Raw genomic sequence first — 508,522 nt, forward strand, 5'->3', positions numbered from 1 at the left:
GGCAATAATACGCTCAAAAGCAGCAGCAAAAGCATTATAATCAAAAGGTTCAGCATCACGAAAAGCAGGGTCAGCGTGAGGGAAAGCAGGGTTAGCGTAAGGGTCAGCGTGAGGGAAAGCAGGGTCAGGGTCAGCGTGAGGGAAAGCAGGGTTAGCGTAAGGGTCAGCGTGAGGGAAAGCAGGGTCAGGGTCAGCGTGAGGGAAAGCAGGATCAGCGTAAGGGTCAGCGTGAGGGAAAGCAGGGTCAGCGTAAGGGTCAGCGTGAGGGAAAGCAGGGTCAGCAAAAGCATAAGGAGCAGCGACAGGAACAGCGTAGGGAACAGGGTAGTAAACAGGGTAGTAAACAGGATGAAGAACATAGCCTTGTTGTTGTCCCTCCATCACAAAGTGTGGTGGTGGGAACTGCAGCTCACCCTCAGCCTCCTGAAGCCCGTCCACATGATCCACACCAACGCCAACCTCTTCCTCCTCGTCTTCGTAATCAGGAAGGACCGGGTCGTCGGGCATAAGGGCGGCATCAGGGCGGACTGAGGTAGGAAGAAAAACATTTATTTAAAAAAAGTCACATCCACAAGCCACCAACTAACACAAAGCCACCGCTAGTCTGCTTCAAAAGGCAACTATTTCAGTATTTATCAGGAGCAAATTATGAAAATGCTATTTCCATGTGAGACCATAGCCACGGTCCAAACTTATTCTGTAGGGAAAGGCCAGTGTGCACATTATCACCAGCCGAGCACTTTTAAAAAACGCTCTTACATTTGGAACTGGATTCAGAAAACGTCATTCACATACACTAATACAATCAGACAACATTTGCGCAAACTATTTTCCACTCCTTCATAGTGTATATGCAACCTTGTACTGTAAGAGATGTGTTGGTAAAAGCTGTTGTCCTCCATTGTACCATGCTGTACACACTGCAAAATACTACACACAAATACTCCATCATGCTCTTATAGCATCTGTTTCTTCACTTAAAGAACATATTGAATGGGGTGCTGTGCAATAAACACATGTTAAATTGTGATAAATGGATCCAAATCATATCCATTTGTTATCGTTTGTTTAAAGAGCACAGTAGCAGTAATGAAGGGCTAAAGAGCTAAAGTGATGTGGAGTTGTATTCAGTCAGATTTAGTTATTTGGCATACAGTACTTCTGTCTACTTGGTGAGGGAAGAATGGATCAGTTTAACCCTTGTTTGCACAACACAATTCTACATAACAACCCTGTTCACATTGTATAGCCATAATAAAAGTCAGACTACTATATTATAAGTCAGAACAAACCGTGTTGCATCAGTTTGGACCTTGTGGTGATTCTGACTCTATTCAGTGAGAGATGACACTGCCTCCAATACTATCTAAAGTTTCTAATAAACTGTGAAAAACACTGAGATGAAGCCAAAAGGTTTGATGCCAGAGACCCGCGTGCACAATTACGCACGCAATTACACACGCCAAAACGTGGGTCCCTGCCGTTAATTCAGGCGCTAGTAACAACATCGTTTCTGCAAAATATCCACAGTGAAATATGTGCATCTTGGCACCTCAAACTAATTTATTTTATTTAGTCCGCTACATGACAAACCACTTTACAGATAAAACTACATGAACCACAAATCACAATGTTATGATGACACTAACATGACTGACAGATGACTGAACGCTTTGGTTTTTAGGTCCATTAACTGTCAGACATTTACGTTCACTAACGTTAACGCTACATCTCTTTCATTCAGGCTCGTAACAATATTGATCCGTTGGTGCATTTTAATGAATATCTTGAAGCTAGCTCTCAAATGCTCCTTATGTTAGTGCTATCTTGCCATGGTGCTAGGAAGGTTCTATTTCTCAAAATGGTGGAGGCGCCATTTTGTTTCCGAGATTTCCAACACAAAAATCGACGATTTGATCCCCTCAAACAAAAATAACGGTGTTTTCATGTCCCTACACATGTGTTAACACATTCCACACCTATTTCGAAGAAGAAAGTCCAGTCTTAACATATAATTATTGTTATTACACCAGAAACTGTGAGTGGCCTCAAAATCTGAGTTTTTGTAATTAGCTAGCTTACAATTCTGAACATTCTTTAGCTTAATATTCAACAATTTAACTTAATTAAACGCACATTTTGTACTGAAATGACCTTTTATGGATTCAAGGAACATTAATAAACACATTTGGCATGAAATAAAAAAAAAAAATAATAATCTTTACCTGTAGGTCTGACGATGCACACTGGTCTGCACACGGGGGGTCCACTGGAAGCCATTGTATCCAACAGGTATTGTTTGCTGTAGGTATTCAACTCAGTTCTCCAACAGTTTGTTTTCGAGGTGATCAGATTTCTGAGAGCTCAATCTTTTAGGTGCTGCAGGTAAACTTGTTAGGTTCAAGTGCAACTCAGAAAGGCCGTTTTTCGATGACGTCACTATTATGCGGCCACGCCCCCTCCACTAACGCAGGCATGCGTGTGTGAGAGAGATTTTATTTTATAGTAAATTGTGTAAATGTAAATAGTTTGGACTGTGTGTGTGTGTGTTTACAATAGGTGTTTCCATAGATCCATGATGTGTGTGATGATCTGTGATGATACACTTCACATCATCTTGACCCAGAGCATACATACAAGGTTCAACCAAGAATGAAACATGTCAGCAGTTTCATTTGTGTTGTTGTTGATTTAGATATAAAATAATGAATAGAAAGGCAGTAGACACGAGTAGACATGAACTAAACTAAACTTGAATCACGGCATGCTTCCATCGACTTCATGCAAAGATTGCACAATTCATGAATCCCAAATGTATCGCATTTAATTGAGTACCATGTGGGGCTTTTTATTTGTCACTGGGATGATACCGAGCAGCCCACAGTCTGTGATTTCATTGCTTTGTGAAGTAATAAAATCACAGTTTTATTTTTGAATTGTTATTAATATTCAACTTTATATGCACATAGTGAGAAGATCACTCTGTGGTGCATTTTGCGACATATTTCTAAAAACAAGGGACACTAATCATGCATGTATGCCATCTGGACAGCCTCCACATCATGGCAGTATTGTAACTTCATTCACTTTTTATTCACTGATATATTTTTGCCAACAGATGGCACCACAGTCTCACTTGCAGTACTACAAGTAAGACGCCCTCTTTTCTTCTTCCAAACACAATCATCCCATCTCCCCAATTAAGCAAGACAAAACTGTGCGGGGTGAAACTGTAACATTAACTCAGACTGCAGACTGTGTTGAAAGTAAGACAGTATTGTTCTCAGCCGTGACCTCATTTTACACGTTTAGTCTGTTGCTCATTATCAGTCGGTGGGATAAGTCTGGGAGCAGGAAGGGTGGGAGAGTCTTCCTCTCGCTTTACTGTCAAACGTCTGTGTGTGATCATAACAATCCAACTGAGAGCTGGACTGAGATTTCTATCCAGTAGATATCATGCAAATTGAACACCCCGATGAACACCCCGATCTTAAACAGCGTCTCCCCCCCTGAACCAAATGTATTTACAAAACTCTCAGTTTAACTGATGTGGTGTTATATTATGAGTTATGAAAATACTATAAGGTCACTAATGACTGTTGCTAATTGCAACAGCTTAGTACCACAGTCACATTTATATCATATTAATACAATCAGTGATAGCTGAATACTTGAAATGCTACACATAAAGTGAGCCTATATGTGACAATGATAAATGCTAAAACAGTGAACATATCCATTTAAAGGTTACATTTAAACATTCGCCGCCCATAAACTACTGGTCATACCAGACCAAGTAAGCCTGTTGCAGAAAACCCCTGAATGTATTGAATTAATGGTGTCTTTTATTGGTAAAGAAACCAGCAATACATTCCAATGCAGAGGAACTGGTTTTAATGTATAGCTAGTATTTCTAAGGTTTCTCTGGAAACGGCCACAGTGAGATGATTGATATGCATTTATCCAACATTCCAGATGTTGTACATAATTACCTGTTTCTGAAGTAACCTGTGGAAAATAAACTAATGCTCTTCAGCAAAAACCCTCCTGTCTTCATTTCATCCTCTGGGTTTCTCTTTTTTCAAACCAGTGCAGTTAATGAAGAACACAGTTCAGTACAAAATGGACGGCCCAAGGTACAGGGCAACAGTATGTGTATCAAGGCTGCATTGTTTCCAGTATAAGAGATGTATACACGTGTATATTATCCACTATAATGACTTTAATGCCCACTTGCTGTTAAATCATGCTGCTGTATGTACAAATGTCCCTAAACCTGAAGGATTACATGTGTTCTGATGTGTGAAGTAGATAAGGTTGTGCAGACACAAGTACTGCAAGATCTTAAAGAAATCCTGTCTGGGTCCACCTTCAGGCCACAATTCACTTTTTTTGTTGGTTTATTTTTTTGCAGAGTGGTATCCAAGAATAGCAATGTTTTTTTTCCCTCAATTTTTCACCCTTCAATGTTTTTTGTTTAATGATCATCACATCTTTACTGCCAGCATGGCCTGTTAGTTGTATGTGTGGAGAAAGCATTGTTTTTTCTGTCTAACAAACCCAACTTAATGCTTAATTACAAATGAAATACTTGGTATTATTCCTGAAGTGTTTACAATCCGTCTTATGTGTTCATCTTCTTACCTCCCTGACCGTTGATGGTTTCTCAGAGCTGTTGGATATGTGGCAATGCTTTGATCTGTATATGGACTGATTTAAAATCCTGTGTTCTACAACGTAATCCTCATGACTCGGTGTAGCTGCTTGTTGACAGATGCAAAGCTGTTTTAAGCCACTATACATGTTATATTCACTATTTAAGAAGCTTCACATGAACTCAACATGACTGAAGTTGAACCAAAGAAAATCTCACAATACAAAAGTGTCACTTTAGATGACTTGAGTGTTTTATTGAATGCAACACCAAACCAGTGAAGTTGAGAAATGAGTCGGAGCAGTTCACACAATCCTGCAGAAGAATGACCAGGAAACATCTGTAAATAAAGAAACGTCCTCATTAATTATCTCAGTGTTTCTGTGTTTACACAATAACACACATTACTTTATATATATATATATATATATATATATATATATATATATATTTAACAAGGACTAACAAGGACCACGTCAATAACAGTACGAGTTTCGAGAGGTTTATTGCATAGTGGAATGATTGTTAGATTTCAGAAGCGGAAGGGGTCGAGGGATGAATAGATATAGGGTAGGGGTAGAGGGATGAAGGGATGAAGGGATGAATGGTCGGGGTCAAGGTAGAGGGATGTAGGGTAGGGATGAAGAAATTAAGGGATGTAAGGAAGAAGAAACGAGGAGGGTTTGTAGAAAGGAGGTTAGGCGATCGATGGGGACCGTTGATGTCCGGCGGCTGGCGGGAACGGGGGGAATGGAGACTGTAGGGTGGGGGCCGTCTCTTCGGAAGCTCCGGCGGTGCAGAGTCCCCTGTTGTTCCTGTAATCCTGCAAAAGAGAGAGAGAGAGAGAGAAATAGGAGGACAAAAACGGGGTTGGGGGGGAGGGATGTGAAGACAGAGTCGAAGAGGAAGTGAACGGGTTCGTTGTGCTTAAATACTGTGTGCAGAGGAAACGAGCTGTGTTCTGGGCGTGGCCCTGTTCCTGAACTAAGTTTATAAAACTACACATAAGTATATATGCTGATACTCGTCTTTTAGTCCAGCGTGAAAGGTAGCGGCTCAGGAGGTGGAGTGAGAGAGAGAGAAATAAAAATAACGGTAAGATAAATAATATTGTATTGATTGAATCAAAGATACTAAATGATTCATATAGTAAGTAAGACGGACAAATAATCTTTGAATGATTTTGAAAATGAATGAAATTAATTATGAACAAATAGACGTAGCATACAGTTTGTAGGTATGTTACATAATATTACTTTGTTTTTATATTGTAGACTATTCTAGGTCACTTTCTCAACAAAACAGAAGCTCCTACTTACTTTTTCCGGCCAAAGGGAAAACAATGTCAGCCCGTCCCATCGTAGAGTCAATCCGAGTCGCTCTCTTCGGACCACCTCGGCCTCTTCGCAGCAGCCTCCTCCTCGTCGTCGCTCTCTTCCCTGCGTCGTTTTGTGGATGAGTCCTCAAGGCCGACGACATCGATCTCAGGGTCCTCCTCCTCTTCAAGTAGCCCACACCTGTACCTGTCAATAATACACTCAAAAGCAGCATTAAAAGCGTCACCATCATATGGGTCAGCGTTAGGTTCAGCGTGAATCAAAGATAGTAAATGATTAATATATTTTATAATATATTTTGACGCTCATACCAACCTTTTTTGTCCACGGTGAACAGCAGCAGCTCAGGTGGTATTGTATTGTATCGATCCAGCGTGCAGATATGAGGCCCTCAGGGTTAAAGTGGGTTAATCCAACGGCCCCAGTGCAAGGCGCTACATGGGGTGTCATCAGCCCTGCCAGATGCAAAGGCTACCATGAGAACCACTGGTCCTGCTTCGATGTGGACTCAGTGGTTGCTCCGATGACATTTCCGGGAGGATTGATCCATTCAGCGTGCATATATGAGTAGATACCATAGAAAAGCCCCAGTGAAAGACACTACATGGGGTGTCACTAGCTCAGCCAGACGCAAAGTCCGGCCCTGAAGAATAAAGAAAGGTTGAGCTGTGAAAAAATGAAGAGATACTACAGAAAAGCCCCAGTGCAAGACGCTACATGGGGTGTCATCAGCCCTGCCACACACAAAGGCTACCATGAGAACCACTGGTCCTGCTTTGATGTGGACTCAGTGGTTGCTCCGATGACGTTTCTGGGAGGATTGTCAGTTGTCTGGCTGTGATGGCATCACATGGTTCACATGTGGGAAGACCTTACCGGGCATCGTGGTCCATGAAGCTGTCAGAGGAGAACATCTGAAACACATGAGGCAGCTGAACCAGCACCTGGCAGATGGAACCCATTTTCGGCATGTTCTTAGTGGCAATCTGGGACAGAAACCACACAGGGAATATACTTTTAAAAAAACTACACAATCAAAAAGCAATGAAGAAAACTTTCCTTAGATATCCAGCTGCCTACAGTAAACAACTTAGTGTGGGTGCTGCTCCAACCGCTGAGTGTTAACTCAATCCATGAGATCATTTCTACCTCTTAGTCATGTGTTAACTAAATTACAGTTCGTGCTGAACGCTCAGTCCCAGGAGCAGGTTTAATGTTACTGTAATGAGTACCTGTCCAAGGTAGTTGGCGCAGTGCTTGGTGAGGATGTTGGTGATCTGTGGGTCCTGGATGGAGCTGAACACCAGCGTCTGCCGGTAGTGTCTGGCCCAGTTGTTCAGGTTTCACATCCTCACCCTAGAGAAGTCCACTCCATGGGAGTCCAGCGGCTGCAGGTTTATGTGCTTCATCGCATGCTGTAGAGGGGTGGACGATGTCAATTGTTATAAAACATTGACTTATACAGACACCTTAACCATATCATTTTAACCAAACGGATTCCAAAAATAGTCAGACTTAAATCTGAAATGCTCAATGCTCTCCAGCAGTGCTTCTATTTCCTAAATTATAACATATTGTGATTCATCAAATTCTACAATTATTGTTAAACAGCAGATGGCGCCACATTCTTCCCAACAGTAAGAACACAACACCGCTGAAGAGATGCCATCCTGCAGTAATGTGTGCTGTTGAACAGATGTGTGTTCTTACCAAGACGTGTTCCCAGTTCTGCATGAGTAAGACGTCTGCCTGGTCCACCACCAGCAGATCGATGGAGGAGAGGAAGTCAAAGTCTCGCTTACTTTCTCCTTCTGCTCCCAGCACCGTACGGAGGCCCAGCGGTGACGCGATGATGATGTCCGATGAATAAAAGGGGGAGTACAGGCGTATGCTGCTGCTCACAATGGAGACGCCTGGGGAGGAGAGAAGACAGCGACAAGGCCTCAGACGGGAAGACTTGGTGGTTTGTCTAAAGATTGTCTGACTTCTGTTTGTTAAACCGTACCTATCTTGAAGTGATCGTCCACGTTGCCCGAGAAGATGGCGCTGTAATCGTCTGGCCTCTGCTGATTGGGCGGCTTGTCATCTGCCTCTTCGCCGAACTCTTCCTTGAACCTCTTCTTGTTGTTGACCACTATCTTCTTGCCTCTGGTCTCCAGCAGGCTGATGAGCGTCTGGACGACCCGCAGAGCTCCGCCTCGGAACGGAACGAGGATCAGGACCTGACATATTTATAACAATCATTACAGCAGAGAGAATTAATATTGCGCTTTTGAACACTTGTGGCTAAGTGGACACATTACGAAAAGTGATGATAGCAGATCACATGAATGTACTGGATGACCTAAATAACCCTGATTGAGCAATACTGCCGCTTCTGTTGAAGGTGGAGCATCAAGTAATGCAATTAGGGATCACTCTCAGATCACTCATGCATACGACATAACTGCTGGACTAGAATATGTTCAGGGTGAAATATATTGGATTCTACTCACACACATGCAGAGAGACTTGTGAGCAGCAAGTAAAGCATATAGTTTCCCAATGGTTGAACTATTTTGTGACAAATGCATTTTAACACCAAAACAAAGTTTCAATGATTTCGTAAGTTGTACAATGTGTGACTACAAAATCAGCAATGCATCTGAGGCATGATGGGACAATTGTGCACTTTTATTTCCTACTGCAGTACTCTTGATATTTGAGACTAAAACAGGCACAATTTGCAAGTGAAAGAGAGTTAAAAAGTACTTTACTTTGGGCCGGGTCAGTCCTTGGTCTCTGGGTTCGTCCTGCGGCTCAGCTCCAGGTTTAGCTTGGGTTTTCGGTTCCCTTAGCAGTGCGTTGTGAGCCAGGACCTGGCCTTCAGTACGTGGTTGAACACGTGGAGGCAGTATGCACCGCAGACCTGAGGGCCCTGGGTCACAGGACAGGTTTCTGGGTGGTAGAGGTCCTTGTAGGAGCCCATAAGCGCTAGCAGCTCAAGCTGCAGCAGGCTGATCTCCCCAGCCAGCCCCATAGGGTTGCAGGTCTGGTTCAGATCCTTCCAGCTGGTCTTCAAAACTTTGTGGAAAACTGGCAGGTTTGTGCCTTTCTGTGGGCCGATGCCTCCAAACTTCTCCAGGGGAAAGGTACAGAGTAGAGTGCCCAATTTTGGCCACTAAATGTGAGGAAAGGCAAAGATAGTTACGCACATCAAATGTAGTTAGAATTCATTCGAATGTAAAAGTTGGTCAATTTTGCAAAACTGTTAATTTAATACCGTGATCTGAGCCTTGGCTTTGCTGCCAGATGTTATCTTCTGCCAGTGGCGGGCCGTGCATTTTATACCTGGGCCTTCACTGCTGTCTTACCACCTAATAACCTCATGATGGCGCCACAGCTACGGTTATTTGTTTCTAGGGTGTAACATCACGTATTCGTTTTAAACCGTTCGGTACAAGGCTTACAAACCGAACACTAATACTGGTGCATTTGGAAAATGCAGAAGCTTAAATTGTGGTAAATATAACGTTTTCGGTGGACACCGGTCTGTCTGTCTGTTTAGTTTCCGGGTCAGCGTCTGACCCCGGAAGCAAAACAACACGCACAACCTCGCGCTACATTCTCCCCGCAGCGTTTAGCTGTTCCCTACTGATTCAAACAGGGCTAAGCAATCGCCACACAATCCCTATTTCTCCAGACCATAATTCTTGTTTGTAAAAGAAAACAGCCCAAACTGATTGAATTATCCGGACCCTAAACCCACGCAGGACGGTATGCTTCGTAATTAACGGACAATGCATATGGTCAAAATCGATGTAATTAACACAATGACAAGAGCTAACTCACAAGAACCGTCACATATATTCACAACAAAGCATGACAAAACAATCCAGCAACGCTCACACTAAAGAGCAAGGGCCATTCAAATATGTTTACATCAGGGAACAAAATAGCTGTTAAATGTTTATACCTACATCTGTTCTACTTTTTTGCTGCCCTTTTTTATTCTTATATATTTTTCCTTGTTTATTGTAAAATAGTGTATTGTATGTACATTGAGAGCGGAGTGGAAACCGGAGACAAATTCCATGTATGCGTACACATACATGGCCAATAAAGCTGATTCTATTTAAAAGAGTTCAATAACTCGGCTGTGCAGTACATCCGTGCGTTTCAATTCCAGCAAGAGGTCCTTTTCAGTATTTCCCTATTCTTCTTAACTTTTTCAATGTGGAGCTACGTTTCCCTGCGAACTTGTTCATTGATCTGGAGATCCACTCGAGTCCCTCCAAACGTTTTCAAGAGCACCGTAGCTTGTACGTGTCCCGCCGTACTTTGGTGACGCGTAGCGGTCTTGCTCAGGCAGCTTTATAATGTGGCCCGCCACTGCTTTATAATGATGTGACACAGTTGATGTCAGCTGTGGAACTATGGAACATAATTCCTAAAATATTGGAGATTATATGTTAATATTTCTAAGTGAGCAGGATCGTGGTGAGGTTACACAATGTAGTTGTATAAATAGGCTGCATATAGTGAACGTGTTTCATTTTATTACATTTATTAAAGTAGCTGAAATAAAGCCACTGAATGCTGCTGTCAAGAACATCATAGGTGTCTAATATTTAAAATCCACTGTATTTTAACCTTTAAATCACCCAAAACCTTTTACTGGAAGTCTATATTGGTTACCTCGATGACACTTACTGTACACAGTAGATTTGGGTGGGGACAAAATAACAAACAGCTTGCACAAAGCCTTACGCCTCACAAAGATGGCATTCACTGCAGGGCAGAATGCTGTAATAAGTAACATTATAGTGTTTTTACTCGGGTTTTGCTGAAAAAATATGTGTCTTATTCAAGTGGTGTTAACTGGTGCCATGCAATACACTGTTTATATGACTGATGGTGTCATTCCATACTCTGAACCAGGGTAGGATATTTTTAATCAGTTGTTGATGCATCATTGGCAACTGTATACGACTTAAATTGCATTTATGCAATCACCAATCCAAATTCTTTGTATGTGCAAACGTACTAGGCAATAAACTGATTCTGATTCTGCAGCTTCAAAAGTTTTCACTGAATTGTTAAGGATCGCTTTTTACACGATTGCTTTAATTTCATGCAACTATTAAACTGAAAATATAGTCTGCCACACAAAAGGATCAAATACTGAGGTTGTCTGTAAAAAGGTCAAGCAGTGTTCTTATTACTCTATGTTGATATACAGGATGCTCAGAACAAAGACACAGGCAACACACTAGCCTTTCTTATTCCTGTGACCACTGAGAGGCTAAATGTCTAATATAATATGAATAGAGACTTGTACACCTCCCCTTTTTCTTTACCTTATCTTACCTGCTGTACTTTATTTGGCTGTTTGGCTGTGGGTCTTAATCTTACACTTGGGGTGGTCTATCTTTGTGTTTTATGTTACTCCTTTTTCTTTTAATTTACATCTCATAAACATTGTCGTTTTTAAATTCCTAATAATTCACTGTTGATTGTTGCTGTTCATTGAATTTTTTTTATTCCTTCAGGATAATAATCTAAAACAGTTTCACTGATTGAAGGCTTATAATAATAGATTTGTGACTTCTTACCGAAATTGGTATTCTTGTTATGATGTCAAATCCTCTAAAACTGCATTTAGAGAATATACAATAATATAAATTTAAAAAACTCTGCATAAAACCATGGCTTTTTTTTTTTTACAGTTGGCAACACACTTTATACTGAGTTCACTTTTTCAAAACTTCTCAGGCACTTCTCTTTAGATTAGATTAGATTGAATTTATTGCACACCTCTCCTCTTTGGCTTCTCCAAAGTACATTAAAGGTGCATACAATACACATTATCTACATGGATCTCAATGCAGCAGCTAATCTCACATCAAGGCAATAGAGAACCATACATATTCAGACATGTATAGGACACAAATACAAAAATACAATAGTCAAGACAGTCTGCATTTGTTCCGATCCACAACACATCTTCTGTCTTCTCTTGCAATTCACATAGGAAAGACTCTGCATGCCTGATCTTCTGCAGATATGTCCTGACATCCAGCATGCATTGTGTCCAAGACAGGCATCTGATCATGTGGCTGGTGGTCATAAACTTTCCACCTCCATGAGAAAAATAATTCCTCTATGAGGTTGAGCCGCATGGAGATGGTGAAACGCCACATTGCAATTGCAAAACATTCTGGACTCTGCCTCATTTGCCTCTTTTCCTCACAAGTCTTTTCACTCAGTAATGTATGTGCCAATTAGGAGAACAGAAAGTCGTATGTAAATATGTGCAAATGCAGTGGTGTGCAGCTCCTCCAGCAGAGCAGGGTGACGGATATTTAGCCATCGACAGAAGCACTGGCAGCAGTAGACGGGACATTACCGTCACATAGGGGTTTCCCGTGTATCAGCTGAGCACGGGACCCGACCATTACCCTGCGACATAGGGGACACCAGAGGGACAATGGGCCCAGTTAAATCTAATCGCACACAAATACGTCGGCAAATACTATGTATTTAAAATATGTATTACTATGAATCAAGAGTTCGTTACAGTTCAACTGTGCCGTTTTAGAATATTTTAATTTTGTCCGAACACCCCCGCAAACCACGGAACGTGGATAGTTCCCAAGATGGCTGCGGTTTCTGTCAGTGTGGAGTGAAACTTTCCTATTTTAGTGAAGATTATGTAATTTTCCAACACATTTTGTCGACTGAAGTCGTATGATTATTAAGGTTAGCATTGCCGGAACACAGAGGTGTTTGATAGTGGTCGTCAGGACCGGGTGGCGGCATTCTGGGCTCCGTTTTTCATCGCCAAATCGCTGGGCTTTCCTTGAAGTTGACGGTGGCTAGATGCCTGACATTGCGATCATACAGACTGTTGTTGCCATCATATCGTTCAACGCGGAACTGTCCGGTGAGATTGGACTTGGCCGAGTAGCTAGTTAGCTCAGCGGTCAAAGTGCGTCGAAGACGACTCGGCAGCTTTTCGTTCAGCTGGATTCCGTCGGGGCTGGTCGGAGATCCCGAGGACGTGTCACGTCACCTGTCACTTGAGATAAATAGTTGGTGTTGGATGTCACCACCAGTCAGTGTCGGGCTCAACTTGGTTTGCTAGCGTCGTGTAAGTACCAGTTTATTTTTACCCGGTGTGTTGCTTCGCTGTTACCAGTGCTCGTTTGAACAGCTTGTTCTGTTTTGTGGCCTGCAGTCACTTAACTCGAGAGGATGACTGTAGTATGACTCTTTAACGCTAACTATAACACTATCGTTAAGTCAACTGTGTACAAAATAGTGCACTCCAAATGTTACCATCGCTACTATTAACAAAAAATGCCCACATTTGTCACCTACCACTGGTTGCTATTTTATTAAGGGAGTGGCTGCATGTAACATGGTTTGTTTTGCCTAGATTTGTTAACAATAAGTCCATGGCTATTAATTATCTACTCAACTGTGGTAGCATTAAGATTCAGAGGCTGGGCCTCTCTGATTGTCCACTTTATGTTTCCAAACATTGTTTTTAACTCTTATTTCCTGGTTCCTTTATGACAGACAGCCATCCTGGCAAATCAAATGGAGAAGCTCCAGGACCTGAGCCAATCAGAGCTCCAGGAGCTCCTGGACAACCCAGAGAGGGTGGAGTCTATGGCTCTGGAGTCTGACGAGGTACAAATTATGATTCACTTTCCATTTGGCCTTCATTCTTTCAATGCAGCATGTTTCAGCTTTTCGAGAGGCTGAACTCTAAAATGACAAGTGTTTTGTGAGACATTAGGAATTAGATTTTAAAGTCATTAATCCTTGCAGGGTGTTTGGTTAGTTGACCTTCTCAGTGTGGGTGTGTGACACAAACCACCCTAATGCTAATGAATGATATGCCTTGTTTCTAGTTTAGTGGACAGTCTGGGTGGGGTTAGTGAGTCATTCTTTCCTTCTTTGGTAGCCACAGAAGAGAACTAAAGCAATGTTGCTGGCCAAATTTGACAAAAACCTATAGTACTAGGAAGCTCCCATTAATGTGAATGTTTAGCCCTGGTAGTCCTTCCCACAACTCTGTATATGCCCATCACACTGCTCACTTAAACTCTGCCTTTCAGGTTTCGTGTTTTTTGTCAATTCGCTATTGGTAATATAACACTTATACCCTATTACATTAAAACAAGCACCCCAGGTTCCAGTCGCATAGCCAGTGTGGTTATGCGACTGGACAGACACAGGCTAACCTTCTGTGTACATTGAACATAGGCTACAAGTGTGTGTCATTGGCTCAGATTTAGGTGGTTATGTATTTTGCTGCTGAAACAAAGTCGGCTAAACTTCACTTTCTCTGGATTTGCATAAAAGCATGTGTGGAAAAAGGTGCTGCCAACACAGAGCAGTAAGTTACTGAACACACTAAACACACACCAGCTGTAATCTGAAAGCAAGCCTGTGATTGGAAAATATATATTTATTCATACTTGAAATTCACTTCACAAGGTTTATGGAACCTGTACATTTATTCCATACAGTTTAATGTGGTTGCTGTTATTAAATGATATTGTTCAATAATAATCTCTTAATTTTTAGTTTTGATTGTTGCAATTTGAGATGTTATAGCTGCTCCTTGTTGCAGTTCCCCCCCCCCCCCCCCCCCCAGTCTCCCCTACTGTAACACTGAAACCTGACAAAATGACCTACGGTAGGCCAGTAAAATGCAGCCAGTTGCCCGATAACGTAAAATGACAGCAAACAGCTGTTGCGAAGCCGAGAAGAAAACCTGAAGCCCTGGGCGCCTTTACCCAGAGTGCCTCGACAAAACAAACACAAAATGCATCACTTTGCGCTGCTTCTTCCAGTCCAGAAAGAGCGCCGTAGTGGGACGGCTGTGGCACAGAGGTAGAGAGGGTTATCCTCCACTCTGAGGATCGGTGGTTTGCTCCCCGGCTCCTCCAGTCAGCACGTCCGTGGGAAAGATTCTTCGCCCCAAATTGCTCCAGAAGGCCGTGCCATCGGTGTGTGTGTGAATGTTGACATGTAGCGTAAAGCGCTTTGAGTGGTCGGAAAAGACTAGGAAGGCGCTAAGTGAATGCAAGTCCATTTACCATTGACCAGTGTGTTGTTTAGGAACAGATGAGCAGAACCAAAATTATTTTCTTTATACGACTACCCAGTTCTTGAGGTGGGTGCAGACTGTCAACATGGTTCCATCTTTTCTAACATTCATTTCTAATGTGAAACCAATCTCCACCGGTTATCATGATTAAGCCCGATGGATTATATACAGTGTGCTTTGGCACATGCAGTTTTACTGCCTTTGTGCTACAAAGCCACACTGAACTACAATAACACTGAATCAGCATATTTTCTCTTATAGAAAATACAGCATATATTCATATTATACATTCACTTTTTTGAGCTGTTTGCTTACAGTCCAACAAACTGTATGCCTAACAAACTGCCTTGTGTTTCTTTGCCACAGCTATTTTTCATGTATGCGGTGGTACCACTTTGAATTATGTTTTTAGTTTTTTTTCAATAAGTCTGTTTCACACCACCGGAGTTGCAGCTGAAACAATGCGGTCAAATTGTCGTATGAGATAACAAAAAGATGCCGTGGGTATGTTGAACTCGCTTTGAAGTACAGGCCTCTGGTGTCAGCTTTGTAGTTTGTAATACTCTGTGATACTGACCCAGCTCTACACCTCACAGAATATTTGTACTACAAAAAATGTAATAATAATCCCTGTACATTTAGTGGCATCCACAAAATGGCTAAAATGTAAAGCTGCCATAGTCTGATGCTTGGTTTTCTTCCCCTAGATCCAGAACATTCAGCTGGAGAGAGAGATGGCATTGGCATCAAATCGCAGCCTGGCGGAGCAAAACCTGGACATGAAGCCTCGTCTAGAGTCAGAGAAGGAGGTACTGGTGGAGAGATATTCTCAGCTGGAGGCCATCAGAGAAACCTACAGACAACACTGCTCCCTGAGAGGTAGGAGGGAGGGACAATGAAGTGAATCTTGTGGCAGGGAGGAACAAAGGCTGGATGAATAAATGGAGTGAGGGATGGAGGGTTGTGTGACTTTTATCCGGTGACTGGAGACACTTTAGAGTCCAGCTGTTATTACAGTCTAAACTATGCTTCACTCTGTTTAATGACGTATTCTCATCATGCGAGCCTATAGCGCCAACTTCTGACCAAATACGCTGTTGAGTTTATTCACTCGAAATCAGTTGATGGAAATGCACCTAATTTTCTTTTTTTGCGACATTTCTAAAGTTTGCTTAAAATTCACTTGACAATTGAATGGAAACACAGCTAGTCTCTCTCTCTCTCTCTCTCTCTCTCTCTCTCTCTCTCTCTCTCTCTCTCTCTCTCTCTCTCTCTGTCTCTGTCTCTGTCTCTCTCTCTGTCTCTCTCTCTCTGTCTCTCTCCTTCTGACTCTTTCTCTCCTTCTGTCTCTCTCTCGCTCTGTGTGTCTCTTCTGTTGCCAAAGCATCAAAATACAATGGGTCCAAATATTTAGACGGAACACTATAACAGCAATCTGAACATTAACACAACATCATTATTGATATATCTTAATAGTGTGTGTGTGTGTGTGTGTGTGTGTGTGTGTGTGTGTGTATATATATATATATATATATATACACACACACACACACAGTATATGCTGTGCTTGTATTTGTCTCTCTCTTTCTCACTCTGTACGGTATGTCTGTCTCCCTCATTAACGCTCTCCTTGTCTTCAGATGGGATGGTGGGTCAGGTGTCCCCAGAGGCTTTGTTCTCCAGACTACAGACAGAGGGCAGCAAAACGGAGGCAGAGTCAGAGGTCAGAACTGTTAAACACACACACACACACACACACACACACACACACACACACACACGCACACACACACTGTGGAATGATGTTTCCCAGAGAATTTTATTTTATTTGTGACGGTAGCTCTTTAAGCAGTAAAACAATGGCTAACAAGTTTTCAAAAAACATTCACCTAAACACTAAATTCTTGTACAAACAGCCTGATGATGAAATCACACACACAGATACAAAGTGGACCATCTCTTGAGTTTAGTACTAGTTTGATCTGCTCAAACCCCGGTTGTGTGTCTCTGTCTGCAGGCTCTAGCCGATGAGTTTCTGGAGGGCTCTCTGCCATTGGACCCCTTCCTTGATCGCTTCCTCTCCCTGCGATCCCTCGCTCACAAAAGACGGGTGCGGATAGAGAAACTCCAGGAGATCCTACGACAGAGGAGCGAGGGCAATCCCAACACCATGACACCATCAGCAGGCATCAGCCAAGACCCCGCTGCCACCCCCTCACCATGGAATCAACAGACAACAACGGCAACGGCGACAAATCCGCAGCAGCCAAACTCCACAGCTCAGTCCTCCAGCTACCAAAACCCCTCGCAGCCAGCCACCTCGTCTGCAGGGGGCCCCTCCGGTCTCCCCTATAGCCCGTACCCCGTCTCCCCACCCAACCACCCTGCAGCGGCAGCAGGCTCCGGCCCGGCCAACACCCCGTCACAGTTCCCTCCGTACCCAGGTCCCGGCTCACCTTTCACCCCAGCAGGGAGCTACTCCGGCCCCAGGCCCGCTTTCGGGCCTCCGGCTTCATCCGCCTGCCCTTACCCGACCCCGCCCTCCTTCCCTGCCCCACACCCGGGCTCAGCATTCGGCCAGTACACCCCGAGCCACCCCCAGAGTGGCCCCGCGCCCTACCCGGCCTCCTACAGCTACGGCGGCTACAGCTACCCAGCCGGGCCCGCGTATTCCAATTCTCAGTCGCCAAAAGGGAGACCCATCTACAGACCAGGATATGGAGTTCCACAGCCGTACTCATGAAAGCACTACTGCTCCTCCGTCTCAATTCTTCCTCTCAAATCTTCTCTTCATTGCTCTCTCACCTCCCTTCCTTAACTCCAGTCTCCCCCATCCTATATCCCTCTCCTCCTCTCGCCTTTTTCTGCCCTCCCTCTTTCTTTCTACCATACTGAGGTCTCTCGCTTTACTTATCTTTGTTGCACTATTTCTCTCTTTCTCTAAATATCGGTCTGATGATCTCTCCCTCTTTCTCTCTTTCCTTTTCCCTGTCTCTGTCACCCTACGACCCACCAACTCCCCAACACTAGTCTCAGGTTGTTGTGTTTAAGTGTTAAAGCACTTGTATCTGGCCCTTCATACCCTCACTCTCCTCCCCCTCTCCATCGCACCTACCCTCCTCCTCTTCCATTTCTTGTGTGTGTGTGTGTGTGTGTTGCTATTTGGCAATCAGAAAGTCTTTGTTAACACACAAGTGCACTCCCCCTTATGACAAATGCATGTCTTTGTAACACTCCATCAGTGTCCAGTAGCTGTCTGATTGACTTTGTTATTCATGAGCACAATGTGCGTAGAGAAAGCGACTCATGATGGAACCGGGTGGTGTCATGACCCCTGGGCTCATAAAATGCAATTGAATTGGCAAAGTTGATGGCTGTCACAAAATATGGCTCTTATATTAAGTGAGTTTAAGATGTTAAGATGCAGGGTTTGAGAGAAGCAAATCCTCAGCAGTAGCTGCTGGATCTATCAGCTCTTCCAGGCCCTTCCCGTCTACAAACACATGTTTCATTATGCACATACCTGTAGACAGTGGGCAGAAAAAAACCTCCAGTCACTCCTTCATTTTTGTCAACCAAAGAATCTTGTGTCGATCACACTGCTTTTTCTTCCCATTTTAATTTAACGTTAACATAGAAAGTGGAAGCTGCAGCTGTGTGTCAGCCGCTGTGCTGGTGATGTGGTGACTACTCGCTGTGCTAGTTGGTGAACTACTGCAGCTGGCTAGCTAACCGCTAACATTAGCTAGCCAGCTGGCAACAATAGTACCAAGCGTCTTCTGGTTCATTCCCCCTTTTCCATTTGTTCCCAGAATTGTTGTTACTTTTTTTGTTCTTTGTCCGTTTGGGGGCAGTGTAAATCTAGTTCCACAGTAGCTGATCCCCCGTTAGATGGGTCCTTAACAAACCTTTCCTTCCAGTCTACCGTGAATTCAAATTCAAATGCTTTCCCCAAAGCGAGTCCATTTCTAGACCCAAATGAAGATGGCACTGTGCATGAAGGCACCGGTCGTCTTCAGTTGTTAGCCGTCCTTGTTAGCCTTAGTCTTAAATTTGTAGTTTCATGTATGTATCTCATTCCACAAAAAAAAGAAAGTAGTACTACCAGATGTTTGTAAAATGTTTACTACAACATACATTAGCTAGCTAGCTGACTTACATGAGCTAATGCTAGAGACAGACTGCCCACCTCTCCAACAAGTATAATTAGAAACCAACTACACCTCACAACTGGTGCTTTTCAGAGTCCTCGGGCTCCTTTCACCTTTTAAATGCTTGGCTTGGTTTGTCAAATCTCCACCGGTAAAGCATGGTGCTTTTATTCTAAGAGCAGGCACAATGAAACCTGGATGGGTCTATGTGGGATTAGGGGGGTTAGGAGGGGTCTGGGAGCACTGTGGTCCTGTAGTGACACCCTCACTGAAACAGTCGTTCACAGTTTGAGCCAAACACACTTTCACGTCTTTGTTCCCACTCGGTCTGTAACGTCCCCACCCACACTGCTGTCCTCATCCCGTCCTCCTGTCCCGACCTCCTCTCCTTCGCTCCCCTCCTCTTTTCATCTGCTCGTTGAATATGAACTGATGCTTGACAATGATAACCAGAAGAAAATAGTTTTATTTCTATAAGTTCACGCTATCCGTGAGAATACATGTGACGTGTATAGTTTAATGGAGTGAAAATATAAAGTTGGAGATCAGTTCTGTGTCAATTTAATCAATACAAATAATATCATTGAAATTGCAATGTAGGTAATTGATGAAAGCTCATTTATGGATCTTTTAGAGGTACATGCCGCCTCTCTAAATTTGTATTACACTGTGGAATAAACATGAAACTATAATATCTCATGAAATTGTTACCTTGCAATGTCACATTTCATCAAACTCATTTTTCAGAACACTTTGAGTATCATCACTATCTTTAAAGCAACTATACCGTTAAACAGTTCTCTTGCTGATATTGTAGCACCATCTTAAAATCATCAGTGAAGAATTGGGGGGGGGGGGGGGGAATTCAGAGTTGCTGTAACCAACATGCCAATAATATCACATACATGTGTTCTATTCAAGTTCAAATTCAACCGAGCTCTACCTTGAAGTGATTTTAATCTAGATTGGTCCCAGCCTCTAAAATGTTGTTCTGCTTCTAACACGAAGCACGGGAGTCATTGAAGGGAGCTCAAATGGCGTACTGAGTTGGTCATCATTGAATCTGTCATGAAACGACTGGTCTGTGTAAAGGCAGCGAGATGAAGAAAGTTAGGAGGTAGCAGTTTGTGTTTGTGTGGTTAAAGGCAGAGCAGAGGGCCGTAAACACAGCTACAGAGCAGCATCACACGTTTATTTCATGACACTGCATGCTGCCCAGACGACCAGGAAATCATTTGCTTCTTTTTGTGTCAGAAGGGACTTTGACCTGTTGGATTATTTATTGTAGCTGTAGTTGGTGTCCGAGCCACATTGAGAATCTTTCACTGCTCTGTCACAGCTGGAGTTTCATCAGGATTAGTGCAGAAACGTGTCGCTGCAGTTTGGACAAGCAGCCTTTCAGTGTTCTTATGACCGCCTCTGCTCTGTTAATGTGGCCTCCACAGGCCGCCTGGACATCTGGAAGAGACCACCTTGGTAGTCATTAAAAGGACAATTGCTGTCCGCCATCAACCCCAAATCCAGGAAACCACAGCTGTGGACGGAGGCGTGTCCACTTTAGTTTGCTCTTCTTCTGTTTGAAACCTGTCTGACTGGTTGTCTGAGTGCTCATCTGCACTCGGTTATAAAGTTTATCTACCATGTCTGCAGATCTCTGCAGCATTCCTGTCAGTTATCATATCTGTTAGAAATGATGGGGAACCCAAGGAAAACAAGTCTAGGTGGTTTTTATATTTCAGTGGCAACATCTCTGGTCCAAGTCCTCATAGATATTCCATTCAAAATGTTTGGCCCCACTTTCTGAGCACAATGTTTGCCTCATATTTAGTGCTAAATGTGTGCATTGAGTATGTGCTGTATAATATAGAATAATACAAATGTATTTCTAGCATTTAACAATTCCAGCTCAATGATGTTTTGACATTATGTATATGTCAGAAGCCTCATGAGAACTGTAGTTGTATTTGTAGAGGGCAGTGGGCGTTTTACCACTGCACTTCCCAAATATCAAATCACATTCAAAACAGTCTGGGTTGTACGGTCACATCTTTCTTTTGTTGGCAATGACAACATGGACAAACCTCGTCCAACCATGTGACCAACTTTCTAAACCTGATGTTATTGGCCGACTCAGAAGTGTCCAGAAGAACGCTGGCCATAATTCCAGAGCCCCAGAATCATGATCTCCTTCTCTCACATGGTTTGATGATTCGGTTTAGTTGCTCCTGCTACGTCTGACTAATTTGTGTCCGAAATTTGAAAGCTCATCATTTGTTTGGTGACAGATAAATAATACAATTATATTAGTATGATATGTCGAGGTTTGCTCATATACTGGTAACAAAGAGAGAAACAGTCCGGATGCACTCGATCACAGGCCTGGACTGGTTTAGCATAGTAAAGCCTGTGATACATGTGTCAGTGTTGGGATGTCATTCTGTTAGGCTAAAGTACCCTCGGCTAGTCTGGGGAAAACACATTAAAAATACATCAGATCAACGACAGTAGTTTGCTCGTTTATATTACTAGCAGCAGCCTATGCTTTATAAAGCCTAATAAGCTGTAACTAAGGGCTTTAATCATGGTTAATAAATACTGTACTAATGTCTTCTAGACTAGTTTATCGTTAAAGCGTCATAACTGGATTGTAGCAGTTCTTCATAAATCCATCACTAAGTTTGTGTGTAAGGTTTCTTCTCCAGTAACTGCCAGCCACTTAAAAAACAAATGATTTACTAAATCAGGTTGCACATTAAAACTTGTCTTGGCTAGTTAAGACCTTAGTGTAAATTGGTTGTTAGGCAACACCTGTAGTAGTACTGTCCAATCAGGAGCTGCCGATTATGTAAACGGGGAGTCGCTGTAGCATCACAAGCTAGGTCTTAACTTCTAAAACGATATCCCAAACTTAACTGCCAGTCCTTTGTTGACATGGATACATGCATATAGAAATGTGGTCCGCTCTAAAGTTAGCAGTATTCATGCAGAATGAGTCGGAAATATTTGATCATGCTAAACTAGTTGATGTCATTTAGTATAACATCTTGTAATATGGGGTATGTTACATTCCATTTGTGAAATGTGATTGAAACTCTCCAAAGTTCACATCATTATTGAGCAGCATTTCGATCCGGTGTCGGGTCAGACGTGTCGTCCAAATCCCATTCACCCTTTATACGGTCATCTAAACCGCTCGTATGTTAGCAAGCTAACGTTACTTTTGTCAGTTAACTAAGCAGCAGTCAGTGGCAACATCTGTAATATTTCATCTTTACATAAGAACTAGTTTGTGTGGCTAACCTGTCTTAATTTAGCGATGTGTAAATCTCCACTTGGTAAACCAACCCAGTCTCACGGCAGTTTGTAAAATTGTCATGAATTCTAAACTATTGATTCGTATACATGGACATGAATTTAACTTTTTTTTTTTGTGTTGCTCAGCACGACTTCGGTTTAGGAAAAACATCATGGTTGGGCTTAAAATAAGTACGTTAAACTTAAGTTAAGGTTAAATTTAGGAATAGACGCCACAAAAGGGTCACAACAACACTTTGGGACACAAACACCGGTCTCGAACAAGTCGCTGGTCGTGTCCATTTCCCCTATTTCTGATGTCTTCTTAGCTTCAGGATCAATGCTCTTTGATCTCTGACATTCTGGACCAAAAAAAACATGAAGAAGAATCCCATGCACAAGAATGAATGGATTAGCAACATTCATAATAGGTCAATTTGTGGACCCAAATATGTTCTTATTAATATCTTATAACTGATGACATTAGTAAATGATTAACACGAATAAGACATTCGTTAGAATGTGTAAGTCCTTTATGGAGGGGGCCTTATTAGACCATGTCCACCTACAATCCACAAACATGTGATATCTATCAGCAGGTCAGAAAGATAACCAGACTGGTTGACGGTATTATGCCACCTGAACTCACTGCTGCTGCCACACGATGGCACAAGCTAACAGACTCACACCGTCTGGGGTTTGACACATTTCCTGTGACCTGTTGTCAGTCAGTCGTCATTGTACATTTGTGTGTTTTACTTCTATATCACCTGTGTTTCGGTCAGTTCATCTTTTACTCACTTCACACAACACCAGTGTTTTGGCTGTTTTTAGTTGGCTTTGAGTCAACACAACTAGGGGACTTCACTTCAGATGAAGATACCCTGATACCCTTGAGCATGGCAAGCTTTTCATATCCAACTTTATGACGGGAATGATTCTAGTGGGTTTGTACTGAGGACAACGAATGTTTTAGAAGAAGCACAAAGGCGATGTTTTATTATTATCCAGAGGGATATAATGTTCAGATGGATGTATCTGTTCTGTATCTGATGGATATGAATTATATGATGTTAATGATGACTGCAGATTATTAAAAAGCCTTTTTTGTTTTCTTTCTCTTGTTTTGGGGTTGTGACTAATTAAACAGAAGTTGATCTAAATCAAAACAGTCTGAATCGTCATTTACACATTGAAGTGCTGTCCATTTAATAGCTTGGAGGACTAAATAGACATTGAGGAGATTTTGCATTTATTGGGGTTAATACAAATCAATTTACAGGAGCTGTATTTAACTTTCTCAACATGAATATAGTGTCTATGTAAAGATGTTCAGGACTCTCTCCCTCTCTGTGTGTTGCTATCGGAGCCTCTCCTTGCTGGTTCACATAGCCGGGCTGGCCATACTCATGCTTTTAGTCATTGTGTAAAATACCTGGTGGGGGTCCCGTCTACCCCGACCAAGGAGAGGCATTCAAAATGCTCCCAATCTCAGATCTTGCAGCTTTTAATAAATGATTTGTATGGATAGAATATTATAAAATATCCATCACGGTGCTAACCCGTGCCTTGTATGAGACAGTTATATAAGTTTCAGCAGTTGTATCTTTTATTCAATGCTATGCCGGCACGATAGATCTGTAGACCTGGTTGTCGTCAGGCCTCATATATCATCTGGTTTTGCTCATATATCAGTATAATCGTGCAACATATTCTTCGGGGTTAGTGATAGTTCATGTATCAGTCGCACATTCATAGAGCTAGGAGGGGACACGTAATCTCAAAATAATATCATCAACTTCAGTAGTGCCACCATCGCTGTGTCCCAAGGGAAGAAACTGTCCTTTGTGCATACGCTGTTGGGTCAGCTTGACCATAGAGACTCTGGTACATGGAGTCGTTAAAACTTAGAGGGTTGACTGGCACAAAGCTGGGGACGGATGGAAGCTTAAGATAACTTAATTTAAAGTACGCCCATGCACAAAGAATTGATAAGGTAAAATATGGTAAAAGTAAATTGATAAGGTAAAGATGTAGACGTTATGTCTGCATGACAAGCGCATAAAGATGTGTTAATGTAAAGATAAAGACAGTGATGTCACCATAACGGGATTCCAAAGGTTTGTTAATGTAAATAGAAAGACAGTGATGTCACCATAACAAGATTCTAAAGAATTGATTAAACATAAATATATGGATGTTATGACTTCATAACGAAGTTTCAAGAGAAGAGCAGAGGAAGTTAGGCCCAAACGCCAGGGGTACATCCGAATAAGGCTTCATTAGCAGAGAAATGATATATCTCATGTGACCAGATGTCTCAAAAGCCCCCAATGTACCGGGGCTGAGAGTGGATCGTTGATCCTAAATGTATGACACAATGAACGAGATGACTGTCTAGAATATTGGGAGTGGGTGGGTGAAAAGAGGGGGGCCGATCATAAAAAGTGGGAACAAGGGTATAAAGTAAGGAACATTTCTTTGTTTGTCAGTTGATTCCGGACAACTCGGTTGACTTGTACTCTGTGTGATGCAAATAAACCTGCGTGAACTGAAGAAACTCCAATCGCTCTCTTGTGTTCTGTGGTTGTTCGTTACCGAGTTCCGCTTCGTTAGAATCCTGTGGTATCTCACCACGAGGCGGATAGCAACCAGTTATTTTAAAGCCAGCCTTCAAGTATTAAGTTCAATATAAAGTTAAAGTCCAAGAAGTTGATCATAGACATAGAAAAACCACAACAAAACATAATCCAAGCACTCCAAAATATTAAATCACATGTTTTCTGTAATAATCTTTCCTTTGTTTATGCTTCTGTTTGTTTGAAAAACCTGTGGGTAAGTCTTACATACCTAAAACCTTTTGTTTCTGTGCTATCTTATTGTGATATTTAGTGTTTTCATTATTTTCAATTTGTTTCACCTGTCAAGTCATTACCTGGGTCATGTGATTGCCTCCCATTTGTGGCCGAAACATGTTGTGGCTCACTTTTATTGTTTTGGACGGTGTGTTTGGCTCACCGCTGACAGAACTGCCAGTACACACACGGCTGTACCTCTCAGCAACTCACCCGCTGCTACGCCAGCAGACAGCTTGGTGAGTTTAATTTTTTTTTTTTTTTTTGGGGGGGGGGGTTAGCCAATTGTGAGTTGTATTCATTCAATCACACCTCTGCCCTCATCAGTGTCCCTCATCGTGGCTAGCGGCTTCCGTGCTTTACATTCATTCCACCTCAAGCAGCTCAACTCTCAGGGTGAAGTCATGAATCAGCGTGTTTCATCTGAACTCTCCTCTCACTCGGATAAAAGCAGTCAGGGTATTTAATTAGTTTCAAAGCGCCGTACAAACTCTAACATTGTTTCTCTTTCTGTATCCCCTGTTGGCCTGTGAAACTTTTACAGTAAATTCTATAATAGGCTCTTTTCACAGCAACCATTTTGACATGTCATTGCAGGGTAACGTTAGTGTGTGTTATCACAGGAGCAACATTAACACCAGATCAAACTCATTTTATTGTTGAACGTTAGTCCATTGTGGTCCATTGTCTTAGCTTCATTACTTCACCTGATCAGCTCATCACACAGGCACGTTTGTTGATTTAAACTGTATGGTATTGTTGTATTAGCTTTTTGCAAAGACTTGCACTGATGTGTTAACATGTGTGAGGCACATGCAAACCCACAGTTGCACACCCAAAGCTTCTTTTAAGTCTGTTTATCCTGGATGTCAGAACTTTCCAGAAGTTCAGAACATTGTGTTTCAAAATGTTTTATTGTGTTTGTTTTAGTCACTCGTCATCAGAGATTGAGGATACCAGCCAGACGCTGCAGTCAAGTCCTCTTTTAAGGTGTTCTCTCTCTTTATTGTTTTCATTCATGTGAGTTCATGCAGTTCAAATTAACTATACATGTGTATAAGACTTGTTAACAAGCTAGACTGTGATGCAGTTCTATTACACTGTTCTTGATGCTATTTTAATTCAGAGTTACACTGTTGATGCTAATGAGTTCAGTTAAGCTGTTCATTAACGATTTTATTAGTTTATTAGTTTTCTTCTAAACATGCAGTACATTGTGAGTTTTGTGATGTAATACAAATGTCCCTTTATTGTTTGTCTTGAGAACATGTATTAAACTGCAACAATTATATTGAATGTCTATTGTGATTCTTTTATTTGTTGGGAATTAAATGCAAAAGTAGTGGGTTGTTTTATCCTTTGTAAATAAACGGTAACATTCTGGCATATACCGTAAAATCACAGAAAAACCCAGTTATCCTAATCACATACCATAAGTAATCCAGTATACGGTAAGATACCGTAAAAGTACATCACGGTAGCTGCACCATTAAAAAACAGTAAATTACTGGCGTCCCTGCTCCCAGTAAATTACCGTTCATTTATGGTGAAATTGTTTAGAGTGAGGACAGTACTTGAGTAGCCAAAAATAAGTAAGTTACATTCCATCACTATTAGAACAAGATCACAAAGTTCTTTATAATTCTAGTCTCGGTAGCACTTTATAATAACTACACACTACGAAGCATTAGTTAAGTATGAGTAAAGCTGGTCTATTATGTGTTTCATTATTGTGTTTTCATACTTTATAAATGATGGATTCTCCATTTGTAAATGAAGTATTATATATTTTACAAACCAATATTAAGGAGTTATAGATGATTAATAAGATAATTTATAAAGTGTTAGTAAATAATTAATAACTTATTTAGATGTACATTATTCATGCATTTATATATATATCATGATTTAGATATGCACTAATGGTTAGGGACTATGTTAATATATGCTTTATAAACGCGTATTAATACTGCAATTCATGATTAATTCATGATTTATTAAGGTAGTTACTAGTCCTTAGTAAAGTATTTTGTGTCACCTCATCTAAAGTGAGGACTATTTATGCCTTACAAAGCATTTATAAATGACATTGAAAGGCCAGCAGTGCCTCAAAACCCATAGTTTTTGAACAGAAAAGGCAAATAGACGCAACACAAAGTGATAAAGTACATATCAACATGTATAAGTGATCAGAGTAAGTGCTGTTATATGTTGGTCCTACACTCACAACAGTCAATTTTCCATATTCTCACAGTAGCAAATACGATTTAAAATGGGTCTGGATTCGTCTGAGAGAAGCTTTTAGTGATGTTACGGGGTGTCGTTTGGCATTGGGAGTTCAAAGCAATCATGTCATCGTTTAAGGTTGCTGTGTAAATCTTATAATCTAACTTGGGATTCAAAAGAGCATTTGTGCATTGTCACATTTGTTAAATATATTATATATATATATATATATATATAATGACCAAATAGTTTTTTGATCACTTTGTTGCTTTTGTTTTTCATTTTATGTAACGGACTTCAGATTTATGTTATCTTAATTGAGATATTATTTACAGTACGAAAAAAAAACAATGTTAAAACTTTTGCTGTATCCTAATGTATTTTACTAATCAATGCAGACAAAAGCTCTGAAAGTGCTTCTTCGACAATGTATCATATTTCATAAGATGGTGTTTTACTTCAATTTAATAACAAAACCTGAATGAGACCAACAACTTCTTCTGTCCCACATACACACAAGAGAAATCCACTTTTTACAGCATTAACTTAAAGACATTGCAATACCTTTAGTAAAGTGTACAACACAACAACAACAATATAAAAAATAAAATAATGAAAAAGATCATAAAAAAGATGTGAAATTTGAATAAAGGTATTAACCACATAAACAAATAAGAAGTGATCCAAATATAAAACTGAATGAATGAAAAATGAATGCCAATAAAAGAAAAAACTGTTGAATTCAAAACAGATAAAAGTACAAAATATATGTAGGTGCCAATGCACATATTAAAACAAGAACAATTTGGTGTAGGCCATCTTGTAAAAGTAAGTTTAAAGGCAAAAAACAATAAATTATATAAATATATATATATATATATAGTGCTGAATGTGTGAGAATGTTGTTATTGATCTAATAATTTTCCGTCAGCAGCTGTTTCCTCATCATTTCTGGATAATATCAGTTGAATTGGATGTAACCTACATTCAGTATGCAAACAGAACTAATATCAGGTGAAATGTGGTTAGAACAGAGCCTTGGGAGGAGCTACACAAACTGTGAAGGGTAGAAAGTTTGATCTTCTTAGATAACTACAACGTATGAACTAAAAAGGAACTTTTTTTGTTCATGTGTGCCCCTGATTGGATGCACCTGTGTCTCATCACCTACACCTCCCCAGTCTATTTAAACCCTGTGTTCGCCTGTCTCTGTGCCAGTTCGTCTTCGTTCTCTGTGTCCAGCGATTTCCTCGTCTTCATGTTCCTGGGTTTTGTGATCTCTGCTTGTTTTTTACTGACCTCGTTTTTGTCCTGTGTACCGAACCTGTTTTGACAAGTAAAGACTGTTTTTCGGCATCCTCTCCTGCTCTTGTGCATTTGAGTCCTGTACCCTGGTTCCACGCGTCGTAACAGAGCGAGGAATCGAGGAGGCACAAAATGGGGACATGAGAGAGTCTTTTAAGTCTCCATTCATCCAGAGGGTTTTATTGTTCAGCTGAGTTTTTAGAGGAGCAACCTTGTCCAGAGTGGACAGGCATATTGTATCAAAAGCATTTGTGAGGTCATTTGCATCTGAATAATATACTTTTAAAGAGAGGAATGAATGATCCTCAAATACACTTTCATTTTGTAATTTGTCTCCACAGTCTGAACCACAGTGTTAAACAAGATGCACATATGATCCGACACTGAAAGGTCTCTGATGGAGAGATGTGTGACCACAGTTTTGAGTTGGGACCTTAAAGAGTTGAACAGATCGTAAGATTCTGTGTTATTTTAAAATGCTCTAGAGGTGCGATTTTAATTTCTTTATTGTCACACACCAATCACCAAGCCAAATTCCGTGTTACATACTTGGCAATAAACCGTTTCTGATTCTGATTCAATGACCCCACCCATCCTCTCAACCATTTCAGTTGCTGCCATCAGACTGAAAGTCACTATGGACAGCAAGAATAAATACAAGAAATTAGGGATGATAAGTTTGAAATATATTATACATATATATATTTGCATATTGCAAACTTAACAGAAATTCTTTATTCCATCAGCTGTAACCATTCTCAGAGCATGTTGTATGCTGTGTGTGAGTGTGTGTGTGTGTATTCAATAGAATGAAAAGTTCTATTGTACTCTAGATTTCGAAGCTTGTAGAATAATAGTTATGTGCATGGTGCAATGCTTCTGCTACTGTAGGATAACAAGTTTCCAAAATGTGCTACTCATTGTGAAGAACTTTGAGTGAAGGAATGAAGGAGTCATTTCTATTCTGATTTGAGAACACATCACCTCCTGGTTCTGTTACAAGTGAAATATCTTCTTCTCCTGACTCATCAGCGCTCTACTTCATTACCCCCGTCACTCTCGTTTTCTGTCATCCTCCGCCTCTGGTTTACGGAGTCGTAAAGACACCAAAAGTCCCGCAGACTTTTACCTCCCCCTCTTCTCTGCTCGGCACAGTATTTTCTCATGGGGAGGAGGCTGTTCACAGCCAGCACATAACACCCATGTAGTAACCCTGGGAAATGAAGGGTGTGCAGCGGTGACTGATAAATATTTGGTTGAGTATTTATAGTTGATATCCTTTTACATACAATATCTAACAGCTCTAACAGAGTGTCCATTTACTATTTAGTCTGCTTAACATTTTAAAGTTAAATGCATCAATCTGGTGCACTTTGTGAGCAACGGTAAGAGACTAGGGTAACACTTTATAATAACACACTATGAAGCATTAGTTAAGTATGAATAAACACTTAATTCATCATTTATAAAGCATTGTTCCTACATTAATAATTCATTAGTATGCAGTTCATAACAGTTATAAATGTTTTATTCTTGATTAATAAAACAAACAAGCATTTGTGTGAAAACATGTGAGTCAAATTTTCTTTCTTCGACCAATTTCAGTGAGTAAACATCTGAAAACAAACCCATTGAGTGCATTTTAGTCTGAGAGTTTAAACGTCTGAACTAAGTCACGTGTTTCTGTCCCATCAGAGTTGACGTCTGTCACTTGCTCAGTAAAATGTTTTATTTCTGTGTCTGCTTATTGATTCTGTCTCTAATCGTCTCTGATGTGTTTGCGTGTTGTGTTTTCACTCCTCACCTGTCCATCAGATGTCCTCAGCGTGTCCTCAGCGTGTCCTCCCCTCATCCCTCATTCCCTCATCAGCCCTGCTGACCTGCTGCTGCCTCCTCAGGTAGATCGTCTTTTCTTGCCTCACACAAAGTAGATGTTTTGGAGATACAGGTTTTTTTTTTTCACAGGACAGTGACATTCTGTAGACAATAGCTTCTGACTCGTGCAGCGTTGCATTTCAGTTAACTGTGTGTTATTTTATCGTGAATAAGTGGTCTGCATGCTGCTGGTGGTGGGTTAAAGTCCAATGGTAGACGGTCCACTTTCAACAATATTACCCTCTTCATTAAGGACGAAGACTGAGCGTTACAACTGAAAACGTGACTCAGAGACTCCAAGATACTTCTCCGGAACATCCGCTCACATTGGACAAAGCCTGGCCGCTAATGCTGCACCAATCAACCAACCGTGGAGGGTTTAAGTATAGTTCCCTTTAAATTTAATATAGAACCAAAAGTATAATCCAATTATTATTATTATATTTATTGCAAGTAAATATAATTTTTGGGACTACTTTACTCTGTTAACATGGGAGTAAAAGACAATTCAGGAATTTGGTATGGCATAGTAAAATTAGCATAATAATATTTATTATTTAGTTTTATTATTTAATTTGCTAACACTGTTTTTGAGTCCATCATGCATGTTGCAATTCATCCCTCAGCCTTCCCTGACGAAGCATCGATGTTCTTGTGTACTCTGTCACTTAGCAGAGGCTCGTGACTCACAAACATGTTTAAAGTTACGGTAACAATTTATAATAACTACACACTATGAAGCATTAGTTAAGCATGAGTAAACACTTAATTCATCCTTTATAAAGCATTGTTCCTACATGAACACTCATTAGTATACAATTTATAACAGTTATAAATGTTTTATTCTTGATTAATAAGCGTGTCTATTATGTGTTTCATGATTGTGTTTTCATACTTTATAAATGATGGATTCCCCATTTGTAAATTAAGTATTATATATATTACAAATCAATTATTAAGGAGTTGTAGATGATTAATAAGATAATTTATAAAGTGTAAGTAAATGATTAAGAACGTATTTAGATGTACATTATTTATCCATTTATATATATATATATATATATATATATAATGATTTAGATATGCACTAATGGTTAGGGACTATGTTAATATATGCTTTATAAACGCGTATTAATACTGCAACTCGTTAGTTAAGTGTGTTGCGTGAGCTCATCTAAAGTGAGGACTATTTATGCCTTACAAAGCATTTATAAATGAGATTGAAAGCCCATCAGTGCCTCAAAACCCATAATTTTTCAACAGAAAAGGCAAATAGACACAACACAAAGTGATCAAGAACATATCAATATTTATTGCAAGATTCAAACAATATACTGTTAAATACAAACCTCTCAGGCATTCATTCATGTAAGAAACAAACAAACAAACATTCTCCTTCAGGAGAACATGGCTGTATATAAAACATTTGTAAATATATACGACTGGAGCTAACCAGGAGCTTTGCATAGTTTACGTTTACTTATTTAATTATTAATTTCATACCATGCATATCGATCTCATTCACTCCTCATATGAACAGATAAATGATCATCTAACAATGTCGTTATCGTACAGTTAGCCATCTGTCACCTGGATTGCTCTATTTACAACGGAGGTGACGCGTTAGCGTGCGAAACCTGAGCGAAACGTTTGTCCCACGTTGATGACGTATGAAGCGGTCTTTTCCTTTGTCCATCTCACATTGATGACGTATTGAAAGCGGGATTTCGTTCGATTTCACTTATTTCGCTTATTGAAAACAATGAGCAAATTTGGCCGGCTGCCATCGGGTTATGCAACTGAAGAAAAGTGCAAACAGTGGAGCTCGATATGCTTGGTTAAAATGAGCAAGTAAATAAGTAAATATAAACTAATATGCAAAGCTCCTGGTTAGCTCCAGTTGTACATTTACAAATGTTTTGTATCCAGCCATGTTCTCCTGAAGGAGAATGTCTTTGTTTGTTTGTTTCTTACATGAATTAATGCCTGAGAGGTTTGTATTTAACAGTATATTGTTTGCATCTTGCAATAAATATTGATATGTTCTTGATCACTTTGTGTTGTCTGTTTGCCTTTTCTGTTGAAAAATGATGGGTTTTGAGGCACTGCTGGCCTTTCAATGTCATTTATAAATGCTTTGTAAGGCATAAATAGTCCTCACTTTAGATGAGGTCACGCAAAACATTACATTACATTACATTACAGTCATTTAGCAGACGCTTTTATCCAAAGCGACTTACAATAAGTGTATTCAACATCGGTTTTCGAGAGAACAACTAGTCACCAGAAGTAATAAGTGCATGTCCCTACCTCAAACAAGCATCTAAGAGCATAAACCAGAGCCAACGTACAGTGCAGAAACAAAGGAATGCAATAAGTGCCACAAGCTAATATAAAAACAATAAGTGCAATAAGCTAGTATGAATACAGTAGATGACTTAAGTAGACTTACAGTAGAAACACTTAACTAACGTGTAGTAACTACCTTAATAAATCATGAATTAATCATGAATTACAGTATTAATACGTGTATATAAAGCATATATTAACATAGTCCCTAACCATAAATCATTATATATATATATATAAATGCATGAATAATGTACATCTAAATACGTTCTTGATCATTTACTAACACTTTATAAATTATCTTATTAATCATCTACAACACCTTAATAATTGGTTTGTAAAATATATAATACTTCATTTACAAATGGGGAATCCATCATTTATAAAGTATGAAAACACAATCATGAAACACATAATAGACGGGCTTATTAATGAAGAAAAAAACATGTATAACTGTTGTTATGAATAGCATACTAATGAGTGTTAATGTAGGAACAATGCTTTATAAATGATGAATTAAGTGTTTACTCATACTTAACTAACGCCTCATAGTGTGTAGTTATTATGAAGTGTTACCAAAGTGAATTTAGTTGAGAGTCACATAACTCTTCCCTTCACCTCTTCCTCCTACCTCTTCCTCCTTCCTCGCTTCTTATCATCTCTGCCTCTCTTCTGCAAGCTTCCTTTGAAGAGAGGAAATCTGCACTTTTGCACAAGCAGCAGCAGCGGCAGGCCGGGGATGAAGTGATTCACTCTATGGAGAGAGAGAGAGAGAGAGAGAGCGAGATTGAGGAGTTTTACACCTCTGCACCGTTTCCTTTCTCATCTGTTTTTCTGTTGTTGGCGTCTTGATCTCATTCTTGTCGTCTGTTCTCCTCCTGTCTGTCTGTCTGTCCTCTTCCTCTACTTGTTCATTGTTACTGTGATGGATCTCAGGACTGTTGTGACCTTCTCAACTCTTTTACTCATCGTTGCTGGTAAGTGCACATTTCTTTTGGGACATATAGAATATTGAAAAATAGAAGAATTGAGCAAATTAACTGGTTTGGTATGATGTTAGCTTTAACCCTCTGAGATGGAGTATTACTAGACCTGACCTGAACTGAAATTGAACCTTCCATTTTGTGACGAAGATCTTTCCCAGATAGTCAAAATGTCGCAACATAACAGTAGCTTTAATGTGTGTCTCCTAGTTGCCAACTTATGCAAAATTCCTAATAAATAGCCATTTGTGTGTGCTGATGCTAGCCTAATGCTAGCCTAACACCACGCCAACGCAAGCCTAGTGCTAGTCTGAGAGCTGCTGTTGGTTGACTTTCATGTTGATTATGTCGTAAAATGTGTTCCCATCTGTGGCTCCCAGTTCTACTGACTAATGTCCTGTTTGGTTGTAAAGTTACCTGAAGAAATATAATGACATCTAAATAGAGTATGAGTTTGATTCATAGACCCTGGTGCTCAGTTACAGAAATATTGTAGATTTAACAACGATTTATAAAGGTGAAGTGTGCTGTTCTCTGTAACTATTCACAACAAATGTTTGATAAATCAACTCAATGTGAAGTCAAGCTGAAAAAAAAAGTAAGCTTTTTGCTTTTTTTCTATTGTACAGACGCGAGGATCATGTTGTCCTGACTTTCCATCTCTTTAGTGTTGAATTTATTTACCATTCAGACTGTCAGAGGCCTCTCAGCCTGGTTCAACAGGGAAACCTCAATGTGTAGCTTGTCTTCCACCTTAAACTTGTGCATTCCACCTCAGTAAGTGGACCTTTCCTAATGCAGACATTTGGGCTTGTCAATCACCAGGTGGGACTGAGTTACTCATGGGTGCATTCCATGTAGGTGCTCTTGTACCAATGCCGTGGCGTTGTACAGGGTGGCTACCATTTACGTTTTTTTTACACCTGTGCTTTTCAGGTCAAACTGTCTGCTGTGAAAAAAGGTCTTTCAACTCAGTAAAACGTTATTTGGAGCGTGAATTACTAATTTGTGTGCATGCTTTGATGCACTGCATCAAATGTGTGCCAGTGCATCTTTCAGCTTTGTAACATAAAAGCTGTGACCCTATTGTCTACCAGACAATCATGGAGACATGGATAAAATGAAAATGCTGTCCGCATTACTATGAACCTCTGTGCTGCATTATGACCTGTTATCATAATCAAAGTAGCCCAATTCATCATCTCACCGTTTCCTAAAACAACATGTTCCAACCAACGCAGTTCTGTTTTTACGAACACCGTGCTTCCTACTGTGTTTCTGTTCAAACGGCCGGTATGGGCCCCTTGGTGCAGTAGTCGTGGAACCAGCTGTCATCAGTGGGATGCTGAAGGCATTACTGACTCACTGTGACAGCATTACGAAAGAACTAACTAATGATAATAGTGTAATACACCAAGAGGACTTAGATAAAGTAAGTCTCATTATTTACTAGTACTACTTTAATATTAACTGGAATGAACCGATGTTGTTTGTTTGATGATTCAATTATTTAATCTGCCTATAAAGTGTTAGAATTGAGTATTGAGCCTTGATTTTTCGCCGTAAATTGAAACCCAAAAACTGGCTGGTGAGACAACTGGAGTTCCTATGGAACATTATTGTTGCAAAATGTTTGCAAATATGTGTTTAGAGTTGTGTAACTGTATCTGTGTATGTGTAATCAGATTTGTAAATGTGTAAAACTCTCCGAATCTGTTAGCAAAACAACAAAATTAACAAAACTGTAAATGCGTACGTTAATATCATTGGCTGAAAAGTCGAAGTATTTTGCTGGAAATACAGACAAGTCACCAGTTACAATCAAGCAGGTCCTACGGCTCTGTCCGCACTGTGCCTCACTAGATAAGCAGCTTCCATTCCACCAGTCAGTCAGTATCTATGTACGCATTTACAGATTTTACAAATCTCAATGCACTTGCTAACCTGAATATTTTTTTTACACATTTACAAATCTGCTACGCACACACACTGAAAACACATTTGTAGATTCTTTTACACATTCACAAATTTGATTACGCATTCACGGACTGAGATACAGTTACACAACTCTCCACACACATTTGCAAATAGTTTTGCTACAATAATGGCCTCATAATATCCAGATTACTGTGTCAGGCCAAAAATGTACTTTTAAACAACTCTGTTTGTTGTAAATGCACAACTACAGTAAGACACCGCTGACGAAATCAAACTTGTGGCCTGCGGACCGGGACTTAAACCACCACACCCAAATAGTCAAATATCTACTTTAGAAAATCCACCACCACACACATATATTTGATATCTAATACGTTTTTGGGATAAATTTGTTTTTGATTAATTCTCATTGACAGTTCCAGATTCATCAAGATTGTCACTTCACTAAAAAAATCCTCTAAAGTAGAAACAAAAAACTCAACCCTTTGGAGCATATATATATAAGTACTATATATATATATATATATATATATATATATATATATATATATATATATATATATATATATATATATATATATATATATATATATATAGTACTTATGAAGTGTCACATACAGTATGTTCATATACGGACCTGGAATATCAACCTGTCAGAATAAATCAGAATAAAGCTGATTCTGATTCAATAGAATTAATGCTGGTGGGATCCGGATGGAAAATAATAATTACTTTAACCAGTTAGCCTACTTTTCAGATTCAGATATTACATAAAACAACGTGATCAGTTTCTAAAATTATATGATATTATGATTTCATGAAATGCATAAATACCTCAGTATAAACAGTACAGCAAAATCTGACACATTTGAATTGTTTCATAATATATATTGTTATATTGCCCAAACAATTGCATCTATATAATAATATAATCATCATTTATTTATAATATAATGTACTGTGTTATAATATACAGGGGTCATTCTGCTGCATTATGAGACTTTTACTTTTGATACTCGTAATACTAATGTACATTTGTAATTTCAAGTTCATATTTTGAATGCATATTTCATAAGAGAAGATTTTGACTTTTGGTAGATTTTTTTATAATAAAGTAAGGTAGCTCAGTATATCGGCCACCGCTGGTAACACATGTAAAGGTTATAGACGTTGTGTTGTAGGATATGAACTTCTACACTGAACTTCACTAAAACATTTCAAATGTCGGCCTCTTTCGTGGCTTATATTAATTACGCCAATCAGGTTTCAAACATGTTTTACTTGATTAAAGTGCAGATAGTATTTCATAGTGGCTCAAATTCTTTGAAGGTAATTTTGCATGTCAGGTTTTTCACTTGATACGACAAAATCTCGCTAGATTACAGAATGCATTTCTGGATTGCGTTGAGCATTTCATATTGTGTAAACCTATTAAACCCTGCGAAACTGCAGAAGCACATTAAGTGCACTGAGTTACAAAGCAAGTAAAGAAAACGCATCAAAAAAAATGAAGTTTGTTCAATGTTGAAATTAATACAGCTTTAACTACTGCTGACCACTCCTCGAGTATAATAAGAAAGACAAAGAACCAACTCTCAAAACTCAAACTTTGAACTACTTTCAGTGAATTCTAAACTTTAAAAATAAGTTTGTTCCCAATTGAAAGAAAACAACTGCAAGACATTTTCAGATTAACCTGGAGTGTTATCTAGCCATGCAGATAGTTTCGGTTCTGTTTGCAGAAGCTTTGAAATCCACGCCACTGAAACTTGTGCCGCCACCCCAACACAGCGGAGCTGAATAGAAACAGGTTCGTGGGGTTCAGAGCATTACAAGTGACATTTAAGAAAAAAAATAATGTTTCTGACTGTTTTTATATAGAACCAGTTTTGGTAGAAAATAGTTCCTAGTAAAAACCAAATATCTACATCGCTACAAACCACGATGGGTAAATTTGAAAATGTGTGAACTGGCTCAATTTGATATATTATGAATTTTATATTGTTTTGTATTGTTTAATTTACAATGCTGATTAAGTGAAAAATGAAAATGTTTTCTACGTCAGCATGTGTATGCATTCAGTAAACATTCAGTATAGCGTAGAAGTGCTAACGCTAGTTAATGACTCTGCTAATGTTAGCTCCACTAACGTTTTAGAAACGTATATCTCCTTCAACCTCTCCGGCAAGTATCATATAACGCAACGTTTCACCACAACAAGCTCCAAATCCACTAAACCAGCCTGATCATGAAGGACATCTGAAAACAATGAATGAGTCTATGGAGACCATTGTTGTCATTGGATAGTTGAACCCTGATCAGAGCTGGCTGATGAAAAAGTTATGATTGGCTGGTCTGTGTACGAGCGGCGGGACTTAGCAGGGTCAATTCTTGGAACAGTTCCAATCTCATTGCGTCATCATTAGGACATATCATTTGTCATTCTAAAATGTTCTTTCATTGTACACAACAGTCAGCTATATAATAATAATAATAATAATATAATAATAATGATAATAATAATAATAATAACAATGCTAAGCTTTATTACACATCACATTTCAGAACAAAGTTACGATGTGGCTGCCATGTTTATTCCATGGCTGGAATATACATTTCAGGACTGCATTGAAATAAAATCAACGATGATGTTGACGATTTCAACAATACAAGTTCAAATAGAAATAACATACACATACGTAATATAATAAAATAATGGGCATAACATTAAAAAGATGAGACATGTTTGGAATAAAATGATGTGCTTACATTAAAGCTAGAATGCGGGACTTTCACATATAAATGAACGTCCGTTACATTCAAGCCCTCGCCAAAAGAGTTTCACACGATGTTGTTTACGCCTACTGCTGCCGCCGGGGAAAGCTGTCTGTATTTCCCAGAATACCGCAGTAGTGGTGTCTGGTGTCTGTGGCGACATTCCCGCACTGAGAATACCAAAAGAATGACAATTGTTCCCAGAATCAAGTCTTTTTTCAACTCCACAGTAACGTCATTACATGAGCAGTACTCAAAGTGCCTTCAACCAACCTTGCTCACTCACGGAGTTCTTCAGAGCATCGCTGCTTATTCCAGTGCTCTGATTGGTTGCACGGTATTACCCAATACCTTGACAGGCAGAAAGCGGGGAGAGACAATAGCGGCAGAGAGACAAGGAGTAGAGCAGAAGCTATATGGTTCCAAGTGTCTGGAGTGATTGCTTGAGGTAACTAAAAGAAACTTGGCATACAGAGGAAAAAGTCCAAAAATAGAAAGTGATCGACGGTGATAGAGCGATACTGGGGGCGGGGGAGATGTAGCAAGCTCACCTGTAGAAATATGGCATATGCACGTTTGTGTAATTCAAATTCAGATTCAAATAATGCTATTTTAAATTACGAACTCTATCTATTCTGCACTCAAGCTTTAACAAGTACATTTTATTTTAAAGATGACTTATGTGAGGTAATTCTGCAATCAGTAAGTGTCTCTCTCTGAAGCCACACAGCAGGGGTGCTTCGTGATGTAAGAGACTGGATGTCTGCAGCTGAAGTCTATCGGCCGTGAGCATCCGTACTGTTGTACACCTGGTTAATCTGCTTTAACACGTGAGCTGTAGCTCAGCCCTCAAAATGTACAAAACTCTGCAGCAAGGTCTCAGTTACTAAGACATCTGCCCTCATCACCCAACTTCTATAAGAGGCCCTTTTAAAACCGCATTGATTGCACAGCAGACTTTGGATTTTAACTCGATCGCTACTTTAGATATGTTGGCTGTTTCAGACTCCATGTTCAAATGAGGGGAGTGATTAAGATATCACTGTCTCTCAATCAGAGTTGGCATCTTGTCCTACCAATAGCTGGTATGTTGTTTCATAAAACAGCTCTCCGTGGCATCAGCTAGTACGTGCACAAATACATGCATGCTGACACAAACACACAGACATTTTATAGGTCAGGCATTCACAGAACTATTTCTTCTGCTCAAGAACATGAAATTAGATATAAACTGCAGTAATACTGTAAGTAAGCTGAAGTAAGCTTGTCGTTGTTGTTTTTTTAAAGATGCCTCCTGGTGTGCAGTGCTGTGTGAGTCTACAGGACTTATAGTAAAGCTGACTATCACAGGGTAGTATAAGCCTTCTGTCAGCGCCAAGCCTGTTGGTTACTGCTGAAGATGGAAATCTTTAAAAACACCTCACAAATATATAGTTTCATTTTTACAAAAGGCTACGTAATTCCCTAAAACAGCTGGTCACTGTAGCTCTTAGCAAATGTTACTTAAACATGAGGAAATAATGTATTTGCTGGGGACTATTTTCAGCGATGGATTAATCCACATTTGATGCGAGGGAGTATTTGTGGCAGCAGGACGGTGTATATGGGATTGAGTCTAAATAATCTACAGTGTGTTCATGGTGATGAGGTGACATGTCACACAACATGTGCAACAGTGTGGCTCATTGATGTGTTTTTAATCCTTTTGGATAACAGTTGAGCTTTATGGCACAAATGAGATATATCTGGGTTTAATACACACACACACACACACACACACACACGCTGCTACAATGCTTCAGGCTTCACACTCCAGGCAGAGACCACAAACTTAAAACTATTTAATTATTTGAAGAGTATTGTAGGCTATTTCCTCACCTTTGGTACATAACTATCCTATCTCATATTATAAAATACACGCTAGGCAGGCAGCAACTGGAGGATTTATAACAGGTCAGCACAGCAGCCGGTTGTATATCCAAAAATGAAAAGAAAATGGAAAATAATTTGTGAGAATAATTGCACATAATTAGAAATATAAAAGTAACAATGATGCACATAGTTTCTTTACTTATTTGAAGGTATCCTACTTTTAAGCAAACTGCACAAATTAAAAGACATAATCAGTAAACATAATATAATAATACTTCCCTTACGTTTATGGCCCATATATGGACCCCGTCATACGGACCACTATGCTAAAGGGACAATTTGGGGTTCAGTATGGCCCACTTGTGCTGGTGTCAACAAATGAACCCAGCAGGTTTGAACATCCAGTGGAGTAGGATCGAGAATTTCATTAATTTTATTTTTACGTAATAGTGGGCCAGAACAGAATGATACTCCTCTTAGTGTGAAAGGATCTTTTGAAACAGTGTGTTGAACTGTGTTCCCCATACTAACAGTTCCTTGTCTTCCAGGACAAGACCAAACAATTGCTCAATCTCCCAGTCAGACCCCCAGCACCAGCAGGGACTATTCTAGCCGCAATACCACTCCAACAACCACTGCTCGCCCCATCTCCAACCCCATCAGCTCAGCACCTGCCCTGGGTCTTCTCACAATCACATGGAGTAAATGGAGTAAATGTGAAGGAGATGTTACCCTGATCCTCTCCAACTCCTCCTTGACTGTTTGTCAAGGCAGTGAAACAAACATCCAGAGTCTTCTGAGAAATGTGTGTAAAAACCAGGAAGGTTGTAAAGACCCACCGCACTGGAACAAAGGCAGTCCCACGGCGAATGGCTATGACATCACAGAGAGTGGAGCAGTGAAGAAGACCGAGTGTCAGCCACTGAGGGTCAAATGCACAGGTTGGTCTACTGTCTGTGTGCTGGTGCTTGTCTTTGGATGTGTGTGTAAGTGAACTAATGTCCTCATGTGGGCTGACCATTTATACTACGCAGCCTTTAGGAGGCTAACACGATGCAATGCATAACGACAGGAGATGAGGTATCTAAACATACACTCCCTCATTTTGTCATAGGTAAAACTATTGTAAATGGTAAAGGGTAAATGGACTGTACTTGTATAGCGCTTCTCTAATCTTCCGACCACTCAAAGCGCTTTAACATAACATGTCATTCACCCATTCACACCCATTCATACACTGATGACAGGGGCTATTATGCAAGGTGCCACCTGCCCATCAGGACTATCTAACATTCATACCCACTCACACACCGATAGCACAGCCTACGAGAGCAATTTGGGGTTAAGTGTCTTGCCCAAGGACACATCGACATGGACTAAAATACTTGAGGAACCGGACATCCGGGATGAGGACCACTGTGATGGACATGAGTCTGCTGGCTCAGCTCCCTCCATAGTGGGTGCTCTACCTGGCTCTACTTCCTCCCAGTTGGGAACACTGAACGCCGATGATGATAATAAGGAATATGGAGCTTAGCAGCAACGGCTTTTTCCTTGTCTGTATTATTTGCCCGCAGCTGAGGCACCTTTTCAGGACCTGTCGGGCATCATGAAAATGATGGTAGATCTGAGAGACATCGTAATTTGAGTAGAGCAACCTGCAACTGCTCAGCGTCTTTTAGCCAGAGATATCTACCAGCAGGGGCCGCCGGCCAAATGTCATTGGCCGTGGTCTTGCTTCCCATAGCTCCGGCTCTTCTTAAAGGTGGCTTTTTCCTATCCAGTAAAACTAAAAGTGCTGGTATCTTACTATGGGTCCTTCACCAGAGTCCACAATGACACAGGGTTTCCCACAGTCCCACCACTGGAAAAAAGCATCCATCCTCTTCCTGAAGGCCACTATCTTTGGCAGGCGTAGCCCCACACACCACCATCTCCTCAGGACCAGGTTTATGTCACCTCACTGAAAATAACATCTCCCTGTTTTCCTCCACTATCTCCGCTATGGCTACTCAGCCCGGGGCTAGCCACGGACATCAGGAAGGCTATGACAGCTGTCTTGACCCTCACAATGGATTCTGTAGTGGTGGCGTCTAGAATTATGACATTGCAAAAAAACAATGATGCAGCAAAACATATGGCTCCACATTTCACAGATTCCCCCCAGATCAGACAGGAGTTGTTGGGTGGTCCAATAAACCGCAATGGGCTGTTCGGACAACTCCTCCAGAATGCCATGGCTCATCTGCAAGACGCAGCCGAGGAAGCAGAGAGGGTGAGGAAATACAACTTCTGGAGCAAAGCTGCACCTCAGCAGCTGCATCATCTTTGCGCGAAGAAGAGGCTCCCTCCAGCAACTGCTACCGCTGCACCTCAACGTGCCCTGGCTCCAGGGTCTCCTCCTCTCCTGCTGAGATATTCTACTCTGGCGACTGAGGCCCAGTAAGCTCTGCGCCATCGCAGTAAAAGTCAGCGGCCGGCCCCCACCTGGTCCAACCCTGCCGCCCCATGTCGTCAGTGCCAGTGACAGGATATGGGTGTCTCATTCCAGCTGAGAAACAGAAACACAACAGCCCTTTTTAGGGCCATGAATGTGCTATAGAAATAAACTTGTTATTGCTATTGCTGAATATAATTTTATATATTTTTGCCCATGCACGGCATCTTCCGACCACCCCGCTAGACCAGGAGGAGAGGGAAGCGAGGCGCGATAAGGGCTAAGCTACCCCAGTTTAGACCTAAAGGCTGCTCCTGGCTAGTATCCAGTCGCGGGAAGGTGCATTTAATAAAATGTGACAGGAAACAGGAAATCAGAGAGTTTTGCGCCCACATTTACAGAGACCTGCCTCCAACGCAACGCCCCCAGATCAACCTGCTCTTGACGGGCCGACTGTGTTCCAAACAGACAGAACGTGAGACTCAGTAGGATGAGAGAGCGACTGTCACAGTGATAGGGCTGCCAATTCTCAGGCTTTGACTGAGGGACTTGTGTAATTGACTCGTTTCACATGCTCTCCTGTCAAACCTCCATTTTCTCACACAGTGAAAACAAATTTTAAACTTAAACAGTATACCTATAAGTGGATAGGTACAGGCACACAACAGCTTACGTGCACGCTCATAATAATATTTAGAATAAACGGCCCTCAAAAATGTTACCTCAATATAATAGGCAGGATGAACAGTATGAACCCGTAAGAAGCTCAGTTGTTGTTTGAAACTGAAAAGAAAACGCATTTTATAAGATACAGACAGGTACAGGCTTATTATCGCTTACTGAGTGGTGTTTTATTCAACATGTTATTAATGATGCCTCATGTCTCAGATGGATGTATTTTTGCACAAAGAATGGTCCTGAGGGAGTTATAAACAGAGCGAAAATACTTTCAGTAAGCTATTTTTTTGTTTAGTGAATCCCATTTCTATACATTGTTTTGTTCAGAAGGAGGACTTTCTATTCAATTCAATTTTACAAGTAAGCAGAAATATCTGAAAGCAGGACATATAGTTTGGTATAGTTTCACAAAATGTAAAAGGCCCCCTATTGGAATAGTGGTGAAAACACAGAGCTTTATTTTCTTTCTTTTAATTCTAGTTTTGCTGCAGAGCACCAAATCTAAACCTGCACAACACTTAGCAGGCATACCTGTACGCACACCTAAATGAGCTTGTATGGTAGATGTGTAAATGCATTTATGTAGCGCCTTTCTAGTTTTCCAACAACTCAAGGCGCTATGGAGGGGAGCTCGGGGTTGAACTGCCGATCTCTTGATTAGAGGATGACCCGCTCTACCTCTAACCATAGCCTCCTAGTTCTATCCATTGTCAGTCTATGTTGATTGTTGCCGTGCATTCAGAGGTTTGGTCAGAAATCAGACGACTTCAGTAGGCGCTAGTGAGGCGTTGATGTTAGTAGCAGAATCCTTTGACACCGTGGACGGATTGAGGGGCCTGCCCTTGCACCAGTCTGCGAACATGCACCAAAGTGTCCCATGTTTATGTGTGTTTGTGTTTTTGTGTGTGTGTCCAGTTGAGGAGGTCCTCCAAGATGTAGAGGGGCAGCTGCAGGCCTACAAAGTGGTGACAGCTTTACTCTGCTGCGCGCTGCTGGTCCTGTTACTGATCCGCTTCACCAGACCCACCGTCAAAGCCCTGCAGAAGAGAAGTGAGTACACACACGTACACACACACACACACACACACACACACACACACACACACACACACACACACACACAGATGCATATGCATAGGCTATATGTTTGTATGTAATCAGTACTTACTGACCTGAAAACTCTGACTCTTAAGACTCGTCAGATTAAAGATTATGTCCAAGAAGGGAATGTTGATTTAAATCCAAAGGATTCTGTCAGACTGATACAATAGAACAGATCGTATGGGTGTGGTGCTGGGGTGGGTCTTCAGATTCTCATTCAAATGTTGCTAAATACTGATGCATAGTGCATGGAAGGACGCCCCGCCCACCTCAAAACAAAGTGCACAGAAAATAAAATAAAAACAGGAATCTCTCATGTAAAATCCCAATTTATTGTAACTTTGACAGACTTTAACTGTTCATGTTGAAACCCAGCACTGATAGTAAGACGCTGATTAACGACATATATTTTCAGGGCCTTGAAGGGCGTCTTCACAACAAGTCTCTGCAGTACAAAACAAGAGCCCCCTGGAGTCCATTGTTAATAATGACTACAACTTTCAGACTGAGAGAAAAAATGTACAGCTAATAGTTCTTTACCACGGCAGTAGTTACATACATGTTCAGTGGTTTGGTTGCTGTGTTTTCAGTATCAGAAAGGAGGCAGAATCGCTGGGTCGGACCAACACAGAGTCACAGTGGTGAGTCACACACACACACACACACACACACACACACACACACACACACACACACACACACACACACACACTTAAGGGCTACTGAGGTAAAGTATGATTTGTTCATGTAGCAACATACCAACATGAACTCACACACACAGTCTTAAAGGGATAGTTGTTTTTAAGTAGAACAGATCACTGCTGGGTGACTTCAGAGGCGTGGTCTCGATCCCCATCCCTGACCTTTGATGTAGCCTGCACAGCCAGTAGGGAAGACGATGAATTCCTTGGCTTCTCCCCCGCTTCCCTGATATGTCTTTACCTGACTAGCTCCCTTGAAACACCTTTGGCTTGGGCTGTGTCCATAGCTTGAGAGATAGACAACCGCTGTAACCATTAAAAAAATAAATCCTCTGTCCATCAATGATGAGAGTGGCTGGAGGAATTGGGCTGTGTTGGACCCTTCGAGTCCTTCTGCTGTGTGGACTTTGTATCTTCTGCTCCTCTCCTCCATGTCTGCTTGCTTTAGCCAGTGTGGCCTCGTGGATGGCTAGCATTTTCAGTGTTGTTCTCAACATCAGACCATGTGTTACCCATCTTTTCCTGTGTCCTTTCCCATCTGTTGAATTTGGTCAAAGTGTGATTCAAGGTAGCAGCGTTCTCCAGCCTCCGTGTCACATTGTCCCCTCGTTTTCAATCTATCACTAATAGACAAAGATTTTTTACTCAATTCAGCCATTGCTTCTTAAATAAGATACTCAATTCAGCAAAATTATTTAAAAGATAGTTGTCTCAATGGAGTAAATGAACAAAAGTAAAAAGACTTGGTTGAGCTGATTCAATCCATGTTGCCATCTTGTCCAGCCAATCACGTGACTCATCCATTTTCAAATGTTCTTGCGATCAACATTGTATTGTGTGTGTGTTTATTTATTATTCCTCTGTGCCATAGAGACAACACATCAATAAGCCACACTGTTGCACTGGGTGATATGTTCCTTCATTACTATGAACACACACACCGTTTATTTTTACTCATCCAACATACACCGTCCTGCTGCCACAAATACTCACTAGAGCACCAAATGTGGATAAATCTGCTGATGAAAATAGTCCACAATACACAACGCACTATTTCCTCATGTTTGTTTTGTAAAAACTAGTGACCAGCTCTTATGAAATGACGTGGAGTCTTTTTTTTTGTGAAACTATACATATGTTGAAGATTAACATCTTCAGTCGGAACCAATTGGGATTGAGGCTGAGATCCACAGACAGGAAGTATTAAGAGAATTAGTAACAGATTGTTGGTTTGGTTTCTGCACAAGAGATTTGATGTCAATAAGAACAATATAGAACACCAAATGTATACTTTTAAAGTTAGTCTCTCATCTGTTTATGTCTCTGTTTAGTGTCTTATCATCGAGGAAAAACTGGAGTTAAAATCAATGACGAGGAGAAGAGACTGTCCTACCCTGGTAACACTCACACACACACACACACACACACACACACACACACACACACACACACACACACACACACACACACACACACACACACACACATATTTAGAATGTGAAACCAACAAAGTGAGCTCACTCTCCTCCAGTAGTAATTCTATTGGTTTAAATCTGATTGCTTTTCCTGTGTGTTGTCAAACCAGCTCTGGAGCGACTGGCAGTCATTGACAGCAGAGAGCCGTCATCCAACAGGAACAGTGATTATAACTTCTGACAGGTATCCTCTTCGTGCATCATCATCATCATCATCATCATCATCATCATCATCATCATCATCATCATTCATATGTGGGCTAAAAATACGTTTTTACATTTGACTATTTCTGGATTTGTTTGTAATTGGAATTACTGAGTATTCAAGAACATGTAAAGTTGATCATTCACCTCTTGATATACCTGCATTGGCTGCCCCACGTACTAAAACTTCAGTTCTAACAAGTTTGTACAACCATCCATGTATAGTATCGTATCTAAACTCAATTTAGCAGCCTTTTTTAATGAATGACACCGGAACAAGTTCTATCATCCCTACCGAAGTTATATTCAGATGTGATAATTTAATGGAATCGTTTTGGGGTTATTAGAAGGTGTATTTTTTACTTTTAGCTAGGCTAGTTGTTTCCTCATTCTTCCAGTCTTTGTGCTGACCTAATCTACACACAACCTGGACCGAGTTTCCAATTATATTAAATAAACGCTCTGAGTATATTGATTCAAGAAAACCTGATTCACTGACATTGTAACATAAGTTTTGTTTGTGATTTTTGATTATTATTGTGAACTTTTTCTTTTCAGTAAAATGATCTAAGTTGTGTTTCACGTGATTTGTTGTCTTAGAAGTAGGTGAATGGAAAATGTTGTAGACTTTGGGCTGAAACACAGAGAGGAGGAGGAGGAGGAGGAGGAGGAGGAGGAGAGAGTGAGAGACGAAGGTGGTTACTAAGTGCAGAAATGTGGTTTCCTCTGCCGTTGATACAACTTCCTGTTTCTGTTATTTCTGTCGTTCCAAATCTCTTTTCTTCCTTCACTCTTTCTCTTTCTTGTTGTCTCCTCGTGTTTCTTTTAATGCCACCTCATTCTTTTCATTTGTTTCCTGTCTTCTCTTTTGTCTTCATCCTTTTTGTGTCCTGTGTGATGAAGTCAGGGTTGAGGTTGTTTGTTCATTCATAATCATCCTCAAACATCTCAGCTATCACTGAGTGGATTTCAACAAAACTTGAAAATGGTCAATTCTTTAATGTAGAAGAAGTGAGATTCTAACTCATTCTAACTCACATAGTCTGGCTGGTTTGGCCACATTGTTCATTTTGTCTGCCCCTCAGCTGTCAGACAGTACTGGTGGTCACTGCCTACATGTCTGTTTAGAGTCAGTTGAAATGAGGATTGCAATTTGTGACATTAACTTTACATTAACTTAATACTGTTTTAGATCTCAGTAAGTGACACTATAATAACCCATGGCTCTCATCAACCTTGTTTTGTTTTCAGAACAAAAGCTCTGATAAAGCCGCTGTACACTACCTGCTCAGCAGCAGACACGTTAAGAGACTAGCTGGTGAACACCCAGTATGGCGCATTTATCAGCTGAAGAGACAGATACTTTCCTCAGTACCAAACCAGGGTCCACATCTATCAAGTGTCTCAGAGTAAATCACTCCAAGTTGACTAAAAAGTCTGATGACTTGAAAGTTTAGTGTTTTCTGACAATATTGCCTAAAGGAAGCATATACAAGCAATAGACACCATGGGAGGAAGCCAATACATCTTACATAACGCTACACTATAATTAAGTTTTACATAATGTGTCATGTGTCAATTGAAAATAATAACAGTCTTTGAATGGTTTAATATTTTGTGGCGATCAGTGCCTTTAAGGACACCTACTCACAAGTCAACACACCAATGAGAGATAAAAGATGTCAAGTGTCATTTGGGGTACAATGCGCAGTTAAATCGGGTCTGCACTTGACGAAATGGTCACTAGCTGGTGCACGATTATGGTGACTAAGTCTAACATACTAGTTGTGTGCACACCAAGAGCAAAATAAATCTACTCCCTGGCTTTGACAACAATTAAAGGTATAGCTAAAGGCGAGTTTTTAAAACACACAATCAACAGCACACAAACAATATATATTCAGCACAACCTTCATTTTTAAGGATAATAAACTGGTATGGCTAATTTGCTAAATGTTGTGCATCTCTGTTGGAAAGAACTTCCATCTGCTGGTGAGGAAGATCAACTGCAAAAAATAAAAGACTGCTTATAGCATATACAGAGCACACAAATAACAGACACAGCTTGCACAGCTAAAGAGACTTCATTAGAGTGTAACAATAATGTATTACTCATGCATGATGAAATGAATAGTGAAGAGTCTTTGGCAATTGGACTCTGTGAGGAAGCCTGACCGGAGTGGCTTGGAAAGTGATGGAACGCAGACACGAGAAACTTTGTCCAGAAAACAAAAGGTGTTTAAAGTGTAACGTGTAACCAAACATATATACAAACAATATAAACAAAACAAAAAAACAACAACCACACAGTTAACTCAGCTTAACTGAATAAAACTCAACTCATCATAAAGGTATCTAACATAACATCACATGCACACAGCTACACACTGATGTTCATCCCCCAGTGCCAAAGGCATCTGCCTAAATAGAGCCTTCCATCAGCAGGATCTAGTTTGTACCATGGCAACACCAATTACTTCAATTACTTTCTCAAACAGGTAAGAAATAAAAGCTATACGTTACTGCAAACCTTCAGGTAGCAAACACTTTTAGATAGTTTACCATATGCTATACAATTGCAACCATGCTACCCTAAAGACACACCTTTACATAATCTACTCCCCCCCATACTTGGTATAACCCCATGACATCACTGCTGACGTCATTCAGTGTATCCTCCTGTAGACTCTGGAACATATGGTTGGTATGTAACAAAGAGAGATAATGATCAAGTAATAAAATGCAGAACTGAATCTAGAAACAATAACTAAACTTAACAATACCTGTTCATGTTCTACTTTAACCACCAATGTTGATATTATATGAACTATAATTAAATAAAATACAAAACACAAGCATCCCGGGATAGTAAGGGTCTTAAGTTACAGATCATCATGGAACTATGGCTAAACAAACAATTAACAAGCATGGTTAGATTTGTCAAAATATGACAGTGAAATATGGGGACAAATTATGTGTTTTGTGAATCCACTGCAATGCACGATGGTCAGACTCTAGAACAAACTCTTTGCCAATCAGGTAGTATTTCAAGTTGTCTAATGCCCATTAATAGCTAAAGATTCCCTTTCCACTGTTCAGTACCTCATTTCCCTTGGGAAGAGTTTTCAGCTGATGTACTGCACAGGCAACTGGTTTCAATCCTGTCCTTGCAATAACACTGCTCCGAGACCTACTCCAGAAGCATCTGTCTGGACAGTAAAGGGTAGAGTGAAATCTGGACACTGCAAAACAGTTTTTCAAGTCCTTGAAAGAATTCTCACATTCTTGAGTCCATTTAACCTTTATTGGGCTGGATCCTAGCCTCCTCTTGGTGTTAGGTAGTGATGAAGCTGCAATCGCCTCTACCTTTCGTACATGAGGACGGATGCCTCCACCTCCAATCACATAGCCAAGGTACTGGACCTCTGGCTTGCCAATGTGACACTTCTTGGCATTGATGACCAGCACTGTGGATGCGTTGAAAGACATTAGCAAGATGTTGCACATGCTCCTCCCAGGTCCGGCTGAAGATAACGATGTCATCAATGCTGCTGCTGCTGCTCCTCCGTAGTCCTCCGCTCCTCTCAAAACTTCATCAACCAATCTCTGAAATGTTGCTGGTGCTCCGTGCAAACGGAACCCTGAATGTTGTTAAGTCCTTCAAAGATTCAGTTAAGGGCACTTGCCAGTACCCTTTACACAGGTCAAGGGTCGTGAGGAAGTTGGCATTTCCCAAGCGCTCAATCAGTTTATCAACCCTTGGCATTGGATAGGGATCAAAGGCATTTAACTTTGAAAAGTGAACACAGAATCTCAGTTTAGGGTCATCCTTCTTTGGAACCAACACCACAGGGCTACACCACTCACGGCTCACAGACGGCTCGATGATTCCTGTAGCCACCATCTCCTCCACTTATTGCTTCAGTCCTGGAACAAGTCTGCCTGGAATGCTGCAAGTGGTGTCCCCGATTGGCAGCTGTTCTGCTGAATGCAGATGGATTCGATGTTCAATGAGGTTTGTAGAACCTGGCTTTAGACTGAAGAGCTCTTTTTGCATGTGGGCCTGTAGTTCCCGGCGTTTTTCTGTCGTAAGATGACTGGAAACGCTGGAGTCTCAGTTGAAGAGGGAAAATATTGCTCCTGAAGTTCTTCCTCGTCAACAACTCTGCGTGCCCACAATGTTGAAGAATGCTCTGGTTGGTCTACCAATTCTTACAGAATGTTTTCATTAAAGACTTGATACCTAGAGTGGTTCCTAGAGTCTTAAAAAGTAGACTGGGAGCCAGAGCCTTCAGTTATCAAGCTCCTCTTTTGCGGAACAAGCTTCTGTTTCAGTCCCGGGGGCAGACACGCTCACCACATTTAAGAGGAGGCTTAAGACTTTCCTTTTCAATAGTGCTTATAGTTAGGGCTGGCTCAGGTTTGCCTTGGACCAGCCCCTAGATAAGCAATGTGGTTATATCTGGACCCTGGTCCTTCCTCCCGCCATGGCCCTGCTGACTCCCACTGCTAATATAATTTTTATTATTACTCACATTACTATTTTATATTACCTATACCATTAATGCACATTACTGACTTTGCTTCTTCACCAGAGTCTCTGCTTTCTCACCTCGCAGGTTTCCGTGGATCCTGGTTATACCTGGACCATGGTCTTGCCTCCTGCCGTGGTTCTGTCATATGCATTGAATGTGTTGTAACTCTGTAAATGCTGTTCATTCTGTACACATGACATTGCACTTGTGTTCATCCTGGGAGAGGGATCCCTCCTCTGTTGCTCTCCCACAGGTCTCTCCTTCTTTTCTACCCGTTAAAGGTTCTTTTGGGGGGAGTTTTTCCTGTTCCGATGTGAGGGTTCCGGGACAGAGGATGTCATATGTGTACAGATTGTAAAGCCCTCTGAGGCTAATTTGTAATTTGTGATTTTGGGCTGTACAAAAATAAATTGAATTGAATTGATACTTTGTCCGATGGTCTGGTAAAAAGAGTTCATAAGTGACTGGGCTGGCCTTTTTTGTAATCTTATATGGCCCCTGCGACTTGGCAAGGAGACCACAGTCAGACGTTGGTAGTAATAAGAGAACTTCCTGGCCCTACTGGAAAACTCTCCTCCTAGAAGCCTTGTCATAACTCTTCATCTGTCGCTGCAGTGCTTGAGCCAGATTACCATTGGCGAGCTCCTGAAATTGGTCCAGTTTGTCTCTCATCTTTAGAACATATGAGAGCTCATTGCACTGCTGTCGTGGCATGGGACCCTCCCAGGCCTCCTTCAAGACATCCATTGGACCCCTCACTGAATGTCCATATAGCAGCTGGAAAGGTGATAAACCCTGTAGATGCTTGTGGGAACTCTCTGTATGCAAACAGCAAGAATTGAAGCCATTGGTCCCAGTCTGACCCTGAGTCATTCACAAACTTCCTCAACATAGACTTGAGGGTCTTGTTAAAGCGCTCAACGATCTGTTTGTGGATGGTATAGGGACTGGTCTTTACACCCTAAATTCCCGGCATGCTGTAAATCTCTTTCAACAGACTTGAGGTGAAGTTGGTGCCTTGGTCTGTGATGATCTCCTTTGGGATTCCGACTCTGGAAAACAGCTGAATGAGGCAGTTGACAATCTGGCAAGCCTTGATCTTCTTCAAGGAAAATACTTTAGGATATCTTGTGGCATAATCACAGACTACCAGTATCAACTTGTGGCCTTCACTACTCCTTTCTAGTGGGCCTACATTTACTGTGTCAGCGTACTGCTGGCGCCAATAGAAACGGGTAACCATTCTACCAAATGTTTTTTTCCTGTCCTACCCAAGGGATAGAGTGGCTCAGGTTAAGGATTGTGGGCCTCAATCTCTGGGGAATGACTAACTGGTCACCAATCTGGCTACGGCAATACAACATGTCTCCCTTGACCACAAATGCTTCCAAACAGAGGTCATTATAAACATCAGTGTGTAGCTGTGTGCATGTGATGTTATGTTAATCTAAGTTACCTTTATGATGAGTTGAGTTATATTCAGTTAAGCTAAGTTAACTGTTTGTTTGGTTTTTGTTTGTATATATGTTTGGCATTTGTAGCAGGGCCACTTTAAACACCTTTTGTTTTCTGGACAAAGTTTCTCGTGTCTGCCTCCTACCACTTTCCAAGCCACTCCAGTCAGGAGTGTACCCAAAAGAGTATGGTAAAAATGCAACTTTAGTTTGATGATGTGACACTTCTGACTGAAGTGTCCCACAGCTGAATCTAATGATCTCCCCTACAAGTTTATCTAGTTCAAATCCATCCATCCATCCATTTATTTAACGTTAAACTGTGGTTCACCTGCCTGGTACAGCCAAACTCCCTCTGCCTGATTCATCAATCTCTCCCAAAACAAGCATATTTCTACTGTGTGTGTGTGTGTGTGTGTGTGTGTGTGTGTGTGTGTGTGTGTGTGTGTGTGTGTGTGTGTGTGTGTGTGTGTGTATGTGTGTGTGTCCATCTGTGTATGAGTGGGAGTATTTTACCTCGTCCTCTTCTGGTTAGGTCACGGTATGAGATGATAATCTGGCCTCATTGCAAATGCCCCATCCAGAAACAATGACAGATGACAGCAGATTACAGCAACAGATTATCCAGCAGGGGATGAATGTAGGAGGACAGAAATGATGGGAGAGGGGGAGAAGAGAAGAGGGAGAAAGATAGAAGAGTGTGTGACATATACACACAGATAAGTCAAGTTATTGTGGAAAGATTAAAGGAAACACAAAAAGAAAAGAGAGCTGTTTGGGCATGATACAGATCAATTGGAGGACATTTCAAAACAATGATATGTTACATTTCTGCAGTCTCTACCACTACCCAAAAAGTATTCAATAGTGGTCCCACATAGTGCTAATGCTGAAACATGTATGTGTAAATGCCATACCATCAAAAGGTGAGCAGTACTGGTCAAATTTGAATTTAAAGGTGATCTCCAGGCAGTGCTGAACAGCAAGATAGAAAAGAAAAAGATAGAAAGTAAAAACATCAACAATGAAATGCATGAGAAGCCATGAGCCACCCAGCCCAGTGAATCCAAACATCCAAACAATTCAACACCAAGGTCAGAAATCACCAGTCCCGTACCAGCCTGCTCTCACTCAAAAGTAGTCAAATACAACAGCTTGCTCAGTGGCCTTAAGCTTCAAACTATGGTGTGTGTATCTATGTGGACGTAGTTATGGCAGGACTGACAAACACACTTTCACTCAAGGGTCGGTGATTGTGTCCCATTTGAAACCAAAAGTCAATTTTGATTATTTAAAGTTTAAAGTAACATTACGTAACTACATAACAAACAAACTCATTTTAACTCAAAGCATGATCTTTTCCTAAACTTAACCAAGTTGTTTTAATGCCTAAACCTATTAAAAGAAAAGTAAATGTAAATAATTTAATTCCCGACCCCCCCAAACCTGCTGCTGTCTGTGTGTGTGTGAGTGTGTGTGTGTGCGCGTGTGCGTGTGTGAATGTAGAGAGACTGAGGGAGTGGGCAGGGCTGGCTAACGTACGCTTTATTCAAGCTCCATTTGCAGCCGCTAGTAGTGGGCAGCTGCTTTTGCTCAGCTGTTGAAATCACTTCCTACTAGCAACCATACTGCCTCTAGATTTGTGAACCGCTGGTTTATTGACTAATGTACCTAAGCAATTTGGTACTGATGCATTTAAACAGTTTTGCTGGACAACTAACATTACCGGTACATGTGAGCAAGCTTATTAGCGTAGAGTATTGATATAATAACAAACCAAAATATAGTTAACTGCTGCATCATTTACCTCATTGGTATTTACCTGTTTAAGTACTGACAGTCAATGGTCATCATGTGCAGGCTATTTAAATTGTGTTTTTTACAAGGAATTTAACCCTCTTGAGTTACACAGAAATATAAATAACAGCTGGGGACAAGGACAAGAAAGCTGGTAAAATAAAGGTAAGGAATAGACAGGACTGTTATGTACAAAAGAAGTGGAAAAATAGGTGTATATGACTGACAGTGACCAACAATGTAATACAAATGAAAGGTCTATATACAAGTCAAGAGTTCTGTAAATTGTAAACATTACAAATAGTGCAAGGAAATAAATACTGAAAGAATATTCATAGACTGGGTGAGTATGTACAGTATGTACGTGTTAAGATCTCTCTATACTGTTTATACAGCGTGTATGATCTATATTTACAGTGACAGATGTGCATGTTAAAAAAATTGTGGATTAAAAACTGAAATTATAATCTCTAGTGGCAGTAGTGGATATTTTGGTGTTAGAGGGTTATTGACAGTGTATGAGAGTGACACCCTGCAGGAAGATCAGGTTCAGAGCAGTTCCGTTTTATTGGTCATTTTCCTTTTTATTAGTCGTATGTAGCTTAGCACAGGGTCAATGGTACAATAGAATTTGTTGAACAAGAAAACAGGCCAGCTCAGCAATGAAGCAGCTAGTCATAAAGCTGATACAGCGGGTAAAATAAGTATTGAACGCGTCACCATTTTTCTCAGTAAATATATTTCTAAAGGTGCTATTGACATGAACTTCTCACCAGATGTTGGTAACAACCCAAGTAATCCATACATACAAAGAAATCCAAACAAATTAGTTCAGAAATTAAGTTATGTGTAAAAAAAATGGAATGACACAGGGAAAAAGTATTGAACACGCTTACTGAAATTGATTTAATACTTCGTACAAAAGCCTTTGCTGGTAATGACAGCTTCAAGACGCCTCCTGTATTGAAAAACTAGTCGCATGCATTGCTCAGGTGTGGTTTTGACCCATTCTTCCAAACAAACAGACTTCAAATCTTGAAGGTTCCGTGGACCTCTTCTATGAACTCTGATCTTTAGTTCTTTCCATAGATTTTCTATTGGATTCAAGTCAGGTGATCATCTGGGCCATTCTAGCAGCTTTATTTTATTATTGTTTTACACACAACTTAATTTCTGAACTAATTTGTTTGGATTTCTTTGTATGTATGGATTACTTGGGTTGTTACCAACATCTGGTGAAAAGTTCATGTCAATAGCACCTTTAGAAATATATTTACTGAGAAAAATGGTGACACGTTCAATACTTATTTTACCCGCTGTATATAGGAAAACATAAAGAAAGATGATAAGGTGACTATTCATAATGCTTTGATTGTTACAATAATCATAACACATTTAAAATACATTTCAATTTAAAAAGCACCTTTCATGATCTCAAGGACACTGTACAGTAAAAACTAAAGTAAAGTAAAAAAAGGAACTATAAACTTTGCTGTCTCGCAAAGGCTCTAACAGGTTACGTTTGTTAGATGGAAGATCGAGGCATCTCCTAAAACTAAAGATTCTGCGTATTCCATAGATATGTCTTACAGTTCCATGGTAAATACTAATTGTACTAACTTCTGTCCATCCTGGGAGAGGGATCCCTCCTCTGTTGCTCTCCCGAAGGTTTCTTCCTCTTTTCTGCCCATTAAAGGTTTTTAGGATGTCGCAAAGCACTGAATGGTTTAGGGCCAAAATACACCAAAATATCATATGAAAATAGTGGACGAATGGAAACAGTGTTATGTTGTTATTGTGTCACTTGGCACTTTTAACTTTCATGTAGATGCCATAAACATGAAATAAAATGCATTAAGTGAAGTTGACTGTCACTATGGCTGGGTCCTTCCCATTTAGGTCCCATTCCTCCAGTGCGGTTTTCAGTAACTTGTGCATTGTCCATGTCTGTAAAACACGTAAAACTAGTCCCCAGTCATCAGAGATGGGATGAGACATAATCATAACATACGACTGGGAGGGTCTAGACGTCCACACATTGCACGTCAAGGCTACTCTCTCTGCAGGCGTGAGCGGTGTTTCCTCAACTCTTTGTCAATCCTTCAAACACGGGTTTTCAACCATACTTTCCAGCCTCATATCTTTGCAACTGACATGCACAACCGACTCTTTTATCTCCTTAGCAGCTGAGGTAGATCTGAGCTTGTTATGGTACTATCTGCCTCCAGTCCACAGGTTTCAGCGGAGGTTGCAGTGCCACTATTTTCACTTGCGTGGTGTCTTGTCAAGTGACTCCGCAATATTTTCCGCCATGCCGGCTTCTACTTTTTTGTGAGATGCCATGTACTGATACTGGCCGGATCATGTTACAGGCCGGGAGGTCACTGGCCTTAGCTTAGTCCGCACTATAGCGACATTTACAGAAGGAGGTTGTGTGACACACACAGGGATTTGAGTATTTGTATTTCATATTTTTCTCTTTCCTCTGTTAAGCTCCTCTCTTTATCGGATCCATTGTCCTCTAAGCCCCTTCTGCTGCTCCATTACCACTCTCACCGTGCAGACACACACACACACACACACACACATATATGTTTATATGTATATGTGTATGTATATTATATGTATAAATGTGTATGTATGTATGTATATGTATATGTATATGTATAATGACAATTCCAGCTGGAATATTTATTTACGACATTTCAGCCTGCTTGACCTTCAAATATTTTAAATTAAATATTTCGAAAATGTTCCTTGACCACTTCTTTATGAGGTCTTGACACGTTATAACAATGTCATGTAACTTTGGATCTTGCTCCAGACAACAGAAAAAAACACCAACAGAGGTCATTGCATTTGAACAAACTTCCGGTAATGTCCTTTTTGTCTTACCATAACATATGTGTAATCATTCTTCATATCACTGCATTGTGTTTTTCAAAAAATGATGCTTCCAGACAATGAAGCTGCATTGTTAATTACGTTTCGAGGGAAACATATTTTCTTCCTGATTAGGTTTGTTTTTGAGGTATCACAAATAAATGTATTTTCAAACTTGGTGGAAGTCTATGTTAAGTTGAGGATAGATGCATGAGTGAGTCAAACAAATTTGACTTTCACCCAGGAGGCAGGGCTCATGTCCTGCATGAAACGAATAGTCAAAGTTGACTTATTTTAACGTCACGTTTAATGACCTATGTAACTTTAGTTCTGCAATAAACAAACTTATTTTAAGAATCATGATCATCAACCGAAATCATGATCTTTTACGAAATATAACCAAGTAGTTTTATTGTATTTTTGTTTTAATTCCCATTAACCATGTGTTTAAAACAGCTCCCATAATTCGAGATAATGCGTTTCCCTCAAAACTTAATTGAGGGCAGTTGTTTGGCAAGATAATGTTTTGGAGACAGTGTTGCACTGTCATTACTTACATTTCGGCCATAATTACGCTGGAACATTATCTCTTAATTAAAACTATAGAAATAGGCTCACCATTCCTACAACGCTGCCATCACATACATACCATGTGACAAACAGTGACATAAAGCACTAATGTGGAGCCGTCACGCTCGTCACAGTCCTGCTGACAGTGATGGGATTTGTAGTGTTTGTCGAGTGTTTACATCGGACTGCTCTGGCAGGCACTCGGCTTTAACCACTAAGCTTAGAATTTTACATTATAATGTAAATGCACAGCCATTATACAATGTCTGAGTGTTAAAGAGACCGTTTGTCTGTAATTACAGCACACACAACATACACATTTACTGATTCTGTGGGATTATAGTCGTCGTGTGATGGTGAAAGCCACATTCTTCAGACAGTGTAATAGACGCGCGCACACACACACACTTACACACACACACACACACACACACACACACACAGTGAAGTGTTAGGAAAAGCATTTCATTTCAATAGAGCGACCTTGTCTTTGGCAAAAATAATTTGAAGATGAGAGGGTGGAGGGACAACAGAGAGGGATCAGACAGGACGGGTGAGGAAGCAAGAGAGCAAGCCAAACCTAAAAGAAAAAAAAACGAGATACGTGAAGAAGGGGAGGGTGAAAGGACATAACTGAGAGGGAGAGGATTACTTACAGTTTTAAACAAATAAATCTGTATTGTGTGAATCTGGCACAGGGAGGGAGGGCGGGCAGAGAGAGAGAGAGAGAGAGAGAGAGAGAGAGAGAGAGGGGTTTATAGCATCAGCAGACCAGCAAAGATCAGCGGGAGAGACGAAAATGACATATAACTGTTTAGTTGAAGTAATTTTTTGAATAGATAAGTAATATTTGTGGTGAATATTTTTTTAAATTCCTGTTAGTAGCAATGATGCGACTCTGAGCAAGGACAAAGGGAGCCACCTGCTGCACAAATGCCTCGAGGAAAAGATGTAATCTGGAGCTAAGATAGACAGATACAAGTGGGTAAAAAGAGTGTGTGTTTGTGTGTGTGTGTGTGTGTGTGTGTGTGTGTGTGTGTGTGTGTGTGTGTGTGTGTGTGTGCGTGTAAGGCAGAGAGACTTCAATTGTGTGTGTTATGTAGAACAGTATAGAACAGTATTGTATCATCTGACCTGTTAACAGTGATTGTTGTCTACTGGGAACATAACACACACATGTGATATATTTAGCTGTATGTTCTGCTGTTTGGTCTTTGATCTTGTGCAGATCATTCAGTGTCTGAATTTAAGTTCCATCCAGCTGATGTGTATTAGAGTCTGCATGTGTGTGTATGGATGTTCACAGGAGATGCAGACTTGTAAAATATTGTTTGTCAATAAGTGGCCATGTCTCTATGATGTTACACGTGGAGGCGCTGATTGGTTTCGTGAAAAATTCTCTTCCCCTGCAGGTGTTATGTAACAGAGCTAAAATGAGCCTTTCCATGAGTCCAAAGCAAATTTTCACAATTTAACAAAATTAATTGTTTTGGTTATTATCTCTGACATAGAGAACAAAATACTCACCTGGGATGTGCTCTATGTAGGGACAATCAGTCAATAAACCAAATAGAGCTCTTGTTTTTCAAAAAGAAATGGTCTCTCATAATGATGAGACGTTGTTGTTTGAACCCATTTTAAATATATGGGTTCAAACAACACATATATAGACTTTATTTTATAACAAAAATAGACTTTTCTTAGTTAGTTAGTGCCCAAGCACAAAAGCCAAATGGTCCTTGGAAGTCAGTCATGTTGGATTTTGTGCATTCATTTTCATTTCATGAACTAATGTTTAAGGGCTTTAGGATGCACTTAAATTCGTGAACATTTTCACCCATGTTAAAATTCCCAAAATTTGGCAAACACATCAAAACCTTAGAATATTACGAGAATATACAGTGATTGGTGTCATGTTTGTTTAGCAGGCTCCATAGTGCCCCCTAATGTGTGGGAGGCCTAAGTTGGGACATAGTTGCTCAGATAGAGTGCCACAGGAAAATGTCCTAAAACTCGGAAATGAGTTAGCTTTTTGCACTTCAAGTTCCCTTGTATCAAAGTTAATGGGTTTTTCAATGTTTTTTTGGTTAGATGCCTGAAATGAGATCTGTTGTTAACCGCAGCTTAAAATGTTTCAACGTTTAGTTAAACGATATGAAATACGTCAGTAGATACCCCTCTTTCTTTTAAGCTTTTACGTGTCTTAAAAAGACGGTTGCTAACAAGTGGCTTGCCTTCAAAGCCTTGTTGTGTATACTCAAACTAATGCGACCGTGGTGTAGCTAACTTTGTTAGTGCGACTGTGGCTAAGTGGAGAGCAGGGTCGTCCTTCAATCAGAGGATCGGTGGTTTGATCCCCAGCTCCGCTAGTTGCATGATGATGTGTCCTTGAGCAAGACACTTAACCCCAAAATTGCTCTCGTAGCTGTGCCTACGGTGTGTGAATGAGTTAGTCTGATAGGCAGGTGTCACTTAGCACCTGCCATCAGTGTGTGAATGATGAAAGCGCTTTGAGTGGTGGGAATACAAAACTATACAGTTCCACTATGGTAAATGGAACTGTATTGTATGGTGCTCTTCTAGTCTTCCGACTTCTTCAAAGTGCTGTAACACTACATGTCATTCACCTATTCACAGCCATTCAAACACTGAGGGCTACCATGCAAGGTGGTCCCTGCCCATCAGGACTAAACATTCACACCCCTCCATACACTGCAGGCACAGCAACTTGGGGTTAAGTGTCTTACACATCAACATGGACAGGAGCCATTTTATTGCCTAACATTAGCTATTTACTTTCGGCGGTTGTGTTTAGGTTTAAACAATTATTTAAGTGGTGTTAATTTCTGAAGATTATCTTGCTGAGCTAAATATGTAAATAAACGTACTTTTGCCACAATGCTTATTCCATCCATCCATTTACTCTCCGCTTATCTGGGGCCGGGTTGCGGAGGCACCAGGCTTAGGAAGTTATTCCTCATGTCCCTCTACCTAGCAACGCTTTCCAAATCTGCCTGGAAAACCCCAAGGATTTCCCTACATACAAGACATATAATCCCTCCAGCATGTTCTGGGTCTAACCATGGGCCTCTTATCAGTCGAACATGCCCAGAAAACCTCTAAAAGGAGGCATCCAGGAGGTATCCTGATCAGATGCCCGAACCCCCTCAGCTGGCTCCTTTCAACTACCGTAAGGAAGCTTACCCAAAGCGCATTACCATAGGTGAGGGTCGGAACATAGATGGACTGGTAAATCAAGAGCTTTGTCTTCCGGCTTAGCTACCCCTTTACCACAACGATCCAGTACAACACCCGCGTCAATGCTGACACATAGTTACAATTCTGGGGGTCTCCAAACCGCACTCTCTTCTCCCCCCGGCTCCGCCTTGAAATTCTGTCCATGACAATAACAAACCGATTCTGTGAAAAAGGACAACCCTGGTGGAGTTGACTTTGTGTCAGGTATAAGGACACAGCTCTTTGCCATGGCGGGAAACCCTACCCTGAGCTATTATCCCCAACAATACAGCTCCCAGGTACAGTGAGGCACAGAAAACCCTCCACCAGGTTAGGGTAAAAAAAATCCCATTGGCTTTTAAACAAGGAACCAGTGCGATGCTTACTTCCGAGGTTGGCGTTCATTTTACAAACACATCTTTGAGGACTTTAGGAAGCACACAAAGTCATGAAACGTTGCACCCTTGTACAAATGAGTAATCAATTCGAATTTGGTGTCGTAATTTGGCTTGCGCTTGGCATGGCTCCATTGTGCACCCTAATCACTTTTAGCATGCAAAGGCATTTTTAACGTCCTCTGTTTACTCGAAAACTCAGGAACCTTTGGGAATATACAGTGATTGAGTTTGTGTTTGTTTAGTGGGCTCCATAGCGCCCCCTAATGTGTGGAAGGTATTAGTTGGGACATGGTTTTAATGTTAGGTCGGATCTGACCGTTGCATAGTCACATGGATGCATTTAATTAAAGTGTCCATCACAAAAAAGGATACTTGACTTTCCATTGCCATTGTTTTCGTGTGCGCGACATAAAAAAATGGACTATAAGTGTCCCTATACAAGAAACCAATACATTACTGGGCTATTCCAGAACACCCATGCTATATCCAACCATAACTGTTAGCTAGCTAAACATAGCTAACCATAGTGTTCATCATCCATCATTGTATGTTTAACATGTTGACTCATCTTGAGCAAGTTAGCATGATTAATTAGAAGCTACAATTTAACATTAATGTAGCATTTACGTGCTGGTTCTGGAGCTTTTGACCATATCAAATGTTTTTTATCAGCATCTGAAATTTGCTCAACTGTTTGTCTCAACAGTAGAAGTTATAATGTTCATTATTCTGAGGACTTTAAGGACTTCCCTTCCATATTGGCTTAAAAGTTGAGCTTCACAGCTGACCTGCAGATGAAGACCTGTGTTTCGGTTGAAAGCTACAGAAGAAGCTAGTGAACGGATACGTTCTAAAGTACAACTAGGGTTAGGGAAATACACTTGAATAATTAAAATGTCAAACATTTACTGCATGTGTATTAAATGGTTCTATTGGATGATAATATTTAATGCAGAATAGTTTAATATTTTTGCATCAAGTCTGTAGAGATGGCAGATTTCAGCTGGGCTGGTGTGTGCTGGGGCAGAAGAGGAGTTAGCATTCTGCTGCTCTTTTGGATTTTAGGTGAGTCTTTTCTATGGTAATTTGATTTTTTTGTTTGTCTGTGGTACTCATAGAGAGAGTGTATCTGTTTATGGAAATATTTATTGTTCATTCCAGCTTTAGTGCCGTTCGCTCCTTGATGTTTTTGTCCCGCTCTTTTCAGCCATGTATTCTGTCACATAACTTTTCTATTTCCACCTTTTTCTTAAAGGATGCAGTCCAGATTTTACATTCTTTCTCTCTGTCACTCCCTCCAGCAACATTCTAACTAACCCAAACCTATTTCCATTCTCTACTTGTCCACCAATTGCCCTTGAACTTATTCCCCTGTCTCAATCACCTCACTCCCACATCGAGCCAGTGTTGTTTTGTTTTGTTGTTGTTTTAAGACATCTGCTTTATATAATGATTACTGATGATTACTAATGAATACTTATCCTTTCCTTTTTATTCCCTCAGTCCCTCCATCCTTCATGCAGCCTCCTCTCCCTCTCTCCCTGCCGGTCCACATGTCGGTTGTCCCTCCAGCCTGGCAGTTCCTCCCTCTGTCTCAGGTGGAGCTGGGCCCTCTTTTCTCCAACTCCACCCCCTTCTCCTTCTCTCAAAGCCTGTTCATGTTGCGCCCACCTGGCAAGGCCCCAAGACCAGGTGTCCAGGCTTCATTTGGCCCTTACTCAGTTACACAGGTATTTGAAAAATGACCACACAGAGATTTGTGGGGAAGTTGACTGATGATGTGAATGTTTACTAATTCTACTGAAACTGCTCAAGCTAACTAGTAACATACCTCTTTCTTTTTCCACAGCTGATATCAGAGCCTCTCCTCCCTCTCTCTACCCTTCTGTCCGCCTCTCTCCTCTCAGAGCATGTGGAGAGAGAGAGGGATAAGGGCAGGCAGAAGAGGTTCAGGGTGAGGACGCTGTTCCACAAGCGGGGTGATAACAGCACCCGAGGGACCTGCATCACCCTGCATGCCTTCAAGGAGACTAAGGAGCACAAAGCCTCCTGTATCACACAGGTGAGGACCAGATCATATCTCTACCTAGTGGTTTCGCTCTTTTCTTCTTATTTATTCATTACACCACTTCCCTTTCTTCACTCTTATCCATCTATCCGTCCTGTTTTCCAGCCTCCTCTAGGGCTTTGCGTAGTAACTCTGACACTGCCTAATGATTGGTTTGAGGATCAACACACCAACCAATCACATCAGGATTTGGAAAAGTGGCACAGTAACCCCCACCACCGTCGCCGGATGCAGAAGCGAGAATGGCAACGGAAAGGACATCATCACGGCAACCTTGTCAACCACCAGCATACTTCTCCTTCACCGAGGTGATGTTTTAACCACATTATGCAAATTTTAAAGTTCATACTTTTGGGTTTCTACTTGGAGATGTTTATATTGGCTAGCCTATCTTAATAGTTTCTGAAACGTTTGGTGCAATGATTTCATTATAGCCTCTGTCAAAGAAGAGCAGGGACAAATCAGTTTGATTCTCTGATGTTCTAAAGTTTTTTTCCAATGAATGAAGGGTAACCAAATGTTAGAAGATTTTATGTTAGAGCCACAAATGTAGTATTTGATTTTTTCTAATTTCACAAAGGAGAAGGTATCTTTTATCCAGTGGGTATGAGAGAGGGACAAGGACTCTTCCAGAGCATCAGAATAGCACGCCTCACTAGCAATGTGAGAACAACAACAACATCTCTCCCTATCTGAACACGCTCTTTCCAAATGGATCTGGGGGCGGTTCAAAAAGGTCGAAGGGGCGACGGAATAAGACCTCCGACAGTCAGCTAGATTTTTGTACATTCATGCTGTTGTTGAACATGCCCCTTCACCTCCCCCATCACTGCTCAATCTTCGCATATTTATCAGTCATCATTTCATCAGCCTGCTAGTCTCAACAGAATCATCAACAGCCACCGCCTAAGTCTAAACTCCATGGGGGATTTATCTTGCTGCTGCTAAGGGCAGAAGCCCCTCGACTACAATTGTTCCTGTTGAGTCTAAACTCCGAAGACTCTGTCAAGACTTTATTATCACATATCTCATAAAATAAACAATATTGTTACTTCGCTTTGCTTTGACTCTCCTGATTGAAATGCAGTTCGAATCACTTATAGGGTGAGTAATCAGAACCGAAGAACAATGAACAGTTAAGTTAGTTAACTTGCTTACGGAACTGGGTTTGATTACAAAAGTCGTAAAGAAAGCACGGGCAGGACATATTGTCTTGGAAGGTGGAAGTGAATGAACCCGGTTAAAGAGTAATCGCCCCTCAGGGATGAGGGTATGAAAAGGTTGTTGCATGAAGCCCATTCTGTTTAGGCAGGAGGAAGAGGTCCATTTATAGCAGGACAATTGTGCATGGACAGGTCTCTGAAGCAGTTTCCATGGATCCTTGTTTTCCCTTTATGTTTTGTAGATGATGGTGATCAGTTGCCTGTGTGACAAATAAATGTATGCTTTCATTCAGATACCCTCAAGGTGTTGATGAGGACATCCAGGGGCATGTACCATGGGCCCTCAGATACCAACGGGTTCCCATCAGAAACCAAATACAGCTTTACTACTCCTCCTCTGACACTGTGGCTGACTTAAATCTGACACCACCAGGGTATGTGAATGAATAGGAACATGTAGAGAGACTTTTTTTTTTTTGCTGCCCTTGAATTAATGTCTTTCTGCCATTCTCCAAAATCTATCGATATTTTCTACCAATTGACCGTCAATCCAGATGTGTGGAGGACAGAGCAGCTCAGTCCCAGAGGCAGCTCTTCCATATCAAAGCAGTGACACTGAAGGAGGAAGAGAGAGAGCAGAGCAGGACCAAAGAAGAAGAAACATGTTTGAATGGGCAGGAAGAGGAGGAGCTTAGCATGGACCCCCATGTCATGATTCGCTATCACAGGGGCCCGGTCCTGATAGGACAGCCAATCAGAGTGTCTTTGAATGTGAGAGCTAACTTCAGCAGTGAGCTTGTTGTGATAAGGTAAACACTAAATGATATCACTACAACACTACGTTCACATTCTTAAAATGCTGTTTTGTATTACAGTCTGTATCACTAGCTACCAACCACTCTGATAGTTTTACATTCAAAATCTGTGTGTCTTCAGGCTGAAGGTGAAGAAGGGCTTGGTGTCCATGGTGGCTCAGAAAACTCTGACCTCTGATCTGTGGGCAGTGACCCTGGAGAGAAGCCAAGGCTCCAAACACGACGTGGTGTCTATCCTGTGCCACAAACACAGCACACACAAGCACACACACAAGTAGGTCAAGAGTTCAATCACAGTAGCCAGCAAACACACTAAATGTCCCCTTATATAGTAACGTGCACACAACCTGATGAAGCTAACTTGTTTAACAAAGAAAGTTGATAACCACCATCAGGATACCCATTATCACTGATTGGGCATTTAGGTTTTGTTGAGCCAGCTAACGCAAAGAAAGCTTGGCTCTGTTGAACCTGCTTCTTAGTACACCCCTTTGTCCATTGCATAAATGTTTCTGGATCCCAAGGTTAATTGAGTGGAGTCGAGGCTAGCTGCAAGCAGGCTGGAGTGAAGACTGGTTGCTAGCAGGCCAGAGGCTAGCTAAAGAGGAAGCAGGGTGGGAGCTAGCAGACTGTGAATCAGGGTTGTTGTCCGATGTGCCAATCTGAGAGCTGCCTCTTTGTACTCACAATCAAAAATTGTACTTTCACCATGTCAGGAAAGTTTGGACCATGACGGATCTATAGATACTAGAAGCTCAGTCTCTGATCTCTGTTGCCCTGCAGTCCCACTTTACTACAGCAGGTGGTGTGTCTGTCAGTCCATGGCCTGAGGCAGAGCTTCGGTGTTGCCATGACAGTGTCTGCTAACTGGTGGGTGGAGTACTCTGGGCATATAAAACCCCTATCGCCACATGGAGCAGCAGTGAGCATCTTCTCATTTGCTGATCGACACATCTTTAGCATCGCTCCCATCACAGAGGTACTTCATCTATTCAGTCATTCATTTAATCCCAATCCAGGGATCATCATTTTTCAAATTTTTCAAATTTTTTAAAGATTCATACAATCTGATCTGTTTATACATATTTTTTCTAATCCTCTATCCTCAGAGTAACACAATCATCAACACAGCCATACTGACCAACCAGCCAGTGTCACTTCCTGTCATTGTGCTGGCCATAAACCATAATGGGAAGGTGTCAGATGTCACCTCTGCAGTCACGTGCCACTCTACCAACGAGAACACTGTCAAGGTGCAACACACTCAAATACAAATAAATCTGTCAAAAGATCAGTCTGATATTGTACAAAGTACAGGTTTGCTCGTTAATTGTGTTACCCAGATTCAGAAGAATAAGAATAATACCTCATAATTGCAGGTCACTCACTGACATTTTGTTTTTCTTGCAAAGATCATAGTGTATTATACTTATCATAGTTGTAATGCATTATGATAATTTTAGAATATATTATAATTACTGTTATAATGCATTATAATGTGATTAGAAGTTACTCTAAGGGGTCATTTCTGGGGCGATTATAGCTCAGTGGGTAGAACCTTTAACAACAAGGTTGGCGGTTTGATCTCCTACTGTCTGTATGTAGAAATGTCCTTGAACAAGAACCTCAAGTTGCTCCCTGGCGCTTTACCGCAGCCCACTGCTGCTCAATGCTGAGAATGGTTTCAGTGCAGAGGTCAAATTTCATATACAGTATGTACCTGTATGTATATAACAATTGATATAACGTTTAAGTCACTGGATGCTTTAAGTGAAGGGAAAATTATAAAAGAAATGGAGAACTCCAATTTGACACAACTTTTGATGAACAGTTAAATGATTGATATTTACATTTAACTATTGTAATGTTTCCCCAAAAACTCTAAAGAAGGTTGACTCAAAGTATAGAAAATACCTGAAAAATAATTATGTTTTATCGGTAGCTGTATACAACGGGTCATAACAGACAATTATGGTAAATGGTAAATGGACTTGCTTTTATATAGCGCCAAGTCCTCTGACCACTCAGAGCGCTGTATACTTCATGCCAACCCTTACCCCATTCATGGAAAGATTCTGTTGGAAGTTTGTCCCAGCGGGTATAGCTAGATTACTAAGTAACTACAGCGCAATGGGCTGATTTTATTTGGAAATTATAAAGTGTGTTTTAATGTATTCACTGCCATGTTGAATCTCCCTGATGCTGTTAAGGTTATACCAAGGTTGGTAGAACTCATACCATGTTCAATGATGTGGTTATTTGTGCTAAACTGATATTTGTTCTCCTGACATCTGGGTATTTGAAAGTTTTTTTTAAGTAGTCTTTTTCATTTTTTTATTTAACCTAAAAGTTAAATATTCAGTAAGCTGAGATATTATTGCCTCATGAAGTTGTTATCGCTAACGTTTCAGCAAACAGCTTATTTTCACATCCAGCAGACACAGAGCAATATTATTATTCATTTGGAGTCATGTTTGGGTCCATCTAATGGATGTAAGTCCAAAATCCACTCCAAAATATTTGGCTTTTTAGCTGCTAAATGACCACTAAAAAAAGCTGCCTGCTGCTGCTGTCTGTGAAACCAACACAATAACCTGAGAGAGGCTTTAAAAAAACGCTGTAGAGGCGAGGGGAACTACAGAGTTGGTGATAGTTCTCTGTGGGTTCGTTACTACAAGCAACATCTTTCACATTACACATTTAACTAATTGATGATATAATTATATTGATTACTGGACTTTAAATAAGTGATATCGTTACATTTTAACATTCAATTACAACACAACAAAAGGTATACTGAATGTACTACATGTACTGACTGTACTATTGTCCTTTAATTGTCCTTTAATTTAATAGTCTTCTCCAATTGTCTTCTGTATGTGTCCTTCATAACCACAGGTGTCCAGTGATTGCTCAACCCTCTTTGTGGATGGCAGCGAATCAGGTTTGGGTAACACCTGTGCAGTGGTGGAGTTTCTACTGGGTGCGCTTCGTGGCTCTGTGTGTGTGGAGGTGTGGGCTCCTTCAGTGCCCCTGCGAGTGTCCTTGGCAGACCCTGTTCTCAACGCCATCGATGGCTGGAACCACTTCACAAAGACAGGGTAGGAGACAGCCCCATTGTGTCTTTACTGTGGTTTATTTAGCCTCTTATGCAACAGAGCAATCACTCGTTTTTGTAACTCTTCTCCAAAGAGGGTTTAAAAGAAAGGCCATCACAAATAGATATAAAGGAACAGCCATGACATTGAGCCTTCTACACTACAGTGTTAACTGTGTATGAATGTGTGATGTCTCACCTTAATCTCTTTGTGGTCCTGTGGTGAGTGTGCTGAATCAATTCTCCTGTTATCACCGTTGTGATTTCTTAGAGACCAAGACCAAGACTGCCAATACAGTTTAGTTGGTGGATATGGAAATAGACAAGATAATCAAGAAATGTGGCCTGACCACATTTCAAACTAGAACTAAAACACATTCACATTTGAAAGGCATATTCTTTTTTGATAATTATAACTAATTATTAACAAAGTTTAAATGTAATGACCATTTTGGGTCAAAATATTTAGGAGAAGAGAAGCTATTTGTCTGAGGAGGGATCCAAATGATCCTGAAGTTTGGCATTAAATTGATCCAGATCTCTGGTTTAAATTTTGAAATACCCAAATGTAGAATTTTGTCCAGATTAAAGGTAGGATTGGATCACCAAATCTTAAATTAAAATCTTCAGGATCAGGATTCCTTGGATCTGCTTTGAAATACCCAGTTTTCAGATCAGATCCGAGTTTAATCCAATCCAACAAATATAATCTTGTGGTATCATTTTGAAATACTGACCGCTGTCGATCAATTGCATAGTGTGAAAGCATTTACAGGAAAGTGTATCTTATCATCCATGTTTATCTGTGCGGGAAAGTCCACCCTTTTGTGCATGTGCAACAAAGTCAAGACCCACTCGTAGGAAAACTGCTCCATAGTGCTACTAGAGGTCAGAAACGTCACAGGAAACCTGAGTCTGAGATCCAAGCTTAATATGTTTGACTTGTGATGGATTTTCTGATGGATTGTGACACAAGCATGATCCTATGCATCTGTGTATTATCTCACAGACACACTCCGATAACATAAGGCATTTAGCTCTTCATGTGTGTCCTGTCTCTTCAGGTGTGTACCAGTTTATCAACGCTCCTCCATTCAGGTTCTGACTCAGTTTACAGCTCAGGATTCTTATAGCAGAACCACACACCTCCTGGGCTCATCTGATTGGTTCGTGGATGTTACAGAGCTGGTCCGTAACTGGCTGAGAGTCGAGGACCCTCGAGTGGCTTCCCTTGACGCCCAGAACAACCTGATTGGTTTACAACCAGGAAAGACATCACTCCATGTAGGTGATAGTTGTATATCAATTCCCTTTGAACATCTTCACCTACTGAGCATCATCATTATCATCTTTATCCACTGTCTCTTTCTCTCAGGTCGTCTCTGAGCAGTGGGATGGCATGCTGGGCAGATGTGACATCACTGTGACCTCTGACCCCGTTACTCCTGGGGACCTGTCTGTGCAGGTTGTCAGCGGTCTTGGCATGTCAGTCACAGCTAACCCAACCCACCCTTCCATTGTAACAGCAACAGTAACTGCCTACAACATCCTGTACAACCATCACCAGGTGACTGAAAGGCGATTTATGATAATTGATTTGGGCGTCTGTGGCTCAGAGGTAGAGAGGGTCATCTGTCAATCAGACCTTGGTAGCCCCTGTCATCAGTGTGTGAATGGGTGTGAATGGATGAATGACATGTAGTGTATTGAGTGGTTGGAAGACTAAAAAAGGCGCTATACCATCCATTTACCTTGGGAAGGCACTTTGAATTCTCAATCAAAGCAAGTGTTCAGATAATAGCATTTATAGTCAGTTGAAGACTATTAATATGAAACATCTGTGCAGGAAGTGTTGCGTTTTCAGTAGCTGAGCACTGAACAAAAAATGGTAAGGTAGAACGACATGTGTGGTTAATAGTTTGTTTTTTATTTATCAAGACAACAGTTAATTGTGGAGGAAGTGTTGAGTTTGTATAAATTAAAACAAAAAAAACAGATCAGAAACCATGGAGGCTTCTACAAAAATCTGACCAAAAATGCTTGTAAAAACAGGGGACATTATTAATAAAGGCCTGGTCCTCTGTGAAGTAAATTAAGGCCACTATTAAAGAATTTGCAGTTTATTGTTGAAAACAGCTAACTTATTTAAAGTAACAATGTGAAACAGTTAAGAAGACTTGTCAGACCTAATTGTAGTTCCATTCATATCCTGTTGTGTCTCTCCAGGAGGCTTCCATCAGTGTGTGGGTCCAGTTCAGTGACGACACCGCCTCCCTCCTCTCCTCCTTTAGCGACCTTCCCTTTTTCCTACGTCTCTCGTCATTGGCTGAGACGGTGGTTGTTGTGGTGCCCGGTTCCAGCCCACGCATCTTAGCCCAGGGGGATGGAGGCGGGCCTTTACTGCCTGCAGAACTTCTGGTTTCAACCTGCGCTGACCAGCCATTCACCTCCAACTCTATCAGTGAAGGACACAGGGATTGGATGAACAATGGAGGAGGAGGCGGGACAAGGAGGCTGGCAAGAGGATCTGGTTGGATAAGAGTCAACCTAGACCTGGGCTTCCTGCAGCCAGCAGGGGACAAGGATGATGAGGGGGAGAAGTTTGAGTTTGACATTTCAGGCACGCTGGGTGAATCAGACAGCGATATCTATGCATCGAACTTTGACGAAGATGAAAGTGAGAACGTAAACAGTGACTACTATGACAAAATCAGTGGGAAGAGACCTGAGAGACACTGGAACCAGGTGGGGTACGGAGAGATGGTCAGTCGGAACAATCTGGAAAGAGCTGTGCTGATGCCCAGCCAGGAGGAGGGCGCTGTGTACGTCTCCCCTAGCCAGGAGAAAGACGGAAAGCGGGAGGAGGAAGATGAAGGACAGGGAGCTAGAGAGCTGGAGATGGGTGTGGGTGCTGTTCTGGCTCTGCTCTGTCTCTCTGCTGTCCTCTTCCTGGTAAACTGTCTGCCCTGTGCCCTGCGAGACAGAAGGAGGACAATGATGGAGGAGGAGAGGGAAGGAGAACTAGAGGGAGGTACAAAGGAAGACGAGGAAGAGGAGAGAAAGAAGAGAGAAGGTGAAGACAAGATAAAGCAGCAGCATGAGACGAACAATAAAGAGGATGTTAAAGAGGTAGAGATCATTTGCTGATATATGCACAGGCCGAGCTGAATTTAAGCTCAAATCTGTACTCAAAAGTAACATGAAGTGAATTATTGTAACAGCATGCTATCTTCCTGTTGTATTACACTAAGAGACAAATGGAAACTGTCTCCTCCAAAATTACTTCCCATACAACTAAACTGCACACTCAATTACATTTCGAAGGAATTGTATTTTCCTCCGAACCGAACAGTTTGAAAATGCTACAAAAATACTTTCTTAGCTTTATAGGCAACAAAACTATTTTGTTAGGTTTGGTAAAAACGGTTTGGCTGAAAATAACTAGGATATTGAAACAGGACAAAAATGCCACAAAACAACTACATTTACACAAGACACAACCAGCAATCCCCCGGTTTAAGCCCTGTGCTTTCTGACCTATCACCCCCCTGACCTCCTGAGAATCACTTATTTGTGAAACATCAAAAGCAAATAGAATCCACGACAAAATATGTTTCCCTCCTAAAGTAATTCACAATGCAGTTTTGTTGAATGGTAACATCATTTTTAGCAGACAGGGCTTCACCATGACATCACTTTTTCACATCTTCAGAGCCAAGCAACAGAAAATGTGCAGTCTGGATTCTGGGCCCTAGCTAAAACTAAACTACTGGCCCATTTAGCATCCTGAACACAATGTTTTTGCAAAATCAGTTTGTCCTTTTCTGTCATTCTTTTTTTTTGACTTTGTGTCTTTGAGCTGCTATGGAGGTTAGGTGTTTGTCCCAAATATAAACACTTTTATTCATTCTCTTTTTCCTGAGTTTGGACATTTTACAAACTGTAAAATGTGCCCCATCAACAATGATACTACTGTAGAAAAAACCAAACCAGCTACTCATATAAACTGAGAGCTCCCTGCAATAATCCTGCTGACACAATACAATACATTATATCCAAAACGATTCTGTAAAAAATAATAATATAATAAATAATTAAAACTACTAAAATGTATCAAGCCATTGGAGGGTTAGTCCAGAAAGAGGCCCAGCATTTAATAAACAAGGGGTTGTTGTAAGACTCTTTTTTGTTCTGTTCCTCGGGCAGCACCTTGGTCAGAGGTGAACCACTTGAAGGCGTTGCTTCTCCATAGAACATACACTGACAACATTGTGTAAACTCGTTTTTTTCTGGATGATTAGTGATTGCTATGTATCATGGAATAGTAATACTTTCTATGAAGCAGTTGTAGATTGCTAACATGTTAGGACTCACCCCAAATAAGTTCAGCTACCCCAGGAAGGGCTGACACTGCTGGTGCTTTCAACGGTTTCATCTCGTTATTGTCAAACTGATCCAATTTACTTGTACCTCTGTACCCTATTTTTCTGTTCCCTAATGAAAATAAAAAATACTACTATACCAAGACTTACTATACCAAGAGTTTTTTTTTTCGACACACTATACAACATTTTTATGACTTTCAAAGTACTGTACTGTGACTTTTTGACATGCTATACTTTGACTTTTTTATTACCCGTTTAGCGCACTATGCTATTGCTTTTTATGACTTTTTAACATACTATACTATAACATTCTTGACATGATGTACTATGATTTTTTTTAATTACTTTTTTGACATAATATACTATGTCGTTTTATGACTATTTGAACATACTTTAAAGACTTTTTAAAACTCCTTTGACAAACTATACTAGGGATTTGTATGACTTTTTTACATGGTATACGATAACTAACATAAAATACTATGATCTTTTCTTTATTTTACATACTATACTGTGCCTTTTTTGAAAGACTATACTATGACTTTATTACTTTTTTTTGAAGTGCTATACTATAACTTTTTGTTTACTTTTTTCGACACGCTATAAAATAAATGTTTTGATTAATTTCGACATCCTATACTTTTTTACATACTATATTTCAATCAGGAGAGACTTCATTAGAATTTAACAATGATTTATTATACATGCATATAAAATGAATAGTGCAAAGTCTTTGGCGATTGGACGCTCGAAGTAATACAACCGAGGGTAGTGATGCTGAGGTCAGATAAGGCAGAAACCCCCTGGAGTCCAGACACTGGTGGTGGAGAGTTTTTGTTCACAAATCAATAATAGTCTTAACAAGATTCAAAGTCGTCTTTGTCCGTTTAGAAAGAAAACACAACAGCTACGTATTCAGTAGACTGTGTGAATGCTTCAAAATATGTAACACACAGGCTCCTTTATTTATACAGCAACAAGTTATTTCTCAAAAGTGCAGCACCCACTTGTCTGCTGCATCCAGCTGACTTTTCACAGCTTCGATACATTTAAGGTAACATGAGGCGTTTCAACCACCAGTTCTGATTACTGCTTAGTCTGCACTTTCTTTACTCCATGTAAGGAACAAGTTGTTCTTGCCACTTTGCAAGTAGATTTGTTACTTTTCCAGTAGCCATTTTCCTTAATAGATGACACGGACGTTTTCGAGTTCACATCGAGGACACAAAGTTCAAATGCATATTTTTACCATTAGACAGACTATATCATTGCTTTTTAAGACATGTATTTGACATTATATACTTTGGCTTTTTTTATGAAGTACTATAAAAAAACTTTTTAAGACACGTTTGACATACAGTACTTTGGCTTTTTCAGGACTTTTTCAAGCTTACTATATTATGACTTTTCATTACTTTTCTGACAAACTATATTATGACTTTCTTATAACTTTTTTTAACAAACTATTCTATGGCTTTTTATGACTTTTTTGACATGCTTTACTATCATTCTTTCATAAATATTTTCAACACGCTATACTACGACATTTTTGAGAAACTTTTCCATTACTTTTTACGTCCTTATCCAACATACTGTACTGTGCACTGACTTATTAAAAATAATATACCATGGCTTTTTCATGACTTTTTGAAATACTAATGGGACGGGCGCCAGCCGGCCAAAAGCAGACTGGCAGCTAGCACGCTGGATGCCTGCAGGTTAAGGAGCAGGCTAAAGAACAGCATTTTCGTGGCAAGGATGGTGGTAGCTAGGAGGCTGGAGTCGATAGTCTACCGCGGTCCTGGCTGGAGGCTGGCAGACTGGGAAGCAGAGTGGAGGATAGCGTGGTTCCCAGGAGCTCTTTGTTCCTAGATAGACTTTTCTAGCCAAAGCCTGGAAGAAACCTCACAGAGAGATCTAGTTGGAGATGTCTTCTTTTCCACCGCATTATAGTTGTTGTTGCTGCAGTGCAGAAGGCTGTTAATATTATCTAGTATTACCTTCTGAAATTCAGCAGCTGTGTCCATGTTTGTAAATTCAGGACTGGACCCAAATGCAGAACAGGCAGAAGACGGTGTTCAATGATTTAATGTTCAAAGAAACGCACACACATATACCACATATTCCCTGCTCCCTTCCATTCTAAGTAGTTAATGAACGATGCTATTATCCTTATTTCCTTCACCATTTTAGTAGCACAACCAGGGGTGCACACCTGATATTTCTATGTTCATTTACACACATTCACAGATGCATGATTCACTTCTATGTGTTGAAAAGTGTCATGTTTGCCCCTCGTCTCCCGTCGATGAGTTTGCTTGGCAAAACAGGGGCGTAACATTGTTCTTTATTAGACAGCGTGTTGTTGCGTGATTTTGTGAACTGCATAAGTTTCTTGTTTGTAATATTAATTAATACATTTTGGTCAAAGGAAAAATGTTTATGAAATAAAGATAATCATGTTTTTGTATCTCCTTCAGTAAATATTAAGCCTTTAGTGAAAGGAGCTGTCAGACCAGGGCCAAGGCAACCCCTTTTTAACTAATACATCAAAGCAAAACCCTCAAATATAACCAAGAAACCTCCCACAAAAACAAATCCACCCCCGATACAATTCTTAAACATTGATAAAGCATTTGATCAAATGTGGCACAACGGATTACTCTACAAGACAATAAACTCCAAATACCATTACCCTTCTACAACATCATTTCAAGCATCACCTGAAATCATCCTCAAGGTTAACCAAACATACATCAGATCAACACCATCCAAACCAAAGCAATACAAATGGCATACAGACTCCCACAGTACATCAGCACCCATTACATCCACAGTATGTCCGGAATCAAAACCATGTAAGAACTTCATCCTCACAGAGACACACAGAAAGCTCGCCAACAAAGAACAATGGGCCACTGGAACAAAACAAACTACCGTAACCATCAGAATCCAAATCCCACCACCAACAGTCCCCCACGAGTCCATTCAACCTCCTTTCATTTAGATTCCACACACCTCATACATCATCTTTCTAATCATCGCTCTCTTTTAGTCATCCATCATTTCTTGATTTTTCAATCTCCCATCTCAAACATACACATATTAGCTAAGGGACCTGCTTTCATCCCTCTCTGATCTAGTCGTCCTCCATGATGCAAGTTATTGTTCTGACCAAAGAGCTTCATGTTTTACACTCATCAGCTCCCTCTGAAGTTGTGCTCATCAGTAAAATCACCACTTTGGTTGCAACGCAAACCAGCAGACTCTCCATTTGAAACGTTTCATTTCATGACCGACACAAATAACTTGGATTCCACTTCTACCAGAGAGTCACAGGAAGCATTGAAGCACCTTTCCTTAGCCTTTAGGGTGCCACTTAGAAACTTCCAGGTCATTCATAACCTTCATGAGTAAAAAAGACGAATCCACCTCAGAACTAAAATGCATCTTGAGGATCGAGGAGGCTTGCAGGAGGAGCTCTTTGTGTAACATTGTGCATCTTGGCTGAAGTCTTTTCAGCATTGGTAACAAATTAAAGAGGCGCGACACACTTCTGGAATAATCTCAACCATGGCAGGACTCTACAAATGTAACAGTTCCTTTTTAGTTCATAAGTTGTGGTTATCTAAGGTGATCAAACTGTCTGACCTTCACAGTTTGTGTAGCTCCTCGTAAGGCTCTGTTCTAACCACATTTCACCTGATAGTTGTTGTTATACTCAATGTGGGCTACATCAACTGACATTATCCTGACATGATGTTTACAAGTGCAAAAAGCTAACATCCTCTTGAATTCAGCACTAATTCAATTCATGTTTTGATGTTTTAGTGTAGATTATAAAATAGATTTCTCACATATTTTGAAATATTGCGCAACATAGGGTTTAATAGAGTTGAAAACCTCCACTAAAACTATAAAAGCAATAAAAACAGTTCATTTAATATTAATCCTCCTTAACACATTTTGCTTTACTCACCACTTTTATTAGTTTTGCACATTTCTTCATAAAGCCAACGTAGTAGCATCATTTATAACCTGAATTAAAAGTAACTTTCTTTTTAAAGAGGTGTCTGTGTGAAATGTTCCACGTATGACAACTTTGTATTTGAAAGCCTCTGAGCTCTATTTCTGAACAGTTTTGAAAACATTCATCATACATCTTTGTGTCACTTTTCTCAGATTATCTTAACCATCAAGTTCTATGCACTGCACAAGAAAGCACGTGTAGGCTAGTTTAGAACAAAGGCACTATAAAACAATGTTTTAACTTTTTTTTTAAACAATAAATCATCACAAAGTAGTAAGAAAAAAAGAAAAAAAACATCACAAAAATAGTTTGGAATTGCTAACAGATTTTTGCTTTGAAATACATTCTGGGTATATAACGTCTTTTTGGAAAATATCCCTTAAACAGAGAAGATAAAGCACTTGACGTTGCTACAATATGCACTGAAATACAAGGACCTTCCCTTGTGAGCAAGTTTGAGAAACGTGAGTCTGTTTTCTGTCCGTCTCCTCAATCTGCTGAGACACTGAAAGATAAGAAAACAAATAGAGCACATGAATGCCTCTGGATTAGTCTGAGAGTGAGTAACACCTCACGCAGTCAGAACTAGGCATTTAGGACTGGATGGAAAGAAATGAAGTATATAAACTACAATTACAGCTTCATGGTTCTTGTTACCATGTTGTACTTTACATCTGTCCAAAATGTCCTCACTTCATCATTTTATACATTTGTGTGAAATTGTGATATGAATATTTTAGGTATAGCCAAAAACTTGTTTTGCGAGGTCAGTTATAGAGGTTGTTCCTAGCTTTATTCAAGAGCATGTTATTTAGCTCCTGCTTGCGCTTGGATTTGCTCTGCTTCTGCTCAAACTGTATACTCGCACTCAGATACTGTTGCTTACAATAGAATGCCAGGTGTGTGTGTGTGTGTATGTGTATGTGTATGTGTATATATATATATATATACACATAAATATATATAAAAGCCTATTTTACTGCTTCATAAGGACTGTGTTAAGGAGAAAGGATACAGAAGTGAGACAGTTAGCTGTGAACTACTATTGTCATTAACGATAACAGTACTCACTCTATTGTATGCAGGCAGTATTTCTGGTTATTTGTTAGTTCCAGAAGCACTCTGACTCCTGAGTCTTCCAGATTGTTGCCCATCAGATGCAGCTCTTCCAGATGTTGGGGGTTTGACTTCAGGGCAGCGGTCAGGAACTGAATGCTCCTCGAGCTCAAGCCACAGGTCCTCAGTCTGGAGAGAAACAGAAGTACAGCTCACTTTACCCGTATACCTGGAAATAACCTATCATAGTCAATGTATCATGTGGTTATTATACAATGAACCATTGTTCAGTTAGCATGACAATATGGATCAAAAGATTGACTGTAAAGTTATAGAGCCTTTCAAACACAGACTGTTCCATATGGCTGGGTATCTGTTGGAAAAATACAGAATGATATATGCATAATACTTGTACTTTTTCATGATGCTTCGTAACTGAAAAACAGAGAGTGCAGCTGTTTCATTATAGCCGTGACCTTGCAGTCCACAGGATGTCTTTGAAGACAGATAACATTGACGTTTGTTTCAGAGGAAGCTAAAGGAGGACTGGTTCAACCTGGTACCAACCCTCACCATACTTTGTTATGAAGCTTGTTTATCACTGTGTATAAAGAACAGAGACAGATCTCTGAGCAGCCACGAGACGCATAACTGTATCCTGCTCCTTCTTGCAAGAAAGATCTCAGCATAGAAATAATACATCTGGTGAGAACACAAACAAGATATGTTGCAATTTCACAAAATGTCTTTTAGAGGTATAAAGACTGAAATATTTGGACCCATTGTGGGATTTCTTTGAAAAGTACTGAATAAACAAAAACTTACGACAATTTCTCCAGTTTACTCTGAGGGCTCCTGAGTCCCACACAGAGTTTCTTCACTCCCTTATCTTGAAGATCATTGCCCGACAGGTCCAGCTCACCGATAACGCTCTCCTTTGAAGCAAGTCCTGATGCAAGCTCTGCACAGCAGTCATCAGTCAGGCTGCAGTGACTCAGGCTGAAATGGAACATAAATCAGGTTACAGCATACTGCTCTTTTAACATAACATTTGTGTAATGAAGAATAACGTTTTAAAAAGGATTTAATTGGGGACTTCCATCTAACTGGCTAGGTGATGGCAGCATAGAGCAACAGGTTCCGGACAGTAAGAATTAATAGTTGTCCAATATAACTCAATTGTCTCGGAGACGCGCTAAAGCAAGTGGAGACACAGCTGGGGGACGAATACGCCTGACAAAAGGGAATAAAGTAAGTGAGGCGGCGAAGACAACGGTGAGATGTTAAAAGCTGGTCGCGTTGGCAACAAAAAGGACAACATGCAGCCAGACAGCAACTCGGAGCCGAACCGCGATGCTAACTTGGGCTTAATCTTGGAAGAGCTACGAGAATTCAGAGAGAACTCTGGTCAACAATTGAGAGGGGATATTAATTCAGGAGTAAATCAATACTGCTGAGGATGGAATCCAGTGATTGGAGGATGGTTTGTCGGAGCCGGTAAAGCTTCATATGCAAATGGAGCCAAACTGACTTGCATTGGACTAAAGGACAAAAATAAAAAGAAATGGAGCCAAGATGTTTTGAATATTTCAAATTCCCAAGTACTAAACCAGATTATTAACTCTAATATTGAGTTAAAAATATATATATATTTTGCCTCAGGTTGCAATTGAAAAACAAAGTTTGTTTTTTTACAGGGACAGTGTGTTTATATCTAGTGGTTTGTGGCAGGTTGCAACAAACTAATCCAGTTTCCCTTCGAGGAGATGAATTTGGTATGGAGTCAGTGCCTCGAGATCATTGAGCAAATCAGACGCTCCTCAGTGCGAGGCTGTTGGCGTGTTAAAGTTCCACTTAATCCCATCGGGAATCGAGGATTCGCACAATATTCACAGCAGCAAGGCTTTGCTTTAAATCTCTGTTTGCTCCAATGAAGGTTCCGTTAGTGTCAGACCTTAAACTTGACATAGCACTTCCTCTACAATCAATTCTCCACATTAAAGCAAGAGTCCGTATCAAGGGAGTGCGCCACTTCAGGCAGGTCAAAAGCACTCCATACCTTTTAAGAAAGCTACTTTTAATCTCGATGGGGCCAAAATAATCAACTCCCATCTGTGAAAGGAGCCTCGTCCTCAAGTAAGCGCTCCAAGTTGTTCTCTGTAACGTCTACATACCATGCATTCTGCAATTTGTCTTTCTTGCAGCAGAGTCGGCAATAATATTGATAGATATAACATAATAATAATATATTTAATAAGCGCTTTTCAAAAAAAACTCAAAAACCCTTTTCAAAAGGGATAAAATAGAGAGAAATATTAAATAGGGGAAATAGACCAGACGCTGAAGCTGGGGAGCGAGGCACGGAGCTCCACGGTGAAAAGGGACGTTGAACACGGCACAGAAAGGACGCGGGCAGCACTTCTCTTAAAATCAAGGCGCTACTTTTTGCTTCATTATCCCAAATGAAGCAAAACATTTGAAAATAAATGATTAAAAGATTTACTTGAGAGTTTTCAGATGACTGAAGGGATTCTTCAGTCCAGGTGAGAACTCTTTGACTCCCTCGTCTCCGAGGCAGTTCATGCTGAGGTCGAGGTCTTTCAGCTCCACTGCTTGCCAGCCTGTTTTTTGCATCAACCCGCTGTAGAGCTGGGAGACTGAACACAGGACATTGGCCAAATAAATGCAACCTTTTCCTGTGATTCCACATCTTGAAACACTGAAGGGGGGGAAAAAAGAGAAAAACATTTTCAAGTTATCAGTACATGAGCATTGAATGAAGCAGAAACAAATCGTGTCACTCATTTCAACTTTCTGAAGTTTAGCAATGACAATTCTTCTATCCGAGCGTTTTTATTTCAGTCAGCAAGGAATCAAAAGGAGAAATACTGGAGCAAGGCATCCTCACTTGAGTTTCTCCAGACGACACCATGCGTACATGCCCTGGCAGATGAGCTCAAAACCTGCATCTTTCAAGTCGTTGTTGCTCAAATTGAGTTCTAGCAGGTTGCTGTTTTCGAACTTCAGAGCTTCGCCAATACTTCCACAGCTCAACACAGTGAGGCCACAGTGGTATATCCTGCCAAAGAGCAATGATACCGCATTACTGATATCTATTCATGTATGTTGACAAGGTGAGGCGAGTGGATTTCTATGAGGTCATACTCACTCCAGCTTGGTGAGCTGCGATATATCACATTTTTTAAAGAGCTCATTGGCGCCTTTGTCTCCGACCATGTTGATGCTCAGATCCAACACTTCCAGGCTGCTGGAGTTCTTCTGCAGAGCTGAGGCCAGATAACAGCAGCCCTTCTGCTCAATGTTGCACTGTGATAGTCTATGAAAAAAAGAATATAACAACATAACAGAAATGCTACATGTGTAGAACAGTATTTGATTTTTTTATAATCAACACATTTTGTTTGAGTTGCTTCTTTTTTCATTGTTAGAATTTGAGATCAATTTAATTTTAAGAGAAGAAAGTGGGCAGGTATGTTTGTTTTTTTCTCTCAACACTTACTTAAGCGTCCCTATCTTGCATTCAGGAGAGCTCAAACCATTTGCGAGATGTCTCACTCCGTCATCTCCTATTTCGTTCATGCTGAGATCCAACTCTTGGAGTTTCAGGGACTGTCTCAGGGCGGTGGCCAGGTATTCACATGCATGCGAGGTCATTGCACAGCCTTGCAACCTTACTGTTTTCAGTCTGCAGTTTGGATCGCTCAGCCCCTCCACAAGTTCCCTGACTCCCTCGTCACTGATGCTGTTGTATCCGAGGTCCAGCTCTCTCAGGTAGGACTCTCTTGTGCTCAGGATTGAGGCTAAGGCTGGACAACACTTATCTGTCAGGTTGGAGAATCTCAGCCTGCAAGGAGATAAAGGAGACTTTATGGGATTTGTTGACTTTGAGAAAAACAGCCTTATCCTATCATAAACAATACACAACACCAATTATAGCATACAAGAAGAAAATCATATTTATGACTGACTTGCTCCTGGACGTACAGTGCACTGCTTAAGAGTATAAACTCTGGCATTTTTTCTTTTGTTTTGGCATAGTCCTCGTATTGTTGAATTAAACAAAGTAAACCTGTGATTCTCCAGAGCGTCGGTACTGAGGTTACAGGAGAATCAAAGAGCTTCTGAGAGCAGTAAGGAAGCCGTTTGAAAGAGGAATTATTCCAAAACATATAATAATCTAAATGTGATTAGAAGATATGCATGCATTTTTTATGTTGATGTTTTTATCTTATCTTGGTAGGAATGATCTCGTAAAATGTTGTCTTACCGAAAAGAAGAGCAAAAACAGGAGAACATTGGTGGATCCGAGAAATCAATGGGTAATATTAACATAAGACCAAAGCAATGGATTTAGGATAAGATAAAAGGTTTACAGTTTTTGGGGTGTTTAAGAATGTTTGGTATGCATATGTGAAACATGCACTTTTTAGTCTGTGTAGGACAATAACTGTTGACCCAAAATAGGTGTAAATACAAACTTACATGGCTTTCTTGGATTTCAAAACAGCTGGTAGCTGACTGAGGAGGCTTTCATCACATCTCGTGGACACGATCATCTGAAAACTCTCTCTCATCCCTTCAAAATTGCTGGTCCTTTGCATCATAAATTGCCAATGTGTTGGTGTGAAATCCGGAATGGGAGAGAAGCCATAGTTCAGGAAGAGCTTGACCTCTCTTAGTAAAGCCTGGTTGTCGTACTCCCTCAGACAGTGGAACAGACCCACAGCGCTGTAAGACAGAATGTTCTCCAGGATCTTCTTCTTGGTGTACTCAAACAGCAGATCAGTGGGCGCCAGCATGCCACGCTCCTTAATGAGGCCAAAGATGAAGCGGAGGAAGACATCCGATTTGCCATCGGCATTCTTCAGCGCCTGGTCCACCAGATACCGACAGCGGTCAGACCGCACAGAACTTAGTTCAATATCGTCCAATTTAGCAGACGCAGCAAAGAACTCCTGAATGCTCGAGTGACCGAAGTGAAACACTGTGGAGTCATGTAGCCCCTTCTCTTCTCTCAACACCAGAGGACACTCTTTGGAGAAAGTGGACGCTTCCTCAACACTTAGGTCACTCTCTGAAAAATCAGGCTCGTACATTACATGAGTGTTTCCCATCCGACGCAGGGCCAGCTTTTTCAGCTTGGCAACAATGTCCGAGTTGGATGTTTTGACCAGGTTTGTGTAAATCTGGGTTAAACTCAGGGGATTGATTTTAAACCCAGTCTCGGATTTTAGATGATCCTTCAGCACATTTGCCATGATGGTGCAGATTGGAGGTATCTGACAAAGGAAGTCCAGACTCCTTGATATTTTCACGTGGTCGATGGCTTTCTTGGCCAGATCATCATCACCGATTACCGTCCTGAAGACCTGCTCCTTCTGTTCATTACTGAACCCTTGAAGCGCAGTCTCTTTCAGCAAATGGCAACCAGGGATTAGTGTTGCCGCTGCAAATCGAGTCGTTATCCATATATGTGCACTGGGAAGTAAATTCCCCCTGATCAGACTGGTCACTAGAGTATCCACTGTGGATGTCTTAGAAACATCACTCACAGTTGGACAGCTGAAGTTTAGCGGGAGATGATACTCATCCAGTCCGTCAAGGACAAACCACACCTTGTTGTCATTAAGGCAGGAAAAGTCAAGCCCCTTCAATTCAGGGTAAAACGTCTGGAGAAGTTCAATAAGGCTCAATTCACGTCTCAGCAAATTTAGCTCCCAGAAGGTGAGAGGAAACAGCAGCTGGATGTCGTGGTACCCTTTCCCCTCGGCCCACTCCAGAGCACAACTCTGCACTGTTGTGGTTTTTCCAACTCCACACACTCCTAAGGTGATGACTGTTCTTTTGCTGCTGTTATGTTTGCAGTCGCACGATAAAATATCTGCGAGCGGGACGGTGTTAAAAACAACCCAAGTATGAAGGTCGGAATTGTCAACATATCTAAACTCATGCTGGTGCAAATTAGATAACGGGTAGTCGTGCTTGAGCTCCCGATAGCAAAGTCTTGAAGGAAGTAACGAGTTTTCGGAGTATGCTTCATTTAGTTTCTGATATTTGTTCTTCAGTGTGGATTTCAGAGAACTTTGGAGATCCATCATGGAGGCAGTGGTTCCTGCAAAGATGAGAAGACGGTGAGTGTAAAAAACAGAAAATAGACCTTAATGTTCAGCTACACAAAACAGCAACAGCTGTCTTGGTTGCAAGAGTCTTATTTAGTCACCAAAGGAGGTAGTTAAAGTGTGTCTGCAGCAAAGAGACAACGGATGAACACAAACTCATCTCCATTGATTATAGTGTTGTGGTGAAGTTTCCCTCGCCTGAATAAACAACACGATTAGTGTGGAAGCGAAATGAAGTAAACAATGGTGTTGAAAAGGTGTACAGCCTTGCTGCGTAACCGATACCCTCTCTCCCTCCACACGGAGCGCTGGGAGACGGCTTGTCCAATAACCTCTGACCTAGGTAATCAAACGCACCCCCCAAAATCTACACGCAAGACCGTCTTAGCCTGCTTAGAGGGGCTGCAACCAGGATAACTTAATACCACTAGCCACCGTCGTATCTCTTATTTCAGACTAAAAAACGTCAGTCTCTCCGACAGCCGGATATCAACGGATTTAGGTGTGTGTGTGTGTGTGTGTGTGCAATAGGTGTGGGAGGACTGGAAGTACACCAGGGTGGACCCGCTCTCTTGGGTCACCCCTGGAGGAGGAACCCTGTGTGGTTGGGAACCTCGCTTGGTTTTATAATTAAGGGCAGCTTCAGGATCCTGGCCCTAACACCCGTAACTTACAGTTCCAATCTAAATCCCTATTGCTTCTCAAAATACACAACTGCTAGCGTTTAAACACTATCATCAACACTGCAACATCACATGTGATACATCAGCAGAGCTTCAACATCAATTCTCATCAAAAAGTCTAAGTCTACTCAAATTCAAAAACAATTATCAATTCTCATAACAGAGCTATGAAATCGGTCTGATCCAACCGAGTTAGTAAATCACAACACTTATCTTATCTCTAATGTTTTAACAGTAATAACATTTCAATTCTGTGTCCAATCTACATTCTTACTGTCGGCCTTTCCCAGGGGAAGAGCACTCTTACCTTTAGGAGACTAGGGGAGCACCAACAGAGATGACCAACACTGGACTTTGGTCGGAATGCACAAAATACAGGCCGGTTTTATTTGGTTTTCACAAAAAGTAAAATAATCGAATTACAAAAATTGAATATCGGAAAAGTTCTATACAAAGTGTCCTCACGTCTGCGAGCCAAGCCCAAAAAGCCCCGCACCGCTCTCCTCGCCTCCTCTTTATTCTCCTCTCCATCCTTCATGGCCATATTTGGTAGACAACAGGTCCTTCTCAGATCATTTAACAAAACAGTATAAGTATTCATTACTTTCGACGGGCTTAATTTAACGTTCAGACAACTTCCCCGTTAACCCCTCTTTTCTCAAAGCAGGGGTGTAATGGGAACATGTGATATATGCTTCTGATCGCTTGCCCCCCTTCTTTATGACCTCACATGCACTCATTGTATCTTCCCGTGTTTTATGCTTTAAGGACACAATGCACTTCTTATGTGGCTGATGTTTACCCATATAGTAATCTCCTATACTTCACTCATTTTACGGCCTGCATGGTGTGGTGCAGGATGCCTCAATACATAGGCCCTATTGAACAGGGTGTCTCTCTGACCAACTGATTTACTAATTAACTTTCCCTCTTTTCCCCTGATGACGGTCCGTCTTTCGATCAGAGTGAGTTTACTTTTAGTTTACTTATTTAATGTTGCTTACACATACATTTAGTAATTCTCACATGATTATATTTCGATAAAGGATATAAAGTCACACATTAAATCAAAGTCATCCTTGAACCATCTCAACACAGTATGGGAATACATGTAACGATGTAAGTGTCAGCCAAATGCTCAAACTCTATGATGCCGTCATTACGTTCTCTCTTTGTCTCGTCTCTCGCCCCTCAGGCTGAGATGTGTCGTTTAGAGTATCAGAGTTCATCTGCAGTTCACACCAGCACTACAGCTTTCTCCTCGATACAAGTTTTTGTTTAATCATAGTTACATTAAATCGACTAATCAACTGATGTATTCATTATTTGAATACCAAGATATTTACTAGGGTGTAGCGTGTCTCGGACATTATTGGTGGATACCTCAACAGTGTAAATCAGAAATGTTCTGTTTGACTGCATTAATCCGGCTTTACTCGTACAACTAATCAGATATACAAATCAATCACAAAGCCTCAGTATGAGAGTGCACATCACAAAATGTGTGAGGATAATCACACACTACTATACGTTTAGGTGTTGTAAAAGAACGTAGATCTCACTCACTGCAGGCTCACAAATGTATGATCAATGCCGTTTATGATTATGTGCAAAGTTGCATGGAACGTCCACGAGTGTCACATGACCAAAGCAGAACTTGCTGAAGGCCCAGGGTCTGTTCTCAGCCCAGCATGCAGAACTCGAGCTCTGTCTCAATAGAAGATCGCCAACCTGGACACGTGTCATTGTTCTACAACTGGGTTTGCTTGTATTGATGCAAATAAACCAACGTGGAGTGCAGACTGTGTGGGAGTCCTTGTCATTAGGCTCCTTTGTATTGAGACCAGTAGAGTGTCACCTTGTGTCAGACAGTTTTAACCGCTGCATTAGTCATTGCATGTCAGCACATTATTTACCAAGCTACACTGTTGTGGAATATTTCTTATGACTAGTCGGGAGAAGAAAGTTGAGGTTTTCTATCAATATAAAGTAAAACAGAGTTTTGATGAACGATCAAGGTTTGTAAAGTCAATTTATTTGCTTGCAAGCAAAGAGAACAGTCTCACAGACACATTGCAGTGATCTGTATGAGTGCTCTGTATAACAGTCTCAATGCATGGACATTTATACTCAGACAGCTTCCTGTTATCTGCTTTAGCTAACAAGAATACACAAAGAACACAGTTAAAGGCGGGTCATCCTTCGAGCCTTAGTATACTTCATTTAAGACAGTCAGGAAGATGCTTTATCTCCTGTTTACAAATCCCTTTGTTCACAGTTTGCCTTACAATAATCAGTTTAAACTCACAACAGATGCTTCCTTTGAAGCCACTGTGACATCGTTAAAATGACCATTGCAGAGACAGGATAGACATTCTTTACCCTCACACATCATATCTGCATGCAAAGGTTTACGCCTTTACAACTTCAGATAACGCGTCACAAAGGAAGTCAAAAGTATTTCAAACAGAGGATCTCTGTTAATCAAGGCCTCTCTGTGTCTCTGTCTTACGAAGAAGAAAGAAACAGTGCACAATGATAACAGATAACAAGACACCTGGATACTAAACTAATTAAAGTCATCTACTGAAACTACAGTTTGGTGTCTGCACTTTTAGGACTTACATTCTTTAAACCTTCACATGAGACTATGACATATTTTCCCATTACAACACACAGCAGGGCAGGAAACGAAAAAGTTAAGATAAGTTGGATAGTTATATATTTATCTTGAAATAGTAAAATGATCTGCTCACATACGAAGCGCAAAACACTAAATCACTGTGAACACAGAATCCTCATCTCAGCATCAGTCCCGTTCTTATGATTAGCATAGTCAGCATTTATACATTCACGCTGCAATACATTTCCAATGTATGGCAAAAGAGAAAAGCAGAACACAAACTTTGTGGTAGAAACAAAGCAGAAGCAGTAGAATCCCAATTATAAGACACAGTCTTATTATCTGTATGTGTACTGAATACAGACAGTCTCAGTTCCTCCCTGCTGCTGGTGAAAGAGTTGCTCTGGAGGAGAGTTCTGTTCCACAGCATGACTTCGTGATGAACAATCCACTTTAAATCGAGTTAAACACCAGGCGTACGATGTTGCTGTATTCAACTTAATGAGTCATGTTTCACCTGATGAGAAGAAAACGAAAGAGAAACTCGACCGGCTGAGTCCGTCTTGTAAAGTTCAAATGTTAGTCAACATGATACCCGTTGGTGCCGCGTTGGCTCGGTGTGAGCAGCCCACGTCCTATTCATGAAGCCCCTAGCGTTACTTACCAAGACGAACCACGAGTTTCCAGGACAGACACGGACAGAAGAACCAGAGACACACCGAGACCAGGACCCCATGGAGCTGCCGAGCCGCGGATCGAGCGGATGGAACTAGCTGACTGCCTAACGTTACTTGTCAGGAAGATGTGTATGGGGGGGGGGGGGGGCTGTCTGCGCGCAGCCTTCAGCAGTACTTTAGACTACTTGTCTCTGTGCTGCCCCCTGCTGGTCACTGAGGACCATGACGGCGCTCTATGCTAAACATTCAGCAACAACGCTCACACGTCACGGCTACGTTTAAGGTTTTGTTTTACACTAACACAACCATCATACGTGACGCTCACTGATATTAATAGGTAGCTGAAGTAGACCACACATTAAAACATCACATATAAGGACCCACGGTGACACAGCTGTCACAGACACTTTTAATAACCTGGAAAGTTCCTTTTACATTTTATCCTTGATTTTAACTCTTGAAGTCCCTAAGTGTCACATACTGCACGTCCTGGTGAGGTCATGTGACAGTGAGTTAATTTGTGTACCAATGACATCACTTCCAAAATGGCTGCAAAACTGGTCAGCACATTTGGCAGAAGTAGCTCATTTCAAAAAGCTTTTGTTTTGTTACTAAAGGTAAGTTTCAACACCTTTAATGCTTTGATAACATGTCCTACATTGCATCTAAATTGTTTTAATGTTTCACAAGCAACTTTATATATGAGCTGATTCAATTATTTTTAATAAAATATTTTCTGTTTTAAACAACATTTAAACAAATATAAACTTTAAATAATGTCAAATTGATTACAATTAACATTAAAGCAGCTCATTGATGCAATTCGTTAAAAATACAATACATTTGGTGACGTTACTCTCCTGGGGGAGACTAGTTCCTGTCAATTAAGATGAAACTTAATTTTTAGGATAAACTTAACCAAAGTTAGTAGGCTGGCATTCAGCCCGTAAACCCTACTGAGGTGATCGTGCATAGTTTAGTTGATATTACAGGTCACAGGCTCTCTGAGTGATTGGACAGTCTTCCTCAATTCCAGATCTCTGGAAACAAACACACCCTTCAAAATGATCCTGAAGTCTAGGAACATTTCAAATGGATCTCATGTATTGTGTTGCATGTGTGTTCTGTAATGACAGTTTGTATAAAACTACTTTAACAGCTGGTTAGATCACATTTAGAATGACTTTGTTATTTCATAAACGTAGGCCCAAAACACATCCTCAGAACCCACAGACATGTATTGAAGAGGTGAATCCCATCAGGCACCTGCACGCGTCTTTATCCGTTAGAGACATCTGTCCCTAGTCTTCAGCCTAATCTCTTGGGTACCCACACCCTGCCATCACCCAGGCCTCTGTGCACCAATCTTTGTCGAGCATCTTTCCAAGTGGACAATAACCGAGACCGAGCTCGGCTCACAGTAAAATAAGTTGTATGACATTCACACCTTGCATTTTAGGATGAAAATGATGTGAACATCTGGTGAGTTCCTGTTCTGGATAAACTATCTACAGTCATTTTACAAACCCCCCTTTATACTGTATTTACATGTCTCCTCTCTAACCGGCACAGTGAAGAATCCACTTTCGTCCTGACTGCAGCCTTCCTAACCACCGTGACTCATGCAAAGTCACACAATCAGGCTTTTCTCAGAGGGGGAGCTCTTCTTCACCTATGACTTAAAGGTTACAACAGCTCTTAAGCGTATGTATACTTTGTATCGTCGATTGGATAATATATCAGATTATTGATACAAATACATGAGGTTTCATTCAGTCTAAAATAACAAGAATACATTTTCCGACCACACGCTCAATGCCCAGTCAATTTTAAGGATTCAGTTTATTTTCATGGAGAATGCCTCGCAGAAGAAGTTGCACTGAGAACAATAATTGTCATGTACAGACGTGAACTGTGATGGAAACACTCATCGTGTTATCATCATTCCTGAATAACTTCCACCTTCTTTGCTCTGGTTTGTGGTCGGAAAATGTGTATTGAATGTAACCTTATGTATTCATATCAATAATCTGATATATGTCTTCGCCGTTCAAATGTGTTCCAATCACAAATACTAAGTATATGTGCACCTATGAAACATTGTATAATTTTAAATCACAGATAAAGAAAAGTTCACTTTATGTAGAGACAACAGCTTGAGTGTGTGCACAGACTGTGCATGTGAAACAGGATGCCGAGCCAGGTGGAAAAGGGAGCCGTCAGACAACAGTGGAGTCTCCATTGATGACGGTTTTAGAAGGGACCAGGAAATATAGTATAAAGGGGGGTTTGATGGATTACTGTAACTGGATCCTTTGTAAAACAAGAACCAGAGGTTCGGGGCCTGCTCTCATGCACAACTCATCCCAAAATGTTATGAAAGAATGTCAGTAATGTGTTTTTCTTGCCATCCGGGCGCTGTGCCAGTTGATTCACTGTTCACTTGGGATATCTGTAGAAACTGGTAATTCATTTAGACACCCGCAGATGTGTAACAAATTCAGTAGGCTAGAGGCAGGGATGCATGAACCCAGGGTCTCTAGAGACAGTTAGGTCACCCAGACCCGGACCAGACCAAAGGTATGAAACGGTGTGTATTTCTATTGTGAAGTTCATCGATCCTGGGACAACTCGGTTAGCTTGTACTCTGTGTGATGCTAATAAACCTACGTGTAGTGAAGACAATCTCTTTTGTGGTCTCTGGGTGTTCCTGGCAGTGAGATCCTGTGGGGTGTCACTGTTTGTCAGATAGATACAGTTATTAAGTTAGCAGTAAAATATTAAGATTCAAGCATATTCAACGACGCTGCTTTTTCCAAAATCAACCACTACACGTTTTTACTCATCATTTTGTTCCACTCCCTGGCACAAGTGTTTGTCTCCCTTTGTAAACTTTACTTTGGTAGAAACGAGTTAGAGTAAGTCAATGTCATGGGTGTGTTAGTGGTACAATAACACACAATAAGGAAATTGTGTTATTTACATCAAATATATGTTATAAATTGAATTAAAACATGAAGAAAACATGTCACTTATGATTGGAAAGTAAGTATATTCATGCTCAAGAAGATAGAGAGGGAGAAGGCCATCATGCCCTGTACATGCCAGAAAGTATACGTTACTAGGAGTATTAATGGAGAGAGAGGCAGAGAGCATGTCTGTACCAGGAGCTGACACAGGAAGGTCAGCTGTTTCACTTAACAACCGTTGGACCGCTGACAGAAACTCAATCTCCATGCCGTTCAAGTCTTTATTTGATTCCTCTATGTCTTTTAAACTTTTAACAATGTGCCAGTCCAATCAGAATTATGTCAGTCAGAGTTTTAAATGATAATTATAATCAACACGTAGACTAATTGGGGGGGTTCCAAAACACTGTTATTGAATACACGTTCCTGTCTTACGTTTTTTTAGGACGTCCCGGGGAAAGGTCCACACCCTCATGGTCGGCCCTTCCTCCTCACAGACCACCAATGCAGAACATTTAGAAGAGGTTTTTCTGCTTACCTTTAAGTTGAGCTCAAGGCGCGTTCAGTCTGTGCGAGAAGAAAGGTCACCCTGCTTGGGCCCGGTCCCCGTGGAGTCCTCCTGGCTCAGGCTCGTCAAATGTTGTGGTTTATTTTCAATGTCGATGATCAGCTTCTTTGACTTTATGACTTATATTAATTAAAACTCGATACCTAACGGCTGACTTAATAACTGGTTGCTATCTGACTCGTGGTGAGATACCACAGAAACTCACTAAATGGAACTCAGTAACGAACACCCACAGAACACAAGAGCGATTGGATTTTCTTCAGTTCACGCAGGTTTATTTGCATCACACAGAGTACACGTAAACCGAGCTGTCCGGAATCAACTGACTAAAACAAGGAAATGTAAATTACTTTATACCCTCACTCCCCCTCTTCATACACATCCGCTCTCAACTTTCCCCTTGATAGTCATCTTCTTCATCCTACATCCAGTCAAGATTCGTGGTGTACTTTTGACCCATTACACAGGGGACCTTTGGATTTTTTGGAGATATGAGAAGTACTAGTTATCTGTTCATTGCACTTTATTCCGATGTACACCTGACACCGCTCTTTCTCCGCTAAAAGCTTGTAATGGAGAGGGTTTAACAGCTTACATCTGTACATTGACAATTTCGGTGCGTGCGTTGTTTGGATTCAGCTGACTTGGTTCCAGGCTTCGTACTATACAACCTCTTTTCTCACTGTGAATCTGCTAACCTCCTGACCTGAACTAGACATTTAAATCTGTGTGCAAGAGTTTGTAAGAGTTTACCCACATCCTGGCTCTTTGCGACACTGCATGGGCGATACTGCTACAGGCCTCAACGTGAACTTACATGATTTTATGAGCGTGAAGTATGAAATGTGACCATACATAGCTTTATAAATGTGAGATTGTGAAGATACATGACTTAATTCCAAACAATGAATATGATTGTACACGCATACATTTTTCTCCCACAGAGGCCTGATCCCGGTCTCTAAATCAGGGAGATCCACGTCTGATTATTACAGAAGCCCCGAGAGACAAATGACAACAAATTTTCGACATTGTTTTCTCCTTTAATTATGATTTAAGAACACGTAAAAAGTTTTTTCATCTGTGAAAACAGGTGCCCATCAGCCCCTCAACAACAAACCCTTAGAAAATGATCCTGTCAAAATAGATTTGGTTAAGCTTATCTCCATTTATACTGATCCTCTATATGACCTTCATCAGTAAACAAGACCATCAGAGAGAAGATTGTCTATTTCTATATAGTTATTCTGAATGATTGTCATTCTCTCTGACAGGTGGGCGTCATCTCCGTTCGCGTCCCGCCTCAACTCCACCCACAATCCACCTCTTTGCCCATTTTTAGACCACGTCCACACTACTCCGTTTCCATTTGAAAACGCATATGTTTTGCTACGTTTACACTGAGCGTCCACACTACGCCGGCGTTTGAAAACGCTCCCAAGGACGGATAAGTTTGAAAACTCCGGGGTTGCGTATACCCTGTCACGTGACCGTTACCCGGAAATCATAAACAACATTGATTACCGATTGACTACCAGGTTAATTTAACATGGAGAACTGATTACAGCCTTTACTGTCCTTGTTCTCTTTACTAGCAGCTGTTGTCCAGTTAAAGTCTGCAGTATTACGGAGGAAGCAGCTGTTATTGGAGCAATAAGCGAGCGGCGTGAACAGCGGCGTTATCAGCCCTACGGAGTGGCCGTCTGAAGTCACGTTAGCGGCTTTAGGGAGGGTGATGGACACAAAACGGAGGACTTTCCTGTCCTTATTAATGCTTATTTTGTTCTATACATCTATTGTGAAGTCCGCAGATAAAATGTAAAGGAACAAAAGCAGTAATTGCTCTCCAGTAGGACAGATAGTTAAGCCACCAGCAGAGCTACGAGTGAGAACAGACAACGAGGAAACGAGTGAGAGACGTGTGTTGACCACATTTATGACCCATAATCTAGTAAACCTTTATGTGTAAGTGTTGATTTTAAAGTAAATTTGATGTGAGAGAGAGAGAGAGAGAGAGAGAGAGAGAGAGAGAGAGAGAGAGAGAGAGAGAGAGAGAGAGAGAGAGAGAGAGAGAGAGAGAGAGAGAGAGAGAGAGAGAGAGAGAGAGAGAGAGAGAGAGAGAGAGAGAGACCCGCAGCGCTGTAACTAACATTAAGCCTGAAAAATAAAACTTCTAAAACTTTCCACGAAATGTGTTTGTTTGAGTTCATAGAGGAAGATTTTAGAGGCACAACCTTTTCTTTCACGTGTTCTTAATCCACAAACACAGGTGAGAAAACTAATTAGCTCAGAAAATGAAAAATGGATCACCCATATTTTTTCTCTCACTTGCCTCTCAGGGCTTCCGTAAATTATTGACCAATCAGAAACAAGTCAGGTTTTGTTCTTCTGCATTTCTGTACAGAAGAGCATTCAGTATCTAGAAGAAAAAGAAACACAATGACAAATGGTTCATTTGACTTTATACATCAAACCACAAAGACACACATTCCCCTACATCACAACCTTCTGTTTAGACCTGTGCTGTCAAAATGGACACTTCTTCCAAAAATAATGTAGCAAGAAGTCCGCTTTGAGCTCTCCATAACAAATTATAGAAACAGTGTTGTTTTAAATGGACTTTCAAGATATAAATCCAAGTCTACTATCGAGTCCTGTACAGAAATATTAAATCAGAATACAAATCTTTAGTGATGGAAAATTTGAATATAAAAATATTTCTACACGGACATACAAGCTACAATTGACCAGCAATTGCAGAAAATATACATAAGAGCAATAAAAAAACTACTTTTACAATAGTTCATTTGACTTATTAAATCAACGTTTTAGCATGACGTTTTTATCTGGGTCATTTTGATGAAAGCTGACTAATCCCTGGATGATAGCTGAAAGCTTTCAGTAGCAACACACTGTATGTAGTATGTTCAATTCCTTTTGAAGGGACCCGAGACAACAGCAATTAAGGCAAACGTTGGTTACATAACATGCAATATTAAACCTCTGCTTTAAGGATAGCATACATGTCCAAGAAACCTTTCACCTCCATTATAATACTTCACATACTCATAATCCTGCAAACCAGCCTCTAAACACGATCTGATACCACCTCACCTACTTCACATTCTTTTTGACCCAAACTGAGCCACAGTCTTGATCCTACCCCTTGGTGGCTTATTTGCCTTGCATCATATTTTACATTTTATCTCTGCATCAATATGCCAATATACAGCTCGGTTTCTGTTTCCATTCTGACGTCCTCAAAACTATCTACAAAATCTATAAGCACCACCATAATACCACAAAGCATAAGTATTGTTTAGGATCAAGCGCAGCACGCTGTGATAATCTCCGGATCTATTCAACTTGAAGGCAGTTTCCATTGTGCATGATGGCAGGGACACAGAGGTTGAGGTTAGGGACCCTCCTGTAGACAAAGTGGAAGATCTGTGCCCGTGGCCGGCCGTGGAGCTCGGCTTTGATCCGTTGAGGGTATGTGTCCGGGGCCAGCTGCTGGCTAGTGTCCTTGGTGGCCAGAAACAGTGCGAAGGTGTCAGGGTCCGGGATCTTGAACTTGTAAGCGCAGAGTGAGCACACCTCCTCTGTGGTTGTGTACGGGTGGACGATCAGGGTTTTGGCCGTGCAGCCTGTGTCCACTTCCTGCAGGGCTACACGGAGATAGTTCTACAGAGAGGAACAAAAAGCCCTGTGTTAACATTTGGCACAGATGGAAATCTCCACAATGAATGAAGGTCAAGAGTCAAGAGCGCATGCAGAAAAAAGACATGCAGTGATAGCTGTAGAAGAAAAAAAAAACACATGCAGTTTTTTAATGTTCCACTAGAGGGTGCTCTCTAACAAAAAATAAAACTGAACCGTGGCTCCAAGTCCTCATGCTGTGATATTAGTAGAAATTGTAGATTTATTCCCGTTCACTGACGAGGGCCGAAACGCAGCACCGTTCATGCTGAGCGTGACGTTTTTTTTGGTTGTTTTTTTTGAATCGGTACAACTTGGACTCACTGCCTGGATGTTCAAGTCGGGTTCAGGTCAGGCGCGATACCTGAAAGTCGTCCACAGACGGTGCTGAACGTTGGGTGGTTCGCCGTCTGTGCCACTGGTGCAGAGTGTTCCTGGCCTCAGAGCTCAGCACCCGCGCTGCCTGCTCCTCCTGGAAGTTCTTGATGAGGGCCATGGCTCCGTACGCGCTGGTCAGGTAGTAGCCCCCTGGGGGGTGGGTGGGGAGGGTTAGGGTTAGTAATGTTTTGAGGATGGATGGAGAAAAAGAAACCAAACTGAGCTAGTTATGTAGAAATGAAACCAGCGGACATTACATGGGCAAGAGATGAACACTTCCTCCATTGGAACAGAAATTAATCACAACATAATGGACTGAAGCTCTAGGACACACACCACATACATTTGAGCTTACTCTACGTGCCAGACAGGTTGACGCTGATAGGAAAATATTTCATTCTGGGAGGAGTCAGCCTCCTTTTTCCTCTGAACCTGCTCCAGCCCATTCAAATCAAACGCAGACTGGAATGTCCTGCCAATGTCAAAAGGACTTTCCTTCCTACGTCTTAAGTTTCTCAAGCTGATTCACAGAAGCTTCCTGGTGACCTCCACTCAGCTGAGAAGGCCCCGGTACAAGACCTGTGTTCGATGCTACCAATGTAAGAATCACAAAACTTCCAAAAACACTTCAAAATGACTTCATCTACCACAAGAAAAGTCTTCAACATCAGTATTTCTTTAAGCAGCATGTGATAGTAGAACTGTCTTAGGAGTCAGAGGATGTTGCTGGTGCTGATCATGATACTGCAGTAGTAATAGTCATGCCTTGTCTTCACTATACTGCAGTGATCGATTAGGGACATCCCAATGAGCTTAAGGCTGAATCCTTCTACTGTGATACTCTCACAGTAGTTCATCCTCAAAGTGAGGCTGTTTAACTTTTAAAAGAAGATATAACATTCTTCCTCTTAAGAATGAAAACGTGAATTCATAAGCAAGAAAACACACCCATGCTACATTCCACACACTACAGCCTCACTGGGTCTGGTATGAACCCATGCTTATAGTGGCTAATGTTAGCTAGCTTCCAATAAACATTACTAAGTTGACTTAATGACATAGTGTAACCATTATTCTGTAAGAGCCATTTGTAGCCTTAGCAAAAGGTTACACAGTTAAACTTGAGCCACAAAGCTAACACAGAACCAGTGTACAACAGCTCAAACTGGAAAGGAAAGATCCAACACTAGTGGAAGTGGAGGAAAATCAAACCGGTGTTTATCCCCTGCACTTTCACATGGTAAAAGGAGAGTTTCTGTGGTTCTTCTTTGTGCTCTGTCCTTATCAGGGTCAGACCTTTCTGTAAGTTCTAAAAATAATCGTTTAACCTTTTGGGAAATACACTTATTTGCTGTCTTTCTGAGCGTGAGATGAGAAGAGCAATGTCCATCTCATGTCTGTGTGTCGAGTACAGAGCAGAAGCTAGCATGTCGTTAGCATAGCCCAGCAAAGACACAAGACAAGTTAACAAATATGCCTCCCGTGGATGGATTAGGGAACGGGACTGCCGGGCACAGGCCCAGGGGCCAGCCCCTGTTGAATCTTGTGTGTTTGTATAATTGTCAATTTGTGGTTTTGGAGGGAGCTACCTGGTGAAACTATTCCAGCACTCCACACTTCTTATGTCACACTCTCAAATAATAGAGATATAGCATGCATCTCACCCTACATTACTTTCAATATAAAAGTTTAAACAAAATACAACTTGTTATTTTGAGAGCTTCAGAGGTTTTAGTAGTTTGTTTGCTGTCTCCTCCTGCGTACAGTCTCTACTCTAAGCTAAGCTAAATACACCCAGCCCTGTACTAAATGAACAGCTAGTACAATATTTGGCCTTGTACCCTCCTCTCACGGTGTATTGTGTGTTTTCTCTCAAGTGTTACATACCAAGAAGGTCATGGATGAGTGATATGGAGCAGACCAACAGGACCTACCCTCTCCTTGCAGCAAAGACGGGTCCAGCAGCTCCATCATGTACTGGATCTCTGTGTCCAGCTGAGGCATGTCACACTGAGCCACCACATAAGTCAGCATGGGCAGGAAGTCATCGGCACCGAACATCCTCCCTGGTAGGAAGCAGACGCAGAGCGGTGAGGCAGATACAAAGGTCATCGCTGTAAACGCAATCTGAACCTAAGGCTGAAGAATCTGGTTCAGAAGAGGAGACTTCCTCTGTTTGCTCTCACTGAGATTTCTTCCTTGTTTTTGTTTTTGCTGCTCCGATGCTAGGTTCAAAGCACAGAGGATGTCTTATGCTGTACTGATTGTAAAGCCCTTTACAAGCCCTTGTATAGCCCCGCATTGTGATGCGGGGCTATACAAATAAATTAGTTTGAGTTCAAAATGCTTGACTTGCAATATTGGTTTTATTCTCAGGCTTTCTGTCACATGCAGGGTAGCAATTCTCCATACCTGAGTTATCCTGCATGATGGTATAGATGAGTTTACACACACGCAGCAGCAATGACACCTTTTTCTCGGGAGAGTACATCTTCCTCATGTTTAGGAACTTGTGGCGGATCTTCTCGATAGCCTCGGGGTTGGGAGGCACGGCTCCGTCCACCCCTAACTCCTGCGGCCTCTTGGTCTTAGCCACGGCCAGGTTCTCCCTCAGCTGCTGCAAAGCTCCGCTGCTCACCTGTAGAGAGCCACAGACCAACCAATATGCTTACTTTACCCAGTCGACCAGTAAAGAACAGTTCTTTTTAATGTCTCTTATCGCCTCTTTTGGGGATTTGATAATTTTTTTTTTTGAACATTGTGATCCTTCTCAAGCTAAGAACATATCCTTTTCTAATGAGCGTGCACTAGTGAATTTATGATATTGTGAAATGGGATGGTAGAGTAACCCTGCCGGAGAACAGGATTCCACTTATCTCTTACCTGGAAGTCATGTAAAGCCGTCTCGATCACACTCCTCAGAGGCTTTAGGACACACTTGTGCATGGCCTTCTCTAGCACCTGGTCTGTAGAAGATGGCACACACACACACACATACACACACCACGTTATCGCAAACCAATAGATCAAGAAATCATTAAGGAGGAATGATGGAGAAACTTTTGCACCTGAAAGTGCATCATGGCCTCTTGAGTGAGACCAGCGAGGACACATCACACTAAACTGAAACTGCTCTGTCAGCTACTATAAAAGTTAGAAACACAGCACTGTTTGGTCACCTGAACACTGAATCACATATAAATAAATACACACACATATAAAGCACAATCAAGACGTTGTACAAAGTCAGCTGACGGCCCAGCCCAGATCATCACAGTGGTATATTCAGCTCTGAGAACCTAAATCTCCTCAGCCGATGGTATACAACTATGTCTGTGCTAAGTACACTTCATCATGTTCCACTGTGGGACAGTTACAGAGCATCACAGTGAGGAGGCCGTGGGCTTATTTAGGGAGAAGACTGTCTTTCTTTCATATCAATCTTGTTGTCAACAAATGCCATGAAAACACCAACAACCAACCACCTATTCCTATTTTCTAACGTCTCCGTCCTGTCCGTGTCCCTCAGCCTCCGGGACTTTCATTCCTGCTGGACATGTAAATCCACGAAAAGGGGTCGCATATAGTTTCATTTGATTAAAAAAAGGCCAAGTCCTCATTGAGCAAACATAACTGAACAGGAGCAAACCAAGCCAGTAGCATCTGTTTCTAGAAAGGTATACATTCACAAAAAAAGACATTTCATAGAAATGTAGCAGATCAAATCTGAACACTTTCACTTCCTGGTTTGAAACAATCTTAAAAGGACCAGTGTGCAGGATTTAGTGATGACTGCTACTCCCCCGCCTACAGTGGCCTTCAGGGGCATTCATACCACCAAGTCCAAGCTGCCACTTCAACTTAACAACGGGACAGTCTCTCTCCAGAGCCAGTGTCTGGTTTGTCCCTTCTGGGCTGCTGTAGAAACATGGAGGTGTATCATGGTGGACTCTGTGAAGAGGACCAGATGTAGATATAGATGGCTCATTCTAAGCTAACAAAAACACGAGGACTCTTAGTTTCAGATTGATTTAAACACAAATGAAAACATAGTTAGGAATATTAACACATTTCTGCCAATAAATACCCGTAAATGCTACACACTGGAACTTTAAGCAACAAAAGTGATAAATAACTAACCTCAAAGTCTGACCTTCACCAGTCATATTTGTTTTTACGTGTTCTTTGAAGAGTTAAAGAGTGTGAGATTTATCGGGTCTCAGCTCCAGTGCGACCGTGACGAATCCAACTTGGAACTCTATTAAAAAGTATAGCATTCATTCAGCTAGACCTCCACAATGACTCCATCTGTACCTCCCACCTACACACATGGGCTTCAAATACTCTCCTGCCTACCTCAACTATGTACAGCATGTTGCATTTACACAACTGTGTCTTGTTGTTCACTTGCAGCACTGACACAGCTATTCACGCACAAGCATCCCCAGCCTCCAGGCAGAGTTCATGCAATGAGCTCCACACAACCAACTGCACGCTTTGCAACAGCATGAACAGGCGAGCGTGCACAAACAAGAATCCTGATCTTGTGGAGAAATGTCTGACTTTATGGTGAGTCACGGGGTGAATGTACTGCACTTACACACTATAGCATGAAAGCCTCCACACTGTGTGTGTTGTGGGTCGCCTGAGGTAAGGGCTCTTTACTGCACAAGACTAATACATCTGAAGTGAAGAACAAGGGGAGGCCTGAGGTGTTTACAGAGGCCGGAGAGACCCCACTGATCCTCATGTGTCCACAAGGAGCAGCACAGAGGCTGCTAAGGACACACGGCATGTAGGCACACACACGCACACACACACACACACACACACACACACACACACACTCTTTATGACTGTAGACTTCCTGATTCCCCCCAGAAAGGCTCACTTCCTTTGTATATTGAGCAATGTTTGTTATTGGGCTCATTCTCGACTACAGCCTGTTCAAAGTCTTCCTCAACTTCAATAAACTGTGGGGGACCCTGTGATAAACAGTGTGTACACACAGACACACGGACACACAACAACATACATACCAACAAACACTATAAGAGAAAAGCACTAGAAGTAATGAACACAGAATTCTGCAGTTTTCTGTTTTACGTCCCGCAAACAACAGCTTTCCTTTTCCTTCCCATCCTTCCTCCGTTTGTTCCTCCATGGCCATGAGTTAGGGTGTGTTCAGACAGGTATACAGCCTCACTCAAAAGGTCTGGACTTCCAGCTCCCCCTTTCACTACAAACACAACATTTCTTTCCCCCCAATGTCAGACTTTCAGCCGTAACCTTTCTGTAAACACTCAGAGCCCAGACGTCAGCTCGGCTCCACTTCTCCTTTCTCTTGAAGCTATTCTGTGGGATTGTAGCTTGCCGTCCAGACTCCCTGCTAGCTGCTCGTAGCTCACAGTTTTGTTTTGTTTTTCCATCGAAAAATGAATAGCTGTAATTTTGACACACCTCTAACCATCTATCAATTAGGCCTCTGGTAGATTTCTCTCATGATAGTGCCTTTAAAATAGTTTGGAATTCCAGTTCAGCCCAAACTGTTATTGAAAAACTTGATTCCTATTTCCATAGTCTCTTTATAAAGAAATTGTGACATTTAATGTGCGTATCTGTGGTCTGTCGGCACAACCAGAACGGATCAGTGCTCCGTCTCTGAACAAGGCTTTGCTGTTATTGTTTACAATGAACAAGGGACGTGAGATGAGTGCAAAGACACACTTACATATTCATGCAAATACTCAAGTGCACAATAATCTGATTGGAATGAAACGTCCCTTTGATAGAGCTGCTCACGCCTGCAAACTTTATTTTTATAATCATCATGACCTCAATGGAACAAAGCAACAACTTTGATACTGTGAATTTAGAAAGAGGGATTCAATCCCAATAACGCAACAGTACTGTTTTCTTTTTCATTTTCCATGCAACTAAAGAAGCCAACGATCACAAATGTTCAATAAATGTTGCTTTAATAAACAGTCAACATATCTGCCAGCTTCCAGTACTCAGTGCTGTGGAGACACATTTCAGTGAGGACCAACATTAGGTTTAATACCAAGCAGGCCTAATTAACATACAATTAAATGAAATGTATGCTTTTTTTTTTTTTTTTTTTTTAAATAAGCCTCAACTACGCTGTAAGGTTATGGCAACCAACAAGAGCCAAGAATTACTCGTTGGGGCACAGCACACTGGCATTTCTGAAACTCAACACCGGTAATGAGGAAGGCTAATTTGGAAAACTTCTAATAGTGTGTCTCAAGGCAATGACAAGCCTGGGCACTCACTGAACGTCATCAATGAATCAAGTCGCCCAGAAATACTTTTCTGAAGCAGCACTGAAGACATTTTACTTCTCAAATGATACTGGAAGGAAAACATGAAGATAAGTGAATGCTGTCAGTGATGGGATATCTAAAAAATGACACACCTGTGCCCACGCATGCAGACGCACAAGCTTCACCAAGTCAAGACACACGATCCCGCCACGCAAACAACAAATCTCAAAAAGTTTTAAAGAGTTGCAGCCTTCTTGGCCAACTTACCGATCTGGTCCTCGGGTATAAGTGACTCTATAGGGGGGTCCAGTTCGGAGCTCTGGCCCAGGTAAGCCTTCATCTGTGTCATGAACTGCCTGAGAGTCTGCAGAAAATCCGTCCCTGAGGTGTGACAGCCTCGGTTCTCCTGAACAAAGCTGATGTAGTCCTGGACCAGGGAGCCAAAATATGAGCTTTTGTCCCTGGACAGCTCAGCGATCCTTTTCACCGCCCGTCTCTCGGGGGTCATGAGGGAGCTGAGCATGCCGCTCACCTTAAGGAAGCGTCCCTTCAGGGCCCTGGGGAGGATGAAGGAGCCACCGCTCAGACTAACGCCAACCATTCGCCTCCGTGCTTTGAAGGGCGGACGGTGTCGCATTTCTAGGTCCGTCTCCAGACCGACCCCATAGTCTTCCTCCTCGTCTTCTTCCCCGTCCTCATCGTCTTCACTGCTGTCCTCCACTGGGTCTTGATGAGTAAGGTGTCGGGATGGACTAGGGGCCAGGCCCAGGGAGAATCCAGGAGACTGTGAATATTCCAGTGAGTCAGAGGAGGAAGTGGACATGCTCATGTCACTGAGCCGCTGGCGTCCCCTCTCCTTAGGAGTGGACGGACTCCCAGCGCTCTTCTCCATGAGTACATCAGCAGGGACGGCAGGTGGAGGCTGGCAGGATGGAAGCTTGGCTCGGGACAGAGCCTTGGCAATGGTCTCATCATCCAGGGCAATGTGGCAGCGGTGAGCTTCCAGATCAGGCTTCTTTGGCCTTGGAGGTGGTGGGTTTGTGGGCACAGAGACTGGTGAGCTGGCAGTTTTGGACGGGCTGCTATGCTTGGCACCCATTGATGGTCGAGCGGGAGCCTTGCGCCTGCTGAGCGACGGTTGCTGTCTTGTAGACACAGCAACGGCCTCTGGCATGCTCTTGGGTCTGGTGGTAGCTGCCGGAGGTCCAGGCGGTGGAGGAGCAGGGCGCCGGCGTGGCATCGAGCGGGGGGGAGGAGGGCGAGGGGGAGGTGGCCGTGATTTGCCGTTCAGTTTGATCTTGTCCACGTGCTGCTCGCTACCTCGGCTGCTGCTGAGCGGCTTCACGGGCGATTTCTCTGCATTCTCTAGGTTGTTATCGGACTTGACAGCACGTGAAGGTGGATCGTCCTCACGGCGGTGGTGATGGTTGCGACGAGTCTGGAGAAACAGGGGGTTGACAAAGCACAGAGGACCACTGGAATGTCTTCTCTCAAGATGAAAGGAAGGTGGAGGAGCGCCGGACCGCAGGGTCGGGGGTGCACTGTCGCAGTGAGCCCCGGTGTGTCTCAGCCGTGACCCCTCGACCTCCCTGTTCCTGTTAGTTCGCTGGGGGCTGAGGGTACGGCTCAGAGGGCGACAGGGACGGGGGGAAGGGCGCCGCTGACTGCACAGGGCAGAGTCCCAGAAGCCTGTAATAGAGACACGGACATATTAACTATCTGAAAGCTAGACACATAGCCTACCTCTCCTCGGACAATTCAAGGCTCAGAGTGTTCAAATTAAAAGATCAGTTAAAGAAAAAGGTGAAAAAGCACAAAAACAGCATTCTCAACTACTTCTCACCAACAGCTCAGACTTTTCTTTAAAGTTTCCCTAAGTTTTTCTCTTTGCCGGTCTTTGGTCTTGCTGGTGGCAGAAGCGCGGTGAGTTCAGCCCGTGTCTCTTGGCTCGCATTCACAGGGTGCACACCCAGAGACAGAGAGAGGGAGTCGCCCATGCTAATCATAGAGTGGGAGGGCACTGCACACACACGGCACGCAGCTCCAGTTCCTCCACTCCTTCTTCCTGCTCGGTTTTCCTCTCTCTTGCGTCTATGCGCTACTGAGTAGTTGTAGGACAATGTTCCGTTGTTAAATGAAGCTATTGTTATCCGCAAACCTCATTTAAATGATATTCTGCCTTTTTTTTTTATATCGACAGAACAAATGGAAGACATGTGCACTAATTTTGGTGTTTCTGTGTGCTGTTCCACTGAATCCATCCATTGTGTTCAGCTATATGGCATGGCAGTCCTCACACTAACACTCTCAGCTTTAATAACAACTTGAAAATAAATACTATATTGTAGCATGAAGATGTACATACAACACAATGATTTAACCACACTGAAAAGAACAGGCAACAAATCATGCCACTCCAAAATATCTATGCAGGGATTGCATCATAAACCCAGTGACGACAGTTTCCGTGGAATGGAAAAAGGAAACGATACTCTTGCATTCCTGTGGCCATAAAGAAGCTGTTATTCATACCTGTTATAGTACCTCAGCGTCTGGAGACTGAAATCTGTGCGTGGTCTTCATACTGGCCCATTTCAACAATGACCACCTGACACTGTAGAGTCTGTCTGCAGAGTAGACAGCAGGCAGCCCACTCCAAATAGCACATCTACAACTGACTGTTCCCTTTAATTTATGTTAACATTTATCTGTGATGTTTGACTGAAAAAGAACATACAATAAATTCTCAGATCAAAGCTGGTGTTCAAACAATGGCCGACTTTAGACAACGTGTTAACATGAATTAAAAGCAAACAGCATTAACAGCACATTAAAAAGGCAGCAGATCAGAAAACAGTAAGGCTCATTGCTACAACATAAAAAGGCATACATATAAAGGACGGTCGCACAGACATGAGCCGACGTGGAATCGTGACTAAGAAAAGCTTCGATATTTTAAACTCCCGTGCGGGGAAACCACCAATATTCTCAAAGCTCCTCAAAGTTCGCCATTTTCTGCGCCCATCCACGTCTGCGTAGTTAGAAAATATTGGATGTGCACAAATGTGTCGGATTGCAAACAACCAGGTGGGAAAGTATAAATGTTGCCTTTAAACCAAGAACATAGTTAGCAGAACACTGGCAGAGAGCAAAAGACATTTTCACAAATCCCTTACAAATGAACCTCAGTTACAAAATCCACTGCATGTGTCTATTAGCGCTGATCGTTGTGAATTGGCTTGTTTTTGCAATGAGGCTCATTTGCACAGACCAAATGTATGCATATTACCTGATTTAAATACATGCAGAAAGAACAGGACCACTGAGTCTTTCTTTTTATTGTTACAACTCACCCCTCTGCTCGCCTTAGCTGATGTACAGCTGAGGCTGATGGGAATGTCATTAGTTTTGCATTTAGTCATCAACCCACATACACTCTGTGATGACTGTGCTAGAAAAGTTACGATACATCCCAAGGAGACATGAACATGAAGAGATTCAATGTCAGTCCGGATCAAAATGGTGGACCGACTCAACATTGCCATCCCGTAAGTCACACTGCTATTTTGGCTACAACCTAAGTAAAGTCCTACTCTCATGAGAAATAGATTTTTTTATGATCAACAACAGGAGATACTAAGTGCCTCAAACAACACCCCTGAAAATCTGTTGCAAAGTCACTGCAATATTCATTTGTCTCGGTTTGTAACATGTGTTTGTGTTTCACATGTGTGTGCCCAGAGTCCACAACATACAATATGACAGTCTGCTTTAAGGCTTTAAATAGAAGCATTCCAGTGGAGGTGGGAGTTTCCTTTAATGACTGTATAAGTTAGCTATGGGAGGCCCACAGGCTGGCTCGAACTCCTTCACATCAAACGGAAGAGAGCTGCAAAGACACACCTACTAAAAAATGTGACATATGTGGATTTCCGAACAACTACCTCACATGCTGTTCCGAGAGCAACAACAACAACAACCTTATTCATTCTGGCTTACAGAAGCTCCTCCTCAACATTCAACTCTTCCATATTTTTTTTAATCAAGCCACGGGTTTGTGCCATGGGTTTGTGTGTCCAAGAAATGACATGGAATCCACCAGCTCTATGTATGGCTCAAAACACACAGCCACATTACACCCACATCCATACATAGGAGAGCAGCTTTTCATGTTTGTCACTAGGTCTATGTGATGTCAGCACTCACACTTAGTGTAGCTTTCCACTCGCCACTCCCTCCTCCCCCACAATAAGCTCTGAGCTATGTCGAAGGCTCTACTGTATGAAGCTGACTCACTGCAGATTCGCAGAGCTGAGACTGGAATAACTTTGAGAGATGAAGTGACTCAATCTGCTGTGAAACCGGACCTGAATGCTCAGCGAAGGAATACACAAATACTGGCTGCTTTGTCTCTGTTTGCCTGCTTAGTCGACTGAATGTTAGCATGTTGTAGCAGGTGTGGCTCTCGCACACAGGCACCATTAGGTTAAAGATAATGTACTGTATTAAAGTGCAACACTGCTGTTTTAAGCTTGTATACTTTAGCCACTTTACTTGATGTTTAAGAAATAATACAACATGTTGTCAAATAGATTTATTCAATTTCTATCCGAGAGTTAGATGAGAAAGTTTGTATCAGTAATTCTCCTGCGCTAACATTTTAGCAACAGAGCTTTTGTTCCCTGTAAAGGTTTCTTTTTGGGGGGGTTCCTGTACTGATGTGAGGGTCCTGGGACAGAGGATGTCGTATTTGTACAGATTTGTGATTTGGGGATCTATAAATAAAGTGAATTGAATTAATTTGTACACAAACAGAAATGTAAAAATGACAATTGGTAACTATTCAATGAATATAAATAATTGTATCAATCTGCCCAGCATTTCTTTTCACAGTCTGCTATAGTGTGGGTTGCCAGATAAGGTCCGTGTGTGGAGGTTTCAGTACAGGGCTCTGTACAGACACATTGGTAGAAAACCTGGCAGCTGTTGTTCGTCAACAAATAGTCACTGCAACTAACTCAACATCACACTTTGTGCATTTATTTTCATGTAGTAACTAACTAAAACATGTGTTAATAGGAGCTTTAGAAGTGCTGGTAATGCACATTTAATAATTAGAGAGAACCAGGCTAGCTGCCTCCCCCTGCTTCAAGTCTTTATGCTAAGCTAGGCTAATCACCTCTCATCAGTATATTAAGCAGTATATTAAGACACACAAGCCACATCAAGCTTCTCTTCTAACGATCTTCTCATTCAAATTCCTAAAATGTTGAACCAGTCCTTGAAGTTTGAAAAAAAACAAAAAAAAAAACTCAACAGAATGTTCACTTTGATGGATTACCGTTCTCAGACAGATTTTAAGTCTCTGCAGTTTGTTGCCAGTGTGAAATGAATGTAAATAAATGGCTGCCTGAACAGTGAGAAATCAATCTAAAAGCTGTAGAACTCTTAAAAATGCTTAACTGAAGCTGGTTTATATCTAAAAACTTGCAAAACCACCAGTATGGTTGTTTACTTGACATAATAAAATAATCAATGAGGCTACCTGCTCCCAGCTGAGCCACCTCCTCCAGTTCTTTCTGAGTCTTAGCCGATGCAATGGCCTCTGGGAGTTGGAGTGTGAAAGGCAGGACATCCCTAAGTGAAAGATGAACAATAAATGTGACCGAGAATAAAGATTAGAAATACAATATCAGAAAGAATGAGAAAATGTTGATACACTTCAGTATGTTTTGTGATACTGTATCGATTGATTTTTAATGAATACTTAAAAATATATATTTGTATGTTGACACAGAAGAAAACTCAGAGAAGCTGGGGATCGGATGGATGGAGTGTTTACCTGCTAATACAGTAGAAGGCCACCAGGCGAAACAGATCTGCAAAGCTGATCCCAGATTCCTCGAGAGAAAAGGCTGCGAACAAATGAAATGTTTCCAGACTGAATTACAAGAGGGGATGATCAAGAAAGTGAGTTCCTTCACTCTGCTCCAGACTTAATATCTCAAATACTGGATGAATTGTTGAGAATTTTTGTACAGATGTTCAAGGACCTCAGAGGATAAACCCTAATTGCTTTGGTGTACTAAAAGAAAAGACAGGGATCACAAGAGGGTTGACAGTTTTGCTTTTTACTGTCAATATGCCGTGAAATTTGGTAGAGATATTCAGGGTTTGTAAGGGATGAGGTGCCTTTTTATGTAGCGTCACCAGGAGGTCAAATTCTTCAATTATCCTCTAAGATACTGTATCTCCACATCTATACTGATTGGCACAACATTTGGTACAGATCCTGGTTCCAAGAGGAGCAGTGGAATTTGGTACAGACAGTAGCAGGGTTCAAACCCCTCTTCAGCAAACACACTCACTGTTTCAACAAGGCACTCCTACATCGGCTCTTTACTGTACAGTACCAATAAGTGACAATACCTTTGCTTTGCTTTGGAGCTGGCTAATCTGAGACTTCTAAATTTTCTGATATGAATTTGCATAATTTAATTTCTACATAGAGCAACTATAAAGACAGCATTTACCCTTCCCAATGTGATATTTAAGCATCGCTGTGCTTGTTAGTGAGCAGCCTTAAAAGGACTGGTGATTTGTATTGGTTAAAAGTTTAGTTCAAACAGTCGGTACATGGCTAACTTTAAAACAGCAGGCAGTGTGAGAGACCAACTGGAGAGCAGCTGACCCACATCTAAAGGACAAACCCGGCCAAAGGCCGTCCCTCCCTCCTTCCCTCCTTCCCATGTGTGCTGTCATTACAGCAGGGGAAATCCACAGCTGGTGTGTCATCACAATTTGGCACCATCACTGCTCCATGAACTGAATTATTAGAAGTGATAAGCACAGTTACAACCTGAATGACGTTTTTCGCGTGATACGATCATAAGAGTTAACCACTAGAATATTGTTGTTTTTCTTGTATGGCATCATACGTCAACATCTTGACTATCTTCAAGTGCAAGTGTTCCCAAAGTCACACATGCACACAGCTGCTTAGCTACAGCATGTTACCTGTTCAATGTCACTGTTGAGGAAGTGCAAACAAACGTGACCATGACCAAACAGTCACATTCAAATAACAGCTAAGTGCTAGCAGGAATCTACTTTGGACACAATCAGAGGAGCTGACCAGGGAAACGGAAAGACCACAACTGGAGCTCTGTGATCCATCAGGCCATTACAACTTCTGAGTCAACGTGAATTTACTTTTTTAACAAACAATTTTAAGATGATCTGAAAGCCCCCCCCCCCCCCCCCATGTCCCTTACTGTACTGGCTCTCTCTGACAGGGAAGTGGCTGACTGGAGTTCCTGACGGATCCTCCTTCAGACGCACAGACAGAACCTTTCTCTGCAGTGCGGCTGACTTCCTGACCAGGAAAACCTTAAAGTTATGAAATATACAATGTTAGACAATAATCAAAAATGAGACGCATTAGCACTTGTATTTGGACGGTAACCCCTCACCCCAGGAGGTTGTCTGAGCAGAATACGACCGGCCTCCTCTTCACTGACGGCCAGCAGCAGCCACACCGGATGGGTTCGACTCAGCCTGTCCAACACGCTCATCCTCCTTCGCAGAGAGTCGTATCCAGAATCCCTCTCACCCCCCTCCCCCCCACAGTGGGGGGACTGGAGGTAAACGCCGCTCACCTCACTCTCCAGCCTGGCAGAGAAACACAGAGAGAGAGAGAGACAGACAGAGAGTGAAACTCTTTTGCCATCTGCTGGTGACAACAAGTACCAATGTGTAGAGGTATTTACAAACACTGGTGAAGGAAGTCAGATTCGACAGAACGCAGAACAAGATGAAGGTGAAACACGGTGTGGCTCATCAAGATTTTCAGACACAATAAAAAACAAGACTAGTCAGGTTGAAGATAGGAGGAAGTGCTGTCTTACCCTCGTAGATCCATAGGCTCTCTGTTGGCTGTTGGAGAGGTCTGGACCATCTCTCTCTTCAGCTCCCCAATCTCCAATGCAAATGTATCAATCAGCTGGAAGCAGACAGAATGAGAGGGGATGTAAGAAGGAGAAGAGGAGAGGGAACAGCAGTAAAGGAAACCGACAGCATTGCTCAAACATAAATTAGAGAGCAAGAGACGGAGGGACTGTGCTGGTCACATCTGGAACAAAGGGCAGGGAAACCGTTTCCTGTGTACCTCATTTCCTTTAGGAAGGAAACATCAAGACAAAAGCATTGTCAAAGAAGTGACCCACATCAACATCCAGAGTGAGAGGTACTGTGTGCAAACACATGCAGAACTCTGGCAGGAAAGCTTGACGGATTGCTCCTCCCGTGTCACGCAGGACTATTTCAGGAGATAATGTGTTGTCGTGTCATCTATGTTTAGCACTAATTAGTCAACGGAGTGAACTGTTAAAATAAAAATGGCATGTAGGATTGTGTCTTTGTACTGTGTTTAGTTTTAGCTAACGTTATAAATACTGATGACAGATGTGGAATGTGTTTCACGATCGCTGAAACAAAGCATACCTAAAACTCTTGTGGTCTGCTGCCCAATGCGAACAGGAAGTGTAATGTAGCCAGTCAGTGAGTTACACTGTGGGCTACAACTTCAGCCCTGTTTTTTCAGTCTACATTTGATTACATTTTGGCAAATTGACACCATTAAGAGTATGCAGAACTAGCTATTAGAAGTTCCTGTTTGCAATGTATCTGCAGATGTACAGACAACAATACTGGATTACTTTGTTCCAAAGATTCTCAGGCAAACTCTGGAGTTATAAGGAGTGTCTTTTTTCTATGGTTTCTATGGAAACCATAGTGATCCATGGTTTTTCCATGGTGATCCATGGATGAAAATCTGCAGTAGATGTATTAATTAAAGAGATAATGGTAACCTCAGGAAGTGAGTGAATAAGTGTTTGATGTCTGAGCTCAGGTTTGACTGAGTTATGAGAGAAGAATTGCGATATCTAACACAAATTGCTGTCATCTGGTAAAAGTACTTCATTGTCTCTTAAGCTGTGTTGTGCTGACCCCTTGTTGATGAAATGAACAAATCAGTGGGACAAACTAGCAAAACTCACTTCCTGTTTCCTCTGGAACACCTGCGTGCACCTGTCCTTTTCTCCTCATGCAGCATATGAGAATACGATATGAGAATCCCCCTCCGAAAAGGACTTGTTAAAAATAGAGTGGAAAAACTGCTCAGCTGTATTAAGACTTCTAGCAACTAATTGCTTCTCATGTTGTTGTTGTTTTTTTCCAGCCTCGTCCACATTCCTGCATCCTACATTGCAGAAATTCCTCAAACACATCCGAGAAGATGTTCACATTTGGGTCAAACAGTGCAATCGAGTTGGCTTCCTAACAGTGCATCTGGATGCAGAGCACAGTATAATGAAGACCACAAATGTGAGGTAATGAAGAGAAAGCATGTCAGTGTGATATTATCAGGCTTCTTTAGACGTGGTAAGCTTTACCCATGTAGTGCAAACACAAAGCATCATACAGAATCACTAGTTTACATTCCAACCAGTAGGAGGCCTCCTTGTCCAAACGGTCTTCCACCAGCTGGGCTCCAGACCACAGCCACCACAGGCCCCTCTGACTCCCCCCTCCTACGACTAAGTGGAGCCAGCTCTGTGAAAGCCTCACACTCTACACAGCATGAGTAGACGGTGTTACTGGAGCCCTTAACACTGTACACTTCAAACACAAACTGAGGACGCTCAATTAGAACCCTGGTGAAGACAGTGACAAGGGTCTATAGACAACTGACCAGCACTATGGATTATTACATACTGGATATGTACCTCCCTTATTTCACCACTGTATCTCTTTAAAGCTCAGGTGAAACAGCTGGACAGAGAATGGAAACTGGTCCAACCTCAATTCCAGCACAGGAATGCTGTATGGGGGGGGGGGCACGGAGTGGGAGGAGCCCAGCAGCGAGAGTTATTAATGTGGCTGTGGAGAGAAGCCTTCTGTGAAGAGAGGGCCATTGAATTATATGAACGACATCATGGAGACTCCTGAGCTAGAAAATGGAAGGTGAACACACATGTTGCTGAGTGATTCAAGCATAGACACACGCCAGAGCATTATTCTTTCAGCTCCTTAAACTTGTGAATGCGTGTGTGTCGAGGTAAGTGATTCTCTGCATGCACTGCTGTTAAAGCCATGGATGGAGTCAACGGGAAACTATGTTTGGTTTTGACACACACACACACACACACACGGTTTCAGAGTTAGTGAGGACGGAAAAAAACGGTAGAGGAAATTAAAAGCCAGACAACTTTCAGTGTTTGTTTCTTAGTTCCTTCTTGATCCTGGTCTAACTCTTTTTTTTTTTTAGCTTTGAAAGTGGGTTTCATTTATTCATCTGCCTAAAACACTGAATTTGTCAAACAACCTGAATGAACTAAGAAGATGCAGCCAGGTGAAAGATCTTCCACTGAGACACAGTGCTCATCACAAGCTTTACGTCTCGTGCTTGCAGGGATTTAAATGAAGAGCACGACTTTTCCTCTTGACCATTACTGGGGCTTCCAACGCACAAGACTGTAGCTGCTTTACATATGTACTGTGATTTATATGGACCACAGTATGGCAACTTATGTGTGCCTATGAAATCCAGATTAGTCATAAGTGATAGATGGATGGAAATTGAAAATTAGTCTGCTCATTAAAGGATTGTTTGAAAAGACTACTAGTGTAGAGTAGCTTTCAAACATTTCACAGTTTTTCAGGATGAAACCTGATTTTGTGGGGCACTGTCTGGGTTGACAAATAAAACAAATCCAACGAGAGCCATACGAATTGTTTACTGAGGTGATTATCATAAAACAAACAAGAAAGATACATTTCTCTTCCATAGTAGATCAATACTCCCATAATCTGTACGATACAGAATAAAGGTGAAATGAAGAGGCAGCTGGCGACCTTGATGCCGACTCAGATGATGACGACAGAACAGCTGCTGTAGCAACACTGGTAAAAATGTATACAGATGTCAACCTCCGCGTCTGAAAAGTGAAGCAATGCTGAACTGTTTTAAACCTGCATTCTCTCTCATGTCCATCAGGGGGCGACTCCTCTGGTTGTATAGAAGTCTATGAGAAAATGACTTTACTTCTCACTTGATTTATTACCTCAGTAAACATTGTAAACATGAGTTTATGGTCTCAATCTCTAGTTTCAAGTCTTCTTCAATACAGCATGATGTTCATTTAGTAACTTATGGTCCATTTAGAGTCTAATAGACCATAAAGCAGAGTATCAAAAGGAACGTAAACAACGACCATGGCTATTGCTAGCACTCACTGTTGTCAAGTTAGCAGCTTGTTTAAGGGGCAGGTAGTTTAGTAGACAGGTAGGTAGAGACAGGCAGGTAGGTTGACATGTAGTAGGTACATAGACAGAGAGACAGGTAGAGATAGGTAGGTTGGAAAACAGGTAGGTAGAGACAGGTAAAGTAGTTAGACAGGTAGGTATGTAGTCCGTCCAATCATTACTTTTGGGCAGAAGGAAACGATTGGATGTGTACCGTCCCTTATGACAGTCACAGCTGATTCATTTCTATTCTATATTTGATCCATCAGGATGTAAATATAATTTCAACAAATGTAACAAACAAAAATCTAAAATACATTGCCCACCCTGGCTTTAATCAACTTTATTTTTCATATTTTGTAATCTAATAAGTGTATAAATTCAATGAGAAGTGTATAATGATTCATGTAAAAAGGTGTAATGAGCTAAAGCTTCAGGCAACACCTTTACCATCAGCATAAACTTGCTGATTACCATTTCAAAAGTAATGACTTGCTGTTTTTTTATACTTTATGTGTATTTGAGTTGTGGAACTCGAAATCAAAACAAAATAAACAAAACAAAATTGTATATTTCGCCATTCTTTCCAGTGTGCAGCTTAACATCAGGCATTCCTTTTGTAAACAATGAGACCCAGCAGAACAAATACGAGCTGCTACTCTGACAAATACTGTTTACTTGACATGAGCCTTGATTAGAGTAATCATGTTATGTAAGTTAGGCAACAAAAATAAGGTCAAATTAGTCAACTCTGTTTAAAATACATCACCTGACTTCTTCATTACTTTTCACACACTGTAAAGTACATCTACAGACTGTTTGCACTATTTGTCCCTGGCAAGACATGAATGATAACCACAGCAGCAGAGAGGAGACACATTTAGCTTCGAGTGGTCGTAGGACTAGAACAGCGCTATACAAGTTCAACTCCATTTACCGTTTTCACAATTTGAAGGTTAGTTGGCTCGCTCCAAGTATTTAGGTAGGCTCTCATTATCATAGTTTCATAAATGTTGCTTTGTTTGACTCACAATTTGTTTAAACTGAAAAGAGGTGAAAGTATAAAGAAACACGGCCGGATCAGCAAAGAGATAAAGAAAAGACAGCTAAAGGGACAGCGATAGAGCACGGTGAAAACAAGAGGCAACACAGTTTTCTTCTGTTCTAAACAAACAAGTATTGAGTCAGAATATCCGAAAAATCCCATTTGATACACAGGAAGTGATGTGTTTTATATTTCAAAGGGATTTTTTGCAAAGTCAGCTACATGAATCATCCATCAGTCCTCACCTTAAAGAAGCTCCCGCTCCTGTCTGTGAGGCCACTGAGGGGGTTAGAGCTGGAGGCCATGTTGTCTTCCTGTCTGGGACAGCGTCAGCAGGAACTCTGTGGGCCAAAAGTATGTTTCAGCTGTGGTGCAACCAGAGGACATTCCTGCTTTGGCCACAGCCAGTAATATGGAGGTGCTGGTCTCCCCCCCCCCCCCCCCCTCCTCTCTCTCTCTTGTAGCTGTCAACACATTTACCTCTTCTTCTCCTTTCATTTTCCTGCCTCCTCTCTCTTTGTTCCGCCCTCGCCCCTTGATCTCAGACAACTGCCTCAATCCTATTTTATCTCATTCCAATCCTAATCCTTAGCCTCTGTCCTCTCATTACCTGTCTCTCCTGTTTCCTCCCTCTCTCACATTTCACTAGACTTTGTTCCCATGTCCTACATACACAATTCATTTTCCATCTTGTCCTCGGTTCCAGCAGATCTGCCCTTCTTTCCCACCATAGTTTATCTCTCGGTCTATTTCTCTATCTGTGTCTATTTAAAGAAGCAAGAACTTCCTTCTTCTCCAACTTCATTTTAGCAAACCACTTGAATCCACCAATTATTTTAATGATAATTGACTCGGTGGTCACTCCCTCCCTCTGTAATTTTACTGATGCCTCACAAGAGATGTGTGAGCAGTTTTTAAACTTTTTTTACAAACAGAATCAAATAACCCCCCCAGACCGTGTTTTACATGTTTGGAGGGATATTCCTAGTTATTTTAGCAATTTTAAACCTGTATCGCCGTCTTGATTTTATCGACTCTTAAACATGCTGTGGTCCAACCTCTTTTAAAGAAACCTAATCTTGATCCCTCTGTTCTTAGCAATTAACAGAGGGATCAAGGTTAACGTCACATTGCTGTAAAGGATGTATCGGATTTATTATCGGATTTATTATCAGATGTATTGAGTAGTTTTACGATACTGGTATCGGTGCACTTCCTTTATTTTTTACAATGCCCCCTGACGTTTTAGCAAGTATTGCAATGAAAGTTGCGCTGACCACAAATGTCGTTATGCGTGCTCGTAGCTCATGAGCCGGCTGTGAAGTCCCACACCACGGTGCTTAAGCGACTATAAACAAGGCCTTAAGCTAACTGGGCTCCATGCTGTCAGAACTGCAGAAAAGAACTCCCACACCTGGGTCATGTTATTGCCCTGAGGCAAACCAGATGAAGTGTGTGTGTGTGTGTGTGTGTGTGTGTGTGTGTGTGTGTGTGTGTGTGTGTGTGTGTGTTCACAGGACAGGAAGGGATGGAAAGAGTGCGGTTGATTTAAATACACTGACTTGGCCATTTATTTACTTACTTAAACCAGAAAGGCTATTCCTTAAAAACAGCTCCACCAGGAAGGAGTCTAAACACTCACTGCTTTTTTCCATGAAATGTTTATTGACGTTCTGTTTGTCAAACACCAGCCTGACTAACAGCCTAACCTCTAATTATAGATTTAGGAGGCTCGCAATAGCAACATGCAAACCTTCAAAATCACACCGATCAAACTTCACATACATACAGTATATCGAGGTTGCCACTGGACTAAAAACCAGACACCAGCCGCGCCCAGCCACAACTTTCCAAAAGGTCAACTGAGAAAAGCCTGTGATGTTTTCTCTGGGCTACTCCCCTTTAAATTAGTACCAGGAACACTGAGCCTGCCAAGGAAGGAGAGGGCAATGTCTCTGCATAACTTCTATTTTTGAGATGTATAAAGGAAGAGGGGGAGGCGAGCAGATGAGCAGATAATAGTCCAATACCACCATTAGAGCAGCACTTGTTGTTGTTGAGTCATGGAGGAGATATGAAAGACAAGCAAAGGGTAAACATACACCGGAAAGCCTGGCTCTAACCAAGACCGTACTACAAACCCCGGACCCTCAGGGGCCCCAAAGGCCTCATGCTCACTGTGTGACAACTAGATAGTGGTATTTACAATTATTGTATATGCTGCACAATAAAGACGATTTTGAACCTGTTTCCCAAGTTGCAACACCTCTACAAGTTGGTAGCTGGTGACTGAATGTCTCTGCAGTGGCCTTTTATGGGAAACATAACTCAAATCTCAATACGCAGACGTGATACACACATAAAGATCAATAAATCAGATGTCTCCTATAGCTTCAGATCTTTCCTAATAATCATTAACAATCAGACTTTCTTCAGTATCCAGTGACCCAGTGAATGTTGTCTGTTTCCGTGGTTCCAGAGTAAACGGGAAGTGCTAGTAGCTGATGCAGCATGGCACAAATGCTCAACTGTAAACAAATGTAGGCTCAAAAACAGAGCTCAATGTGTAGCCAAAAGCCAACTCACTGTCTTCATGGCAACATTATACGTTTTGCTTGCATCCCGCAAAGCATGATGGGAATTGTAGATCCAATGGAGGGATGGAAGAAGTCGTATTTTTGGCAGCTCCATAGCGCACCAACACGGTCTGAATCAATGCATGAAGCGGATATTCAGTCCAGTTAGCAGTTAGCTCCTGTGAAAGCGTTCAGTGCTAACAGTTTACTCTCACACCGGCGGGAACTAGAGTGGCTGCTTTCATAAACCTGCCAGGTTCTCGGTTTCAGGGAGAAGTGGTTTGACCAGAGTTTACTTCAAAATATAAAAGCACGGAAATCACAGACACAAAACAATCTCTCTAGGCCGTTAAAAACAACAGCACCTGAAGGCAGCAGATGGCAACAGTAACTGTCATTTTAAGGTCCCAGTGGACAAAAACAACCTCAGCTCCATAACCCTAGCAAGTACTGACTGAAGTCAGCATTCATTAAAATACCTTGCAGCTGATTCATTTCCACAAAGCAGCATGCAGCTCGGGCTCCGTGTGCCAAAAAGCCTTGGTCTTTCAGTGAAGCTAATCTCTCCAACAGATTCCAAAGCAGCTTAGACGAGGAAATTGTCCCCTTTATTACATATGGATAAACTGAGCAGCAGAGGACGACATGTTGTGTTCAGGTTCAGACGGGTCTCATAGATCATGTGGAGGTGTGTGAACATCTTTGAACCGCTCTTAGAACTTGACAGTGGAATAATTCCTGTGAAATAAACAAGTGAGCGACAGTATGTACTTTCATTCATCTGACTTTTTGGGAGAGTAGGGAACGATATTTTATGTATGCGATTATTTTAAGCACAGATTTAGATTTTACTATTCATTTCATAACTATTGTTATTTGAAATCCAGGGGTCAGGACAAAGTCCCTCAGAAGCGACAGAAGGACTCATTTATTCAGGTTTTTTTACACACAGTAAAAACCCACTAAAAGAAGGCGATGGTCGTTTTTTTTCTCTGGCGTGTCACGTTCAACAACACTGTTGAAAACAGGGTTAGTAATCAGTGAAAGTGTTACGGTGCTTATTTTTTGTATCTTACTTATTCAGTCCCTCTTTTCAACTCTCAAACCAGAGTTGGCGATTGTTGGACTAACGTAGACGGTTTCGATGAGGTTCATTTTGTTTCTGTTGACTGAAACAAAATGACTGTTGTGTCTGACTGGAGTCTGGTGGCTTTGAGGATAAGGCATATTGATTGTATGTTTTGTTTGTTGATAAATTATAATAATCGTCCAAAAATCTTGGACTTCAAAGTGCGTCACATAGCATGGCACTGGAAAAAAAATAGGCTAAAATGATCGTGTGATGTTTCCGTCACTGCTGATCGAAGCCGGAGCCGATTAATAAAGCAGACTACTGCAGAGTCATCTGACCCAGGAATCAATGCTGAGCCTTTGAAGGCAAAAGCCACACGTTGGTGGGTGTTAGCGAGGTTTTAGTCCAGTGGGAAAAGCTTATGTTCATCATTGTTTTTGTTCTAACTTTTGTCAAGGTTTAATTCCACTGTGCGAATTGGTGGAAATTAATATTCCATCAGCATGTGAGGATTTAAGATGCTCTGACTATTTTACTTATTATTAAAGAAAGGTATTATAATATTGTCTGGGAGGGTCTTGTTACGGTATATATATACATGAAAGTGAAACGGTTTAGCCCACCCCGATCATTTTTCCTGATCATTTGTCCCCTAACTGATATAAAACTGCAATATGGGGGGAGGGGGGGTCTAACATGTGTGTCATGCAGAGTAGGGGTCTTCAACGTTTTTCAGGCCAAGGACCCCCAAACTGATAGAGAGATGGAGCAGGGACCCCCGACTATATATAAATTTATAAAATTGTTTTATATTAAACTGGGCCTAGTATCATGTATAAATATACCTTGTTATTGTGCATTCAATACTAAGCTATTCAAATAATACACAGGTTCATATATTCATGTTTTTATTTTAAACATGTGCAAGGTACAGTGAGCAGGGAGGCCGCGCCACTGCCATTTATAAACACCTTGTCAGCTGATACCAATGCCAATATCAACATTGTCTGTCAATTGCATGATAATCATGCATACAAGCTATTCAAATTTACGTTTATATTTTAAACATAAATGTGGAAACGAAAATGAGTGATGGCCTATTAGTGCCACTGCCATGCATAAACATACCTGTTATCTTGCATACAATACTGAACTATTAAAATAACGGACAGATTCATGTTTGGAAAAAAAAAATGTGTCTAATCAACCAAAAGTTTTGCGGACCCCCTGCAGTACCCCCGCGGACCCCCTAGGGGTCGCGGACCCCCTGTTGAATACCTCTGATGTAGAGCCGTGCACATGTATGAAGCTTTATATTGACAGGAAATGTTTGAGGCATTTAGGCCCAATAGCACAGTCTTCTCCTGCACCTGTGATCAGATGCAGCATGTGCTTCTGCAGGAGAAATGGGAGCAAGCAGCATGAAATAAAAAAGATAACAGCCACAGATAATACAAAAGAAGGGGGACAGCATCTGCATCACTCAACATGCAGAGAACTCCCAAAGCTTCCTGCTCAGACTCCAGCTCCTCCTCTCTTCACCAGAGTCTGGTTTTCTGGAGGTGGGTCTGTGGCAAACATTCTCATGTCTCCTGTATCAAAACAACAGCGCTGCTTGGAAAACAACTAAGAGTGAGCAGCAGGTTAGGAAGCGTTGAACCTCCTGTTTCATGTCTCTGCAGAGTCACTGCGCATCATATGAACAGGGACATGCTTCTCTCTGATAGAAAACTAACGCTTCATTTTCAACAGTGTGCATAGATCCACTTTCTCGCTGGTATGAACCAGAGTCCACCAGAGTCCCGCTGCACAAAGACAACTTTACTCACCTTTCTCCGTTGCGCTCCGTTGCGCTCCGTTACGCCGTTCGGTTTGGTTTCGTAGTGACACCGAGGACCCGCTCGGTTACATGGTTTAATGTCGGACAGACAGACCGAGACACCGGGTAGGTGTTACGGACCGAGAGAGATCCAGATGTGGGGGGCGTGGTAATACGACGCCTCTGCCTGATTGGCTGAGGAGGTCGTGACGATTTTTCACCTTGGCTTTACATTTTGTAAAGATGTCCATGAAAGCGTTTTGTATGTGTCTCATTGTTTTTCATAAGCAGCTGATATTGAGAAGCTATGACACACTACAGGTTTTACTGTGGAAATGTTACACAGTATGATATTGAACATCAATAATGTTATCATTAGATAGTGAATACTTAAAATGGTGGTTTAATATTCATTTATCCATGTACACAGCAAGAATCAACTTTTTGATTAATCAGTGCATTATTTAACGCAATACAGTTCGCAATATAGTTTAATCAAACACAATATGTGTGCAGAGTGGTTGTGGTTTGCACGGATATTTATTTTTCCACCATATTCTATTCCTTGAGTGAAGGCAGAGCACAGCGTGTAAAAGGAGACGCAGAGTAAAAGTGTTTACCATTTCTACCACTAGATAGCAGTATAAGTATATTTAGTTCTATATACCTGTGTCTTTGTTAATTGTCTAGGTCAGGGATTCCCAAAGTGTGGTGCAGGGGTGCGCAAGCTGCCTCTAGGGGGTGCACGAGAGGAAAAATGTAATGGTGGTCTAATGGTGCAATAATTAATATTAAATATAATTCAAAAAATGGTAAGTGGGATTTTTCACAAAATAAAAACATGAATTATAAAAATTCCCTTTGTAAGATTTAAATTTAAAATTAAAAACTTACAATTCAATAAATAAATGCACTTCAGCTCTTGCCGCCAGTCTTTTACGTACACACTAGCTAGCCTAGCTTGTGCAGCTAACGTCAGCTAACAGCTAACTTCATTCATCCAGCAACGTTCATGCAAATATGCTAAACTGGCTGAAATCTGGGAAACTGTCAGGTGGGACATCTGAAGCTATCAGTCATAAAAGAGGAGAGGGACAGAGAGAGAGAGAGGAATCGGAGGCGAGAGAAACGGAGAGGTGAGACTGGGAGAAGAAATTGAGCGGGAGTCAGAGAAAGATGAGACGGAGGAGACCGAAAAGGAGGAAGGGATAGCTCAGACAAATCGGGAGCACATAGGCCCATAGCGGAGTCAAGGTGAAAAAATAGGAAACGAGATTGAGCATCAGACTGGGAAAAAAAAGAGGAAATATGATGAAATATGATGAAAAGTATCTGGGTCTGGGCTTCACTTGGATTGGCAATGCAGATTGCCCAAAGCCACAGTGCGTGGTGTGCAGTGAGGTTCTGGCTAACAGCTGTCTGAAGCCCTCTTATTTACATCGCCACCTGAACACCAAGCATGCCAGTGCAAGTCAAAAGCCCCTTACATTTTTTATATCGAAATTGGAGTTACAAAACAGCCAAAAACAACTGCAGTCTCATTCATGTGTTGGGTCTACAAAAAACGCACTACGGGCTTCATATCTGGTCAGTTACAGCAGTGTTTTTCAACCTTTTCTGAGCCGCGGTTCTGTGGAAACCCTCAAGATGGAGTGAAGGTGTGCATCAGTGAGACGACTCCTGTGTGGGTTTTTGTTCATCTTCATCATAGAGAAAAGCTGCTCACACAGGTATGTGCTCCCAAACATGCAGAGCATTTGAGCAGCATGTAGGCGGAGTTAATTTAAGGCATCGTTTCGGGGGTGACGCTTGGAAACTGTGCAGCGCCCACAGTGTCATACTTTGCCTTGAGTGTCATTACACTGGAGGTCTATCAGCTCCACAGGTGCTCTTTCCACGTCAACTGCAAACGGATTGCTGAGCAGTTCAAATTAAAATTTCTGAGCTGCAAAGTTGGCAAATCGTCGAGTGAACTCCGTGCCAAGTGCGCCCAGTTTATCAGCAAAATGCGCAGTCGGGAACACATGGAGACTTTTACTGCCTCACACATGTCTGTGATCACACGTCCCCGTCCCTGATGCTACATCCATGCTACTAAGAATATTAGTATTTTTTTTGCTGAAAACCATGTTATGAGAATGAACCTAAGCAGTAAAGTTATGGGCCGGACAGCAAAACAATGAGCTGAAACTGTCACAGTGTTTTCACATTGTCATTAGGAGACATTGTTATCATAAGGATTTAGGCCCTTTTAAGATTTCAAGTTCGTTTTTTGTTTTAATTTGCGGTGTATGAAAGCTCTTTTACAGGATCACCTTGCTATACAGTCAATGGAGAGCTCTGTTGGTGCAGTTGGTTGCTAAGAGCCTTGCTCAAAGGCACCTTATAGTAATGATAAGGGGAGGATCAAGTAGTCAATCAATTCAAAACCCAATTTTCTTGCTGCTAAGAAATGATCCATTGTTTAGATTACTGATCCCATTTAAATTACATTTCTGACAAGATAGGATTTAGGGATGTCTCACTTTGGGAAAACATGATTCTGTCATTTTGCTAATAATTTGCTCATCTTTACTTTCCCAGTAAGCCCACCAACATCTAAGAAACCCCGTTTTCTATTTGCTGTGTGCATCTGACCTTGACAGCTGCGAGCTTGATGGATCTGGAAATGATTTCCAGCCCTTGTAAGGAGGTAGTTTTACCTTGTCACAGACTGCCGCTGAAGTGTTGCAAATCACTTAAATGCTTATTGAATTTAGCTGGTGTCCTGTCTTCTTATTGACCCATAGCTATTCGGTCTGTCTGAGAAATGAAGATCTGACCTCTGTGAAATCTATTCCCAAGAAAAAGTGCCCGCTTTATCTCGTCTCGTCGCTGTCTCCGGAGGCTTTTGTGGCGTGAGAGCTTAAGTTATTTAAAGTTTGCATCAAATTTGACAAGTACAGGATGCAGGGTGAAAACAACTGTCATGAGCTTAGAGGACGAAATCATGGCTGAAGTTAACGTTTCACTTCACCTGATCTCTGCACTTCTCTTTCACAGCGAAAAGTTGAAAAGTTGAAAAGTTATTTGTTATATTGATTTCTATTTGTTTGGCACGACCACATGTGTCCCATCCTCTCCCACTTTGTTTGAGAATCTTTTGTTTGAAAATAGCTGAGATTAAATAAATATTGTTAAATTGTCCACTTTGGAACTTATCGCTTCGAGTAAAAGAAAAGGGGACTTAACATTACATTAAAGATATTTATAGTATGTGTTAAAAATCATGGTATTAAAGTTTGTGTGTTCTGTACGAGTAAAGAGTTGCATCCACCAACGACCCTTCACTGAATATGCATCAGTCTGGCTTATAATATCATAATAACCTTTATTTAACCATTATGGTTCATTCAGACCATGTAATTGTGATCAACGGCAAGTTGTGATGCTCTGAAACGGTCACGGAACACAAAAGTGTCAGAGAACACAAAGGTGTTGTAGAACACACTGAAGAATTAGAATGCCCATGTAGAATGCCCAAGCAGAATGCCCAAGCAGAATGGGCATTCTGAGGTCAACCAGTATCAGTGATTAGTGCCTTCAGAGATTCAGAGAGCGAAGCAGCAAGACAAGAGTTATCCCAACCTTGAAACTTTTACCTTTGAATTTCAAACGTACTCGTGCACAGACTCGTATCTGTCCGAACTTGTGATTTACACACTTATTTACAACGTTTTGCGGAGAAAATCCCGACAAATCCCAAGGACATCAGCTGCAGCACTCGGTAAGTATCTTTACTTTAGTAATTGTTCTCACATCATAACTTTCATTTCTTTTATCAAAATGTTATTGTTATAGTGTTACATTGTGACTAAATGTTGTGTCCCCATCTGCATTCCTCTCAGCTTTGAGTTCCTGGCAGCAGGTGTCTCATCTGATGGCTTCAAATATGTCCAACCTTCCATCCCATAGTAACTCGGTAGTTGTTGGAGCCTTGCTCCGTTCTAGTTTCTCCGAGTACTTGGTGGAGGCTGTCCTGGGGCAGGGCACCTTCGGCACAGTGGCTAAGTGCATGAGGATCGCCGACAGGAAGACTGTGGCCATCAAACTGATGAAAAATCAGGACCGGCAGGCAAAAGCTGAGGTAGGAGAGGAAACAGAAAAGTGCTCATCAAAGTTTGATTAGTAATATTTGTGTGACAATGCTTTTGTACAGCTGTATTTGAAGAAATACCTACAATACAATATAATGGTTTGTTACTGTGGGTAAAGCTAATATAAAATCTGTGACCTGTTATCTATCCCCAGGTGGCTGTCCTGTTAAAACTTAAATTCCTGTTCTCTGACAAATGCAACCTGGTTCACTGGTACCGGTCTTTCATCAGCAATGAACACATTTGTCTGGAGTTCGAGCACCTGGACAGAAGTCTTTACGACTTCATGATGGACAGAAATGGCCAACCTCTCCATATTAAGGAAATCAGACCCATTGTTCAGCAGGTACGTTCTACTGCAGTTCTTCCTGCATTAATAAACACACTAAAGCATACTGATAAAATATCGTTGCCCTTATTGTGAAATGACTGACTTTAATAACCTTTCAGCTCGCCAACGCACTTGACCACTTGAAGGTTGCTAGAATAATACATGCAGACCTCAAGTTGGAAAATATAATGTTGGTGAACCATGCACAGGAGCCTTACAGAGTTAAAGTCATCGACTTCGGCCTGGCCAGTGATGTGTCAGCTGCCATACTGGGCTCCTGCCTTCAGAGCAGTCCGTACAGGTGAGTGACTGAAATCACATTTGATCAATCAGGGGTTTCGCTGCAGTTGTAGTAGAGGTCATATGCTTCAAGTTGTGATTGATACAGGTGCCTGTCAAAACAGTGGAAATTGTCATAATTGTTGTTTTTCCTCTCTCAGGTCTCCAGAGATTATTTTGGGTCTACCATTTACCGAGGCCATAGATATGTGGTCTCTGGGCATCATCATTGCTACACTCTACCTCGGCTTCTTACCCTACCCCGGCAGCAGTGAATATGATATGGTAAGTACTACCTGAAGTTTGATTTAGTTGTGTGTGTATGTAGTAAATGTAAACTATATTTTTTTCTTCACTCTTAAACCTCTTCTTTATGACATAGTTATTCATTTCCCCCCCTGTTCTTGTTGCTAAATATTAGTTTTTTTTGTATATAGAAATGAATCGGTTAAAACTTAGTGACAGTCCTCTATCCCGTTGTGACTTGACGTTGTGTTGTATCTTCAGATGAGGTACATAGTGGAGACTCAAGGTCAGCCACCGAACACCATGCTCACCCTCGGATGCAAAACTGGCCTTTATTTCCAGCAGGACCACAACTCCACAAACAGTACCTGGAAACTCAAGGTACCTGTCACTTCACCACTACTCTGACCTAACTGACTTGCTCTTTGACCTAGAATTTGTGTCTGGTTAATTCTGTCCATGTTGCATTTCTAGAATATTTGGGTCTGTCTGCCTAATTGTCCAAGTTTACTGTACTCAGATTGTCACACTAACAATAACTGTCTGTTCAGACACCAGAACAGTTCTGGTGGGAGAGTGGAATTCAGTCGCAGGAGACCAGGGTCAAGAAGCTCAGCTCGCTGTATGATCTCGTGCTTGTAGGTGTTGTTTGTTTGTTATTGACTTAAAAAAAATATTTCTCAAGCATTCACTTCTGGAGGTGACTTATTAAGATACCCCTGACCGCTGTTGTTATTGTTTCTTCATTTTACAGATCCGGGCCATCGACAGTGAAACGATGGCTGATAAAGCTGCAGAATCGTGTGACGTGCTAGACTTTGTGGACCTCCTCAATGGGATGCTTCAGCTTGATGCTGCCAAGAGAATTACACCCAGTCAGGTGCTCAAGCATCGATTCACCAGCATGCGCATCATGGTCTGGATGTACCATCGCAGCTCCTAGTAAGTTAATGTTAAGATTTCATTGATGTATGTAGAAGAGAACACTTTTTGTTTCTGACTTTATCTGAATGTGTTTGTTCATACACTTGGTAAAGGAAGTTCATTCATGTAATGCTTCATTTTTTTGCAGTGTACGGTCCTGTTTTGAGTTAATGAACCCGACTACTGACAGTAGGAAAGCTGTGTGTGGGTCTCTGCAGCAGCCATCCTCTGCGACCGCCCATCCCATCCAGCAGAACCTTCCTTCTGCTTCTGCTGAGAGGAGCCCTCTGGCCCAGGCACATCGATCGAATACTGATACCTCAAGCAGCTACAGTTTGAAGAGGAAGATGGACGACTCTGACTACCGTGATCAGAGAAAAAGGGTTAAAGCTGTCCCAGCTCCACCCACCAGCAGCAGCAAAGCCCTTAACGACGAACCGGATCGGAGGAGCGTCCCTGCTGAGAGCCGGGCTCCGTCAGGGAGGAAGAGAAAATCACCTGATGTCGTATATGTGGGTCATCAATGTGGTGGCAATAGGAACAAGATCCGGAGAAGCAATGCTGCTCCATTCAATTCCATCAGCTATTGCTTCCCCCCCAAGTGTAAAGCGGAAGATGGCAGATAGGGACGACTCTGACGACCATCATGAGAGAAAAAGGCGGAAACAAACCGACCAAGCTCCACCCACCTGCAGTAGCCAAGTCCATGCCGATGATCGGCGCAGAATATCTGGCTCGCGCAGGTAAAATTGCAGCCTGCCAGTCACCATTGTATAACTAAATTGAATTGGTCACAATCCTCGTATTTAGCTTGACCGGATATCAATCTGACACAGACGCTAGGGGGCGATTTTCAGATTGCACTACATCTCAGAGGTAAATAATGTACTGTACTGACACTACAAACATGACCTTATAAAATATCATGCATTGCTGAAGATCTGGCCGGATTTCAGTCTGACACAATCTAAAGACGAGGATTGTAACCAATTAAATTTAGTTATACAATGGTAAATAGATGCGTAGCTGTTTGATTTACACGCACGGGACCTCTACCATCGAGCGTGGAAGAGTGATTTGCCATCATATTCATCTGCTTCTGACTTCTGTGCTGAAAAAAAAGACTATTTTATGTATATATGTACGTTAAATATTAATATTAATCGTGTTATGATGTGTGCATTTGTAAAATTGTTTTACATGTGTTCAAACTGGTATTCGTATTTGGATAACTGTTGAATAAATGTTGTCATAAACATGCATGATGTGAATGCAATGAGTACTTTTTGAAACGTAGTTTACATTTTAAGACGTACCTTTTGGTGAGTATGGTCAAGGACTGGCACCATGCTCCCAGTTTACTAAATGGTCTAATGAGAAGTCTGTGCTTGAACAAGCTATCAAAACAATGTGACATATGTATACTTTTACAAGATGTATCGAGGTTCATCAATGAAACGAAAGCTAGACCTAAAAAACTTGGCTAAGGTCAGGAAGTGACTACACAGGACATCACAGAAACATCTAGAAGTTGAACAGACTGAACACAATAACCTTCAGAAGAACCTACTGATTTGATAATCTCTGAACGAGACTCCTTACTGTACGTCATCTGTTCTAGTTTTCTCTATCTGAATGGTCCATAATGAGTCTCATATGGATTCAGGTAAAACACATCAATGTCATCATTATCTTTAGTAAAGTATATGAGTGCCATGTAAAGCTGTTTCTTAATATGAAATCAATAGTTTACACAGAAAGGAGACATTTCCTGCTGAGGCGGTACATTCTGTTTTGGTTGAGAGACTAAATCTCATTTATTTAAACATCTCATGAATCAGTTATGACGGAAAGCAGTCTGGTTTTTGTAGAAAATGACTGGAAACGTGGCCTAGTGGAGCTACTGCTGCTTAATGACCAAGACAACAGTGTTGGACAATTTCCAGCTTTCGGCATCTACCAAATCTTGATCACTGAATAGTGTAGTGTTGGCTTTTATTTTTGAATGCTTTTTATTACATTTCCCATCATTACTTTTTGTGCCCAGAGAAAAACATTTGGTAACACTTTATAATAACTACACACTATGAAGCATTAGTTAAGTATGAGTAAACACTTAATTCATCATTTATAAAGCATTGTTCCTACATTAACACTCATTAGTATACAATTTACAACAGTTATAAATGTTTTATTGATTAATAAGCTCGTCTATTATGTGTTTCATGATTGTGTTTTCATACTTTATAAATGATGGATTCCCCATTTGTAAATTAAGTATTAAAGATATTACAAACCAACCAAAAACATAATTTATAAAGTGTTAGTAAATGATCTTATTTCGATGTACATTATTCATGCATTTATATATATGATTTAGATATGCACTAATGGTTAGGGACAATGCTAATGTATGCTTTATAAACGCATATTGATACTGCAATTCATAATTAATTCAGGTAGTTACTAGTCGTTAGTTAAGTATTTTGTGTGACCTCATCTAAAGTGAGGACTATATGCCTTACAAAGCATTTATTAATGACATTCAAAGCCCGTCAGTGCCTCAAAACCCACAAAAGTCTCAGTTATCTTCTCAACAGAAAAGGCAAATGGACCAAACACAAAGTGATCAAGAACATATCAATATGTATTGCAAGATGCAAACAATGTACTCGTAAATACAAACGTCTCAGCCATTCATTCATGTAAAAAACAAAAACAAACAGATTCTCCTTCAGGAGAACATGGCTGGATATAAAACGTTCACATTCACTCCACTCATATGAACAGATAAATGGTCATCTAACATTGTCGTTATCATATAACAGCTGTACCCTGAATTGCTCTATTTACAACGGAGGTGACGCGGTAGCGTGCGCCACCTCAGGACCTCTAGTTCAGTGTTTTTCAACCTTTTCTGAGCCGCGGCACATTTTTTACATTAAAAAGATCCCGCGGCACACCAACAACCAAAAACGTTACAAAATGACACCTTTTAGCATAATACAGCATATATGCCAGGGGTGTCAAACTCAATCACAGAGAGGGCCAAAATAAAAAATTGGGACCACGTTGAGGGCCAAATAGAGTTACCATTTAATAAGCAGGATAGAAGGGATATTGGACAAAGTGCAAAAAGAATACATGTTTAGGTAGGCTACATTATTTTATGCATACGTACCAGAGCCAGATGTTTGGCATCTTTTCTTGGCTGCCAGTTCATTAATATCTGGGGTTAGGTTCTGTGGAAACCCTCAAGATGGAGTGAAGGTGTGCATCAGTGAGACAACTCCTGTGTGGGTTTTTGTTCATCTTCATCACAGAGAAAAGCTGCTCACACAGGTATGTGCTCCCAAACATGCAGAGCATTTGAGCAGCATGTAGGCGGAGTTAACTTAAGGCATCATTTCGGGGGTGACGCTTGGAAACTGTGCAGCGCCGACAGTGTCATACTTTGCCTTGAGTGTCATTACACTGGAGGTCTATCAGCTCCACAGGTGCTCTTTCCACGTCAACTGCAAACGGATTGCTGAGCAGTTCAAATTAAAATTTCTGAGCTGCAAAGTTGGCAAATCGTCAAGTGAACTCCGTGCCAAGTGCGCCCAGTTTATCAGCAAAATGCGCAGTCGGGAACACATGGAGACTTTTACTGCCTCACACATGTCTGTGATCACACGTCCCCGTCCCTGATGCTACATCCATGCTACTCCGTTTCTATTTGGAAGCAGATTTGTCAAATAGAAACGATCTCCGTCCACACGGGCGTTTCAGCATCATTTTCGAATTGATCTGCATCCACACGGCAACCTTCGAAGACGGGCAACACGTGACCATTAACATACACTGGGCATGCGCGTGACGGTGTAAACAGGAAGTAGATTGGTTGCTGAGTTTTAAAAAAATACGACAGAGTAATAAAGTAGTCTTTAATAATGAAAGGTTGTGTTTGATACTTAAGATCTTCCTCTAAAATATTCCTCTATAAACTCAAACAGACACAGTTCGTGGAATGTTTTAGAAGTTTTATTTTTCAGACTTAGTTACAGCGCTGCGGGTTTTTCTCTATCTCTCTCTCACATCAAATTTACTTTAAAATCAACACTTACACGTAAACATTTACTAGATTATGGTCCATAAATGTGGTCAACACACGTCTCTCACTCTATTCTGCTCTTGCTTAGCCATCATGTAACATGTCCGACTAGCTAGCTTCTAAGCTAATTTTAACATTATCGCCAATGGAGAAATGCTAACCGCGATTAGCATTTAATACAACACAAATGCTATACTAAAAGAGCGAATAGAATATATCTTCGTACATCTTTTCATGCTTCATAAAGAAATACTTACAGACTAAGGTCTCTCAAGGCTACCAAACGGAAGAAGTAAAACGTTAGTGCAGCGTGTCTTCTCATTAGAATCTAAAAACAACAAGGCACTAACTACGGCAAGAGAGGAGGGATAAATACGAGCATGAAAATGTCGTTTTTTCTAAACACATCAGTTTCCGACCGTCCACACTCAAACGCAACCCCGGAGTTTTCAAACACCTCCAATCTCGGGTGTGTTTTCAAACTCCTCCGTTTAGGGTGCTCCAAAACTCCGGCGTAGTGTGGCCGCTCAGTGTAAACGTAGCAAAACACATGTGTTTCCAAACGTAAACAGAGTAGTATGGACATGGCCTAAAGCTGGAGGTTTAGCGCAGTGAGATGCTTCGTTATGTTGCACAAAAAGCCAGCTCACGTCGCCACTTTTCGTCCCGGAGCTCTGTGGTGTGGCGGGCCAGTTATGATAAGCATATGATATTTTCTGGCGGGCCGTTGTACCGAGGGCCGGATATATGCTGACAATTTAATGACAAGTCTCTCAATGTGTTGATCCTTACTAGGCTTTTCATCTGGGTTAGAATGTTGTCCAGGGCCCAGTTCAGAGTCTGCGTTTTTCCTTTTCAAATATTTCACCATCGCTGGTCGTCTCATCACTGCAACTTCTCCCGCGCGTCATTTCATTCTACTGTCCTAAATTAACACGGTCATTACTGCGCTACCTACTGACACCCACATGCATGGGAGAGTATTTATTACTTAGCCAGCCACTATGTTGCAGCTAAATGGCAACAATGGCAAAGTATTTGCAACAACAACTAAATAATATATTATTGGACTCATTAAGTGAAATTGGACATTTTCCCGCAGCACACCTGGCGATCTCTCACGGCACACTGGTGTGCTGCGGCACAGTGGTTGAAAATCACCGAGTTACAGAATAGCAAGAAAGGGGCAACCTCACACAATCGCCGAAGACGTGTGCTTGCCAGCTGCCAAAGAGATGGTGGAATGTATGATTGGAGAGAGAGAAGCAAAAAAGTTGGACATGATCCCGACATCCTGGCTACATTAGTCGGTCGCGTGAAGAAGAGTGAGTTTTACTCTCTGCAAGTAGACGAGTTTACAGATGTGGCCAATCTGGCCAATCTTCTGGTGTACGTCCGTTACCTTTTCGAAGGCACGGTGCAGGAAGATTTTTTGTTCTGTCGGCCCCTTGCTACCCGAACAACAGGACAAGAAATCTTCAATTTAATTGACATCTTTATGAGGACCAATGGGATCGACTGGACACGCTGCGTGGGAATCTGCACTGACAGGGCAAAATCGATGACGGGGAAGCACACAGGGCTTATAGCTCGCATCAGTAAAGTCTGTCCATCCATTCTCTGGTTACATTGCAGTGTTCACAGAGAGGCCCTTGCAGCCAAAAACATGCCAGCTGATCTACTTTCAGTCCTCAATGATGCTGTGAAACTGGTGAACTTCATTAAAGCGCGCCCACTAAATTCAAGACTGTTCACACTGTTATGCAATGAGATGGGCAGCGAACACAAAGCACTGCTGCTGCATACTGAAGTGCGTTGGGTTGTCCCGCGGCAAGGTATTGACAAGGCTTTTTGAACTGCGGCACGAACTTCAGCAGTTTTTTGAGGACAACCCGTTTCATTTGGCCTCCAATCTGCATGACGAGGACTTTCTGCCGAAGCTCACCTATCTGGCCAACATCTTTTCTGTTCTGAATGAACTGAATTTAAGTCTGCAGGGAGTCAGTGTTACTTTGTTCAACACACAAGACAAGATAGAAGCTATGATTTTGATGCCCTTCGCCACAACGTATCTGTGTGAGGCTGGTTTCTCTGCTCTGACAGCAGTGAAGAATAAATATCGGCAAAGCCTGGATGCTGTTGAGAAAGATCTGAGGCTTAAACTGTCTTCAATTGCACCAAACATCGGAGAGCTTTGTGCAAAGATGCAGGCCCATCCGTCACATTAATATATGCAAGTATGTGGCTGTGGTGGCTGGGCGTGGTTGGGCGCAGCTGCAGAGGGGACAGAGTGGGGGGGAGTGGTTCAGGGAACGGTGATGTGAAGAGGTTTGATTAGCCGCAGCTGAAACTGGTCCTTGATTGTCTCTCTCCCTATATAAACAGTAGTAGGGACGGAGGCGCGAGAGAGAGGAGTAAGCAGGAGACAGGAGCTGACAGGGCGACGGGCAGGACGAGACACGATCCTGACGGACGCCTGTACGGCGGTGCGCTCGGGGGCACGGCAGGAGAGCGCACGTCCGAGAGCATCCTGAACTGCATGAGTAAAGAAATAATAAAGAACATTGCGAAAACGCCATTTGAGTGTGTGCTGATGTCTTTGTGCTGACAGGATCCACGGCGGTAACACTAACCTGTTACAGTGGCCAAATGTTATTGTTATTATTGCTACTAGGTTACTGGGAATACTCACATCTCTCACTCTCTCCCTCCCTCTCTCTCTTGCTGCAGGCTGAGCCACCTGCGCTGCATGTGAACATCCTCAAATGGACTCCTCCTTTTTTATCCATATCTGTTTCTGAGCCTATGCATGTGCCACTCTTTGTTCTTTACGTGGCTTACTGTGTTTAAGTAATTTCAAATTACACAGTAAATATGTATACTGTACTTTGCATGGTGTTGCCTGGTGGCAACTGTGGCATGGTGTTGCCTCTTGCTGTCTTACATAATTGTATTCCTGTATCCAGTTCAGTCCCCTACCTCTGATGATCAGTCGTGATGTGTAACTTTATTGTAATTTGATTCAGATTAATGTAACCGCTATGTATGGTTAATTGTAAATGAAATGTGATGCAACTGTTCTCTCATTGGTCCGATTTTTATGCGGCTATAAATAGTCTCTGTTGCTTTTTTTTTTTTTAAGGTGTGGGGGATTGGGGGTGCGTGGCCTAAAAAGTTTGGGAACTGCTGTTCTAGAGGGATCTCTTGAGGGAGCAGTGGGAGTCCACCAATCCACGACAAAGTCTTCAAGACGAGGGTTTGACATGCGCCATTGACAAGCTGTTCAAAGTTTTCTGGGTTTACAACGTGACATATTCCGCCCAACTCGAATCAGTCTATGGTTTCTTTGAGTATGTTTATGACATGCCCATCTCAGGTTGGGCAAAAAGTTGTGGAACTTATAGCAAAGCTCCAGGCAGTGTTGTAAGTTGTACCACCATGTATATTTGTCCCAAGTGCAAGAAATCCATTTCAAAACAAGTAAGGACACTTATCAGACATCTTAGGCAAGTCCATGCAATTTCAGATGGACAGGATTATACAATTGTATGTAGTCAAAACCACTGTCAAAGAACTTACCATAACTTTAATTCTTATGCCAGACATCTCAACAGGGAACACACTCAGGTTGCAAACCCGGTACATTTGGAACAAATGGTCAATTTTAGTAATGTTTCAGGATGTTTCTACGTCATCTTGCTCTAACGCTATGGACACTCTAGAAACTGATTTGGACACTCCAATGGATCTTCATTTTTCAGACCACCGTGACTGTGCAGCTTCATTTGTTGCCAAAATGTACTCCGCATCAAATTCCACCCTAACTGATGTGCAAAAAAGCATTGTGTGCACCAAAGAGCTACTGGACAAGACATTGGATTATTCAAAGGATGAAACTGCATCTGTGATTGATAGCTACTCTACAGTATATCAAATGATGATGTCCAATCTTTGATGCAGGATTTTGAAATGTGATTTTGAAAACAAAATGTGCAAATATTTTTCTGAAAAACAATCTCTTGTCAAGCCCACAAAAATGTTCTTAGGGTACTGAGGGGACACGGCAAGAAAACAGGGGAAATTGATTCAAGTACTGGCTGCAGACACTTACCATCACCGGTCAGTTTTGGATAAGAAGAGAACAGGTTACGCGGGGCTTTATCAGTTGTTTGGCTGCGAACAACAAATATGTCTCTTTCCAAACCGAAAAGGAAAGTGGATGATGAACACAGACAGTTTCAAGATCGATGGACATTGCAATATTTTTTTGTGGAGTTTAATGGAAATGCTACTTGCTTGATATGCAAGGACGGTTAGGTAAAGTTAGAAAGATATTGAAAGATTCGGACTTCCCGGTTCAATAAATCTTTAACGAAACGTTGCTAAAATACAAACGATACCTCCCTGTAACCGTAGTGAGGTAGACAACAAGCTACAACCTTAATTTTATTAAAACGGGCCGTCTTACGGACTCCTCCGAGCTGGACAATCGGCATTGGTCTCAATGAGCGGCCGGCTGTGAGACGAGTGCGCAGGGACCGTCTACAAAGTGCAATGCGGAAAATACCTACTACAACAATATTCAATAGCTTCACTGTCATGCAATGTAATGTAACCAAAATCACTTCACACATCAATGGGCTCCTTGTTGTACTACAACTGTTATTTTGATAAAATATGATTTTGAATAATTTTAGTTAATTTTTATTGAAAATAATATTCAATTACTACAACAATATTCAATAGCTTCACTGTCATGCAATGTAATGTAACCAAAAGCCCCACACCTGGCAGTGTGGGGCTTTGCACCGTCTCTCTTTGCCCAACCCTCCTGAGATTGAGTGATGTCTTTTGGTAGCATGGGTTTAAGAAGCAACTGCTCAGAGAAGTTATGAGACATGATGTGTTCTCTGTATCTTCCCTGTAGAGAGCCAAACATTTTTCTGACAAAAGCCCCTGGTCTCAGTTGCCTCTGCTTTTTCAGAATTGATTTTTCCTTTCTTCACCATCTTCCTCCCGAGCCAGGGGGCTGTCCTGTAACATTTCTGTGTCTTCCATGTCGGTAATCTTGCATTTCTTTATTACATCCTGCATGGCCTTCAAATTAATCAGGACAGTATTGGTGTTGTGTTTACCCATTAAGACAGCACACAGTGAGCGGAAGATTTTGAGTGCTGTGGTCATCAAGGTAGTGTTTTGCAACCTGGCAAATCCAAATGTTGCAAAATCCTTCAAGCCTTTGTCTGCTGTTTTTCTCCCAATTGACTGACAGCTTTGAGCACGTGTGCAGAGCATATGTGAAGCACTGTATACATTCTTATTTCCTTCCATGTTTTCAGTTTTGAACAAGTAGCAAAAGCCCTGTCCAAGTAGCTGACAATGCTCTCCTTATTGAATGACAGAAGAACACTTTGAAGTAATGCCCAGCTGTAGTCCGTTTCAACCTGGTGTACTCTTAGTTTTGTGTACTGTGACAGTTTTCGGATGAACTGCATTAGCCAGAATGTGATTGGTGGTATAGAGTGTTCATTTGTCAGCATTTCACAGACTGGGAGGGGAGGTGCATTCCGACCACCTCCAGGAAGAGTGAGAGAGTAGTAAAGGAATCTTTTAGTCTGCCCGGGAACTTTGGATGCAACATTACCTGTAGCATCTAGGTATAAGGTCAGTGGGGTCTTCTTTCTCAAGTGTTGCACAACTATGCTTATTCCTGTTTCAGTGTACATATGTACACCATAGGGGTCAACTTGAAAGTGCTGTATGTACCCAGGCATCTTATGAAATTTGACATCACATTCCTTCATGATATTTTGAGTGAGGTACATCTCCATAAAAACATCATGGATTATTTTTCCCTTTCTAACCTCTGAACTGATCACTTTGAGAACATTTTTGTTCAGACTTCGGGTTAGGTTTCCTGAAATCAACTCAGCAATGGGAGTTTTTTTTAGTTTACTATAGAAGAGTTTACTTACTCCTTTACGAAGAGCTCTTGCAATTCTCCCTCTTCTTGTGTTTGTTGCTGGTCTGAATTTTCTTTCACTTTTTGTGTGTGCCATTTTTCCTCTTTGTAAAACAGAGATCTTAACAAGGGTCTCTCCCACTGGCTCCCTTTTCTTTTTGAAGAAGTATTTTGCACTACAGGAAGGGAATGTACAAACTGCAGTGATGTTTAAATATGGACTGTTAGTTTTACGGCTGTGAGGAGCTTTGATATGCTGGCTCTTGAAGGCAAGGGTACAACAGGGATTCTTCTTTCGGAAACTGTTGTACAGCACATTGGTCCATGATTTCCTCAGTTTTGTTGAACCGTGCCGTGGAAAAATTGTTTACCATTTCTTTCTATTCACTGTAATTGTGAACCACTTTGATACCAATGGCAACTTTCTCCATTGTTTTTTGTTCCATTTCTTTCCATGTTCAGGTTGGGCTCCTTTTTGCAGTGACATATTTTGGTCTTTGTCTTCTGCCTCTTTCTCCTCTGTCTCCCTGTCTTGTTCTTCTACTTGGCCTTCATCCTCACAGCCGGCCGCTCATTGAGACCAATGTCGATTGTCCAGCTCAGAGGAGTCCGTAAGATGGCCCGTTTTAATTAAATTAAGGTTTGTATTTTAGCAATGTTTCGTTAACGATTTATTGAACGGGGAAGTTGGATTATACTGTATATAGAGATATATATATAAACTGTAAAGGTTTTAGTTTTAATCAGTTTTTCAATCATATATTCAATAATTTATTCATAGTTCTTTTTCTTAATGTAGTTTTTCTAAATTAATCAGTTAATAATTCAATCAGTTGATATGTTAATAACTCATTTCCAATCATTTATAGTTCTTGTAAATAAAATGTATTTATCAATAACTTTTTTACTTCATTCACACATATATATATATATATACATACATATATATATATATATATATATATACATACATGTATATATACATATATATTTATTTCTCAATCTTTCTATTAGAGAAAAGAGCCTGGATACTTGCAATCCTAAGGCAGAGGACAGTTAACAAAAACAACAGCAGCAAAACAAATATCAGCAAACGTGTCTATTAACTTGCAGTAACACTTATTTCATATTTTTTCTATAAGTTGTCGCTTTTTTTGCTTGCAAGGCAGTCACCCAGGGCAAATCACATTGAGAAAATGATGAAAAGAGAAACATTTATCAATAATGTTAACACATGGATGCAAATTTAGAAGATTGACAAGCTTGTCAGCTACAAATGTCACGTAACTTAACCAATGATTTTAACAAACGTGATGTTATAGCTCCCGGTAAGGGAGTAACGTTAGCCTACTGTGGGCTAACGTTACATGCGCTTTGCCTGAGGCATGGCTATGTTAGCTAAGGTTAGCTGCGCATGTATGACAGAATTTAAAATAAATCAGCATCCCTCCATGTCGTTCTTTAAAAAAAGAGACACTAACAACATGAAAACAAAGTGAAGTGCTGCTACATTTAAAATAATTTTGACAAAACAGAGCAGTATAATGTCAATTTACCTCCATGTCACCGTAACCTCCCGTCCGTGTTTAATGGATGCAGATACCGAGAGCCAAGTCAAACCGATCAATAGAAACTCCTGGTTCATTCAGCAGCGTATGCCCCGCCCACTACATCCAAACTCAGCTCAGCTTTTCGTTTTGAAACCAAAGATTTTTCTTTTTTTTTACCAAAAATTCTAGTTTCATAAGCAAAACTAACAAATAAATTATTCTCAGTTTATATATTTTCACTTACAAACTTGATTTTTGATTGCAGTGTGAGAAATTTGCTTTTAAAACATTTTTTTTGTTTGCGTAATAAAGACACAAATATACCTTCATACCGCAAGATTATTTTCTCCAAAATTGTCTAAATCAATTGAGAAAATGATGAAAAGAAAAAACGGTATTAATGTTAACACGGATGCAAACTTAGATGATTGACACATTTTACACAGCAGAATATACTCAAATCCACATCGAAATCATTTACATGGATGTCTTATTGTGGGTTTAAATAAAAGAAAAAGGTGACAGTCACAACTGTCATCTCTGTGACAGCAACAATAACAATTCAGAAGTGTATTATCCTTTCTACTGGTTGTCCTATTAGTAAAGGCTTTATATGTGAGCTAATGTAACTGTAACCTTAAGTACAGGATGGTCAAATGGAGATATTACAAATGGACTAATGTCTTAATTCCAGCTACTGTTGCAGAATATTTGGCCCCGGTGAAGAGGCCGTCATTCTCCCCCTTCAGCTTGATGAACTGAGCCGTTTGCTCCTGGCTCCCTATAATAAAACAAAATGTATAGTTAGTTTTGCTTCACACCACAAAACAAAAGGAGCAAAATACTCAAGTTGAGTTTATCTGTGAAATTAATCTCAACGTTTGTAACGTTGTAACGACTTTGAAAGTGATATTTCAGGTTCACAACCTGTCTACCTGAGCTCCTGTTGGTCCGTTTATGGACATAATATGAAGTATAAATCATCTGTAAAATCATTACTTTCCAAGACCAACTACGGTCACATGTAGGGAGACAAGCTGCCGGTAATGTTAGCTAGCTTGTCAGCTACTAACGTCACGTAACTTAACCGGTCATTTTAACAAACGTGATGTTATAAGGTCCCTTATTTTTTGTTTTAACATTTGTATCGTGATATTCGAGTGAGTTGAAACCCAATACTTAAATTTAAAAGTGAATGCTGCCGCTTCACTCGTCGCCATGTTAAATAAAATAAAATCTTCATCGGTACGCAATGCATCTTGGGATATGGTGGGCCGCGAAGGATCTATCAGTTGTGTCCTCCGAATCTGGGAAACAAAGACTGCATTTGAAGGAGTCTTCGAAATGGGACAGCCTAGTTGCAGCCGCTGTGACACAACCAGTCTGCAAATGCAGCCGCCGAAGAATGCAGTTGCTGGATTGGGACATAGCTACAGCCAGGTGCTGCAGACACGCCCCCTCCGTGAGAATCACTCAGGCACAAATCTGGTGCTACCCTTTCCCCACACAATGTAGATATATTCTCATCTTTTTGAAAATAAATATCTTAAATATTGTGGTTTTCATGTAAGACTATAGCCCAAAGTGCTTTAGTTGTTTTTGAAGCTATTTTAATTAATAAATGGAAAGCAAAGTTATATTTGTCCACGCCCCCTTTTCTTTGGTGATCCGAAAAATGATCCGATCCGTTACTCTAAAACCGCGGTACGATCCGAACCATGAGGTTTGTGATCCGTTGCACCCCTATTTGCTGCAAATAATTTGCCATTGTTGAGCGTCTGCAATATAGTAGCTGGCTAAGTAAATAAATACTCTTCCATGCCAGTAGGTGGCAGTAGGTAGTGCAATAATGACCTTGTTAATTTGAGAGGTAGAATTAAATAATGAGCGGGAGAGGTTGCGGTGACAAGACGAACAGCGATGGAGAAATATTTGAAAAAGAAAAATGCCGACTCTGAACTGGGCCCTGGACAGAATTCTAACCCAGATGAAAAGCCTAGTATAAGTGGTGGTCAAAATAAAGAAAAAACGGTGAGCTCGAGGCAATACAGTGAAAGTTATCTTTCACTCGTTTGGATTTCCTTTCACCGGGGATCGGTATGTATATTTGCTGTATTATGCTACAATGTGTCATTTTGTAACTTTTTTTTGTTGTTTGTGTGCCGCGGGATCTTTTTAATGTAAAAAATGCCATAGAACCATGCGTGTGATCATCGTTACGATCAAAAATGGTGTATAAAGAGTAAAAGCTGTGGGAATGGGAGCAATTTGTTTGGAAAAATCACAGAATATTTTTCATGCTCGCTCCACTCTGACCGAGATGTCCTCACTCTAGCGCTGAACATTCCGTGCAATACACACATAAAATCTGAAACCAACTCAAAATTCTCCTGAAACTTAATCTGTGACTTAATGAAAACTGTGCTAGCTATCAAAATGCCCATTTGGCTCAATAAAGTCCAGCGTTTTGCCACGTTTTAAACTTCAAATAATTTTTCTACGTTAAAGTATGGCTCGTCAATATGGGCCCAAAGTTAAGTGTGTTATTAGCTCTCTTCACACCAAAACCCCATTCAAGTGAATGGAGAAATTTTGCTCAGTTTTTCGAGATTTTCGGGAAACCGGTTGGGCGAATCTCTTGCAGCGGGACGAGAAGCACAGCAAAAATCGCGGCGGAAGAAGGAGAATATTAAGAAGAAGCCCGCAGGATTATAGGCAGTTTTACTGCCTTTGTGCCACAAAGCTACACTGAATTATAAACTAGTGTCACGATTAGGCTTTGCCTCCTGTGTCTCGGTATGTGTGCTTTAGACGTGGCTCTGCCCTGGTCTCCTCCCGGCTCCCTCCTGATTACATTCATTCACCTCACCTGCCCAGTCAACCCAGCTGCTATCCATCTACTCATCACCCAACAGTATATCTACCCCAGTTTCACAGCCACTCGTCTTCAGATAATTGTACAACCTCAGTGGTATGTTGGTTCCATTTCGGCCACACTATTAAGATACTAGTTCAGAGTTTATCCATGACAGAACCGAAAGCCTCGTACCGAACGGTTCAATACAAATACGTGTATTGTTATAAGACTAATATAGAGATATATATATATATATATATATACTGATAAAAAACTGATGTGCAATACTGGCTTTCAACTGAGAAATGTGGATGTGGTTTCTTTGTAAACCTCTAAAATTATGATTTATTATTAATACAATAGAGGATGAAAAATTGTAGTAATCCAAATCCCGTTGAAATCTGGTCTAAACGTGAACGTTCAGTAAACGTCTTCAAATAGCCATTGAAAAAACGTTCACTTTTGAACCAATTTTGAACGTCTTTTCAGCGGTGGCCATTGACATCTTTTAAACGTCTTTTCAACGGAAGGTGGACATCTGTAAATAAAACCAGTATTAAAAAAAGAAATTCACTTTAGCACCAGTTTTGTACGTCTTTTCAACAGTGACCATAGTCGGTTTTTAAACGTCTTTACAAAGGAAAGATGCTCACTTCGATATTACACAGTATAATGCTTTATATTGTTTGTATATTGCTATAAGCCAAACAATGTTTTGATTGTCTTCTTATTTGTACATCACTTTGTTTTACAGCTGGCACGGCAAGTCGTGGCAGCATTTTTATACATGCGTCTTCTCAATGCATTTCTTTTAAAAATTAATATTGTTTGATATCAAAATTGGGCAATACCTTTGATGTTCCTTTGGTGTTGCGTCACAGATCGCTAGCCACAAACCTTAAAGAGGGACTCAACCGATTTTACACATGAAATCTCCAAAAAATTTTCATGTCTGCTTGAGACATAACAGAGCAGTGTGTAGGATTTAGAGGGACTTCTTGGCAGAAATGCAATATAATATCCATAATTATGTTTTTAATATTATATAATTTCCTGAAACTAAGAATTGTTGTTTCTGTTAGAATAAGCCCTTCATATATATATAGAGTGGGTCCTCTTCATGGAGTCTGCCATGTTGCCCAGAACAGACAAACCAAACACGTTCACGTCACCTGAAGGCCACCGTAGTTCTCCCCTCACACTTGGAAGGAGGGGTGAGCGGAGGGTAATAAACAGTTTGTAATCTGCAACCTGTTGCAGACTGCTGTATTGAAAGCGCTATTTAAGTATGGGTTGGCACATGAAATGAGATTACGCTGAAAAGGGATTTCTATGCTGTGGAAAGTCATGTTAAAGCACGCTGTACACAGCCCAGAGGACAATCCTGCAAAATACTTTTTATTATTCATTTACAAATAAAGTGTAAATATAATGAATCATTACATACAAATAATTAAGTGTTCGCGCCCATTGGCAGTTTATTCACGTTCAATATTATAAGTTATGTATTATGTTCATTATTTAGAATATTAGTTACTTTTTTAAATTTAGCTCTCCATAAATTGGAGCCGACACGTTTGAAAACGAGCAACTTTTACTTTGAAGGCCAGCTGTCACAAAATTGTCATTATTAAAGGTGGATAATGGAACAAGCTGACATTTTGGTGCGCAGTGTTGCATTGCACGTTGCATGGAAATTAATTATACCTCGTGCACGGACCGGTTTTCTCGTTTTGCCCCTTTGGATTTAATCCAATAAACAAACTATCAAAACGGACACGGACCCTGTACCTTTAACGTTAACAAGCCTTTAAGGCAGCTACTCCTTCGTCCTCTCATGTTGGACTGAGGACAGACTGGACGCTACCGTGACTCACTGTCGCCTCCAGAGGTACAAGTGGTATTACAAGTCCTCACTCACCAATCTTAACCCGCAGTAGAGGGCGCTAGTGATCCCACAGCTGAGAGCATGGCAGACCCCGCCAGTGCAGGGAAGTTTGCTCTTGTGTTGTTGGCAGCTGACTGAACTACCTCTACACACACCGCTGTACCTCTCCACCACTCAGTGGTTTGTCAACTGATCTATGACATGTTAGCATTAACTCTTTACAAATGATGCCTCATTTTAACACAACTTTAACACAAACACACTGTGATTGTCAGAATATGAGAGGCAAAATATGCTTTAAAAAAATGATAATTTGTACCTTTTAGTGTGAAGAAATAAGAAGTGCATCAATTTCAGGTGTATTAAAAGGTAAATTTGCTGAGGATACTGTATGTGTCTCGCTTTGTTGCTATTTACAACTTGCTGTGAAAATAAGGAATAATCATCAGTCCCGTGACGAGCCCATGAAGACACGGGGCAGTGATTTGTGTATGTAAATCAGTTTATTGCAAGAAGACCACTGGGAACAAGGCCAACATCTTCATCTCTGTGCCCAGAAGTCCTCATCAACAAAAGAATGAGGATTTACAAACAATTCAAAAGACATGAGCATAAAACGACACTGATTAGCTGAACATTAACCGTTGTCGGCCTACATTCTAAATACAGTATAGATCTCAAATATGACTGCTGAGTTATTCCAACATCTGTGTTTCTAATAGCAGGAAGTTGATCTTGGAAATGCATTAAAACTACACACAAAATAATCTGAATTATGAAAGAGGCATGCAAACCGACCGGTATGTATCTCTACGTAGCCTACCTGGAAATATTCCCACACCCCCTTCTACCGAGTGTGTAAATGAGCCACACAGCTCAGCGGCGCTCTCTAGTGGCCGCAGGAGGAGCATCAACACCTACAGAGGAGGCTTTTAATTAAGCAGCGACTCTATTTGATATCAGAATTCTCAATAATAATCCTTCAAGGTAAAAGTGAAAATACATAACTTCCACATTTAGTTTGAACACATGCTGAAACAGAGTGGCAATACTGTTGACAAAGGTGGTGTTATTTTTGGCTCAAAGACAAGCAGGAGGTGTTCAAGCCTCAAATAGACGGGATGGCACAAGAGTTAAAGCACTGTTTTTAAGAAATCACTCTACATCAACCCCCCCCCCCCCCCCCCCCCCCAACATCGTCATCACAACGACACAACCACTGTGTTTAAGAAACCAAGTTCAGTATCCACCACTCTTCATCACTAGTTCAACGCACCGTGATAAACATGGCATTTCTAGTGCGTCTCATTGAATCAGGACCCCCCCCCACACACACACACACAATGTGTTTATACTAATATACAAATGCTGCAACATCTTTCCAAACTATACAAAACTTATAAATTATAAAGTACTAATCTTAAATATAAACAACATCAAGTCAGTTTCCAGTACTTGGATTATATATTAAGGTAGAGTACATTGTACGTTCCAGTAAATACACCGTGCCCGTCCAAAGGGCTGAAACTGCTGGTTAGACATGATCTTTGAATAAATTAATTCATAAATAAATCATGATTATGTCTTCCCAGTAACAGTCGTGTCTTGGCTCCCCCTCGAGACTGTGACACACACACAAGTCCAAATCTAAGATTTTTACTCCTATTCTAAAAATACTTTTGGCTTTAAGAAGTAACAATTATTACACTCAAAACGGATTCTTTATTATGAACATGACATCTACTGTCTAGAGGGAACTTTAAATTCAGTAGTTCTATGTTGAGAGTACCTGTAGAGGCTTTATATAATATTTCTAAAGTGACAGTGCTGGATGTCAGCTCCAGATCCCTTTGCTGTGTGTCTTTTATTCAGTATTATTGTACTTGAGAAGAATGACGCCCACATGTGTTGGGATGTGCCAGTCTATGTGAACAGTGTGTTAAACATCTAGACTCTGTCGGTCAGTGCAAAGCTACAGTTGACTTGTTAGTACGGCATGCTGTGTAGCTGGTGCTGAGCATTGGAGACATCTGGACCAGATCACTACAGTAGAATATATAATAATGTCACCGGATCACTGGGCTCGGCAAGCCTGATGCAGTGGTGCATAAGAGAATCCCATGTATCAACTAATATTATATATAGATTTATATACATATATACACAGAGAATTTTTCATTCAAAATACCTAAATGGTGTGCTTATATCCAAACGTTTTACAAAGAGTAACAAAGAATCCAGCTAAAAATGTTAGTTAGCGCAGGATTTCTCTCTTTCCTCCAGTCAGTAGCAGCGTCTTCACCAGCAGCAGCATAGCTGTTGGAGTCGATACGGTGAAGTTCAGTCCAGACAACCTTTGGGTTCATGAGATGATTGGAAGCCATCTCTGCTGCTGGGACTCTCTCTTCACGCCTCCCAACAAACTAACTACAATTGTGGTGTATTGCACCAAAGATAAATCATACAGAGCTCTATTTTTCTATTTGAAAATAAAAAAAAGGTAGGACTTGTTTTCAAGGCGCAGAGAAACTGGCAGCCAGGTGAGGTTTCCTCCATCAACCGGAGGGAGAAGAAGAAGACGCAGAAGAGGGGCAGGATGGGAGATCAGTGGATGTCTCGGCACATAGGGAGGTTGACGAAGATGAAGACGTTGAACTCGATGAGGATGGAGAAGCACAGAAAGATGGCGTACAGGACAAGGCAGGCCAAGCCCAGTCGCCAGTCCAGAGTCCATTTGTTCAGATGGACGCCGAGAACCTGCAGACGGGAGGGACAGACAGGAGGGACAGTGTCATGGTTTAACACATGACACGCTCTTTGTCCTCCTTCGGAGCTCTTTGTCTCCAGCACTTAATAGGCCCCACCTCCCCCTGAAGCATCCCCCTGCAGAGAGGAAGTGACCATCATGTGATGGGAATCCACATCCGGTTCCAAATGGTCCGATCCATCAGAATTGTGGGCTGGACGATATATGATGTATAGGTCATTTCATATGTCCATAACCATTTGTTTCACAGTGTAGCATGTTTCCTGCTACTGTTTTTAATATTCTCCTGTGTGAACTAGATACTTGACAAATGAAAAGTACTGAGCTCATTTTATTTAGAACTAAGTGAAACAAGAACATGAATAAAGGCCTACGCTATTTTCTTATCTAAACAGAAACCCTGTGTTGACACATGTCTGTGCCCCGGAGTCTGGAGTTTAGGGTGCAGGAGACAAAAGGCACGCGCTGCTAATGAGGCGTTAACCAGAGGTTTGCTGGTCGCTGTCTGACTTTCTCACGAGCGCTCCTGGTTTTGGTCGGGTGGTCTGAGACTGTAAGGCCTTTCTCATTTCCCAGTTCGTACATCCTCGATTCCTTTCCTTGCCTCCTCTCCTTGCGTCTTAGTTCCGCCCACTTGAGATGCGAGCAAAGGAGGTGCGGAAGAGAAGCGAGGAATCAAGACAACAGGCATTTAACGAATGAGACATCGTTGCCTCGTCATTTTAAAGGAGACGTCAGTCAAATATGGCGAGTCCTGCCACGGTTGAGATTATTCCAGAAGTGTGTCACGCCTCTTTTATTTGTTTATCATTTCTCACAGTTGGCAGATATCTAGACATTTCTAGAAGTCCTATCTCAACATGTCGAGTGACTTCATGTGTAGTGATCTCGACTCTGTGCAGAGAAGATTCCATTCTGCCTCTGTGGGGGAGGCGAGTGTCTGATTTGACATAGAATTGCTTGGTTTCTCCCAATGAATCATGATATAATGCCTGTTTTGGTTTACATATCAACCTATTAATGACACTGTTAATAGACATTTGAAAATGACTCATGTGCTTTCAATTAATGTCCTTAGTGTGCATGAATAAATCACTATGTATTCACAAATGAGCAGGACCACCGGAGCAGCATCTTGGCTGTAGCCTCTCAATAAGTAACAAAAAGAGAAGGCTGCTGTTGCAAATGTGTAAAAGTGTTACTCACTGTGACGAATACTGAGGCAAGCAGGAGTCCAACCGAGAATATGAGTCCTTTGCTGTTGAGATGGATCTGAGGAGGTCCAAACACACATTCCATTACACCTAGTACCAATGTCTTTTCTCGTGTGAAGTGCAATCAGCAGGCTAATTAACACACAATGTGTCCTCAGTGTGAGCTGCTAAACTGTGCAGTGCCCCCATGACTATTGTGTGGGTGTGTTTGAGTACAACTCCCTCATTGCACTGAATTTTACAGACTATTGTCCCCGTCCTTCATGCACACGGCTCTGCTGAGTGTGTCCTCTGGCTGAGCGGAGCGGCACTCACGTTGGAGCCGTAGTCGATGCAGAGTGTTTGCAGAGTCCAGGGCAGGCCCAGGCCCACCAGGATGTCAAACACATTACTGCCTATGGAGTTGGAGATGGCCATGTCTCCCAGACCTGAGGCAAGGAGAGCAACACTGTCAAGGTCTGAAGTACAAGTATACGTCGAGAAGAACAACGCCTCTCCTCCTCCTAACAGCATCCGCTTTGTTTTGCTCCAAACAGGGATTGATTTCAACTTCCTGTGTGTGTGTGTGTGTGTGTGTGTGTGTGTGTACCTTGCCGTGCGACTATAACACTAGCCATGCAGTCTGGGACGCTGGTGCCTGCTGCTAGGAAGGTGATGCCCATGATGACGTCTGGAATGCCAAGAGTGAAGCCGATCACAGTCACCTGAAAGCAGACATTGACTCCTCATATGTGGCTCAGCAGTGAAATGACACCTCACATAGCCAGACCTGTCTCCACAGAGCAGTGTCAGCACTCCACAGAGGTTCCTCACAGCATCATTCTGCGATAGGGGAAAACTCTCTGGCTTACTGGCACAGTAGAGTAACTAAAGGAGTAACAATCCTCCTGCTCATGATTACTACGTCTCCTCTGTCACCATGGAGACACTCTGAGTGTAGATCAGCTCTCTCTATGGTGCACTCTGCTTCATAGAAAGAACATATTTTAAAGATGTTCATTAAAGGACTAAGAACAACACCAGTCTCACTGAGGGACTGTATGAAAAACAACTCTCCATACTTATTCATATTTATAGCAGAAAAACCTTCTTCCATATCTTAAAGGAATACAACAGTATTGACTTTGTACAGGATGTTGTGCTTCTATTTATAGCTCAAATTTTAAGAGGAATTATGAAAATGATGACCAACATAATAAAATGGTCATTCCAGTAACAAGATGAATGAACACCTGTCACTACATTACTGAAAGAGGCACTCTGAGGCTCTATACTGAACAATAATATGCTTTTATTCTCTATCTCATCTATTGATCCTGTATGAGCAGCTAGTTGAAGCCCTCTGCATGTGGCCGAACACCTTTCAGATGTGACTATTGAGTCATTTCTCTCAAGCAATCAAAGATCAAGATTTAAAGATCAAATCCTTTTTGTGCAGTCCTCAAACTAACAATAAAATCCTAGTACCTCCCCGTTTTGTGGAGTCAATTCTAGCAACAATTAAAGATCAGAGGTCTCATGACAGAAACATATTCTAACTGCTGGTCCTGTCTTAAGTTTCAAAGACAGGAATATTCAAATCTTCCTACCACAGAGGCAATTCCTAAAGTCATGTCTGTGTCCCATCCCGGCTCAGAGCTCCTGTCTCCTCCTAACTTAAGAGACCTTACTAGACTGTGGGTCTGATTCTACAGTCGCCCTGTCCTGTCCTGTCTGGATCTATGTTTAGGATGCACAGAATGTACCGCAGGCTACTAGAGACGGGCAAACCACCATGTCAACGGCTCTCACTTGTCTCCGGCTAGCTAGCTTGCTATCATTGACACAAAAAGATGGCCGATCAATTTTAGCTGCGAGCATTCTGAGGCACCGATCGAGTCTGTGGAGGAGTAATTATTGTTTAATATTTATGTGTTAGGACAGGCTCTATGCCATCCTAACTTGGGAAATCTAGAAGTGAGGACAGTTCTGTAAAAGATACGTTCCTATGAGATTAGATGGGATTGTTTCCTAAATGCAGTTGGGAAACAGACCAATAATCCTACATGTCACCCAACAGTGAGATGAGAGTTCAGACTTATGTTTCTGTAATGAGGCCTCTGGACGGACTGGACTGACCATCCAGACCATGATGTAAGAGAGGCCAGCGATCCACATGGTGGCGGTGAAGAAGGAGACCATGAACCATCTCTCCCAGCGCCGCTTGGCACAGTTGGGCACGGTGAGGAACAGAAGCAGGGACAGCGGCCACATTGTAAGCCACTTCAGCTTGTTACAGGCCCCAGCTGGAGGGACGGGGACAAAGACATGGTGATGGCCTCAGCTCTATACACAAACACTTATTGTCAGGGATCATTTCATTTCAAAATGTGCTCTGTGCTGTACCTGGAACTTTGAAAGGCACCAGGGGGCCGTTATCGTCATCCTCTCCCTCTCCATCCTCGTCGTTCTCGTTGTTCTCATTATCCTCATTTTCATTCTCCGTCTCGTTCCCAGACTCCAGCCGCTGAAGTCTAAACCTCCCGTTCAGACCCTGCTCAGCTCCGCCCATCCCGTTCTCTAAGGCCCGCCTCCCCTGAGCCTTGGCGGCGGAGTCAGGGTCGCCGTTAGTGATGCGGTTGACTCGAGTCTCAGTGGTGTTGACCAGTCTTTGTCTCTGGGAGTGATTATAGAATATCAGTATAGACAGCATTAGAAGGACAGTGCTATGAATCACTCTAGATAATAATGATAATAATAATAACTTTATTCATATGGCACCTTTAAAAACAGAGTTTACAAAGTGCTTTGACAGACAAAGCAGCAAAAGTGAGGCAATAAAACAACAGAAAGCTCCACAGTGAGGCCCAACAAAGCACGACAATGATGAATAAATTAATAAAATAAAATAATTTAATAAAATCAACAAATAAAAATAAAACCGTAAAGCGACGACATCACATCAAAGCCAGTCTGTAAAAATGTGTTTCAAGAAGTGATTTAAAAGCGATTACTGATTCTGAGAGCCTCATCTCCTCAGGCAGCTCGTTCCAAAGCCGAGGGGTCCTGATGGCAAAGGCACGGTCACCTTTAGTTTTCAGCCTCAACTTTGGAACAGACAGAAGGGCTCCACCCGAGGATCTAAGGCTGCAGGCTGGCTCATAGGGGGTCAACATTTCCTCTATATACTGTATGTTGGGGCCAGGCCCATACAGTGATCAGTAAAATCTTAAAATCAATTCTAAAGTGAACAGGGAGCCAGTGTAGATAGTAGCTCAGTGTTGGAGACATGTCTGCTGCTCTCCACTGTAATGCTTCTAGAGTGCACTCAGCCTGTGCTACAAGGTGAATAGACGTTATTTCTATAGCACCTTAACATTTGGAAAAACTCGACATGAAATCATGTCCCGGTTACTCAAGATAATCCACAGACCTTGTTGTTAGATGTAGGAACTATTTCCTTTCTATTGAACTACACTCTGCTAACCGTATCAAAGTGCAGAAGGACACTCGATGCTGCTAGCTCACCTAGCGCCACCGAGCTAGCTAATGCTTCAGCTCAGCCGAGGAGGACGCCATTAGAATACAACATGTGGCTCTGTCACGAGCACATTAGAGTAAGGCAGACATCTCTGCTCTACACTGATTCAAAGCTCTGAACTGGTCCCTTTAAGCTAGGACCCCAATACTTCCATTAAGACATGTTGCATTGCTGTAGTGTAGCATGAATGCTATTGTGTGAGTCCCAGTTAACTACTCAAGTTTGTTTTCATTCATTTATATCCTAGAAATCAGAAGACAAGCCTCTTCTATTTCTCTGAAGCTGAAGTTGATATTATTTTCTCTTCTTTCAGTCAGTTTGGTTTGGATTAACATCCAGACTGTAGTCTGCTGCAGACAGGTGTCTGAGAGGAAATCACAATTAGTTCCACTCCCTCTCCTGTTGAACCCAGACAGGAATATTTAGACTCTGGGACTCTTTTAAAGTAACGTCAGTTGACCAATCAGCTTGTGTTGAGGGTAGCTTTGCTGCCCTTTAACTCTTCCCAGAGTGTGTGTGGTGGACATGTACCTCATTGATAAGCATGCGAGAGGCCATGGTGAGGCGGGTTCTGGGGGAGAAATGACTGGTGATCATGATCCTCATGCCGGCCTCGCAGAAGGACAGCTGGTGGGGGTACGCATACAGCAGCTCATCCACCATCAGCACGGACGGCTTACAGTGGAAGGTAGCTGGAGAGAAATAACACACACACACACACACACACACACACACACACACACACACACACACACACACACACACACACCATCAGGACTCCATAGAGAGCACACATGATGTGTTGTACACTACTTGACATTTCCAGTTGCAGCGCAATGCTGACAAACAGATGTCACATGTAGGAATGCCATGTTGGTCATGGAGCTCTCTCTCCCTCTCCTCTTCTCTCCCTTGATGCAATGTTGTTGCTAACACATGCAAAACTGTTTCATAAAATACAACAGTGTAAACAGTGTAAAATACAAGCTGGCAGTAAATTGGTTGAAATTCTGAATATTTGGTAGAGACTGAGGTTCTAAGATTACAAATGGTTTGCCACAAGGTTTCATTTCAGGCCCATTGTTCTTTGTATATATTTGTGATGTGTGCATCAGTAGACAATAGCAAAGCACATTTTTATGCAGATGATACCATTCTTTATGCAAATGCTGCATCTGTGGAGCAAGCTGTGTCAAATCTTCAATGTGCATCTGACTGTGTGCAGAATTGCATCAAATTGGTTCTAAATGACTCGCATACATGCTATTTACAAGGTCAAGGAAGTATTGAACGTGTACATAAACTGACTGCAGAGCTGATTGTTTACTTCTTAATCCAGCACAATTAGACATCAGCCAAAAAATAAATGAGAGAGCAATTTCTTTTTAATATATTGTCTTATTATTAAAAGAAAGAAAATGTTTTTTTTGCACCGTCTTCTCTAAACGTATTAGTGGGCGGGCCTGTGTACTGCTTTGATTGACAGCTGGGGCTGCTGAATCCAGTTTACAAGCTAATTAGCATCTGAAGTGACGGATCATGCAGGCAGGTTCTTCAGCTGGACCGGCCCAGTAGCTATCCCGCCGACAGAAGATGTCTCCTAACAGACTGGAGCACAGGAGCGTCTCATGTAACCCTGACCCTCATGCAGAACCAGCCCGCAACTTCAGTTCATCCAGAGTTCCACGTTTGATGTGACATCAGCTTTTAAAAGGCCTGAAATATAAAAGATCCAGCGTCACTGTGAGCTCCACAGTCTGTTAACCAACACTGTCACCAGTACCAGGACCTTATTACTGCGTATCAATACATAACACAACAACAGCGATACTGATATGGGCCATTCAGTAAATGTATATATCTATTATCTTTGTATTAGTAAAGCAATGTTTAAGTCAAGGATGTTGCCCTACATGTAACATAATGATATCACAGTGAGGCATACAGCTGATTCATTAATCACTAGTATATAATCCGTACTCGGAATACGCCGACACCCAAAGCCCATCGCTATCGACATCAGGACGGAAAACTTCGGATAGCTGCATCCCTAAGCAATAGTAGGCTCATGTGATCATTTCCCCCCAAAGCCATAGACCATCTGCCAACCGTGATCATATCCTACAAAAGTCCTGTCAGAGAGGCCAGCACGAAGACAGAAACGTAAGAGGTTATCTCTGCAAAGATCTGAAGAGCCAATAGTCCGGGTCCCTGCTGGTTTCTGTGGGACGCTGCCCAATCCCGACTCATCCGGCCTCGTCTCTGGGGCAGCGCTCGGAAAAATCAAATGCAGAACAAGCTGACGGAGCAAGCTCCGCTGAAGCAAGTCGGAGGCTAGAAGGACGAGCACAGGCCTGAGCCAGCATCTTGTGCTGCTCTCCTCTGATGCTATACTTTAGCTTTGAGGCCAGAGACACAGAAAATACAAACACGAGAGCAATCAGTGGAAGTGCCGGGTGGCAAAAACAGTCCCTCCTTTAACAGTGGAGGACCTATTGGATTTTCCTGATCCTTCTAGTGGCCAAACAGACTGATGCAGACCGTAAATAAAACCATGGCGTAGCCAAAGGCATCTCTGGTAGGGAATCACGAGGAGGATTTACAGGCAGACAAATCCATCTGCACGGTTAGCAGAACCACATGCAGGTGAATCCTCATGGCTCCGGTGTTACTGAGGGGCAGGTGGTCATTTTACTCAAGTGAATTTTGACTCATCTACACACTCTCAGAGCGAGACTCAGAGTTAGTTTAGGAGAGACACCGGCTCGGCAGCACGCTGAGGATCTATGCTGTCAATCATCCTCAGACAAGCAGACAGAACGCAGTCCACAAAGTCATCCTTACTGTCTTATCCCGGAGCTGAACACAAATAGATGCCTTTATATTTCTGTAAATGTCAGAGCGCGGAGAGGATCGGCTCAGAAGCGGAGCAGATGGGGCTACCTTTCGTGAGCAGGACTGCAGTAGCGTCACACGTGACGTTATCCTCCAGATCAGTGCTGCCTGTCAGCCCGTTGGACAGATTCACAGAGCTCCTGTTTCGACGGTCAAAGTAGCGATGTGCCCTGTTGTTGAACCTGGCAATGACAAACGATGAAGACGAGGCCACAACGTTTAACAACTGAAGGCAGCTAATCAGTCAACTGAAGGCCTCAGCCGTTCCTGATGATGACACTCACTTCATGATGAGGATGTAGACTGCATACATGAGAATCAGGACAAGAGACTCCCACCTGCACACAGACACAAGGTCAGCAACATGTTTAGTCATTCACCATATGTATGTGTGTGTATATATACACACACACACACACACACACACACACACACACATACACATAGGGAGAAGGAGAGAGATAATATGATTACTCACCAGCACACCTTCTCATCGTAGATGAACTAAAGAGGCAAGAGGACAAAGAGGACACAAAAGGACATTAGGTGGAGGCAGTGAAGCATCAACTCCACCAGAGGACGTGACCAATCCAGAGCTCAGACAGACGGGATTCATTGGGTTTTATTTTGAAAGCACTCATGAGGTTTGCTCTGTGACATCCTGAAGTCATGGATCACACTGTGACTCACTGCCACAGATCACCATGGTGACATATGAAGGAACACAGAAGCCAATCAGATTTGACAAAAAGAAAGCTGCATTTTACTCGAGTAAAAGTACCCAAGTGTTGTCAGCAGAATACACATGAAGTATCAAATGTAAACGTTTTCGTTTTGCAAAGTGAACCATGTCATTATATGTGTGACATTGTTGGATTGTCTTTGTGAGTTACACTGTGGGACACCATGTGGTGTTTCTTTAGTTTGCGCACTGAGCTCATTGAGTGGACGTGATTTGTCTCTTGTCTTGTGTGAACACAGTGCATACTGAAAAACCAGACACAGCTTCATTCTCATGATTCTCCATACAGACTACGTTTATACAAGCAGACACACTCTGCACACAAGTCCACATTAACAGTTGATGAAAGGCATGCTGGGTATTCAAACCATAAACAGGCCTTTAATGCTTCATAGTAAGTATTTCTGCAGTCGGCACAATCTGAATCCTGTTCTGTTGCATGTGAGTGTCTAAGCTCTTACCACAATGAGGGCCGTGATAGAAAAGGTGTAAAAGGTAGAATCTCGGAGTAGAGCCCAGTGAGAGAGCTTCACTGCCTGCAAGGAAGAAAGAGATATGAATATATATATATATATATATATATATATACAGTATATTCAGCTTTAATTCAAACACTTCAATAGCAACACTTATCCTCGCTGGAGTTCATGCAGCTCTGTGACACAGAAACGCCTCTGATATCATTACCATGCTGATGTAAACACAGGAATCACAAGTTACCATCCTACAAAGACACAATGCAGGAGCCCACGGCGCAATGAATCACGCTGTAACACTCTCCCACACAGCGCTCACACGTAAGTGGAGGGTCAGAGGTCACATCTTCAATGAGCCACTCCCAGCTGTGGAATGGTTTGCCGCTGCGAGGCGGAGCAACGTTTAGAGCATAACAGAGATTTGAAAATGTTTGCTTGTACTCTGTTTCCCTGAACCATCCTGCTTTGTAGAGGGAACCTGCTACGATCAGCCAGCTAATGGTAACAAACATAGGTGAGGCCCCGTTCCACCTCTCATTATCTCCCTGTGATTACGTAATGCAACTGTGCAACACTGTTTGAGGTCCAGTGCGTACACTCTTCGGAGCAGAGAGCTTATCCTTGCACTCCGCTCATTTCCATGTCCCCGGCACGTCCGATAGCATCAGAGAGAGGCTGCGCTGCGTTACGTTATCTCTGTATCTCGCACAACACACCGCGTTGAGGATGCAAAGCAGAAAAGAAGGATACAAACGACAGACGGATGGGATATTGTTCACGTGGCTGGTCAAGCCCGTCGAGCACAGAGGGGAATATAAGAAGAGATCATCAAATGAAAAGTTTCCAACGAGTATTCAGGACATTTTAATCCTAAACTTTGTTCTTTGAGAAAGTCACATGAAATATAAGACAAATCTGACTCACACCCATGAAAACAAGAAACAAGCAAAAGGTTGAAAACAGCATGAAATGTATGAATAAAATCTACATTATGGGGTTTACACATGGAGCAGATTTCCTCTGAAGATGTATTTTGGTGCAGTCGGGCTCATGGACTCATACATGCATAAATCAACACTGAGTGTGTGTGTGTGTGTGTGTGTGTGTGTGTGTGTGTGTGTGTGTCCTGCTTCCTTCTGCAGAAACATATACACGAGTACTTTCTCCCACTTTGTGTGTATGTGTCTGAATATTTAAAGGTGACATTAGACAGTTGGTTGCTCTGTGTGAAATGCCACCAGGTCAGTGTGAGGATCAGCTGCTGCAGTGTGCCGCTGCTGTGACATCATACCTGGCCGGCGAAGAAGCCACACACACCGATGATGCAGAGGATGTTGAAGACAGCTGAACCCACGATGGTCCCAACACCCACGTCACCTTTGGTTATGAACACCCCTGAGGAGAGAATGAGCCAACACACACACACACACACACACACACACACACACACACACACACACACACACACACACACACACACACACACACACACACACACACACACACACACACACACACACACACACACACACACCATCAGGACTCCATAGAGAGCACACATGATGTGTTGTACACTACTTGACATTTCCAGTTGCAGCGCAATGCTGACAAACAGATGTCACATGTAGGAATGCCATGTTGGTCATGGAGCTCTCTCTCCCTCTCCTCTTCTCTCCCTTGATGCAATGTTGTTGCTAACACATGCAAAACTGTTTCATAAAATACAACAGTGTAAACAGTGTAAAATACAAGCTGGCAGTAAATTGGTTGAAATTCTGAATATTTGGTAGAGACTGAGGTTCTAAGATTACAAATGGTTTGCCACAAGGTTTCATTTCAGGCCCATTGTTCTTTGTATATATTTGTGATGTGTGCATCAGTAGACAATAGCAAAGCACATTTTTATGCAGATGATACCATTCTTTATGCAAATGCTGCATCTGTGGAGCAAGCTGTGTCAAATCTTCAATGTGCATCTGACTGTGTGCAGAATTGCATCAAATTGGTTCTAAATGACTCGCATACATGCTATTTACAAGGTCAAGGAAGTATTGAACGTGTCACAGATTACTAATATCTGGGCATTTGGCTAGATGAGAAGCTCTCATTCAAAACACATGTGCTTGAGCTCATAAAGAAGTCCTAGATTAGGGTGGTCTAATGTATTTGCACTACACTGAAACTACTCGACACCGTCAACCACAGCTCTCTACGCTTTAGAGCTCACTGCTGTGAACTACAGCACAATGGAGAATGGACACTACCTACTTATAGGGCATTGCTAGGCAAGTTAGCACTCTTCCTCACTTCTCTTTTCAAATTCAAATCCATTTGTCATCACACACACTCACAGGAATGTGAATCCCTCCTCAGATCAATAATGAGGTTGGTAAAATAGCTTTTAGTTTTTTCATATTAGAAGAGATATGGAAATTAGACGTATGTGTTGATCGCTTTAAGTGAATGCTTAAGTGAATCTCAACATTTTATTGTTTGTATTGTTGTTATTGTTGTATATTCTTCTGGCCTGTATGAGCTTTCCTGAACAAACAATGGAGGATGAAGGACATCAGAGCAACTTTTTTAAAGAGAGGCTCAATGGTTAATGTGATTCTGGTGGGATTCAGTGTCCCTAAAACCATGTATGCAGCTCCAGTGTTGTTGCATGTGTTTCAGTTAGAACGGCGGAGGTCACTGTGGTGAATACCTATGATGGATGTGAAGAGCTCAGGAGCCGAGCTGCCAGCGGCCATGAAGGTAGCACCTGCTACGTCCTCGCTGAGTTGGAGACGCTGCAAGCGACAAAAAAAAACAACAACCTGGTATTTTAACATGAAACAACAGCTGCGATTAGAAATGCCTAACCTCTAACCTCTAACCTCTAACCCTGAGCCTGAGCCTGATCATACTGATCTACTGAAGCTTGCGTATGTCCCACTGTGTGAACCTGGGATTTCATCATTCAATGTCAAAACCTGACGGTGAGTGAGTCGGGAAGAAGGAAACTGGATTTGGCCATTAAAAAATATTTCAATTTTTTTTTTTTTTTCAACTTGGGGAGTCAGCAACACCTTGTTTATGAAGACATAAACATGAATATATTTAGATACACAACATACATATCAACAGTATTCAGTTACTTGAACGCCTGGGAGAAAATAAAAAAATGGTGATAAGAGTACACGTATGATTTGTGACTGATGTCATGTGTCTGTATTTTCTCATGTTTGATACAAAGCGGTATATTATCGTCATGACTCGCACTCACACGGCCCTGATGAAGTAGATTAGCTGAGTTCTGGACTGTTGATCTATTTAAGGGATAGTTGTGATGTTGTGAGCTTTGGAAATATATCTAATATATAAATATACTTTCCACTTAAACTGATATTGATTCTTTGTGGTGTCTAAAATACGTCCACAGCAGAACACTGCTTTGTTCCATCTGCTGTAGTGAAACACTGACCATGAAGAATCTCAACCCAGCACACTTCAACACATCACTACTTTCCCTTTATCAACTAATAACTACAAACTTTTTCGTGGCTTATTCGGTCTTTAATATTTAATGTTATGAATACATATTTAAGATCAAGTGTATAGGACCTTTTAAAACCTCACATTCATACCTCACACAACTTGTCCAGCGAGGGGACGAAGTAGTCATCACAGACGAGGGCCAGGGCACAGAACATGTAGATGGTCTGTAGAGAGAGAGAGAGAGAGAGATATTACAGGGATCTGTGAAGCATGAACATGTGGCCTGCTGTCATTTAAACACATGATAAGTCCACCCGTACACAATACAAGTACATTGATATTTGTAATTGGGCAAGAACAAGTGATGCTGGTTACCACCTCCCATGTCTTATATTGCTGTTTAGTCTCCTCCTCTGAATGTCTGTGTACCCTGGATGAAAGCTCTAACTGCTACATTAAAGTTTGATGTCAATTACCATGAAACATGAAGACAGGGATTCAAGTTATTTAAAGCTAAAGATACAAAGATCTGATCCCATGCAAATGCAATCAGACATATAAAGACATCATGAATAACATAACTGTGAGACCACACTATTTACATTTTTAAATAGCGAAGTTAGTTTTCTCATTTAAACATGCTGGCATTACAAAAGGATGATGATGGCTTTTTCTTATTGCGCGACTGAAATAAACTGCAAAAAGCAACGTGACTTGTTACCTGGAATGACACTGTGGGACCAAGTGAAAGAACATGTGACACAAAATGATATTATAAAGCCATATTGCTTTCTTTTTCATTTTATACAACCGTTGGAAGTGTTCAGGTGAAGGTTTAGTTTTCCCTTTATACATCTGAATGTTAGAGCCTATCAGCAATGGGTTAGTTGGTGTTTAAAGGGACAGTAGTAATGTGTTGAAGTGTGGTTGTATGAGGGTTTTCTCTAAAGTGTTTTACAACAGTAGATGGAGTTTGTTGGAACAGACAGGAGTACCAGCACAGGAGCAAATCAATGTACTGCTGCGGACATATTTCAGACACTAATAGAATGAATATGTACGCTATATTTAGAATATTGTTACTGCTTCACCTTGCTGTCAGACAGCCCTTTGTGACAGGGAACTGAAGCCCTTATATCCATCTACTTTGGTGTTTTAGGGAGTTGGTTCAGGTCGCACACACTAACTAACCGATGGAGGCAGCAGTAGACCAGCAGCTCCTGTGTACTGTGAGGTGAAATGACTGTTTTTGTCAAAGGAGTCTGGTGACTTCAGTATGTTGGCATTTTGGCTAAAACAGGTTTCGATGCTGCCGCCGTCCCCAGCAGTACATTGCTTTGCTCCGGAGCTGGTACTCCAGTCCGTTTCTCTAAACTCCATCTGCTGTAGTACAACACTATGAGAACCTCTCACAACCACACTTTTAAACATCACTACTGTCCCTTTAAGAAGTTGTCTTGTGTTGCTTTACAGCTCTCGTCTGCAGCATGAACATTGGATTTGTATTTTTATACATTTCCTGAAACTTCCAAAAAATAAGTAATAAACAGTTTGGAAGTATAAATGAAGAGTAGAAAGCTCAGTTAGCTTGTCCTGATACATGCTGTGTATTATACATACAACAGTGTTCAATTACCTTTCAAATTCTTACCACTACAAAGTGTGTCAGGATTCACTAAGACTGTAAATACTCTACTGAAAGCTTATTAATGTGTTCTTTCCCTGGTGTATTATGCAGAGAAGCAGAGACAGACTGGAGATGGAAGACAGACAGCGATGATCAAGAGACAAAGGCAGGTAGTGACGACAGACTGACGGGGAATGTGTGAACAAAGGAAATGCATGAATATCTTCACACTTTGTAATAATGAAGCCTTTAAAAAGGAATGACACAGAGTCATTGTTCCTTCTTCCTCTTGAGTCACATCTTACTTTGCACCCGGAGCTTCTGTTTCCTGAGAGTGAGCTGAGCTGCACAATAATGAGCCACACACTTTGTGGTCTTTGTGTGTGTGTGTGTGAAGAAGGGCAGTGCCTTTTGTACAAGGTCATCACTCACTGAGATAAAGATTTGTTAATTCAGGGCAAGCAAAAGGTCAAAGGTCCCAGGTAACCCTGATAACTGGGTTTGATCTTGATTCAGATTGGAGGTGGATATGGAGTGAAATATGTGTGCAACATATATGTAAATGAGTGTGCATGTTTAATGTTGCATGCAGACACCGAAGGCCTTAAATCTGGAGTTGTGGTTTTTGAGAGCAGAACTTTTCTTAGAAGTGATGATGCCGGCTGAGTTGGAGGGGCTCGGCAGTACAGCTGTCAAAGAAACAGCAGCTGGAATATTAAAATTCAGCTGGAACCCAAAGTGTTATTATTCACTTTTCTGTCTTCAAGCTAAATCAAATACCAGTGTTGGGACTTCACTATGAGAGAGTGTGAGACCTACATGTAAAAAATAAAAGCCTAAACTGGTTTAAGTGCAACAAACTAATACAATACAATAAGTGCTGAGTGGAAGGCTCAGGGTAGTACTTCTTGAAGAGGTGAGTTTTCAGCCTGCGCTGAAAGATGGCCAGCGACTCTACTGTCCTGACTTTGGCTTTGTCCCACTTTGTACTGAGCAGCCAGAACACATAGTATAAGTATTATTATCAGACTAGACAGCATCAAGGCCGATCTTCAGATTGCATATTTTTACTGAATATAGGCCGATAGCGATTGTCAGAAAAACTTCTTTCCACACTGAGATGGTTAAACTGTGTAATTAATCAGCCAGTCACATGACTCCCTGGTATTTTATAACCAAAATGCTCCCTCACTGCTGATTTAAGGCCCTTTTTGGAAGATATTAGGCTGGAGTGTTGGTTCCCTCTGAAATGTTTGGTGAGTAGCACGACTCTCTCAAACACACAAAACAAACCAGAGCGCACACACACGTGTTACGTGGCCTGTATATTGTCCACAGGAGATTTCAGCACAGACACAAACCAGGAATCAGGACACCGTAGATATCGTAGCTTCTTTAATTGTCACGGTTATGAAACCGAGACTTACGTAATCCCGACATCCCTAATTGAATTATTAATAGTTTGTATGATAAAAGATTGTGTATCGATACATTATTAACAAGCAAGGTCGAGGAGACTGCTCTCATTTAGCTTTTGCTCTGGTTCACTTCCTACAACGTTCCAAACCTTGTTGAGGTCGTTTCTATACGTACATGGATATATTCATGTCACAGTGGACGATGGCCCATTCTCATTTTAAAAACGTAAACGCTGTTCTCTTCACAAAGCCAAGTACAGCAACACCTGCTGTTAAATGACACAGAGTACATTACTTTAAAGTTTAGACATCCCAGGAAAATAGTTTGTGATGATATAATGTACTTTGGGGTTTTTGTTATTAAGCATTAAGCATCCCAGAAAAGGTTACTTTCATTTGCCCCTCTGCTGCTGGAAAAGGCTAATTCAGAGGGTGGCCTCGCTGTAAGCAGTGACATTGCCTATAATGTCACTGCTTACACACACCTTCTCCTTAACTCCCTCCCAGTTCTTTTTCTGAAAATCCTCAGAGCCTAAAAACACACCAAACACCTTTAAACCTCCTTTTCCCCACTGAAGACCTCCAGGCAGGCGAGGCACTGTCTGATGTCTCCACTGTCCCACCAGTAAGGCTTCAGATTTTTCCCAGTTCACCCGTGCAGATGAAGCCCTCTCATAAAGAGACAAAGTATCCTGCAGACATAGACCATCTCCATGGCCCCTGATGAAGATGTTTACATCATCAGCATACGCAGACACAGCGAGGGGACGACAAAGACTGGAGGACCCAGGCAGTGACAGACCACTGACCCGACTTCTCAGCCTGCACAACAGATGCTCAAAAGCAAGGCTGTATAGTTGCCCTGAGATAGGACAACCCTGCCTTATCCCTCGCCGTACAGGGATCGGTCGACTCAGCCCAGATCCCCTTTTTTCCCATGCATTCAGCACCACTGTACAACAAACCTACCCAAGCCAAAAACCCATCACCAAGCCCAAAAGCCCTGAGTGCAGAAAACGGATAAGAGTAATCCACCCAGTCAAAAGCCTTCTCCTGATCCAGTTAGACAATACCTACATCTACATCGTGGAATTTACATACATCAAGCACATCACGAATGAGGAGAATGTAGTCCATAACTGTTCTATCCGGGATACAGTAAGTTTGGTTGCTATTTACAATTACTTCCAAGTAGTCTCTTAGTCTGTTGGATAAGGCTCTGGAAAGCACCTTATAGTCAGTACAAAGCAGGGCCACTGGTCTCCGGTTCTTAAGAAGGACCAAGTCGCCCTTCTTGGGCAGCAGGGAGAGTACTGCCTGCTGGCATGAAACAGGAAGTGATCCTGTTTTAAAACATTCCAACAAAACACAGTGTAAGTCAGAACCGATAATGTTCCAGAACTCCTGAAAGAAGTCCGTGGAGAGGCCGTCGATTCCCGGAGTCCTTCCTGAAGCCATCTGGTTCACTGCAGCCGTCAGCTCCTCCAGCGTCAGCTCTCCGTCCAGCGTAGCCCTCCCTGCTGGACTGAGCTGGGGAAGACCCTCCAGGGGTTCCTTACGGCTCTCCGTACAGCATTGCTCTTCCCCAAAAAGAACAGCGTAGAAACCCACGGCATGGGTTCTCATCTCCCTCTGGTCGTTGGTTATCCTGGAGCTTCAGACAGGTCATCCGCTTCCTCTGCGCCACCGATCTCGCCAGGTTGTAGAAAATCGAGCTCGGGGCATCCATGTCCTTCAACTGGAGAAATAGAGACCTGACCAGAGCTCCCTTCACTCTCTCTTGCAGGAAGGAGCTCAACTCCAACCTCCTCTCTTTCAGCAGTTGGCCCACACTGGGATCCGGGTCTCTCTGGAAGCCCTCCTCAATACTTTTTTTGTTGGCTTCAAGGTCTAGGTTCAAGGACAGCAGACTTGATTTTAGCGGTTGCGTTTGAGGTGTACTGCTGGCAGAACACACAGATCTGTGCCTTTCCGACCTCCCAGCACTGTTTCAGAGAACTGAAACTAACTTTTTCAGTTCAAAGCTCTGACAAAAGTGCTGTCCTGCAGAAGTTTACGATTAAAATGCCAGTGGGAGTTAACCCTTTTACCCGGTGAGGTTATCATGCCTAAACTGACGAGGTGGTGGTCGGTGAACCCAACTGGATTGATTGTGCTGTTTGTTAGTCTGGAACTGAGACTGTGAGAGATGTAAATTCTGTCCAGCCTGGCTGCACTTATCCTGTTGATGCTGGCCCTTGTTTTGTGGGAGTTTTACTCTCCATGTATCCAACAGATCTAAGTGTGTGATGACGTTGTTGAGACTCTGAGATGACTGTGGGTGTGGTTCCTCATTATTTCTGTCTATGGTGAAGTCTAGAGTGCAGTTGAAATCCCCTCCTGAAGGCAGCTCTGCAGCTTTGCAGTTTTGCAGCATAGTGAGGAAGCGTGCTCTTTCTGGCCCCTGATTTGGTGCACACAGTATATGTTCACGAAGCAGTAATGCGAGCTCTCTATCTCTGCCCTCACCATCAGCAAACGACCCTTCGCCACCTCAGTGACAGACAGAACTGTTGCATTAGCTGCTGTTCTAAACAGCACGGCTACTCCGGCACTAAGATTGGTGCCAAAACCCATCTGTCTCTGCACCACCCCAACAGATCGTATGAACTTCTCAAAGTCACTGAAATATTCACTCACTTTTGCAGATCTTTTTGCAAGTTACATCCAAAAACAAGTTTATTTCCTCTAATGAATACAGATCAGTGCTTTTAATGCACATTTCAGAATTAGATGCAGTATCTGATTCACTCTCATACTCCATGTCCTCTCCTTCACAAGACAGCTGGCTGTTGGACACAGCCCCTACACTCTGTCCTTCATCTAAGGCAGGGGTGTCCAAACTTTTTTCAAAGAGGGCCAGATTTGATAATGTGAAAATGCCCAAGAGCCAACAGTCCCTGCTGACATTATTTTAAACAATACAAGTAGCCTAAACATACATTGTTATTTAATCATTTTATTTTCAATGACAGCAAATAGCAATGTAACCAAATGTAAGCATTCAGGTGTGAACAAATCTCAACAACTATTCTGCCTTTCTTTCACATCTTGAAAGTCAGATAACACAAAGAACAAGCCATCTAAAAGCTAATTACATAGAAACCGATCAACATTTTCACCTCAAGACAATCTTAAATATGAGTTAGTGAGGGTAATGAAAATTTGTCTCACATTTAAGTTCAACACACATGAAACAGGCTAACGAAAAAAAATCAAGTTGTCTCTTAATATCAGACGATGGCTCTTCAGTGTTACGAGCCAGGCAAACTGAATACTTAAGAGGTAAACTTACACACAGGACATGCAGGGCCACGGCTCCTTCTGTTCTCTCTTTGTTGGTGAAAAGGTCGGTGGGGAACTCGTGCAGAGCTGGAAGAGACAGACACACACTGTAGGGTTAGAACAGGGTGTGTTTATACATATGTGTGTGTTTCTGCAGAGTGTGGACTTGCCCAAATGTGTGTGACAGTTTGACTGCGCCCCGATTGTGTATGAGCAGGAAGAGGAGACCAGGGACATGGAAAAAGGGAGCACAGGAGGACAAAGTGAGGACAAAGTGAGAGAGAGCACTGCAGAAATAGAGCGAGGGATATTCAGGGTAAGAGATGGAGAGGGTGGTGTGAGGTGCAAACTCCACTTCTCTGCATGGGAATCCAGAGAGTGAGACTCAGGGACACGTTGGCACACAGAGAGAGTGTGAGGGAAAATGGAGAGAAAGACGTGAAATGACGGAGCTTGGTTTAAATTTTATTCTCCCCCCCCCCCCCCCCCCCTCCATGACTTCCTGACTCCCTCCTCGACTGTGGACCAACTGACCAACGCTGTCTCTCCAGCCGTGCCCCCCGAGCATGGCCACAGAGTGACAGGAGACAAGGAAACACAAGGTCTGACTCATCTTACAGAGAGCAAGATGTCTTCTGCATCCCCGAGGCCCGCTCAGGAGACAGGGAGGCGACCCAGAAGGGAATGAATAAACCAAGTTAGTAGTTTATCATTCCACCTACCTTTGGTCTTATTTCAGCCTAACCTCCCTCGCAAAATGAGAGCAGAGAGAATAGTTCACTTCCCTCCCACTGTTCTCTCCCACTCTCCCCCGTTTTGTACTACGTCGACCTATTTGCATCTCCAGCACCTTCGCTGTGTTCGAGCAGCTGCAGTCCTCCTCTGCACTGTGTTCCACTGCTAGAACTTCTTCAGCCTAGCACGAGGCAGAGACGACTGTAAAAAAACACAGAGGGGCCGAAGCAGCGGAGCAGACGGCCATCTCACAGCCACAGCTGGATGTGTTGAATGTCTGCTGTATTTAACATAGAGACACAACAAGCAGCTCTCGTGACAGCAATCAGGGCTTAATGTGGACAAACACTCCTCAGTAATGAGCATCAAAGCTTGTGCGTGGCATTTTTCAGCCCTTTTCTTGTCTGAAGCAGAAATGAGAACAAAAATAAAACACTGGGTGGGCCCATTCCTCCTTCACAGACAGACTCAAAGTTGGGCACGCACACACACACACACACCTTTGTATTGGCTGCCAAGTAATAATGCAGGAAGTAGGCAGTGGCATAGTCACACAGTTCTCTGAGGTTCCTGTATGACCGGGTTACACATGTATGCAGCTTTTCACAGAGGTTCCTAGTTTAAACGAGCTGGACTGAGATTGTATTAACGCCAGTGGGGCCACACACTTGAACACATACATCAACACTCTTACTCTCCTTTAATCCTTCCACCATGTAGGGACAGTTGACTGAGCACACTCTATTGCACACGGTTCACTCGTGGAAGCTGCTCGTTCATGGTCGCCTGCTGAATCCTGAGTGAGGGTTGAGCAGCTCACACACTGTGTACCTGACACTCTGGTGACAGAAGATGGCGGTGGGCACATCTATTGGATCTACTGGAGCTGATCCCAGCTGACATTGGTGACTTATACTCACACTCACATCGACAATTTAGAGTCAACCAACATAAGCTGCATGTCTTTGGACTGTGGGAAGAAGTCGGAGAACCCGGACACGGGGCCCCTCTTGTTGTGAGGCGACAGTACTAGCCACTTGTGAATTTGAGGAGTGACTCATCCTCTTCAAACACATGTTCATACCAGACACCCAGGCATAGGGAGGGCGCTTTCAGGTTCAACAAGACAATGCTGACTTGTCCTCTCTGAGCTGCCAGGAGGTATATGTAAAGGTCCAAACTACTCCACACATACTGGAGCTGATAACCACTCGCAAGTATCCAGATTCAGGCCTTCACAGAGCAGAGACGGTAATACTGCTTCTGTCTTCTTTGAATAAGAATTGCTGGGGCACCGGCAGGACGCCGGCGATGCAGCTGCTAATTCCTGCCACCGTGAGACACTGCGTGCACGACTTCACATGTTATTTCATGTGTGGAGTGCGTGGCGCTGAAAATGATGCATCGCAAATTTTGTAGCACCTCCTGTGTCCAGTATGTGGTGCTAGAGAACACACACACACACACTAATTTCTCATCATGTCGCTGTATATCATGTGTCACAACATGTACATCTTATGTGATGATCTTTGCCACATGAGGTTGACTTCCTGTGCTCAGTAGGTGGTGCTATGACTATGACTCAATATGGGCTTGTAAATTTGAAACACTTCCGTTGAATCTCTACGAGGAGTTTGAAAAGTTCCATACCTGTAAAGAGCCTAAAATGGCATATTGTCATATGACCGATGACATCATCATTCAAGGTATCAACTATTCCTTCACAATTAAGCGTTGCATTAGCCGGAGGGTTGTACCAACACAATGTGACAGGAATCCAATAAACCCTCTGGGAGGAGTTTGAAAAGGTTTGCATAAAATACATCCAACATCCAACATCATTTTGTGCTTTGACCCTGAAAACATTACTGAATGGGAAACTATCATCAAGCACTGTAAAAACATTATTACAATCGTCATATACAAAGAGGTACAAAGATGAAATCTGACCTCTGCACTTAACCCATCCTCATCGTCAGCATCAGGACCAGTGGGCTGCTGTAAAGCTCAAGGGCACTTCGATCTCCTACTGTCCACATGTCTAACCGCTCTGCCCCCTGAGCCACAGACTAATGTAGGTATTAATCTGATACATAGAAGATCACAATGCCCTTTCAGGATTTCAAAGTCTGTCAAAGTTAATTTACAATTTGTCTGCAGAGCAGAGAAACAGTGCACGGCAATCAAGTCCACTTTGATTGCTTTCATCGATATCAGAACTCCTGCCCGGGCGCCTGTAAAGTGTGCTCCACGGTATCCGTCTGAACACAAACTCCATAGCAACACAGTGAGAGTCTCCTTGAGGCGCAGTGTGTTTAAGTGGCAGAGAGGTGGGCAAAAACTATAGACCGCCAGCCTTAACCTGGAGGAGTGGCCGTCATCACCGTGATACGGTTGATGCAGTGCATCATGCATGCTGTTTGGGGGTTGGGGGGAAAAAAAGTACACATGTGCCTTGATGTATGATGGGATCCATTGTGGTGTGATGGGGGCCAGTTAAGAGAGGAGGGCTGAGGGGGAAACTTCCAGAGTGAAACCTGAACCTGAACTGACAGCTCAGCAGTAAGAAAGGAAGGAATAGGAAGAAAGAGAGAAAGCTAAGTGGTTGGTCTGGTAATTAGCAGTTTTAAGTAAAGGTCACTGGGATGAACCCATACCAGCTGCTGATGGTGCTCTGGCCCCAACTACCCCTGCTGGCGGTAGTACTGTACACACACACACATATGGCCAGAGAGTTTTCCTCTCTCCCTCCTCTTCTTCACTGCACAATCAGTAACAGCCAATGTATCAATCAGCAATCAGGCTTCAGCTTGATGGGGGACACGTTCTGCCTCAGTCTGCTTCATTCTCCTGTTGGTAGCTGACCACCCGCCCTGCTCGCCCACCTACCTGCTCCTTCCCATGCCCGTCTAATTTACCAGGCAGATTGGAAGCCACTGAGGGCTCTGAATGGAGATGGAGCAGGACTTCTGTTCGGCTTGTTTTCGTCCTGCTGGAGCTCTGCGCCACCTTTGCTTTTCCTTGAGGCTTCACCACGACAGCCGCCGTGTTTTATAAGATGCTGTGAAAATCTCTTTTGCATCCTGTTCATCCTTCTCAAACTGGTTTAATATTTGTCTGCATAATGTCTGTCAGCAGCACGGTGTGCTAGACTACGTGAATATCTTTCATCTCACTGCTACACTTCATTCTTCTCACTAACAAAAGAGTTGAGTCATGTTACCTTCGCCTTTATCACAGATGTCATTGTCAACAGGTCCAATAAGTGAGCTGGAACTGACAACGGCATCATGCTCAGCCTCCGATAATGTGTTCCAAGATGGCGTCCCAATGGTTCCAGTGTTCGTTACTCAGTGGGACCATACACTGAAGGCTTCTGCATTTTTTGTGATTACAGACCTTCCAGCTGGCTCCCCACACACATGAATCAAATCATTTACCGATTGAAGTTTTATTGGCCCTAATGGATGAAAGAGCCAGTTCAGAGTGTAAAAAAAAATGTATTCAACGTTCTACAGTTGTCTCGTTTGTAACGATGTGATGGAGGAACGTTTGCTTGCTTGTTTTCTCTGATAAGGGACACTGCGTGTCTGGTGACATCCCTTCCACTGTGTCATTGTAGAAGACACCCAATGTGGCCGCTGAAACTGAAAAACCCTTTTTCTTCTCTTCCCGCCTTGTTAGACAGCCTCCTTGACATTTTGGTGATGTTGACCCACGCGAGCACAGAACACTTTTCTGTGTGTAAACATAGCAAAGCAGAAGAGATGGTCACACAAGTCAGGTCAGGAGCATGACACCAAAGTAATGACCCCGTCTGAACACATACTGTATGTGTGCTCACCATCGCTATGACTGGGGAGGCAGAGCCACCTTCACTGCAGAGAGACCATGAATGCTCCCGGGTTCAAACCAAAGAAACTTCTGTTTTGTCACGCAGGTGGTAAAAGACCGCAAGCCAACAGTCAGAGTTGTTGATGAATGTTCTGTCAGTTGGCTAGTCGTGAGGTTACAGATCCCCATGTCGTCTCATAACGTACACACACCCTGAACGAGTGTGTGGGTGTATTTATAGAGAGGGAAATGTACATGCATACAGTGGGTGTTCTAGCTGTTGGCCTGGAGCTCTCCCTCACTCATCTACTGTACTATTCCCAGTGGATACACCCTCTCGTCATCTTTACCTCGCGCGCCCTCACTCCCTCCATCTTTCACATCTACTTATAATCATCACAGAGATGCGGGGTCAGAAGGTGGAGTAATGCTGGAGAGTCTTCGGGGATTTCCTGCTATCTCTGCTTTTTAAATATATAATGTAGAGGCAGGAAGCCCCCTTCACCACTGTCTGCCCAGTCCTTCTGCCTTGCTCATCTCTGGCCATGAGAAGCAAGAAGGCTGAAAACGCTGACTGCTGCATATTTTAGTTTTACATCCAAAATAATCACAAGTAATATCTGAATATAACACATATGTTATATATGTGTGTGTGTGTATGTATAACTGACCATTGTCGATCCATGATCTCTCCCCTCACGGTTCAGCACGCATGTGACCCGCTGATTAATTACGCAGTTTAACATTAACCATCACAGTGCTAAATAAAATAAATAGATAGTCGTTATCCGCCAATATTCAGTCAAATATGCGATCAGGACATCAGCATTTATGTTTTTCAAGTCGCCAATCTCTGATAATGTTGTACTGTTAAACAACCAATCCATATTCAAATCAACAGGAGAGCTGGTAACCGTGGTAGCACCGATAATGGTCAACCAAAGAATTTTCCGTTCGGTTACATTATGATGCGTTCAGGCTCTGTTCATTGAAAATTAGTATTGGGCGAAGGTAAATTATAACGTTATCATGATGTGTTCACATGTAGTCTCGTAAAATGTAGTGTTGGTGACAAACTGTTCTGTTTGATGGCGATGTTTTCACAACATAAATAGATATTAGAGATGAACTATAACACTAGCTCTAAGCAGCTTATAATATCATCAATAAAAATACAATATGTTATTTGCTTATCATTTGAATTGTGTGTTTTTATGAAGGAAATAAAACACAGATGACTACAACAAAGTAAAAGGATAACGTTTATAATTTTTTAATGGTTTACTGACTTCAGTGCAGTTGAAATGATTTTTGGAACGGTGGCAAAAAAAAAATAATTTGTCCGGAGCCTTGTATACCAGTGTATAAACAAACAAAGGGATCTGTATCAGCTAATATGGATCATCAATGATCATCAATTAGTATCGGCTGCAAAAAAAACATCCGCTGTCCATAGTCCTGAAATGGAGCGGCAAAGATCTATAGACAGACACCACACACACACACACATGGTCAAATCACTTAAGAGACTTCACATGACCGAGAACCACTTCAAGTGAACTTTCAAAAACGTGTCCGTTGCTTGCAGGAGCTGAATAGATTTTGCCTGTTGCTGTAAGCGTCCAATTAAGAAATAGTCATTTCACTAAGAAATCAAGTTGCAGCAGCACGACACCTGGTTGTGTCTCATTAAGAGCAGAAGGTGAAGAGAAAAAAGACAACGATTCAGGTAATGTATTTCACAACAAACAGAAAGAGTTCTGTTTATTTCCTAACTGTGCTCGCATGAAACCTCAAGGTTAGGCTAATCCTTTAGTATAGTAATGTATTATAACATAGCCTATAATAATATACCGTATTTTCCGCACTATAAAGCGCACCGGATTATAAGGCGCACCTTCAATGAATGGCCTATGTTAGAACTGTTTTTATATATAGGGCGCACCGGATTATAAGGCGCATAGAATAGAATAGCGTCGTAAGCGTGTCTCTTGAAAGGTGCCATTTTGGGGTCTTTATACACACAAGTGGTGTTGGACTAGGAGTAAGCACAGTACCGGTGTTTACCGCGGTGCGGCTTTGTAGTTTACCAGTCGTACTGAAACATTTTGACAGAGCGCCGTGTACAACCAGTATGGATCAACCAATTAACCAATTGATCCATATATAAGGCGCTCCGGATTACAAGGCGCACTGTCGTTTTTTGAGAAAATGAAAGGCTTTTAAGTGCGCCTTATAGTGCGGAAAATACGGTATGTACATATAATAATATATTCAGTATAATATATAGTAAAATAGCCTTTAATATTGTATGCAACATATATAATAAAGTAAATTATAATAATATAATATCACATTATTTACAACACTATATTGAAAAGATAAAGTAGCCTTTGTAAAGGTTCAAAGTGCCACTCAAACTGGGGGGTCTATTACCAACGCTGGCTGAGCTGTTACAGTAGGCCTAATAAAGGTATTCAACAGTGGTCTTCCCTCAGCTGCAGAGCACTTTTTGGAGGTCCAGGCCAAGTCTTTGTGGATGTGGAGGAGGAGAAGATAAATGAGGCGTCGCTCGGACATTGTTGAGTGAATGAATGTTTTCGACTGACCGAGGCTGTTACGTTTTACGTGGGCACCGTCAAATACAGCCGGAGAAGATGGTGACTCGTCCCTGTGCTGCCAGCACGCCCGCAATTGTGGCCACCTTTGTTATCCGACTCATGGGTCTATCAGCGGAGCATGCTGATGCTGTGAGGAGCACCTGGTCATTGCTCATGTCTGATTCTACATGGGTATTAGGACAGGCATACATTCCTATGAAGACTTGTGGACATCATAGTCGGATGAAACCCATCGTACAGACAGAGACAGCTGTTCATGGCTGGCACAATCGAGAGTTTCCTCACAGTAATCGCATAGTGTTTTGCCTTGCTTTTCATATTTGTTAAGAGAGTGGTGAGAGACTCCCGACACAGATACTGTTGTATTTGTTCATTGATTGTCTCGTGTGATGCCTATTTCAGAGTGTGTCTTTTCTCAGCTAGTTGGACTAGCTTTTTTAAGTTGCTCTCCTTGTCCGTATGCCTCCGTACCGCGAGCCTCTGTCGAGTTAGAAAGTTGCTCCATCATTCCATCCCTTCATTTCTCCTGCTGGTGTTTAACTGAAGTAAGCACTCTTTTTTTTAGGACACACGCTTTGTGAAAGTGACTTTCCATGTCTGTCAAGGAGGCGTTCCAGTTATTAATTCTGGACTTTACAAAGTCATAATCTCCACATTTGGAGAAAGTTGCAAGCTGCGTACTTCACAGGTTTGCTGACTATGAGCTATGCAGATTTCCAAGTCTTTCTGTCCCGGCTTCAACCCTCCACACAGTCAGGGACAGCACCAGCTTGTTTATTTTCATAGTCCTAGGGGACTCAGAGCTGCTTTGGGGTTCTTCTGGCTGTGTTGGTTCTCGGGTTGAAGGACTAAGATGACTGCAGATGATGTCACCTCTCCTCGGGGTGAGCCCGGGAGTGTTAGGTAACACAAGGCAAGGCCTCGTAAGCTCTGAAGAAGGGGGGGGGGACTTAGTGTGTGTGTGTGCATGTGTTGTTGAAACAAGAGCAAAACACACACACAGTGAGAGAATGCAAGCGTGTGTGTTTGCATGAATGCAAAATTCTTCCCTACTTCCCACTGATGACATAATACTTTCAGGCTGTTGTCATGGAAACGGACAGGCACCGCTGGCTGGATTTGGCATTGGGGGTAAGATGATGATGCATTTGGAGATTTGGATGGCAGTCCCTCATTTGGATTGCAGTGTGTGTGTGTGTGTGTGTGTGTGCGATAAACAGACAGAGCAGTACAAACACACCATGATCTGACACTATTGGGTCTGCAGGTGAGTCCCCACAAAGACAGTTTGGCTCCATCAATGAAAGACAGTTTAGACTTCCTGGTTCAGATCACACTGGCCGGTGAACATCCCCATCGCCTTAAAGGACAGTTCCACTGCATTTCACCTTGGTGTCTTATTTTCACCCTTCTGACATTATTTGCATTGGTCAGGATAACTTTGTCCTCACTAAGTTTACTGCTACAATGTGTTCTGACGGGGGGGACCACATTATAAAGAAGTTGAACCGCTTTATTTGGAGACAATAGGTCAGTTCTGAATAATAATGGTCATGTCGGTAATAATTCCTTATTGCTCAAGAAAGCCGTGTGTGCACAAAACGTTATTTTAAAGCTTAAAACCCGAGCAGTCCGGGGGCATCATGCAACAAACACAACAAACACCATATAAGGATATGTTAAACATGTCCTCCTGCACACCCAAGTAACTCCAACACCAAGCAACTGAATGAGCACGCAGCAAAAACACGCTAACGGTGCATGCAAGCATATCAGTGCTAGCGATTTTGCTACTTCATGCTACCCACACAAACGATATGTCATAAAAGCTGAGAATCCACAGATTCCAACGGTGTAGGCCTCATCATTCTACGACCACAACATGAACTTCACACAGCCTCAACTGTGAATCATGTCTTCCCTTTGCTGTTTAGTGATCAGACGTTGTGTTATAAAATGACACAATGCCCTAGTTCAGGCAAAGAATAAGTTGAATAGGGGCTAAAAACATTCCTACTTCATGTTTTTAATGTAAATGTAAACGGACTGTGTATATGTATACGGTGCTTCTCTAGTCTACCGAGCACTCGAAGGCTTTACAGCACATGCCGACATTCATATACACGTCGTGCACGGTGGCAACCTGCTCATCAGAGCGGCTCAGTGTCTTGCTCAAGGACACGTCAACACTCTGTCTTCATTTGGTAGTTTTGGCCATCATTTTTATTAATAATGATAAAATCATGATAAGAGGTTGGACTGAGCCAGAATCAGTCCTAAAGAATAATCAGTGTGTGTCAGACGGTCACAGAAATGCTCTGAACCCCTCAATAAGTTGATGGAATTAAACAAGGGGACAGTTCTAAACAGTGAAACTCTATTAGCAGGTCTGTGGCTGAATAACTGAATATGCCAATAATGAAGTCCTGCTAACACGCTCTGGTGTGAGGCACAAAGGCTCTGCAACACATCTCCCTCTGCTCTCTCTCACCATACTAACATCAACTGGAAGCTTTCCAGCCCATCATGAATGCATCTTACACTTCTGGGTAATTATGCGCAGTGGGAAATGTTTTTCTTCCGTGTGTGTGTGTCTGTAGTCACTGTGTGTTTCCCTCAATTAAAAACACAGAAAATATCTCCTGGATGATGTTTGGCTGTATTTACACGGTGGGGGTTGAAGTTAGAGTCCCAGTGAAACGGAAGTTAGAGCGTCGTTATCTCCTGGTACGGTGCACTCAGGGGCGTTTAGAAAGAATAATCCAATCAAATGAGGCTTTGGAGCCACAGTGGTCATATAAAACTGTTTGTGGATGGTAGCAGCTAACAGAGCAATATGAAGAGACAGGGAGAGATGTGTGTTTGGATATCAGTGGACAAAAATGTTGTTTCCATTTCCAAAACCATGTGGCTGAGGTCTAATTCATTCCAGAGAAACATTGCCGACTTTCAGCCGGCTCTGCGTCTCTGCAGCGCGGGCAGTGCAGCAGATAAATGTCCACCGGACGACACAAAACAACCAGCTAAGTTTTGCCGGCGGTCCTCTGTAGCTCCATATAGTGCTGAAGCCCGCCCACGTTTGCTGTCCAATCAAATATGAAGGATTTGATTTAAATCCCTCTTGTAACTGTTTAACGCTCAAAAACTCTGTTTCATTGTGAGAGATGTCACAGTACAGAAGCTACAGACGCTCTAACGTGGTTAAAGTTCACTGAGGCACAACGCAATCGCCCTGAAAAACAATTCTGACTTTCCTCCTGATTTAGAATAATACTGGCTTTCCTAAAGCTGTGAGATGAACGCTGCTCAGCTGTACGGCAGACAAACTCGTCTATGAACATCCAGCATATTGTGTCACTCCAAAATCCAAATAACTAAGAACTAACAGACTCCATGAGTCTGTCTGCATGAGAGCAGCAGCGTGCTGGTGGGAGTCTGGGTTCAACTCTTTATCACGAACACATTGTACTGCTCCTTTAACACTTCCATCTTTTAACGTAGAAAAACAGGTAAAGTCTTGGGCACTGCTCGCTGAAGGACAAATATCATAGGACCTACGAATAGCTGGAAGCTAAGCATTCTGGGAGATTGACTTGACTGGGGAGGAAGGTAGAGCAAAGAGAGTTGTCATGCTAAGATGATGATAGAGATGATGAAGGGGTTTAATTCACGCTGAAGTCACAGCCGTCCTGTGAAGCTGTGGATGAGTTAATGGCGCTGGGACAACGAAGAGCAAAGACTGAGGACATTAACAACAGCCAGGAGGAGGACGGCGCTCAGCAAAACAAACAAAAAAAAGGCGATTAAAGTTGCATCTCCCACCCTCGGGGATCTGTACGAACTCACCCCGTCTACATCTCGTGCATATTCCGAGCGCACGTGGAGGGCTGGGGGCCTGTTCTGCACATGCTCAGTGGGCGATGGTGATGCGGGCTGACACATCGCATGTCGTGAGCGTAGTTACCGTGTTGAGTAATGTGACATTTGAGGACTCCCGCTTTTTGCCTTCCCGGCGCAGCATGCGCACACTATGCACAATACATACACATACACAGATGTGCTCGCACGCGCACGCATACACACATATCTTGAGTGCATCCTTCAGCGGAAGAGGAGGGAATAGTTTGTGCATGGTTAGAGTGTGACACACCGCTCACTACTTCTGCTACACTGATCCTCTGCTTGTCTTCTTGGTGGGGCAGTGAAGGGAATGTGACGAGGTCCTCTGCTAACACTGTCTCACCGATACGACTGAAATCACTTAATCTCACATGAACTGGGTATGGACACTCCCATGAGAATAGAACCGGTATGAAGAGAGCGGTAACAGGAAAACAGTGGCAGCACAAAGACGGAGTCAGATCAGCTGTTACGAGGGTCTTTAATTAACCAAACTCAGAGTTACACAATCAGGAGCCCTATTACAAAACTACAAAAATCGAAACTCTCTCACGGATTGCGAGTCAAAAGTGGACTGAAGCAGTTCTAAGTCAAAAGTCATTGTTTTTGTACTTTTGCCTCCAACAAAAGCAGTGAGATGATCAGACCTCTGTGTTTGGAGGTAAAACCCAAACAAAGCTAGTTCATTGTTATACAGCAAAACCTCGTGGTCCCACAACTACAATAAGTACCCGACGTCATGCTTGAACCAGAAAGCCAGTCACAGTAAACTGTTGATGGATGTGGACAATGAACATTGTGTGATTATGGGTACTATGTGCATTAAGATGGATTAAGTGCATGCTCATTCAACCATTACAGTATAATTAAGATGGGTAATCCAAGTATAGATCTATGAATCTCTGTCTCTGAGGGAGATACTCAACTCCTGGCTGAAGACTGTGAATATGAGTTCATATGAGTGTGAATGTAGTATACAGCCCTTTGGCTGCTCAGAAGACTAGAGAGATATAGAATATAGAATTGAATGTGTAACTTGAACAGTCCCCACTGACTCAGTAAGAAAGAAAAGTGTCTAGTGACGTCTCCTTAGTAACAGATGGCGACATCAGGAAGCCTTTGCTCTCTGGTCGGCCATGTTTCTCTACGAATCCCATCCAGCGTCACATCCACCAGCACATCAGCAAAGTCCGTCGGTGGGACCAAACTCACGTGGGGCTCAGTTTGGGCCCCACACTGGCCTTCACTACAACACCGATGACTCACTTTGAAACAGTGTACATCACCATGGCAACACAGGCTGCAGGTTAAGTTCCGTCTATTGAATCCATGTATGAGGCTGAAGTGCTCGTGGTTCATCTGTGCTGCACTGAGATCAGTGAGGAGCATGTAGGAAGGACAGAGATGCATGTTTAGAGCAAACAGTGCCTCCAAGAAGCAGCAGGCCCCTTACACAGCATTATATGATGATCAGTTATGAATGAAAATGAGTAATGAATAAGATTGTATCCACGTTCCCATTTCCTCAGCATGGGGCCAGCTTAGTGGACAGAGAATCTGTTCTGTTCGGCACAGTGCTGTGTGTTCATCTTTCTGTTATTTTAATTGCTTCTTTCTTTTCTTTTTGAAAGATGACATCACTTTTCCCCCCCAAAGTCTTCATATTTTTACTGTCTGCAAAGTGTAGCATATTTCAACATAACACACTGTAAATCATTGTACAATGTTATGGTATTGTGTGTAATAGATTATAATTGTGTGCCACTGCTGCAACAACACAAATGGACTTTCTCACTTCTCAATAAACAGCAGACCTGAGCTCAAGTGTTACTGTGTTGCAGTAAACACAAAGGAAATAGGTTGCAAAGTGTGTTCCGTGCATTCTGATTCCTTCATATATTGTATAATGGTGTGGTGGGGCTGCGCAAACTCTATAATAATCAAAGCCTTCATGGCCTAAAAAGATTTCATATTCTATGTACATCTGACAGGATACGGCTATATATATACCTTGGTTGCATCTCTCTCCCCCTCGTATCTAGCCAGCGCTCTATTAGTCTTCTAAAGGTCTGAAATGCCTGCTGCAATACTTTGGTTCTACCTTTACGTCCTCCCAGGCTCTCTGGACAGCAGCAGTAAAAGGAGGACAACTGTGGCACTCAGGAAACAGCTTCAACATGCTCACAGTCACAGGATGAATCTTTAAAAGGTGCGTCGTGCCACTTCTGCAGCCGGATACAACGTGGCCTCCTAACTACAGGAGGGAAGACATGGGACAACAAATGAGCAAAGGGAATAAAGGGAGACAAACAGAAGTCCTGTTGGATAAATGTGAAGCAGCAGGAGCTGATGTAGTCACTGAGCTAGTTGCTGTGATGGATCGTCCCATTCCCCAGAGAACGGACAACATGACAACAACATGACTTTGCAATCTGCACGTGCAGTGAGAAGGAATGTTATGCAGTTATGAAGGAACTTTGCCTCCATCTGCAACCGTTGTACAGTTGCTGTCATTGTGTTGGGAGGCAGCAGCACAACAGCCCACTCAGAGCTAATATTGTAATATGGCAGAAATGATTTCTCAGAGGAAATCATTCTGGGTCAATTTGCATTTGATTAATTTTTTTATTTAATTTTTATTTATTATACTATATTAATCCCTTCAAGGAGGAAATTTGTCTCTGCATTTGACCCATCCCTGTATATAGGGATGGGTGGGCTGCCAATGACAGGCGCCCGGGGAGCCTGGGGTTCAGTGTACACTTTGACACGTCCCAGTCGAGGACCGAACCGTTGACCTTCCGGTTGCCAGACAACCCTCTTAACCCAGTGAGCCACGGTCACCCCGTGGAGGTATTATGGCGTGATTGTGTTTCTGATTCCATTGATTCATCAGCTGCATTATGGCGATGCTTACTTACTTGGGACCTGTGGAGGAGCCAGGAGGCTGACCATGAGAACATACTCTCACTCCTACTGGCTGCAGAAACCAGGCCAGCACCCTCGCATTAATCAATACTATTCTTATCAAGGCTCTCCTCCTAATGGTTCAACTTGCAGCCACATGCATGTGCACACACACACACACACACACACACACACATTTCTCACAGGGAAGCCCTGATTAAGTCAGAGCAGCCTCCTTTCCTAAAATGGAGTGTTGCGTCGGCGTCGAGCTGAGAGGATCTTTAATAACGGAGGAGGATAGCCTCAGGGGAAACACCCCCGGAGAGAGGGCTCAGGTGATCGGGGTACCCAGACCGCTATCCGTCGAACACGCAGCCAATGCCACTGTACACACAGCTGCTCAGGGGTTACATTAACCACCTGTGTCTGCAGATGTGTTCCAGAGAAGGGCTGACAGAAGACGAATGCATCAGCACTGTGGTGGTGCGTGTTTGATGGAGGAGGATGATCGAGTGCGTGGGTGTGTGTGTGTGTGTGTGTCTGCGCATTTACTGCAGATGAAAACTAACATATGATTAATCTTCAAAAGCAAATTTCCCACCATAAAGGTGGAGCGTCAAAGTGCGCCGTGGCCTCAGGCATTGCATCTGGACAGCAAAGTCAATGGAATGAACAACTCCTGCTTTCCATGAGAAAGGGAAGGTCAAGAACAGAGGGCTCCGTTTCTCACCGCCTCCCCAACTACACGTGCTCACACTGAGACACACACACACACACACACACACACACAGTATGTGAACTCACCACCCTTCTCCAGCCAAGGAACTCTCTTTGATATTTTCAACTATTTGCAGACCTCAAGGTGGCAGAGGCCGAGAAATACTGACAGAAAGTTACCAGGATGTAAATATTACCAACCGCTGCATGTGCTTCCCCTCTTTTCTCCTTGACAGAGAACTGAAAGAGTGATGGGGGGGGGGAGAGCTGAACAAGAGTCAGAAGTCCGTAGAAGTGGCGGGGCCCTCACAATTAAAACCAGGGAGGGAAACATAATGGCTTGTTTCATGTGTGACTGGTGGTTGCCATTAAAACATGGTTAAAAGAGACCTCCACAGAGACTCATGATGGATCGAACCAGAAACCAGAGATATCGTCTTCAGTATTCAACGCAAGATTCTTCACTGTCAAAACCTGGAGCCTACAATATCCACAATGCACCTCGACCACCGACACTTTGGCCAGAGATTGTGGTGCGTTCTGCTCGTAGCGGCGGCTCAGGCAGAGATGAGCAGCAGCTACAGAGGTCTGGTAACATCACTTCTTTCTAACTCTACACCTCCAGATGTTTCTACTTCTCTAACTTGTAGTCTTCAGACCCAACAGATGCTGGCTCAATCGACATCACTTGAGGACATTTAACAGACATACATGCAGTAGTAGTGTCCCAAAACCTGGAAACAGACTTTGATGTTTAAAATCTGTTCTTCTTTAAGGTTAAGGAAATATCTTGGCTATGGTTAAAATAAATGAGGATGTTTGTGATGGGACACAAACTGCATTCAGGGATATGTTGGATAAGTTACACCTCTTACTTTCTGCCTCGCTACATGAAGGGCAAACTACTTCCTGCACTGGCACTGGATGAAGGTAATTCCTCAGGATACTGGGCTTCTTTAGACAGCTGGTTGGACAAAACAAGTCACTTCAACCTGGGGCTCTGGATGGATGTGATGGAAATATAGAAGTTTCGCTCACATTTTACAGACATTTTTTTGACATTGAAAAACACATCAGCTGCGACATAACCTACAGAACGCACCTGCTTTCACTTTACAGCCCATGCGTACTGCTTCAATGTCCTTCTTTTCACACGTCCACCAGTGGACTAAAACAGTGGAATAAAGAATGACTCAATAACTCCACACAAGGCTACATTTTTGTGTCTCATAGAAATCACCAGAGTGAGAAAATCGTCTCTTTTAGCAAAAACACTTGCAGTCCTCCAGAGGGTGGCCGGGGCGGAAGCCACCAGGGTATGTGCTGTAAATTTAGCCTGACACGAGGAAAGGGCAGAATCTGTGTAATAAGCAGGATAAGAGAATAAGTTGAACTTTGACCTACGCTCCCTCTATAGATGACAGCAGCGACCTTGGGAGGGTGAGAAAGGAGATTGACGACAGCCATTTTCCTTAATGAGCTCACAAGAGAACCGCCCCCTCCCTGTGTGGGGAGGTCAGTCGTCTCCCGCTCAAAGCAGAAAAGACAAATGTCAGTGTGATCTGCAGTGAAGCCATGTCTACACCCTACCATGTACACAGCAATTATAACAGGAGTGAATGTCAAATGTCCTTCCATCTCCTACTTCCATATAAAAATAGCCAGATATGGGCGATGGTGAGATTCAGGACCAATCCAATGAGAAATAGTCTAGACCAAATGACAAGACATGCTTATATATAACTTTAAAGCGTTAACTTGTATTATTTCATTTAATAAAATCGCCTACAAGTGCTCTATGTCAATCCTTTAATCTGGACTGAGTGATTTCAACATTACAAACAAGAAGCCTTCAGCATCCTCACACGCTATCCTTGAGTGCCTCAAAGAGAAGTCGCTGGTTGATGATAAGATAAAAGGTCGCCATGGAAACAGGGATTTTTTTCTGAGTAGTGGCCACAATGAGCGAAAAGAGGAAGGGAATGGGAGGGATGAAAACAGAGTTGGTGCGAGACGGAGAGGGACAGCTAGGTGGAGGAAGTGAGAGTGCAATCTGCAGGATCCTAAAAAAAAAACGTGACGGAGACTGAATGAGAAAACCGCTGAGGCAGCCTATTGTAGCCTGTGCTCATGGGAAATCATCTGACTCCACAATCTGGGTTACCCCATATCAGGGGGAGAAAATAGGGGGACAAGAAAGGGGAGAAAGACCGAACATGTGGGGTGATTTGTACTGGAGGAAAGGAGGGAGGGGGAGAACATTTGGGTGTCCTCTTTCTTTCATCTCGTCTGTCTTACCTGGAGGAGTACAGTTCTTAGATTCTTCCTTCTCCATGTCCTCTAGGCTGCTGTTGTCCGTTTCCTGCAGTAGCCTCCTCCTCCCTCCCCATCTCTCCTGGTCGCTGCTGTGGCTGGAGACATGAAAACCTGGGGGATGTTTGTCACAGTGAAAAGTCAAAACAGATTCAAGGACGTTTCAGTGCAGCTACAACATCTAGATGACGATTATATATATATATATATTTTACATACTTTAGACTTGACTTGGACTCTAGCTCAAAGACTTGAGACTTGACTTGGACTCTAGCTCAAAGACTTAAGAATTGAGTTGGACTCTAGTTCAAAGATTTGACCTAGACTAGCTTAAAAACTTGAGACTTGACCAGGACTCTAGCTTAGACTTGAGACTTGACCTCTAAGCTTAAAGACTTGACTTGGACTCTTGCTCAAAGACTTGAGACTTGACCTCTTGTTAAAAGACTTGACTTGGACACTAGCATAAAGACTTGTGTGTATCTCTGGAAATGAAATGAAATGTGGATTTTGCAAATGGAGTTTGAGGTAAATATGTTTCCGCTAGCTCGCCCCTCCTGCTTCATTTCATGACTGAAACTTATTGGGTTGGTTTGTACACCAGAGTCACAATGTGAACGACATACAGAGCTGCAACAAATAATAAATTAAGTCTGTAAAATGTCAGCAAATAATGAAAAATCCCCATTTCTGCTTTGATTTTCAGTCTACTGTCATGACTAAGAAAACCAGCACACTTGAGAAGCTGAAAATTAGGGATGTTTGGCATTTGTGGTTGAAAAATGACAAAAAGGATAAATTGATTATAAAAATAGTAGCAAATTGGTTTAGTGTTGATCGAGTAATGAATTAATCGACAAATGGTCGCAGCTCTACAAGCGTTAGAGATTTCTCTCACGTCAGCTGTGGCCTGTCACCGCTCTGCACACACAGTGTACAGGAGCCTGAAAGAAGAGCTGAATCTGAGCAAGCAGTCAGTGTCCACTTCCTGTGTATACCACACACAACTTGTTCAGAAAAGATACAGATCATTACAAGTACAGTATATTTTAGGGCTGTGGTGATTCTGTTCATTATCAATGAATCGGCTAACTATTTTCTTTTCAGGTGAGAAAATGTAAAAGAAAAAAACCCATCAGCAATCCTCAGAAAATCCACACATATTCAGTTTGCAATGATATCATCTTCCCATTTGATTGGACAGAATGACACCAGAGAAGGTTTGGCATTTTTGCTTGAAAAGGGAGAGAAACAATTATTAAATTACCATGTACATTTTCGATCAACTGATTAATTGTTTCAGTTCTATTGTACTCCAGCACATTTACCATATTACTTTTCCTGTCATGAACGGGGCCTTGTCCTTTCTATGCGTCAGTTACATGTTGGTGTTGCTGAGATGATGCAGGTACAAAAGTGCATGTCAAGCAATTTGTTTAATTTTTAATGTGCAGGGTTGTCTTCTCTGTCACATTAAAGTTTGATTCTTTATGTAATAGTGGGATAGGGAACGGCTGGAGGAGTGCACCACAGATGTTCCAGTTTGGTATCCCCCCCCCCCCCCCCCGATTCATACATTGAAGAAGAATTTCATGATTTTCCAAAACAAAATCCTCTTGGGGGGTGGAGCAACAGTGCACAAAGTGGGGCTCCCACTGTGGCTACATCTGCACATTCTTCAAGAAAGCAGCAACACCAATGAATTCATTTCATACTTCAGAGAGCCCAGCAGGAGCACTCTGCCCTTTCCACCCTGCCAACCGCAAGTCTGGCCTAAGCGAGGGATTCAGGTAAAATTATAAAGCCCAGTTATTCAATAGTCCTCAGGGCATGGCTGAACTTCTCACCTGGCCTCACCTTCACTACATCTCACACAGCAGCTACAGCAGCAGTGAGGTTTGTGTGCCAGCGCTTTGCTCTTCCCTCCCTCTTTCTATCTTTCGCTATCTTGCACACTGAGAGGAGAGGAGTGTGGGGATGATTAATGCACCACTGTGAGGAGGCGTTGAGTGCTCCGCTTCCAGCTCCACAACATCAAGCTCAATTTAGCAGAACTTCATTAAGCGCATCATAAATAATCAACTTTAATTGATATTCCGGCAAGCTGATTAAGAGTTAACTAGAACACAATAGGGACAAGGGAAATGCATTAAGTGCCACAGAGTCATCCCTTGTTCAACTCTGATGTTGAGCACATGCAGGGAGCAGCACTGTTGCATTTCCATGTAACCAGGATACGCAGCGGGGAGGAAAGAAGAAAAAAAGAACGAGTCCCACTGATGATGCACAAATCATGAGTGTATGAATATTCATGCAGGCCTTCTGTCCATAGAAAGTGATAAATACATCTCAATTTAGCTGACGCTGACTCAGTAATCAAGGGGAGTTTTGGGGGCACAGTCGAAGACGGATAAAAAGAGTAAGAGAGGATCATGCAGACATTAAGTCAAGTGGTACAGATGTCTGCTGTTAGGAAGTACAGCAGTAGTTACTCTTTATCGGGGTTTCATCTGATTGCATTTGGATTTGTTTGGTAATACTAATCATGTCAGAAGAGCTTAGAAATGAAGTTGAGAGAGAGACACGTGCAGTAACCTGGAGAGGTGTACACCCTGGCTTACACCCTGGCATATACACTGGCATATACCCTGGCGTTGACCCTGGAGTATACCCTGGGGCCAACTGGCCTGATTTCAGAGGTGTGGACATACAGGAGTCTCTGCATCCCTCAGCCCAGAACAGTGAATATATGAACTTCAGTGATAGTCTGCGGTGTACCTGCATGACAGTACAGACACCTTGATGCTGTGTCACCCATGGGAGCGTTTCAAACTGGGCCAATGGTTGTGACATATTTTAACACAATATAAACTTCTTATGTCATAGCCTAAATATACACTACTGGTGCGTTGTACAACGGGCAGTGTGAAATGTATTTGTTGGCTGGTCTTTTGCATGTACTGTAGGTACTGTGTGTCCGGGTGTGTGGACTGGCGACAGTCTGTGTATGTAAGGTATGTATGCAATATGTTATTTGTATTGTTTTAACAGCAGACACTGTGTGTATATTTCCAAGACAAATTTCCTTTGGGACAATAAAGTCTATCTTATCTTATCTTAAATGCTATGGAACACACACTGTTTTGGGTTATGCTAATATGCTAATGCTTGGGAACATAAGATTTGAGAAGAACTTTAGTCCCCATAAGAACAGGCTTTTACACCTTATTTTCAAATGAAACCACAAGCATACAGTTCACCTAGATGTTGAGTTAATGTAGCACGCTGTAAGCAGGCTTCCGGAAATTACGAGTGATAAATGGCATGAAGTGAAAACAGGAAGGATGGTTTTCATCATGTAGCTGCCTAACGTTTAAGTCTCTTCACGAGCACAGTGGGAAGCTGTGTAGTTGTTAAGAAAATAAAGACAGTTAGCGTTAGCCTAACTGGAGAACTGTTAAAAACACGTAGCCTACAGAAATGAAAGAAACAAGCAAACTACTGGAGGTATGCAGCTGCCCTTCTATTCACAGGAGCCGCACACGCGGCTAAATCCTCACCTGAATTTTCCGCAAAGTAGGAAAACCCCTTCACGACCAGAAGCAAGCCGCAGAACAAACATATCTGGATTAAAACCAACTCCTTTCGTTTCTTCCGTCTCGCTTTGACCTTCCTCAGGTTCGGCATCACTTTCGTCGGCCGATTCCGGAGTCGGATACCCGGCAGAGACCTCTCCTCTACCGCTGCCTCATCCATGCGGATCGCCGAAGTAAACAAAAAACGAGCAGCCTCCTTTTCCCCCCTCGGGGGAACTGCTGTATCTCCCGGGAACGGAGGACGAACAGAGCAGCGGAGTGCTTTTAGAGGAGCAGGGGAATGTGGGCAGAAAAAAAGTTGGAAATTGGTGCCGCCGGGATGCTGCGAGCGTCTGCTGTCTGGAAGAGCCGGGTTTCGCTTCTTAAGTCATGTTGGAATGCGGCTTTGGAAGTAGTAAGGCGGGCGACTGCTGCACGAGCCCTGCGTGGACGCGTCCGTCTGCGGAGTGTCGGGGGAGAGAGACACGGCGAGGGAGCGCGAGACGGTGCGCGTGGCCATGCACGCACACGCGCTAACTTAAGTGAAACCCAGGTCAAAAATAAATAATAAATAAATAATCATTTTTGTATAATGTGTGTGTTCGAATAGTTTCCACCTATATTACTTGGTAGTCATTTTTAGCATCCTTTATTTAATTCATCAATGTGCAGTCAAAATGAAGGTGGCCATCCTTAAAGCTGCACGACTAGATGCTCTGCCCGCATAGGGCAATCTGTAACCACATCAGTAAGGTTGATATGGTGAACATGTTCCACATCCAGCAGACACAAATAAACAGAAGTGTGTTCGGCCATTAGACCAATGAAGTTAAGACCAACAGCAACATTTCATCTCCATATTTAGCTAAATGCTCCACTGAGCTCACCGTGTCTGTCTGCTGCTTGGTCCAGGCTACACATGTATACAGTGCACTTGGACCCTTCTTCCAGTTTGAAAACAACGATGACTTATATAAGTGTGCACACACAGTTCAGCAATGGAAGTACGGCTGAGTGAAACAGCTTGTCGAGCTACATAAGAGCATTAACCAGCAAAGATGGTGACTGTACCTAAACACACAGCCTTTCCAGAATTTAGCTAGTGTGCAGGTATCAACATGTATCTGGTGGAAAACATCAAACACCAGGACAGAGACTCAGAGGTTGGACTTTATTCACTTTTAAAATGGACAGTGGTAGTCAACATGTGTAATAGCTTGCAGCCATAGAAGGCACCGGTGTTTCTGTTTAACTAGTGACCGTGTTAACTGGTGACTCAGCAGAATGTGTGACGACAGCTGTTGAAAACACCAACAGAACATGTAGGTGTCCTCGTCAAAGACTATGTTTATTATCTACCAACCATTAAGTTAAGTATAAGTTACTGCGAGCAACCACGGACGCATTCGGCTAAGAGTCACCAGTTAACACGCTCACTGCTTGAACTGAAACACCGTGTCGCGCTGAAAAGGTTGTGATCCTGACTGAATTCTGTAGAACTTGAGTCGGTTCTGACAAAGCGAACATGTAACAACCAGACATTTAGATGCTGGTAACAAGATTCTAACTCGTCCGGCTGGCTGAGACACAACAACAATTCTGTTGACAACATACACACAAATGTTTTTGATCTGTAAAAAGGGTCTATACAGCAGTGATACAGCCCAGTGGTTATGATAGATGCCCAATGGGAAAAGGCATCGATTGGCCGGATTATGAGGATTTCTGCCACAGAAGGAAGGAAACCTTTCTCTTCCAAATAAGGCTTCCATGAATGAATGAGTGAAGCAATGTCAGTTTATTTTAAATGCAGGTACAATTTACTGCATATAATTATTTATACTTGTACTGTTTGCTGCTGCCTTTAATTGAACCATATTCAATTAATATATTAATCAATTTCCTGCATTTCTGCATTTTACTACTGTATTTTATTTATTACACTGTTTTTATTGTTTCAATGAATGTTCTTAATTGTTTTTAAATCTCCTTTTCTTTTGCCTTATGTTTTGATGCTTTTAATGGTTTTATGTGAAGCACTTTGAATTACCTTGTTGTTGAAATGTGCTATACAAATAAACTTGCCTTGCCTTGTACATGTTTGGCAGTTTTTCATTGAGCCTATAAACAACATTCACAACTAGTCCAATCAGGTAAGTTCAGGTACAAAACCAAACTTCTGGCCTCCTCTGAGACCGCCTAATTGATGAAGGAGATGACGTAAAGGTTTGTTCATGTAGCTGTATCGGCTGTCTTATAACAACACCAGCAATAATAATGTTATCATTCTAAAATATATAAGTATTCCAGCCAAAAGTCAGTAACCACTGCTTCTGTTTCTCTTCAGCTAATCTGCCCTGAGAGAGTCTTCCTCTTATTTTAGCCCAAATGTCTGTAGTATCTACACAATGCTAGTTAGGTCATATGGATTGATTTCTCTTGTGGCTCCTTGTACATGTTGGGATTTCACGGTGCGTCTGCCATGTGTGATAGTGAAAGAGAACTTTAGGACGGTGGATCAAACTTTATACAGGCCAAATGGGGTTGTTGATTGTCGGGCCTGAGGTTTCATATAAATAGCACTGGAAACTTTCCAGCAAGAATGGAAAAAGTGGTCAGGGCTCTAGGCAACATGGTTTCTTTGTGTTTTAACCCTTCGGAGCATGGAGCTTAGAACGATAGAATAAAAGACAAGAAAGAGGAAGGGAAAGCAAGAAAGAGTTACCCAACATGTTTTAAGATAAATAATCCACATGTATGTGTCCAAATACAGTTAGTTTCCAATTAAGATAAACACACTATGAGCATCCCTCATGGCAACCCCTCCCCGTGATTGGTGATCTTAAAGCTGCCATGAAACCTGGCCTGTCCGAGTTGCAAAGGGAGCTCAGACTGGGCATGGAGTTACCAAGCGAGATGAATTCCCAACCTCTCAGAGGCACACAAAGTAGGAGGAAGGAGGGAAGAGGAAGGGGGGGGGGGGGCAACAAATTAAATCCAGTTAAATTGTTTTTCCATAGCCAGTGGGCTTGGCAAAGGACTCTCACACACGCACAAGATGTAAGATAAGTTGGAGAGAAGACAAACCAGAAACAGTGTGGCTTCAGATGGAAGAGAATGCCTGGAATTTAACCCACTTTCCCATGTCTGACTGCCCCGCCCCGCGGCTCAGGGTGTCCACCCAGCACACAAACACAGGTGACTGCAGAGACAAACCTTGAACATCTGCTCTGCTCACACTCCCCTGTTCTCGCCCCGTTACAGCCGCTACCTCAGATGTGGTACAGTACATCGATAATCCGAGGCCCTCACAGTCTACTTCCTCCTCTGTGCTGTTAAGCCTGTCTGGCATTGGGATCACAATGCAGTCATTGCAGAGCACAAGCTGCAGTTCTAGCCAACTTTGAAGCAGCACTAAGGCTAGCAGAGAGCAGACATATTTGGGTTATGTCCACCATGCAGCAGCTCCTCTCCGCCACAACATGGAGAGACCTCAGCTCAGCACCACTGGAGGGACAGAGAAAAAGGGTGTGCAGGGATACAGCATGGTCGGCCAGGAATAGCTCACTGAACTAAAATAAAAATAAAAAGTTGGGACAGAATAGACGGGCCAGGTGGTGGTGCTGAAAAGAGAAACAAGGACAAGCATCTCTGCTCTTGCATCACACAAAGCAGAGTGGAATAAAGCAAAGCACAGCATGGATCACTAATGATGTCTTTGTAAAGTGGAAATAAAATGTGCATTCAGATCCGCCCAGTGACGGCAGGACAGTGTAATAACCAAAAACATGAATAAATAGTCTCTGTATTTATGCTGCCAGTGTTCAATGATGCTGAAGCACCGCTGGCCCCTCATCACAGAGTACACGTCATTGAGACAAACTGACTCGTCGTCACTGAGCCCAAGTTACTCCATCCTAGACGATAAATGGACTGCAGTCAAAATGAAGAGCTTATGAAGAGCTTCTTCAGTGAGAGGCTGCTTCACTCGTGGTGTGGAGAGAAACTAGAGCTCCTTCCTTCCTGCTGCTGTCACACAACAATCAACACGCTTCAGTAGAAACAATTCACTCATTCAATGAAACTGTTCAATATCAATATATCCTCTGTGCAATGATGTAGATTTAATAATCTATCATTTATATATATCTTTTAAGGATGCTTCTTGTTATTGAGAATGAAAATTTGTTCATTGACAGTTTGCTATAGTTACTGTACATTTTATATTCTATTTTTTGAACTTATTTGTTACATGTTTGAAGTAAATAAATACATAGAAATGAACTGTAAGGATTGTCCCTGTCTGTTCATATTCATCAACATGAATCCCATTGCTTTATGACTATATAAGTATAATTATTAAACTTGTGTAAGATAAACATATCGTTTGTTTTCATGGACGGCCGAATGGTGCGTCACTTTAAATGTTGCCGCCGCAAGGAATTGGGGGGCCGAATTAACTACTTTCCTTCTGTAAAGGAAGGTCCAGTGTATCCTATGCTAATAAAGGAAGCTGATAAAGGAAGCATTGAAGCACCTTTCCTTAGCATTTAGAGAATTCTAACAGCTGTTATCATGACGGACACTTCAGATCATTTCACTCAGTGAGGAGCCTTCCTAAGCAAAAAAATACTATTCCACCACAGCCAAGCTGTGGCCGGTATATTCTAATGAGCCTGCATGTGCCACAGGAAGGGGAGCTGAATCCGATTGGCTTGTTGAATCACATGATTTCCGATGCAGGCAGCCCACCACAAACTGACTGGGTCATCGTCTTTACCAGCTTGTGGGTTGGTAGGCTCTCCAGATACACAAACAGAATCAAAAAACACAGGACATGATGTTTGTCTGTCCTTTGTGCCAAGGTGGTGAGCACTTCCAGGAAATTAACCTCGTTTTGAGTGGTTGACAATCGACAAGTGGGGGGTTTCCCGGCTTGTGTGGGGTGTACCTTGGTGTGGTTTAGGTTGTAGAATTTTGGGACAGTTGGGCCCAGAACACATCATCAGTAATGTTCCCTTGTGCACAAGCACTGTAAAAGTGAGGCTTTCATCATATATATATATATAAGAGACATTCAGATCAGTCTTTTATTTTGAGGTCCAACTGAAATCACAGCGAGTTCCTGCACTCTAAAGATCATTCTTAACATATTGCCAATATTCTAGAAAGCATGAGCTAGAGAGTTGATGTGGGTGGTCGGTCAGAGTCCGAGGCCTTGTGTTTTGTTGCGATGCTGTCTAGCTATAAAACATACATTTCTTTTACAGAGCACCTGTGTTCTGGAGTAGTTGGGCCTCAAAACATAGCCTTTTCATACAGGTACAATAACCTTTAATGACAGACGTTACACACAAAGCAAGGTGTCACTGACGTTTTGATATACTGATATCACTGTCCTCGTGTAAGCCAAGGACTTGGATCTGAGTTATGCTTCAAGGACAGTCCCATGAGAGAGAGTGAGACAGACAGGGAGAATCTGAAAAAGGAGGACGGTCCACCATCAGGTGTCAGTCACTGAGGATTGAGGCCTTCCTGAGGGAACTGGGCTCACGGCTACGTCCCCGGGTTTGAGATCTGCACCAGAGAGAGAGAACAGAATCATTGTTGGTCTCTGGCTCTTCTCATTTGTACGATCATTAATCAATAATAAGTATTAAGGTTGCTAACATGAGCCACAATAACCTTATGGTCATAGCAGACCAAGCGAGGCGGTCGCAGCTAAACTCTTGAGTATATTTGAATGAAAAAGGACACTTTTTATTGCTTCTGTAGAATATTGTTAAACACACAAAAAATAAGAGGGCTAAACATTAAAATGAATTTCATGTGTAAGACATGAGTGTAACAGTCTGCCTTTCAGGCTGTGTTAACAGTGACAGTAACACGTTATCAACATATCTTCACCTTTACACGTAAAGACGAACATGTTAGCAAACAGTTACAGTAGCACATGTATTCCGCATCCAGCAGATAGGGGGCAGCGTTCTTTCAGTCCGGTATTCACTCTCTATTTCTTCTGTTTCTGTGAGCAAACTTGTGGGCCAGAAAACCAAAAGCTATTGGCTGAAAGATGCTCAAACAGTTCCCATAGCTGAGGGGAAGTGCAACGTCTGGTGATAATTCTCTACGAGTGACGACTTTCACATTACTTTTTTATTGTTTATCATCAAAGTTTTACAGATGAAAAATGTGACTGTAAGGGTTAATAAATTAAAAAAGGCATAACATTGTGAAAGCAGACATATGAAAATTGAAAAATATACTCTCTGAATATATATGTGACAGTTTTGCAATTGACAATGTGGCCAACAGCTGACACATTCATGTAAGATGTTCATATCAACATCAGAACATTGTAGGCAGCAAGGAAGGAAGACCAGAGCAGGTAACGGAGGACTGTCACAGATGAGTCACTGAGAGGAAAGCCAACGCTGCTCATGTTCAAGTCAGGCCAAGCAAACCAGTTCTCTCTTTAAAATATGCAGCGACAGAGGCAAGCAAGCAAGCCCCTTGTCTGACATCTCTCCGACATCCAAACGTCCCTCTTCCACCATAGCGCACACATTTCCAGAAGTGCTGTGTGCGAGATGAAAAACCAAAGAACTCTCTGGACAACTCAGACTTTAGTCTTTTAGCTTCTTTCTCATTTCCCCCTCTTTCTCCCGTCTCCCTCGATCTGGCTCTCTGTCAGACTAAAAGGCCTTATGTAACGAGGCGCTGAAGCCTCCATGTCTTACCCAACATGCACTTGGGGATTAAAGTGCATGGGCCCCCTGCAGAAGAAGATGAGACTACGGGCTTGAGCTTTGTTTGTACTCCGCAGGCGGAGCGTGACCTGGAGCATGAACGGAGGCGTTTCTACTCCCTGCGCTGTTCGTTCCATTATTATTAACACCAGAGGGCGTACAAACAAAATGAACTGTGAAGAATCAAAAAGACAATGAGTGTAATCCAGAGGTATACATGTAGACTGTAGCTGGAACAGGCATAAACTACTTTATTGCCTTTCAACAAACAAGTCAAGTATTAAATATATTATGAAGAAACAAAAGGTTGAGTATCCTGTAAACTACTTGATTTGAAATATTTACTCAGATGTCGATTTGTAAGACCTCCTGTTTCTAAAGCATTTAAAAACGTGCTGACCTTCTTTGTATAATCCCCAGACGTGTATTCAGTGCTTTTATCATTCAACTATTTGTGACAGTCACGTGATCGTAGCCGGCGCCAAATTACAAATAAATTCAGGAGGTGCACAACCAGGCGGCCACGACCACTTGCGGAGCTTTCGTGCCCCACGCGTCGGCAGGGATTACTCCATTTTGTGGCGCGCCCGCCTGGAACCGGCGTCACCACGGCGAGTATAAAGTACGCTTTTACAAGGTCCCACATGGGACAGGACGTGTGTGTTTATGGAGGCCTTATAGAACGGATAAAACTCTACCAAATACGTCAAAATGAATGCAACACACTTCAATGGTGCACTTTAAGATGTTCCCACTGGTGTGAACAGCGGAACAGGAAGTAGGACCGTCACTGTCACAGTTGGGTTGCAGTGCCAGACTGCTTATCGGCCAGAGAGGTGCCACAGCAGCAGGGACACGGAGAGAGATGACTCAGTGCTCTTTATCCTCCTCCTCTGTTTTTGCACTAGTAAACAAATACGGAAGGCAAATAGGAGCAACCCAAAGCCCTCCTCATCCCCACTATATGAGCCAGAGAATGAGACACAAACAGATCTGTTTGCTGAGTTTCACTGCAACGTCAACAATATGAAAGAGAGCAGGCAGGAAAAGGAGAGGTGAAAAACAGAGATGCTGAGGTGAATGTGAACGACACTGCTTTTCTCTTCTCACTGCACATTTAAAACTGACATATTGTCCTTGACAGAATATACTATTGAAATAAATGGGAGTAGGGTTGAGAAGATCTGGGAATATTCAGGAAAACAGGAATATTTGTGAATAAAATGACTGCTCCGGCAACTAAGACAGGCCTACCCCTCCAATGAATTGCCACCTTAACATGGCCGAGAGGTTTGTGTGCCCCAGTGATCCTAGGACCTGTGTTGTCGGGGGCAATAGCTCCTGGTAGGGTCTCCTAAGGCAAAGTGGTCTCAGGGGATGGGCAGAGCGATTCTCTGACCCTATATGAATAAGCCGGAAAAACATTGTTGTTCCTCTCCCTGGGTGGCATCCTGGAAAGGGCATCAACAGGGGACTCGATAATTCTGCAGTGTTTGTGTGGCGTTACTTCCGTCTCTTCCTGTTTCCTTCACCTACATTCCCCTGGGTCCTAAGTGCCTCCACGTACAGCTTCTTATCACCCTGTATGTACCAACGTATATTTATACCAAATACCACACATATTACAAGGTACTCAGCGTTGCATGTGTCTGACCAAAACACCAAAAAAAGAAAAAAAGAAATGATTAATTTAAATAATTTTTTTAGAGTTTTTAAAGTGTTTTTGTTTCGAATATGTATAATAAGCATATCATTTAGATATCGCTACTGAGAATTTAACAAACATAAAAAAAAAAGAAAAAAACATGACATTGATAGGTTTGCAGTTTTCAAGGTGTATATTTCAAATTGCATCTCTTACACACATGAAGATAAAGTTGTGAACACTGGCTGAATATCTATTATCAGAATCATTATAACTGTATTATAACTGCTGCTGTGTAAAGGGAATACTGCTGTTAAAAATAAAAGTTTAAAGTGTTTGCAAACCAAATGTTATTGCACTTTTGTTCATATAGCAGTACTTTTAAAATAAAAGTGCACAATACACTACTTTTGAATTCATTATTGAATTTTGCGCATAACAATGCGATTAATCGCAGAAAAATCATGCGATTAATCGCCATTAAAAATTGTAATCGTTGCCCAGCACTACTTTGTTTGTGTATTTCCCCCCCAATAAGTTCACTGTTAAAAAAGCGAGAAAGTTTACGGAAATGTGCCGATCCTTTGCAACTCAAAAATGTGAGCGAACCATTTTTGTTTACAGTGTGAAAGACATTAAAAAAAAACAACTTTAATTTCTCACGATAAGGCACAGCTGTAACTTGTCTTGTGTGTCAGGGTTTCTGCAAATTTCAGTCGAACTGGTCCATTAAAACATCTGCCATTGAACTGAGCTAAAACAGACTACTTATAATGAATCAATATAACTCTACATCTATAAATGAAAGGTGTTAATCATACTGTAATCAAACATTTAGGGTCATAATAACGCGTGTTATTTTCCTCTTTTGCTTTAAAAGGTGAATGAGAACAGATTTGATAATGTCAATGCAGATTTCTCTGGGATTGAACATTGTTGAAACGTTTGAGATAATGAAAGTACATACAACTCATGGGAGAGAATATGCACATTATACCTTTAAGAGATGATCCTGTATAATAACATGGTGAATGATTTCAGACCTCAAATAACTCTAACACCTGCAGACACCTGGTGTGTGTTTCTGCATGTATTATATGTGTACGCCTCCCTCACCCTGCTTACCTAGGTCTCCCTTTCTGATGACACATCACCGTCGGCCCCACTGCTGGCATTGGGGTCCTGTCGGGAACGCACGGCGCCTTTTTCCCTGCTCGACTCTGAGGGGCCCTTGGAGCGCGTCTTCTCTTTCCTCTGGTGCTGCTTCTCCTGCTTTGACAGCTGAGGGAACAAGAAACAGGAAAGCTTGATTTGTAAAAAACAAAATTATAATAACTGTCATCTTGCAGTTCAATTCATGAGCCCTTAACATGTACAATCACACATGCCCTAAAATTGTCCCTAAGAACATTTAGGTGTGTCTGAAGAGGAAAAGGAGTTACATTCAATCGCCTCAAATACTTTCCCCCCCAGAGAACATGCCTGAACTTTGAAGTTGTGTGTGTTCTGTGTGTTTCACATTGCAAAATAATGAGCCTACAAACAAGCAATAATTCTGAGCAGTGCGCTTGTATAGATTTTTCTAGATCATAGCCCAAAATATTTTCTGCCAAGTAACTTCACTGCATGCAACGCGCATCACCATTTGCTTTTACCACCAATTATTCATATACATTTTATTATTATACCAGACTTATTCATTTACTTTGTTGTTATTACATTACTTCAATTAGTGACAGTGAAAGAGAATATGAGAACGGTAAGACAAAATGTTTGATGTCCATGTCCCGCTCATGATAATACATAGCATTCATTTAAACCCAGAAAAATACCAATCTCATTTTAAAGAGGCACTGTATAGAGTCTTGTAGCTCTGGAGAAGCTTGATCCAGTGTGAGGCTGTGTTTGAATCACATACTAACCCACTGCATACAGACACACGGCACGCAGACACATGGCACGCAGACACACGGCACGCAGACACACGGCACGCAGACACACGGCATACAGACAGGATGTGAGAAATAGTTAGATCCTATTTGTAGGCTACTTGTAGTTTGCAGAATACGTTCCGATAGTTTGTAATAATATATAAATGTATATGAAAATATTTAACATTTGCAGATTGCACAACATGAGACTTATAGCTAACAATCTAGTGTCTACTATTTAAATTACACAGAATATTAGGATTCCCTACAAAACAGAAGAAGTCAAGTTGATATAAATATAAATATATGTATATATATAAACCTAAATAAGTAGTTCCCTTTAAAGACGAAAATGAGGAGTAACCTTTCTTAAGATATCAAAAGAAACGTTGTGTGAAGTTAAGTTGTAGAAATACATCCGCTTTGGCTGAACTGGAACTGAGATCTTATCCGTCTGGGGTTCCTGGTGGCTCACATCATGAACGTGCTGCATCGTGACTTGCAGATCATGACCTTTGCAGCATGTTCAGTATTCACCCAAAGGTGCATGAGAATTAGTGAAATTACTTAAACAAAGACGGAGAAACACGTCAGCGGCACAGACCAGCACTCCACATCTGACTTGTCTTTGTGGAAGTACAACCGCTTCTACTCTCTCCTCACAAAGAGCTGCTCTGGGTCGTCATATGCTCACTTCAACGGGTCTATTGTTGTGACTACATGCCCAGCATCGCACACACTCCAAAATAACAGTTCACAGTGCCACTCGGTAGCCAGTACTCCAGTCAAAGAGCTCCTCCTTTCCTCATTGTGTTCTTCACGGCCCATGAAACACCACAACAGTATGCCAGCCTCCATCTGAAAAAGGGGCCTGTAAACACAGGTGCTAAAACTTTAATGGCGGCTGGGAAATATTTATGTACTAAATGTCATCTTGAAAATCCAAAGCACTGCATAAGACATTACATTATTCAAAGAGGACCCAAAGAAATCAGTGTTATTCCCATTTGAACCCATTAACACGCTGTGGTATCAAACCAGGCCTACTGACGATTGGTCTTGACGATTTAAAGTAAATGGGGGCCACGTTCAAAACTACATGCAAACGTCTCTTTACAAAATCTCACACAACTCATGCAGAATAATCCAAGTTTATGCAGAAGAGTTTGAAATGGTACGGTTGTACTGAAGATGTTTGTGCTACATCAGCTGATGGATCAGCTGGTTCCCTTCTACGCATCCTATTGACAAATTCTCATACAGGACCCCTATTTAAGCTGCTTCAGCCTGCTACCCTTGCTGCTTCCTCTGCAGGCCGCTTACAACACGCCTCCACCCCTCCTGCTGTGTCTGACTTAACCAATGTCACTTCTGTTGTCACTGATGACGGCTCCGTTCTGTATCCTTGGGGGTCTTTGCAGCTGCTGTCCCCTTAGGCTTTTTACATAAGCACATGGAAGGGCAGGCTTAAAGTGGTGCTGGCTGAATTATCATTTCCTTTAAAGCTACAAACCCCAAAACTCTGAATCCCAACTAGATAGGAACCTGACCTTACATGATCAAACAGTCCATCCTTTCTGTGTGTGTTGGGTTTCAGCCCAGAGCCCCAAAACCAAATGCACAAACAGTCAGGTGATCAACCTTCAGAAAAGGACCCCTCTGCTATGGACCCCAGTCGTTCAGCATCCCAAATGCAACATCCAAACGGCACGATTTCCATTGCTCTGGATAACACCATTGTTTGCTGGCCGCTTGACCCTGCAGAGGACTAAATCCCTGATTCATGGAAAGAATGGAACAGTGTCTGTTGGCCATTGCTTCATTTCCCCCCCGTGCCAAGTTTAGCCTGTTGGCTGGCCTTTTATCCCTCATGTTCAGCCTCAGCTTTGGCTCGTCGGCCTTCACAGCAAGAATTCCCAAACAGACAAGATTTAAATTCTGAGGACTGCTTAATATCCCTCCCTTTGGGCTAGCGAGTCAAGGCCACCGAGGGGAGGGCGGCCAAAGCCGGCCTGAAGCCAAAGCATGAGGACGCTGGCCGGGTTCCACAGAAGTGACCAGAATCCATTCAGGAGGACGGATATATGAACGTCTTGTGGAATAAGAGGCTGAGAGAGGTGTATACAGTGGTGAAAGAGATGTAGAGGTGAAACTAACCATTATTAACCATTAACATAATCCTTTAGTAGTCCGACAGCAGGGACATTTACAAGTTATTGTAGTTGGGTTTTAATTATTTAAGAATAATAATAACTCAATTTACCACAAAGAAATACATTTTCAGTATTATCAATACAGTCCATCCCAAACTGAGTTACAAGAGGAGCAATGTGGAGTGAATCCAAAGTGTTATCATCAAACCTTATTAATTCCTACTTTGTATTGCATTAATAGCTGGAACACTGCCATCAAATAGTTCCAATGGGCTTTTCCTGCTGTGAAAAAGATCAATTACTGACTACGTTGGTAATAATAAGGAGTGCTCTCATGCTAGGAGAGCTATCAAGATTCAGCTTAGCATCATTTACTCAGAGAGCAAAACGACAGGGAAGGAAATCGAACATATGAAGAAGCTCTGGCCCTGGAGTTCACGGTCAGTGGAGGAGAGTCTTGTGTCGGCAACTAATGAAACTAATGTTGTTACCAGTTGATGGAAACACATTGTTTTGGCTTCCGAAAGGGGGGGAAGCAATCTTTTTCATCCATCCATCCGTCATTATCTTTAACCACTTATCCTAAAAAGTTATTATTATCCTGTTCAGGGTCACGGGGGGGCTGGAGAGAACCCACACTGAGACAGGGAGAACATGCCGACTCCACACAGAAGGCTCGTCTAGCCAGGGAATCGAACCCGGGCCCCTCATGCTGTGAGGCAACAGTGTTAGCCACCACCAGCCCGCAATCTTTTTCAATTAATTGAAATAATACTAAAATAAATATTAGTTTTAAACGAGAATTTCCGCCTTAAGGTTGAATGTTGCCGTCTACATCCATGTCTGTCTAAAATGTCATCACTTTAGACATTTGTGTGAAATTGTCATAAATAGTATATAAATTCTGCAGTTATAGTCTAAAATGTGAGAGACGGACAGACGGACAACCCAAAGATAATGTTTTGACACAACATGGGTGGCCGTGGCTCACTGGGTAGAGAGGGTCGCCCGGTAAACACACGGTTGGCAGTTCCATCCTTGGCTGCTACGTGTTGCGTGCCGAAGTGTCCCTGAGCAAGACACTGAACCCCTAACCGCTCCCAATAAGCTAGGGATGGGTTAATGCAGAGGTTCAATTTCATACGTATGTACCGAATGAGGAATATAATAAAGTTTAAGAACTTTACCTCAGTTAAATGTTGCTCAAATCAGAAACGTTCTGATCAAAGTGGACATATTTTGGTCTGAACCAAAAAAGTATTGAGGATTAATACTCAACCCTGCCCATCATAAGTTGTCAGAACTTAATTTGACATCCACTCGTCTATTAATCGACTATTCACTTCAGCAACACGAATATCCTCTCCTCCCCAACACAGCAGGGACCTGCATGAACGGCCTCACAGGGAATCAGTCCCACCGCAGCAGGAGACGGACGAGCTGGACGGCAGACATGGATCTTGGAAAAGACATGAACATTTTTTTGAAGTTCTTTTTCCATCCCTCTTCACTCATCAAATGCAGAGCCCATCCAATAATTCAGGCAGATTTGACTTTGTCATGTCAATAAAAATCCAAAGATATGTTGGACATAAGTAATGGCTGCAATCATTTCTTGGGGCTCGCATGGCGTAGAGAAACAACTAACTGGAGGGGAAAAAAACATTAAAGTTTGACTATTTTAGAGATTGGAGAAACCAGCAAGAGGACTTTAGATTTGACAGCATCTAACCGAAAACCCAACTCTTCTCCACTGAAAGTAGCTCGCAGCTTTTAAATGTTGGATGTACATTTCTTCTTAGAAACTATAACATATCAGTCTTGATCTAAAAGTCAGTTGAGCTCAGATCTCATTTCATATTTACAGCTACATAATAATCAAACAGAGGTCAGAGGGAGTGGAAATAAACCACAATTTCCTCAATTCTGTCTTTGCACAATCCATGTTTCTTAACAAAATCATTAAAAAAAAAACTGCTCTACATGTAACATGAGAAGCAAGAGTTACTGCACACAACAGGGGGGTGAATAGCCCCACCTAGTGGTTCACAATGAGGACTAGAATGAGCCCCTGGAAAGAGGAATGACACTTTGTGAATGATTTTAAGTTGGGTAGATTTATTAAAGAGAAGTCAAGTCAATTTTTGTAATGTACATAATGTACATAATGACTCTGAATCTGTATGTAACCATGTATGTAGCTCATTTTACTAGCTTTATTCTGAGCCGTAAATTAAACCCCGACAACTGAGGAAACGCCATCGACTTATACGAGACTGTGGAATACGGTTGAAAGCTCCAGCAGAGAGCTAATAAGTGGACCTTGAGTTCAATTGTTCCGTCAATCCACTTTGTCCAAACCTCAAAAAAACTTACCTGTCTGGGGTCTGAGGGGCCCGTGGGTGACGTCAGTTCGACAGTAACAGGGCCGTCATTTTGAATTTGGACCTGCATGTAGGCCCCGAACTTCCCGTCTGGAGACACAAGACCAAACAGACATTTTACAAGACATCAACAATCAAACGTCAGAGACGTAGGATGAAGCCAGGTTTCATCTGTTAGCATCACTTTACTAAATCTAAGTAGACCAGCGCATCCAAATCCAATCCTAACGTCAAGAGGCAGTACACGCTGTTTGTTTGGCATCGTCAGTCTATGTCCCATGAGGACGTAGGACGACGTGGACCCTGGAGACATTGGGGACCAAAGACAAAGGGGCTGTAGGAGGACAGGATGTTTCAACTTAAATGTTCTCCTTTCTTCAAACAGGATGCAGGAGATTAATGACACCACCTGCACAATGAAGCCGTGGGCCGCGGTGGAAAAGCGCTGCATCATCATATTTCCTCTCTGGAGGGGGGGGGGGGGGGCGCTAATTAGGAAGCCTTATGCCTGCCTTGCTGGGACGAGGTGTTCTCCCCACCCGCTCCCCGGTGGGCTGACCCAATTCACTGCCACCGTCACCACCGCGCCATCAGAGCCGTGATAATCCCCCCCCCCCCCCCCCAAAGGCCTTACACTGAGATGGGAATACTGCAATGAAACAGCAGGGGGGCAGGGCACCGATCCAAACATATGAGTGGGTGGCGATAATGGTGACCCTCAACACTTTACTTTTTAATAAGCTCGGAAACAAGTTTTCTTTTTATCCGTCTTGTCCTCCAGCCTCCTGGGTCTCTGTTGAAACCGGCTTCATTGTGACCTCCACACTGTTTGGAAACTTCAAACTCTGACATCGCAAAATCTAGCACACTGTCGTAGAACTAGAGAAGTGTACTCGGTGGAGTGCAGATCTCCCCTCCCAAACAACGAAGAGGCTAATCACTCAGTTGTTCCTCCCGAACTTTAGTGGATCAAATCTGACCTCGGGCTGACGTTTAATGTGTAGGGATTTACTGGGACACTGTCAGAAGTAAGTGTGTTATCAGCTCTCCTCTGAGGTCCAGCAGCAGCAGCAGGAAACAGTGAGTGACGGGTTCACTCACCTTTAATGAGCTCCGGCTTGTAGCTGGTCCTCATGTTCTCCAGGATGCTGCTGTAGAAGGGCTGGGCCAGCTCGGCGGGCATGGCTGAGTGAAAGTCTGGCTTGTTACCCTTCAGAACACACTGCAGCGTGAACTGGCTGATGCACAGCACCTCAAAGTCACGGTCCATGACACTTTTGGTCCACGCTCGGCCGCTCTCGTCCTCAAACAGCCGCAGGTTGAGGATCTTCCGCACTCTGAAAACACACGAGGATCAGCGGTGAGGAAACTGGGACGATCCCTCCGATCCATGTGGTCAATGCGAGCGGAGACTTTAGGACTTTAGAGCACACGTTAGGAGACCGATCTCCTGTCCTCCACACATCGTTGCTTTTCATGCTAGGACATGAAAATCTACTTGGAACTTGACCGATACATGTAATCACTCACAACAAGGATTTAGTTGTCTATATTGTCTATCAGAGTTCTAAGACGGTGTAGTTCAGTTCTAACACTCTGCTTGCTTTTGATCGTTTTGAGCTCCTTAACTACAAACCATGGATACTTTCTATCTTTGCTCATCATTTTTAATGCGTGATATAGTCTGAGGTGTGTTTATGTACCTTCCCTTTTGTTCCAGACACTTATTGGCTCACATTAAGTGTGATTGTAATCCATCATGTTTAGTCATCGTTGCATGGCAATGAGACTGGTTTCTAAAGTCTGTACTGCAGAAAACAAAAAAATGCACTCCTGATGTTCAGTGTTGTTGGATTACACAATGTTAACACATTTAAAGACTTTAACACTGTGTGTGAGGAAATGAATGGAAGCCAATAGTTGCCTGGAATAGTAGAAGAGTTCAACTGGCCATGGCCTTGGAAGTAATGAGCCCCCCTTCTGGGCTCTAACATGTGAAAGACACTAAAGACACTAGAACATCTACTAAAACATACTAGAGTCTACAAATACTTGAATCAGCTTCGGAATGACCCACCATCTGGAAGTTTGTGATTATTATATATGTAAAACATGTAAATGCAATAACACACGAAACAAAAACGTTGTGTGTAACTCAATGAAATAAAAATATCAACCAATAACAAAACATCTTACATTAAATGGTTGATGTTAACTCTTTAAACGTGTGCTATAAAAGAAGAAATGTACTTAATGGGACCTTGAAAGAAAAACTTGTCTCTACTGACATATCTTGTTATGAACTCTAGTCGAAAATACATTAGTTCATCACTCCAAACTCATCTGAGTGGTACTGCACATAACACAGAGTGTTCCCTCTGATGATTTGAACTGTAGCCAGGGCCCTTTATGGTGTTGAAGGCCCCTCCCACAAACACTTACATGTAGTCTGCATCCTTCTGGGTGTCCTCCACCGACACTCCCAGCAGCACGCACAGTCCTCGTCCTATGGAACTGATCTCTTCTTCTCCCACTGCAGGGACACAGGAAAAGGTTCGAGGACATGAGCAGCTACTGTCTTCATTCAGGGACAAGCAGCCGGTACAGACAGGGAGCATACAGGAGACAGACAGGGGACATACAGGAGACAGACAGGGGACAGACAGGGGACAGGCAGGAGACATACAGGAGACAGACAGGGGATTTCATCCTATATCCTTTGCTGGTTTCCTCCGAGCTTGGACACCAGGCCAAGCCTCCGGATAGGCAACCCCCCCGGTCTGCCTGTCTCTGGAGCCATGCGTTTAACGTAGCTGCTAGTGCTAATGCTAACCCAGCTAGGTGAGCTAACGCGCGCGCTCAGCGACGTTAATAAACGAACGCTGTTAGCCTCGGTTTAGCGACACTACCAAAGGGGTGAAGGCATCTCGCCTCGCGCAGGTCCTTACCTGTCACGGTCGCCTTGGTGACCCTCTGGATGATAACCCTCATCGTTCCGCTCGTGTCGGGCCGCTCACTCTCTCAGCTTCCGCACACCTCCGCCGTGGACGGGACGCTGTCGCCCTCTAGCGGCCGTAACACGCATCACACTTCCCGGAGGTGTGTGGTACAAAGATGTTCCTTCTTCTTCGTGGCATAAGTGGAAAGTAACTAAGTGTATTTACTCGATTACTATACAATTCAGAGGTACTTGTACCTTACTTGTTATTTCATTTCCTGCTGCCCTGTACTCGTAGGCGACTCCACTAGATTTCAGAGTGAATATTACGAGCTACCTGACAGCTTGTTACTTTGCAGGAAAGGATTTTAAACCTATAATGAGCATATCATGTGATGCATCGTGTAACAGTATTTAAAATAGCTCAAATGACTTTGGGCCTTAAATACATCAGAAATAATTAATGTTACAACAGTTAACTCTGACAAAGCTCATTTTCCTGCATAGCAGGTGCTTTGACCTCTAAGTTTGTTTTACTCCTAAGTTAATTTACTTCTGTAAAAGTATGGAAAGCAGGACTTTCACTTGTAATGGAGTTTTTTTTTTTACAGTGTGGTATTTTATCACTCACGTCAGTAAAGGATCTGACTCTAAATACTAAGTTAGTGAATATAACAGCAACCTCTAAATATGAATTTTAATTACAAAGCAAATGAGAGAGCTTATTTACCCGACATAACTCAATGTTTCAAATTGATACAACAGCCCAACTGTATGACAAATCTGAGCAATAATGCCGTACAAATGTTACAATATTACAGTATAGTGCAGCGTTGATGTATCGGGTATTGCATGAATGGATATAGCTTTCACCGGGTCAGAAAAACTAAGGTGCTTCTCATGTATTTCCACCTCATAGGCCTTTTTTTGGAGGACAAAGATGGATGAATTCCTCTTGGCTGCCTCAGTCGTGGGTTAGACATCACTAATGTTATTAGTACCTGCCGTCTCAGTCATCAATCAAGATAATGACAAGATCTATAAAAAATAATCCATATATATAAAAACAACAACCTTCAGACAGTTTCATATTAGCCTCTTACATCATGAAGAGATTACATTTATTTATACATCATTAGTTGTATTGTGGACAGGAGCTGACAGTAACATTACTGAATATCATTGGCAGATAAAGAATAAAATATATCTGGGGGTCAGACCATTAGCATCCAAACACAATGGCAGCTGCCTCAGACCTGGATAGTGCGCTGGAATTTATTTTCCAAATAAAGAGAATATCCTCACACAAAAGCATTCATTCATTCAAATAAAGTATATTTATATTCTATTCATTCATAGTGCATGATAAAAAGGTGCTCCTGACGAGCCCAGTGTCCATCGTCATTTGTCACTATCTCCACTCTTTGGGTCCCCGCTGAAGGACCGGATGAAGCTGAAGATCCTCGTGCTGTACGGGACAAAGTCTTTCCTGTAGACGATGATCGTTTTGGAGTGAGCCGTCTGGTGGACGACCTTGTTTGGATCTTCTGGCTCTTCAACCTCTTCTCTTTTTTTCACTAAGTTCAAGGGTCAAAGTAAAGAGTGAGCAGTTAGAGCTGATATCATTCTATGTAAGCTGGGTTGAGTGAATAACATACAGGATAACAACTGTGAAAGGCAGCCGTGTCTGAATGAATGTGAGCAATTGATATTGTTATTTATTTATTGTAATAAACATTCTCAGCTTGACTAAACAATAAATACAAATCAAAATAAAGATAAATAACGTAAGAAACTAATTTATTGAAGCACTTTGAAGTATTAATCTGCAAAACAACTATTGCTGTCAGAGACGTGCAGGAAAAAGTGCAATATTTCAACATAACATTGAAATAGTCAAGTACCCGAACACATTATCGAAGTCCATTACATGAATAAATTATATTCATACTAGACTACACTAACTGCTGATTACAGCCACACAGTTTAAACTATAGATGGTGATATGGGTTCACGTTAATGCTAAACAGGCTAACTGACTTTCACTGGAATAGAGAACAAAGCAAAGCTGCACAGTGATGATAGAAAGATGATGAAGTTAGTTTGTCAAGGGCATCGTGCCAAGAAGATTGCGGTCAAGCCAACCCTCACGTTGTTTAGCGGTCCGTGTATACAGTGGACATTACGGTGTAATCAGTGTGTCAGCACTGACTTCAAAATAAAAGCCAAGTTCTGGTGAATGTGACAGGCAATTTCACATTCATTCAATAAATCAGTCCATCAATAAAGAAATAATTACATAAAGAAATAAAATGCACCAATAAGTAAGACAAAATGAATAAATATTGAATAACAAAAAAATAATAAAATAGTAAATAACTGCCGCCTGCAAATTGTACTTTAGAGAAAATGTAATTCCAACTATATAAATAATTAGTCAGACTTAAATAAGAATACATTTCCAAAGACCAACCTGACCTCAAAATTAGTACTTTACCTCACATTCAAAAACTCGATCCACTTTGGATTAATAGGAGACCACCTCAGAGTATCACTTAGATAATATCAAGATATTCTGATGTGGAATTTCAAAATGAAAGCCCTTAAAATGTCTTATGAGCTATCTCCCCTCTAATTTCATGTTAGAAAGGAACGGCCTCCTGTCACTGATTTATTTCACTTCAGAATGATAGCAGACTATCAGTGTGACTCTAAGATAATAATAAAAGGACATTCTGATGCAGATTTTCTAAATTGACATTAAAATCTCATATATGAGCGAAATGCAATGGAGAATTTTAAGGGTCAACTTTCATGTATGTTTATGACGACTGTAATTTAGACTTTAAGATCTGTTTTTACTCTGTTTTTTCTAAATTCAGCCTGCAGTACACGCAAAAAATCCTCGGTATGTTTTCATTTTTAATGAGAGATTCACTGATTTATTGAATGAATGTGAAATTGCCCATCACATTCACCAGAACGTAGCTCTTATTTTGAAATCAGTTCTCACACGCTCTTACCGTAATGTCTACTGTGTTAACGCACCGTAAAACAACGTGGAGTCCAAGAAGACTCTAGTGACAGTCTGTTCACAGATCTAGGAACACTGTGACTCTAGTGAACTAGTGAACTGAACAAGTACAAACCGAATTAGCTCGTACGGTTCGTTTTACAGCATCTAGTAATACAATAATACAAGACTCCTAAACATGGACTGTTTATATAACCGACTAAACAGCAGTATAACACGGTTACAGTTGATCGTACCTCACCTGGCGTGTCAAATCGACCCGAGTATGTGACATATGCGTAAGAACCGACCATGGTCCAGATACCAACAGCGTAGACTGCAGACACTCTCTTGTTCCACTTCACCAGATCTTTGAAATTCATGACAACAGTCTGCTCCGGGTTTGTTAGTCTCTTCAGGGGTTAGGGCATCTATTTTCAGTTCTATCTGTGCGCCGCCATGACAGTTAACCCGGAAGTACAACTGAAAATGAAAACTTCCGGTCAGGGTTTTATCAAAAGTATCAAACGTTATGTTTTTATCAAGAAATGTTGATGTACGTCACATGCAAACTTGAAAAATTAGACATTGTATAAAAATATCAATAAAAGGAAACAAAGATTTAAGACCATAATGCTGATCATACATATTTCAATTTTAAATTTCAATTTTAAATTTAAATTTAAATTTATGTTTGTATACACATCAACACATATGAGGCACCACATAATAATAATGAAAAAAATATTTTCTGAGTTTGATAACAATTTCAAAAATGTCTGTCAAACACTGCGACTGGAAATAACCCGGGACACATTTATAATGTTTATGTTTAAAACTGTCGAATGGTCAATAGACTGTAAAGTTATGAAAATTGTACAGAAATCCTGACGGCTCGTTTCAATTTATAAATTAGCAGTATTATGAACTGGATGTCTGTGGAGACATTCCTGGGGGAAAAAGCTGTATAACAGTTTTTCTCCATTGTATAGCCTTACACACACAAAACTATGCACACAATTCACACAAAATAGCATGTTTGTATGGAATTGAAATTGCTAATCTCAATTCCTTTGCTCTCCAATAGAAATTCTAAATCAAGCAGGACTGAAGTCTTACGGATTGATTTTTTGAAGGCACAGTCGTTGAATATTAGCTGTGTGTTGCTATCACAGCTTCTCCTCTCTTTGTTCACATAGCTAGCCGGCCGCCCATGTGCCTTTTAGTGCATCTTAGTGCATGTGAGTGTGCCTCACTGGTTAGCTCATGGCCGCCGCTCTGCTCTGCTCTCATATGGCGGTTACAGCTGATAACGTCGTCCCTCTGATCCCCCCTCCAGTAAACACTTTTAGCTCTGTCAGCACTTTCAGCATTGAAAGTGCTGAAATTGAATTGACTTTCAGCGTTTCAGCATAACGGTGAGCCGGCTTACCGTTATGAATAGAAATGCTCTGAATATCGAATTTAGCAATTTTAAGTCTTCGAAGTGGAATGCTGGTCTATGTTTCTATTGAAATATATATTTGGATATAGAAACAAATATAACACAATTTCCTAAAACAGCTGGGCATTTTTGCAAAAACTACTCAAGCAAGGGTACATAGTAGGTTTGGGACTAAATTCCGCAGTGGATTTGTACACATTTGGTGCACTAGTGAGGATTTACATCAACAGGACAATGTATGTGAGACTGACTCAAATGAAATACAGCGTACATGATCATGGTGAAGAAGGAACATGTAACAGTGTGGCTCACTGATGTGGAGGATCAGGATTTGTTATTGAAAAATACAGAATATCACCAGACTTGTTCTTTAAAAATGCTTCATACAAAATGTGTTTCAGGTGCACAGCTGTTATTACCCACCGGATGTGGAGCTTTTGCTAAAATTCAGTTGGACAGTATCTTATCTTAGTACAGTTATCACAACAGCCTCCGTTTAGAATTTAAACTATTATTATTATTATGAGTGGTTGTTTCATTTTTTCTTTTGAATATGAGTGATGCTAAATTCTGCTATAATTGCAGATGTCACGTAGGACGTCCACAATATTTCATAGATATATTCACACACCTTTGGTTTTATTTTTTCATCCTCCAACTCCTGGAGGCCCTGAAGTATGACGGTGTAGATCCACTCGTGCCAGCACTGACACATACCTGAGTAATAGTGTTTAGCTGTGGGCTTCTTAATGCAACTCACTCACATCTCCCCGAACTATTTGCACTTTAAAGACATCTGAGTGTGGAAAATAATTGTTATTATAAACGGTTACTTCACACCGGTGGTGTTGAGGTGACATCTTGACAGAAATCAAACACAGCCTGTGTCAGTTTGAAGGGTGAAGTCAGATGAATCGGTCCACGTTAATGTAAGAGACAGAAGAAAAAAACACATGGTGCTGTGTTGTTGCTTGATCGCTGTTACATCAACAGACTTCTCAAACATGTCACTAAAGAATTCATACCGCATACGTTTCTTTTCAGGATGGATTCAGACTTGATCGAACAGATTAAACTCTGAATCACACCTCCATCACAAGGTTTGTGTCGGTAGTTCCAGATTGAGTCCTCCTTGTTCCTGTCTCTGTTTAAGTCTCTTTACCTGACACGGTGGATAAAAAAACCTCTCTTATATAAGAGAGGTTTCTCAGCCACTTGAAGTTGTATACCTGTGATGCATTTCTCAGCTCCAGTGAGAATGAATATAAATCTGACAGTCATGGTGCTGGGGGGGGGAGTCAGGCCTCACTGCCGCTGTAAAGCTCAAAGCATGTAAACAAAGTCACAGCAACACAGTTCCCTATTACTGCTCATATTCAGATGCACAGTTCAGGAGTCTGCTGCTGAATCATGATCACTATCTACGGCACTGCAGCACGTTCTTCTAGAGCAGGTATACAAGTTAATGAGCATGAATTGTTTTGTCCATACTTCAAATGTTTTCACTTTTCATTTACAATAATTATATTTTTCAGGCCTTTCAGAGTCAAGGTCACATTCTTTTAATGTGTATGACTCTTCACGCATAACACAAGCATGTGATTATAGAAAAAAAGGAAAGTAATTATCGATAGAGTCGTGCGACACAATCTGCCTTTATTCTGTTGTTTTCTTCTGCCATTCAAAGAGCCCGGGGCTCTCCTTCCTGCACTGACTAAACAGAGAGCCTGTCAGGGGCCCATTCCACTTTGTTGGGACTTGTCGACTGAAGCTATGAGTCAGACACATGCATGTCTCCGGCAATGCACAGCGTATTCCTTCAGCACCTGGACTTGATACACTGCGATGTGCTGAACAGGAAAGACTCATCAGTCTTTTCTGCTGGGAGACATCGTGGGGGGAGGCATTATTTCTGAACAAATGATCTAAAAGGTAAGAAAACTCACTCCCATTCTGTTTTATAAAATCACTCAAACCTATTAGCCACTATGCAATCATTAGTCAATGCTGAACTATGGCTTCACGGGTTCAGGTTGTCGCCACTTCAAAGGAATAACATGAGTCATGGCAGCCATAATCGTTGTGAATAACAGTAATAAATGAATAACTATAACTATAGACTTTAGCTTGTATGTCCTGAGTCTCTTTAACATGGAAAATGCCTTTTAAAGATTACATAAGATCATCTTTATTGATCCATCAAATACATGCAATAGCAGGAAAAAAATAAAAGGCACAATGCATCAACAAAGTATATTCAAACACGCATAATAACACATATAGTGAGAAGGTTAGGAAGTTGCAGTGTATGAATACATGCAAAAATGCACTTAAGTGAATAGAATTGTGGGAAAATGTTTGTGTATTATGCAGTTTGCCATAACTTTGAGAGCAAGGCGGAGTAAACAAGGTTCTTTTTCAAAAGGCACATCAATTTTATGAAAAACGTCACTGGAGTGTCATGACAAGAACCATCAGCATCTTGTTTACATGCAGCTAAGAGTTCATTGAGAACTGCTAATAAATAAAACAATTTGGATCGGGGCAAGTACAAATGGACTTTGGGCAAGTGATTCCCGACCTACCGACCTTCCGGGCTAGTAAAAACAAATATAGCGTTGAACCCTGGGCCATGTCTCCTGCATATGTTCAGCTATGTTAAAAGGTGCGACAGGCCAACCCTTGTTCACATTAAATAGAACCACGTTTAACCGTTAGTTGTCCCAAATGCTGTCAGTGTGAGAGCAACACAGCAAGTCGTTATGTTATTAAACAATGCAAATATGATTGGGAAGCAAAAACAACTAATGGAGTTAACTGATCTTCCTCATGTTTTACAAAAATACAATGAGAAAAGGAACAAAATGTCTCCATATACTCCATGTTAGTGTCTTTAAAGCCAGACTATGTAACGCTGTTCTGAACAGCAGCCACTGCGGCCACAAGGAACCATGATGGGATGATGCTAAATGCTAAAATGTAGTGTAACGGCAGTGATAAAGTCAGGGAGCTGGGAAGTTTTCTAACCTTAGCTAACGTTAGCCACCATAAGCTACTGGTCAGACCAGACCAGGTAAGGCTGCAGCACCAAAACGGTGTGAGACACGGTGTCGGTTAGTGCTTAAGAATTTACTTTTTTATTAATAAGAGGGAGAATATGTTAAGTTCTTCTTTCAAAAGAAGGCGAATTGTGGCTAAGGGGGCGATTGTGGCTAAGTGGGGGCGATTGTGGCTAAGTGGATAGCAGGGCCGTCTTTCAATCAGAGGGTCGGTGGTTCGAACTCCGGCTCCGCTAGTCGCATGTCGATGTGTCCTTGAGCAAGACACTTAACCCCAAAATTGCTCCCGTAGCTGTGCCTACGTTGTAGAAATGTGATAGACTCTGAATTGTAAGTCGCTTTGGATAAAAGCGTCTGCTAAATGACTGTAATGTAAAAGTTTGCGTAAGTGCGTGTGTAATCGAAATTCTATCAGTGAAGACAACAGTCTTGAGCAACTCTGTTTGCCCCCTAGTGGCAGTATGATAGTGGACAGTGTGCACACCTCTGCCCACAACTAAATGGAACAACTAAATGAGCTAAAAGCAACACCTAGTTTTCACGGGATTCACTAAAGCCTTTTGTTTGTGGACAAATCCCCAAAGTCCCAGTGGAACAGACGTTAGAGCGTCTGTAGCTTCTGTACTGCGACATCTTTCACAATGAAACAGAGTTTTTGAGCGTTAAACAGTTACAAGAGGGATTTAAATCAAACCCTTCATATTTGATTGGACAGCAAAGAAAGTGGGCGGGCTTATAGTTCAGCACAATATGGAGCTACAGAGGACTGTTGGCTCCACACACGCCTCCCTCACCTGTTGTCAGATCAGGAGGAGGAGGGAGAGATGAGAGATGCTCTGTCTCACTGCAGAGCGACCACTTCATGCAGATGGACGGCGCCCAGCCTCCCTTCATGCCGCCAGCGTCCCCGCTCAACCGCTCATTTGAATGGGAAAATGCTCTAATCACATGCTTTGTATTATTTTTGAAGCCATTACTTTATTTGTGATCTCTAAAATGTAAAGAAGTAACTCTGTGGCGGTGCCCCATCTCATTCATCTAACTTTAGTTTGTGAGTTCTTTGTTAGTGTCAGTGTGCTCTTGTTCCTCTGGTTGTGAAACCTCACCTGTTTCAGCTGAAGTTCTGTAGTGATCCACCTTTTAGGTTCTTTTTGTTCAAAGGAAAGCCACATTCATCATAGAGCTACGCCCTTTCTATACAGCTTCAGGTGAACCCTTTACATCAATGGCATGTTGGATTCTATAGAGCCCCATCCACAGGAAACATGGCTACAAAGGAAAGAAATATGACCACACAAAATGAAAGTTTATGGCTCAGAAAAAAGGCCTGTGTGTAACGCCTCGGGGAGTAGTAACTTTCCAGCTCCGCGTGATCAAAATCTACTTTTTCACAGTTTTAGTCTGTCATATCTTACACAGTATAAAGGTATTTGTTCTCAGGAATCAAACAGTGTGTGTTCTGCTTTCTTTTCAACAGCTAGCATTGAATGGACAAACTAATTACAACCACGACTGTCGGTTCTGCTGGAGGTGTTGGAGGAAGCAGCAGAGGTAAGATCTCAGAGGTGTTGGCCTTTACCTGCTAACACTTTTGATTTGATATACTTCACACGAGCTAACAGAAGCTGTGTAATGCCATGTATCACTGACATGCCATGAGTTCGATGTCAGCGTTTTAAAAGGTTTGTTCATTTAAATTACAAGAAAAAAGGGAAAAGGGATCTGTCGCCTTCATTTCTGCTTCCACCTCAATACACGCTGTGCTGTTTTTATATGAGGACTAGTTAAGAGTAAAACTCTTTACAGTGGACCAACCTTTCACATGCTAGAGAATGAAATAAGAACATCAGTGTTCTTGTATTAGTATTTTATAATTCAATCCTTCCTTACAAAGTGTTGGGGAAGCTACTCTGAAAGCTTTGAGAGCCACTAACTACGAGCTCGTCTTTGCAGTATAGAGTGCATTGACTCTCGGTCAGCTCCCAAGTTAGAGCGGTGGAGCTGGTCAGTGTCATGTATCTGCAGGGCGATTGTTGATGATGCTGTCGCTGTGAAACTAATACTCTCATTACATGTAGTTCTCTACTCAACTGACATCACAAAGTAAGCTGTGCCATATCGAATGGCAGATTGTGAAGTTAAGTCTGGTCTGATCAAATTGTTTTATACTAACTGACTGGGATTACAGTTCATCCCTCCCCGGGGAGAGTTATTCATGACACACACAGCCCCAAAACGCACACACACAGATGACCCTCGTAGAGAGCTGCAGGAGGACGTCTTTCTGTAGTGCAACAGGAAGTCATCATCACTGGTTCCCTCCACAAACAGCCAATGGGATTCTTCTGATTTTGGGTTACTACAGAAAATAATCTCTGTGTCAAACAAACGTGAATGATACTTCCAGGTTTTGTAATCTTCACTAATGAACACCACTTTTATGTTGTTTGAAGTGTAAAGTAAAAAGCTAACGTTCTAAATGCTATAAAGGGACTCCACCACGGTCACATGACTTCACACCTCCACCACTGAGCTAAAGGAGGACTAGTGTTGCAGTGAGGACGTTTAGTCGTCTCATTTAGACTCTTTTTAAGACACGTAAAATATTCTAAACTCACCAGAGGGGCATTTACTGACCTATTTAATATCGTAGAACTGAACCCTTGTGTCAAACACAGACCTCATTTCAGACATCTAACCAAAAACCCATTTATAAAATATATATATATGTATATATAAATAAACCTACCGTATGCTTCTTTCCCAGCACCAAAAAAAAGTAAATGGAGACCAAAGCTAAGATAAAAGGAGAGTGAATATTGTTATTTAGCCAAAGTACAGCTGCAGATGAATGCTCGTGTATCTCTGTTTCTGCAGGATGGTTTCTCGCTCACATGTCAGCCATATCAACTGTAGAAGTTGATCATATTGTATGTCAGTGTTATGTTTACAGCTTGTGTTGCTACCCCCAGGCGGCCAGAAAACCCGTGAATGCAACTTTAAAATATGTTGGCGGAGGCAAAGAATGATAGAGACATGCTATCGTCATATTTCTCCCCTAGAGGAAGCTGGAGGCTCCAGATGTCAGCTTGTCTTTTTTATTAAAAGATCATTACCCTGGGCAGCGCCAGCAACTATGTTCTATGCGTGTCATAAATCAATCTCATACAAGTGGAAGGATTCCGAGAGTATTAAGCATGTTCAGGCACACTACCAGGCAAAAGAAGTTTGAATAGGTATTCACGTTATAGCTCAAATATGAGCTTTGCCAGTGCAGTCTTGTAGGTGAAACTGGATTCAGGCGGATCTTTTAACAAAGAGTGTAATAACTGATCGCTGTAATCTCCTCTCTTTTAATGTCCTTTCTCTCCCTTTAGCTGATCTTTCTCTGAGTGCAGGAGGGTCAGGTGAGAGAGCTGCATCAGGAGGCTCTAACAGCAGCGTTCTGTTCACATCCAGCAGCTCCTCTGGACCAGGAGGCCTCAGCTTCTCAACTCTAGGAGCCTCCTCCGCTGTGTCCTCCGGTGGAGGGAGGTCAGCGGCTTCGGGGGGCTCAGGGGCAGGGTTTAGGGCTGCCGGAGGAGGGTCCTCCAGCATGTCCTCTGGTTTTGCGAGTGGCGGCAGAGAAGGAAAAAGGGAAGGGGGTCTAGGTTCGGTGACGATTTCAACGGTGACGAAGGCCAGCTACGGTCCGGGAGGATCCGGGGGAACAAAGAGAGGATCGTCCTCCGCTGTCACTCATTCACACACTCCAAAAGAGAGGAAGAACACGAGCACCAGCATGGCAGCTGCTCTCTCAGATGTCTTTTACGGTTAGTCGTAGGTCAGAGGTCAAGTCATTCACGCTGCTTTGCTGAACTGTTTCTTGAAGGCTGATCTGATCATTACTTTGTCACCACGTTTCAGAGAGTTCAAGCACAAACTCCTCTCCAGAGTACAACAGGAAGGAGTACGGTAAGCTTTACCTGGGTCTCAGATCATGATCTGGAATGAGCACACAAATTCAAACTGTCAACGATTTAGATTTCCTTCTTTTTTCTTTTAGGCTCTTCAAGTGCAACTTCAAGTAGTGCCACCAGAGGGAGAACTCAGAGCAGAGGTACACTGGCTGCTGTGTCACAGTACACTTAAAGGATAGGACATAAACAATGCATATCAATACAGGTTTACTTTATCCCTTGTTATCAAAGCAATGTACAATGAAGACATTTTGTGTTTTGTATAGAGAGCGAGATCAGAGCCAGGCTGCAGAGCGCTTCTCCTCCAGCAAGCTGTGAGTATAGGACTCTTCACGGCCATGCACACCTACATCTGATCCCTAAAGAAAGAGGTCATGATGCAGCAGTGTGATCATGACATACTGGCAGTCTGACGTGTTGGTATTAATTGACTTCTTGTCGGTGCATTGACTAAAAGCTTTCTTGAAGTGGACACAGAGTGGTCCTCTGTTTGATGTGAGCTCTGCTGTGCAGGGACGGAGCTGGATGACGTGAAGCGCCTGCTGAGAGGAAAGCGCTCCACCAGCACCAGCCCCACTCAGTCCCCTAACAACACGCTGCCCATCCCCAAGAAGGCCGGCGTGGACACTAGGACCGTGTCCGAGAGCCGCAGCGCAGGTTCAACCGATCAGCCATCATATGGTGATATTCATACACACTGGCCTCCTTTATGTACCACAATATGGAGCTGTGATGAACCATTGTTTAAAGTACACTTCTTCTACTGTGTCCTCATTCGTTCTGTCTTCCCTACTAGACCACTATGGCAGCATTTGGTCCGGAGGTGTGAGCAGTAGCTACAGTTACAACCCCAACACCCTGTCCTCTCCCTCCACCCTTCACCCGTCAGGTGGGTCTTGCATGACAAGCAATAACCTGTAGCCAGAGGAACTATTGTATCTCACCACTCTCAGTTAGCTCTCGCATGGTCACACCTGAGCAAAGGGACTGTGGGGTTTTTTCACAAAGTAAAGCATGTTTTGGTTTTTTGAACTGGATTTAACTTGTGACTATTTCTACAGCAGACATTGTTTCAATGAAAAGGTCGGAACATAAAAGTGTTTAGTGATTTGGGTGACCAGGCTCTTAAAGTCAAAGGGACCATTGTGTAACCAGGCTTCATCAGCAAAATAAAACACCCAGGGTGTTCATGGGGTGGACTTGTATTTTCACCTGTGTGAGACCGTAGTTAGTTATTATAGGTGAATAAGGCGTACTATGCAGCAATTCTCACTTACTCTTTAATAATACATGCAGGGCAGAATTAGGCCATTATCCACTCATGATGAAAACACAAAAAAGAGAAATTACATTTTGGACACATCTAAAACTTAGTGAACAACACTTGTATCATTACCAAGCCCTGCAGTGCCAAGAGACCAGCAGACCAGCAGGTCCTGCTGCTGAGCCCACAAACCTGCTCCACCAACACACCAGCATGTAGACTCAAGCACATTACAACACAGTTAGAAAACTACGTCACCTATTGGCAAACACAAACAGAGCTAAATGAGATGCTGTCTGGCTCTAAACCGACAGGAGGCAGATGATTTGAGCTGGTTACTGATCTACTATTACACAGATACACGACAAAACACTGATACATCCACACTGCTGCCTGCCATCAACTAAGAGACACTGAGGGACAGTAAGAGATTCTGAGGGACAGTGAGGGACAGTGAAAGACAGTGAGAGACAATGAAGGACAGTGAACGACAGTGAGGGACAGTGAGAGACACTGAGAGACACTGAGAGACAGTAAGGGACATGGAGAGAAAATGAGAGACAGTGAGAGACAGTGAGAGACAGTGAGGGACAGTGAGAGACACTGGGGGACACTGAGGGACAGTGAGGGACAGTGAGAGACACCGGGGGACACTGAGGGCCGGTGAGGGACAGTGAAAGACAGTGAGAGACAGTGAAGGACAGTGAAAGACACTGAGGGACAGTGAAAGACAGTGAGGGACACTGGGGGACAGTGAAGGACAGTGAGAGACAGTGGGGGACAGTGAGAGACAGTGAGAGACAGTGAGAGACAGTGGGGGACAGTGGGGGACAGTGAGAGAGTGGCAGTTGCCTGCACCTTGTTATTGTTGTTAGTTCTGCTTTGTTTCCGCTTTGTATTGTTCAAACCAACGTTTAACTTGTAGGACTTTATGTTTTAGTTTATTCTATTGATTTGAATACTTTTCTACATTCAAATATGATTTGGCAACATGTACAGTGTTGTACATGTAGTACAACGTCATGCCGATAAAACCATTTGAATCTAATTGAGAGAGAGAGAGAGAGTAACGTATGTAAATAGTTGGTAGATAATAAACTCAGATGAGTCTGTATTTAAAACGGATTGAAGTCTTTTACGAGTACACCAACAAGTTCTGTTGGTGTTTTCAACAGCTGTCATCACACATTCTGCTGAGAGTCACCCGTTAACACGGTCACTAGTTAAACAGAAACACCGGTGCCTTCTATGGCTGCAAGCTATTACACATGTTGACTACCACTGTCCATTTTAAAAGTGAATAAAGTCCAACCTCTGAGTCTCTGTCCTGGTGTTTGATGTTTTCCACCTGATACATGTTGATACCTCCACACTAGCTAATGTGTTCTAGAATTCTGGAAAGGCTGTGTGTTTAGGTACAGTCACCATCTTTGCTGGTTAATGCTCTTATGTAGCTCGACAAGCTGTTTCACTCAGCCGTACTTCCATTGCTGAACTGTGTGTGCACACTTATGTAAGTCATCGTTGTTTTCAAACTGGAAAAAGGGTCCATTCATTGTTTTTAAGGAAAATCTTTCCTTTGCTTTGCCAACTGTGATAGCTGGACACATACGACTGTGCTCTGTTCTGTCCTGTGCAGGAGTTCAGAACAACCTGACACTCGGCTCTCCCTCCATGAACGATGGACCATCTGCTAGCAGCACTGGTGAATCTCCTCTTGTCATGTCGCAGCCCACTAGGATTTCACATCCTGATGCTTCGGCACTGACAGAAGATAACTGTGTTGATTTTCTCTCCGTCTCAGGTCCTGTGTATGGTGTTCAGAATAACCTGGCCAGTACCGGTTCTATGGTCCTCTCTCCAACTGGAACCAACAGACAAATAGGTGAAGCAGTGATGTTAAGAACAAAAACGTATCCATTGATGTCCTGTCAATCTTTTCCTACTGCAACAACATTAAAAGGGAAAAGCTCAGATGATCTTTTTGAGAGGTGCCAATATTGAACCCGTCAGTTTCAATGAGGAAACACTACCGTTAATGTGTGAAGAGGCCGTCATGAATCACATCTAAACGAGCGTGCCTGTCTCCTCACAGTTTACGGCGTGCAGAAAAATGTGTCTGGCACTGGAATCAGCACCACTACAGGTGAGGTGTTGATAGATTTGATTGTGAAACAGAGTGAGTTTACCCACTTCTGTCAGACTGCGCAGGCCCTTATACGACACACATCATTTGGTGCTGAGGCCCGCCGCAGTGACTGTTACTGTATCTCCGCACATGTAATTCAAAATGTCTTAATCACGAGGACATTATAGTCATTCACAGTAGCTTCTAACGGTGTTGTCTGCGTCCCACAGCGAGACCCAGCAGTCCCGTTAATGACGACGCCTCAGGCAAAGACTTCAAGTTTGTGCTGATAGAGAAGGAGAATGTTCCCGTCAAGAAGGAGACAGAGCGGCTGGTGATGACCAAACACACAGGGAAGCAGTTCATGCCTGCACCAGCTCGGGCTTCTGGTAATACTAAATTGCTACCAAGTACTACTGCTTGTATTACTAACCCTGATATACTGACCCCACTGCCTTCGACTGCTTTCACTGTTGCGGAGATTTTAAAGTCACCAAAGTGTTCTGTGTTCTTTGTATGATCAGTGTTGCTGTAACTGTTCTGTCTTGTAGCTAACTACTCTGGGGACTCCCTAAAGAGAGAGAAGCAGAGGTTGTCATCCAGCAGACTGGATGGAGGACCAGATGCTAAATGTAGACCGATATACAACTAAACGTTATGGGCTTTTGGATTCATCACATACCTCCTATTTCTTGTTCGGTGTGCAATTATTTGCTGTTTCTTTTTTTTTTTCTTTTTAAAGTTTCAACCCTAAAAGTTGCAACAAAAGACAAAGCCACCTATGCAGGTACTGTATTTGGTCCCATTTTTACTTTTTCCCTTTAACTATAATCTGTTGTACACACAGGTTTACAGTCACATCCTGCCTGAACTCCACCAAAAACTAGATTCACAGCAGAATTGCTAAAATAGGTGTTAAAAGAACAAGTAATAAGAATTTGAAAGTGTCAAGTCAAAGATTTTCTTGTGAATAAATGTCTGTTAAGTGTCTACCTATCGCCGTAGGAGCTAAACGTTTTTTTGTTTCTCAGAGATCGGCAATGATGAGTCAGGCTTTAGCTTCTGCTCCTGCTGCAGCTGGTGGAAGTGGCTGCTCGGCCTCCTGCTCAGCCTGCTCCTCCTCCTCGGCGTCCTCTTTGGACTCATCGCTTTGGGCAAGACATGCATTCTCTAGCAGCATGTTATTTACCTTAACAGGGCTCACTGAAGGTCATCTGCACGAGCCCATCATCTTCTCTCTGGCCTTACAGGTGAAGAGGTGAAACGGCTCAGGAACCGCGTCGATGCTCTCGAAGCCATCACTGGCACTGCGTCGGCCAGGTCCGGCCGACTGTCGGCCTCCTCTGGCATCAACATCATCGACCCGCTGGACTCGTCATACATGGGCAGCAGTTCTTCCGGGGCCACCCTGACCCGCTCTAACAACGGAATCAACCTGGGGGCTGCTGGGCCTGGTGGAGGTGCAGGAAGTGGACCGGGACAGGACAGCGCTGCCCTGCAGAGAGCCGTTCAGCAGCTGGTCAGGGCCGAACTCCACTCGGATGCTGTAAGAGGTACGGAGATATAACACACGGATGAGTTATCTTCACATAAGCTCATGAATCAACACATTCGTCAATAGAAAAACTTCCTCAACGCTTACATTTGATTGATCCTAACTTGTTTCCACCACCAGATACACTTACATACTCACTAAAAGGGGAGAGAGGAGATGCAGGACCTAAAGGCATGTTTGCACAAATCATTAAATCATTTGGAAATTGATATTGTCCTCGATATCCTATTTAAGGCTGGCTGTTTCTTTACAGGTGATCCAGGGCTGCTAGGACAAAAAGGTGAGGATCAGTCCTGCATATGTATTGAAAATGTTGTGAATATCAAACCTCAGCAGTGTGTGATAAGCAGAAAGCTGTGTAACGGCTATGAATCGCTCTTTTGCAGGAGACGGCGGATTTCCTGGCCTGCCAGGTGAGACTGAGAACAAATGTGTTGTAGCTGTTTCCTTCCCACAGAGGTGACCAACTCACTGCCGGTTCCTTCTGCCCTCGTTTATCTTATTTCTTTAGGCCCCTCTGGGCAGACGGGACACCCAGGATTGGATGGACCGAGAGGACCAAAGGGTAGTGAAGGTAGTGTTAAATTTACATCATCATCTTTGTTCTTTGAGGACGAGCCGACACTGGGAGTAAGAAAAGTGAGAGTAAGCGAGTCTCTCCTCCTTTGTGACCAGGTGAACCAGGTTCCGAGGGACCACCAGGTCAGCGAGGCCGGGACGGGCCGATGGGCCCCCGTGGAGAAGCCGGACCACCAGGCTTTGGAGAGAAAGGAGACAAAGGTAGAAGATGTTCACGTCACCCACGTTGAATCATGGAAGGTTATTCATTGATTGTGTTCAGTCTTTGAGAATGAAACCTGGTTTTGACAGGATCTCAAGGCGAGGAAGGGCGTTCAGGTCCTGCTGGTCCTGTGGGGCCGAAAGGTAAGGTCAAAGGTCATGGTGGAGTTATAGGCCAGCTGTGGTCCAATCTAAAAGACCATACCAGTGTTTTTGCATATTTTAGGCCATGTACAAATGACTTTATCTTTTTAAATCACTAAGGAACATGACATGTAAAGTCACTTTGTTAACAGATGCTAAAATCAGTGGCCACTGTGATTTCCTTGTTTGATTTAGGTGCCATGGGAGAGCACGGTACCTCAGGAAGCCCCGGTAAAGACTCACGAATTACTGTTTTTGTCTGTTATTTCCTATTGATTGATTCATTGCAGTCATGTGTTAAATCTGTAATCATGTGTTTGCAGGCGCTCCAGGTCCAAAGGGTTTCCAGGGTGAAGCGGGAGCACCAGGAGAAAAAGGTGCCTTTTAGGGTTTATATTCTTTTCACATTTCACACAAACAAAAAACTACAAAAGTAATATGATCTCTCAAAAAACAATCAGTGGTTCAAGTCAAAAATATATTTGAAGGAAAAGTGTATTTTCCCAGTTGGGTCACATCCACTTTGTCACTCCTGAGTATCTCAGTATGAGTTCAGACCAACTTTCTGAGAGCTTCATTTTGAATGCAGGTGATCGAGGAACACCAGGGCTGACAGGAACCAAAGGAGAACATGGAGAGAGGGGACCACGTGGGCCAGCAGGTGTGTTATACAATAATAATGTTATTTAGACAGTCTGACAAACCTTCGAAGAAGTTGTTATTGGTTAGAAAAAGGTTTTAGATTTTGGCGTTTCTCATGGTTTAAGGTGAACCTGGACAAACTGGACCACAAGGACCTGCTGGACCAAAGGGATCTAAAGGAATTGCAGGTGAGGAAAGAGCTTCACAAGAGTACTAAAATATATGACCAAGATGTGTGGATTAAAGAGGGATGTAATGAGAACTGCATCAAACCTCATCACCCCGGAGTTTGTTCTGTAGGAGCCAACATTCTGACATGGCTGCCAGAGAAACAGCCACGATTATTTAGAGTTGTTGTTGTTGAGGTAAAGACTGCTCTGTAATCCAGAGTCTGTATGCAGGTGACACAGGTTCAATGGGACTTCCTGGAGTGAGGGGACAGCCTGGACTTCGTGGAGATGTTGGTCCCCCAGGTATGGCTACTACCACCACACAGCAGCACGGCAGTATGCACAGTTGTCATGCAGGCATGCCAGCAAGGCTGTGCGGCTGCCAGACACCGCTGCTAAGGTCAGCTTGCTGACTAACAATGAAAGACAAATTTAGTGTGTAACTGTGCGAACGCTTTGTCCTTGGCACTAAACACACAGCTGAGGGTGAGGGCACAGTCATTGATGATGGTGCTAGAGGAAAAGTCGGGGAATCTCTAAAGTTAATATAATTCTTCCTCTGGGGACCATGCATTCATGTACAAAATGAATGATTTTACTTCTAAATATGTGTTTATGAGAACTACTGTAGAAAAAGCATTGATTCTAGTTGTGTAAATGGTAGTTCACGTTTCTTGCCAAAGTTCCCCAAAACTATTGATACCCTGTATGCCTGTATATAGTGTATAACGGAGAGTTTGATCATGTAAACAAACATAACTGTGTCTTTCAGGTGAATCAGGATCTCCTGGTAAAGTCATCGCTCCAAGTAAGAACTTTGACAAAGCAATAGTTGCTCCAATTAGACAACTGAACACAAAGTCTAAAATGTAAATGACGTTTGACTCTTGCTTTTTGTTTCTAGTTGGCTCCAATACTGTGGCAATCCCCGGACCACCAGGGCCTGCTGGGCCTCAAGGTCCTGCTGGAACCCATGGTCTGTCTGGACCCGTTGGCCCCGCTGGTGTCCCAGCACAACCTGGTAAACCCAAACTCTTGACCCGTGTTAAGCATCTGGAATGAGTCCGAAATGGACTGAAGGACATGAGGATTATTGACATATATTGAACAGACTGTTTTTTTCTGTAATGGTACATTGATATCATAATGTAGGATCTAAGGGAGACCGAGGAGAGAAAGGAGAAACGGGAGAGCAAGGAAAACCTGGTGAGCCTGGTATCATGAGTTCAGAAACTGCCAGTACCACCGGAACCGACAGTGAGTACATCTCTATTTCTATAATTCCTCACGTTGGCAACATTTGGTGGTGGTATCAAAAATAACCCCCCCTACCCCTGCTATGCTTTCAATCCAAACAGGACTTTCTTCAGCGGTTAGACTGCCTGGCCCACCAGGGCCTCCTGGAGCACCTGGTCCTCAAGGCGCTCCTGGTATGTCGAAAGCTATTTGTAACATTTTTAGGGCATTTTCAAATAATTGGATTAAGTGCTTAGATCAAACTAATAATCATGCGAATGCTGCTGTAACTCTTGTTTAGGTGGAATTAAACAAGGTCCTCCAGGACGCAGAGGTCCTTCAGGAGAGCCAGGTAAACAAGTATCTTGCATTACACAGATATATAAAAATAGATACCTAGATCGTCAGCATGCAGGATGATTTGAGCAGTGTCAGAATAAAAAGTGAAATGTTTTCTGTTGTCCTCACAGGAGTTGGTTCACCTGGACCTCGAGGAGAGAGAGGGGAACCAGGCAGCTTTGTGCCAACCTCAGGTTGGTGGAAGAAATCTTATTTAAGACAAATTAATCAAGAAACCTGTCATATTCAGCTTCATTCAGCTTCTACTGTCTGTGCTTGGCGTCTTTCATGTGTTCTTCCCTGGTTTGCCTCAGAAACCTTTTTTGCTGGACCACCAGGACCCCCAGGCCCGCAGGGTTCAGCAGGTAGGTTTGACAAATCAGATACTTCTGACAACAAAAGTCTCTTTCAAAATAGTTCAGAGGACTGTATGTATAACGGATTCATGTATAGCAAGCTGTAAAAGGTGAACGTGGCAGCTCACGGGTCAAGATGAATTAGGAATCTTCGTTAGAATTGTTCTGGTTGACAGGAATGTTCTCTCATCTTATCATTCATTGTCCTTAGGCAGCCGAGGACCACAGGGGTACCAAGGTGAGAAGATTGCAAGCCATGACATACATCATGGTTTAGAAACTACAAACGTTTAAAAGAAACACATCTTAATGTAATGATAATTGTTTCAGGTGAACCAGGTGAACCAGGTCAACCAGGTCTTCCAGGGAGTCCAGGGGAACCGGGTCTCGGTATGTGAACAACTTTTAGATAAGATGGATTTTTAATGGATACTATGAGGAGTCTTGCTTCATGTAAGAATTATTTTGTTGTGGTTTTTGTTAACAAGGGCAGAATTACAAACATAAACAACACAATGTGACCATATAAGGGCCAATCATTTACACAGAAAGTACAAAATGAAAACATGGTTTAAAAGCAGGCCTAGGACATGAGTTTTTAGTCAAATGCCAGTCTAAACAGGTGTGTGAGCTGATTCTGGAATGAGTTCACAGACTCTGAGAAACGTAAGGGTGCAGGCAGAGCATTCCACAACCTCGGTGCTACTGCCTCAAAAGCTCGGTCACCACGGGTCTTAAGGCGAGTGCGTGGGACAGACAGATAGTTTAACACGTTTGACCTGAGAGCCTGTGAATAAGGGTAAAGTAATTCAGTCACATATGTAGGAGTCTGACCGTGTAGTGCTCCTGTAAGTGAGAGTGAGAATTTTGCAGTGGATCCTAAAAGCTACAGGGAGCCAGTGGAGAGATCGGAGTACGGGGGTGATGTGAGAGCGGCGACTTGTCCTAGTGAGTAATCTGGCGGCAGCGTTTTGGATGACCTGCAAACGGTTGAGAGCAGATACACTGAGTGACGAGAAAAGTGTGATGCAGTAGTCGATGCATGAAGAGATGAAGATCATCTCTAGTTCAGCTGTTGATACCACAGATCTCAGTTTACTGATATTTCTTAGGTGGAAGAAACATGATCTGGACGGCTGCTTAACGTGGGGGTCAAACGACATGGATCGATCAAAAGTAACCCCTAGGATTGTAATGTTTGTTACTATTTTCCAGAGCTTTCTTCCACATCTTGTAGCCTTCATCTTTAGGTAGAGTTCAGTTGTTATGGAGGGATTTCAAGAGTCAATGATGAACCTCCAAGCTCTTTTACCAGATGTTCAATCAGTGTTTTGGTTTTCATGTCAGGTTTCCCAGGTAAGCCTGGACCCAGGGGGTCTGAGGGTGAACCAGGCCCAGAGGGGCCACAAGGACCTAAAGGTAAACTCAGCCAATGTTCTGATCCTCTCTTACAGACCTGTTACAAATCCTTCTATTTTATTTGTGTGTTGTTATAGAAGATTGAACCGTAGTGAACTGTTCAACACAAACACTTCCTGTCTCTTCTGTCTGTCAATCCCTGTGTTTTCCACAAGTTTGTCTCTCTTACTGTTTACGTGTTCCTTGCAGGTTATGCAGGATCCTCTGGTGCCCCAGGAGTCCCTGTGGTCTCCGACGGTAAGACCATCCTAGATATCATATCAAATCATAAATTGATAATAATCTTCAACAATGCTGTGCTTTTAGAAGGTTTGCAGGGTTGTGAACATCCAGCAGCAACAAAAACACACCTGTCAATCATGCAAACATGCTCCAAAAGTTGTATATTTTTATAATATTACGAACAGTGTGTAGCATTTAGGGTGATCTATTGGCAGAAATGGAATATTATATAAATAACTATTTTCTTTAGTGTATAATCACCTGAAACTAATAATCAGCGTGTTTCCGTTAGGTTATCTATTTATATCTACATATGGAACAGGTCCTCTTCCAGTTGCCATGTTTCTGCAGTAGACAAAACGGACAAACCAACACTGGCTCTAGATAGACTTGGCACACGGGACAAGTTTCAGTTGGTTACAGCACCGCAATGCTAGATGCCACCAAATCCTCACTGCACTAAATGAATCAATAGACTAAATCCAATTCAACTGCTATGATCCTGACATGATTTACAAGGGCAAACAGCATCATATATCATAAGATATATATGTGATATCTGTACACCTCAACAATAAATCACCACCTTAACATGGCGGAGAGGTTTATGTGCCCCAGTGACCCTGGGAGCTGTGCTGTTGGGGGCAACAGCTCCTGGTAGGGTCTCCTAAGGCAAAGTAGTCCCAGGGGAGGGGCCACAACAAGAACGATTCACTGACCCGACATGAATCGCAGAGAAAAGAGTTGTCGCACCTCGTCCGGAAACCATGACTAAAAACTTAGACCACCTGTTCACAGTGAGAGCAGGAGGGGCTCAACAATGTTGACCTACAGTATCACTAATACCCTTTCACATTTCAGGAGGTCAGTTGACCAAGGGTTAATATTTAGAAAATATAGCCTGATGGATAAAGACCATTACCTATTAGAGAGACAGCAATTCCTGGAATCTAAGAGATTTTGGTCCTTAAGCTGCAGTTACTCCAGAAAGACAGGAAGTCCAGCATCCCCTTTTTAAATGCAGTGAATGCAAGTCTACCATTTTTCATAATCATTATTTCACCAAAAGGATTCTCCTACGATTTCTTGTTGCACTCTTATAATATTGTCGGACTTGTGAGGAACAAGTTGGTTTTTTTAAAGCACCTCTGCCTTGGCCTCACCACTCAGCTGCTCGGTCCAATGGTACTGCTATTAATTTAGATTGTTTTGATATTTCAGTCTTTTTTTCTACATGACATCATTTGTGGTGTCAATACCAGGTGACTCATTCAGTCCTGGAGCCCCAGGTCCACCTGGACAACCTGGAAGAGATGGAAGTGGATCCGGATCAACTGATGTGGGCCAGTACATAGCAGAGTACCTTCAGAGTAAGCCATGCATTTATTTACTTTGGTTCATGTACTGTTGCTCTGTGATCGAATGAATGACACAACATTGTCTTGACACGCAGGTGATGGCATCAGGCAGTACCTGGCTGGACCTCCTGCTCCCTCGTGTAGAATATGAGTTTAGATTTGATCGGAAATACACAGTGTAGTTACAGCAGGTGTTTTCCAAAATGTTCTTGCATGAGGCCCAGTGTTATTTAACAGAACTTCTAACTTTTTATTATTTACTATCATAGGCTTGTTAAAAAGAAAATTACCAAAGTAGCAGTTAGTAGACAAAAAAATGTGTCGGTTAAGGCTCACGGAAATTTTCCAGAGCTTTCTTCCACATCTTGTAGCCTTCATCTTTAGGCGGAGTTCAGTTGTTATGGAGGGATATCAAGAGTCAATGATGAACCTCCAAGCTCTTTTACCAGATGTTCAATCAGTGTTTTGGTTTTCATGTCAGGTTTCCCAGGTCAGCCTGGACCCAGGGGGCCTCAGGGTCCACCAGGCCCAGAGGGGCCACAAGGACCTAAAGGTAAACTCCAATGTCAGTCCAATGTTCTGATCCTCTCTTTCATACTTGTTACAAATTATGTTCTCAAATCATGACTCAATATAAGCAGTCTTTAAGCTGACAAGAACTGGACCTGCAGTTCAAGATAAGACAGTTAGAGACCGAGGCAAAGGACCGAGAAGAGACGACGGAGCTAGAAACAGATCGGTCGGTTCAAAAAGGACAACATAGAGGAACAGAAGAGGCTGTGTCTTGTGTCAGGGTGTTGAGAGGAAGTGTAGGCAGAGTAACGAGCCACCTATGTAGACTCACAGCTTCACACAGGTGCGCTCCATCAACAGTCAGGGAGCTGCACCTAGAACACAAAGACATAGAACAGACACATGCACAAGCAAAACAACAGAACCCACAATGACATGTAACACTGTTCCTTGCAGGTGACGCAGTCCCCGGGGTCTCCAATGGTAAGGCCATCCTAAATATCATATCAAATCATATCATGAAGATAATCTTCACCATCGTTGTGCCTTGAGAACAAGCAGCAACAATGGTTGACAAATAACACACCTGTCAATCATGCCGACATGCTCCAAAAGATTGTTTTTAAATATTCATTTGTTGGGATCTGGCAGGAGCAGGTTTGGTTCGATGCAAGTATAAAAATATCAATATGAATGAATATCAATAGGATTATTAACATATATTAACGATAACGGGATCAGATAACGGAGAAAAAAAACCTTCCACTGCATTGACTCCAACAATGTTGAAACAAAGAGTGCAATGCTACATTGGTGGATTATCTTTTGGTGGACTAATGAATAAAAATGTGTCTCCTCGTAGAAGACTTGCATTAACTTAGCATTTAAAAAGGGACGGTGGACTTGTTCTTCTGTTTCTGGGAGGAACTGCAGCTTAAAGTATCTCTCTGTTGGTCTCACCACTCAGCTGCTGGGTCAAATGGCTCCGCTTATCATTTAGCAGTATTGATAATTGTAGGTATTTAATCTTTGATATTTCAGTCTTTTTTCTACATGACATAATTTGTGGTGTCATACCAGGTGGCTCATTCAGTCCTGGAGCCCCAGGTCCACCTGGAGCACCTGGACAACCTGGACAACCTGGAAGAGATGGAAGAGATGGAAGTGGATCCGGATCAACTGATGTGGGCCAGTACATAGCAGAGTACCTTCAGAGTAAGCCATGCATTTATTTACTTTGGTTCATGTACTGTTACTCTGTGAGCGAATGAATGACACAACATTGTCTTGACACGCAGGTGATAGCATCAGGCAGTATCTGGTTGGACCTCCTGGTCCTCCAGGGGCCCCGGGGACTGCAGGGGACAGGCCGGTGGAGGATTTGGCCAACCAAGTTATCGCCTACATCCAGAGTAATGACCAATTACGTAATAAAGTGAATGAATGAATTATTACACAGGAGGTCTGTATGTGACACCTACAGTAGTGAAAACTTTCACCTGTCCAGGTTCAGGTAGAAGATATGATGGGACTCCTGGCCCTCCTGGTCCTCCAGGTTCACCTGGCACAATCTCTGTCAATGACGTTATCAACTTGTTACAACGTAAGTCTCATTTAGAGGTGTTTAAAGTCCCCATATTTTTTGCAGAACCCAACATTTGAATTGAGGTTTGTTGGTTTGATACGCTGCTCTTAGAGAATAGCATGTGAGACTGTTTGTCAAAGTGTGTCGATTATTTGTGTCCAGGAGAGGACGTGAGGAGATACGTGGCTGGAACTCCTGGTCCACCAGGACCTCCTGGAGCTCCAGGCCTCGGCAGCTACGGAGTCAACCCCCAGGAGGTGGCTGAACGTGTCCTGACCCTCATGAATGGTGAGTGTTACAGATGGACCTACAGGTTACCATGAGAGAACATGACAGTGATTGACCGTGAGTCCTGTCTGTCACCAGAGAGGGGGGCGGTAGGTGTAAATATTTCTTTGAGCATTTAATTAAGGCACAATGTCAACATAGACCTCCACAAAATGTAAATTCATAAATCAGTCTGGTTTATTGACCCAATAACTAAGCAATTGTTTCTTGTATGTTGTATTATCTCCAGGTGACGGTGTGAGTGAAGCTATGTTTGGTCTTCCCGGGACGCCAGGCCCTCCAGGACCCCCAGGACACAAGGGAGAGCCAGGTGTAACTAGCGCCAGAGACCGCAACCTGGATACTGGAGACTACGCCAATATGGCTGTCAGAGTAACCGATTACATCAAATGTAGGTGATCTAGAGGATGTTTTGTTGTGAATGTTATCACATGACAAGTGTTTTCTCTCTGAACCTTGCTGTCATTATTATATTACTAGTGTATTGCCCATTCGGGGCGTGGCTGCCTACCCGGTCGGAATTGCTTGGTCCCTGGAAGTGCTGATTGCAGCGTTATCGGGAACGTTATCGGGAGCGTTATCATGACTCATGAGTTTGGTTGTAATGTTAGTATGTCCAGTATTCAGCAGCAAAAGTAAACTCCTGTCAATCAGCCTGCTGTGGACAACATGCTCCTCCCCTGATGCTATACAGAACGCTGTCCGCTTGTTTTTTATAGGTTTATTAATATTCAATGTGTCACGTGTCCAAATTGCACCAACTTCAGCACGTCCCGTCCTTTGGTTCCCAGCAATACACCCGAGAAATGACTGGATGAACGGTTCTTGAGTTATGCGAAGGGGACACACACACACACACACACACACACACACACACACACACACACAGGGCCATACTCACCATTGAGCACACAGAGGTACAGGCAATGGTATTTTCTGACTGACATGAAAATGAATTTGGTTCGGAAATGACATCGTACAACACCTACTTGCTCATCCCTCGCCAGTGTATATCGTGTAGGCTTCACCCTCTAAGATCGGTTGCTATTGGTTTATCCCCGCGCGCTTTCACAGCCGTGAAGTTTTTGTTGCGCACTTGTGCCCTGGGCAAGCCTTTTACATCTGCACTTGTAACATTGAACAGGCGTGCAACCATAGTTCTGCTTCCAGAGATTCCTTGCTGTATTGTTAGATATTGCTACTTACCCTCCTTCCCTCCACTGAACTCTTCTGTCCTCCACATTCAGCCCACGGTCTGCTCCAAGATGTTGTGAGGGACTCTGAACGTCTAGTGCAGGGACCTCCAGGACCTCCTGGACTTCCAGGAATGCCTGGACACAACCAATGGGTTGGTTCTCGTGAAAACGTTGTGGATGTGGTGGAATACATCAAATGTAAGTGAATAGGAGCTATATGGGCTTTTATAATTGAAGGTCATTTCTAGCACAGGGTCTGTTACAGATCTGGTGGAATATATCAGATGTAAAAAAAAAAAAATTCAAAGAGGAATCACAGTCACTACTAAACCGTTGCTGCTATTGTTTGGAGCAAACTGCAGCCTACAGGATACGACCAAAAGAAGTGTACCCATCAAGACTTCTTATCATCAAAACTCTAATGCCCGAACGCCAAAGGTCTTTTAATTTAAAGGGTGTGATCTCATGAAAAACTCTGTGCATATACGTTTGTGTATCTGGAGAGCCTACCAAACTACAAACTGGTAAAGAAGATGACCCAGTCAGTTTGTGGTGGGCTGCCTGCATCGGAAATCATGCGATTCAACAAGCCAATCAGATTCAGCTCCCCTTCCTGTGTCACAGGCAGGCTCATTAGCATATAGACATGTGTCCTTTCAAATATATGTTCTGGGGGTTGATTGAAACCAGTGACACAGAGAGCTTTCCCCTGCTTGTCCTTTGCAGCCCGCGGTCTTCTGCACGACATCGTGAGCGAATACAACAGTCGTGTTTTCCATGGACCTCCAGGACCGCCTGGCCCCGCAGGTCCCCCTGGATACAGCCAGGGGTTTGGTTCCCATGGAAATGCCACAAATCTGTTGGAATACATCAAATGTGAGCCACTGTACTGACGTTACAGATCTCCAATCCAACTCTACAATAAAGCACGAGAGGTAGAACTACTGGTTGACACTTCTCCTGACCGTGTCTCCTTTTCTCCAGCTCACGGTCTGCTGCGCGACTTTGATCGGAACCACAATGAACGGGCCATCCAAGGGCCACCGGGACCACCGGGCCCCCCAGGCCCCCCAGGTCACCCCGGATACAGCCGACTGTTTGGTTCCCACGCAAATGTCACTGATTTAGTGGAATATGTCAAAAGTAAAAGATGCTACAAAGAAGAAGGATGAAGAAGCTGAGAGATGTGACAATTAGGATTTCTGATATCTGAATTTGTCCTCTGCAGCACACGGAGCCATTGTAGGGTCGCCGGGGAGACCAGGACACAAAGGGGACCTGGGATACCCGGGGCCAAAAGGAGAGAGAGGTAGATCTAAAAGATCCTGTTGGGAGTTTGGAATGAGAAATCTAGAGGATTGTACTGTAAATAGTTGATCACACAGTGGTTACAGTGCTATAGTGTTCCACGCACTATTTGATCATGCTGTAGACTTTTTTTCAGTTAATTCAGACTGCGTGGCAGCTGGTGGAACATGTTAGGTATCAAACACGCATTACTACTTTGCAGTTAAATATTTAACATTTATTCCAACATGAAATAAAGCAGTAAATAACACTTTGAAAAACACATCAGGACATTATTTTTGTCACCCTCACAGGGAATTCAGTATAATATAATATATATATCATATAATAATGTTGAGTATAATATAATATATATATCATATAATAAAATATGTCATATAATAATGTTCAGTATAATATAAAACACATACATATATAATCCAATAGGAGGTAAAGATCAGGAGAAGTAAACATGAAGTGCAATTAGGAATAATGGTGTTAAATTAAGCTATGATGAGTTTTCACTGTGATGAAAGTCTCAGTTAAATGTTGATGCCTCCATAACCAAGTTAAGCAGATGAGACTGAGGACAACTATATAGAAGAAAAGATGTTCACTTTGCCTATATGGCTGCTTGACAGGCTAGACAGGCTAGAGGACGTGCAGGAGAAGCATATATTTTGCGCAGATATCATATTTTACACATATTACTGGGTGCCTTCCATATTTCAAAAGCACAAATATTGACAATTTGTATAATTTATTATTTTTTTCTGTGGCTAAAGGGGGAGGGGGGGGGGGGGGGGCGCCATAGTGCCCTCTATTGGCCAGCCGCCACTGCTGCGGACCAATTCCAGTCCGGCCCTTCCACCCTCTCCCTACACACCTGCACTCCGTTTGCAAGTTCATGTGGAGGGTCCACCATATTAAGTAGCATTCCAAACGCAGTTAGTGGGAGTGGGTAATAAAACCCTCAGCGAGTCCACGTCGATGTCGACCTCACTGACCACGTGCAACGCTGCTTCGTGTTCGTCATGGAACACTCTCCGTACAAATGACGTTTGGTGCAACAACCTGTGGAAACATTTACTGTTAAAATGCTCAAACTAAGATAGACATTTGATATTGGAGGGGGGAGGGGCTAAAACAAGCAGTCTGAAACCGAAAGAATGGATTCCTTGTAAAGAATCCACTCTTCTGAATAATGTTCTGGTCTTTCATGGCTTCTTCTATCATGACAGTTAGTAATAACTATTGGTTGATAATGATTATAAAGTAATCTACTCCGTCTGTGTGGACACAGGTGAACGAGGCCAATCCTGGGCTAGAATGAACCAAGGGACAGAAAGGTGATAGAGGTCAGTTGTCAGCTTGATTTGATGGTTGATGATTTTGGCCTGGACTCCTCAGTTCTTCAAACCGTCAACATGTAACAAATGTATCGTAGTTAGATCATCACAGCAGCATCATGACCGATAAGACCCATACAGCACTGACCAGTGGAACTATTGTTCATTTCATTATGACACTTTGACACAAGCGTATGAAAATGACTTCCATCAAACCGCACTTGGATTGAGAGAATCCGGTTTCATAAATGATAGTAACTCTACTATTTAGTAAGAGAAGAGCGATTTGTCGTGCAGTTCAAGCCCTAAAACTTCATCTGCTTCATTAGAAGCAGTTCATCTCTCCAGGTCTGTCTTTAAACAGCAGCTGTGTTTGATCTCAGGCTGACAGCATGTTTACATGCTGCTGCTAGTGATGACAGTTTGATTCACCGTGCTCAAACAAGAACCCAACGATCACAGCAGGCCCCATTAATCCATCTGTGTGATGTGTTTCAGGAGAATTCCCTCTGATGACCAACAGGAGGCGGGACGTCAGTGTCTAAGAGTCACGTCACGGAACGATGGAGAGAAATCCTGTCTTTATGGAGCTAGTGTGCTGTAAAGTAGTGAAACACAGTGGATCTGTTCTTATATCCGCTTTGTGCTTCCGTTTGTTATATTCTTGAATGTCGACTGTGCTGTGAAACCAGGGTTTCTGGGTAGGAGCTGGTTGGAGCCACTGCACTGAGGGCTGACATCTGTATTTTGGGGGTTGAATGAAGAGTAGTCCGTCTCTTATCTTTTTATAGTCGTCTGCATTTTTCATTCAATCGGGTTTGTTTTGTAGACTGTTTGTACAACCTGTCAGATAATTGCACACGTGTACCAAGACTGAACACAACTGTAGTACAGAGAGAAAAGTTTATTTACAGCACAATGAACATCAACATTACACAGCTATTCTATTCTATTTTTTTAAATGCATAACGATTTTGATATGAACATTGTTTTCAATCAGAATGTCGTCCATTGACTCCAACTGACCGACAGAACGAGCACTTATAGTTCTGAATGTTGCGAACCTCCAATGAGGGAACACGCTGCATTTCATATAAATAGCTACAGAGAAAAGGTGCACAATGGTTCACTTATTGAATACCTTTGACTAGCCAATCATGAAGAAAATGAGATGATGAGATGATCCAGTCAGGTCCACTTCTCCTTTGCTTCTCAACAGCTGCATCAAATATGACGTCATTCACAACACATCAGTCTGAATAAAAGAAATGCTGAGAGCTCATGTGTTTGTTTCTTCCAACACGGATGCAAATCGGTCTCAAACTGGTAGCTTGCTTCACAGTCAGAGAGCAGAACAGGAAGTTGGCCAACTGGCATAAAACCCGGTGTCAGTATATCCATTAGCCAGCAGGACAATGCAAACAGTATTTCAATAAGAAGAAGAGACTCCATGTGAAGTGGAACTGCAGATGTTCACCACAACAGAAACTCCTTCAAATGTTAAAGAACTTCCAACAGTTGCATTCTTCATTGGTCCCTGATCACCGCTCCTACAGATGCATCTTTTTGTGCTTGACAATAATAAAGTGGTGGTACCTAAAAAGATAAAAGCAGACCCACTGATACAGGTACAGAAATGTTCGTTTGTGCTTCCTATGAACAGTGATGCTCTGTCTCTACTGCATGCTGAAGGCCTCACACAGGGAACACTTCTGCTGGAGAAGGTTCCTGAAGCTCGCTGTGAGATCATGCATCATCTCCAGCTCTACTCACCACAACCTACAACGTCTACCACAGAGATAAAGGACGCCATTAAATATACTGGATCAAGAGTGATCTTAAAAAAATGGATCCGTCTCCTTCAGCAGAAATATACATTCTATGTCATCATCAATTAAAAATGATAAGGTTGCTGTTTAATATTTAACTAAATGAAATCAACAGTTACTTCAAGTTGTATAAAAATGCTTTTTTATTTTTTCATGCAAATGTAGGGAAGCCCCGAGAGGAAAGTGACGAAAAAGTCTGATCTCCAGTGTTTATGACAAAAGGTTAATAAAGATAATCTTTCTGTTCATCTGTGGAAAATGGATCACCACAATATCTCTCGTCTTATTTTCTTCTCAGGACTTCCGTACGATGTCTAAAAAAGAAAAGAATTGAGAATGATCATAAATTGCTGGAATTTCGAACAGATCAAATTCTACAGGCACCGGAGTCTTCATAAAAAACTATTCAATCCCAACAGGAAGGTTGGGCAGACGGCTACTTCACTCCTTCATAACTCTCCTTCAAAATAACCCTAATAGTGTGAAAATATGACAACATGAACAAAATGAGGGCGGAGTCTGCAGACTGAGGAACAAAGTCCAGAAACAGAAATGCTTCTCACAGCCTCCAACAGTTTTCAGAGGACGAGGGCAAGGCAGCTCGGTTAGGTCTGTACTGTCGGTGTGTGTGTGTGTGTGTGTGTGTGTGTGTGTGTGTGTGTGTGCTCATCATGTCCATGTGCACTGTGTGCAGGTCTACTAGAAACCTGTGGATTGGACGCTGGGGATGGGGTAGAACTTGGAGATGCGGCTCTGGCTGGACGGGTTAAGGCACTCGGACTCTCCGCTCATCTTGAAGAACACTTCCTGTTCCTGCAGTTTCCTGGCAAACTCCTCCTCCAGGGCCTGCAGGGTGCACACAGAAACATGAGGAAAGACTGTTGAATCTGGGTCCTTTACATGCAGTAGTGTAAGTAGTGTATGAGCCTCCAGCGGGTAAGGAGTGGGACAAACAGCCCCAGTACTCTCAGGAGGTTAACAGGGGTGACTTTAAAATAGCGTTTGGATTGTGACTCCTAAAGTAAATCACACTGCTTTACTCGTAGAGCAAACTAGCCAACAGCCAGAACGCCATCCCATAATATGCGGTCAGAGAATGTCATGGACGAGGACACATGGTACTGTGTTTTGGCTGACTGATATTTATATCTATAAAGTACACGGATGAAGAAACGCAGCGAAGAGGCTGTGGCTGCATGCGTCGTGTAGACGATGCGGTTGACGGGGACACCGGCCATCAGAAACTTGCACGCAATGCATCCTGGTACATGTAGGCACTGCTGGCGGGGCTCAGTGAACAGGAGGACTCCTCACCTGACAACCAGTTCCCCACGACATCACATAGATACTTAGCTGGAGAAACAGCCTCCTTCATAACAATCAAATGCCTCTTCAATAAAAAGGAAACGATCAGGTTTCAATGAAAGTGAACCGATAAACACTGCAGCTGTTGTTTTCTCTGCAGGTCTGATGAAAAGGTGATCTTTAAAATTCACTCCAGCTGGTTTCACAACTCTCAAAACCACCTCAATCAGCAAAGAAGTCCCAAAGGGCCTAAAGACCAGAGTTTGTAACTGATAAGATCTTCTAAGATGAGGTCTGCATTAACTGGAGGAAGGATCCGAAAGTGATTCATCCCGTTACTGCAAATATTTCAGTCTGGACCAAAGTGATGGAGCGACCATCACTAGAGCGGCTAGCATGGCTAACATCAAGGTGGACCATGGTCATTTATCCACAGACCATGATGGTGGTTATTCCGTGTTTTAATCAGGTCCATATTATGTTTATTGGTTACTGTGCTGTACTACAACTATGGGGACACAACAGTTCTCTAAGTCAGGACTCAACCAGGCTGTAAGTGTTAAATCAGGACAGCAGGAAAAATCCGGCATTGACCAAGAAACATCCCCAGCCTGGACAGTGAACGGAGCCTCCAAAAACAGCCGATTTGACAGGATAGTAGCGCCCCCCCTTCACTTCAAGAACTCTTAGCTGCTCACATGCACTTTTATTAAAGTGGATTGACTGCTTTTCTTTTACTTGACTTTATTGTGTATTCTGTCTCCGTGTCCATGGGACCACGTGTGTTTCTGTTAGGATATCATGTCTGGAGCACTGGACCAAACCAATGTCCCTGTGGTTGATCTGTATTGGAGTCCTTCACCAGTTGAGGCAGTGTTTTCACAACACTAAAAGTATCTGAGTGCTTACTGAAGTGATGCCACGGTAACAACCAAAAACATCAGGAAAATAAAGCTACAATAGATGAACATGGACCGTAAAAGTCTTCCTCTCTTCATTAATCAAACCACAAAGCTTCTTTGGACAATGTCAATGCAACGTATACACAGTTCTGTGTAATCAAACCAGGAAATGTATTGTGAGCTCATGCCTCAATGTGTTCAGTTTATCACAGTCATTACTGTGACACATCTCTTATCAGGAGGAACAGATACTGTACCTTCTTCCTGGGTCGTAGTTTCTCCCTCCACTCCTTCAGCTCCAGACTGTGCTCCTCGTCCAACTCCTTCAGCTTCTGGGTCTCATGTTCAATGAGCAGGTGGCACTTCTCGTTCTGAAACGCACACGGGGGGGGGGGGGGGGGGGGGGGGGGTGTTATGAAGCATATTTCCGTGTCCGGGGCTGCGTGTAAACAGCAGATCAGAAACGCTTGATCTCTACCTGTAACTGCTGAAGCTCTCGGATGTTGGCGTCACACTGCAGCTGCAGGTCTCTCATCTGGTTTTCGTGTTTCTGATGCTGATGGAGCCTCTCGTTCTTCTGTCTCTTCTCTTCCTGCGCTGCAAACTGGAGAACAGAGACACCGTTAGGCTTCTGGGTTCTCATGCTTTTAAAGGAAAGCGGGCTAAGGTTTTGGTGTGACTAAAGATTTGATTTCATTTCTGGCAGATTACGCTCGGTGTTGCCCGTCACCTGTTTGACCTTCTCCCTCTCCTGCTCGGGGGTGATGAAAGCTCCGGTGATGCGGAGGCTCTTCTTGAACATGGCCATGCGGGTCTTGGCCTCGCTGCGCTGAATCTTCGGCAGCCTGGCTCTCTCCTGCGTCTGCTTGTTCTTCATCTCCTCGATCAGACGCTGGTTGTAGCGCTGCATCTGCTCCATCTCCTGCACAGGCCACACAAGCAGAGACACAGAACATGGAGAGGAGCTCGCAGAGAAAGTTCTGACAGGAACAGAAGCACCCGGAGGTTGGAGGGATAATCAAAGAGCTAGATTGAGGCTAAGTGTCTGATGCAGCCGGTACCTTCTCGTGTCTCTTCAGCAGCTGATGTCTCTGCATGAAGTACTGGTCTTTGAGCTGCTGTTTGAACAGCTGGTGTTTCTCCTGCAGATGGCGCTCTTCTAGCTCCCACATGGCAGCCTCCCGTGCTGGAGAACAAAAGACAGCCAACTGATCATTCTCCTCAACATCTGTATTTCTAGATGCTCTGCAGTGAGACGGAGCAGAAGACGTGCAGCGACAGTTACCTCCTGAATGCTCGAGTTTAACAACATCAACTTTACTAATGAGGTTTCAGCTTTTAAGCTCTCAACTATCTCAGTGTGTTTTCCCAGAGAAAGCCCTTGACGGGCTCCTAACGCACAGTAACACCTCAGAGAGTGCTTCTCAGAAGTGTTGTTTGTGCAGCATGTTAAGCACAGATTAAGTCCCAGGCAGCGCTACCTGCTAACAGGCTGCAGTGGTGTCGGTTGGGCTGAGAAGGTCTCAGGCTTGTTTACTGCTTCTCTGACTCCCTATGAATGAGATGCTTCCATTCTATGCTGAACCTTCTGCTAGCACTCTGAGAGGATTGGACAACACGTAGTGCTGACCTGCCTGGAGGAGGACCCTAACATTGGGCCTCATGCAGCAACAGTCTCTTCGATCTCTCTTTGTTCAGAGAAGAAATAAGAGAGGTAACCTCCAGACGGACCAAATGTTCTTAACCATCCAGATCTGCTGAATGATGAATGACAGTGATCATAAATTGATTATTAATATCATCATGAGCATAGGTAACGCCCCCTAAACACTCAATAAGGGCAGCTGTTGTGCTGTTGAGAAGGAGTTCAGCTGAAGTTAACAGAGGCGTATTGTTGAATTAAACAAAGTGAACCTGTGGTTCTCCAGAGCGTCGGTACCGAGGTTACAGGAGAATCAGAAAGCTTCTGAGAGCAGTACGGAAGGCGTTTGGATCTGAATTATGATCAATGGACCAATAGTATGTTCTCTGCAATCCCATCACTATAGTCACTCGAAAACAGCCCATTCATCTGCACACACACCCAAAAAAGATATTCAACACGGTCGGAACGTCTTTGACTTCATTATAAACTGTTGAACTGAACATGTAAGTCAAAGTAATAAATATATAAATCTGGAACTAATCATTAAACTAACGATAGATAATGTAGCAGAGAACATTTTCATTTTTTGAAAGAGGGAAGTTAAAGTGAACATCAGTCTGCTTCACTTCCTGCATTGAATCTTAGTAAGAGAACATCCTGAAGGTGTGATTTGGTGGTTTACATCATTAGGATACGTTCTATTTATTCACAACGTGTTCTGAGGTTTAGAAGTGGCCAGGGTTACATTGTTAAACGCCACTCTTAGAAACCATGAACGTTGGTGCGTGTTCCCGGGGGAAGCAGGGTCTGAAGTGTGTGATGAATGGATAATTACGTGGCTGGATCATTTGGAAGAGAGAGAACCTCAACGGTGGTAAATAAGACAAGGTAACAGAAGGATTTATTGTCCTGCTGCTCTTGTATTGTGGTGTTTTGTTATAGACTCCAGAGAAACAAACTGAAAACAGGTCTGATACGACATGAATACAAGTCGTCTGTCTGCTATAAAATCAGCTGTTCACCGGGACCGCAGAGGTTTACGTGACATGAACACAGCATTACCTGCCTGACAGTAAATCGGTTAGTATTTTCACCTCGGAGCAGCTGCTGCTTGTGGTTGAGGCATTCTCTCTCGACGGTGGCGAGCTCGTGTTTGTGTTGCTGGATGATCTTCTTCAGAGCGGTGTCCAGATCCTGCTGCTGCTTCTGAAGAAACTCCTGTTCCTGGAAGGAGGACAGAGAATACAGCTGACATGACGAAAACACAGGAAGAGGCTGCTGATCTACCATTCAGTGTGTCTGAGAGACCCACGCAGAGTTATGATGATAATAATAATAATGATGATGAGGATAGAAACGACAATCAACATCAGAATAATAACGAGAATAAATGTTCGCCTCATCAGTGAGACACTTCTACACAGAAACCTTTATCCATACATTAACCTGGATTGGCTTTATGAGGCCAGCTGAGTGAGTGAGTGAGTGAGTGAGTGAGTGAGTGCGAGTGTGTGTGTGTGTGTGTGTGTGTGTGTGTGTGTGTTGGCCTACAGGCTTTCTGCCAAGTTCACTTCAGGCTAAGCTCAGCTTGAGCTGAAGGACCAGACGGTAGCAGCAGGTAATAAAGAGCGTTTCACCTGCTTAATCCTAACCCTACCTGGCTTACCTCACACAGAGAGGAATTAGCGGTCATGTGGCGCTCAACGATAACACAGGAAGCACCATCAAGGTGTCTATTGACGCATGTCTCCAAATGTCCACAGTTTACCCAACGGATCTGAGCGTGGCATGTTCTCATGGGAAAGGTAGAACATAAGGAACAACCTGTAAACCGTGAGGCCATGGGCCACTACCTCTATAGAGAACAATGACCCTCACTCATGAACCACACATCATTTAAGAGAACTTGCTGTATTGTGAATGATCTCTTAGGTACAAACACAGTCTGAAGTGGTCCAGACCTGTCCTAGGAGTCATTTGTCCCCATTCCTCGTCTTCATCAGGTCCCTTAATTCTGTTAAAGAGAGACTTTCCTCTCTGGATCTCTGAAAGCAGGACTTCATCATAGGACACAAGGGGCAGGACGTCTAGCCTTATATGGTGTTATTGGGTTGTTAGCGATGCTAATTCACTGTCCTTATGGCAGCGCTCATTTACACACACATGTCACTCACCATGTTAACTCTGGTCATTCAGTTATCTGAAGTTCAGAGAGTTTGCTGAATGTGACGTGGCTCACTCGTACGAGCTCACCAAACGGAAACAAGGAGGAGAAAGTGAAGATAAGAATACCAAAATGTTCTCACATGAGCTCCATTGCTTGTGGATGAAAAGCACTACAATTTACAGCATTTCATTGTCAGCGGTAAACATTTCTCTCTGTGATTTGTTGATCATTTTAGGATTGGTGTAGGCCTGTGCTGATGTATAGAAAAGGTGTGTGTTGTCTCAAGAGTGACGAGTCATGCTTTAAGAGGCCAGACTCCAAATGTGAGGAACACGGGGGTTTCACTTACGTCCTGTATGGGAGCGTTGCACAAGGTGCACGAGGACAACTGAGAGGACTGAATCATGACAAGGGCCACTCCCTGTGGATCACAGTGCATTTTACCCTCCTAGACATTGCTCTAAACACTGCACACTGCACACACACTCTGAACCTGTGACGGGGCAATGCACACTCCGGGAGGAAAAGGGGAAGAAAAGTCCTGAAAGCCCCACCAAACAGCAGAAGAAATATGTGCTGGATAACTCTGTTCCAACAAAAGTCAGAGAGGAAGAGCTGAGAGGAACAGGGAGTGTGCGAGTCAAAGTTCAAAACTCACAGCAAACCGGGGCCCTCATGACCTCATTCGGCTGGGCTTGGACAATATCCTCTTTAATACCTTTCATGATAGCGTTGATCACATGCTTTTGGAGAAAGTCCCACTTCCTGTTTGCCCTATGTCAGAGCAGCCACGAGCAACAGATAGAAAGCAAATGAGAAAGAAGCTGTGGATGGATTAACACTCCGTGACTCGTTTAGCTCCTGTGCAGCTAAACGGTGGTGATGCCAATCAGAGAGGCTTGTGTGTGTGTGTGTGGCGAAGTATCAAAATAACTCACTATAAATAGGAAGTGTACAAGCTATCCCACCCTGCTACACCCGGCCTACATGTGGGCAAAGGGAAGTGAAAGGACATTCCACGCGTCGTGTGTGGAACATGCTAACCTCTTTCTTGCGGTTTTTCAGCATGTTCTGGTACTTGGACAGCTCTTTGTCCTGCTCGGCTTTGATGCGCTTGGCCTCGTCCCTGAGCCGGTTGGTGTGCTCCTGCTCCAGCCTCTCGATGGTCTGCTTCTGCTGCCGCTCCAGGTTCTCCACCTCCTGGTCGTACTGACGCTTCTTACTCTGTAAGGCACAGAGGGTCACGTCATGTCAGTGAAACAAAGAAGCAAATGATGGTATTTAAAGAGGCAGCAGCGTGGGAGGGTCATCCAGCAGTAGGAGTCACTCGAACAGAGAGGATTGATATCGGACACACAAGTGCCGCCTGATACACAAAGTCCAAAGAAAGCTGTGTAAGAACAACCTTTAAAACGTTTTACTAACTATTTCAAAGAAATATTACAAAAATGTCTCCTGTCAATTACAGTCCTTCAGGAATCGGAATTGAAAAGTGAGGCTGACAATAACCTTCGTTCTGTACGTTTTAAAAGGAATGCGAGGCAGCCAACACCTCCATCTATCTATCTAAACCTCAATAGAAGCCACTGCTACAGCGCTAAAAGGTACTAGCAACAAGTAATGACAACTGAAGGGAATCCATCACACAGTAACATCAACAGTTTGCCCTTCACCAACTGCCAGGAAAACCTGGATCTCTGTGCAGTGGAAGAAAAAATGAGTCATCCTCTTTCACCCTTTTTCCTACATCTCTTTTGCGGAGGCTCCATTTAACCACCACAGAGTGACGTCTTTTTATACACAGCCCTGTTTCTTCTGCTTCTGGCGTTCCCTAATCTAGAGATGGCAAAATGTTCTGTTACATCACAACAACTTCACCATTCGTTTTGTGAACCTCAGCCGTGAAGTAAAAAGTGCTGAACCACCTCCCAAAAAAGTGACGGGACTGAATGCTCATGAGAGGGTTTGGAATGCAGAGACACATTCATTTCCATTTTTTCTTGTAGTAAGTCATACTTCTTGTCAGATACCAATACACTCATAATACACGTTTACATTTTCTCCATCCGTTGCTCTATTTTTAAGAACACATTTTTCTGACTGTTCCTTAAAACCTTTTTGAGTGAATAAAAGAAACGGTTCCGTTTCTTGCCGCGTTAAATGAGGTCATTGGCCGGTCTTTGAGGTTTCATGTGTAATTAATCTCAACGCAGTTGTTCCCAAAGTGGATGCAGATTGTCAAGCTAAAATGAGTTTCAAGGTGCAAGCAGTCAGAAATAGCATCAGAGGGAACAGAACAGTTAACAGACATGATACTTCTGTTTTCTGTAAATACCTGAAGCAAAAGCTGCCACACTAAAACTACTTCCTCCTCTGGGCTTGGTACGAGTTCATGTTAAAAGGAGCAGTGTGTAACATTTAGGGGGAGTAATTGGCAGCAATGGAATATCATTTTCATAACTATGTTTTGATCAGTGTATAATCACCTGAAACTAAGAATCGTAGTGCTTCCGTTAGCTGAGAAAAAGCTGTTTAGGTGTCAGTAACCTTGTGGGAAGACCCGCCCTTACTCTGCTTCTGATTGGCTACAGCTTGCTAAACGCTAACATTAGCCTAGCTATGATGCTAACCGGCGTTTCGCACTAGATAGGCCTGGGATGGAAACATTTGAGATGGTGCAAGTACACAACTCAGCAACATGTATAGTATAAATGGTCTTCCTAGTCTTCTTACACTACATGTCATTCACACACCGATGCCAGGACTACCATGGAAGGTGCCACTATCCGTCAGGGCTAGTTAACCATTCACACACACCGATGACACAGCCTACGGGAAAAATTTGGGGTTAGCCGCCTTGCACAAACACATCGACAAGCGGAGCCGGGGATCGAACCGCCGATCTTCAGACTGAACAACCCACTCTATCTCAGAGCCCCAGCTAGGTCTAGTCACTTTTGGACATTTTAACATGACAAAGTTACATATTATACTTTTTAAATGAAGTTTGTGAATGACTGTTTTAAACATTTCAGCAGCCACTGGAACATAATGAAACATATAACACAACAGCTGGTTCCTTAAACTCATTCTGACTCAGCCTCATTTTCCTGCCATGACCAGAACTACGTCATGAGCAGACAATGAGGTGAAGCATGGCTGTGACAGGGCTGAAGACAACCTGGAGAAAGAATTCACGACAGTGAATAATATTTGGTGGCTGGAGGATAAAAACCGCCGTTTGGTCGGATGCATCCGAGCCATGAATCTGAGCCAGGACTTTTCCGAGCTGAGTGACTCACCGTGGTCTCCTGCTCAAAGCGCCGGTAGATCTGTTCCGTCTGCTGCTGCAGCTTGTTGCTGAGCTGCTGCTGGGCCCTCTGCTCCTCCTTCTGCAGGAGACGCAGCTCCCTCAGCTCCTGGCGTCTGGAGACGAGGAGAGAGTAGTGGGTGGTGGCAGAGGAAAAAAAAGATGTTAATTCTGTGTCAGAGAAGTGAACATACATGACCTCATTGGCCCGAGTCTAAATGACGCTGTGTCCTTAAAGCCTATCAGCGCTGAGATGCTCCTCCTGTCATCACTGACGTTATATATATATATATATATATATATATATTTTTTTTTACAAATCGGCATCATTACGTAGTTATTTCGGTGTCCCTTTTTGTCCGTTTATTGCAGTTAAATCACAGAAACATCTGTTTATTTTGTGTTCATAGAGCTGTAGTAAAAACCAGCTGACGTGTCACAGTGAATACAGCTCGATGAAATCCACGGTGCGCCTCCAGATGATGTTATAAAGCCAGTTATAAAGCCACGTACTAAGCAGCCATGGTTGATGGCGGAAATAAATGGCTTAGTTGATAACGGTTTCCATGGAGATAAGCCACTCCTCCCCTGCGGTGCGTCTAGAGCGAATGAAGCGAATAACAACAAATGATCCAGCGAGTAAACTCCCGCGAGTAACGCAACGTGAAGATTAGCTTTGTGTTTGGTGTGAACACAGCATAGGGTTACTAGGCAACCTGTTTACATGATATTTGTAAATGAAGGCAGGTGAATACCTCAGGAACCTCATCTCCTCGTTCTTGGTATCATTGTCACTGATGATCTTTGATGTGGTCACGCTAACTTCCACTCCGTCCACAATGAATTTGCGAGTCTTTTTTAACGTCTTCTTCTGACGCTTGTTGTCCTGGAAAAGAAGAAGAAGAAAGAAGAAGAAGAAGAGTTCATGGATGTTTCTGTAGCTCTGCTGATATCTGAGTGTGTGGACTGCGAGGGTTACCTGTATGGAAATAGATCCCGGCTCTTTTGTTTTGGATAGAAAGCTTGAGATGGACAGATTGAGGTCCACGCTGCTGTTATCTGCAGCTGGGCCGCTCCCCGAGTCTGAATCTCTCTCTCTGTCATCCTTAGCTTTGTCTGGAACCGTTTTCTCATCCTCTGCATTCATCTTCTCCTTTTCTGTGGGCTTCTCTCCATCCTCCTTCTTTGGGACAACGTTAAATTGCTCTGGTAGTGTCAGTGTCACCTTGAGATTTTTGTACCGGTCCTCCTCCTTCTCCTGCTCCTCCGCTGGTGCGTTTGATTCCTCCACAGCAGCTTTGTTCTCCTCCTGAGGAGCGTCGGCGACCTCTGAACCCTCTGTGCTGGCCTGTGGATTGGCTGGACCCTCTGACGTGTCCACTTCCTTTTCATCCTCCACTGCAATCTCCAGCCCCTGCATTTCCTTGGCAGGTGCCTCTGGTTGGGTCTCTGGTTCTGGGGAGGCAACATCTCCTCCTGCTTCTGGGGGCTTTTCCTCCACTGGTTTCTGTTCCACCTCTCCGTCCTCATCTGGAGTGTTTGAAGTCTCCTCAGCTACAGGGGCAGCGGCCTCCTCAACAAGGCTAGTGTCCACCACATGGTTGGCCACAGGGAGCTCAGTGGGTGTGGGCACGGACACAACCGGCTCCACCTTCTCAGGGACCGATTCCAACATGGAGGGAGAGAGGGGGATCTTCTCATCCTCTGAGCTGGCAACGCTGACGTCAGAGGGGGCGCGCTTGTGGCCCTGAAGCAGTGGTGGAAGTGACAGTTAAAGATATTAGTTTCACCTTAAAATACAACACAACAGGGTGCATGAATGACCAATACTTATTAATACCAATTAATCCATCACTTGACCAACAAAAAAATTAATCAGCAAACGGTTCTGATAATAAATTAATCATTTTAAGACATATTTCGAGAAGAATTGCCCAGTTACTTTTCTTTGTGTTCAATCTGGTAAATTGCATATCTTTGTGTTATTGGAATATATCAAGAAAATAATCAGCAGGGTAATAAAGAATGAAAATGATTGTTAGTTGAAGCCCAATATATAAAATACTAAAATGTTTTTAAAGCTGGGTTTGTAACATTCAGTTATTAAGAATATTCAGACATTGGAATTGGAGTGTAAAATAAATAAAATAATGCCACACAACCAAAACAATAAATAAAATGGACTCTTTGGCTCTGTAAATATAAAATGTGCAAATTTGGCACAACGTCCAAGTCTTATAATGGTAAGGAAAGCCTTGGTGTATATTCTGGCATCATGTTGGTGACATTCCTAAACAAACGAGTGTAAACACAACGAGCTTTATCGATGTGGAATCATGAATCAGCAGAAATGATTGAGGTCATGTCCATATATGGTACGATAAGTTAATAATTATAATAATTATCGTGAAAGGCCAACTTATTGTTAATTGTTATAATAATAAAAGACTGGGTGACAATTTACTCACATACTGTACTGAGAATCTGGAAATGACTAAAATGATCCACTGATCATCAAAGCAGATTAAACATTTTTAATATGCTGATTAATTTATCTCAGCTCTAGAAAAAAGTCATAAAACGCTAGCAAGTTCCTTTTGCAAACAGATTTTTATAAATGTTTACACACCAGGTGGGCTTCCGTCTCTTCCTCCTCCTCTTCCTCTTTGTGGTCTTCAATCTCCTCCGTGACCTCAGCCTTTGCCTCCGCTATGAGCTCCCTCAGGGGCCTGCCGTCAGTCACGCTGGACACAAATGAATGCTGCGCAAAAGACAATTCACAATAACACGATTAGTAATCAAGGTTTCATCTCCATCTTAACGGTGTCGTAACATTTCAGCCGCTGCAATAACAACCCTTCGACATAGTTGGCAGCAAGGACTGGACACCCCGCAGACAACTAATCCCACAGACTTTGAGATAGAAACTGCTCACAGTATAACAGACGGTTCTGTTTTGACCGTGCGAGACACAAGATCCAAATAGCACGCTAAACATTACGGTCTTTCCTGCATCCTTCTGTTACTCTTCCTCTGGGAATAAGTCGATCAACTTCTTTGTTGCGTACAAAGAGACTACACACACACACACACACACTGCATCTACACTTTCTGACCACCTCACCTTCTTCGGCTGAGAAATCTGCTGCACATATTCTATCGCTGGCCTGAGAATATGCAGCTTCTTCGATATCAAAACCTTCACCGGCGGCAGACCGCTGTGTTGAATTTTCAAGCCCATCGAGTCTTCCTCTGTGCAGAACAACCCTTTAGCTGCAGCGTTGAAATGTGTTCACTGTGTGTGTGTGTGTGTGTGTGTGTGGACGCGTCCTTACTGCTGCTCTGTACATAAGTGGCTCTGACTCGACGAGCACCTTAAACCCTTCAAAGAAAAGCTGCACTGCTGACGTCAGCGTGGGCACACACTCTGAATGGCAGCTGGTACATGGGTACGGGATGGGGAACGAGGATTATCAGTAATAAAGTTACTTGTTGAAATAAAGGTTGAACATTTTTTTTTTTTAAAGGCTGTGAACTAAGGGAGAGAACAAAAAATCAAAACTTTCAATTTAAATAATGAATTATATATTTTCATTCTGCTCTTTTCATTTATTGAAGTGCCAGTTGAGGAAGTCTGTGTTAAGCTAAAATCCCTTTTCCGTATAGTTTTTACATAAACTGAAAATGTTAGCTTGCACAGCAGCTGGATTCTCAGGAGGTCACGCGAGAACAGCGTCATCACATGAAAATCAAGTAATGCGTTTGTGTCTGGACCATTCAGCTTCCCGTGAGGAGCTTCTGGCAGCTAGGGGCGGGGCTTAGGTGTGTGAGAGACGACATGGAGAGGAGACTGTTGGTTGTTACCAATGGCCGCTCCTGAAGAGGTCAGTGTAGATGCTGCAGTGTCATCAGTCCTATCACTGGAGAGTATTTCTTCATTGGAAGAAGAGCAAAGAACGACACTGAAGGCGTTTCGACATAGAAAAGACTCGCTTCGGTAAGAGTTTGATTGACAGATGGTTCGTCAAACAGTGCGTGTTCTTTTCCAAACCGCTTCTAATGACGGCCTCTCAGATGGTTCTGACGGCTCAGGTTAGAATAAATGGACTTTGTTCCCGTGGAACCAATGCTTACAGACATCCCTGACTGAACTGAAAGAGTTACCTGTAGCAGTTGAGTGGGGTTCCATCTGTTGTCCACATGCTTGTCCAAACACCGCTTTAAGAAGTCACTGAATTCTGGGGACCTTAAGAGTGCAAGTGGTAAAACAATAAGAATTAAGACAATGAAAACTCTACTACATCAAGGATCTCTGCATATCAAGATATGATGTAGAGTTATGCTGAACTAATACATGGCCATTGAACCAGTGACTCACCAGCGTGACGGCTGCATCAGGGTGGGAGGGTCCGCCTTGGCTATTTTCAGCAGGACTCTCATGGGGTTCATCTCGTGATTGGGCGGCTCAATCTGCGCCAGCTCTATCAATGTGACCCCGAGGGACCAGATGTCAGCCTTGTAGTCGTACGGACGGTCCTTGGACGTCTCGCACATCACCACCTCCGGAGCCATCCTGGAAGCACAGAAGGAAAGTCACTGATAGGAGATGTGGAGTCAATGGATGCTTGTTCTATGTACAAGAAAGACAAACTGATAGTGAGTATTAGATTCACTTCTTTCATCAAAGAACTGAAGAAAGGGTCGTCATTGACTAGAACTATGAAGGCAAATCACTGTCAAAATCCGAGAGCGCAAATGAGATCCACAGCGACGAGCGCTTTTACATCGATCGCGCGAGTGACATTCCCGCTCCCGCGAGCAACATTCCCTATTCCTACATATCAGTGACTGGTGTGGGCTTGCTTTGTTTTACAGATTTTGTCAAATCTCTGGTTAGAGATAGCCACTCTCAGTTCATTTTCAATGTTCAACTTTGATCCGTATTTGGTCTTCATTGCAGCAACTGCAGAAAAGCCTGTTTCACATAAATAGGATGTGTCAAAAGGCAACAGTATGCCCATAGCTCTTTGGCCTAGTAGTGGGTAGTCTTTCTCCACTCCAATCCAAAACACAGCCAGTGAATTGGATGTGAACTGTAGTCTCCTTGTTGAGTCAGATGTCATGTCAATGTACTGCTCTTCCTCTGTGGTACCGAGGTCTGCAGTTGCTTGAAAGGGGTCTCGTATCCACTCATATTTTGCAGAATCCTCAGGGAAGTACTTGTGAAAGTGCTTTTGCAGACTCCCACTTCAGATCTGCCTCTTTCAAATAGGTGTCAAATATTTTGAAAAGTTCTTCTGCAATGGCTGCAGGTAGTATTAACTCCTCTGCTATTGTGTGAGCCTTTTTGCATTGGGCGACTCTGTAGGCTACTTTGTAGGAAGCGAGTGGTGCTATAACAGGGACAGATACAGCTTTTACAAAGTGGGCATGACAGTTTTCCAATTTTTTGTTGAAAAACTCAACGTGCTTGTTTACATGTTCGGGTTGGTGGGTTTCCAAGTGTCTTTTTAATGTAGTGGGCTTCATACTGTCTGCCGCCAGTATTTTAGGACACGCAACACACCGGGGTCTCTCTTCTTGGCCGACCATAGTGCTTGTAAAGCTATCTTTACAACTTGTTTGCAATTGTATTTTATATTGTTTTACCGTTGTATGCGGGTTGGTGATGAAGCCCCCCCCTGTAGTTCCACTGTTTGGGAACCACTGGACTAGGAAAACAGGTTTTGTTTGATATTCAGCTCACCAGTAAGGCGTCCCAATGAAAGAGTCTCTCCTCTGCAGGGTTTTGGTGTTTTTGGCAGACACACCAAAGTCAGCTGGAAGACAAGGCAAACCAGGTATTTATCAGAGGAACACCACTGTCATCATTGACTCCCCAAACTAAATAAAAACAGCAGAACAACTAATAATCTCATCAGTGCATGAACAGGAAACAATGTGCCGTTATAATGTTGGGTTTACGTTTTGCATGATGACGTCATGCCTCGTCTGTGTGGCGTGTGAGTAGTCAACAACACCTGCTATTGTGCACGACGCTCATTATGATGTCTGCCATGCAGCAGTAAAGGCCTTTGCCCACCAAGTCTGCAGTTTTAGTCCAAAATGTTTCAAAATAAATACGACCTCATGCGTCAATCACGTTTACTCACAGACTCGGAAACTTTCATCAGTCATAAAGTTTCGAAAAAAACATTTCGTCTTCAGACTGCGTCACAGTTAGCTCGTTTGACAGTTCTTCTTTTAAAGGGGCATTTCACTGATCTCACATCAGGTTCAGTGTGCTTGTCACAAAAGACAGGGATTCAACCTGTGACACCAGTAGAATATCATCTTATCTTGCGTTCTTTCTGGCTCAGTGTCCCATCAACATGGGTCGTAAAAACCCAGACACACTGACACTTTCCTCTATCCACTCATATACTGACTTGTGCACTTGGTTAAAAAACAGCAGACATATAGACAAAGAACAAACGATGAGTTAAACCGCTGTTCTATGGAGTTGCATTATGGGAGTTGCTAAGTGTTAGGCCCGTGCTTGAGACGAGATACCTCTGCTGTTTCAATTCTGCTGTCTGGTTTAAAACTTATTGATTACATATTTCCTTGACATTTTCAGTTTGGTTACAGCTTGGGTGGCCTTCTGGAAATCTTACTTCACACGATAAAGTCACCACATTGTCTCTTGCGCCGGTGTCACATTCATAGAGTGTAATGTCATGAAAAGGATCACATGAGCTGCTGAGCTCGTTGCATTGAAAGTGTGGTAAAGTGCTGACGTTGGTTTTCTGCTCCACGTGATAGCACATGATAGACCGACTGAACACAGAGCTTCTGTTGGAGAGGCCTGTGTGCGTGTGTGCGTGTGAACCATGAGGACAAACACTCGACTCAGATGACTGAATGTATTTGGTCTGCATGTGTGAGAGCGCCTGTAAAAAGGGTGGATCACTGTACAGCAGCTTAATCGTGAGAAAACGGCCAAAGGCACAGAACCTACATCGATAGAATGTGAACTCATTCGTGGTTTGTCCCCTAGAAAAGTACAAAACTAAACTAAAACTTGCATAACTGAACCAGGAAAATGTAGTATAAGAGAGTTTGCCCTAGCTTTTTACTTTCTCCTATACCCTGTATGCATGTATGACACAGATTACAGTTCATGTTTGTAAGATTGTCTTTTCGGAACCATCTATGGATTGAATCATATCCATTCTGGGTATGATGGGGGACAGTTTGAGACAGGGTCTGTAGCTGTACTTCCTGGTGTTAACAGAAGGAGTTAACTTTGCCCTTACCCAGCTTGACGTCCCCGTCCAGCATGAGGAGGATGTTGCCAGCCTTCAGGTCTCTGTGGATGATGTTGTTGTCGTGGAGGTAGACCAGGGCCAGCAGAGTCTGCTTACACACCACCCTGATCTGAGGCTCTGTCAGAGGTCTCTCCAGTTCTACAGGGACCACACGAAGACGCGTGCTTACAATTTATGACTGTGGAGCACGCACACATGCAACCGAATCATAGACGGTTATATGAGCTGTAATAATGAACGAGGACTGTAACGTGCATGTGGTCTACAGAGGTCTTTAGATGTCTTAAGGCCTTTACACACCGGGGGCGCAACCAATAAACCACAATTTCAACAAAAGGTTTGAATAGAGTCACGCAGCCAGAGGACCAACTACCAGGAACCTATTGAGCCAGAGCAGCGTCTGAGGTAAACTGTAGCCTAAGCTACTCTTAACTGCTTTATCGAGTGAATACGAGTTCCCTCTGGCAAAAAGTTACAGTGTATATGTCTAAGGCTTTTATTGTGAAAGGTAAGAGAAGGAGTGGATCTGGTCTGCGCTCTCTTCGTCAAGGTTGAAAGGAATAATAAAGCCTTGGTTTGGACTACGGAGCCTCCGTGTTGTTGTACTATATAGTGTACAAACACTGTGATTGGTTGATGCATATATTTGCGGTGTGAATGCTCAGAAGAATCAACCTCGCTCTGAAAAACCCCCCGAAAAATATAAATTGATGTGCAAATGAATCACACCATAGAAAAACGCTCCCGGTGTGTTAAAGCCTTCACACTGACATGTTTTAGTGTTTACTGTTTGACATTCTAACCCGTATGCAAAGTGGAAGTGCTGACTCACCTAGCATGACTGCATCCACAGCCCCTCCAGCACAGAACTCGATGAGGATCTGCCAAACGTGGACACAGGGAACACAGAGTCAATGTGTTTTACAACACACGTTTGTTCATGTACAACAGCATGCGTCAAACAGCCTTTATCAAATGTTTTAGATTATTTAGAGGTACAACAACAATAATGCGACACAGAGGCGAGTGCAGTAATGCTGTGGTTGAACACAGCGCTCTGTCAAAGCTGTAGTGAGGTCTGGAAGGTTCTCAGGTTCAGAGAGAAATGCATTGTAACTCTGTACAAAACTCAAAAGGGACCCGCCACCATGTACCCGACCTACTCACTCCACTAAAGCAGGTTGAGAAGGAACCTCCACCCAGCCTGCGTGAATGAAACACCCGGAGCCCTTGAAGGCGTTTAGGAGCTTTCAGTACGGCTGTTGCTGTAAGAGGATTGGCCACATTGTGGACAAGGTTTCACACAGCTGCTAGGTCACTAGCTAGCTATATAGCCAGACCTCAGCCTTATTCTGTAAATAGGATTAAAGCTTCTATGGAGGCAACACTTGAGGCAGGAGTGAGTATGATCAGTAGGTAAGGTAGAGCATCTGGAGCAGAGTGTCGTTATTCAGCCCATGATCCTCTACACTGACATCTGGGGAACATTTCGCCAAATGTCACACATTAAGAAAGAGGAAGTAAAGGCCGCAATTCTGCTACTTTGCAACCATTGAGAAACTAATTGTGGTTGATACGTCGGTTAAGGCCCGAGCTTATGTTACAGGGTCAGCCTGCGTTTCAAATGGCAAGTTACACAATCTTCTAAGAGCCTATTTATAAAAACTAACTTTCATCAAAGATCAATGGCATTCCATTACTCAGTTGAGCTTTTCAAGGCTGTTCTACTTACAACAACAAAGCCCTTACAGGACACACAATGCCTGAAGTCTCAGAACGGTCTCGGCTGGTCAACACACACACACACACACACACACTTCTAGTGTTTCTCTGTAGGCGTGCTGTTGTGTTAGCGGCTCTGCTGTTCTACAATGGCCCCACAGTGGTTGCTCACCACGGGCCCGGGCTTCCTCTCTCCTACACACAAACACTTGGAGAAGTGTGCACCCACAGATTTACTAATCCATTCATGTGGCGCACAGAAGGAGGATGTGAGACTATATGTGACCTCACCTAAATTAGCAACATCACTTCAAACTGGAAACAAAATGTCAACGGATGACACATGCAGTTCTGAAGTGAGCCACCTCCCCACCCTCCCGGGTTAAGTGGAATGAAGCCTTTCATCTCCAGGAGGAAATGTCCTGGACACTCTCTCCTCTCTGATCAGGTGGTGCACAGGCCAAGATACAAATCAACACTCAACCTCCATCAGGCTACGGCCATTGTTCGGAGGACAATGGGGAGGAAAATGGGGAGGAAAGGGCCGGGCACTGAAATGAAATACTCAGGTAATCAACAGAGTGTATAAAGACCCCACTGTCTTCTAAGATGCTTGAGTACTGACTCACATGAGGCAATGTGGTGCTGGCTTCTGGAGTGGTTAGAGATTTATTCTACAGGAAAGAGGACCAGCCTGTAATCTATCTCAGTCACTGAGTTCCTTCCACACACACACACACAGTTTATGTATTCATGAACACTTCCCTCATGAGTCTAGTGTAGAATCCCTATCTGCTGACACAGGTTTGCTCCAAGGCCGAGGTAAAGGGCACTACTTCTACACAACTAGTCAGGAGGGCCCAACACTGATGCCCCTGGTGGGACACCTCAAACTCAGACTTTGTGTTGAAAGGAATAGACAAACTAGTTTCCAAAGATAACAGATGACCACAATAAAGATGGGCTAAAGTGAAGAACAAAGGCATTTAAAAGAAAAGCTCAAATCAACAGCAGCTGGATTATAAACTGGTGTGATGATTAACAGCTCTAAAAGCTGCTCCTTTCTGCTGCTCATGTGAACTTTGGCCTCAAATGTGGATAAGAAACGACAGTAAGAAAGGAGCTTTCATAAAGCCTTGCAATAATAGTACAGTCCATCTATTCTCCTCCTCTTATGTGGGGCAGCAGGCTCAGCAGGGCCTCTAGACGGCCCTCTCATCCAGCAATATGTTCCAGAGACTTTCCCAGACCAGACGAGATATATAACCCCTCCAGTGTGTTCTGGGTCTATCCCAGGGGACGTGCCCGGAACACCTCTAAAGGTTGGCGACCATGAGGACCCCGATCAGACGTTGAACCCCGCTCAGCCGGAGCCTTTAACGTGAAGGATCAGCGTCTCTACTCCGCGCTCCCTCTGGCTGAGCTATGAGGGAAGCTCATTTCAGCTGCTTGTATACCCGCGATCTCGTTCTCTGAGGTGAGGGTCGGAGCGTTGATGGACTGGTGAATCTTCACCACAACGGTCCAGGTTCATCACTGCTGATGAGCCTGGACCGTCTCTCTGATACTTGACCTCACTCACAACCCGGAGGGAGCAATCAAATAGTACAGTGATGCAGAATCAATCCACATGTTCCCCTGCTCGAGTGGTAATACAGAGGAGACACTGATGACATTGTCGGTCCGGAGAGCTCTTCCCTCTACTCACCCACAGTTTGCTCTCAAAATAGAAAGCGTCGAGCAGTTTGACAATGTTTTGGTGGTCGCAGGAGGCCAGGATTTCGATCTCCACCATGTAGTCCTCCAGCTCCTCCTCCGTCTTTGTGTCAATAACTTTGGCTGCAGCTAGAATTCCCGTCTGTTTGTTTTGAGCCTGTAGGAGGAGAACGTTATCCGATATTTGTATGGCCAAAGCGCAGTTATTCAGGTCAGTCTTACGTCTTTCTTTTCTTGTGCTCTGATCGAGTTCAGGATGAACACATGTAATGTAATGGAAGACTCAGAAAACTTGGTTTATGTTGGACTTAAAGTTGTCTTGACTTTAGACCTGCAACAAACACCGCACACACCCATTGAGAGGATCTAAAGACATCAAATACACCTGCTTTGCTGCAGGTCTGAGTAAGTTAGACAGGTCTTGTTAAAGTTTGTTTTGGCTTCTCTGCAGGCAGGATGTGCTCAAAGGAGTCACTGCTGCGATATGGGATGCAGCCACTTCCTGATGACCTGCCCGTGTTAGCCATACACGCCATTTAAAAATACATACACCCCCCCATAATCTACTCATGGGTACTAAAGCAGACAGCTTGTGTTTCACTATGAATCAACAGCGAGGACTATCCCAGTGATCATCAGTGCAGCGGGGCATTACACAGCTCAGACACAACTCTGCAGTTTACTATTCATAGATCTCCTTCAACTTGACTCCGGAACGTCACCGTTGGACAACCAGGAACTGCTTCCATAGAACCACAATGAAGGATCTGTTTTGGTACTTTTTCTCCTTTCTTCAACAGTCGGTCTAGTTCACGTAAGCCCTGCCTGTTGGAATGCTGGGAAATTGACATGTGATGAAATCATTGTGCAAGACGATTAGGCTTAAATTAAGTATGATACTAAATAACACCCCATTTAAAACTCTCGGGTAAGTCCAACTGTTTCAAAGTGTCCAAAAATAGCATTTGGCACCAAAGAGCCAAACAGTCCATGCAAAGTGCATTGATCAGCCACAGACTTCCTGCTATCAGACCTGGTCCAGCCCTGCTGTGTGACAACATTTACTGTCACTCATGCAAATGAAGCACTCTGGCTCCAGCAATGCACTGGGGTGAAACCAAACAATGGCTCGATTTAAAATGATGAGGAGGGGGTTGTTGGAGCTTCTAAAAGCAGCTGAAGAGTAGATATGAAAAAGGCGTAGCCACGGCTTCTAATCTGTATGTATATGACAAATATGATGTTAAATGGTGGTTAATTCTCAGCTGACCAGGTAGAGAAGAAGTCAGTTTCGATGAGGGGATGTGATGATATTTGGATGTCACATGTACACAACCTTCATAGGGAGAGGGGTGAGTCAGGTATGTTGGAGGGACTGAGCGGTCCTATTTAACACCACCTGTGCCCCAGTGCAGGTGTGCTGTCTGAGGGGACCCTGCTGTACCTTGTGTCGGGGCTTCAGACAGAGCACTGCTGGGTACGGAGAGGTCACAGGAGAGATAGGGGGGAAGGCCACTCACTACAAAGAGAAGCTCTGAAGGAGACATTTCCTACCTTGAACACTTTTCCAAAGGCTCCATCTCCCAATTCACCGATGATGTCCCATATTTCCTCTGGATTCTCATCCCTGCGCACGTGTTCATACTGTTTCTTCTTCTTTTCGGTTCCTAATTTAAATATTTTACGGAAATTAAAAAACGACATGCTGAATCCTAGGTCCTTCAATGACAAAGGGATTCCACTTTAAAGAGCCAGAGTAGTGTCGCGTTCCTTGGACACTTTTAGATACTTTAGCGTAAGTCTTTGGAGTACTATGCGTGTCCCATTAGTTAGAAGTACCTGCTTGGAGAACGCAGCACGTTAGCTTTCATAATAGTTCGGATCTAAACCTAGCCTAGCCTTTGACACCGTTTGGGCCAGTCCAGAGAATAGCTCTTTCTCTTCGGGTCATTGTTAACCCCTAAATGTAGCTAAAGCTCACTGTTAACATATGATACACGCCTGAAGAAGACTTTATGTTTATGCAAAGTAGTAAGTAGCTCGTCGTTGTTCCAACTCCTGACGACCCACTGGCCCGAAAATCCTGTGGGGCTCTTTCTCAACCAAAAGAAAAAAGATGAGTAACGGGTCCTCCCAAGTAGTTGTATTCCACTGAATAATTCATCAGTTTCCTTCAGGCTAAACACGGCTACAGTTGGTCCGTACGTTAATATGAGCTAAAACGGTAAAAAAGGAAAAGAAAACGGTCATCGTTCCCTTGGTGTGAGACGGGTTTAGTAATCTAGCGGATTTAGTGTCTGTGCGCGTTCCCGAGTGCGCGCCGCTGCGGTTCTTTCTCTCCGTTCCCCTCGTGTTTGACACTTGGCGGGCTAATGTCAGTCTTCTGCTGCCCTCCTCTGTATGGGAGACCAAACGCAACTGGTGGGGGCGTTTCAACCTTCCACGACTATACTGTAGCGTATTTTCATCAAGAACAATAACCCATGTACTACTTGTTCATTGTAGTGTTACTGCGTCAATCTGCCACCATCTCCCCAATAAACACTTCATTCGGGTTCCTTTGTGTCCCTGCAACTACATGTCCCATACACCATTGCGAAAACGACCCCTCCGTACGGACAGTAAAATGCCAATAAGACTCTTTCAAACACATTATTTAAATATTTTAAGGCTAGTATGCAGCTGAAACATTTCTACCATGTTGCACGTATGTGTTAACGCTACAGAGCCACTGTAAATAATAAACACGCATTTAACAGAGCTCAACAACACGTCACGTGACCAATGTTTTGGGTTCCTCTCAAGAGGAACGGGAGCTAGCTTCTTCGCCGCCAAAGGAGAGGTCAAATATCTGCCTCTGTTTTCATCATGAAATGCAGCCAGCCACTATGGATCCAGCGGAAGAGCCCCCCTCGATGTTGTGGGGACTGGACCCGATCTTTTGTGCCTTCGCCAGGCTGTATGTCAGGGACATCCTGCAGATGACAGAGTCCATACAGGTGCCAGGTAGTAACAGCTAACGCTAGCGTTAAGTGTCGAAACATTTCATCTACTGACTGTATCCTTGGTCTTTCCATTTTGAACCTTCACAAGCAACATTAGCTACACGTGGGGGTATTTGTGTCTAACAGCAACGTTAAGTAAACTAACCAACCAAGCTATTTACAAACAGTTAACGTTACTCTAAATGCGACGTTAGCAAGTTAGCTAACGTCAACTAATTTCCTACTTTGTAAATTCGTTGACTACTTCATAAGACGTTTTTATTATGTATATGTTTAATGTTTCAATTCATTGACCATTTGACATCCTCCCTGTGTGACTTGTCTCGGTGATTGACTCACACCTGATGTTGACAATGACAGTCATTTTTGCTTTGAGAGTAATATTTCTGTCTACTAGGTATCTACTTCTACAACTTACATCCAATCTATAAAGTTGATGTACTCGGGACGGTGGTTTACAAGAGAGAAAGAGAAGACTTCTTCTGCTATGGAGGTAATCTCTCTGCGTCCCTGTGTGAAACAAAGATACCTGACTGTGAATGCTGTCTTTGGGAGTTATTTTGGGACCCACTGTGGCATTGTCAGCAAAAAGCGACATTGTTCCATGTTCTGGATAAACAGTGAGAAAGTCTCCATCTCTGACAATGCTCCAGTTTCTGTTGACATCTCACCAAGTGACACACACACACACACACACACACACTCCTGTTGTATAAAGGCCTAAAACAAGCATGGCTTTCACTTCCCAATCACAAGCAAAAACACATTTTGAGTATCCTTCCTTTTGTTCTCAGTGGATGATGGTACTGGTGTAATAAACTGCCTCTGCTGGAAGAGTGACCTGTTGAAAGAGGAGGCGGGTCCTACCAAATGTGAGTTTGCATTTGTATGGATCTCAATGTTAGCAAGATACTCTTCAGCCATATTGATGCCTTCTAGCTGAATGTGTCATGTAAATACATGAACTGTTTATTAGTGCAGCTTAAAAGTGTAGCATCATTATCGATTAGTTCAACTATTTTCAAAGGTGCTTCATAAATTCATTATTATACATTAATGTATTTCCACAAACCGTTGTGTGATGTCCGATATTCCTTTGTCATCTCCAGCAGGAGGAAAACACAGTGATGGGGCTCAAGGAGGCTTCAACCTAGTCGCTGAACTGGCTCTGCTGAGGCAGGCCCAGCAGAGCCGCTGCCATCTGGAGATCGGAGAGCTGCTCCGAGTCAGAGGACCGGTGAAGACGTCGAGGCAACAGAGAGAAATCATGGCCTCCACCTTCTGTGAGTACAGAGTACTGTCCCCTGCAGGCCACAGTGGCAGTTTGATACCAGAACACATCATCCGCTTTCACTTATTTACCTTCCAGCTACACCCACCAATGTCCCACCAATGTCCCAGAATACCAGCACTTAATCAGTGGTTCAGTAGAAACTACTTTTCAGAAGAAACTACTGTTGAAGTGCCCAGCAAGGACATTCTTTATCCTATTACTGCAGTCTTGTTTAGTAATGGCCTACACATTTATCTCTTCCACACACACACACATACACGCACACACACACAGCACATTCTTTATTTGAGGGTACCCACCATCGATATCATCTGCCCATTCGTCCCGTGTGAATCTGTATCTGTGTGTGTTCTCAGATAAAGTGAACGACCCAGTGATGGCGGTCCAGATAGCGTGGATGGTGGAGGTTCCTCAGCTCTACAGACAGTGCTATGACAAACCACTACAGCTGCAACCTAATGCAACGGGGTACACACATTAATCTCTGAACGTACTATCACAGTGGATTACCACTGTAGCCAGGTTTACATCCAAGTTATTGTACATTTTAACCCAATTTCCAGAAAATTGGCAAAAGAAAACACTTATTAATGCCTTTCCGTCCAACACTGAATATTAGTAGTTGGTTCACCAAGATAAACAGTTGGTGGCTGTAATACTCCAGTTGGGTGTAGTTAAATAGTTGTAGAAGAAGGCGCAACATGACAATTAAGAAAATGTTAGTCAAAGTTTCAAACAGTGGAAAACCATGTCAAATGGTAAATGGACTTGTATTTTTATAGCACCTGTCTAGTCCCCTGACCGCTCAAAGGTCTTTACCCTACCTAGGTCATTCAGCCATTCACACACACACACACACACACACACACACACACATTCATACAAGCACATCAGGATCAAAACTGATCATTCTCACACACGCACACAGATGGTACAGTAAACATTGTAAACATGAGTTTATGGTCTCAATCTCTAGTTTCAAGTCTTCTTCAATACAGCATGAAGATCATTTAGTACATTATGGTCCATTTAGAGTCAGATAGACCATAAAGCAGAGTATGCTTTAGGGGCGGGACTACCTTGACAGGTCGCTACCACAGCGTTGTCCGATCTGGGAGTTGTTTGTGTTTTCGTCTTGGAACTTTAACCCTTTTCAATATGTGTTTTCACTTCATCAAAGTTAATTGTAACATTTTGGTCCTAAAAATAGCTTATTCAGCGTTTGGTTGTTCTTAGCTTAAAATGAACCAACACTGAACACAGGCTCTCATCTAGCCATATATACATAGACAGGAAGCTGTCACAGCTGTCAGCACTTCTCTGTAAACATACATGTAAGCATGTAGTAGTAGTATGAATTGTATTAAGGCCAGATTCTTTGTCTGTTCAGTGACTCAGCCATCAGTTCCCTCAGCAAGGCAACGAATATCATCAAGGAGTTCTTCAAGCAGAAGTCGGTGACCAGGTTCAGACCCTATGATGTTCAGGACCTCCTCCAGCCTCTCTTCTCCAGCCAGCCTCAAACAGCATCAGCAGACCAGGTACGCCCCAGTAATAATATCACAATCCTTTCTTCTCTGAAGATGTGTGGTGAAAATCAAACTGCATTTGAAGTGTCCTTCTAACGTGAGAGGGATGAGTGAAGTTAGGAAATACAGCCAGGATTTCATTCCCAGCATAGACGCTCATTTGTATTCTTTCATTTGAGTTGTCGTTCTACATTTTGGTTTTACTTTAAAACTAGACAAGAAGACATCACACTGAGGTAGGAGAAAGTGATGAAGATCTAAGACTGAAACAAGAGGCAATAAAAACACTAATAGCACAGTGTCTGCGTCTGATTAATGCCATATCCCATCTCTACGTGTTATTTACTGTAAACCAGCGTTAATGCTCGTGTCATTTCAAATGTAACTCAATGTCCGCTCTGTTGTATTATTGTGCTTCTCTCTTGCTGTGAAGGAGCCTGTGGCGGGTCCATCCGCATGCCAGCAGCTACGCCAGCTCCTGAAGGAGGCCCTGCAAATTCTACAGGACGAGGGTGTTGTGTACCGCAAGGTCAAATCCCAGGATGAAGTCTATCAGGTAAGAAACAGCAGAGAAGTCTCCAATACACTCCTCCCACTTCAGTTGGTTATCTTCGTGAGGATTCATGCTGTCGCCCCTCACCAGGTGACTGCACATGACACAGATCTACTCATAGCCGTCAAAGACGTCATCAGGGAGGACTCGCAGAGAGAGAAGTGTAAGTACACTTCCTATGTTGGCTCTTGATTAAAGGGAAAAGTCGCCAGCATGTATGTGGATGTCCAATCAGTGTTGATGGTAAATGTAGTCAATTGAAGCAATAAATTCCTGAGTGTGTTTTATTGACCCTGAAGGCTGAGTTCTCCTGCCCGCAGTATATATATATATATATATATATATATATATATATATATATATATATATATATCCTTGAGCAGTTATTTCCGTGATGAGCTGAGTTGTAGTTCCAGACCGAGGTGGATCACAGCGTCTGCAGGCTGGGTTAGCTCCAGCAGCCGGCTCTCTTTGCAGGTCGACGTCCACATGCCGCTGAATGTGGTTAGGCTTTGTTCCGGTCGAGTGGTTAAATGCCAATTTGTTGTGACACAGCCCACGTAGAGCATTCTATACATCTTCTAGCTAATCAAAAATTCTGCCAAACTGCGCTTGTTTGACAAGGTGCCATCTAGTCCCACTCTCCTCCTCGCTGAATGCGAGGCAAACAGCCCAATATGTGTTGTTTTAGTCTTTTCACAGCGGACGCTCGTTGTTATGAGCCAACGTTTGACGAGGACGTAACAATTTCAGTGCAAATAATGTCAATATGTTATGTGTGTGTGGCTACATTAATGAAATAATAATCATGTCTCGACTAGTATTTGTGGTGCAGACTAGTGATGGTGGACGAGTTGAATCCACTAGTCTGGCTTTCTGGGTCTATACAGCAGCACTGGAGTCTACATTTACCATCAACACTGGTTGGACGTCCAGGACAAAGGCGGCACATTTTCCCTTTAAGTCTCAAGCTGTTGATCAACATTGACCTTCCGTATTTTTAGTTTGACTCGATGACAATCTCCTTTGTGGCAGTGTGTTGAGTAGAGCGGTGATTATCATTCAGTTGAAGGAAATGTAGAATTGAAGCTGTTTATCTGCTTGTCAGATTTGTACAATCACACCTACTGCATGTCAAAAATGGATTTCTTGCCATTCTGTGAGATTTTTGTAAGAAATATATCCAATAAAAATGCTGAATAACTTGGAGACCTATTGAAAAACGAAACTCCATAAGTGTGGTGAAGCCTTGCTTTCCATGGCCATATCCCTGCGTGCTGACCGTTGCTTCCTGCTGTGCCCGTAGATGCAGAGAAGGGTTGCCACATCCTGCACATCCTGTCTGCAGTCAGGCAGCGCCACAGCCTCAACGTGAGCAAAGCCACGCTGGAGCTGGTCCTCAAATCCCTGGAGTGCAACAGCGACATCATCAGCACCAGCGACGACCATTACACTGCGTTTTAGCTGGAGCACAGTATTACTGTAGTATTACTGGGTAGATTAGTATTAGTAATACTGTAGTATTACTGTAGATACTATATGCACTATGGCTTATTGCTCCAAAATGTGAGCGTCCATAGGTTGGAAGTAAATCATGTCTTTTTTTTATTCCTCTGTTCATCTATTGTGAATTTGAAATTATGACTGCATAATGACAGACATCAGGGAAGCTTTCAGGACCACTGTGCACTTCACTGTTATGATAGAAGACATGTTTCAATTAATAGGAAATGCATAACAGACCCGGGCTCATGCATGGCTTCATTAACCTGCTGAAGAGGCCTCTGGGGGGAAATGAAGGCCTCTACACACCGGTGGTGTTTCTTTTATGCCATTCATTTGCAAGTCAATATGTTTTTTCGAACTGTTGTTTTTAACACACATACTTTTATGCAGAGTGAGAATATTAAAAACATTCATACAATAAATGTTGTTGACTTAATGCAAATATGCCAATGACATATCTTACCATACCAACACATAGGACGTGTTAAAGATCTCTCCACATCCAACAGCCGACTCATGGCCCAGCAACGAAACCGATTCGTCATCTGTTGAGCAACTCATCCTTGTAAACGTTGTACATGCAATCCAAAAGTTAGTTTGGAATAATGGCTGAAGTGTCCTTAAAATCATAATGGTCTCTTAGTCTGGAGTCTCAAATATGCATCTGAAAAGGCCAGGAGTTTACCCAGCCGGAAGACTCGCCACGTCCACGCAAGACAATGATGCACTTTCTACAGGTTATAATTCTGCCGGTGGTATTGTTCAATGCCACGTCTGTACGCACCGTCAAGATGAGAGGATATGTTCGTTGTTCCCAGTTATCATAACTTGATGACATTATCTACATGTGATGCACAACTCTGGTGTTTTACCAGCTGTTCTGAAAGATGTTTCAAGTCTTTAAATCCACTTGCTGTCCAGACAGTTTCCTCTCTGAAAAGAAGACATGGAAAGAAGAACTGGGCTTTATATATATATATATATATATATATATATATAAATAAAATAATTTGCATATTTAAACATACATATTCTGAAACTTCATGTAGTAATCTGGGGAGGTTTCATGGTGGAGTCTACTACCGTATTCACCTGTAGTGTGCCATCTTAAAAGGTGACTGGTCTGTTTTTAGTACTGCTCTGACAACATGATAAGGGTCTCAATGCAGCTTAGCTGTGTCATTTCATCAAGTAAATAAAACAGCCACCAGGAAGAAGTGCAGCCTCTAATCAGGCCCTTTCACGCGCTCTCGTTCTGGTGCACAGGGGGGCAGTGTTCGGTCGTTAATTGGCTCTCTCATGTAGAGCAGGCGGCTGCTGATTGGTCGGCTTTAAAACATCTGTATCCATATCTCCAGCCGCTCGTGTCTCCGGCCAGAAAGCTGCTCGTGACTCAGATCCTGGAGGAGAGCTGCCCCTTTAAAGTAATAATACACAGCTTGTGTTGCAGTCAGGCCCGCATACATGTAACCGTATTTCATGGTCTCATTATAAGCGGGGAGGAAAAGTTGCGGGGCCCCGAGGGGGATGAGTGACATGACACTGATACACCGTCCCTCGGCTGCTTACAGACGCTCATTTCTCGTAGAGGGAGGCAGAGACTAATGGTTTTTTTCTCTCACGAGTGCTTTATTCAAGTAGCCCCGAGGACGTGCGCGCGAAGCCCATCCCACTCCGTTCCCCCAAAATTCACTGCGCCTGCTGAAACGCTGGGCTTCGCCGGCTCCCCTCGCGCTCAGACAGCCCTCCTGTACGCTCCAGGTATGCGGCTGTCCCTTCTGTAGGCACCGCGGCAGACACAAAGGAAAGTCGCTTCACTTAGTTTTTTTCTGTTTTAAGGTGACCGCCGTCCTTCCGCGCGCCGCCCGCCGTGAACATCGCTCCCTGCTCGGATATTCGGCTGTGTGGATTCCACCGGGACGCTTCAGTTCAGCAGTTTCTAATCATATTGACGGTGCGAAGGAAGCGCGAGCTGATATCTCAACGACCGCCGGATAGTTGGCACGAGACAGCAATGAATGTTGGGATCTCTCTCCCGTGATACGAGGTAGCTTATCCGGAGCCGCAGCAGCCGCCTGTCTGTCGCTTCTATGCATAGCCTTTGCAGGGTCAAGATGCAGTTCCGGACGGTGCTGGACGTGAAAGTCGTGGACGTGGAGAAGAGGCGCAATCCGTCTAAACACTACGTGAGTTGCCCGCCTCATCCTCACCCATGTCCCATTATTCCCCCCACCGTGTCCCATTCAGACGGGTCTCTGTGGCCTGCTCCCCGGTCTCAGCGTGGCACCGCACACGGCTGCGTTTAGTCCACTCCATGGACCTAGCTGCTGTGTGAGGAACCACGCTAAGTTAAGGTGTTGTTCAGCAGGATACCTGCTTATAAATAGTTACTAGCTGACACAGTTCATCATCACAGGTGAGCTGTCATGACTGGGAAGCTACTGACACACAGGTGACTCAACATCAAGTTATAACCTGGTAATGAATGTTCAACACTCTCCAGACACACCTGTGATGTTGGGGGTCAATATTCAGTATGTGGCACTTATGTATGGGCAAAGTATCTAACCTGTATTATTCATGGAGCTGTAAGGTTGAAACAAAACTTCCACAGCTAGATCCACACAGAGCTTCAGCCTCACAGGGATTCTTTGAATCCCAGCGGAACGTTTCATTTATTAAGGAGAATAATTATTGTATATTCTAACATGTCATGGGTTCAGATAACAACAATCAATCCAGGTCTATTCTATCATCTTCATCAGTTCAGTGATGATCACCGCTACCTGTCCGTGCTTGACAACATGTGTGAAAGTGGACAGTTTTCACACTTGTCCAGGCTTCTGTTTGTCTTTCCATGAATGTCTAAAATCAAGAGCAGCATGAGAACATGTGCACATGAAGCCCCGGAATGATCTGGTAACCAGTTGACAAAAATATTCTCACCACGAGTTCCATTTAGTTGTTCTGGAGCTTTTTCATCATATCACATGAGCTTCATCAGCAGATGGAGTTGTACACGTTAAAATGTTGTCCACGTTTACTTAAAAATGTAGATTGTAAGTTTGTTCTTGACCTTGGAAGCAGCAGTTGACAGAAGTATCTCACCACGAGGGTCATTTATAGTCACCGTTGTGGAGCTTTGACAGGCCTCAAACTCCATCTGATAACCCTTTTCTGATAAATCATCATCATCAATCATTTTGTCATGTATGTCACTTGGTAGTCTCCACATTTTCTGACAGGCTTCAGTGATTATTAGTACCTTGCTGATCCTTCCCTCCTGTGGCCCTCTTCATCAATACTACGCTTGTTATGAGTGTGAGTCTTGTGTTGGGGCTCTGCACTCCTTGGCCCCACTTCAGGTCCTATTTTGAGATCATAAACAAGTCATAATAAATGACTTGCTCGTAAGCAATTACAGTCCTGCAGACCCCTTGGGCCCAACGATATGTGGACACAATTAGCACACTCATTGTCCTTTGGAAGGAGGAATTCGCAGGGCTCCATCAGACCTGCTGACTTTTAGACAGAATGATCCAAACAGCACAGTGGATGAGACCACCTAAACACAGTTGACATTTTAACATAGGGGTGCCCCCAGTGAAAGTGATACCTGAAACTCTGACACTGTTGAAACCTGACTGTACGGAGCCCCGGGGCAGGAATGAGGCCCCCCCCCTCCGGGTATTGTGCATGTACTCTGTCGTCTTCAAGTACCCATCAAAAACAGAGCACGCAGCAGACTCCACATGGCAGCTTAATTACAGTTTGCCTGGAGCTGTTAAACCCACCAGTTCTCCTGTACTGGAGTACTTCCCCCTGCCCCCAGGTTTGCTGTGTGACAGTTACGTTGTGTATATTTGATTACACACTAACTTCTCTACAGCCCTTGTAAGAAATAACCACGGTCTTTAAACTCACATGCACTCACATGCACTAACATAACATGCACTAACATGCACTTAAAAGCACTCACATGCACTTAATAGCACTCACATGCACTAACATACTCGAACATAACATGCACTCACATGCATTCACATGTACTAACATAACATGCACTCACATGCACCAACATGCACTAGCATGTACTAACATGCACTAACATAAGATGCACTCACATGGACCAACATGCATTCACATGTACTAACATAACATGCACTCACATGCACCAACATGCACTCACATGCACTAACATAAAATGCACTAATGTGAACAAAGAGAGGAGAAGCTGTGATAACACACACAGAGAGAGAGAGAGACTTTATTCTCTGCTCTGGTAGACATTAGTCCTCTAGATCCATACATAGATATTAATGCTCTGAGTCGTAGGAGATATAGTAACACATGAAGAATGGTGTCAATGTTCTCACTCTCTATTCCTTAAAACACACACATTGAAAACAATAATAATTGTGCTTCTCATGTTAATGTGAGTATCTTCAGTGCTAAGAGACAATGAATGAATGCTCTGCTGTTGAGGATATCTACAGGGCTATGCATTTAATGCAACCTGGACTCTTAATGCACAGCTGCTGCTTCCACAGACTGGTTCAGTAATCAGTCCATCTGTATCATGGGCTTGTGGAGTGGTATCCAGGCCGAGAACAGTTGAAGTGTAACAGGAGCTTCTCAGAGCTGAGCTGAGCTCTGTTTTGGGCTCCTCAGTCTCAGGGGGTCAGTCCGTGGCCTAGTTTCCCTGGCTACCCTGTCTCAGGAGCCAAGGCTCATCACTGTGGGAAGAAAAAAAGAGGGAAAGGGGGAGGGAGAGGAAACGAGAGAAGACCCAATCTGTGGCACCCGCTAAATGTTTGTAATGTTTGGTAAACCAGCTGGACGTGCTGCCTGCATCACAGACACACACAATCTCCTCCTGCGATCGGTACGTGTTTGCAGGGGCAGGTGATGCCAGAGAGAGCACGGCCATGTTTACTTTAAGCTTCTGTTTCCCCTACAAGTCCCAGTGCCGTAACATTTCATTTTCTAGAGACCGGAGGACTCTGTTGTTATTGGGCACAGTAAAACGTGTCTTCAGAGAGCTGTTCTCCACTCAAATATGTATTTGGCCCATCAAACAAAGAGCGAAAGGGTCCCCGGTCTCAGATGCTCACCTCTAACTGGGAGGCTGATGTGTGCAGAGGTTTACGAGGCCCAGCGACTGTTTGGGAGAGACGACTAGCTGGAAAGGAAAGGAGGGAGGGAGAGGAGAGAGAAGAGGGGGAGTCAGGTCCATGCTCTCAATGCTCAGTTTGCAGAGCAATAACTCTGACCCTGATACTGACTGGGTGTGTATCCGTGTTCCATGCCGGGGGTTGTTTTCATGGGTTCAGTACCAGATGTTGTTTGTGATTGTGGGACGTTTTATTAGTCTCCTGCAGAAGTCTGAAAGCGTGCAAGTAGCTTTATTCCGATTAGTGCTCTCTCCTCAACAGCTCCACTTGTGATTACATCGTGCAGAAATGGCGATGCTCTGCGGAGAGACGGAGGATGTGCGGCCATCGCCGGAGAGCTCCGGCGCTGTTTTTTTTTTTTTTTAACGTCACCGGATGAGTTATTGTGTGACCGATGAAGGAGAGAGAGAGACAGAGGAGGAAGAGGAGAGATTAGGATGATAAGATATTCTCTCTCTCCACCAAAGCACAAAAGGATGATGTATTAGAAATTTCTGATCCTGGTTTATAATATCTCCACCAGAAAGTACCGCAAAAGTTAAATCATAGTATAATATATACACCCATACTTCAACTGAAAGGGGGACTCCAAGTATTGCTCTTACACTGGAGACGGATTTGAAACAAAAAAATGGTCGAAGTTTGTGTAACCCTGATGACATCACTATGACATCAGCACGAGGAGTAGTGACCATAGAGTTCTACAGGCAGGAGTCAGCTTTGTTGCACTACTGGTTCCCTTGAGGCGTGGAACCAGACATGGAAGATGTCACGACCTGGCTCTGAAGCCCTGACACTGCTAAGGGAGACGCAGACAGTTGGCCAAAAGTAAAGAGTTTATTAGACATGACAAGACGTCTAACTCGCAATGGTGGTGGCGAACGAGCCGTCCTCGTTCCTCCACGGGGTGATAGGAGAGCGCCGACAGGTTGCCAGGAAGGCGGAGCTTTATAGTGGGAGCACACCGGGCCCAGGTGCCTTCACTTAGGGCGATCACCACCTCTGGTACCTGCTGGCTTAAAGGAACATAAACAAGTAACCAAGATAGGGAACCGTCACAGAAGACTTGCAGTTTGAATGCAGACCTGCTGTGAGGACTTGAGACTGAGACCTCCACTGACCGATTGACACTTGAATCTGACTTGTCCCACATTTCCTAAGACTCAACCTCTATAAGCACATTGAGTGTTTGGACTTAAATATTGCTTTCCTAACTGTGTAAAACAAAATGCAACAAATGAACACATAGATATACATTTACTGAATCGCTATTTATTATTAAGATAACAAATCATCAACTTGGTGAAAGAATCTTTAAATAAACAGGAATCAGGATTCAAGTGAAAACCATTGGTCAAAACTTCAGGAATTGAAATAGCAGTAAATTATGTATAGAGATAGAATTGAATGGAATAGATGCTATCTGATATTATTATCAGTTATAATTGTAATGCAGGGCTGCCTCATCTTAGCTGATGAGTCCACTAAGATCTCTTTAGTCCTCTCATCGTTCTTTATGGGGGTTTTCAGCCGATTGACTTATTTCCTAAACTATTGAGCACATTTCTGCTGAACACAAGATTTAAAGAGGAGCTTTGTGGAGGATCTGTGGAGGAAGTCAAACAGTGGATTAAGACTTTCTTCAGTGGAGGACAGCTCTGGTGTAATATCATCTGGGCACAGCTTGGGCCTCGTTGGAGGTCTGTTAGTCGCCTCATGTTGCTTTTTAAAGTCACATATCAAAGACCTACTCTTGAGAGTGCAGCGGACTGGGTTCCTGCTCCCTTAGAAGCAGTGTTTGTACGGTAAACCCGGTTCTTCATCAGTACATGGCCTTCCTGGTCTCTTTAATCTGATCCAAAGAAAATGTTATCAAGGTGCACAGGACGTGGCTGCTGATTAGACAGGTTTTCCTCAGCACCCCTGACCATCCACCACAAAGGCACTGGATTGGTCCATGTCAAAGTGGGCACTGTTGTGGCAGCAGATAGAAGACCCCTGTCTTTAGTGGGTGTTCAGAGACCCTCTGCTAAAGCTTATGAACGGAATGGTTCCACAGTTGATTTGACTCTGGTGACATTAGCGTTGGCTTTGCTGAGAAACTTCTCTGAAGAATTTATTTGCTGTCATTTGTTGATGTGGCGAGAAGAAGTGACTGTATTAGACGAGTGAGTATATTTAGGTGGTGGTTCCATGTGGAAAGACTTAACTCCCATGCAAAGATAATTTTTCAAAGTCAGAGGAGCATGTGCGCTTTCATGGTCTGAAAGTATGATGTGTGTCTGTTTTATAGTTAACTTTAAATATAGTGCTTTAGGCGGGGTTCACTGCATTTAGTGGCTAGCTCCACGATCTCCGCCCCAGCAAGCCCTGCGCTCTCTTGCCTTCTTCACTTCACAAAACTGGGAGACTGGGTCCTGGCTTTCCTCCGAAACTGTAAGTTATTTTCCCTGTTCGTATCTCTGTGTGGTGTTATGTTATTAGAGAAATGGTTCTTTAGTCAAAGGGGGGAAAAAAGGAAGCTGTATGAATATTCATAGCCTATTTCAGAAGAACATGATGAAATAATCAGAGGTCCAATTTGTTCCGTCGCAACAATTCATGTTTGTCTCTCTGCTTCTGAGCATGAATAAAACTTTGGTTTTCAAGTCCCACTTCCTCCGTGGGAATAACAGATGAACCAAGTCTTTTCTTGCTATCTGGGACATTCGAGGCCCCCAAGCCTTCTTATGTTATGTTATTACATGTTTAGTTTTCCCTCCTCTGTGTTTTTCCTGTTTATGAATCACTTTTTAGACTCCTTTGAAAAGAAAGTTGACATGCCAGAAGATAGAAATGGAGTTTTGTCACGTGACTGACAACTCAACTAGTCTGCGATCAAGAAAGCAGCAGAATGATGAAATCTCTTGAATGACAGTAGTAATAGTACGAGTACATTTGATCAAACCTACTCACGCTCATCTACACTGAGTTCTGGTCCGGCCTCCTCATTGTTTTCAAAGTGAGCTGTGCTTGTTGAGTGTTGGACATCATGAGGATTCGTGCTTCTCCGTGTGAGCTTTCATTTTGCTTCCTTACCCCAAAAAAACCCTCTGCTCTCATGTTAGAATTGCAGCGATGCCTTGTTGGTCCAGACATGCCTGCTGCTGTGCAACAATGTCCGCAGCAATCACAAGATTCTGCTGGGCTTATATGTTGATTTCTGTGGTTCTGCAGAACATAGACGATCAATTGGAGACCTGTTGTCGGTGTTGTTTTCCTGCTTGTTAATATCAAAAATGTATGTATGAATATTCTTATCATATGGAGTTATCTGCAGATTATTTCTCAACTGTAATGTATCAGCATTATAGTTGTAAATTTGCAATGCAGATATAAGTGTTTATTAATGTATTTGTCCACAGATAAAACTCCTCATGTGGAGCCATGAGTGGACACATAATGACTGACAGTGTAGTGAATCACAGTTGTAATGATATAAGGTGTGTCTTCACCATGTTCAATACCCCCATAGTCCATAGCTGTGTACAATTAAGTCATAGTGTGTTATAAACCATTTATTAATTGTTTATATAGTGCTAATAAATGCTGTTACCTTTTTGTTCAACCAATACTTGATTGAAGGCCACTTCACACTCACTGTACAGTACTGGCTGTACTGGAGCTCTGAGTCAGCGTGTGGGCTGCATGAGAGAGGTGAGGAAGAAGCAGTGACCATGTAGTATGCAGAATAAAGTCAGTATGTAGAATAAAGTCAGTATGCAGAATAAAGTCAGTATTCAGAATGAAGTCAGTATGCAGAATGAAGTCAGTATGTAGAATGAAGTCAGTATTCAGAATAAAGTCAGTATGTAGAATAAAGTCAGTATGCAGAATAAAGTCAGTATGCAGAATGAAGTCAGTATGTAGAATAAAGTCAGTATGCAGAATGAAGTCAGTATGCAGAATGAAGTCAGTATTCAGAATAAAGTCAGTATGTAGAATAAAGTCAGTATGCAGAATAAAGTCAGTATTCAGAATGAAGTCAGTATGCAGAATGAAGTCAGTATGTAGAATAAAGTCAGTATGCAGAATGAAGTCAGTATGCAGAATGAAGTCAGTATTCAGAATAAAGTCAGTATGTAGAATAAAGTCAGTATGCAGAATAAAGTCAGTATTCAGAATGAAGTCAGTATGCAGAATGAAGTCAGTATGTAGAATAAAGTCAGTATGCAGAATGAAGTCAGTATGCAGAATGAAGTCAGTATTCAGAATAAAGTCAGTATGCAGAATAAAGTCAGTATTCAGAATGAAGTCAGTATGCAGAATGAAGTCAGTATGCAGAATGAAGTCAGTATTCAGAATAAAGTCAGTATGCAGAATAAAGTCAGTATTCAGAATGAAGTCAGTATGCAGAATGAAGTCAGTATGCAGAATGAAGTCAGTATTCAGAATAAAGTCAGTATGCAGAATAAAGTCAGTATTCAGAATGAAGTCAGTATGCAGAATGAAGTCAGTATGCAGAATGAAGTCAGTATTCAGAATGAAGTCAGTATGTAGAATGAAGTCAGTATGTAGAATAAAGTCAGTATTCAGAATGAAGTCAGTATTCAGAATAAAGTCAGTATGCAGAATGAAGTCAGTATGCAGAATGAAGTCAGTATGTAGAATAAAGTCAGTATGCAGAATGAAGTCAGTATGCAGAATGAAGTCAGTATTCAGAATAAAGTCAGTATGCAGAATGAAGTCAGTATTCAGAATGAAGTCAGTATGCAGAATGAAGTCAGTATGTAGAATAAAGTCAGTATGCAGAATGAAGTCAGTATGCAGAATGAAGTCAGTATTCAGAATAAAGTCAGTGTGTAGAATAAAGTCAGTATTCAGAATAAAGTCACTATTCACAATGAAGTCAGTATGCAGAATGATATGCAGAATGAAGTCAGTATTCAGAATGAAGTCATGAGATTAGATGAGGAGATTTTCACTGCTCGATATCTGTCACTGCATGGAGAACGGCAGCAGCCCAGACTGTTCTACTTCACTGGGAGTGTTGAGGAGTGAATAGAGTCTATTTTGGGGACGGGGACGGGGCATTAGGTTTAAGCTTGATATTTTCAGCATGGGCAGACCATGGATGGTTGTTGGTTGTGTTTTCCACTGCAGCTGCCATTACATACTGTACCTATCTGCTTCTGGGGTTTGGATCTTTTCACTGAGTCCACATCGTTCAGCCTGGTTCCCATCGTGGACCTCAGCTAAGCACGGATTGCCTTGACGCATGATGGGAGGAGTTTGTTGAGTACACTGGGACCCAATCTCCACACTCACACACTCAAGGACTTTGAAGCGCGCTCCCGTAAAGTCGTGAGGGTTTAGGGTTGTCCCACTGTAAAATCATCAAGTGTTTGAGGACTCTCTCAGACATTTTGAGCCCTTTATAAACACTTTCTGCAGACTTTGCTTAAGGGAATTACCCACAATTCATAGCAATGTGAAATTAAACATGGGGTTAACAGTGAAAGATGACGTAAAAAATGGTAAACAAAGAGGACGGATGTCATTCAGCCTTCAATATTACATTTACTCAGAAACATTAAGGATTAAAGATGGAACATTAAAACATGAAATCAGAGATTATATTACACAGATTTATTCATCAAACATTTAATTTTGTCATTGAAGCTGTTTTGACAAAAGCGAGTAAATAAATTATTCGAAATTACCTCTCATCTTGTGAGGAAAGAGTCTGGAGGATGTTCAAATCAGGAAGTAAAAAGTATCTAATAAATACCCACAATTATACATCATCATTTTTTACATTGTCATGGCACAGTACTGTCCCATTCATATTTACATAATTTCAAGCCCTTACAGTCTCTCACACTCAAGCATTTACTAGGAGGATGTCAGTCCCTGAGGGTTCTGGTCTTAAGGCCTTAGGGGGGCCGAACACTGAGTCACATGGTAGAATTGGAGTGAGTTCTTCATAGACTGTATCCTGACCAGGCTGACATACAGCTGATATTTGTTTGACCACAGACGTTTCTGTTTGGATATCTTTGGACATTCTGCAGGACAGAATTGCCAAAGATATATTTGGACTCGTGTTTTACCACCATGCTAGCAGCTCTGCGATGCTGTACTTCGGCACAGCAGTGCTGTGAGCTCAATGCTAATGTCAGCATGCTAACACGCTCACAATGACAATGTTTAGAATCATTTTTAGTTCAGCATGTTGGCTAGTTAGTGCTTCATTCAGGGAGCGGTTGGGAGCTCCAGGTATTTGGTCATAAACAAAGGAAGAGTTAGACCATGATGAATGTGATCACTGAATTTCCTGACTGACTGATGGACGTTTGAATCCACAGAGCCACACCCCTAGTGTGGATAAAATCTGAATATTAACCAATGTGGCTTCTTTGGATTTTTTTCAATAAAAAACCCATTAGGACCACACACCCGAACAAGCTGTGGGGTAGCCGCTCCAGTCCCTCTGAGTCCCTATATAACAGCATAAAGGTATGCTGGCTATTTGTGCCAGTGTGGTCAATGCTGGCCTAGAATGAAGCTCCACATGACGTGAGGACGCCTCACCCAGTTATCTCTCTTTGTGCCCTTCAGTTCTCTGAAGCGCCCTCTCATCTCTTTAAGAGATGCTCTAATGAGCTCTGAAAACAGCTGTTTCCTATCCTCACAAGTCCCTGTCACAAAGACACTGGGAAACATTGCTGACTGTGGCAGCGAGCCATTTTTTACTTTAGTGATTTGAGTAATTCAGAGGATCCCTGGGGAGCACATTTTCATAGCAATGAATGCCAAAGCCAGTGGCTGTGGTGACACCCCACCGTGCTAGGAACAAGTTTGTGAGTGTAGTGTGACAGTCGCAGCTTCTGGATGCCAGGAGTGTGCTGTGTTTTGTATGGGTGGGAACATACTGGGGTGGCTCCTTGCCAGCAGCAGCCGAGCCCCTTCCAAGCAGCAACAAGGCCTTCTAACCCCTGGGCGTTGTAGCGGAACCTCTTTTGTTTCAAGCTGCTGCCCTCCGTACGTCGACGTCGGGGTTTTTCACTCCCCCTCGTTCACTGGGGCTCTGCTCGGGAGCCTCTTGGCAGGTACAGAGGGGTCGGAGTGACAGTGTAAGATCAGTCAGAGGTGGAGCCTGCTGGAGGACGGAGCAGCAATGCCTCACCAGGGAAACGCGTTGCCTTTATTTAATCTGAATGCTGTACAAGAGGCAAAGCCAATGGTTTCTGTGTTCACGGTGCCTTGACGCTAAGTGGATTTCTATTTGCGCTGTGTCTGGGCCACTTAGCTGGAAGGCTTTGGATGGGTGACAACATCTCGTTTTATTGTAAATCCCTTCATAATGGTTATTTTAGCTGCAGGTTGAGTACACGCCAGATATTTAACAGCTTTGAAGTGCAAAATATCCGAAAACCCCATGAATACTTTTTGTTTAGGCTGATGGAAATATGCTACTTTGAGTGTGTCCTCACCAGAGACACAGCAGCTTGAATATTTCAGGGCTCTTGTAGTCGGCAGCGTACCTCATTTGGGAAGACACTGACATGCCATGCAAAGAATTAGCATCGATGAGTCTTAGTAATGGAGTGTCTCGAGGAATCTTCAGCCCCACATCCATGAGAGTGAGAGAGTATTAGAACACTACAAGCTTTAGATTAGATTCTGGAGGTGTACCCAGTTAATTCAATGTAATTAACCCTTCACAAGCTTGCAGTTTAATGTTATGGAATAACTAATCCACCTGAGAGCCCTTTAATGTATATCAACCGATGATGACTGAGAAACATTGCTGTTCCTCTGGCTCGGCTTCGTTGGTCGTCTTATGAGATTAGAAATGATGGCGGCATCGCTTCCCTCCTCTTGACGGATCATTGCTGCAGACCAGGGTAAAGGCCAACAGGTCAGTGTGCTGACAGGAGGGGTGACGTCACTGTCCATCACATTTGTGAGCGTGTGTCATTGAACCTTCATGTTTGGGGGAGCTGGTGTTGGGCTGTGTGAGCCCACGTTTATCCCATTATAATCCATTCATCTGGCATCTATCTAGCAAGAACGTTCTCTAGCTACAGCTTCTCCAATGAGAGCATCCGCCGCTTTGTATCATTGCAGTTAAGTATCTTTTCCACTGATGGCTGCACAAAACATGCCAGTCAGAAATGAAAAGAAATTTAAAAGAAAAGTTTGAACTTTATTCTCCGCTCTTCTTCTCTTGGCAGGTATATCTCATCAATGTCACCTACTCGGACAACACCTCCCACATCGTCTACAGAAGATACAGCAAATTCTTTGACCTACAGGTAATCCTCCACCTCTCATGTGCTCTCCTGCTTGCTCTGTGTGAGGTGCGTTTGTAGAGCGATCCCGAGCTCCGGATGGCCGGATGTATTTTGAACATGTCAACCCTTCGACTTGCAGCATTGTTATGTATAGATTAATGTGTAAGCCCCCGTGTTCTCCACACCTGGTCGCTTCAGTGAATCAATGTGAGTGTTAGTAATTGGTGGGGGAGCAGGAGAGACACCTCATACAGATGCAGCAATGCAGCACGTCTCTCTCTCTCTCTCTCTCTCTCTCTCTCTCTCTCTCTATCTCTCCACCCCTCCTTCTTTCGCCCCACTTCTTCCTCCCTCTCGTCTAATCTCTGCCGTACCCTCAAAACGTCAGGGAGCTGACAGGCTTTCTTTTTTATAGCACAAGCACAAATCCACATGGAAGTCAATTTAATGTACCGTGCTTTATAGTGGGTCGCTGCTAGATTCTCTAGTGCAGGCTGCTCTGATTGGTGGCTTCTTGAAATACAGTCTTTTCCTGTTCTTTTGACTTGGCTCAGACGCTATGTTTAAAGGGTCCAGTTCTCTCATTCGGGACTATTTATTTTGGAACGGTGCAGGAGTTGCGGTGAAAAACCTGCCTTGTATCTCTCAGATGGACCGCTCCATGCTGAGAGAATGTTTGTGTGCATTCATTCCCCTTGCACCCTCGGCCCACTGCAAGCTGATACCTCATGTGTATTGGACTAGAGGTCTCCGGGTCACTAGTAAATATGAAAGGGCCGCAGTGAGGGAGTTACAGGGGGCCACATCTCAATGGCCCCAGTGTGCAAGTCCAGCAGGAAATGATGTTCCGATCAGTGGAGGAAAGGTCCTTTCTGAAAGCTCCCATTGATAACCAGTGGGGCAGTGTGAGGTGGAGAACAGACTCCCCTGCAACTGATTACTCCCAATGTGGACTAAAAGACAGAGGTAGAATAATAAACAGGGGAAAGCCTGAATGTTCCTGTGGACTGGATGTGTGTCTTACTCCTGGTACTCCTCCCTCAAAGTGCCCGGGAGGAAACTAATGAACTTTAATGGTTCATGCATGGCTTGGCAACAAAATCACTCCCAGTCAGCAGCGGCCGAGATTGATTTTTGTTATCTTTGTCAGATGGCGCGGGTGCAATGGTCAGCTAACCTGGGCGGGCTCTTTATTGAGTTGTCAGAGAGGTTTGGTTCTAGTGTGAAAATCCTTTGCGACACACTTATGGTAGTTACCAGATGTCCCTTTTAAAGCCTGCTGCAGGAGATCACCACCGGCCCTCCAGCACTCACATCTTACCCTGCTTCCTTAATGTTTCCATTTGCAGTGTGACGCTCCGCACATGTAGGAAGCTCCCACCGGCATCGCTGAAGGAGCAGCTTTCTGGGTCTCTGCCGGTATGAGGGCCCAAAGTAGGGTCTCTCTGCCAGCCTTTTGAACTGCTCCCTGGCTTTGATGGTCCTGTTTGATCCCATTGTTGTTAGAGCAACCTGGAGCCGCTCCTGCTCTCAGCGGCCCCGGTAAACCCGAGGGGACGGCCGCTCTGAAACTGTTGGAGACACTTTAACCAACGCTTTGGCAAATATCTCTGGGTTTTTTAGCACTGTTTCCTAGTAAAAATCAGAACAGGCTGTCTTCCTGGAAACTCTGGCCCTGGTTCTGGGCTGGGCCTCATCTGTTGCTTAGACTAACTTTGTTTAAGTTGTGTAGCCAAAACCAACTCTTTATGTGACAATGACAATAATACCTCCATGCTGTTCAGAGACACACGTGATGGATGTAGCACTGACCTCTCAGCGTCTATTTGTCTCTGTTCCTATCAGCCTTATGGTGCGTTCACACCAAACACAAAGCGTTCGACTTCTCTAAAGTCAATGCAAAGACGGAAGTAAACGCGAACTCGCGCGAGAAATTCGTGTGACCAGAGCTCTATGATACCTGTAGAGTAGTAGTAGAGACCGGACGAAACTGTGTGTGAAAATGTATGTACAAACAATGAAAACAAAGCTGCCGTATTTACGCCCAGATGACGTTATTTTGAGTGCTGATGGAGCTGCTACAATGCCCATCACCGATTGATCCGAGCTCCATTGAGAAAACAAGTATTTTAAAAGTTATTTGCTTGTCGTCTTGTGGAGAGAACTAACAAAACACGAATTCAGACTTTTTACACGTCAGCATCATTATGTAGTGAATAGACCGTGATGAAATCCACGGAGCTCCTCCAGATGATGTTATGAACCAGACAAGAAGGCGTTTAGTTATCCGGGATATCTGGGACTTCCACAACAAGGAGCCTACTAAGCAGAAATAGTGTTAATTTCTTGATGATGCGAATAATCACAAATGATCCAGCAAGTAAACTCCCGCGAGTAACGGGTTTTGTTGTGAACCCACCATTAAAGTGGCAATAGACAAGCTTTTTGCTTTAACTTATCACTGTGAAGTAAATGTTGATAGCACACCGTGATGTTTATCCAATAATGACCGGTTCCCTATAAGTCTGGCTCTCATTATGTAATTCTGTCTTCCACCGTGTCGCCATCTCCTGGGAAAATGAAGCCTCTGGGGTGTTTTACTTTGCCTCTATCATAGCACTGAGATATATTACAGTTGTTTCCTGCTTTGGTCATTAGCTAGGCTGCCAGCAGTAGCCATGTTGCTAATGCTAGCCGATGCTAGCAGCCAGAAAACGGAAAAGGAAAGGAAAAGGATCCAGTCCCGCTCCAACGACTTTCTGCCAGAGTGAAGCCAGCGACCGGGAGAATGTGTTTCGGTCAAAATAATAGGAGGATCAGTGCTAGTTAGTGGTTATTTCCAGCTGACATGAATCAACACATTAATGCAACATGTAGCCAGAATTGCCCTGTGGGGAGATATTTGGTACATGCACTTTTATTCTATAGCAGCAAGCCTCTCTCTGCCATCCCTTGCCATCGTCTTTCCATCAAGTCTTTATTTGACGGTGGTTTGGGGCTGAAGCTGCTCTGCTGGAGCACAGGTGTGATCTTTTTCATTACTGGCTCTTCGTCAATCGAGCAATCGATGGACCTGAACTGCAGCCAGGGAACGAGTGGAGGCTTGTAGTCATACATACCTGCCACATCAAGACGTCACCTAAATACTCTGCAGAACACTGCATGCCTTTGCTATTAGCTCTCTCCACACCTTAACACACACACACACACACACATATATACTGTATATATATATATATATATCGTGATGATAGTAATTGTGGTACTGCCGGTTTCTTCAGGGTCACTTGTTGAAAGCAGCTTCATGAGCATGTGTCAGGAGACTCTGAGCAGGGGGGGGGCGGGCCCTGGGTGAAGTCGGTCCTTTTTTTTTTAAGCTGCGGCATGGCTCACCATCTGAAAGAAGGAGCTTTTTTACGGGGGCCTTTGGTTTGTATTCCGTCCACACGCGTGCACACAAAACCTTCTTTTCTTTTTCCAAGTCTGCCTCGTGTGAGCCTCCGCACAGCAACTCCATCTTTAGAGATTCTGATGTGACGTCTCTTGTTCGGTGTATAGAGTAGCTTTGACGAACCAGCAGACCAAATTAGCCTGGTTTGATCTGAGAGTCTCAAGGTTGATATTCAGTCCTTTTACATATAGCTTGATGGATGCTAGCAGCACGCATTCGGCACAAGGCATCTTATATTCAGCTCAGAAAATGATACAGAAGCCGTGGTCAAAGCACTTGAAGGGAAGGTCACTGAATTGGGAATCTCAAACCTCTAAGTAGGCCATTTGATGGAAACGTATGTCTAGACCACAAGGCATTATCGGTATGCCATCCTTGAGGATAATTTGCTGAATAACCAGGCCACTAGCTCCGCCTCTTTGTCCTTAAGGTGTTCTCTGGATGTTCTTGACATACTGTAACTCAACTGAATGAGGGAACCCATTGTTTCAGGTCTAGGATAAAGGACTGATTTATTTTATGTATGTGTGCCAGAGAGAGAAGAGCAGAACAGCAGAGTTTTCAGCCCCTTCTGAGAGGCAGAGGAAGGACACCTACACGCCAAACACTGTTCTGGTGAGTTACAATCAGGCACTTGAGCAGATGGCCCAAGCCGGGTCCTTGCTGGATTGGGAGCAGAGGGGTGTAAAGTATGCAGTGTTTCCCACAGCGAAGGGATCAGGAGAGTGGGCTAAATTTAGGAAGAATGAGCACAGTTCAGCCGTTTGTGGGACAATTCTTCAGCTCTTAAGAAGTCAGCGGTGTGACTGTGAGGGGACACATTCAGGGGATCTGAGAGACAGACAGGACAGAAGACGCTTTAGTTTAATGTAGGAGGCACCAAAAGACCACAAGAAACTTTCGTGGGAAGATTTTTAAAATGTTTGTTGAGAAAGATGAGATTTTCTAAGTTGTTAGGGCAGCAGAACTTCTGTTCGAAGAGAGAAACCGCCCTTCCCCCCTACCATGTGCTTCTCAACCACCTCCAAAACAGAACAGCTGGTTCGAGTCAAAATCAAAAGGATTTTATTATCCCACAAACGCAAAAACAGTTACAAAGCGAATCACACTATTAATAATCTAATGTTCCATGAATCAGAGATCTAACATGTCGCATACTACCGTCTGGCATTGCCCAGTCTAAGAGTACGTCCACACTACTCCGTTTCCATTTGAAAACGCATTTGTTTTGCTACGTTTACACTGAGCGTCCACACGACGCCGGAGTTTTAGAGCACCGTAAACGGATAAGTTTGAAAACGCTCCCGAGGTCAGATAAGTTTGAAAACTCCGGGGTTGCGTTTTCATGTGGACGGCCGAAACCGGATAAGATTAGAAACGATGACGCCCACACCCGCGTTCGCTACTTGATTGGTTCTTAGCAGTCATGACGTATCCTTCCCTGATTCGTCACGTCTATCACGTGACCCTTACCCAGAAGCTCACAAACAACAACATTGATTACCGATCGACTACCAGGTTAATTTAACATGGACAACTGATTGCAGGTGTTGCTGACCTTGTTGTCTTAACTAGCAGCTGTTGTTCAATTAAAGTCTGCATTTCTGTGGAGGAAGCAGCTGTTATTGGAGCGGTTAGCGAGCGGCGTGACCAGCGGCGTTATCAGCCCTACGGAGCGGCCGTCTGAAGCCACTGTTAGCAGTAAATGCTATTGAGTAGGACAGATAGCTAAGCCACCAGCAGAGCTACGAGTGAGACAACAGACAACAACGAGGAAACGAGTGAGAGACGTGTGTTGACAACATTTATAGACCCATAATCTATTAAACGTTTACGTGTAAGTGTTGATTTTAAAGTAAATTTGATATGTGAGAGAGAGATAGGCCCGCAGCGCTGTAACTAAGTCTGAAAAATAAAACTTTCCACAAACTGTGTCTGTTTGAGTTCATAGAGGAAGATTTTAGAGGAAGATCGTAAGTATCAAACACAACCTTTCATTATTAAAGACTACTTTATTACTCTGTCGTATTTATTTTAACTAAGCAACCAATCTACTTCCTGTTTACACCGTCATGCGCATGCTCAGTGTACGTTAATGGTCACGTGATATCCGTTTTCGAAGGTTGCCATGTGGATGCAGATAAATTTTAAAGCGATGCTGAAACGCCCGTGTGGACGGAGATCGTTTCTATTTGAAAACTCCATTTCCAAACATTACAGTCATTTAGCAGACGCTTTTATCCAAAGCGACTTACAATTCAGAGTCTATCACATTTCTACACCGTAGGCACAGCTACGGGAGCAATTTTGGGGCTAAGTGTCTTGCTCAAGGACACATCGACATGCGACTAGCGGAGCCGGGGTTTGAACCGACGACCCTCTGATTGAAAGACGGCCCAGCTATCCACTTAGCCACAATCGCCCAATAGGAAAATAGAATCAAAATAGAACCGGAGTAGATTGGATGTACTCTAAGCTGCACCGTGCTCCACATCAGATCTGCCGTCTCCGGCCCTGCAAAGTCTTTTGTGTTCTGAGTGTCTATGAGATGTCCCGTATCCGCTCAGTGATTGGCTGAAATCCAATAAGCCCCTCCTGGCCTTTGACCTACTGGCCTGGTCAATCCCTCCTCTTCTGAACCAGCCCCCCTCCTTCCTTAAAGCAGCATACACCTTCATCCTCGCTTGGCCATCCTTCTCTCATTCATATGGGCGTATCTGAAAAGCCTCACTCAAAATCCCTCACCTTCCTTCATGGGTCAAAACATTCAGTGACTATTCATACCGTGACTATACTTTTTAGTTTAATACATTCAATGATTATGCTTTTATGGTTTAACACTTCTATAAGTAAATATACTGTAAACATACAATATCCACCACTAGGGGTGCTATTAAACATACTAGCAATGCTTTTAAACTTAAATTCCTCACAAAGTGAAACAGTTTTGAAAACTAGAATACAATGCTGCAGGCTAGTTGACCTGAGAGCGAGTAACACCAGAGTGGTTGAGTAGAGCTGCCCCCCCCCCCCCCCCATATCAAGGACAGATGAGGTGGTTTGTCACCAGAAAACTTTCAAAAGGGATGTTGAAGAACGCGGTGGATAAACAGGAGTAGTGGCATTTATGAGTTAAAGGTGGACTGAAACAAAAATGAAACGTGTGAGTTGAGGTGAAGCTTTACTCTACATCCACACTACTGCGTTTACATTTTAGAAGGCGTCTCTTTCACTACGTTTACACTGAGCGTCCACACTACTTACCTCGTGTTGGGGAACAGGACCTAGTGGAACCTTTCCACAGGTTGCCAAATGTAACCTAATGCAGTAGAGAACCCTACGCACCAAGAACAGTCAGGATCTCTCCTGGCAACACATTCATGAGACAGGCAGCTTTGAATCACCTGAAGAAGATCATCGACATAGGCCGTGAGAGTGTGCTGTAGCAGATCAGTGGTCACTCTTCAGTGAGAGGCTCAGGCCTGTATTTATAGGGGCTGTGGGGGAATAGTCCTCTTTGCTGAGGAAGGTTCCTCACTGAGTCAATGGGATTCGTGTTGATGAATATGAACAGACAGGGACAATCCTTATGTTTCATTTCTATGTATTTATTTACTTCAAACATGTAACAAATAAGTTTAAAAAATAGAATATAAAATGTACAGTAACTATAGCAAACTGTCAATGAACAAATTCTCATTCTCAATAACAAGAAGCATCCTTAAAAGATATATATATAAATGATAGATTATTAAATCTACATCATTGCACAGAGGATATATTGATATTGAACAGTTTCATTGATGTTGAATGAGTGAATTGTTTCTACTGAAGCGTGTTGATTGTTGTGTGACAGCAGCAGGAAGGAAGGAGCTCTGGTTTCTCTCCTTCACACCACGAGTGAAGCAGCCTCTCACTGAAGAAGCTCTTCATAAAGCCTGCACGCTACAGAGGAACAGGTTACAGAGTACCATATTGGATCACAGTATGTTAAAGTATTCCCCGTTTGTTATCTGGAGATGTATGTGGCAGCTGACAGACCTCCGTCTCCATCTGTCTCTGTCTCGTTGTCCGTCTTGTCTCTCCCTCTCTCCTCTCTGTCGGCTGGCCCGGTCTCCTCCACCAGAATCAGATTGTTGGGGGGGAGGCTGCTCAAGGTTTCCTCTTACATCATCACATCTCCAGCTAAGCCTCCGCTGCTTTGTTCCCCGTTTGATGAATCGCACACTTTTTGTTTCCTTGTCCCTGTGCATCTCGCTCACAGAGAGCAGGGCTTGTGTTTTCTGCACGGCCGGATATCGAGCGCAGAGCAGCTCGCGCTGTACAATGGCTGAAGGACATGTTCTCAGGGACATGTGATGAGAAGGAATGTGAAACTGTGTGGAATGAATTCACTCAGGTATGTGTTGCCCTCAGACGTGAAGGGAAAAGAAGGACTACTTTATATGTCCCTCTGACATTTTTCTCTTATATCTTATCTCTTATACCTGTAGACCAAATCCATTCCTACTGGGATCAGTAGTGACGTGTTCATATCAAACATCAACATGCCATAGTCCTAAATAATAAAAATCTTCCGCGATAACGACGGTACATTTATGAGATATATTTCCGATCGAGTCATCGTTGAATCCTCCAAAAACAGGAGACAAACAGCCTCGCTACTGTTGATTCTTTGTTTTTAAGGTCATCAGACTTTGATCCGTTCAGTCCGACAACATTTGGAAAGAAGCACCATGGAAGAATTGTAGAGAGCTTCTGCTCTCTTTAGGGGTCTGTCCTCAGTAGAATAGTCAGTTATTAATAATAAATATATATCATGATACTTATTGATTAATATAAAAATGATTTTGTCCATGATGCAGTGCCTTGTCTGTAAAACATTGAAATATCCACGTCTGTTATCTTCTTCTGCTCGGCCTTTGTTGGGGCTTTTGCTGAACATTACCAACCGACCGAGCGACCGTCGATGAGCATAGTGGTGTGAAACATATGTGTGTCCTGGTTCAAAACACAGCAGGGGCCCACTCATTAAAACATTGTCCCCGCAGCACTACTAGTGGTCAGAGACTCCACAGGGGGCCTTTAATCCCACACTGTACCAATTCTTACTAGCATTGTGTCGTTAGAGTTAATGCGTACAATAATGACAGAATACATCAAGAATGGTCTGTGAATGACTTATATCCAGGGCTGTTCTCTGACCCCTTGATGGCCACAATGTGCTGGTTGCCACTTAATAAAAATCCAAAAGGCAGAAAGTTCATCAAGCGTACTTCCTGTTTTTCAGCCGGTCTGGGTAACATTCCACACATGTGGAGACACACTTCCCTCCAGGTGTAGAGCTGATCAGCACAATCCACACACTGAGCTCTGCTTGTCTACAGTATCGGTAGTGACCTTCTCTGCAGGTTAATGAACAGTGGGAGGGTAAACAGCAGACAGGACGGGACATGCAGGACGCTGGCTTTCAACGCCACCGAGTCAGGGAGGGAGAGAGAGAGCGAGAGAGAGTTTCAAAGTGAAACCCGGGTGCCTGTCTATCTATGGCTGCCTCCATCAGTCTCGCCCTCCCCCTCCCCAACACATCCCACTCATCACGTCTTCCCCATCGCCTTTCAAATCTCATTCCTACAATCCCATTGGTGATCAACCCCCCCCCCCCCCCATCTCAGTGGGATTACATTCTACACTCGGTGACAGAGGGGCTTCCGAGGACATCAAACCGAGACCAGTGTCATGTAGAGGACCGTCACTTCCTTTAGTCCAAATAAAGAAACGCTGCAGACCAACAACAACAACAACAGCAACCCACATCATCCCATCACGAAACAGGACTAGAGTATGAGATGTGTTGCCAGTTTAGAGTGAAGGTATCCCCAAACTGCAAAAAGTAGCTATCAGCTTAGCTAACAACAGTCAATTATTCATGAATTCATTCTCAGTTATAATTAACTTTATTGGCACGGACAAAAACACTCTTTTCCTCTCACCCCTCTTCCTCTCTCTGCTCCCCCCCGCCCCCCTCCCTCGTTGAACCTCTGGAACAGGTGAGCGCCCCTCCCCCGCTGCCCCCGCCTTCTCAACTCTATGTTGACTGGCCTACTTACTGAACCCAAAGTGAAGCCGTCTGCTTGGAAGCCGGCACTGCTCTTTTCGTCAGACTGTAGTAAAATGGCTGAAAGTGCGACTGGAACGTTGAGCTGGTGCTTCTACTGAATATGCAGGGTGGGTGAGGAAGGAGTGAAGGGCAAAGGGTTAGGGTCAAACCATTGGCTCTTCTTCGTTTCAATTGAATCCCGGTTGGCCCTGTCCTGTTCCTCGCCCCATTCTATTATGAGCTAAATATGAACATGTAAGTGACAGTATGTGAGGTGAGAAGCATTCTCCTCTTGTTTGCCAGCTGGACGTATTCGGTCTTCAGGGTTTCTCACAGCGTAAGCTGTTCCAGCTCTTTGATGAGTGAGTGTGTGAGAGTAAAGCGTCCACTTCAACTGAACTTCAACAGCAGCTCCTCTGCTGAACTTGAAAAGAGAGGAATGAATTGTCCCAGTGGTTTGGAAAGGTTCTCCTCTCAGCAGAGTTAACACAGTGGACACCATCAGCAGACTGGCTCACAAGTCTTTCATGTGTTTCTGACTCGTCACCTGCTGACGCTTTGTCAGACGCTCTCTTACGCCCAGCACACAGTCGCAGTAAACACGTGGTTAACGTAGGAAATCAGACAAAAACACACTTAGGTGTGAAAACACATCTCTGCTGGGATTAAAATAACGATGCAGACTGTATGGAAGTATGGAAACACGGCACAAACATCGCTAACGTAACCTCTGGTCTCCTGGTGGAACGTTCCGTGTTTGTTTCACCCATCCACCTCCACTCCCTTCCTTTTGTTACATAGCCGGCCAGCCGTGGGCTTGTTAGTGCATGTTAGTGCATGTTACTGCCTTTTAGTGCATGTAAGTGCATGTGAGCGTGCCTTTTAGTGCATGTGAGTGCATGTGAGTGCATGTGAGCGATGGAGGTCCCTCTGCTCTCATACAGCGGTTACAACTAATAATGCCGTCCAGACAGACAGCGTCGTCATGGAAACATAGCGCCCACCCTCTGGCTCCCCCTCAGATAAACACCGTTAGCACTGTTAGCATCGTTAGCGTCTAGCCGCCGGCTCAGCCATGTTGAGAGCTGTGTGGAGGCAACAGAAATGCTCTTAACCTTTGGGCTAGTTGTGATTTTCTGACATTTTATGGACTAAACAATTAAGTGAGAAAAGATGAATCTATAATGAAAACGATTGTTTGTAGCAACCCTAAAAACATTCAAACAACCCTATCCTCCATCACTACGCTGAAAGGATATTGAAATGAGGTTATTAACAGAAAAGCGTCTGATTCAAATCACTCAGAGAGTTACACATACCAGCACGTTTTCAACCCCAGGAGGACATGGGTTCTCGTTCCATTCGGGGGTTTCCCAGACTAAGCCCATCCCTGGAGCCTTGTTCCAGAGGCCACAGCAGGCGGTGCAGCGACTGTGGACAGACGGGAGGAAACACAGGCCTGCACCTGTTGCCTTATTGAAACCGAGGGCAGAACTGCCACGTGGGTCATAACGGGCCCACACTGGGGACGTCTCCAGGAACAGAGCTCAGCTCTTTAGACAAATGCGCACCCCCGCACCACCCCCACACACGCATTCACTGCGTAGAAGCATGCAGGGTATCATGTTCCATCCAAATATAACGTGCCAACGTGGACAGTGATGTGTTTAGATCTGGTGCCAGCGTGCCACTTTATATTCAGAGCCACAACTGTGAGTGATTGTGGCTGGAAAGAAACGCCCCCCCCCCCCCCCCCCCCCCCACACACACACACACACACTCCTCAAGCCCATCTTAGACATCTGTCTGTCTGAAACTGAATGCTGCTGTGTGCTAATGCTTGTGGAGACTTGATTCACATGCTCCATTAGCTCCTGCTGTCCTCAGGACTTCAGCTGAGGCAGGAAGTAAAAAGGTGCACTCCTCATGTCTCAAAGATTTGGGCTAAATGTTCCTTCCTGAGCTTGTGTTCCTGAAGAGGAAAAAGGGGGTCAGAGATGAGGGGGAACATGTGTACATCCTGGAGACAAGATAGAAGCAGACCAGCAGAGAGAAGAAGCATGTGTGGCCTTACTGGCTATCACCACGTCGCCATGGAAATGGTGAAGATCACATGGCTGCCTCGCTGTGCCAGTCATGGGTTGTTCCAGAGCGTTTATTTCCAATCTGTTATGTTCCACTACTGTGAAGCCCGGGGTAAACCCTCCCAGTCACATGGCCGCCACCAGGAGGTGAGGCATCAATCCATGGCACAATAACTGTATGCCCCCCCCCCCCCCCCCCAAGGTTTATGCCAACTGACTCTCACAGTTCCTTATATGGAGGCTCTATTCTTAGCACATGTGCATGGTGTGAAGAAGGAGCTGTTAGTCCAACCCTGGCGCTGTTGTCATTTGTTCCTCTGGCTCTACTTCTTCCATGTTTCTGGAACTGGAACGGAAAAAACACATCTCTACGGGTGATTCTGTACATTGTCCACTTCACATTACCCCCCTCAAACTGTGTCGGTGGCTTGGCCGGTTAGGAAATAGTTCAAAGTGACCAAAAACAATGCTGGAAGGCTTGGTGAATAATCAGCTGCAACAGTGCTAAAGCAGCTTCTCAAATGTGAAGCGGTATTTCTGTTTGTGTCTCATGTCAACGCAAATCCCCTTTGATTTTGGACTGTTGGTTGGACGATGACATTGATTTGGAATCAGTTATGAACACAAAGAGTGTCTTCCCTTTATTACCTATGAATTGCGTTTCCTTTTCAATGGTTTAAGCTAGGGGTCCCTAATAGGCGGACCGCGGTCCGGATCCGGACCCAGACACCGTTGTATCCGGACCCAGGACCTAAAACCGATAGATAATTGAGAATTATTACATTTTGACGGTGCGCTTCTATTTTAACCGGCGCAGCTTTTTCAGCATTTACGGCACTTGTTCAGCGGTGCAGGAAACACGCCGACCAATGCGTTGTAAATCACATCACGTGATGCAGCTCAGCCAATCAAATATGAGTATTCTGACAAGTTTCCTGACTCGAGTGAGATGTACACACACCGTGACACACGGGGCTGAGACGAGGACAGAGAATGAAGAGCAGGAGAATTGTGCGAGTTAGAGAAGTCATTTCACATGACGTTCTCCAAAAAGAGAAAAGTGGTCAGAGAGACCAGAGAGACCAGAGTCTGTAACCATTAATGAACAGACTCTTATTAGTTAATTATCCCCAAGGACAGTTTAAAACCAGTAGGTCTCACATGTTCAGAGACCGTGACGATTATTAAAAGCGGTAATATGAAGCGACACTACGAGACAACGAGGCAAACGTAGCCGCTCACATCTGAAATGAAGTCACAGAAAATAAACCTAAGAGCCCAATATGATCAGAATTGGTTCACTGTCCAATGATGTCTAAGATTTGAATCAGCTGTTAAAATCATTTAGAAGCCTGCTCTCCATGAAGGTGTGATGTGCAGGAGCTCTACAGTCGGAGAGTAAACATTACGTCATACTAAGCTCTACTCACTCTGACAAGAGAAAGATCCTCTTCCTTTTTCTTTACCTGACTCCCAACATTTACACCAGTGGTCCAGAGCTGTGCAGCATCATCCAATCACGTCCCTTCACAACTCTCCTTCAGACTCGCTCTGTGCTGGTTACCAAGGAGACAGTGAAGTCTGGGAAGTGGAGCCCATGGTTTGGCATGAGTGTTTTTATTTTTTTATTTTCTTTCTCTGTCCACATCCTGCATGGAATATCACTACCTGGATTCTGTGTTTGTCATACTACAGTACAGTTCCCTGTACGGTGTGCAGCGTGTATGCATGCATGTCAAACAGCTGTTGTGTCTCAGGCTCCGTCCCACCTGTCCGTACCATTTTCTCTCTCTCTGTGATCCCACGACGGCCGGTGCGATGGGAAGCAGGCTTCATCTTGGAATCCTCAGGAATCTGTCAGCAGCATCAGGAAAGGCTTGAACCACCTTCAGTCTGATCAAAGACGACATGGGCCCAGAGCTGACATGTCGAGCCTTAGAGGGGCTTCACTCCTTTCCGGTGCCTGCACCTGTACACACATGAACGCACACACACACCCATATATACCTTCACAACCACTCAGCCTTTGGCTTCGATCCCCCCCACCCCCCCAATCACATTCCACCTCATCATCCACTTTTGTCAAGAAAGAAAGTGGGGAAAACATTTTTAATCTGTGCTGCAAATTCAGCTTTTCCGCTAAATGATTGGTTGCTGGTCCATCATCCATCCGTCCCTCTGGGTCTGTTGTAAATTCAGCAGGATTTCTTTTTTTTGTTTGTCCCAGGCAGGGTGAGGGGGGGGTCCAAACAGCAGGGTCTGCTGCACGTTTTGTGCTGTCGAAGCAGTAGATGATCTGGTATGGATGCAGGAAGACTAGGTAGAGTCCTCTTGACTCTCCACCCAAGTGGAACCGGGGGACAAAAGAAGGCGGGATAATAGAGAGATAGTCAATAGAGAGATGCATGCAGATTGACAGAAGCAACTGGATCTGGGGACAGATGTGTCACAAGGGGGACATTAGGGATGTGAGTGTGTGTGTGTCTAGATGTCTCCATGCAGGACGTCTTGAAGCCCCATCCGGCTGTTTGCTCACTTAGTCCCTGAGGGTCTTTTACAGCCATCAGACACAGTGATGTCTCCTCTCCTCCCCCACGTGGGAAACACTTTGCTGCATTGCTGTACAGTACGTCTGCTAGCCCTCTGCATCTCTCCTCTGCTTTGCTTTTACTCTCTCTCTCTAATCCCTCTCGTGAATGATTCATTTGAAGGGTGACGCGGGGTAAACACAATATGGCTGACACACTCATCTACACCCCCTGACCTCCGCTGTATCTCTCTCTCTCTCTCTCTCTCTCTCTCTCTCTCCGCCGGCTTTGTCTCTACCTTCTCTCTGTTTCTCTTTCCCTCCATCTTCCCTTTTTCTCTTTCTTTCTGCCTACCCCTCCAGCTCCAGTGTCAGCACTTCTCCTCTCACCGCGTTCATGTCGCTGTGCTTTATGAATTCATCGGAGCTCGTTTGACTCCCGTGAGCCCGTCAGCTCACCGAGCCGACCGCTGCACCATCACGACCACAGACGCTTTGACGGGCCATGGTTGTTCATGTGGGGGTTTAAGTCCATATGAAGGAGGCCCAAGAAAGAATTTCTTATGTGTCCGCAGGAGTTTTTTGCCATATAATAAACTGAAATAAGTGTGAATCAAATCAAAAGAACACTGAGACTATTGTTTTCTCTCCGAGAGTAAAATAAGCAGCTTGGCGTCATTTTCATGTCGAGTATGAAGCTAATGTCTTCGATAGCGTAACACTCACTCAGAAACAAGGCACATTTACCAAGAAGACACAAGATTAAAACTCTCCCCTCTTGTTTCTCTAGATGCAGATACTTGACAAGTTCCCAATTGAGGGAGGGCAGAAAGACCCAAAGAAGAGGATCATCCCATTTCTCCCAGGTAATAGCCTGCTCCAGAGCTCCAGTTATCTGAACAGGCTCCCATATTAATAATGTATGGCTGGCACTGGTGGGGGGTCAATATGAGCTGGTTACTGATGCTTGCCTGTGCTGCATGTGTGTGCCCGTGTATGTGTGTAGGTGTGTGTGTGTGTGTGTGTTCCCGTGTTACTGCTGATGAGGCGCTCTCTGTGACTTTCAAATCTCAGCCGTGGCGGTATGTCTGTGTGATTTTTGTTGTTGTTTTGTTTTAAGGACACATTGAATTGTGTGTGTGTGTTTCTATCTGAGGTTGTGGATGCATTTGATTGTTTCATTAGCTTGATACACAGTGTGTGTGTGTGTGTGTGTGTGTGTGTGTGTGTGTGTGTGTGTGTGTGTGTGTGTGTGTGTGTGTGTGTGTGTGTGTGTGTCCTGGTATTGATTTGAGCCATGCCCCACATGCTTGTCTCTCCTGCTGACATTCAGGCTCATGGCGACCTGCAGCGTGACAGTGATCGATGAGGGTGTTTGTGGCGGTTCAGTGTGCGGGGCAGAGGGGCCGACAGTGATTCTGCTAATCACACTGGGTCCTGTGTGTGTGTGTGTCTCTGTGTGTCTGTGTGTCTGTATGCTCCTGTATGTTTTGTCATGCAGATTTCTGTGGATTCATCTTGGAATGACATGTGTCTGTTTGTTTAGTGCAGTTTATTTTAGTAAACGCTGTGTTTAAGCCCTGTGGCCAACACATGGTCCCAGCATCTAAACTCTCTGAGTCGGTCTCTGTCTCTCTGTCTCGCTCTCTGTCTCTCTCTCTCTCTCTCTCTCTCTCTCTCTCTCTCTCTCTCTCTCTCTCTATCATCCACCTACCTCTTGACTATGAAGCCATGGCGCCAGATGCAAACATGATTGACTGTCTGCGTTTAGTTGAGGATAAACTCCTCTCCCTCACCTGAGTGACAGTTCAATAAACCGTGGACAATGTTTCTCATTAAGGTGGCCTATTGATTCAAATTGTTGCCGTACAAATCTCGAGACAACTTCATTTGGCTCTTGTTTGGTGTCAGCTGGGTGTTGAACCTCAGTGCTGGTCTTGGTTTTGACCAAATTGTGTCCATAGCACCGCCGGCATTTTGAAGCCATTTAGTACCACCGGCTGCCTGGAATACCTGTTCAGACTCTTAGTCTTGTTCACTTATTCTTTGACCAGCTGCTTCCTGGTTTAAATTACAGTTTTAGGAACAACTTTCGCACGGCTTTTGTTTTTTCCGCTTTAAAATTTCATAGGTTCATGCTACACCCGCCCACCAAGTTTCATTACAATCGGGCTGGGAGTTTTTCCTGTAGTCCTGCTGACCAACAAACCATGGCGAAGGTCATGATGAAAAGGAATGTTAGTTGCAGCCTGAATGGAACCAAAGGGTAAAAACTTCTCTGTGGTTCTTTGGGTCCAATGAGACCACAGCTCACAGTCACCATCAGGGTTACAAGTAGAAGTCAAGCATTCAAAACTTTGACTTGGTGTGAGAGTTTACTTCTCTTTTAAAAAAAGCAAACAGATTTGTGGAAGTTTTGCCTGGATTGAGAATTGTGGAAGATAAGAATGTTAATTCTTAAATGAATTCCCAGCGTACAACACCAGGACCAGTAATGCTAATGTGCTAATGACAGCATGTTTCAGCAGGTCATTGAAGGCGGACTTGTACTTGTCTGGAGCCCTGGTGCTGGTTAAAAATAATATTTATCATATTGCATAAGTAGAGCTCCCTAAATAGTGAGCTGATAATACAACAATCATTTGTGATTGGAGGGGGTTGGTGGGAGGGGTGAGAGCAGGGCCTTCTATGGAGGACCCATGTGTGTATTTATCCTATTGTCATAAGGAAAGCCATGTCACAGGCAGAGGTCATGGAGTCCTCAGCGGGGGGACTGAGATTGCTGAGGCCGTGAAGGGTCTCCAGCGTACATTACTGACATCTCCTGCTCTGCTGGGGTATGACATGAAGCAGCCATCAGCACTGCTGGATGCATGTGTCAGCTATTCACTTCTCTCCTCTTCCTCTCCGTCTCTCATCATCACACCGTTCCTCTGTTTTCCTCCACCTCCTCCCTCGTTCTGATTTTTTTTGTTCTCTCCTTCTCCTCCCCTCCAGGAAAAATCCTGTTCCGGAGGAGTCATGTGCGAGACGTGGCCATGAAGCGGCTGCGTTTCATCGACGACTACTGCAGGGTAAAGAGGCCTTACTGTAAACATCCTTCAGTTCCCCATCCGACTCTGGGGAACACCCCCCCCATCCCCTGTGAGGGGTCAAAGGTCCTTTCACATACTTTAAACATGGCACACATGAGACTGTAGCCACAGTAGGGGACGTGGAAAAGTGTCCTGGCAGTGAAGAGCTGTGTATCTGAGCAATCTCAGGAGCCTGTAATGAGCTCTGACACTCTGACATTAGGCTTGGTGGGGGAACGATGGGATCTCTTCCTTCTACAGTTAAAGGGTTTGTTCATTTCCATGTGTGCCACAATCAGAGAAGAAGGGCGACCTATGTGTGCCCCAAACTTCTCCGTCAATGCACTACACAAGACAGACTCTAGCTCTTCCATTGTTGCAGAAGCTGTGGTTCCACTTGTCTTTTTCAATGTAACAGACCACATGCTGAGGTGGACTGCCTCGCATTGAGTTCAGATCTCAGTGAGGTGTGGACAGCATGTGGAGACAATGTGGACAATTTATCAGACGTAGGTCTCCATCATCTTCCTCCCACACAGGAGTTCCTCTCTAGAGGAGAGCAAAGAGAAGAGAGGAGGAAACCAGACTGGAGCCAGCGTAGACCTGCTGTCTGAGTCCTGTTATGAAAACACAGCATTTCATGATTTTGCTGCTCCAAAATAAAAGCTTTTAAATAACATAATAATGGAGGACTTTAATTGTGAAGAATTTATAGGAACATGTGTTTAACACTGAGTTAGCAGAGCTTTGTTAGCGGTTATTCTTCAATAAAAAAAGTCTACTAATTCTGCAGGGAGGAAGAGAAAGCAGCAAAAATAACGCAGGACTTTTATTGTGAAGCATTTATAGGAAATGACATGTTGGTCCACCGTTTTACAGCCGCTCCTTTGACCATGAAATATATCCGATCACTATCCGATCAGGCAGGCCGCACTGAAGTGTTACGTGTGGACACACATGAGGACACAGCTGAGTTTCGATCCGCCTCATCTGATCACAGAAGTCGCATTTAAAAAGACAAGTGTAACCAGGACCAAAGTCCAACTCACTAACAAGCTGATCCTCATTTGGTCCAATCAGGAAAGAAGTTCTCCTACGAATGAGCGTCCTTTTCTCGGAAGAAACAAAGAAACCTAGAAAGTGACAGCCTTCTTTAAGTCTTCAGTTGGAGGGAGACTCGCCTTAGCACTTCCTGTTCTCTCTCTCATTAGTTTTTCTATTTTTATTTTACAGGATTCCGATTTTTTTATTTATTCCCCCCCCACCCTAACATCTAATTTGTGATTGTCTCTACGCACACAATAGGGAGCAATTAGTTGGCCTTCATTAGGAAGGGTTAGCCACAGTATCCACTCAGTAATCAGGACCAAAAAGAGTTTAAAAATAAAAAGATACACACAAAAATGACTGACAATGACCATGCTCCTTCTCTCAGCTCAGGCAAAAAGGCTTCCTCATTACCCAAATAACCCGCAGCGCTCTAATGTTTACAGAAGCCGTAGCGAGCCGCTTCTTTTGCCCGGTACCGCAGCGTTTCCGCGCTGTTTACTTCCTACATCCTGTTTGTGAGGCAAACAGCGGAGAGGAAGAGTAATTACCCAGGGTTCTCAGAGGGTCTGCTCTCTGGAGATGGCAGGGTGCTGAGTCCAGCCAGCTGTGGTGCACAGTGAGATACGGCCCTCTTCAATCACAACCACGAGGCTCTTTCAATATCCACATAGATCGGATCCCATGAATGAAACATGCAGGCCGCTGTCAATGGAAAGCCCACGCTGAACATATGCCCTCGCATGTCGTATGCACCCTGCACCCCGCTACTGTACATGAGCTCCTCCTTTGGTTGGAGCTGTCCAGATCATTAAATATCGATGGCTAGTCAGACATATGATCCTCTCTCTGACTGCCGTGTGGCTCTGTCAATGAACACACAGAGGAGGAAGGATGCTTGATTAACCAAGTACTCCCCCTGCACACCCAGACACTATTCTTTTCCAAAGAAGCCTGTATGATGCCCTTTAAAGGCGCTGTATCAGAGATACATTACTGATACGTTATCACTAAAGGGGCGTTCATAGGAAGGATCTCAGTCAAAACAAAAAAAGGATGTGGACAGCCAGGTCAAACAGTCACTGGGGGAGATGAAGATAGGTCAATGAAAACAACAACAACAGGACTAATCAATGAGCTGGTCTTTAACCTCCCCGTTCTCTCTCTTCTTAGGCGCTGGTGCGACTCCCCCCTCAGATCTCTCAGAGTGAGGAGGTGCTGCGCTTCTTTGAGACAAAGGCCGAGGACGTCAACCCCCCAGTGGAGTGAGTGTCACATACTGTACACAGAGACACGGCAACACACCCGTACGCATGCTGTCTGCTCAGACTAATCGGCCATCTGACTCAGTGTCAAGCTCTCCAGCGGCACCGTCGTTCCTGTTGTGCTGCACTTTCACTCAAAACCCCACTGAGGATGGTAGCTTATGCTAATGTGGGTGTCGCTCCCAAAACACTGGTCTGAAATTGGTTTTGACATCCTCTTTTGGAGAAAAAAAAAGAAAGAATGTTACTGCTTTAATTACAGGATGGATATGAATGTGCTATGTGGTGTAGTAACACTTCGTCATTTGAAATAACATAGGTCCTCCTTTTACAAATGAAAAGTAGAATTCATAAGTGATAAAGTGCACACTTTGTGAGTTCAATACGCTAAGAGGTTTTGCTTGTGTGGTGTGACCAGTAGCTTCAGTGGCTAACGTTAGCTAACATGTGTTCTCGTGTCATAGATAGGGCTGTACTGAATAGTTTCAAACTTCCTTCATGCCGTTTTTTTTGGGTGATGATTTCATGAAATCTGACGACAGACATTCAAAACGTCATTCAAAAACGGCGCTTTGAATGTAAATATTCAGTACAGCCTCTAAGAGTTTTATTATTAAAATAAGACAAGTAGTAAACATGCTGAGGAGGAGGCATGTTTAGCAGGAAGTATGAGTTCTGATCGTGATCCCGTTCCACTGATGGAGCTTCATTAGGTCACTTAATGATGATGTCTTTAAAGCAACTGACTCAAGAGAATTGTGGGAAATGAAGAGAAATGCAATGCGCCGCTATCTCGTAATGGCAACTGGGCTCAACAACAGTTGCATAGGCTCACTTTATTTTTTCTTCACAGTTTTGTTTATTTATAAAGGTCAATATGTGTATGCATAGAGAGAGATAGAGATAGTAATAGTGATAATAAATATGAAGAAGAACAAAAAAATGTAGTAAAAAAAACAACAATAATGATAATAAGAAATAAGATAAAACAAAGAGACAAAAAATTGAAATATGGATAAAAACATAAAAGTAAAAATGAAATAAGAGTGATAGCAATAATACTATGAGAAATTCAGTAAATAAAGAAAAACAAAATTTACAGTATAAAAGAGAAGAAGAAGAGAAGAAAAACAATGCCATGCTTTTTCTAAAAGGATGAATAGTGTCACTTTAAATCCTAGACGGTCAAACTTTCAGAATTTGCTCGCTCGTGATCATGAATCAACAAATCCAATCCATTATTATGTCATATAATCCACTTCTGGAACATGGGATTGTGTGAACTCTAGTTGAGTGGAAGGGTTTCTCTGCATGGAGCAGCTTGTACACAATCTCCCGGACGTGTTTGTTAGCATAAAGCTACACAAAGTCAGCTCAGAATGTAAGCTGTTTATTTGAATGAAAGCATCATTGTTGCTCAGGTTCACGGTACTGATGGCTGTTTTCACTTTTGTCATAACCTCACACTGATTACAGGAGCAGCATGCAAACATGAGGATGATGATGATGATGAAGTCATCACTTTTTTGATTGATAATGTTACTCACAATAGCTCAGATGCTAACACACCTAGCATCTGTGTATCCCCCCCCCCCCAAAATACAGTATGATTGTACAGTGGCTAAGCTCATTAGCTCTCTAGTCTATTCCCAGATCAGCTCTTTCTCTCCGAGTTCGTTAAAACCTCCATCTGACTGGTTTCAGAGCAGGAGATAGCCCCTTTGGGTGGTTTTTAATTAGAGAACACGCTCTCCTCTCCAGACCTGGAATGTCAGTATCGCACTATTCCATTTTGTGATGTGCTCCTGTTCCTCCTCCCCCTCTTCTGCTGACAGTCTGTAGTTTAGAGTATTGCCCTCGCCTTTCTCCGTTGGATGAGAGGAAAGACGTGAGGCAGGCAGGATTTAGTGACCTCTGGCTGCCAGTGTTTCTTCAGCACAGAGTAATGAGGGTGTCTCTCCCTATCGTCCTCTCCCTCCTTTAATTCTTTGTATCCAACCCGGCCTCATAAATTCAGGTATAAATTGATGCAACGGCTCAAGGTTACAAACGCCGACGCGATCAGTCTTTGAGCAACAGCCTTTGTTTCCTCGCTGACAACACAGCTTTCCATCTCGCCTCTCTTCTACTGTCTCTCTCTCTCTCTCGCTCTCTCTCTCTCTCCTCCTGCCTCTCATTTGACTTACGCCCTGCATCTCTTCCAATCCTTTTTTTCTTTGTTTTCTCTCCATGAGCATCGTTCTCTACTCGTTCTCATGCTTCTTTCTCTCTCCTCTACGTATGTTGATGCTTAAAGAAACGGCATTAATCTCGTTTGGAGATGTGGGAGATGAAGCCGTGTGTGTGTGTGTGTCAAAACAGGGACGAATTTGAGATATTTCCTTTTCAGCCACTGGAATCAGACAGGTGTTTACACAGGAGTTGCATATGTGAAACTTGAGACACATTAAAAGAAAAAGGAATAGAATGAAAGAGGTACTTTTTGGCCTGTGGTGTTGCTGCTGGCAGCTTTCTGGAGAACCGCTCATACAAAGTGAACACCTTAGAAACACACCTGTATGACACACAGTGGTAACGTCATACACTGAAGTCACGGCTCCTCACGGTCAGGAACACCAGTGAACTACAGTCTAGTTCAGGAGGAACCACTAGGGGCAGACTTTACTGTGGACAAGGTAGACCTCCTGGACCTGGTACCCCCAAAGAGCCCCAAACAGCTATAGATGTATTATGATGTTTAGATATGAATGATATTGAATTATGTTACTATTCTAAGTCATTGTACACTGAAATAATTATTGAAGGCCCCAAAGCTCTTAAACAAAATGCAACTCAACTGTATACTGCTTACTGTGTACTTCTACTGCAGAGGAAGACATTGGAGTACTACGTTTACCTGACAGAGAAATGTTACTGGTTACGTGACAGATTCAGATTTGACTCGCGGAATATAACAACTCAAATTATTCATTAAACTATCCAGCATCATATTAGAATGGTAAGCTCTACCAAGTACATTTCAGTACATTGTGTTAATAATACCTCTTCGTTTGGTTTGTGGACTCTCGTTATGAAGCCTTGAGTTTGGCGTTTTTGCCGTCGCCATCTTTGGATTACGGCTGTCGCCATTTTGTTTTTTTGCAACCAATGAACAGAAGTGAATGCGGAGGGTTGACATAGAGACGTTGTGTTGAAGAAGACTTGAAACTAGAGATAGAGACCATAAACTCATGTTTACAATGTTTACTGAGGTATTAAATCAAGAGAGAAGTAGAGTCATTTTCTCATAGACTTCTATACAACCAGAGGAGTCGCCCCCTGATGGACACTAGAGAGAATGCAGCTTTAACACATGAAGCATCGGCTTCAGGCAGAACCGGATGTTGCTGCCTGACTGTCTACCTTGCCTGATTATTGCCCTCCATGAAGATGAATGGACTTTAGGTGACTTGATTGTGCTTTTCTGCAATTAGAACGAGTATCCAATTTTTTATAAAAAAATAGTGCTTATTTCCATCAGTTGCACTCAACAACAGCAACTCTTCTCACAGTCCTAAATGACGTGTTGATGCATGTGGATGCAGGATCATTCTTGGTGCAGCTTTTGACACAAGGTGTGTTTCCAACCATCTGTTTTATGCACATTTTTAATTTGCGCATTCAAAAAGTCAAAACAGCTAGAAGCTAACGGTGCTGACAGCGGGGAACAGCGCTAACGACAGCAGCAGTGCTGACAGAGATGAGTCTACGACAGCGGTACCTCCGTGTGAGAGCAGTGCAGTGTGCCGCTTACATAAACTTTATAAAAAGCGGATGGCAGATAATATCCTCCAGCCTAACGCTGGTAAAACATTATTTTACAAGAGATAAGTTACAGCGCACTCGTTCTCACTCTGACATGGAGAAGGCAGAAACAGAGTACCGGCAGCTTGTGAGGAGTGCAGGTGGGCAAGAAAAAGTCACGGTATGCCAAAGAGTCAAATATAGAAGTGCCGGTCCTCTTCAAGCGCTGAACCTCAGCAAAATATCCCTGAGCTGCTTAGTCCACAATAACTGAGTCATCAGCAGGTCTCTAAAGTCCTAGTGTCAGTGTTTGTTGGCAGTTCCAGTCCTAAAACTAAAAGACTGTTGCTTTGAGGTTGTGTCTCCTAAACCTTGGAACTCTCTCATTTTGGACTGGTGGAAGATCTGTGGACACTGTGGACACCATACTGTTAGCCTTATCTATATGTTTTATTTGATTTTATTCTTCTAAAGTCCCTATTTCATGTCCGTTGCTTTGTGTTTTATCGTGAAGCACTTTTTGACGTGCTGCTCTTGAAAGGCGCTATGCTAATAAACGTCCTTACTTCCTCTCCTCCTCAATTACCCTTCCTCTTCCCTTACTTATTTCCCTCTCCTCTCCACTCATTGCCTCCCAGTCTCCCACCTCTGTCTCCCCCCCCCCCCCCCCCCCCGCCAGTCATCTGTCCATCCCACTCCGTCTGCTGAGGTGGAGACAGGGGACAGGCTCACTCAGCCTTAATGGATAAGCTGCTGCACTCCCCTAACTATTAGGATCAATAGCACTCGCTGGAGACCGCGCAGTACAGCAGCGAACAGCAGCGCACAGCAGCGCTAGGAAGGGGTTAAACACTTTAAGTGTGTCAGAGTGAGAGGAGTGGTCAGCCGAGCGTGCGGAGCTTATGTGTGTGTGTGTGTGTGCATGTACGTGCTCTCGTGTGTGAGCGTTTATCGATCCGTCTGAAACGGAGCAGTTGTACACTTCGTGCAATTATATCTTTTCAAAAATGTTTGTGTTCGCAGCCAAACAGAGACAGCAGCAGGAGACGAGTCGTCATGGCGGGACTAAATTGGTCTTGCTAGTTGTGTGCAGCAGCCTTTGTTGCTGTCAGGTTATTTCAGTGCACCTCCCGTCTGTGCTCCACAGTCTCTTTTCTCTCGCCATCATCCTACATGGATGCACTCATTCACCCAGACACCCACCCGATGGTGTCTGACTCACTGCTGCTCTGCTTCCTCACACACTCACTCACACAGGGTGTTGTGAAGGCTGGGCAGTAATAGCTTTGGGAGGGCCAGACTGTACATGGGTGTGATGAACAGAGCGGGGCCAGGACAGCTACCAGGGTGATGAAATGTGTCCTCTTCATCACTTGAAGGGGGGGGACGGGGGACGGGGGCTAGCACAAGGCCAACGGTGCACCGAGCTCCCACGGTTTCTCTGATGAGCTTCAGAAGAATATACACAAGATGACATTTAGCTTCAGATTTTTAAGACTGGATCAAACTGTTTCTTATTTCTAACCCTGTCTCCATAACATCACTGTGAGTGAGTCATGCTTTGACATTAGCCAGTCTCCTTCTCTATGTGAGATACACAGTTTTTTTTCTGACTGTGATCTGATTAGAAAAAATGGGCCACATGCCTCACAGTGCTGCACAGGAATCGATCCCATCAATCAGAGCTCAGCAAGCACACGGAGCTCTCCTCTCCCCTGTCTGTGGAGTGGAGTACTGCAGCGGGGCGAAGCCACAAGCCCGCCTGATGTCACTCTTGTGCAATCAGCTGCTCCTTTTTCAAACTGAGCGTATTTTTTTTTTTACATTAAACATATTTTGATTGGACTTCTGCTGGATCTCTGGTCGTTCTGTTGGCTTTTGACGCCTTGAAACGTCCTGCAGAAGAAAACTACAACAAACGAGGATATTGGATATAAAGAAGAGAAGTTATCATAACAGCTTGATGGCATATTTTATGTTTCAAAAACAGGAACTGTGCACACATTTGAACTGCCCACAGGAAGTCCTCTGCAGAGCAGGCTCGTCTGGGTCTTTTACTCTGGAGGTCAGTGGCTCCCTCAAGGAGTCGTTAGATAAAGTAAACACATTTGTTCTGAAGTTAGCCTCTTTCTTTGGAAATACTGTGTCGTTTTATCTCTACATCTCTTAAATCTATTCAAATAAATCAGTCATAGGGGAAATCATTCTATATATCTGTATTTCTATCTCTCCACTGCAGAGTGGACCGGTTGGGACTAATCTATGTCATGAGATTTGTATAAAAAAGAATGTTAATCAGAGGCAGGCGTCCGAACATTGGCTAACATTCCCCCCCTCTCCACTCTTTACCTCGGCTCACAGAGCTCTCAGTGTCTCTGTCCATTTATCTCTGTCCAGATGTTCACACACCGCACTGAGGCTGCAGTACGACCGCTCTACGTAATGCACTGCCTTTGCATCTAAGTAAGGAGTCAGAACTCACAGCTTTCCATGGAGCTACACTAGCTCTGATTCTACCCTCCGGTACCTCTCCACATGGTGGCGTGCTTCACAATACAAACGGCTGTTACCGGAGTCCTCTGCACCCTCGGCTGCTCTGTGTCCAGTTCATCCCCCAGTGTGATCTGTTGTCCGCTCACAAACCTCCCTAAGTCTCTCCTTCCTCAATAAATGTATCCAGTGTCTTTTTCTGTCTTTCTTTATGTCCATTTTGACGCTACACTCCCCTTCCCCTTTTTGTAAGACATGTTTTCCTCTCTCTTGCGTAACACTTTTCCCACCATCTTGCATTTCTATGGAGTCAATTAGCATGTGCTGTGGGCTGTGATTTGTTTCATGTGTCTGGTCCCTGCTATAGCAATCATATAACTATCAGCCTGAATGGCATTATCTGTCCTCTGCAGACCATAACCGTCACAAATGTCTCTATTCATATGCGCATACTGCATTTCAGCCATGATGAAAATATTGGCCACTGCCCCCCCCATAGGCTACCGTAGTTTGAGACATGGCCGACGTTATCATCATTCATCTTGCCCCCTCACAACCCTCCCCCTGAATAACAATAGGCATCGACCTTGGCTCGTGCCTCGAGGAGAGAGATGCTGCAAGATTATCAGATTACGACTGGGTTAAACCATGGACTCCTGTGATTGGTCAGATTTTGGGCCTAAGTAGCAGGGCTGTCCCTGGTGACAGGGGGAAGACACATTTGGGTGTTTTTTTGGGCTAATTAGGAATAAGTGGGTGATAAGGATTGGGGCGTATGTGTGTCCAACTCTATCATTGATGTCGACAGGAAGTGTATATTTAAAGGGCATCAATGTAACTTCTTTGAAAGAACAAATAACGTTCCTCTTACAAATGAAACCTTGTACTCCATGACACGCGTGCTGGCTTACACTGCTACAGTCGCTAATGCTAGATAATGTTTTTTGTCATTGAAGCTGTTTTGACAAAAACAAGTAAATAAATTATTCGAAATGACCTCATTTTGTGAGGAAAGAGTCTGGAAGAAGTTTAAATCAGGAAGTAAAAAGCATCACACCCTGAGGGTTCAGGTCTTAAGGCCTCAGGGGGGCCACCAGGACTAGGCCTAGATTAACATCTATCTCCTTGTGATGCCAATCTGGGGGATGGGTGACAGGTTCTGTTTGAATCTAAGAATGTACTGTGACAGGGTTGGGGGCAGAGGTCAGGGACAAAAGAGGTATACAGCAATGAAGGACAGAGTCAACCTAACTGTCATCAGGGTTTTCATTTACCCTCAGTCCAACAGCTTGTCTCTTTGGCTCCCATGATGAGGAGATCAGCTCCAGGTGTGTGTGTCTGCTCACACCTGTTCCCAATACTGTCACACGGGAGTGGGTGGAGCCACATGGCAGGAAGGTAGACCCTCACAGTAAGCTCAGTGGAAAATAGCCAGAGGGACTTGCCCATCTTTGTAATCCATGAGACACATGAACACCTGGTGCCTTCTCGAAGAGTATGTTATATAATAATACCATATGTGCTGCACATCACGTTGACATGGTCTTTATTTGCTCTTACTCTTACTCTTACTCTTAAGGTCATGATATGTAGTGGGGGGACATGGCAGGAATGGGAGGAATACATTAAAGTGAATCTTTTCAACACTCAACACTAACTTTTAAAAGTAGTCGCCTCTTTTATTCCTCTTATATTTTGAGTGATGAAGACACTTTGCAGTGATACGGCAGCTTAATAATGAAAAACGTTCCATAAAAGAATAAAAGCTTTATGACAGTAACCAAACCCAAGTCTTTGTTCGAGTGTAATCGGTTATCGAGTCTTGCGGGTCCCTCGACCAGCATCAGCTGGTCGATCATCTCCGCTGTCAGTGAGGACTTCCAGTCCGTCTTTGCTTAGAGCCGATCCCCTCTCTCACATACGTCTGCCTGATGCATCCACTCGGCCTCAAGTCTCCACTAGACGTTCATTTCATCACATGCCCATGTGTGTGTGTGTGTGTGAGGGTTGTCCACAAACAACATGCAGGCCCGCACATGTCCAGCTGTAAGCATGTATAGTGTGCATGTGAACAGGTCTACCTATGCAGACACCCGGTGTAGTAATCCCACTGTGCACTTTGTGTCCAGTGTATCGGGGCCTTGATGCTCCTCACATGGGACGCAAACTTGTGTGTATTTAGTTGCCGCCAGCTCTTTGGTGCATCTGCAACCCCAATGAGTCTCTGTGGGCACAATACGTGTGTGTTGACCGTGTGTACGGGAGAGTGTTGAGGTTAATTGATTCCTTGAACACTAATAGTGTGCTAATGCCCACAGTGAGCTTTAGCCTGGTCACAGCCATGAGGGCTCAAAGATAGGGGAGGCTGAGGGTAATTTGGGGCTCTGGAGGGGGCTTAGAGTGGGGGGGGGGGGTGTAGAGAGGTGGAGGTCTGGATCTGGTGACGCTGAGGTATGAATGGGGTGGTGAGTTCAGGGACGAGAGAGAGAGAGAGAGGCTAAGGCAATAATCTGTGGGAGTGTGTATTTCCTGGTGTTGTAGGCTAGCCCAGCAGGGGGTCATTGAGAGTCATTAACTTGCAGCCAGTTGGCTACACACATTGATTAGCCTGTTATCTGACAACCCACTCATATACGCTTAATGAGTAAATCCATTGCCTTCTTCTTTCACAATTTAGAGTTATACTATGTGTTTACAAAAATAATGTAGTTTGTTACTGTCCACAAACAAATCTAATTGTAGTAATACTACTAGACATCATTGTCCTACCTCTCCAAGCAGATTTTTAGCAGATTGAGCAATTTTAGTATGCAAGAGCCACTGAGTCATTTGGGCGGGACCTCATTTTCTTTACATTTATCTGCAACTGTGCAGAAATACACAATGAATAGACCAAAAAAAACCAACGTTATTTATGAAGCTTTAAAGCAATAATATAAATGGCAGACTGATTCATAGACCTCTCAGTACCAATGTAAGTCTATGGGAAACCATGGCAACATGTTAGTTGTCATGGACCTGTTGGTTCGTTGTGATTCCATCGTTTGACCACTAAGCCAAATTAGCTGTATAGCCCCGTGCTCCTCGTGGGTGCTGCACACACACACACACACACACACACACACACACACACACTCACAGATTTCTCGCTTTATAGTTAGATACATACTCAGTCATGCACTAACAGCTGACAATCCCTCGTATCAGCTGACCACTGAGCTGACCCGCCTGACCCTGACACCACACAGCCCGCCTCACCCGGACCACTCATCCATCCACCGGCTCTGGACCTGATAAGAGCTGGATGGAAGCGACCTGCTCCACGGAGCCGTGGTCGGTGAATGCACCGTGACCAAGTGTCAGTGTGTGATGAACAGTGGTGACCACAATGTGTTTGAATGTCCGCGGCGGACCCATCTGTTGAAGTTTTTGATCGGGACATACCTTTTCTTTACTGTGTCTGACAGATTTAGACACACGCACTGACACCGATACCATTTGGGCACTCTGTGTCACTAAACAGCGCTGCTGTCAGAATAACAGCCGTTTTGAATTGCACACGTTTGTGCATGAATAGTCAACATCAACATCTGTGCATGTTCCAGTCTGTGCTGGGACAAAAGAAAACATGTGTCACATCACTGCACATCGTAGCAGTTAAACAGACGTATACTTAAAGGCTATAAAATCTTGGTCTCCTGCTTCTCTACTTAAAAATGGCCTTGAGATTCCACGTCGCCACATAAAACACCCTTTTCTCCACCACTGGAGGATGTATTCTTCACGTCGCCTCTCACTCCTCGCTTCCTTCCTCTCCTCCATTCCTCAAGGAGACAGAGGAAATGTTTGATTTCAGCCTCCAGGGACTCCGGTCACTGTGTTTCTGCTCTGCCTCCTCCTCCTCCTCCCACCCTCTCTCTACGTCGTGCCCGCCCCCTGCCCCTCCCCTGTGCCCTAATGCTTGGCAGATGCCTCCAAAACCATACCTCTAAAAAAATACAGCCCAAAATAGCCAGCCGCACCCCCACTGGCATGTCCCAATGTAATGTTAATCGTTAGTGGCTAAGCTAACAAGCTAAAGAGCTCTCTTTGTACTGAGTCACAGAATTGACGATCACAAACCAGGCTAATCTCGGTGCTATGCAGGTTGCTAGCACGGCTAACGTGGCTGCGTGTTGACTAATGTTTGCCTCCCGAGCTGTGTCAGTGGGCTAATGCTCGGGTGCCATGCAGGCATGTTGTTCTCAAGCCCTTTGTGAATGCTTAACGCTAACAGCCCGCCCACACGTGATGCGAGCCAACCTTTGCTTTGAGCCGCTCAGCATAACAACAGTAGAACACATGCTATCGATCCAATCAGCAGTCACTGTGTGTGTCGGGGTGAACAAACAGCTGTCCTCTGGGACTGCATCTGATCACATGATCATCTGATCGAGAACAACTAACCCCAGAGACTCCAGTGCAGCGCGGCCCTCACCCAGAGATCTGTGTAGAGTAGACTCTACAGTCGGACCAGAAGCTGCCTTTGTCCTGATTGGGACTGTTCATAGAGCTCCACGCTTGTATTAGCCTTTTTAAACCATGCACAGCATGAGTAGCTTAACAGGCTCTGTGGGAGTTTGCTCCAGCAGAGCACTTGTCATGCTGCTGCTGTTCTTCACCAAACAGAGCTCATTCATCGACCCCTGTCCTCACCGCCTCGATAAGTTACACCCAGACATTTCCAGGTCCCACTCTTACACCTATTGTATTGTCAGGCCGCTGCGTGGATCATTTACTGTTAGCTTGTTCAATTAACCCAGCAGGCACCCAGCATGCATATAGAAACTAGTTTGGCTGGTGGAGGGGGCCATCCTTTCACACACTGGGCCACTTGTACATTACATTACAGTCATTTAGCAGACGCTTTTATCCAAAGCGACTTACAATAAGTGTATTCAACATCGGTTTTCAAGAGAACAACTCGTCACCAGAAGTCATAAGTGCATCTCCTTTCTTCAAACAAGCATCTAAGAGCATAAACCAGAGCCAACATACAGTGCAGAAACAAACAAATGCAATAAGTGCCACAAACTAATATGAAAACAATAAGTGCAATTAGTATGAATACAATAGATGCTAAGTAAGTGCTAAGTGGAAGGCTAAGAGTAGGCCTTGAAGAGGTGAGTTTTGAGCCTCCGCCGAAAGATGGGCAGCGACTCCGCTGTCCTGACGTCAGTGGGGAGTTCATTCCACCACTGTGGGGCCAGGACAGAAAACAGCCGTGACCGGGTCGATCGGCCGCAGGGACCTCTGAGCGACGGGGCAACCAATCGCCCCGAGGCAGCAGAGCGAAGTGGTCGGGCATTTGTACCATTTATGAACCTCTGAAAATATCAAAAACACATTGTAAATAGAGTGAAAAATGAATAAAATGTTGAATTATTTTATCACCATCCAATCTATTAGTAAACTATTGATGGAAAGAAGGTGTAGAAAGGGGGCAAACTGTGCTGGCTGCTGAGTCTGCTAGTTGCTGTAAAGGCTGTTTCCTTTGGCCTCTTCACCAGATGACCTGAATCCCTTCATGTTAACTCCTACCAGGCTGGACCACAGCAAGTGATATTTCAATGACTATAGGAGGTGTTCCCTGTTAGGGTAAGCCTCTGGCTGAGGAATCCACTGGGACTTCCAATTTGTAAAAGAAGTATTTGTTTTACGAAACAAAGAAAATGAAGGACGTAACTGATTTTAGCTTACCAGAAATGTTGGACAATGCGTCTGATTGAGGCAGCAACAGATTGAGCGTGGATAAGAGAAGGGCACTGAGCATGTGGAACCAGCATCTTAAATGCCACTGCGGCGAGCCGGGAGCGGAAAAGGGCAAACATCCCGACAAATCCCCTGCCAACTCTGAAGCTCGGTCCGTCCACAGCATACCTTCCACTGAGACACATCCACAGCTCATTGAATTATTATGTGTAGTATAATACTTGAATATTGTCCCTTCCCCATATATCAGAGGCCGTGTGTCCAGCATGTGTGTGAGACGGACCAGATGAGGAGAGGGGGTCAAGTCCCGCTCTCTGCCTGTCCCACTTTGGTGACAATGAAGCGTATTCTGGTTGCAGCGATGGTGGTGGAGATGTCGGGTACAAAGGCCTCATTCTTCGGCCGCGGCCGCTCACAAGGAGACAGACACGTCAGATCACAGACGACGACGGGACAGAGGGGAGCACAGCGACTCACAACAACACAGAGCGGCTCTCGCTCATGCGTTGTTGTGCTGCTGTCTGCTTGTAGAGCGCGTGTCCATGCTCAGGGACAGAGGACTTGTCGGTGTCTCTTTATTGAGCTTGAGTGTGGTCGCAGCGAGAGCTCCCCCAGAGGAGGTTTCCATTTACCTCATGCAGTGACCGCTGGCCACGCTGCTCTTCCTGGCAGTGCACTTTGATGTTGCTCCGGGTCACACCTTTACCAGATAAGAGCGCCCCCATTAATGAAATGGGCTGTTCACAGGGGGGGCCAACTGTCCCAGTCGACGACGCTGGAGCTGGGTGGCTGATCCTGAATCATAGAGGAACAGCCACGTTCAATAAGACGTTTTCACCGACCTACACCTGCTGACCTCACACACATCCTTCTGTCATCCTGAGAGATGAACCCACAGCCGTGAGCTGGCATGTGGTGCTCCAGAGTGGTGTTGCACCCTCAGGTCTCTAGATCCTTGCTGCTGTGTTGATATGAGGGTGAAGGAGGGATTGAGCCTCACTACAGCATCACGCTTCATGGTTGTTGTTTCAGTACTGCAGCAGGATGACGTGCTTGAGTATGGGTGAGGCTTTTGATCGGGCCTTGGGAAGGATATTGAGCAGCACAAGAGAAAGATGACGGGGGGGGAGGAAGGGAGAATGGGGGAGGATGGACAGATTGTCAGGTCTGTGTTTCTATAAATAGCGCCGTCGGTCTTCACCTGATCTCTCCTTTGCTATCTTTTTTTAAACTCGATTTCCACGCTGCCGAGAGTCACTGCTGATGAGGGCAGAGTCCGACCCGCTCAGCCTCACACACAGCTCTGCCCCCCCCCCCCCCCCAGTCTGTAGTTGAGCCTTGTGGCTTAATCCCATTAAAACCCATTAAGCAAGGCATCTTAAACTGAGCCCCCTGATTCTTCAAAATGTGGGGAGGGGTCATCTTCTTGTCTGACAGGGCGGAGAGGGGAGGGCGGGAGGGAGGGAGAGAGGAGGAGTGTAGGAAGAGGATGGTGGTGCCGCTTTGGAGTCACATGACTAATTTGTGTCTGTTGCTGGAAGTACAGGCAGCTGGCCAAAGTCGTTCCTCCCGCTCTCTCTCTCCATCCTTCACTCCCTCCCTCTCTCTCTCTCCCTCTCCCTCACACACAAGCATTTGTTAGTGAGCTAAAGCCGATTGCATGCTCATGTTGTTGTGTGAGTGCGGTGGTTCAGGAGAGCTTTGTTGTTGCCCGAGCAGCATCCTCTGTCACTAACTATGTCCCTCCTGTGTTGCTTCTCCCTCAGGGACTATGGCTCCAAGCGCAAGTCGGGTAAGTCACCTGTTTTCTTTCCCTTCACTGTAGTTTTTTCTCTCTCAACTTGTTGCTCTGGACAGAAGCTGCAGATCTGAGGGGGGATGTGATGCTGCATGACGTATGCCTCTTATCCATGTGATGTCAATGTGCGGTGTGTTGGGGTGGGTTCAGCTGAAGCCTCCTCTCCTTCTGGCTGTAGGTCTGATATCACAGTAGGGGGGGGGTTCAGTCCTTGCTGAAGCTTTTTATCCGTCACATGTAAGGTTTGACGATTCATCAATATTTGATCAACATGTGGTTGACATGAGACGACATGTCTTAGATATTCGATATCGTCATATGGCATACGTGTTGTTGTTTCCTGGCTGCATTACAGTAAAGTCGTTTACTTACCAGACTGCCTATTATTTGCTTTTACCCACTTAGTGAAAATATCCACATTACTGATGATTATTCATCAAAAATCTCAGTGTGTAAATATTCTTAAAAGGCACCACTTGTCAACCCTACAGCATCACCGTGATGTAGAGGTATTTTATTACATATTGTGAGATGTGCCCCGGCCTAGCTGCATTAGTATTCCTCATGATTCAATAAAGTAAGAAAGAGGGATTTCTCAGGGATAACTTTGGGGGGTTGTGCTTGTTAGGGGGCTTTGCTTTAGTCCTGATCTGTGTGGTCTTAACTCCTGGGACTTAATAGGTCAACAAAAGCTGAAATACTTCCTTTGGATGCCACACATGTAATTCAGTAGAGTGCAGGGTAAAACCATCCCGACTATGAACCTGAACCTGTTCCACTGAGCGTCCAACATGTGGATTCAGTGGCACGTTGCAACAAGCTACTATACCAGCGTTCATCCATTCATTGGCCATCTTAGCCATCTTATAGCATTAGCATTAGCTTCAGCATAGCTGCTTAACAAAAGCACCACGCCATGTGAGCCACTAATATATGCACCTTGGAACCCCGTGTGTTTACGGCCCGGTAGACAGAGGAAATATCAGTCATACCTCTTCTGAATCAGCATGGAAATAGCTTGTGGTTGTTGGAGGATATGATTCCGTGTTTTTTTGGGCTGAATGTTGGTACGGCAATGCAAAACTAATTTAGTTCATACGATGCGGCCCCTTGATTTTTTACCTCATTCTTAAAACTTTTGAGTAATGGGACCTCCTTCAAGTGAACAACAGTTTAAATAGATTTTTGGGAACTGTGTGACCCTCCTGCGTCAGCCCAGAGGGAGCTCACTACCACCTCGGTCACATCCACAGGAGCTGATGGCTGCTGCAGATAAGCCAGCTCCAGCTGCTCTCTCTCTCTTGGGGTGTAGTGCATTGTGCTCAGGTAGATTTAAACCTTTATGTGAGCTAACTCCACCACTCCACTGACCCGGGGACCTCGTCTACAACCCTAAAGAGGTTGTCTACTTTTACACCTTTGGACAGTTACATAACATCTGCAATATTTATATGAGTACACCACATTCCTCCTCCGGTTTATTCTAGATCAACATCATGGAACAAATCTAAACGTCTATAAACCCAATGTGTCAGTACATATTTGTATGCTTTATTTTATTCATGTGATTTGTTCTGTTTATGTAGAGGTGGTGCCTCTTACAGGAAGTGCATTACACCCTAAAGTGTTCCATCACTGTATTTATGCTGCTTTCTTTTTCTTTCTGAGATGCTTTTGAAGATGCGTTTAGTGACCGTTGCATCCTCTCCCCATCCACCGCTGACAGCAAACAGAGCCTCCAGGTGGGGGCTGAGGTTGTGCTAAAACCTCTAAAGTTCACTAGCTGTATCTTTGCTTCATTTGTACTCGCACAGAAGAGCAGAAGTTTGTGGTCTTAGCGGGAGTTATGTGATTGTAGTCATGTCTTGAGTGAGGTTACCAGTCTTTATGCTAAGCTAAAGAGTCTAATCACCTCCTGATGTTGATGCAGATCTAACAGTCAGAAAGAATGAGTGGAGTCCCCAATATGTTCTTTGGTGGTATTAGTTTATGTTGTCTGCTGGAAAAATATAAATATAGCTTTTAGAAAACGTTCATGCAGAAACAGAGGATATTTAGACCAGCACATGTAAACTGGGTATTTGTTCACTCAACATTGTGTAACATGGAGTTTGTACACTTATTATATGATATTGTTTTATATTGTAATTTATTCCCTTCATGCTGAGAGTCATCACAGTGACGGCCCGTCTGCAGACAGCACAGATCTCTCTATAGCACAATCCTGCTGATAAAGGAGCCAAACAGCTGATGTTAACGGGGGTTGCAGTGACTTGCATTATGATGCGTTCAGGCTCTATCAGTATAAATGAGTATTCAGCAGAGGTACATTGTAAAGCTATCAAGTTTAAATGTAATCTTGTAGCTTTTGCTGAGAGACTAGATTAAATCCAGTTTGTTTGAAGGAGATGTTTTCACAACAACACAAAATAGATATTAGAGATGAATTATGAGCTGTTCAACTTCCTAACACTAGCTCTAAGCACATTATAATACATCATTAAAACTACTAATGACATGATTCTTTTTATCAATCCAATTCAATGTTTTATTTCCGATTAATTTGAATTGTGTGTTTTTATGCAAATAACTGCTATAGCTGGGATAACATGTAGAACCTTTGACGATTAACACTGACTTCAGGACAGTTGGAATGATATTTCCAGGATGGTGGTGAGAAAAATCTGGAGCCTTGTTGTCAAATATAGTTCTCAGAAGGAAAATCAGAATGGGCAGGTCAGATTTCAGCTAAGAAAACTACAACTGGTGCATCTACAGGAAACCCGTCTGGGGTCCTGGTGGAGGAGTCTGTTGAGGGACCTTTGTCACAAGTCATCCCCTCTAATAATGGCCTGATGCCATCTCATATACAGAATTTTCCTTTTAAGACAATGTGACAATAACATTTTTGAATGTACAGTTGACACAACTAAATAATTTCATCTAATAATTCCTAGGAATGGAACTTTAAAAGGTGAACGTTTGTTCAGCAGAAACCAAACACTGATTCGTCTCACCTCTGGTGAGGGGTCTCTGTGCTCCCCGTGGCTCTGCAGAGTGCAGATGGAGCTCCAAGTGAGGGAACGGAGGAGGGTGCTGTTTGGGCTGTGGAGGCCACAGGGGTCGAGATTGTCAGACAGACGCTTGTTTGTTTACGTGGAGACATGGAGAAGATTTCAGCCTGACGTTGGAATGGCCTCTCACTCTGTCTGTATGTGTGTGTAAGATAAGATAATCCTTTATTAGTCCCACAGCGGGGAAATTTGCAAGTTTGTAGGTTTTAGTGGTGCAACGGATCTTAAAACTTACGGTTGGGATCGGATCACGGTCACAGATCAGATCAGCGCAAAAGAAAAAAGGGAGCAAATATCACTTTTAGAGATCCCTGTTCACGTTTTTATGCCGCTGATACAAATTACCCATCATTGATGATCCATATTGGATACAGATCCCTTTGTTGTTTGATTATAGCAGCTGGTCTACAAGGATCAAGACTTTTAAAACATGAAAAAATAATATACTTTGCTATAGTAATTTATAGTGTTTTTTTCTTCATAAAAACACACAATCCAAATGATAAGGAAATAAAAGATGTATTTTTATGGATTAAAACAAATGTCATTATTAGTTTTAATGATGTATCATAATCTTCTTAGGAAGTTAAACAGCTCATAATTCATCTCTAATATCTATTTTATATTCATGTGAAAACATCTTCAAACTACTGGATTTATTCAAGTTTCTCACCAAAACTACATTTTACGAGAAGACGTCACTAAACAGAGCCTGAACACATCATCATGTAACCGAACAGAACCTCCATTGGTTAGCCGTTAGCGGTGCTGCTAACGTTACTAGCTCTCCTGCTGATTTAAACACCGATTGGTTGTTTACAATGTAACATTATCAGAGTCCAGAGAAAATCATAAATGATGTCCTGATCTCATATTTTACTTATTATCGGTGGGTAACAATCGTAAATAAAACTTTATTTCACAAAGTGATGGTTAACGTTAAACTGTCATTAATTCCCGGTTCACATGCGTGCCGAACCGTGAGGGGGATCCGTACGGATAACGGATCGACAGTGATCCGTTACACCACTAGTAGGTCTAGTGGACAGGGGCAGTTTGTGTTTGTACATATCTGTTGATGAGTTCCATCAGGAGCTCCTTCATATAAGAATCTCTATGTTGACTTTGACACATTAAACTTCACCCTGAGCACTTTACTGCAGCAGTAATAATGTCAGTCCACTCTGATTACATCACTGCTGAGGATATAGTAAAGTTGGTATTGATTTAGGCAGAAAAATGGTAATTGTCTTCTCCAGCTTCATATCCATGAGGGATAGCAGCAGGAGTGACGGGGTTTCTCAGAGAGAACTGGAGGAAGAGTCTGGACAGGGCTCACTTTGGAACAGATATGATTTGACGTGAAGCACTCGCACCATGTCACTCTCTCAACCCGGCTCGGGGTCTGTTGTAGCTAATGGTGGTCGCCGTCGCTCCCCACACCGCTCTGTTTAGCTAGAGCAGAGGCCCCGTCAGCGTCGCTCCCCGCACCGCTCTGTTTAGCTAGAGCAGAGGCCACTTCAGCGTCGCTCCCCACACCGCTCTGTTTAGCTAGAGCAGAGGCCCCGTCAGCGTCGCTCCCCGCACCGCTCTGTTTAGCTAGAGCAGAGGCCCCGTCAGCGTCGCTCCCCGCACCGCTCTGTTTAGCTAGAGCAGAGGCCACTTCAGCGTCGCTCCCCACACCGCTCTGTTTAGCTAGAGCAGAGGCCCGTCAGCGTCGCTCCCCGCACCGCTCTGTTTAGCTAGAGCAGAGGCCACTTCAGCGTCGCTCCCCGCACCGCTCTGTTTAGCTAGAGCAGAGGGCCCGTCAGCGTCGCTCCCCACACCGCTCTGTTTAGCTAGAGCAGAGGCCCCGTCAGCGTCGCTCTCTACACCGCTCTGTTTGCACAAGAATGTCATTTGCCACAGTCTATGTTGTTCTGTCCTCTTCCTGCTAAACATGGCGTCGATACCATTTATCTTCTGTCTGTGGTTTGACATTGTTAGTGGCGGTGTAACTCTCGGATGCTGTGCTTTTTCACAAGTGGCCCATCAATACTGGTTAGCTGTTATTGGTTGCCTTTGTCGTGGTGTCAGGTGACAAGAGTTTACCATTGAAGCTGTGACTGTGTGGAGGACTTGCAGGGAGAGCCAGCATGAGGTCGGACCGTCAGTCTGGCTGTTTAAGGATAACTGACTTTGTTACCTACTCATAAGGTTCAGAAAGTACTTTCTCCCTGTTGTTTGAGTTCTGTAGAGAAGACTCTGAGCACATAATGCTGATGTCAAATGTGTCCTCCACCCAGACGATTTAGAGCTCGCAGTGAAATACGTCTCTACTTCTGCGTCTTCACCTCTCCCATCTCTTTCAGACTTGCGTTTCATCCTCTGTATCGCTCACACTCTTTAAAGAACCCGGTGCCTCCTGCTGGTGGACAGCTATTAAATGAATTCGGTCAAATTTGGTGCAGACATTCGTGCAGCCCTCAGGATGTACTGTAAAAAGAGATGCTCTGACTTCTCATCTGGTGCCATGATCAGGTGAAAATTGCAACTTGTGCAGTGTTTTGGTTTATGACCAAATAACTGGAAATGCTAACACACTAAACTCAGATGGTAAACGTTGTGCCCCCCCCTGATTTCTTGAAGCTGATACTGATGACATTATTTGGGAGTTGTTGGCCTGGTAGATTTAGCGGCCTAGCTCTAAACAGTATACCTGCTAAATAGGTTAACAAACCAGAATACTTAGAGACTCAACTCAGTTCACAGTCGGGTTTGGATTTTGTGAATGTATCTTTAAGCTTCCAGAGAGAGATCACATAGATACTTCAGTAAACAGTCACTCCTTATACTCCTCAAGCCGCTGGTCTTAGCTCGTTGATGGACTATGGCGTGTCGGGGGGGGGGTGTGTGGTGATGTCAACAACAGGAACACAATCTACTAATCTACTGGACAGAAAAAGCAGATAGAGGTCTAATAAGCCCCTCCAATCAGACATGCCCCTTTTCACTGTCCATAGACCCTGAATTGCAGAACAATAGAGGCGTTTGGGGTCAGAATTCTAGTAAAAATGACCCCCAGCAAGCAAAGGGACAGAGAAGACACTGCTGGCTCTGTTGGTTTGTGACGTCATCACCCAAACCTGAGAGCAATGAAGCATGGAGGGCATGGAGGGCCCAGAGTCAGAGAGTTAATATCAATCAGATGTTGAGCGCTGGACTGAGAGCTCCCGGTGTGTAGTAATCACGCAAGGGCGTTAGTGAGCGAGGTTTGACCCTGGCTGACCTGGGACCAGCCCTGTCCCTCTCTCGGGCCAACATCAATCCAGCTGAAGCCCCTGAGGCTCTGGAGGGTAACGGCTTGGGGATTTGGCTTTTTTTTTATCTCTCGTGAGTCGACGCAGAGGAGCGTCAGCTTCACTACAGGGGCAGCGCTCGCCAGGATCTGTTGAAGTGGGCCATGGTTGAACACAAGTCATGAGCTGAAGAGAAACAGCAAGATTTCTTTTAGACCTGTGAGTCACGTCTCTCGTCTCACATCCTTTAAAACCCATTGAGGGCTGCATCTATCCATCTAATTTAAGAATCTGACCAAGCAGTCCATGCCAACTTTCAATACGTTCAATCCTACAGTTTACTTTATTATTCCTGGAAAGACATAGATGTTACACATGTTCATATAATTTATATACAGGGAGATGAAGGGATATCTGGGGTCAGGAGGGGTCATGAAGGATGGGAAAAAGCAGTAGATGAACCTAAATTAGTGGAATTTTATTGTGGACCCTTTTTTAACTTGTTTCAGTTCAATGCTTCTCACTGCAGCTTTGGATGCTGTCTACAATCGATACTATTCCTCTTGTGTTGAAATGCCTGAGGGATCCATACATAAAGCAGAGCTGAATCAAAGATTCTTATAACAAGCTCTTGGAACAAGGTCGCCGGTGTCAGCTGACCGCAGGTGAAACCATGTTGACTCCCTTTACTTTAGTTTTGTCACAAAACAGCAGTCACAGAAATACATATTCTACCCAAAATATATTTTTGTTGAGTAGTGAACCTACGTCGGACTTTTATTTTGAAACCACACATGTACCGAGCAGAAAGTGACACGCCGTCCCTGACACGTCCCAAACACTAGAGTCTAGACACTAGAGGAGAACCGTAGTGTGAAGCTGTGGTCCACTGAACAAGCGTTGTGGTTTGAAGAGTTTGCAGTGAGACTGTGTTGGTGAAGAACCTTCCTTTTTGTAGAACAAAAACATATTGTAAAATATTATTTTGGCTCTAAATCAAACTTTAAATCATGGCCTCCCTGAGATATACCACAGTAGCTATATCTACTGCACCCCGAGTCTTGGCCCCTCTGATGCATGGCGTTTCATTTCCTGGCTGGGGGTGCTGAGATGTTTTTTTGGAGGGGGGGGGGGGTCAGGAACAAACTTTAGAAGTGGCTGACGCCCATCTCAGACATTCCAGGAGGTCGAGATAGAGGGAAGGAAAGAATGGAGAATGTTATGAAGAGATGGAGAGAGGGGGATCACAGGAAGGGTGGAGCCAGCGTCTGGCAGTCTGAAGGAGGGAGGGTTTGAGTCTGGAGTGTCTGCAATAGAACTGTACCAACACTCAGATGCACTTTATTCTCTTCCGCATGAAGAAAAACACTGAGCTCAAAAAACGCAGTCATCCCCGGGTTATCTCTGCCTCTTCATATTTTGTGATGTAATAAAAGGTGTGCTTTACCATACTGTTGCTTCTGCATGCTGTCCAACTGAATAATCTCTCTGCTTCTCTCCTTCCTTCTCTTTGTCTGCAGTATGGATGTACGGCTTTACAGACAGCCCGAGGAAAGAGGCCTCAGGTAGCCTTGTGTGTCCAACATGTTGAATATGCATGAGCCGCTGTGAGAGCCACACACCAGCTGCATCTTTCTATCAGCATCTGCTTTGCATGCACCGTCATTATCCTCTCCTTCATCCCGTCAGCTCAAATGCAGGCGCTCTCTCTCTCTCTATATATGCAGTCTACCCATCCATCTCCACAGGCCTGCTCGGCCGACAACAGCTGGGCACAGAGCACGGACCTTAGGTCTGCATGTGGCAGCGAGCCTCAGACTGAAATGAGGTGTCAAGTCTGGGTCCTTGCATATTGTCTGCAACGTGGCTGCAGATCACTGCCTGCACTGTGACCTCAATCGCCTTTATGATGAGTCGAGAGGAAAGAAGTGGAATCATAATTGTCACTATTGCAAATAAACTCGGGAAATCACTTTTATTTCCCCGGCACGGACACACACACTTTCACACAAATGAAAGAGTCGCCCCATCTGCTGAGCATTTCCCCAGTGCTGAGACATTTAACTGTGATGGAGGCATTGTTGAAGAAAGACATTCCATTAGAGCTTTCAGCGTCAGTACGAGTCAGGAACAACAAAGACAAACCATATTTGAGTGTATAGAACGCGGAGGACCGCTCCCCTGATTTCATATATTTGTTGCACCATATTTCTGTGTTGTAACAGGTCTTTAGGATTGATGGTATTTCTCAACAAGGCGTGGTTACATTACGACAGTATAAAGCATTTAAATAGCTGGATCTGTGCGGCTTCATTACCTCGGGCTGACTTTGATTGCTCCCTCCTCGTGGGCTGCTGACGTTCTCCACAACATGCAGCTTTTCTTTATTTGTCTGAAGACAGACAGACTGACGGTGGGGCAGGGAGGTTATGAGCATTCCCCGGTGTTTCCTGCCTGGTTATTGGAGTAACGCCATGGAGAGATGCTTGATTGTGTTTCAAGCAGTGCACAAACGCTTTAGCCTACTTTTTATTCTTCCAGGCTGCTGAAATGCAAGATTGCATTGCACTCATCAACATATTACAAGGCCACTGTGAAGATATGGTATTAGATGCATTCAATCCTGTGAGCTAGACTTCATCTGGTTCTTCTTCTCTTAGGTCTTAAAGGACAGTGGCATCTAGCGTGCACAGCTTAACACTCAAATTCAATACAAACATGTTCAAGGTCCGATCCCATTTACAAAATGACAAAGAGGCTGACAGAGAATTCCCCGTCCCGCATGCGGTCGTAATTGGGAAGATGGAGAGATCTGCTGACGAACAATGCTCCGTACTTCTCAATCAGCCAGCGCTCACGTCTTCATCAGAGACTGTATTGACGCGTTGCTGGTGCTGACATGCATTTTCCGTATCTCCTCTGCCAAGATCTATCTGTTTATGTCAGATAGGGGTGAGCAGCTAGCCAGGTGCTCACAAGCTAACTCAGCCGGATCTCTGGCTGAAATCAGTCCGCTGCACATGCTCTGTTTGGACCATCTCTGCTTTTCCCTCCCCTGTCCATGTGATCCAATCTTAACTGCAGATGGAGGGCCGAGGTGTTTGAAAGAACGCTGCAGGTCACCTGTGATGCTGTCCATTGATGCTCACCAACACTGTTGTTGTCATTAAGAGACAGGTGGATGTGCTGTTTGTCAGGGATTTGACCCACTCGTGTAATTTATTGGAAAACCTTCAAATGCTTCATATCCCTAAAATCTGTACCTGAGCTAAAAGGTTATGCCAGTCAATAAACCATGAGAAGTATTTCAATTGTGTCATAAATGTTAGAAAGACAATAAAATCAAACTTAAAAAATAAACTAAATAAACACACAACACATATTGATCCTAAAGATTTCTGAGTGTAGAAACATATAAAAAATATTTAAATGATGTACATAAGGAGATATTCTCATTGTTATGAGCAGAGTGCATTTTGATGGTTTCATCTGCAATAGCAATATTTCCCCATCATGTCCTAAAGACCTCCAGCTATTATTATTTTTTTAGATCCATTTAAACAGCATCATGCAAACAACTTCCTCTTGTTTGACTCCTAAGACAAGGGTTCACATCCTGACTCAGACCATTAGTGCTCATTCATTTTTATTTGTCATTTAAGGACAATTATGAATTTCCAAAGTCACGACCCATCCCTACTCTAATCACTAGAGTAGTTTGATGTTTATGAATCCAGATGTATTTATTTAGGTGTTACTAGAGGTTCAGCTCTACAGTTTGTTCAGTTTGTAAAAGACTCATTCAGAATCATTGTTTTTTTTCTTTTTCTGCTGGAGGGGGGGGGGGGGGGGGGGGGGGGGGGTATATCAGCCTTTTCCTGCTCCAAACTATCTCTATTATATCGGCCTGTAAAAATCCACTATCGGCCGACTTCTAACGCTCATGAACGGCATCAGTGAGTCATTCTAACTCAGCCTTTTAAATTGTCCAATAGCAGCGCTCCGTCTGGTGAGTGGGTTGAATTCATTGGGTGCTGTGATCAGCTTGTTCTGCACCACCTCAGATATCACATTGTAGGACGGGTACAGTAGAAACAGAGTGTCTTTGGCCACACAACATCCATGTATTTGTTCTTATTGTATAACTGTTCTGTTCCTGATCACTGATACTCAACGTCTCTCTGTGGCCCAAACAAGCCCGTAAGGATCAGATGACATATGCAGCAGCACGTGAACTCTGCCGGCAGGGAAAGGGTTAAACATCAGAGAGAAAACAGAGTGGCCTAACCCCAACTCAACTGCTTTCTTCTTTTGTTTCACATAAACATGGACCCAGTCTCTCTCTCTCTCTCTCTCTCTCTCTAGTCCACTCATATGTTTCTATTTAAGGCCAGCAGTGCTGACTACCATGATTGGTGTGTGCCCCCCCCCCCGACTTGCCGTCCAACGGCTGGCTCCTAAAGGCAGTGGAGGGGAGGCCTTTCCTCTCAACCGCACTGCTGATTTTCCACAGGGAAACTTCTTCCACTCATTCGCTCCCCAGTCTTCCCCTCAAGCATTAGCGGCTCCTCCACTTCTCCTCGTTTTCTTTTTTACTCCTCGGTTTCCTTCTTGTTGGATCTTAAAGTTTGGATTCTGTCATGGATCCCTTTGGGTGTGAGATGCAGCCCCCGCAAACGCTTTCTTCCCGTTCCCTCCTTTTGTTTTGATTCCTCTCCGATGCTCCTCAGTCCGTTGCTGTGGGCCGAGGGTCGACTCAGCTATGTGGCCAGACGTTTGGGACTATGCAGCCAAGTCGTGAGCTCGCTTTCTGATTGGTCAGGGAGGTACGGTGGCAGGGAGCCGGGGGTGGGTCTATGGCGGCGTACCGGGTGCACAGCGGCGGCGGTTTAGTCAGTCACAGGGGGAGGAGGTCGCGGGGCGCCGCGGCGGGCAGGTGGCTGACGGCCTGTTTCTTCCCCTCAGGGATTGACAGCTCGGAGCCGATGGTGCTGGAGCAGTACGTGGCCGTGGCCAACTACGAGAGGCAGGAGAACTCGGAGATCAGCCTCAAGGCGGGCGAGACGGTGGACGTGATCGAGAAGAGCGAAAGTGGTGAGTGGATTCTTTGTTTTGTTTACGAGCCAAGCATGTCTCTTAGATCCATAACAGAAGATTGTTGATGGTAACATCAAAACAGCGTGGCTCGTTGTTAGAGCTGCCTCACATCTGGCTCCTTCCTGTTTGTCTGAGTCCATCAATAGCATCAACATCACAGAGAGCCATGCTCACTCAGCACCTCTCTGTCTCCCTCCTCTTGACTTTACTCCCTCTTTTTCTAACCCCTTTGTCGCAAGAGTCCCCCCCTCCCGTCTCTACCCTCTTCTCCCCATGTCCTGATGTCCTATCTGGGCTCAACCCCACCCAGAGGTGCTGTTTGGCTGGCAGCAGTCGGCGTGTGGAGGAAAGGCAGCGGTATGGCTGCAGGCCAGTCTCCTGCCTTTTGCAACAACAATGTCAAGTCATTTTTCAGCTTTCTAAGAATGACACTTGAGAGGTACGATCGGTTGAACAGGGGGCATAAGGTGCAATGTGCGGACAAAGTAACTTCCAGGATGTTCACAGTGAACTACAGTAATAGTATTTGGCTACCGGCGCCGATCGACTGAATAGTATTTACACCACCAAGAGATGCTGAACTTTTTCGCCTTGCCTCACCCCAGTGGATATTTAGTTTAGCAATCCCAGAGCTGGATCTAATTTTCTGTGCAGGCAGCGACTGACAGCCAGCAGCTTGCACAACTCCAGCGAGCTCAGCAGAAGGCTTTGCTCTGCGTCCCCACCGTTCCTTCCGCTCTTATCTACACACTCATTACGTGCGCTAATTCATTTTCTGTGAGATATCTTGGCTTGTCATCTTTGAGAGATTATGCGCCTTAACGAGTCACTTTTGAAGCAGCTTGTCATTTGGTCGTCTCTGTGTACGATTCACATAGCATTTGGTGACTTTCCAACTTGCCCCCCCCCCCCCCCCCCCCCCCCGTCAGCACAAATGACACATTTGTTTAATTAAGTTTTGACAGCGTAAAGAAGTTGCATGGGGGAAACGGTTTCTTTTGTGACGTGGCTTTTGGTCCCACATGCACTCAAGGAAGTGGGTATCTTCTCGGGATTGACTTGGAGGCCGTGGATGTCTTCATTTCCGACCTCTCCTCTCGGCTTTTGTTTGTGAGGTTTCGAAATGCCAAGTGTTCCTGTTAACTCTTGACTGGATGGGAAATTCACTTTTCTCATGCAACGTTGATCAACGGGAACTCTTCGGAGTGAGCGCAGCATTGCATGTTTTGTTTAATGAATATTCATAATCGGGCCATAACCACACTGTCTATTTCTTCTGTGATCCCATTTCTGAATATCTGGCCCGACAGCAGCTGCTCACCAGACCCGTCTGAAAGCTCCGTTCAACATGAATCCAAAGCACTTACAGCAACACGAGCAACTTTTGCCCAAGAGGTGTGATGTGTGCTGTCGTCATTTACTGGGCCAAAGAAGTGGCGCAACAGCCATGATGATGATGATGATGATGATGATGACATCACTCTGAGGCCGTTCCAAGACAAACACATCTGAGAGCTCGTATAATATCCCACAACCCCCTCCTGCTCCCAAGGCTTTACTGCAGCCTCTTGCTCTGCTTATTTCCTCTGACACTGACTGGCTGTTAATGTGAGCTTGTTTTCTTGAAATTCTAGTCAGTACATGTCAGTGTGGTACCGTGATGTCTTTTAATCCCCTCCGAGCCAGGCCGAAATCCATTTCTTCGCCTGCTTTTTCCTTCTAATGCAGATATTTTCCTCCACACATTGAGCACAGATGGTGTCACGCATTAATATGCAGTTCCTCATTTTTACACAGAATATTTCAACCAGTGTTTAAGTGTCTGCAGGCTTGATCTGATGTAATTATGGGTTGGACTCCAGAGTTGGATGTTGTTGTTTTTTTTCCCCTGTGAGAAGTTCAGTCAGTGAAAACTGGTTAAATGATGAGCTGTGTGTGAAATGGGGGTTGGTGTGAATGACTTTGCGTGGGTGGTTATGTCCCAGTGTGTGGGAATCCTGTGCTTGCACAAGTATCTTACCATTTAGGAACTGCTATCTATTAAAGTGAGACTTCTGAAGCACCAAGGGGTTGGGGGTACGTCCCTAAGAGAGGAGAGGAGGCCTGGTCGGGGCCACCGTCCTGGTTCCTCGGACATGGTAGCGTCTTGAGAGACAAATGTCCCAACTTGAGAAAGTAAAACTGTATATGTGACCAATTACATGGTGTGTTGGACTAAGGGAACGCATTAGCATGCTCACTAAGACAATGCAGAAATAACATGCTGGTACTAGCGGGCAGACATATGCTAACTAGCACTACACACACAGTACAGCTGTGCCTGATGGGAATGTCTTTAGAAATGACTCATAAACTCGTCATTTCCTACATAAGTGAAAACTTTGACCCGTTGATGGCCCAATTTCAAGGTAAACCATCGTTGACACATTTCACTTAATGTCAGTCAACCCTGTCAAAGTTAAAATGTTGGTAAGGCCAGAGGAAAAGCCATTACATCACCAAAGTCATGAGGACTCATCGTCTGTGGTGATCATGGATGCTGGTATCTAATTACATTGCAATCCATCAAGTAGTTGAGATATATCTGTCTGGACCTTATTGGCGGACCAACGGATGAACAGTGTCGTCCCTGGAATAACTGTCCGTACACTCTCCCTGCCTACTTGGATAGGGCTGACTACACTTTTTGGAACAGGCCTCTTTGTTTCAAATTTTAATTTATGGACGTCGGGTTTGTTCACAAGCTCCTTCACACGATCGTTCAATCACAAGTTTGTTCTCGATCAAGACCTCTACTGTCAGGCTTTACTTCTCTTGTACAAAAGTGACCTCATTTGTTGTATGCACATTCAATTTGGTAGCCTTGGCGTGTTGTGATAGCCTCGGGGTCTAAAGCCTTGTATTCTCTCCCTTTCTCACTCCATTATCTTGTAACCGTCTATTGTCTACAAAGGCCCAAACGGCCAAACAAATGCTTGATGTTGCCTACAACACATGGCCTCATGAGCATTGAGTCCACACATGTTTTCATCATGAGTTTCTGATATCACCTCAGAGAATGACCAGCCTTCCACTCTGTGGCCACATTGAGGGGAAAATACCCTTTTGTTCTTTGTTTCATCAGCTGAGACTAATGGATATGTCAGGAGGACATTGAAGCTAAACTGCAAACAGGATCCTTAGGGTGACTGTTCCGCCCGAGCCACACCACCAGCCGGAGAAGCCATTTGCCCAAATACCTTGGCCTTCCTTAGTGCCAAGTTTCAGAGTCATTTTGTCACAGCTGATTTAAAGAGATTAGACTGATTGGCTTACCTCTCTCTGGACTTGACTCTGCACCACACATTAGAGTACGACCTCCTGTTGTGTTGCCAGATAACACTAATCCTCTATTTTGTAAAAATGAACCCGTTGTGTTTTTGTGGACTTCCGTCAGAGATAACCAGTGGTCCCCATGGAAACATAAAAGACTTCTCTGAGTTATGTGGTATTGCTTGTCAGCAGGTACGATGCTGATTGAGGGAGAACCAATGCCAGGAGTTTTGGCACCTTTCAAAGTGCCCAGGAGATGTGATGAGGCTGGCAGTCTGACCCAAAATGCCTTTCTAACGGTTGGTCCTTAGTGCTTTGCTTTTTCTGGCTCAAGACTGCTCAAGACCCACGGATCAGTTTCAGAAGGTTTTCACCTTTGAGCTAGAATTTAGTATCATAACCTCAAATTGCATTCGGTCATTTGCACTACAATCCTTACCTTCAGGCTGTGAAACAATAGCTTTTGTAGTGACTGGAAGACATTAAGAAATCTCTCTGAATCAAACCATCTGAAAGCTTACACAGAAACCTGGTTTCATGTTTAAGGCAAAGTTAGTTATTAATATTAACATGACCATTAACCAACAATGCCCGTCATAAGCCAAAAACCCGAAGAAGAAGCTGACATATTCAATTTACTACTGTATTATACCATTTATCAATAAATAGTTTCAGCATACACCAATAGTTGAGAATACAACGGAAACAATAAATACTCACAACAACGTTTTCTAAAGATATGAATGATATCTCTTTGGATTATGGAACCATTGCAAAATACAACACTCTAAACTGCAGATGAAATGATATTTTAAACATTAAGTGGACTGTGAGGGGACCATTGCCATGATCTTTTTCATTTGAAAGCCTCCTCTGGAGGGATCTTGAAGAGGTTTTGCATAGAAGCCAGAATGACACGTAGCCTACGTGTTTCATCAAGGTGTAGTGAGGGCTAGCTTAAAAGTTGTTCTGGATCGGAGATGGCAAGCATTAGCTTTTAGCATTGCCTCCAGGCTATAAAACAGACAGCTAGCATCAATCAGGGTGGTACACACACACATATACACCATACGGAGGATCAGACTCAGAATCAGAACCGTTTATTGCCAAGGAAGTTTGCACCTACAAGGAATTTGTCGTGGTGGGTGGTGCGTAACATTTAACAATAAACAATAACATTAAACTATCAACAACAATCAACACAGTGCACGAAATAGAAACATATTAAAATTTACAATAAAATATAAAATAAAGTGCACAACAAAACAGATAACAGGACTGTAAAACAAGTGAAGTGTAAGTGAAATGTTAAAAGTGACGAATGTGTTTAAATAAAGAAACAGGGATGTGCAGGGGAGAGACCAGAAGGAAATGTCCTAGGGATGACAGAGTCAGTGGGGGACCCGGGCTTTGTTAATGAGCCCGACTGCGGAGGGGAAGAAACTGTTTGTGTGGCGTGAGGTCTAGGTTCTGATGGACCGCAGCCTCCTGCCAGATGGAAGGGGCACGAATGCATGAATGCAGAGGTTTAGCTTCACCCCCACTGAGCAACATGTGTAGTCAACACTGGTTATTGAAAGCCCCGGCACCGGCTGTAACAAGACCCCCCGTGTTTTATGAACACTTCGAGCAGGGAACATGAACTTCAAACTGGGATGTAATGCTTCCACCTTACAGTGACAATAAAGACCACAACCTTGAAATTGGCACCAACTTTCTAGGAAGGAAACAGCACGGAAGGGGTTGGGTGTCCCCTCACAGATCCTATTTTGAACTGATGACCAGCGTTGAAGTGTCTTAAAGCAGTATTCTGGAAAATAATTGAAAATAATAACTCCTCACAATGACTCATGTATTTGACTTCAGGACATCTCTGACTAAATATCAGCTAAAAGTCAAAAACATTTACTGTTTCAATTTTGCAATTTTCCAAAGTAAAAGTCCCTTGACGTGTATGATTCAACTGTTCCCCATGGTCTAGTGTTAAAAAGTACACTAGAACCACCATCATATCACACGGAAGCAAACATTTAGTGTGGGTACTCCCCAGGTATTTATTTTTCAACACAGTCACAGTCTTTTGGCAATAATAATTCAACTGGACCACAGCTGGTGGAGTGCATTTTAAAGAGAATACTGTGGCTGATGTGGCAGCATGGTTTAAACAGCAACATACTGTCATGCTGCTCTTTTAGCCATGTTCTCTGAATCTCCCCTTCTGCTTAGTCGGCACAAAGATAAGACGGCAGCTCAACACGCTGCCCAGGAGAAGCAGCCCTGCGTGTGAATCCGGGGGGGATCTGCTCCTAATTAGCAGCTGAGAGGAGGACACTAGAATGACAGTGACCTCGTGGGTTCCTCCTGAATGTCACATTTTTTACATCATTGTCAAAGCGATGGGATGTGACCCTCCTGAAGATCCTGAGGAACCCAAAGCAAAGAGTTATTTTTGGACGTGTAATTAGTGAGGAATACCACGGCTTTGAAGCTCCAGCCAAACATCTGCTGGCTCTCCCTCTTTTGTCTTCATACTTTCCCCATACCACCCTTTTAATCTCCGTCTCCCCCCTCACTACTTCACTCTCTCTCTCATCTCTTCTTATTTTCCAACTTTACTTTTCGGATCCTGCTTCGCTCAATGCATCTCCCATTCCTCCAAACCTCTCTGACCGGGGGCCAGGCCTGTGACGGTCAGTGATGCTGCTGTCTTCACTGTGACCTCCACTTCCACTCCGTCGGGCAGAAAGCAGCCAAATAATGTTTGCAAAGACATGGTGTAGCAAGAAATCCAATTAGAGCTCAAGGCTGTAAGGAATGCCAATTACAGCTCCTCTACTGCCTTACATATTCATATTTTGTGCTGCTTGTGTGTGTGTGTGTGTGTGTGTGTGTGTGTGTGTGTGTGTGTGTGACTGTGGAAGACAGCAGGTGTTGCTGCATAACCTTTCTGAATATTAGTCATCAGTTGTTGAGCACCTCTTAAATCCTCTAGAACAGTTGGGTCTATTATGTCAGACATGCTAGCAGGAGCGTGTGAATCAATTTAGAAGAAAACAACAAGAAGAGGTTTCTTTAAGTAAAGAAGTCAGCCGGGGTTCCTCCTCACAGAGCACCGGGACTAGAAGAAGACCTGACACCTAACGGGAAAACGAGCACTCATGTCAGGATGATATCAACCGGTCCACTTTAGGTTGTGCTGTATGTACAGATGGCTCTACAGTGTGCACTTCATTACCTGAACACCTCTTTATTTGTCCTGTTCTTCATCTTGACAGCTGCCACTGCTGCTGAACACACCCACCCCACCGACTGGCCTCAGACCTTGTACACGTACATTGTTTTCTCCTACTTAAGTAGGTCTTTGATCACAGCTACAAACCCTTCTGGGGAACACTTTGGCTTTATACACACTGGACTCCACAGTAGGCACACGTTCATTTTTCATCCATATGTTGGAAGTTAACATTTGAACGTGTCTTTATCGCAAAGATCTATATACCTATTGTAGTTTCACCGTGTGAAAGAATGAACAATGTGCATGTTTTCTTCTAACGAGGACTGAAATCAACACTATGACTGTTGTCCTCAGGCAGTGTGTAAGTATATTATGAACGTACTCAGCACAGTTCAGAGCAATGTGACGGTCCAACACCGTCTCACGGCAATTCGTGAAATAGACGCAAAATAAAATCTATTGGTTTCATGTTCAGGGATTGACGTCCTGGTTGACGGTCCTGCTTGTTGGACCTCCCATCACACCCGCCCTGAGACGTGTTTTTTGGATAAGTGCGTCACTTGCTCAGACTGTTGCTTAGTCGAGTGGATGCATTTAATTTGTGTCTCCACCACGAATAACGCTCCTAATTAACTTCCCATTGGCATTATTTTCGTGCTGAGCGACACAAAAAAACCAGACAATTCGTGTCCCTAGACACGAACCAATAGATTGCGTTTCGTAACTATTTCACGAACTTCCATGAGACCGTTAGATGAAGAGATAGAGTTTTTCCTGGGGGTTGTGATTCTCTGGGAAGCATTAATGTGCACAAGCTGACACTTTATCCCCGTGTTGGTGTTTGAAAAGTCCCAATGTCACCTAAACCATTGAGATTCATCCTCTGGGCAGCCTCGGAACTCATGGTTGACAGACCGGACTGTTTCACAAGTAGCCGATGAGCCAAGCTCATTTTAAGATCATCGTCAGACAATAGCCGGTGGGTTTCCCAGGTTCCCCAGGACTCTTTTGCTCTCCGCACTGTTTACCTGCATTCAACAAAGCCTGCTCAAACATGATTGATCGAAACTATTCGGACTGCAAACCGAAACCAGAACGCTTCTGATACCAAAATCTTGTCCCGTGATTATCCTCCGAAAACAACATCGTGTTAAATAAAACACAAAGAGCTGCGCTGGCTCTGAATGTAATGACGATCCAGGAAGGCAGATCTGAATAGTGGATCCTTGACTTTGAAGGGTCATCAGACGCCTAAACACTTCGTGGCAGTGATTAATACTATGAGGAAGAATCTGACGTTTAACAGTAGATTCACTACAAAGTAATCTGCTAGGAATGTGCACTTTGATGTACTTGAATCGGATGCTGTTGCAGCAAACGTTGAGGCGGGGTCAACATTGAAGTTGATCAGTCCTGTGTTCTTTTGCCAGAGTCCTGCGGTGGTGTTACTGAACAGAATGAGGAGGTTGTTCTCTCATCAGTCTGAATTCTGCCTTAAGGGGTCAGGCTGCTTCAGAGCAAGTGCTCGTTGCATCCAGAAGCATATGCAGGCCATCAGGCATTGCCACTAAGGGGATGAAAATTAACTCATATATATTATATATATATATATATATATAAACATATTTAGCCTGACAGTACTTTGCCCGCCATGCCCTCTCTGAACTCCAGAGTTTAGAGCCAAGTTAGGCTTTGGTTTAATTGACTAAGTCATTTTTCTCCATCTGGCTGCTAATCTTTGGCCCAGATCTCCTCCCACGGGACAGATTTTCTGTAAAACTGTCAGAAAAGCAGTCACTCTCTCACTGTAAAAGCCAGTTGGCAGCGTGGCAAACCTGGACCCTCACCTTTCTCTTTCAGAGGTATCTTATACCCACACCTGCTCCTCCATTTTGTTTTTTTCTGACGCTCTGTCTCCAGACTGTTCCACGCTCTGTGAGAGGAGAGTGCATATGTGTCTCTGAGGGGGTCCAGCACTGTTTCTGCTCCTCATTTATCTGCTTTTACTGAGCCCACTTTCTCCAGAGCTGGATTTATGGGGGGGAACTGGGCCCTGTGAGGACCTTGCCATGTGTGCACAAGCTGGAGTCTGAAGCCTGGCATGTGTGAGTCAGATAGACCGGCTGCTTCGCTGTTTCTGGTCTTTGGGGTGTTTTGTTTTTCTCTGAACATTCTGCCAGACGAACCATCTCCGTTCAACATGTCTTTCCTCAGAAAACCTCTGATTGTACAGCAGAGCAGAATCAAGGCGAGACACTGGTGCACTGGTCCATTGGGAGAGTTTGGGCTTTGTTGCCTCCTGATTTATCAAAAGTGTCCATTAGATAATGCCTCACTTGCATATTTGAACATACATATATCAGAACATGGAGAAAATAGATTTTCTGATTTATGGAGTGATACAAAGAGATATCCACAACAACAACAACAACAACAACAACAACAGGTGAGCTGTAGAGGGGCTGGATTATATTACAGTACATGGACAGAGCCAGGCTAGCCGTTTACAGCTGACTGATGCATAATAACTGCACAGATATGAGAGTGGGATCAATCTTTTCACCGAACTCTTCAGCTGTGTTTCCCAAAATAGTGCTGCATGTCACTGAATTCTCCAAAGCAAAACAACAAATCTGAGGTTTTCCCCAAAACTCTTGAAGTAGTTTCATAATGAAGTCGGCATCCTGTTGGCCAGTGTAGCTCGGCTTGACAGCAGGCGCAGCGAATAATCCTGGATTCTGATGCCAGCTGTGATCAGCAGTACGGCTAAAGAGACTTCTGTTATCTATGTATTTGTTTATTTTGCAGGGACAATGTACACCGATCAACAGTCAAACTGTAAGTGAGCCAGAGTTAGCCAGAGAGGCTAGTTTTCATCTGCTGTCATTCTTCAGTCAAGTTCAACTTTAGAAAATGGACTGGTTTCTTATTATTTAGCCGACTGGAGAAAGCCACTCATGAGTTTCACTACCCACATTGGGACCTCAGCAACCTCCATCGCTCTGGCATCAATCAAAGACTTCTACTAAGTCTTCACTGTGGACAGTGCTGCAGCTGTGATTTAATGGACAATCATTCCTGGAGTTTGATCACGCTGCCTCCAAATAATCAGAGCTTAGAACTCGAGCATTCACCTCAAAACACACACTCCTATCAGCGTATACGTCTCATCTTCCTGAAGATAAGGTAGGATCTACTGATGGGAGTCTCCTCAGGCCGGTTTCAGTACTAAGCTGTTGTCCTACCAGGAGTCAGGTGGAGAACTACTGCTCTCCTCACGCAGGTGTTGATCTATGCTTGGCCTCAAGCTCCGACCCTTTCCTCTCTCTCTCCAGTATCCGTCTTCTCTTTCAGCGTCCGCTTTAGTAGTGATGGGAGATTCACCAAGTAGGTGAAATGTCCAGCCATCGTGAGTCTGATCCCTCTCGGTCTTGCTGATACAGACTCGACCAACGTGTTAGATGTCACAGTACATCATGCTATGTTTAAGGGAGCAACAAGGAAGCGTGGTTTCCATCAATTGGTGTAAACATCACGTGGGAATGGTGCTCGCTGCTCCTTCAGGCCTTACTGTCATCATCAGTACTACTAGTTCATCTCTCCTCTCTCTCCGCCTCTCCAGGTTGGTGGTTCGTCAGCACAGCAGAGGAGCAGGGCTGGGTGCCGGCCACATACCTGGACTCCCAGAATGTTACCAGAGACGATTTGGATCTGGGCACTTCTAGGACCGGAGAAGGTTAGCCCGCAGACGCACACACCAACACGACATTATTATATCCATAAAACACAGAGAGACATAAATGTCATTGCGGCCCACTCGTTGTTCTAGAACCGTCTGCGTGGAACAGGGCCAGGATTTTTAGCACACAGAAGTCAGCACTGAACGCACAAGCAGTACACACATACTCACAAACACACTTCCAGTCACACATTAGGAACCTTGAAGACCACAGCAGCTCCAAGATGAAATGGTACCAGACCACCAGCCAAACGGTTTGCAATATTTTGGCACCACAGAAAATTCCTCTGACTCCCCCGAGAGGAGCCTGGTATTGTTGCGACCTTTCCTCCCTAATCTTTAGTCGAAACACTGGGACGGAGCATTTCATCGCTGTGTCATAAGCCCCTTTCTGCTTTTACACCCATGGAATCCAAGATAAATAGTATGCTCACATGCATGCTCACAAATGCACACACAGCGTGTTCAGCAGTAAAGGGGATGAAATAAGAATGGTGCGATAGTTTATTATGCTGGATGGTCCAACAGACTGTCGAGCCTCCATGCTTCACTGAGCTGTGCACGTTCTGCAAGACACACTCTGCCAGGATGATGACAGCTCCTGCACAGCTGCCACAGTCACTGTTTGCTCTTCTCATTCCTTTCTCGGATGTTCTTTTTCTCCCCTCGCACGCACACTCACACACACACTTAATAGATGTCGTCAGTGCATGTAACCAGCCTGTATCCTGGCGGTGAAATAACACGCAGTGTTGGCTGGATATTTGTTAGTGTTTAAATGTCTTCTTCATCTCTTTTTGTTGCTATCAAATGTGTTTAGGTTTAATTTGGAGTCTTATAGATTATTAAACAAATGCATTTCATCCCTTTACAGGTGAATTGTGCTTTATTTCAACTCGGGGTCTTATTTGTGTAGCTTTGCCCATTGTTTGTCAGTTATGAAAACAGTAATTCAAGTAAAAAATGTTTAGGGTGCTTGAAAACACATCAATGATATCCTTAAGTTGTACCTCATCACAGCATTGTGAGTACAGTCGGCTCAGTAGTGATGGGACAGCAAGGCCGGATCCACCCAAACCAGAATGATCCTTTAAACCCGTGTCGTGTCACACACTCTCTGTTAACCAACGCACTCAAGTGAATTTATGCGGGAAGTGCCTGAGCCCACCACCACACACAAGTACACACACCCTCTTTCCCCTCCACCCCCCATTTTCCCATTAGGCCTGGTGTCCTAGTGTTTGCACACATCGTCACTTCTTATTTCCGATCCCCCCCCCGCTCGCTCCCCGTCGTCCCGTTCTTCTCATTATCTCTGCGTGGTCTGTAAACTAATTCCACTGACAGCTCAGCCTGCTGGAGAGGAACCGACAGGCACACGCTGAAATTACCTCCAAATAACATTTCCCTTTGTGCCTTCCCGAGCTGATATTTCAATTAGGAGGTCAACGGGAGTAGGGTGGTGCTCAATGGGATGGATGGAAGGCAGACAGGAATCCAAAAAGAGAGAGGCAGTGATAAGTAGCAGAGGCACACAAAGGGAGGGAGGGAGGGCAGAGGGAAAGATGGAGAGACAAGAGGGGTGAAGAGAGGACGGAGGGTGGAGAAGGAATCAGATTAGACTAGTGCTGCTTCCATCCATCCTCCCCCTCATTAATGTGTTTGCTCTCCATGTGGCCTCAGACAATGCAATAAGAGAGGAAAAAGACTCATCGTGCTATGACTGAGACTTCAAACAATAAGCAGTGAAAGAGGTCTAACCTCATCAATTTAAATCAATACAAGCTGTCTTCCTTCCTAGTTGACTGTTTTAATGATGGAAGGTTGTAGGACTCAATTACAGACAGAAATGTCTTAATAAGATGAAGGTCGACAGTGTATATTCCAGGACGAATATATCGGCCATCTTGTCATTTTATTTAGCTAATTTAATGGTCCGCTCTGAGAGCTTCTCCTTGAAAATCTGTAAACCTTTTCAGAAAGGAACTGGCAGCTCCACAGCGCCCTGAGAAAGGACTATACGGACACTCAGCCCCAGCCGTCTTCAGTGGTTGCTCTCCGACTGATCCTATAGCGTAGTCATGTTGTCACCTGTTCATTTGGAGGCTGCGAGCTGTGTGTTCTTGATGGTCATCCGGTAGCTAATAAAACCTCACATTCCATACCTCAGGAAGTAAAAGCTGTGACTTACGTACATACTGTTTATGTAGTGGAAAGTGCCAACCTGTTTTTCATTCCCACCTCGTCTTATGTGGACGCCTACTCCTCAAACTGGGACGCTGCGCAGCAGTTACAGTTCTACGCGCGTAGGTTAACGTTGTACAAAACTACTTGGAGATGTTTGGGAGAAGATCATTGGTTTGGGTTGAAATAAGTGTGTTAAATAAGTTCATTAGTCAACGTAAATAAGTCAACATCCTGTCCTGTGTTTGTGTGAGCCATCCACCCTTCGTCAGCTGATGTTGCTGTGGATGGGTGTACGTTGGAGGTACTGTGTTGTATCTGTGTTGACGCCCAGGGCTGTGACAAACGATGGGATTTGACGACCCGGGAACGAGACCAGGTTGAAATTGCACATTAACAAAAGAATCGACAAAAAAAATGTTTTCATGTAATATATTCTTAACTAAACACGTACAAACTCAGCTCATCATTGCGAGAGAAGATCTACTGGCTTCATACTTAACATACAGCAGTGGTTTATTTGCTAACAACAGCTTTTTCTATGCCTTTGTTCACTTTGCTAATCTCTGCTTCTAACACTAAACTCCACATTTGTTTGTTTCTGCCCCCTTTGGTTGCTCCTCCTCATCATCATCATCATCATCATCATCATCATCATCATCAGTTACTAAGAGACGGAAGGCACATCTGAAGAGGCTGGACCGCCGCTGGACCCTCGGGGGTATAGTCAACCGCCAGCAGAGCAGAGGTGAACATGGAGACAGTGGGGGCACACACACACACACACACACACACACACAGTTATATACACTTATATAGAGTTACAGTAAATGCACACATCAATACAAACCCACACATGTACCTACAAGGAATCAGATGCTGAGTCATCTTCTCTATCCACATAGAGAAGCAACCCAGCTCATGCATATGGACGCATACACACATATAGTGCATAATTGTTAGCATGTATACTTATACCACAGAAGCATTCTTAGATGAAAATTCACGCATGTTTAAACAACCTCATTTACATCCTGACTAGCCAACAACAACAGCAACAACTGGCCTTGAGGTTTCTACCTGGAGCAGCATGTTGGGTGGCCATTAAGTCAGCTCTGATCTCACTCCGTCAAACTTGGACCGCTCTTCAGCTCACACGGAGCGGCAAAATAATTGGACTGCGTTGAACAGATTTGGATAATTAAGAGTCTTCGGCTCCCTCAGCACAAACCAACGGCCTTGACGTCCACTGAGCCGGGAGAACATAAATTATTGTATAACAGTGTTGCTGCTTAAGTAAAGCAAGCTCCCTTAGGTTTAATGCCACGAATAACTTTTGCATTTTGCTTGTATTTATAAAAATAAAAAAAAAGACACATTTCTTTTGCATTTTTAGCAAGTTATCTGTGGTTTTGACACCTGTCCGGTTCCAGGCTTGGTCAGGGCTTCGAACAGACGTCTTGTACTTAGATTGTGTTTATGGACGCTGGACCTGTGCGACCTCTGTAAAACCTTGTTTCTAATTATCATAGTACAGCATGGCTGGACACCTTTACCCCGGACCAGTTGGTGATTAATCAGAAGAGAATACTATGAATACAGGACAAACTGCGGTGGAATGGGACGTAGTGACTGATACTGTACAGGAGACAACCCACACACACTGACATACAGGAAATATATCCGTACATAATCAACAGCATCAGGCAGCTGATGCAGGGAAAGTGACACACGTGGCCATATACCCACGACATTAAGACGTTTTGATTCTTTTACCAGTGGCCATGGGAACATTAGTAGAAGTAGAAGTAAGTAGAAGTTTTAAAGGGTCACCGTTTACAGCACAACATCTTTCATAGACTGAAGTCAAAGCATATGAAGCCAGGCAGGAGAGCAGTGTTAGCCCAGGTCAACAGGAACGTTACGTCTCACAGAACAGTGAGGCTTGGACCCATTGAGCCGCTGGAAAGTGTAAAAGTGGGACATCAGCCCGATCTGCGGACTGGTTTTAATCACACAGACCTCAACCTCTATGGAGCCTGGTGGATGAGTCACCCGGCTAGTTGTTGCCACCAGAGAATGAAACACTTTGAGGACATGTTCTTGAATTCCAGCACTTCAGGTCACATTTTCATGTTGCTATATATATATATATATATATATATATATATATATATATATATATATATATATATATATATATATATATATATATATATATATATATATATATATATATATATATATATATATATATATATATATATATATATACACACCTAGTCCACCTAGTGGACAGGTGATCTTTAATATTCACTCCAGCTGGTTTCACAACTCTCAAAATCACCTCAATGAGGTCCCTAAAGACCAGAGTTTGTGACGGATAGGATCTTCTAAAATGAGGTCTGCATTAAGTGGAGGAAGGATCAGAAAGTGCTGAGTTTGCAGTTCTCCACCTCTCTTAAGGCCTAAAGAAAGAGCGTTGTCGCACCCCGATTGGCCAACAGGAGGAACCAAGCTGCTCTCAGTTCTTCGTTAGGAGCCGGTTCCTGCACCCTGCACAGCAGCTGATCTGAACAACCCTCAATCAACACTCAGCTAAAGTGAACTGGGAAGATGAAAAACCAAAGAATCACTGGTCCAAGGACTATGTTTACATGCACACTAATATTCCACTATTATACCAAATATTTTGAATAATAATAAAATATTAGTGTGATATGAACAGCATATTGGATATTGTGAATTCGGTCTTATTCTGAAGGGAGCATTTTCCAATTCAGAAATGAGGGATATGCCGATATTATTCAGGTTTGAGGAGAGGGAGGCTGTTATCAGAGTATGCTCGTCTGCATGTAAACAGGAATATCAGTGGGATATTCATTAGCCATGTAAACAGCTTAGTAGGAATACATTAGGGAAACAAAACAGAACATTTAGTGTGTAAGCGTCGGCATTGTTGATGAAGCCAGAGGACACAGTCTCACAAGGCAGCGAGTGTTTCGGGCTCCTGGGCCAGCAGCTCTTTTTCACCATCCAAAGTAGTCTCACTATGAAAACTGGACTCATGTCAAACGTAGTTTTTGTGGATTTTCCAACTTTTTCATTCACTACCTTCCCTGACTGACTGACGGACTATGACTGTCTGCCGTCATGCTTTCCACCTACTGTGCGCTGTCAGTCTCTCATTAGCCCTAGATCAATTAGCACTATGTGCAGGTACCCTAACGTGCTTAGCAACCCAAATGGCTTGGGATGGCTATTGAGGAAAATAAGAGTACCAGAAGGTCAAGACAACCAAAATACAGATTCCATGTATTGTTACCTCAAAAGTTCCAGCAGCAAATGTTTTACTTGTACTTAATTTCCGTTTTTGCACCTTTCTCCCGTTGTAATCCTCCCCACTGTGTTTGCTTTGTGAATGGAGACACTACTGTCCCTGCCTGATAATGCATTGCTGAGCTAGTGATAAGAAACGTGTGAGTCAGGTTTTACAGTAAGAAACAGTTTGATTTAGTAGCACTGGCAAAGGACAAAAACAAAGAGCGGCCCCGTAGGATTGATGCTCTGGCAGGATGTAATCAGCTAATGGCGTGTACTCTGCAGCCCGTTTGCTGACACACACTTTAACGTTAACGTTGCGCCTCATAAAGACGACGGGGGGACGTGATCCCGAGATCTTGACAATAAAATAAGGGCGCGCTCGGGTCTCCAATTGAATTGCAGCACATCTCTATTTGACTCTGACACAAAGCCATGTCAGGGTGTTTGACCTCTCTGGGGGGTTGTTGATTGGTTACCGACGGCAAAGTGACCTCATTGTGATCTTGACAGGAGTGGCGTCTCACACGCCCCCCTCTGCCCTGCGGCCAGCGGCCGGTGCTTTCTCATAGCGCGTCGCCAATCACATTTGATAGAATCCCACTGACCGTCCCTCTCAACTCACTGTTCTGTCCCTGCAGTGAGACTCTGGTGCCAACACACACACATACACACAGACACACAGATGGACACAGAAGCACGTGTGCAGCTCATGCACAAACAGAGGTGATTCTTTGAATCTTTCATCTTTGATTCCGGTCCTCAGGGAATACACCAGGTGGACACAGTGCCGGAGACATTGTTAGTAGTACATCAATACACATATTTACCTCCGTAAGCCATCCCATTTCTTATTCCCTGTCCATCTGCCAACCTCTACACACACACACACACACATGCTTTGCGAGCTGATGTTCAGGCCAGACATTCCACTCTGCTCCACATTATTGACCTCAGTTGCTCTGCGATGACAGCCAGCCGAGGAACTTGAATCCCTGCCGTCTGGACCGACTGTAGCGAACCCGTTGAATGCAAGCATTCACATGAACAAGCATACGCGCCTCTGAGATATTGTCCCTGACCATCACATGTCCTTGAACAATCTTGTTACCTCCAGCCATGTCCTGGCTATCTCATTTAAATTGTACATGTTAGGATCCCTCCCTCCAGCCATGTCCTCCTCCCTTCCTCCTGTCAGATTTCCTGCCACTTAAAGGGACAGTGTGTAGGATTTGGTGGCATCTAGTGGTCGGTGTAGCTGGAAACGTTACGATAATATTTTTCTTTCTGATACAGATACCAGTACAGCGTACCAATCTGATACCAGTGCATTAAAAACAAAAATATATGTCTTATTATTATTTTTGAACAGGTGTATACTACTAATCCTGGAAGGATGTGGTATGATTTAGATCATTGTCGTAAGTCCTGGCTCAGGTTAAACATGATCAAATACATAGGGAGAATAAATAGGACTTCCTTTTTTTTTTTTTTTTCTTTCTAGTTTGACAGTATTGACTTTTAAATATTGCCAAATTGCTGACATTTTGCTAGCTTTGGCTAACGGTACACTCTCTGCTCGCACCTGCCTGATCAGTACTGAGCATGTGCAACCCTCAGGCGAGAAGAGAAAGAAGCGAGACGTCTCATCCGTTAGCTACTTCCATCATCGATTTCAGACGCGTTTTTTTTCCAGAGCTGAGTTTCACAGCCTTCAGGTAATGTGAAAACATAAAAGTCTCTCCCCAGAGCCAGTGTTTGGTTTGTCCCTTCTGGGCTACTGTGGAAAGTGGCGGTGCAACATGGAGGACTTCTGCTCCCTATGTAGAGATGAAGGGCTCATTCTAAGCTACCGGAAACACAACGATTCTTAGTTTCATCTTTAGACTGATAAAAACGTAGCTGTGGATATTATATTCCAGTGCTGCTGAAAGATTGTCTTCCTCTTCATACCATACCAGTTCATCAGCCACTGAAATAAGCTAATGTGCTTGGGAAGCTTGGTGTGATCTATCTGCCAATCTTTGGTCTCCTGCTCTTTTTGCTTTGGTGTCTATAAATCCCCTAACCTTCTACTGCACCCCACTAGGCCCATTGTAGGATATCCTTCCCTTAAGGTTCTTGGAAGAACTCGCAGAGCGTGAGAGAGGAGCAGCGGACAGATAGGGATCTGAGAAGAGAGATCTTGGTCCAAATATCTTATCTCCTCGAGGGAGTCCCTGATGTAGGCCGGCTGCTCGAACAGGAATCTCCCTCTGGAGAGAGATGAACACTGGATCAGGGTCCAAATAGCTCTATTGAGGCCTCGCGTTGATAGCAAACAAGCAGTGACGGGGGAGAGGTTCAGCCTGTAGAGGGAGCCGGTAATTTCTTTGTGTGGGTATGGAAATAGTCCCGAGCACTTTAAGTAGGTCACACTCGCCATGTTTCCCCCTCCTAAAGGCCTCTGGAAAGATGTAAACTATACAGTGGTCTAACCCCTCAGTGTAAGAGTGTTTAATGACCACAGGTGACTCACTCTGCTACTCTCTCTCTGTCCTTCCTCCAGAGGAGAAATACACGACCATCCAGCCGCACACCAGTCAAGGGAAGGATGAAGTGAGCTTTGAGAAAGGGGTCACCGTGGAGGTCATCCAGAAGAACTTGGAGGGCTGGTGGTACATCAGGTGAGTAAAGCGCTCGGCTCGTCCACACACACCGCAGCTAAATGAGAGAAATGGGATCTGCTGTTTGTCACGTTGTTGGTGATGATGTCACATACGACGCTGCTGCATATGCGGTGTCCTGCATTCTAATGTGCATGTGTGTCTGGCTGCCTGTTTGCACACGTGTGTCATGTTTACCCACCCAGTGTGTACTGGGTGTTTGTTTCTCAGTATCCCCTGATTACTATCACATGTGACATACACGTGCTCACATGCTCACATGCTCACACACACAGGAACGTACACAGAGCACTGCTGACGGTGCTTGTGCATGAGTCTGTTTACTTGCCTTTGGCTACCTCTACGTCACTACAATTAAAATGGTCTTTCAACACACATGATCCGATTTGGTGAATTTTATTACATAGTGACATGCCAGGGAATGTGCCAGAGAATGTATTCCTTTTAGGTATGAATTATGGTCAAAGCGATATCAATGCATTCTGGTAATTTAATATTGCACCTTACAAAAGGCAGATCACAAAAGGAGATGTCATAGTAAGATATCTAGGCCTTACTATGGGTCAAGCTCCCAAAACTTTGCCCGGTGAACGTCCACACCTTTCAAACTCCATGACTCCATAAAGTGACGTTAATGTGTGAAATTGGAGCAATGCCCCTTTGAATGATATAACAATAATGTACTATCACACACCATGCAAACAGGGAGAGGATGGTAAATATTATGTCTGTCTGTGTTTACCCACAGATACTTAGGGAAAGAGGGCTGGGCCCCTGCCTCCTACTTGAAAAAGGTGAAAGAAGACTTCTCCCCCCGCAAGAAGACCCTGACAGGCCCCGTGGAGATCATCGGCAACATCATGGAGATCAGCAACCTGTTGCAAAAGAAGTCGGTCAGCGAGAAGGACATCCAGGCGGACGCAGAGGGCAGCACCACGCCGGAGCGCCACTTCTCCAAGAGCGAGATCAGCCTGCCCATGCCCTACAACTCTGAGATCAATGCCGAGACGGGCAGGAGGCTGAGCGCCGGCCGTGACACCAACAGCCCGTGTCTGGGAATAGCAGCGAGTGCTGCCCTAAATGAGAGTAAAGGGAGGGGCGAGCCAGGGTCCCCAGCTGTAGCCAGAGTGGCTCCACATAGAGTGGAAATCGGTGAGTGTTTGTGGGTCGTTAGGAGACAATTGAGCAGTAAATGCATATCAGCTATGGAGAGGAGCATTTGTAGTCTTTGTATGAGACATTAAGACTTGTCATTTTCCTTTTGTGTAGGCTTTGATGCTATAGGTAAGCTACATGGTGATGGTGGTGTAATCCAATGCTCTGTCACACTAATCTGTGAGGCTATTTAACATGGGATGTTGGGATTGGGTGTCCATTTCACTCATATAGTTTCTTGTGGCATCCTGAGCATGTGTTTTCCAAGTACATGAATGATATCTCGTAGAGAAATTATGATTTAATTTGAAATCTAAAATCTATTTTGTGCCAAATATTATGCCTTTGCATGCTTTCTAAAATGCACAGTGATAACCTTTTTCACCCTAGACTCAACTTAAAGGAACGACAGTACATTAATGATCATTAAGCCATGTCTGTGTAGCTGGCCTCCATCAATTTAACCCAGATGTTATTTAGCAACCTACCAGACTGACTCACAACCAGAATTAAATGAAGGTTCATAAAACTAGGTATGTAACCAAAGCTGTATAAAAGAGTTTCCTGCTGCCGTGGAGCGGCCTACCATTCTCTGAGTGCACTAACCGATAATACTACCAGCACTACATGCTTCATCCATATACTGCTGTGTGAGGTGGGCTGGAGGTCATTGAGATAATCTTTTCTGGCAATCCTATAGTGAGACATCGAAACGAGTGCTATGAAAGAGAACTTTAGGTTACTTACATAACCTCTGGTCTCTGAGTAGCATGAGTAAGACGTCTGATTCTGACGTCTTGACTGCCAGCCACGTAGGGCAAACAGGAATGAGACACAACTACAACTATATAGTTCTTGACTGTTGGATGTGGGTTGAGTTCTTTGCAAATACGTTTTAATGACATGTTTCTTTGTTGATCAGGGTCTCCAAATCTGAGACAAAAACCCCCTCCACGAAGAGAAACCAACTTGGTAAGACACTCACAAGCTACTGCTTTCTAACAATAGCCAAGAGGGCTAATGTGACTGTATGTTCCACAGAAGCATGTCAGCATCACAGAACTACCCACAGTGAACAATGTCCTAGCACATTTACGATCATAGGCTCTAGCTGAAATGTTTTTTAAGTGCAGTATAAACACAGATTAGCTATGAGAGTTGGCATAGCAACCATTAAAGCACAGTAATAACCTAACATCATTTCCGCATGTCTTTGATCATCTGAATCTACCACTGCCCACACTTAAATACTACACATACTATTATATATGTGTATGTTATTATCATATGCAGCCATAACACATCCCAACAATGATAGAGGGTGTCAGATACGTTATAATGATGGCTAGATATGTCAGCTGCTCACATCTCTTCTTCTCTGCTGTACAGGGATTCCAGTTACCCAAGCCTCCAGAGCCCCCTGCTGTGGAAGCAGAGTATTACACCATAGCAGATTTCCAGTCCTCCATCTCTGATGGCATCAGTTTCCGTGGAGGACAAAAGGCTGATGTAAGAGGCCAGATCTACATTGTTGTCACTGAGATTAGACAGTCAGGCCTCATTAATTATGTATGTTAACTCAGTGCTCCCCAGATAGACAGTAAAGCTAAGGCATTAGCGATGCAACCTTGAGATTTGTGTTTAAGCGTGATGATGTTGACAGAATTCCCTTTGCGTAGACTCAGGTAGAGAGATGAAGATAACAACATGTTGAGCTGGCAATTCTAGACAGTGTGTTAGCATTTGTCATTAATGTCTGCGCAAGACGACTGTAATAGCAGGTGTAATAACAGCATGTCCTGGATCCTCTGATCATCTAACCCTAAACCATTCCAGTGTGCAGCATGTGTGACAAATGCTAAAGAAAGAAAAACACGTTTATAGATTCTATCTTCCATATGTCTTGTTGTGTAGGTGATAGAGAAGAACCCCGGAGGCTGGTGGTATGTGCAGATTGGAGAGATGGAGGGCTGGGCCCCCTGCTCCTACATTGACAAGCGCAAGAAGCCCAATCTCAGCCGTCGGACCAGCACCCTGACCCGGCCCAAAGTCCCACCCCCAGCTCCTCCTGTCAAAAAACAAGAGTCTGAGGACGCTCCTCCTCCCACTAACACTGCCTCTAAAGTCTCAGAGCCGCCGAGCAGGCCTGTGTATGAGGAACCTGAATATGATATTCCTGCAATTGGATGCGAAGGTGAATCGGACACAGATTCTCTAAAGGATGAGCGTCCCCTGGGTGTAAAGATCAGTAGCGTGACCAGCGACAAGTACCGCAGCTCCCCTCCTTCCTGCAAGGCCTCTCCTCCTTCCTGCAAGGCCTCTCCTCCTGTCTGCAAGACCTCTCCTTCTGTCTGCAAGACCTCTCCTCCTGTCTGCAAGGCCTCTCCTCCTGTCTGCAAGGCGTCCCCTGTGTTCACTCATCGAAGAGCTTCCTACAGGTCAGCAGAGGAGGTTGCAAAAGATGAGTGTATCTATGAGAACGACGGCTTCAGGCCAAGCAGTGGTGTTGAAAGAACTTCAGTCAAAGGTTCCAGTGAGCCAAATTCTCCAAGGAGCTACCATTCCTCCACAGTTCCACGCAAACCATCCGGATCCTCACCTTTAGCTGGTAGACCCATGAAGACCATGACGCCAGAGATGAACCGGAGAAGCCAGACTCTGGGCAGACACATAGATATCAGCTTTAGGTCACAGGACAACAGCCCCGGCTCTTCATCAGATGAATTGAGTAGAGGCCACAAGAAAGGCTCTGCCTTCAGCCGGGATGTGGAGCAGAGAATAGGTCAAAGCCCCTCCACCAGGCCCAAGCCTTCTGTCAGACCTAAACCACTCCTGACCAAATCAGAGCCCCAGAGTCCGGAGAGGATGGACATCAGCTCTTTGAGACGGCAGCTGAGGCCCACAAGTCAGTTTCGGCCTCATGGCCTCAAACCTACTCGTGGGGACGACTCTGAAACAGCCTCTGTCATCTCATCAGAGGACTCGATGTGTTCACGCAGCACCTCAGATCTCTCTTCTGTCTACTCCAAAGGGAGCCGTGGTGACTCAGACGTGGAAGGTCCCAATCTCTATCATTCCCTGGATGCCTATAAGAAGGTCCAGGATTCTGAGATCAGCTTTCCAGCCGGGGTGGAGGTTGAGGTTCTGGAGAAGCAGGAGAGCGGTTGGTGGTACATTCGTTGGGGATCCGAGGAGGGCTGGGCTCCTTCGTACTACCTCGAACCTGTCAGACAAGTGGGGGATGCAGGTGGGTTGGACCTAGATAGACATGGGAGTGGTGGGAGTAAGTCCAACAGCCTGGAGAAAAACGAGCAGCACGTTTTGGCCCTCAATAACATCAATATTCAGGGTCTGAGCCAGCAGCATCAAAGCTTGAGAAGGAATACTCCGCCAATTCCTTCTAAGCCTCCTGGTGGCTTCTCGAAGCCGTCCGGGATAGTTAATGGAGGTGTACGGATGAGGAACGGGGTACGCCAGGTGGCAGTGAGGCCTCAGTCTGTGTTTGTGACCACAACACAGCCAGCCAAGGGTGGACACTACATGACAGGGTCTCTGAGGCGGAATGAATCTCTCGGCAGAAGCGATCACTATGGCTCCGGTTCTGCCACTCTTGGTGTCCGCCGAAATGCCTCCTTCAGCACCGTGCGTCCACACGTAGTTGTGGAAAGTCTGACGAGGCCTGCCGAGCGCTCCGGCCTGGGGTCCTCAGGGAGCGCATTCAGCACAAGCAATGTCCAGGATGCCCTGAGCAGAGTTAACCAACGCAACGGCATCCCTGTGTCCACAGTTCGACCTAAGCCCATAGACAAGAGCCAACTGATCCACAATAACCTTGGCAGGGATGTGTACGTGTCCATCGCTGACTATCGTGGCGATGAGGAAACAATGGGTTTCACTGAGGGCACCTGCCTGGAGGTGTTGGAAAGAAACCCCAATGGATGGTGGTACTGCCAGGTGCAGGACAGCCTGCTTCCCCGCAAGGGCTGGGTCCCCTCCAACTACCTAGAGCGGAAGAAATAAAGCCAACCCCACATCCTCCCCCTCCTCCTCCTCCCCCTTTTGATGTCTTCAAGGACGTTGGTGGCATCACTCCTTAAGAATGTTACCCGCACTCTCATGTAAGCAATATGTCCATGAAAATGTACGTTGACGACTGCGTGTAAAAAGACAGATATTTTAATCTGATTAGGAAGGACACTTTTAGTGCTGGTTTACTAAAGATTGTGTAAAGAATTCAAATATTTTGGCTGGGAATGAGAGACAGGAATGTGGGATTGGTCATCCGTGAGAGAAGGAATTTGAAGAGGACGGTGTCTTTTAGATAGAACATGGTATGAATGGGAGTGATAACCTCTTAAAGAGGTTTGCATCATGTAGTGAGAAGCAGCAAAATGGTTATGCTCATTCCTGCCCATCACTGACGCTGATGGCCGATAAGTGCCTTTTGTATTTGATCACCTGAATGGAGGTCTTAATGGTGGACGGCAAAACGTTAAATCAACCAAATCTTTTAGAGTGCCATAGGCCTACGAAGACCACCAGGAGTATTTCCATAGCACATTAAGAGCTACACTTTTGAGTGCAAACAAAGTGCAAAGTTTCGAACTAGAGAGCTGTAATTGGTCCAACACAAATTTAAGAATAAAAAACAGATTTAAGTGAGAATTTATTCGCTTTAAGGCGCAAGTCATCAAGCAAACTAAAACATCATTTTAATTTCATTATCCGTATTTTTTTATTTAGTTTCATTGTTCATGTTATAATGTCTTGATTTGATGCAAATCTTAGAGAATTATTTCTGCTTTCTTGTGACATCTGTTTTCACCCACAGCCTACAATTTGAAAAGTTAAAGCTCCTGCCTCGTGTCACGTACCATCTGACACCAATATGCAGGAGGTTCTCAGCTTTCATGAATTGGCATCGTTTTGTCTTAGAACCCCCGAGCCCAAGAAAGATTTGTTGATATTAATGCTTTCAATTAGCAAATGTATAAAAATATACCTGTGAAACTTGAAAATAACAGATCTTTTAGTTTTCTGGAAAATCAAAGAACAACTCGTGAGTTTCTCTCTCGAACAAAACCAGCTAATAACCTCAAAAGATGAAAACAATTACAAAGGTTTAGGTTTACTGCAGTGATTTTAGGTGCACATATTTAGTTTTACCACTGTTACAGAGATGTATTGAACAAGTACTGGAAATGTGGTGAAATAATTGACGTCCAGGGACATATTTGCATAGAATTTATCCCAAAATGTGATCAAACCAAAGACAAATGTCATTTCATTGGCTACTTTTGTGATTTTATAGTAAGTAATACAGTGTATTCAACAAAATGCCTAAAAACGAGTTTTATGAACTAAGACAAATCTGTATCTGGAAGCACTTGATTCATTTTCTCAAAATTACAGATCTCTAAAACTAGAAGTAAACAAGTACATTATAATATTAGATATTGCTGTGCAGTATTAGTTTTACACATAACATACTGTAGAAGACAACATAGCATAGGGTATAGATTTGTTTCAAAGTTTCCAAAGTATTTTTTCACATCTTTCAAATTATAGTTGGGTATCATATCATATATCATATCATATAAATAAGACTTATCAATTCTTAAAGAGTGTCAAGTTCAAAATAATTCTCTGCATATGCAGAAGTGAAATATGAGAAAGTGACATTCTGAGCTAAAATCTTAACTTTCAAAATTCAAATGGCTGATGTTGAAGACTGCTGAAATACATTTTCTAATGAGCGGTGTGAGCTCTCTGTATGAGGCTGAACACTAAGGTGTCATTACGTTTCTGCTGGACAGTACCACAGTATTAACAAAGCACAGTACCTGCTCGATCGCAGTTATCGCTGTTTGTCAATTTGTTACTCTGTGATCACACGGTGACAATAACGAGGAACGAAGTGGTTCTGTTTTGTGATTTAGTGCACTCTAAACCTGATCTATGGTGCATTAATGTGAAGATGCAGTGAATACTCAGCATTTAATTTATTGAAAAACATTTTTGTAATTATTTAATTTCTCTCCATTCTTTTTTTCCCCATCACCTCAAATGAGAGGTGGAGCTCTGTCCGTGACAGCGACCATGGCAAAGTGTGACTAGAATTGGAGAAGTAGAGCCCTCTAGTGGGAGGTCAGAGGTACTACATCAGTATCTCTGTCCCATCCCCGAGGCTTACCGGCCGTCCTGCCTCAGTGTAAGAAGAAACGCACTGCTGGTCAGTGACCAAAAACTGTACAGAATTTTCTGTTTTATTTTTATAATTTTATTAATCTCAGTGCAGCTATGATTTTTTTTGTATTGGGCAATAATAATTATTAATTATAAATTCTATTTTTCCTTCATGCTGTGTGCTGCAACTTTAGCAAATCACGGGCACTTCCTTCATCTTTATTGTGCTTTACATAATGCCGGATTTTAAATATATTTATTATGAATAGTTTTATATTTTATCAAGGTTTGACAATCGCCTTATTCCCCCACTCAAAATATTACTGTAAAGCCAGTCAGACGACAAAATAATTGAAAATATCATAATTTAGTAGGAATGTTTGAGATTTTTGCATTCATTGTAGAATATGGAAAATCTAAATCTAACCACATGTGGATGAATACTACGATTGTAAACAAGGCCCCCTCCCATCCAGACGAAGGCATTATGTAAATGTGTTCAATCACTTTGTACATTTCGCTCCAGCACATATTATTATTATTATTATTGCATATTGCTTCTTTTGATTGATCTGAATTTACTGAAACAGTAAGGGAATTGTTCTGTGAGAGGCTTACACTTACCTGTATAGCATCTGTCTTTAATCAAGCTGTTACCTTCTTCTTTTTCTCCAATTTCCCTTTTTTCAACCCCAACTTCTGAAATGTAACCGTGAGGAAATGTGCAATAGATCAGAAAGGCATCATGCTTCAACAAGAGGGATACTATCGCAGGAGTAGATATTCCCAGTCAGACTGCCAGGCGTGAGCTTTCACCGTCATTTCAAGTGTATCGTTAGAGGTCGATCTGAAAGAGCCGATGTGAGAGGCCCTGATAGCGATGAGGACTCCTTGGACCGAAAGTGTGACGTCTCATCGTCTCCTGACTTTTATAAGGACAGCATGAGAGTCAGCGGTGGACATGTGCTTTGTGACTGTGCATGGCAGAACCCCCTTCTGTACTGACATTACAGCCATCAGGGGTCTTCTTCATAGACGGAGAGTCAAGGGCCCATCATCAGGGGCCTCAGTGGCCCTGCTCTGAGCTGTCACGTTCGTGCCTGAATGGAATTTTGATAGTTTTCTGTTTTTTTGTCTTGTTGTTGTTGTTTTCTTCTTCTTTTGTTGTTGTTTGCTTTGTGGAGTGTGTCCCTCTCTGCACCTACGCGATGCCTCTCTACGTTTGTCCTCCTCTGTGGAGCCGAGTCAGACGTTCTCCTCACCAATCACCGCGGTGAAAGGTGACATTTGGAGGACGGGAGAGTAAACAAGAGCGGGGAGATTTCAGGCCATTTCACATCAATCTATCAGCTTCCAGGATGTACGCCAAAAAAAATAGAAAAGCCTTTATTTTTCTCTTTGCCTTATCCATGTGTGACAGGTACGTCATCGTGCTAACGACTTCCTGTATGTACAGGCCAATAAGGCTGGAGTCCATGAATCCTTTTGTCGGGAGAGTTTGCAGTTCAAGTCCGGCTAAAGTCGAATCTGAGATTTGTTTCAAAACGAATATAGTGCTGACTATAGTGCAGACCGTTGAAGTGTTGAGGAGCCTGAAATCATGGCTGCACAAAGTACATGCACGGTAACATTCTGCAGTGTGTGTGTGTAGCTGTCCAGATGTAACCAGCCTTCAGAGCACAACATACTGCTTCTTTCATCACCATCCTAAAACATCATTTTATAAACTTCCTGTTTTTTTAAAAAATCATTTCATTTGGCGGGGTGTTCTCAAAACATTATTATTATTTTTATTTTTTTGCTTTACCCGGACTTTAAACGTCACCTTAAAGGAATAGAAATATCTTGATTTGCTTTCTCTCTGAGAGTTAGACGAGAAGATGGATGACAGTGTGTTTGGTCTTTTGTCACTCACTGATGTGCAGAATGCTCTTTCCACATTCATCTGCTGAAGACGGGAGTTTCTTTGGCTTTCTGTGGACAGAAGCAGGCCATCTGTGAAGCTAAGCTAACTGTCTCCTGGCTCTCAGTTTGGTGTTTACAGTTCAGACATGAGCGCGTGCTATCAATCTTCTCATCTATCTCTCTGCATGAAAGTGAATTAGTGTATTTCACAAAACATGTCTAACTGCTCCTTTAAGTGACGGGCTCCTTCTTCAATGGGCTCGGCCTCTGTTAGCCACATTGGCGGCGGTAATGTATTTTGCATTCATCAGGACGAGTCATTCACACCAGAGGAAATATATATACATGAGTTTCTCGACATATTCCCCCGGAGAACCAGCAGGGTGAGACGGCTCCGCCACGCCCGCACCCTGCTTCATACCCCGCTCTCTTTTTATTCCAGCAGATGGGCGACACCGCTCAGGCGTGAAGCACCTTAAACACTAATCCCAAAACCCCCCAGCTGCTGCCGCAGGCGTTTTCCTCCTCTCTGCGCTTCTCTTCCTTCCTTCTCCCTCCTTCCTCGACACAGATAAGCAGTCTATTCCCGCTGAAAAAGGATTGAGATCTCTAGGAGGGGTCGGGTGTGTGTGTGTGTGTTTGCACGAGGAGATGGATTGCTTGCAGGTGCACTCGAGAGAAGAGAATTTAGGGGTCAAGGAGGAGATTTTGGGAGTGCAGGATGCAGGGAGGCACAAGATGGATCAGGTAGGGGATTCTAGGAGACAAGGTGAGAGTGAGGTGAGAGGAGCTCTGCTTTAATAGGCGCAGTTGTGGGGGGGGGGGGGGGGGGGGGGGTAGATCTTGAGCCCAGATCTCGTTCCTCCAAACGATGATTTAATTGATCCTTCTGCAAGTCGGTGAGAGACGAGTGAGTTCAGCCGCTTCTCTCAGTCTCACTCCTTCTATGGAATAACATTTAAAAAACTGATCCAACATCTGCTTGTAGCTTATTTTACTGTCAGTGTCTTCAGATCTTCTGCAGGCCCTGAGGGTGTGAGCTTGGTGTTATACGGTTGTTGTTGTTTTTTTTATGGAATAAGACACAAAAAAATGGCTTCACACGTTGGATTCCATGTCCCCCTTTTTCTGTCTTATTCCTCAGTGTCTTTTGCTGCTGAGAGAAATGATAGAATGTTGTGAAAGTGTAGCAGGATAGGAAGCGTTTGCTCACATCTAATGAGACAAGCGTTCATTGATGATAGAAAGAAATCAAAAGGTCTTATGAAGGCTGGTGTTGATAGAAGGACGGGGTAGGTTTGATAAGTAAGTTTTAGTACGTGTGTGGGAGCAGGGTGGAGGTATTTAGGGAGATGATTTTGTAGGTTTTTAATTAACATTAAGTTTTAGTTTGAGCGCGAGTGAAGAAAGAGAAGAGTAAGCGAAGCTGCAGGGCCAGGCCTAGTGAAGAAGGGAACGCTGATTATTATTTGTCATTCTGAAAACTTCCTTCTCAGAGTCACAGTTGTTTGAGGCCCCAGCGGGGGGGATCAGCGGGAGCTGCAGAAAAACAGGCTGTGTGGAGGAACGAGGCGCGCAGCATGTGTCTCTGTGGCACCTTTCTTTGTCCCCGTTTGAATCCCGGTTTCCAATTAGCACATCAGTGCGTCTTAATTAACCTTTGCCAGTCAGACGACACTCCGGCGTCGAACAGCGTCCTCATCAAGAACACTGCGCCTTGCTGCGCTCTGCGTGGGAAGCCTCTGGTGCCATATTCATGCTTTGGAGGTCGAGTTGTCCAAAGTGATAGCTGTTGATTCATGAGGAGGTGCAGCCTGTTTTAGCCTGGATGTTGCATTTACAGAAACAGAATTTGTCACCGCCCTGCAGTGGAGAGCAGTGTGCCAAAAAAAACAAAGAAACTCTGGAAACCCAACGCCATCGAGCTCTTGATCTGTCAGTTCTGACAAAAAAACAGTCCGTTACCAGCATGTCGACCACTCGAACACACACAATAACAGGTGGAGGCCTGGAGTTGGACCAAAGGAAGGTGCTTTTCTGTTATTTTCTTCGTTTTACTACTATTGTTGTTATGCAGATTGTGTTTCACTCTTGCAAGCTCCCTGTTTTCAAAAGATATGCCATGAGGAGACTGAGAGGCTTCATCCTCCAATCAGGAGTCATGCATGGTGACAGGGCCGCGCACCTATCTGTCCAACTCACCCCTATACTGTACACTGGTGCACGAGGACAAGTCCTTTCTGATTGAGACACCCTGCACATGTGCGTTCCTTTTGAATACAGGGCATTTTCTTATCTCCCGTTTCATTTTGACAAGTCTTGTTCTTTTTTTTGTATCTTGTACATGTTTACATTGTATCTCGCATCGCCCAAAAGAGGAACAATATTAAATGTATTATCGCTGTTGTTTTATTCTGACTCCTTTTCATTCGTCTCACACTTCCAGTCGCATCTGCCACTGCAGATAAAGAGCAGCGGACCCGCTCTCTGCTCGTGGTGATAGATGGTATGTGACAGTAATATTACAGAGTGAGACATTTATCTTTATTCGCCTTATTGTGCCGGCCAGATTAAGTGAGTTTAGATGTGGACAGGCAGAACAATGCAGCTGGTTGTGTGTGTATATATATATATATATAGCGAGATATGAGTTATGGGAGAAAAGTGCGAGGAGGTTGAGAGCGATGAATGAAGACGAACGAGCTCTCGGGGCCCCGGTTTCCCACTAAAGACGAGAGACAAGAATTTTGTCCCTCCTGTATCCAAACGTGTGTGGAGAGATTCATCATTTATGTCCAAAGTTACATGAAATATATGCTTACACCTGTGTCCTAATCACCTCTGACAGCCAAAGGCCTACAGGTCTGAGGAGCACACTAGATGATTAGAGGACCTGCTCCCTACGTAGAGATGAAGGCTCATTGTACGCTCACAAAAACACAACCATTCTGGGTTTATTTTAACTGAAAGCATTGTTCAGATGCTACCAGTAGTACATTATGATTATATAATTATGTCATGGCTGTATATATACTATATAAATGTGTTTCTGTCCTGAGGTGGTTAGTCCAATATTCACTCCACTAGTAGCTAGTTAGCTCAGTTTGTGTCCCCTCAGATATCTGTCTCTTCAGCTGCTAAATGCTGCGCTATGTTCGCTAGCTTGCTGTTAGCTCTGTCTGTAGTGTACAGTGGGTTTATCAGAGCTTAAGCACTAGTGTAAAGATGCTAACAGGCTCTGTAGAAGGGAGAAACTGCAGTCAGGTGACGGTTTTGGAACCACGAGTGATACCTCACACATTTTACATTGTCATTTTACCCATTGTTAATATGAAAATATTGATTAGTGCAGCTTCAATCAGTTGTATTTTGTAAATATTAAACCTTTAAAAAAAGATGGCCGACCTTTCAGCTAGTGGTAAAGACAAACAAACAAGTTGTCTCAAGCGCCATCAGCTAGCTTTTGTCAGACTTAAGGATGGACTTTGTTTCACATAGCAACAGCTGGTTCAGTGTGATGGAGACTGTTCTTATCCGTCCACTGAAGAAGACCTTAAGATGCTGGTGAAAGCTCCGGAAAAAGCTGGTCAGTGGACCTTGAGTTAATATTTTTTGGTCAAACAGGTAATTCATTTTATCCAAAGTAATCTTTTTTTTTTTAACTGAACCCTTCATGCTGTGACCATACCAAAGTCTGTCCACTAGATGGCTGTCTGGAGCCGGTCTGGCTGCAGCCTTCCTCCAAACAGCACCAGTGTTGAGAGGACGGACACATCTACATCTGAATAGACCTGCACGTTACAAAGTCTGTACGTTGACATTGAGTCTCCCGACGGAATTCTTTTAAGATTGGCACTTTTTATACGGCAGAACCAATACGATTGGTTGACAACATTGAACGATGATGACTCAGATGAACAATAACATGAAATAGATACTCTGGTCTGGATTGTTCTTTTCCTGAGATTATCACTCATTGTATTCATCTCCTTTAGCCTCTTCTTTGATATTGACATGTCACGAGTCGGTCTATTACAGATGGATGTCTATCGAGGAGCTCTGAAAAGACATCTGGTTGAGGTGCCTGAAGAATTTGTAGTGCAGTCAATTTGGTTGGAGCACATCTACAGTTTAGGGTGCAGGTATGTCCACTGATCTCCTAATCCCCTACCGGTCACTGTAAAGCCCCCCCGCAGCTGTGGCTGGGACAGAGGCCGCAGCACATGATGTAACAGAGGGCAGGGCAGCCCCCCCCCACACCACTCAACTTTGTGTTTCACACAGACCTCAAAGGGCACGGCTGGCTACATCTGTTTCAGGCCAACTCACATTCTGCCTTCTTTAGGCGCCAGTGTCAAAGGTCAAGTGCATACAAACACGATCAACACTCCATTTAGGATGTCCGTTGTTAAACCAGCAAAGAAGAAATACCATGGAACATAACGTGAAGTGGAGGCAATGTAGCAACTGTTTGAAGCTAACACAGTCTCATAAGTGCAGTTATACATGAGACAAGAGACAAAAAGAAAGACTCACTACTTCTGTTAAAGACAGTAATGCGGTTTTAACAGTTCACTCTTGACCTTTGCATCAGTAGTTGACAAAACAATCTTCGCTCAAGGTCCACTTACTGGCTTCGTTCTTCATCAGCAGATGGAGTTTGCTCACTTGTCATGGAACGGTGTGGGTGTAGAGTGGGTGAGAGCACTGCGTTAAAGGCTCAATGTTTATAAAATCCATCTGATTAAGTCATCAAATATATATATCTGAGCTTGTGCAAATACACTAAACGACCGTTAGCTAGCATGTAGTCACGACAACTTGAAGGGGATTGCCTGATTGTCAGTGTCGTGTCCACAGCTTGTCGCACTGCCCCAAAGTAGTAGAAAAGATAAATCACCTGACAGGGAATATAATGCATGTATCTGTGTCAGTGTGTTATTTCCCTCATGAACGAACTGTGCACATCTGAGCTCTCACCGAGTGAAACACGAGATCAACACAGCTCAAACACATCTGGAAAGTTTATTCACCACAATCATCCGACTCGCACTGAACAGCGTTCACGAACAAACACGTGATGTTTCAAAAGAAAAAGAGAATACAGGTTTGTAAAGTACTTCAGCAGTTGAGTCTATATAGATCTATATATAGATCTAGATCTAGATCTATATATCTAGATATATATACATGGTTCCAGTCTACACCAACACTGACAGCGTTCCACTCGGACGCTCGTCTACTGTTGGTCCCCATGTTCACACAGAGTGAACAGATTACTCAGGCATGACAAAAAGTACTAAGATCTACAGAGAGCATCTCTAAACGTGCTGCTGTGTGATTGGCCGTACACAAAGAGAAAGCAAACACTTAGTCCACACGTCAGTGATGGACAAATAAATAGTACAATGACAGGATCAGCTACATTCAAGGAGCCTGCGGAGTATTCTGGATGCAAACAAATAATACAAAATAAAAATACCTTCAGTAAAAAGGTATGTATATGTACACTGATGAAAATCTTCAGCCAAATGGTTTTTGGCTTGGTGTGTGTTTATCAATTCATATGGTCCAGAAATGTATAGATGTACATTTTTAGAAAGTCCAGGACTTACATTTATGTGATGTGAAAACAAAACAAAATAATCAATGATTCAATTTGGTCGGAGTGTCAAAAGAAAACATGCCGTGGTTGAGTCTCAGAGAGCAACGCTGGCCTAAACATGAACAATATTACAATCAGTAGCTTTATAAAGTGACATTTATCATGACCATTCAGAGATGGCTTCCAGACCCAATAATGACAAGATATATACTTAAAGAATGGGTAGTAGGGCTCCCTAACATAGGTTAATACACAAGAAGATCAATTCCCAAAAAAGAGCTCACAAAATTCAAGAGTTTATATCTTGCACCCCAAAGCAACGGGCTTTTGATTGTGTACTGCAATATGTCTTATTGCTGCACGGTACGAGAAACTCTATATTCTCACTAGTAGAGAACAAGAATGTAAAAACAGGAAAACAAATCTTAGAATCATGATTATCAATAAGGAGGAAACTTGAAAACAAACAAACAGACAAAACATTTTTTTCTTTGTTTTTTTTGTTTCAAATCAAGCACACTGATGAAAATCATTAATCTCTCTAAATACATAAGGTAACATTCAAATTGTGAATTAACACTTCAAGCAGTAGCGTAATCAAAGTGTAATGTGGGAGGAGGGATGTGTGAAACATCACTGACAGCATTCGCCCAGAGCGGGCAGCTGGCAAATAGCATAGCAGCAAAGGTTTGAGCCCCGTGTGTTGACTATCTACAGAAGGAAGTAGAGTGTCATTGAAAAAAAGACAACCGTCTCTCAGCGCGGGCTCTCCTGTGATAAGCTATGGCTTACTGCCGAGTTGCTGTCTATGAAGGTGAAATCTCTGGGGGACGTATCAAGACATTTTGTAGTGGAATCAGGGGATAGCAATCACACAAATATTCAAAATATGAATGGATTTTTGCTGCTGGTGAAAGGCCTGTCACAAAGGTCATCAAACATTTTATATATGTTTGATGACCTTTGGAAATATTGGAAATGTTGTGAATTTATGTTACAAAAATATTTCTTTTAGATGTGTGTGCTTTGTTTCTCCTCTGAGTGAACCTTTTGTGCCACACAACAGCATTATTTGGTAATGTGTCAATGGCAGGAACCACATAAATGACACATCCACATGAGCCTCCTCTGGTTTAAGGCAGGAGGCTGCGCTGCATCTGTGGCGGCTTCTGATACCATGGCAACGATCCTTTGACTCCTGCGTTGTCATGGGAACTATTTCAGAGCACCTGTCCATTCGTCATGAGCGCTCACAGTGTGTTAGGCGTGATGTAGGTAAAGTTTGGGAGGATAGTAAAAAGATTGTTGGCCCTGAGGAGAATCCAAAATCACTTCCTGTTTCCTGTCATAGATTCAGAGCTGCTGAGTCTGCTGGACGCAGGTTTGTGGATTGTTTGAACCGATGAATGTCTTTACCCTAACGGGGCGTTTCTGAGAGGACGATGCTGATTTCAGTGCAACATACCACATTGCAGAGCAAGCTGCTAGCTAGCACAACGATATAGCTACCACCGACATTTGCAATAGAACTACCATAAAGGTACATTAGATTATACGAGTACAAGAGGTGTTACAATCCTAATTTATATACTCAGTTCCGCCTTCCACCTCTACGCACATCACTCACTGATAATCACCACGACAGTCACAGAGATCCACCACGTCATCGCTCCAGACTGAATGCTCAGTAACACACAGACACAAGTTGTGACGTACTGAGGTGAAAACCTGTCAGAACTAAGTCAGAGCTTCAGTCGTCCTCAGAGAGAACGGTTATCAACACATTCAGCTCCAAAGTCACTCGTTTGCTTCGGTGCAAACTGGGGGTGACAGTCCCTAAAAACATGGCTCAACAAATGAAATCATTTTTGGAATTGTTTCAGTTCTTCAGTCCTCTCGTTCACAGTCTTCCAAAGATCCCAGCAGAGAGCAAACGCTTCTGGTTCGAAGAAAGTTCTCAGTGGAACCGCCGACCTCGTCATATGCCACCTCTGCAGGGACAAGAGACCTTTCCAGCCAGGCGGTACCGACTTTGGAAAAGGTCATTCGAACGAACAAAACAATTCTGTGAATAAACCAAATTTAAAGTCCCAGAGTTCATATTTCCTGAACTTCGACACGTCTTCCCCTGATCTTGCTGTTCTGAGGGAGTCCGTCTGTCCGTCCCCTTTACGTGCTGCGGTAGGTTTTGATGATGTCTTTGATCTGCCTTCTGCAGATGGGACAGCAGGCGTTGGACATCTTCTTGAGTTTGAGGCCACAGCTGTAGCACAGACACATGTGTCCACAGGCGTAGATGACCGTGTCCACGGGGTTCTCGTAACAGATGGAGCACTCGTCGGACCAAGCGCGGCCCGTTGGAAACGTCGGTGACTTGGGGAGGCTGACTGGTGAATTTGGGGTTGTTCCTGTGGAGAAATTGGAATTAAATCTTTTTATCTCAGCCACAGAAAAACAGTATGTTTTTTATGAAATGAGTAAATCTATCACGAGTAGAGAGAAACATTTGTCACGTAAAATAAGTCTGTTTGTTACGTAACAGAACTAAAATAATGGGTGTCACATGGGACATGAACAGTCTCCTGCGTTAGTTTAACCCGTCCAGCCTCATCTCCCACCAACCCACCTTTATCTTTCTCTCTTTATACAGCGTCAGTGGCTCTGAGCGTCTAATACCGACGCTGATGGCTTTACATTAGAGTTAGTTCAGACGAGTTTGGGTTAGAGAACATGTTGACCAATCAGAGCTTTGCAAGCAGGCTTAACGTCTTCTTTCATGGTTAGCTAGCCTCCTAGCTAAGTCAACTTACAGAATTAATAACTTTTAAATGGAAATATTTCTTTGTTGCTCCTCGCAACCGTGGGTGCAGCTAACGTGTCCACTTTTAGGACATGTCAGCTGCACCACTTGCTACTAGCCTTCACCAGTCAGAAGCAGGTGATGTATCCAACTCACCAGCATATTTTGTCAGTGGATTTCAGTACACTTTTAGTACATTTAAGATCCAAAACACCTCCCTCTATCCAGCAAGTGATGAGCTCACACGAAAACGGCATCCAGCTAAGTTAATGAAGTGAAACTAAATGGCAACTTCTCATGTGTGGGACGTTTTCATCAGGTTTATGTCTGGCACTATGTAAACAAACGGGTTGCATCAGGTCTATTTACATAACCAAACACGTCCCTATACCTGCAGCTGCAGCAGCAGTGGGACCATGAAGTGCTGACTATTGTTCCTAACATCTGCTCACTGTCCCATAATGGTTTCCACTACGCCCCCCTGTGGTGTGATTGATGCTGAGCTTCTGCAGCGGCATCTCCTCATATCCGGGTGTACCTACCCCCTGCTGAGCTGCAGTACGCGGCGGAGCACAGGCCTCCGTTCAGCACCGGATCAGAGCTGCCACTGCCCAGGGCACTGGGAGTGTGTGGGGAGGAGGAGGGCGAGCTGGGGTTCGACGAGGTCCGCGGATCCCCGAGGTGAGTGGAACCTAGTCCGAGCAGATTAAAGGAGGGGATTAGAGGTTTGATTTGATCCGAACGCCAATTACTTTATTCAGTAACCAGCTGCCATGAATCTATAGTGGAAATTGCCTGAGTGACATTACTGGAGATTGATAGAATATTGTATTAGTCAGAATATAATCTGAATGCAGGCTGACCGACATGGTGACAGGATGTAACAACAACAAATAGCACAGAGAAGGAAATGAACACTGTAGGCCAAATAAGAAGAACACATCCATGGAGTGCTCTCAAAGCAGGTTAATCATGACTTATTATAATGAAAGTGTCATATAAAGTGACATAAAGGCACAACTCATTACAGCTAATAGGTCTTCTCGGAGACGCCTGCTCTTTTTATTGTTTTTCTTTTGTTTCTCATTTGGTCCACAATAAAATACAAACAATGAACCAGAGCACAATCAACTTGTTTTCATTATCCAGGTGTTACATTTAAAGTCACGAGAGAACAGTGAGAGCACTCCAATTTGTGAGAGCAGTCTTCTTCTTTTTTTTCAGTGTGCACATATTTATCACTCCTCTGCTTTTTTTAGAGCGTGTATTTTAAAGCAATCCTCCAGTCGTTCCGCATTCTGCCTCGACACGACGGTCGGGGAAACAAATGGGAATTCCGTGAACACATGTTGAAATGCCTGTGATGCCTGGAAACACAGGTCAGGCATGGCAGACGGCATTCAAAGTCATTGACTAACACAAGTTGAACGTGTGACCTTGAAGCTGCGCTAATCAATATTTACATGTTAGGAATGGATGAAAGGACTATGTGCAGTGTGAAAGGGGCCGTAAACTGATTTGTTTCTGGCAGCCAGCGAATGAATAGTTGGTTCAGCAGATGAAACGCTGGATGCTTCTCTCAGTGGTTGGGAGACCAAAACAGAGCTGAAAGTGGAGTAAATGTTAGACTACAAATTTGTCAGGTGGCCAGAAACACTTGAATGCTAAGGTGTCTCTTTGCTAACACATTAGTCATATTCCTCGGTCCCAAAGTGGTTGAAAAAAAAAAGAAGGAATTAATGCAGCTTTAAAAATTACATTTTGCCCAAAAGGACAGTATCATCAGGGACATGCAACATGTGGTGCTTTATACAGATAATAGAATACAGCAGTAGGTGTTTCCTGAGGGCAATGCCTAATGTCACTGATCTTGTGGAATGCTCTGTCATCTGAAATAACTTTTCATAGTTTACCATCACAGGTAGGCCAGCCACACCAAATCTAAATGCAAATGAGCTTTCTGGCAAAGCAAGCATGTAATCGCCAACTAAGAATTCCCATCAAATGCTTTGCTGCGTCTCAGCGTAGCTGCAGATTACTTTAATTACCTTCCCTGAAGCTTGCTGTCAAAAAAATAGCACACTAACAACGGCATCAGAAGTCAGCTGCTGTGTGCTCATTAGATATTTAACCATCCTATTTCAGGACCTGCTTTGTTTCAAAGAAGCATCGCTCCACTGTGGTGAAGCGTACTGAGGAGCATTTCATGTGTGAATGTCACCATCAACACTGACCAGTAACATCATGACGAATGTCCCATCTGCACCAGCGGTGATCAATACAACTGATGCCCGGGGCCAGGGGCCAATTTCTCTACAGGGCCAAACAATAATGGAGTCTCTCGGATTTAGAGCAAATCGATCATCTACAGCAGTGGTTCCCAAACCTTTTCTGTCAAGCCCCCCTTTGATGATATAGGAACATTGTAAGCCCCCCCCCCACACCGCACCCCAAACTCTAAAAGAAATAGCAATAATAAAATCCATTTCCAAAAAGATTGGACTTCAGATTGCTTTCAAGTAGTGCTTTCAGACATACTAATTGCATTACATTCTTCAATATATTTTCAAGTAAAATTAACTTCAAATGTTAAAAACATTTCCCCATTTAACAGGTTTTTCAAACCTGTAGAAAATAAAGAATCTTACATATAGAATAATGACCAAAGACAAGAGGTTACTCAGTGCTTTCTCTGCATAGATCACATTCCTATGCATAGGCACATTCCTATTACTACATGGAAATTGCTTTCTGACATATTCATTTGTAAATAAAATAAATTTTATTTATTTTAAGTGCAAACAACGTATATTTCCCCACATTTAGCAGCAGGTTCTCTCAAACACGAAAATAACACATCCAGCAATGATTGATGTGGATTTACTTTGTTGTGATTGCTTTCAATAAAAGCTTTTTGTGACATACAGATGCAGCTTTTACAAAGTGACTCTGCTGGGCATGACAGTTTCCCAATTTCTTTTTTTGAACTCAAGGTGCTTGTTTACATGTTCGGGTTGGTGGGTTTCCAAGTGTCTTTTTAATGTAGTGGGCTTCATACTGTCTGCCGCCAGTATTTTAGGACACACAACACACCGGGGTCTCTCTTCTTGGCCGACCATAGTGCTTGTAAAGCACAGGGACAGATACGCCTCCTTATATTTTCTTGCTTTTACCTTTTTTTGTGCCGGTAAGATATCTTGCTGAATGAGGAAACGTTGAGTCGGCTTGATTGTCCGATTGTTTCCGACACAGACTCCATGCTATTTTAGCCTCTTGAGGCCTTAAAGGTCCACTACAAAAGGAGATCTAAGCAGCTAGAGAAAGGCTGTGAGTGTTGATCAGTAAATCACTGTGCCACTCTACAAGGTGCTACTCTACTCCTCATGTTGCGCCTCTCATCGGATTACTTGAGCCTGATCACCCTGCAGCCCTGTAGCACGAGCGGTTCCCCGCTGGAACCGAGTCCTCTTTCTCTCCCCTCCCTTCCTCCCTCCCTTTGTCCATCTCTCCCTGTTAATCCCCCTGGCAGGCGAGCAACTGCCATCCAGGGCAGCTGAGGCAGGATCTGTGCTGCCCAGCCCTGATCCCGCCACTACATCAAACCGACCTGTGTGAACAGCTGCCCGTCTGAGGCCACATCTCTGCTGCTAACTACTTCAGCAATGCTTCCATCTTTAGCATCTATGGGAGGTATGCAGAGTATGTGATGAGGGAGGTGGGTGGCGATGCGGGGTGGAGGACGGTGGAGGGCTTGGGGCTTAGCATACGTGTGTGTCGTAGGATCGCAGCCTTCAGGCTTGTGTGAGTCACAGATTTGGGTCCTTTTTTACAATACAACCTGAAGGGAGGGAAGGGGTTACATGTATAGACTTAACATGCACCAGAAAGAACGAAAAGAGAGGAAGGATCCTCGCAAACGTTTGAGTTGGTGACGCTGTATCCTCAAAGCGTTTCACGATGGGTGGCTCTTGTTCTGAGGTATCGGGACAAATGTGGCTCAGCTCTGTTGCGTGCACGTGTTCAGATCGGATGAGAGGACAGCAGCTCTGAGAGTAGCACTTTAAGGTCATGGCTTCCCCTGCTGCACGAAATGTTAATCGTCTCTTCTGTCCGCGTGGAGATATTATCTTCAAAGACAAAAGAGCTGTTTTGGAGGGAGGACCCGGTCGAACATCTCTGAGCTGTTCACTTTAATAGGTGCAGTGAGGAGAGTGTGTTTGCTTCCATACTCGTGCATTAACGCTTGTTTACATGGAGGAATGCATGCGGTATGCCTAGAAAGACGTCTCTGAAATGTAAAATGACATGCACCCCACACTTTTCAGTGATTTAGTCACTAAAATCGTCGTATTGCAGCGTGTTCAGCGAATATTTATGTTCTATGTTGAGAGTGAAGCATGTAGATGCTGCGGCCGGTAGCTTCCATGAGTTTCAACACAATTTTGTCTTAATTTGTTTTTACTACTGGAGCACTCAGAACGGATCGGATTCATTCGTGGGGAGTGGACCTTGAGGCGGCCACCCAGCCAGCCCTACCGCACCAAACGTGAGTCGAGAGGGAGGAGAGATGGAAGCTAAGCTAACCCAGCTAGCACCTGAGGCTACACCTCAACCCCAGTCTGCTCCTGGTTAATGTCCAGTCACATGAAAATACAATCTAACCAACAGGAGGTCTGGGACTGTTGAACCCAGACTTCATCTCTCCTGATATCAAACTCTGCACTCTGAAGGAATATACAATATGAAATAAACTGAAATAAACAGCTTCAATGTATCAGGCCAAGAGGAACACACGACTCGAGGATGTAAAAGCACTGCAAACTCCTCCGGCACTGCAAACTGATTAAATGTCTGTCATTATTTATTGTTAGCATTCTCCTAGGAAGATGCTGCTGAACATCAGTCACAGATAAGGCAGTAAAGGACAGAAGCAAATGCAGTATTCGTTTATCATAAAGTTAACAGGTAGGGTAAACTTTCAAACGGCGGGTCCAGTCATTTAGTTTTTATATCCCAGTGGTGTTCCTTTAAGCATTCAAATCTGAGCATTTACATTTTGGTCAAAGTTCATATGTTTAAGTGACAAAATGCTGTTTTGCCCAGCCCTTCTAAAGCTAACCTAGGTTTCTGCATGATGATGTTGCTACATTTATACGACACATATCCCTGTCCATAGTCGGAGTGTTTAGAGAGCTGCAGGGATGACATATTCATGTCGGCTGACAGGAAGTCATCATCACTGGTTCCCAAACAGCCAATGAGATTCTTCCATTGGATTTTGGACTATTGTAGAAAATAACCTCTGTGGCAAACAAATGTTTATGATTCTTAAAGGTTTTGTTCAGGAACATTATCATGTTCTAGTGAGGCCGTTTAGTCGTCTCATTTAGACACTTTAGGACACTTAAAAGCCGCTAAACTCACCAGAGGGGCATTTACTGACCTATTTAATATTTAATATAAACATTTAAATCTCTTCAGCTTGTGTTCAACACAGACCTTATTTTAAACATCTAACACACAAAAACACATTCAGAAAACACATCGACTTTGAGAGAACAGGACGTGTAAACATGCTGACTCATGCCTGTAGAACTCGATTACCTACAGTAACTAAAATGGACAATTATTCGAGTAGCCCACAGTGCTATATGATCAGGTTTCACTTTATTATCGATGACTAGTGAGCCTGTTACCGTATGTATGTAGTTGAGCCTGTGTGAACGCCCGTATGTACAGTATGCCTGCACGGGTACATGTGTGACAACCGAGGGGGTAGAAACGAAGAGGTGGGGGGCACCAAAATGACCAAAATGATAAAAAAAACAAGTTAATTTGAAAGAGAAGACAAGACACCAGCAAAGATGACAGAAGTTGAGAAGAGGAGGAGAGAGGAGCGAGGCAGCCGCGGTGTACGAGGATGTGGGCGGTGAGACGTTTCACTTGAGCATGAACGCGCTGACATTTTAATGGAATCTATAATACATGTGAAGTGGGTCACTGCATGGGTGTCCTACTTCCACACCACAAGGCACAAGGTCCCTTCAATGTCTGTCTCTTAAAGTTCGACTGTCAGCTGGTCTGCTTGCAGCTTCCTTTGGCATAATCACACTACTGCGAGATATTTGGAAAATAGAGACTGTGTGGCATGCAGTCAGTGAGCTGGTGTATCCCGGTGGGTGAAACTATAAGTGACATGTCTTTGGATGGAGGGCTTAGAAACCACAGATTCAGACTGAAACACCCACGTATAAAGGTGCAGCATAGTACCCTATGTATCCAGCTAAAGGTCGGCTTGTTGCTCAGAGTACAGCTGAGGCTGAGTCACGGTGCATTTTCTGAGCTTAAATTCTGACAATATAGCACAGAATTGAATTTGTTCTTTGTTCTGCACATGGTTTATGAGGCACAAAGATACACACTATGCATGTGTCCTAACGTATACATTTCATTATACTGAGACGCGTATATTGAACAGAATAGTTCAAACTTCAAATAGATTTGAAACAGAAACCAGAATTCGTATTCACAATGATAAAGTAAGTATTACCTCCAGAACCATTGCTGCTAATAGAACTACTGCACTATTGATCTCATCCACCATCATTACCCTGTCCGAGCACTCTTGGCTGACCCGAGCTAGCCTGATGCATCTGTTTGAGTATGTTCCTATTAGAAAGGTCCATTACTTCATGCTTTGTTAGAAGTGAGAGGCCTCTGTGATGACTGCTCTATCTTGCCATCCTGAAAGCAGAGGTCCACTGGGAGAGCCAAGATGTCAAATTTAACATCCCTCACTCCCGAGTCGAGGGCATGGCTCTCATTAAGCTTCACTGAAAACTAAATTGCTCCCCAGTCAACATAAAGCAATAGATCAAGAGCTGCAAGAGCCAGATAAGAGATGCCTCCTAATTCAAAGCAGCTGGAAAGTGATGAAAAATGATTCACCCCTCAGTGGAAATTCTTAGATCTGCTCTGGTAAGGAGATGTGCCTCCGACCATTGTTCTGCTTTTCCTGTGTTGTTGTGTTGCCAACGCTCTCTGCACAGAAAACAAACAGGCAGTCTGTTATGGACAGATGCAGAGCAAAAATGTAATTTAACAGTAAAGCAGGTCTCTGTGAGATAACACAGGATCTAGACATTTAGGTTTTTTGCAATAGAAAAGAAGGCAAGGTTTGCTTTTGAAGGTAAAGAGAAGATGAAACACATAAAAACTGAATTGCTAATTGCGGAGCTGCCCCTCCAAGAAAGTTTACTGGTTTGTCAACAGAAAACTTTCAAAAATCTGCAGCCTCTCACACTGCTCCACTGAAAGTCATTGGACCTAACCGGAACATACCACCTGCCCAGGTAAGTAAAGGGTGAGCTGGACCCAGCAAACTTCCACATCACACAGAAGAACGAACACACCATTAATACAAGATGTCTAAGTTACTGCTGACATCTCACTCTGTCTGTGGACACCCATCCATAGCAATGAGAAGACCAAATATCAAAGAATATTGTTTCCTGCAGAACTAGCTCACCTGTCCTCCTACATCTTAACAGAGCCCAGCCGCTCCCTGCTGAGAGGATAGAATGAGACCAACCTGTTAACACTGTCCTTGATTGATCAGCTGATCAGCTAATCCACCACAACATCCCAGACAGAACAACAACCCATGAAGCAGAGCAACTGGAGTCATTTACTAAAGGGAAAATGTAGCACATAAATGGAAACACTGGACTGAAATAAGGGATCAAGCAGACACAAACACAATCCTCATGTTGGGGAACTGTGTTTTTTTGGCATTTGCTGAGTTGATCCCTCTACACATCACAGCTACCGTATAATGAAGCTCACCGTCATTTGTATTGACATGGTTGTCACAGTCACTTTGCTGTCGGTTGTTGTTAAGTGGGTCAGGCTAACAGAGGACAACATTAGCCCTTAGTGAACACAGCGAATCCCCTTGTGTAACATGCAAAGAACCAGATTTGGAATAGGTCACCACGATATGAGGAGAATATAGTGTCGCTGAATATCACAATACTGATATTACTGGTGTTAAATAAACTGATATTAAAGTATACTGCTAAAATACAACACATTGCTTGTTGAACTAAAAGAAAGAAAGGAAATTATTTCCAGCATTGTTTTATTGAACTAATTGAACATTGAACTGAACACAAATAATAAAAAAAGGATTTGATGTTTACATTATAAAGTGCAATTTTCTCTTTCAACTATCTCATAAAATCCCAATATTTTTTCAGCAAACCGGTTTTTGAACATTTGAACACATCACGATAAGGTTATAATGTAGCTTCGCCCAATATGTGACTTTTACTGGATAGAGCTTGAACGCATCTTAATGCTACTCAATGCGACCTCCGAATGTTAGCTGTTAGCCCCGTTATGTAGCCATGCAGGACACGTGCTGCTAACAGCTATCAGCTAACATTAGCTAGCTCTCCATCTGCAGATTTCAACACAGATTTGTTGTTCACAATGTAGCATTATCTGGGACATTTTTATTTCATCCGCCGGGGAAGGACGGGACGCTGTTAGTCTCGAGCCCTGGTCCCCGTAGAACAAGTATGGTCACGTTTTCAGACTTTTGGTATCGACTTGTTACCAAAGTATTGGTTCTCGTGACATCCCTACTCTAGAGTTTAACATCCTTCCACATTGTGTTTCAAGACTTTTGACAAGAGAAAGGTTTGAGATTGTCTTCAGCGTCTGTCTCTCTTGCATGTCTAGCAAACGCTAATGTTGTTCCTCTCTAACCTCTTTTTAACCTTTGCTTTCCTTTTCCGCTGCTGTCACTGAAGAATTGCAGGATGTATTTATAGATGCCTCTTCCTCCACAGACAAATACGTGAGACACCTTTGCAGTTTTGTGCCTCTTAAGAGCTGCGTTAATGGAAAGACAGCATCCACAGCTGAACGTGCCACTTTGTATTATATGTGTGCCTTTTTACTGTCAACCCTTTGCTATTACTGGGTGAATAGCTTGTTGTTCAAAATGATCATTTTAAGAATGTCTCGTATGCATGCATGTAATCAATTTGTGTGGCAGTTTAGCTTAAATAAAGACTTTCTTTGGCAGATGTGGGAACAAATGTCATTTAGAATGTCATTCACAGCATGTGAATGGCCCCCCACACACACACACACATCTCGTGGGAAGGCAATATGCTTGGCACACCACTGACAGGCAAAGTGTCCACCCGCTGAGACATCTTGTCGGCCCCCCGCAGCCTCTCTCCACATCTGTTCACACTTCCTGTTTCTCATCTTCGCGGGTCGTGACAGAACATCCACTTTTCTCTCTGATCCTATGAATGTGTGTAGACGCTTCCTGTCTGTAAATATTTTGACCCCTTGGTGAAGGTCATGACCCCAGGCAGTAATTTCCAAACGGGGAGACGTGGTTGGTTTCCCTCGATTGACATACTGTCAGAGCGATCAACACTTAGCACAAATAGATTTTCAACCCCAGGAAGTAAATTAATTCAGCACATAGCTCAGAGGTGTCAGCAGTGGTGTGCCCAGCCAAATGAAGATCGATATCCTGATCTGTAGGTTCCTGACCCAGGATGCATCGCTGGGCTGAAAGGATTGTTTTTTTTCCACCATAAATTACTCTTTCAAGTGAGACAATTCACAAGATAAAGCAAGCGGCCCCTTTTATTACTCCCTTTAAAACACTCACATGAGGCGAATAAAATAACGTTCAAACTTTTCCATCTGATACACAGATTTTTATCTTTGTCTTTTATCTTTTAAAATACTCAGCAACACTTTAAACTTTAAACCATATTTAGCTGAGCAGTAAACAAAGATTTCAAAAATGGTATATAGCACCATCTCGTAGTTGTAAGCAGATATGAGGACATTTGTAAGTGTGTATTAATGTACAGTATAAACGTCAATTATTCTCCTCTGAAGACACATTTTATGTTATTACAACTGTGTTGTACTATATTATCATATATCTGTCTGTTTATTCAGTTGCCTCCACATATCCATTTCCATCCTGGTCTCCTAAAAATGACGTTCCCATACAACAAAAAGTGCACTGTTGATTATGTTTTGAGGGAAACGCATTCTCCCAGATTGTTTGTTTATGACGCATCACAAATTTCTGATCATAGTCGGTGTCCTGTTTGTGTCCTGTGTGTAAGTCAACGTTGACCTGTTTTAACAGTTCACAAGCACCGTGTGTGTTGAGGATGTAGAAATTGTCATTTTTGTTGGGAGATTTTTTCAAGAAAAGACTGCACTCGATATCAGACATTCAGCTGTCGCAGAAGTAGACAGATAAACTAACTAAACAGTTTTGGAAAGGCAGCGGGTACGGCAGGCACATCCACTGGAACTATCTAGAAGCAATTTAGAAGAAAACTAGAATGACACTCGGTGGTTCCTCTGACTTCAGAGTGTTCATGAGCTTTACGTTGTTCCGCCATGTTTCTACAGTAGCCCAGAAGGGACACTGCAATCTGCAACCTCACCACTAGATGACACTGCTCCTTTAAATAACCTAACAGCATCTTTTATTTTTACTGTTTCAATTTAAAAACATTAACCATGTGTTTAAAACTGAGACTGTAATCCAAGAGAAAATGTATTTCCCTCGAAACGTAATTGAGAATGCAGTTTAGTTGTACGGGATCATCATTTTGTAGGAGACAGGGTCACCATATCCTCCCGGTGTAGTTGTGTTTGTGAATGACAGTGTTCTTACAGACAGGAATACCTGCATGTATTTCATTTAACCGCAGTTATTTGATAACTTTACACATGAAGGTCAGTGTGCTCTGCACAAAGAATACCACCTAGCCTGTGAAAACAGTTGTGTAATGTCTTCTATAACTGTGTGATGATGTCATCAGGATTTTGTTGGCTTGGAAACTACAAATTTATCACCGAAAGTTAAGTCTGACCAATACCAGATTATTCAGGCTGATATCAATATTTGGGATTTCAAAACAAATCAGTAGATAGTATTTTTTTTAAAATTATAAACATATAACATTAATAAATTATCTTGATCACAATTATTTTTTTCATTACTGCGACCAGGTGACCGAGTGGAATGTTTTACAAATGAAAAATAATCTCGTCAGTGCTCATTGGTGGACAAACCATGTTTATTCTAAATGTCCTTAAAACTGGTTTGGTCTGTCTGAATTGCAATTTCTCGTTAGTTATCGGCCGACATATGCACAGACACCGATATATCTGCAAAGCTGGTATACGAGCCTCGCCCATTTATTTGTCGAGCTCAAACAGAAAGCCTGACAAACCGGGTGCACCGAGTTTAAAAGTCTAACGGAGAGAAGCTATTGGTTGCTTTGTGGGAAGTGTAGTATCAATTATGTTCGTCAACAACCTCTCTTTCCACACGACATTAAACACGAACAGTGACGTTATTAAATATGCAATATGCATCGTTGATGAAAAAAGACGTCTCTTAAAAGTGGTTGAAAACCTAAAACTTCCCCAAAATTCAAGTTGTTGAATAATGCATATTTTTGCATGTTGGGCGGAGCGGATTGGCTCTCATAACGGGCCGGTGCAACTGGACGGGAAAAAAACCCAGTAGAATCCAGCATTTTTTGAACTTCGATATCTCGGCCTCTCCTAAATCGATTATAATGCGATAATAAATCGCTCCAGTACCCTTGAAAATATTTTTGTCGAACTCCCTAGTATTTATTGTGACTTCATGTGGTGCTCACTTACCAAGAATCCTCAGCTGAGTCACAGCCCCATGGAGACCGAAGAACATCCAGAGTGGGCGGGAGTTGTCCACACACACCTGCATGCCCACATTGGTGCCGTTGTGACTGAGGATGACCTCCCCCTCCTGGTTGACCAGGAAGCCCAGGATGTCACTGCTTTGGAGAGGCGTCGGCACCCGACACACCGCCCAAAACTCCTTCCTGTCCACCAGAGCCTCTGGATTGTAAGGCAAGTCGCTGGGGCGCAGCACCGCTGGGTCGCACGACGTCACGCCGTAGGACAATGAGCCCGAGCGTGCCGGGCTGGACTTGGTGACTTTGATGAAGACGGTTTCTCCGGTGCGCAGGGGCCGGTTGGTGAAGACGAGAGTGCGTTCCTCTCGTGCGTGCTCGGATCGCGCCACCGTCTGCTCGTCCAGCGTTTTGATGTGGGCGCCGCGCAGCTGGTGGAAGTGGAGGTCGCTTTCCAGGGAGGATGGCAGCAGAGAGGACTGCTGGGAGTTCAGGGAGTTCTGGGGTATGGGACAGGTGGAGGAAGAGGAGGAAGAGGCCAGGTGGAGGGTGTGGCGGTGGGAGTGATTGTGGCCGTTGCTTCCATCCTCCTGCTGCAGGTTGAGGTCACACAGGCTGACGGACAGACGGGAGTCGTCAGCGTCACGCCGGAGAGAGGAGGAGCGCACTGTGGTGAAGGAGCGCAGGCGTAGGCAGTCGGGAGGAACAATCTCACTGTCTGGAAAGAGATGGAGATGGAGAGAGAACAGCGCTTAATAATGGTCTTACTGTGTTTTGCTTTGCAATTGGCCTCAGACCTGTGGCAGCGAAGTTTGCAGTCAGCTGAATCCCTGAATTGTGAGCAAACAATTCTCAGAAGAGCTGAATCTGCAGCTCGTCTGACAACAAGATAATGATGAAAAAAGAGAGAGAGCAATTTAAATTCAGTTGCACAAGTTGAAGGCAATGTAGGGAAGTTCTAATTACTCAGTGTGTCAGGAAGTGTGTTCAAAGATAAAGACATTAAAGTAGTCGGTTGCGCCCATATCTGCACACAGCTGAATCATCTACTGTAGCTTTAGACAAGAAAATGCTGTCTGGTGTCAGTTAGAAAGCAACAAATTACTTTCCTCAAACTAAATGAAATACATGCGCATGTTTGTGTGTGAGTGTGTGTCAGTTGCATGTCTTGCAATCCATAGTACAGTATCACTCTACAGCGAGCCGGTAATATTATCCAGTACGTGTCTCTCATAGTAAGAGTGGTGGTCACATGCACACAAATACAAACACACTGACTCCACTGATAAGCTGCCCTCAGGTTGCTTACAGTCTCATCCTACGCCTCGACACGGCACTCAAAATAACACCCCGAATGTGCTCTCCCTCTCGGTTCCCCCCCCCCCACCAGGCCTGGTGGCTGGGGTAAAATTAGCCTGCCGTCCTGACAGAGACCCCCGCTTACTCTGAGATTGGGTGGGAGTGGGCCGTCTGGGTTTGTGTGTGATGTATGCACGTGTTTTTGTAGGGACTGACAGACTGAAGGAACAAGAGACGGAGAAGAAATAGACGATGACCTCTTCTCCCCCCACAGGAGGTTATGGAGGTACTGAGAGACTCTCCTCAGTCAAAGCGAGAGGTGGAGGGGAGAAATTGAGACAAAAAGGGGGGGGCTGGGGGGAGGATAGAGAATGAAACACAGCTACCAGTGGCCTACTGGGAGTACTGATCAGCTCTGGGGCCCTCAATCATTTGGATTATGGGTCACTTTTGGATTAATTACACATTTCAAATCGGTACCAAAGAAGTATTCCGTTTCAATAGCCAGCCCTACAGTCATTCCAGAACTCCACATCCTCCTAACTAAAACCACTTCTCTGAGTTAACCTAAGAGTAGACGTCCCTTAACCAACAAAGACAGTGGCTGACATCAAGCATCATGCTGCGAATGTGTTCAACTGAACAGGAGACAACAGCGATCCCCTCAGTGTTTGATCTCCTTCCAGTGGCGTGACTGATTTTCTGTATCACCACTGTGATGCTGTCTGATGAGTCCTCGTACACTGTAAAGCTAAAATGGAATCACTGCTCCCTCAAAGTCATGTCAGCCGTCAATTCATGTTAGCTGCTAACCCAGAGAACAATGTTTTGTGATTCATGTTTAATGGAACTTAGGCCCTGTAATCGTGCTAATTGGTTTTTCAGAAAGGCATAAAACGGAGAGGACGGTGCCTTTGGCACACAGGGCGGCTCCCACAGACTGCTAATCAACCATTAAAGCACCTCTTAAGCACCTCAGCGCTCAGGAGCGAGCAGCAGTTAATTGTGCATCCCAGAGGCTAATAGGTGACTACCAACCAGCTGGGATTTCATCTACTATTCTCTCTGCTATCAATCCTCTGATGGACTCTCAGCCTTCATGAAAACCCCGGCCAGCACCAAGACGACGGGCTGTGGGAATGAACACAGCCTGACGACGTATGGCTGTTAAGTCGTCATTGAACAACTCAATCTGCCATTTCCTGAATTTATGCACTTTCTCCAGACAGAGAGACACTTGCTAAAGGGAGGCCTTTAATGAAGTAGAGAGAGCCTAATGTGACTCTGGGAAGGCCTCTCCTTTGGCCGTACAGAGAGCAGCAGGCATGCTAACTGCTCAGCCGCACAACTGATTGGGATGCCGAGCCGGCGGCAGACAACTCTCTCCGACTTATTGGAGGATTTCTATTACATCACCAAACAAAACTGTATGTGTGTGGGTCTTCCAGAGACGGATTTCTCCGCTGCCCATCACTCCATCCTAAATTGGATTACGAATGGACAGACTTTGTTGCAACACCTCCGGGACATGCGGTATAGGGACCGGAGCTGCTGAGAGGATGATGACATGTCGTGGGGAATAACAGCAGATGGGAGGGAGAACAGAGCGGAGAGCAAGGGGAGGTGACAATGCTGGATTTATGTTGGAAGGAGTCGGTGAAGGGTTACAAACAGGCGCAAATCAGAGCTCTCTCTGTGCGTGTCACTCTGACAAGTCCAACGCAGACTGTGTCAACACAAACAGTAAATTGATTCCTTAAAAAATATCTCTTTATCAGCTATTTTCAAAAAAGCTTCTCCGAGGGTTTATGTTCCTTCCTTACATCCTCTCCCTTTTCCTCTACCTTGCTCACTTTTCAAAGAGAAGTCATTTCAAAGCCTTATTCGCTTGTGTGCCATGTGTTCTTCTTTGGCTATTTTATTCATCAAAGGCTGGTGAGATGGAGGCACTGTATGTGTTGTTAGCCTCCAGGACAGAAAGATGAATCAAGGCACTGGAGAACATTTACCATGCATTTGAAAAAGCTTGTGCGTGTGTGTGTGTGTGTGTGCACTCTTGTGTGTATCTGTTTGTGAGCTCAGCAGCTGCTGCTCGCTAACCGTGGTGCACCTGCGTTTTTAGCTGATACAATCCTTTTGTCTAATTGGTCCCTTTCAAATCCGCCACTCACAGATGCTCCCTCCCATTGGCCAAGGCCAGAATTTTGCACTTCGAAAGCAGCATTAAACATTGTGTGTGTGTGTGTGTGTCTCATGTAGGAGGACATTGTAATGGGGCCATGGAAGATGCAGCTGCTGACACTGTGAGCCTGGGAGGAGAGGGGGGAGGGGGGGATTTATCACCTGATTCTTTACTTTTGATTGAATTTCAAACCAAATGTAGCACCTGTTGGACTGAACCATTCATTGGTTCATGCAGGGGAGCGTGAGAGTTATGGGTCAGCCCATTTGGAATGCCTTTTGGAGAGTGTGTTTTAATTTGAATAATCAAGCACCTGCTGGACTAATCCATCGTATATACATGGCCCGGGGTGGGGGCAGCGTGTCTGTTTTGGCCCTCACAGGCATTAGCTCACGCTGTAAATGTTTTTGATTAGGGAATAGCCACAAAGCAGGCTAGCTAATGCTGTGCCTGGGGAGGTGGATAGTGGCACAGACGGGCTTAGTGGCTTTGCTAGCCTGAGCAGACGGAACTCGCAAAGGGTTTGAGCCGGTGACGGAGCGGGGGGTGGGGTAGGGGAGATTTACTCTGTCTCACGCACACAATCTATCTCACAGGGCTTATCTTTATCCATAGGCTCAGGAGGGTTTCATCTGATGTCGGCAAAGGTGAAGAGAAAGAGAGCTGTAACTAGGAAGAGGGAATGAAATGGGAGAGGAGAGATTGTTGGAAGAGACAACAGGACATGAGGACAGAAGGTGCAAAGGGAACTGTTCGGATCAGCTGGGAAGGCAGAGGCTAGAGACGGATATCCAGGGAGATTTGGAGTGCATAAAGTCAGGGAGACCAAAGAGGCAGCGCATAGCTCAGACACCGACCAAGCGAGTGAGAGGCCGAGATATAGAGAGAGAGAGAGAGAGAGAGAGAGAGAGAGAGAGAGAGAGAGAGAGAGAGAGAGAGAGAGAGAGAGAGAGAGAGAGAGAGAGAGAGAGAGAGAGAGAGAGAGAGAGAGAGAGAGAGATGGAGTCAGAGGGGTCTTTGTGCTAGATGTTTGGGATGTTCTTTATTCCCTGGCGTTGGCCCAATCCCTAGTCCTGATCGGGCTGGGCGGCTTTGAACCCGGGGCTTTTGGAAATAGCAGCAGGCTCCCTGGGCGACACATGGCCATAACAAAGAGCCAGGCAAAATGCCCGCTAAGTCACAAAAGCTCTGTCCCTTAGGTCATCGGCAGAATCCAGCATGTGCCTGCCCCCCCCGCCCGCCAATCAGCATGCCAGGCCCTCAGCGTTAATAACCTCCATCATAAGGTTCTTATATTTAAGCCCCCCTGTTTTATTCCTGTGCTCATGCAGGAAGGCTGATATGAGGTTAATTATTTGTCACTGGTGGGAAGGCCTCAACTCATGCATGTCCACCCCTTTGCTATCATTTAGAAAACTGGTTCAGCTCCTAAAGCTGCACTAATGTTTCCATTCACAGTGGATGCGGTGGCTGTGTGTGCGACTCACTGGATGTAGACATTAGCCCTGTATTTCACACAGCATCTATAAGACACCATCACTGCACCTGGGGCTTAGTGGCGCCCGAGAGCTTTTTTTCCTCCTATAATACGTATATTTGAGAACCAGAGAACGTTTGGCATTTCAGTTTGAAAAATCACTGAAGCGATTAGTTGATTATAAAAATAGTAGAGGTCGAATATCAAATGATCAATTAATCGTTGCAATTCTAATCTAAATATCTTTATTATGAGGTAAAAACAATCAGGAAGTCAGAGTTTCACTGCTCAGCCTTGTCGTCTTTGGATAACCTTGGTTTGAATCCTGTATGATCATCTGCCTGCTCAGGTTCCTTGCCTCATCCGGCTTCTTTTTATTCATGTAGCAGTGTTCCCACAATGTGTTTGCTTTAACTTATCATGAAGTAAATGTTGATTGCACAGTGTAATGACACCATCAACATTTACATTTGTTCCCTATATGCCTAACACTTCGAGGCTTCGTGGTCTGAACCAAGGGGGGTGGGGCCTATAATAATAGAAGCATAATCACAGCACATGGCTGCCATATTTTCGACTGGTGTATGCGATCGGGCACCATGACAGTGTGTGTCACAAAGGAACACTCATACACCATGTGACCCCCTGATGTCCCTCTGTCTCAGGTAGGGAACAGTAAATGTGGAGTTGGCTCTGCTGGCGCTGCTTCAGAGGGCCGAGCAGTTTCAGAGGCTCTTCACTGAACGTCACACTTTGAACTATTGGTAAGATAACTTCTTGAGCACAGGAAAGACACACAGAGATGAGGAAAAACAGGGAACGCCACATAAATCTTGACAAGTTACCTCTAGTTTACCCCAATGAAAAGGTATGTTGAAGTGGAATTATTCTGCTCCTGACTTCTGATACCTCTTCAAAGAAGTATTTAGTGACCTGGAGCATCCAGCCGAGGTACACTAACTTCAAAATCTAAATGCCAAATCAAAGAAATCCAGTTTATTCTTCTTGGCCTTCAGAGCACGCTGACCAACATGCATCATAAATGATATGAAGCAAACTAAAGCCAAGAAACACAACATTGTTAAACTTGCTTTGATTGATCCATAGAGGTCTTTACAGCACTAAGCTACATTTCCAAAGTACAGAAAAGGCAGATTTACGCAATCTTTTCTGATTTGTGTGTTTTTGTTGGAGGGTCTGTGTGAAGCATCAGGACTTGTACATAAGTGCTGCTATTAACTGGGAGGCTGTGTCCTGCCAAGTCAAACCAGTCAAGTGCGCGTAATAATCAAATCATCATTTCACTGAAAAGTAATGGGTTTCTCCCAGAAGTATGGGAACCCTGGTCTGTCTCTCTCTCTCTGAGCTGGATAACACAACAAACGTTCCTAATAGACTTCTGTCATTCCAGATGACTTCATGTTCCTGGAGTCCTCGGAGCGGAGCCAGAGCATAGTACGGAGAGAGCCAAGGCACAGCCAGTGGGCCAAATTTCTTGCAAATATTCTGTGTTGCATCTTGATTGTGTTTTTTAGTCTACCAGTGTAGAATTAAGTAACATTTAAAAAGTGTTTGTTTCTCTAAACACTAGGACCTGAGATATGCAGTAAGTTTTTAATGCTAATTAGTCCCCGTGTAGCCGTGGGCCAAAGAAAACAGGTTATGTTTTTTTTTTTAATGCAGTCCTTATTTTACTTGAAATGAGAGAAGAACATTTATTTATTATTAGATTATGTATTATTTATAATTCATCCAGTTCAATTTGAAAACAAATACATTTTGTTGAAATATTATTCAATTGAACTTTCTTTATTTGATTTGACAGTCAGTTAGTTGTTGACTACAAACGTTAATACAACTGTTGGCTACTTCAATACATATGGCATAAAATCATAGCACAAGTTAGACATTATGGTGACGTTCCGAACCTTTGCATGAGGAAATTCTCTCTAACTGGACCTCGTTAAATTTTAGTTGAACGCTTTACACCAACAAGGAGAGGCTAACACCACATTTACATGCGAGTCAACACCAGACCAACCAGATGAACCTCTTCCACTCCCCCCTCCCTTCCATAGACCCATTTTTGTCTTTTTTAGCGGGGGCAGTGAATATTAAGGAGCGATAGCAGGTCAGCAGAAGATGACACATAGAAGTGGAAACCTGAAGATTAATTTGAGAAGCAGCTCAGCAGTGTGCGATAATAACGCGTTAACTTGCCCACTAAATTATACCCATTCATACACACTGCAGGCACAGCCCACGGTAGCAATTTGGGGTTAAGTGTCTTGCCCAAGGACACATCGACATAGACTAGCGGAGTTGGGGATTCGAACCCCGCTCTATCACTGTGCCACCGTCGCGAGTTTGTGGTTTCATATATATGCAGAGATAGATCAAAGAAAGAGCATATACAGTGGGTACGGAAAGTATTCAGACCCCTTTAAAGTTTTCACTCTTTGTTTCATTGCAGCCATTTGCTAAAATCAAAAAAGTTCATTTTATTTCTCATTAATGTACACTCAGCACCCCATCTTGACAGAAAAAAACAGAAATGTAGAAATTTTTGCAAATTTATTAAAAAAGAAAAACTGAAATATCACATGGTCATAAGTATTCAGACCCTTTGCTGTGACACTCATATTTAACTCACATGCTGTCCATTTCTTCTGATCCTCCTTGAGATGGTTCTACTCCTTCATTGGAGTCCAGCTGTGTTTAATTAAACTGATTGGACTTGATTAGGAAAGGCACACACCTGTCTATATAAGACCTTACAGCTCACAGTGCATGTCAGAGCAAATGAGAATCATGAGGTCGAAGGAACTGCCCAAGGAGCTCAGAGACAGAATTGTGGCAAGGCACAGATCTGGCCAAGGTTACAAAAGAATTTCTGCAGCACTCAAGGTTCCTAAGAGCACAGTGGCCTCCATAATCCTTAAATGGAAGAAGTTTGGGACGACCAGAACTCTTCCTAGACCTGGCCGTCCAGCCAAACTGAGCAATCGTGGAAGAAGAGCCCAAAGATCACTGTGGCTGAGCTCCAGAGATGCAGTAGGGAGATGGGAGAAAGTTCCACAAAGTCAACTATCACTGCAGCCCTCCACCAGTCGGGGCTTTATGGCAGAGTGGCCCGACGGAAGCCTCTCCTCAGTGCAAGACATATGAAAGCCTGCATAGAGTTTGCCAAAAAACACATGAAGGACTCCCAGACTATGAGAAATAAGATTCTCTGGTCTGATGAGACCAAGATTGAACTTTTTGGCGTTAATTCTAAGCGGTATGTGTGGAGAAAACCAGGCACTGCTCATCACCTGCCCAATACAATCCCAACAGTGAAACATGGTGGTGGCAGCATCATGCTATGGGGGTGTTTTTCAGCTGCAGGGACAGGACGACTGGTTGCAATTGAAGGAAAGATGAATGCGGCCAAGTACAGAGATATCCTGGAAGAAAACCTCTTCCAGAGTGCTCTGGACCTCAGACTGGGCCGAAGGTTCACCTTCCAACAAGACAATGACCCTAAGCACACAGCTAAAATAACAAAGGAGTGGCTTCGGAACAACTCTGTGACCATTCTTGACTGGCTCAGCCAGAGCCCTGACCTAAACCAAATTGAGCATCTCTGGAGAGACCTGAAAATGGCTGTCCACCAACGTTCACCATCCAACCTGACGGAACTGGAGAGGATCTGCAAGGAAGAATGGCAGAGGATCCCCAAATCCAGGTGTGAAAAACTTGTTGCATCATTCCCAAGAAGACTCATGGCTGTACTAGCTCAAAAGGGTGCGTCTACTCAATACTGAGCAAAGGGTCTGAATACTTATGACCATGTGATATTTCAGTTTTTCTTTTTTAATAAATTTGCAAAAATTTCTACATTTCTGTTTTTTTTTGTCAAGATGGGGTGCTGAGTGTACATTAATGAGAAATAAAATTAACTTTTTTGATTTTAGCAAATGGCTGCAATGAAACAAAGAGTGAAAAATTTAAAGGGGTCTGAATACTTTCCGTACCCACTGTATGTTTGAGTGTCATATTATGCATGTAAGAAACCTGCATCGTTTTTTTCTGGCCATTTCTACAACTGCTCTGCCAATCACGTAGAGTGACAGCAAACACTGTTGCTTCCAGATGGTGCAATGGGACCTCATTCTCCTGTCAAGACATACAGTGTCATTCAATCCATTACCTGAGAACAATCTCTCATAACATAGCAGACTTCAGTGTCTCCACCACGCAGTGTAAATGCGTTTTTCTCTGATGGACCACAGAGACAGCCTCTTCCAGGACACTATGTTTCTGTGTAAACTAAATTAACTGCTGCATTCTTTGAGTTTGACAGCTAGACTGGAAAACCCCTTCTCTGAATCAACCTGGTTGAAAGGTGTTAGTGGCCTCAAGGCTTTGCAATCAGACTGTATTCTCCCGTCCTTCAGGGAAGTCCCACACTGGGCCCCTCTTGATTAAAGCTGCACTGTGACTGACTCATACAATTGTGAGTCCTGCTGGCTTTACAACAGCTGGAATTACTCAGTAACTCAGCCGCCTTCCCAATGTCAAGTTAAGTTCTTCTGTGTGCATGTGTGTGTATGTGTGTGTACACATTCGAAGGACCGCTAACCTTGGGGACTGGGACATTGGGTATAAATTAAACAACCTTCTTTTAGCTTGTTGGATTTCAAGCCCATGGGGACAGCTTCAGTGTGCCCCAAAGATTACTCTGCCAAACCGCTGCAATATTGTATTTTCCCCATTCAAGGCCAGGTAAAGTCAGGGACCTAAGCAGGACATCACCGCGTCTGACACCTTTTCTTTGTGGCACAAGCATAAAAACATGGATGTGTTCAAGTATTCTGGCCTCTCTTTATGGGTTACTCTGTGGGGAAAACTAATCTTGTCTTAAACCCAAAAAAGTGAAATCAAAACTTTTTTTCTCCCACTAAACGTTATTACAGAAGCAACCATTTCACATCAGCATGACCTGTTTGGTATCAATGAATTCATTGCAACATTCATATGATAGGGCTACCATCCTAAAAACTGAAAAAGACAGTTGGCTAATGTTAATGCCAGTCAGAGGATCCTTTTCAGAGGGTTAAAAGTAGGACAAATAGTAAATGGACTGTACTTGTATCGGGCTTTTCTTATCTTTCCAACCACTCAAAGCACTTGAGTAAACCAAGAGCTGAGGAGGAGGAAAAACATGGTGATCAAGGCAGGTAGAGTCTGATTAAAACATAAGCTATGGTTCTATTTTCACTTTTGGATTGTTGAAGTTTGTTAGAAATAGGCCTTCCAGTAGGCAGCCGTTTCAGTTTTGGCCTATTCAAAAAGGACAATTTCACTTAAAAGAGCTTACCTTGTTTTTTCAGTGTTACTGGTACATTCTGTTCAGATTTCTTCATTCTTCCAAAATTCTTTTTCGCCCACAGAAGCTGCTTGTGTATAGGGCCCTGAATTTTGTTGGATGCCACATCATTTGTTCTGTCCTAGCTCCATTAGCAGGATGGAAGATGGGAGGGGAAACTCCTAAATTGCTGTCATCATGCTCAGAGGGGTGTGAAACCACTAAATCACTCCCCCCCCCCCCTTGTTTCTGCCATGTATGATGTATCACCCTGGTGAATCCATCGGGGTGGATTATCCCATGATACGGCTCCTATTTCAATTTTTCTACATCAAAGCCGCTCCAAATGTCGCCCGCGGTTGTCCTTCGCTCTTTTACTTCTGCTCTGACCTCAGAGCTGCCTCGGGACGCTGAACTGATACATCTTAAAATACAGAGTCGCATGCAAACCGTTCGCTCTGAACATGTGCTAAGATATAAAAAAAATGAACTAAAAGTTGACTGGAACAAAAGGACAGAAATGAAACGTGTGAATTGAGGTGAAGCTTTTAAAAAGCTGCAGCCTCTTCTCTCACACTGCTCCACTGAAAGTCATTGGACCTAACAGGAACATACCACCTGCCCAGGTAAGTAAAGGGTGAGCTGAACCCAGCAAGCTTCCACATCACACAGAAGAATGAGCACACCACTAATACAAGATGTCTAAGTTACTGCTGACATCTTGTATTATGGGGCGGCTGTGGCTCAGTGGTAGAGCGAGTCGTCCTTTGACCTCGGCTCTGCTAGTCCATGTCGATGTGTCCTTGGGCAAGACACTCAACCCCAATCTGGGTGTGTGAATGTTGTATAAATGTTAGATAGTCCTGATGGGCAGTTGGCACCTTACATGGCAGCGCCTGCTATCAGTGTATGAATTGGTGTGAATGGGTGATGTAGTGTTAAAGAGCTTTGAGTGGTCAGAAGACTATAAAAGCGTAAATTACACCCCAGTGTAAATGGTATGTGTATGGACACCCATCCATACCTAAAATAGTCTTCTTTATTTCATTAATGAATTACAAGCAACCAGGTTGCTTTATAACAATGTAATAGATAAATAAATCTACATTTTTGGAGAAACTCACTAAAGCTGAAATAGTAATGATAAATACTTTTCACTTGATGTCACCTATTCATCGATCGGCGCTTGCTTGTCCCAGAGGAAGTTGTGCCCATTCGGAAGGTTAATGTTAATGACACACGTCTGGGTCTGTGTGTGAAACGGCACCGCACTATTTTTCTTGACGAATAAACACTGAATAGTTCTCTTCATTGTGAATTACCTGTTTTAAGGTTGCAATGTCGCTCATAAGGGAGGACAGGGTGGGGTTTCACACATGCCGTTTTTGTGCATTTTTGAATTTCATATTCCAATTCCACACAGAGAGTGAGCTGTGATACACAGGAGCAACATAATGCAACAGCTTGGAGAAGCACGTCAAGTGGTATGAAGACGTCTGTGTGTAGTACTATCCCTGCTGAATGCAGACACTGGAGGCCCCCCCCGATAATTTACATTATGAAAGGCCTACATACACGAACTGTTCAAAATGGCTTTGAGCGGGAAAACTTAATCCACCATAGAATTTTAAATCATGCTTTATGTAGCGAGGATTATAGTATTTCCAAGGAGGCACAATGAATAATCTCACTCGCTGCTGAAAAACATTGATATGGAGAGAATAGAAATGTTATTTATTTAGTTCTGAGGTGGCTATTTAGTATCGGCAAAAAATGCTTCCTTTTTACCATTTCTATTGTTTTATGTGCTGCCTGCAGAGCTGCGGGTGTATTTGAGAATCCGAGGCTGGAAAAAGGAAAAACAGCTCCTCAAATGTCAGATAAAATAAGGAGTGAAAGCGAGAGGAAGGCCTCAGATGTGGAAGCCCAAGGGCTTATCCGAGGATAGGAAAAGGTTCATGGAGCGTTGCGCACAGAAACGTGATGCACAGAGCTGACACAATTGGCCATTCAGCGTCACAAAGGGCCGTGTCTAGTCTAGATGATGTATTTCTATCTCGACCTTCGGTAGCGTTCCACCCCTTTGAACAGGCCCTTGTTTGTGGGGGCAGATGTCAGTCAGTTGGCCCCCTGAGGAACATGAGCCGCTCTGTAGGCGGCCCTGCCTATGGCCTGACTGTAAAAAGACAGTAGGAATGACTTAAGTTGGGCTAAGGAGAAGCCCGGTTTGGGTGCTTGGAGCAGAGTTTCAAAGAGGTCAGACGTCTCTCAGAACGATGAGTTACAGAGACTTCAATCAGAGCAAACCTTGAGGGGGTAAGCCTGAATAGTTGGTTTCCGCTAATTGATATTGGCATTTTCTGTTTGTCCCATTATCTGATGTCCAGCTGCTAACAGTAATCTACTAGGACAGACTTACATTCAGCAACAGGACTTTGAGTTATGAACCAACCCCAACATAGAGGGGAAAACACAGAATATGGGCTCCCTAATACTCAAGACACTAAACATCCACCCCCACCACCATGAAGATACCACTCAACGCAGAAGACACAATTACAATATCTATGAGCCATGTGACCCCTGGTCTATTTTCACAGCAGAAGGATGACAGCACTGGATCTCCAGGGAAAAAAATGTGTGTCTACATTCTCTCACATCAAAGCCATGCATGTTAAGCTACCCAACATAGCTTGATAATGCACAGCAGCCCCCCTTCGATGCTTTTATGTAAACACGGGGGCCAAACATTGGCCAGATATAGATAGCCTTTGTTCATTTTTGTTCCATTGCTTCATGGAAGGCTTTACTGTATACAAAAACAGGTAGGGTAACCTCTAGAAAGGACTGTTTCTTTGTCATCTGCAGAAATAAACATCTCATGGCTTTAAAAAAAAAAAAAGACAGTGACAACGTAAAATGATCAGATACAGATGCTTTGACATCACGTAAAAAAAACGTTCACTAGTTATATCCAGAACACAAGGTTATACTGGGAGGACACCAGTTTACATACCATTAGCTAAAACACGGTATCAAGGCCAGAGTAACACTCTAGCAGACCTTGAGGCACAGTGGACTGTGGTTTTGCACTCGCCACCTCTGTTGAGGAGATTCAGGAGCACCCCAGGGTTAAGTTAGCTCACCTCTAATCTTCAGCGCACCCAAACAAGATGGTTTGTTTCACACAACCATCGGATAAGCCATCGTTGGAAACTGTCTGGAAAAGGGGCAGGAACTTTGTAGAACAAATGTGGCTCAGTGGTAGAGCGTGTCGTCCTTCAATCAGAGGAACGGCGGTTCGATCCCCCGGCTCGATAGTCCTGATGTATGGTTTAGGGTTAGGTTAAGTGTATGAATGGGTGTGAATAGGTGCCTGACATGCAGCGCTTTGAGTGGTCGGAAGACTAGAAAACTTCTTTCAACGAGGATAATTACCCTCCAGTTCTGTAGAACTGATGACACTACAGCATCTACACTGAACTCTTCAGGAGGTCATTGGCTCCTGAAGAGCCATTATTGGAAACAGCCAACAGTCTCCTCTCCATGTCGTCTCTCACACACCTAAGCCACGCCCCTAGCTGCCAGAAGTTCCTCACAGGAAGCTGATTGGTCCGAACACATACAATACTTGTGCTGCTGTGTTAGATGTACCTGGAACACTGAATGTAAACGGGAGTGATTGAATTGCACTGCATCCACTTTCTATACTCTATATGTTTGTTGTATGGTTTTGTTAATGGTTTAATTTTGTTTCGTATTTTTGTATTTATGTGAACAGTTTAATTCTTGGGATGTAAGACAAATTTCGGAAAATGATAATAAAGTGAAAAACATCGCGAAAACCGGGGCAAGTCTCCCTGAAGCTTTTCCAAATAAACACGTGACTCATTTTAAACGCTTGTCTCTGAGTCTCGCCAGATGTAAACACAGAAAGTAGCTGCCATCAACGACTGTTATGGAAAATAGGTATCTACATCTGGGGCAACTTGCCAGCTGGCCCTCTATAATCATCCTTGCGCAATGCTTACATGTGTGATGCTGCTGTCATACTGTCTTCTAAGGAAACTCAAAAGGCCAAATGCAATGGCAGTCATGGACGATTGCGAGTCATTTCACTTTGATGGCCAACCATATTTATTGAAGCTGTGAATTTGCAGCACCTATCAATATTTTTGTCCTGCAGACTTTTTGTCTCACCCCCCACGCTATACATAGCCTCACACATGAACACCAACGTGAAAGTGGTCCCAGATGAAGATGCCAATGCAGTTCCTCCTAATGGCTGCCAAGAAATAGTTAGAACCATGACCTTATCATATTCTTCTATATACCCTTTTATATACTATTCTGGTAAACTCATTCAAATTTTAGTTTACGCTAATCTGTTAATCCATCTATCACAAACTATTTTTTTTAGGCCCCACTGAGGGTCTGGGTCCCAGAGGCAGTTGCCCCTGTTTCCTGTTTGGTAATTTAGCTCTGCATTGTATGCTTCTTCAACCAGCTTACCTAGCAGCTGCACTCCGCGGGTCAGACCGTAAACATCGATGAGGGCCCAGAGGGGCTCGGCTGTGCGGACTCCACTGAAGAACAGCATGGGACTGGACTCATTAATGCGGTAGAAGACTCTGCCCTTCTTGTCAACCCAAAAGGCAATAATGCTGCCCTCGCTGGCAAACTCCTCAGGCAGGGCCTTGGCCCAGAAGCCGGTCTGGGACACCAGGTCGGGGCAGGCGTACTTGGGCAGGTTGTCTGGGTTTATCCTGGAGGGGTCTTTGGCGGTGAAGCCCAGACGTAGAGCCCCGCTCCAGCAACACTGCTTTTTAGTAATCTGGGGAGAAGATAACCATATGTGGCTTTATTGGTATTATTTGGAAAATTGTTTCCTAGAAATTTGATAAAAGTAGAGACTGCCATTTGACATGAGGCTGTGAATCACCCCCAACTCTCAACTTCTACATAATATTTGACTCTACATGGTTTCTATTCCAATGCAATCACTCTGTAGTTGAATCTTCACTGAGGAACTCCACATATTAAGTGTAAACCTAAGATAAAAACGGTACAATCATTTTGTCAGCTTTAAAGCTCCCAGACTTTAAGGAGCTCAAGTGCTCCACTCTGACATAGAATACCTTGAGGCGGACTTGCTCATAGAGTGCCATGGGCCTGTTGCCGAAAGTGATGGCATTGCAGAAACTGGCCTGCCTCTTGACTGTCTTCTGGGCAAGGTCCATGACGATTTGGGATCCCTTGGCGTTTGGATGAAAGAGCAGTGGGCTGATGGGAAGGGGCCCGCCAACGCTGCCGCACTGGATAGGCAGGCACCTCTTGGGTTTGTGGTGGCATCGGTGTGAAGTGGACGGGAACGGGCCACCCAGGGAGTCTGAGCCAGACAGAGACAAAAGGAGTACAAAGTTGAGACAGTTGAGCTTTACTGTGAAACACAAATGCCCTAATAAGGAACAGCAGGTTAGGTTTGGTCACTGTAATCAGGGTCTGATGTTTTTCTTTCAAATTTGATGAAAAGCTTTACATCACAGAAAATAACATCAGATATTACAACATAATCTAAGATTCCTGAGTTCTTGTATTTGGATTCTTTGTTGATTATTTGCGAGCATGGACTAATAAGCTAATCAGCCATAATCACATGCAGGGTCCTGCAGGGTGAAAAGCAAATCTCCATTGCAACATTATTCACATACGGAACTGTTCCAGGACGAAGGGCCCTTTTGATTGTGATATGATGGTCTGTTCAGTTGGACACCTGTCCGTTGTTTGATCAAACCATCCACCCTGACCTCTGCCTTAAGCAGACTTTATTTGCTCTTTATACTGTGTCCGTTGCTCTGAGCGTCTAATACTGACGTGGATGGGTTTACATTGGAGTTAGATGAGAGGCCGGTGCGTCTCATACAGACACTAAAGGGTGTCTCTGTGCGTCGTATCAGACACAGAGGGGCACTGACCAAGCATCAGTGTTTAATGAGTTGAGAGTGAGAACATATTACATACCACACATTACAGCTTTTATCCGCTTTTATCCAAAGCGTCTTACAATTCAGATTCTATCACATTCATACACCGTAGGCACAGCTACGGGAGCAATTTTGGGGTTAAGTGTCTTGCTCATGGACACATCGACATGCAACTAGCGGTTCAAACCGCCGCTCCTCTGATTGAAGGACGGCCCTGCTCTCCACTTAGCCCATACATATGAATAACAAGATCCATTACTTGGCTAAATATAAACTGAGATTAAGACATTATTCCTGTACAAAAGAAAGCAGCCCAATAAATAATTTCATTTTGCAATCAAAGTTGCAGAGGAAGGCTCGACTGACTTGATAATTGAAGCATCCAGATGGCAGTAAATGTGTCTGAGTCTGAGTGAGAGTGGCTGAAGGGGTGTGAGCACTCGGGGAGCTACTAGAATCAACATGCACTGGAGCAAGAGCAAAGATTCTCCAGAGCTGGAAACCGCCAGATTAAAATTGATGAATTAGTATTCTGAAAGCAAGTTTAAGACTATGTTATATACCATCATTCTAGGATGTTAAATGATTTCCAGAAGTTTCAGTATTTGTGTTTGAACATTCCAGTATTTTGTGGTAAAGTGGTTTGATTAAATTCTTTTTGTTGTGCCCACTTTCTCTTAACTTGTCTGGTCTACTCTGGTTTTACATCAGTAAGTGATCAGCATTTCATGCAGGTTGAGATATACACGTTTCCCAGCTGTGTTGCATTATGGACCATTCAAGCTACTGTCAGTGGAGGAATTGGAATGTCTGTCTCTTCTTTGATAGATTTCTCCCTGTATGATTTACTGGCTAGAAACAAACCCTAGCTCTTCAAATCAGAGGAACTGCTGCATCAGCATAAACATCAGTAAAACCCAGTGTTTACGCTGATGTTTCGGTTACTTGATTTGTTTTTCTCCAATCAAACTCTGGTCAGCTATGCTGGACACATTTCAACACCAAATGTTTGAATACCTATCTATGGGAACAGGAATCGCCGCCTCACACTTCTATGCCTCTTCCAGACAGTCAAGTTGTAGTTTACATCCATGCCTGTCCAAAAATGTCATCACGTCATCATTTCATCCAGTCAGACATTTGTGTCATAAATATCATTTGAATTATTGCGTTATGGCCACAAATGTGTTTTGCAAAAGTGATCAGTTCATCCTTGAGTCCAGTTGGTGATTGGGCCAAATTTGAAGAAATTCCCTCCAGGCGTTCCTGATATACAACGTTCACGAAAATGGCCGGACAGACAACCTGAACGCATAATGTCTCCGGCCATGTCTGTCGCCGGCAAGAAGACATTATAAGAAAACCTACACCATCAACACATATGCCACTGTCATAATCAACGAGGACTGTCTGACTAACAAACGGATGAAAGCTGACACAATGACAGCAGCAGATGTCCCGTGGAGTCCTGATAAGACCATGCAGCTTTATGTTTCTCTCTTTCTTTTGTCTCCGTCGTCTCCCTCTCATCTGTGTTCATCTGGTAATGCCCATTCCAGTTTTTTCCCCCTGTACGCATCTACCGCTCAATCTGGCCCCAAACTCCGAGCACTGCTGAGGCCTTTTGTCTTAGGCAGAGCCACAGGAGAGTAGTTGTTGAATGTGGTGCACATGGTCCTGGGCAGATTGAGCTGAATGCATTACTGGGCTCTAAAGAGGCGCAGCTGCTGTAGAGGGAACAGGCTATGTGTAAATTCATGTTCCTTAGCAACCCCATGTATCTAAAGGTCTTGATCAGCGCACTCTTTCACTCTGTGGCTATCAGCTAGGATACAACAGATGCCTTTTGTTTGCTCTGATACAACAGCAAGATATTTATGGTCTCAGATGGTAGCTTTTTGCAACTAAGCTTGAGTGTGGTTTCTGGGAGTCCACTCAAACAAAAAGCGAATATCAGTTCACAGAGAAAAGATAACATCTTACTTAATTTCTGCCACTCTGAAAAATCTCTCCATCCTTTTCCCAAATATCTTCACTAACAACACATCCTTAAAGACACAACATCTTTGCAGGTCTTTGCATTTGCAGGTCAATGAGAGGATATACTACTCGACTGCTGAGCAGCTACACCGACGCGTAGTGGCAACTGTGGCTAAGTGGAGAGCAGGGCCGTCCTTCAATCAGAGGATCGGCGGTTTGATCCCCTGGCTCCGCGAGTTGCATGTTGATGTGTCCTTGAGCAAGACACTTAACCTCAAAAATTGCTACCGTAGCTGTGCCTACGGTGTAGAAATGTGATAGAATTGGAATGACTGTAATGTAATGTACACCAGATTAAATGGGATGTGTCTTCAAGTGCTCTGTGACATTTTGACCCTTCCTACTATTTAAGTTTACATGTACAGTGGAGGACGTGTGCGGTTTCTATTTTTGAACTAAATTACACTTAACCTCAACCTTACTGGTAGAAAGACATTTGCGCAAAATTGTTTTTGTTGACAAGAAAACTATTTACTCCATATGGCAGTTCAACTGTTAAAGATTCAGTGTGTACACTTCAATCCCATGCTGTAGTTTAAAGTTATTAGACGGACCAAAGCAGCCTCGAGCCTAGCGGCTGATCTCAGTCCTCCAATTACCTCAGCAACACAAATCCTAGAGTATATGCTCACGTCCACAGAGCCTGATATGTGACCCCTTGATGTAAACAGCTTGAAAATGGCTCCTGTTAACATCAATCGGACAGCTGCCTCTTAAAAGAAATGCTGTTTGTGCACACAGATTGATGCATGTGTTATCTGTGAAAAGGCAGTTTAAACAGCCTCGCAGGAGCCATTTGCTAAAGGTCAAGAATGTGTTATTATGGAGGAACAGGGTAAAAAGCTTATATTCCTCTACCCCAGAGAGAAGAGGTCTCTATCCCACTGCTGACAACACTACACAGGCTTGTGTGCAGCTAATATCTGTCATACGCCAACGGACATCTCTGTGGAGCAGTAAACTAATCTCAAACCATTTCAGAGGTGAGCTGTGTGTGTGTTCATTTATCTAGAGTTGTGTAATTACTCACCAACCATCACCAAAGTGGTTTACCAAATAGGATTTTATAAGGAGGGAGAATACTATTCAAATATTTACTGCCTGGTGCTGGGGAACAACTGTAACAGCTATTCTCCAAATGAAATGGTCACATAAGGTAACAGTTAAGCTGTATCATGGAATTAGGTCGAATATTATTTGCAAATAATCAAGGTTTGATATTTTTTCGAACGTGTGCTAAGTGCTGTGTGATTAACATTTGCAGGGTGTGGTGAGTTGAAAAAGAGTACTAAATGGCCAGGCTGTTCATACTCACACCTACAAGAAGTAATGTACTAGTTTGTCAATAACTCACAGAATTGTGAGCCAGTATGGCTTCCTAAAGGAAGTCAGGTGGCGTTGTGTAAAAAGTGGCAAAGTTGGTCTGGGCAGGAGGTAGAAGTGGATGGGCGGGTCAGACAAACACAGGGCGGGAAGTAAACGTTGACTTATTTACCTTCATTTGGTTGTTAACGCCTCGAGAGTAAGTTACCTAACAAACATACTTATTTTAACCTAAACCACGACCGTCTCCCAAACCTAAGCAGGTAGTTTTGCTGCCTGAGCAACATGTTTTGCATTGCAGGGGCTTGTGCAGGCGCACCAATCGCTCATGTGGCTGGACATTCGTAGGAGAACGCACAAAAGAATAAAAAATAACTTTCTGAATGATATCATATGAACCGCTCTATAAGGATACGGTGTAATAAGAAGGCATTCTGATTCACATACATGTACAAACAATTATTTTCTTTTGTGAACCGAAATTGCTCTATTGACTAGTATTTGCAGATACCATCGATCCAGATCCCCACCATATATATAATCATTAATGATTAAGGATTTTAGCGCCGTGGAAACACGATGAGTCTATAACATTCAGTCACAACAGCAGCAGCGCTTACGAAGCACAGGTAGCCCACATAGCAACCCACTCCCTCTTCTTGTTGCTATGTACAGTCCAGTTAACACTCTTCATAGGAGACTAGGAGAAAACACACGCACGCGCACACACACACACACACACACACACACACACACACACACACACACACACACACACACACACACACACACACACACACACACACACACACACACACACACACACACACACACAAACCTTTAAAGCTATTTCAGGATAAGCAGGCTAGTGCTGGGTGTTACATAAAATAACAAATAATTACAATTATTAATGTACTGCTGGGCTTTAGATTCATTACCCAAACAATCTGTTAATAAAAGACATATTTGCATTATTTGAATATCATGTTGACTCATGAAGTTCTCCTGGAATAATTGCAATCATCACCATCTCATGAAGGTAAACGCATGAATTTTGTCTTTCACAAAAGATTACCAGTGTAAAATGTTCCTCTTAAGGTCTTTATTTGACGTTGCTCTCCGTAGATCCATTGACAGTGGCATTTACGACGCCACGACGAGCCTGGAGGCCAATGACAAACAGCATCGTAATGATGTTTACATAGAAGTGTCTGGATGATGTATTCAATCCCACTGACTCGTGACAAAACGGCATTCCAGCCTGATGTAAAAGCAACTGTGAAATGAATCACACGATAATAGCGGCCATTAATCACACACATTATCATTTAGGCTTAGATGCATAAAAATACAGCTCAGGATGGCTTTACGCAGCTTATAGATATGTGCCTTTTACACTGTAGTTAACAGGGTATTACATTTCCTCTTCTTCCTGATCTCCGTTCATACGCGTGTGACGGACGCCATAGGCCCAGTGTGTGAAACCCAATCGGCTGTGTGGCTCAATGACAGGGAGACGACCACTGCGGCGGAGACAGTAACTGTAGCTGCTATTCTACCTGGGGACAGGTACCAAGAACTCATTACGGGCTCATCACTCATTTTGTTGGTGGTAACCAAAGGACTTGACGTGCTGCTAGGCAACATCATGACAAATCCATTGCGTCAGTGTTGATGATGCATTGATAGAGGAGTTGTGCCCACGTAATGTGGCTTGACGGGGGGTTTCCATAATGACACCGGTCAGAGGAGCCTCAGATGACCCTGTAATTTAAAACTGTTAACCCTAGATTCGCTGCTCTTGGGTGGCTGCTTTCTTGCCTTAGAATAGCTTACATTGTAAAAAATAAGGCTGACGTGCAATTTAGCTTTGTCATTATTCATTCATCCTGACTTTGTCTTCATGATGCAAATTTGATCTGTTGTTAAGGAGCGGGTTGGGTTTTCAAAGATATTTTCATGATTTCACAAATGTCTGCTCTGCCCAGAAGGATAAGTCCAACACTTCCACACATCAGCTTTGCTCTTACATACGTACATTAGGTCTGTTGCTGAGACGCAGACAAAATGTTATGTTTCTACAGTAGGCAGAGAGAATAGCTCTATGGGACCACGAGAATACGAGACTGGGTTGGATGATTGAAAAAATAGATTGGCTTTTGGCTTTTTGGGGGGATTTTGGTCATTGTATTTTGCGAATGTAATGATCTGTCTCCAAAGAACGAGTGAGAGACGCTGCTCAGCGGCCGAGCAATGGCTGAGAAAAACAACGTGTTTAGTTATTTTTATTTAGTTTCCATGTCCAGTTATGAGGTAAAAGGCTAATAAGCTGGTCTTAGTTCAGTGAAGAGCAGCAACTTGAATTCAGAACGTGTACAGTTGTATTTTTCTGTTTAATAAGAACAATGTGTGTCAAAATATTTCTTTACTAGACTAAAGAAGTAAGCTTGTGGAACGAAGCAAACTCACTGCACCGGTGAGGATACGTTGTAATAGCATGTGGAGGCGTTCTGACTCACATGCATGTAAAACATAGTGAATCGTCTGGGTACAATCAATCATTTTCTATCATCTGAACTTGCTCTACTGACTAGTATTTGCAGATACCATTGATCCAGATCGCCACCATAATCTAGCTATAACATTCGATTATAGAGAGGGGACATGGATGGAAGAGGACAAGAGACCTCAGAGAGGGACAGATGAGGAGAAAGAAGAGAGGAGGCAAGGATAGAGGAGAGGGGAGCGGGAAAGGGTAAAGGTGGAACAAGCGTCCAAAAAAACGGCAAATACAAGACTGGATGGGACCCAAATAGGCCTGAAGGTTCAATGCTTGGTTGTACTATACTTCAAATGGTACGTTTCAAGAACGATATTACATAAAAAGCTCATTCAAAATGACTTTTCTTACGCTATTGATGTTGTTGTTGTCAAATGTGACAACAACAATCTGCTGCTTTTGCCGGTCTTACATTAGATAGTGTGTGTTTTTCACTGTTTTCTGACGTTGGCTCTGCTATCTGACTCCTAATTTTCCACAAGTTTGTCAGGGAAATTTGTCTCGCAGCCGGCTAAAACAAAGAACGCAGAACGAACATAAAACATAATAAATGCATAAAACATATCATGGAATATGGTTATGAGCAGTAGGAACTAACTAAAGGAATATCTCTAGTTTCCTACCCTGTGCTTAGAGGCACTCTATCAATATTTCACACCGCGTTGACCTGGCAGTGAAAGGTGAGACAGCAGAGATGATGATTTTCTGGCTGACATCACCCACTAGTCTTCCCGCTGTTACTGCATTCTCTTCACGAGCAAGATTACACAACGTTATCAATAAGTAATAAGATCCAAAGGCCACATACAGTGGAGCACAATGTAATCCGATGATGCTTCTCTGGTGGTGGAAGAGAGCAGGCCGGTGGAGAGGCGTAACGATATGCAGTGTGCATTGACTGAAAACAGGCAAGATGCTATTCAGTGCTGGCTGGAAGTCATCATGTGGGCGCCGCCTTGAAGGTGGCGTGTCATGAGGATTTAGCATGCTTGCTGGACAAAGGAGGGTCAGGGTTGGTCCACCCTGTGTGTGTTGACTGGGGCTGCACCGTTATGGCTAAAAGGATAATCACTATTATTTTGATCCCCATTATTCATCAGGATTATTTATTGATTTTAGGGACGACATGCATTCATTGTACTTTCACGTTTCAACAAACAGAGCACCGCTTTCACTTCCATGCTGTGCTACATCCCTGCTTATGTCCGAATCGTAGCGTGCAGACACGCCTCTGTCTGCGCTCAGCGTCTCCTCGCCATCATCGCTGTCTGGGCGTACCTCAAAGTCATTTCTGGGCCCTCTCCCTCTGGACAGCGGCGTTTTTGAGGCTGGTGTCTCTGTGCATTACGCACCACCTCTCCGGCTGAAAGCTTGTGCGTAATGCAGCCTGCGGAACCTTCCACCGGGTTGTGCTCCTACAAAAGTAACGGCAGCGAGGGCTCTGGCTATAAGCTCACATCTCATGACATGACTCAGCCAGACGTTTCCCTGTTCTCGGCTGAAATGACAGCACAGCGATGCAACGCGTCTTTGGGTTTAAGTAAAGGCATTCATTTTAAATGATTCTGTTATTCTACAGTACTGTTGTTTGCATTTCTATTTGTAGTTGAATCAGAAGCATTATCTTAAAGGTTTGGTGTGTTTGTTAAAATATATATATATATATATATATATGTATCCGAATAACGAATTTAAAACTTAATACCTACCCAACGAATAAATATCCTAATAGTCAAATATTCGGGTGAAAACTTTTTACTCAAAATGAAAAGAACATTTTCATGCTTCATTCCGACTCATTAACAAACAGTTGCATCAAAATAAATGATTTAAATAAGGTTCTTTAGTGCATTTTAGTTTAATGAGTAACATACTGGGCGACTGTGGCTAAGTGGAGAGCAGGGCTGTCCTTCAATCAGAGGATCGGCGGTTCGATCCCTGGCTCCGCTAGTCGCATGTCGAAATGTCCTTGAGCAAGACACTTAACCCAAAATTGCTCCCGTAGCTGTGCCTACGTGTATGGCTGTGATAGAATCTGAATTGTAATTCGCTTTGGATGAAAGCGTCTGCTAAATGACTGTAATGTAATACTGTACATCACTATTCTACTCTGGACAGCTGGTGTAACATTTCTCACAGGCTGCAGGGTGCATACACAGCAGCATGACAGCTCCCCAAAAGTGAAGCCAGATCATCCCGATCGGTCGGCTGACTGGTAGTTTAAGGAGCACTTGGTTTGATATGCAGCAGTTTTTTTTATGATTTTACAATTTTAAACGTCAATGTCAATCGCGATTCATAGTCGATTAATTGTGCTGCCCTGTGACAGAGGAAGTTAAAATCATACGGGAGACACTGACACACTCGAAACAATACCACCTGACCTTGAGACATGTGTTTCTGTCACTCCATATCAACCGGTCAGGCCTGATCAACGCTCTGTCTTCCTACCTCCTGCTCTCATACACACAGCGACAAAGAAAAAGATAGCGGGAGAAGAAAGAGGAGATATTTTCAGTGGTAACTGTTGGTCTGCATGCTGTATTAAATATCCATTGCCTTTATTACCGGAGGCACATCCCTTGACATCACTGTGATCCGATTCCAAGAAGTTAAGAAACGTTACTTTGTTACATAGCATCTCTTCAGCTCTGCAGTCTCTGCTTTGTATTTGGATACTGAAATCCAATTGACGTGGAGCCATACGCTCCATCCAATCAGCCGGTGCGGCCTCAGACACTGGCCCACTTTCAGTCAATCGCGAGCAAAGAAGTGGAGCTCCCACATACTCGGCTCAATTGTGTAACCAACTCAGCAAACACTGTTCTGATGTGCTCTGATGCTTCACAGCCGCCTGAAGTCTGAGGAGCAAACATTGGAGAGCGTTATCTGTTCCTCAGTCAGTCACGCCTTTCTCTTACCTACATGAAAACAGTACATAACAAGAACTGGGGTTCTTTAGCAGCTGCATTTACAAAAGCATACGCATGGAGGAAAGTGGAAATATGATTCTCATGGTTTCGTCAAAGAAGCAGCAGAAGCAATCAAATGCTTTCCATGAACGGCTGTGGATCACCATAGCAATGCTTGTTCGTCCCATTCACTTGTGATCAGGACTTTTCTAAATGAAGGCCTATATTAGCCGTGATCATCACATAAAATACACTTGTCTATTAGTCGATTTCTGAACACTAAATTGTGTCAAAATACTGATTTATTTCACAATAAGGGATGTAATACTAAGTACAGCTTGTTAGTATGGCAAAAAATGTTAATAATTGCAATATGCCACAATAACCAGGTCACTGTATTTTTATAAAGACTGATCGATACATATGACTTGTGTGAACAATTTAACGGATTAAACAGGACTGCTAAAGGGACACCGGGGACAGAATTCTACAGAAGACAGTACACAAACTGACAAAAGGACAAAGTAATATCATAGTAATATCATTTTCAATGAACAATAAAAAGGGTTTGAAAAATATCTGGTATGGATGCAACAGTTTGTAAAAGAACATAAGCTTCTAACCTTTACCTCCCAATGTATTGGACATCTCGTTAAAAAAAACTGAATTATGGAAGAGGAAGTTGTGCCAACTGACTGATTCTCAGTCTTTGTCTATATACATTCATGAAACATGGGACTCAAAAGTGCTTGATATTAATATGATTTGGTATTGAATTATCTTGATTTTTTTCTAACTTTTTTGTTGATATCTATAGCAACCTTACTTGCAAATATGATAGATTGGGCATGTAAAATATATGCATATTAATTGATACTGTTTTTTGCATCTTTTTCTTAGAGAAGCCAGTAATGGGTTTCTACCTTGTGCACTGACACATGTATTTTAATTTGTATTTACTTTCTATAAGTCTGACCTTTACTATCATGAAAAATGTGGTTGAACAGGTTAGCCTGATGTGATCCACCAATCAGAGCTTCGTTAACTTTTCAAACAGCCAGTAACACTCATGTTGTTACTCGTGGCTTACTTCCCATGGCTCCTCCCACTTCGCCATTCTATTGGAACAGATTCAATAAAAAAAGACCACGGTTTGTGGAGTGGGTGTTCCCAAGAAGATCGGCTTGGATAGATCTTGTTAAGGAACAAATGCAGATAAACTTCAGATTTGTTATTTAAATTCAAAGAAACAACCTTTCTTTCTTTTTTCTTTTTAATATCACAGATTTAATTATGATACATTTACATCCATTCATCCATTTACTTCTGCTTACAGGCTTTGGAGGGAATTCCAGACATCCCTCTCCCCACCAACGCTTTCCAGCTCTTCCTGGGGAACCCCGAGGCGAGACGAGATATGTAATCTCTCCAGCGTGTTCTGGGTCTACCCCGGGGCCTCTTACCAGTCAGACGTGTCCGGTTCAAGGCCTGCAGCCCTGCTGACCCCCACCGAACCGCTTGTCCATCTCACGCTCCATTTTATCCTCACTGGTGAACAAGACCCCGAGATACTTGAACTCCCTCGCTTGGGGCAGTGACTCATTCCCAACCTGGAGGGTGCAATCCACCGTTTTACGGCAGAGAACCATGGCCTCAGACTTGGAGGATCTGACTCACATCCCGACTGCTTCACACTTGGCTGCAAACTGCCCCAGTGCGTGCTGAATGTCACGTTCTGAAGGAGCCAATAGAACCACATCATCTGCAAAAAGCAGGGATGCAATGTTGAGGTCCCCAAACCGGACACTCTCCTCCCCCCAGCTGCGCCTTGAAGTCCTGTCCATGAAAATCACAAACAGGATTGGTGACGAGGGACAACCCTGGTGGAGGCCAACACGCATTGGAAACGTGCTTGACTTTGTTGGAGTATCCGGACACAGCTCTCACTTTGGTCATACAAGGACCGGATGGCTCGTAGCAACGACCCAGGTACCCAGTATTCCTGCAAAATGGGCAAACTCCCATGACCCTTTACAAGCGTAAAGAGCTGGTCCGCTGTTCCAAGGCCAGGGCGAAATCTGCATTGCTCCTCCTGGATCTGAGGTTCAACAATCGGTCGGAGCCTTCTTTCCACCACCGTGGAATAAACTTTCCCGGGGAGGCTGAGCAGTGTGAGAATTGGAGCACACTCCCAGGCCCCTCTTTTAAAAAAATGGGAGCCATGTGGATCGGCCAGGCACAGCCCAAAAAATCTTCAGGGAGCCGCCGCCCTGTGGTGGGATAGGCATTGGGGTCGGGTGCAATGTGAGCTGGGAGTCAGTCAAGAGCAGGGATCTAGGCCTGCCAACCCCGGGCATCGCAGCCTAGCTCTATATTCACATCCGCTCAGGTTTTTCTTTTCAGTGTTATTAGCATTAGCATACACTGATAAACGGGACCATTTACAAAGTTTATGCTTGGCAAAAACACACAGTCTGCACACAGAAACCTACCATGCCAACAAGAAAGAAATGACTTAGTATTTGGACCAACTGTTATTGACAGTCGCGGGGCAATGAATATAACAAGAGTCTACTTAGCGCAGCGTCATCCAGGAGACCGTTGCTCGTGTCCCGCATGAAACCAAAAGTAGACATCGACTTGATGTTCGTAACGCAACGTTGTTTTACATAGTTGTGTAGCGTGTCATGTAACGTTACGTATGAAAGTCCGTTAAGGGCGGTTGTTATGCATTTACAGTAGTAACGTTATCACATTTCGTTGTTACATTATTATTTTCGACAAGAACCAAAATCTTTTTTTCTGCTGACTGGATTGTATGGGGAGAGGTCAGAGGTTTTATGCAAAATACACACTGCTTACACTTAAATGATACCACAATAGTGAATCATCTCAGCATTTAACTGGAATTATTGTATTTGAATGTTTATGAGGCGTTTGGCCTTGATCCTAAAGATAAGGGGTTGCAGCTTCCTTGACCTGCTGTCTTAGTCTCTCAGTCTTTAACTAATTGGATCAATCCTGAGGCTTTAATTAGAACCATCAGGTGGTCCAAACTAAAAGAGGCTGTAGGAACAGGATTAACTCCAACAGGTTCACACATATGTGCACACATTACATATATATTCCATAGAAACATGGAGTGGCTTCAGATGTATGCCATTGGTATTGTTTATCTTCCGTATAGTAATAGAGAGGAAGAAAGAGAGGAGGAGCAGAACTACTTTTGTTGTAAAAAAACATCATGATGTTGTTTGTATAACGTTTGTCACCACTGGGAGCATCAAACAAGACACACAGAGACTAAAGCTGGCTTACATTTAGCCCATGAACCAACACAGCAGCTTCACTGATGACATCCACTGTTTATTGACAGTAAAGCCACAAAGTCCCCGGAGGCTCTTAAATACACCTGGAAACCTAAAGACGGTCGTTTCCACACATAGAACCACGAGGTCCATGTGTCACTATATAAAAACAGCACCCTACTTTAAAGACAAAATACCAAACAGGTTACTTTTTATTTTTTTTTAAATACAGTTAGCAGTTTTGCTCATAGCCATAACTGATCACACTGCTTCGACCTGTTCCTGTTACAGGATCAAGCAATAGGAAATCAATGTATCGATTTCCTGAAGCGCAGCTGCACACTGAGTCTCTTTATGAACGAGGGGAAACCACACCACAGCACCGAGCAGAGGGAAACCCCGCAACTTTCCTACTGACATGTTGGCGCTCCTGAGCCCTCGCATTCTGAACACTTCACAGCAGTTTTCAACGGGAGATGGGTCTTCTTCATAGGAGCGCGAGGAGGAGGGGGCGTTAATCAAAAGTGAACACAGCTGCGCGTGTCGATCCTTTATTCTAATTACCAGAGTGAGTGACGTAATTGGGACCAACGAATAGGCTGTAGTGGCAGTATGGTACCTGATGGTGATAACACAGCCAGTGCTGTGAGCATAAAGCTAATACTACACTCTATCAATTAAACACAGGAGAACCACATGACCACAGCTGGGCCGACACAAATGCCGTTTTAATACAACGTTTATTCCCCAAACATGCAGCCACACATACGGGTTTCTTACCGTAAAAGGCATTTCGCGTTATCTGGCCACCCATTGCTTTATTCCCGTAGAGTCCGCCTATCGCCTGTATGGATTATTCAGATGCTCGCGTTTGCACAGTCCGGCGCTCGTGACATGATTGCACGTTCGCGTCCGAAGGCAGCCTATCGCTTCTATCCCTTCCGAATAGATGCAAACGCGGACCCACTCCCTCTTTCTTGTGAGCGCAGGGACAACATCCGTGAAGGCAACTCCCCCCCCCTCCTCCCCCCACCCCATTCACTGAGCGCTCTCTCCGCCTCCGGTCCCACTCACGCTCTCTCTGCGATTTACATAAAAGGTGGAGACTGGCTGAGCGCTTTTAACGCTGTCGCTGCTGCACTGAGCGGACACTAGAGGGGTCTCTGTGGAGCGCGAGGTGGGCGTAGCGACCAGTCCCAACAAACAAAGTATTGGGGCTGTGTAAATATATATTGACCTGTGTTATATGTTTTATATTAATTCAGTCATGAAGAAAAACGAGACAGTGTACATATCCATGTAAGACTTTGTTGTTTAAAAAATAGTATAGGCTAAGTATGGATCCAGAACCTCAGTGGTCACATTCTTTGCTCTCAGCACTCTCTCTTTCACCTTCCACACTTCCTTATGTGCCTCAGGCCCCTGGCAGACAGAGCGGGTGACCCCTCAGGAGTCAGGCCTCTGACTTGAGCTGTCATCGCGTATCCGCGGTGACCTCACGGCCCTCAATCTCAGACACCTCTGTGTTTACTTTGGGCACACTGGCACTTTGAAGGACAGGCCGAGTGAGATAAATTACATATATGAATTAATGACCAAAAGAATACTGGCTGAAAGTAATTATGATATGTTTTTCCACTCATCCATGTTTGGTGCTATTGTTATTCACCTGATGTAAAAGGCCTGTGCTAAGAAGAGAGTTCAACATAGCCTGGGTCTCTTTTCTTATCTGGCTTAACTAACCCTAACAACAACAATCACACTCGTCAAGTACATCAACCCGGGGTTTCTCAATCTGGCTGTGAGTGCGTTCACATAAAAGGGGCGGTGTTTGCAGCATGTGACCAATCACAAAAATTGACAATTCTACTCAGCAAACTGTATTATTGGTCAAAGTCAAAGAAGTTAAACACATAATCCAGGATAAAAGTAACACAGCTGCAGTCGCCAAATGCGGGAAGGACAGCTGGCAAGAAATCACCGACTGTAAATGAAATAAATGAATAGGAAATCAATAGACTGTTAATATCACTGCCCCATCCACAGCATGAGTGGATCTGACTTCAATTACATTTGTGTATTTCACTCAATTCATTTCTTGCCTCGATATATTCTCATAGAATGTAATAGGCGAGAATAAAAGGTACTCTATTCATCCCCTTGGGTAAATTGTGGCTTGTTTGATTATTTTATCTTCATTCTTTCAGCTGCAACCCCAGCGGTGTGAAAAGGACTTGGGAGCAAATAAAAAATAGCATAAATATAAAAACATCAAGCAAAGCTTTAGGAAGGCTTAGTTTTATTTCTTAATCACCGACAGCATACATAAAAGTACAGGTAGCACATGACTCTGACGTGTCACACTGCAACATACTGCTTAAGATGCTATTTCAGATGAGTGAATGATATGATGAATATAATGGTTTTGTGTTTTTATTGCCATATTTACGTAAATGGTATTCATGGTGCTGTTGTATTTCAGCTACACTGTAGTTATGTACTTAATCATCAATTGTACACGATTTCAGTCACATTTTGGATCATGTTCAAATACTTGAAATTATTAGTAATTTTTGCATCATTCATGTTCTGGAAATTAAAAATGAAAAAAACATCTATTGGGAAAAGGAGAATATTCTAATTGTTCATCAGGACTCATTTAGGGAAATGATGAAATTACTTGAATTTCAAAAGATAATGAGTAAAAAAAACAACTGGCTGCATTTTGCAATAATGTAATAATATTTATTTTCCCGTCACTTTTAATAATTACGACCATATAACCATAATAAATACACTAGCCTTGCCTGGGATGTTGATCAAAATGAAATCAGGACCACAACCACAAGGTTCGGTTTGCTAAATGAGACACTTTAGACACACACATGGCGCGCACATTTGAGGTGAAGACAGTTGATGGGAAGTGCTTATAGCAAAATGAGGGGCTAACCACAATTGGTTTCATGCAGCACCTCTGCTGACAATTGTAAAAATCTGGATACAAGAAGCCTAGCTGATTTAAAGGAGCAGTATTGAATATTCTGAACATAGACACTATGGATATAGTGTATATGTAAAGATATAGAGGAGTAATGTCTACCAGAGCAGAGAATGAAATCTCTCTCTCTCTGTGTGTGTTGCTATCACAGCTTCTCCTCTCTTTGTTCACATAGCTAGCCGGCCGCCCGTGTGCCTTTTAGTGCATCTTAGTGCATGTGAGCGTGCCTCACTGGTTAGCTCACAGCCGCCGCTCTGGTCTGCTCTCATACGGCGGTTACAGCTGATAATGCCGTACAGGCAGACAGCGTAAACACTGCTGTCAGCACTCGTATACACTCGTTAGCACTGTTAGCTTCCTTGCACCTTAAAACCAATGCAAGATTACTTTCAAGACATGACAAACAACTTGAAAGTAGCTTCCTGATTGCGTTCATCAGTATTTATAAGTTAGATAAAAATCCTTCCTTTTCATTTTGATAAGATGGAATAATTAGTTAACAGCATAGAATGATTTAAAGTCTAGAGATAATATCTTGGTCTGGACTGACTCTTATTCTGACAAAAAAGCTGTGATAAAAGTAACACCAACAAGTCAGTTGAGTCTTCAAGGTCTCCCCAGGGATGACATCATTTCACCAAGGTATAACAGCTCTTTGTCACGCAAGGGATGCGGCTGTAAGAAGAGCAGCGACTGGACGCTGGCCAGACACGTTTCAGGAAGAAACATCAGACCGGGTTTTTTAATGTAGCCATGTCTTGTAACCTTGCTGATACACAGTAGAGGAAAGGCCTGAAGTGAAGTGCACTTCCTTGCCTGGTTTGACGTTGGTGCTACATCCTTCCTTTGTACAGAGCCTTTTACTTCCTGTTTCAATAATGCAGCCACCACTCTGTCGACCTTAACCTTTATGCATCCAAGCCTCCTTTGGCCCGCAGTCCTCTCTGCAACATGCTTGAAGTGCATGTCTGAGACTCTCACCATAAAATGACACTACATAACTTACTCAGATAATGAGTTTTAAAGATAAAAGTTGCGGAAATTTGGTGGAATACAGTATAAATGACAGCACATATGTTTTTATTACATGAACAGTTTTCCTAAGAAGTCTTTGAACTGTGATGATTGGAAATACTGTCACATTCTTGTAGTCCTGCAAACCTAGAGAGTTCAGGGTGAATGGAAGCCAACATGGACCCTTACCCTAAACCTCTTTAAACCATCACCAACATCATCTTTCCCCAATTATTAAATTTAGTCTTCGTCTTGTTTCAAATGTGCTTGTAAGCTTTTATCAGGTGGTTAATGGTTCATGTCTTACCTCAACCATTAGAGGTTAATGTCTTACCTCAACCATTAGAGGTTAATGTCTAGCCTCAACCATTAGAGGTTAATATCTAGCCTCAACCATTAGAGGTTCACGTCTTACCTCAACCATTAGAGGTTAATGTCTAGCCTCAACCATTAGAGGTTAATGTCTAGCCTCAACCATAAGAGGTTAATGTCTTACCTCAACCATTAGAGGTTAATGTCTTGCCTCAACCATTAGAGGTTAATGTCTAGCCTCAACCATTAGAGGTTAATATCTAGCCTCAACCATTAGAGGTTCACGTCTTACCTCAACCATTAGAGGTTAATGTCTAGCCTCAACCATTAGAGGTTAATGTCTAGCCTCAACCATTAGAGGTTAATGTCTTACCTCAACCATTAGAGGTTCACGTCTTACCTCAACCATTAGAGGTTAATGTCTTACCTCAACCATTAGAGGTTAATGTCTAGCCTCAACCATTAGAGGTTAATATCTAGCCTCAACCATTAGAGGTTCACGTCTTACCTCAACCATTAGAGGTTAATGTCTAGCCTCAACCATTAGAGGTTAATGTCTAGCCTCAACCATTAGAGGTTCACGTCACGTGAATGGTAATCCATCCCTGGTACACAGGAAACATTTCTGAAGCTTAGGCGTCTTGTTTTTTTCATTTCTGTTATAGTTTAGAGTTGTTTGCAGCTCATCAGCTCAAATATAGTTACAGATGCTTTGTGGCTGTACTTAAATAGGGTTAAGGTTAGGGTTAACCCTAATCCAAACAGCTGATGGAACGTTGCGTTTACTCAGTTCTACTCGTTGACTTGAATTGCTAAATCTTTGAATAATGCAAATCACCATCTATGTGAATAGTTACTGGCATGTGACGTCCTCACACCCACAGTTGATAGACAGTAAAAATGGGGCAGGAGATGAGTTTGTCACCATTTTAGCTGTGACATCTTTGACATGTTTTCTGTCTCTGCATACAAATTAAACTGTTTCAGGGTTTAGAAACTGAGTGCCGTCATTACATATCATGTGGCTACAGATCTGACATGGTGGCTGGTGATTAACCAACCCTCATCACCGCATGTCCCAGCATGCTTCAGTGTTTGACAGCAGCTGCAGACCAGACCTGACCAAGGTTTCCACGACAACCAGTTTGAGAGGACATTAAGTACGGCTAACAGGGAAGCATATGTAAGCACACACAAACACACACAGAGTCCATTCGTCCAATGAAACATGATATCCATGAAGTAACCATACAATGAAAAAAAAAGGACGGTGTGAGCTAGGCCTATACCCATCCACAGGAGCGACATAACATCCTGCCAGCAGAATGGGGCCTGCCCCCTTTTTCTAAATGATTTGTATGGAAGTGAAAGGGAATCTGGCAGCAGATGCCGAGTGGTGAGGAGGTCAGCAGAGAAGGTCTTCTGCATTTGGTATTGTCTGAGAGTGCTACTTAGCGCGTGTATGCAAACGAACCATCCCGTCCAGCATAGCCTCTCTCCCATCACAAGGCCATTTGCAATATATGAGTAACAGTATATGAGAACTTCAAACTATCCAGAAACAGAACAAATGGGAGGAGAGGAAGAGAAAATGCAGGGAACTGAAACTCTTTACGTTTTTACAAAAGTGAGTTTGGATCATTGTCCAAAGAAGAGAAAATGAGAAACATGGAAAAAGAGAGGGGGGCAAGGTAAGAGATACTGCTGCAAGCATTGGAATAATGATGGTCTCCTCCTTTCATGAATCCAGCCTTATTGCAAATCCCTTTCTGTCTATTCTGAGGCATGCCCTCAGCAGGTATTCCAAATAACTACACTCTTAGTTATTAGCAAAGGTGAAAGTTAGTTTGAGGGCAGAGGATGTCTGATGCAATGTAGTACTTTTCATCAGAGTTGGAGCAGACAAAGTGGGGAGGTGATAATTAGATCTGTCACTCTGCTTTAATATCTGAGACCAGCTCGGCCCAGGGCTGGTTGTTGCAAAGAAATACCTCATTGTCTCTGCTGCTCAGGAACTAAAAATACAGTTTCCATGCCTGATACAAAATGTGCTGGTGAGGAGTGATGGGCTTCAGTGGGGTAACACTGTGGATATGGAAGGATTTTAATGATCAAAGTGATATGCTCTACATGTTGCCTGCTGTATAAACAATACTATATTATTCATATTATCAGTTAAACAAGAACAGTGGCGGGCTGTGTATTTTATACCTGGGCCTTCAGTGCTGTCCTACTACAGTTGAACCACCTCCTAATAACCTCATTATGACGCCAGCATAACGGGACGCTTCGTCATTAACGGACAATGCATATAGTCAAAATCAATGTAATAACACAATGACAAGAAGAAACTCACAACAACCAGTCACATTTATTTATATGACAACAAAGCAGGTAGAATAACATAAAACCCAAATAACACGATTCAACAGGCCTCTGCACATTCAAGCAAAACTGCGACGCTAAAACACACATTCTGCCACCCACTCAAGAGCACCATTCAAATATTATTCACATCAAAGGGAACAATATTAACCACATCATAAAAACGACACTATTTTCTTCAAACCGGTAAGAGTAAACTATAGATTTTGAAGCTAGCCTACCCCAGCTTTAAAGTAAAAGGAATAAAACACACTTTTCACTCTCTTGCTGAGAGTAAGATTAGAAGCATGTCATTACTCTCATGTCTGTACAGTAAATGTGAAGCTGTGGTGCCAGGGATCAATTAGTTTAGCTTAGCATAAAGCTGTAATGAGGAAGGAAACGCTAGCCTGGCTCCGTCCAAAATCCTCCTGTTAGTACCTCTACAGCACACTGATCAACCGTGTCTCGTTTCTTTAATGTGTACTAAAACCAACATGTAAAAGTCTCAGCTGGTTGCCTACGACGAAATGTGTTAATTTGTGAGTTATAGGGGGACATTTGCCATCTATCGAGGTCCACCGGGGCTAAAAGCAAATGAGTCCAAAAACAAAAGAAAGTGTTTCCTGCTCTCTCTCTCTCTCTGACGGGGCAGGAGTACATCTGGTTGTAACTCCTCTCAGAACAGATCACTGAGACTTTTAAATTGCAATTCCGATCATGATGGGGTGTTTATTGCTCATTACATTAGATTAATATTGGACAGCTGCTGCTAGCGGAAACATATGAATGCGTTTGCATGGATTTTTGCCGCCATCAATCAGTGGCCCTGCTGCTTTAGTGGTTTCCAAACCGTGCCCTCTGTGAATCAGCGCTCTGTATCCTTCATGACACCCCCCGGCTCATGTCATGTTTGGCAAAAAAAGATACTTCCAAAGGCTGAGACAGATTACCAGGGCTTTCTTTTATCCATTTATGTGGCCCTCACTTTATCTTTCCTCTGATTTATCCCATTTACAACCTGTTTTGTTGTCTCTCTAGGTTCTTAGGCTGCGTTTAGATCCTTAAGGAGCTGCTGAGCTGAGCAAGATCAGAAGAAAGGAAACTGTTGTGATTGTCCCATAGAGCTGGCACACCTCAGAATGAAAATCACCTCAAACACTGCTTCATATATACTCACTAAAACAATGGCCTTTTTAATTATACACTGGAGAGGCCACTAAAGATATTACCGTGGGCTAATCTGTTGCTCGTCTCATTCGGGACCATTACAGAGATAAGCAGATTGTTTTAAGGGCATCTTTTCCTCTTGTTCCCATGGCTCCGATTTGAGAATTAGTTTCTCTTCCAGCATGAAAAACACATGAAGATGTCTCATGCTTTGCTCTGAGCCTGAGAGAAAGACGGAAGACGCGGAAGTCACAGGATTCAGCTGAGATCTGGTAGCTTCAGGGTGCAAGAGCCAGGAAGTCATGAGGAGCAACGTTGCACACATTGTGCTACAGTATGCTCGCGGAAAACACACGTTTTCTAGGAACTCTCCATGGAAAGGGACTATAGTTACCTGTTTCCAAAACTTTTTTACAATTGGTACACCTGTTCATCACTTATAATGCAATACATAATATGAAGAGTAATTGCTTTTGAATCACAGATAGACATTTCAAAAGGACACACACCAACTCGTATTAAATACAGAGGGGCGAATTCACAGGCATTAGGTCAGAAGAGATCTAAATGGTGCCCACCCATGTCAAGTTAAAGAACAATTATAACACCTTAAAATCAACTTCAGGTGAGTCAAGGACCGGTGAACAACCCTGTACAAAGTGGAGGGTGGAGTTGAAAAATGACACTATCATTTTTGGCGTTCACTTTTAAGACTATTGCAATTTGAGGCTTCTGTCTTCGAAAGTCGAACGAACCTTTTTCATCTTAAAAATGTACAGCCATGTAGTATCATTTTGGCTTCAGGGAAATAATGTCATTGTGTTAAACCATTATCAGTGTAGCAATGAAAGGAGACATTGTGTTTCTGAACGATACATCCTGAGGGATCACATGTAATAAACAGGATGACAGCCTCTTTATCTGAGTGGCCTGATTAACAGAATCAACCATACAACACATTGAATTCAATCAAAGAATGACACATGAAGCCATCCACTCAGACTAATTGATCACACATACTGTTCTGATCCAGAAAAGATCAGTAGTTGAGGCAAGGGGCACTCTTTCAAGGATGGGAAGAGCAGTGTGCCAAAGACAATCAGGAGGAGGATTGGACATTTACATTCGTATTTCATTAAGTTATTTCAACATAATGCAAATATATACAAACAACAATAACAGGTGCTGTTTGTGCTGTTCTAGCAGCCTCGTGGTATTTCATCAGACTATTTTTGAGGACAGTCATGAGACACATGAAATGATCTTCTTTCTATTTTCCTACTGTTTTCCTGCAGCTTTATCCAAAACAAACCAAAGTTGCATCTTTGAGCAATGGATGAGCTTTGGGCCAAGACTTTTAGTCAGAGTGGATGTCCGTGGCCCCAATGTGAAACACATTCTAATTTGGTGTCTGGAATCAAACTGACCTCTCCTGTGCTGTTAGTATCAGTGTTTGGTTTAAGTTTGTTACGTGTGCCTACAGACTCCTGTCTGCTGAAATTTACATTCCGATACAACCAAACTGCGTTGTGAATTATGTTTCAAGGGAAACGTATTTTGTCGTGTGTTGAGTATCACAAGTGCATTTCCAAGTCTGTGGATGTCCACATATGTCGAAGGTTGGAGGGTGGATGGGTCAAAAAACAAAGGACTTCCACCAATGTTGTTTTGTTTCAATTTACAACATTAACCACAAGTTTAGAAATGTTTTAAACTGTGACTGTAATCTGGGAGCAATTCCCTAATATAATAAAACATAATTGCGACTGCAAGTTAGTTAAATAGGAACCTAATTATGTAGCAGACAGGATTGGTGCCTGGACTTATTTATTAAGAAAAACGAAATCATCATAGACAGAAGCTAATATTTAGCTGATACACATTTAATTTCAGCATTAATCCAGTTGAGGACCATTTAATTTTGAATGCTTCTATTGATTTCTTAGGGATGATACAGCACAGGGATATTGTTCAGACATTCTATAGAATCCTCTCGTCTGTGTCCCTTTTCCGTGTGAGATCGTACGTGACTCACACATCCAACTGGGAGGCAGAGAATGAGAGCGTCTCTGCCTCTCATCCTTAGTGATTGGTGGATTTGTGTCAGTTCAGTTTGCAACGCAAACAGTTCAACAAAAAATATATTGACGTCCCCGGTGTGTGAACATGATAACATGATATGTGCACCACCATTGTTACGTTAAGAGGTCGTGGTCAATTCACTTATTTCTGTGGGATCAGGTCACAACCATCAGTAGCTCTCGCTCCTAACTTTCTGACTCGCACCCCAGTCCCTCTCATCCTACCACTTCACCATAATACTCCCATAATACATAAATGTCCCATGACCACTCGTCATGACGTGATGGCAGATGGTGAAGGCGGGTTGAAAACTCCCCAAATAAATATGTAATCCCTTCCTCACATGGGCCGTAGGACAACGCAGAGATTATCCCATCAGAAACGCTACAGAGCTCTGCAGAGCAGCGGGCCGGAGGGGAGATCCCTCTTTCAGTGTCTGTGTGAAATGATTTGAAAGCAGTGCCTGTGTGACTTTCACTGGATGCCTGTGCTTTTTGAGTGACAGAGGTGATGAGAGGCAAATCATTTGCAAATCATATACATATTTATTATGTAGTCAACAGTGGAATAAAGAGCTCCTCTCTGTCTGCATGAAGGACAGATTTACACACCAACAACACTACAAATTGTATTCCTTCAAATGATTTATAGTTGCTATAGTTTCTTGGTTTAGGTGCCTATTTGGTATTTTCCCATCTGTATGGCGACCCGGACACAATTATGGCTCTTTTTTTATGATCATAAGCCTTGTAACTGTTGTCCAAGCACAAACATGCTGACTTCCCCTATAAAGATAGGAACATCACCTGCTTTCCTGCACAGTGACAGATGTGTTTTACTGGAACCATTTTGTGATATGAGCAGTGTGTCCTCAGCCGCTCCACAGGGTTTACAAGGGGAGATGGAAGTGGAGTAACAGTCGCCTCACCCACACAATTATGTTGTAATCATTAGCTGAGTGCAGTTTCCAGTTTATTACAACTTGAGTTTTGTATTCATGCTTTTGGCCGTCATCCCCAATATGATGACATTGTATTGTTTTTGGGCAGAGATTTTGAATATAAGAAACACTTTCAAACTAGTTTTGTTGCCACGATTTTCCCTTGAAAAAGACCCTTGAGGCTTTGCTCGGAATACATTTCCTCTGTGGCAGCAAAGCACGGAACATGGGCTTTCGAAAAATCCAATAGGTTAAACTGAGCTAACTAAACACATTTGGAACATACTAACTGGAAGACACACTATAAGCACTTTTGAAGAAACTTGCTATCCTGGCAACATGAAGAGATGTGAGCGTACCCCACTGGTTAGCTCACGGCCGCCGCTCTGCTCTCATACGGTGGTTAAGCTGATACCTGTGGTTGTGAAAGCGAAGCACCCACCCTCCGCTTCCCCCTCAGGTAAACAGGGTTAGCTCTGTCAGCACTTTCGCCATAGTTTGAACTGGTAGCATCATTAGCTGCTGCCTGCCGGCCCAGCCGTAAGTGCCTTTAAAGCTACAGTAGCCTATCCGGCCAAACCCATGACGGAACACTACTTTTGTTGTGAACACATAACTATATACTCAATTTCCAGACAAAATGTTTTCTTACATTTGTATCAATCCAGTAATTGCTGGGATCTTGGAACACAGCAATATGGTCACATCAACAACAACAACAACTTGATTTTAGAAAACAGACATTATGATGTTCGGACCTTTCTTGTGAGGACATTTTAATAACAGGACCTCTGTGAATTAAATTGAGTAGCCGTGCTGTGGAGATGTGGAAGTATTTTCCTTTTCAAAATGATCACACTATAGTAACATTAACAGTTTATTTAAAATTAATTTTGAATCTAAAAAGAATGACCTTGCCTTCACAATGTTCTCAATGCTAGCATGTAACAAAACGCAGAGCAGCACTTCACATCCTGACTGACTCGTCATTTTGCCAACATTTACTTCCAGTCCAACGTCTAGCGTCTTTTTTTAACTGTGCAATCAAAACCGTTTGTGTGGTTGATGTGCTTCTTTTGATCTGGTTCCATATAGAAAAGCTATTTGTCTGGTGGTCTGGTCGGAAAAAGAGAAGCAACACTTTTAAGCATTAGGTCACATTAGGACAAGGTACTGCAGGCCGTTAAAGTCAGTTCATTGTCTGACCATAATGGCTCCACTCTGCAGAGCCGCTCACCGCAAGAAGCCTTATGTTCTATTCATTTCATCCTAGATGAGTAACACGGTTTGATTTGAACCAAGCTTTTATCAGAGACACACTGTTGAAAACAAAAACATGTGTCAAATATTTCTATAACACAAATCATTAAAGTCGTTTGCACAACAAATGGAATATTTAGTTTATGAAGATTATCTTTTTGGTCCATCCATACATCCATCCATCCATACATACATAAATACACGCACATATACACACAACATTACCATTGCACCTGAAGCCCAGTATTCTAAAAATATGTCCCTGGAAAACCATGGCACTATAGAACCATCTGCATCTATAACACGACCCCTGTGACTATGCAATTCACCTTCATTGTGTTATTTTAAAAACATTCATGGAACCTGACCTGAATTTAACATCCTGCATCTGACGGTTCCATGATTCACCCAGTTTTTACAGAACTCACTGTCCGTATTCAAAGCACATGATCATGATTCAAGCCGAGGTGAAATTGTTCCTCATCTTCCCTCATAAAGTCTGTGGAGCGACTGAGTACACAAGCTGAGCAAAGTACCACATCTGTCGCTGTGCATACAAGAAGGCAATATTCCCATCTTTATAGGGGGGAAGTCGATAGATTTGTACTCTTGGATAACAGTTACAAGGCTTGTGATTGACCAAGTGTCATAATTCTGTCCTGGTTACCATAGCGTGAGAGAGCAGGAAGACAACTCTTGTCATCAGAGCATGAAACTAAAGTGACTATAAAGACATGAATACATTTGCCACAGTTTCACACTCCTAGAATACAAATGCTCAATTTGATCAATTTGATGAAATATCAGACAAAACATAACTAGGATATACCAGGTTGTTGCATTTGTCAAGAGCAAAACAATACATCGTCACCAAAGCACTCTTAGGCAATCTCAAAATACATTAACAACAATCTTGTGTTATCTCCTTGCCTTTGCATTGTGTTATATAAGTGTGTCTAACCTGATGAGCTCATCCAGCACAGGCAACTGTCTGGGTTGGAAAATGTTTATAAAGTGTAAACGCTGCATTACAGTGCCTGAGGAGCTTGAATCCTCCTAGGATTGACAATGTGTCGGTATTTGTGTTTCTTATTTAGACAGGTGTTAAGAATGTTCAAGAAAACCCCGGACAGGCAGCTGTACTGCAGCTGCCACGTTGCATAAGCAGGTCAAGCAGTGAAGAAAATGGTTGAAATGTTTTCTGAATATTTCTTGGGGCATCTTGCTAGTCTCTGGTGTACAGTGCTTGAAATATGGTCTATGGTTCTCCAACAACACAGATACAGTGTTATTTAATTTAATGACCACTAAGAGTACACTTAGTCATATGAATTTAGTACAAATTGTGGGTTTGTCTAAAAACACCAGATTTTCACGCCAGAGGCAGCTGTTTGTGTCCCGAGTCAAACCCAGAAGTCAACGTTGACTTATTTTTCAAGTAACTTCTGTACTCCACGATCTTCTCCTAAACCGAACCAGGTTGATTTTGTTGCCTAAGGCAGTGATTTTCAACACCAGTGTGAGATCGTCAGGTGTGCCGTGGGAAAATGTCCAATTTCACTTAATCTCTCCAAAAAAATATAATTTAGTTGCTGCAAATAATTTGCCATTGTTGAGCGACTTAGCCTGCAACATAGTGGCTGGCTAAGTAATAAATACTCTTCCATGCCAGTGGGTGGCAGTAGGTAGCGCATTAATGACCTTGTTAATTTAAAACAGTAGAATTAAATGATGCGGGTTGCGGACGAACAGCAATGGAGAAATATTTGAAAATGAAAAATGCAGACTCTGAACTTGGCACTGGACAAAATAACCCAGATGAAAAGCCTAGTAAGGATCAACAAATTGAGAGACTTGTCATTAAATTGTCAGCATATATTATATGCTAAAATGTGTCATTTTGTAACTTTTTTGGTTGTTGGTGTGCCGCTGGATCTTTTTAATGTAAAAAATGTGCTGCGGCTCAGAATAGGTTGAAAAACACTGGCCTAAGAACTGCAGCTGCTTGCACAGACACACTGATCACTCGTGTTACTCGACCAGGTGGGAACTTCCGCTTCTGAAAAGTGAAGACAATGCAGAAGTGCCTTGAATCTGAATTCTTTCCAATGGCCATCAGGGAGCGAGGGAGAAGTCTATTGCCCAATCCCAGTGTCCCCCTTAAGGCCTTAAGACCTGAACCCTCAAGGACTTACTGACGTCACCTGGTAAATGCTTTAGTGTGAGAGACTGTAAGGGCTTGAAATGATGTAAATAGGAATGGGACAGCACTTTGATGTATAATTGTAGGTATTTATTCATTGTAATACTTTTTATTTCCTGATTTGAACTTCTTCCAGACTCTTTACTCACAAGATAAGAGGTAATTTTAAATTAATCGGCCCTAACTCCCTCACCCGCTCAGCCCAGCTCTTCTCTCTCGACATTGATGGCTCCATCGTCACCCCCTCCACCCAGGTCCGCAACCTCGGTATCATCCTCGACCCCACCCTCTCTTTCCTACCCCACACCAACCACATCACCAAGACTGCCTTCTTTCACCTCAGGAACATTGCACGCCTCCGACCCTCCCTGTCCTCTGCCACCACCGAAATTCTCATCCATGCCCTCATAACCTCCAGACTCGATTACTGCAACAGCATCCTCTATGGTTCTCCCAAAAAAATCCTCAATAAACTCCAATATGTTCAGAACTCTGCCGCTCGACTGCTCACTTCCACCCGCCGCTATGAACACATCACCCCGGTCCTTCGCAACCTCCACTGGCTCCCGGTCAAATACAGAATAGACTTTAAAATACTACTCACCACCTACAAAGCCCTAAACAACCTGGCCCCTCCCTACCTTTCAGACCTCCTCCCCCTCCACGCCCCAACCCGTTGCCTCAGGTCCGCCGGTGCAAACACTCTTAAGACCATCAGGACCAAGCGCCGGACCTGGGGTGACAGGGCCTTCTCAGCTGCTGCACCTCCCCTCTGGAACGCCCTCCCCATCCACACCCGTGAGGGTCCCTCCCTATCATCATTCAAACAAGCCCTCAAAACCCACCTCTTCAAACTCGCCTTCACCTGCTAACCCCTGCACTTTACCCTTCACTACATGACCCATTCCGCACAGCTTCTCCAGTTTTCTTTTTTTACCAAAATGTTCTGTTTGTTTGTTTTGTTTGCTCCTCTGTCTTTCTTTTTTTTTGTTTGTTCTGTTTGTCTCTGCCCTGTGTAAAGCGTCTTTGGGTATTTAGAAAACCATTAAAAATTAAAGTATTATTATTATTATAAATAATTGATTTACTTGTTTTTGTCAAAACAGCTTCAATGACAAAAGGAAATGTTTGATGAATAAATCTGTGTAATATATTCTCTGTGTTTTAATGTTCCAACTTTAACCCTTAATGTTTGTGTGTAAATGTAATATTCCAGGCTGAACACACATGTGTCGTTGTCTTTGTTTACCTTTTTTTACTTCTCCATACTTCCACTTGTAACCCATGTTTGATGTCACGATGCTATGAATTGTGGGTAATTCCCTTGGGCAAAGTCTGCATCTAATGCTGACTTACATTCATAAAGGGCTCAAAATATCTGCCAGAGAGCCCTCACACACTCGATGGTTTAGGACAGCCCTAAACCCTCTCGGACGTCAAAGTCCGTGAGTCCATGAGTGTGGAGATTGGGATTGGGCCGATGAGAAAAAGACCCTACTTCTGTTTGTTCTCTTTGCAAATAAACAAGATGGAGATGACCAAATTGCCGAACTTGAGATTTCAAAACAGTGGTCCACAATCCAATGGATGATGTCACGGTGACTGCATCCAGTTCCTATATACAGTCTGTGCTGGACATTCGCAAAACACAAAAGAAAATAACAAAATAATAGATATCATACTAACCGTTGTATGAAGATACGCTGAAATAATTATTGCAGACCAGATTTCAGCAAATTAGCATACAATATTATACACAGTGTGTGTGTGTGTGTGTGTGTGTGTGTGTATGTGTGTGTGTGTGTGTGTGTGTGTGTGTGCGTGTGTATGCGTGTGTGTAGGTTCGGCGCTGTACAGAGTACTGAAACAGAGCAGAGTTCGATGGACAGAAAGATTAGCCTGCTTACTTTTTATAGTAAATGGAACTTTGGGCCCTAATTTCATTTACCTGTAGCAATCCACAGACAGAATGGAAACAACAGGGAAGTGAAGGGACAGTCAAGGAGAGACAAACACAGCAACAACATGAGAAATCAATCACGTGCAAACATACCAGGCAAGGAACCAGCTGATGCTCAAGCCCTGATCCGGCAGTAAGGCCTGCTGAGTGTGGCTCTATTGGCTGCATGCCACATGAAAACTCCTCTAAAAGCTGATTTCAGAGAATCATTCATAAAGTATTAATATATCTAGAGCTCTGATGGTGCTATGTTGTTATGTGAGTGCTCTGATTAATAATGTGTTCTTTGATTTTGAAACAGTAGCCCTATGATGTTGTTGTTTAGCCTTTCTGGTCCTGCATTTAGATTAGATCATCATAGACATGGTGAGTTATTCACGCACAATAAGTAGATTGATTGAAAGCACATGAGTTATGTTCAAATTTGTAGAGGTATTAACGGTTGGAGACCTGCGATCCCGGCAGTCTTTCAGTGGCTGTAGCTGCCTTAGTTTTGAAGCTAGAGAGGAGGTGCTGTTATAATATGAAACTCAACGACCTGATGAATCTTTGATTATAACCATGTCATGATAGCTTAGCGGGAAGGGACACGAATAATGTTCCAAAGTTAGGCTACATTTTGGTGAATGAAAATGGGTTGTATGGGTAGCAACAAGTCTCCCCTCTATAGACAAACCCACATTATGGTGATACCATGCTGATTTTTGCTTGCAGTATAGATGTGTTATTATCACCTTTTCTGAAACGGTGTATTTGAATAGTTCTGCATACTGGGTCCCTAACAGTCTTTAACTGCATTAATTGTGTGTGACTGGAGGGCTGAGACTTGTGGATCCGATGAACTGTATTAATGTGTGATGATTGTTCACATAGTGTGACCATTGACCTCATTATAAATGACCTGTTGTGACCTCTAGGATGATCACAGCCTCATGGAACTTTACAACTACAAACTACAGACCGAGGGCATTCAGAGGATGTATGGCTTTCCTAGGTGTTTTGACAACAAGGGGGTTTCCGAGCAGTAAATATTGTTTAGTGCTGCTTTAAGCTGAATGCAATGCTTACATCCCATTTATTTTATGAGATGAAAAAGTCTACATCAGTCACTATAGTAATTGACTCAATTAAATTGAGGAATAGGTAGAAACTGGGAGTTGTGATGAGGCAAAATGGGTTGAAGACAGTACATGTGTGAGCGTTTGTCATACACATTTTACAGACGGGAAGTCTTAAGATTGTGATTTTGGGCTATATAAATAATAAGACTAGACTTGATCTTTGGTTTGAAAGATAATAACTTCCAGTGGTCACTACTATGTTACTGGACAGTACGTGAACTAGTCAGTAAATCTGTCTGGATATGTATAAGTGTGTGTGTGTGAGGTAACAGCATGCCCTTGTGGTGCCCTCGCAGTAGTATCATATAGTAGAATGAACCACGCTGCAGGGTCAGTTTGCTCTAATGAAAAGGCGCTGATGTACAGCTCAGACGGGCTGTTTGACGCTGCACTCCTGTCTCCGTCTAAATGGACTGTGTCCCAACTCAATGAAGCAAACCATGCCAACCTATAAAGCACTCTCCACAAACGCATTTCATGTCCTGTCAGAGGTGCTGTGATATGATCAGGATGAAAAGCAACCGCACAACTTTGACCTCCTGATGTTACGATGCCATTCTAAAGCCTTGAAAGTGGATGTCTCTCTCTCTCTCTCTCTGTCTCTCTCTCTCTCACGGTTAAAGTGTCCTTGAAGAAGACATCAAGTTAACTAATTTTCCTGGTTGGATAAATGTTCAAAAGATGAACTATATTCTATTCATAAAACCTATTCAACAGTGATAATTGAGTTAGCTTACACAGTTTGCAGGTATTAAACATGTATTACTTTAGTCGGGTAGGGCTTTCTGAGAGAGGTGGTGTTCATCTCCAAAAAGATGGAGAAATGGTCTGGAACTAAGCCGTTGTTTACCCATGAGGAATTACTCTACATCGTGTTTGCCCCCCCACACACACATTACCTCCCTATGTCTTCTTCAGTTACATCTGTTTGTGTCTCAGTTTCTCTTGTCTGTCTGCATGCACCTAGTGTGAACATCCGGCAACTCGTACTGTCAGACATGATGTTTGTGTAAGCGTCTGCAACTGAACACCATGTTCAAGTGCATTTGGTGCTGCAGCGCCCCAAAAGGAACGCTCTTGTGTAAATGCTGTCCCATTACCTGCATAATAGGGCCTGGTTACACAGCTGTGTCCTCATGTGTGTCCACACGTAACACTCCAATGCAGCCTGCCTGATCGGATAGTGATCGGATATATTTCATGGTCAAAGGAGCGGAGTGGACCAACATGTAATTTCCTATAAATGCTTCACAATAAAAGTCCTGCAGAACGAATACCCCGTTTTTCAGGATTATCATGGTTATGATCATATTTGAGAAATCAGGTATCGACCGTCTCTCACTCAACCACACACACTACGGCTGAGCTGTTCCTCAGCTACACTCCTCTCAAACACAGTCCTCCACACCGGTGTCAGCCTGTCACTGTCCCGACATAGGACAAGGGAGCCAGACATGCTGCACATCTTCAACCTTTACAGAAAGAAACTCAACAGGATAACAGGATATGGTGTTTGCATGTGCAAACATGTTAGCGGGATACCGCAAAAACCCAATCATGAGCGTGTTATTCATGTCCGAGTAACCACACTCTGTGACACTTTACGTGGTCGTGGTTATGGCGGAAGTAAAGGAAGAAGTCAAGTGACGTAGTGTGAAGAGCAAGAACATCTGCCCAGGTTGGGGTGGATGGTTGGTTCCAAAACACAGGAGACATGGAGTTTGTGTCCAGTGTGAGATCAACAATACAACGTTGACAGATTTTAAGTTACGTACATAAGTTACGGTGTAACATTATGTTGTGCTAAAAAATGATGTTACAGTCAAACATTACGTTACATTAAGTAAAATACTTGACTCACTCAGTATGTAACAAGCCAACTGTGTAACAAAACTACCTATTTTGACCCATACCACAATCCTGTCCTGAACCTAACCAAGTAGCTAGGTTACCTCAAAGTATCTGAACCTAACCCAGTAGTTTTCCTGTGAACACAGAAGTTTATTTTGAAAAGACCGTGTATACATGTTACCAGCTGAAATGAAGGCATAGGGGGCCATTGGGCAGCTGCCGTATTTCACGGGTTGGAATTGAGAACGTGTTGAATATATCACAGCATGTCAATATACTTTTGGGGTTTGTGTAATAAATGAAGATTGCTGATGGGCAGTCATCACCACAAAGCTGAGTCAGCACAGCAAAGAGAAGGCCATTTATCCAACTGTAAACAAATGAATGTCTGCACTGAAGAACTTAGTGTGTCTTTAAGACCTGGGTCAGCTTATAAACTGCATATGTGACTGAGTGCATTCATCATCTCCTCGGCTGAGCATTGCTCAACAGATCTCTGTTCCATATCCAGCCAATCACTGCACACTGTCCAGCCTAGTAAACAGGATGCAGAGCAGCACAAACACATCCCCGTCCTTTCATTACTGAACGGCTGCCAGTGACGTCGTCTGGTGCTCATCTCGATCAGCCATCCTCTCCTGCTGATACCGCACTCTGGAAACCATCACCATGGGAACTGTTGCACATGTTGTGGGTGGTCGTCAGGGAAGCCTGGCTGAATTATGGTCCCTCTTCTCTCGTGCACCGCCTTGCCTCTCTTTGCCTGACTCACTTGTTCTGCGCTGCTCAGAGAGTGTGCTCGAGATAGAGAAAGAGGATGTGGAAGGGAAAACTGTGTACTTACGGTGATTATCCCAATGACAGCTCCTTTTTAAACTGTTCCCCCAGGCTCATTTCCCCCTATGTAATCCAGATGTAAGAGTGGCAACAGCACGGGTGGATGTGGAGGTGAACCTTTTCATACTTCACATGATTGTATCACACTTGGGACTAAGCCCAGAAGGTCCTGGAAAGAGCTTTAGAGTGGGTATGCGAGAAAATGTTTGACTGTACAAAGCACATTTTAACTTTTGAGAAAAGTACTCAGATGGATTTTACTTTAGTTTGGCTTTGTACTTATAAACACCTGCCTAACTTCATTATTTCTTCTCTGTGTACAGATGCATTTTTAGCATGCATCCCAATGAATCCCAGCTAACATCTGCTGTGGAAGTTACATTCTCATATTGTGGCCGAAGGCAATGAAGATGGTCAGCATCATCTTGCAACTCGGACTGCGAGGAACCTGGGTGTGACCCTGGATGACCAACTGTCATTCTCAGCAAACATTGCATCGGTTACACGCTCCTGCAGATTCCTGCTCTGCAACATCAGGAGGATTCGCCCCTTCCTCACTGACGAGACGGCGCAGGTGCTCATCCAGGCTCTTGTCATCTCCCGCCTGGACTACTGCAACTCACTACTTGCCGGAGCCCCGGCGTCGGCCATCAGACCTCTGGAGCTTGTCCAGAAAGCTGCAGCTCGTCTGGTGTTCAATCGCCCCCAAGTTCTCCCACACAACTTCCCTTCTCCGTTCTCTACACTGGCTCCCTGTAAAAGCTTGCATCCAGTTTAAGACTCTGGTGCTAGCCTACAGGGCAGTGAAAGGAACAGCTCCTTCCTATCTCCAGGCCATGGTCAAGCCCTACACCCCCCGTCCGACCACTTCGCTCTGCTGCCTCGGGGAGATTGGTTGCCCCGTCGCTCAGAGGTCCCTGCGGCCGTTCAACCCGGTCACGGCTGTTTTCTGTCCTGGCCCCACAGTGGTGGAATGAACTCCCCACTGACGTCAGGACAGTAGAGTCGCTGCCCATCTTTCGACGCAGGCTGAAAACTCACCTTTTCAAGAAGTACTACCCTGAGCCTTCCACTCAGCACTTATTGTATTCGTGTTAGTTTGTTGCACTTATTACTGACTCCAACTGTTCCTGTGGATCCGGGTTATACCTGGACCAGGTCTTGCATCCTGCCGTGGTTCTGTCATACATTGAATGTGCTGTAATTACATTGAATGTGTTGTAATTCACTATCCTGTTCTACACATGACATCTATTGCACTTCTGTCCATCCTGGGAGAGGGATCCCTCCTCTGTTGCTCTCCCACAGGTTTCTTCCTCTTTTATCCCCGTTAAAGGTTTTTTTTGGGGGAGTTTTTCCTGTTCCGATGTGAGGGTCCTGGGACAAGAGGATGTCAAATGTGTACATATTGTAAAGCCCTCTGAGGCAAATTTGTAATTTGTGATTTTGGGCTATACAAAAATAAATTGAAAAATTGAAAAATTGAATTGAATTACATTAGTTTGTTTCTGCACTGTGCAGTTGCTCTGGTTTATGCTCTTAGATGCTTGTTTGAAAAAGGAGATGTACTTATGACTTCTTGTGACTAGTAGTTCTCTTGAATACCTATGTTGAATACACTTACTGTAAGTCGCTTTGGATAAAAGCGTCTGCTAAATGACTGTAATGTAACTTGCAAATACAAACACATTTGCTTGATAATAATTCCATTTCTAACACGTACAATCTTGCTTGGTTTGACAGCAACTGGACTTTCACCCAGGAGACCAGGTTTGTGTCCCGTGTGAAACCAAGTCAACATTGACTTATTTCCACATAGTTTTGCTAAGTATGTACTTTATTCACAGCAGTTACATAACAAACATCCTTATTTTAACCCCTATCACCATCTTTCCACGTTTTGTTGCCTAAACCTAACAAAGAAAACCTATAAACTAAGCAGACCAACCTACAACCTGCCTTTTGAAAGGCATCGTATGCTTGTAAAGAGCAAACACTGTTTCCACAAAAGTTTATTTTGAAAAACAATTTGTGTGTATAGAGTAGAAACTGCCACGTCATCCCTGACACATCCAGAAATAGAGGGGTACCTAAAGGGTCACTGACCGAGCGTTGGTGTTTGATGGGTTGGGAGAGAGAACGTGTTGCTTTGAATGCTATTTATAATATTTCAACATTGTTCCTGAGCAAAGCAGTGGGAAGGGATGGGGTTGGATAGTATAGGTAAGGCTGGTACTACTCAGGGCCACAGACCAAGGTGCCCCAGGTTCCCTATGAGGTCTTTGGTTATTTGATTGTCTATTCAATTGTCCCAGTAAAACATGAAAGTGTGACAGTGAACCAGCATGCACAATACCAGGACCCTGGAACTGAAGCACCTAAATGGAATTCAGCCATCGTTCTCTTTTCTCTGAGGCGACTGTAGATCAGTGGTAGAATAGGGTCGTCCTTCAATCAGAGGATCGGCGGTTCGATCCACTAGTGTGGCAAGACACTTAACCCCCAATTGCTCCCGTAGCTGTGCCTACGGTGGGTCAATGTTGTATGAGTGTGAGACAGGTGGGACCTTGCATGGTAGCTCCTGCCATCAGTGTATGAATGGGTGTGAATGGGTGAATGTATGTTAAAGCGCTTTGAGAGGTCGGAAGACTAGAAAAGCGCTATACAAGTACAGTCCATTTACTACTTAACATATATTCACACCTGTGATATGTCAAAATGGCTCTATATTGTGTACACTACAAAGAATCCTGCATTTTTTCCTAATTGTGTAGTGGAGCTCTGTATCATTAACTCCTTCATTATTGAATTAGTTTTATTTGTACGTGGCTTTCGGAAAATGTAATGTTAAATATACACATGAGGCATTATCTATTGTTGACTCTTGTTGAATTTACGAGGAATATACAAACACGAGGACGGCTCTTTTGGATGAGAATGAGGTTGCAGCTAGTTGTCTATTTTATTATCGCTGCACAGAGGCATCGTTTGCATTGTAACAAAGTTTCGCTTACGAGTTATGGATCCGGGAAGTTCGAATCTGAGAATATCTTTCAAACCTCACTCACTAGCAATAAACTCTGCGTTTAGGTGTCAGTAGTTTAGTTGTTTGGTGTGTTTGTGGCGTTTACTCACCTTTCTGAGAGTTCCGGAGTCTATGAAAGCCCTGCTGGTGTCCTCTTTGTAGACCCGAGACATAACTGCCCATGACAAGATGCTGACAATGGTTCACCGCGGCTTTGAGTGAAGTCTGCTTAAAAATGATAATGAATGCCGCTGTAGGCATTGAGAAACTTCCCTCTGAAGTAAAGAAATAAACACTCTCCTCTGCGGCAGAGGCAACAGACACACAGGTATGGAGTCTGAGAGCAGCGATGATGGGAGGATGATGAGTCCTGGATGGAGGTTTTGGCTTCTCATCAGCAGAACTTGACGACTGAATAATCCTCCTCAGCCTGTTCCCGGACGACAGCTGAGATAGCTGTAGTACTTTTTCATCATTAAAAACAATGTATGAGTTGTTGTTTTTTTACAATAAAATTGTAGTTTGACCACAATTCATTTTAATGTTCCGGTCATTATTGTGCTACAAAAGAAGACAGGCCAGAAGAGTAGTAACAAGCAACATTAGAGGTCTGTAGGCCTGGCTGTCATCCAACACCATAAAGCGTCACTGCACTTCAGCATGGATTACCTGCAGTCCACTCAACATGCAGTCTGATCACAGAGGTGTAAAACACACATGTCTAATGAGCAAATATCATGGTTCATGAACAGTGTAAAGCTGCCATCTAGTGTAAATCAACAATAAACAAGAAAACAAAAGAAGCCAGTGACCGTCTTTAATTTATTCAAATGCAATGCAATGTTACAGGAATTCAAAATTGTTCAGTTTTGTTCTGTTGTGCCCTTTTTAACTTTTAAAGTTCAATAAAACTTCCTAACTTCAGCCTTAACATATATGCCTTGTTTATGTCTCAAAGAGCGAGTATAAATATATTACATATATTGTGAGGTTAAGTTGTTTAAATATGTGTTTTTAATGTTTGAAATGCAGTGGTACAATGTAACTACTGTAAGTAGCCTACATTTACTCAAGTACTGTAATGAAGTAGAATTTTAAGGTACATGTACTTCACTGTTTCCATTTCATGATATTTTACACTTATTAAGCTCTAGCACGAGTTCAGTCAGAAAGACTCTCCTTGCACGTCTTGTAGTCCTCTCTCTCTAATACGACTTCCGCACTCTAGTGGCACATTCTCAATCCCGGCTATCACTGTCAGAAGCATCATACAGCTGTTTACCAGCTGGGCGCTCCCAGCCAATAGCGCAGTGTCACTGCCTCATCGTTAGCCTGCCTCATCAGCTTGCTGCCGTCTTTTTTTAAAATGTGACATTTTTGACATTGGTACCTTTTAGTAAAGGATGTGAGTGCTTCTACCACTGTAGAAACGCCATTCAGCTCAGCGAATTGATAGATTTAGGTTCATTCATTTTTATACATTTCTAAGTCTTTGGGTGATATATGACAGTAAATAGGGGCCTAATTCGTTAAAGGCTAAGATTTTCATATTAACTTTTTATTGACCGTCCCTTAACTATACAACCTCAAAAGAAAACCAAAACCCCACTAAAAGGGAGGTTGGATATACTGTACACTACTGTAATCATCTTTTCCCTGGAAAGATATCGACTGAGTGGGATTGCAAATTAAGTTTTTTTCAATAAGGATGGGAACAGACTCTGGAAGACTTTGATTTACTTCCAACTTCCGACACATTTATCCTTTAAACATTGTAACTGTGACAGTTTGTGACTCCATTTCAAAATTCCCAGGAGGCAGAGATCTGGATAAGACACTTTGGATCCTGTTGGGACACTAGATAGCTTATTATAATTATTCTATCATTATTATTCTCGATATTCCTCTCTGCATTTGAAGAGGTGAGAAAATCTTAGTAAGCCACGACTTTTCCTAGTAGCAGCTAATGTAGCCTCAAGCAGAGATGAGAGGGGGCTTCACAGGTCTGGTAAGCTTTAGTGCTGTGTTCGCACCCAATTCAAAGGGAGGTTTTGCCTCCTTTGAGTTTAACTCCGGGATCTCAAAGTGTTAATTTGCTCTAGACATGCAGAAGAGGAGGAGGGGCTTATCTCCATGTAGACACCAACAACATTTCATTAAGCATGGCCGTAATAACTGTTAATCCTGCTCTGTACGTGTTGCGGAAATCATGTCGTAAAACCGAGCTGTTATCACTGTGTCCTGCAAGTCACACGTTGGCTGATTTAATTTGGTCATCTATGCATAAATACGTTAATGGTTATACCATACATACATTTATACACAGAGAATGTTGGGAAGACGGTTCAAAGTTCTAGGCTGTAGGCTTTTAATCATCATAGTACGTTGGCATTAGCCTGACCTTAGCCCTGTATTTTAGATGCAGTAAATAATTTTCTGCTCATAATTCTGCCTCTACACCACTTTTTACATTTTGCTTTTACAATCTTCTTGAAAGTAGTAGATAAAAAAAGAAGCCCGAAATCAATAAGGGAAATGTTACTTTGTACTGCTGAACTAGTGTCTGAAAGGTAGAAATCCCCAGCAGGATAGTCATACTGGCCATCGATGGCATATATAACTCCAGAAGTGAAGCACTTCAGCTCTGGGCATCTTTCTCATCTCTTTGGTCTTTGATGTTTCCTCCAGGTCTGCCAGGCCCTCAGAGACATGAAGAAGAAGTAGGAGTTGGAGAAGGTTCTGAAGCAGCGGCACTTTGTGGAGGCCACAAAGGCGGCCATCAAAAGCCTGACAGTGCAAGGCCAATAGGGCCGAAACAGGAGTCCACGAGACTGGAGCAGCCAGTGATGGAGCTAAAGGTGAATAAAGGAGAAGGACAAGAAGGCAGACACTTACAAGCAGCCATACACACACAAACACACTGATACATACACTGATTCTCACACTGGGATGGTAATTTCACCAAGTACACACTAACATGGCAGCACTCAGAAGGAAAGCATGGTGGCTGATCTTTGCCAAACTCAAGAAAGTCAGGGGTCCACCCTGGGCCCTCTTTAATAAAAGGACATTTGGACAAACTGGGTTTTATTATCATATTTTTGTCCAATATGATTTTTGGTCGAGTCACTTTTATTTATACAGATCACAATTGCACATTTCCCCCAAAGGACTTTACAGTTACCCACAAAGGGCTCCCTTTATCCTAAGACCTTCAACTTCAATGAGATTTGGGAAACATAGACTCCGACAAGAATGATGCACAACTGCAGATAATGTATGCGTCTTTTTTGTCAAAAGCTGGCGTCTACTTTACCCATAATGCAACTCCACTACCGACATTTCAGTCAGGTGTGTTGTGCTGGTGGCAGCTAATGCCAACTCGCGCAGTTCGCCCTTCTCACAGCAGCCATGTTGATATGTCATTGCAGGGTAAACACAAGGGTAAAAAGTAACATTAATTACGGCCTTGTTCCATTTAGGTGGAGCATGGCCCTGGTATTGTGCATGCTGGCTCACTGGAATGACTGTGACACACTAAATAGAATGGGACCATAATTTCCGTTATCAATTGCGCCTGTGTTTATCCCGCGATGACGTTTCAATATGGCTGCTGCAGCGGATTTGCCTTGGTGGAGTTCTGTCCTGTCCGACTGCCCTTTTAGTTTATAATGTGAAAGGAGTCGTGACGAAACAGACTTAGCTTTAGTTCCCCCCAGCTAAACAAAACCTTTCTGCTTTTTTCATTGTTTTGTTTTTTGCGGCCCGAAGCGTATCTGTTTTGGTTCAGTCTCTCTGCCATTATAAGTGTCATGTACAGCTGCAGCAAACCGTCTTCAGTAAAAAAAGGTCTGATTAACCAACCAGCACCAAGCAGTAGTAGAAGTTGGCTAGCAACAAGATGATGAACACAGCATTTAGCTAAAGACAGATCGTTCCTTTAGGAATTGGTGGAATTCTGAAAACTTGACGGCACTTATTTTTCTACAGGTAGGGGTCGAGACTAATGCCCTGATGATAGAAAATGGCCCTAATCATGCTACATTGTGAACAACAAACGCCAATAGAAGTCAGCAGGAGGAGAGTTAACGTGAGCTGGTAGCTGGTGGGCAGAACAGTCCTGCTTGGCTACAAAACAGAGCTAACAGCTAACGTACGGAGTTATATTCTCATTGAGTTACATTATAATGCATTTATGCTCGATTCAGTGAAAATGAGTATTGACTGACGGTAAATAACAATGTTATTATGATATGTTCAACTGTAAAATGGAGTGGATGTTGAAGTGACCAAACCCTAACCTGGTCCAAGCTTGAAGCTTAACACAGAAGAAAAGCCTGGTGGGTCAGGTACCAGAGCTGTGGTGTGTGTGCACAAATAAAGCAGGTACATCAGCTGGCAAGTTGACCTGGAAGTGGATATGCTTTTTTATTCAGTCTGCTACCACAGCTACAGAGATTGTCACGGAGCTACATCCAGAGTTTACTTTTGCCTCTTGCCGGCTGGAAAAAACATGAGCAAGAGAGACCCAGGTTGACAAAAATACCAGAATTCTCTCAAAACTGTCCCTATTGGCAACAGGTACTAAGAAAGGTGTTGGGAAGTACAGAACATCGTGTGTGTGACTTATCGCATCAACTTTGTAATCACAGGAAATGACCCACACACATTCTCGTATCCCTGTCAGTCTCTCAATCTCTTCGACTTGTCCTCTTCTTTTTCCGGAGGCTGTGATGAGATGTAGAGGAGCCAACCCACCCAGCCAATCGGATGTGTTGCTGGCTTGGTGATAACTGCTCAGCTGTTATCACCAATAACAGCTGAGCTTTGGTGCACTCACTCTGAGTCAGCGTGCCATAGTTGATTTTCTCGTCGACATTTGTGGTTTGCCATAACTTGAAGTGTTCAGTGACATTTTGCAAATGGCCACTGCTGAGCTCGCTGCTGAAAACTGGTAAACAAACAAATCTAATCTTTTCTTTTCCCTGCAACTATACAAGCTGCACAAAGCTGCCGTGCAGACATCTCATCTTGCCCTGTGTTGTTTCTCCCCAGCACTGCAACCCTCCCCCGCATCTGACAGATCTCGAATCAACCAAATGAAGAACGCCGGGGCAAGCGGTTCCCATCGGCCAATGAGCAGCTCCCACTCGAATGTCAGCAAATGACCTGAAGGTAAACTCTCCACCGCCAACACGCTAACACACCTGAGCAGCGGAGGGACCCCTCAGCTCTGATGTTCTCAGTGTTTGTTTATGAGCATGCACATATATGTTTATGCATGCGAGAGCCTGAGAGAAGAAGAGGAGCAGGAGTAAGAGATCTGACAGTGGGTCCACACTGTGCAGATGAAAGACACACACACAGTGCTCTCATCTCAAAGTGTGTGGACAGTGGTGCTGCCAGCAGGAAGAACTAAGTCATCCTTGGAGTCCAGGATTGCTTTTATAGGTGCTGCCTCTCCTTTAGCCCTCAGCTAGGCAGGAACAGAATGATATTTGACCTTTTTGGAAAGATGGAGAGGTATCTGATGTTATTCCTCTTTGGGATAATCTCAACTCACCTCCATCGATAAAAGCCTCCTCGAGCCTGAGGCATCAGGGTGGAGAACAGAAAAGCTTTTGGTTTGGCATTTGGAGCCTTGAATGCATCCAACTGCCGCACTGTGTGCTTGTATCACGTAGAGCTCTAAAATAACTGCTCCGGAGGGTATGATTCATGCTTAGCTGGAGCTTAACGGTCCGCAACCCCCCCCCCACACACACACACCCCACACCCAAACTCCCCCACCTCCATTGATTTCACATTTATACCAAGCTACATTTCTCCAATATTTCTGCCATCTCTACTTTATGGCACTCATATTAAAATTATGACAAGAAGCAGAGCTCTGGATTCCTCATTTTAAACCTTCAAAAGGCATAAATATTTTATTTTATTTCAAAAAGAATAAAGGTGCAGTGGTTTCTTAGATTAAGTGTGTACAAGGTTTCCCCCTTTGAATGGAAATATGTCTGAGGGCTTCATTGTTTGTCAGAGGAGGACTCTGTCACATGCAACCACAAGGGGGCACTGCTTGGACACAGTTCATTATGTAACAGACCCACCACAGCACCCACTAACACTTGTATGCCACAACCAGGAGATGGGAGATCATTTCTAATCTTGAGCCTGGAACATTTTCTATTTAACTTTACATTGTATTTGGATGCATCAACCGGAAATCTTTTCAAACCAGTACCATCAATGTGTCTTGCGAGGCGGAGGAGCATGCCAACACATGATGCTTTTGATGTGCTGGTACATAACGTGCGTTCTGATTTCACATGAGAAGATCTCCTCATGCTGGTGCTGGATTGTTGTCATTTCCTGTGAGGTGGAAGTAGCAGTTTATGAAAGGGAGAAAGAGAAAGATAAGAGGCACAGATAGACACAGAGGTAGAGAAAGGGGAAGCAAGGGAAGACGGTGGTGAAAAACAGGAAGGAAAAACAAGTGTTAACGTTTTCCCAAACCTCTGTGATAGTCCTCGAGGAAGATCTCTTGAACATGGAGGGGTCAACCAGAGAGAACAAGAAAACAGGCCGATAACGCTAAGCCCTGTGATAAACTAAAATCTATATACTAGTCTTTCTCCGTCTCCTCTCTCCCCGTCTTTGGGGACTTCCATGCCCCTCCCATACAGGTGTCCGTTAACAGAAGAAGAGGTGGTCAGATGTGCCACGGGATTGCCAAGCTGAAAACGAAAAAGAGTAACCCAGACGGCAGGAAAAAAATAAGACAGAGCTAAGAGACACACATAAGGGACACTGAGGGGGGCACTGAAACCCTGGTCAGCAGACTGGAGAGAGGAAAAGAAGACACACACACACACACCTTGGCTAACACATTGTATTTTGTCGATCCCCCTCTCAAGTGTCTCAGCAACAAAAGCCTCCTCCCACATCCTCTTCAACTGAGTCGAGGAAAAATCAAAAAAAATCAAATAGGTTATTCAGCCAGTGATGTCATGAGGTAGGATCCAGAAACGCATTGAAGTTCACACATGACAAGCAGTTTGTAAATGCAGGTTCAACAGTTTCTATATAAATGTAACAACATCCCAATATGTTTTTGATTGATATTTTCCAATTGGTTTAAAAAACATATATTTAGAGATTTCTTTCACGAAATATTTGTGTGTGCCTCAAAAATATTTCGTCACCTTCCTAAAAGAATGGCCTAAGTCATTTTTTTTGACAAAAATGGGTTTGTTGCCTAAATCATCTCCTCATGATGCTGAACAACCTTTGGTAAAATCGCCTACATCCTCAGTTGAACAGTGGTTCTACCCCTGTCGTACAATGTCCTATGTCAAGAGTGTGACTTAGGCCGTTTTATTTTGCCTAAGTCAAAAGACCTGAAAAAATGACTTGGGCCATTATTTTAGGAAGGTGGCGATTTGTGAATCCTATTTTGTCATCAGGGATAGCATGTGCATATGCCCTTACATGCAGTGTTCCGTATTCAGAGCAAGTTGTAGGTTTAGGTAACAAAACCACTTAGTAAGGTTTATGAAAAGAGCATCGTTGACGTTAACTTGACTGACTTAAGACTCTCATCCACCAACACACACACTAGCCCTCCACAGACGCTGAGGGGCACTGACCAATCTGCATTATTGACGCGTTGGGAGTGATCATAGGTGGGTGACACTTGGTTTCTTGGATTTAAAGGACAAAAAACAAAGCCACATGGCACTAACCAAAGCACGGTGGGATGCTGAACTGCCTCCCCTGTGGACTTGAGTGTGTGTCTCAGTTGACGATGCCAATGTTCCTTTGCCGATTTGGGCTCCTGATGAACAAGGGTCAAGTCAAAACCTTGATGCTAAAGACTAGACTAAAGTTCATCCACCTGCAGGCAAACCTCATGCTTACAAAATGTGTCCATTTGGACACCACGGAAGTCAGTCCCCTACAGTATGGTGCTTGGAGCCTTCCAGAGCAAGAGGCTATAATGCAGCAGGACCACCATTAACAAACACTCATACTCAATACCTACAAAAAGAGCCCATACATAGTGTCTTTACACAATGTGTCTGGATGTTTTGGTTGCCCATTTATTTACTTCATTTATTCAAATCGACCTTGTGGTGCAGCTACTGACAAAGAACCAAGAAAGAACCAAGAAACACAGTTCATCTAATTTGGCTACTTGGAGACCCAATAACCCTTTAGATACCACACAGTATTTCCTTTTAAGAGAGTCAGACAAGGTCTGATTAATCAATCGTCTGACTGTCTAGTCTGTGCTCCTTACCTGAGTACTGTGTGTGCCATCTGATGTTGTGATGGATGAGCTAAAACGTGCTGCCACAATCATCCGTCTCCCTGAGGTGATGGATGGGAGCCCAGGATCTGACAGGGAGGTCAACAGCCATGATCCACTGCACAGTGACTGAAGGGAGAACACGAAATGGCCATTTCTTATGACAACCCACTTGCTCATGCTTTCTGACACCGTATGCACTTAGCAATGTTCACTGGTCTCTCCCGTTGCTTTCAAAGACATGATCACTTGCTTGTTTTTTTCCTGTTTCTTACGTCCCTCCTCCCCTCTATGCCTTCATGTTGATCGATCTACCTGTCATACTTGAGATCTCTTTGTTTTCATCAAGGTTGACTTTTGCTCCAGACTGTTTTTCATACCTCTCACCTTTTTAATTTTTAAAAAGATTTGTGCTTTTCAACTGCGTCCCTCCTTTCACCCTCACTTCCACTTCGTATTGTTTGTTATGAATACTCATCATTTTCTGTTGGACATAAAAATAATAGGCTCGTTCTCACCATTGTGAGCTTTCTTTCAGACTTCATAGCCCCCACATTGCTACAAAATTAAATGGCACACTGACACACTCCTTGTCATGTAGAAAAATAGCAGTTATCAAAATGTCACAAGCAAATTGTTTTGACTGCAATACATAGTCCCTGTCAACCTCCCCTGGTAGAACTCAAGAACCCACGAAAGTAAAACCGAGGCTGAGAGAGAAGCAGGCCCAAGAGACGTGTTGAATAAGCCGCAGGTTAGTGGTGCGAGGTATATGAGGCTGTCACTTATCTACCTCCTGTTTGAGCCCATATGAAGACCATTCGTGTTTCACTGTTAAGGTCACAATTACAATTACACTTAACTGGCGGGTTATTTCATGCAAAACCATATGTGTCAAATTTCAGGAAACATGTGTTTTTTACTTGGACGTATTTACAAAGGCTTTACTGCATGTAAATACATTCTATACTTCTGTATTCTGTATCTATGCAGCATTAGCGCTTATTCTTAATTATAGGGCCAGTTCATGCAAAATTACAAAAAAGGACAAAAAAAAAGGAAAAACATGTTATTTTACTTTTAGTGGCTCTTGCCATGCAGACAGTGTTGCTTTTATTTGCCTATATATTTTGAGAGATTTGGATAGAGGTGAAGGGACATTTGTTTGTGGTGCTCACAACAGTAAAAAATATTATAACAATAAATAAATAAGTAACAGGACAGCATCTTTTTCCAATGTTGGTCTTACTCTAAATCTCCACTGATTCAAATCTAGCAGTGTTGGTCATTGATGACCGTTTCCTAGGTTGGAAATGCAACCAAGCTGATCAGAGATTTGGAGGCAGGATTACGAATGGCAACGTCATCTTTCTAAGCCAGAAACAGGCAACAGAAAAATGCACAAAAAAAGAAAATGATTAGATTGATGCAGCTTCAAAGGTTGTTGTAAATAGGTTAACAGAAATAACAACTCCTAAATCAAACTATTTTTTCAATAGGCATGATACGCGTTAAAGCTACAGTTGGTAATTTTAATAAAATTAACTTTTTGTCATATTGGCTCAAACTATCGCTATATATTGACAAAACAGGAGAGAGATAATCTGTGAAAAAAAGTCAGATTCCTGCACCTCCTTTTAGTACTCCTAATGGCATCTGCAAGATTCCACAGAACCTGAAGGAAAACAGCCAATCAGAGCCTTGAGTCAACAACTACTTGTGAACTCGGATCACACTGTCAAACTATGCAGCGCTGATCAAATATAAATTGAGAACGCATTGGCCATTTCTGGCCTCAAATGTTTTCAGAAAACTATTTTTGAAAATTGTTTTCAACATGGCGGCTGGTTCTCAAACTTTCTCAAGTTACTGAGTATTTCTTTAAGCTAAGATCCCCTAGAAACCACTAATTTATTTTGTCTTGACTGGAAATAGAGTATCCGTCTAACCGTACCACAAATTATAAACAAACTTCTTCAAAATCTGCAAAAGAAAAGGTGAATTAATCTGAATTTCCATTCATCCTTATTGTGTGAATAGTAGTAGTTGGTGCATCGAGATAAACTTGTGGTGTTCCGACAACTCTCCTTTCAGATGTCAAAAAGAATTGCAGCAGAAGACAATATAGTACAATAGGATTGGTTAGGACAAAATGACAACTACTCCAATACAGAACCACCACAGAACACGTTTAACATGAACACAAGGCCAGACTGAATATTAAAGTGAAAACGGAATGGCATTCCACTCTAATTATGAGGCTATGGTTAATCCACTGGCCTAGCTTACGAGAACGTCTTTGCACCAAAAAATAAATAAACTGCTGACGGTATGTTCTGTAGATGACCAAGAGTAATGAGGACATTGTTTCAGGAAAGATTCTTTGTTGGATTTTTAAAAAATATATAATTAGTCAATGCAGTGCATTTAATTGACCTCCATTGTATTGAGGTTGATGTAGAAATATCAGAGTTATGTATTCTTGTAATTTGGGTTAACCAACTCTTGAAAGTTTCAGCATCTCAAAGCACAGCATTTTATTATTTATTTCCATATTTCTTTTATGTGTAAAAATCACATGGTGCCTATGCCTTAATAAGCCAATGAGGCTCCTTGAGTTCCCCTGATATAGAACCATATGCAGGAATATGCTGTAGAATTACGGACCAATGGCCTACTTGACACGACACAAGCCACAGAAATGGTTTGTAAGAGGGTCTGACAGGCAGGCTTTGATCTGGAGTACTGCTGCTTCTAAACACAGTCCCAGCCGTCTCTCCTCTTCTTGAAAAAAGGGCCCTAACTGCTCTTCAAGGCTCTCAATATGAGATGCAAGGGAAGGAAGAGTACTCCTGAAACAGATCATCATGTTCTAAATATTGTATCGTTGTTGTGTATAAGGAGATGAGTGCCCATTTATATTTAATTGCTTTGGGCAGCATTGCGCCTCACTCTGGCTTGGTAAGCGACGCAGGTTTGTGTGAGCAGCCTTGAGTGTGTCGTGCTGTCCTCTTCAGAAATACTGATGGAATGAGAATCTGACTCATCAAACTACTTGTGAAGAGAGTACATCCCAAACTGATACAAGCCAACGCACTAAGCAAATCACATACCAATGTATTGGCTGTTATATAACAAATGTAATTGATAGGGATCCATCTACTTTGGTTATTAAAGAATTGTGACTAGGATACAGCATGAGTGGGGCATTACAAAATCAAGTTGCCAGTGCTCTCTTGTGGACAAACAATGTAACAGAGACACTATTTCTGAATGACCTCTATTATATATTTGGCATTTTTGCAAGGTCGGGTAGTAGTGACGCTAAATGTAGTAACTCTATGATCTCAAATCATAGTCTGTATTAAAAGTGGAGGTAGTCACCGTGACCTCACCCATTGGTATGCAGACCACAGTTTTGAAGCCTCTGGTTCAGCATTTTCGCCAAAAGTAACCCAAGAAGGTGGAGCAAAGTACAACTGAATGCTGAGTAAGACACTTTTAGGCAAACTAAATGTTACAATTAACATTGATGAAGTGAAAACACACGGACAACTCCCAGACCGGACAACGCCATGGTAGAGACCTGTCAATCACAAGGTAGCTCCACCCTAAAGCATACCATGCTTTATGGTCTATAATGTATCTATATCTATATCTATAAATATCTATATCTATATATATATATAACGATATATATATATATATATATATACATTCATATTCATCTCAACACATTCTCACAGCAGTTCTTGCAGTTAGAACATGGACACACATTTTCCATTTCTTTCGAATCCCAACTTTCAAACTAATGTATTTCTATTAGTATCTTTCTTGCTTGCATCTCGTTTTCTTTAGTCAGTTAAGACAACCCTACGCAATAAAACCACTTAGTTAGGTTTAGGAAAACTGTCACGAATGCATCACTTCCCAACAACACGTTGGGACACACGGTCACAAACACTAGTCTCGTGCTTGAAAGGGTTTGTTTGATCCATCCACCTCACCACCCACCCATCAAAAGTGGTCTTTCTCTGTATTTAATACTACATCACTAGCTCTGACCGTTGCACAGTCTCATGGATGCGTTTAATTTGTGTGCCCACCACGATAAATAATCCTAATTGACTTCCCATTATGATTGTTTTCATGCTGAGTGACACAAAAAAAGCTAAATTGTTGTCCATAAACACGAATCACAAGATTTCAATCTCTAGACTATTTCATGAACTGCCTTGACACTGGGCTGTATTAAGTTTTATGTTACCTCTGTTTGTTTATGTCCACGTAATAAAAACATCAACAAGTGATGGAAATATGCTCAAAGGTATGGCCTCCAAACGCACTGCCTCATGCATTATAGACGACGGCTTTTAATGTGCTCAGTGATGTGCACATGCACACACACATTCACAGCCTACATCAGTAACTGTGTAAGTGTACAGGTGCATGCATAGTTGTGGACACACACACACACACACACACACACACACACACACACACACACACACACACACACACACATCTGTGCACTCAAGTATTGATGTCCAAATGAATTTGAAATTCATGCTCTGAATTTTAATTATGCATTCAGAATTTCTATGTACATCTGTGAAATTAAATGTTTTGATTTCTGTCAGATTATTTAGAAATGTGGATATTTATAAATGTCTTTGAATTTGAGATGCTGTAACATGAGGGTGTCTTGGTGGCTCAGTTGGTAAAGATGTTCAATGGAACACACATTAAATATCATACAACTACTCATAGTCAATCGCTAGTCACGCACTGAATATTAACCCGTTTGTTAACACATGTCCTAGCACATCTAGAGCAATATAAGTCAACAGATCTCATTCTCACAGACACTAGGCATCCCTTTGGCGTTGTTGGGACAGGGTTTCAATACACGCTTGTTACATGCATAGTGTCCTTTCAAAATAACTTTCTGTCTTACAGGAAGTAAGGTTTAGACAACAAAACCACTTAGTTGGGAGAAGAGCGTGGTTGACGTTAACTTTACTTACTAGCAACTCATGTCACGAGAAAGTGACAAAAGAGTTTACTTTTATTTTTGCAGAGGACACAAACACGAGTCTCCTGGGAAAAAGTCTTGTGACTCATCCACCATGCCTCCCACCCGTCCAACACAGACTCTCATGGACTTCATACCATTTCTCGTGCTCTAACCCTCAACTAGTGCCCCTTGGAGGGTTTACATTGGAAAGCTCAGCATGTTGCATGCAGTCCCTAAAGGGGGCCTCCATGCGTCCATTTCCGATGCCGAGGGGCACTGACCAAAGGTTGGTGAGTTATGAGTTGGGAGTAAGAACGGGTTGTGTAAGTTAAGAAAAGGTCTAGACTCCAGACCACGTGCCCCATAAGCTTTGGAATGACTGGAACAGAAGTGCTAAAATCATGGAATACAAAATAATTGTTCCAAATGTGACTCTAAACGTCGGCTTGTTGTTTACACTCATGTTATCCTAGGATTCCTAGGAGTCCTAGGAGTAAGACTTTATACCAGACTTGACGTTTTCTTCGCGCAGTAATTTGGAATAGTTTCGGGGATTTATGAATTTAGTTTATTATTATTATTCAATGCAGACACACACACACACACACACACACACACACACACACACCAATGACATTCAAGCCCCTCCCCAACATATGGTCTAATGACGTGCTCCATAATTGTGACATGCGGGCGTTGAACATAAAACATTTACACTTGCTTATTGATGAGGCAAAAAAAACGAGACACGAAGCAACTTGGCAATGTGGGAATTTATTATCTAAGACTCCTGGCTATATATGCTGGCAATTTGTCCGTGTTGCAACCAATAATCTGGACAGTCATCCTCAGCTCGCCACCTCCGTCTTGCAAAATTCAACATACGTGGCTTCTGCAAACAGACACTGATGTTATGGAGAAGAACCAGCTATCCAGGTAGTAATGACAGTACAGCAGAGCTCCTGCATCCATTTACAGTCATTTTCCCTGTCCCCCTCCACCGGAAGACATCATGGTTATGCGTCTCAGCATATCTAAAAGAGTGGAAAACAATTTCGAAAAAGGCCCTCTTCAAACCAACAGCCTGCAGAAAGGCTTTGTAGTACATGCACTATAGTAGCAGGCAGCTTTACTATCCTAAGCACATTAATCTCTCCTGATGCAGTGCTGTTCTCTAATGGGCAGTGGAAGTACACTGATTAATTATTATAAAAGAACTAGTGTTACTACACCTTATTATCTAGTTTTATTCCTCCTGTGTCATCGTGTTACTGTAACACAATAGCAGAAGAAAAACACCACCGTTGCTCTTTTCTGAAGCTGAGTTGGTGCTCGTCTCTGTAGCTTCCATTCTTTCTTTCTATTATTAACCCAGTGTAACTCAGAGTCGGGGGTTTATCACGTCCTTTTCCTTTGTAAGGAATTTCATTTCCGTCCTGTAATTTTTTCTGCTCCTTTCTCCAGATGTAGTATCAAAAGTCAACATTCTCCTCGGCTTCCCGCCAAGCTTTCACTTTGATTTCGCTCACTTTCTTCATATTCAGCCTCCTGCACAGTGATATAGGCAGACAGTACAAACTTCCCTTTTGTGAATCATAATTTTACATTTCAATTTGAACTTTTAAACCGACTGACAATATTCCCATGTTGGCCATTAAAGCAATGTCTTGCTATGCGTGGTGAATAACATCTCCTACAACCCCATGCTGCCACAACGAATGCTGTCATAGGGCGAAATGCAGGATTTTAGAACCAGCCTACCAGTAATGGTTTTCTGAATGTGCCTTTACCAGTGACTAATCACCGAAACACTTAAACATTTGTGAATATTTCCTTTCTAGCTTAAAAATCGGCCACCGGAGCACAAAACGCTGCTCGATAAATCAATCTGAGACTGTAGCTGAGGCAGTTTAAAGTGTTAAAACAATACAATTCTACTTGAGCATGGCAGTGCAGTTATTGATTTTACTCCGGTGTTCCTCCATTAATTAATCATCTTTCAGCAGCATTAATTCCTGTTTCTTTGTGGCCTGGGGCGGCCACCTGTGAGGTGAAAGGAAATGGCTGTTCATATAAAGCGCTAGTGTAAGTTCAGTCAGGAAGACTATACTCTTGCATGCCGAAACCCGTAGTTTATTTCTCATACATCTGCCAATCACTCCTCACGCATGCTCACTCATTATTTCCTTGCTGTCATTGTCGGGGCTGTCAATCATAATATCCATTATTTAGATCAGCTAGTCTCCTCTATCCAATAGCACAGGGGTATTTAATTAGAATTCAGCAAGTTCCATGAAGAGAGAATTTCCTCACGCAAAGGTCCAGAACATCACAGTAATGTTTAATTAACTTGCACTATAATTTAGTTTCATAAATATATTTGAAGCAGCCTAACAGTTGTATTAACATCTGTATGTAGTCAACAACTGAAAGTAAAATCAAATAAAGAATCTTAAACTGAATAATATCTAAACAATATTTATTGTCAGATTTCATATTGAACTGAATGAATTATGAATAATAAATAATCTAATAATCAATAAATTATCTCTCATTTCAAGTAAAATATGAGCTGGATTAAAAAATAAAATACATAACAAAGTTTTTGAAAAATGTGACTATTAAAATAAAGTACCTCATTTTATTAATATCCATACTATTCACATCTTCTAAAAAGAGTGTGTACATCAGAATCAGAATCAGAACCGGTTATTGCCATGGTATGTTGAACATACAAGGAATTTGACATGACGGGAGGTGCATAACATTTAACAATCAACAACAATCAACACAGCGCAAAGTAGAAACATGTTAAAATTTACAGAAAAATATAAAATAAAGTGAAATATAAAATAAAGTGAAATATGAAAAGTGCACAAACGAACAGATAACAGGACTATAAACAAGTGAGAAGTAAGTGTAATGTAAAAGTGTCGAGTGTATTTAAATAAGAACCTAGAAGGGATGTACAGGGGAGTGACCGGTAGGAAATTGTCCTGGGGATGACAGAGTCAGTGGGGGACCCGGGCTCTGTTAATGAGCCCGACTGCGGATGGGAAGAAGCTGTTCATGTGGTGTGAGGTCTTGGTCCTGATGGACCTCAGCCTCCTGCCAGATGGAAGGGGCATGAACAGTTTTGTCCAGGGTGAGAGGGGTCGGCTACAACCTTTCTTGCTCGCTTCAGGGTCCTTGAAGCGAACAAGTCTTGGAGGGACGGCAGATTGTAGCCAATCACCCTCTCCGCAGAGCGAATGATGCGCTGCAGCCTGCCCTTGTCCTTGGCAGTGGCTGCAGCGTACCAGACCGTGATGAAGGAGCAGAGGATGGACTCAATGATGGCAGTGTAGAAGTGCACCATCATTGTCTTTGGCAGGTTGAATTTATTCAGCTACCTCAGGAAGTACATCCTCTGCTGAGCCTTCTTGGTGATGGAGCTGATGTTAACCTCCCACTTGAGGTCCTGGGTTATGATGGAGCCCTGGAAGCGGAAGGACTCCACAGCGTCGACGGGGGAGTCACACAGGGTGATAGGGGCAGGTGGGGCTGCGTTCTTCGGGAAATCCACAACCATCTCCAATGTCTTTAGAGCGTTGAGCTCTAAGTTGTTCAGACCGCACCAGGTCACCAGATGGTCAGTCTCCCACCTGTAGACGGACTCATCCCCACCAGAGATGAGTCCAATGAGGGTGGTGTCATCCGCGAACTTCAGGAGCTTGACAGACTGGTGACTGGAGGTGCAGCTGTTCGTGTACAGGTAGAAGAGCAGAGGGGAAAGAACGCAGCCTTGGGGGGAACCGGTGATGATGGTCCAGGAGGCTGAGACGTGTTTTCCCAGCTTGACGTGCTGCTTCCTGTCAGACAGGAAGTCTGTGATCCACTTGCAGGTGGAGTCGGGCACGTGCAGCTGGGAGAGCTTGTCATGCAGCAGAGACGGGATGATGGTGTTAAAGGCAGAGCTGAAGTCCACAAACAGGATCCTGGCGTAGGTTACTGAGGAGTCCAGATGCTGGAGGATGAAATGAAGGGCCAAGTTGACTGCATCGTCTACAGACCTGTTGGCTCAGTAGGCAAACTGGTTTATGCTCTTAGATGCTTGTTTAAAAAAGGAGATGCACTTATGACTTCTGGTGACTAGTAGTTCTCTTGAATACCTATGTTGAATACACTTATTGTAAGTCGCTTTGGATAAAAGCGTCTGCTAAATAACTGTAATGTAATGTAATGTTCTACATAATAACTATATAGATATAGACAATCTTTTCTCTGATGGTCTTGCTACTGATGTCGGTCAGTGTTATATATTATAGGATCATATGAAGGTATATTTGTGTCTTTCTCGCACTGCAATCAAAAATCAAGTTATTTGTTAGTTTTGCTTATGAAACTAGAATTTTTGGCTGCAAATCAAAAACCTTTGCTTTAAAAAAACAACTACGCTTTCAAAAGAAAACCTACACTTTGTTTGACTCGTCCATCTCTCCCCCCGACCTCACAGATATATGTTAATTACTGGGCATTCAATTTCGTAGGTTGAAGTACAAACAGGGAATGAGAACAGCCGGGCTACGGCTACTTCAGTGTCTGTCACTAAGAAGAATAGGAAGCCATTCTACGATTGCTTCGTTCATAAATTCCTCTTGAATGAAATCATTTGATTCTGTGCATGGTATCTTGGACTGGAGTGAGCTGAGCCTCGGCACTCCATGATTGGATTAGCAGATCCATGCACAGGGAGCTGTGTGATACAGCCCAGAAATCTAATTTGATTTGGGAGGGATTGATGAATGTAATGTGATGTTTCTTATCTTGCTTAGCTCCGGACAGAAGAGAGGTGATAACAAGATAGCCTATGTGATAGTAGTATTGATCTCATACAAAATGGCATTGGCCTCAGCTGTTAAAAAGAAAGCCTTTAAATCACATCCCCAGCTATCCAACCGCAATAGGAATAAGCAATACGTTTAAATTGGTGTGACACAGTTTTTGACTGGCGATGAAAAATAAATATGAATCTGAAATGCTGAGTCTGTTCGGGTCTGTCATGCCCATCAGGAACCTGTACAACAGGTACAACAAAACACCTTTTCAGATAAGGATGATGTGTTGTGCCATTGGCTACTGAGGTGTTGCTTGTCAGTCAGTCACTCATTCTGTCACATACTTGTTTTTGCGCCAATCAGCCAGTTAGTGATGTGACAAATTAGTCATAATTTCATTAGTCCCTTTCATACAAAATAAATATAATTGTGCTGGCAACTTTATATGTTTGTCTCAAGGTATTAGATGCCCATGTTGTCCTGCCTTCTTAAAATCTCAGCGTAATCCCAGTTTTTTTTAGCTTTTAGCTTCTGTAATAATCTGAAATATCCTCACTGAAATATGTAGGAAGGGTATAACTTCGAAAAATTAAAACGTATTACTGAAGACTTAAGGGTCTAAAGTGGTTGTAAGAGAGCAAGCATGATTCTCGAGAATCACTGGCTTGGACAGGACTGTCAATCTAAACCCACAATATTTGTTAGTTCAGAAGGCAAAGGATGAGGGACAATTTAATCGATTGGACCGCAACCATGTAACCATGCAACCATGTAACCATGTAACCATGAAATGTTTTTGCCAACTAAAATGAAAAGACACACATACTATAATCTAACTCACTGGTTGAAGTGCCTTGATAGCGGAGTGGTTACAGTGCATGCCATGTAACCACAATGTTGCTGGATTTTTTTTTTGCATAGCACCCTACTCCCCAAACTCTAAGATTAATGTGAAAATGCCCAATTTATCTTGAAAAATGTAAACAAAAAAATAACTCCATATGGTTTTATATGATAGCAGGGGCTACATGGTCATCCATTACCATTTATACACTGCAGGCACAGCCCTAGGGAGCAATCTATCTCTACCTAAAGGCCACTATAGTTCTCCGACACGCTTTGAAAGGGAGAGAATAGCGGATGGTCATGTTGTTACTTGTTATCTGCAACCTCAGCACTAGATGGCACTAAATTACATTACAGTCATTTAGCAGACGCTTTTATCCAAAGCGACTTACAATAAGTGTTCAACATAGGTATTCAAGAGAACTACTAGTCACCTACTAGTAACCAGAAGTCGTAAGTGCATCTCCTTTTTTAAACAAGCATCTAAGAGCATAAACCAGAGCCAAAGTACAGTGCAGAAACAAATGAATACAATAAGTGCAACAAACTAATATGAATACAATAAGTGCTAAGTGGAAGGCTCAGGGTAGTACTTATTGAAGAGGTGAGTTTTCAGCCTGCGCCGAAAGATGGGCAGCGACTGCTATCCTGACGTCAGTGGGGAGTTCATTCCACCACTGTGGGGCCAGGACAGAACAAAGCTGTGACCGGGTCGATCGGCCACAGGGACCACTGAGCGACGGGGCAACCAATCGCCCCGAGGGGTGTAGGGCTTGACCATGGCCTGGAGATAGGAAGGAGCTGTTCCTTTCACTGCCCTGTAGGCTAGCACCAGAGTCTTAAAAACTGGATGCGAGCTCTTACAGGTAGCCAGTGTAGAGAACAGAGAAGGGAAGTTGTGTGGGAGAACTTGGGGCGATTGAACACCAGGCAAGCTACAGCTTTCTGGACAAGCTCCAGCGGTCTGATGGCCGACGCCGGGGCTCCGGTAAGTAGAGAGTTGCAGTAGTAGGCGGGAGATTGCAAGAGCCTGGATGAGCACCTGCACCGTCTCGTCAGTGAGGAAGGGGCGAATCCTCCTGATGTTGTAGAGCAGGAATCTGCAGGAGTGTGTAACCGATGCAATGTTTGCTGAGAATGACAGTTGGTCATCCAGGGTCACACCCAGGTTCCTCGCAGTCCGAGTTGGCGTCACCACGGTATCGTCAATGGTGATGGACAGGTCTTGGTGCGAGCAACCCTTCCCCGGGAGGAACAGTAGCTCGGTTTTGTCCAGCTTGAGCTTGAGGTGGAGCCAAGCACGCAGCGATACGTGCCTCCACTTGAATGTCACCGGGGGGAAATGACAAGACCAGCTGGGTGTCATCAGCATAACAATGGTAAGAGAAGTCATGCGAGCGAATAACAGAACCCAGAGATGTTGTGTAGAGCGAGAAGAGAAGGGGGCGCAGAACTGAACCTTGTGGAACCCCCGTAGTCAGCATGCGTGGTTCCGACACGGCCCCCCTCCATGTCACCTGGTAGGATCAACCTGTCAGGTAGGATGCAAACACGGAGAGTGCAGAGCCTGAGACGCCCATCCCCTCGAGGTTGGAGAGGAGGATCTGGTGGTTCACCATGTCAAACGCTGCAGACAGGTCCAGGAGAATCAGGACAGAGGAGAGAGAGTTAGCTCTCGCAGCATGAAGCGACTCTGTCACCGCAAGGAGGGCTGTCTCAGTCAAGTGACCCACTTTGAACCCGGACTGGTGGGGGTCCAAGAGGCTGTTCTGGTGGAGATAGAAAGACAGTTGATTAAAGACAGCACGTTCAAGTGTTTTGCATAGAAAGGGTAGAAGAGAAACCGGTCTGAAGTTCTTGACATCAGAGGTGTCAAGTGATGGTTTCTTAAGAAGGGGTGTGACTCTGGCAGTCTTGAAAGCCGTGGGAAAGCATCCTGAAACAAGAGATGTGTTGATGAGGTGGGTGAGGAAAGGAAGGAGTTCAGTCGCAATAGACTGAAGAAGAGGGGAGGGGATCGGGTCAAGGGAGCACGTGGTGGGGCGGTTAGATGTAACAAGGTTGAGGACCTTGTTAGGGGAGAGGGGAGCCAGATAGGGTAAGATGGGGCATGGAGGAGGGAGGGATAGCTGTGGGGGAAGAGCTGGACAGGGTAGTGAGGGAGAGGGTGGACAGGGACAGGGGGGCTGAGAGAAGGATGATCTGATATCGTTTACCTTCTTGTCAAAGAAGTTGGCGAAATCGTCAGGGAGAAGGGAGGAAGTAGGAGGAGGGGGTGGGGGTTGGAGGAGTGAAGAGAAAGTTTCGAAGAGTTTTTTAGGATTGGAAGCAGAGGTTAGGATTTTAGAGCGGAAGAACGCAGCTTTAGCAGTAAATAGAGAGGAGGAAAAAGTGGAAAGAAGAGCTTGGAAGTTAAGAAGGTCCTCCGGGAGTTTGCCTTTTCTCCATTTACGCTCATCCTCTCTTAGGCTCCGTCTGTCAGTACGCACTGAGTCCGACAGCCATGGGGCAGGTGGGGTTGGCCGTGCAGCCCTGGAGGTGAAGGGACAGAGGTTGTCCAAGGAAGAGGAAAGGGTGCCGAGGAGAAGATCAGTAGCAGTATCAGGGGATAGGAGAGAGAAGGATTCAGGGTCAGGGAGAGCAGAGGTAACAGAAGAGGAAAGATCAGCGGGGGAGAAGGAGCGAAGATGAGTACCAAATCTCATATACTGCTCCTTTAAAAGTCTTCTCTTAAAGAGTTCTCCCTTCCGCCTCATCAGAATGGGTCAAAATAAGTGTGCCATGTGTTTTCCATTCATTACAGAGGGTACTAGCAAGGTGAGAATCTTTCAAACAGCGTTTGTCTCACTGACTGTGTGGTGCCATCACACAAGCTTACAGTGCAGTAGGAGTGCCCGGGTGCACTCCAAGAGCTTTAGCCTCCTCAGAGTGGCAGACAGCTGCGAAGCGGTATCCTGGACTCGTCCATGCCCTTTCATCCGTTTCCTCGAGATGTCTCGAAGCATTCCTGTATTATTCAGTAATAAATGTGCAGGTCTGACAGATCTGGCACTTTTTCGCAGGTTTCAAATGGTGCACCTCTAATCTGATCATCACGGATTAGCGAACTGCATGGTGACCATTATGGTACATTATCGACGTCCAAATCTTCTGCAGCGGCAGTGCTGTGTGAAGAGAAAGTAACTTTTTTTTGTTCACGGTGTTAACCGTGGCCCAGTCGGTGCCTCCCTTTTTACGTGTGGCATTTAGTGTTTGTGAACTGGTGTATGTTGTCTGCTTGTAGACCTTGATGTCACAGTGGGGCTTAGACTACATCAGCTTTGCCTTTAACACAATGGCGGCAGCTCTTGGAGGGCGAAGCCTATAGGAAACAGAACTTTAGTTACGTATTGTATTTCCAGATTCTATGAGCATAGACGTGGTTCCCTCTGGCTCCACCTAGGGCAGCTGAAGAAACTATGTGTCACACTATGGTCGCACAGCGGTTATATATCGCAAAATGCGTATGCAAGGGAGGCCTGTGCAGGGCACAAGGGCACAAAAAATATCGTCCAGATTGCGCATGCACATAGGATAAACCTAATAGCAACAGCTCTTAGAGGGCTACTCCTATACTCATAGAATCTATAGATCTATAGTTACAACACATAACTAGAGATCTCATGGGAAGGCATATAACCCAGGTTCAAATCCAGCCTGTGGCCCTTTGCAGCATGTCCTCCAATCTTTCACTCTCCTTTCCAATTTGTCTGTGTCCAATTAAGGCAAAATGGCCCCAAAAAAATATTATCAATAAAAAAGGCATTGCATTTGTTTGTCATTATTATGCATTTTAGGCTTTTTGCGTGTTATTTAACGTCATGTCGTTACAGCAAAAGGGTTGTGTTTATGTTTCTGCATGAACACCACACACACATTATGTGTTCTCAGATTCTTTCTCCCCCTGTTTGCTCAAAAAAAAAGAAAAGACTTAAATCTCTTGATAAAACCACTATAACAATCAGACAATTTTGTCAGCTTTCGTCCATGCCATCTGATTACACTATGAACTGTGCTTGGACCATGTCAGACTGCATAAATAAGGCAGAACATGTTTTCATTATGTGTAATAACTCATCCGAGATCCAGTAGTGAAAAGCAGGGAAAGCGTCAACAAAGTCAGAGACCCATGGGAGACATAGTCAGTCCACTCATTCACACTCTCACCAACTATACAGAGGGAAGGACACGGCAGCCTTGTGTAGGTCATTTATATTGTGCAGCCAAGCTCATTAACTCAGAGCCTAATGTATGTTTGTTTGTTTGAGCTTGTTCCATTTGATCCCCATTAAAACGCTGTTCCAATCCAATTGGACCTTTCCGAGCTGCCAATGGGGGCTGCCAATATTAATGCACTGCACCAACTATTAGGGAAAACAGAAGTATGACTGCAAGAGGCTTTCATGTCACAAAATGCCGTATCACAGGAAGCGTTCTGATACGGTATATTTCAAAGTCATTTTTGATTTCCTTTCTGGTTTCATCATCTTTTTATAACATGTCTTTGATAGTTTGAAAAGAAGGCTTGACTTCTCTCTGAGAGCGTCCTCAACTGACAAGCACAGCGACCTTGTCGCATTTTTTCACAGTTTTTGACCAGGGGCTGTAATTATTTAATGAGTCCCAGTGTACCCTGGCCTGACCTCATCTCACGCCTTTCCCTCCCTCCATGTGCTTCAATATCTCTACTTAGATCTTTACTTGTTATTTTGGTCTATTCACAGAGACAGACAGACAGACATACATTCTGCCCTCTTTCCTGTCAAGGAGAAATAGTAGCAATAACAAGCCAAAAATCGTGTCCACCTTTTGGTCCATGTCAGTTTGTCATTGCCAGTATTGAGGCTGTGATGGGGTTTTGCTATGCAACAAAACTAATGTAATAAATAGATCGGGGCCAGAGGCAAATTATGAAATTACTTAAATAACAAAAGGATGTTTTCATTATTGCTTCGCTGTATCATCTGAGGACTTGTATTTATTAATATTTGTCAAGAAACAGGAGTCTACAGCAGCCCTTTGAGACTTTGGCACAGCAGTGTTTTGGGCTCAATGCTACTGTCAGCATTCTAACATGCTTACAATGACAATATGTTCATTTTAATGTTCAGCAGGTATAATGTTTAGCATTGTTGATTGTCCTAATCCCCTTTTTTATCACAGGAACTTTCCCAAGGGCCCAGGCACCTTTTGAGGAACTCATTGTGTTTTGACTACAGGAACCATGTTAAACTATAGGAACATTCAAATTGAAGTTAGGCTACTACGCTGTCGGCTTTGACGCTCATTTAAAAAAAGGCAGCGTGAAAAACAAAGATTGAGAGGACAAGCGGTTGAAAAGCGAGACAGCGCAGCAGTGCTATGAATGAGAAAAGAACAACACTTTCACGGCGGACTCTAAAGCACAAATAAATAACCATCACTTAACAGATGATTAACTGTGGAGACTTGTTTCATTTTTAACCTCTGCATTTCATTCATTACCGCCAAGGTGCATCAGTAAATACTATACTGTAGTAAATGTTGTTGCAGGGAGACAAGGGCAAGGTTTATTTCTTTTTTGTTTTTTAGGTTGAGCTTGGGTGTAGGATAAGGACAGAGAGGTATCCCGACAGCTTTCTCTATTTCAACTAGGTTTTTAATAGCTTTTTTTGTAGGAAGAGTGGAAAGAAGGGGGGTTGACAGGAATTCAGGGGAGATGGGTGATAACATGAAACCATGGATATACTTAGGGGTGTCCCAGAAAAGTTGACCAATCGACAATTCCATCTAAGGAACCTGATTTGATTTGACTGCTAATCTCGTATCATCGCAGTGACAGATAAATGTGTTTATGAAACAAAGGATCATTCCATTCTCTCCCAATGAATCATGATATAATGCCTGTTTTGGTTTACATATCAACCTATTAATGACACTGTTAATAGACATTTGAAAATGACTCATGTGCTTTCAATTAATGTCCTTAGTGTGCATGAATAAATCACTATGTATTCACAAATGAGCAGGACCACCGGAGCAGCATCTTGGCTGTTGCCTCAGAAAGGCTAACTAACAAAACCAGAAGGCTGCTGTTGCAAAATCAAATAATTAATTTATTAATCATAGCAGTCACATGAGAACAAACACTATCAGAGTGCTAGATGTATTGTGAATTCATGAACTACTATCACAGCCATTCCGTCTGTACTGAAACTAATTCCACTAGGCTAGCTGTGTGGTAATAAAATAAACTTGACTTGATAAGCTGCACACACACACACGCACGCACGCACACACACACACACACACACACACACACAGACACACACACACACACACACACACACACACACACAGAAAACTTCAACAGATGGTGATCAATGAGCAAAAAAAAAAAAATCATATCGATTGGCATTCAACAATCAGTCGACATTGGGCAAGACATGATCAATCAGATTTGAATATGTAAATACTTAGTTAGGGATACCCGTAAATGTATTTCAAGAACTGGATATCGGACTCCAAAATTGGCGCCTATTCACATGAGGGAAAATTACTTGCAGAGTGCATTAGCCAAAAAAAGTTTAAGCTTCTGGATTTTCTCATGAAATGTGCATGTGCACATCCTTTTCGGGTCATAGGGGATGTTTTAGTTGCAGTACCGCCTCTGGCTAAGTGGTGGCACTGTAACCAGTTCTCTTTCTCACATGAAAAAAGCTCTTCTGTCACATTGTCCATTATGGGAATGTACTAGCAAGAAAGACTCAACTGCTGTGCCATTTAATGATCATTGTGCTCTGCCTGCAGATAATGTCTCTAATAGCGTCTCTTGCTTTTCCTCATGAACGTACTAAAAACAAAAAGTTTTGAAGTGCTATCACACAGGTCCTGTTCATGTAACTAAAAGAGAGGACCTGAAGTTCTGGGAGCAGAAATCGGTTTGGAGGTTCATAGAACTCCTGCTGCTTACAGCACACTGCACTCTTGGCTCCATGCCTGCTACCAGTAAATCTGTGACCACTTGTTTTGTCTTTCATACTGTTATCAGGATGTTGTTCTGAGAGGGGCCAACACAAGATGAAATAATTAGTTTAGTGTTGGATAATCCGCCCGACATGTCAAACATAATGGATTCATCCCACTCCTAATGACACAATCTTGCTTCATATATTATGCTTTTTGTTGTGTTGTCCACAAACAGCAGATACCATTACGTGAGTCACCAGCCAAAGAAAAAAAAAAAAACTTGAGTAATGACTCTGAATGTCTGGACATTTTTTTAACGTCCATTTTCAGATCCAGATAAACATGCTATCTGATAAATGTATGGGAGGTCCTTGTGTAGAAAAGACACGTAAATATCTAAAACTAACTCATGTAAAAATGGACAATGAGAGTCATTTGACTGAGGAGGGATCAGCAAAAATAGAAAAGGGAAGGAATAGGCATGCCCATTGTAATATACTGTATATAAAATGTGTAGATTTTAGACTTGATATCAACTTTTTCTACGAAGTTTGTCTATAGAGTATAGTGTAATGGATTGCTTTTTTTCCAATAATTTGAACCATATCCAGTTAAACAAATTGGAGAATACGCAAAGCACATAGAAGACATTGACAGCTATTGGTACTATATAGGAAGAGCTGAGTCTAATAAATATCTATGATTTGTCTATTTGAGACATTACTTTTTTCTCTCAATTCACAGATTTTACTCCAACAGTGAATATATTTTGATCTTAGAGGGTCTTATATAATATATAAAACAAATCCGGAGAATACTAGTTATGCAATGATGGCACTCTGATCCTGGTGTTATTGAGATGCTGTAATGGGCAACTAATCCAATATTGATATCAGCATTTAGAGAAAGAAAGAAACAACTCAGATATACTAAACTGTTTCAACATATTAAAAGTATAATATGCAGGAATTTTCTAAAAAACAATATATAGACAAAAAAAATAAATAAAAAATCCCCCAATCATCACCTCTGACCCACTGGAAGTGTGAGGTGGTGTCTGTATCTACCGAGACTCTGCCCTCTGCTCAAATTTTCTCGTTCCTTTTTATTTTGCAGTGTTTGGGACGTTTCTGTGACGACTGTGGCTAAGTGGATAGCAGGTCCGTCCTTCAATCAGAGGATCGGCGGTTAGATCCCCGACTTGTTCCACCTGCTCCTCTCTGACTTCTCTGCTGTGTGCAGAGTGAGCGACAGCACTGCTGAGCCACATACACCGCCGACAGGATGAAGCCTGCCCTGCCTGCCAGCATTCATTCAAAATCCGACAAGGGAGCTTCAGCTAAAGAGTTGCCTCGTTAATTAATTAATGAGATCTGGCCTTGATTCTTCAAGTGAAATCAAGGTCTGCAACAATATTTTAAGACTCTATTTGAGATGCTTGATCTCAAATTTAAAGACATTAAGACATGTTTTGTAAAACAAGGAGGCCATTCATAGACTGGTTTACTGTGCGTAATAATAAACAACAATCCCCAATGCAGCTGTATGATAAGTCATGTTGTCAATTCAGGAACACGTATACATGCTAGCAGCGGCTCAAAGCTGGCTCATGGCTTCATGGTCGGTCGGTTGGTCCGTCACTTTGGTCCAGACTGAAAAATCTGAACAACCAAAAGTTGGATTGCGATTTTGTTCAGAAATTCATGGTTCCCAGAGGATGAATCTTCACGACTTTGATGATCCCCTGACCTTATCCTGTAGTGACACCATTCATGGTTTTGAGTGAAATATCTCTGCCGTGAAATTTTCATTCATGTCCCCCCCCCCCCCCCCAGGATGCTTTGTAATAACTTTGGTACTTCCCTGATCAACAGTTCAATTTGAAAAATTACCTGCAAAGCGAAAGACATTTCCATCAGCCTCAGTTGTTCTTTGTTTACAGTGCTAGTAAGCACATTTTAACACTCCAAACTACATATTGTGAACATGGTAAACATTACACATGCTTAGCATCAAAATGTTAGCATTTAGCTTAAAGAGCTGCTTGGCTGGCTTAAGATAACTTTTGTTCAAATGTATGTGACTCTTGGGTGGTGAGCAAAGCATTTAAGTTCATACATATTATGTATGAATCTGTATGTTTGATTATTATATGTATTTAAATGGGCTTTCAATTTGAAAAGGCCACTGTGGGCTCTGTATTATAGATTTGAAAATATGTATGTTTCAATGTTCAGTTGCTGTGAATGAAGCTTAGATCATTCTAATATTTATATAATATACCGCTGTGGTATCTCAGTACTATGATTTCACAAACATATTAAATAGCATCTAAATGAGATATTCATCACCATATGTATGCATTCACACATGCCAATCTTACAACGCTCTGTGTACAATACAGTGCCATGCATATTCATAGTTCCACTAAAGGAATTGAGGGAGAAAAGAGTGTGTATGTGAGAGAGAGTCAGAGACAGCAATCAGCCAGCCAGCCAAACAGGAAGGTGTGTTGGTCCAACAGTTCCCCAGCTGCGTGGAGACATTGTGGGGCTGCCCAACACCAGAGGTCTGAACAGATGGATTTGGTAGGGTGCACCGGAGGAGAGTAGCCCTGATGTTCAACCACTGGGGGGGCTTGCCACAGACAAAGATCAGAGGAAAATAAAATATTTGCTTTTGTCTGTGCATTGGCGAAGTGAAGAGAAAAATTGTCACATTTTGTGTTATTTCATGTTTTTAATGTTTTAGCTGTTGAACAGCAGGCCACGATTTTGCAAAAAAGCAATTAGAATCCATCTGACTGAGCACATCTCTGAAAGTGCCTTCAGCAAACAAAATGAGTTCCAGCCCAAATGGAGGGAGTGACACAGCACTAGTCATAATAATAAAAGGTGATGTGTGAATCCCCCACAAATTCATTGTTCACATACATCACTCATTCAGCCATACTGGGGCACCGCAAAAAAACTGCCACCACTGACTTAAAATGTGGAAGGAATAAACATAACTTCCATCAAAAGGTTAATAGAAGGGTGGGCAGTGACAATAATACCAGGTTATTTTGCCTGTGATTCACCATATGGAGAGAAGGCATTATGTCACTGAGTTCAACTCACTAGCAAGTGTTGTTTCAATAGTAACATAAAACTAATCTAAAAAAACTGATTAAAAATAACGTCATGAGCATAACAGGAGAAACTAATTAGGTTGGTTATGAATTTACAGCTTCAAACTGTGTCCACCTCCCATGTGGATGCGTTTGAAATGTCTGCACCACAAAAGTATTCTACAGAGTGGTCTAAAGAAATTAATGGTCTTGACAAGTCTATAGTTGTGGGCTACACCGTAGGGTTTATCATAGTTAGCATGCTAACATTTGCTAATTAGCACTTAAAAATAGATATCTGTACCATTCATGGCAATCCGTTCAATAGGTAGAGTTATTTCAACCTGAATCATATAATGTTTGCTGGTGGGACTAGATAGGGTGGGAGTAAATAGTTGCCACTAAAATGATGTTGGTTCATCCTCTTAGAACAACAAACATTTGTAACAATATGTATGCCAATCCATCTAGTAGTTGTAGAGATGGTACACTAATTAACATCTTTTACCTGCTAAATAGCTCTAAATGAAAAGTCAAACAACCTGCGAAGTCATTAGGGTTCCTCTGGTGACCATGAATGTCAGTACAAAATGGCATGTCAATCCAGCCAATATATCAAGATATTTCAATAGAAACTACAGTGATGGTTGGATCGACCGACCACCATTTCCATCCCTGAAGCCTGACTGCTGGCATAGCTAAAAGTGCTTTCAGCTAATTTTCAGATCTACTTTTTGTTTGAACTGGGCAAACTTTCACAGTACTTGTGGGTTTTGGTCTCAGTATAGTGTGGATAACACGTTATAATGCACACTATTCTCTAAAAGTTAATTCTGGAACGTTTTGCTGCAGGTTGCTGCATTTGTTTCTGGTTTTCCTTGTGCTCCCCAGTACTGCAGCCCAAATGCACTACCTACATTTAAATGAATGGGAGGACTGGCTTGCCTCACTTGGTGTGAGTGCAGCATCAGTCTGTGAGATTTCAGCATTTACAGTTGACATACATGTAGGAATTTCAACCGATATGTGGACTGACAATCTTTGTAAAGTCAGCTACAGCTGCTGTACAGCAAGTGACACCAAAACGCCCTGCAGGCGGCCCAGTAATAAGCAAAAAGTTTTGAGTTTGATGGTGGAATGAAAGTCAGCTGGTTTCTTGGCTACGGCCATTCAATCTCTCCCAAACTTTTTCACTCTCTCCCGTGTGATCTTAACTATCCTACTGCATGCATGTCCATCCTTCAACTTTGACGCAGCATGTTTCAGGATCCAGTTGTGCTTACTCTCATCTGCCAAATCATGATCAATTGGAAGCCACCAGCGATTGTTCACCCCTAGGGACTACTGCTTGTGGCCTCAGCAACTGATTAGCATGGCGGCTGCCCGCTACGCTCTTATCTGTCCAGCTTCTCAGGAAGCGGTCATAAAAACAGCAGGGAGGCTGACCTCAATCCCTTCCCTCACCAACCAGCGGCCCCTGAGGAGCCCACTCCCAAACCGGCCCCGCTCTAAAAATTCTGAATCAATAAGTGTGCAGCAAACTGTATGAAGAGTAGAACACTTGCTGCTGGCCCTGCAGAAAGATGGGCTTCCTCTTTCTCATAACAACTTGACATTACATGACATGTTCAATAAGTATGAGAGGAGGGAGGTGATCCACTGACTTTGTTAGCTGTGAATTCAGAAAGATTACACCAATGTTTCAGAAGACCTTTGAGATTCCGATAATTTTTTAGAAGAAACCGACGCCTGCACAAGGAAGCTACAACTGCAGTTACTTGTTGTGTAGTGACAACAATTTAAAGAATAATTGAACATATTTTTCCAAAGTTTTCACTTATTTTTGATTTGGAATGAACATGTTTCAGTCGAAGTCGAAGTAGTAGATACGTTTATAAGTGAGATAACTGAGAGTGCAACACATGATAGAGCTCTTTCTCACAGCAGACCTTTTGACTTGTCAAATAAAACTTGGTGTAAATAACAACATTAATAATAATGGCTGAATTTGATTCAGGGACCTCTCTGCATGGTGTAATAGCACACCTAAATGGAATGGAGCCATCAACATGTTATCAGTTACACCTTTGTTTGACAAGACAGATGTCTTTAGCAAGGTCTACTCATGAAAAAGTAATTCTTATTCCTGTATATATAGCCAGGTGTCATACCCAACTTTTAGACAAGGTTATCTGTAAGTGTTTTGACAGAAGGCATTTATAATGGAGGAATCCTTTACTGCACATTTCTGCAACAAAGTAATTTGTGTTTGGCCTGAAAGAACAGGTTTTTTTCAGCCTTTATTTGTTTGAGGCTTTTCCCCATATAACTAAACTGCATTGTCAATTATATTTTGGGGGAAATGTATTTCCTCCCTGATTAAGTCTGTTCTTGAGGTATCACAAATACATTTCTAATCACAGTTCATGGAGGCTGGGGTGAATGGATGGCCAACAAAGACTTTCACCCAGGAGACTGCTGTTTGTGTTCTGTGTGAAACCAATTCAAAGGTTTTAATTTACGTCTGTAACTTCAATAATGCAATAACCATACTTATTTTAAGCCAAACCGGAATGATTTCCTCAACCTAACTGAAGAGTTTGTGGCGTTTATTTTAGCTTTGTTTCAATTTATTGAACATATGTTACGTTAATTAAATAGTCTCAAGTTCTGATATAACCAATGCTATTGCATATAAATAGAAGACCACATTTTAGGACGTTCCACGTGTCATGGTACACATTTTGAGCTTTTCAAGTGTCATTAAATGCCGCACGTTAACGTGAAATGGTTGCGGTTATGTTTACGCAACAAAACCACTTAAGTTTAGGAAAAACATAATTGTTGCGCTTAAGATAAGTACTTTAACAATGTAGCAAGAGTACAGAAAACACGACACAAATGTCACTTCATAATAAGTCAACACTTTTGATTTCACATGGGACATGGACACCGGTCTCCTGGGTGAAAGTCCAATGTTTGACCCACCCACAATAGTCTTCACTTTTTATACTTGCTCTGAGTGTCGCTCATTATTCTACGTCACCAGCTCTGAGAATATATTCAAAAGGGATGGGTTTTCATTATTGTCATTAGAGATTGGTGCTGAGAAATTAAGCCAGTGCAGAAGTGCCAAAAACTGCAGTTCCTCAAATGGAAACTTGAGGCTGGCTTCAAAAGACAGTACAAAAAACGGTTTTGGTCTCTATAGCTAATATCACTGTTAATGACAACTGTACAATGGGTGAATTTTTATATAACTCACCCGTTTAAATTATATTAAGGCTTAAAGTTATGCATAATCCAGGGCGTGGTTGCTTTGAGTGAGAGGTGATCGTCATCTCAGAAAGTGATTTATTGAGATCTGAGGGGGAGAATTGGGAGGGAGAGTGACCAGTCAGTTAGTGGAGTATTTACAGATACAGGGTTGGACGGGGCGGGGCTGAAAGTGGCCAGTTGGTTGTAGATGGTATCAGTTTTTGCTTTGTAGAATGACAGGAAGGAGTTACATTTCTCTACTGCGGAGTGGGAGAGATTGTCCATAGGTTTGAGCAGTTTATTTATTGTGGAGAAGAGGACCTTGGGGTTGGAGAAGAGGACCTTGGGGTTGGCGGAACCAGAGTGGATGATGCCAGAGTAGTATGTGGAGCGAGCAGTATTGAGAGCCAGTTTGTACTGCTGTACTCCTGTATTCCTTGTAGGCCAGGGTGTGTACTGTGAGGCCTATTTTGTTGGAGAGTTGCTCTAGTCTGCATTTCCGTGACTTCACGAGGCAGAGTTCAGGGGTGAACCAGGGAGCAGTGTGGGTGAAAGAGATAGTTCTGTTTTTGAGAGGGGCAAGCTGATCAAGGCAGGAGGATAGTGTGTTATTGTAGAGGTTGACCAGGTCTGTGTGGGAGGGGCTAAAGGAGGGGGTTAGTGTGGAGAATTTGTCAGTGAGAGAGGCTGACAGGGATGAGGGGCAGACTGACTTCATATTACGGAGAGTGATGGTGCGCGTGAGTTTGGGTTCTAGGATGGGGATGTCGATCTTCATGATGACGGCTAGGTGGTCGGAGATGGTGAGGTCAGAGCCGGAGAGGTGGTGGATGGTGATTCCAGTGGAACAGACCGGGTCCAGGATGTGACCGTGGTTGTGGGTGGGGAAATCGATGTGTTGAGTGAAGTTGAAGAGTTAAAGCAATCTAGTGATTGGAACAGTCGGGATTTGATGACATAGTATACTTAAAATTCAGCTATTGAAAAGGATTCTTCATGACTTTGAGAAACACTCAGTGTTTCTGTGAAACGGCAACTAAACCATGCTCATAGCTGTCAGTAGTTCCTCACATGATGCCGATTCGTCCACACAAACGAATTACTTCAAGCCTGACCAGATAGATTTTCATGTGATCTTGTCATCCAGCGATTATTGCGTAATCCTGTGAGAATCCAACTGCAGTGCAAAATAAGTGATATTATGTGAATTGCACAAATCCCACAGTCATACCAGTTGCTATTGCTTCCTGACAGATCTGTGGGATAAACAATCTTTCGCTTTGTTTATCTGCTCAATTTAAAACCATCCCTCTGTCTTTTCTGTGTCTCCAGCTGAGATTGGGGCAGATGTGGTTGGCTGACTTTCTCTTGAAACAGCAAGGAAAAGAAGAAACAGGAAAGGGAGCGGATTCTGAATGAAAGAAGAGACTTATCTCAAAAGTTGATCAGCTAGAAGAAGTTTCGCGCTCTACTGACTCGCTTTTCCCCCCTTTTCTGATTTTTTTTTTCTAAAGAGCAAAAACAGCATTTTCTCTTGTCATGCCACTTTGATTTTACATCTGTCTGCATGTGAGATGGCAAAGAAATGTAAGAAGTACAGATGTGTTACTATTTAAATTGCTCGACAGAATACAATTTCAATATATAACCCTTTAAAAAGGCCACTGACATCCTGGCTCACTATAAAAGAAAGAAGATTTCTGTTTTCTCAAGTCCTCCCTACCTATTTGTCAGGTGTCAGCCCCTGCTCTTGTCAACCCCTGTCATATTGCACACGTCACTTAACAATTTGCCTTAGCAGTCCTATGACAGGATGTCAATAGGTCTTTCTGAAGAGAGTAACAAATTCTGCTCCAGCCTTACACATCCAACAGAAACAGAAAAAATATCCTGTCATAATCCTCTCTACCCCTCTTTAGTCCCAGTTTTTGTAACCACCGCTGTTGAAATCTCAGGCTTGTCAAAAAGTGTCACCATCAGCAGGTTTTCCCCCAAAATTGCGTGAAAGCTCGAGTCATTTCTTAAACACAGTAGCACACAATACTGCTATTCCCCAGTGAGTGTTGCACCATACAAGTTTCCCGCGTGTCTAAACCTTCCCTGTCACTTTCATTGCTTTGGCTGTTCTCCCGACCAAAACAAACCTGCCTCTAAATGTTACTATCATGCAGTCCTAAAAAACATTTTGTGTCATTGCCATCGACTCTATATAAGGAGAGGGCGTTGTCACTGTGACGTCACTCATTGGTTGTTCATTTTGAAGCCTCATTTGGAGGCCAAAATGACAAACTGGAGGCTTGGTTATTGAGCGTTGCCATCTTGTTTTTTTGCAACCAGAAGAAACACATAAGGTGAAAGGGTTAAAGTTCTGAGACGAAAGCAACTCCCAGACCGGACAACGCCGTGGTAGAGACCTGTCGAACACAATGTACTTCTGCCCTATTTGACTCTAAATGGACCATCATTTACTAAATGATCTTCATGCTGTTTGAAGAAGACATGAAACTAGAGATTGAGACCATAAACTCATGTTTACAATGTTTACTGAGGTAATAAATCAAGTGAGAAGTAGAGTCATTTTCTCATAGACTTCTATACAATCAGAGGAGTCGCCCCCTGATGGACATTAGAGACAATGCAGGTTTAAGACACTTCACTTTTCAGAGATGGAGGTTGCCTCTTGGTCATTGCAGGGACATTCATGTTAGACTGCAGGTGAGAAGATCTTAAATGTTTGACTTCATGCCTGCTCTCATCAGCATCCTTTTTGAGACTTCAGACTAGTTACTTTGATTTTCTTTGTTCACTAGGTAACCTGTATGAAAGAGTTCTCTCGCTTCTCTTGTTCAGCTTTGAGCTGTTTATGCAATGAACACAAACATGGATGCTCAGCTCCAAAGGTGTTTCGGCTAGTCTACCTCAATGAGGGATTCAACCCTCGCCCTTTGAAGTGTGAGCCTGCTCTTTGCCAAACCTTTCAGTTACAAGAGAAGGAGCTTTGGTAACACTTTATAATAACTACACACTATGAAGCATTACTTAAGTATGAGTAAACACTTAATTCATAATTTATAAAGCATTGTTCCTACATTAATAATTCATTAGTATGCAGTTCATAACAGTTATAAATGTTTTATTCTTGATTAATAAGCCGGTCTATTATGTGTTTCATTATTGTGTTTTCATACTTTATAAATGATGGATTCACCATTTGTAAATTAAGTATTATATATTTTACAAACCAATTATTAAGGTGTTGTAGATGATTAATAAGATAATTTATACAGTGTTAGTAAATGATGAATAACTTATTTAGATGTACATTATTCATGCATTTATATATATAATGGTTAAGGACTATGTTAATAGATGCTTTATGAATGCGTATTAATACTGCAAATCATGATTTATTCAGGTAGTTACTACTCGTTAGTAAAGTGTTTTATGTGACCTCATCTAAAGTGAGGACTATCTATGCCTTACAAAGCATTTATAAATGACATTGAAAGGCCAGCAGTGCCTCAAAACACATAGTTTTTGAACAGAAAAAGGCAAATAGACACAACACAAAGTGATGTAAAACCTTTTCCTGCTGCCTACAGATTCTGCATATGAATGCAGAATCTGTTTAAATATATGAGTCAGGGACGTACACGTCAAGGAAATGTCCAAAAAATCACCCTAACCAATATTTCACTGTTTGGAAAGTAACTCCCCCACATCTCTGTTTTTTGCCAAAGTAGTGGACCTTATTTTGTTGAACATATCACCACTACTTCACCACCCACAGTATGTGGGACCTGGGTCCAAACCACAGCCTGGTCTTGGAGCACAGCCAGTCCAAGAGACACCTGATCTGGGCACTAATGAAGATCTTTATCCCTTTCAAATACACGAGTATGGCAGACTCTCACCACCAGTCTGCCCTCGCCGCTTGCTTAAAGAATGAAAGGACAGCGGGTGGGGCTTATTAGACAGAAGAAATTACCTCACTATTCTCTGCTACTCTTTGATCCAGCAAAGTTTTTCTCTCAGTCTTTTTGTTCATCTTCATTTCTTACAGGTGTTAAATACATAAAGTTAAATACACATCTCTGAAAATGAAACTGCAGAAATTATCATATTTGAGTTAATATTTTGGCACAGACTGGCTGTACTGTTAAAGAGTTACACATAATAATCAGGGAGATGTCCAGTATCCTACTACAGCCGCTGGCATCTGTGCAGCTAACGACAATTAAGTGTCTTGGTCAAAGGCTTGTCAATGCTCCGGGAGGAAAGACGAATTACTGTCCCACAAACACATCACCCGGTCTAGTGATTCTAACCTGAGACAACTTCAGACGCACTGCCCTGCTTTTCTGTGCTCAAGGCGACTTCTGTTCCATATATGACATTTTAGAGACATAGCTCTGTTGTAAACCCTGTTTGCGTGATTATCTATTCCTTTCGTGTGTCTCGATTGAGGGAACTGCAGCTAATGAAGCAGCAGCAGGAAGTACCAAGGCAGTGCATTGACAGCCACAAGGCAGAGGAGCAAAACTGTGCACAATCATAGCCAACACTGACGCTGAGCGGTTGCGACAGAAGACTCAACTGGACCAGGTAAAGAAACAGACCGTGAGAGGTTCAGAGACTGAGGAATAAAGAAAGGACTGTTTGGGTGGTGGTGGGTTTGTTTTAAGCGGCCTTTCCTTCATAAATACGTTCCATATCAGCCTCATATCACGATGGCAAAAACGCACAATCACCATCGTGTAATGATTCGTTAGGATTAGGCAACAAAAATACTTGGCAAATTTGGCAATATTTGCCAAAATGTAAAGTATAAGCAAAAAAAAAAAAAAGAATAGGGCCAATTATATAAAATATTTTTATTTTATGAAACTGTCCGAGAAAATATATAGTACTACTGACCCATCTTCTTGGCCTGTAAATTATGTGAATTACTAACAAGTAAAATACATTTGTGATTCAAAATGTATTCATGTGGATCCAAAAGTTTTTATTTTGAATCAAAAGGTTGTGCTTCTAAAGTATCAATAGAAAATACACATCTACTGACCTGCATTAAAAATAGGTGAATCGATGCTAAACATGGATGAATAGACATACATGTGTACAAAAAGTTAATTTAGGTATTAAGACATTAATGTAAATTCTTATTTTAAAACCAGCAGCTACTTTAATTAAACAAAATAATGCAGTTTTTCCACAATAGGAGAAAAAGTATTAGATTTGATATCTAAATCTGCTTCCAACATTTTGTTTACTAAAGAGAGGCACTCCAGGGACAAATATGATGAAAATCATATGGGGACAAAGGTAACTGGAGGCTATTTTTTTATGTTTGGGGACGATGGTGACTGAAGGCTTTTTTTTGCATTCGAAAAATGTCTCTTTATTGGATTCTGCAGCATGTTATCTCAATGTACTACAAGTGATCCCCAACTTGAAACCCTGTACTGGAGATGGCATCTAGTTTTGTATAGCAAGGCTACAGAGCCGACATTACAGATGGTTGAGCTTGCCAGACATTGTTTTCACTCGTGGTATAGTTAATTTTAGGTAAATGGTTAGAAGTGACTTTCAGTGAAGCTTCTACTTGATGTTATACATTGTAACTGGATTGGGCAGAGGACAGGGTCAAAAGTGGTAGTACAGCAACAGGGTTTTCATTGACCCTCAGTCAAAGTCTTACAAACTGAACAGAACAGCTTCTCTCTTAAGAGGAGAGACTGAGAGCTTATCAGCTCCAGGTGTGTGGCTGCTAACACCTGCTCTCAATACTGTCACATGGGAGTGGGCAGGAAGTCTCTCAGCCCAACATTTGGTTTCCAGAAGCAGTGAATCAGTCAGCTCTCAGTTTTTAAATTGTTCTCAACATCAATCAGTGTAACATTTGCAGTGTCTCAACACACTTCGCCATATAGGTGATTATAGTAATGCTACATAATTGAGTCCACTCATATTTCCATTGTAAAGGGAAATCTATGTGACATGTTTTTTGGTCCGTAAATTTGTGATAATTTCCTCGTCATTTTCCTGAAAAAAACATTTTAATTTGGTGCTTTTTATTGGTAAATAGTGACACTGTTCTGTACAGGTAATACTTATTCAATAGATTCATTCAAATTAAATAGTAATCAAGTATGACAGAGAGCTTTTTTTTCGTCAGTGAGCACCATGTCTGTTGAACATGCAAATATGGGCATTTTGTCAACAGGTAGGCATACAATTTGCCCAACGTATCCTCATACAACAGTTTGTATGATATCTTAAAAGAAGTTACTTCTCATTTTTTGTGCGTTATCCTACAAAAGCCAGTAACAATTTCTGCTCGTAACATGCATATAGTCTTTTCAAAATAAACTACCGCCTTCACGGGAAACAACGCTACTCAGTTAGGTTTATGCAACAAAACTACGTAGTTAGGTTTAGACAACAAAACTGCTTAGTTAGGTTTAGACAATGAAGCTACTTACTCAGGTTTGAGAACAGATCGTCGTTTGAGCTAAAATAACCACAGGAGTGCTGTAACCACATTACACAAGTTATGTGACAAATAAATCAACATTGACTTATTTCACATGGGAATGAACAGAGGTCTCCTGGCTGAAAGCCCGCTGGTTGTTAGCCCCATCATCCTCATGTTTCCGCCCGCCCTGTGTGTGCTTTAGCGGTCTTTATTCTTCCACTTTCATGGATAAGTGGATAACATCCAAAATAATTTTGTGGGATATCTGCAAATTAAGGCACATTATTTTTCGTAAGGTAAAGCAATGAATGCTGGATGAGACCAGCCTGAATTTAACATATATAATGAATCAAGTTTCCAAATAATTAAATAAATGATGGATAAATACATTATCATATTTAAGGGGGAAGTTCTTTCATTGCATCAATTCCTCTTGAAATCACCAGCTTTTAAACTCAAGACAACTAATTAATATAACTTAGGACTTTTTCTATGATCTGTAACTAGTACCAGTCTAGTGTCATTACATAGTCATTTCCAGGATTCTTAGAAAATAAACAAATGTAAAATTAAGAGACAAGATTTCCTATTTTATTAGTTTTACTAGTTCTTATCGTTAAATTAACAAATCCAATAAACTACATACATCCATTATTTCTATGAGTTCCACGTCTCATAGGAATGACAAAGACAAAGTGGGATCACGGAAATGGGAGGGCAGTAAAAAGGATTTAGAGGAAGACAAAGATACCGAGGTAGAGACAGGCTAAAGACAAAACCAGGTTTGTCTTCATATAAGACACAGAAATGAGACAGAGAGAAAGGTGTCAGACCCAAACCCATGGTGGATTCATTTCAATCAAAACCTACTTCTGGGTTATTTCTGTAGCAGGGATATTGCTGTATAACCTTTTCAGACTGCAGTCAGCCCCCAGCTGCTTCAATAAATAATGAGCCTGAATTATGCACTAATAAAAAGGCTTCTCATTTTGGATTATTTTATTATTAAAGTTTAGATATTTCAAAGTTTTCTTGGGCACTCGGGGGGGGGGAGATGTTATTACCAAACCAGAAGATCACTTCTATTTCAAGTAATAATACAAGTAGATCAAAAGTTGCAAAACAACGGTCACACACTATCTTACTTGCAACACAACAGTTTGCGACATATCCTTCATCAACCACATGGTTAGTGACGATGACACGGCCATTACTGGCACAGGCAGATTGACACATTGAGGCGCACTGAGTTTGTGGTATTTAGTATATGGTTTTAATTCATTTGACTATTTCTAATTATGATGAGGACTTACAATAAAAAAAATAGGTATAAAGGTTAGCTCGAGATTCTAATCACTTTTTCTGTTTAAAGAATGGGCCAAGCAAAGCAGACAACTGCTCCAGGGTCCAGGGCCCAGGTACAACAATGTGTGCATAACTGAAGGCTGCTTTGCTTTTATACCTTGTTGGCACATAATGCATACTATTTATATGTATTTATTATCACTGTGTGTAAAGTGTTGTAGTTCTGTTTTACAGGCTTTGGCAGAGGCAATCTATTTCTGTTGAAAAGTTGTGCTCGACAGTTTTTGATAAGCAAGGTCTGAAATGGTTTAAAAAACAAACGGAAGTGAATGTCATCTTTTCATTATTTTATTTCTATCCTGAAAACAAATCTATCTCAGCGGCCAGAAGTATTTCCTCATTATTAAAAAACGTCTTCATCTTTAAACCCTGTGGCCAAATTGGCTGTCATCTGAAGTGGACTTCTAGGAATTTCATGACATGAGATGAATGGTGGAAGTTCCCAGGCTTTTCAGCCCTTTCTGCATCCACCGTCTGTGTACATTCCACCCAAAAGAGATTGTGTAATCACGAAGCATCTTTGTGTGTCTTAGTAGATGTACGTCTGTGCTTTTTCTCCCCAAGCTGACCCACCCACCCTCTGCATCTCTCCCAGCTCTCATCAGTGCTAATGGTGGAGCCAAGAGAACCATACAGAACACGCCATATGCTGCTCCCAGTAATCGGCTCATTAGGTGCCAGCCTACTTAGTCTCTGCCTGAATGGAAATGCAAAACATCATAGACAGCCAGATGCATCCTGTGTACCAGACACATACAAACAAACATACACACACATGCATACATAAACACAATCACAAACGTAGAAACAAAATCTGCTGGACACACACTGTATGCACTTGCACATACTTGCAGTACACTATTGCATGCATTAAGCATCATGGTCTCATGGTCCATAATTACCACATTACCTTGTCATTCTCTGATTCACACCACTTCATCCCCCCCAGAGTCATGTGCAACTTTATGTTAGACCCGAACCTCCTCTACATTGTTTTGTTCCATTGTTTCCATTATACATATGTCAGATTTCTCAAAGGACTCTGGAGTGATCTGTTGTGAGGGCTCTTTGGTTGTCTGCATATGTGAGAGAATGAGAGGATGGTAAATGCTCAAAGGACTTGTACTTGTACAACTTGTACTTGTTCTTGGAGAGAACATTAAAGGAATACTTCAACATCTTTGAAAATACCCTCATCACTATTGCTTGCTTTCTGCTCGTGAGATGTGAAGATCTAAATTAATCTCATCACCGTGTTAAACCTGTATTCATCAGGGTTTTTTTTTTTTGGCCACTTGGGGACAGCAGAAAAAAAGATGGTTCTACGAGCAGCGACAGCTTTCACTTTACATGTAGTCAGTAAATCTGATGTCATAATAAAAATAATGATTATCAGCTTCAAGGACCAAGCTGGAGTCGCTGGACGCGGCTAGCCTTTCTCAGAATGACTTAGGGAGACTGGAAGTATGGCGAAACAGCCAGTCTGGCCCTCTGCAAATTCTAAAGACCTACCAAACATTGTTGGGTCACGTTACATTTAAAAGTAACTTGTTACATTGCAGTTACTGACATTAAACGTTGTGGTAAAGCGTAATGAGTTACTGAGAGCAAAACTCATTGGACTCATGGATGTATAAGGAGAACTGGTTACAGCGTCAGTAACATTCACAATATGCTAAACTATCTCTTTAATGCAAACATCGGCATCCCTCAAAAGTTGAAAGTATGTAAAGCCCAGTTCTAATTGTAATACTTTGACCGCCTTGTATTACCCCTCGTACCCTGTGCTGAGTTAATAATGGCTCAGTACTTCCTTAGAGCTTCCTATCTTTGTGTTGCTCATAAGAAATATGAATGATGATAGATTTAAACATTTTCTCTCAGAGTAACTGTAACCACTGGCTGGGTCAATTCTATATCCCTCATTGAAATAGATTTCAATAACAAAACAGATTGCCCAAAATTGTTTTCTTTTTCCTTCTGGTTTCCTCCTGGTCTGATGAAAGGATCGGATCAGGGATAGACAATTTCCCAACAGACATCTCTGTCCATGCTGTCACGTGTACAGCAGGCCGTGACCACACCGTTTTACATGAGCTTGCACAAGTACAATTGATATAGATGAATGAAAATGTTGGAAGCTGAACTAAATCTCTGGCTTCCAGTCGAAGGTAGTGATTGCACTTTTAGCCGGGAGGCTACTAGCATTACAGCCGTCTCGCTTACCTCAATGACTCAATCACACACATACTGTAGACACAGTGCGCACTCAGTGAACACGCACACGGACACACCAAAATCTATTTGTGCAGCTCATTTACAATTGGCAGGACTAAACAAAGTTGAAAGCTTTGTAGACAGATATGTTGACGTCCTTTTCCATACATCTTTGCAAATCAACCCCATTATTAATTGGTCTTCTCTTTAGTGACCTGCTTGCATGAGGTCTGTGACATTGATGAAGATTGGCTGCATAAGAACAAAGTCAAAGTTGGGGCCTCATTCAAGGACATATATGATTTGATATTTCTGTGTGAAGTAGATGCCTAAGGGCAACATCTTGATTGTCTGTATTTACCTAATGAGGTGTTCATTATCAACATTAACTCCTCTTCATAAAACTGTAAAGTCTCTGGTGTATTTGAATTTAAGTGCTTGTATACGTCTGCTGTGTGCCTCTCAATCGGTGGGCATATGGCTGGCTTGACAGCAACAATGCATCATTTGAAAGAAGGAGGAAGTTCGGCAGAAGCATCTTGCATTGGGAAAACAGACAAGTGTTTAAAATGCCTGCACGGTAATGCAATAACTGAAAAGCAATTGATTGGGCCACCACTGCTGCCTGAATGGCAATTTCATTTATTTGCCTCGGCTTCAGGCCCGGGACACGATGATGAAGAAAGGGAACAGTTACAGAGTGGTGAGGTCTCAAACGCATTACCTGCCAAACCTCTCTTATTTTAAACTGCTCCATTTACATCCTTTACTAACTCACTTTACATTTATTCTCTTTCAAATTTGCTTTGTTAAAAATTCCCTAAAGAGTTTGTTATAAATTCATTCTGATTCATAACATATTGGTTCTTAGTTTTTTCTCAATATTCACATTGGTAGTAATAACTCTGGAAGCCGAACGAGGCAAATAAAAATCTGTTGATCCATTTTCCAAGTTTGATCTAGATTGCGTTTTCTCTTGTGTTAACGATTTAAGAAAATGGGGAAAAGGTTTTTTCCATGGTAATCCTTTAAGGTCCTTCAATGTTTTTTTCATTAGTGAAACAGGTGAAAAAAAAGGTTTTGGCAGGGGAAACGTTTGTTGTTGTCATTGTCAGGACTGGAAACTCTCCTGGAAGAAAACTAAACCGTCCTATTTAGAACATGAGCCAGTGGTGGACTTTAGCCTCCTGTGGCCAAAATGAGTATTGCAACAACAAACACTTTTCCCCAGAAATATTATCCTGGTAATTTTTCACCTGTTTGGAAGTCAAACACAACAACACAGAAGAGAAAAGTTATTTGGATTAGACTTAGAAAATGGATCACCATTTTTTTTTTCACACTTTCCTCTCAGGGCTTCACTATCAATGGTAGTCACAGAGATCTTTTTAGCAACATTGCTCTAGTTGTTTGGGTGCAGTTTTTTTTTGTGAAATAAGGGATTATTGATGATTGCTCCTAGATCACAACCTGTCTGATCTGAGCTGCAGTTCCTTCCAAAGAGAGGAAAAGTCAGCTTAACACCAGGCTGAAAAGCACCGTTTCACAGCCTGTATGAAATGTTCAAGTGTGTTGTAGCTCTGACCTTGTCTAAAATGGTGACTGGACCTCACTAAATGTTCTGAACCTGTAACCACACTCACAAAAGGTTGTCACAGTGTGCGCAAACACACTGGAGTACCCTTAACTGCAGCAAGGTATGAAGTTTAGCCACTAAAGGTTAGCTGTTGAGTCTCTGTTATCCATAAGTCCGTTGCCCCAGAGCATGCTGTGCGGCGTCACTACCCTGCCCACCCCAGGACTTCATCATTATTTTTCTACACTAGCTTTGAACAAGGGTGACCAATGCCTTCAATGTTGGGCCCGATTTCTTTTTCGGAGATCAAAGAACAGTACAGAAATGATTACGAATACAGAGGAAAAGAAGCACGAATTGTGGTGCCAGGTTATACAAAAGTTTTAACTGAAGTGGATACTCTAAATAATGTATATTTGTATATTTATGTCAGAGTTAAAACATGGACAACATTTTTTAACAGTACTGCAATGTCCTAAACAAATCTGTTTAGCCCAGCATTTGTAACATTTGGTCAACTAAGTTCAAAGCTACTAAAAGGAGTCACAATAAATAGGAGCCATGTGAAAAGAAAAGGTCATGTGTGGTGTCAGACGCAGCTTTTAACATCTTTCACAAACCCTGCAGATCCAGGATTATCTACTTTTGAAAATTATAGCAATGCTTGGTTTCTAAGACCAAAGAACTGGTATAGAAAGGGCCTTTACTGAAGGTAAGTGCCCCCCTCACACACACACACACACACACACACACACACACACACACACACACACTCCCTGACAAGCGCATATGCACTATACAGCATGTATAGACAGCCTTTAAGATCTGACTCATACTATTATCCCTGTGAAGCAACTGTCGTAGGTTCAGGTCGCTGTTCCACACCGCTCTTCTTACTTGTGCTGTCTCTTCACAGACATTCGAAAAATATTCCATTGAGATCTCTGTTTTCTGGAGTGAGGGCCCTTTGGTCTTGTCTGGTCCATTGTCTGAATCCTCCTTCGTGTGTGGAGTTGTTCATATGCTCTCCCACCTTGCTTTGCGAGTTTCCCCCTGTTGCTCCATTTTCCTCCAACCCAAAAAAGTCTTGTACTGTATGTAGTTCTCAAATCATTGGTGAATTAATCAAATAGTTGATCAGCAGAAAGTGAATCACTAACCTATATTTAGGTTTAACTTTAGCTAATGTAAGTAATTTCTGATGTAATTCCTATTTCATTAGAATGAGACATATGCTGCAGATTTCCGGGTTCATCCTTGTATTTGGGGTTTCTACTAGAACATGTTTACATGCTTTATTTTCCAAAAAACATTATTCTTGTTCTGTCTGCCTGCATACAACTATATTGGCCCTTTCTCTGAAACACTCTTTTTTAGAGCCTGTGCCTATAAGGGCCCCTCCCCTCACCTCCAGTCCGCTCCAATTGGTCTTCCGTAACTGCGCTTGGCGTCATTGCAACATCATTGCAGCTGGAAAACCATTGTAACAAAATATAGCTGCACTTTATCGTGTCAGAAATCCAAAAGTGGACTTTTACCAAAATAAACGCTAAACCAAACCAACAACACAGCACACATCCCAGTGGTATCTGATCCGAAATTCAGGAGAAATAAACAACATCGGCCACCAGGATTACAAGTTTCCTTCACATTTGACTGAGGGACACTGAACCAAACAGTGAGGTCGCAATATGCAAAACCCAAACAATGAGCTGAAAGAAACTAAAACGTTCTGTTGAACTGAGAGTTGGGTGATATTTTGTCACAACAAACGACCCCTTTAGCATGACACAATGATTTGATCCAAGTTTGAGATATTAATCAATAATGAAAAGATTTGGTGAAAACAGGTGTAATACTTCTATCACTGCCCTTGACCAAGGCACTGGCCTCAAACAGGAGTTGTGTCCTGAGTTCTTCTTTAGAGTGCCCGCTGGGTCAGTGAAGTTCCTCACTGGGATAGATAAACTAAAAGTGAACTTTTGGCTTTACTTTGCAGAGATAGCGGAGTAGTCTGGCTAAAAGCTGTAACTGAAAAGTGATGTTCATTAACTAGACGTTATGTCTGCTTTTTTTGTCCTCTCTGAGCTTGGTAACATAAAATGACTTCTATCATAAGAATAGTTATTCATCTAACAAAGCAAGTTTATCCCCATAATGTCATGTTTGAGGCCGCTGCAGATCGTAGCCCCTCTCCACTGTCATTTCACATACATAGCTTGATGTATCCAATGCAGCTTTGCTCATGGCTTTTGCTCGCCCTGTTGTCAGACTTGCTGCACATTGCATCAATGCCACCACAGCCACTTTTGCTGAAATCATTGTTCGGTTTGTCAGTTGTAATTTTGAGAACATTTTGGTGTTGTTATCTTCACTTTCTCCTCCTTATTTCCGTTTGGTGAGCTCGTACGAGTGAGCCACGTCACATTCAGCAAACTCTCTGGTCATTCAGCTATCTGAAGTTCAGAGTTAACATGGTGAGTGACACCTGTGTGTAAATGAGCGCGGCCATAAGGACAGTGAATTAGCATCGCTAACAGCCCAATAACACCATATAAGGCTACACGTCCTGCCCCTTGTGTCCTATGATGAAGTCCTGCTTTCAGAGATCCAGAGAGGAAAGTCTCTCTTTAACAGAATTAAGGGACCTGATGAAGACGAGGAATGAGGACAAATAATGATGTTATTGTTGAAGACGCGTCACCTGAGCGTCGTACTGTCACTGAAATAAAGAAGAAATGGTTCCATGTGGAAAACGTCTCTCCACAGCGAGGCCATCGATGACTGCAACGGGAGGTCAGACAACACAAGATGTTCATAACTATACTGTAGTGTTTACATTTACATCAATAGACAAGTTATAGAAATAACTTTAGAATTACATCAGTCTATAATTCAGATGTCAGAGTCAAACAGGATAATGTCAACATAATTATGAAGTCTATTTCATAGAAGATTCTAACTCAAAATTGCTTCAAAGTGAATGAAATATACCATCCATAAGTGAAAAACTTGTATAACAGCAGACTAACTGCACATGACTGCTACAGGTCTGGACCACTCGTACACTGAGTTATACCCGTGAGAGAAAATTCAAGATACGAGAAAATGTATAAATGCAGCAACTTCGCCTGAGTCACTCGAACGAGTCACATATACGAACAAACCTGTTTGTAGGAGTGGTTCTTGCATGAGGCCTAATAATCTCCATCGATTTTGTTCTGCAGAGTTGGGTGCACTTCCACACCTCCCCTACCTACAAGGAAGTTGAAATGAGAGCATGAGACCATATCTGATTTATTGATGGAATTTAATCATGTGAATGTTCAGTGCTGAGATTGGAAAACACGAGCAGCAACATCCCTGTCATAAATCCAGGTGAGATTAGGCCTTGATTAGATACCGCAGTACTTTAGACTACGTAGAGACAATTGCTGAGGCGACACAGTCTATAGGGATGGAAAACAAGAGCATTTGAGAAAGGCAAAGAGACTTAAGACAGACTGATAGTGTGTGTTTATGTGGGGGGGGGGGGGGGGGGGGGGGGGTAGTCCTGTATGAGATCTCTGTGGTTGCAACATGGACAGGTTGTTTTGTGCTGTAGAAAATGGGTTGTGGACTCTTATTATGACACCTCTTGGAAAAATAATGAAAAGGGAAAAGATAGCAGAACCAGAGCATGAAGCCGTATCATCCTCCTCTCCCGCCACATGTAAGCACACACACACACACACACCCTTCAGCATGTTTGCTGTTACTGAGACCGTACCACAGAAAGGATGCAACGGACACAATCTCAATTTCACTTGATCCTCTTTGTACAAAGTGGATTGTACTCTGGTTAGAATGAGTAGTATGGGATGGATACAATGCCCGTAGGAAGTAAGTGAACACGATAAACTGTAGTTTAGGTTATCTGACTGGTTCAGTCTTGCACTAGATTGCAGTTATGGGCCTGATTTTCAGTAGTCACTTATTTTCAGTCCAGCGGTCAGAGCTGCTGAGCTGACATCCATATTGCCACCACATCCTGTTAAGTGAAACAGCCTCAGCTATTGTTCACACTGTTCTAACGCAATACTGTGCACTGCTGTTGACTGCAGGTGGTACAAATGTAAATAAATCTTTGGATCTGCTTTGAACGGCCACATTTCAATCAATTTAAATCAAATCAGAATTCAATCCAATCCAACAACTAAAATCCTGTGAGATCATTTTGAAATACCAGCCCCGAGAAAGCAGGCAGTTAATAAGCAGGGCTGATGAGGAACAGGTGAAGGTCATGTGGGCGGGGCAGACAACAGACAATAGGCTCGTTTGAGATGAGCTGCTCCTCGGGGGGGGGAAGTGGACGAAATTAGGCGGCTTCAGCAGGGGGCGTGGAAAAAACATTGTGGTCCAGTCAGACAGTTTAAAGAATATACAGGAAGTCAAAGAGAGTTACATCCTGCTAGATCCGACCTGAAGTCTACTTGTAGTTTGCAGACCTCGTTCTGATTCATGTATATGTGTTTGTAAATATAAATTAAAGTGGAAATGTGCATGTATCTGCATTGTATTCTATCCTTTGTTCTTTTTATGTCTGCCTGTGAAACACTTTGCTTTCCGTTTTGATATGTGTTGTATGAATAAGCGTTATTATTATCAATCACACAAGATATGATTTAAGATTAAACCTTTAATTAATGCACAAGATGAGACTAAGAGCAACTGCTATTCAAACTTTGGCTGCCTCGCTTTCTTGAGGTTATCGTTGACCACGTGTTCATGACGTCAGAGCACGCCGGGATCAAGTCGGACACAAATCTAACCAGCATGCATTGTGAGGCGATCGTCATTCATTTCACCATACAGTCAGTTTTTATGTTTGTGTGTTTTTAGTGGCTCTTGGAAAAACAAATGCCAGAAGAGGGCTTAATGTACCTGATGTGCTTTGGAGCCACATTAAACTAAATATAATGGTATTATCTTAACATCTATGCATTTATTACCTGATGATTCCAACATCACAGAAAACAGTCTCTGTATTTCACATGAGAGAAATATAGAAAAACATTTTCATTTCCCATTCTGTATGAACTTTTACTCTCAAATGCAGGCCATTACACACACTTTGACTTCACAGGAGTGTTTTAGGCCTAAATGGTCCGTGTCCTCTTTTGATCACTTGTTGATGACTTGCATTTTGAGGCTTTGAGGTTCATCATTAATTCACTAGATGGAGAGTCAGTAGATCTACATGGTGAACATAAATCAGTGGATATTATCCCATCTTTCAGTGCCGTAGGAGGATGTGTGCTGCCTTGACAGTAACACCTCCTTTCACATCATCCTAGCACTCTTCAGTTTGGCTGTCGGGTAAAAGTTAAAGATTGAAAAGGAAAGCAATACAAATTGAGAATTCTCCGAATCCACAGGGTCAGCCTCTCACCTTAGTTTTATGTGCTTTCATGTGCTTTGCTTCTTAGTTTTTGTACAAATATAAATACTTAAGTGTAAGAGACTATAATTTCAGATTCAGTAATTACATCACAGGGACTAATCCCATGCCCCATTACTTTGACATCTGGGGGTGAGGACGTTTAATCGTCTCATTTAGACACTTTTTAAGACACGTAAAATATTTTAAACTCACCAGAGGGGTTTGTGTTAAACACAGACGTTATTTCAGACATCTAACCAATAACACATTCCTGTAGAACTCCATGAAGCTCAGCATAGGTTCGGTCGGGTAGACTCTCTTTACGCTCTCACTCATCCACAAATCTCTCTCTCACTCCCTTTTTAATCCATCAGCTGATCAACTGATCAACCAAGCCATAATATCGTTGCCTGTCAAACATCAAATAAAAACTGATCAAGTGTTATAGCTACTGGACTAATATGTCAGTGAACTGGATATGTACTGCGGTAATTTACCCACTTATGCTTTTGCAATAACAAAAAACAACTCAGTAAAGCAATGTTCTGCTGTGGACATGTCTTAGACACCTGAAATAAATCGGACCGAATGGAATGATTGGACGGGCTTGTTACAGTCCTGCAACAGCCTAAGATGTCCTTTTTCTTTGTCAGAGCATTTGATTCATTGATTGCTGTCAGGATGTAATGAGACTTCAACAAGAATATCAACAGTGGTTTTAAAGAACAATGCCTTTATTAAAGTGATATCGATATTTTAGGTGAGCCTTCCCTTTAGGTGACTCAAATATGTTTTGCTGCTGCCCAGCAGTAGGCCTACATTGCTCAGCTTCCATGCTGGTACTCCCGTCTGCTTCTTCAAACTGGGGGGGCGTGCTGACAGCCATCGCCTGTAGGTGATATACTGACTATGGATAAATACTTCACACACACACCCTGTCCTCGGTGTGAGCAGTCTGCAGCACCAGACATGCCTGAAACACGGACCCAGTCTCGTTTTCCTTTTTTTGTGGATGTGACTTTTCATATCCATACAACCAATGAAACATAAAAAAGTTTATCGAGCCTCTTTTTTTGCTCTCAAAGTTCACCAGATTGATGCAGATTGATGCATTTAACCTTAATATGTATAGCCTAACAAATTTAGGCTGACTATTTCTGTATAATAGTGCAATATATATTGCAGGAAAAAACAATATTGTGATGCCCTTTTAAAAAAAAACATATCGTGCAGCATTTAGTAGAACTCTGAAGAGGTACAGTGAGATAAGAATTGTTGTGAATATGGCTCCAGGTTTTGATTTGTTTTAGGCAAATCAACCAGTGAACCAGAGTCACTTGCTGACTGGTCTACAGGATCTGTTAGGCCTGCAAGTAATGTATCAAGGCCTGTGACGAATGTGAGAATAAAATCACTTTTTCTGTTTCTTTTTTCTCCTCATGACAACTGATCACATAGCGGCCCTCGAACATCTTACACGTGTCTGCTGGCTTTTAATCAGCAGTCCTAACAGCTCTTATATTTTGATTTAATAGAAGTAATGTTGAATAGAAATTATTTTCTTGAGAGTGTGCGCAGCCCTCTTGATTCCTTTTTGGCTTGGAAACAACTCCTGCTCTCATGTCCACTATAAGACATTAAATGTTATTTGTTGATTTTGTTACTATTGGGTTCGTGGTACAAAGAAGCATTCGTGCTTTGTATTACAAATTGTACTACTTTCGGTACACTGTATAATATCATTACCACAACTACTGCAGGATAGGACCGGATAATTACAAAGAGGATATTAGTCAGCTCATGGTCTTTCATTTAGAGTCAAATCTATAGTGTCTCTGATGGAAGCATGCAAATAATGTGCTCCTTTATCTGCTGTCCCTCCTATAATATTATTTCTAGCAGCCTTGCTCCTCTGCCCCTCTCCCACTCATGCTGATGCCTGGCCAGATCTGTGTTCTGGTGTTTTAGACTGGTTGTGTAGTTTATATTGCTAGCATGATAATGGCACTGTGGGAGGAAGTGCGAGTGACAGCTACTGTTACCAAGACACTCTGAGGCTGAATGCATGTTGTGGAACTGAGGTTATTTCAGTCCGCAGTAATGGTCTGCACTCTGTCCGCCAGTGATTCGACGTTTCACTCGCCGGCTCCTCCGGTCTCTGTCGTCTCTTACTCGATGTCGGGGCCGCTCATTAGCCCGCTATTAAAGAACAAAGGCGGACCGGGGCATCATGCATGATATGCAACTGTTGCCTGGGTTACTGGGAGCCCATCTTTGTTACTATCAATCAAATTGGCAACCTGTAGATGTCGCTAGCCCCTGCTGGGTGTGCAGAAGCATTCAGATGCATTATGCTGATTATAAATAGCCATAATTGTGATTGCTTCGGTTGGCCCTTTGGTCCCTCAGGGTCCCACGCTTTGTCCAAGGTATTTGCCTCTCTCATCTTGAGATTGCATTTGTTAGTGTCCCACAAATTTACAATGCAGCAATAAAAATGTTCTCCTTTTTTTCATTTGCTCTCTTGATTCTAACTGGCAGTCAATATCAGCGGTTTAATTTTCTCAGTTCCTCTTTTTTTCTTTCCTCTCTCTCTCTCTCTCTCTCTCTCTCTCTCTCTCTCTTGCAGCAGCAGCAGTACTGCAGTCAGTCAGATTTGAAATATATTAGTAAAAGCTGGCCTCCCTTTGACAGTACGACAGCTTCAATTTTTATGAGCCTCCAATAAAGAGCAAGTCATTGTGCCCGGAATAACTGCTCTGAGAATATTGTTCTTCCCAGGCAGATAACAATGCCCCTAATACTACTGACACTTGACTTGATAACATGCATATCGATCATAGTCACTGATGCAGCAATTGCCTCAGCACTCCCACACAGCCAATCACGCTGCATTGCTTTTCGGTCGTTATGGTCACATTAATGCTGTGTCACTTTCTGTGAGCAGTCCTTTAAAAACATATCAGAGGTATTTCAGGTGCCACGTCTTTGTCCATTTTTTGGATTTACACTCATGAAGCTATCTGCATTCATGTCCAGCGGGCATGTGAGCTGAGATAAATGACTGGATTTTGAAAACATTTTCTGGCAGTTGCTCTGGACGCAGCCGGGGAGTCAGGGTCATTTGTTTCGATGCACTATGTGGACTCTATCAAGAGGGGGAGCAGGAAGAAATAAGGAGAGCAGTCGGTCTCTGCTTTCTCTTTCTCTCTCTGTTCCCTCCTTCAGCAGGAAACATACATACGGAAAACTGACAGTAAATCTGCAAGGACCATATGTTCCTTTTCATGTGCTGACGATCCACAAAGTTCCTTTTGAAGTGGAAAATGCGACCGTTTTCATGTGTCCGGTAAAAGGCTGCTGCGGCACAAGGAATTTGATTGTTGTAATTGTTGCTCCCTGTGACAATTAACATCTGGACACAGCAGAGGAAAAACACAGTGGAGGCAGAGATTTATGCTTTCATGGCATATTCAAAGACTGCCTCAGTCCTCTTATCCTCAACAACGAGCTGCTATCTAACATGTTCCGGCCATGTTTTGCTTATTACTTTAAAAATACATTCCTCTTTATTTCCTATACTTCAAAATAAGTAGCTGAACAGTTTACAGACACAGTGTGTGTTCAGGATGTAAAGATGAGCTCAGCGTTATGCCAGCAGAGATACAGAAGTCGCAGCTTGTTTGGCCTGCTGACTGTGTTGGTGGAATTAAACTGAACATCATGAAACATCAACATTTTTGCAAGAAACGACCGGTTGCCAAAAAGTATACAGCAGTCAATATCAGACATTCAGCTATAGCAGAAGTAGACGGATGCCAGCAGAAGGTCAACTAAAGGCAGCAAACAATGGTGCATTTAGGTGCTCTTAGACTGGTCCCATTTCCAGAGTTGGGAAGTCTTCCAACTTTGGTGTGTTCATGAGCTTTACACCGTAATGTGGAAACAACAAGAAGATGTGTTGTATTTTAATGCTCTAACAACACGTTAGCTGTTTTGCAGTTGTTGTTTCGACTTGAGGGGGCGTTCAAGTGAATTTTCCCAGAGCTAATTTTTCCAATTATTATGAAACTACATGAATGCAGCACAAATGTCCATCTCACAAAGTTGATGACAGAGAAACGTACTGTAATGCGTGTACAAACAAACCAAGCTGAAAATGTAACCTACATGGCGCAGGTAATGAACTGCATGGGTAACGTACTGCATGTTGACCTAACGTCAGCAGGTGTGTTTTCTAGATGCCATTGTGACGGGTTGTTGTCTGTAGGTTTTGGCAGACAGCTGCTGTACTTAATATTTTTGTGGTACGGTACAGCAGACTATATCGGCCTACTTTCAATCCCAAAGAATCCGTTGTGATATCTGATGATATCACAAAGTTATCTTATTATTTTGATATTTTGATATTAACAGCATTGACTTGGAATGAAGTTGGTTCAATGTAATAAATCAAATAGTTTTGATGTAATAAACTTCTTTCGCTATGTTGCTGTATCTTAGCTCGCTGCATTTTTCTGGTGGGAAACTTCAGTGTAGTGAAGCTCTTTTAAGAACACACTCAGTGGCAAATTCACTCAGATAGTTTCAAGCATTGGATCGGTACTTACTTCACAGTTTTCCTGTTCGAAACTTCTTCAATATCTTAATGGACAAAGACTCTGCAAAGAAGACAATGAATTGCGGTTCTCCGCCCCTTAAAAGAGATCGAGGTAAGTGAGAAACCCAGGCAGAAATCTGCCTTCACTGGTGTTAATGATCCATAGGACTTATCAGGTGGAGAAGGCACTTATTTAGAGTTAGTACCTCGAGATAGACCTGATTTTTCTTACTGTGATCTGACTCTGAACTGAAGGCCACTCTTAAAAGGCAGACCCTCATCAACTTGGCAAGGCTTGTTAAAAGGGAAAACCAAACCACCTCTGAGGATGTCGTTGTGAGACAAATGAAGAGGAAAGTCAAAGAAGATGGAAAGGGACCACAGCAGGAGGAGAAAAGGAGCCGACTGGACCTCATCCAGGATGATGACAACTCCACCTCAGCAGACTCTGGTAAGCTGATCATGTGAAACTGCTGTTGGAAATGTATCCCATTATCAGTTTACTGAACACAGGGTTCAGACAGAGGTGGAAGATGAACTCAGATCTTCACCTTAAATGTACATCAGCTGGAGTGTTGGTATATTAATCTAAATAGACTTCAATCTATTTATGCAGATAGCTTGATTTTCCCTCAGGTTTTTTGTTTTGCAATCACCCCGTTGCAACGAACGAAAAGGAGCGTGTTTGAGTTATCAGCAAATGTGATAAAATAAGTTATTGACATCAATAGAATTATTAATGTAAGTAAGATTATTAACAATTATTAATAATAATGGGGCACCACCCTGAGAACAGGGACCAATAACCAAACTACAAACTAAGTCTCATAATTAGTATTCACTCACAATGTCAATAGTCAAAGTACTATTCCACATTCAGAGTGAACAGTGAAGGGTTGAGTTCGAGTGCAGACCACATATGGATGTAATCTAAAACGTGGCTACGTCACGTGGGACTACACGTGGAAGATAGATCGGATTATCAAAATGGAGGGGTAGTTCTGCACATGACCACGCCTCAAGAAACCACTAAATGGCGCGAGACTCCAAAATGGCGCGAGACAATAGAAATCGCGTTATCTACACGTGCCAGAGGTAGTTAGCTCAACCGGAATATGCATGTAACTATGAACGTGTGTGTGTGGGTTAGTAAAAGAAGAGGGAAAAAAGGAAAAAGGTAAAATCTTCAAGACACCGCACTCAGCGCCGTCGTAAAATATAGGAACTGTTTTTCTATCTCACAGAAACTCGGCTGGCGATCTCAGATGCGTCCAGCCACGGTTCTGGTTGCTTTTAAACTGATAGTTACTGTTCCCCACCTTACTCGCGGCGACTGATTTAAAGAAAAGGAAACTAAACCAAACAAAACAAAAGAATCCTCAAAACAAAAAGATACTTACCACTGCGGTAAAATACGGAGATTACTATTTTATCACACGGGATCTTTGAACCGATAAAATAACAATTACCGACCCCACTAGCGGTGACTGATCTATCTCAACACGGTTGTAGCAGTATGAAATACAAAGTATAACGGGACTCGGCCGTCCGCGAGCATACTGAACAACATGCTATAACAATACAGTAACTTAAGCAAAACACAAACAAGGTGTAACACACAATGACCTAACTATGCCCAGACACCGAGCTAAATGACTTGTGAGATGACTTCGTAATGGTCCTTCTTAGTGGTCCCTCCGAGTTTCTTGGTTAAACTTGGGATCCGAAACTTTCAGCTGCGGCGATAAAACCTCTGTGTTGGCAGAGCGTTTTCCTCAGAAATAAAGAGGATTCTGCTTCCTTATAACCAGCAAAAGGTTGAAGTTAACAGAGAGAGAACGCGGCATAAAAGTTATACGTTCTCTGCCTCAGGATCCAAAAACAAAACAATCCTGTGTCTGATTGGCCGTTCCTGCTCTGAGCATCCACGTGATTAATGATGTGATCACTTGAAAACTGCTCTTAAAGGTTCCGCTCTAAAGTCTCACTTAGATTTATTCTCTTGGATTCAGCAATGTGCTGCCGCTTTTAAATCTTTCACCTTTGATGCTGCAGCCTGTAAATAAGCATGTGCTTACAGTAGGTGTTCACATGCGCATATGTGACAACATGAAAAGAGGCCCCAATGAAAGGATTAAGCTTTGCTTACGACCAGCTTTTCAGCTTTTGGGATTTTTGTGCTGCAGTCTCCCTCTGTGAGCACCTCACCCCCTGTGAACCTTCTGGACTTGTGCTGATCTGAAGCTAGCATTCACCTCTGTGTTGTGAAGACACAAACACCCACACACAGCCAGAGACAGGCCATTTTCACTGCCGCTAGCATAGACATTTCTGTGAAAGCGCTGCATATGAATGGGCTCACCGCTGTTTGCCCCCTAGTCATGAGTATATGAGTTTTCACAAAGTGAAGATCCCTCACATCGCGGTCACCATCTATCCAGTGGTACCCTGTCTCCAATGCAGTCTACACTTACAGGAAATTCTCGAATCGTAACTGGAGTCCATTTACCTCAAATGCATAGAGAACCTGACCTTTAAATGAAGGTTTTACTGCTAGTTCGGACGTAATAGAAATACCGTTTTCATTCGTCTTTATTATCTCCGCCAGGTGTAAGCCATTTGGGAGATCATGCGTTTCATCAGGTGTCCGTCTGTCCACAGCTAATCTCTCATACTACTGGACCCATCAGCGTGATAATTAATTGTGCTCTTTATAACTGTATGCTCAAGGACCTCTTGTGGATTCTAGTGATTCACAATAAAAAAACAACAACATTTGATTGACTGTTTTCTACCATCATTGACTGCTGACTCCTCACTCCTCTAAACCTGGTAGGGGCTGAAGTGATCAACAGCTGCTTCAGTAGCAATCAGCCAGGCTAAAAATAAGCCTTTCTCGTCTGTTGCAGGACATAGATTGACCTTTTGTTGTCTCAAAAACTGACATCTCATTTTGAAGTGGAGCACTTGCAGATTAACTCCATACCCGATTGGATTTGATCCACTAAAGTTAGGTTCCATACGAGATGAATATAGCTCTGTTTTTGTTATCTTCACTGCCATCTTGAGGGGCAACTGACTTCTAATGCTTTGTTTGGGAGGTTAAAGGAAGACACACCTGGACGAGATTTGCACTCTGCTGAGTACTTTTTTCTAGTTTGCAGTTTGTCCTATTTTGCCATCTTTTGTCATTGGTATTAAGATAATGTCAATGAGACTCAACACTCCCTACGAGACGGTCCCCATTAAAAGCCTTCCAGCAGAGATAAAAAAAAAGAGAGATCAGAACAAAAGGCACCAACCAACAGTCAGAGTTGAATTTAACAGGAAGAGAATCAAACATGAGCTAAAATGCGGTCAACCCAAACAGTCCCAAGCAAAGACAATGGCTGGCGGCTTGGCGCTTTTTATTGGAGGTGGATGTTAACTATATATGCATTTGGCAAACTAACCTGTTAGTTCTCATCCTTGAAGTGTTTTTTTCTTAATAAGCAAAGCACACTGTTTGAAAAATACCACAGGTAAATCATGAATGTCACCTTTGTGTGTTTTGTACAAGTTTGGTTTCAAGTGCAGGATGGGCTCATTGCTGCCTCTTGTGGTTGATTGCAGCTCAGTAATTGGAACAGAGAAGAACCACGACGTCCTTGATTGGTGAGTAGGACATGACTCTAATAATGGAATAAGTGCTGTGTAAGTGTACATTATGTACACATTTTTAAAAGTAGCACCGTTTTCTCTCTTTCTCTGTCTCCTGCCTCCCACTCTCTGTCCAATCCACTGTACACATAATTGCTTTAAGTCATTAATAACCTATTAATATTGATGCATGTTATTTAAATGAGCGGGTTAATGGCTCGGCGGACCTCATTAAGACTTGATGGGGTCAAACTAGGCCTGCAGTCCCACCACAGTGTGCCTGATTACACTTTTAATAGATCGTTGCTGCGATTTGCTGGTCTGCCCTCTCAACGTTTGGTGTGCAAAGATATGCTAGCATGTGTTATATGTTAGTGATACTTTAAAGGAGGCTGTCTGCCTTACTAAGTGTGCAGGTGACACTGGTTAATTGACTGGTAAACCCCTTACCCAAACTGGGATTGTCCGGCCATTCAGTAGCTTCGCGACCCTGAAGGCACAGCAAGGCCTGTCAGGTTTTGTATTTCTCCACATACTGAACGGGTTCATGTGGCTCTAGTCTGACTCAAGCCTGCCATTGGCTGAGAATTTCAAGCGGCACTCTCCCCTTCAGGGGTGTTTCCGGTAAATGAGGACAGATGGGCTTCTTCCAGACCTCTGTAGGGGGGCGGAAAAAAGTTTTTTGATAAACAAGCTCTATGTTGATGCTTTACTATGCACTCTGGTGCTTTATTCACATTTACAGTACATGTCTTCATCCTTGATCAAATTGAAGAGTGTATCTCTAAAACTGTTGAATACTTTCTAGATGAATTATGAATTGTGGTTTTCATTGTGTGTTAAAAATATTGTAGTGCGTAAACAGAATACTTCACAGCTACTATCACATGTATTGATTAGAGTTGGAAGAACAGTTATTAAATGTATGTAATTGAACAGTAGTTGAATGTTACTAAGTACATTTTTTCAATTACTGCACTTAAGTACAAAGTTGAATTACTAACCCTTACTTCCATTTAATGTTACTTTATACTTCTACTCCACTACATCTCTACTACTATCTGACAGCTTAAAACAGATACTTGATGTTGTATTATTATAGATTAAACTACCCAGCAGTATTTGAAGTAGTTACAATGAGATCCACCTTTACCAGCTGCAACATTAAAATGATAAACACATTTATGCATCTTTAAGTATAATGCAATAACATACTATATATTATTCTGCATAATGAGCATTTTTACCTTTGGTTCTTTAAATAGATATTTAGATAAATATTATTTTGTACTTTAACCAGGGTGATACTTTGAATGGAGTATTTTACACTTGTAACAGAGTATTTTACACTATAGAATGAATACTTTTACAAAAGATCGAAGCACTTTTAACACCTCTGTATGCTAACATTAATTTATTGAAATATTAAACGGGTTTTCTTTCACTCACACATAATTTTCAGATACAGTTCAAATAGTGGAGAGCATCTGCTGCTGTCCCTCTCTTTCTTTTTCTTTCTCCATCATCTGCCTGTCTGTGTCTTTCTTTCTCCACTGTGACTTTGACAAGTTGAGTTTTTATCGATAGTAGAGTGCGTTGTTCGCCGTTTCATTTTGGAGCCGCACAGTAACGTAAAGTAACGTTATGCAACATGAGGTCATGATAAAGAGAAGAGATGTGTAGGTTACTCATAATAAATCATACTACATTGGCTCACTTCTATTGTTTAAACTTAAAATTGGTTTCGTTTTTTTCCCCACCTGGACCTGAACGCTCTGCCATTGCTCCTCTTCTCTTCCCACTGTGAGTCACTCAGCTGATGACCGTCAAACAAAATGACCCGATGGTGCCGCTGCTATAGAGGACTGTGGCTTCACACACACCTCCCTTGTAGCTAAAAGTTGCAGATTGATTGATTCATGATATTATTGGTTGAAATTGGTTGGTACTAGCCTTCGTCAACCTTAAATAGGTGCAAAACATGACGAGGGATATGATGTCAGGCTTTAAATGGCATTTTTCATTCCATCTGGACTTGATGTTTTTAACATAACATTTCCAACAATATCTTACAATAACTAGCAAGCTCCACCTGTTTAAATCTGCCAGGACAGTTGTCATCTCAGCAGTATTTATTTGATTGACTGTTTCCACATAAGACCTTTACTCAGATCTGCAGGGTAAATGCGTGAGCCTGTAGCTGATAATAAAGCAGCCAGCAGGATTTGTGACAACTTTTGAGAAGGTCCAGTACTGTCGGCTCACTCGCTCATTTTATCAATCTTTCTCTCTGCACTCTGCAATCCTCCCACTCCAAGCAGGAGAAAGCGTTCGTGGAGCTGGCGCACATTTTGGAGCTGCTGCGAGATTCCAGAGGCAGCCGAGCAGCTCCAGCTGTGCCAGAGTGCCATCAGGGGGAGGAACAAACAGCTCAAGGTCCTCACAGACTTTCATCTCTCCCTTTGTGCTCTCTTCTGTTTTATCATTCCCTCCTCCCTACTACTTTTTCTCCCATCAAACAATCTCTCTCACACTCTGTCACACAGACGTCCACTTTTCTTCTTGTTTTCTGACCTTTATCTTTATTTTTCTTGTAGGTCTGCATATTTTCAACTTCTGTCCATCTCTGTCTCCTTCTCTACTTCTTTTTGTCCCACCTCTGTCCACCCCTCGCCTGTGCATGTTTCTTGTCTTTCACTTTGTCTTTTTTGTTATTCCAGTATCTCTGATCGCTGGCACAGGAACGGTACTCAAGGCTCAGCAGGCTCAGGGTGGATATAGTCCTGCGGTGCATGTTAAGGCCGCAGTATTTCCCATCAAACCCAAAAGGCCAGATTTTTTTTACTTGCCCTGTCTGTGTCTATCCTAGCCTTCTGCTGACCTCACAGTCCCGCTGCCACCATGTCCAGCAGCCCTGCCTCTCCACTCGCCTCCCATCACCCGTCCCTCAGAGGGCTTTTTCAGGGCTCCCATAAATCATTTCTCCCTCACAAATTAGTTGTGAGTTCGGGCCAGTTCACTTAAATTAATAATTATCCCTCCTCTCCACCACCACCACCATTACCTAATTAAGAGCCCAACCAAGAAGAACTATGGTGGCTACATTTGCAACAAACAATTAGGTTTTTAAAAATATCCACAGTCTCCACCTCTTCTTGCCTTCCTTTTTATTTTTTAAAACATCAAATTCAGACATCATGAAAACATTTCGATGACTACATTCAAATAGTCAGTATCATTTTTCCTGTCTCTGTGATGCCGTAGGTGATCTCACAGTGGTCATTAGCAAGCTCAGTGTGAACAAAATCTGCCTTATTATGTTTAAAGAGATTTCTTCACCATAGTGCAGGTGTGCAGAACCGCTTGTGAAGTATCTGCAGATAACGTATAGGCATGGCTGAATACAAACCTCCCATGCCCAGAGGTGGACACATTCTGCGCATAATTCTTTGATAATTCATTACCAAGCTTAATTAAATGTGGACCCCTGGTGCTGTTGGCGACGGTTTAGCTAAACAAGCTTGCATCCAGGCAATCGCAATGCTAATATGGAGTAAGCATCGTTCAGGCCTCAAGTGCGCCAAAACTGAACAATGAAATAAGAAACAAACTGGCTTCCTCATTTGTAATTCTGCTAATTAATACCCTATTATTTGGTTTGTTGTGATTTGGTCATTTTAATAATACAATGTCAAATGGAAAACAGTGCTCTTCAAGTTTGCTTACACTGGGATTAGAGTGAATGACGCAGATTGAAGCCTTTATCTGCCAACTGAGAGAAACTGACTTTGGATTTTGACATTAAAATAAATATCTGTCATGTCCAAAGTAATAATTAGATGAAGTAGCACTTTAAGACTCACAAAGACATTTTCCTTTACTTTTCAGCTCCATTGTTCTGTTGTGAAGTAGGAGCTGCCAGCAACAGTCGTGACACTCATTTCTACAATCATTGAAAAACAAACAGGGAAAAACAAACAAAGTTTGTTATAAAGTGAAAGTAACAGGTTGTTACAACTTTGTATCGCAGAGACAGTTGTTTATTCCTAAAAGCGTAATCATTAAAGTCTCAAAATGTTTGACTTTTTTTTCTTGTTTTACTAACCATTCTTTACCATTCTTTTTGAATCTTAGCTTGCAGCATCATCTGTATACTAATATAGTGACTGTGGCACTTATCCAAAATTGTAGCTGCACAAATCGTTGCACATTTCCAGACCAGATAAGAAAATGAAAAGAGGTCAGAGGGAGAGCACCTTTACAGAGTAAATGCATATTACCTGTAACTAAATGTCAAAAAGTCCACATAGGAAGGAGGTCCAGGTGGATGGACAAGTATAACAAACAGGAGAACACTGTTTGTGTCCTGTGTGTAACGAAAAGTCAACGTTGATTTATTTTCAATTTACAATGTGTGGTGGAAAAAACTATTTAATAGAACAGAGTGAGTCCTATGTTACTGAAATTAAGAAACGTTGAGAAAAGAAGTTTGTCTTTAAAGTATTTATTCTCTGCGCAGAGAAGGTTCAATCGTCATACAGAATGCAATGCGGTCTTAAGGAGGAAGAACCCAGAGTGTTGGTTGTGTACGACTTATAAATGCCTTGAGCACATGGTGGGGTAGGAGGAGTCACCACTAGGACATCTGGATAACAGTGACCACTCATTGGTCAACCATTGAATGGTTAACCACTGAATGGTCCACTGATTGCATTCCCATTCAGCCCCTTATCTAAGCTGACAACATCATGCCCCTGATTAAGACACACACACACACACACACAGTATTACTCAGCCTGAGAGGACCCTCACTGACCATGGCTGACATTCATTAACCTTACTAAAACAAAAAGTGCCAAAACCAATGAGTGGTCAGACAATAAAAACAGATAGATAAGTCATAGTGGAAATTTTCTATCACAAATGTCAACCGCGTTTAAGACGTTGATTGTGATGTTACGTCACTGTGACAACACTATAGTTTTGAAGCCTTTTTTTTTGCAACCAGAAGTGATACCAGAGGGTGGAAAGCTAAGTTCAACTGAACGTTGATTAACACATTTTTAGGAGACCAAAACAACAGTGTGAAAGGTTAAGAGTTTTAACGCTGTGCTAGCGACCTGTCAATCACAGTAATTCCGCCCTAAAGCATCCCCTGCTTTATGGTCTATTTGACTCTAAATGGACCATCATTTACTAAATGAACATCATGCTGTATTGAAGAAGACTTGAAACTAGAGATTGAGACCATAAACTCATGTTTACAATGTTTACTGAGGTAATAAATCAAGAGAGAAGTAGAGTCATTTTCTCATAGACTTCTATACAAACCGGAGAAGTGTAAGAAAGTTCAGCATTGGCTTCACTTTTCATAACCAGCGTTCTAGCCTGGTTTTGAACTGCGACCATAATCTGAGAGAAAATATGTTTCCTTTAAAAAATAGTTTAGTTATATGGTAATGACAGGGTTGTTAATAAGAGCTCCATGGTGGAGTGGATCTCCACCATACATACAACAGCATAGAACAGCAGCGCCCACCTTTGGGATCAACACGAGCTGGGAGCTGAGAGGTAGAGCCAAATGGCAGCTCTTGTGCTCCTGCTGCCCGTCAGTGCCAACTGAAACCACGTCACTAAGCTGCAGCAAGTTTCACAGTGGTTCTGTGTTGTCAGATTCTGGTGCTGATGTGCCAGAGAATGTTTGATGAAACTTCTCAGGAATATTTAGACAAAAAAAAGGATGGTTACTCGTGTTAACTACTGAATATGGTTTGATTATCACAGGACCATGTGTGGAGCTGTCTTTACACCTGCCAGTTCACAAACAATCTGTTGCAAAAATATTGATAATGATAATCTCATCATCGAATGGTACAAATATTGAAAGGGTACAGTATATAGGGATGTAAAATATTTGTTTTAAAGTGAATCTAGGGTTGCTCTCTGGCTGAATGTTGTTTTAGATGTTAGTGCTTAAAAAAATAGTGCTATACCATCATCTCTCTGTAGGGAAAGCCTGGCAGCCCACTGTAGCCTGTCATCCCTCTGATCAAAACAGGGCAGGGCGGAGAGGTGCCACTGTTATCCCACATATAACTGTGCAGTTCATCAAGATGTTGATGTACTGTACATGCACATTTCAGAGCAGAGTGCAAGCGTGTATGAAATAGAGCAAACAGTGCAGATATGAGGAAGAGGGCTGTTGACTGGGCGTTTCTTTAATTTTTATATGGCTCGCAATGGACTGTAAATTGCTGCTGTCATGCTGTCAGAGCCTTTATGTGTTTCACCAGCTTGCAAAACATGGAAAGCCACATGTGTGTTCCTTTGCCAGACAAGCAGAACATTTTCTGTCTGCCGTACACAGCCAGCAGTCCTCACAGTGCATAAAGGAACGTGCAGGCTCAGTGGGACAGGCTCTGTTTGCAAGGCAGTGATTTCCCTGTCAATACTAATGGCACCAGCGGCGTTATTATTTCTATGGATTACAGAGACTGCCGGCACGTAGTGGACGGGCACATCGTTGGGGACGGGATGTCCCTTTAACATTGTTGTATATAACAAAATGGTTTTAGAACAGCAGGCAATCAACAGTGCTATAATTTAAAGGGGAGACAGCCACTGTGACCAGTTCAGCTGACAGAGATAACAAAATGTAAAGTTGTCTTGGTATTAACTCAAACTATTTCAGTCACCATGGAAACAAAAGCTGGATCCAGACTGGTGCAACACATTTAATAACTTTAAATATTCAGAAACACTGTTCATTAGGGGTGTAACGGTTCAAAATTCTCGGTTCGGTACGTTTTAAATACGGCAAAAAAGAAATGCCAGAGAAATTTCCTTGATTTTAAAATATTTGTATTTATTAAAACTAATGATAATAAGTATGTTATTTTTGACTTTGAACAATGATGGATTAATTTGTGTACAGGAAGCTGCAGAAACTCCTGTTTTGTCTTCAACACATGGGCTGCTGTTATGCTTCTGTGAAAGGTCACAATCTCTCTGATCTATGCTAGGAGGCCAGAGATCTGCTGCACTGCCGCTGCTTTCTGAGATGCTAGATTAATGGCATCCTTCTATTTGTGGCTCTTGTCCAGCAGCTCCAACAGCATATACAATAGTCCTGGCATTGTCAGTAGTCACAGGAATAGTCACATTAGCTCGCTCCAACTTCCACTGCTTTTGTCATCTCTTTGGCTAAATCCTCGCTGGTGAGACTCTCAAGGGGGCGTGTCTGCAGAACATGGCTCTTCATCTCTGTTGGGCCCAGGTGTTTCCTTGTTCTCACCATGTGCTTTGAAATAAAGAGATTTGGGCCTGCCGATTCTGCAGGCAAGGGTTCATCCCGATTTGGGTCTTGTGATAAGAGCAATGTAAATGCGAAAGCAATAAAACATGCAACACTGCGATCTAATTGGCCGAGGGCCACAGAAACCCAGGACCCCCGTGATTCAGCTCCTGTTTCTATAAAACAGCCTTGCCCCCCGCCCCCTTGTCTACGCTTTTTCCCTCGATTTTGGTCAACAAGGGAGCACATGCAACGTTGCAGTCCTTAAAAAGAAATCCTACGTTTAACAGTTGTAGATTCGCTGGACGTATCTACTGGACTGTTTGTTTGTTTTTGTTTGCATCCTGGACGAGGAAGCGAACCATTTTCCTGCAGAAGTGAAGAGACTGACTCTTCAGAGAGAGAAGCACATTTCTCCTCTCCGCCCAAGTTGACTTTGTGCTAGCCGTAAGGACGGGAAATTCCCTTACTGAGCCGAAGACATTCTCTGACGCACAGAGAGTTTTATCACAGCGCCGCACGGAGCCGCACTGCCTGAGTTCCACCGACAAACTCAGAAGAACCACAATCTTCAACCACGAACCCACATCATAGTAAGCTATTTACGGTGTCTGGGCTAGAGTTAGACTATTGTGTTTATTATCTTGTTTTCTGTCGCTTAAGTTACTGTCATTTTTATAACGTGGTGTATGCTCAACAATCGCTGAGATCGCTAATGCTGTGTATTTCAATACTGCCGCAATTCGTGTTGAGACGATTCACCGTTCGCGGAAGTGGTTTCTTATCAGTTCAGAGGTCAGAACCGCGGCTATACTAATCAAAGAGTCGTCAGCTGTATTTCTGTAGCTGAAAGAGAAATCTTCTGTACTCCACCGTGACGGGGAGGATCTTAATCTGTTTTTGGAGGACCCTTTTGTTTCGTTTGCTTTCTCTCTTCTTTTACTAACCCACACACACATATAGCTTTAAGCTAATGTAGCTACGGGGTTGCGCTAACGGCTTCAGACACGTGTACATAACGAGGTCTCTATTGTCCGCCATTGTAGAACCATGTTCGTAAAGTGTGCGCAATTTTGGGGTTAAGTGTCTTGCTCAAAGACACATCGACATGCGACTAGCAGAGCCGGAGCCGGGGATCGAACCGCCGACCCTCTGATTGAAGGACGGCCCTGCTATCCACTTAGCCACAGTCGCCCCCCCACTCCAGAGTAGAGTCTCATATCTGCGGCTTTAAATAATCGCAGTGACGATTGCTTTAGCCCTGTTTGAATCAGTAGGGAACAGCTACCTAAACGCTGCGGGGTGAGTTTGTAGCATGTGTGCTGCTGTTGGTTTTCCTGCATAGCCTCCCAGAACACACGTGCCTCACCAGAGTAGAATGTTGTTCTTCCGTGGTGGGCGTGTCAGACTGCATGTTGTCTGTTACGTTGGGTGGCTTGCCATGTTGAGCGCATTGGCTCCACCGAAAGAACATTATGTTTCCCACAATTTTCCAAATGCACTGGTAGTATTCTAACGAATTGTTTGGTTCATAATGGCTGCCGTACCGAACGCTTCAATACAAATACGTGTATTGTTACACCCTTACTGTTCATATCATCATTTAAAGTTGCAGTCTGCTCTTACTCTGCAATGTAATCGGGGCAATACAGGACACGTTCACATGCATACTCTACCTGTATAACAACATCAATAACATTTAACAATCATGTAATAAACTGTTAATATGATTTTTAGCTAACTTCACACAGGACCGGTCTAACTCTGGTAGCTAACTGCCTGTCTTTTAGCAATGCACTCAGTCTCAGAATTATCTTGCCAAAGATAATTCTGAGACTACAGCTACTGAGCTTCCATCATGCAAACTTCTTCAGCATAAATAATGGGCAATATTAGAATAAAATGTAGAGATTGCCAACAGATATGGCAAACGGTGCACTTATCCATGCCTTTCTTCCTCAGGCAGAGAATCGACTGAGACCTGAACATGGTGGAGTCCAAGATGAGGCAGTATGAAGACGGAGTGAAAGGTTGGCCCATGAGCAGAACTACAAGAAGTAATAGGAGTGAAACACGGCAGTAAAAAGGTGAGATCTGTCTACTAGTGTGCAGGAGACTGAGACGACTGAGTGGGAAGGACTGTGCCGAGTAGAGACCGACCATGCAGTGCTTTATATTACTTCGGTGGTACCATTACAGTGTGTTTTTGGAGCGTTCTGTCTCGATGTACACAAGTTTGTGGAGATGACCTTGGTGAGCAGCAGCTGTCAGGGCAGGCTCCTGACATGTGGCAAAACAATACTTACAGATCATAAAATCAGACGAGGGGACACAAAGGCAACTTAGGTTGAAAATCAGACAATAAATGAGCCAGAGAATCGGCTGACCTTTCCTTACCTACCATCATTTGTCTGGCTTCTAATAGAAAGCATGCCATGGAAGATTAAACAGTGATATGTGGCTGGCCCTTACAGAGGCAAACGGGCTGCTGAAGATGTCCAGTTGAGCTGTGCTTGTGTGTGGCTGCTTCCATGGGAATACCTCTCTAATCACTTTTTCAGTAATGAAACTGGCAGGAGGGAGTTTGCAGTTACCTGTTTACCCAAATATTGATTCATATCTCTGTGCCAGCAACGCCAGGATACCGACATTTTTGACATGTGGAAAGTAACTGCAAGATTTTTCTGTTATTTTTCTCCAATTTAATCACCACATTTGCACACACACACGCACGCACGCACGCACACACACACACACACACGCACACACACACACACACACCTACACAGACCCACTTGCACACACTAGCACACACATGGATACACTCATGATTTAATCATACTTTTGTTTCCTTTCAACATTTAAAATTCATCACCTCCCCCCCCCCCCCCCCCCAAACACAGATATGCAAATCTTTGGGAGGAATTAGCCCTTGTTGCTGGGCTCCCAAGTGCTCTCCATCATTTCAAGATTTACTTGCTTCCCTTATTCATTTGCAATGAAAAGCTTTTCCAAAAAATGCAAGCTTGACTCAGAAATGCTCATATTTCTCCACCCACAGTAGCCATGCAACATCACAGCTGATACACACAGGAGACATTAGCTTTGGAGAGCGAGTGCATGATGAAAGAGACAACCTGCTGGCGGGAGGAAGTTGGCCCACCTTGAATAATAGCAGCAGATTGAATCGCCATACTTGGTCAGCCTCTCAGCCATCTGCTGGTACCAAGGGAGTCTGGTGTGTAGACCCCCCACCGTACCAGGCCCAGGCCCCAGCCCCGGCCTGGCCTGGACTCTGTTCAGGTGGCTGCTACATATGCTGTCCTCTCTGAACCAGTGCCCATCTCTGAACCAGTGATGTGTGTTTACTGCCTGAAACAAAGCACAGTTTTATTCACAGATGTGGAACACTGCAGTTTGAACTAAAAATGAGAGTTGAGATTTGAGACTCTGAGGCCTGTGAGGGGTCACACATGACTTAAGAGCTGTGCTTTCCATTGTTTTAGTTTGGGACTCTTTGAAGCAAACCAATGTGAAAATGTCACATCAAAATGCGAGCAGAAAAGTCATAGTTCACGGTGAAGTATTTCAGACACAATTTCAGTTAATATCATTTTATGAACTAAATACGGAACCTACGATTCAAACCACGATGCTCTGGAGCCCTCTAGTCTTAGTGACTAGCGACTACGTCACTCAGGTGACTAGCGACAGCATCGTCTCACTGACGAAATGTCAATGTTTACCTTCAGTTTTGCATGAGAGTCTAGTGAAACAACCTTTTTCCCCACTTTGCCTTTGGTTTTCTTTACAATGAGCATTGCATCCTCACACACCTGCTTTTTAGTGAGTTACCAGAACCAAAATGAATTATATTATTATATTTCGTTACTGCAATGAACGTATAAGACATTACAGTGGATGAGTTGCTACACACATTTACAGGCGTTGAAAAGTTGTGCTCATATTGGTTATCATCATTGTTACACATACAGCCTTCATCAACGTCACCGCTCTTAGTTCACACTCAAAAATGTAGCAGTTAAAAACCTCACAAAAAGCAACTGACAGCCCATTGAGCTGCAGATCACTGAGCTGCTGGGTGGCCTCACCTCACACTCTGCTGAACTTGCTTTTGAATTAACGAGCCCGCCCCCCCCCCCCCCCAGCAGCATTTCCAGCTGCTCATGACGTTAAATGTTAAACACAGAACGTTGACACAGCCGCTCTAGCAAGGCCATGCTAATGATGTCAGTATTGATTACTCTCTCTCTCACTCAAGCTCTTCTAATAGAGAGAGGGGGAGAGAGGGATCTGAGCGACTAATTGTGGTTTTTGAATAAGGAGTTAGAGTCAGACTGTGAAGTCAGCACTGGACATTATTTTTTGCAATGCATGTGATTAATGCGATTCAAATTTAGTAGCCGTGACTGTAGAAGAAAACTGCGGTATAATTAGTGCACAAATCATCAGCTGAGGAGGAGCACCGCAGTATGTCTGACGGACTAGACTCCAATCAGAGACTGAATACAGGCCTCTGCCTCGGCTGCTGACCACCAGGTGAAATACTACTTGGGCTAGTTTTACAGTGACTTGATTAGAGCATGTTGGCTGCACAGTCTTGCAGCCGAGCCTGCATCCTTATTAATCACCCGGCAGAAAATCTTTGAGGACCTAAAGCAGCAATTACAGTAAAGTCAGTCGATAATGACAGGTTTTAGAGGAGACCAAATGACTTTTAATGGATTTTAAAAGGTGGCATAAATAATGCACAGGCTAAGGTGTATAATTACGGCTGACTGCCAGCTGCTGTTTAACCAAATGTATGTAAAGAGAGACAGTTCTCTCCCCTCCTTTTCAAAGCACATCAAATAAAGAGGCTGAGCGCCATATTAAGGTCGACCTCTCTTATTCAGCACCGTGGTCGACAAAAGCCAGACTGTCACTGCAAATTAATGGCATCCAAAAGCCAGTGCTTCCTCTCTGGACGCTGCACGCAGACCAGGGTGCTGTCTCCATTGCTGAGCCACAGAAGTTTGATCCACCTGGATCCAGCCGGGCTTATGTCGGGTCGTTCACCCCAGCTGGCCTCTGTGGCGTCCCTCAGCACGGCTCCAGAACACCCCAACGGACAGCACTTGAATCCACGTGAATCTCTTATCTGACGTTACCCTGTGCAGCGCACTGGGTACTGATCCCTACTCATTGTGTCGAAGTGCCTAGATAGCTTTGTTTGAACAGCTGGGACCATTAGAGAGGAGAGGTGTGATATAACAAGCAGATACAAATAAAAGAGTGCCAATATCTCTCACATAAGTATTTGTTTATTTTCACACCTCTGGTATGTCTTTGTCTCAAATCAGAAATAAAAAAAATTAGCTAGATTATATCAATGCTTCTTCATTCTCTGTCTATCGACTGTGCTCATGAAGTGTATCATGTCCGTTCTGTCAGTGAAAAAAATCTTCGTTCTCACTCTTCTACTTTGTCTCCATTGATGCTGAGGGAGCTACAATGTATCCAACTGAAAATCACAGCCAGTGTTGCTAGTTATTTCCCCGTGAAAGTAGCTAGCAGCACTAGCTCCAAACGTCACTAAATCTAGTGAGAAAGTCTCTGACAGCCCGTCCCTTCAGACCTCCCTCCAAAGACCCCCCCCGGAAACAACAAACATGGCTACTGTTCATGCTCACAGCTGTTACGATAGCAGCTTGTGGAAGACTCAATGATAACACAGGGAGAGTGCCTGCAGGTAGACAGGCAGGTAGCCCTTCATCCAGGCAGAATGAAATGATTAGACGGGCTTATTACAGTCCTGCTGTAGCAACAGAACAACAATAACAAAAATAACAGAAAATATTCTTAAATACATTACCTGGCTTTAACACACAGTGACATGTCACAATCGTCCATTCTCTTCAAAAACAATGTAATGCTCTTTACATTTTAAAACATTGTTCCTAACCTCAAACCTCTGCCCCTAAAATCTCCAAATCCTGACTAGCAAGCCAAACACAATCAAAGCAAAGCAATGAAGCCAAATTCTACCTAGTCTCTCGAAGCCTTTTTTGAAGTAGTTATGTCGTTTTTTTAAGTAGTTTTGTGGCAATGAACCTGTTTCTGATTCTGATCAGCTCACCAGAGCCAGAGGATGAAGAAGTGAATAAAATAAAGATGAATATTGCTCACTCGCTGCACCTGCTCTGAGGTCAAAGGTTTAACCTCTCAATTGTGTGTGGGACAACAGACTTTACCTTTGGTTCTTCGTGCCTGAGCAGTGTTGAGCGTTTAGAGCAATATTAGTGTGTTTAAATGTAGGTGTTTTTTGTTATGATACTTTTGTAATATGCAATGTAAATGTTATGTATCTAAATGTGACTTATAGGGGTGTCCCCTACTAAGAATTGACATAGTTGAATCTGATTGGTCAGGTTTTGCTGATCATCAAATTTTCTTTTGTTCATTTATCTCCCTGCCTTTTGGAAAAGAGTAAAAAAAAGAAAAGAAGATTGGCTGAGATACTGTGACTAGCTGTCAGAATAATGGACAGCAGTATTTGTTGTGTTTGTTGTGTGTGTGTGTGTGTGTGTGTGTGTGTGTGTGTGTGTGTGTGTGTGTGTGTGTGTATACAAGTAGGTGCGTTGCTGTCCATAGTACTGAAACTGAGATTGATTGAGAGACACGTTTCTTAGCCGACTTGTTTTTTCATGGTTATAAATATAACTTTTGGTCCTATATCATCACATCGTCATCATCATTATATAGCCTATTTTGGTTCATCAAAATAGGCTATATAATCACAGAAATTATTGGGAGAAACCAAGCAATTCTAAAGAAAATCACACATTCATTCATAGTCAAAAAATGATAACAATGATCAAATGACTGTGTAATGTTAAGGGTGTCACTCATAGTGATGATAACAATATATACAGGTGCTGGTCATATAATTAGAATATCATCAAAAAGTTGATTTATTTCACTAATTCCATTCAAAAAGTGAAACTTGAAAATTTTGATGATTATAACTGACAACTAAGGAAAATCCCAAATTCAGTATCTCAGAAAATTTGAATATTACTTAAGACCAATACAAAGAAAGGATTTTTAGAAATCTTGGCCAACTGAAAAGTATGAACATGAAAAGTATGAGCATGTACAGCACTCAATATTAGTTGGGGCTCCTTTTGCCTGAATTACTGCAGCAATGCGGCGTGGCATGGAGTCGATCAGTCTGTGGCACTGCTCAGGTGTTATGAGAGCCCAGGTTGCTCTGATAGTGGCCTTCAGCTCTTCTGCATTGTTGGGTCTGGCATTTCGCATCATCCTCTTCACAATACCCCATAGATTTTCTATGGGGTTATGGTCAGGCGAGTTTGCTGGCCAACTAAGAACAGGGATACCATGGTCCTTAAACCAGGTACTGGTTGCTTTGGCACTGTGTGCAGGTGCCAAGTCCTGTTGGAAAATGAAATCTGCATCTCCATAAAGTTGGTCAGCAGCAGGAAGCATGAAGTGCTCTAAAACTTCCTGGTATACGGCTGCGTTGACCTTGGACCTCAGAAAACACAGTGGACCAACACCAGCAGATGACATGGCACCCCCAAACCATCACTGACTGTGGAAACTTTACACTGGACCTCAAGCAACGTGGATTGTGTGTCTCTCCTCTCTTCCTCCAGACTCTGGGACCCTGATTTCCAAAGGAAATGCAAAATTTACTTTCATCAGAGAACATAACTTTGGACCACTCAGCAGCAGTCCAGTCCTTTTTGTCTTTAGCCCAGGCAAGACGCTTCTGACGCTGTCTGTTGTTCAAGAGTGGCTTGACACAAGGAATGCAACAGCTGAAACCCATGTCTTGCATACGTCTGTGCGTAGTGGTTCTTGAAGCACTGACTCCAGCTGCAGTCCACTCTTTCTGAATCTCCCCCACATTTTTGAATCGGTTTTGTTTCACAATCCTCTCCAGGGTGCGGTTATCCCTATTGCTTGTACACTTTTTTCTACCACATCTTTTCCTTCCCTTTGCCTCTCTATTAATGTGCTTGGACACAGAGCTCTGTGAACAGCCAGCCTCTTTTGCAATGACCTTTCGTGTCTTGCCCTCCTTGTGCAAGGTGTCAATGGTCGTCTTTTTGGACAACTGTCAAGTCAGCAGTCTTCCCCATGATTGTGTAGCCTACAGAACTAGACTGAGAGACCATTTAAAGGCCTTTGCAGGTGTTTTGAGTTAATTAGCTGATTAGAGTGTGGCACCAGGTGTCTTCAATATTGAACCTTTTCACAATATTCTAATTTTCTGAGATACTGAATTTGGGATTTTCCTTAGTTGTCAGTTATAATCATCAAAATTAAAAGAAATAAACATTTGAAATATATCAGTCTGTGTGTAATGAATGAATATAATAGACAAGTTTCACTTTTTGAATGGAATTAGTGAAATAAATCAACTTTTTGATGATATTCTAATTATATGACCAGCACCTGTGTATATATACTATATATATATATATATATATATATTGTATATATATATATATACTATATATATATATATAGTGCTGGGCAACGATTACAATTTTTTAATCACGATTAATCGAATTTTTTTTTGCGATTGTTATGCGCAAAGTTCAATAATGAATTCAAAAGTAGTGTATTATATTTTAAAAGTACTGCTATATGAACAAAAGGGCAATAACATTTGGTTTGCAAACACTTTAAACAAATCAGGTGCTTGTTAACAGCAGTATTCCCTTCACACAGTAGCAGTTATATCTCTTCACTATCTGTGCTCAGTGTGCTGACTTTATGTGAAACGTTCCACTGCTGTGCAACAGGAATACAATGTTTCAGCAATTTCATCAAAATGGTAGTCTCCAGTGAGAGCAACAGCTGGTGCACGTTGTAACACCGTCGCTTTTGTAGTCCTCTCGTTTTCATGCAACTCGTGTATTCTTCTTGTGATGGTGCGTCTTGAAGCTCATACGTGCCGTCATTCATTGCGATCCTAAAGGTGCTTTCACACCAAACGCGACGCAAACGCACCTTGAGAACATTCCTCAGACCGACATCTTCCACAATACTAACCGGCTGCAGTTTGTATCCACTTCTCTGTGTCTATCTATACTTCTCAAACACGCTGCATCCAACGTAGTCTGCCGAAGACTTCCTCCACCGCTGCCAGTGAGCAACGGACTTTCAAAATAATAATAAAAAAAAGAAATGCGTTAACACGCGATAATATAATTGTCGGCGTTAATTAATGAATGCGTTAACGCCATAATAACGCATTAACTAGCTCAGCACTAATGCATATACAGTATATTGTTATCACTATGCTTGACACCCTTAACATTACACATAGTCATTTGATCTATTGTTACAATTTTGTTTATGTTTTGCCGGCCACAACTCCATTGTGGAGGGGATCATGCGTTTGGTTGGTTGGTAACCCTAACCCTAACCCTGTCAGTCTGTCCGTCTGTCCACAGCTAATCTCTCATACTACTGGACACATCATCAACAGCTGCTTCAGTAGCAAGAGGTAACCCCAGCAATCGGCCAGGCTAAAAGAGCCATACTAGTCTTTTTTAGGCCACAGTTTGGTCTTCGTAGTGGTTTAAAAACTGACATCCAAAGAAATGTTTGGTTTCATTTTGATCCGGAGCATCTGTAGATTAATTCTATACCAAATAAATTGTGATCCAATAAAGTTAAGCACGGTGCAAGATTAATAAATCTACACACTTTTTAATAATGTCAGGCAGCCAGTGGGGACGGTGACAGAGTGAGATTCAATTGTTCTCTGTTTGGTAGGGGAGAGGGAGACACTTTTCCAGTTCTCCTTGTTTCCCGCCACAGCAGGCAGCTATTTCCTGCTTTGATAGACCCACTGTAGACCTGCCCAGCCCCAAACAGCAGACGAAGTTAGCGACTAGCTGCTGAAGAGTCTTTTTTCTCAGGAGTTGGTGGAGACCAAAACAGAGGTAAAAGGAGAGTGTCAATTTATGTTTGTTTTATACGCCAGAAACACAACTCAAAGTTACGAGATTGGCTCCATTTCTGCTGAATTCGTAGATAAGCAATTGTTTGCTGTTGTGTCTGTCGTGTGTTTTGCTGCCTCCAAGTTTTCAAAGAGCCCCATTGGTGCAAATTGGACCATTTGAGCATTTGTGTTCATATATCCCTTACAGTCAATGAACTAACTGTAGAGACAGAGGCAGAAGCTATCAAAGGATGCACCATCCATGTGTGTGGGAGTGGGCCTGCCTTTTTGTGTTCAATTCAGCCTGTCTGAACTCAGAGCTTACCAGAAACTCTGGTTCTTTCTGTTATTTCAGTCTCTCTCCTTTTTCTTCTCATCTCTGTACATTTACGAAGCAGATTCATATAACCTCAAGCATGAATCTTTCGCTCAACATTTTCAACTCACACTGCCCCAGATGAATTTCCTTTTAATTGAGTATTTCAATTGACTTTGTATGTAGTCACACCGCCTCTTAAATTCACTTGCCGTTCTGTCAGAAGACACAGTTCGATCTTTTTCTGTGTATTTTTGAGTCTTTGTTTAGAGCCACAAGTTGTTACTCATGGAATAGAAATGAGTCTGGTTATCTGAAATATATGTATGTAATGTCTCAGCATCCTTATTGCACATATCCACAATAACTACAACATGTCTTAATATTGAATACTGTACTGTATACTGTAAACTGAGTTAGAACAACTAGTGCAGTGTCCGTTCACAACATGCCTGTTCAGAACGGGCCGATAACTTGGCGTCCGAGTGCTTAACCAACCTCACAAAAACAACTTCACACTGCACCCCACTGGGTCCTGAGCAATTCTCCGGCCATGACATAGTTGCATCTCCTTGCAATGCTATGTGTCCTTTGGGTGCAAAAGCTCACACAATCATCAAGAGCAGGTTGTACAGAGCATGCTGTTCGGTAGTTTAACAGTTAATGTTGTAGGAGTGTTGGAAATTAGCTTGGTGGATTCTCAACTCTACCAGCCACCATTTCATTTGTGGTGGAGGCTATTGTCCAACCCTGTAGGGAGCACCAGTTAATAGGGGTCCACTGTCGGCTACACTACACAAAACCTATACTACTTAAGAGCTACACTACTTCTTTAGTCCTCAACAACACACCCGTCAAGTGTGAAGTCCATCAGATGTATGGTTGTCGAGAGAATTGAAGGATGGACGGGTATTCCTTCCATTTTAGTTAGATGGAACTCCTTTACCACAATTTAATCAGCATTCATTCCGATGTTCGGTTTACCTAATGAATGTCAACAGTTGACCTTTGAATTTCTTCACCCACTGAGAAGCAGAAAAAGGAACATCGGGATCCTGTTCCCACATGAGCTGGACAAACAATATTGTTCTGAGAACTGTTGGTCACACAGATCAGGAGCATATTCAAATTTTTAATCACATTCGGCAAGCTAGGTACAAGCCATTGTGGATGTGATTGCTACACACTGTAGCACATTAGCTGGAGCAAAAGGCATGCATTGACCTTCAGGCTGACAGATATTTCTAGCACTCTGGAGTGTTTGAGGTGCCCAACACTGTGTCCTCTTTTGACTCTTGCAGGTGTTGTAACTTGATGATCGAGGGCTTGATGCTTCCAGCTCCCTACATAGCATAAGAACTCTTTCTCTAAGTCTCCCCTTATTTTTCTCTTTTCCTACCGCCCACATTGCTGACTGTCATTTTTCTCCCTCACCCTCCTTTCCCATCTGCCTCCTGCCCCGTGCTCTCCCTCCTCATCAATCCCTCCATTACCCTTCTTGTCTCGTCTCTTGTCCCCCATGCTTCGGCTTTGACGTGGTGGCTGTGACAGTCGCATAGAGTAGGGGGTATGTGTGTGTGTGTTCTGACAGTGAAGTGTGTGTGTCTTTCCATTTGTTCTTATTGGAAACTCCTCTGGCTTTTTTTCCAGAGTTGAAGATCTCAATCCAAAAAAGAGAAACAACACACCAGCTTCTCAAGACCAAAATGTACCATCTCTGAATGGCGCGTGTCCAAACAGCCAGTGCTCGTGGAACCTTGATGGACTTGTACTTGTATAGTGCTTTTCTAGTCTTCCGACCACTCAAAGCGCTTTAACACGACATGTTACATGCGCTTTAACACTACACATTCAACCATTTCCACCCATTCATACACTGATGACAGGGGCTACCATGCAAGGTGCCACCTGCCCATCAGGACTCTCTAACCAACCAAAGAACATCTACGACAGGGGATCGAATCGCCGATTGAAGGACGACCTGCTCTAACACTGAGCCACAGTCGCCCCCTTGTGCTGTTGCTGTCGAAGCATGGATGAGGAGAAACTAGTTGTTCAGGTCATCAAATATCCTGTGCTACAAAACCAGTATTTTAAAGACAACGGCCAAAGTTATTATTTAAAAATAGACAACTATAGGCAACTCACCCATGATATTTTGTTGTCTCTGACTGTTATCAATAAAGGTGAGGGAAAAAACAAACCCTGTGGTATTTCACAAGCCGGTGTGGTCTTGCATTTACATGCTGCAGCGCAACGCTTCCTATCGGTGCAAGGGCTGACACTTGACACTCGTTATATGACGAGCTGAAGCACTGCGGCAGCAGTGGGTTTTCACTTTCAGTGTTCAGAGCACTCTGATAGCTTTCTGTTGATCTCTCCTGGGAGGAGTGGCATTTTGATTTCCCTCAGAGGCTCAGGGAGGTTGTGTCTGTTCAACGCTGGGGTCAGATGTCTTTTAAAAGAGTCTGGGGTCAACTATGACACAATTAGGCAATCCATCGACGCAAAGTGAATGAGGAATCAAATATGTGGGGCCACCAGCAGTGTAAATCAAATGTAGATCAATGTCACTTTTGAGCAAATTGCCTGGAAGCCATTATGACACATCAATCTCTTTTGGTGAAGTCGCACCTCTGTTAAATTAGTCATGCAGTTCAGATGGAGACCTTTGACATAATCACAGCTTCAGCACCTGAATGCTAATGCTCACATCAAAAAGCTCAACCAGGAACTTTGAAAAAGATTTTACACTAACCCTCAAGCAATGAGAGATGCAAGTTTGGATTATCTTTGTCTTTCTTCTCCACCTTCAACACTTCTCTGTAATAATCCTCCATCACTTGTATGACATTTATAACATTTACTGACTGTTGGTAAGAGGAGAGAGCAAGTCTCACCTCTATGTTTTTCACAAATCCAAAAATCTTTCTCCCTTTAAACTGAAGGTTGTCCATTTTCAGGGCAGCACATGTCGAGCAGCTAATGACAATCCGATTATCATTTAAATCAATCAAGAACTATTCAAACAGCAATCGTCTGATCCGAGCAGGTAGCCTGCATCGAGATGTGTTCAGATACAGATCTGGTGTTGTCCATGAAATCCACACTGATTAGACCATGAAATTAAATCATTTAACGATACTGCACGCGCTGCGTTAATCTTGATAACGGGTGCCAATTGACATTTTAAACTACATCAGCCGAGGATCTAGATTAGATCTTGGTTTCGGTGGAGCATGCATCCTCAGCAGAGAACACACTCGTATGCCTGTCTTATAGAAGATTTGAAAGGAACATCAGGAAAATGGCCCAGCAGAGGTTGTACTTCCTGCGCCAGCTCAGGAACTGCTGATTATTTTCCACTCCACCATCATCCAGTCTGTTCTCTGTTCTTCTATAACTGTGTGGTTTGGATCGGCCACCAAACAGGACAGAAACAGACTACAACGGACTGCAGAGAGAATCATTGGTTCCAGCCTGCCCTCCATCCTGGACTTGTACACCTGCAGAGTCAGGAAACGGGCTGGAAAGATCACTGCAGACGCCTCACACCCTGGACACAAACTGTTCCAACTCCTCCCCTCTGTAGGCGCTACAGAGCTCTGTATGCCAAAACCACCAGACACAGGAACAGCTTCTTTCCACTGGCCGTCACTCTGATGAATAATTAATCAGACATATTGCACTACCTATCACCTCAATTCCACTGTCATTGTTGTTGTACAGGTTTATATATATATATATACTTTTCGATTTATATTTATACTGTACATAGTCTTTAAATGTTTATATTTACATCTGTTTTTTTGTTGTCCTTGTCTTGTTTTTTATATTTTCTTGATTATTTGTAAACTTGTGTATGTACGTTGAGAGCAAAGTGGAAACCGGAGGCAAATTCCATGCATGCGTACACATACATGGCCAATAAAGCTGATTGTAATTCTAAAGAAGAATCATGAAGGAGAATAAATCATTTTGATTACTAAGACATTTACTGTAACATATTTTTATCATGAAAGCAATACTTTGGTTTTTACTTCTCACTCTTAAAAACCAATGATGGATTTATCTCTGCCTCATTTGTCCTTGGTTTCTCTGTGTGTCTTCAATCGTGTGTGTGTGTGCTTGTGTGTTTTGGTGCTTCCTGTGAATCTGATAATGTGCGATGAGCGATCGCAGCTTGACACTGATTCTCACGGCGAGGCAGGACGTGTGGGGCAGAAGGCTGACAAGTCTGCAATAAACTGTATGCAAATGAGGCCACAGGTTGTTATGTCTGCTGGTGGGAGTGTTCAGGTGCTAGCACAGCTGTAATGAAACTTGATCAAGGATGGAATACCTCTGTCTGAAAGGCTCCGTTTTAGCGCCTGTATCTTCAAGCCCCGCTACAGAAAAAGCCCTTTCTGCTCTGATTGGCTTGCATTTAAAATATGGTGCACCTTCACTACTTCCAAATGTAGGCTGGCCGCATGTTAAACCACAATGTCTGGTTTCACTCGTTAAATGCATTGGACGTAAGAAATAATGTCCGGAGTGCCACGCCCCACAGAGAGACAGTTTCCTGTGTCACTTGGGTTTCACTCAGGCAGTTACTAGTCGTTAGTTTAGTGTTTCGTGTGACCACATCTAAAGTGAGGACTATCTATGCCTTACAATGCATTTATAAATGACATTGAAAGGCCATCAGTGCCTCAAAACCCACAAAAGTCTCAGTTATCTTCTCAACAGAAAAGGCAAATAGACACAACACAAAGTGATCAAGAACATGTCAATATTTATTACAAGATGCTAAAAATGTACTCGTAAATACATAGCGTTACCGCTCAGACTTTCATTCATGTAAAAAAGACATTGTCCTTCAGGAGATTTGCACTTTTGCACTTTTTTCTTCCAGCTGACATCTTGTCCCAGTTCAGCACCAGATTACAGTGCAGTTATATTTCATCTGCCACTCTCGAACACACTATGTAATTAGAGTTTAGCAAGGTTTCATGTGACATTGGACGGCCGGATAGCTTGCCGATGAGCCAGATGAGCCTCTTCTTAGCTGCATGTCTTTGGATAAGGAAGTGTGAGGGGGTTAAAAATAAGGAGGGATCATTGCACAGACAGGATTACAGAGGAGATTTCCCACCTTTTCCTCGCCAATTGGGACTCATAAAGCAGTGTCACACTGTTGTTGCAGGAGGCAATCTCCAGGTCCGAAAATTAAAGCAGATACTGAAGTGCTCTTCACTTCATTAACTTCATTAACTTCAAGTTAATTGTAACATTTTGGTTCCCTAAAAGTGTCTTAGTCATCGTTCGGTTGTACTTAGCTCCATCTTCTTGTGTCATTTCTCCTTAAAAAACAACATGGCGGCAGCCAAAATGACAAACTTGAGGCTTTAAAGCCGTAGTCCACAAACCAATGGGGGACATCAGAGTGAGTACGAGCACTTCTTATATACATTCTATGTGTTGTTATTGCCCCCAGATTTGCTAAACATATTCACAATCTTATTAGTTTGTTGTTATAAACTACAGGCACCAGGCAATGAAGCAGAAATTTAAAATACTCAGTATAATAAAAAAACAGTATATGTCTGTCCAATCCAAACTGTCAAAGTATAAAGCGCAAATTGTAATTGTTGTAATCCTCTTTTGTCAATTATTGATGCTCGCTCTAAAATCTAACATTTCCTTAGTTTTTGTGGTATTTAGCTGAAGAAAACAGAGGTCAACAGAGTCACCCACACATCTACGATACTTTGTTTCATGTTCAGTGAGCCAACCAACAATCACTGTATCAGAGCAGATTTACATGGAGAACATCAGATGAATTAGACCATTCATTTGTATGAATAGTAAATAGAATAGGAGAGATAGCACTCCCTTGTGGGGCCCCAGCGTTGGTAATAGTAGGGGAGGACCCTGCAGCTTTTTACTCTGAAGGGTCATCCAGACCAAGAATGAAAACAACAACGATGTGAACATCCATACTGAAGAACGGCACCGTTCCAACACTCCTGCCCTGATGTTTCAGGGACCCCCTGTAGTTTGGGAAGAGTGCCGGTGTTTGCTTAACATCAAATGCCTTTGATGTTAAGCATTTATCTCTACAGTTTTAGTTGTGTGTGTATTATGAGTGGGATTTGAACTGCCGGTCTGGCTCTCTTGGGCTGTTAGAGTGTGACGCACACTCCTATCTATCAAGCAGGTAATTAATTAGGATGGATCGATTTAGAGCCTCTCCAATAATGATCTCTCTTGGACATCTCACTTATTTATCTGGGGGGTGTTAACGTGTGGGACATGTTAATAGACTTTTGCTGACAATGAGAAACATTGTTGGAGATGATTATGCAAATGCATGCAATTAAGCAAACACACAAACACACCCAATCAAGAGACACAGTATGTACATGTAGACCCAATTTGAACCCTATCAAGACACACACACACACACAGGTACCAACAGAATTTCCGAAATGTCCCATTTGCGATGGAGTCCCCTGTTGATGAATGTGTACAACACGTAAGTCCACTGTTAGATAGGAATCTAAGTACACAGGTTCACACACACACACACACACACACACACACACACACACACACACACACACACACACACACACAGACACTTTGTGCCCGACTGAGAAGGCACTTCCTCTTTTGTATCCCTCAGGTGCTTTTTCCCAGTAAATACCCAGAGCAAAGCGCCTCTTCCAGTGAGCCAACCCCAATTACAATCACGAAACACATTTGTCATACAAACCTTGTGCATCATGAAATTTACTGGTTCAGCACGAAGCCTCCTTTTTATTTATAGCACACACACTTGCAGCAGTCTTGACGTATGGTTTTGTTAACAAGGAATTTGAAGTATGTTGAAAGTTCAGCGCTCATTTTTCAGAGTATTTCCAGTACATATGGCCCCTTCTAACAGTCTGAGTGTAATCTAATTTCCTCCTGCCCACTATGTGAACAGGAACTGCAATTTGTGTCTTCATACCACAAAGGGCCCTTTGCGATAGCAGGTGCTTTTTCGCCCTGGCAGCGGCGTGTGGTGACGGCTCTTATATAGTTAGTGGCAGCCAGCACTCCCCTCTGCCGCTGGATTGGATTGGATGGGTGCCCTGTGTTTGACAAGCTTTGGCACCTAACCCCCTGCGCGGCGGCACCGGTGCCACTTGGCAGGCTAACGGGTAGCGCCACTCTGAGTCTCTCTGAGTTGTTGACCATCTATGCTTCTCTCCCCTTTCTGCTGCTATTTCTGACTTTCCAGGTTTGGAGGCGGATTGTGGCAGAGCAGAGGCAGTGTGGAAGGGTCACTCGGGTCACAAATGGCTCCGGCTTTGCTGTGCAGCAGCGAGGGCTACCGTCCCAACAAACAGAGTAGTTGTGCCAGTTTCTTTCATTCCGCTCCTCACTTCCAGTCTGCAGCTTGTTTGTCCTCTCTGCTTATCATCTGCATAGTGCCGCAGCCTTGACTGCAGGATCATCTGTCAGCCCGTTAGTCGGCGTATGAGTGAGTGAGTCAGTCAAGTCAGCTGGCTGACAGATGTGCTCTCCTGGGATGAACGACAGCGAAGGCTTTTGCCTGTCATGTGTCAGGGGTGTCATCACAAACCAATGCTAATGACTCAAGGAGGCGGGGGAAGTATGTGACATCTAGGTATCCTCCTACACTGTCATGTGTCTCCGTTTCTCCCCTGACAAACGCTGACTGACGGCACATTTGATCTGTTTTGGAGCGCGGCTGCAGAAAGTTGACTACATTTTCAGATGTTAATGAATAGTCAGTAAATGGCCAACACTTTTTTTTTTTCCGCCTGCTGTCAGAATGTAAGTCATTATCACGGCACACAGCAGAACAGCTGCAGCGTGACATAATGATTTATGAGCCGTGACTTTATTGTCAGTTGTAAAGCCTTTGACTTATACTGTATGTCACTTGATAAACTGTGATTTTTTTTAAAGGGGTTCAGAGGGTTCCTGTGTAAACATAGTGAGCAGAGCCAGCAGATTGTCACACGTCATTTATCATGTCTAAAAAGCAACGGAACTCTTGTTTGCTAATCAAAGACATGATCTTTGTTGATTATGTCAGCGTATTTTATTGAGATAATTAACCTTGTGTGTAATGGTTTCCATATAAACCCAAAGGAATAAATAATTAGCTTAATCTTATTTGCCATGGTCACATTTCCCTGTTTAGTATCTATGATGCTTTTAGGGAAAAATGGCTCCAAATTATCTTCAAACAGCAGCATCAGTAAAGGACTTGTGCACACATTCACAGCATTCAATGCCAAAGAATATATTGGATTCAATCAATGATTCTGACATTACATTGTTAAGGGGGGTCAACAAATGCACAAGAGATTTCCGGACACCCAGCACCAAGGTTGTGGGTTTAATTCTTAGTTATACACCCTGTTTCCACACGAACAAACTAGTCGTCAAACTCGGCTGAGGTGACATTTACACTTTCATATCATGGCCGATAAATTCACCTTTGAGGGGAACTCTGAAAAGTGATACTGATTCAGTCACTCACATTGACTGCTTTACATCATTACACATTCGTTTTAATTTGCCCTTATTCCAAAAAACACAAAGCAATACTCGTACTAAGCTGCTTACATGGTTTATGAAAATTAATATCACACTAATATTCCCTTTGACATGTAGCTTTGCATACTGGAATTTGGGACTTTGCAAACTGTTTGCGAGTTAGCTTGAGTGCAACTAGTGTACAACACACAGAGCTGGACTATTGGAGTGCATGTTATGTAGTCACTAATCACTCAGTACCCTCATGCCCACCTATTCCACATCAACCAAGCAGCATTAGAGACGGATTGAAATCAGATTTTAACTACCTCGGGAGGTGTGAAAGGTGTAAATGCATCTGTCAGCGTCTCCTTGAGGCCTATATGGATCAAACACTCAACACGCTTTGGTTAAGGCGATCTTTCAAATAAACGTGTCTTAAATCTCATCTGGATTTGATCCGGAGACTATTCAGGGTGTAAATCTCTTGTGATGTATGACATCCCTTTATATAATCTGTTTTCCACCCAAGTGCAACTGCGTTAGTGAGCAGTCTTTGAAATGATCAACTCACAAGGTCTGTTTAGCGTCATAACGTCAGTTGAAATGATACTGAATTTTGTTATCCGTGTCTCATTTAAGCAACAGCAAAAAGAGGATCCAGAGGTGTTTGTGTGTTCTGTGTTTGTGTGTATGGATAGTTCTTTGATAAAAAAGTAGCAATATTTTTTCCCCTGGGTTGGCGAAGGCATGGCCCCGCTCTACTATGCCTCTGATTATTATTGCCCTAACCCAAACTCACTCCTCATGCCTAAAACTAATCCACCCAACCAAGGCAACAAGTACTAGCCAATCAAAAGCAGAGGTTTTTGGATTTTGGTGGATACCAGACACTTGAAATATGTGGGCAAATGGGGTCATGTAGCGTCTTTATCTTACGGATGCATTTAGACCTTTTTAACATCTGGCTGGATTGCGTCTTGAAGCACCTCTGTAATAGTTCACAATTGGATTTCAATCCTCTTAGGCTTACTTGCATTTACAATTAGATGTTTATTTTTTTTTTACTATGGAGCAGCTATCCAATCTGCCCAGGACATATGAAGTGGGAATGAGTCCGCAGTGTCACTGACTGAATCAGAGTTCCCCTCTAATGTGAATGAAAGTGCCATGATATACAGTATGTAAAGACCACAATTATTCCATCACACAAAATAAGCTATGAATTAACTTTGTTAACAGCTCTTTGTTTTACATTGGGCATCATCTACATCCATGTTTGATCTTTGAGGTGATGTACAGGATTAATTGTAGGGTAGTTAGTTACTGTGGCTGCTTGTCTCTAGCCAACTGTGCCTTCTACCCACCAAACCAGCTGTTCTCAGGTGTGAGGGTGGTTTGCAGATTCTGTCTCAATCTTTAAATAGGTTGCAGATGAGGCATATGGACTGAAGGCACGGCATTGATCTGCCACACAGGAGGACTGCATTAGAGTTAGCCTTGCCAGGCCATACTTCACTTTTGACTTGTGTTCCTTATCCACCCTTGAATCCAACCATGTGAAGTAGTGTACATCCTACAGCATCAATGTAGAATCCTAACCTCATTTAGCCGACTTCATCCCAGCAAATGTCACCTTACATTCATTGCACTTCCAGGCCCAGAGAGTCTTAGATTACTCCACATTACTCTCCAACACCAACCCCCAAATCCATATCTGTCATATGCGTTTATTAAAATCTGCCATCCCAAAAGAATTGTTACACACAGAAACCTTTCACACTGAGTCCGATGTGTTTATTTACACTATTCACTTCAAAAATTTGCAAAACAAGACCAGACTGAATTAATTGTATGCATGTAATGTATAGTGCTAGTCCCAAACAGGGCTAACGAATAAATGACATTAGCAAAAAGCTGTCATTTAGCTACGTAGAGCACAATCAGTACCGTCTAATCATTCGTACATCCGTTGGTTTGCGACCATCCCCGATTCCAGCTGCTCCCCAATCATCTGCCGCTCTGCCTTCTTTACTATGTTTTTTGTAAAGTGCTTTGTGCTGGAGACCATGTATGTACAGTATAAAGAGTGGAAGGCAAATGAACGAAGTGAATCAGCTTAGAAGCCATTCTGGATGATGACGTTTGCATTCATTGTGGCTCTCGTGTTCAAACAACTCCGACAGATGCAAAGAAATGCCGAGAATCAGATTGTATTTATTTTTAAATGTGTGACAATTTCAGATGAAAAATATGGATTTGGCATTTAGTTTGCTCCTATTAAATGTCCCACACCCTTAGAATATAATTATGTCGAACTTAATTTGAACAGAGGACTGTTTGACCGAGGTCTGGATATAGAATAAACACGTGGCCTTTTCCTGTGTGATGCAGTATTAGTAATGCTAAGTGCAATTTTTGATGTCATAACAACAATTGTGACAGTTTTTATTCAAGTCGTTACCAAATTTCACAGGTGAGATGAGGAGAAGGGTTCCAACAGGTCACCGTTGGACAGCCTCACAGACTGCCTGGGTTCCCTGTCTCTGATGGGATGAGTTGAAAGAGCTGTCTTTGCCAGCACCAGCTGCTCGGAGAGCCACATGCAGTGAATTTGTATGTTTGTGTTCCTGTGTAGATGTTTACATAAGCAGGAATCTGCAGCATTGTGTATACATTTGTGTGTGTTGTGTGATCAAGTTGTGCACACGTGTATTTCCATGGGAGTCTAGAAAATGTATTATTTACACACAACAGTATATATGTACACTTTTGCCCTCCAGCAGCAGTTTGTACCACAGTTTGTCTGCCTGTCGAACGCTGAACAACACATCTCTGCAACTGGTGAGAGCAAACAGAGAAACGTTAGACTTGTACTTAGCTTTGTGATCAACAAGTCATAACCAAAAAAGAAATAAAAAAACACTGTTTTGCAAAAAAGAAAAAGCCTTCATAGCAGGGGTCTCAAACTCATTTTCACTCTGGGGCCACATCAGCATCACGGTCGCCCTCAAAGGGCCGGTTGTAAATGTAACTACTCCTAACATATTGGTAAATAACTGTCTCTGCATTTGATTATTGTTTATTCAAGTCTGAAAATATTGTACATGGTTATATAACTGTAAAAATATATGTAACCACATTTCTGTTATTATAACTTAAATCCTTTTAGTTTAGGGTTAAGAAACCCACATTACTCTATCAAAGATCAAACTTTTAAAGAAAATAGCAAAGACAAATATCAAACAAGTTATTACAATAACTTTGTTCAAAGCTTAAAATCCTTTCAAGGGTGCGTTTTGCACAATCCCACGTGAAGTATTTCATGTGTTTTAAAGTCACGTTTAAAGTCTTCAATGTACTCACAATACATTTCCATGTCAAATGTACAGTAACCAGCCAAAGAGCTGCTTCTATGACTGTGTTTAAGTATCTCATCATTTTGACTTTCTATATCATAATTGTGACTTTCTATCTCATAACTTTGACTTTCTGTCTCATAACTTCACCTTTCTGTCTCATAACTTCGACTTTCTATCTCATAACTTTGACTTTCTGTCTCATAACTTCGACTTTCTGTCTCATAACTTTGACTTTCTGTCTCATAACTTCACCTTTCTGTCTCATAACTTCACCTTTCTGTCTCATAACTTCGACTTTCTATCTCATAACTTTGACTTTCTGTCTCATAACTTCACCTTTCTGTCTCATAACTTCGCCTTTCTGTCTCATAACTTCAACTTTCTGTCTCATAACTTTGACTTTCTGTCTCATAACTTCGACTACGGGGATATTTTTATTATCAAGTCTAACTTTTAATGATGTGGCGGGCCGGATTCGGCCCGCGGGCCTTGAATTTGAGACCCCTGCTTTCATAAATGGGCTTTGCGCCTACGCTTTTCAACTCACTGTCTTCTTCAGGGCTTGTAAAAACAAGTGACTGCAGATATACCAAAGACAAATTAGAGCTCAATGCAAAATAATATTCCTATTGCTTTAATATTGTGACGTTAACTGTTTGCACTTGTAAACATCATGTCAGGATAATGTCAGTTGATGTAGCCCACATTCAGTATAACAACAACTATCAGGTGAAATGTGGTTAGAACAGAGCCTTAGGAGGAGCTACACAAACTGTGAAAGGCAGAAAGTTTGATCACCTTAGATAACTACAATTTATGAACTAAAATGGAACTGTTACATTTGTAGAGTCCTGCCATGGTTGAGATTATTCCAGAAGTGTCACGCCTCTTTAATTTGTTACCAATGCTGAAAAGATTTCAGCCGAGATATACTGGTGTTTCCTCACTTAGAGCTCCTCCTGCAAACCTCGATCCTCAAGATGCATTTTAGGAATTAGGACGTCCTTTAAGCGTTGAGTCTATGGGGTATTGTCAAGAGGAAGATGAGAGACACCAGACCCAACAATGCAGACGAGCTGAAGGCCCCTATCAAAGCAACCTGGGCTTCCATAACACGTCAGCAGGGCCACAGTCTCATCGCGACCGTGCCACGCTGCATTGATGCAGTAATTCATGCAAAAGGAGCCCCGACCAAGTATTGAGTGCACACTGTATACTGTACATGGACATACTTTTCAGTAAGCCAACATTTCTGTAATAAAAATCCTTTTTTTATTTGGTCTTATGTAATATTCTAATTTTGTGAGATACTGAATTTGGGGTTTTCATTAGCTGTAAGCCATAATCATCAAAATTAAAAGAAATAAACGCTTGAAATATATCACCCTGTGTTTTGTTGGGAATGTAAAGGAGCGTGTTTGGTTGTCATCAAATATGAAACTAAACTATCGACGTCAATGGAGTTATTAACATCAATAAGTTAATTAGTAATTACTAATAAGAACGGGGCACCACCCTGGGGACAGGGACCAATAACCAAACTATGTCTCATAATTAGTGTTCACTCACGATATTAACAGTCTGAATACTATTACACGTTTGTAGTGGGAGTGAAGGTTTAAGTTCGAGCACAGGCCACTACATCCAGTTATTATTACACACATATGCACAAGTAATCACAGATGACTGCTCTCTAAAATATAACATTTTATTAAATCAAAAATAATAAATGATCCGACAGACGAGGTGGTGACACAGAGAAGTCCGTCTGTCGGTCACGTGCAGAGGTGGTGACACAGAGAACTC

The 508,522-nt window shown here is 42.8% G+C and overlaps 13 protein-coding genes and 1 pseudogene across 18 annotated transcripts; 6 read left to right on the plus strand and 8 right to left on the minus strand.

Annotated features, from left to right (window-relative positions):
• Positions 1–5,137: 5,137 nt before the first annotated feature.
• On the minus strand, positions 5,138–13,314 carry LOC142950071 (U3 small nucleolar RNA-associated protein 25 homolog; annotated as a pseudogene).
• On the plus strand, positions 12,609–19,952 carry vps37c (VPS37C subunit of ESCRT-I). Of its 2 annotated transcripts, none has more exons than XM_076091034.1 (5): positions 12,609–13,123; positions 13,559–13,668; positions 15,805–15,976; positions 16,738–16,820; positions 17,115–19,952. In XM_076091034.1, the coding sequence occupies exons 2-5, from the start codon at positions 13,576–13,578 to the stop codon at positions 17,838–17,840; spliced, it is 1,074 nt and encodes a 357-aa protein (XP_075947149.1). In that variant the 5' UTR covers positions 12,609–13,123; positions 13,559–13,575; the 3' UTR covers positions 17,841–19,952. The 2 variants fall into 2 exon arrangements, with proteins under 2 accessions (XP_075947149.1, XP_075947148.1); XM_076091033.1 differs by having other exon boundaries at positions 12,610–13,123; positions 13,555–13,668.
• A 14,061-nt stretch (positions 19,953–34,013) lies between these two features.
• Positions 34,014–47,893, plus strand: cd5 (CD5 molecule). The gene is made up of 6 exons (XM_076091869.1): positions 34,014–34,129; positions 41,269–41,661; positions 44,751–44,885; positions 45,527–45,577; positions 46,969–47,034; positions 47,223–47,893. Exons 1-6 carry the CDS (start codon positions 34,078–34,080, stop codon positions 47,291–47,293), a joined length of 768 nt encoding a protein of 255 aa, XP_075947984.1. The 5' UTR covers positions 34,014–34,077; the 3' UTR covers positions 47,294–47,893.
• A 15,286-nt stretch (positions 47,894–63,179) lies between these two features.
• On the plus strand, positions 63,180–72,551 carry tmem132a (transmembrane protein 132A). The gene is made up of 13 exons (XM_076092057.1): positions 63,180–63,255; positions 63,694–63,920; positions 64,040–64,252; positions 64,364–64,566; positions 65,715–65,855; positions 65,976–66,230; positions 66,358–66,510; positions 67,020–67,215; positions 67,346–67,489; positions 69,135–69,337; positions 70,398–70,617; positions 70,709–70,900; positions 71,560–72,551. Exons 1-13 carry the CDS (start codon positions 63,180–63,182, stop codon positions 72,478–72,480), a joined length of 3,144 nt encoding a protein of 1,047 aa, XP_075948172.1. The 3' UTR covers positions 72,481–72,551.
• Positions 72,552–77,682: 5,131 nt separating this feature from the next.
• Positions 77,683–89,055, minus strand: LOC142949409 (NACHT, LRR and PYD domains-containing protein 3-like). Its single transcript, XM_076091036.1, has 9 exons — positions 88,915–89,055; positions 83,308–84,937; positions 82,325–82,669; positions 81,974–82,141; positions 81,713–81,883; positions 81,308–81,523; positions 79,630–79,803; positions 78,820–78,993; positions 77,683–78,253 (listed from the first exon to the last, which is right to left on the minus strand). The coding sequence occupies exons 2-9, from the start codon at positions 84,921–84,923 to the stop codon at positions 78,238–78,240; spliced, it is 2,880 nt and encodes a 959-aa protein (XP_075947151.1). The 5' UTR covers positions 84,924–84,937; positions 88,915–89,055; the 3' UTR covers positions 77,683–78,237.
• A 5,851-nt stretch (positions 89,056–94,906) lies between these two features.
• On the minus strand, positions 94,907–120,794 carry LOC142949410 (ras and Rab interactor 2-like). Its single transcript, XM_076091037.1, has 13 exons — positions 120,658–120,794; positions 115,426–115,521; positions 110,736–110,830; positions 110,301–110,499; positions 110,103–110,217; positions 108,671–108,743; positions 108,374–108,465; positions 103,096–104,517; positions 99,425–99,507; positions 98,954–99,179; positions 98,476–98,607; positions 96,528–96,691; positions 94,907–96,148 (listed from the first exon to the last, which is right to left on the minus strand). Exons 2-13 carry the CDS (start codon positions 115,483–115,485, stop codon positions 95,822–95,824), a joined length of 2,988 nt encoding a protein of 995 aa, XP_075947152.1. The 5' UTR covers positions 115,486–115,521; positions 120,658–120,794; the 3' UTR covers positions 94,907–95,821.
• Positions 120,795–144,090: 23,296 nt separating this feature from the next.
• LOC142949411 (sodium/potassium/calcium exchanger 3-like) lies at positions 144,091–185,445 on the minus strand. The gene is made up of 17 exons (XM_076091038.1): positions 184,964–185,445; positions 181,389–181,517; positions 164,387–164,463; positions 158,157–158,231; positions 157,235–157,319; positions 155,819–155,922; positions 154,513–154,587; positions 153,788–153,813; positions 153,594–153,647; positions 153,358–153,491; positions 150,946–151,106; positions 149,280–149,550; positions 149,013–149,179; positions 147,484–147,598; positions 147,210–147,322; positions 146,887–146,952; positions 144,091–145,670 (listed from the first exon to the last, which is right to left on the minus strand). Exons 1-17 carry the CDS (start codon positions 185,157–185,159, stop codon positions 145,518–145,520), a joined length of 2,001 nt encoding a protein of 666 aa, XP_075947153.1. The 5' UTR covers positions 185,160–185,445; the 3' UTR covers positions 144,091–145,517.
• A 5,018-nt stretch (positions 185,446–190,463) lies between these two features.
• dtd1 (D-aminoacyl-tRNA deacylase 1) lies at positions 190,464–202,898 on the minus strand. Its single transcript, XM_076091039.1, has 6 exons — positions 202,789–202,898; positions 202,283–202,373; positions 200,942–201,177; positions 199,833–199,930; positions 194,498–194,653; positions 190,464–190,555 (listed from the first exon to the last, which is right to left on the minus strand). The coding sequence occupies exons 1-5, from the start codon at positions 202,829–202,831 to the stop codon at positions 194,498–194,500; spliced, it is 624 nt and encodes a 207-aa protein (XP_075947154.1). The 5' UTR covers positions 202,832–202,898; the 3' UTR covers positions 190,464–190,555.
• Positions 202,899–203,862: 964 nt separating this feature from the next.
• Positions 203,863–206,270, minus strand: LOC142949413 (small integral membrane protein 26-like). The gene is made up of 2 exons (XM_076091040.1): positions 206,054–206,270; positions 203,863–204,355 (listed from the first exon to the last, which is right to left on the minus strand). Exons 1-2 carry the CDS (start codon positions 206,172–206,174, stop codon positions 204,180–204,182), a joined length of 297 nt encoding a protein of 98 aa, XP_075947155.1. The 5' UTR covers positions 206,175–206,270; the 3' UTR covers positions 203,863–204,179.
• A 5,511-nt stretch (positions 206,271–211,781) lies between these two features.
• LOC142950072 (uncharacterized) lies at positions 211,782–232,642 on the plus strand. Its single transcript, XM_076091975.1, has 50 exons — positions 211,782–211,845; positions 213,603–214,106; positions 214,201–214,248; positions 214,340–214,393; positions 214,520–214,567; positions 214,767–214,910; positions 215,050–215,142; positions 217,157–217,222; positions 217,322–217,402; positions 217,613–217,663; positions 217,876–218,034; positions 218,197–218,277; positions 218,388–218,432; positions 218,677–218,799; positions 218,896–219,198; positions 219,321–219,371; positions 219,454–219,480; positions 219,587–219,613; positions 219,712–219,774; positions 219,876–219,980; positions 220,071–220,124; positions 220,320–220,355; positions 220,448–220,501; positions 220,714–220,785; positions 220,892–220,954; positions 221,168–221,302; positions 221,700–221,744; positions 221,841–221,957; positions 222,089–222,175; positions 222,295–222,366; positions 222,474–222,524; positions 222,643–222,705; positions 222,826–222,876; positions 223,079–223,105; positions 223,198–223,257; positions 224,215–224,286; positions 224,476–224,523; positions 225,771–225,878; positions 225,962–226,004; positions 227,473–227,526; positions 227,718–227,791; positions 227,893–227,982; positions 228,127–228,252; positions 228,482–228,643; positions 229,500–229,646; positions 230,175–230,324; positions 230,433–230,591; positions 230,677–230,757; positions 232,039–232,093; positions 232,583–232,642. The coding sequence occupies exons 1-49, from the start codon at positions 211,782–211,784 to the stop codon at positions 232,086–232,088; spliced, it is 4,488 nt and encodes a 1,495-aa protein (XP_075948090.1). The 3' UTR covers positions 232,089–232,093; positions 232,583–232,642.
• A 331-nt stretch (positions 232,643–232,973) lies between these two features.
• LOC142949414 (STE20-like serine/threonine-protein kinase) lies at positions 232,974–487,285 on the minus strand. Of its 4 annotated transcripts, none has more exons than XM_076091042.1 (20): positions 487,271–487,285; positions 255,545–257,700; positions 253,983–254,147; positions 251,385–251,433; positions 250,541–250,690; positions 248,989–249,061; positions 247,621–247,815; positions 247,407–247,488; positions 245,872–246,003; positions 244,222–244,989; positions 243,998–244,128; positions 243,235–243,358; positions 240,977–241,156; positions 238,860–238,989; positions 237,182–237,306; positions 236,851–237,042; positions 236,599–236,724; positions 236,378–236,491; positions 234,621–234,759; positions 232,974–233,680 (listed from the first exon to the last, which is right to left on the minus strand). In XM_076091042.1, exons 2-20 carry the CDS (start codon positions 255,692–255,694, stop codon positions 233,514–233,516), a joined length of 3,192 nt encoding a protein of 1,063 aa, XP_075947157.1. In that variant the 5' UTR covers positions 255,695–257,700; positions 487,271–487,285; the 3' UTR covers positions 232,974–233,513. The 4 variants fall into 4 exon arrangements, with proteins under 4 accessions (XP_075947157.1, XP_075947156.1, XP_075947159.1 ...); XM_076091041.1 differs by lacking the exon at positions 487,271–487,285 and adding an exon at positions 258,068–258,327 and having other exon boundaries at positions 255,545–257,836; XM_076091043.1 differs by lacking the exons at positions 232,974–233,680; positions 487,271–487,285 and adding exons at positions 234,039–234,227; positions 258,068–258,327 and having other exon boundaries at positions 255,545–257,836.
• On the plus strand, positions 256,625–262,299 carry stn1 (STN1 subunit of CST complex). 2 transcript variants are annotated; one of them, XM_076091046.1, is made up of 9 exons: positions 256,646–256,996; positions 257,393–257,488; positions 257,790–257,867; positions 258,105–258,278; positions 258,646–258,757; positions 259,680–259,830; positions 260,252–260,374; positions 260,462–260,534; positions 261,678–262,299. In XM_076091046.1, exons 1-9 carry the CDS (start codon positions 256,864–256,866, stop codon positions 261,833–261,835), a joined length of 1,098 nt encoding a protein of 365 aa, XP_075947161.1. In that variant the 5' UTR covers positions 256,646–256,863; the 3' UTR covers positions 261,836–262,299. The 2 variants fall into 2 exon arrangements, with proteins under 2 accessions (XP_075947160.1, XP_075947161.1); XM_076091045.1 differs by having other exon boundaries at positions 256,625–256,996; positions 260,252–260,534.
• On the plus strand, positions 320,023–343,781 carry sh3pxd2aa (SH3 and PX domains 2Aa). The gene is made up of 10 exons (XM_076091867.1): positions 320,023–320,146; positions 330,319–330,432; positions 333,284–333,367; positions 338,489–338,606; positions 339,355–339,758; positions 339,876–339,890; positions 340,684–340,733; positions 341,151–341,270; positions 341,676–342,056; positions 342,141–343,781. The coding sequence occupies exons 1-10, from the start codon at positions 320,038–320,040 to the stop codon at positions 343,779–343,781; spliced, it is 3,036 nt and encodes a 1,011-aa protein (XP_075947982.1). The 5' UTR covers positions 320,023–320,037.
• neurl1aa (neuralized E3 ubiquitin protein ligase 1Aa) lies at positions 355,627–394,780 on the minus strand. Its single transcript, XM_076091976.1, has 6 exons — positions 394,636–394,780; positions 383,451–383,701; positions 382,825–383,146; positions 367,994–368,722; positions 356,800–356,949; positions 355,627–355,865 (listed from the first exon to the last, which is right to left on the minus strand). The coding sequence occupies exons 1-6, from the start codon at positions 394,778–394,780 to the stop codon at positions 355,627–355,629; spliced, it is 1,836 nt and encodes a 611-aa protein (XP_075948091.1).
• Positions 487,286–508,522: the final 21,237 nt, after the last annotated feature.

This window comes from Anarhichas minor, unplaced genomic scaffold (assembly GCF_050575085.1).
Source record: "Anarhichas minor isolate MPS153535 unplaced genomic scaffold, ASM5057508v1 ptg000014l, whole genome shotgun sequence".
NCBI classification, from domain to species: domain Eukaryota; kingdom Metazoa; phylum Chordata; class Actinopteri; order Perciformes; family Anarhichadidae; genus Anarhichas; species Anarhichas minor.

Bases quoted from the DNA above. Each gene is read 5' to 3' on its own strand.
- vps37c (XM_076091034.1), top strand. From the start codon at position 13,576: ATGGAGAAGCTCCAGGACCTGAGCCAATCAGAGCTCCAGGAGCTCCTG. The intron at 15,977-16,737 runs GTAGGAGGGAGG...CCTTGTCTTCAG, and splicing joins ACAACACTGCTCCCTGAGAG to ATGGGATGGTGGGTCAGGTG. The intron at 16,821-17,114 runs GTCAGAACTGTT...CTCTGTCTGCAG, and splicing joins AAACGGAGGCAGAGTCAGAG to GCTCTAGCCGATGAGTTTCT.
- cd5 (XM_076091869.1), top strand. From the start codon at position 34,078: ATGGATCTCAGGACTGTTGTGACCTTCTCAACTCTTTTACTCATCGTT. The intron at 44,886-45,526 runs GTGAGTACACAC...CTGTGTTTTCAG, and splicing joins CAAAGCCCTGCAGAAGAGAA to TATCAGAAAGGAGGCAGAAT. The intron at 45,578-46,968 runs GTGAGTCACACA...GTCTCTGTTTAG, and splicing joins ACCAACACAGAGTCACAGTG to TGTCTTATCATCGAGGAAAA.
- tmem132a (XM_076092057.1), top strand. From the start codon at position 63,180: ATGGCAGATTTCAGCTGGGCTGGTGTGTGCTGGGGCAGAAGAGGAGTT. The intron at 65,856-65,975 runs GTATGTGAATGA...CCGTCAATCCAG, and splicing joins TTAAATCTGACACCACCAGG to ATGTGTGGAGGACAGAGCAG. The intron at 66,511-67,019 runs GTAGGTCAAGAG...GTTGCCCTGCAG, and splicing joins ACACACAAGCACACACACAA to TCCCACTTTACTACAGCAGG.
- LOC142949409 (XM_076091036.1), bottom strand. From the start codon at position 84,923: ATGATGGATCTCCAAAGTTCTCTGAAATCCACACTGAAGAACAAATAT. The intron at 79,804-81,307 runs GTAAATCTTTTA...GTTCCATTTCAG, and splicing joins AGTCATCTGAAAACTCTCAA to CCTGAGTCACTGCAGCCTGA. The intron at 78,994-79,629 runs GTAAGTTTTTGT...GTTTCTCTCCAG, and splicing joins AGTAAACTGGAGAAATTGTC to ACTGAGGACCTGTGGCTTGA.
- LOC142949410 (XM_076091037.1), bottom strand. From the start codon at position 115,485: ATGGCCTCCAGCTCTAACCCCCTCAGTGGCCTCACAGACAGGAGCGGG. The intron at 108,466-108,670 runs GTAAACACTCCA...TCTTTCACTTAG, and splicing joins GCCTTCTACTGTATTAGCAG to GGATGTCCTGCCTTTCACAC. The intron at 104,518-108,373 runs GTAGCCTCATTG...TCTCTATTACAG, and splicing joins GGTGGCTCAGCTGGGAGCAG to GCTTCTGGGACTCTGCCCTG.
- LOC142949411 (XM_076091038.1), bottom strand. From the start codon at position 185,159: ATGGATGAGGCAGCGGTAGAGGAGAGGTCTCTGCCGGGTATCCGACTC. The intron at 158,232-164,386 runs GTAAGTTTACCT...CTCTCTCTACAG, and splicing joins TGGCCCTGCATGTCCTGTGT to ACCATCTACATGTTCTGTGC. The intron at 157,320-158,156 runs GTATGAATGTGA...TGTCGCTTGCAG, and splicing joins CGCTGGACAAGTTGTGTGAG to CGTCTCCAACTCAGCGAGGA.
- dtd1 (XM_076091039.1), bottom strand. From the start codon at position 202,831: ATGAGGGTTATCATCCAGAGGGTCACCAAGGCGACCGTGACAG. The intron at 199,931-200,941 runs GTGAGTGAACCC...TTGTGTCTCCAG, and splicing joins CAAGCCGGAGCTCATTAAAG to ACGGGAAGTTCGGGGCCTAC. The intron at 194,654-199,832 runs GTAAGTTTTTTT...TTGTTCCCTCAG, and splicing joins GCCCCTCAGACCCCAGACAG to CTGTCAAAGCAGGAGAAGCA.
- LOC142949413 (XM_076091040.1), bottom strand. From the start codon at position 206,174: ATGAATTTCAAAGATCTGGTGAAGTGGAACAAGAGAGTGTCTGCAGTC. The intron at 204,356-206,053 runs GTGAGGTACGAT...CCTTGAACTTAG, and splicing joins GGGTCGATTTGACACGCCAG to TGAAAAAAAGAGAAGAGGTT.
- LOC142950072 (XM_076091975.1), top strand. From the start codon at position 211,782: ATGGACAAACTAATTACAACCACGACTGTCGGTTCTGCTGGAGGTGTT. The intron at 219,775-219,875 runs GTAGTGTTAAAT...CTTTGTGACCAG, and splicing joins AGGACCAAAGGGTAGTGAAG to GTGAACCAGGTTCCGAGGGA. The intron at 228,644-229,499 runs GTAGGTGATCTA...CTCCACATTCAG, and splicing joins AGTAACCGATTACATCAAAT to CCCACGGTCTGCTCCAAGAT.
- LOC142949414 (XM_076091042.1), bottom strand. From the start codon at position 255,694: ATGTCGTTTTTTAATTTCCGTAAAATATTTAAATTAGGAACCGAAAAG. The intron at 244,129-244,221 runs GTAACCCTCGCA...CTTCTTTTCCAG, and splicing joins CGGGATCTATTTCCATACAG to GACAACAAGCGTCAGAAGAA. The intron at 236,725-236,850 runs GTGACGGGCAAC...TCTGTTCTCCAG, and splicing joins AGAGGGAGAAGGTCAAACAG to TTTGCAGCGCAGGAAGAGAA.
- stn1 (XM_076091045.1), top strand. From the start codon at position 256,864: ATGCAGCCAGCCACTATGGATCCAGCGGAAGAGCCCCCCTCGATGTTG. The intron at 256,997-257,392 runs GTAGTAACAGCT...TCTGTCTACTAG, and splicing joins AGAGTCCATACAGGTGCCAG to GTATCTACTTCTACAACTTA. The intron at 259,831-260,251 runs GTACGCCCCAGT...CTTGCTGTGAAG, and splicing joins AAACAGCATCAGCAGACCAG to GAGCCTGTGGCGGGTCCATC.
- sh3pxd2aa (XM_076091867.1), top strand. From the start codon at position 320,038: ATGGTGCTGGAGCAGTACGTGGCCGTGGCCAACTACGAGAGGCAGGAG. The intron at 330,433-333,283 runs GTTAGCCCGCAG...CATCATCATCAG, and splicing joins CACTTCTAGGACCGGAGAAG to TTACTAAGAGACGGAAGGCA. The intron at 342,057-342,140 runs GCCTCTCCTCCT...CCTGTCTGCAAG, and splicing joins GCTCCCCTCCTTCCTGCAAG to GCCTCTCCTCCTGTCTGCAA.
- neurl1aa (XM_076091976.1), bottom strand. From the start codon at position 394,780: ATGGTTCTCTGCCGTAAAACGGTGGATTGCACCCTCCAGGTTGGGAAT. The intron at 368,723-382,824 runs GTAAGCTGGTTG...ATCTCTTTCCAG, and splicing joins CCGCGGAGTGCAGCTGCTAG to ACAGTGAGATTGTTCCTCCC. The intron at 355,866-356,799 runs GTAGGTACACCC...ATTTCTCCACAG, and splicing joins GTACTGCAGCTCAGCAGGGG to GAACAACCCCAAATTCACCA.